At 41.9% G+C, this 555,941-nt stretch overlaps 53 protein-coding genes, 5 long non-coding RNA genes and 3 other non-coding genes across 119 annotated transcripts in view; 33 read left to right on the plus strand and 28 right to left on the minus strand.

Moving 5' to 3' along the window:
• The first annotated feature begins 8,265 nt into the window (after positions 1-8,265).
• On the plus strand, positions 8,266-10,561 carry LOC143182242 (uncharacterized). 2 transcript variants are annotated; one of them, XM_076383133.1, is made up of 5 exons: positions 8,266-8,633; positions 8,914-9,184; positions 9,269-9,445; positions 9,510-9,815; positions 9,939-10,561. In XM_076383133.1, exons 2-5 carry the CDS (start codon positions 8,924-8,926, stop codon positions 10,338-10,340), a joined length of 1,146 nt encoding a protein of 381 aa, XP_076239248.1. In that variant the 5' UTR covers positions 8,266-8,633; positions 8,914-8,923; the 3' UTR covers positions 10,341-10,561. The 2 variants fall into 2 exon arrangements, with proteins under 2 accessions (XP_076239248.1, XP_076239247.1); XM_076383132.1 differs by having other exon boundaries at positions 8,914-9,445.
• Positions 10,562-31,098: 20,537 nt separating this feature from the next.
• LOC143182160 (uncharacterized) lies at positions 31,099-33,227 on the plus strand. The gene has a single exon (XM_076382986.1). The coding sequence runs from the start codon at positions 31,343-31,345 to the stop codon at positions 32,612-32,614; it is 1,272 nt and encodes a 423-aa protein (XP_076239101.1). The 5' UTR covers positions 31,099-31,342; the 3' UTR covers positions 32,615-33,227.
• Positions 33,228-55,841: 22,614 nt separating this feature from the next.
• On the plus strand, positions 55,842-93,677 carry LOC143182520 (uncharacterized). The gene is made up of 3 exons (XR_013002464.1): positions 55,842-56,107; positions 57,763-58,066; positions 93,620-93,677. It is a non-coding gene; the product is annotated as an uncharacterized LOC143182520 (long non-coding RNA).
• A 6,940-nt stretch (positions 93,678-100,617) lies between these two features.
• LOC143182519 (thiol S-methyltransferase TMT1A-like) lies at positions 100,618-101,872 on the plus strand. 2 transcript variants are annotated; one of them, XM_076383552.1, is made up of 4 exons: positions 100,618-100,894; positions 101,098-101,357; positions 101,460-101,703; positions 101,779-101,872. In XM_076383552.1, exons 1-4 carry the CDS (start codon positions 100,618-100,620, stop codon positions 101,832-101,834), a joined length of 837 nt encoding a protein of 278 aa, XP_076239667.1. In that variant the 3' UTR covers positions 101,835-101,872. The 2 variants fall into 2 exon arrangements, with proteins under 2 accessions (XP_076239667.1, XP_076239668.1); XM_076383553.1 differs by having other exon boundaries at positions 101,460-101,832.
• On the minus strand, positions 101,791-105,607 carry LOC143182518 (uncharacterized). The gene is made up of 4 exons (XM_076383551.1): positions 105,377-105,607; positions 105,131-105,230; positions 104,961-105,047; positions 101,791-104,883 (listed from the first exon to the last, which is right to left on the minus strand). Exons 1-4 carry the CDS (start codon positions 105,445-105,447, stop codon positions 102,529-102,531), a joined length of 2,613 nt encoding a protein of 870 aa, XP_076239666.1. The 5' UTR covers positions 105,448-105,607; the 3' UTR covers positions 101,791-102,528.
• Positions 105,608-106,110: 503 nt separating this feature from the next.
• Positions 106,111-111,569, plus strand: LOC143182248 (pyruvate kinase). Of its 2 annotated transcripts, XM_076383143.1 has the most exons (8): positions 106,111-106,233; positions 108,235-108,270; positions 109,003-109,347; positions 109,435-109,621; positions 109,703-110,224; positions 110,296-110,634; positions 110,749-110,905; positions 111,267-111,569. In XM_076383143.1, the coding sequence occupies exons 2-8, from the start codon at positions 108,244-108,246 to the stop codon at positions 111,277-111,279; spliced, it is 1,590 nt and encodes a 529-aa protein (XP_076239258.1). In that variant the 5' UTR covers positions 106,111-106,233; positions 108,235-108,243; the 3' UTR covers positions 111,280-111,569. The 2 variants fall into 2 exon arrangements, with proteins under 2 accessions (XP_076239258.1, XP_076239256.1); XM_076383141.1 differs by lacking the exon at positions 106,111-106,233 and having other exon boundaries at positions 108,229-108,270.
• Positions 111,570-111,968: 399 nt separating this feature from the next.
• Positions 111,969-114,420, plus strand: LOC143182041 (pyruvate kinase). The gene is given in 8 exon segments (XM_076382783.1): positions 111,969-112,243; positions 112,277-112,637; positions 112,639-112,818; positions 112,900-113,118; positions 113,179-113,354; positions 113,428-113,658; positions 113,766-113,988; positions 114,080-114,420. Coding segments are annotated over 8 exon segments (1,812 nt in total). The 5' UTR covers positions 111,969-112,036; the 3' UTR covers positions 114,295-114,420.
• Positions 114,421-115,191: 771 nt separating this feature from the next.
• Positions 115,192-118,023, plus strand: LOC143182253 (short neuropeptide F). Its single transcript, XM_076383148.1, has 4 exons — positions 115,192-115,709; positions 116,788-116,889; positions 117,317-117,498; positions 117,655-118,023. Exons 2-4 carry the CDS (start codon positions 116,802-116,804, stop codon positions 117,712-117,714), a joined length of 330 nt encoding a protein of 109 aa, XP_076239263.1. The 5' UTR covers positions 115,192-115,709; positions 116,788-116,801; the 3' UTR covers positions 117,715-118,023.
• An 89-nt stretch (positions 118,024-118,112) lies between these two features.
• On the minus strand, positions 118,113-124,682 carry LOC143182247 (uncharacterized). 2 transcript variants are annotated; one of them, XM_076383140.1, is made up of 13 exons: positions 124,519-124,682; positions 124,181-124,448; positions 123,970-124,114; positions 123,681-123,880; positions 120,471-120,577; positions 120,183-120,404; positions 119,901-120,104; positions 119,537-119,839; positions 119,332-119,430; positions 118,878-119,257; positions 118,696-118,810; positions 118,480-118,638; positions 118,113-118,389 (listed from the first exon to the last, which is right to left on the minus strand). In XM_076383140.1, the coding sequence occupies exons 1-13, from the start codon at positions 124,591-124,593 to the stop codon at positions 118,192-118,194; spliced, it is 2,475 nt and encodes an 824-aa protein (XP_076239255.1). In that variant the 5' UTR covers positions 124,594-124,682; the 3' UTR covers positions 118,113-118,191. The 2 variants fall into 2 exon arrangements, with proteins under 2 accessions (XP_076239255.1, XP_076239254.1); XM_076383139.1 differs by having other exon boundaries at positions 120,183-120,577.
• Positions 124,683-125,868, minus strand: Fh (frataxin). Its single transcript, XM_076383145.1, has 3 exons — positions 125,549-125,868; positions 125,326-125,446; positions 124,683-125,241 (listed from the first exon to the last, which is right to left on the minus strand). The coding sequence occupies exons 1-3, from the start codon at positions 125,785-125,787 to the stop codon at positions 124,972-124,974; spliced, it is 630 nt and encodes a 209-aa protein (XP_076239260.1). The 5' UTR covers positions 125,788-125,868; the 3' UTR covers positions 124,683-124,971.
• Positions 125,851-128,525, plus strand: LOC143182249 (beta-1,3-glucan-binding protein). Its single transcript, XM_076383144.1, has 10 exons — positions 125,851-125,979; positions 126,177-126,264; positions 126,448-126,524; positions 126,729-126,956; positions 127,017-127,150; positions 127,226-127,368; positions 127,441-127,604; positions 127,688-128,052; positions 128,133-128,234; positions 128,296-128,525. Exons 1-10 carry the CDS (start codon positions 125,907-125,909, stop codon positions 128,404-128,406), a joined length of 1,485 nt encoding a protein of 494 aa, XP_076239259.1. The 5' UTR covers positions 125,851-125,906; the 3' UTR covers positions 128,407-128,525.
• A 142-nt stretch (positions 128,526-128,667) lies between these two features.
• On the plus strand, positions 128,668-129,308 carry LOC143182254 (uncharacterized). Its single transcript, XM_076383149.1, has 2 exons — positions 128,668-128,936; positions 129,024-129,308. The coding sequence occupies exons 1-2, from the start codon at positions 128,843-128,845 to the stop codon at positions 129,239-129,241; spliced, it is 312 nt and encodes a 103-aa protein (XP_076239264.1). The 5' UTR covers positions 128,668-128,842; the 3' UTR covers positions 129,242-129,308.
• A 5-nt stretch (positions 129,309-129,313) lies between these two features.
• Mrps10 (mitochondrial ribosomal protein S10) lies at positions 129,314-130,383 on the minus strand. Its single transcript, XM_076383147.1, has 5 exons — positions 130,231-130,383; positions 130,034-130,159; positions 129,784-129,911; positions 129,513-129,714; positions 129,314-129,443 (listed from the first exon to the last, which is right to left on the minus strand). Exons 1-5 carry the CDS (start codon positions 130,243-130,245, stop codon positions 129,378-129,380), a joined length of 537 nt encoding a protein of 178 aa, XP_076239262.1. The 5' UTR covers positions 130,246-130,383; the 3' UTR covers positions 129,314-129,377.
• A 299-nt stretch (positions 130,384-130,682) lies between these two features.
• Positions 130,683-136,735, minus strand: LOC143182245 (uncharacterized). 2 transcript variants are annotated; one of them, XM_076383138.1, is made up of 6 exons: positions 136,421-136,735; positions 136,158-136,203; positions 135,167-135,933; positions 134,886-135,075; positions 134,659-134,822; positions 130,683-134,584 (listed from the first exon to the last, which is right to left on the minus strand). In XM_076383138.1, the coding sequence occupies exons 2-6, from the start codon at positions 136,159-136,161 to the stop codon at positions 131,138-131,140; spliced, it is 4,572 nt and encodes a 1,523-aa protein (XP_076239253.1). In that variant the 5' UTR covers positions 136,162-136,203; positions 136,421-136,735; the 3' UTR covers positions 130,683-131,137. The 2 variants fall into 2 exon arrangements, with proteins under 2 accessions (XP_076239253.1, XP_076239252.1); XM_076383137.1 differs by having other exon boundaries at positions 136,158-136,734.
• Positions 136,736-143,598: 6,863 nt separating this feature from the next.
• Positions 143,599-197,148, minus strand: Dora (zinc finger SWIM domain-containing dorado). Of its 4 annotated transcripts, none has more exons than XM_076383899.1 (21): positions 196,894-197,148; positions 151,834-152,079; positions 150,413-150,588; positions 150,005-150,315; positions 148,954-149,380; positions 148,641-148,892; positions 148,224-148,523; positions 147,509-148,120; positions 147,253-147,429; positions 146,973-147,159; positions 146,704-146,812; positions 146,481-146,637; positions 146,207-146,403; positions 145,629-146,121; positions 145,415-145,543; positions 145,127-145,340; positions 144,745-145,046; positions 144,569-144,673; positions 144,111-144,481; positions 143,880-144,029; positions 143,599-143,805 (listed from the first exon to the last, which is right to left on the minus strand). In XM_076383899.1, the coding sequence occupies exons 1-21, from the start codon at positions 196,904-196,906 to the stop codon at positions 143,739-143,741; spliced, it is 4,995 nt and encodes a 1,664-aa protein (XP_076240014.1). In that variant the 5' UTR covers positions 196,907-197,148; the 3' UTR covers positions 143,599-143,738. The 4 variants fall into 4 exon arrangements, with proteins under 4 accessions (XP_076240014.1, XP_076240013.1, XP_076240012.1 ...); XM_076383898.1 differs by having other exon boundaries at positions 144,111-144,478; positions 146,704-146,833; XM_076383897.1 differs by having other exon boundaries at positions 146,704-146,833.
• Positions 178,794-178,864, plus strand: Trnag-gcc (transfer RNA glycine (anticodon GCC)). Its single transcript has one exon. It is a non-coding gene; the product is annotated as a tRNA-Gly (tRNA).
• Positions 179,052-179,122, plus strand: Trnag-gcc (transfer RNA glycine (anticodon GCC)). Its single transcript has one exon. It is a non-coding gene; the product is annotated as a tRNA-Gly (tRNA).
• Trnag-gcc (transfer RNA glycine (anticodon GCC)) lies at positions 181,018-181,088 on the plus strand. The gene has a single exon. It is a non-coding gene; the product is annotated as a tRNA-Gly (tRNA).
• A 79-nt stretch (positions 197,149-197,227) lies between the features above and the next one.
• LOC143182042 (uncharacterized) lies at positions 197,228-200,626 on the minus strand. Its single transcript, XM_076382784.1, has 4 exons — positions 200,592-200,626; positions 200,427-200,499; positions 200,075-200,295; positions 197,228-197,467 (listed from the first exon to the last, which is right to left on the minus strand). The coding sequence occupies exons 1-4, from the start codon at positions 200,624-200,626 to the stop codon at positions 197,272-197,274; spliced, it is 525 nt and encodes a 174-aa protein (XP_076238899.1). The 3' UTR covers positions 197,228-197,271.
• Positions 200,627-201,292: 666 nt separating this feature from the next.
• On the plus strand, positions 201,293-204,146 carry Mre11 (double strand break repair nuclease mre11). Its single transcript, XM_076383294.1, has 11 exons — positions 201,293-201,452; positions 201,534-201,705; positions 201,787-201,923; positions 202,001-202,191; positions 202,264-202,468; positions 202,553-202,895; positions 202,962-203,112; positions 203,184-203,347; positions 203,415-203,544; positions 203,624-203,884; positions 203,986-204,146. Exons 1-11 carry the CDS (start codon positions 201,359-201,361, stop codon positions 204,067-204,069), a joined length of 1,932 nt encoding a protein of 643 aa, XP_076239409.1. The 5' UTR covers positions 201,293-201,358; the 3' UTR covers positions 204,070-204,146.
• A 125-nt stretch (positions 204,147-204,271) lies between these two features.
• On the plus strand, positions 204,272-205,554 carry Rps14 (ribosomal protein S14). Of its 2 annotated transcripts, none has more exons than XM_076383632.1 (4): positions 204,272-204,331; positions 204,638-204,788; positions 204,857-204,944; positions 205,209-205,554. In XM_076383632.1, the coding sequence occupies exons 2-4, from the start codon at positions 204,640-204,642 to the stop codon at positions 205,425-205,427; spliced, it is 456 nt and encodes a 151-aa protein (XP_076239747.1). In that variant the 5' UTR covers positions 204,272-204,331; positions 204,638-204,639; the 3' UTR covers positions 205,428-205,554. The 2 variants fall into 2 exon arrangements, with proteins under 2 accessions (XP_076239747.1, XP_076239748.1); XM_076383633.1 differs by having other exon boundaries at positions 204,279-204,314.
• A 40-nt stretch (positions 205,555-205,594) lies between these two features.
• Positions 205,595-208,190, minus strand: Dctn4-p62 (dynactin subunit 4). Its single transcript, XM_076383626.1, has 9 exons — positions 207,919-208,190; positions 207,782-207,852; positions 207,442-207,638; positions 207,213-207,361; positions 206,968-207,133; positions 206,718-206,901; positions 206,448-206,640; positions 206,185-206,375; positions 205,595-206,106 (listed from the first exon to the last, which is right to left on the minus strand). The coding sequence occupies exons 1-9, from the start codon at positions 208,045-208,047 to the stop codon at positions 205,887-205,889; spliced, it is 1,500 nt and encodes a 499-aa protein (XP_076239741.1). The 5' UTR covers positions 208,048-208,190; the 3' UTR covers positions 205,595-205,886.
• A 162-nt stretch (positions 208,191-208,352) lies between these two features.
• On the plus strand, positions 208,353-210,531 carry LOC143182569 (complex I assembly factor ACAD9, mitochondrial). The gene has a single exon (XM_076383625.1). The coding sequence runs from the start codon at positions 208,452-208,454 to the stop codon at positions 210,321-210,323; it is 1,872 nt and encodes a 623-aa protein (XP_076239740.1). The 5' UTR covers positions 208,353-208,451; the 3' UTR covers positions 210,324-210,531.
• Trus (programmed cell death 2 like trus) lies at positions 210,453-212,956 on the minus strand. 2 transcript variants are annotated; one of them, XM_076383627.1, is made up of 5 exons: positions 212,535-212,956; positions 212,211-212,441; positions 211,590-212,020; positions 211,064-211,519; positions 210,453-210,986 (listed from the first exon to the last, which is right to left on the minus strand). In XM_076383627.1, exons 2-5 carry the CDS (start codon positions 212,319-212,321, stop codon positions 210,722-210,724), a joined length of 1,263 nt encoding a protein of 420 aa, XP_076239742.1. In that variant the 5' UTR covers positions 212,322-212,441; positions 212,535-212,956; the 3' UTR covers positions 210,453-210,721. The 2 variants fall into 2 exon arrangements, with proteins under 2 accessions (XP_076239742.1, XP_076239743.1); XM_076383628.1 differs by having other exon boundaries at positions 212,211-212,454; positions 212,535-212,549.
• Positions 212,957-213,311: 355 nt separating this feature from the next.
• Ubc6 (ubiquitin conjugating enzyme 6) lies at positions 213,312-217,651 on the plus strand. Of its 3 annotated transcripts, XM_076383630.1 has the most exons (5): positions 213,312-213,623; positions 214,539-214,619; positions 214,699-214,903; positions 216,310-216,471; positions 216,689-217,651. In XM_076383630.1, exons 1-4 carry the CDS (start codon positions 213,580-213,582, stop codon positions 216,463-216,465), a joined length of 486 nt encoding a protein of 161 aa, XP_076239745.1. In that variant the 5' UTR covers positions 213,312-213,579; the 3' UTR covers positions 216,466-216,471; positions 216,689-217,651. The 3 variants fall into 3 exon arrangements, with proteins under 3 accessions (XP_076239745.1, XP_076239744.1, XP_076239746.1); XM_076383629.1 differs by having other exon boundaries at positions 216,310-217,651; XM_076383631.1 differs by lacking the exons at positions 216,310-216,471; positions 216,689-217,651 and adding an exon at positions 215,622-215,955 and having other exon boundaries at positions 213,315-213,623.
• Positions 217,652-217,809: 158 nt separating this feature from the next.
• Positions 217,810-220,036, minus strand: LOC143182103 (inhibitor of growth protein 1). The gene is made up of 3 exons (XM_076382869.1): positions 219,400-220,036; positions 218,888-219,091; positions 217,810-218,805 (listed from the first exon to the last, which is right to left on the minus strand). Exons 1-3 carry the CDS (start codon positions 219,533-219,535, stop codon positions 218,228-218,230), a joined length of 918 nt encoding a protein of 305 aa, XP_076238984.1. The 5' UTR covers positions 219,536-220,036; the 3' UTR covers positions 217,810-218,227.
• A 282-nt stretch (positions 220,037-220,318) lies between these two features.
• Positions 220,319-268,990, plus strand: Jupiter (microtubule-associated protein Jupiter). Of its 5 annotated transcripts, none has more exons than XM_076382871.1 (5): positions 220,319-220,508; positions 262,336-262,733; positions 264,082-264,105; positions 265,513-265,599; positions 267,567-268,990. In XM_076382871.1, exons 1-5 carry the CDS (start codon positions 220,456-220,458, stop codon positions 267,737-267,739), a joined length of 735 nt encoding a protein of 244 aa, XP_076238986.1. In that variant the 5' UTR covers positions 220,319-220,455; the 3' UTR covers positions 267,740-268,990. The 5 variants fall into 5 exon arrangements, with proteins under 5 accessions (XP_076238986.1, XP_076238985.1, XP_076238987.1 ...); XM_076382870.1 differs by lacking the exon at positions 220,319-220,508 and adding an exon at positions 249,759-249,972; XM_076382872.1 differs by lacking the exons at positions 220,319-220,508; positions 264,082-264,105 and adding an exon at positions 249,759-249,972.
• On the minus strand, positions 248,164-248,494 carry LOC143182643 (uncharacterized). The gene is made up of 2 exons (XR_013002508.1): positions 248,262-248,494; positions 248,164-248,177 (listed from the first exon to the last, which is right to left on the minus strand). It is a non-coding gene; the product is annotated as an uncharacterized LOC143182643 (long non-coding RNA).
• A 132-nt stretch (positions 268,991-269,122) lies between the features above and the next one.
• On the minus strand, positions 269,123-274,257 carry Msh6 (DNA mismatch repair protein Msh6). Of its 3 annotated transcripts, none has more exons than XM_076382867.1 (20): positions 273,970-274,254; positions 273,550-273,726; positions 273,387-273,478; positions 273,257-273,319; positions 272,994-273,191; positions 272,788-272,922; positions 272,584-272,719; positions 272,234-272,514; positions 272,033-272,158; positions 271,871-271,952; positions 271,627-271,814; positions 271,465-271,559; positions 271,091-271,404; positions 270,906-270,994; positions 270,544-270,834; positions 270,245-270,460; positions 269,988-270,167; positions 269,740-269,917; positions 269,517-269,668; positions 269,123-269,449 (listed from the first exon to the last, which is right to left on the minus strand). In XM_076382867.1, the coding sequence occupies exons 1-20, from the start codon at positions 274,091-274,093 to the stop codon at positions 269,192-269,194; spliced, it is 3,375 nt and encodes a 1,124-aa protein (XP_076238982.1). In that variant the 5' UTR covers positions 274,094-274,254; the 3' UTR covers positions 269,123-269,191. The 3 variants fall into 3 exon arrangements, with proteins under 3 accessions (XP_076238982.1, XP_076238980.1, XP_076238983.1); XM_076382865.1 differs by having other exon boundaries at positions 273,257-273,322; XM_076382868.1 differs by lacking the exons at positions 269,123-269,449; positions 269,517-269,668 and having other exon boundaries at positions 269,747-269,901; positions 273,257-273,322; positions 273,970-274,257.
• A 222-nt stretch (positions 274,258-274,479) lies between these two features.
• Positions 274,480-277,040, plus strand: Med17 (mediator complex subunit 17). 2 transcript variants are annotated; one of them, XM_076383310.1, is made up of 8 exons: positions 274,480-274,576; positions 274,763-274,942; positions 275,015-275,331; positions 275,402-275,614; positions 275,699-275,904; positions 275,972-276,544; positions 276,615-276,763; positions 276,830-277,040. In XM_076383310.1, the coding sequence occupies exons 1-8, from the start codon at positions 274,488-274,490 to the stop codon at positions 277,038-277,040; spliced, it is 1,938 nt and encodes a 645-aa protein (XP_076239425.1). In that variant the 5' UTR covers positions 274,480-274,487. The 2 variants fall into 2 exon arrangements, with proteins under 2 accessions (XP_076239425.1, XP_076239424.1); XM_076383309.1 differs by having other exon boundaries at positions 276,615-277,040.
• Positions 277,041-278,262: 1,222 nt separating this feature from the next.
• Positions 278,263-279,315, minus strand: Aph-1 (gamma-secretase subunit Aph-1). The gene is made up of 2 exons (XM_076383311.1): positions 278,846-279,315; positions 278,263-278,748 (listed from the first exon to the last, which is right to left on the minus strand). Exons 1-2 carry the CDS (start codon positions 279,076-279,078, stop codon positions 278,265-278,267), a joined length of 717 nt encoding a protein of 238 aa, XP_076239426.1. The 5' UTR covers positions 279,079-279,315; the 3' UTR covers positions 278,263-278,264.
• Positions 279,316-280,523: 1,208 nt separating this feature from the next.
• LOC143182457 (BRISC and BRCA1-A complex member 2) lies at positions 280,524-282,256 on the plus strand. The gene is made up of 4 exons (XM_076383448.1): positions 280,524-280,797; positions 280,890-281,191; positions 281,259-281,636; positions 281,707-282,256. Exons 1-4 carry the CDS (start codon positions 280,710-280,712, stop codon positions 282,070-282,072), a joined length of 1,134 nt encoding a protein of 377 aa, XP_076239563.1. The 5' UTR covers positions 280,524-280,709; the 3' UTR covers positions 282,073-282,256.
• A 179-nt stretch (positions 282,257-282,435) lies between these two features.
• Naxe (NAD(P)HX epimerase) lies at positions 282,436-283,538 on the plus strand. The gene has a single exon (XM_076383449.1). The coding sequence runs from the start codon at positions 282,650-282,652 to the stop codon at positions 283,439-283,441; it is 792 nt and encodes a 263-aa protein (XP_076239564.1). The 5' UTR covers positions 282,436-282,649; the 3' UTR covers positions 283,442-283,538.
• Positions 283,539-283,814: 276 nt separating this feature from the next.
• Positions 283,815-284,768, plus strand: Robl (dynein light chain roadblock). Its single transcript, XM_076383427.1, has 3 exons — positions 283,815-283,985; positions 284,054-284,132; positions 284,194-284,768. Exons 1-3 carry the CDS (start codon positions 283,983-283,985, stop codon positions 284,403-284,405), a joined length of 294 nt encoding a protein of 97 aa, XP_076239542.1. The 5' UTR covers positions 283,815-283,982; the 3' UTR covers positions 284,406-284,768.
• A 446-nt stretch (positions 284,769-285,214) lies between these two features.
• Positions 285,215-287,237, minus strand: LOC143182441 (XK-related protein 6). Its single transcript, XM_076383426.1, has 4 exons — positions 286,636-287,237; positions 286,232-286,553; positions 285,980-286,135; positions 285,215-285,918 (listed from the first exon to the last, which is right to left on the minus strand). Exons 1-4 carry the CDS (start codon positions 286,939-286,941, stop codon positions 285,440-285,442), a joined length of 1,263 nt encoding a protein of 420 aa, XP_076239541.1. The 5' UTR covers positions 286,942-287,237; the 3' UTR covers positions 285,215-285,439.
• A 253-nt stretch (positions 287,238-287,490) lies between these two features.
• On the plus strand, positions 287,491-288,248 carry LOC143182395 (transmembrane protein 138). The gene is made up of 4 exons (XM_076383357.1): positions 287,491-287,654; positions 287,732-287,804; positions 287,872-288,046; positions 288,107-288,248. The coding sequence occupies exons 1-4, from the start codon at positions 287,521-287,523 to the stop codon at positions 288,211-288,213; spliced, it is 489 nt and encodes a 162-aa protein (XP_076239472.1). The 5' UTR covers positions 287,491-287,520; the 3' UTR covers positions 288,214-288,248.
• Positions 288,249-289,163: 915 nt separating this feature from the next.
• On the minus strand, positions 289,164-292,289 carry LOC143182591 (E3 SUMO-protein ligase ZBED1). 2 transcript variants are annotated; one of them, XM_076383688.1, is made up of 5 exons: positions 290,692-292,289; positions 290,193-290,608; positions 289,938-290,095; positions 289,504-289,860; positions 289,164-289,229 (listed from the first exon to the last, which is right to left on the minus strand). In XM_076383688.1, the coding sequence occupies exons 1-4, from the start codon at positions 291,973-291,975 to the stop codon at positions 289,538-289,540; spliced, it is 2,181 nt and encodes a 726-aa protein (XP_076239803.1). In that variant the 5' UTR covers positions 291,976-292,289; the 3' UTR covers positions 289,164-289,229; positions 289,504-289,537. The 2 variants fall into 2 exon arrangements, with proteins under 2 accessions (XP_076239803.1, XP_076239802.1); XM_076383687.1 differs by having other exon boundaries at positions 289,198-289,860.
• A 179-nt stretch (positions 292,290-292,468) lies between these two features.
• Pig-b (phosphatidylinositol glycan anchor biosynthesis class B) lies at positions 292,469-294,045 on the plus strand. Its single transcript, XM_076383690.1, has one exon. The coding sequence runs from the start codon at positions 292,561-292,563 to the stop codon at positions 294,025-294,027; it is 1,467 nt and encodes a 488-aa protein (XP_076239805.1). The 5' UTR covers positions 292,469-292,560; the 3' UTR covers positions 294,028-294,045.
• A 454-nt stretch (positions 294,046-294,499) lies between these two features.
• LOC143182594 (uncharacterized) lies at positions 294,500-297,012 on the minus strand. Of its 3 annotated transcripts, XR_013002484.1 has the most exons (3): positions 296,905-297,012; positions 295,894-296,017; positions 294,500-295,139 (listed from the first exon to the last, which is right to left on the minus strand). It is a non-coding gene; the product is annotated as an uncharacterized LOC143182594 (long non-coding RNA). The 3 variants fall into 3 exon arrangements; XR_013002486.1 differs by lacking the exon at positions 296,905-297,012 and having other exon boundaries at positions 294,500-295,104; positions 295,894-296,396; XR_013002485.1 differs by lacking the exon at positions 296,905-297,012 and having other exon boundaries at positions 294,500-295,210; positions 295,894-296,396.
• Positions 296,199-296,889, minus strand: LOC143182595 (uncharacterized). Of its 2 annotated transcripts, XR_013002488.1 has the most exons (3): positions 296,709-296,889; positions 296,494-296,636; positions 296,199-296,321 (listed from the first exon to the last, which is right to left on the minus strand). It is a non-coding gene; the product is annotated as an uncharacterized LOC143182595 (long non-coding RNA). The 2 variants fall into 2 exon arrangements; XR_013002487.1 differs by having other exon boundaries at positions 296,494-296,889.
• Positions 297,013-299,580: 2,568 nt separating the features above from the next.
• Positions 299,581-318,978, plus strand: LOC143182590 (RNA-binding protein fusilli). The gene is made up of 11 exons (XM_076383686.1): positions 299,581-299,724; positions 305,758-305,952; positions 306,511-306,739; positions 308,903-308,992; positions 310,531-310,585; positions 310,657-310,767; positions 311,121-311,391; positions 311,465-311,680; positions 311,768-311,995; positions 312,140-313,018; positions 318,920-318,978. Exons 1-10 carry the CDS (start codon positions 299,581-299,583, stop codon positions 313,013-313,015), a joined length of 2,415 nt encoding a protein of 804 aa, XP_076239801.1. The 3' UTR covers positions 313,016-313,018; positions 318,920-318,978.
• On the plus strand, positions 318,715-319,407 carry LOC143182593 (uncharacterized). The gene is made up of 2 exons (XM_076383691.1): positions 318,715-319,122; positions 319,211-319,407. The coding sequence occupies exons 1-2, from the start codon at positions 318,928-318,930 to the stop codon at positions 319,391-319,393; spliced, it is 378 nt and encodes a 125-aa protein (XP_076239806.1). The 5' UTR covers positions 318,715-318,927; the 3' UTR covers positions 319,394-319,407.
• A 2,770-nt stretch (positions 319,408-322,177) lies between these two features.
• Positions 322,178-338,195, minus strand: Bark (C-type lectin domain-containing protein bark beetle). The gene is made up of 27 exons (XM_076383685.1): positions 337,790-338,195; positions 335,183-335,352; positions 334,911-335,104; positions 334,644-334,818; positions 334,395-334,564; positions 332,952-333,190; positions 332,619-332,868; positions 332,165-332,550; positions 331,443-332,095; positions 330,912-331,365; positions 330,448-330,838; positions 329,948-330,375; positions 329,621-329,866; positions 328,620-329,560; positions 328,086-328,549; positions 327,829-328,025; positions 327,355-327,753; positions 327,009-327,286; positions 326,684-326,937; positions 326,401-326,612; positions 326,198-326,322; positions 325,887-326,117; positions 325,695-325,820; positions 325,363-325,621; positions 325,088-325,289; positions 324,759-325,006; positions 322,178-324,679 (listed from the first exon to the last, which is right to left on the minus strand). The coding sequence occupies exons 1-27, from the start codon at positions 338,108-338,110 to the stop codon at positions 323,888-323,890; spliced, it is 8,805 nt and encodes a 2,934-aa protein (XP_076239800.1). The 5' UTR covers positions 338,111-338,195; the 3' UTR covers positions 322,178-323,887.
• A 1,905-nt stretch (positions 338,196-340,100) lies between these two features.
• On the plus strand, positions 340,101-343,243 carry Zw10 (Zeste-white 10 kinetochore protein). The gene is made up of 10 exons (XM_076383358.1): positions 340,101-340,240; positions 340,315-340,517; positions 340,587-341,391; positions 341,460-341,608; positions 341,675-341,775; positions 341,866-342,041; positions 342,115-342,321; positions 342,394-342,531; positions 342,603-342,736; positions 342,898-343,243. The coding sequence occupies exons 1-10, from the start codon at positions 340,204-340,206 to the stop codon at positions 343,111-343,113; spliced, it is 2,166 nt and encodes a 721-aa protein (XP_076239473.1). The 5' UTR covers positions 340,101-340,203; the 3' UTR covers positions 343,114-343,243.
• Positions 343,244-344,262: 1,019 nt separating this feature from the next.
• Positions 344,263-346,022, minus strand: Rsf1 (Repressor splicing factor 1). 2 transcript variants are annotated; one of them, XM_076383359.1, is made up of 3 exons: positions 345,829-346,022; positions 344,956-345,540; positions 344,263-344,439 (listed from the first exon to the last, which is right to left on the minus strand). In XM_076383359.1, exons 2-3 carry the CDS (start codon positions 345,531-345,533, stop codon positions 344,412-344,414), a joined length of 606 nt encoding a protein of 201 aa, XP_076239474.1. In that variant the 5' UTR covers positions 345,534-345,540; positions 345,829-346,022; the 3' UTR covers positions 344,263-344,411. The 2 variants fall into 2 exon arrangements, with proteins under 2 accessions (XP_076239474.1, XP_076239475.1); XM_076383360.1 differs by having other exon boundaries at positions 345,746-346,022.
• Positions 346,023-348,556: 2,534 nt separating this feature from the next.
• On the plus strand, positions 348,557-352,374 carry Sec15 (exocyst complex component Sec15). Of its 2 annotated transcripts, none has more exons than XM_076383085.1 (13): positions 348,557-348,751; positions 349,160-349,325; positions 349,402-349,688; positions 349,807-349,909; positions 349,980-350,225; positions 350,296-350,463; positions 350,538-350,609; positions 350,668-350,802; positions 350,861-351,231; positions 351,293-351,527; positions 351,596-351,737; positions 351,842-352,028; positions 352,112-352,374. In XM_076383085.1, exons 1-13 carry the CDS (start codon positions 348,684-348,686, stop codon positions 352,233-352,235), a joined length of 2,304 nt encoding a protein of 767 aa, XP_076239200.1. In that variant the 5' UTR covers positions 348,557-348,683; the 3' UTR covers positions 352,236-352,374. The 2 variants fall into 2 exon arrangements, with proteins under 2 accessions (XP_076239200.1, XP_076239199.1); XM_076383084.1 differs by lacking the exon at positions 348,557-348,751 and adding an exon at positions 348,933-349,051.
• A 102-nt stretch (positions 352,375-352,476) lies between these two features.
• Eif4b (eukaryotic translation initiation factor 4B) lies at positions 352,477-356,219 on the minus strand. The gene is made up of 13 exons (XM_076383092.1): positions 356,088-356,219; positions 355,686-355,759; positions 355,341-355,469; positions 354,945-355,120; positions 354,771-354,878; positions 354,476-354,695; positions 354,148-354,399; positions 353,742-354,075; positions 353,619-353,667; positions 353,432-353,543; positions 353,254-353,350; positions 353,105-353,171; positions 352,477-353,026 (listed from the first exon to the last, which is right to left on the minus strand). The coding sequence occupies exons 2-13, from the start codon at positions 355,693-355,695 to the stop codon at positions 352,958-352,960; spliced, it is 1,623 nt and encodes a 540-aa protein (XP_076239207.1). The 5' UTR covers positions 355,696-355,759; positions 356,088-356,219; the 3' UTR covers positions 352,477-352,957.
• LOC143182218 (proliferation-associated protein 2G4) lies at positions 356,147-358,459 on the plus strand. Its single transcript, XM_076383095.1, has 7 exons — positions 356,147-356,398; positions 356,966-357,200; positions 357,282-357,444; positions 357,526-357,705; positions 357,774-358,022; positions 358,100-358,246; positions 358,318-358,459. Exons 1-7 carry the CDS (start codon positions 356,314-356,316, stop codon positions 358,420-358,422), a joined length of 1,164 nt encoding a protein of 387 aa, XP_076239210.1. The 5' UTR covers positions 356,147-356,313; the 3' UTR covers positions 358,423-358,459.
• Positions 358,460-360,340: 1,881 nt separating this feature from the next.
• Positions 360,341-363,206, minus strand: Uba3 (Ubiquitin-like activating enzyme 3). Of its 2 annotated transcripts, XM_076383093.1 has the most exons (5): positions 362,267-363,206; positions 361,917-362,175; positions 361,488-361,848; positions 361,078-361,407; positions 360,341-361,002 (listed from the first exon to the last, which is right to left on the minus strand). In XM_076383093.1, exons 2-5 carry the CDS (start codon positions 362,165-362,167, stop codon positions 360,619-360,621), a joined length of 1,326 nt encoding a protein of 441 aa, XP_076239208.1. In that variant the 5' UTR covers positions 362,168-362,175; positions 362,267-363,206; the 3' UTR covers positions 360,341-360,618. The 2 variants fall into 2 exon arrangements, with proteins under 2 accessions (XP_076239208.1, XP_076239209.1); XM_076383094.1 differs by lacking the exon at positions 362,267-363,206 and having other exon boundaries at positions 361,917-362,190.
• A 434-nt stretch (positions 363,207-363,640) lies between these two features.
• Positions 363,641-374,914, plus strand: LOC143182214 (coronin-2B). 2 transcript variants are annotated; one of them, XM_076383091.1, is made up of 10 exons: positions 365,511-365,728; positions 366,743-366,955; positions 369,817-370,014; positions 370,295-370,411; positions 370,655-370,969; positions 371,062-371,286; positions 371,346-371,555; positions 371,705-371,822; positions 371,890-372,119; positions 372,297-374,914. In XM_076383091.1, the coding sequence occupies exons 2-10, from the start codon at positions 366,938-366,940 to the stop codon at positions 372,489-372,491; spliced, it is 1,626 nt and encodes a 541-aa protein (XP_076239206.1). In that variant the 5' UTR covers positions 365,511-365,728; positions 366,743-366,937; the 3' UTR covers positions 372,492-374,914. The 2 variants fall into 2 exon arrangements, with proteins under 2 accessions (XP_076239205.1, XP_076239206.1); XM_076383090.1 differs by lacking the exons at positions 365,511-365,728; positions 366,743-366,955 and adding an exon at positions 363,641-363,904.
• On the minus strand, positions 374,905-377,718 carry Bou (glycosylphosphatidylinositol anchored membrane protein boudin). Its single transcript, XM_076383097.1, has 4 exons — positions 377,472-377,718; positions 376,842-376,997; positions 376,128-376,274; positions 374,905-375,741 (listed from the first exon to the last, which is right to left on the minus strand). Exons 1-4 carry the CDS (start codon positions 377,536-377,538, stop codon positions 375,533-375,535), a joined length of 579 nt encoding a protein of 192 aa, XP_076239212.1. The 5' UTR covers positions 377,539-377,718; the 3' UTR covers positions 374,905-375,532.
• Positions 377,719-377,898: 180 nt separating this feature from the next.
• LOC143182210 (cytosolic carboxypeptidase-like protein 5) lies at positions 377,899-385,580 on the minus strand. Of its 6 annotated transcripts, none has more exons than XM_076383078.1 (13): positions 385,524-385,580; positions 385,323-385,446; positions 384,825-385,196; positions 383,345-383,484; positions 382,964-383,256; positions 382,546-382,884; positions 382,201-382,472; positions 381,983-382,130; positions 381,768-381,864; positions 381,393-381,693; positions 381,113-381,320; positions 380,870-381,031; positions 377,899-379,025 (listed from the first exon to the last, which is right to left on the minus strand). In XM_076383078.1, exons 4-13 carry the CDS (start codon positions 383,457-383,459, stop codon positions 378,318-378,320), a joined length of 2,643 nt encoding a protein of 880 aa, XP_076239193.1. In that variant the 5' UTR covers positions 383,460-383,484; positions 384,825-385,196; positions 385,323-385,446; positions 385,524-385,580; the 3' UTR covers positions 377,899-378,317. The 6 variants fall into 6 exon arrangements, with proteins under 6 accessions (XP_076239193.1, XP_076239196.1, XP_076239192.1 ...); XM_076383081.1 differs by having other exon boundaries at positions 381,768-381,810; positions 384,542-385,196; XM_076383077.1 differs by having other exon boundaries at positions 384,542-385,196.
• Positions 385,581-385,677: 97 nt separating this feature from the next.
• On the plus strand, positions 385,678-398,326 carry Gfat2 (glucosamine-fructose-6-phosphate aminotransferase 2). 4 transcript variants are annotated; one of them, XM_076383086.1, is made up of 15 exons: positions 385,678-385,819; positions 391,947-392,054; positions 392,153-392,242; positions 392,361-392,504; positions 392,587-392,753; positions 392,826-392,967; positions 393,820-393,843; positions 394,508-394,528; positions 395,387-395,544; positions 395,624-395,863; positions 395,941-396,139; positions 396,210-396,454; positions 396,536-396,691; positions 396,770-396,898; positions 396,975-398,326. In XM_076383086.1, the coding sequence occupies exons 1-15, from the start codon at positions 385,813-385,815 to the stop codon at positions 397,218-397,220; spliced, it is 2,076 nt and encodes a 691-aa protein (XP_076239201.1). In that variant the 5' UTR covers positions 385,678-385,812; the 3' UTR covers positions 397,221-398,326. The 4 variants fall into 4 exon arrangements, with proteins under 4 accessions (XP_076239201.1, XP_076239202.1, XP_076239203.1 ...); XM_076383087.1 differs by lacking the exon at positions 393,820-393,843; XM_076383088.1 differs by lacking the exons at positions 393,820-393,843; positions 394,508-394,528 and having other exon boundaries at positions 396,975-398,325.
• Positions 398,327-399,352: 1,026 nt separating this feature from the next.
• On the plus strand, positions 399,353-482,402 carry Camkii (Calcium/calmodulin-dependent protein kinase II). Of its 20 annotated transcripts, none has more exons than XM_076382932.1 (17): positions 399,353-399,491; positions 429,123-429,217; positions 436,057-436,116; positions 444,259-444,313; positions 445,549-445,687; positions 446,301-446,403; positions 448,112-448,290; positions 448,535-448,657; positions 448,743-448,826; positions 453,193-453,253; positions 460,886-460,972; positions 469,254-469,310; positions 473,683-473,838; positions 481,146-481,221; positions 481,327-481,421; positions 482,000-482,117; positions 482,263-482,402. In XM_076382932.1, exons 1-17 carry the CDS (start codon positions 399,427-399,429, stop codon positions 482,393-482,395), a joined length of 1,686 nt encoding a protein of 561 aa, XP_076239047.1. In that variant the 5' UTR covers positions 399,353-399,426; the 3' UTR covers positions 482,396-482,402. The 20 variants fall into 20 exon arrangements, with proteins under 20 accessions (XP_076239047.1, XP_076239049.1, XP_076239046.1 ...); XM_076382934.1 differs by having other exon boundaries at positions 482,003-482,117; XM_076382931.1 differs by lacking the exon at positions 473,683-473,838 and adding an exon at positions 476,269-476,427.
• Positions 447,174-447,645, minus strand: LOC143182529 (uncharacterized). Its single transcript, XM_076383568.1, has 2 exons — positions 447,496-447,645; positions 447,174-447,431 (listed from the first exon to the last, which is right to left on the minus strand). Exons 1-2 carry the CDS (start codon positions 447,643-447,645, stop codon positions 447,174-447,176), a joined length of 408 nt encoding a protein of 135 aa, XP_076239683.1.
• Positions 482,403-490,732: 8,330 nt separating the features above from the next.
• On the minus strand, positions 490,733-497,277 carry LOC143182136 (DDB1- and CUL4-associated factor 6). Of its 5 annotated transcripts, none has more exons than XR_013002398.1 (16): positions 497,023-497,277; positions 496,563-496,717; positions 495,581-495,698; positions 495,315-495,493; positions 495,111-495,246; positions 494,885-495,039; positions 494,642-494,813; positions 494,316-494,567; positions 493,864-494,251; positions 493,674-493,783; positions 493,522-493,602; positions 493,392-493,452; positions 493,195-493,314; positions 492,467-492,728; positions 492,155-492,388; positions 490,733-490,917 (listed from the first exon to the last, which is right to left on the minus strand). XR_013002398.1 is itself a non-coding variant. In XM_076382929.1 (16 exons), the coding sequence occupies exons 1-16, from the start codon at positions 497,111-497,113 to the stop codon at positions 490,856-490,858; spliced, it is 2,439 nt and encodes an 812-aa protein (XP_076239044.1). In that variant the 5' UTR covers positions 497,114-497,277; the 3' UTR covers positions 490,733-490,855. The 5 variants fall into 5 exon arrangements, 4 of the variants coding, with proteins under 4 accessions (XP_076239044.1, XP_076239043.1, XP_076239041.1 ...); XM_076382929.1 differs by having other exon boundaries at positions 492,283-492,388; positions 493,864-494,242; XM_076382928.1 differs by having other exon boundaries at positions 492,283-492,388; positions 492,467-492,719.
• A 1,470-nt stretch (positions 497,278-498,747) lies between these two features.
• Nsun2 (tRNA (cytosine(34)-C(5))-methyltransferase Nsun2) lies at positions 498,748-501,823 on the plus strand. The gene is made up of 10 exons (XM_076383323.1): positions 498,748-498,861; positions 499,014-499,578; positions 499,648-499,810; positions 499,891-499,998; positions 500,068-500,255; positions 500,318-500,462; positions 500,529-500,846; positions 500,912-501,279; positions 501,361-501,528; positions 501,591-501,823. The coding sequence occupies exons 1-10, from the start codon at positions 498,796-498,798 to the stop codon at positions 501,818-501,820; spliced, it is 2,319 nt and encodes a 772-aa protein (XP_076239438.1). The 5' UTR covers positions 498,748-498,795; the 3' UTR covers positions 501,821-501,823.
• A 214-nt stretch (positions 501,824-502,037) lies between these two features.
• On the minus strand, positions 502,038-507,439 carry LOC143182364 (centrosomal protein of 104 kDa). Its single transcript, XM_076383322.1, has 16 exons — positions 507,201-507,439; positions 506,423-506,587; positions 505,896-506,107; positions 505,641-505,827; positions 505,360-505,571; positions 505,084-505,291; positions 504,869-505,016; positions 504,671-504,797; positions 504,378-504,604; positions 504,043-504,312; positions 503,645-503,858; positions 503,396-503,574; positions 503,181-503,326; positions 503,005-503,106; positions 502,802-502,927; positions 502,038-502,730 (listed from the first exon to the last, which is right to left on the minus strand). The coding sequence occupies exons 1-16, from the start codon at positions 507,238-507,240 to the stop codon at positions 502,660-502,662; spliced, it is 2,634 nt and encodes an 877-aa protein (XP_076239437.1). The 5' UTR covers positions 507,241-507,439; the 3' UTR covers positions 502,038-502,659.
• A 612-nt stretch (positions 507,440-508,051) lies between these two features.
• Dpm1 (Dolichyl-phosphate mannosyltransferase subunit 1) lies at positions 508,052-509,228 on the minus strand. Its single transcript, XM_076383260.1, has 4 exons — positions 509,063-509,228; positions 508,726-508,936; positions 508,462-508,652; positions 508,052-508,391 (listed from the first exon to the last, which is right to left on the minus strand). Exons 1-4 carry the CDS (start codon positions 509,200-509,202, stop codon positions 508,172-508,174), a joined length of 762 nt encoding a protein of 253 aa, XP_076239375.1. The 5' UTR covers positions 509,203-509,228; the 3' UTR covers positions 508,052-508,171.
• Positions 509,229-518,501: 9,273 nt separating this feature from the next.
• The window catches only part of Dscam1 (Down syndrome cell adhesion molecule 1), a 52,856-nt gene continuing 15,416 nt past the window's right edge, over positions 518,502-555,941 (plus strand). Inside the window, exons 1-11 of the mRNA XM_076383451.1 lie at positions 518,502-518,688; positions 520,522-520,645; positions 523,789-523,970; positions 524,389-524,527; positions 527,298-527,459; positions 532,752-532,901; positions 541,285-541,408; positions 547,767-548,203; positions 548,275-548,531; positions 548,610-548,922; positions 555,896-555,941. The exon at positions 555,896-555,941 is cut by the window's right edge and continues 245 nt beyond it. Of these exons, the coding sequence (XP_076239566.1) occupies positions 520,558-520,645; positions 523,789-523,970; positions 524,389-524,527; positions 527,298-527,459; positions 532,752-532,901; positions 541,285-541,408; positions 547,767-548,203; positions 548,275-548,531; positions 548,610-548,922; positions 555,896-555,941 (1,898 nt within the window). The 5' untranslated portion in view covers positions 518,502-518,688; positions 520,522-520,557. The remainder of the gene's footprint in view (positions 518,689-520,521; positions 520,646-523,788; positions 523,971-524,388; positions 524,528-527,297; positions 527,460-532,751; positions 532,902-541,284; positions 541,409-547,766; positions 548,204-548,274; positions 548,532-548,609; positions 548,923-555,895) is intronic.
• LOC143182463 (uncharacterized) lies at positions 518,668-519,840 on the minus strand. Its single transcript, XR_013002442.1, has 2 exons — positions 519,633-519,840; positions 518,668-518,873 (listed from the first exon to the last, which is right to left on the minus strand). It is a non-coding gene; the product is annotated as an uncharacterized LOC143182463 (long non-coding RNA).

Genomic DNA, 555,941 nt, shown 5'->3' on the forward strand with positions numbered 1-555,941 from the left:
CGACACGTACTTAAGGGGTGGAAGGGGTTCGAGGGATTTTGAGGGGAATTACCTTGAGATTACTCCGAGTAGCGGAGGCTGGAATTGAATACGACACTACGAGGTGGAACCATCCGCATCCGGGTCATTAAAAGCGGTACCTCTGAACCCTCTGAGCACCGACTGATCACAATGGTGCTTTCAATGGGAATAATATGCTCTATTTACAAATTAAAATATCCGATTTCAAAATATTCCGCGCCGCTGTTCCATCAATATTGGCCTCCATCTGCGCTCTGCACCGCCCCCGCCGCTTTTGTCTACCTATGCAACTTCTTTAATAAGTACTTAAGAGGGCACACTCGTTAGAAACTCGTCGCTGTTCCTTTCATTCCTTCAAATTATTCTCTCGTCTTCTTCCACTCACATGCAGACTTACAGAACCCAATATTTATTTGTTATAATCTCGTTACCTTTGATTAATTACCCCTTCCTCATAGACTCCTCAATAAAACCCTCTTCCAAGTGAAATATGAACACTTTCAATGCTATTCAAAAATTCCTCCAACTTTTTCAAAGACACTTAGTCATTCTGATAAAAAATTGCGTTATCCTTTAGCAGACTTCGTCGCGCAAAAAGTTTAGTTGAAAAAAGGGGAAACTCCGTGGGCCTTTTTAAACCTTTTCGACAGTTTTTGCGTTAAAAAATCCTGTTAATATTTTTCGGACGAGAAAAAGTCCCGTGTCGTAAACCCGTCGTCTTAAAAATCGCGCGCTCGCAAAAAAGAACAGTTAAGAGGAAAAAACGGTACTCGGAGAGAAGTCGAGAAGTCAAAGGTTTTTCGAGTAACGGATTTCCATCGGTTTATAGCGTGGCTCGCCTGTTTTCGAGCAAACATCGGATTTAAAGTGCAGAAACGTTAGCGTTTTACTCCTTTTTTGCGCGCTGAACGTTGACCAAGGGGGTAAAAACGCTTTCCTCAACTAGAAGCAATGCAAAAAACCGACGACATCCGTAAATCTCCGCGAAGAATTTTTTTAACGGTACTTCTTAACGGCGAAAAAGCAGTACCACTAACAACCCAAAAAAGTAAAGGGTTGAAAAATGGTTGGAACGAGTTCTGTCTTCACAGATCGAGAAATGTGACCTAAGGGGTTGCAAGAAGTCTCTGCTTAAAACGTAAGGCAATTTTTGGGGAAATATACAATGATACTAGATGCAAATACTTTTAAAAGTTTTAAGAATTGCCCCATTTGCTAGTTATTCATTATAGTATGACTTTCCACCCCTTTAGAATTAACATACTTAAGAGACAAGAGAAAAGAGAGAGAAGAGTGAAAACAGTGTCATTCAACTATTTTTCCCAAAGAAATAGCACACTGCTGTCAAGGGGGTTGCACAAATGGGGAAGAAACAATAAAATACAGAGTAGGAAATTCTCTTGAGTGGATTAAACCCACGCTGAAACTGATAATATCGCGTTGAGGAAAGCTACACGGTATTACGAACGCAGACAGTCAGGATTCTCGTTAAGTATCGCCCGAAGGCTCTAATTAAAATAACAAATGGAAAATTCGCGAGTTTCCCGTCATTTATGGAGAGGTCCGCTCCCGGAGGGGTGGTCGTGCGCGCGCGTGCTCGTTCACCAACCACCGACGGCTTCAACAATTGTTTCAGCTCGCTTCTCTGTATGTAAATGTTTCCATATTATGTATATTGTAGAGGCTGTCTCGACGCGAGAGGTGTCGATACTCTGTTCGTCGTTAAAAGGGTGGAATAGGGTACACGCAGGGTAAACCAGCGGAAATGGTGCACGTATGAGTGGGGGTGGTTCTCTGGTTCTCGGGTCGAAACTCTGGGTTTGGGTTTGGGCTGTTGAATTTTGGCTAGGACTCAGTGGAATTGGAAGATATTGTATTGGAGACTCTAAACCTACTTCACTTTCTATTTTTACTGTAATTTTGCGACAAACTCCATTTCCTATTTCTCAATTCCCATAATAATAACATCTAATGAAAACTCAAGCTATTACTCGATCAGTAACACGCGTCCCATAATTAAAGCATCAGTTGTCCTGTTCCTCCACTGTAACGAGACATCACAGGAAAATCGTATTTCTCAATTTTCCAGCCGAGCATTGTCAAAGGAAAGTGCAGCGAAAGGGGTGTTTCGGGGTGCGGGAGGAAAGCTAGCATTTCGCAACAATATTCTACAATATTTTTCCCTGTGTCCGCTGGAGGGTGAGGTGTCTGCGCGTGTATGCGCGTGGAAAAGGGGGAAACCAATCGGTTGGAGGTCCAGCAATTTTCGAAGGCGGTCCGTATCGCGTCTGCGTCGTCTCGATTGGTACGGACACGTACGAGCACGCACGTATCCACGGTGGAAGACCGTGGAAGGACACGTCTCGAATATTTTACCCCGGGAGTTTTTCCTCTTTAATTGATTCAATCGGCGAAAAACACGGCGGGACCCGCTTCCACCCTCCGGGAGTTTTCATCCGCCGCCTCACGCCACCTCCGCGTCATCCACGCTTTCAGCAACCAACCGCTGTAACGAGACGCCAGAACCGACCTTCCTTTCTCGATGAAAACGCCAACCCCTCTTCGCGGTTGCTCACCCCCTCGCCCCCGACTTCCTCCCTCCGCCACCGCTCCTTCGCTCTCGTTTCCTCTTAATCGCTATTATTATTTTCACCTGCCGAGCGTCTTTTACAACCCCCACAGACACTGTTTCTTTATCATTCGGTTAATTTCCTGTCGAGCAAAATAATTTTTTATCCGCCCTTCGAGATGGATCGTTAGTTCCTTGGAGATAGAATTTAGGCACAAAGAACAGCCATGACTTAATCACCTTTCACTCCCCCTCTTCCCTCAGTCGTATCACAATAAAAACGTCCTGCGTAATTAAGATTTCGAATAGGAAAAGTAGACCAAGATTTCGTTACGTAAAGCGTGCAACGAAGTAAGGTGATCGAGATAACAGATACGTGATCTGATAAAGGGAGCCTGGTAGAGGAGAACAACAGGGGAGGTGGGGCTTGGTGGACAGTGTCAGGCAACAGGATTTAATCTCTTAATTACTCGAAGGAATAGGTGCAGCCGCAGCCGTGCTAAAGTCGTTGCGGAGATTAGCTGTAACGTTACTCCTGCTAAGCCCTTCATCCGGCTTGTTTGTTAAATAATATCATCGCTACCCTGCCACGGGATTGCGATAGTCTCTCCCGCCTCCTCTTTGCATGTGCGCGACTGAGCGTAAACTGCGTCTATACGGGGTGTTCGATAGCTTCTGGTATCTTGTGTTGCAAACATTTACCATGCAAGGAACGAGCTTGTAGAGACTAAGTCACTGCATATCTTGGGATTAAAGACGAAGGACAGATATAGTAATTTGATGAATCAGTTACTTCAGTGAACTAAAGTTACGAAGTAGAGGACTCGAGGGAATACATGGAATTTTCGAGCACCATGTATGAAGAAGAATCCGTGACCGGAAGTCCTGAGAATTTTATGAAACTCGATGACCAGCGAGTAATTGTTTCGTACGAGCTGCTGGAAACTTGATGCTAGCATTTTAATGAGGCTCTACACTGTTAAATAACATATTGTACAATAATCCACAGGCTCTTTGCTGTCTTGTGCGTATTAATTTTCATTTCGCGAAATCTCTGGAACGTCTACCGTGCAAAATTTATTAGAACCTTTCCAGCCACTGTTCGTGACCCCATGACCCTACTTATCTACCACCGGAACTATGGCTAGGACAAGGATACACTGTTAGCGCTATAAGGAACAGTCTACTGATACTCGTAAACTAAACTTCTATTTCACTTTTCTGCAAATAAATTCTTTCTCAGAAATGAATCAGTATGACATTTCTATTCTGTTTTCATTCGAAGACACTGCACTAGCCGAGGATTAAAATATAAATGTCTGTCATATTTTGAAAAGTGGATCGATTCAGTGGACGAAATAGAGTACAGAATATTGTAATATAATACTACACTAACGTCAGCTGAAAGTTCTTGAGTCAGCTGAAACGTGAGTGCTGTCAGAAAGCGTCGTATGGATGTTTTCGATGAGCTCTCGTTAACTTTAGGAGGAGTGACAAAAATAGTTATTCTATCGTGAGAGAACATGATGAAAGAAATTGTTTTCCGTGCAACGTGTTCCCTTTTTACTGTCACGAGCTACTTCAGTGTTAGTCAAAACAAACCGCAGCTGATTGATAATTACTTATACGGTTGCTGTTTTAATTTTATTGCACACTGACGAGAGAAGATAGCTGGCAAGAGGATATTCAGAGCTTTTTATAAGTAGAAGAAAGAAGATATTATTACAATTAAATAAACAGTATACTTTATCTGTAAGAAGATGCATTCATTATCATTTCCTCGCTTCTACTTTCCAAACCATCTATAGCTAACAACATTGCTCTTATCATTCTCTTTATGTACCTCTTTATCAATTTAGTCATAAAAGTTTATTAATCGTTTATGACCTTACTCCCCGCAGAATAATTAATTGAGTGATATTTTATGTTAGACATCAATGTTTGTTTTCTGCCATTCATTCCAGTTAATGTCTGCTATTTGTCATTTTAGTGGCGATTTGATAATTGAAGCGAGCATAAGTTTATTAGAGGGTCGATTATTTGATATCTCTGAATATACGACGCGTTAAATAAATTGCACGCTGTTGAAATATCGGTCGACGTAAGTACGAGCAAGGGAGTTTGGGAACAATTACTTTTGACACTTTGATTCTGAAGGGATCGATTCAGCAGATATTCCTAATTGACAGTTTTGCATGATGCAACGTCGTTTCGGTGTCACGTTCGCGGACCTGCTGTTCTAAGTGCCGAATGAAACATGACTTGTGGAAGTATAAAAATATAAACTAATACTTATTAAAAGTTGGAAAAGAATTACTTAATGTTTTCTCGTGTTTTGTTGAAGAATTTCATGGCAAATATTTGCACGCTAAAAGTTTATAAAATAAAATCGATATTGTCCTGACAATTATATTACACGGCGTTGTTTAAAATCAGCTTCGTATTTATTTAGCCGAGATAGTTATTCAGTACGACACACAAGTAATCTGTTATACTACTCTGCGTGCCCGCTGTGCTATTCAATTCTGCAGATTATTGTCACGAGTTTTTCTCGTGTTTATTATGCAACACGTACACTTAATACCATGCATTAAGAGTATCGAAGGGTTGGACGGACTCCTGTCGCGAATATTATACGTTTACCTACTCGACCCATTCACGTGCAGTCACTGCATTCACTTTTGCCTATGTTTTCTCTTTTGATTTTTTACAATATCGCAGATATTAACAAATTTTCTTTTTTTAATTTAATATTAACACCAATACAAAGCAAATTAACTTATTAAGTTGAGAAGTACTCACCTTCAATTTTTAAAAAATAAAAGAAGATATATGATTCACACTCTGGTTTAAAAAAATAAAATCTCACATTTCTTCCAACACTTTTTAACAGCTTCTTTTATACGCACCATCCATAATCACTATAATTTCAGGACAATCCCCAAGCACTGATCACTGAACCGCCACAAAGTGGACTCACCAAAGGCACGGTTAACAGCGAACTCAGCCCAAGCAATATAACGTAATGGATCCTCTGGTTTTCGATCGTGACCCAGTCACGGTTCGCAGTTCCGAGGGATATTTCCTCCACGACTGTTTGCAAACGAAATTAATGGAACAATAGTCAGTCGAAGAGCCAAGAAGGTAACTTTTTCGTTTTATGATAGCGGACAGTTCCCTCGGCGACCACCATTACCTTGCAGAAGGAAGTGCAAGCTCAATAAATATTCTACTTCCGTTTCCCTTCTCACAGGTCATCGGGGGCCTGTCAGGTTCTCTGGAAAGGTCCTCAAGGGTGAAAGTCCTCGGTGCTTTCCAATTTATTATCGTCGCTCGTGTTTCTGGTTCCCCGAGATGCCCGTGGACGGTTGGCGGGACCTCGATGGGTAAAAACTGTTCGTGGTAACTGGACGAGGCTCGCGAGAAGGATTATTTGGAACTGAACGCTCCCCTGACCGGATGCCACGGATATTCTTCGCTGAATCGACGATCCCTTCCATAATCCTCGAACGTTAGCCCTTGATGAATGCTCACCTTCGAGGAAGCATGGGGAAACCAATAGGGTCACCCTCTCTGGATCTCTTCAAGGACAATTTACTTTTAGAATTAATTAACTACTGTGTCCTCCTGTTTACGAATTGATAATGAATACCTTCCCACTCTAAGTGGTGGGACCATAGGGAGAAAATTATGTTAAAGCCAATGGGATCCATATTGCTTATCCAACAATATTTTCTACTTTGTGATAACTAAAGAATAGTGTTTTTAATATTGCCTCGTGATTGGAGGGTAAGTTTCGAGTTCCGATTGAACCAATGTCGTGTTATGACGTAGTGAAGACAAAGGGGGGCGCGGTGGACGTTGCAGGGGATGAGGGATGTTCTATGGTATCACTGGTGGTCCATGCATATGTAAAGATTTCTCGAAGGGGCTTCCTCTGCGGCAACCATGGCCACATGAGGTACGGGGCTTCCCTTTTGCGTGCCCCCGCATTTGTTTTATGTAACCGAGTTTATGTCACTCCTGCCATCGTCCACGATCATCCGCCAGTGTTTTATATAAATTTTTAACTTGATTACACACAGGAAGCTCGAGCACATGAAGGGCCTCCCATTAAGACTAATAGGGGGACATTTTGGGATTTGTAACTGTAGCCACTCTGCGACACTATCCCCTAATTTATCTTTTCTCTATTCTCCTATTACTTCGATATTATACTACAAAAACATTTTCCTTATCAAGGAAGAAACCACCCCCAAGAGAGCAGCTGACCGTTTCGCAAATCGGGGAGGCTAAAGTGGCCAAGAGAAAAGGGGGGTGAAGAAAGGAAGAGAGGACAGGAGCGTTGAAGATGAAGGGTAGGAGAGGGCGTCAGCGTGAGTCCTAGGCTGTCTAGTAAAGCGCGTGGCGAGAAGCGGCTCCGTGCTCCTGAAACGTCGCCCCGAATGGACCGGTACGTGTTTGGATCGCTTTTAAGAGGGCACCGTAAATTTTGTGGCCCAACAGGGTCGTAAACTCGTAGCGAACCGAACAAACGGCCCTCGCGAGGCAGGGGTGCCAGCGACCCACAGGGGGTGCCTTCGACGCGCGCACGACACGCCGCGCACCACCTCGCACCATGCCGCCAACACGCGCGTCTACGCTCCTGTTTTCCCCTTTCTCGAAGACGAGCAGAGTTCCCCTTTTCCTTGGAGAAAGTTTCACGGCTTAATATCGGTCGTGCTCCTTGCATACTAATGAGGGGTGAGTCTGGGCAAGGTGACTGGCTCAGTGATAAGTCCTAGGGCTCTTCTGATAAGAGAAATTGAAAGTCTCATATTCAATGATTTTTTTCCTGTTCCTTTGGTATCAACTCAGTTTCCGCAAAATGCAACCCAAAACCGAAGGAGAAAGCGAGGTCCTTTGATGCAACATCGAGGGTAGGTTTTCGATTCTAGACTACGACCCAAGTGATCGTCCAAACAAAGCTCTGGCGACTATAAAAGTAGAAACAAAGTACCCAAAAAAAAGGGAGAAGAGGGAAAAAAGCGGTGGAAGATGATTTATTGTTGCGGCAGAGGACCGAATTTTCAAGTCGAGTATTTTTGAAAAAGCCTCGGTAGGGCCAGCGAGCTGCGGTGACCATCGAAAACGACTTTTGGCTTACCGCATGTGTCGTAAAAGTTTTTACGTTCTGTCGAAAATTTCGGTGGAAACTCGGGTGGAAAAGTGAGAGGTAGCTTTGTGAATCCCCTATAAAAGTTCTACTGGCTGCCCCGAACCAACCAAGGCACTCTCGAATTTTGCCATCCCTGAATGATTTGTGAGTCCTCTGATTGCCACCTCAACGCGGTTTTTCCTTTATTCTCTCGAATATTCTTGAACATCCATAGCTTTTTGTTTCAATCGTCAGGTTTCGAAGTTAATTGCCATGGGAAATACTCATGCCCTTTTTAGATAATTTTTGAACAGATTATTACTTGAAGCTACTTCAAATATCAGACATAAACTATTCCTAAACTTCATCTATATCTTATTCCTAAACGACTCTCCTAGCAAATGACAAGAGGGAGTAAAAGAGTGGCAAGTGGTTTCTCAGAGTGATAACAAGCTACTTCCTCATTGTCTATTATTACAGCAACGATATGTTTGTATCAAAAACCGACAGTACACGAGCGCAGTTCGCCACGAGCTGCACAAGCAGACGTTGGTACAGAAGCAGAGCGGAATGTGATAAGATTATTGACGCATAGTTTCTAAGAACTGCGACTGAAGTTTCGCATTCTAATCGTTTCGCGTTTCTGAAGAAGATCTCTAGTTCTGTCTCAGTATTACATAAGTATTGCTAGTGACTGTACCAAGTGTTTGTGAGTGCATGATTTCAGAAGGTGAATTAATAGTTAGCTTGCGAACAATTGACACGAGTGTGGTGATACTGATGTTCGGGTTTGGACTATTTTGTTACACATAGTGAAAGGGGCATCACTCTCTGACAATTTTAGGGCTGTACTTGATGCTGTGACAGACTAGTTTACAAGGATAAATTCGTGAAAGAAAGAAAACGGTGAGTTTCGAACAAAAACAGTCAAATATTTAAAGTAATTATATGAATATTGAAGAAACTGAAGTGCTTGTACACAGAGATTAATTTATACACAATGAGAGTCATCCATGATAAACTCAGGGGCAGATTATGTGTACGTACATAAGACGTATGAGGCACGCCTTTGGGGACCCCTTCATGAGGACCCGATCTATATTTTAATCTGCCACTGGGTAAATTTCTACTCAGATTACAACTTATCTGTCTTCAGAATATCCGGCAATAAACAAATGTGTCACAGTATTTTCAGAATGGAGTTGGGGAACTTTAGAATCGAAGAGTACGTATTCGAGAAGATGTTAAGTAATCAGGTGCCTGATGAAACGATCAAGATCCTCGAGATCACCAATCACTGTTTCTCTGAAAAGGGGCTTAACTTCCTCAGCCAGCTTTACGAGGTCTCTGTGAAGTACGTCGTGACAAAGGAATCATCCAGGAATGAGACAAAGGAATCGGAGCGTTGGGCTGACGCGATCATCAAGATCGAGCCAGTCGACGAGTCTTTGGAGATGGTACGTCAGCAGAATCTATTCCCAGTCGAGTTGAAGGTCCTGCGTGATATCCTTCCCAGGATACAGAAATTAGTTGGATGTCAGATTGGTCCAATGCTTTGGTACTCTTGTAAGAATCCAGCGATTCTGATCATGGAGAATCTGACAACAAAGGGGTTCATCATGAAGGACCGCCTAAAGGGGATGTCTTTAGAACACTGTCGCTTGGTGATAGAAAGAATTGCCATGTACCACGCGGGTTCTGTTGCGATTTTTGAAGAGGTAGGACAGATTTCTGTTTCGTCACTGTTTTCTTCTTATTTAATTCCATCTATTAATTTTTCAGAATCTAGGAATGATTGAGTGGTTCAAAGACGGTGGTGTATTGTCTAGCACGTGCCCGAAATCTTACTTGAAGCTGACAGAAGTGAGTCTCTTGCGAATAGGTAAAGAGATACAAACGTGGGCGGATAAAGAGTGCGCCGAGTCGGGCAAGAAGTTGATAAAACTAGCTGATACTGTCCAAGAAAGGTGTTTGAACGTGTACAAATACGACTCAGATGAACTGTGCGTCCTTAATCATGGGGATTGTTGGATCAATAATATAATGTTCAGAGAGAATGAAAAGGGAGAACCCATTGATTTACGTTTGGTAATTTATATTTTTATGTTGCATGAAATGAAGAATTGCCTTCTTATGGCAGTCCAATTTAGTCCATAACGAGAGCATAGAAATTACTTTAAGAGATTATAGACCTTAATTATATTTTCGCAGGTCGACTACCAAATGGCTGTCTATAGTTCTCCAGCCATTGACCTACTCTACTTTCTGAACATTTGCCCCGAATTTGCTATGAAATACGACAGGGATGATTACTTCCTCGAGGTTTATTTGAGCACCCTGAATAAGACGATGACGAAAATCGGTTGCAAAAGGAAACCACCGACGATAGAGCAGCTGAAGGAAGCGATGCACAAGAGGAGAATATATGCAGTTTTTGCTGGAGTCGTACTTTATTTGCGAATGATGGCAAAGAATGAGGACACTGAGGACTTTGGCAAGGTGCTTATGAAGCTTGGGGGCCAGACCAAGATGAACGTCTTCAAGAACCCGGATGCTGTAAAACTGATGCATAAAATGATGCCAGTGATGAACAAGAGAGGCTATTTCGACTGAAATTCATTATTTTCATATCGAAAGGAAACTGTTATTAAACGGTAGTCCCACTAAAATAATTTAATTATGTCCGCATTGTCAATACTACAGTCTCACTTCTATAAAGAACTGTACGTATGTAACATCGATTTATGAAATTGAATATAACAAGTAATTAACAAATATATATTTTTATAAGCCACAAAAATCAGTAAAACTTTAATAAGAAATGTTGAACAGCACTCACTTATATCTCCACACTTCTGTATCCTATCAAAATATTCTATCTTCGAATTAACAAATAACAAATTTCATTATATTGATTCGCAGAGGTGCCCCAACTATTAGCCTCAACCCAGCGGTCCATTTTCACCATGCGACCTTCCCGAGCTCTTAACTTACGTCGAGGCCCAGTCGATGAACTTTCGAAAAGCTCTTTTGGACACAGGAGCGCATCCTTGGCGGTCAGCCGGTAGCAATTGATTTATTGTGGGGCAGTAAAGCAGTAGGCTAAAAGGTCTCTGAAAAGCATCGTCTCGGTAACCTACATCGTGAACAGAGAAATTGTTGTGGCAAGCCTCGATGGGGTGGCTTTCGCCTGGAGCTGAATCTCGGCTACTGGCCGAAGAGAAACGCGCTGGAACACAAGACTTATCCTAGGAGAGAGCTTCCATCTCGGATGGAGACCATCCCTGCCTTCTTTGCCCCCCTCCAGACACACTGCTCTGTGCCTCTCTCTCCCACCCTTGTCTACGCTGACCTGGAGTGGTCGTGAGGTCCTGTCAGTCGGGGGATTCGTAAATCATCGTGGAAAAGGTGAATTGGAAAAATTCAGTAGCCAAGTTTTCGGTTCTCCGCACGAGGTACGAGAAAGTCGTGGCACGGGGGTTGAGAGGGTGCCAGAACCAGAGTGAAACTGAGGGATCCGTGAAGTATCCGGGTTACTCGGTCGTCAGTGGCAGAAAATTCCGGTAGCTGGCCGCGATTAGTCACGTGTCGGGCCAAAGGAGACATTCAAAGTGAAAATTCAATTTCCTCGCTGACCCTGTTCTTCGTTCCGCTTCGGTCCTCTGGGGGTAGAGCCTTGTGGCGTCAGATGTTCTTTGTTTCTGGTTTAAAAGAGGGTTGAAATACTGACAAGGCAGTGCATGTTAGAATTATTGTCGATATCTTCAATAATCAGTAAAAAACGCGATATAGAATTGAAAGGAGTTAGGGTGAAAGGAGCAGAAAAGGCGGTCTCGGATTCTCGAGCTAATCCTCCGATTTTTCAGGTGCTCCGTTTAAATGCACCTTAGACGACGTATTTGTCAGTGTCCCAGGTTTGAATGACGCCTGTTTCTTATCCATTCTCGAGAAGAAAACGGTGCCAAGCCTGGGAACAACGTGGGGAGTATGGTGAGGTGCGATTGATAAATTTCGAACTTCAGAAATTCTTTTTTTCGCTCGAGATTAATGCGCTTTCTCACTGACGCGAAGGGTTTAATACCCCCCAACGAATCTGGAAGATGAATTCGACAAAGGTTTTATAGAAAAATGTGAGACGAGTGAAGATCGATCATTCGACACCCATGTATGGTTTAATACTTCTATTATAGTCTCAGCTGGTTGCAAGATGTTAGTAATTTTTTTCTTTTCGGAGATAAAACTAAGTCTAATTTCTCTTAATATTAATTTCAATATAAAAATGGTCAATAAATTGTAATCCAATATTGCTCGTAGGTCCATCAACGGTTCAATCGTGTCCAGAATCAATCCAGAACATTCTGTTTCACATTCTAGTATTTCGAGGGGGTCTCTGGGTCCCACGAGCAGCCGAAACAAGGCCCGCATCTTGACATCCGCCAGCGGTATGGCATTTAGCAATAATTTAGTGGACGTGGCCTCACGGAATACCGTCGAAAAATTCAGAATGGTGTGGTTGTTGACACCGTACCCCTGTTTTTGACGAGTCGGGAAGGGGGGTCGGTCATTGGATCCCACGGGTATATTGTTGTCCAATGACACGTTTGTATTTACACGTCGCGCGCCAAAATCGCGTTGGCCGCCGTGTAAATACGCCCGTATGAGCCCCCCACGCTGGAGGATAATATTGATAAGTGGTTTTTCTTTTTCTCTTTCGCCACCACGTTCTCCTGCAATACAATCCACCCCTCGTTCATATGAATCTTTCTCTTTCGAGGCTTGAGCCCGCTCAAAATACACGAGACAGGTTGACTACTTGTCGGTGTGATTAATTAAAATTCAGAGGAAAACAATTTTACTTTGATTTTAAATTGTATCTCATATTTCCTGAGATGCAATTAAATATAGGACACTTTGACCATAATTTGTTTTATATTAATTTTTCTCACCATAAAGTACCATAAGCTTCATTCAGGCAAAGGGAAGGTTCAACTCAGAAACTCTAACTCAGAAACCGTAAATAGAGCATTGACAAAATCGAGTAACGCAGATAGTCGTGGACCATTTGGCGCTGAATATTAACCGAAAATTTATGGGGGCCATTGCGATGGTGGTAAGAGTCGACCATGGACTCCGCAATACGTCTGAAGACGCAGCAATCGTGGTTGCACGATGTTTTGGGAATCTGCGGCCGCAGCAGTATTCAGAGTCAACCGAATATTCCCTGGGCCATGGTCGCTGTTCGTGACGGACAGTAAATCACGAGGCACGGATTTATGGGTCAATTCCGTGCGGCCTGGAAGGTATAAAGCCATCGTCCATTCGCAGCTTTCACCTTGGCCGCCTCTTTCACCGCTGTCTTTCCACGTGAACTATCAAACCTTGGCCACTTTTCACCGAGACCTTGCACAAATTGCCTCTACCAGTCTCTTGGAAAATGTGAATCCAGTTAGGGATTATTATGGTTCGAGCTGTGGGTCGTTTGAATGGACAGTGGCAGTACTACCCCTTGCTAGTAATGAAGAAGTAAGAGACTCGACTTATAGATAGGTTTAATAATTAAAATTTATTTTAGAGCGGGCTGGGGGATGAAAAAAGCTTCCTCCCCTTGCATAAATATTCCATTTCCATTCCACAAAGGAAATTTCAAACGAAACTTAAATTCCCGTAGTCAGAGATTACAACGAGGCTCAGAGTACGTATTCATTTTGAAAGCAAAATAATAAAGACAATTACGGATGAATGGTAGGAGGTCGAAGGAGGGTTGCACTTCCGCCGATGGCGCGTCCTACCGTTTTATCGTGTAGAAAGGAGCCCCTAACGTGATCCGTGCGCTCGTACGTGATTTCTGTGTGAAAGGCAGAAGCCAAACGCGATTACGATCGCTAGGGACAAGGGGGTGAGTGTATTATAATAAAACGAGCACGCTGTTACAGTACTCGCGTCGGACGGCACGTGGCGAACCGTGTACTATGATATTGTATCACTGTTCGCCACGTGACTATCACTTTATAAATGTATGATCGTATCATGGCTCGGTTGGTGGTGCCGAGGAACGCGTTTGTATCAAACACAACCCATACGAGGTGATTCTGTCGGTGGTTGGTCACTGGGGGATGATTCTTTAGCGAAAAAAAAAAAATAAATCAAAGGCACTGTTAATATCAGACCATTCTGTTGATTGAAGACATCAGAGATATGCAACCCCTTGAGAAAATAAGTCAAAAAAAACTAGTTAACTCTTTGATCATGAATCAGGGATAAATTAGTTGCTTCTACTTCTACTGCAAAATTCCACAATGATGATCCATTGAAAATCCCCACATCCAAAGGGTGCAAAATAAGAATCCTCTATTCCGAGAAGAACAACAGACCCGGTGCGCACCATTTGGCCCTCGAACAGGCGAGAAAAGTGGATCAACATGCTCGAGTCGTGGAAACGAGAGAGTCCCGATTTCGTCGTGTCGTACGTGTCTGTTAGGGGTGTCAATTTGTCCAGTGGAAGTGCAGTTTGTCCCTGTTTGTTTCCAGGAGAGCTTTATTTGCAGCACACAAGGACCACGGGACGACAACGACGGCCTCGGGGGGACAGGGGGCGAGGGTGGGGCAGAGGGGTCGGGAGGGGGGTTGAAGCCCATGCAGGACGGTGGAAAAGTGGACGCTTCGCGTTATAACGACGTCCTGATGCCAGCTTCTTGTTTCAGAGAAAAAAGGCCGGGGTAACGAGGCGCGACAACCGTGGAAACAGCTGTTTCACAAAAGCTGCGATCCAGGGAGGCCAGCCGTGTGAACCAGGGATCCTCGAGATCTTATTTTGGCCACCCTGGGACCGTCACTTCGAAACTCCGCGAGTTCATTTGAAATTATGCCAGTGACTACTGCGTAGAATTCTAAAGAACAATTTCTCTTAAGCACGAATTCTATTAAAAAAATAAGTATATTGAAAATTATGGAATATCACTTACAATAGCTATTCTATTATTCATTTTCCTTTTCAGAAAGAATTCTTCAAAATTCCCAAAAATTCCAACCAGCTCAAAAAGTGTTCGACCACACTCTGTCGCTACAGATAATGAAGACGTGATCACAATTGCCACTTCCACCACTGGATAATCTCATTGTCCACCGACAATAGTTGGGGACGACGAATAGTAATCATACACGGATAAAGTTGTAGCCGAAGTTGCCGTGGAAGCCACAGGGACAAATCATTCGGCGAAAGAGGGCAGACGTTGTTAGGGGTGGCAGGGGGCCGCGTCGAGGGGTGGTTGGAAGGGATGGGGGTTGCTGGGAGGGATGGTGCACGTACGTTTGACGCACGTGCGTCTGTTGCTCGTGTATTGGGTGCAAACGGGACACGAAACCCTAACAACAAGGGTGAGAACATGCCGCACAGACAAAATGTGACATCCGGACCGGTCAATTCCCAAGATTTCCGCGGGAGCATCGGATAACCCACTCGCCCCCCATCGAGTCCTCGTGTTTCCTCCTTCGCCCCTTTATAAAAAAGATTGATACTTCTCCTGCGATTTTATGCTCGCGTGGGTTCCTTATGATTTGTGTTTCGCGATACTCTATCACTTGCAAAGGAAAAATGAGTCGAAAAAATTGGGTGTTCTAATAAGGGCTGCTTCTCCACAACTGAGGTCTCCAATATCTCTTCTGGAATAGAATATTCTCCTGTATCCTAATTTCCACAGAACACCACCACCACCCTGCATTCAAATCAGTAAAGAATAATTCAACTGGACTTTAAAGAATGAAGATTTAACGAAATCTCTGAGCAGCAGATTGCAGAAAAAAGATGCTCTCGTAAATCTCGTGGCAAGGAAGAAAGGAAGCAGCGACAAAGGAGAGGAGTGGAGGGATGGAGTCGTAGACGGTTTCCATGGCGTTGTTTTCGTCGAGGCGAGGACAGGCCCGTAGAGTTTCACCGCGATTGCTGTAACAGCACTGCCGGGTGACGAGAGACGCGCGTATCGGTAATGTAACCAATCACCGGGGCGAGTCTGTCTGGTTATAAAGCTCGGCAGCGGTGTCGGTGTGTTGGTCGGTCATGCCACCCTCTGCGTTGGCTCGCCTACTACCAGGCTACGAGAGTTGGTTTAGCCTGGGCAACCCCGTAACGAGGAGTTTAATGACATCGTCGACGTCCACGTCGGTCACGTGAATGTCAGGGAAGTGTTCCTATCTCTCCCTCTCCTCTCTCTGTATTTTGATGTAGCCTGCTGGACAAAATTTGCACTCGTTCAAACTTTGCTCAGTTTTTGGGTGAAATAAGTTGCTGTCTGCCTTTGTAGGGAGAAAATTGCAGATGGAAGGTTCTATTTGCTTTGTGAATAGAGAGAGAAGAGTTGGGGGGTAAGAAGAGTGATTTGTAAAACATGTCTAACATGGTTGCTCATCCCATCGTTATATGGGATTACGTATCAACGTCCACTGAGCAATTTGTTCTAGTAGCGAGTGGTCTCAGTCTCTTATCCTTTGGAAGGTGAGTCCCCATTGTCTCGAATCAGTTGGAAATATTTACAGGGACATTAATTTAGAAAAGGGACACGTGACCGATGTAGCGATGGTCCAAGACCCCCCATGGTTAAAACAGTAAAAAGATGGGAGACACGCGACGGTTCAAATAGGTGTACGAAACGAGGGGGTGGAGGATGCGAGCCAATGGTGCGTGGACCGTCCAAGTCGTTAGCGAGTAACCCCTTGTTTTCGTATTAAACTCTGTATTATTTTATCTACGCGGGTCCTTTTATGATCAACCCACTGGTAGCACAGAAAATATTTCATTAAAATTGTGAAAGATTCTAATTTATAAAAAATTAATCTCTTCTAAATAGGAGACTTAAATTCGTAGGCAATGGGGGCAACAAAGCACAATGTGTAAATCTGAGAGAGTTTACGACGTGTTCCCTATGACTTTCTTGGCCATTTACGAGCCATTTTCGACGTTCTACTAAAGCCAATAAATCAACACCGGTTCAGTTATACCTAGCGTAGCAGGAAATCGATCGTAAAATTTGATCCAAGCTTCGAAAACGACGGTTATGCTCCCTGAAGCCTCTGAAACGAGACACTTGTCACGAAACTCAACTCTAAGTAGCAGTAGAAACCAATCCACACTATACTTACCTAAAAAACAATCTCCTAAAGGGTAAAGGCCATTTCCACATTCCAAATTCTATATTTCTTCGACCACCACCTTCTCCATCCTCAGATGAAGTAACATAAAGTCGAAAACGACCTCTTCTCCCCGAGTGAGCCAACGAAAACGCTTCAAAGGCTCGTTAGCGAGCGACGAGGTAGCCCGATGAAGCTTGTTGTCAAATGGGCAGGTGAAAAAGTTCTATGGCGGCCAGTGTAAAGCGTCCGTTTGTTACAGATCGCTCAAAGCCCGAACAGATTTGCGTTGACTACGCGTATAATGGGGCGTGCGCTCGCGTCCATTCTTCCTCGCCTCCCTCCCAACCCCCTCACCCTTTGTCGGATCTTTCAGGAAGCGTGCCCGGAATCAGGAATGGGGAAAACGCAAAAGGATCACCCTGGGGGAGGTTTTTAACACCAACCTCGGGAAATGACGTCTTAATAAACGGGCACCAGGTGATGCGCTTTTCCGGGAGGGCCTCATTCAACCTGCCCTGGGCCAGTTCTGGCCCACAGTCGCCTGCGGGGAATTATTTTGTGCTTACGTTGCTTGGGCACACTTGACTTCCGTGTTCTCGTTCAGTATTCAATGCAGAACTTGTTGAGGCAAGTTAATTATGAATAGACATGTTTTAATAAATAGATCTGGATGGCGTAGATATGTTAGCCTTAACAAATAGTCTGTAATCCTAGAAGCACGATATAATGATACAGAATTTCTGATTGTTAGGGAGAGCCCTATGGAATCATTATCGTGAAAATTGTGCGTATCATTGGGGATGATCGGGGGCGCGCCCAGGTGAAATTGAATTTGCAGAAATGAAAATAGAGATCCATCGGGAGAGGAGGAAGTTAGGGTATTTAGAGGACGGATTCACGTGGCGAGGCATCTGTCGGACAACTTAACAACCACCCTCCCTTTGTCCAGCCCGCCTTCCATCCCCTTTTTATACTGTAGCACTGCGGGGTGATACACGTCTGAGACGCCCCGCGGCTTTTTCTTCTCCTTTTTTTCCCTTTTTATTTCCTTTTTTTCTCTTCACGCCGACAAATAAGGGCCACTGCATGAGCGCATTAGAAGCGCTAACGAGTGATGCACGCGCGACACACTCTTCGTCATGGGGACAGTCCTTTTATCTTGAATGAAGCTAGGGCAAGGAGAACTGTTTGCATTAAATATTCTTTCAATATTTATCGAGGCAATATTCTCATTAGAAATTTCTTTCAATTTCTTTTAAGATTAAGTCACTTGTTTGAGGAATCAAATAGATACTTTCAATGCTATCCTGAGCTAAGAGTCTTTTAAATATATTATAGAGTGTGAATTTCTAATTATTGCTTTTCTGCGATAAATTGTGGACACGAATTATGGAACACCCTATACGTGCGAGGAGATTCAGTGTGTCCACGCGATTTCACCCGGTACTCTATTTAGCGCTTGTTAGCGTCGACAATGCGCCGCAGCTGATCCCCTTAACGAGGCCGATGCTTACATTATAGGATGAGGGTGTAAGCTCGCACCGCGTGGCCTCCACGAGAAATGCGAGCACGCGACACCAAATCGTTCTCCAGCCTTCTCGAAAATGCTATTCTAGAGAAACCCTCTGCTTCAGAAATCTTGGAAATTCTAAGTTGACTCAAGATAACGAGGGAAAATTGAAATAATGAAGAATATAATAAAAATACATGCCTGTACTGCTAATAAAAAAGATAGAGTTCATTGAGACAGGTTTCGTATGGTAATTAAGCGAGAAAAAATACGACGAATGGAAATATCTGAGTATGTTACATGTCCCTGTTGGTATGGACTTGTACAAACTAATTAGCTACTGTAGCAGACACAGTGTATTTATATTGGAGCTCGAGGGTCCACAGAACGAATTCCTGATCTGCGTCACTTTGCATCTATTTTTTTGTATAGATTATTATTGAGACATGGAGGCCTACAGTCACATATCTTGCATTTCAGAGAATTAATTGCTCCCTTCTAATAATAGGAAAAGAGACATTAGCCGGAAGAGTTAGGAAAACGACGAAAAGGGAAAGCGCTCCTTCTGGAAAAGGATTAGTCTCCTTGATGTATAATCGCCTCCTAGGAAGTCTATTTGTAAAAACTGCTTTCGAGGCGGGCGTTTCGTTTTTCGAGCAAGGTGGAAAATGTCCCCAGCTTGCTCGTAGATCTAAGGGATTTGTCGAGGCTGCCGACGAAACGTGAAACACATTTGAGCAGACCGTTCCTCTGTTATATATTGGTTCCGGTTCGGTTTACTTTCAACAATTAGCTGGATTCCATCCGTCATGGATCTTAAGCTCACTATTTCACCGGAGACTAATTAGTTCTTATTTGTCGTGGATAATTAGATTGCTTAAAGAGAAACTTGGTTATCTACGATTTGAGTAATCAGATGAAACTGTTAGCCAAGAGATATCTATATCAAACGATTCAGTAGGATTCCAGCGAAGTGTCAGTGGCGTATAAAATTAGCATCAAAGGATCTCGAGTTGATTGTGCATTCTGTAAGCACAATCAGCCCGAAAACCAAGCAAGACTCGAAAAATAGAATTCTCCTGAAGAAAACGACAGTGGTAAGGCTGAGAACTGGGAATAAAAGACTTGCCCTACACATAATAATAATATTTCGAAAACGCTAACAGTCGCTACAGATTTTTCCCAGGAAGAATAAGGGAGCAAGACATTCCCCGATTCAAAGGCAATCACATCGTATTCACGCCCAACTCGCATGCAAATCACGCTCACAAAGATCTCTTTTTCTTTCCTGGAGTCCCTGCCCCTGGACCATTCGGTGATCCATCATCTCACCTTCTCAGGAAGTCTCCAAAATCACCCTCTTCAAACCTTGAACTTCAGACAAATTCGATCTGCTCCAAAATTCGTGCGAAAGGTCCTCCAAAAATGTCAAAGTGTTTCAGCATAAATTCATAACTCAATACAAGAAAGTTTACAAGTAAAATAATTAAATGGAGGAATAATTATATGTGCATAAAAATGATCAAAAAATTGCAACCCTTACGAGTTCCTCAGGCTTTCCATCCTCAGAAGACGAAGAAGCGTCCACAGCGCGTGTCAAGTGCGATAATCGAGCTGTCGGCAGGAAGAGGCGTTCCTAGCTCAGCTAGCCGTTCATCCTGCGCGATCCTGCTGCGCCAGGAGCTCGAAGGACCAGGACCTCCGCTCGTAAAGGAAGCTGGAAAATGGACAGCCTTGGACACGTCGCGTTATGTGCAATTTTAGGGTACATGAACGTCTCGCACCAGGACACAATGGCCATCCTAAACGTTTCTGCGTTCACCGTGTCCTGTTCCCTCTTCCTGCTGCGACAGAATGCAAGAAAAAAGGGACCAGGCTCCTGGAGACCATTCCTTCGCGTGCTGCACCGAAGACTCACGCCAAGAATTGAAATAAAAAGGACCTCTACCCGGAAATGGGAGTTTGGGATGCTCAAATTAACAGATAAAAAAAGATAGAAAAATTTTAAGTACAGAGTCCTTCGAAAAAATGGTAACTCTCCACTTTCTTTTAACCGCCCTGTATCTAACTTCAAAAATCCCTGGAAAATAATGTATCTACCTATAGTTATGATCCTTCACGTTAAGGATCCCACACTGAACTGCAACATCCGCACATAAATCAAAGAAGAGTGGCGCCCTTTAGACGCCCTTTAAATCTGAAGAGCGATCGCGCGTACTCGAGACAGGGCGCAGCAGAAAAAACGCTCCCGTTCGTTCTGGAGAAGGTTTACATTGGTGGCTCGCGGTTGGTGGCGGTTGCTTCAAAGCGATCGCGTGTTTCGTTAACATCCTCGAAAACAAAGTGTAAACTAACTAGACGGCTCAGTCCGTGTTTACTCAGCGCCGAAGGAGCCCGCCGCCGCGGGAGAGCCGCGATGCAATAACAACTGTTCTCGCATCTTTTTATCGCGTAGCGATGGAACGTCATCGGGTCCCCCGAATTTCTTAACCTGTCGAGCAGTAATACGATCCTGCTCGTGAACCCTTGGCCGCTGCTCCAGCGAGCAACGAGAGGTCGAAAATAACTCCACGAACTCGCTACGCCGATCGTTCCAAAGGGAAGATCGCGTGCTCTCTAGTGTGTTTGTTTTACGAAAACTTTGGGGAATGGGCTATAGTTCTGTGTAATAAAAGTGTGGGCTAAAATTCTTTTACATGCGAAGGAATCATAGGAAACGTAAACTGTTTACGATGGAGCTTGAGTAGCCTGCGGATCTCGAGGTAAATACAGAGAGATCTTTACTAAAGCAGAGAGTAGGTATTTATTGAAGTCGTTAGTGAATAGATCTTCTCAGGACTACTACTACAAGAATTACTCTTTATTTTATACAAGATGAGAATCCAAAAAATGAGACGTCACTGGTATTAAAAAAATAACAGTGACGAGTCATTTATTGGAGTTTTGATTCCTTGTTATGCTTTGAAAAAAAATATTTCATGAGCTTTTAACGAAAATATATACGTAGCAGTTGTATGTAGAGAGCAGTATGGAGCATCCTCTCCCCCGGAAACGGAGGGCTGGTGCTCGTCACTTGCCGAAGCCGATCAGAGAGGCTTCCAGGAAACAGTCCCGGGCCGAGCGTTATTGGATCGCACGAATTCTTCGGACGAGGAAAAAAGGGAAATGATCGAGCAGGCTACCGTCACGCCGACGATAAACAAACTACTTCGAGGGGGCAGCTTCCTTCGGATCTTTGAAGCCTCGCCGTTGATTAATTCCAGTAGGCGAGACTTTGGCCGCTTGGGTCGTCGCCGATGAACACAATTAGAACAGGAATCGATTCTAGGAACATAGAGCCTCCTTTTTGCACCAGACAGAACAGCTAGGGGTATCACTGCTCCAAAACTAAAATAAAGAAGATTGTCCTGGAAACAAAATACCTAATTTCCGCCTAGAAATTAATAAATCCAAAATTCAAGCATCGCGACCGGAAGCTGCTCCATATGGACGCCATTAGGAAGGACTCAAAGCACACTCTTTCAAAACACAGTGCCAACACAATTTATAAATCAAGATTCCCAGTAGAATCGGAGCAAAGTCACCTTCCCGATGAAAGACAGACAGAAGTGTAATCGAATGTTAATAATCGAAGGATATACGAGGGTTATTGGCGTCAGGCGTCGGTAGCAGAGGCACTCGACTCAAGTTTAACGGTTCCATTTAGTCCGTCACGATGCGTACTAGCCGCGGAACAAATAAACCCAGTGTCTACAGTTTATTTACACGTTGTGTTGCTTTAAAGTGCCGTTAGCTGGTGAAATGATAGCCGACGATTGTTACTCCAGTCAGATTTCGTAGAACCACCGAGAGTCGACGCACCGTAAATCTTGCTTAACGAGATTAGAAGCAGGGTTATGAGCGGGGCGAGCGTGTTCACGATTAGTTGATTCATGCATTCATTATTCTATTAGCAGAGGGAGGGAGGAAAGGTTTGCAAACAGCGAGAGATATCTATCGGCTGTCAAAACTCACAGACTCTAAATTATACACTTTCTAATACATACTAATCACTAACATTTGATTAATGAGTTAAGAATTGCTATAAATAATTCGTCAGAAAAAGGTACTTCGCTAGAACCACTATACTTAACGTAGCCAAGCCTCCACCGTTAAAAGAAACAAATTTCCGCGTGTCACGCGCCCAGTGCAGGATGCCAATGACTCATTCAAGAATCCCAACAATGAGATCGAATGTCCCCTGAAGAGTGTATCTGGTCCACGCTGTTCTATGACCCAGCACATGTTCCATAGAGGCAAGGTAGGCGTTCGAATCCACTACGAATTTAACGACTTCATCTTCCGTTGTCACTCCCGTCGTCGCTATTCGTTTCCCATTGAGGGCAGTCGTTCTCGCCGAGAAAAGACGCGCGGCCACGTTCCCTTCTTCGTCAGATCCGCAGCGGGACGCGCGTGTACGCCTAGCGTACTCGCCGAGTGGGTCATTGTGGCGGCTTGTCCTGGTAACTTCAGAAGCTGAGAATCGGCACAAAGCGTCGCAGGAGGCTTCCTCTTTATCCAATCATCTCGGTATTCACGCCTCCGGGAGCGAGCTCTTCCGACGATGAGCCTGAATCTGTCGCTGCATGCTCTGGTTAATGAATACCGAAGCGAGGTGAATGGGGCTGGGAGTTTAAACTGGAGGTAGGCCGCTTGGGACAGTTAGACTAATTTACTTAAAGTTCCTACGATTCAGTTCTCCTGTCAGACTGCTCCAAAATCAAGTTTCGGAAATGTAGACGTAGAAAGAATTTTCAACTTGGAGGAAATCGAATGTCAGGATGTTTGTTTCCTCGATATTTGTAAGAAGGCGAAGTTGACAAACTTTCTGAAAAACTAGAGGGATTTCGTGAATAGACAGTGGCTAGTTTGAAGAAGGGAGAGTAGTTACTAAGAGATGTTCTTTTCGGTTGGTCTTGCCAGGATTCGTGTGTAAGGAAATGATCGGATTACAGACAAAGAGCCATTGTACTGATGGTGCATGAAGAAAAGCAGAACTGTATCTTCCAGCGAGATATCATCTACCGTTTGTACACGTGGTATCGGATTACGAAGCTGTCTGAACATTTCGATGGTTACAAAAACACTGTAACAGCGCGATCGTAAAAACTGTTCAGTTTTCGTTCCTATCCTGTGATCAATTCATAGATTAGTGATCAGTATATAGACTCGTCTTTGTTAAAAGTCTGGAAGCAAGTAAAACAAGAACTGCAAACAGTCACATTTCGTATTGAAATTGAAATATTTATTTTTGTATCCTACTTCGTTATTTTTTATAAGGGGCATCGAGAAGGCGACTCCAGCATCGACCAGATAATTAATGGCGCTATAAATATTGATACCAGTTAGAAACGCGGCGATGCACATAGGCATAAATTTCGGAAAAAACGTGTCACGCTATCCTTTTATCGATGTAACCGTACGCCAATTACAGACGCCTCGAAGAAGAGAAAGGTGAAACCTTATAGTGGAGCAGCTTGATCCGGATTCATATTCGCCTCGTAAGCAGAAAAAAGTCGATCCCGGTCGCAATATTTCTATACTATCGCGCGCTTTCCACCCCTCTTCGCGGCTGTGCTTTCCCAGGGGTAGTAAATGTTTCCTTCATTCCCTGAACGCATGGTTTAACGTTCAACTTATTTCATATCGATGCTGAATTCGAACTATTATTATTATTATTGAAAATCTTCACTTTTCCTCGAGAAACTTCTGCCTTCTCAAGGTCCCAACATTTTTTTGCAAATATCTCAGATCCTAAAGATTTCCTCTCAATTTCTAGCCTTCCTGAGAGTTTATATAGATCGTGTTGTGTTTCACAGGCGTTACGACAGGCAGCTTCGCAATCGGTCTGCTCTCAGGTAGCTTCGTAAAACTGCTTCGCCTCTATTGCGGTCATCGGTCATATATTTATAGTGGCGAGCCTCTGTGGTTTTCGTGCAGCCACCAAAGAGAAACCCGGAACCGAGATTTACGACGTGGCTGCTCTTCTTTACGGAACGGGGAAAAAATTTATAAGCCTGTGAATCTGGATGGACCCTTCAACCCCGAAGGAAAAGCCTCGAATTTCCAGGTTCCATCTAATTGCTGTGGCCGCAGAAATCTTCAAGGACTCTGTCTTGACAACCTTGCTATTTTAAACTGGAAAAAAAGATTCAAATTCTGTGTCAGGTATATTGATTTGAAATTTTTCTGCTTTATTGGGGAAGAAAGTAGGTGTTACTATGTCAGTAAAAAAATAATTTTGACGAAGGGTAAGGTGTGAGGTTGTCGAAGCATTGAAATATTTCAGCGACGAATCGTAAGGCAAAGTGTAGCGGACTCCAAACTCGATGTTGCCGGACGTTGAGCGAATTGAATCACTTAGTCGGACGACATTCTATGATCCATCTTTTGTGCGTGCAAATATTGGCTTTCTTTCGTCAAGCCGGTTGGCTGCATTAGAATCAATCGTTTTATAGCCTCAACGAGACTCGTTTTAAGTGCTTTGTCTGTCAATAGAGTTCATCAAGGCTAAACGTCTAGTGTGGCCCACAGACCAAACTCCAGAGGAACCAGTGAACAGTGGCTCCTCTTATCTGTTCAATGATCTCCATCGAAGCAACTGAAACAGAAACACTCCTAAAAAGAAAAAGAAAAAAAGTGATGGAAGGTGCACCTTAAGAGACCACAATTCCAAAATCTACAATTTCAGAATACCTTTGGGGAGTTAATTCGACTTTTGAAGCCCGAAATCCTGACTTCAACGCATAACCAGCTTAGCTCTGTAGAATAGTGAAAGGCTCGCAAACGTCTCGTGGAAATCGACAGGGTCTCGTTTGCAGTTCCTGTTCGTGTTGCGTTCGAGAGCCGAGGCCGAATAAAAGTTCTCTAATTCCGACAAAAGTCCACGCCGCCCCGTGTTTAGGAGACAAGCCAGAGTGGCTGGACAACAGACCACCCCCGTGGCATTCACCGACCCCCTTGGCGTATTATTTTTATAAACCACTTGGACGCTGTGTGCTCGACGTTCGACGGTATTCTGGGGACAAACTAATCCCGATTAGAGCGAGGAACCAGCCACAGTAATCCGAGAGTTCGTGAATGCGTTTGAGCGGTGACTGTTTGAGAAAAGGAGCACCTCGCCACCTATGCCAATGAAGGGGGATACTTTCGTTCTTTTTGAGCAGTCAAAGATTTTTCGAGGGGTGGTAGGGAAAAGGAAGAAATATTTTCGTATTATAAAATAGTAGAGAAGGTTGTATTATTTAAATTTAATAGCAATTAAAAAGTAATACCATCTTTGGTATTACTGTTATAGATTTATTTCTCCCACCACCATTTTTGTTAATTCTCCTTCTCTGATCGCCAAAGCGGCTTACTCATGACTTTCTGACACTATTTTCGATTTCTTACCACCGATCATTCCGCAGGAAGAGTCAGAGCCGGATGATCCACGGAGAGTCGATCGTCCTTCCGCAAATATCAAAGTCAGGGAAACGACAAGGGGTCGAAGACGTACTATTTCCATCGGTCAGCAAGTCAAACGGATGATCTCCGAGATGCCGACCGAGAAATCCATGGCTCGCGGAGATTAAGACAGCTTGCAGCGACACGACACGATCCGCAGAGAATAAAGGATGGGAAACAAGATAAACCGGCTAATCTTGGACCGTTTCGTAGGAACGGTCTTTTGCCACGGAGATGATCCTCCACCCTCGGGGTCGAACGGGTTGAAATGTCAGTAGAGGCTGAGGAGGGAGTCTGGGTAGAGAAAAAAGAGAAAGAGTTGAGATTCTCGTCCTGTAGAAGTTTGTCGAGAAAGTCAAGCGGAATGTGACGTACCGTGAACCGGGGAGATCGTTGGTGTGGGCCGTTTAATGCGATTTGTCGTTCTTAAAAAGTTAAGCGGCATTGACCTGTCGAAATCGGCCTCGCTAATCCGCGAAAATCTGACCGCGTCCCCCTGCGAGAGTTCAATGGAGTTTATAGACCAGTATCCATTACCTGCGAGCCATAGTGCTTCCTGGGAAAAGGGAAATGCTCGGTATGTTTCATTTATTAATCATTTTTGTAATATTAATATTTTCTGCGAGGAAAAACATAACTTCACGCAAGCACGTTCTGAATATGTACTTGGAGTATATAATAGGGATGTATAATATATTAGTCATAATGCAGAGAATGTAGGTAACTGGTCGATACGTTCGTGCAGGTATAAGGGGAAATTACAGGAGCCTTGAGAATAGCTAAGCAATTATGGCTTTATGTAAAAATTGACGAAAATTCTGGCTACCCCTCTCAAGCCTTCCTACCCTCATTACCTACCTATTAGATATAATTTCCAAATTTCTTAAAATTGAAATCCAAATTACTTTAATTTATCCTTGAGGTGCTCTATAGCTTCTAAATTTTCACATCCCCAAGTTTACTGCCACTCTTTTGTCATCATGTAAAGTAACGCCCAATTGCCTGAAAATTCAAGAAGACCCCATCACGTCACCATTGAAATTTCCTGAACTTCCTTCTTTATGAAAGGGGGGATCGATCCAGTCGACAATGAGTTGGCATTTCCATCGATCTGAACGCTCGCACATTGTGTGTAAAAGACACGTGGTCGAATCGTCGTGGAGTTCCTCTCCTGACTCCGCTGACGAGCCGAGAAGCAGAACGGCAGCCCGCTTTGTTGAGCAAATAGACTCGTTTGTTGGTCCACTCCTGGTACCTGCGCGTCGGGCCCCGTGGATGGCGGCTGCGTGACAAGGGGATGAAATAATGGGAACGGCGAGCGTCATGCGCCACGGAAAACCGATTTCCTCCCCTGTGAAAGGGGACCCAGGTCGGGGCACGAGTGTAGGAGGCGGAAGACGAGGAACGTCGCTGCTGGAAGTCGGCATCCTGGAGCTGCGACAGCGACGTCTCGAGCCTCCTCCAATAATGACGTAATGAGTGGCCAGGCTACCCGCGATTCGCCACGGCAGCTCGTCTCGCAGCGGAGGCTGGCACTGCGACAGATTCCACTGAATTTAGACGTCTAAATGGCCCTCTTCTTTTTACAACGCAAGGAGCAGTCGGTCACTCGACACTGTGACCAACACGAATTTCGTCCACGATAATGAAGTAATGAACGTTCTGGGGCCGATGATTTGCCACGGATCAGTGGGGACATAGGAAGCTACTCCACCCAGCAAGACCTTGAGGAACAAAGCCTTAGGTTTCGCGAACAAAGCGTTCTAGATCTCGAAACGAATATGTATATAAGTATTCCCTTTCTGCAAGACAGCGAATTGAAAAGACACGATAGCCTCGTGACAGGTTTATTGCCGAGGTATAGAAGGATATATCTGAACAGTCGGAAAGGGGAAAGGAACGGTCCACCTTTTCCGCGAGATACCTTGGTAAACCCTAACCCACTTAATTTCGTAATGAGACATCATAAACCTTGTACCGTATGAAAAATTTCTTGGAACTGGATGGTGACTCGAGTTTAATCGTCGTAAGACACTTGAACGTTGGCTGTGGAAAAATACGGGGAATGGAAAAATAGAAAATTGCTGAGATGTTGGGCGCAAGCAAAGATACAACTAAATCTATGGTTCGCCACGGGGTGACGACGTCTTCGCGCTGGGGGGTCCAGCGGTCTGTGTAAAGATGTCCCACTGACGACTCGAAAGATGCTGCTTTGCTTCTGGTGTCTCCTTTTCCCTGCCGTTTCGCTTTTCCACGTTTGTCACGTGCCCACGTCTTCGCTCGAGCTTGATGTCCCTCCTGAGAATCGTATCTGATTTTGGGGGCCCCTGGGGGATGATCGTTCTCGGTAGCTTGTGGGATTATGGACTTGCTTCCTAATGGTTGATTAATTTGGTATGCGGTAGACAATTTGAGAGATTCGAGGGTTAACCACAAATTTTTTTTATCTACTTGGATGTTTTAGGAGTATTTTAGGAGATGAGGACATAACTTGGGGCGTGAATTTGGAGCACAGAAATTGCAATTTTCTTTTGATTTTCTATTGACAATTTTAAAGATAATTTATAAAGAGTTTTTAATATTTGTCTCTGTGGGAAACTCCTGGCTACCGTTTTTCCGGAAAATCTTCCCGTGTGTTCTGGTTTTTCCCCTCCCCTTTCGACCACCAAGAGTGTTCCCATCGAGAGATGAGAATCTCCAAAGCACACCGTTCTTGAGGAGACATTCGGTGCCTTTTTCCAGGATTAACGAGCGCCGTCGAAATGGCGTGCACACACACATCAAACGAGCCGACTGGGCCACAGTTAGACACATCTCTGGGCATTAGACTTGCAGGTGGCCATTATCTCATCCAGACGATTCAATTGAGCCACGCTAGCGATTGTCTGTCGTCGCATTCATGCTTTAAACATGTTGTTAATTTTATGTGGTCTGATGATCTGTCATGGGGGACGTCTTTCTCATTGCCTGTCGATTCGATTCGCAGAACAAATCAATTTCCAAGTATACAAGAATTGCAGGCCCTATAAATATTGTATCGTGTGAAATATCATTACTTTCGTGCTTATAAAGTAATTCGACATTGACTTTCAGAACAATTGACGAAACGAAGTTACGTTAAATAAAATCCCCTGTTACTCCAGAATAGGGTTCGGAATTCATATAAAATTTATCCTTCATTTTATAACTTGCTCCAGTAAAGGTAGATTACCCAAAATTTTCGATTCGGAATTGAAAAGCAAATCGAACACTGTTTATTGTATAATGCAATATGTAGAGCACCTCTATCCAGCAAAGTTGTCAGTTTTATTGCCACGGACATCGACTTCCAGGAACCCATAAACGACCCTTGAGTAACCCTGCAACAGCTTAGACAAAGGGACGCGCATAAAAATCCTTTTTCGCGTACTTCGCAATTTGGATTTGGAAATATCTGAGTATATGGCAGGATTACTAAAAAGGGTAAGGCAATTTGCAGGTGATGAATATGTGGACGCATTCCAAACTAATCCTGTTAATTTACAATACCTAAAAACAATAATGGGGGGGGCAAAGTTTATCGGATTTGCTTGAAGGGGGGGTAATCATCCTTTGATTTACTATTGACCCCGTCTCGACTCCGACCGCACTAATCCGCAATTTACACTTCGGTAGTAGGAAAGTCATTAGGGTTGCTTATAACTGGGCTCGCGACCTCGTAAAATTTCAGGACGTAGCTTAGCATGACCTGCTATTATCCTGTTTGCAAAAATTGCAATGCTTTAATTAATTAATGTGTTTGTAACGGTACAGGGACTACTCATTTCCTGCTATTAGGTAATAATTATTTTTCGCTGACCATTGTCAGTTTAGTTTAGCTGTGAAACTACCTATATAATTATGGAAAACTGAATTGGAGTCGGCGGCTGCTGCTCCAGCGAGGGTAATAAAGTTTTTGAACCTCTAATAAATTCCTTCGCAGTCTTCTTCGCGGTAGGAAAATTTTATGTATTTTTTAATGAGATAAAGGGTGATGTTTTGGGCGTTAGCTATTCCCGCCTCCCTAAAGGGTGATCCGACAGTGTTATTACACATGCATTGTAAAAGGACCCAAAAAATGGTTTATTGCTGTCCCTATGGGGTTTCTAGAATTCGAAGTAGAATATCTCCTGTTGGATCCGACGGATTTCATAGTTTTTTATTACTCTCTAATGTGAATATATTTCTTGCAAAAATACACATCTATTTATGCAATATTCTGCTTTGTCCCTGTTTTCAGCAGGGCAGTGCTTATGATCTGAATTTCTGGAAGGACGCAATTTCGTTAAACCCTACCTCGTATTTCCCAGCATATTACCATTGTTAGCGCAGGTAGGTCATACGCCACCGTTATTGACCACCGGCTACCTTACCGAATTTTCCGAACCATTGTTGGATTCCGTTAGATTACTATATTGTCATTATATTCTAAATTAGTTCATTAATCCCGTATCCTTTAGTAACGAATTCAAATATTTAGTTACATGTTCCGAAGTAAAGTAACAGTTAGCAAATGCTCCAAAATATTCACCTGCTCAGAGATAGCGCTAACATAAAACGACTCGAAAAACGACTGAATCTTTCTCCCTGAAGTAATCTCATTAACTATAATAAATATCCCAAAGAGAAGTCTGAAATTAACCAATACCGCAAATAGTATTCTCTATATGGAAGAAAAATAGTAAAAAAAACTCCCTTAACAACCATAAAACGCCCCCAGTCATAAAACGGCAGCAGAAAAGGCATCGATTTCACCTATTCCACGTTTCGATCGACCAAGCATCGGTAGCGAGCAAGGCAGCGACAACAAGGGGCATTTACCCCCTGCGCCTATATGCAACGAGAGGGGGTGCGCAACCCTCCAGCGTGGAACGCGCCCCCATCGCGCGTAGAGGGCGTAGAAACGCGGGGATCGCGTTTGGATTTGTTTGTATACGCGGGTTCGCGGCGTCGAGTTTAGTTGCGGCTGCGCTCCCCACCACCTGGATCGGCCACCTTCGAAAATCCCTGCCCCCGTCGCAACTCTGGCTTGTTTGCACTGTTTGCTGTCAAACATTGGCCGCAAAACAGGCTGGTGGGGGTAAAAACGGTGGTCGGTGGAGGGTGAGCGGCAGCCGCCTCGATTGGTTGGATCGCCGCTTTGGAGCGTACGACGGGGCCCAGGTGGGCGTAGCCAGGCAGACGTATAAATACGTCGCGTGGCGGGGAGACGTCTGGATGCGCGTGGAAGCTCCGTAGGGGCAACAAGCGGCAGTTACTCGTGAGAGACGGTAGTAGAAACAACTCGGAGCGAAGGACTTGGTTTCCTACCTGAACCCAGTACAACAGTGGTGTGTTACTCGTGTTCGAGCGCGAACAGACACAGTGGACTTTAACCTGCGACCTGTGCGCTCTTTACAAGGGCTTGTATCGTCTGTCTGATCGAGAACTGTCTCGTATAGTGGCTAGTTTCGAACAGTGCAACGAGTTATTCGGAGACATGGTGAACATGGAGGGTTCTGGCGAGCAGCAGACGGTCACTGCTTCGCCGCCGCCGAGGACTACTCTGAAGAGCAACTTCAGCATTCGTAGTATCCTCCCAGAGGCCTGTGCAGGCACCCCCGCACCGTCTGACAGCAGATCCGGGTCTCCTGATGTCGGCCATGTCGACGACAGTGAGGACTCGAGCGATTTGGACGTCACAGGCGACGGCGGCAGCGAGACGCCTCCCTTGGACTGCTCCACCAACGCTGTGAACGCTACCAGTAGCTCAGAGCAGAAGGATTCCAAGGATCGTTCCAGTGACGAGAAGAAAAAGTGCGAGAAGCCGCCTTATAGCTACAATGCTCTGATCATGATGGCTATTCGTCAGAGTCCCGAAAAGAGGCTCACTCTGAATGGCATCTACGAGTACATAATGCGCCATTTTCCTTACTATGAGAATAATAAGCAAGGCTGGCAGAATTCCATCCGACACAATCTCTCGCTGAACAAGTGTTTCGTCAAGGTACCTCGTCATTACGACGACCCTGGCAAGGGAAACTACTGGATGCTGGACCCCAGCTCCGAGGACGTGTTCATCGGTGGAACCACTGGAAAGTTGCGTAGGAGGACCACAGCAGCCTCCAGATCCAGGCTCGCTGCTTTTAAGAGGAGCGTCGTCCTCGGCGGCCTCTACCCCACAGCGTACGCGCCTCCAGGGTGGCCAGCGTCTCTGTATACTCTGCCTTACCTCCACCGAGCAGCAGCCTATCCTCCAGCCACGGGGCCCTACACCACCCCCGCTGGTTATCCAGCGAGTTTGCTACCTGGTGCAGCCACTAGCTCCACTAGCAGCCTGCCCTGCAAGCCTCAACCTCTGCCAGCCACCGCTGCACCCCCAGCCCATGGACCTTTCTCTATGGAAAGGCTGCTGCAGCCTCCGACAGCCGCTGGCTATCCAACTAACATCACCGCCTCGGGGATTCCTGTCTCTGGAAATCCTTACGATTTTTACTCCACTCTGAGGACTCTGGCAGCGCATCAGCAGCATCAGACTACGACGGTTTTCGCGCATAATCAACAACCAGCGAGGTACCACGTGAACCAGCCTGTCATGGGACAGCCTACGTCAGCTACAGCGTCGCCTGGAAGCAGTCCTGAACCAATGTCTCCACACTCGCCACCTGTGACCATCTGCAACTCTGTTGTACAACAGGCCAGGCCTCTGGCTCATAATACTCCGCAGTTGTTGCTGAAGCCTATCACAGTTCTCACGGGAAGGCAGAGCTGAAGGAGTTGGCAGACACTGTGAGACCATTTTTGGACTCTTTTTCATCTCGACGAGGACGGGACCGTACACGGTTGAAAGATTGTATCTCTGATAGCTTTCCGATTCTGATCCCAGTTAATTATCGCGCTCGCGGCGAAGCTGTTGATGTACTTCTGTCTTCTTTACTTTCCGATCTTCTGCCGTCGCAGTCGCGCAAAGATGATAGCTTTAAGTCGAGCCCTGACCTTCGGTACGCTCGACACTCATTACCAAAACGTATGTTGTCGATATCTCGGGAGAGATTGTCCCGGTTGCGACGTGTGATGTATTGTGTAGGAAGGTAACATAATCCTTTGTAAATAGTTTCTTATTTAGATGATCTCAGAGCCCGCGGTCCCAGCTCGAGCCTCGGTACTGTGTAATATCGAGGTCGGTCGAGTTTCGGGGGCTTTGCAAGCTTCTTCGCGATTGAGGCTTGTCGATTTTTTCGATTGTACATAGAGAATGTTATCTATTCGTTGGAGTATAGATATATTGTGTATGTACATATGTACGATGGGGGCGAATACGAGAGTATGCGTGCTGAAACATGTGTATGATCGTCAGAATAAATGTGCAAAACATTTTTTAGAAATTTCTTGTGTCATCGTTTTACCCCTGCATCCACTCCAATTATTTCCATTATATTTCCAATACCTTCACCGTTGGACAAAGCTATTTATCGTATCAATAATAAGATTAACTCTCATTTATTGCTACAGTAGATTTAATTATTCTAATATTCCTCAAAGAAATTCTACCAGCGCTGCAATTAACGTGTTAGAAATATCCCTTGAATAAGAAAATTCAGCTGACTCCTATGACGACCTGACAAAAAAAAAATCAAAATATTTGAGTCCATCCATGACGATATAATACACAGCGCAGAGTTCAGTTCACCTTCAGTTCAGTGCCGACTGTCATCGCGTAAAGATACACGTGCTAGAATATTTTGATTACAGAATACTATTCAGATAGAATATTTTGAGTACAGTTTCCTCCACTGCGATTCGTTTTTTACCCTCGATACTGAAACGTGATAACAAATCCCAGCAAAGTTTCGCTCGCGTCGTAAAAGTAACAGGCAGAACCCGCTGGCTGTCAAAACACGGAATAAAAGTTTCGTCGGGGCGAAGTCAACGGATAATGGAGCGAGGCGAGGTCGAGGTTTCGGAAAAATAAGAAATTGCTTTACTGCTCCAATATAACCATAAACCATGTTCCTTGCGGCCTTCGCCAAGAAGAATCCTGGGTCCTTCGGTTTCACTTGGTCGTCCTGCGCCTCGGGAACCGCCTGTCGAATAAAATCAACGAGGACGAGTCCTCGAGCTTTCATCTTCCGTTCTCTCTGGTTGCTTTGAAACAGGAAACGTTCTTGGGGCTCGAAGGTTCGTTTCGACAGTTTTTTTAGGAATAATTGAACCCTATCGCACCCTTCTTTGCAATTTTGTGAATAATTCCATCAGTGTTGTTTATTTTATTTTTTTCTTATGGTCATTAGATCCTGAATTACAGTCTTTTTTCACCTGTGAGTCTTAGTAACTGATTGATACATTGTTTTTCGCAGTGAGTGACTCCGAGAATTGAATGTCCCTCTCTGGGCAGATCAACGAGTCCCCCATGATGGGTTGAAGGTATAAGAATGCGAAACACGTCTGTCAGTGGATAGACCGCGCGGGTCACAATCTCATCTACCGATCCTAATCGGTCGCCTCTCTCTTTCTTTCCTCAGCGCGTTCCTCGGCCCTTCAAACGCTTAAGCCTCCCCCTCAGGTTGGACATACGCGAGCGCACGCCATTATCTTATTTACGCCTCATTGTCTCAATGTATCATACCAATATCGAGCGGGCGGCTCGTACCGAGCAACAACACGCTCCTGAATCGCTGCCACGTGAAAGTAGGCTGCTTAGAATCTGCGTCTAACTAGCCCTTGACGATCACTCCAAATTCCACTGTCTTCCCCTCTCGAATTTAGTTTAGTCGATATACTTTGCAAGGCATTTCACTCTAATTTCAAAACAGTTGATCTATTTTTTGTAGACAGTAAGAGAGTTTACCTGTGAGAAGCTTCATTGGCAAGTGATGTAAGTCCAAAATTTTCCGCACTTCTAAACAGAGTTCATGTGTTAAGACTCCTTTATTGTCGATACAGACTATACAGACACCAATTGCCCTCCAATACAAATGACATTAATGACTATTCACAAATGCCATTCGTGAAAGCTCGATAGCTCAGCGATAAGGTCGATACGCTAACGGTAAATCGATTCTATCACAGCGATTCATTCTTGATAGGCAGTAGACTCGCCCGTCGATCGTTTCAAAGGACGAGATCTTGCGTATCACTGAGGTACGCACCGCCAGCATCAGTTGTCATTCTAGAAGAAATATCTTTTGCTCCGTTTTCCCTTGTTTTCTGCCTCTTGGTTCTCTTTCAATTCAATCAGGCTGACTAGGTTCAGAGTTAGATGTGAACTTTTGTAACGTGTCCTGTTGTCACGCATGGCGATCGCATGGCAATCACGCGGTGTTAGCGGAATGGCGTTGCAAGGGCTTTGAAAGGCATCACGGCAACCCTAGGCCAGGCCCGAGTCTGCGAATAACGCTGACGACATCGACAATAATGTAATAGCGCAAAGTAATTCAGCGAGTTACCGACTACTTACTAAAATGTCAGGAACACTTACGATCTTTACGCGTTTCGCAGGCCCTGCGCTTCTGTGTCATCGATAATGGGCGATTGAAGAGAAATCAGTCTCGAGGAATGTTTCAAATCTTTATTATCGCTGTTACAGTATTCATATGTGGGCTCTAGTTCGGTACTTGTGATTAATGGCTACCATTTTTCGATAGTGTTCACTAAAAATATAAGAAGATTGCAATCACTGTGCACGAAGAATTTCTAGTGAATAGAGTGAAGAAAAATGTTAACTAAGTAGCAGCTATTAATGAAGTCTAAGGCTACGATAATAGGTATACTTTGAACATAGACATCAATATCTGAACGACGGATAACAAGACACTGAGTAAAAGCTATTCCAGACACAGTAATGTTTCAAATGGATGATGCGTCTATCAGAAAGAAGCAGTGTTATTGTAGCCCAAATTAGACAGAGAAGACTACCTATCGCATAGAGACGGAGAAGTAACACGCGCATAGACGCACTCGCCACTTGGAGCAATTGACCAGGCAAGTGTTTATCGTCCCCTTCGACTACGTGATGTTATGCACAATATTCGTCCGGTCTTGCTACACGTATGTGCCGCTGTCAGCTGTTATCGGTCCACCGATAATGCCCACCGACAGCACGCTAATATATTCTTGTAATTGACCGTCGCTGGTACCTTCGGCGAGTCAAACACCTGAGACGCGACAATCGGAGCTTGAACAGTGTCGATATGCATCTGGTGCAATGTTTCTTACGTCCAACTTGCTATTTTTCCACATTCTGTATTTTTACGCAACATTTTAATTATCTGGTGTAATTATCTCACGTAGCAAAGACCCATGGAAAATTGCAAAGTGAAAATTGTGAGAGACTTGGATCGTTCTTTGAATATACAAGATACTCTTTTTTATTTTTGATAGCATCTGCTATCTCTCAAGTAATTATACATACTGTCTGGTAAAAAGTGTCTACTCTTCTAATACAAAATATAGAAGAAAAAATACAGTGAACCCGGGATGACCTGAAATAAACCTCTACTACTTCCACCATCGCCTCGCCGAGTCCCCAGGCCCATCATCCACCATTCCGCCCACAGTTATTTTGACAACGCCATTTTGCGTTCGCACAGAAGTCACCGACACGAAACACAGCCTCCTTTTGCCCGAAATTCGCAAGCATATAGAAACGAGGGCGCATCGAACATGTGCGTCCCGCTTGGGGTGGCGCGTCAATAGATTTCAATGGCAGCGTGTTACATTATTTTCACCCATAGCTCACGCACACAGAGAAGCCCCTGTTTGCGGGAATCGTTGCATTCACCCTCCCCCTCCCCTCACCCTCGGCCTTTTCACCTCTGCTCAGACATGGACGTTTACACGGAGAAAGGAACGAACTGGTTTCGCTTCCTTTGCTCGAGGGTTCTCCCTTTCCTCGCAGGGGTAGCTGTCCCCAGTGGGGTGGCAAGGGGAGAGGAGGGCCTCTAGACGGATCTCTGGCCTATGGGGATGCGTCGTGAGCGCGATGATGGTTGATTTGCGGTTTGCTACGGGATGAGACTCGACCATCGCTCATCCCTTAGCTGCACGGATTTCCTGTTTGGTTTCCTTGGTCCCTGGATGACGTTCTTCGATCAGTGTGCTTTATAATTCTCTCAGAACTGTATCTCTGTTCACGAAACACTCAGGGAAAAATTCAGGAACTCTGGAGAAACAATGGAAGCTTATCTATGAGAAGAAAAATAATATGGTGCCATCGTGAGTGGAGTGTCTCGATCACTGCACAGTAGCTCAAGGTTTCTAGGGGAGGGAAAGTCCATAAAGCAAGGCTTCTACTAAATTTCAGTATAATTAGACTCTAAGAAATATTAGAAAACGGAGGCTTTGCAATCCTATCACCCAGAAGAATCCCAGATTGCGAAAAAGTAACAAAACGAATACCAAAGGATTCCTAGGAGCACAAATGAGCTGATAGAAGAAAAGCGCCGCTCACAGCGTGCAGTCCAATCACGCTCCATCTGGTTCGCGGTAAATCGAGAATGGAGCATTACTCATCGATGGCGACGATGGCCACGGCCAGTCCAGCGAGCGTCGGACTCCGGAAGTCCGCTCGATTTTCGTGACGCAGACGATGGACGACGCTCGATAAGCGAAGAGTCGCGTAGGGTATGTTGACGTGGCACTTTGATTGCGGTCAATTTCGAGCAAGATTCAAGGATAGTATCAAGTACGCGTCGCTGGTTGGTGCTCGCCAGCGCGCATCCATGACGTAACGCGGCGCATATACACGGTCCTATACATAAGCAAGTTGTGTGCGTGCACGCTGTCGCAAGACGACTCGGTTAATTTATTTAAGCGAGGAAGAAGGGTTAAGAGGAGACGCCTTGCCCGGTGCCGCCAACAGTGCCATTCCTCGCCACCTCCGCATAGTTGGTAGCAATTACGTGCTCGCGATTGCTTGTCTGGAGCGAACCAGTTTGCGGGCTTTCGGTCGCGTCGCCTTCACTCACGGTGACGCCCACTTTTCATGCTGCTACATCGCGACGATCCAAATAGATCACCTCTTCGGATCTACATTGCTCCAGACTTTCAGAAGCTGAAGAATAGGAGCATTCTAAATACCACATTTTGAGATATGTGATTCCAACATATAGTTCTGTACAGTTTCCATCTCTAGACTCCCAGATCCAAACTGTAAGCATCAAGTTCATATATTTTCTCTGTGACTATGTACACTTTATTTCTAGTGTCCAAATATGGTCCTGAGATTATTTGACAATGGTAAATTTTGGGCTTGTACTATTCCTCAATTCATCAATTCAATTCTCAGATTCTGTTCTCAGGTGATGACATTCTGTAAGGTATCCAAGGTTTATTACATACCTCTACGAGATCTTTAGGGTCTAAAGCCTGAATTATCGAACGATTTATTAATCCCACTGTCCCAGCCCGAAATTCAATGAAACATGCTGGAGATCCGGATAGGCAGGAAGAGGAGAGACTGGGATTGAAACTAATCACGTTATACAAAACAGTTAAGAGGTTCCCAGGCGCGTACCGGCGGCGACAGAAGGCCCGTATCTTCGTGTAGCACAAAAGTGTTAAACGAATGAATGAATGAAACGGCTGTCGAATGTCCGAATGAATGAGCGGCTGCTCGCATGTCTTCGACGATCGTCGACGAGCGAAGAGGCGATCGAGGGCGGAGAGGAAGCGAAAGCCTGGAAAGAGGGGTAGAAGACGACTCCGAAATTTAGGGGGATCAGTCGACCGAATGCTGGCGGCACTGTTCTTTGCGTTTCGTTTCAGGAAGTCAGGACTTTGATTGCGGAGGAAATGAGGATGTGCAGGATGACCCAGAGAAGAAGGTCAATAATCATTGTGTCGGTCACTTTGAAGAAACCCGCGTTTCTGAGATGGGGTCATTGCTACTGTTCCTGCTACAGCTAGTTTTCGACCTGGGAAAATATTTTGTGGCAGAATTTTTTTTTTAATTTTTAGTCGTATTAAAAAAGAAAAAAATTAATAGAGAATCGATGCAATAAATATCAATTGGAAGGGTATACTTTGAAAGAAGGAAGAAGGGGTTGCATAGAGTTGAAGAAGGGGTGAAGTGACCGGAAATGCCTCAAGGAGAAGCCACGCGAGCTTGATATAAGAGAAAGACAGTGGCGAAGCGGTTCATTCAGTTTTATTAGGTAGAAACGAGCAGTCGCTCGTTTACACGCTGGGTAAACTCAGTGAAACGGGGTTTACAGTGTTGTCCTCCCGTCCTCTTCCTCTGCACCGTCTCCAACCGACAACCGACACGCTCGCCATGATCTTGAATGGTCTCAATTAACTTCGTTTAGGTCGAGTAATTGTTTCTTGAGAATTCCCGTAGAAAGCTTCTTCTAGCTGCGCCGACCGCGAAATTGCGATCTACGTGGACGTGATAGAACAGTAATCAGTGTGGGGGAGGGGTGCTCACGCAACACTGGACAAATATTTTCCACTGCTTCTATGTCTCCAGTTCACCTCTGAATTCAGAGACAGCGAGCTGAGGTGAAATGCATCTTCTATTCTCAATTTTATCAAATTTTTAACAAAACTAATTTTAATTAAAAATTAAAATGTTCTGTCCTAGCAAAGGAAACCCTAGAAAGAGCCAGCAAGCAAGAGGGGCTAATTGCTTTGCGCAACGGATCAACAGTTCTCTGTTTGCACAACGATGGGCTTCCGCTCCTTCCCATTTGATTAGATTTTTTCAGCAGCCAAGTGTCGTATCAGCATTTCCGAGTCCACGCGTTCCCCTTAAACGGGACCGCCGAATCTGGCGACGCAAGGCACATTTAAGTGCAGCAAACGAGACGATAAAGAGTTTTCTCGCAGCAATGAAAGCCGAGACTCGTTCCCTCGGGGTGCACTTCCTGCTTAAAACGTCTGGACCCGAGAGTTCGTGCTCGAGCGTGGAATAGACCACCGGCGGGGGACGCTGAAGGAACGGGAGAAGGTGAATTAAAGTGCAATCAAGGCTGGTGTCTTTGTATCAACACTTTCTCCCTTTCTATCTCCCGGCGCTTCTAACTAACGACTATTTAAACCCATGGTCCAGCGGTACTTGAGTCTCTCGTGGCATTTAACCACCCCCTTGCTCTACGCTCCTCTTCTGTCTCGTCATCCTCGTAGCCATGATTTCTTCTCCTGACCGAATCTATCGTATTGCTTCCCTTTTGTTGATCACTTTAGCAAATTCGTTTCGATTCTCCTCGTTCATCCTTCCCCTTTCTTTTTCATCCCTCCAATTGAGACACGGTAAAGAATAATAAAAATTAAGTTCTTCTAAAGGTAAATAATTCTTCCACAAACTTATTTCCCTTTTCTCCATCGTCTGCGTTCCTCACACAAAAAGGAAATAGATTATCGATCAGCATGGGGGTAGTCTGTGCAGGGGGTGGCTGGTGGAGAGAAAGTGAAGTCGAAGGGGAGTGGGTGGATTAACGCGTGTGGAGATAAGGCTCGTGTCTCTTCCTCCCCTCGCCTCTTATCGCTCGGAACTCGATCTCATCCTACGGAATAGGAGTGCGAGCGCGATGCACGCGTGCGAGCCTGTTGCGTGCTCGCGTACTCGCGCGCGCTCGTGAATCCACCGCGAGGAAAGGGGCAGGGAGGAGCCTGCAGAGAGAGTGAGAGACAACGAGAGGGCACGAAACGAGCGGAGCTGACTGAATGACTGAGTGACACTCGGCTGACGTCCCTTCCGGTGTGTCTCGTGTTACACCGAGCCTGTTAAGCGTTTATATATTAAAGTTACGGCACTGGGCGCGTGCCACCCACTGCATTCTCTGTTGCCGACCATTTTTTCCCCCCTCGATTGGACCCTTTTCACCTTGACCCATCGTCGACCACGGAGAACTCGAGATTCCACGATATTCTTCGAATGAGACAGGAATATGAGAGAAGGGTGTTTTTGGGGTTGAAAATTCGAAGTCTCTCAGGTTTCGAATTGGTTCAAAGTCTTCCCTAGGATAGGTTAAAGCGTGAAATAAATTTTGTTGAGTGGGGATATAGAAGACACAAGTTTTTAGAATTTGATCATCTCGTAGGTTCTTGTGATTTATGTTAAAGTCATAAGGGTATGTTAAATATTTTTTTAAATAGCGGGGTATAATGTAGTAATGGAAGGGTTAATGCTTATTTACAGAAAGAGCAAATACGTGTGTGGTTACTTCTTCCTACAGCAATCAAGCCCACGCATTTGTCCCATTGTATTTAAGTAGCAACGTTCTTAATGAATCATTTAGGTAGGATAACAAAACTGTAGCCATTGCAGTACATAACCATTTACCTTCATTGTTCAACTGGAACCATATAACTTGAATTCTCAGCTTGTAAGAATAATAAAAAATGAAACTCATACATGTGTAACACATTTTACGAGCTTTCCTTGGAATTAATCAATTGCCCAATCGATGAGTAATGCGAATACTGATGTTCGCCTAATTTAATTTAACCCGAGAATGATTAACGAGCAAAATATGCGCTCATATGTGAGCAGAGGATCGCGTTTCTAAAAATCCCAGACTGTTTTAAGAATACCACCCACTCGAAAACATGTATTAATTGTTTCCTTCAACTATTTGTTCATTTCATGGGTGAGAACAATGGGTCCGTCTGATGGTACGTAATCGTTAATACAACAACAATATCCCACTCCACTCTGACCGATCTATCCCCCCTCCCTCCTCTTAACAAGGTCGTATAAGACCCAGAAAAATAATAGGGGTGGTTTTTGTTCCACAGCTGTGCCACTCGCGCATAATACCACGCCACTTACGAAATCGAGCATCGACGGGGTTAGGATCCGATAAATCTCCTTGGCCCTTACCCCTTCGCTCCGTCTTTTTCTCTTCGTTTTCATTTTTCCACTACCGCGAGGACCTTTGTTCCCCGGGGCGACGTTCTGTTTGTTTTAAAGGGTCACAAAAGCTGTTCAAATGGGCAACGGGTTAACACATCGAGCACGTTCTCGCAATCTCACCCCTACTCCCACCCCTTGCCGATACGTGGTCACGCAATGAATCGGTCGTTAATACACGAATCGATTTTTCACCCTGAGGTAAGCACGTTTACGTACCTAAGTCTTTCATTATTTTTTACTTTATACCCTAGAGGAATTACTTTGTCTTTAATTTTCTCGATTCTTTTTACCGCTGATTCCTACGCCTTGAATAATCAGCTTCCAAGCGCGAAGTCACGGTATGTCATTCATTGAGGCATCGCGAGCTGCGGGTTCTCGGAATCGTAGAATCCATGAATGAAAGCAGTACACGTAAGACACGATAAGAATAATTGTAGAGTTGTCTAGGGGGCAGCTGGTAGCGGCCGCGAGTCAAGGAGTTTGACCCGTGGGCGCAGCCGTCAATGAGGCAAGGGTCTAACCAAGACCCAGGATACGGGGTCGTCTACTTGACCCCGGAGCGCGCGCCGGATGCCACCGTTTTTCTCTCCAGAATTGACTGATCCAATTGGAACCGACCACGTTTCGACTCGCGAAAATTCACCAACTGCTGCCTCCTTGATTCTTTCGCTATCCAATCAAATGAACTTCGAACTTTTACCCCTTGCTTCCACTAAAACATTCCAGGCCGCCTCGGTTAAAGTCCATCGCCTGTGGCAACCTGTGCACCACTTTCGTGACACGTCATAGTATTTTTTATTTTGTTACGAGGATCTTCAGGGTGCTTTGAAAGAGTGGCGAAATGTTTACGTAAAGGGTAGGTCTAGTTACCGAACAAATCTAGCGATCCAAACCATGACCACCCTAATGTTAGTGGAGAGGGAAGACAGATCCATTGGCAAATAGAGTTCATGCTGCTATTTAGTCGAAGATGCATGACGAAACTCGAGTGACACGTGTTCGAGCGTCACAGCCACGGCTAAACTGTACTCGTGAGTCACGTGTTGCCGCATCGAGAAATGATGAAGAGAGCCCCGGAAGAGAAAATAGAGATGCATCGGAGCAGAAGAGCTTGGGGGTTTCCCATGGTGACTTTAATTTCACCCCTATTGTTCTCTGCCACAGCATCGACGATTTACCCCATTTCATTCGCCACCAGCTATTTGTGCTTTTAGGAAACAGGAGTAAACGATGGTGGAATCGAAGTGGAAACGACATAATTGATATTGACTATTAACGGTCGTTTGTGGGCGATACAGAATTTCAAATGGGTTCTAGATCATTGACCAATAGTCTTAGTTTAAATTTAAGCAGCCTCAACTCGCTCGAATCCGCTTCCTTTATTTGCTGCCTTGACTAATTCGAGGATGAAAAACGAAGAGACAAAAGGCGCGGTTAAAATTCGATTCGAGAGGGTGAACGACCATGCAGAGGGTGATCGATTGGTCACGGTACCGGCGTGATCGAAGGGTGACGTGAAGTTTCGTCTGGATCACTTTCGGGCATTAGTTTTGCGCGGCTGATCGTGAGCAATAGAACGCGCCCCCGCACGTGGCCGCCTCTCGATTCCCGATGACCTCGCGTCTGCACGGATCGCAGCCCGTAATGGCTTCAAATTACTCGAGCAACGACAAAATTGCTTACGACTGACTTTTGCGACCCACCCCTGGTAAATATTCGCGCGTTGGTGCTTGGAACGATCCTGAGTTCTTCGAAGATGAATGGGGTTCGAATCAACTGTGCTTAATATGCTGCAAATTGGACACTGTTTGTTTCAGAGAAGGATATTTATGTGGCAACGCATTGCTATAAAGAATCACATTTGTTATTTGATTGCTTATATTTTTTATTTAAATTATGTTTCTTTCTTAATGTACTCAAAGAATATTTACAAGTTCTTTTTTAGAATTAATTTATGCTTACAGACTAAATACTTTTTCCCCACTTCAGGTATTATTCTTAAAGAAGCTTCTCTTGTTCCTTCAAATCAGATTAATTCAAAGATTCAAGCTGTATAGATCTAAATTAAATTAAATTTCAATCTAAAACAAGGTCCTGCGAAATAATTTTGAATTCAAAAAATCGCGCCTGCGCATTGATTCCTCGAAAGCTAGTACGCATCGTCCATGCGCAGTATCACATTAGCACACGCGACAATGAAGAGAGCGGACGTGCGTTCGCTTCAAGGAAAAAAGTCAAGAAAAATGTATGTCATCTCAACAGAATTGGAGACAATAGCAATATAGGTAAACAAATTACACTTCTGGGAAGCATTTTTCTCTTTTATTTCATTAAAACTCATACGTAGGAGTAAAGAAATGTACGCCTTAGCGTCAGGCATTAATGCACACTCGTTGCAATGGTCTCTTCCAGAAAAACATATCCACAACCCCGAATGTAAATAGAGGTTAGGCCCCTTCCACCGAGGGGTCATAAAAGTCAAGAAAAACAAGCGCAGGCCCAAAGCTCGCGGGTCGTGCCCGCTGAGGACATTGTATTCGAGGACATGAAACAACCCACTTGCCGATCTCTTATTCTCGAGACGCACGCGTGGTCGAGCGGTTGGCTAGCCTGTTCCTCGGTAAGTTTTATGCGTGTGCGTGCACGCTATTCGCGGGTGGTGTGTTGTCGCTACCAGTGACGTCGCGTGCGTCCTCTTCGTATCTGTGTTTCCTGTGTCTCGCGAGTGGGCGCCCCTCGGGCAATTTCTGCGTCCAAACAAAGCCCGCTGGCCCTTCGTAAAACGCGTCTCCGAGCTTAATGGGCCGCCCGACGACGCGCACGCGGCAAGGAAATTCGTGTGGCCTTCGTTCGCGTCGAATTCGTTAACGCTCGCCCTCTCGCCCCGCGTGTGTAATCGTCCCAGTTTTCGGTGCCCCTTGCGTGATCTGTTTTGTGTGCTTGTGGAATTAGCTTGTATGTGATAGACATTTATGTGAAAATTGTGATTTTGGAAACAGAAGACTTGGATGAGCTTGAAAGAAAGGAGGATAAAGATGCAGGGAGGAGAACAAAGAGGGAAACGAGAAGAAAAATGGCTAAAGCAGTAGGGTTCAGGTGATATCAGAGGAAGACTACAGAAAAGGTAGGAACAGCAAAGATAGTACAGTTTTTGAGGAGGAGTTTGGAATTCTGTGAGCACTTTGAGGTGTTGGAATGATTTTCTATGTTTTGTGGATATTCTGAGGGGAATAGTTCTGATTTTTGTATAATTGCGTAGTTAGGAAATAATTATATTTTCGCCGTTTTTGAGTCTTTGGTATTTATGTTTTCTTGAAAAATGTGTTTAATTGGTAGAATAATAATACAACATTCAGATGCTCATAGTTTTCCAAACTTCTCCTGTCACATTTTTGTGACGCAATATGTGACAGGTCATTTTTGATATCCACTAGAAGAAATCGTAAGAATACAGTACAGAATCATTTATTTTTCAATTATATAGAGAACAACAATATGTAGAATATCTCTAATCTACATGCCATAGACCTGTTATTTTCTTTAGGTTATAAATTGCATAATTACGTAATTTAAGACAAAGGACCACAGGATGGCGCTGTAAGTTGCACTTGACGTTGATCTATTCGGGAAGTTCATGTTAGTGGCAGGATTAGTTACGTAAACATGTGGACAATCGCTCGTGCTTCGTTAACAATTGCTTTTTTAACAAGTAGTTTACTTAATAGTGTGTGAAAGTGATCGTCATTTCGAAGGCACTTAAACCTGAAAAACAGCAAACAAGAGAACAATAGTATTTCGTAAGCATTGTCGCTATAACCTTCGGAAACCTGTTACACTTCATGAATAGTGCACCACGCGTTGCCCATATGATAATATAACCTCAAATTTTTTAACTGCTTCGAATGCCAATATTCAGAAACTGATAGACTTAATTTCACAACTCGAAAGGTTAATTCGCGAATCGAAATCATTTGCTCGATTGACCAAACGCATATATGCATCGCGGGGATGAGACGAAAGGAATCCGATCGGTGGGGTGTAGCGTGCTGGAAACAGGGCTTAAAGGTGGAGGGGCGAGCATTCACGGGAGGAATTAGTTAGCGGTTGCTTTAGAAGCGTGGACACCCCGTGGTGCCAACAAAAGAGTTACAGGCCTTTCGCACCTCGACACGGGGGATTACATGCCATAAAATAAATCCTCCTGCACCCCCCTCTCGACGTCGCTGCTCTTATGACCTTAGATTATAATGTTTTGCTCGCGCGTGCTTCAGCATGCACAGGGAATCCCTTTTTTATGAGTAGTTTTCGAAAACAAGTTTGTATGGTTTATAAACAAAAAGTTTTACACATCTGTTTCTCGTGAATATCAGGGAAATAAACCAATTATAGTTTTTTGAATTTATATAGATTCTGAAATTAAAGGTACTAGCAGTAATTTTTATGAAATATCATTTTTTGTCGAATGATCTTTTGGGATGGAATATTGGTAATCCCTGTTAGATTTGCTATCTGGAAGTGAGTCATCCGACTAACGTCTTCTTTAAATCGCATCTTCGTGATCACGAACAGTCTCTCCCCTGCTGTGGCAATTTTTTTAAGGGGTCCAGTGGTGATTCGTACGAAAGCGCGTTCTCTGACGTTCGGAGACAAGATTCGAGAGCGTGGCGAATTAGGCAGTTAAGAGCGCGAACAGGCGCGTCCGAGATTAAGTGCCGATAGAAACGGCCCGCAGTAAATATTTGCACGAAAGTTTCGCGACGTGTCTGAATTAAAATCGATTCGACTCAAATTTTTCAGTAGAAGTATTCTTGATGTTGTAGCAGAATAGCGAAAAAATTACAGATTTTTCAGTTATTTATTTAAATAATTTGAGAACCTCCGGAAGTGTAGAACTACGGTCATTCTGAAAAAAACTTTTAGGAGATGCGGAAGTAATAAGATAAACAATATTTATAAGATATAATCAAGTTAAAATAGTCTAGATACAAAAAAACAAGAAATAACTCGAGAAATTCTCAAGTACAGAACTACGGTCACTCGAAAGCAATATTTTTAAAAAACTCTTTTCTACTATACTTTTTCATAGATTTTACTTTTCTGTGAGACATTATCATGCATAACAGTTCTACCAGTAGAAAAAAGAAGACACTATCTCTCAAATTTTTCCTTTTTTTCTACCCCAAAACTTTTTCTTCCGAAGTCAAAAAACTTTGTAACTTCGCGTTTCTTTCTCTAGTAAAATAACGCTTAAATAACTTACGTAGAAAAAATCAGTGGATCACCATGGATGTATACCACGTCTATTGTACCTTTTATTTCCCCATTAGAAAAATATATAGTCAGGTTGTTAGGGAGATAAAAAAAAATCCCGATTCCCGCGTAGCCATAAAAGGGGCGAGAGTGAACAAGCGGCCAGTTGGTGGCAACGCGTACGGAATTCAAAGGGGGGGTCGTGACTTTTGTCGTTTTTAATTGATTAATCGCTCGCGCTATTACGTGATTATCATGGCTTCTCGAGAAGTCCCTCGCAGGGAGGGTGGAGGAGGGGGATCGAGGAGGAGAGTTTTTCGGCGGAGAGAAGACCGTCTTCCTGTCGCGTGGCCCCCACGTTATCTCGCTTTCTCGTCTCCCTTCGCTAGAATTAACCTCTACATTGGGATTAAAAAGCGGATATATTAATTTGCCCCATTCTTTCTTCTTCTTCTTCGTCGTAAAACATGGCACGAAGAAGGAATCCGCGCAAAAAGTGAATTACGCGGCAGAAAATGAAAGACGATTTTTTCCTGAGATCATGACCATAGTTTACGCCTGTTAGTTTTTTGGAGGAAGTGTCTCGTATGTTTTTGTGGTGAATTTTACTAGGGGAAGGAAACGAAATTCGAGTTTTTGATTCTTTAATCTTATTTTATTATGTTTTGTACTACTTATTCATTTAATGTATGTCGAATAGCTATTTAAAATGCAGAGGCTAACGAGAACGATGTCTGAGATAGAATTACAAGGAACGAGTCGTGTTTTCCGCAACGTCGACGTTGAAAATCACAACATAGAACGCCTGCACGGCGACAATCCCGAAATTAATCTATGTCGTTCCTCACAATTGTGCTTTTCTTTACCAGTAAAGCCATGGCTCGGTTTAACATAGATTTACATACGAATGCACGTTCAGGATAAAGACAGGAGAGTCAAACGTCTTCTGGAACTAATCGTTCCATCGCCTTCTCGTTATTTGTCTTGCTGAACTCTTTCCTTTCGAATACTTCTCCCTTCCAGCCTCTTGTGTTCTCGTTTTCGTCCAGCCAAACGTTAAAGAGTAATAGCTTGTTAGGAATTTTTAGTGTGCTTTGAAAATTAAAATCAATTTTAAGAAAAAAAATTCATCTATTCTTAAACACACTTTGCATAAAAATAAGGAAGAAACAAAATCTTTCAAATTAATCTCAGTCCTCCCCCTATAAGATTAACAAGGAGGACATGAAGAATGTTTGAGAGTAGCTTGAGAATCATGAATGACTGTTGGTTCCCATTATGTGAATGAATCAACGGGGTCAGATCTCGTACCATTTGACATTTTCGTCGCGAGGTCGGGTCGGTTCGGGCCAAGAAAGTCGTTTCTTCTGTCATTAATCGTCCCCAGGGCACCCTTATCTAAATTGATCGACCGAGAAGCCGTCACTCGGTCCACTATTACATTATGATTCTCCACTGATCCTCTTCAATCTCTTGTGCCTCTTATCAAATCAAATTTTGAGTAATAGAGCTACGTATCATGAGTTCATAGTGCAACAGTAAAATGAATAGCAAAATGGGAATTATTGCTCTTTAATACATCAATAATACAGTGGTTCTGAGTTAATTGACCCGAGACCCTTTACTCATTATGTCATATATCGATATCTCACACTTATTTTTTATTACTCTACCTATTTACCCATTCTGAGACGAATAACTCAGAGAAAGAAAACACTCGGGAATTCCTAGACGTAGACTTCCCCAGGTAATGGGCCAAATCTGGTTCCGAACCATGGCCAATTATCGCGAGACCACTGTATACGATGTCTTTCGTCTTGAATAAGGTCATCGACCTTTCGCACAGAATTTCCCGATTTTTCGGGGACCAGTGGTTAGCGGTATCCCCGATAGGTTCAGATCGGCGCAAACGAGCAGAGAGGCGCATCGAAGGGAGGCGAATTTCGAGACGAGCGATTTGCTCGAGGTGAAAGGAACCCTTGGCCTCGGGGGCCACTTGTTGCACAGCGGCTGGGATTCCTGTTGATCGCGCGCCGCGGGACACAGCATTCCACCAACGACTCCGAATGCCCTCGAAAACCGACTCCCTGTCCTCCATCTCGGCCGCTGCCCTAATCGTCCCTTTATTCCTACCTTTATTCCCTGCCTAATCGATTCCGCGACCGCTCGAACGGATCCCGCCCGATCGTGTCCCGTTTCCGCTGCGGCCTTTCCTTCCATCGGGAGCCATGCGAATCGCGTCCTCCTCGAATTCTCAGTGCGCCCCTCCCTAAATCCCATTCACTGGTTCCTCCCGTTTTCGAGGGCAATTGACGAGGATAATTAGGGGTAGGAATATACTGCTTTCAGGGACTGGGAATTCTGAGAATCAATAGTCGATAGGGAAATTAGTAGACCTGCGGGGAAAGTTTCATTTTGTGACGCAGGTGTATTTTATTTGACGGAGATCTGCAAAGATTTTTTTTATTCAATTAGATTTAGCTTTGAAACTTCTATTTCTTCTACTAAAGAAGTAAGAAGCAGCGGAGGTTTCTTTCCTAAATTGACATCTTCCTGTAATAACTTTGACCATCTTGTCCATTTCCTTTTTTTGGGGAGAAATTTGGAGGAAAAAGGGGTAGCTACTCGTCGAGATAAATTGCCGTGAGGAAAACCAACATCGGAGGATCAAAGGAGCGGACGTTTATTAGCTTGATTTAATTCAATTTAGCTATCAATAATGACTGTAGCGTTTAATTGGTCCAGTGAAGATGTCACACGGTATTTTTCTGGATCGCTGACATATAATGGCTAGCCGTGGCGGCGTCATCGGTATCTATTGCTTAATTTACGCGTCGAACGGACGGATCTGCCCGACCATGGGACCATTCGAAAGATAAGAAAGATAATCCTATTCGCCTCGGCCGATTTGTGTCGCGACTCGAATATTTTTGACAAATGGGGGTGGCCTTGATTCGTTTCACTTTCATTTTATGCAGTACCATAAGGGAAGTGAAAAAGAAATATTGATATTATCAAGCAGTGTGTAATTGAGCGTTTAATTGTCAATAATTCGCAAATTCTGTGCGTGAAGTCTGATAATTTCTCAGAAATATTTTTTCCTTCATTGAGAAATAATTTTAATTTCGAATGATTAACAAAAATTGGTTCCTGGATATTTCTTTGTATGGACGGAGTTCAACTCATGAAAAATTTATGAATTGAATCACCATTAAACGTTCGCAGATGAGCGAGTTTTTGAGATTGCGGTAACGGCTGTGAGAAAATCCGCGTCAACTGTTTTCCAACAATAAAGCGATCATGAACGGATGATTGGATATCAATGACCCCCACAGGAATCGATCGGCGAGGAAAGGTATCGATGACGGTGACTCTGGTACTCTCGTTTCCTTGCCTCGGACTTGAGCACCTCTCGATGATCGTCGATTAGAAATATGTTTCATGGTCATTTGCGCCTGGGTATTTTCTGCTCGCGAGTTTTCATTTTCGAGAGTCTTGAAATTCTGTGACTATAAGGGCTGTTTCGTGAACTCTAGTAGCCGTGGGAATGAGGAAAAATAGCGTCACTATTTTTACGAAGGAATTTTTATCGTTGGCGATTGAAAATGTGATGAATCGAAACTCGAGGATTTGAATATTTAAAATTTTTAGTATTTTAATATTTGAAATATTTGAATATTTAAAAATTTGAATATTTAAAAATTTGAAAAATTTGAAACTCTTAGCATTTGTTCAATTAGAGATACTCTTAGCTTTCCCAATCTCATTTCTTTATCATCCTTGTACTATTCCAAACTCCCCACATTTTTCAAGAAAAATGGCACATAGGGTAGGGAACACGCAACGCACATCCACGTGCGAAAATGGCAATTAAACCGATCAAGGAGCATCACGAAAGGCGGCAGATGACTACAGATGACGCTATACACATCCGTGTGTTCGTCGAGCAGCGATACACGTCGTCATTAACAACACGAAATAGATTGGTTCAGAGGATAATGCGGCCCGGGTGTGAAACGCTCGTTATACCAATTATTAACTGTTGCCTTCCTGATATCTACTAGCTACCCTCTGCCACTGGAATCAACCCTCTGTTGCGCCCGCTGAAATCAACCCTCTGCTGTGCTTGACCCATAATTTGATCTGCTTTCGTCATGGTAGTTCGACAGCTAATTAGGCCCCGATAGATCGATAATGGTGAAACTCTTGCCATAATAGGCGTATCGAAGTTGTAGGTCGAAAATAAAAAACAAGAAAAATGAGAAACGTATGAATGTTCGATGAACAGGAAATTTAATGGTTCCCTTATTGCATCTTCCCCTAGATCAATCCTAGTTTCAATCGACAGAGCCTTAAATGGTACAAATTCTCGACATTAAAAATAGTTGTAGACTAGTTCGAAGTATCAGAGCCAGTCGCAGGTTGCTCTGAAGCGATCGTGGCTCCGAGTGGGAGCGCTCTGGTCGGTCGAAATCATCGTGATCGAAGGATGATCGAGGAGGACAGCTCTAACGGACGGTGGCATCGCAGTCATTGGCTGGCGATCCCACGGCGAGCGACGTGGTCCTGAGGCGAAAGGGTTGGCAGTTAAGATGGATCACCGCGCGGCATCGCGCGTGTCGTCAAAGACTCGATCCCGTGAGCGTGTTCGCCAGCCGACGAATAACTCTATGCATACTACCCTCCCCCTGCTCCCTGGTCATTGTGATTTTATTCTGTCCCGAAACGTGCCTCGCGTCGCGCTCCTCGTCTATTTCCACTCGGTACGTTCTCTCCTCGACCAGTCCACGTTTTAGTCGCTCCCACCTCTTCACGGTTTACCGTTATCTGTCGCGACTGTACTGCTCGTCGATGCACGATGACCACTTCATTCGACCACGCTGACAGCCGACGCAGTATCTCCTTCGTATCTTGCTTTTGTCGCTGTTGTTTCTGCCCGATGACCACTGCTGGCTCGCGTGATTGCGCTTTGCCGAGCGTTTCGCAGATTTTTTGGTTTGCAGAAATTGCCACGAGGGTTTTCTTGGAAGGAATGTGGCTTAACTGTTAGCGGAGAATGGTTTTGGAGAGGGACTCGAAGTGGGTGATGTTGAGAGTGGCGCTGCATATGAAAGTACAGCTGTGAAGGTTTGATTATTCACATATTTGAGAGATTTCGTCGAGAATATTACACACGCCAGATGTGCAAAAGTGATAAATATTCAGGAAGATCAACGCGACACGTGTCTGTAATGGGACGTAATTATCTTAGGGAAGGTGTCGATAATTTTGACCACGGCCAAACGTTATGCCTTTTTTAAACATTAGCACCAGATGTGTCAAAGATAATTGCTACTAATTATACATACAAACGTGACCACCATTGTGAGTCGAATCGCGCGAGCCAATTACTCACACTCTGCAAATTTAATCTCAAAAATGATTCAGCGCATCATCTAAATTTCTAAAACTCACCGTAGAATCCACCCCCTCGTCAATGAACAATGCTTTTCGCGCACGAAAAGATATCCAAAGCTGGAATACGCATAACGTTATTATTCCAAGTGGTCGAGGCGTATTTTCGTATCCGTGGAATCGACGTTCAGGCTGCTTCCGGTCGGCTAGGAAGGAAGCCTCCGCGAATAATGGCATCTACAGGGCTGAAAGGGGGAAAATCCGCTTGTGCACCAGCACACGGGGGCAGCTCGGGATGCGATTATTCGAAGGAAGGAAAACCTCTTTCTCGACGGGGTAATTACGACAAATATTTGGCCAGCCGGCCGACAACCCTTCTTCCAGCGGGCAGCCACGCGAGCTAAGAGCGCAGGACAAGAGGAGTGCCGACAGAGAGGCTCCACTGGGACAGGGGAACGGGGAAGGGAGACAGGGTGAAACGAGCTCGGAAGGAAATCCGATAATGCAAATATGCTGGGTAGGACAATGTCTGCGAGGAGATTTAATCGGTTCTAATGATCGTAGGCGGTTCATTGTGCCCGACAAATCCCATAAATATTTTTCCCCCATGCTCTCGAAAACACGCTGTTTGGATCGTGCCGAACAGCTTCCCTCTGGTAAGCCCCCGAGCCTTGGGTAATGCCCAAATTTAATAGAGATTTCTTTGGAGCGTTTTGCTAGCGACTCGTAAGTCGTTGGCGAAAGGGAACGTCCTTTTGGGGTTGAACTTTCCTTTGGTATACTGGGTGGGATAAAGATTTTCGAGGGAGGGGGGATATTTGACGCTTTGAAAGGGAAAATCTGGGGGAAAACTAATTAGGTATTTCGAGATTAGAAAATTGCTCCGAAAAGAAATAGAAAATTGTAAAAAAATGTGGGATGTAATAATTGTAAAGTATCTGTGTATCTAAAAAAAATATGACGATGCCTCTGAGTGGGAATACCTTCTTAACATAACATCCCCGAAGGCTAATAATGACTCAGGACGTTTCAAAACAATTAATCATCGGATGTTTAAAAATTAGGGACAAGGTAAATGATGAAACCAAGAGGGTTTGTAACAGATAACCTGGCCAGGGTTTCGAGTAAACAGTTCATCTATTATTTCCAAAAGTCCGCAGTTCCTTCGGCTCTTTTCCCGCGGGAGAGGTACAAACATGGATGGGTAGCCTGTCGCGCGATGATCCTAAGAGGAAAGATCTGTCAAAACGACGGGCCTGTTTCTGGCCAGGGTTCCTCGACACGTGTGTTTAGTTTTTGTCATCGATATGCTTGATTCTTGATGGATCTTTCGGGTACCTGCCTACCTCGCACAGATCGGGAAAGATAAAGATATGGTAGAAACTGAGGATCCTCCTCGAAATCGATACCCTTCAGGAATTTTTCGACGCGATGAAAATCTGAAAGTTAAAGCTAAAAGCCTCGTCAAAAGGTGTGTTTCCAGAATCCATCAAGACGATGGGAAAAAGTTTCGCTTGATTTCTTTTTTCTTAACCCTGAAATTTTTAATCGAGTAAATTCAGTGAAAATTAGACGTAGGTCCAAAGATCTGAATTTTCAGTTTGCAAAGAGGTGGCTCAAATAATGCAAATAATGCAAGTTGGCATTAGGAGAGTGACTCAGAACTGGGGGCCATATTTCGGAGCATTAATTATAAATATTCGAGGGACGGTGTAAGTAATAAGTCGCTCGGATGTTAGGTGTATCTGTCGTAACGCTGACTTTCGGCTCTGTGAAGCGAACGAGGAGGCAGCGGGGCCTTCAAAGGAGCCGCCCTAGGGAACCGGGTCGTATCATCGAACCAGGTCCAAGGGAGCCTCGACATCTCCTCTTGGCCGTCGCCTATTAGTAAGTCTCGTCACAACCGGCTAATGATCGCCTTTTACCTCCTTGACACGCGTGCCTCCGCCCCCGCCCCTTCCTCTTTTTCTCGCGTTTTATAAATAAGCCCGATTTGTTTCTCACTTTTTCGACTGGGCCGTCGTCGCGGGCGCATTCTCGCGCAGAGTATTCTTTCACGTGCCTTCGAATCGCATCAGCTTCGAAAACCTCGTGACAAAATTCTTCCCTTTTCTTTGGTCAAGGGACCATTCGACGCTGATGGGTGGAAAAGATCTTTTACGTGGGTAATAAAAGCAGACGAAGGAAAATTTGGGGAAAAGGGAATCAAGGGAAATTAAAATCTAGACCTTCATTGTTCTATTGAAACATTAACACGTTCAAGTCCGATGACGACCCACCCATTGGGTCAAAGGACAGTTCTCCTCATTACCCAGGGTCACAACTCCTAGTCATTTTTGTGCTAGACTGTTGCTAGCCGCTGAGGACAGTCTTGGCAAAACCCACTGGTCTCGAATGTGTTAGAAAATGCAGTTTCCAGGAAAAGTATCTTGAGTACGAGGTAAAGTGAGAAGAAACGAGGGGAAAGAAAGCGAGAAGAGATTGGTGCAAAGAAGTAGTGGTAAGATGAAAGACGAGGAGGCAGAAACAGAAGAAAAGGGAGAGGGAGTCTCGAGGAACCCCCCGCAGCTGGTAAAGGGTTTACGGTCTGTCAGGCTCGCATACACGCCGCTCGTTCTTCCTTCCACGTGAGCGTTTCAGCTGGTATCGGGCGTGCAATCACACGGAGGATTAAAATGGAGGCGGCGTAAAAGAACGTGCCAGAGGAAAAGGGAGAGCATTGCCTCCTATATGCTCGCGTTTAGCTCCTCCGCTCTGGATGAGGAGAGGAGGCCCGCTGACGGATTATCCTTTCACGGCGACGTCGCGGACACACGGACATTCTTCACGGGCGAACGGCGGGGCCCTCGACTCTGCTTCTTACGCGTGACAAACAGCCGGAATTTGTTGTTTTCGACGCTGACTGGACGCTTTGAACTTGACCTGGAAAGTACTTGATCCTTGGAATCTCTCTCTATAAAGTTTTTAACATTTCTCTGTTGCTACAAGGATGGGCAATTGAAGTCTTTTGAGTATAGGAATTTTGGAATTCTTAGAATTGTGTCTTGAGGATCTTGAACCTGATGAGGTGGATTAGTTGGAATCTGTCTTTACTACTTAAGTGATTTCACATTGATATATTTAATACAACTTTCTCTTATGGCGTTCGTTTACCATACCATATTGTTTCGTTTAGTATAAGATATATCGCGATTATCGTGTAATGACAAACCAGTGGATTGATAAATTATGGTTCTTACAGGAACGTCCGATTGGTGAAAGTCCACGACTTGCAGAAAATCTGTGCAAAGAGATTTGAGAAGAATACGAGAGGCAAGGGGTGAGTTCCAGCCAGTATCTCTCGACACTGGATCCTCGTATCTGAAGCGCGTGACTCTTCTCGTTCGTTCGGGGCGGAGATATCGTCCCGATATCGAATCAATCTGCTCTGTCAGCGTCAGCGACATCAGGCTAATGGAATTATCAGACGGGACAGACACCCGCATCATTCTTTGTGGCCGCTCGCACGTGGAGGTTGCCGATCACCGTGGGCCCGAAGTGAAAACGAAGCCCGAAACGGCGCAGCCAAACGAAACTAAACGAAACGAAACGAGGAGGAATCCTCAAAGGGGACGTTGCGTCACGTAGACATTGAGGAGCATTATTCGTTCGGCCGGGCGTTACAATGCCTCCATTACATGCGTGACACTCGCTCACGCTCCAATAAAACTGTCAGACGAAACCTGTTCGGGACGCACAATGCTCGCGGCTTGATACATCGGCCAGGTTGGTATGCGTTACGCGTTTCCTTCTTGTACGACTTGCAACGAGCCCTTTCTATCTGTTCCTCTAATTCGATGCAAAAAAAGGTGGCCTTCGAATGGCCGAGAAACGACGATTATGTCGCTGTCGATGGAGTTGGTGATCGGATATCGTTTCTGAGTGGTCCATTCGGGCCTCAGGTGTATACTCTCGGCTCGGTTTATCATTTGCTATCCTTTGAAATAATATCTAAAGGGTGATCTACTTTTCTTGATTACTTCACTAATTTAGGGGTATTTATATCTATTATTCTACTCCTATGCTCCATTACAAATTTTTGTTTTCATTCATAGCTTAAAATAGTGATCTCAGACTTAAAAAAAATAAACACGAGTCTTCTCTATCTTTTACAATTTTATTATAGAGTTCCTTAGTTCATTAATAGTGGTACTGTGTTCATGATATCGTAGACAAAGAATTAGAAAATATTTGGATCATAGTGCAGCGAGTTCGACACGTGGGATCGCGGCTTTAGGTCGAACAGTTCGGTCGTATCGGAGCACTCGAATTGACGCGGTAAATTGTGGCTCGGGCAAGTACAGTTATGGCAAGTCATTCGGACCATTGTGCGTCTGCCATTGGATCCCACAAACCCATGGTCTCCTGTCTCGGAATATTGTCGGTTCACCGTGCACGTCGATTCTAGTGGCCACGTCTGTTGATAAAACAGATAAATATGTCGGCGTATCGGAGCCTACTTGAATTGAAAGGCAATATGCGTTACACGAGTTCACTCCTTTGGTATTCAGGCATTTTGGACAGAGGAACTTTTGTATAGCATCTGTACAATAGAAATGATAGTCATTTAAATTTGAAACTACACAATATTTTTCGAAGTTTGCTTGAAAATTAGGCTTTCCAGGAAACAGGTACCTTAGAGCTGAAAATAGAATTAGGTACTTTTAGAGTTAGGAGCACCCTAAAATAGCTACTCGAAAAAATAGGCAGCCCTGAAACGACAAGTCCACGAGCAAGTTGATAGAAGGTGAATAAATCGTCCTCAAAGGATTTGTCAATCCCCAATCGCTCTACATAGCTTTCCAACTCGAATTTGTGCGCTGCATATCTCCACAACAGAGTCCAGGAGATCTCAGGGAAACCGGAAGAGCGTAAGAATAGAAAATATTTATTCTACTGATCACGTGAACACTGGTAGCACCGACTGTCCTCGTAAACGCGATCACATTGAATTTTCTGTTTATGGAAGAGGGAGAGGGTGAACAGAGATGAATAGGTAAACCACTTACGCCTCTGCGTCAACACGAAACGTCCCCAAAAATCGGTGATTCGTGAAACCTGGGTACCTACTCTGGAAGGAGACAGGGGGACACGAGATATCTCCATTTGGGAGCACAATCGATGCTATCGAGTACCGAGGATCAATTTAAAATTTCACTGCAAATACCTCTCCACCGTCAGTGAATATGATGAAATTTGGTGAACCCTGCTGAGCAGTAGCTGCTCAAATTATACCTGATCCAATTTCACTCACCCCTAACTACCGTTAGTAGTAGATCCTAACACAAAGACTACTCCATCACATTATATTGCCTCAAATACGATGTCTCAATATTAGTAACCCAACTCACCTTTACTTCAGCCGTGTCATATGATTACAGGTTGAATCCAGAAGACGAAATGGGGAAAGGAAGGTGAATCGAGTAGAGGAAAGGACACCGCAAATAAAGTCACAAGCGCAGCAGCAGGTGGCCGACAGTTTCCGGCGAAGGAACCGAAATCACGAGCATCCATTGTGCCTCGAAGCGAGAGCTGTCGTGGGATCTTTCTGTCGGCGCCTTTCATCTTTTTTCCAACCCCCTTCGGACACCTTGGACACCCTCTCGTGCACATTATGCGACGCGACACCCCCGCCTCGCTGGCTATGCGATCATCGTTCTTTCAGCGATGGAGTCGGAACGAAAGGTATGTTGACAAGATACCTACCACTATGTTGGCACCGATGTCAGATCGTACGGATTGGTACGATCTACTCTCACGATTCTTCGGGGCCTTTTTCTCTCGGTCGTGGGAGTATCCACCTGATAGTTTAATTAGTAATCCGATTTACGTGAGAAGGATCTGATTCCTGGAATGTCGGGAGAAAGTTTCGCTGAGAAGCCGAGTAATTAATTGAGGAAATGTTTGCGATTGGGAATGTGGTAATGAGCAGTCATAAAAGATATGGGTACATTCAAATATTAGTACTTTTATATGTGTGAAGCTTTACAGGTGGATGCTCCTTGCGAATTTGTACCTACTTCAGGAATAGGCAATTTAGGTGCTTTCGACCCTGCAGGCTTATGCAGAAAACAGCGTTTCTCACGTTTTCTCAAACCGCAAGGGTAAAAGTTGAGGCTTGACCGTTTACCTAGACGTAAGATTTCCCAAGACCAGGAAAAGATCGCGACGTGGAAAACCAAGAGAGGCCGCATTGACCTGAAAGCACCATTTCGCTCGAGTAAGCTTGTACGAGGCAAGGTGTCAAAGGCGCCGATCGCTACTCGTTTTTTTATTCCGGGTTCACGTGTTGTCGCTTTCAAAGACGGAGGTAGAACGCGTCTTAAGAACACGTCCCCTTTGTGAGAGCAACTTGCGTCACATGCGCTTGGCAACCTTCGCTGCTTAACCCTCGACTGGTGAGCTGAGGCTATAGAAAACCTGTACAATTTTCCAACAAGTGACAATCTTTAATACGTACGCGAACTCGAGTCGACCACTGATTACCGTGATTAGAGAAATCTAATAAATATTGCATTTCATATAAATCACTACAGTCGCTACTAATTTAAAGGAAGATATATTGTCCTAAGGTCCTCATATCTCCACCTGAGGGTTGAACGAAATTTTGTTGACGCGTCAAACTCGTATAGAACAATAACCGAGGTAGAGGGGGTTTATCTCCATTGTGATCACAGTTTGATCGATCTACGGAGAACGTTCGCGGCGTGGTTTAGGAAGCAGTATCGAACAGGTCTGAGAGAGTGACAAGTGCCACGACAGATTCTGCTCCGCTCGAAGATCACGCTATTTACGTATGTAGATAGCATATAGATCGTGTTCGTAGATGGTCAGACAGCGGGTGGCGTCGCCGAGTTCCGATCTTCTTGTCGACATGTACTGGGAATGAATTTATGAATTTATCGGGGGCAAAATCGGCCGCGCGGTGACTGATGATCTTTTCTTCTGGAGACCGTTTTGTCTTAGGCCTGCTGCCGGAAAGAGACCAACGAACGAACACCTTGTTTCTGTTTCCTGACAATTTGTTCGTGGACTTGTTGCTCTGTCCTCTCGTTTCCACGTCGCTTCGTTTTTTAGCTTGCAGTGTTAATAGTTATAATTTGGGAGCTTTAGAGATTGTTTGTGGTTTAAAAAAAATAGAATTAATTATGAAATATTTGCTAGGGGGGAAAGTAGACTCAGAAAGTTAGGCCATCGCTGGCTACGTTAGCAACGCGATGCGTAAGCGAAGCCGACTGCCAAAACATTGATCCTTCTCGATTAATTGTCCAGACGGACGTTGATTAATGAGAAACAAAGGTGCACCTGGCGGATCTAGCTAAGGATTCGCTACCTGCTCTTTTAAGGAACAGTCCCTCCCTTCAGGTGGCTCTGTTCATCATTACTTCTTGAATCGATATCTACTCAATATATATTTCTTGTTCAAAATTTCTGAAAGTGTCTCCCATTTCTATTCTCACTCATTTTGAATCTGTTTCCCTTGATAATTTTTTAGAGACAGGTAAAGTTCAAGGAACCCTCGAAAGGTAGAATATCAAAGCTCTGCTGCAGGTACCACGAGTTATCGCATAGTTATCTATCAGATTAGAATAGAAGCCGAAATATGTTCCTACGTGTCGTCTGCGTGGCAGGAACATCCATCATTTCCAGGGAGCATCCTTCAGGTCGCAGATTCTTGCGTCAACATTCTCTGTTCAAGAATAGCTAGTATTTAACCTGTTTGCATACCACAAATATTTTCGATTTCCACGTCTCGGTAAACGTTTGCTCCTACTGTCCCTTTATTCCGCCGAACTACTCGCGCCGCGAGCTCTCGCGAAGGGTGAAATTCCGTCGGTCTGTCCGAAAAAGGGCAAAAAGGGGAAAAAGGGGCAAAAAGGGGCGAAGGAGGTATCCAGCGACGATCATCCGGCCGCAGGACATCGTCCTGCCGCTCATTGTCCCGTCGACCGAGGCAAGGAGCAGCTTAGAGGGAACATTGTGTGCGCGCTAGAAGAGTGGTTCGCACGACGGTAACCTGATCGACTTATCAATAACCGCGTAATTATAGTACCAAAGAGTTGGTAGAGCTCAAAACAAGCCATAATAAGACGTGGGCATCTTTCCCACAAGTAACCTTATATCCCTGACGAAGCAGACCCGTGCCGCGCCCGACGTCTTTTCAGCTTTCAGCCTTCAGCCGGGCCAAGCGTGGTTCTTCAAGAAGACGGAGCCTCCTGAGGCCCCCTCGCCAGTTTCTCTCTTCTCTCTCTCGGCTCTGTCACCCACACGACCTCCTGCTCATTCTTTTCCCAGTTTCTACGGGCCAGAGCCAGCGCAAAAGACGCACAGTTTTATGCCAGACTCTATTGAAGCCTCCCCGTTGTTTTGGTCCCGCGCGCTTTGTGAGCGAATTAATTTATTACGACCCAATTATCAGCGCGTTACCTGCCCCGCTTCTAAGCCCCCCGTTTCCTGCTTCTGCGCGCCTCTGAGCAGCGATCTCTGCACGTCTGAACTCTCAGAATGGGAACGAGGTCTTCCAGGATACGGTTCGTTTTCGGGATTCCTCTGAGGAAAGGGATTCGATTTCAGTCGACCCTTTTCCATGGGGTTTCGTTTGATTTTCGAGCACACAGTTTTTAGAGTTCCTTGAGAAAGGTCTGTTCAGCAGGTTCAAAGGTCACAGGTTTCCTCCGAGGCAAATATAGCGCATATCCATATGCCAGGAGGTGAAGATCGATGACCTTGGTGTTGAACAGCGGTCGAACGAGAAGGTAGGGAATCTTCGAAACTGCACAGTTCGATGGTTCATCCTTGTAGAGCTTGAGTGACAACCCGTGAGCCTTCGGGGCATGAGAAGACCCATCTTCGACTCCGCGGCACATCAAAGACGTTAATGCTCGTCTCTTCTCTCTTTCCTTTTCCCTTTTGTCCCGTTTCACCACGCGTTTTCTCCTTTTCTCGCGCTGGCCCCGCGGTCTTTCAGCTCCATTTAATATCCCCCCACTAACATTCTTCGTCTCGCGTGCTCTCGCCCCCTCTCGTTTCGTCGCTGAAGTTTTCTGGCATGCAGGTATGCACGCCGATGCATGACCCAGGCGTATCTGATTACGGTGCTGTTTTCGAGGGCGAGCGTATTTTGCAAATATAAAAGTGGGCAGTAAAAATGTCTAAAAAATACAAATTTTTTGATAGATCTTTGTCTCGTTTGAAACTACTATTTGCGTTTAATTCTATTTAATTGCAAGTTCCAATCATGAGGAAAACAGTTTCGTGGTCCATCGAAATGGCTTCCGATCTTCCCTTGTCTGCTACGCAGAATCGTATTAAATTCCAAGAGAATCCCCGGGCTAATAAATCTGTTTGCAATTAGCGTGGATCTACACGCGAGCGTGGCTCGCTCGTACGGGCTCGCATGGATCGAGGATCGAGAATAAATGACGTCATAAGAAATGGGGGACCTTGATGACCGCCCGTCGCGAAGAACGGGCCTGAGAAACGGCGAAAGATGATGAACAGAGTGGGAGAGCTTCGGCTGCCTACACCTGTAAACAGAACCGCCTTAAACGAAATGTTTTACGCGAAACATTTGGGAATCCCTAAAGGGTCTTCCTCCTTTACCACTTGCTGGGATAGCCTTTCTACTTTCTGCTCCGTTTACACTTAGAATTTTTAATAAGTACTTTGGTGAATTTGATGAGCACCAGATTTAGATTTCGTTAATTTTCGCGTGAATAACAGTCACGATAGTCAATTAGATTCCGCTATCCATGGATAAGCAAAATGTCTCCGTCTGGCAATGTGGACCGCTCTCCGTGGTCACCGGTTTCAATAAATAACCAGTGAGTCGAAAAGCCCAGCGGGACTTGATCTACGGCAGCCGTGGAATAAGGCAAAAGAGGAAGAGCCGTGGAGGAGCTAGAGGAGAGAGAAAAAAGGAAAAGGGACGAACGAGGAGGAAGAGCGCGTAATGGAGATATCGTGCTCTCGTGGCGGTAACTCGCGCGACGCGTTATGCAAATAGGATTGCCCTTTACACGCCAAGTCAGATCGTAATTGGCTCTCGCAGAAATGGCCTTTCCGTTCTCTTGCTACTCCTCCTCCTCTTCTTCTTTTATTTCGTCGCGCGTTTATATAGCCAGCAGTTTCTCTTTCTGTCAGCGTTTTCCCTTCCTCGACCTCCCTTCGTCGCTGCTATCGCCAGGATACAAACTTTAGCGATTCAATATGCTTTGTAGACCGTATCGATTAAGGACGATAAGTGTTTCTACGGTGCCTCGTCGCATTTGTCCTCGTTGCTACCCTTTAATACCTTTACTACCAATTTTTCTCAGATTTTGTCATTCAGTGTTGCAGGACTGTATAAAATTCGGGGATTAAAAATACTCTAAACTGATTAGGTACTAATTTTTGGGTATATCTACATGAGTTAGTACAGACTGGGTCTTAAAATCGCTTAGCTACCATCCATGGAGACTTCAATGCCACTTCCATCTTATCAAAGACAATTGCCTTCGAAAGAAAAACAAAAATAAATGAATATTTTAATATTCACACTCGGGGGGAGTCTTCTAATCAGCCACAAAGAAATCTTAATCACAGAAGGGATGCAAACACTAGGCCACGCTGAACCAGACCATCGATTCACTCGAAGCGGATAATTATCAGAGAATAGTATCCTGTAGGAGCATATTGGGATCGCGTGTGCGTTTGATTCGTGAGATCTTAATTAGAAGACGTGACTAGCGGATCTCGATCGTCCTGGCTCCCGCGGTCACTGCGTTTTTCACGAGGACGGAACCAGCATCCGGCCAATTCCCGCGCATGGTTCCTGCCCGCGGTGCAATTAAGTTGCAAACCGGCGCGGGAACGCAATTACGCCCAGAATCCTGCACAGGACGATTAATGACCGAGCGAATTACCGGCACTATTCCGCTATCGGCCTCTATGAATTACGGGACGTTAATCCGGCTACCGCTGCAGCCTACCTATCCCTCGATGCTTTTTAACGAGGCGATTACAAATAATTTACTGAGTTCGAAGCTGTCGGACGAAGCATACGCTGGCAACATAATCGTGCTACCTGCTAGATTACATTTCAAGGAGTTTTTAATTGGACACGTGTAAGAAAATGATAAAGAAGTGACTGTTCCAAGTGTTTGTTTCGTCGAGTTGTTTCCAGTAGCTTTTGCTGTTTTTCACACGTTCTCGATTGGGTTGGTAAAATACGTGGGTAAGACTATAACTCATGTGTACGATTGACTGAATAATATTGTACTTGAAGAAAAGTATACATTGATAAACGCAGATAAAAGCAGACACGTGGATCGAGTTTAATTCAATATTAACGACAGCTAGAGTGTTATAAGGATGTCTGCTTTCTATTGACGCAAACGTGGGATTATCGATGTCACGAATTGGTTGACGTTAACATGAAACTGGGACGTCATACGTGAGCGATATTTGGGAGGAAAATTCGAGATCGAACATACGCTCTGGTTATCCCTCTCCTATGGGCGAAGAGGAGTAAAAGAAGGACGCTGGAAGCGAAACGATCTGGAGGATGGTTAACGCTAGGACCCCTGGTGGACGAGAACCGACACCTGGCCGAATGGTGAACACACATGAGACGCCGCGGGATACAGCCGTGAGGCTGGCCACGTAATGAGTCTCCGTGTCGTCGTAAAATTTGTTCTTTCAACGCCGCGGAATTAGACGATCGATTAAAAAGAGGCTCGGAAAGTCTCGCCCAAGTAATTAACAGTCACCAATCGAGATGCAACGATATCCCTGCGGGATCTTCGCACCACCTTTTTTACGCAATACGCGATGGACTACGCCTTTCAAGGTCTTGTTTCTTATCGAATCGCCATTAACTTTCCTTGATCGAAGAAATGAACAATCAAGTATCCCTTCCACCTCGGAAACATTAATCAGTTCTATCTCCGTTTGATATAAAGCCGCGCTTCCACGTGGCGAAATGCGAAGAATGGGTGATACGATAAAACAACAATGAGAAGAATGGAGTTGTTTGTCTTTCGATCTCGAGAATTAGTTGGTAAGCAGGCGACGTGATTTTTCAAGCAATCCGTCGAAGTTTGGTTAAGGCGAGATTCACAGTGGCACAACACGTGGTCAAGTACGTGCCTCGAGCACGTTTTCTCCTGGAGTATTTTGATAAGACAGCCGACACTCGGTCCTGCGTATTGTCGAGCTCTTCAACAGAGAGACGCAACGACAAGGATTTACATAATTAGTTCTGCCACTATTTTTTCAGTTACCACACGAAACGCCAGATTCTGCGACACGTGTGCTGTGAAAACACGCCTTTAGCTCCTGTCGACACGTGTCACCGTGGAATTAGGATTCTAACGGGGAATAAACGAAGTGTTTCCTGCCATCCTCAGCCCCAGTTTTCATTATTTATTCAAGCAATTTGAAGAATCGTTATTTTCTAAAAACTCTACTGTAAATAATTCGCAACTCTCCATTACAGAACTCACATTTTTTCAAAGGCAGTGAAACCAAATATGGTAAAACAGGAGACCATTGTCAATAGAAGAAAAGATAGTCGAGCCTATGTAACCATATGTCAACTCATCCACGCGCTGGAGCACCTATTCACCTCTGTTGATCTTCCCCGGAAGAACAATGGTCAGCGACACGGGATCCCTTCGAAAAACAAATCGAAGTGGAAGAGGGCTCCGCTGGTGTTCCCGCGACAAGCAGCGTCGAAGCGGAGATCCATAATGGAAGCATATTGGATCTCCGACGGTCTTTCGAGCGCAGACACCACGTGCCTAAGTGCTACCACGACAACCTATATCCTCTTCAAGGTCCTCGTGGTTCACGTGCCAATCCGGAAACGGAAGCTGGCCCTCCTGAGGCGGGGCGAGCATCGAGAGACAAGGGGGACAACCAAGGTACGAGCTTAACCCTTCGAGGCTGACAGTGGAAAAGTCTGCGAGACAAAGATAGGGCCAACTGCTTTGGAAACTCGATCCAAAGTTGGGGGAGAAGAAATTGGTAGTCGATGATAGTATAGAGAAAACTAGTAAACTATTCTTCACGTGGAATCGTGGCTTAAGGCTCTTCAGCGGAATTGATTCAATGTTCAAAGTTTCTAGTATTTTTCTCTGGACGGGGAAAATTAAAAATGGAAAGCTACAGCTTAAACCTGCTTATTTTGATCTTATTATGCATAAGTGTACTTCAACTTTCTTCCAGGTTTTCTACGTAGTACAGTCATATTATAGAAACAAGTACGTATAGGGTAATCGTAGGTTCTGCTCCGAGTTTCACGCACGCGAGGATGTGACTTTAGGTTCAAAGCGCTTCCATATTCTGCTACGCATATCTAGGACGCATCTAGGCGTAATCATTAATACGGATAACGTATTGGTGTTGGATTTCGACGTGGTCGACCCACGATCTATTTTCAAGTAATCCCTGGCGCAAACCAACAAACAGTGACAGCTGCTGATGTCGAGACAGGAACGATTACGTGTGTATCCGCTTTCGTTTCGACCCTTCATCGGGTTCAACGTGTCCCGCCGTGCGAGCGTATTCATCGGGCCAACTTAGAATTATAGATCGAACAGGCAACAACAACTCCTACCACGGTCAATCGAACCCAAAAGCCGCCGAAATTCGCCACTTTCGACGTAATCAGATTAGGCTGCCGTTTGAAACGGAACACTCTGCTCGAACCTGGCTCTCGGGGATAAATCAGAGTTTTATTGTTGTTGTCGGTGGAGTGATCTATTGAGGGGATTCTGAGGAATTTGTTAAATATACTTGGGTATTAGTCCTATGTACTTTGGCGCTGTGTATTTAAATAGAGTAGGTAGGCATGCAGAGAGAATTTAATTTTAAATGGAACTAGCTTTGGTTAATTTAGATTCACGTGGATGTAGAAAAATATTGAGCTTTGGGTTATTCAATTGATTCTTAGGTACAGAAAATATAGACAAATTCTGCTAGCGAAAGTTGCACTATTGTCAATAGTAGTAAAGTATTCATATCCAAAGCACTCTAGTGCATTTTAGATGATCCACTGTTCCACAAGTTCTCCAGATGGTAGACAATCACCTTGCCTTCCTCCGTTCACGCGACAATTCCGCGGGCTAAGCCTGTCAAAGGGCGAAAGGAGTTTGCGGTAACCCCGAAGGAGATTTTTCCGAGCGTTTGAATGGGAATCCCGCGGTTGCGCGGCAGCAATCCTTTTGATCCAGAGACGGCGAGGGCGAACGAGTTTTCACGTCCTCTCTGCGAGACCAGTCCTCGCTTTTTTCCGCGTTCGTTAAATCGTTTTAGCCCGTGAAAACGACGAGGATCAGCCATAAGGAGAAGGTCCTTTGAAGGCGAAGCACGCAGGAGAAACCACCTGGTCGTTGTTCGGCTTTAACGCGCAATAAGATCGCCCTTTGAGATTACCGCGGCCATTATCTCGTTAATCGGAAAAGAGTTCGACAGGGAAACCGGCTCTACCAGCACCGGAACTGCTCCTCGACGCCATGAACGGAGCATGAATGCACGCGTATTTGTATTATAAACAGCGATGGGAGGCGCGCGATAGAGGAATAAAATATCTATTAAGTAACGTGATACTGTGCTGTGCTGGCATGCTGAGAAAAGGGCAACGAAATTGTCTTTGACTTGAAGAGATACCTACATGAAAGATTCAAAGTTTGAAAATTTAAAAGTTTCACAGTTTGAAAATTTGAATGTTTGGAAGTTTGAAAATTTAAATATTTGAAAGTTTGAAAATTTAAATATTTGAAAGTTTGAAAAGTTTTTACATTTCAAGATCCCCAAATTCGCCCAAAAATTCTAATTTTATTTGATACGTCATTTCAAGCCTCGAGTGTTAACATAGCAAGTGTCTAAAGAGAAGTTTGAAGCATCACAAGTAACGCCTACACTCTCTAATCAACCCCATCACCCAGAACGAAGAAAACTCCGCTCCCATCGGAGTTAAAATACCCTAAAAAAAGGTGTTCATAAGAAGCCTGTCAACGAGGCGAATAGCTATGAAAATAAAGACACACAGTAGCGTTGGAGCAAGCTGCGTGAGAGAGCGCGCGAGGGAGCAGATGCCGAGGACACGTTCGTAGACAGCACAGGGCGAAGGGGTAGGAGGAGAGGGGTGCAGGAAAAAATAGTAACAGGAAACGGTGCGGGCCACGGGTAGAGTAGCTAATCTTACTAGCAAATATTTGGATTGTCGCATCGATGGCATTGATACATCGAGTGGCGTGTAGGTAGCCACGGTCACGCTCTGCCAGGGAAACCTGAAGGGAAACCTGAAGGGAAAGCCGAAGGGAATCGTGTAGGGCAGGACACGCGGGGTCGGAGAACGACCTATGCGCGATGTTTACACGACGTTTCGCCCGACGGAAGCATTCAATGCGCGTTCATAGAATTCTGGTATTAAGATGGTTAGATAGAGTTGTGCGAATCGCGACGGCCAGCTCAGATAAGCTCCTTTTCTAGATGCACGTCGATGATCGAGGCTAATAATATGGGGAACGACTGGCCCTCTGTTGCACTGGCAGATGTAATTGGGAATAAAGACCGGGGAACTGGATTCCTTTAGCAGTCTTCAGAGTTCAACCCGTTTCTGAGTTGCTAGGGTGCAACGAAAAATATGAAAGTGGCCTGTGGCATCTTTAAATTTGTTCATCAAGTTCTCATTTGGACAGCTTACACGTGATTGTAAAAAGTAAATTTTAGGCTCTGAATAGGACTCGGAAGTAATAAAACTCGACATATAATGCTCTAGAGTGATCTTAGCGTTTCTGTTACTTGTAAATCGAAGAGTCCTCGACTATTTTTGTGTGCATTCATAGGCCAGTGTATCTGGAACAGTATCGCTGGTATCAATTGTTTTCTTATTTGTCGCAGTTGATGAAACTCAACAAAAAGTTCGCGTCGGACTTATTATCTTATACCAACCTGCCGTGTTATTTTTAAAGCGTGTCGCAGCTATATCACAGTCCTAGATTACTACCACTAAACAACTTCTTCGGCCCTATCAAACGTGTTTCTAACACTATACCTATCTATATCTTTGAAGTAAACAAATTGTCATCTTAAATTTTTTAAATATTCAAAGGTTCTACCAATCACAACAATGCTTCACGATAATTCAATATTCCCCAAGTTTATTTCTCGATTAAACGAAAAAGCCATGACTGGAATTCCATAAGAATTTCCATTTAAAACCACCCTGCAACAGGCCCCGAATCAAGGCAGATTAATTCGTCGGATATTGTCGCATTCGATAACCTTCATGGACATCGAGAAAGTCAGCTGGATCCTGGTCTCGTGAAGCGAGAATAGAGAAGAAAGGATGACAGAGGAATAGGGGTACCAAGGCTGCCTCGACGAAGAGAGATCTATTCCGTTAAGAAGCTAATCTCGACCCATTCCCTCTTATCCTATGGATGGAATGCGCGTACGCAATCGTTTTGCAGGAGATTCTCACGTGGTAGACTGGTCCGACCTGGTGCGGCCAGGACCGGCCTAGTCCGGATTTCTTCCTCGGCCGCGTAGGAGATCAACTGCACACGCTCGCGTTTCAGCCGCTGTTAAAAACGAACTGGTCGCTAATGAAAATCGTCGGCTGACCTTATCGCGATGATCCAGCTCCGCGAATCTAATTTCCTGGTCGACTGATTTGCGACTAAATCGCCACGCGATCCTTTACTCTGCTTAGAACTAGCTTTTGGGGTATGAGGTCATTAATTGACGAGACATTAATTAAGGATACTCTGAGCATGACAAATTTTTGGAAGATTCGAAGACTTGAATATTTGAAGATTTCAAATTTTCAAATTTTCAAAATTCCAAGATTTCAAGATATCAGGATTTGAAAATTTGGAAATATCATGGAGGCACCTAAAGAATTGAAAATCGATGATAGTCCAGGATCTCTGAAGACTCGAGAGGCGTTGCATGCCGAGCGATCGATGATCGAAGTTCCTTTACCCTCGGTCAGCGGCTCTGAGAAAAACAGTCAGAGCGGCGGTCTGGCGGGTTACGGTTTCACGACAATCGGTAACGTCGGTCGTTCTTCTCCGGCTGAATCATTGATGAATTGGCGATGGGGTCGTGGGAGCTCGCAGCTGCGATCGCTGACGACTCCTGTGTTCGCAAGGTGTTCTCTAGCCTCTACGCTACTCCACCTTCGGCCCTCCCATCCCCAGTTGCTCGCGTGTGTCTTCTGATCGGCTATGCAAAACACGAGAAATTACTCCCCAACGATGGTTAAAGCCACCGATACCTAATATTGCGTTTACGTAATGAATATCGTTTAAATGCTACCCTGCGACAGGTAATACTGCCCTGTCGCCAAGTTAATCGATGGTTAACTGTGAAACGAGACGAGATCGACACCGTCGGGGTGTGGGTAAAGTTGACATTGTGACAAATGCTTAGTTCCACGGTTCTGATTATTCTGTACTGCTTCTATAAGGTAATTCTTAATTTTTTAAGAGACTATTCTTCGTTAGATCTGAGGCTGAGTAGAAATGTTGTCACTCCCTGGAGCAGAGTAAGAACGGGGAAGTCTCCAGTCGCAGGAGACACGAAATTAGTCGGTGACATAACCAATGAACCATTCGACCGGTTGATTCAATAAATCCGTGCTACGGAGCAGGGTTGCGCGTCGCGGCAACGCTCACGATTAATTCGACTGAATTAATGTGAACCGCTGACACCATGCGCGCCGCGAGGTTAAGTTGTTCGGCCTGAAACCCCGACAAATCCGTTCCAGCTTCGCGAACAGCTTCGTTTGCGAGCCGAGGACGATCGATCCCCTCTCCTGTTTTCGAAGGATTCGAGCAAATGCTGATCGAACCCATCGATTGATTTTTTCGTCTTCAGCACCGCTAAGCAACATCGTGTACTCGCTCGACGACGATTGGCGTAGGCCGCGAGGTCACTTGATCGCTTATTGACCATTGTTGACTCGTGTTGACACCACAGACCTTAGGTGGATAAATATACCGTCGGGACGCGGGTCAAGTGGATATCTGCGCGGTGTTCGCCCACATCAGGTTGAAACTGCCGCGGAACTCTTTGTTCCCCTTCTCCTGGAGACTCTAAAATTCCTCTGTAAAAAGTAGATTGATAGAATTCCTAGAATTCGCGATAATAGAGTAACTAATTAACACTTGGAGTACCATGTAGACTACTAATGATCTTCGAAGCTTTTATCGAAATCGAGAAGCTGAAATCCTGCCACGGTATTTGAAGGTGTAAATCACCTCTGCTAGTTATTCTCCAATCGCCAATCTACGTATTAGAAAATACCCTTTGACCCGAAGCAAGAAGGAAAATCGGTGTCTCGAGGCAGCACCTCGTGGTCAAAAGCAAACAGGCAAGAAAGCATCAATTTATTTGGATGCTTAGCAAAGAAGAGGCAGCAGTAGTAGCAGCAATTATGATATTTGTCCCCATTAGGTGAATTGGGGTGGCGACTCGCGTGACCCCAACTGATCGCGGCGGTCTGTTAACTCGCGCAATGGGCCCGGGGTCAAATAAGAGCGCTTCTCTTCATTCATTTTATTTTTCCCTCTCCTCTGCCTCTTGGCTCGGGGGGCCTCGCGGTTTCGTCGAACACGGGGAGCACCTATAACACCCGTGTCGAATTTCCTTCGGGTAAAGCCTCGATGAATTGGGTCGAACGGATTAGCAAGCGCGAGCGTGACGAAACGATCGTTTACTGGGGTAATTCTGAAGGATCTGTTGTCTAGTTGGGTCGCCACCTTTTTCACTCGAGGAAATTAGTTGCTTCGTGCCACTGCTAATTAGAGTAGACCTCGGGGGAATGTCTGTGGGAATTAGTACTCACGTTTAGAGATTAAAGCGCAAGCGCGACCCTATTTGGAGCAGATGAACCTTAAGCCTTTTGAGAAGCATTTTCACCTGCAGAGCCACTGAGACAAATGGAAATGAAAATTATCAGCAAGCTCAAGGTGTCGCCTCGACACTCTTCTATCATCTCTACACTATCTCTAGACTATCGAATACACCGTCCTCTGTTATCTCCTCGACTGGGAGGTTGACGATTCGATGGAACAACGAGTATCGACGAACGAAAAGCCTGCAGAGAGGCTGCAGCGTGTCCAGGGGCTACTCCTTGAGCCTCGAGGAGGGAGACGATCCGAAAGGAGACGTGACTGTACAGCCGGAAGAGGAGATTCTCGAGGAGGGAGAGGGAGAGCCTGATAGCCAGAGGGAGAGCAGAGTGCAGAGAGAGGGAGATGTTGGTGAGAGGAAGAGAAGGGTAGAAAGTGGTTCCGCCCGATTCGTACACCTAGCCAGGCGGATATGCGTCTGATTCGTCGGTCGCAATTGGTGGAGGCGGTGCAGACAGGTACCATATCCGGTATGGGTTGGGTTACCCGTTGCTCTCCTGCTCACCCTCAACCTCTTCATCGTCTTCTTGACATGGATACCCAGCGTACCGACGTCGACGAGGCTTTCTACGGCGATGCACTTACAGCTATGCAATTTCCAGGAACTTCGTTTGTTTATTGCAGCTATGCAACGTGGTTGAAACCAGTGGCCAGTAAGCTCGGTATTTCGAGATTTTGTGAGAAAAAAGAGGAAAGGGAAAATTGAACTCTATCCAACATTTTTTGTAATATTCATTTATTTTGAATTCTACTCAGAATACAGAATCTGCATGATCTGATATGCATATCTTTTACAATAGAACTGGGAAGTGTTTCTATCGTCTCCAGTAGCGCTCTTCAATTTAAAATTCATCTACCCCCAATAGGCCAATAGCATAAGTTGCACTCTTCAGTAGTATTCTCCAATTTGAAATTCTAATTCTTCAAATTTAGCTCCACTAGTATGAACAGCTAATCTTTGCAAGCCAAATTCTCAAAACATCAGAGCGATCAATGTATTGCTTTCTAATTAGCCAAGACAAAAATTAGCCACAGAAGTTTCTGCTATTTTCCAAGCATACAAGCAAGCACAGTACCCAACAGTACCTAGCAGAAGTGGCAAATGAGAAGTGTGGAAGTTGAAATAGCCCGTAACTTGTCACTCGACTGAATAGAGCTTAAGCAACCGGCGATTCTGATTTACGGTGTTTACATCCGTAATCCTTTTAATGAGAACTCATAGCCGAACTCGGCACGGAGCATCCTCTGTGAAAGGGTTAAAGCCAGAGGTTGCCTTCGGTGTCCATTGAACGAGAAAGCAGGGCGGAGCAGCGTTGTGGTTGCATAGATTAGCGCTTGCGCGCATAACACTCATTAGCGGATTTATTGCCCGTTTCCTCGTTAAAACCCCATTGACTCGCAGTCCTTGCCACGCCTCTGTACGCCACCCCGGGGAAATCTCTTTGGACGCGTCCCAGTCGAACAACAGCTTTGTTGCCGCCACAAACGTTAGATAAACGAAATCTGCCTTGGCTTAACCCGTTACCATCCTCACAAAGCCTTCAGCTAGACTTCTTACATTGGCGAAATGTTTGTATCTATCATTAAACACTAATAGACAGTGCATAGAAAAGATATATGCAGGATTACCTCAAATGGGACACCCTTATCTTCAGAATTTTTTCAACCCCCTAATATCAATACTGTAAACTCTTCCACTATTAAGGGACTTCAGAAGCAAAGGGATCAACACGAACCTCAATCGCAAAAATCCTCGTCTCCCTCTCAAGCTCCCCTAACACCCCCCACCAAAACACCCCCATAATCCTAGAGCCCTACCACAATCGACACAGATATCCCCGAATCGTGAAACCCAAACGAAGGAACCGTTATCGCGGAGGGGTGGAAAAACAACATCGACCAGGGGGCAATAAATCAAGTTGCGGTTAGGCGCGTCACACTTGTTTGCGGGAACGATGAAACGTTTGTATCGACGACACGGTAGGAGCCAGAAGTTCCTCGTAATCCGTCTAATCGACAGCTCCTTCGTCTCGTCGCTGGTAGCACGCAGTCCCCGTCGGGCCAGGCCATCCGTCGGGCCCCGTTGTCCACGAAACCGTGTATAATCGTGCTACCGTGAATTACAACGCACGATTCTCTCGAGGCCTTTTGCGGAACTTCCGTGACTGCGCGAGTGTTCTGACGCCTGCTCGGTAATCCCGTTCTAGTTATTCCTGCGATGGAAGGGCACGCAATTAGTTGGATAATCTGAAAGCTTGGGGCTTTGTTCGACATCAGCACGGTTTTGTTCGGAGCTGAGGAGGGGCCATAGAGGATTGGATTCAGGTAAGACAAAGTGGATCTTCGTTTAATCGGGATTTAGTATTTCAATCTATACCTGAGGGAATTGACTTTATTGGTGGGATAAATGGGAATTTAATAGCGGTTTTGATTAGTGGTCAAATGTTTCTAGATTGAATTTTATTTCTGGATAAATGTGTTTGTGTATAATTTCGTATTCCCTGTGGATCTGTACAAGTACCTCGATCATAGTTCCCTTTTTCATCGTGCTTCATTATATTCACCCTAAAGACGTCCTGAAGCTAGATTCGTAGACACATTCTGGCCCTAAATGCTTGGCTTCTCTTTAATAATAGGCACGTACGCGTCGTCGACTGAAAAGAGCGTGGAAATAATATCTAACGTACATGTATGCACGCGTGAGTGAATTTAGTGAGTGAATTTACCTCTGTCTCGAAATCAGCTGGTCCCTGGCTCCTCTCTCGAAGAGAAGAATGTCATATTCACGATTGTCGAGTTGTCATCTGAGGATGACGAGAAAGTCCTAGCGGAGGGGTGGCTTCTACGAACTGGAAATCGAAATCGCGTTTTACTTTCACCCTTCGTTTGCTTCAACTCATTATTTTCCCGTTTAATCCACGACATTTTATTAATCCAAAATATCATTGCTAATTTTAATATTCATTATTTTCTGAAAGATCAAACATTTCTTTTTTTCTCAAAGACTTGGGCTCACGCCACTTGTCGATAAAGGAGTTCCACCTCTCCCTCCAGAAGTTGCCAAAATCATAAAGCTCCTCGAATTACCCGCTGCACACAGTCGTGCATTTCAAAGACCTTTTTTTCAGCGAGTTACACGTAGGAGCGTGAACGATGCGTTTAGCGAGGCTGGGCGAGGGTAATTGGTGGCGGGGAGTAATTCTATTCGCCGCGTGCAATTTCATTAGGGTCGATCTTGAGCAGCCAAGAGAGCGTGCGTCTCCCTTCTTGTCCCCTGAAGAAGGACGTTCAGGAAACTTGAAAAGAGACGCGTCCGCGATCGGCTACCTGCGAGACCCAGCCAAAGTCCCACGATCTCTCTCACCACTTGAAAAGCCAGGTCCCCGTGAAGAATCGTTCAGGTAACCGGCGAAAAGAGGACTCGAGATCGGCTGGCGAACTATAAAGGTGTTAATACGAGGATAATTGATTAATTTGTATTCACCGGGACGAAATCACGCACGATCGAACCGCTGGTGACGATGAAGGACTTGAGGTCGAGATCCCCTTGCCTTGAGTCCCTGCATTCTCGATGAGAAAACGTGGACAAGGTTTATGTGCATCTCAAAGCTGCAAAGTATTTCAAATAGGTCTGTAAAGATGTACAAATTTTTTGTTCCTCATATATTGCCTATTTTCGCCAGCTCAGAATAATTGATAATCTAGTAGTAGAACTTTCTTCTTTTTATAACAGAAGTGGTTGTCGAAAGGAGAGAGGGGCTCTAGAATTTTTTTATGAATTAGCAAGGTGCCCAAAGATATAGAGTTTCCTTCAAAATTTCAGAAAATCCGATCTCCCACAGTTTGAATCACCTCAGCAAGATTACATTGGTTAAATCTTTTTCTCTGCCGCGCCGCGTGATCCTTTCAACGAGGTTTTCATCGCCAAGAGGGCTGACAAAAAATAATCCATTATGGGAGAGGGAAAATGGACAGGGGCAACAAGGCGTAGAATTATCTAGGATGCGCGAAATAGTGCGTGTCTATAACCCTTCAGTAAATCCGATTTATAGAACGCGATGGTGCACACCTTTCACGTGGCACGATGTTAAATGTAAAGCTTAGCTCGTCCGTTACAGGGAAAAATGTTTCTTAATATTACAGAGTGATATAGGGTGCTACAGGGTTCGTGGTATTAAAATGTTGAGTCTAAAAATTTGTTTAATTAGAGTTTCTTCAATCCAAGACGGTTTCTCAAGCAACTTTTCTACTGATTGTGAGAGGTGAGAAAACGACACAAATGTACTATAGGGAAATAAAAAGCAATAAACCAACGACAGCTGCACCCTCGACTATTCGTTTCACTAACAACTCGAACGAGTCGGTGGTGTAGCTACGCGGTATCATAACACCCGAACGCCTATTTGTTACGCGATAAATATGTAACTGTAACACAATGTCCCTCACCCCCTGTTGAACCGTATCCAGCCCATCCTGTCCTCGCGTTTCGGCAGGGGGTTGCTTCGTACCACTAAGGGGCGCGGCACGTACACGAATTCGTACATATTCACATGTGTGTATCTCCCAGGAGCTTCTATGTGAGCTGCCAACATAAGCGAGTGGAGGCAGATGGTGTTCGCGAAGTCAAAAGTTCCCAAATAAGGGTGTTCCGCTAGGACAACATCGGATAGAGAAATTGCTCGTCGATTGTTCACCCCCCATGAACCGCTAAGACGCCTTCTATTTACCCACACTCGTGCGAATTATGGTGCTGTGCAAATTGTTAGAATCTATGCAAAAACTGGCTCAAAGGGACTTCGAAATTTTCAACTTGTCAAATTTTTGAAAATTCAAATATTTCAACTGCCAAATTTTTGAATTTTCAAATATTTCAACCGCAAAATTTTTGAATTTTCAAATATTTCAACTGCCAAATTTTTGAATTTTCAAATATTGCAACTGTCAAATTTTTTATTTAAATTCCCTCTATTTCTTTGTACCAGTCTATGCACCATGCAGTCTAACGTAGTTGATCGATTCGAAGTGGATGTAACAAGGATATTTTGATAATGTTGCGCGACAGATGGGTAATGTCGAGGGACACGCGATGGCAACCTGTACTTTAGAAATGTATCAATTGATTACGTTCTGATTATAGAGAGCGAGACGTTTTAAAGGGCCGAAGCAATTATCTTTGTTACTTGGACAGGGAGACATTGTTGAGGTCGAGGCTATAAGGTCCCAAGAAACAGACGTGGTAATGATGGAAGAATTATAGATTGAAATTATTTACGAGAGGAGGACAGTCAGTTTGCGTGGATCGACTCTATCCATAACAATGTGTTCGTGTATACTTTTGCATTTAATAAGTAGAGGGAATATCGAGTTCGCAGATTGAAAGGTGACAGTATGTTGGGGACACTACTAATATTTACTATTTTTATGATTTCGTCCCTGTAATAACTACACGACCCCTTAATTCATTAAAGTATACTCCAAGTGGTAATTTAGTTCGATTCAAAGCAATTATTACCAATTATGTAGATGGTAGTTAATAATTCTTCAATGTAAAACATTTTACTACTTTGAAACAAGTAGTTGACGTAAACGACTCTTAAGAAATTGTAACTGGTAGCCTGATCAATATGTCTATGGTGTCGTTCTAAGCTCTTACAATCTTTGCAAAGTATTCCTTCAAGAAAAAGACTAAAGTAGCGCAAAATAGTCTTGAGTGTACCAAGTGAAGAATACTGAAAACTCTAGTTAGAAAGACTGACAGTCGACGTCTTTAACTTTTCATGTGAGTGATGTGTACGGTAGCTCGAATAACGGCTTACGTGATCGATATCTTACCACTTTATTTCTACTGTCCATCAATAATGATGCTACACTGTTTTTGTAATCTGAATATTCAGAAATCTTTTTCAAACCACCTGGAGAACACTTGTGAATTTTTTAAGAGGGAATTATATTTACCATTCTAAAAAGTTAGGGTGAAAGGACTGAGGAGCAAAGAAAATGATGGGATACAAAAATGAAAAAAGTAGACATTTTTCGAAGTTCCATTCCTTTATAATATATTCTATTTGTCAGATTGAAATAACATTAGAACTCGAGAATCATTTTTCCTCGACTTCTGCATATTTTATCACAAGAAGTTTGTTGATTAGTTTCCCTTCTCTGTTACGAAACGATTGCACGATTATAGCCACGATCGATCTGTTCCTTTGTTGCCATTTTCACCGTATACACTTATGTACTGTGCCACTCGTGTAGTGCATATCGCCCGTGAACTTTTTATTCCCTGCATTGATCAACCCGACTATAGTGATTCTCGGTGTTGATCGCGCTATAATTCACCAGTACCCCGCGAACGAAAGTCGTTTCAGAGAGATCCATTTATGTTACATTCGATTAATCTTTAACTTATATCAAAAATGGGAAAAATGTTTCTATTAAAACCTCAAAGAGAAAAAGCACCTTTTACGCAGTGATCGCTATCAAACATATTGATATCGTGTGCCTGTAGTTCCATAGCTAGCATCAATGGGAATGAATAAAACGAAAGTAAGAGTGCCATCAAAGGGACGAGCTACCGTTACCCTATGATTATCGTGATCCCTTTGTTACTTAATAATAGCACCTTTCCAGTGTGTATTTCTGTAATGTATTGATTCCTGTATCAAGAAATGGTTGTTAAATTAATACTAGAAGTAATAACAGTAATTTTACACTTTTATACCTAATAGTAAATTGACGGGTTCAGATTTATTACTCTGACACGGGTAACTCTATAAATTGATCAGAATAGCTCAGTTTAAAGACACAATAATTAATTTCCCCATTTTCAAGTTCGAGAAAATTATTTCAAGATATACCTAAGTAAAAGATTGAAGTATTTTTTGCATCTTTTTAGCGCAAGTACCTCTGAATTTTATTTATGTCGATAAACTATTGAAAATAGCATGTACACTCGTTGAGTAATTCGTGATGAAGGAAGCGTGCGTTCGTATACGACTCCGCTTCCGGTCTATCATTACACCGCGACCGACGCTACTTTCGTGCAACATGGAGGCGGTGATCCTCGATCTTTGTGAGAGCATGTCCACCTGTCTTCGCCGTTACATCGCTCGCGTAATAACGACTCATCCTTAAACGCTGCGTTAGGTACTACGTTATTAAGGTACGCTTGCAGGAAACCGCAGGAGTAAATATCTTATACGATGGGTCAGTCGAGTACTCTATCATGCCTTTCTTCCTGATGGAACCCTTCGTCATTGCTCGTACTATATCTGAATTGTCATAAAGCGGGATTTCCACAAAGTGATTCGTGCTTTAAAACCCGACGAAATTTTTTCCTAAAAAAAGCAGCCAGCCGCATCGTAATTCATTTCTCATTTGTCCAAAGACAAACTTGCGAAAATTTGTCGATGGTCAAAACCGATTGCAACTTCTCCCATTGCCATTGGGACTCGTCATATATCTTAGAAAGCCCCACGCGATAGGGGGAGGAACGCTCCCCAAATAAAGATGGCCCCTCGAATAAAGACATCAATTACGAATTAACGGCGGCGAAGGGTCGAGGAGGGGGGCATTGCATTCTTCTCGGTCATTTCACATAAATCCAAGTTCAGGATTCGGCACGGTCCACGAACGACCCAGGTCGACCTTTTTTTCGGAGTTAATAATGTCTCTATCAGCGCAGGCGAGAGGGAGGGGTTAAGGGCGCTCGCCGTGTGCTGGCCAGCCGCGAAGCGGTACCTTTGCATCATTTAATATTTAAAAACAAGCCATAAATATGTCGCCTCCGCGTGCTGGCCGTACGTTTGAGACGCGACCGCTATGGATTATGGGCCGCGAGAGCGTCGTCCACTGCGAAAGCAAGACGAATGTTATGTTGAAACGAGCACGGTGTTAATGACCAACCCCTGTGCGCCGCGACTATTGCCACCCTGTTGAATGATACGCTGCTGGAATGTGGAAGTTCCGCTTCGGAAGTTCGAGATTGCTTTAAGAGGATTAGCTCCTGTGGTTTTAATACGAGTGGGCGTGAATTTTTAGGACGAATTCGAGCGAGCGAAAAAGCACAGAGTGGTGCCAAATTTCTTTTGGAAATTAATGACACTGATAATAACGTGGTTTCGAAATTAACAACACATTCCTGAATTTCTGTGCACTCGAATGGAGGTAAACAGGATTAAATGAGTAATCCTATTAAGCAAGGAGAAATGCATCGAGTTATCAGACCTCGGTTTTCATTTTTAAACTGCTCGATGCATCAGGAGACTTTACGACGTCATTTACGAATTATCCGGGTATGAATTGAATGGGTTTAGACCCCCTGGGTCATTCATTGTCTTCCAGGTGTAGAATATACCTGGTAATTTAGAAACTTTATTTATGAATGGTTCCCTTATTCAAGCGAATAGAAACTGGATTATGCGTACCAGGAAAAATTAATTTTCGCTCCTTTGTTCCGTGACCTGAGGCTGTGCTTTTATTGAGCTTAAGGTATCGTTTCTTAATTATCTACCTATATTCTGTGACAACGCTCGCGAGGAGGGAACCTCTGTTCTAGAGAAAATAAATTGGATTAATCTGGAATTTTAGTGTATTAAATTTTATGAGTGCCAAGTGTTGTTAGAAATTCTATAACATCACTGCTGGGTCGAATTCCTTTTTATTGAAGGAGTAATTAAATCATCTATTCCAGGAGTCGACTAATTATTGTTTTCTTCGTTTCAAAGTTAAGATATGCTCGAATTAGATACCATTGAACTGTTTCCTAACGCCAAATGAAGACATCAGTCTGCTTTCCATACGTGAACCTAGAGAGGGGACCAAGCCAGTTGCAAATGGCGGAATTATTTAGTGGTAGAAAACCGTGTATGGACTGTACCCACCGTGAAACCGCCCCGCCTAAACAGTGCATTTAAACCGATGATTTACGAGGCACTAGCTCCTGGCCCTGTTCCTCAGCAACCCTTGCCGACTACCCTCTTCTGCTACGCTCCAGATAGTTACGCTCCCATTGTACGATTTGTCCCTCGCGCCGCTCCACACATGCCACCCTGCGCTTATTAAAAGTCGACCTCTCCCATCGTTTAAGAATTCCACGGGAAATTTCCTGATTCGTCCCCATCTCGATCCTTCCTCACAAAACCCCGAGATGATCGTTGTCCTCGAGGTGGAGCCAACCGATTTGTCTCTCCTCGCTGTTGGTCGTTCCTTAGAAAAAATATTATAGTATTACCTCGATAGGAGTCCATATGTGGGGGGACAGAGTAAACCTATACTGTGAACTCTTTTTCTTCTTTTATGTGGAAGAAGAGGAAATAGAGAGATGAGTAAATTCTGTACGTCTTAAATATTGGACTTAGCCAATGTTTCTCATCATTCTCCAGCCACAGGCGCAGTTTACTGCGTTCTGTATGAACTGTTACGAAAACCATGCAGCATGGAATCTCGTGCAGGTGTGATAAGGACCGGTGCGGGACCATAAAAGGCCCTTATACGCGTAGCTGCTCGCACGAAAATACATCATAATGACTTATGAGAGGCATTATCGCCGACAGAGAGTGCACGAAGCGCACGAGGAACGAGAAATTGTATATACGCGGCATAGGGGCGTACGTATCCATAGGTGCCATAATATATAACGTCTTCCGCCACGGAGCATCAAGACGTCGCCCAATGACAATCTATTATTACCCGCTGCCTCTTCGTCTTATTGTCCCTTTACCCTTCTGCCCCTCGCGAATCCCCTCATACGCGTTTCTTCCCTTTTCTGTTGTGATTCGGCTTAACCGGTCGCGTTTAATTTCATCCACCATCCACCATCCATCGGTTGTCGAGCGTTAAGTGCCATCGCATTGGGATCGTGGCGAGCTATCGATCACCCTTCTATCAGGGCGACACGGGGATTAAACCCCTTGGGCACTGAGTTTTAGCATCAGTTGCATGCACTTTCAGATCGACTCAATTGGGCAATGTGTTTGCAGCAATTATTCCTTCGATACATCGTCAATCTCTAAATTTATATAGTCACGAGGTACCTATTTTCCTTATTCGCTTGAGCGCTGCCCCAGGTGCAGTGTTTTGCCATCCTACCCAAGTATTCATGTAAAACAGGCCACTGTGACAAAGGACACGGGTTCGCTAGTGGATTACAGTTGCGTATTCGCGCAACTTACGCAATAATAGGGTAGATAGTAATCTAGATAGCGCAAGGAGGAAAAGAAAAGGAAGTGGGCAGGGGTAAGAGAATGAAAAGCGGCATGAAAGGAGCAGCGAATTACGGACGACCTAGAGACCGATGCTCCTCTGTCGGTTATTGTTACCATTATGTTGCCATTATATTATGGCTCGCGTTATACCTGCAATTTTCAACCCTTATCTGAGGATCCCATCGCCTTGGCTTGGAGCTCGAGTCTCTATGAGAGGAACTCGCTTGGCCATTGAATAATGACCGTTTGCCATTTAATAGTCGAGATCTCTGCACTCACCCTTCTCTAAATATCAATTAATAGGGTTTGTTAGAGTTTTAGAATCATCTTCACAATTTTTATTGCTTTTAAATCGTGTCCAGCGTTTCTTTTTTTTTCTACTCTTTTATAAGTAGTAGAGGTAACGAATTTCGAAAATACTTCCACCGTGCCGTTTCAAAGCGCCAAGATAGAGTATCGATAAAGCACACACATAGTTTTCGATTACACTCGCCCATCGCGCATCCCATCATCAAGTGCTCGTACGACCAACACATGTCTTTTTCTCCTGACAGACATTTGCAACCTTATCTCATCGATTCTGTGCCCTGTCTGAGAGCCCCCAATCGTAGACAAACTTCCCTGTCACGCAGAATCAAACACTGTGCAATTGATGTGCTTGAAAATAATTTCAAAATTACGACAGTAGAACAGCAGTCATTTCTCGCGCTGTCTCGTAAAGTATCCCAAATATCAATAGACAGTGTCTTCTCCCCTCGATAGAAAAGCGTGGAAAGCGTTTACAGAGGCAACAGGGACCTGCAGGATCGCTGCCTCGAGGAAGATACTCTCGGCGCGATCGAGAAGGTAGAAACGGCGTCGCATTATCCAGCACATTGCTCGCATTGTCCTATTTTGCTTTACGAGACAGTTCGACGCATAGGAGACTCGGTCTCGATTATTTCCACCTCCTTGGTTTAACGTTTGTTTCTGGCTGTGGCGCAGTTCTGCCCACCTTTCGTACAAGAGAGTTTTTGGGGGAGAGAAAGGGTTTCAGTGGGGTGACGAAGTTCACGAGAATCGTTATTGCATCTTTCGAGCATTTAATATATTCTCAATATTGGTAACATATTCACACCCTCTAACTCTAATTGTATGTTTCGTATTCCCCACTACAAACAGCGAAGGACGAAAAGTGAAATCGCCATGGTTCCCATCGTTTCTCAATCATCGCTACGAAAGTAAAAGGGGAACGGGATCCTCCACGTTGCTTCTGCAGACGCTTTCCATTGCATTTGTTTGTTCAGCGACCATTTCCATAGACTCGGGGGTCAGCAGCAGGCGAAACAAGGAGTTCCAGAAGGCTTCTTCTGTTTGTTTAAGCAGACGAAAGCGTTCGTCTGTCCAGCTCTGAAGGGAAAGGGCGTTGCCCTGTTCTTGTTCGTGGATGGACAGAAAGACAACCTAGAATTAACTCGTTCCCCTTTCCTCGTCGCTTAATGATCGATACAAAAGGATAGCTGGCATTTCGCGCTTAGAAATTGAATGAACTGGGTAGCAGGAAACACGGCCATGTTGGTTGCCACTTTGCCTGTGGTAGTAGACACCCCGATACGTGCTGCTCTCATTATCCTGACACGCGTATCCGTTCTCCGTTTCACTTTTCATGTTTCCTGGTGTTATTTTCCTGGCAACGCTCGCTGTGAAACGACGATTAATTTCTCTGACAAAGCGGTTACGATGAATTGTTCGGCGTGAATGTGAAGTGGGTTAGATGGTGAACGAAAGAAAACGATGGCCAAGAACTAGTCAATACGTGGAGCTGCATGAGAGGTATATACAGAGAATTTTCGACAACTTCCTCAAATTTTCTCAAGCTGCCTCAAACAAATATTATTAAATTCTAAAACGTGTTTCGAATCTAAGGAAATTAATCGCGAAGGGAATAGAAAGAAGTGTTTCTATCCACCGAAAGAGTTCGGAAAACAGAACGGTGCAGGGTATTCCTTGATACCTGACGTCTCTAAGAGGATTACGTATTACCCGCGAATTCGAGGAGAGGACAAAATGGTTCGTCTTCTCAAGCCTAAAACTTAAGGAGATTAAAAGTTAACCATGTCCCGTTCGCCGTCGTCGGCCGAGAGAGGACAGAGAGAGACAGGTTTAAAGTAGATTAGCGGTAAGTTCGGTATAACATTACCCCCGGCTCTCGCTGATCCTGTTACATCCTGCCCGGAATTAAAAATATTGTCATCCTGCAGGATTATACCCACGGATAATATCTTGGCCTCTGTCAAACATAAATGAAAGTTTCGTCGAATCCTCGGCGAGACTTGACGCTCTTAACGGTAGGCGCGAGGATCTACGATTAAACCCTTCTTCCTCCTTCGAGTGGACAGAATGCATGTCACTCCGTGTGTGACCGTAGATGTGCACCTGAGAGTTTCTCACGATAGTTGCTCTTTGAAAGCACTTTGTACACTGTGTGACGTGGGGCAGAAAACATTTTGATCTCTAATATAAACACATTACCAATTGAACTATTTAGAGACCTGGAAGACACGTGTAGATATTTTTTTTAATCTTATTCTTCCAAATTAAGATGCAATTATTGCAAATTATTTCAGGGACGATTCATGTCAAGAAATTTGAAACTTCTATTGAAACATCCAGCATCGATTAAACCTTCGCCCCAACTTGTTAGTCACTCGCTCGAGAGTGGAGGAATTTGAGCACATATCAACAGATAATTAACGCGCGGCATTCAAAAGGAGGCAACAATGGAGCCGAAAGGTTCGATGCCACCAGAGATCGTAATTGTTTTGATTGTAAAAGGTGCTGTTCATTCATCGTGCAACTACCACCTGTCGAACGTTCGATGGTACCTGCTACCTAACTATGACTTAATCATAGCTTGACTCAGCTCGGCCGAGGCTTCATCCTCTTTTCTTTCGAGCGATCCTCCGCGGGATTATTCGTGGCCAGCAAGAACGATTCGTCATTCCTCCTTTCGAGTCGAAGGATTTCGAGTATAACGAGGCACTTTTCGATTTCATTATCTCAACCCACACGGACACTTTGGTCATTATCCAAAAGTAAGGGATACAGTTTTAATTAACCTTTTGACACGCTAAATTCATGTACCTTTAGAATAGTAATAATAATAATTTGCCTTCATGCTCCAGTATTCGAGTTACAAGCATCGAAACGCGTGGAAGAAACTATAAAAAAATCCCTAAAGTGAGCCCATTCATTGAAGTCAACGTAATTCTCTATTCCACTCTATTCTTTTGTGCGTATTCTCTCTCTACTTACGAGTGAATCAGAAAAAAACTGACCAAGTCGTTTTTCTATTTCATGGAGAAGGTCTAGACAGGGTCGCGGCAAAAACCGGTTCTCGCGTGTGGAACAGAAGAAGACGGAGCAGTTTTTTCTCTCAGTTTTGCGATCGACGTCTCGTCGCGTGGACCTCCGTCGATTCTTGCTGACTTCCCACTTTTTTTTCTCGTGCCTCGGGCAAAATCGGCGCGCCGCTGACTCCGCGTTCTTGGAAACGCTGGGAGACTTCATCGTACTATGGGAACCGAGGCCTCATTGAATGGACACTATTGTACTATTTTTTCTTCATTCTAATTTAAATAACTTACTCCAAATTTTTACTCTGTTATCAGGTATCGATCAGGTTCTTTGTAGAATATTGTGTCTGGACAGATTAACAATTTATTTATTTAGAAACTATTACAGTATGAGTACCCTGCGTTCAGTAGATCCTTAGGAACATGTCCTCATCTTTCACCAAAAATATCCACTGTCGAATATTCCAAAAAGGAGGTGCTCTTCCTCGCACCTCCACAATAGAATCCTTCGAACTCGCCTCACCCTGGATCACGTATATCATTGTTCCTCAGATTAAGATTGCTGATCCATCAAGTGCAACTTGCAACGAGCTAGAAGCAGCATCCATACTTAGCCAAATATAATAGTCGATCCCACGAGACAAGATTGGTTACACCTCCGACTCGTGGGTGTCCATTCACTTCCGGAACCCGCCTACGGTGCCACTGCCAAAACAACCCTGACGAGCATTGTCCATCGAAGTAACGCGTCGTGATTGATGGATTGTCGGATCTAGGCGATTTTTCCATAGCCAAATTGAGAGAAAAAGGTAACATAAGGAAGAACTAGGGTCACGTTGGTTGGATACAAATTTCTTTGAGGACACAGTCGCTGTAATCCCGAGAAACATTTGTAGCGCTAAATTTCAGTCTTCCTGGAGGATGTAAGTCGACTTCCCTTGTCGATCATCCCGCAGAATTCAGTTGAGTTGTCAAATTTTGACGGGAGGACCTGGGTTGAACGTGGGACACTGATTGCTGCTAGGATTCTGATGAATAATTGCTGGTAACATTATATATCCTTCCACTCTGTCGTTCGATTAGAGAATCAGATACTGTTCCACTAACCCCCGCCCTCCCAAGTACTAAGTAAACCATTTCGCTATTTTCCCCGTCTGATCGAAGGATCTCAAGAGAATTCGCTGGCAACAGGCTCACAGCGAAACTTCCCTTGGGATGGCAGCGGTTTCACGAGACGAACAGGCAGTCCAGAGACTCAGAAAAGTCCAGCCTCCAGCTCCATGCGCTCCTCAGTTCGCATTGTGGCGAATTGTTCCGTGAAAACGGCGTGGACATGTCAAAGGCCGATGGCAATGATCGAGATTGATGTATCGATCTTCTGGCAAGCGCCACGCGCTTGGCTCCGACTCGAGGCACGATTCTCTGGGCCTTCTGGAAAGGCTGCGTCCCTCCTCCTTCATATTCGAAATTTATAATCTGGTTTGCACCGTGGAATCCCATCCCAAGGGGCGCATCGATCGAAAGGGACACGCGATTTCCGAATCGAAGACGTTTCTGACTCGAAGGGCCTTTCAAAGTGGAATGCTTTGGGCATTGAAGGGAGGATGTTATTTCTTCGGTGGGATTGAGATCACCTGGGGAACTGGTTAACCGTTAAACGATAGATTAAAAAATAGAAGTGTCTCGGGTAAAAAATATATAAAAATGATACATGAAAAATAGGAGTCTGTACGAAATACGCATGCAGTCGTTGAGGGGTTAATGTATCGACGAGACAGTTGTTGTCAAGCACCGAATTATTATTCGATACGAGAGCGTGGCAGGAGATTAGAAAAATTCGATTCGGTAAGAAGCCATGCCCTTTCCATCATCCCCCGAGGGCTTCGGGCCCGGTTGTGTAACTCTATAACCCTGCATATCTGCACATTTGTATCGAGCCGCGGGGTTTCAGGTCACGGCCTCCTTTGTTGCACGATGATGTTGTTTCGTTTCGTTATTGGCCGCAAGGTTGTACGGTTACACACGCGGGGCTCTCCGTTTGTGTCGCGATTAATAGCGAAGAGGGTAGTTTCCTCCCTGACGACATATGTTCCTGTATCGTGTTACAAGACGTTTGTCATCATCAGGATGGCCATTGTTCTTGAAAATCTCAGGGTGCTACCAAGCCTGGATCCTCGAAAAAGGCCAGCCTTCTTTTCGCTTGACCTTTCTGCGAAACAACTCCCCCTGACTTATATTCTGTATTCTGTTACTTGACCTGTTTGCAGTTCGACAGTGGAGAGTAGGTTTGGAAGGCTCTGACGATCTCTGGAGAGGCTATAAAATTATTAACATTAGAAAATTAGGAAATATTCTTAAATGGTAATATTTAAATGGGGTAGAAGTTTCTGAAGTGCTCTAGTATTTTTAGCAAGTAAAAATTCAAATGAAAATTAATTTTACGTGAATTTATTATTCACATTTTATCTCCCACGGTCAATATCGCTGGAAATCAGTCCTGCCTTTGATATTTTCTCATGTTTTAACGTTGTCTAATTGTCTTCGTTACCAAAAATCACCGTTAAAATCAAATTCCGCGCAATTAAAAGAATTTTCCACCGGTCGTTTCGCCCGTTACAGAATTCTATCGTTATCCGCATTGGGTAACTTTTGCAATTTGTAACGGGGGAAAAAATTGTTGAGGAAAATCGTTTCAGTTCTGGGCTGTTCGTTTGAAAAATCCTCGAGGGTTCCGCGGCTACCTGGCACATGTAACGCTATCCGTCGATATTCTGGAGTCGAATGTCGATCATTACGTGTAATCAAACGGGTGACTGGTTCCGCGATTGAACGTTTTTTCTCTTCCATTGGAAAATTTATTCCCTCGAAAAATCTCAGGTGTACTGGGTACACAGCTGTCTTTTTTTCAAAATTACGGATTTTCAATCGACCCCTGTGAACTCTAGACCCGTTTAAGTTCAATTTTGTAACCCATTGATGTCGAAGGTCGAACCATTTCTCGATAATCAAGCCTCAGGGGGTTACTGCACCCATTTCTCATCTACCTGAGCTTCTGTAATATTTTACGATATTATTTCGTTGGAAACGGTGGTTTCCTTTCGGTGCATTGGTGCAGTATAGGCAGATACGTTAACCGTTTCAGAGAGAATTTTTTTAAGGGCTAACTTCACATATTTTTGAATTAGTTACAAGGTGTTTCTTGGCGGCATGGATAATATTTACTTCTCAGCAAACACTGTTCCACGTTGCATGGATTAAGACTTTCGATCTTACGTAAGACTACAGTGATCCCTATAAATTCCCATGTAAGCACCCAGCACGAGCAAAAGGATCCCCGAGAGTCGCGTAGATATTTTTCTGCTTGCTGAGATATAGCTCGAAAATCGTCGGCGTTGCGTTTAATAACGACGACGATATCGGACGAGCCGCGTAGCGAATATTTACGCCTCGCGTCTTAGGACATGCATAATGGCGGGTCACCGTGACTAAAAGGGCTAATCATGACAAATGCAGCCCCGTTACTGCCTCTTCAGGCCTCTGGAGAGACTTCAAAAGCGTCTCGCGTATGTTGCTTCGTATAACAGCGACTCCAGTTCTCAGGATGGCTCGTCGTCGAGAGCCAACGTTGTTTTCATCACAGTTTTCCTGTGCTCACCTCAGCCAGAACGTAATTTTTTTATTAATCGTGCTTTGACAGAGCCCACAAGCTCGTGAGATAAAAATTAGTCTTTTAATTTGATACAATTTTTTATCTGGAGAATTGATTATAGAGTCAAACACAAATGCAACTTTTGCCCCTCTTGTGCATGTGTTTTTCTGTCCTGTCTATTTAGTTGAGTATCTGCGCGCATTCAAGAGGTTGTTAGCTTTAATTACACATTCACCGGCGGTAGAAGAATAAAACACACTGCGAAAATATATTTACGCTCGACTGGATTAAAGTGAAAGCAGCTCATTGTTCGCAGAACGGAAGGTATGTTGTCGTGATCTTCGGGACATATAAAATCCTGGAGCATCGGATAAGCTGGAACAACAACAACGAGGGGAACCTCTGGCTGTTCGCCAACTATGCAAACAATCCCTCGGTGTAGTTCTTTCCAGTTTGTCTGCGGAGTTTGGTCAGTGAAATCATACCCCATTAAAATACCTATAGATTTATCTGTCCAGTTATCTTCTATTTATTGAATATTTATCATCGTACAAGGCATCATTTATCATGCCTTCTTCGTCTCCGTGAACCCCCAGCCACCCCTTTAATCCAATATCTAAAGAATATGAGCAACAGCACTTTGTCAGTCGCTTCCACTTTTTCAAAGCTTCCTCCCTTAACTTAGCGTCTAGGTTGTTTGTCGAAAACTGCCCTCGTCGATTTGTTTTGTATTCCTTATTCATCGAAACAACCGAGAAACACGACACCCTCGGCGCCCTGCTCGGGATTGGCGCTTTGTGAGAGAAGAGGCGATTCTCAAAAGGCCGAGTCGCCTATTGTAACATTTTCGGGTATGGAAAAATCGATCGAGAGAACGAGAGAGACAGGGAAAAGGGAAGAAGAAACGTTAGGCCCTTCATTATGAAATTACGCAACTGTAAATTGAGCAAATACAACGGTCGCGCCCCTGCTCTCCTGTTCGGGTCTGCATTTTTCCCCTCTTTCTATTCCTCATCTTTTGCTTCTTTCGCTACCCTCTGGGTAATCTAGGTATCGAGTTACCACTATCTGACGAGACATCTATCGCGGAAGAAACAGTTTTCAAGTAGCCCTGATTTCTTCAGCGAGAAACTGGAGGCCTTTACGAATGCAAAATCGAGGGACGTTTTTGAGGCCCTCCGTGTTGGACTGCAAAGTGAACTGTGGGAGTTGTGACTAACAAATTTGCTCACAAAAGTGTCGTATTCGTTTGTTCGGATTACGCGGGTGCAGGAATTGGAGATTTTATTATTTTATTATTTCCTTGGCCATCGACATAATCGAGGAGCTGGACAAGTAAATAAAAGGTGGCCTAATAGCTATACTTCACAGTATTTGCACTCGGAGACTCCTATCGCATCGCGACATTGAAGTCAGATTATCCTGAACCAGGATTACGCCAGGTTCTGCCCTCGAAAGCGGAGGACATTGTGTCTGGAGTACCGTCTAATTCCGAAAATCCCGAGTATCACGAACGATCGCCAGTGCCTGCACAATGGCCCATTTAAAGCTGGTAATGCATTCAATGCAGATAATCTCCCTCTCGGTCGTATTTCTGCTCTACATTTTATGCAATTTTGACAATTATGCAAGTCCCAAGAACTTCTTCATACTCTGCTCCGCCTACAAATATTTTAAATACTTATATACAAATTTTAGACTCGGTGCATCACTCTGGTGCATCTTCATAAATTCTTTATACTTGCTCTATGAGATAACAAAAGACTCGAAAGATCTACGAAAATAAAAATTTTCTTGCTCCGAAAAAAAAAAAAAACGGTTACATGAAAGAACAGTAGCAACGACTCTCTGCCAATCACAGGGAGGTTCTCCCCGTTTTTCAGTGACAGAATCTTTCCACCATTGTCGTGGTTAACTAGGAATGACGTGCGAATGCGTCCTCCCCTCTCTCAGGACTCGTCATCGGATCGTGAACGACTAATTTACGAAGCGGCAGTGTAGGATGTCCTTATTGTTGGCCACAATCGCCATCGGTATTGTGCCCCGTCGCCCTGTGACGTGACAATTGTGGCGCGTCCCTTTGTTTGCTTGTTTGTGGCTTGTTCGAAGGATCCGTGATCCGAGCGTTCTCGCGACCCGCCGAATAAAGTCCTACCAGCCCGTGAAAACGCGGCCAAGTGTGCTCGTTTGACTCTGTGACATTCCTCCACGACCCGACCTCACTATAGGCGACAAAGAATTGCATAATAATGGGGGTAGGGCTTAATATTCTCGGCGTGGACTTCGACCTGTTTAGGTGAGTACGAGATGGCCGAGTTTCGATGAGTTTGGATGGGTTTAAATGGGTTTAGGATGAGTACTCGTTGCTTGGGTGTGTTGTGCTAGTGCATAGGAAGTGTTACATGATGAAGCCATTGGAAGCTATCGATGTCTCCGCTACCGCAAGAGTAGGAAACCGATGTTGTTCAGTGTTCGAACAGAATCCACAGCATCGATGATCGTGCTGGCTTGGGTTCCCCATGAATGGTTCATTAATCACACGGTGGGTACCCGATTCTCGGCCCCGTCGAGGATGAAAGAGGGCCGAGGACACAAAGGTAGAAAGAGACCGCGCGTAGCACGCTCGCGGGCAGCCAAAAGGCGAGTTTCCATGTGACGGGCAATAATAGAGACGTCGCCTAGAGCGGCCCTCCCTTGGCTAATAGTAATAATGTTAGAAGCCGTGTCGTGGGTCGAGCGACACGGGTTGCGGGTGTAGCTTAAAGGACCTCTGTGTGTATACATCTATCAACAGAAAGCGAAACACACGAGCCGCCTCGAGATCAGAAGAGCCGATCGACCGACGTTTCCTTCCTTCGCTTTTGGTTTCTCTTTCTAAACGCATACTGTGTCATAGTAGGTACAATATTAGCTAGAAATTTCAGGCTAGACACAAAGTTATTAAAAACGAGCAATGGTAATCTGAAAATCTTGAAATCTTCGTATCTCTCTTAGCAACCACACGCCATCAATCGACGTATTGTCTCGCCTCCATTCGTACTCGTGTTGTCAAACTCTTCTCGCCATTACACACGTCCCTGAATAGACATATTTGCGGACAGGAAATTCGCATGTGAATGGAAAGGTTGAAATATTCCTCTCGCCGTTTCGACGCGCCTGACGCATTGTGCTGTCGTATACAGAGCGAGGCTCGCACGTAGGACACGTTGTGCAGAGGGAAAGCAGGGGTCAGCTTTAGTCTCGTTCGATTAGCATGAAGGAGCAAACAGAAAGCGCCAAATGATTTTTGTTCCGCACACGCGGTACACGATGCAAGTACAATACGCTCGATTGAGCGTAAGGGATGAGTGGTGGATCAGTGTCTGCCCTTCGTGGTGGCAGGAAAAGCATCGCCGCTCGGTTTTCTGTGTGGTAAACACGTTGTGCGTTAGCGGACGCAATGATGGCCCATCGTCCCATTGATTTGTGGCTCCATTAGGCTGGGGCTCGACAGCTTCACACCTGGCAGGGACTCTCCTCTGTCGAACCGCTATCGCCTTCGATAAATCCAAATTACTTCTCCTTCAAGAGTTTCCACGCTTCGTGCCATCGAGGCCCTTCCTCTCTTCTCATGCGGTTCGACTCGCGTGCTCTCAGATTATTTGCGACGGTTTTCTGGGGTGCCAAGTATTCACAAGACAGAAACGAGAAAGAATTCTGGGAGAAATAGAGTGAATCTTGTGGGAGAAATTTTTGCAAAATATTATAATAGGTTCTAGGGCAGGTCTTACATATTTAGACCTCTAATAGTTGCATATGAGTTCACTTTCAGTTAGTGTATAGGTTCATTCTTGCCAGAAAGGTATTTTTATCTGATCTTCAGCCCCATTTTTCTGAAAGTATCTCAGTACTCTTCACGGTGCTCAGAGTTTCGTGGAATGACCAGCGAGCGCATGGCTTGGTGCACTTGCGGAGCACAATGTGTTTGAAAGAAGAGGAGGAAAAAGAGGCACCAGATGCAGCTAATTTCAAAGATGCACCGTGACAGTCTCGGAAGGAGCCTACTGTAGACTTTTCCTCTGACATCTTTACCTCGGGTCGCCATAGGCGCGTCGCTGATCCGACCATCAGGGTTCGTCCATAGACGAATTTTCGACGGGTGTTCATGGAAATTCGTCACTCACCACGGGAGTCACCGTTGGCGATAATCTATTTATTGCGTGCATAATCGCTCTCTCAGGATGTCGACTCCATTCTCATGCTATAACTTCTTCTTCCTCTCGTACCTCATAGGGAGGCACAAGTTGCCCTGTCGGAAGACTGAAGCGTCATTATTAGGCTTCAGATATTTCTGATTCTGTCTTCGATGATAAATTCGATTCTAAATTAAGTTTCATTTGCCAACGCTGTTCAACTCATCAATTCCTCAATTTATCTGTTTATTATAGATCTAGGGAATTTTTATTTCGAAGCAAGTAGAAAGAGCTGGAAAAATAGAAGCTAGTAGGCTCATAACTTCCAGCACATTGAATTTATTCCTTCTCCATCACCCCACATCCTACATCCAAGCATCGTTACTCCAGCAAAGACCACCTACGCTCCATAATCTGAGGAACCACCTCCATGGGAGACAACGAGCCTAATAATTTTCTATTCCGCTAGGCAAGGAGAGGGACGAAGATGGTGGACGCGGCAAAGCGCAAATAAACATATCAAGGGACCCGCCAGGAGGGTGGCCCAGCTTCCTCCTTTTTTCTCTTCTCCCTCTCGATCCCCGTGTCCTCCGTAATCCCAGCGATGGCCTCTACCTGCGCGTACAAGCTCACGTCGGCAGCTGTTCTCTAATTGAATTATCTAGTTTCCAATTCGACGCGGAGATTTCGGGCGAAAGGGCCGACGAAAAGTCATGATGACTAAATATTGAAAAACATGCCAGAGTATTGTCGGCGTTTGGCCCCTGGCCTCTTTCTTCCCGGGGGCGGGGCTGTCGATTTGTGAGAGCCTTTGTTTGCGGTGGCGAGGCCCCTTTATGCCAGCATCCAGATGCTGCTGGCAAAAGTAACGATGACGATGGGTGGCGGTGACGGTGATGGCGGTGGAAAAGCTCTGGGATCCGCGCCCGACGACGGCGATGGTAAACGTTTCGCTTTTTGCTTTTCCAGGTATGGAAACTCGGCGTGGCGAACAGGATGAAAAATAGGCGCCTCGGTTGATTTGGATTTAGTATTCAGTCTTCGCTGGAGGGATGCACTGGTCTCTGGGCAAGTTCAACAGCTGGTGAGTGAATAAGATTTATGGAAAGTTAGCAATTAAAATTGGGAAAGAAGTTACGAAATTAGTAATTGGGAAGATTGGAGAATTAAAAAATTAGGTACAGAAAGTAGGGTTTAATCTCGCATAATAGTGAACAACAGAAATTTTTCTTTAACTTAAAGTCACTGGACATACAATAGAACAATAGCTTCCACATCCCCACTGCTTCCCATAAAAAACAGCACCCTGCGTATTTTAGGCAATAGCTCCAATAATTTCAATGGCTGAGTTAGATTCGCCACGGGTCAAAAAGTGTATCGGTCGTAAGAATCGTCGAGGACGAAGATCCTGCAGCGCAGAAAGTCTCGTCATGATAGGATATTAGTGTTTTACGACATAGCATTATCCGTGTCGTCACGGATGTCACTCAGGACCCGTTTCCTTCGTCGCAACGTCTCTCACGCGACGCTCCTCTCTCTGTCTCTCCGAGAGAGGGGCACGCTGACTTTTGACGACCATGGGAGGGGAAAGAAAAATGCGACTTTGTCGTTTACGAGATCACTATTGATCCAGCCGGTCATTGTTCACGGAGCATCCTGAAAAGGATCAGGCAGGAAGCCTCGCCGTCGCTTCCTTTTTCCTGAACGAGCCTCCACGGGATCTGGGGACGTTTAACCGTGACGCAATGAACATCAGTAATTTAAAACCCCTGGACACTTCGACCACCCGTTGCCTTTCGACTTTTGCCAACTCCTCAATGCCCACGCTCACTGCAAAAAGTACTTAGAATCAGGAGAGAAAAATATCCTCCAAGTTCCTACTGTATGCACTTGTCAGTCCATAGAAAATTCTCTATCGCAGACCTTAGATAATCAAATACCAACTAATTAGAGCCCCGAAATTCCAGGCCCTTAGGAAAAGCTCGACCACACAGAGAGAAACACTGAAACAGCCCCCTCTTCTCCCTCCTCTCAATCGGTCCCAGATTGGGGGGTGACAATATATAAGAGGGAAAAGAACAGAGGCGCTCTGTTTCCCAACAGAGGCCGATTTGGAGAGAAAATATTTGTCGGGGCCCGCGTGGAGCCGGTTTCGTGAAGGTGGAGCCCCCAAAACGAGGATCCCTTTTTTCTTCCCTTCCACGAAAGAGATCGGCGCGCTCTGCAAAGGGAGCGACGCCGATGCGCGGGTGGAGTGCCACGTCGGCTTCTTTCTGTAGTTCGATCGTGGGCGGAGCGTCGCGGTGCGCGGCGTCGTGTGTGAAGCAGAAATTGTCAATGGACGGTATTGTTGGGTCGTCGGTGCGTGGCGGGAAATAATAAATGGCCGAACACAGCCATGTTTCGGGGGGCCCCTTGAAAGCGCGACGCAAGGCACAGCACACCCCCTTTTCCCTTCGTTCTCGATACTGTTAATGCGCGAAATCTTTGCGCCGCCGCGACGGATGCAGCCTCCCTTCCTGTTCCTCGCACCTTTGCCTCGAACAACATGGAATCCGCTCGCTGGATTAGGCCACGTAAAAAGAGGAAAGGGTGGGTCTCGGAAAGGGGTGGCGCAACATTCAGGATATTTGACATCTCTATATTGAGAAGAGGGATGAGCTATTTTCCATGAGAACTACTGTGCAGAGGGGGAGTAATACAGTGTTCAAGAAAATTATGACATAGACAAATTTTCGGCAAAAGTTGCTCAACTTTGATTGACGATAACTCCGGGAAAAATGGTCGTAGGATCATGATTCTTTTTTTAAATTGAAGTCCAGAATTTTCACTTTAAGGTAGCATGTCTCAATTTTAAGTCTGATGTTTTTTCAGTAGTGTAACCTCTTACATCTGAGACCATGTTTATCATGTTGATAATTGCAAAGTTTGACGGTACGTCCAGACATGCACAAATTTTTTTCGGGGATGCGGTTACCACCAGCGTAAAATTGAAACCTTCCCCTCTAATTTAAAAAAAAGATCAACTCGCTACGATTTTTTTTCGCAAAGTTACAGCACATCAAAGTAACCCTTGCATTTTAGAGCACATCGGGTGGTGTCAAGACACGACGGAAATGCAGGGGTTACTTTGAAGTCCTGTAACTTCGCGAAAAAAAATCGTAGCAAAATGATCTTTTTTAGAGATTGAAGGGAAAGGATCCTAGTTTATGCTCCCTTGAATAAAATTCTCGAAAAAAATTTATCCGAGCCTGTGCATCCCCTCAAAGTTGGCAATTTTCAACGCGACAGATTGCAAAGTTTGACAAAATGCAGGGACTCGCGAAAATTTTTTTCAGGGATGCTGTTTAAGGGAGCATAAACTTGGATCCTTCCTCTTCAATTTATAAAAAAGATCATGTCGCTACGATTTTTTTTCACGAAGTTACAGAACTTCAAAGTAACCCCTGCATTTCCGTCATGTCTGGACACTACCCGATGTGCTCTAAAATGCAAGGGTTACTTTGATGAGCTGTAACATTGCGAAAAAAAATCGTAGCGACATGATCTTTTTTAGAGATTGCAGGGGAAGGATCCTAGTTTATGCTCGCGGAAGCGGAATCTCCGAAAAAAATTTTCGCGAGCTACTGCATTTTGTCAAACTTTACAATCACCCGCGCTGAAAATTGCCAACTTTGAGGGGACACACAGGCTCGGGTAAATTTTTATCGAGAATTCTATTCAAGGGAGCATAAAATAGTATCCTTCCCCTGTAATTTACAAAAAAGATCAACCCGCTGCGATTTTTTTTCGCAAAGTTACAGCACATTAACGTAACCCTTGCATTTTACCGCACATCGGGTGGTGTCAAGACATGACGAAAATGCAGGGGTTACTTTGAAGTCCTGTAACTTCGCGAAAAAAAATTGTAGCGACATGATCTTTTTTAGAGATTGCAGGGGAAGGATCCTAGTTTATGCTCGCGAAAGCGGAATCTTCGAAAAAAATTTTCGCGAGCCCCTGCATTTTGTCAAACCTTGCAGTTTGTCGTATTGAAAATTGCCAACTTTGAGGGGATGCACAGGCTTCGGTAAATTTTTTTCTGGGATGCTGTTTGCAGGAGCATAAAATAGGAACCTTCTCCTCTTATTTAAAAAAAAGATCAACTCGCTGCGATTTTTTTTCGCAAAGTTACAGCACTTCAAAGCAACCCCTGCATTTCCGTCATGTGGTGGCAGTACCCGATGTACTCTAAAATGCAAGGGTTACTTTGATGTGCTGTAACTTTGCGAAAAAAAATTGCAGCGAGTTGATCTTTTTTGTAAATTACAGGTAAAGGATCCTATTTTATGCTGCTTTGAATAAAATTCTCGAAAAAAATTTACCCGAGCCTGTGCATCCCCTCAAAGTTGGCAATTTTCAGCGCGACAGATTGTAAAGTTTGACAAAATGCAGGGGCTCGCGAAAATTTTTTTCGGAGATTCCGCTTCCGCGAGCATAAACTAGGATCCTTCCCCTGCAATCTCTAAAAAAGATCATGTCGCTACAATTTTTTTTCGCGAAGTTACAGGACTTCAAAGTAACCCTTGCATTTTAGAGTACATCAGGTAGTGCTAACAGATGACAAAAATGCAAGGGTTACTTTGAAGTGCTGTAACTTTGCAAAAAAAAATCATAGCGACATGATCTTTTTTATAGATTGAAGGGGAAGGATCCTGTTTTATGCTCCCGCAAACGGCATCTTCAAAAAAAATTTTAGCATCTCTGTATATTTTCTTGAGTTTCGAGAAGCGTATGAATCATTGTTTTTTTATTGAATAATTCTTAAAAAACTCTTATCGTTTTAAAAATGATTTCTCGGCACCCCTTTTGCGTCATATTTCGCACAAAATTTCCCAAGGTGGAAGCGTCACCCTGAACGACCCGCTCGAAGGAAATTGCCAACCGGAAGAAAACTGTGTCCTCGTGTCAGCGTGTTGCCGTGCAGCCTCAGGAGAATATAGGCGGTCGTCGTAAATCAAGAGCACGGTCTGCCGCTTTCACGGTGCTCCATTCTTTCACGGCGATCTCCGAGCGTCTCCTTCATGCATTGTGATCGTTTACGACTTGTTTGATCGCGGACGCATTGTCGCGACTAGTTAATGCATTTATTAGTTTACAGCTCTTGGTGCCGGTACCACGCGACACTTCCTTGAAATATAACGTCGATGCTCGAACGTTAAAGGATACCGAGGCACCTTGAGCCAGCAATTAAAGCCTGGAGTCGTAAAGTCGGAGGTCATTTCCTTCTTTCCACGCTAATAGCCCGTGGATTATGTCTTCCTTGTCCGGTATAAATATTTACCCATTGCTGAATTAACACCTGATACGATTAAAAAGGTTTTTCTTTTGAAAGTCGGTTCAATTATTTTCGGTGTTTCCTTTTATTTCCAAAGCTGTCATTTTATTTTCCAAATTAAAAGCTTGCCTGTCGAATGGTGAAGGGTTGCTTTTCATTTTTTTTTTGTCGTGACGAAGTATCTGGGGAGCTGAAAAGTATTATTGGAAGAAGGCACTTGGTAGAGGCGATATTTTTTATTTTACCCCGCGTTACTTCACAGTGCTTCTTAAACAATGATCTGTGCCAGTGTTGAGGGATGAAAGCTTCGCGAAAGCACACACGAAGAACCCTTGCAGCTCGCTCGTGCTAAGGACAATGGCGGCATATTGTGAAAATATTGATTACGATTCGCCAACAATGGAGACAATGCCGTCGACTTCGCTGCCGTGGCGGCACTTGAAAAAAAGAGCTTCTTCTCGAGGAGTACGTCTTGTATGCCTCACGGCATCGTGTTTCGCTGAAGTCGAATCGCTCCCGCCTCGAATACATTAAGGGTAGTTCGTTGTACCGGGGTAAAAATATCTTCAATCTTCTTACCTTAACAATATTTTTAAAAAAAAAACTAAAGGAAAAAATAGTAGCCTGAAATTATTTAAAAAATCAAACCTCAACTGATCATTAGTTTTACATTTAGATAAATATTTTTAAATACTCCTAATTCCAATTTTATTTGTCGAGCCCATAGAAGTGACAGGGTTAATAAATAGCAACTTGTGGTAATAAATAGCTGGTTCTTATCACCCATTTTAATACTCTTCTATAGAAAAAAATATACTATCTTCCTCTCATCATTTCTCCTCAGCTGGCCAAGTGCGTGCGATATAAAAGTAGCAACGACAGCATTTAAATATTTTTCACTCTCGAACGATCAAATAGATAGGTGGGCGGTTCGCTTCGTGCTCGGCAATAAGCTGTCGAGGTACTCGAAGCTCTGTTCACGCGGGTTGTACGTGTCCAACTTAAATTTGCTGACGCGCCCTCGGGCATCCTCGAGCAGAAAGACAGAAAACGGTATTGGAGGGTTGGAGATTCGACTACCACAAAATTTCGTAATCGCAGAGGTAAAAAGTTCTCCCTGAACCTAGAAAAAGTGGATCCAATTGAAAAATATTTTCTCTTCAAGTTGAAGTAGGTTCTTTTAATACCACATGATACGCAAACGCTATGAAATCACTCGATTTCTAAATCTAAAAAGTCGTCCAATATTTACCTTCAATAAGTCAATACTCTCTGCAAATACTGATCACCTCAGAGAAACCACTGTCAGTCAATATTTATCAGCACAGCCTTCAGAATAGACATTGCTCTTCCAAGCCAGTCGACCCAAGGCATCCAAGACGATAAGAAGCTCTACCCTTCCCCTGAAATCTCTCGAAGCGCAGACACAAGGGCCACTTAATAATTAGCTGAACGAATATTTGTAAGCGATCGTAACCCAACAAAAGCCCCGATCAACGAAGTCTGATTTCGAGCAGTACTCGCTGGCCCATGAAGATCGATTCTCAGGTGCTCCCACGATTCCTCCCGAGGAGGAAACAGGCCACGGAAGCAGAGAGCATTGCGAGCGGCGGCTGTTCATCCGACGAGTGCGTATCGCGTGGAACAAAGGCTGGCTAAAAGTCGGCGGGCAGTGGGACGAGAGGAAAGGCGGTACAGCAGTGTACGATTTTTTAACGACGATTCTCTCGAATCAACGAGCCATTACGAAAACGGTCGGCCTCCTCTCCTCCCCGATGCTAACAACAAAACGCCTCTCCGTGGCCGGGCGGAATGCCCCTGAATCGGGGCGAATTTCGAGTTTCGCTGTGCATGTGAAAACGCGGAGGGTTCCGAGGCCCGATGCGTGCAGACGCGGTGGGCGCGAGCAAAGAGGCGAACGAATGCGCGCACTCGCTCGAGAGACCAAATTGATCGGGCCCCGGTTTTTGTTTGTGGTCACTCTTTAAAAAAGAAAGAAAACCTCGAGCGACAAAGAATCATGCTCCCCCTTTGCGCCCGATATGCTCGACGAGCCCCTTTCCCTCCCTGCCCCCCCCCCCCCCCTGCCCCCCCTTTTGTTCGATTCCGCGCTCTTTCGCGCATTCCGAAAACGCGAGACCTCATTGTTTGGCTTCTGTTCCTGGCGAACGACTCGCTCTCGCTTGGGCCTCGAAGGTTCTCTAGCTTCTTCTTCCTTGATGCTTCTTGCAATTTTGGGATTTTACTTGCTTAGGTTCTGGATGCAGGAGGTTTATTATTTGAGAGTGGATTTCATTTGGAGACACTTTTTTAGAGGTTCCAGGGACGCTTCAGAAACTCTGGATTTTTGCATATTGCGACACATTTATTGGTACAGTCTCCTAGAAAGTATTTCATTTTAAGAAAACATAGCGCAGTGCTTATCTTATCGTTATTATGATTAGCTCCCGGCTTGTGCCAGCCTCGTGTCAAAGTTGCTTCTGACGAATGTTTACTCGAGAAGTGCGATTCATGAAAAGAACTGTATCCGCGATTAATTTCCTAATTCGCCGAGGAGATTTTCATGGAGTCTTAAAAAGAAAAAGTATCAGCCACCATCTATAATCGGTCTCTCACACTCTGATCCAAATTCACCAAGCGTATAAGAAAAATGAGCAACAGTGATTTGTGGATGCGCGATATAATCACTAGTTACGGAGTAGTGACTTTCATTTTCATATTAACAGTAATTTGGATCCACCAGAGATGGTCAGATCTCCAGAGGAGCATCTTCAAGTCTTACCTGACAGGATTCGAGGTGGAATGCGCGGAACTAACTGCACCCTATAGAAAACACTTGTTCGAACTATTGGAAAATATGATTTCCAATGATGGACTACTACGATCCATGGATTGCATCCGCCTGCTCGAGATTGGAGTCAAAACGGGTGCGCATACGATTTAAAACTGCAAGCTGCATGCGCTTTTTCGCTAACCCTGACGATGCAACGCCAAAAATAGCTTAAAGGCACTTGAATCGAGGTAAAAAGGAAGGAGTAAAAAAGATTGAAACATAGGAGGGAAGCTTTCATTGTCGAATCAACTAGAGAGAGAGATCTTTATGCACTCAGGTTAATTAACATTGTTGCAGGAGAGAATATACCATTTTACCCAGACAACACGCATCTGATTGGCGTTGATCGAAATGTGAGATTAGCGGAGTATCTCATGAAAGGCAGTCGTTCTTGGCAATTTTCCCATATTATTATTGAACGACTAATCGTTGGCGACGGAAGTCACCTGGAGGATGTGCCTACTGGATGCGTGGATGCAGTCGTAACCACGAGGTCACTGTGTTCTGTGACTTCGATAGAGTCAACACTTCGGGAAATTCTCAGGGTATTGTCGAGGGTAATGTAATTAGCATATTTCGTGACAGTGATGTCTTTTATTGGTGGAAATAGCCTAAAGTAGGAGGACTTTCTTCTTAAGTCATACTGCTACTTGTTTCAGGGTGGTCTGTACTTATTCATAGAGCACGTGCCAGAGAGTGAAAGAACTTTCGTAGGATGGTTGCAGAAAGTGTTATCGCAAAGTAGAATATGGCCTTCTTTTTTTGGTGGTTGCCATCTGGATGTGAATCTTATAGGGTATATTAAAAATGCTGGATTTGAACGCGTCACATGGGACACTTTTACTTTGGACAGCGACACGTCGCTATCTTTCCATTTTACTCTTACGAGACATCACGTAATAGGTATAGCAATTCGATAACTAAAATCAATGTAGAAAAGGTGGATGCAAAATAAAATAAAAATATCATTAAATACAGGGAACAAAAATATACACAACATCAGTAAAGTATATTTGCCAATTAGTATATTATAGGCGTATCAAACAACTGTTTTATAAAAACATATTTAAAAAACATAATTAGAAACATAAAAACCATATGAAGAGATAGAAATTAAACTATAATGAAAAATAGTTTTTATATTTCAAACGATGTAATTTTAGTACATTACAAGTCCTTTATTCTTGCCAATTTTACATTGCGTTAGTACGCATAGTACGTCAATCCTGTACAGGGCAAAGCATTAACTCTTTTCACTTGGTATATATTTAATATTTTTTTCATACGGTAAAAAATGTTAAATACAAAAGTTTTACTTTATACAGGCGTAGTGAAAAGAGTTAATGTACCACGCTGGACATCTAAAAGATATAATACTATACTCTTATGCTAAAATATAAAAATGCTTCTCGTCACAATACTTCGGCGTTTCTCAAATCAGTATTCAAATTACTACTTCTCAATTAAATTTGTATTTAGTTAGTATATTTTGTTTGGCCTACCTCTGGTAAATAATGTTATAAAATTCTATAATAAAAATGTATACTATACTTAATCAATATTTTCCTTATTATATTTACTAAAAATCATTCAACGAGCAATAGCAAAGTATTTGATATTTTTTAGTTCACGCTGATAAAAGGGAAAGAGGAACAGTTCCAATAAAAATAACGATACTTATATTGTACATTTTTAGAAAGATATAGAGATTTTCTTACGAAGTAATCATCAAAGAAACGATGATGCTTCAGAGTCTGAATCAAGCATTTTCGTTTGAAACTGTAGACGATACGTTTTCAATTTGTTATCTGTTTGAATGTTCCCATTAATTAATAGACGTTTTTTATTATTTAATATACGTGGAGATGCAGTTAATTTCGGAGAAAAGTGCTTTGTTTTTGATAACTTAAAACTCCGTGCACTTGAGTCTATCATATGATTTATATTTTTCTCTTTGCTTAAGTTTTGACTTAATATCGTATTAGATGAATTTACATTTCTATTATACGTTGATTCATTTATAAAATTCAGAAACTCGTCATCATCGTCAGAAAATAAAAATTGTTGTGCTTGCGATTTTGCTTTTCTTGGTTTACTCATCCGTATGGAGTGACGCGTACGACTATACTCATTCTTATAACTACTTTTTGATGTAGCAGAATGCGATATCATATGAGTATTTTGTTCTTGATTTTGTAAATTCTTTTTTCGTGGTGACTGTCTTAACCATCTAACATCGGGATGTTCTTCTTCTGATTTTTTCGCTGTAGATATATTTTTATTATTTTCTTGTTTGGAAATATCACTAACTGAATCTGTTACCTTGTCTGTGGACAATTCTCTCTGTATTATTGCTGGCTTTTTAAGTACAACACTGTTATCTGCTTTTTTATTGTAACTGCACGTTTTTACTAATGCAGAAGAGGGCTGATCATTTTTATGTAAAACAGAAAAATTACTTGTGCTACTGTCAGAAGTTTGACATTCAATTATTAAAAGAGTACTTTTGTCACTCTCTGTATCATCAGTCACATTTATTACTGTACTTTCAAAATTTTTTGAAATAGTTGGACTTTTAACAGTTTTATCTTGAATAGCTTTTATTTCAGACTCTGATAGTTTCTGCAAACAAACTATTGGATTCACATGTTTTACATTTGTTAATGCATCGTTTGATTTATTCTGTGTTATAATATGAAATCCTGGCTCCTCGCGTTTCTGAATATCAGATACTGATGATTGGTTTAAGTGAACTGTTGAATTTAAATTACTATGTCCCGTCGTTGGCGTCGCGTTAATTTTTGTATACTTTAGAATATCAGATTCTGATAGCCGCTTCAGAGAAACTACTGGATTCAAATGATTAATAACTATTAAATTCAAGTTTCTCTTGTACATTTTCTTATTCGACTTTCTGTTCTTCTGAATAGTAGTCACTGGCAATCGTTTTAAAGAAACTGTTGGACTTAATTGAAGTTTTTTATTTGTACTTACACTTTTTACGGATTGATCAGTTGATAAAGATATATCTGTACTCTGTTCATCAATAGAGTGTGCTGAATTTTTTTCAATAAAATTATTTACAATGCGTAGAGGAAACAAATTACGACGTTTCTTTAAGGCAGATGATACTGATAATTTATCATTGAAAGAATCATTGGTAATTTTTCTTCTTTTATGTTTAATAGGACTTAATACGCTAAATCTGCTACCATTCAATTTCTTTTTGAACAGACCTAAGTGAGTAATTCTTCTTTTCTTTTTAACTTGTTTCATTTTACAAACAGGATCTAAAGCAGGGTGCAGATTGGATTGCAATTCGAACATTGTATTCCTATTATTGTTAGTTTCGCGAACGAGATCAACTGGTGAATCTCTACCACTATACAACTTCTTACGATGATTTAATTTTGTACTATTTTCTGTTAATACAGACCTTTCATCAAATGTTTCGTTACTGCAAGAATTCTGGATATCCCTCTCTTCAATTATAGATGTTAGCTCTGTACTGAAAGGATCATTGTTTGTGTGTACAGTATTATAATTTGATACATCATTTTCAATATCTTTCTCCACATTGTTATTGTTTTGTTGTATCCTTGGCTTTAACATGTTTGAAGAAGATGTCAGAGAATATGTACTGCTACTACAATTGTCAGACAGTTTGTCCAGGATCAGTTGCACAGTTTTCCTTCTTATTTCATGACTTTCAGAGTTTACATTCTGAATATCTGTTACTGTATTCCCTTTAGCTCCCTCTACAATAGCCATAGTTTCTTCCTTATTAGTTGTATTCATATTTGATAAAATGTATGCAGCAGTATCAACAGAAGTACTAGAAGATTTCTGATTAGATCCTTCTCTTTCACAATATTCATTTAATTCTTCTACAGTTGTTGAACATAAATCATTGAAATCGTCATTATTCATTAGCTCATTACATTTTGATTTGTTATTTTGATCCATGAGTATTTTATAAGGAAAATTACCAGTATTGACCCAGTATTGTATTACACTTAATGGTTTAGTCTTTCCACAAGAGTCAAGTGTGTTGTTGAAATCCAATTCCGTATTATCAAAAGACTGAAATATGTTACAATTCTTACTTAAAAAAAAAAAAAGATACTTCAATAGAAAGGTACATAATAATCAATACTTACACAAAATTGTTTTGAATTCACTGGTTTAAACTGCTTCCAAGATTTGAGTGTGACAAGGTCTATTATTTCATGGTGGTCAATATGGGACTGAAACACATCATAATCCTTATATAATGAAGATATTCTAACATGAACATATCTAAGATAAATCATATAAACACTATAACAACCTTTTTTAAGTATTTCCTATAATATCTACTCCAATATATAGCTCTTCTTTTTATAATATTTCTGGGTGCAACAAACTTTTTACAATCAAGTCCTACAATCCTGGAACAGAGGTACACACGCGGTTAAATGATTAATGAAAGGATAGATTCACGTTGCGCAATTGAAACTTAAGCTACAAAGTGTACACTGTTCACTCTCGAGATGGATCTTATGACAAAAATAACCTATATTGACGATCGACTAACCTGCTAATTCCTTCGCAATAAGACTGTGAAAGTTGATCATAGGAATTCTCAGCACTTATTTCATTTTCCATAGCGTGTGTATAACAGCTTTAATAAGCATTGCAACAGACAAATTCTCTGTTGAATCATGATAACAAACAAATGTTTATAGTTCAACACGACATCTAGTCCGTTTTTTGAATGTAACCGGTAAGCATCACGAATATTTTATTTTATTTCAGATCAGAAAGTTTTGACGAATTCCATAGCAATGATTCGAAGAGAAATCTGACTGTTCCATTTATTAAAAAAATAATGTAAAAAAATATTAAAAAATTAATTATCAGCTACTACTTATTCACTTTTTAGGAGGCTATGACACTGATCTGTAAATACTAGATACGATATGGTCGTAAATTCTTGTGACCAATTGAACTGCACAATTTTTTAGAACAGACCATACACGCCACCTGGGCGGAGTCACTGATACTAAGATATTTCAAATTGACTTCTGGCGCCCTCTGCGTTTACGAACGATGGCTTTAGAAATCGCTGTATTATACCTACTTAAATTTGTTAAATAATTCATTATTATATTTGCAAAACTGTCTAGTCTAGTCGCTTAATTTACGTGCAGCGTAAAGTGGGAAAGATCAAGGTACTCATTATTGATCGTATGTTCACAGATAGTGATAGCGTTGAAAATCAGCCGCAAGGAGTAAGATAGGTGTATTAGGAAGTAATGACCTTTCTTGTCCTTAAAACTTCAGTTTCTTACTGGCTGTTCACTTGGTAACCTGCCTTTTGACCGGACTTCTGAGCACATTGCTGATTTTCGTTTTATTCAATTTGTGCCTGGTTTTAATCGTTTCTAAAAGGTAATGACAAATACAGAATACGTGGCTCTATTCATAAGATTGCGTAGTTTCGGCTATTCGACGGCTATTCGAGGGCTATTTTAAGAATTGCAACCACGGAAAGCGGTTCAGCGAATACGTTGTCAGTATTCGTCGCATTTTCTGCATTTTCGACATCTACGCTCTCTTTCTTTCGATATACTAGTAATTCTGAACAAATTCTATCGTTTACAACGTTTGAGTGCAAAATCCTTAACATATTCATAGATATGTATACTAAACACATATAGCTTGTGTATTGAAGAAAAATCTGACCTTGAGCACTCGAAGTGCCGTTAAAAATTGGGTGTTAACCTTCATTCTATTTCAAATTTTCCTTATTTTTTATTCGTTTTTTTTTCGGCATTGGTACGTATATAATTCTCTTTTAAAGTTTCAAATGAAACATGCATTTTTTCATAAAGATTTCAACTATTTCAGTGCTTTGCAATTGATGTATATTCATATTTTTTTATTAATACATTAATATCACTGTTTATTGTCCGATATGCCTATATATTTTCATTGGGATAACTAAGGGGTTATAGAGATAAAATTCAAGTCATCTCAATGAGTGTTTCATTTACTACTGTTACTGTTGCATTTATAAGATGAATGAATGTAATATTAATCCCCTTATTTGATCAGATAATAGTGTATCACGTGTTATATGCAATCAGAAAGATAAAAAAAATGTTCATGCAGATATATATTATCTCTTTATACTGCTGATTTGTGAATATCCTGTTCACACTTGATAACCTAATGAAGATTATCATTAAAGATTTTAGAGTATCGTTTACTAAACAATAATGCACATAGCACTTTTGATTTATCGCATTAAAGGAAACTTGACATCAATTTGATAGTACACATGATTGCATAATAATTGTTATCAAATAATTCAATTATATATCGGATTTGGTGCTTGACCAAGGAAAAGTACTTAACTTAATGATGTTAAAGTGACGATATTATATCATTAAATATTCATAAATACGGTACGACTTTAAACATGCGGCTTTCACGTGATGATTTCGTCGCCTCTTGTGAATAATGTCGTTATTGCGAGGTGATATTGATTTGCTTATTTGGCATAATTTAATTATGCCCTTTTTATGATATTTTATATTATGTATTATATAATAAATAAAACGATGAAAAATCGTGTTCGCTATAAACCGAACTTCAAAATCGTTAAAACAATTCGAAACATTTTCCCACTCTTGCATTCACGATTATTATTGGATCATTAGTTCGCGGGAAATCGATTTAAATTAAATTCTTAGTTAAACATATTCTTCAAACTTACAAAATTTCACTATAAATCATTGTACTATTTTTGTTTTATATTTGGTATTATCTTACTACCCTAATAGAATAATATTCAGATATATTCAGACAATGGTGGTAATCAGTGCAAACGAATGATTCACGTCTATTTCGAAAACTGTCATTTTTGTCACAACCCTAGGTTACCTTTTTCTAGTTTTTGTAATTAATTATGCATCGATATTGATTGATTTGAATTAAAGAGAAATAAACTTAACTGCATTTATCAATGACCAATAACTTAATAACTAATGCGTATTTAGATTGATCTCACACTAATCCGCCGTATACTAACAGTTTCTTGACCAGTCAAATAAATTTTAGAAACAACTAAAATGATTCCCTTGCACGTAATATCGATTCGATTATTGCGCAATATTATTATATCCGCTTATCCATGAAACGGTTCGAAATAGAATGCAACCTCTCATATTTCGGCATATCAATCGTGTGCATTGGCACTGCCGTCGTCTGATACCTTCATCGAACGTACTCTTCGGTTCCCCTCTCTACTTCCGGTACTCGCGACACTTCCGTTCTTTGATTGATAAGACGCGTGCACCCTGTGCACCGTCACATGCAGACAGACGTAGCCATGGCTTCGCCGATACCGTATTGCCACTAATTCCTGTCTCCTGTTTATTTATGCAGCACGCCAAAATGGTCTGGATTACCGTCGATGATAAGGTATTACAGCCAAAACCAGTGGGTCAGTGAGCAGTTTGTTTTGCAGTGATCTTATGTTTCACTTTTGCGTCTCACTGCATTTTCAAATTTTAGACTGAGTTATTGCTGCTGTGCATAGTCACTGCGCATTTAGAGTAGAGATAGCTCCAAATCACTCAATCATATTGCTTCTGTGTGGCTTTTTCTAATTAGCAGGCGAAGTTTCGAGTTGAATAATAGTTAGTTTTTCGCATGGTTTGTGTTTGCTGTATCAGATGTTTTATTTCCAGTTTTAATTATTGTTGGGAATAATAGTAGTAATAATTTTGTTTTTTAATTCTTTTTCGGTAAGTTTTCTTAATCAGTTTTGTGCTGCAAATCTGAAGTATACGATTGTCCTTGTATTCTTACCTAACTCTGTGTTTTACCGAATGAAATATACGACAATGGGCATCGATGTTACGTTATTTTTAGCGAGGTGTATGCACTTATATCTAATGTTGCTTTGAAGGACACGATCAAGAGAATTATTAAACACACACACTTCAGCTAAAATTTTTATTCTTTTGATAAAAATCACGTACAAACAAATCAAATATTTAAAAAAATGTATAAGCAGAAAAGTAGAATTTTTTTATGTTTGCATATGCACTTGCAGTTCGCAACTGGCATGTTTAGTAAATAACATATGTTGAATGTAGCACATAGAAGTCTATATAAGGAACTGAAACTAATCATTGTATGTGTTTATAGATGGCTGGAAAGCCAAATACCCAAGCTTTGTACGCTCAAAGCCACTTAGACCACATGTGCGCCCTGGATATCGAGAATCGGGCATCATTCGTCCGTCTCTCAGGGATCATTTGTACCATTGGACCCGCTTCAAGGGCTGTGGAGACCCTCGAGAAAATGGTCGAAACGGGCATGAACATCGCAAGATTGAACTTCTCTCATGGATCCCACGAATATCACGCTGAAACGATTCACAATGTGAGAGAAGCACAGAAGAATCTCTCTGCTCGCACTGGCATTAATGTTCCTGTCGCTATTGCCTTAGACACTAAGGGTCCCGAGATCCGTACTGGATTGCTGGAAGGTGTACGTAATTCCTTACCTTTAATTAAAAGTATTTGATCATGGGTAGAGGTACATAAGCATTCACACTAATTTTTATTATTTAATTAGGGTGGCTCTGCTGAAGTCGAATTAACTAAGGGCCAGACCTTCAAGCTGACTACTGACAAAGCATACATGGAGAAGGGTAATGCCAACGTAGTCTACGTGGACTATGAGAACATTTCCAAAGTGTTGAAAGTTGGAAACCGTGTCTATGTCGACGATGGTTTGATGTCCCTTATTGTCACCGCAGTTGGTGTGTATTGCAGCTCCTTTTTCATTTTTTAGCAGCTTCTTAAGCAGAAGAAATCTTCTATTGATATGTCTCTTTTTTCAGGTAACGATTCGATTACCACCACTGTTGAAAATGGTGGTATGTTAGGCTCCCGTAAAGGTGTCAATCTCCCAGGTGTACCAGTAGACTTGCCAGCTGTCTCTGAGAAAGACAAATCAGACTTGAAGTTCGGCGTTGAACAAGAAGTCGACATGATCTTCGCCTCCTTCATTCGAGACGCCGCAGCTCTGACAGAGATTCGATCGATCCTCGGCGAGAAGGGAAAGAACATTAAAATAATATCGAAGATTGAAAACCAGCAGGGAATGACGAACCTCGACGAGATCATCGAAGCCTCCGACGGTATCATGGTGGCCCGTGGTGATCTTGGTATCGAGATTCCGCCTGAGAAAGTATTCCTGGCGCAAAAGTGCATGATCAGCAGATGTAACAAGGTTGGAAAGCCTGTAATCTGCGCTACTCAGATGTTGGAGTCCATGGTGAAGAAACCACGCGCGACCAGAGCTGAATCGTCGGACGTAGCCAATGCTATTCTCGATGGAGCAGATTGTGTCATGTTGTCAGGTACTGATATTGTGAATCAAAGTGTGTTAAGTATATTAACTTCCATACTAACATAATTATAAAACTTTCAGGTGAAACCGCCAAAGGAGACTACCCTCTGGAGTGCGTGCGCACGATGGCCAACATCTGTAAAGAAGCAGAAGCTGCTATTTGGCAGACACAGATCTTCCACGAACTCTCCAATAAAGCAGTGCCTCCAATTGACGCTACACACGCTGTCGCGATTGCTGCAGTAGAAGCCTCAGTGAAATGTTTAGCAAGTGCCATTATCGTTATCACGACATCTGGACGCTCTGCGCATCTGATTGCAAAGTACAGACCACGCTGTCCAATTATTGCTGTGACCAGGTTCCACCAGGTTGCAAGACAGGCGCACTTACACCGTGGTATCTTACCACTTTTCTATGAAGGTAATAGAATGGGGATATTATTTTATTTTTGGATACTCAAGAGATTCTGGATGATAATTCAATAATTACGAAATCAGGGACTATGGCACTCGTAAGTTTATTTATTGTTTACAGAGGCACCATTGGCTGACTGGGTGAAGGATGTCGATGTACGCGTTCAGTGCGGATTGAACTTCGGCAAAGGTCGCGGTTTCATTAAAACCGGAGACTCTGTGGTTGTTGTCACTGGATGGAAACAGGGCTCTGGATTTACGAATACGCTTCGCATCGTGTATGTAGACATTGAAGTTCCTCCAGACGATGATGCATGTACCATACGCAGTGAATCAGATTCATATGAAGACATTTTGTAACCCCTGCATGTTTCATTTTGCATGTTGTAATATTATTTGTTAGCTTGTATTTTATATGCTCTGTAGTAATATGCCCCAGTCTATCATGTGTCGTAACATGTATCACATATACATTTAAGTTCTATCTTACATCATTTAATGTTAATTTTTGTTTGTTACTGTACTTTGTATTGCACGCTGTTAAAAAAAACGTTGAGTATAGCTGCGTGTTCGTTGTATCACTGTAGAAAAATAATTGTCAAGGGGAGGAATTATTTTTTTTATTAATTATGTTTTTAGCAACGTCGATTAAATATACACTGGCAGGAGGAGGAAGGAGAAAGAGGATTCAGTGACTGTAGATGCTAAAAGAGTTCAGCATGTATGTACTTTATATATATGATGAACTTAGTAATTCATCGAAGAGTTAACAAACCGAAGATGCCAGTAGCTGCAGTATTAATGTTCTTGTCCTTAAAGGAGTATCTACACAAATACAGCACACGAGAATGTATGTCCTATACGTACATATGTATATCACGGTATACATATGTGAACATATAAGTAACTTTATTGAATAATAAAATAAAATAATTATTTGGACTAGTAAATTATTAAAACTAGGGCTATCAACATGAAGAAAAAAATCCTCGATCCTTTATTTTTTACAACAGGAATCGGTAAAACATTATTTTATTCTAACATGTTCCGCACATTTTTTTTTGCTTATTATATACTCTATGACAACATTTCCTGCAGTAGAATAATGCAATATTCAAATTTTTTTTACAGTAACAACATGCAACATTAACCACCCATTAACCTATACACCTCCATAGCAAAATGGACACATAATTACAGTTATTATTACTAAAACTTCGCCTCTTTTGACTTTCGAAAACCCCAAAATTAACTCAAGTATCTTATATTCAAATCATGATATGTTCCAATCAAATTACATCAACAACCAAGCGGAAAAAAATAAACCAGACACCATGGGTATTTCTATAAAAATCATGTTTAGTTCAACGTAAATTAGAACATTTTTTACTATACTTTTCACTACTTAGATGATACACCTCGAAGATAGTAATTTAGTCGATGATCAAGTACGGGCAGCATATCAAAATACGCGTCTCGAACATGACACAAGGCTTGATATAAATTCCAGCTGTAAGTTAGCAAGACTCACTAGAATCATGATCACACTGGGTAAGTCTAGAATTATGCCCCTTTTTGCAAGTGTTATTAGCTACTATACATTCTCAGTTACCTTATAAAAAGAATTAAGAAATGGGGATGTAGACTGAATCAGACAGGATTGGCAGATTACTGCAACAGCGACGCGTCTGTTTTCTCATTGTTTTGATGTAGGTAACTGGAATTCTCATCCCGACGCTATCGTTAACATGATGATGGCTGGTGCAAACATAGTTCGCTTGAACATGTCTCATCAGGAAGAGAAATGGCACGCAATCACTGTGCAGTCCATCAGACAGGCTGGAAATAGAATGTATGAATTTACTAGCGAGGTTTACCCTTTAGGGGTTGCTATGAATCTTCAGGGTCCTGAAATAAGAACAGGCGTATTTCGCGGTGATGAAAAGAGCATGGTACGATCATCATTTAGCTTTCTATCAATCACTCATTTACGCTTTAAGTGATCGTTCATAGGGCTATGCTGAATTAAAAGAAGGCAACGCAGTGAAATTAGTAACTAATGATCTTGCAAAGCGCGGAGGATGCGCCAGTTGTTTCTGGGTTTCCTATCCCGAGTTGCCAAGAGTCTGTCGACCTGGTGATAGGATTCTCCTCGATCGAGGCGCTGCTCTTTTACGAGTAGCATGTGTTCGTTAGTTATATTCATTTATCCTTCAAATCTATATCGCTAAATAAAAAAATTAATGAATTTTAAATTTTCTTTTTAACTCAGGCGAAAAGTCAGTAGTTTGTAGGGTAGTGAAAGGCGGCATAATAAGGGATGAAAAACTGGTGTATTTATTAGACAGCGTAATTGCATTACCCCAAATTTCGGAAAAAGACGATGAACATATCGAACTATCTTCGCGTTTAGAATGCGATTTTATCATAGTGAACCATGCGCGTAACGAGAGAATGATCTATACAATTAAGAGTCGCTACAAGGACATGGGTATGTTCGAATAAAGTGTTTTTTAAGGTATTAACATTTTTTAATCAATCATATGCGAAGGTGCTACCAGAATTTGCGTGATCGCGAAGATCTCCACGCAGCAAGGCTTAGAAAATTTCGATGAAATTTTGAAAGCAGCTGATGCTATTCTTCTCGATCGAGCTAGCGTCGAGATTGCTGTAGGAACCGAGAAATTGTTTCTTGTAGAGAAGGTTGTGATTGCAAAGTGTATAAAAGTAAGCTTTTCTTAAATTATAAAATTATTAATGGTCTATTCTCAGAATATCAAAATTTCTTAATTTAATTTAGATAGGAAAACCAATCATATTGGGTTTCCACGTATGTAAAAACGATGAAGTAAAAATTGACATGAATTTAATCGCGAATGCAGTCTTAAGAGGAGTCGATACGATTTTCCTTGCAACAGGCGAATTAAACGCGAAAGAAACTACTGAACTATTAAAAGAGGTCGACACGGTGTGCAGAGAGGCTGAAAGTGCTCGATGGCAAAAGGAAATTTTTGATGAGCTCAGTTACAAGGTACCTAGGACATTCTTACTCTGTTAGTTCAGAAATTCTAGCTAAATTGAACCATTAAATTGATACAACAAAAGCTTCTTTCATTTGTTGCAATGTTCATGCAATAGGTAAGGGTTCCTTTGGATCCTTTGCACTCGATTAGCATTGGCGCAGTCGAGACATCCTTAAAAGCTAATGCAGCCGCAATTATCGTTACGACAACGACCGGACAGAGCGCTGTTTTATTATCAATGTATCGTCCTCGATGCCCAATCGTAGCAGTCACGCGGCACGGAATAGTTGCAAGGTGGTTACTGCTTTACCATGGTCTCCATCCAGTTCATTATAGAAGTAAATTTAAATTTCTTCCTATTTTTGTATTTTTCCTTTATGAATTTGTAGTTTATAGTAATCCATGAAACTTTTTTAACTATAAATGTAGAAGAACCCTTGTCTGAATGGAATAAAGACATGGAATCACGAATACAAAGTGGTATCGATTCTCTTCGAAGGAAAAGATATATCGAAGTCGGCGACGCAATTGTCGTAGTTAGTGGATGGCGACAAGAGGCAGGTTTTACAAACTGCATACGCGTTATTTATGCATCGGCTGGAGACACGGAGGATCATGTACCAGATTTCGAACCTTGCTGGTGAGATATTCTTATATCTGTTTCTCCATGACGATGCGCAAACCCTTGAAACAGATGTGGAATATCAAACTCAAACATTGCCATGGATTAATCAAGATCTTTATCAAAAAATCGCGCTGCATCTAATTCCTCTCTAATTAATTCCTCATAATTTTTCAATTGGTCGTACTTCTCTGTAACCACACACGTGGAGAATACCTCTTATCAGTTGGCGATTACGCATTTTATATTGCACGTATGTGCATACTACGAACTTTTCATGGAACGATAAAGCGAAGAGTTGCGATTCCTGTTCGTATTGTAACGAAACACATTAAACCTGTTATCGCACAGGACAAGCATCTTTTGTGCGCTGTTACAGATAGGAAGCTAACTGCGACAAAGTGAAGAGAATTTTAGCCACTGTACGGGAAGTTCACTTTTTTCTTTGACGTCAATATCTGTTGTTATTATACACCCCCAATCAACGTGGACACCGATCAAATATGTGTTTATTCAGACATCAAACGTCAGGATTCTCGAGTGGCCATTAACTTTAATGTCGAAATGTAATTTTATACGCTCTCGTGTTTCCTTCACATGATGCTCCAGCTATCGATCTTTTTTCACAGTCATACGTCTTCGTTCATAAAAAACTTATGTGACTGCAATTAATCATCCGTATGCACACCATTTGTGCGGATATCTACATAGTCTAGAACCATAATTGAACCAACTATGAGAGAATTTATAGTCACAAATACTATATCACTTCTACCAATACAGAGAGCGTCAGAAAAGAGCAGAGAAGTCAAGAAGATACAAAAAACATGAAGAGGTAATACGGAATAATCAGAGATAATACTCTCGGAGAGATTGAGGAAAATCCAAGGGATCAAGGAAGATCCACGGGGAGGGATAACTCTCAGAGAGAAACGAGAGGGTCAAACGAATTAGAAAAAGAGGAAAAGAACTGTAAGATAGAATGAACCACCTCCAGTTGACTTGGATCAAAGCTTCAAATATGTCGTCAAATATTTTATTCGTCTTGTCAAGAATTAATGAAGCTGTATTTGTAAACAAATTGCAGGAAGTAAGTGAAATATTATGGTGCAAGGTTTTTTAGGCAGAAAGAACTTACATAAAAAACGAAGAAAGGGTGTAGGAAAGGGTAGAGAAGGGAGAGAATATTTGTGCTAGGGGAGGTCGCGTGGTTGCCTTTGAACGGTCTACCTGTGTATCTGTGTCGGTCATCCCCTCTTTCCAAAAGCCGACACATCCACCGTATATATACGAAGACACCCTCGACACCGTCTCATTTCGCATCGTTACCGTCGTATGGTCGTATCGCGCGATACGCTCGATTTCCAGATCGCACCCTTCCAAGGAGTCAAGTTGTTGGTCCACCAGCAGTGTCTTGGCCTTTTTTGCTTCTGCCCGGTGAGTGTCTTTAATCTTATTGTGATTATTATTGTGATTATTTATTTATTGTTACTGATTAATTTTTTTGCTTTTTTTTGGAAATTACAAGTGTGTTTTTTTATACTTATTCATATTTATTTTTCTTAGGTATCTCATATCAATTTTATATCTTTAAATAGTTGGTTTTACTCTATTTTAACGAAATTATGTATGTTCTCTTCATTCTTTTTTTTATTAAAACAACTATACAATCACCTAAGATTGTACATTATTTTTCGCATTTGGAATAACAATTTATCGTTACAGAGGAATATGTAATCTAGTCTAATTTTATATTCAGCTTGATTGGTGTGATCCACCTCGCGATCGTCCTCCTTGAAATCACTCTAATCCCGAGAAAGTATAAGAAAACGCAGTCAGATCATTAAGAAGATTCAGTCGTTCCGTGAATACGTTTCAGTGCAGACCAGTTTGCTTCATTAGATTACGATTCAAGCAACTACCAAGCTCGAAATTACTCACAAAATTTGTTCTCGCGATTTCTTCGCAATTTATGCAATGATTATTTTAGATTATGTCTATTCAAAGTAAGTCCCTTTTCTTTTTCGTGAAACACTTGCATAAAACCAGGAATAATCAACCTTTATCGATCGAATCCTTTACAAATATTGTTACGTCTTCGATTATTGTTCCATAACTGGAAACTGTGATTGTTTTGAACTTCTTCAGCCATGCGATTACAAACTATTTATAAATTCCTTTATTGAGATTCTGAGGGCGTGATTATATTTGTTAAAGCACGTTGTTTAGCAACGTGCAAGCTTCTGTGTAGTGTTGTTTATCATCACTCATTTTGCATAAGGAAGAAAAATACAGAATATTTTTTTATAAGTATGATTGTTACTCAGTCAAGCGATACTTCCTTGTAATCACGTCATTCGTTTGTCTAAAAATATTATAGTTAAATTGATACTCCGAATGTCTCTTCATAAATTCATGAATGAAAAATATTTAAAAATAAACAAATGCAAAATTTATTCATTCAGAAATTTAAATTCATCAAAATTCTTTAGAATTAACACTGTTTAATTTTCAGGGACTTCTAATAAGATGTCGGCTAAATCTTATATAAAATTCATATTGCTCCTTACTGTCATCGTCGTCGTTGCGGGCACTGAAAACTATTTAGACTACGGGGGTATGTTAAACTAAGCTTGAACATTGATTACGTAAATTATTTTCCGAAAACATTAAAGGAAAAATTAAAATTAAATTATTTGATAAAGGAAACAGAGTAGAGTTAAAGTTTATTCATTTTAATTTCCATCTTATAGAATTTTATGAGCTAGTATATCCAACATTCTTCACTTTTGCTGACCACTGAGGTGTTCATTAAAAAATCTATCTCTTCAGTATCACACAGTCTCTCCTCTGTTTTCTAAAGGACACTTTTGAAAATATCTACTCGATTTATATAAATGCATTGACTACTGCACCACTCTATTTCAAACTTTCTTCGACCCTTTTGTGAAAAATTATATACTCAAAATACTTGCAATTGTTTAATTGTATCAAGAATTAATTGAATTTTGAAATTTTCGACTGTGAGGATACAATGCCCACAGATGAAGTTCCGGAGAAATCTCCAGCACAGAACATCCGTGAGCTATACAGACTCCTGTTGGAACGCAGTGCCCTAGATAATCGCGGATTTGGCGAGGTTCCCCTGGAACATTTAATGATCCGCAAATCTCAGCGATCACCCTCGTTGCGCCTACGCTTTGGTCGCTCTGATCCTCGTCTGTCTGTAAGGAATAACTATCTCATTGATTTCTCTAGCCTGATCAACGTGTTCTTCATTCCTAAATCCTATAATCTTATTACCATTAATCACTATTGTAATGATACTGGAGTACTGTCAGGGAAAGATAGCCATAACTGATTAATTTCTTCCATTTTTCAGGTGGGAGGATTATCAAGATCCATGAATGGTGCCCCGTTTATGCGATTCGATGAGAATTAAACGAAACTGGATGATACCGAAGCTCCAAATTCTTTCTGAAGTGTGTGTAGATAATATGAAACAGGCAACAATTAATTTGGTTGATAAATAGGACATAAATTAATATCAGAAAATATTTAAAAGTACAAAATTAGAAGTATGGTAGTTTTATTAGATAATCTAATTTATTCTACTTTCAGTTGTCAGTACTTCCATTCATTCGAGTGTACTATTACGAGATATTAAGTTCATTTTAATTACTAACAAATGACGCAAACAGGAAGCAGATGTATTAAGTATTGTAATTTTTACCAACAATAAAAGATGTATGCAATTCGACGAAAATTTGAACTACATAATAGATATAGATAAAAAAGGATAGGCAGTATTATATGGTAAAGAAAACAAACTTTATTTTTTATATAATTTATTTTATTTTCGATCTACATAAAACTGATCTCTTAATTTAACAAAATAGCATAATTTTGTTGTATTGTGTTATTTAAAGTGTGCCGTTTTTATCGAAGAACAGAGCTTTTTAATGGACAGCATCGCCTCTCTATCTTCGTGCGCCAATTCGCCGATATTTTTAAACTCTGGACGCAATAAAATTTGACTTCGCGCGCGTTTTACAGTGATTGACAGTGGCATTGTTAGTGCCTTCCTCCAGTTTGTTTTTTCGTACTCGATGAGGAACTACAAAAAGGACTTTATTATTCTCATCAAAATCTTAGAATCAGGTACCTTCACTACTCTTATTTTATTTATTTTAATTTCAAGTCTCACTTGATCAAAGGTTGTATCTTCGATATGAAACATTGTATAAGTTAATGGCTTCACGAGGGGGGATAGCGGTGGTAGATTAGTTAAACATTTTTGAACCTCATTATGTCGTAGATTGTTTAATATTAAGTCAGACGCGCGAATTAAATATTCATGAGTTATCTGAAATGTAGATACACATAGAATAATTTATTATATTTAAATCAGTCTTCGACGTACTTTCAAAGCTCGTCGTCCGACTTTAGTGAACAACAATTGATCTGTGTATGCTTCAGTAATCGAGAAAGCCTGGTTTATTTTACTACTTTGCATAGGTTTCGTAGTCATGTCAGCACTAAAAATATTTTAATTTCACATAAAAAATACCTTAAAAGAATTCTACAGTTAAAAAGCAGCCTTACTTATCTTTCACAAGCTGAAAAAAATCGTCAATCTGAGCCGTATGCTTATCGTCTTCGTCTATACTACAAATAGCCTCAGCTAATGCAATTGCAATTCCAGACGTATTAGCGCAATCGAAGAAATTTAATTCCTGATCCGTTTCCTTAAAATTTGAACTATCTCGTGTCTCTTGGTTACATTTTGAGAACTCCAGAAGAGCACTATAAAGAGACACGCAGAGGATATGTAGAAGAACGTTCCCACCAATAGGGTGGCAGTGAGCAGGAATATTGTCGTCTAATGTCAAGGCAATTTTCAGAATTGGTGGTGGTAAAGTCGTGTGCAATTCCGCGAAACAGCCAATAACCAAGGACATTGCTTGATAAACGCTGGCTCCTGTCTGAAAATCAATTTCTTGCTTACTACTATCTTAGACATGCATCAGGTAAACGATCTTGCTACTTAAATATTTACTTTCACAGCTTCCAAAAGCATTTCTATGACGGGTTGCATCATACTCTTTAAAGGATTCAGAATTGCGTTCAGCCATGGTGGTCTCGATTGATTCCAGACCTGAGAGTTTATAGATAATATTCAATATTGTAGATCCTTTATTTTTTGTTCATTTCTAATTGTCTCGTTTTTTGTTTCTGTTGTTTGAGAAAATTAAAACAAGTACCTGTTGACGATCGAGGTACCTGGACCATTCATGATATTGTTTCAATGCTGGCACGATAACATGACCAGGTTCCTGCGCAATGCACGTTAAGATATATACTATACTATAAAGACACGTCGATGATGTTATTTTCAATGATCGATCGCAGGTTGCATTATCGCACAAGAACCCGCCGCAGCTTTTCCCATCAACCCTTAGTTTTTCTAGATTATCGAAATAGTCTTCGGAAGTGAAGTCGTCGCACTCGTGAACCAAAGTATTTAGTAACATTTTTGCCACTGAGTAATTGTTCATGGAAATTATCTACGTAAATTTGATACGTGAATATTTATTTAACAATATAGATGCTAAATTTTTCACGCACCTTTATCAACTGAGGCCAATTTGGCTGTGGTTGATGTCTAAGTACATTCAACTCCAAAATTACACCTCGATCCTCGGGTAGATCTGAAATATACACATCAGAATCGATCGATCCTACCAAATTTGGAGCGCAGATTAACAACCAAGGCGCGGGACCGCGACGTGGTTTCAAAATTTCTAGATTATCCAGTCCATTGCGAAAAACCTACAGTTCAACATTGGTTGAATCAATACAGAAAGTTGAATACTTTTATTCTGAATCCTTCAAGAGTTGGTTTTTTACCTGGTACAGTTCTTGCAGAGGTGTGCCTCTCAGTAAAAGGCAAACTAATAACTCATTGCATTTTACGTGTATGTCTCTGATAGCTATTGGCAGTTTGTTTAACTTCATTCCAATCATTTCGTTGGCGCTAACAGAGGCGCCTAGCGCAAGGTATCCAGTGCAACAGAGGACGTTGAAGGCGTCTGTCCAGAATTGCTCGGATCTTGCTAAGCTTGGTCGGCCCTTTAAATAGAGTGCAGCTTTTAAAGTGAACAAATTACTATAGTCAGTAAAAGTATATTCTCTTACATAAATAAATCTTGTCACGATAATGGACAGTGACTCGTTCAGCATACCAGAAAAAACACGCTGTGCCATTTTAGGGGATACAGTGTTCCATAAATCTGCCTTAGTTCCTACAAATAACAGGCATCAACAAAAATATATTAAAGAATTTCGTAAATGAGTTGAAATATACTGCACAAAAAAATTATGGTATAGAAAAATCATTTTTATAAGATCATCTTCTTTTTCAATTAAAGCTTAAAGTCTTAAAATTAAGACACTGCGTCTGAATCTTAGGTTTAAAGCACCTTTGCTACTGTAGCACTTTAAATCTGAGAATATGTTTATACTATTGAAAATTGCCAAACTTGATGGGACGCACAGACTTAGAAAAATTTTTTTTGAAGATACTGTTAAAGGAAGCATAAAATAGAATCCTTCCCTTCAATTTGTAAAAAAGATCATGTCGCTACGATTTTTTTTCGCAAAGTTACAGCACATTAAAGTAACCCTTGCATTTTGCAGCACATCGGGTGGTGTCAAGACATGACGAAAATGCAGGGGTTACTTTGAAGTCCTGTAACTTCGCGAAAAAAAAGCGTAGTGACATGATCTTTTTTAGGGATTGCAGGGGAAGGATGCTAGTTTATTCTCGCGGAAGCGGAATCTCCGAAAAAAATTTTCACGAGCACCTGCATTTTGTCAAACTTTACAATCTGCCGCGTTGAAAATTGTCAACTTTGAGGGGATACACAGGCTCGGATGAATTTTTTTCGGGGATGCTGTTTAAGGGAGCATAAAATAGGATCCTTTCCCTTCAATTTGTAAAAAAGATCATGTCGCTACGATTTTTTTTCGCAAAGTTACAGCACATTAAAATAACCCTTGTATTTTGCAGCACATCGGGTGATGTCAAGACATGACGAAAATGCAGGGGTTACTTTGAAGTCCCGTAACTTCGCGAAAAAAAATCGTAGCGACATGATCTTTTTTAGAGATTGCAGGGGAAGGATGCTAGTTTATTCTCGCGGAAGCGGAATCTCCGAAAAAAATTTTCACGAGCACCTGCATTTTGTCAAACTTTACAATCTGCCGCGTTGAAAATTGTCAACTTTGAGGGGATACACAGGCTCGGATGAATTTTTTTCGGGGATGCTGTTTAAGGGAGCATAAAATAGGATCCTTTCCCTTCAATTTGTAAAAAAGATCATGTCGCTACGATTTTTTTTCGCAAAGTTACAGCACATTAAAGTAACCCTTGCATTTTGCAGCACATCGGGTGGTGTCAAGACATGACGAAAATGCAGGGGTTACTTTGAAGTCCTGTAACTTCGCGAAAAAAAATCGTAGCGACATGATCTTTTTTAGAGATTGCAGGGGAAGGATGCTAGTTTATTCTCGCGGAAGCGGAATCTCCGAAAAAAATTTTCACGAGCACCTGCATTTTGTCAAACTTTACAATCTGCCGCGTTGAAAATTGTCAACTTTGAGGGGATACACAGGCTCGGATGAATTTTTTTCGGGGATGCTGTTTAAGGGAGCATAAAATAGGATCCTTTCCCTTCAATTTGTAAAAAAGATCATGTCGCTACGATTTTTTTTCGCAAAGTTACAGCACATTAAAATAACCCTTGTATTTTGCAGCACATCGGGTGATGTCAAGACATGACGAAAATGCAGGGGTTACTTTGAAGTCCCGTAACTTCGCGAAAAAAAATCGTAGCGACATGATCTTTTTTAGAGATTGCAGGGGAAGGATGCTAGTTTATTCTCGCGGAAGCGGAATCTCCGAAAAAAATTTTCACGAGCACCTGCATTTTGTCAAACTTTACAATCTGCCGCGTTGAAAATTGTCAACTTTGAGGGGATACACAGGCTCGGATGAATTTTTTTCGGGGATGCTGTTTAAGGGAGCATAAAATAGGATCCTTTCCCTTCAATTTGTAAAAAAGATCATGTCGCTACGATTTTTTTTCGCAAAGTTACAGCACATTAAAGTAACCCTTGCATTTTGCAGCACATCGGGTGGTGTCAAGACATGACGAAAATGCAGGGGTTACTTTGAAGTCCTGTAACTTCGCGAAAAAAAATCGTAGCGACATGATCTTTTTTAGAGATTGCAGGGGAAGGATGCTAGTTTATTCTCGCGGAAGCGGAATCTCCGAAAAAAATTTTCACGAGCACCTGCATTTTGTCAAACTTTACAATCTGCCGCGTTGAAAATTGTCAACTTTGAGGGGATACACAGGCTCGGATGAATTTTTTTCGGGGATGCTGTTTAAGGGAGCATAAAATAGGATCCTTTCCCTTCAATTTGTAAAAAAGATCATGTCGCTACGATTTTTTTTCGCAAAGTTACAGCACATTAAAATAACCCTTGCATTTTGCAGCACATCGGGTGATGTCAAGACATGACGAAAATGCAGGGGTTACTTTGAAGTCCTGTAACTTCGCGAAAAAAAATCGTAGCGACATGATCTTTTTTAGAGATTGCAGGGGAAGGATGCTAGTTTATTCTCGCGGAAGCGGAATCTCCGAAAAAAATTTTCACGAGCTCCTGCATTTTGTCAAACTTTACAATCTGCCGCGTTGAAAATTGTCAACTTTGAGGGGATACACAGGCTCGGATGAATTTTTTTCGGGGATGCTGTTTAAGGGAGCATGAAATAGAATCCTTTCCCTTCAATTTGTAAAAAAGATCATGTCGCTACGATTTTTTTTCGCAAAGTTACAGCACATTAAAATAACCCTTGTATTTTGCAGCACATCGGGTGATGTCAAGACATGACGAAAATGCAGGGGTTACTTTGAAGTCCTGTAACTTCGCGAAAAAAAATCGTAGCGACATGATCTTTTTTAGAGATTGCAGGGGAAGGATGCTAGTTTATTCTCGCGGAAGCGGAATCTCCGAAAAAAATTTTCACGATTCTCTACAATTCGTCGAAGTTTGCAATTTTCAGTATGATAAACATGCCTTCAGATTGAAGGCGCTACAGTAGTGGAGGTGCACCAAATTTAAAATTAAGGCATAATGCCTTACAGTCAAGACTTCAAGCTGTAATTTGAAAAAAAGATCATAGTCCTGCGATGATTTTTCGCTGAGTTATTGCCAATCAAAGTTTGTCCATTTTTGCCCAAAATTTTTCTGTCATAATTTTTGAACCTTTTAATAAAATTATCTATTATTTAATTGTAAGCACAGTTGCTGAACATAAACTAGTTTAATTATGTTACCTTGCATATACAACCACCACATTTGTATGACGAAAGAGCATCGTTCTCGTTCGAAGAATGATTTGGTATTATGCCAGCTGAGAGAATCAGCTTCATTGAGTATGTATAGCGAAATTAAACGACAATGTAGATCAAGCAATCTTTCTGCGACAGCCTCAGCCATTTCATGATAAGATTTATACGATTTATTTAATTTCTCGCTATCAATAATAAAAGAGGGAAAGAAATGAAACTGGATTAGTTTTCCTGTACTTTTCTTTTCATTAGAAATTTTCGTTTTCAGTTCTACCTCGTCTGCGAAGAAATTACGTTTTTAGCTTGCTGAGAGTAACACCATAAGCAATTTCTAATTAATGCGGCTGCTCCTAAGGTGGCAGTCAGTACAGTCAAATCTGCATGATCTAATGATTCTTGAATGAGTAAATGCAAATGCTCTGAAAATAATCAGAAGATATCACGATGTTATTCAGAATTATTAATTTTTTTTTTAATTAAGATACCTAGTAATTGTTCAGCAGTATCGACAACAGTCAACGCGAATTCAGATGGCTGTATTGTTTTAATGACTTCACCCTCGTGTTCTGTACTTGCAACAGTCTCATGTTCAGTCGAACTCGATAAGCCAGAATAACGTTTAAACGCAGCTTGGAAGTCTGCTTCCCACCACGATACAATTTTAATAGCAGCAAACGAAGCGTGTCTTGGAAAATCGAGCTTTCCACCACATATGCGCGAACACAGTGGCTCTTTCAGTACTGTCTGCATTTCCTGGATTACCATAAACTATTGTCACAGACTGCAGTAAGTAAAATTAAGCTTATGCTGAAGCAGATATTACCTGATAATACTGCATATCTCGTTGGAGTAAAATTCTAACGCGATCTACAAGATTTCCATCTTCCATAATCTCCATTTTTACTGTCTGTTCAATATACAGTGGTATGCTTAAAGATAGGTTTAGGTTTGAAATATTTATTAGTGCAAAATTAAGAAAGTTTAGCAGTGCTTAAATAATCGTATATATTTTATTTACAGAATAAAAGACTATAAAGGATATAATTACTTTTGTACGTCATAGATGCAGCGAAATAAATTCTATGATGTGTTGTTCTAGCATGCAAATATTTTACAAAGGTATGAGATACTCACATAAATATATTACAATGTATTGCCTAGTTTATACAATAATTTATATATACTGACTGAGATTTTCTATTTTCAGTATACACATATGACTTATTCAATGAGTTACATTAATTAAAATCACAATGTCAGACATGAGTCAATAGTACTAAAGACTGTTCAACACAGCTTCCTTCTCTTTACCACTGTAGGAGCATTTATCAAAACAAACTTGATCCCTTGTGATTGCTGGTATTTCATTATTCAGTAGTTCATGCATTGTTTTCCCATCATGTTTATAGATCCATCTACCATCTACAAAGTCATATCTCTTTGGACCTGATTTAGGAGAGGACAGCCAAATTTGCTTGTTTGGAGTTTGTCGGTTTATAACATAAGTACCATAAGAATCACCAAATTTAACAGTTAGTACACCATCCTATAGAATGAATACGGAGAACCATTACTCACAAATTGATGAGAAACATAATTAACTGAGTAAGAGAAATAAATCTCTGCATACCCCATATGAGACATCTGCTTCTGTTAAATGTGGTGATTGTTCAATTAGTTCATCAAAGTACTCTGTCAGTGATTCTAAGGTCTCATCTGAAACTTTTTCAAATTGTACAGCTGTGAGTTCCCTGAAATAAAACGGATACACAAAATTAAGGTATGAAGAATATTTGAATGCAGCTGCCATGTCTTCTTCATATATTTCAAAATATATAATAACTTATACTTACTGATTAGCAGGATATCCTCCACTTGAACTAAAGTGCGCTTTGAACATATGATTTATCGGTTTTAAATCATTATTTTTATCGAAACATTTGCTTGAATGGAGCATGAGATAACCTATAACATTTCTTTTACAACAAGCGTTTATCTGCTGTGTTAAATGTCTATTTACTACGTTTGCTACGGATTTAGAAGATACCAATTTGAAAAGGCCATTGCTTCTCAAGTTCCTTGTTGGTAACATACTACAAATTTTTAATATATTTGCTATCGATCAAACAGAGCGCTCAAAAGACATCACCAAGCGCGTCCTTTGCGTAAAATGAAGTTACATCGTCGTTCTTTATTGGTTGACAAGTGCGCATGCTGATAACGCGAGCGGCGGAAACTTTGAAACATAGTGATGAATGGAATAAAGAAATCTTGATTACGATAAGTAATTCATTTATAAAGCTATATTTAAACAGTAGCTTAATTAGATCTTATTAATTTCAAATTCATGCTTGCAAATAAGCTCAGGTTTCTATGACGTAAAAAAACGCTATCTAAACTACGATTAATTAACACGCCTGTATTAATTGTAAATGAGTAAACAGCAATAATCTTCTATATAAAATTTGTACATTTCCGCAGGTTTATCCCGCTGGGATGCCCCGCGAGCTGAAGCGTGGAGAAGAGGGGTTTTGAAGAGTCTAGAAAGTCATCAGAATTATCTACTTAGGTCAGTGCAGCGTGTACACTCTACGCGTGCTTATTTTTCTCGACTCCCTTATTGACCTTACATTTCTACAGATAATTTCTGCGAGAACAGATAAATTTTAAATATCAAAATAATGTTCAGTCACTGTGCCATGTTTATCATAAGTTTTCTAATATTGGTTTCAAATTTCGGGGATTTCGTTAGATCAGTGGATGCCTATACCTTGCCCCAGCCAACGTTTGAATTTCTAAGTCCTCGAGGAATTCGAATATCGATACCACGTAAGTTGATAATAGCTATAAATGGAGAATTATTTCTCATTAGTAATTCCCCGGGGTTACCAGACTAACACGATAATCATATTTCCTCATCAGTACAGCGTGATTCATTCGAGAATTGAACAGTAGATACGTGATCGAAAAATGAATGATGCATAAAAATTTGTTATTTTATCTTAGTTAACGGAAAATCTGCTTTTTTTACAGATGAAGAAGGAGTACAATTTTTTGCGTTTCAAGGTAACGTGAATAAGAAAATTGGACCCAGTCAAGTGGGAGAAATATCAGGCGAGGTTTATAGGCAAAAAGACGGGAAATGGACCTTTCAGAGGGAAAACATAAATATGAGAGAGGGGGATATAATACACTATTGGATTTACGCCCAAGTCGATAGATCGACATATAAAAGAGAAAATCAGACGTGGACAGTCACTTGTATGTACATTATTGTTGTGTAACTTATTTGAAGCATTAACATAATTATGTAATTTGCAGCCAAATCTGAAGAAACTAATGTCAGTAGTAGAGAAACGCGTAAATCTACTGTTGGCGCATTATTATTCAATGAAACCTTCAATTATTTTAACAAATCAGTCTGGAAGCGCGATGTCAAAATACCTTTAGGTCCTGTAAGTTGTAATATAATAAAAAAATAATATATTTTAATAGAAAATAAATATAATTACGTGAATTTAATGTTGTAGGATTACGAATTTTGCGTGTACCATAACGAGCACCATGAATCTTTAGTACAAGTTCAAAATGGAGTACTTCGTATTAAACCTCTGATTTTGGAAGACTATTATGGCGAAAGTGCAACGTCATACGGAAAATTACAACTTGGAGGGTAAACACAACTCAATAATATTCAAGAAATACTTTTTCCTGGAAGTATAAAGTACATTTTTATTTGTTATAGTTGCACCAGTAATATTCCCGCAGAATGTACGCGAAAAGCCGCTGCTTTTAGCATTCTACCACCTGTTATGTCCGCCAGATTAATGACCAAAGATCATTTTTATTTTCGGTATGGTAAAATCGAGATTAGGGCGAAATTTCCCGAAGGTGATTGGCTATACCCAGGCAAGTATCGTTTCGAAATCAGTAAAATCTTGACTTAAAGACTATGAAAGCGTGTGCTAATCAATTGAATATTATTTTAATAGAGATATGGTTGGAACCAAAGTACAATAACTATGGTCCCGGATATGCCAGTGGCTGCATCATTCTAGGTCTTGCTCGTGGTAACAATAATTTAATTAATGTTAACAATAGAACGATCTTCGACTCTAGACGGCTAGATTTTGGGGTGAGAATTGATAGAAGCACGGGACTTGAGAACTACATGGTTTCTAAGATTCGAGAGAATGGTCCAAAATGGACGAAAGATTTTCATGTTTACACGACCATCTGGACCAGCGATGGATTTCAGTTTTTCGTCGATGGCGATGAAGTCGATAGATTAACTCCAGACACAGATGGGTGGTTAAACGACGACAAATTTGATAAAATGGCTCCCTTCGATCAAGAAGTACGCTCTAAATTTATGAATAATTTTTTATTACTGGAGAAATTTGTTTGTGATACAAGACTTACTTTTCTTTAAAATAGTTTTATATTACTATTGGCGTTGGAGTTGGAGGTATACGGGTATTTCCTGATGAGACAACTAATTCAGGATCTCCAAAGCCTTGGAGAAATGTTGGAGCTAAGGTAAAATTAGTTTTTACCAATTTTTATTATTGAACTTCTATTAATAAATTGTGTATATTAGGCAATGCTGCAATTTTGGAATCAAAGGAACCAGTGGTTACCAATTTGGAGGCAAGAAAACGGTGCACATACTGCTCTTGAGGTTGACTATATCAGAGTATGGTCATTTTGAAAAACTATATATCAGTTCTGTAAACGATACGAGTATTTTCACAAGAGATTGAAAAATGGAGTGGAAGATTATATGAAAAAATGTTAGTACCTCAATAAATGTAACTTTTACGCCTCCTTTGACTGCGTCGAAGATAAATATTGTTTAGATACACATGATGAAAAACATCCCGAAAAGCTAAATCTAACTTTCAAGCTAGCTCTTCTACAAAACCGGTTTGCTTGATGAACAAGAAAAAGAAGAAAAGAAAGAACCAGTAGCTTCTGTTAGGTTCACAGTGCAATACGCGAAATATCGATTAACTTTGCATTGTATGTCATTTTGTACTTCTTATTTTAGAATTTGTTGTTTATTCTTCAATATATCGAAATAGTTTTGAATAATATATAAAAAAATTGAAATTTTTTACACTAAAACGTTTATATTCACGTTTCAAATGATTAGAAGATTGATTATACTTTTATTCATAACTATACTCCAGTTAAGTTATGGCACAGCCATTCATCCACCTTACCAATTGAAGCCCCTTAGTGAGTAGACAATAAAATAAAATAATTCATTCATAAATTATTCGTATTATGCTAATTTTACTAACTGTGTATTTCGTGTATTTGTAGAGCATACATTCATACTACACAGATGCATAGCTAGCGTCCAATTAAATAAAAAAAATCGGAATGAAGATGTATCAAATACAAATCTGGATAAATCCAGTGAAAATTTATTTGAAAAACTGCGTAATTCGTTTGTAATGCAAAGGAAAAATTCTAGCTTTTACACAATGCATTCAATGCCTGCTTTGTTAAATACAAAATTGAATAATACACATTCATAGCCTAGCTATGGAAAAAAGCAAAATGATACATGTATAAATTAAATTTTAATATAAATTAAAAAGAAAAAGAAAATTTGTAATCAACTATTTTATACAATTTATTTATCTATATACTAAAATAAAGGTATATTACATTCTATTCTTTCTTTTTTGAAGAAGATGATGCTTGTCTAACTGATTCTGGCAATGTTTGTAATTCCACCTGTAATAATCATATTTAATGAGAATTTGCATTCTTTCTGTATGAAACAATAAATAACACGAATCATACCCTTGTAGCTTTCATAGCTACTCCTTCTGGAAGATTTCTTTGTAGATATTCTAGAAATGTATCAGCTGTTGAACCAGTTAGTTTGAAAAAATCAAGGTATCTATAGTATGTCCTTCTTTCATATTGAACTCTATGCTTCTTGTGAACAAACACTGACTTGAGCAATGTTAATCTTTCGTGAACAGCTTTGTGTGGAGCTACACTGTTAATCATAACATTACATGTTATAATCTTATAGTATTCGTACAAACAAGTGCAAACTATAACTTACTTTTGGCCAACTTGAATATCTAAATGTTTAGCTGCCATAAAAGCAAATTGTCCATAACTTTTAAGGACAGCAGGGTCATTACCTCTAACTTCAATTTCTATTTTTTTATACAATTTATCAGGTGCTGGCTAAAATATATTAAATAAAAGATTACTGTACTGAAAAACATGTGCAAATTGCAGAGGACTATTTATAAAATTATATGGATGTTTTACAAAAGTTTAAATTATTGTATAATTGCTTTGCATACATCTTCGGTAGAAGGTAAAGTACTCTTGATTAAAACCTCATCTGAAAACAATACTCGTTGCAGAGCACTGATGTATCCATTATTGTGCAAAGTTGTGTTTGTAATATTTCGTATGATAGAAGATACCTGCAAAATTTTCTTAAGATGTATCTTAACCTATTCTGTTCTCGTTTGATTAAATGTGTCAAATAATTTACCTGTGAATGAAACATTTGTTCTTATTTGTGTGAAAAAGGCAGTAGTTTAACGTTATTTATTGCTCCAACAGTAATTAAATTTTGTTATTCATTCAGTACAAACTCATTTTGCATGCACGTGATACGAACTTATGGAAACACAACACGCACACATCTATGCACCACTTTGTGCATAACGCATATGCATTTAGAAAGGATCTTATGTTTACATAAAGTAAAAAATATTTGGTATTGTAATAATAGAGTAAGATTTATTAATAATAGTGTCTTTTATATTAATAATCGTTACAATAATTTTTTATAAATCTTATTGTTAATTTTATACAGTATTCCTGTGTGCATAAGTAGTATACTGATAAATTTTAAGAATGTACATTCATGCCTGCTTTATAATAAAGAAAAAAAATAGTGATATAAATTTAAGTTATTTAAAAATTTAGTCAAATTCACTATTGTTTTATGTAAATGCAATTTTATTTGAAAAGTACAATATAAACTTACTTTTTACACTGTCTCAAAGAAGATACACTTAAATATCATTGCCTACACGTTGTAATACTACATTAAACAATAAGGTTTGTGTTTATTTGAAAGGTATATTGCGGTTTTCAATCAGTATCTGTTATTTTACTAACATCTTTCATTCCTAAAAAAGAGGATCATAACGTTGAAAAATAAAACGTACTTTTGTTTCTTTCAACTTGTAGAACATAGATCATTAAAACTGATACAGCTTAAACATTTCTAAGCTTCAACCTTATAACATTTTATAGTTCTCTCATATGTTTTACTTCCATTAGAACATAAAAAAAATGACGACTTCCACAGTGCGAATAAAAACTTTCCTCTTCAACAAACTGAATCGTTTACTGTTCAACATTTATAATTAAATTAAGGAACACAAATTTTAATTGAAACCTTTGTACTGGGTAGTAGAAAAAGGACGTTGCGACTGAAAATTCGTGTTCTGGGATTGCCAGGATCCCATATTCTTTCCACTTTGCCACGTGTTTGACATAGTTTTCTTTTCGATATTACTTTGACTGAGCCAACGCGAGTCTCCAACATTTTGTATACCATTATTCTGCCATTGAGGTTTCGTATTAAAAGACATAGACCCCTTGTTCTGCCAATTATCTTTAGGTTTCGACCACGTATCGCCTTGCTGTTCATTTTCTCTCTGCCACGTAGACGATGTATTAATACTTTCGAACTTCAGCCAACGCTCTTTCAGACCTAAATTACTCTCATCTCCCCAAGGATCTCTCGCATCTTCTGGCAGATCGTTCACATCTTCCTTATCACCCTGTTTCCAAGTCTCCTTCACGTTCAGCGTTTCCCACCTGCCCTGCTTCTTATTATCCATCCAGCCTTCACTACGAGCAGAGAAACTGTCCTTTCCACGAATATTCCAATTATCGTTACTAGAACTTCCAGGCATATTTGGTGTGCTTGTCCACCTATTATCAGAACTCGACGACCACGTCTCCTTGTTCATCATAGGCTTCACAGGTGCTTGCTTCGGACTCCAGTTATTTGCGCCGCTACACCATGTCTCGTTACGAACAGGCTCTTTGTTATCCCATTTCTCTTGATTGAACGGCTTGCGCGGTCTATCATTACAAGAGGTTTGATCCCAATTGTTATTGGACGTCGAGGGTTTATCATTTCGCCAGAGATTTTGTTCTGGCAACCTATCCGCAGGCCTCGTCCAAGTATTTTGCTCAACAGCTCTTCTGCTCGGTATATCCCACTCGTCCCCAAATCTCTGTGGCGGGGACATCTGCCTCCTCTGTGGAGATTGCTGCCTCCTCGGCGGCGATGCTAGTCGTCCAAACATGAATCTCTGCGGCGATCCTCCTCCACGTCTCACTGGTGACATTTGTTGCCTCTCTTGCGGCATCGCCTGCCGCCTGGAGAGGAGCATCTCCTGTCTGTTCGACATCATTCGATTAGGGGAAGGAATCTGCCTCCTCTGAGGAGACATTTGTCGCCCCATCGGGGACATTTGCCTCCTGGGAGGGGATATAGCTGGTCTTATCGGAGACATTTGCCGCCGTGGAGGAGACATTTGACGCCTCATTGGGGACATTGGACGATTCATGGTCACTTCTGTCCGCCGTGGCGATGACACGAGACGCCTCGGTGACATGGGTCGTCTGGTTGGCGAAATTCGCCTTGGTGGTGACATAGGTCGTCTCGGTGGGGACATTTGTCGTCGCAGAGGAGAACGCTGTCTGTACATTGGTGACGACGGGCGCCGAAGAGGTGAGAAGTGCCTTCGAGGTGGAGAACACGGTCGCCTCGGAGGAGATAACAGTGGACGTTTAGGTGAAAGTCTTTTGGGAGGCGACATACGATGTCTTGGCGGGGAAACTTGTCTTCTCATATTCCCCATTTCGTTCCAACGATTTCTTTCGAACGACTTATCGCGGTTCCAAGAGTTATCTTGAACCTGCTGACGCACATCCATCTCATGGTATCGTTCTGGTGTGGGACGGAACGAGTTTTCTTTCCTTTGCTCGATTGGATACGTTACTGGGACGACTATATTTGGTTCTAGAGGAGCCAAGTTATTGTATTTTTTATAAAATGGCTTTGTTTCCTCGTTTTCTAGGAAATTTTTATTTGGCGTTGTGATTACAATATCTTGTGTACCCATTTCTTGAACATATCGACCCTTCAAAGGAGGTTCCTCCTGCTTCATCTCTCTTTGTTCTAAATTTGCGTTTTCTGGTGGTGCGATACGATCCCAGACAGAACGAGGGAGCTGACTTTGAAGCTTGTTCGTTTGTTCTAAAACCATATTCAACATACTTTGCAGCTGTTTGGCGGTATTTACATCAACAGTCGGAGCTGGTCCACTCAGTTTCTCCTTTGCTATTTCTAACATTGCTTGGTGTTCCTTTACTGTTTGAGCGATATCTGTATCCACGCGATTATTAGACAATCTTTCTCTCAAATCAGCTTGGTCCTTATGCTCTCGTGTTTTCTTATCATATAAAGGATTAATGCGTAACTGTAAGTTTTCTGCGCCCCATTCTTTTTTCTTCTTCATCGCTGGATCTGCGACCCATGGCTTAGCACCAAATTTACCAAACTTCTTTACTATCTTCTTCGGTGGAACTTCACCTTTATCAGGCGAATGAGATCGTTTTCCTTTGAATTTATTTTTTATTAATACGTTCTCGGCACCCTTCGGATAAATCGGCTTTTTCATTGGCACTTTAAACTTTTTCGCTGGCTGCTTCGGCGTCGTTTTATTGAAGTTCTTCTTCGTCCATAATTCAGGCCCTTTGACCATTGGTTTTTTATCTGTATCGGTAACAGTTTGTTCCTCCATCTTTTCTGGCGAAGTCTTAGCGTCTGGTGCCTTAGTTTTTCTCTCCAGAGGTTTCTGAAACTGTGCTGGGTCTAATTTATTCATTGCTCGTCGCTGTAATAGAATAACAGCTTCGAAATGAGGACCAACGGGTAACGTGTCTACGACCAGCGCGAATGTAGGAATGAATGGTAATCCGTGACTGTGATCTCCAGGTCGAGCTAGCTCTAATATAGCACGGACTGACTGTTTCGTTAACATAGTTATCATCACTATTCGTTTCAGAGATAGAATCTTCCTGAGACACATGATTACCTCGAGTGCTCGACCAATATTAGTATTCGCATTAATTATGGCGGAGGTTTTACGATTTTTCACTGCTGCTACAATTTTACTTGTCACTTCTGTAGGAGATCCCATAATGAAAGAAGCATTTTTTATATTATTTAATTCGCATGTCATTTCGGCTTCTTCTACTTCCGATGGAGAATCCACACCGATAACCTGCTGGCACTTTGATGCAATCATCAGTCCAATGAGACCAATACCGCATCCTATTTCAAGGACAACTGTCTTTGAATTAGGTGCAAGTAAATCCATTACTGCATGCGCCACGTTTTCCGCGCCAGCGGTATTCGACCAGAAATTTGTTTTAGGGGCGAGCTGTACTTTCAGTCCACCTACAACTTCGTCTAAAGCTTCCGATCCCACCAAAAATGTTGTGTTCGTGACAATAGTATCGTCGTGTTTGTTCATAGATTTGCAATAAAGGGACTTCACATTGCAATCTTTTCCGGGCCCTGATTCATAGACCTGCTTCAAACGTTCCATCGTTGCTCGGCTAATGTTTCTTCCAGTTGCAAATAGCATAAGTTCGTCCATACTGTTACAACGTACTAATAGCCACAGCCATTCTTGCTTTGCTTCAGTTGTATCTTTTTTTGATTCAACTTCTATAGATATATCGTCAGAAAAGTTTTCATTTGTGCACTCTTGAGGTTGCTCTGTTGTTTGAAGAAAATCTTCAAATATCTACACAAGGAAATTTGAATTATTAATATCCTGCAGTTAATTTCTAAGTTTTAGAGGAAGAAAATTAAATGTACCTTTACAGCTCTTAGCACAAACGGCGGAAATTCAGATTCGTCTTTTATATTAATGCCACATGCTCCAGTTGCTTCTAATTTCCAAACTGTTTGTGTTTTCTTGACAACAGAAGTATCAACACCATCCACATTCTTTTCTAATACATCTACCCTTTTTTTATTACCTAAAGATACCATATTAGTACTATCATCTAAAGTATTTAAGAAGAAACGCGATTAATACTTACAGATAAACTTCCAGCGGTTAGTATACGGTTTATCTAAGCGACAACGTCGAGCAGGCTTCATTCTACATAAAGGATTTCCACGTACTTTTTCTTCCCACTCTAACCATTTTTCATAGCATGGATAAGAAATCCCTAAAACTCTGGCTACTTTTAACAGTCTTTCTTTAACAATTGCTTGTTTTTCAGCAAGCTGGAAACCATAAATTTGAAATGGAATATTAATTTCACATAGTAAATTATAAGGTAACATGTTACTAGTAACTATACATTCTGTACTTTACCTTTTTCTCATACCATTCATATTTCTCTGTAGTTTCTGTCTCTTGCTTAACAACAACATCATCACAAGATACAGTCTGTTCAACAGTAGTACTTTCATTTGATTCATTCTTCTGTTCACATTTATCCTCTTCTACATTAGTCTTAGTATTATCTTTCTCTTCAGTCTGATCATTTCCATTTGGTATTTGAAAATCTGAGGAATCTAAAACTATGTTCTCAATTTCATCTAAATGATGTAAAACATCTTCATCAGTCATATCTTTCTGTTCATCCAGCTGGTCCAAAGTGATATCAGCAGTAAAATCAATTGTATCAGTGCTGGATTTCTGAGGACATTCATTTTCTACACTTGGTACAGTACTTTGAACATCAGTAAGATTTTCAGAATTATCTAAGGGTACATCGTTAGCCAAATCTACATGCTGTGGTCCATCTTCAGCTTGTTGTACATTTTCATTCTGTTTATCACTATCCAAAGGTACAACATCCATAGGTTCTTCATCCTTTTTCTCTTCTTTCTCCTCTTTCTCTCCTTTTTCTTCTTTCTCTTCTTTCTCTTGTTTCACATCTTTTTCTTCTTTCTCTTCATTTTCTTCTTTTTCTTCTTTCTCTTCATTTTCTGCTTTTTCTTCTTTCTCTTCTTTCTCACTATCCATAAGTTTCTCAGCAGATTTATTTTGTATGATATTAGATGTATCTTCCTCTTCCACACATTCGTCTACAACCTCATAATTTTCTCCTTCGATAGTAACTGCACCTGAGTTATCTGCAATATGGCAGTCAATCATATCAACAGATGACTTTATTTTTTTCAATGTAGAAAACAAAAAGGTTATACTCATTGTCTTTAAGATATAATGATGCTTTTCTTAGTTCATATTTGTGGTTAAAAGATTCATTATCTTTTGATATTCTAGCTGTTAATGGTATTTATGTGAAAGGTTGGGAAAATTGAACAGTAAAAGAGAAATATGAGGGACAAATTCTTACCCATCTCCTCGACGACTGTGAAATGCGGTTTTTCAATCCGTCCTATCTACGAGACAAATGACACTTGGTGTGAAACGTTACTGACGTTGCACTTGATATTGATAGTTATCTTTATGACGTAATGGATGCATGCAGAAAATCGACGAACGAACGGAAATCAAATCAAATCGTTTATCAAATATTCCGCTGCTATTGCAACCTCTCGTCTTACCATGAACATTTTACTTAAATCGGTGGTGCGTTCAGAAAAATAATTTTCTTACCGTACGTAAAACTATACAGGTAACATATATACGCGTATTTTACACTATACAATATCGTATTCGTTTTCTTGTCGAAACTGTTTTAAGTCGCGTAATTTTCCTCGATACTGGAGTTTTACATAATAAAACTTTGTTTCGACTGGCCGAATTTTATGCTGAGTAAAATTTTATCGCGCGACAGGCAATGGAGAAAATGGCGTTCCCAAAGCAATCGATTAGTGTAGAGTTTACACGCATTTCATAGCGAAAGGTTTATTTGCGAAAACGATTATAATATACATACTCGTTAATGTGGTGGATTCATGACTAATTATTTAATGAACTTTCCCTTTTGCAGGTACTACAGTGTAAAACTTCTCTTGTAGATAATGTGTGAATGAAAAATAAATGAAATGGATTATTTGTTAAAAGATATATAGAATATTTTTAATTCTCTCGTACTGTGTATTCAATAATAGTTAACATATGTATTGTTAATTGTATGTTTTAAAAGTGTACAATAAATTAAGTTTTCCTACTTCTAATATTACTCTATCAACAAGGAGTGTTTTCAATGCAACTATATGTATGTTCTGTTATATTGTAATAAAAGTTAATACATTACTAGAAAAAGACTTCGTTTGTTCATTTGCTTTATAAACATTAATCTGCAATATAAAAGATCGCAGGTGATATAAATTGGATATTTATTACAAAAACAGCATTTGAAAAAGTGAGCTACGTAATAAAATTCTTCACTCACTTCACTTCCACACCACTACCACACGTCTCACACATCACTCCCATTTCACTCCCACTTCACACCCACACCACACCCACATCGCTCTCACATCACTCCCACATCACTCCCACATCACTCCCACATCACTCCCACATCACTCCCACATGACTCCCACATCACTCCCACATCACTCCCACATCACTCCCACATCACTCCCACATCACTCCCACATCACTCCCACATGACTCCCACATCACTCCCACATCACTCCCACATCACTCCCACATCACTCCCACATCACTCCCACATCACTCCCACATCACTCCCACATCACTCCCACATCACTCCCACATCACTCCCACATCACTCCCACATCACTATCTCACATATATCCCATCACCACCTTTTCATACCCGCCTTTATCGTCCCTACATCATTATTTAATCAGAATTGACAAGTCGCGACCCCCAGCGCTAGCAATGAGAACTACAACTAGAAATTTTATTTTTACTTACACCCCGAAACGTTAGATGGCGCCACTTGTCAATTCCTAAAATTTCCAAAAATGCTCCTCGCGAAAATGGGAATTGACAAGTGGCGCCACCTGGCGGAAAAACTTGGAACTAAAATAAGAAATGATATTTTTAGTTCGGCCCTGAGCCGCTAGATGGCGCCACTTGTCAATTCCGAAAATGCTGCACACGAAAATGGGAATTGACAAGTGGCGCCATCTAGCGGTGGAGACCCAGAACTAAAAATAAAATTTCTTATTTTAGTTCCAACTTTGTCCGATAGATGGCGCCACTTGTAAATTCCAAAAATGCTCCCCACGAAAATGGGAATTTACCAGTGGCGCCATCTAGCGGACAATGTTGGAACTAAAATAAGAAATGATATTTTTAGTTCGGCCCTGAGCCGCTAGGTGGCGCCACTTGTCAATTCCGAAAATGCTGCACACGAAAATGGGAATTGACAAGTGGCGCCATCTAGCGGTTGAGACCCCGAACTAAAAATATCATTTCTTATTTTAGTTCCAACTTTGTCCGCTAGGTGGCGCCACTTGTCAATTCCCATTTTCGCGGGGAGCATTTTCGGAATTGACAAGTGGCGCCATCTAGCGGGCAAAGTTGGAACTAAAATAAGAAATTTTATTTTAGTTCTGGGTCTCTACCGCTAGATGGCGCCACTTGTCAATTCCCATTTTCGTGTGCAGCATTTTCAGAATTGACAAGTGGCGCCATCTAGCGGCTCAGGGCCGAACTAAAAATATCATTTCTTATTTTAGTTCCAAGTTTTTCCGCCAGGTGGCGCCACTTGTCAATTCCCATTTTCACGAGGAGCATTTTTGGAAATTTTAGGACCTTTTGGGAACTGACAAGTGGCGCCATCTAGCGGCTCAGGGCCGAACTAAAAATATAATTTCTTGTTCTGGTTCCGGTTGTCACCACCAGAGGGCGCCACTCATTAATTCTGATTAAAAACGGCATTCACAGTGATATGAAAATGAAGATAACTTAACGCGAATCCGTGGTTTTGAGGTGAAGTGGGAATAACATGGGGGTTCAATAGAGTTGAAATGGAGTTGAAGTTGGATTGATGTGGGAGTGAAGTGGAGGTGAAGTGGCGGTGTAGTGGGGGTGAAGTGGAGGTGAAGTGGGATTGAAGTGGGAGTGAAGTGGGAGTGAAGTGGGGGTGAAGTGGGGATGAAGTGGGGGTGAAGTGGAGGTGAAGTGGGGAGAAGTGGAGGTGAAGTGGGATTGAAGTGGGGGTGAAGTGGAGGTGAAGTGGAGGTGAAGTGGGAGTGAAGTGGAGGTGAAGTGGAGGTGAAGTGGGGGAGAAGTGGAGGTGAAGTGGGGGAGAAGTGGAGGTGAAGTGGGAGTGAAGTGGAGGTGAAGTGGGAGTGAAGTGGAGGTGAAGTGGGGGAGAAGTGGAGGTGAAGTGGGATTGAAGTGGGGGTGAAGTGGGGGTGCAGTGGGGATGAAGTGGGGGTGAAGTGGAGGTGAAGTGGAGGTGAAGTGGGAGTGAAGTGGAGGTGAAATGGAGGAGAAGTGGAGGTGAAGTGGAGGTGAAGTGGAAGTGAAGTAGTGGTCATGCGGGGTTGGAATGAGCACAAAGTGGAATCGCAGGAATGCAGCCAAGGTTCTATATTGAGGTATGCAGATAGAAACTGTCCACTGGCCGGGATATTCCAGGAGGTACACCCTGTATAGAGATGTTAAGTAGGATTAAATAAAATAAGTTCAATTAATTGTGAAATCAAAAACTGTATTTCATTGAAGTGATACAATAGAAAGATAACAGACGAAGGACGCAATTAGAAATTGAAATTTATTCAATAGATATTATAATATATCAATATATCTACCGTTAATCAAGTACTGCAAACCAAATGAGCCATTTCATCGAATTATATTTATGCTTGTACGATTCAGAGACTTTTCCCTCGAGGTCGTTTAATTAATGTCGATGGCGAACCTCGCTATATTTCGCCTGGTATTCACTTATACATCAGCGATTAAAATCGAAGAAATGCGCGATACTCGTCCCGCAATGTACAATACAGTCCGTGAATGCAAGTCAGAAAAGACTATTAATACTACATAATCATTATGAGATCCGATCAACAGCAAAGAGTAAACTTTCATTCGCGACAGGTTCCATAGAACAATCTTACATGGTTTATCACCATTAAAACGCAGCTGTGAAGGCTGTAGAAATAAATCTTAAACCATACACAATTTTTTCAAGTCAAATATTTTCACGAAGCAGGAGAAAAAATTTTCTTTAAAAATGAACTTAATAATTCCAAATGTTCAATCAGGTTTCAGTTTGATGCTCCAATTATTTCTCGATATTTCAGCAGTTTCGAGAATCGCGTTCATCAGACCCTGTCGAGAAAAGAATCTATCCCCGCAGAGCAGCGCAGTTTCCTCTCGCTTGAGCACAGTGTCGCATATTTTTCTACACGTGTCTCACTAAACATCGATCAAAGTCCCAGAAACTCCCATTCCCTCAAATTTACAATATCCCGTGAACGGTCGAGAGCAAAGCCGAAATAAAAATCCGTTTTTGCTTTGTACAGGTCATTTTTATCCCGTTCAATGGATTGATCTGTAGAGAGAAAAAAGAATGGATCGTGCTTTCTTCAGCGCGCGAAGCTCGCTCGATCTTTCACGTGGCTGGAATTTGCACATCTATAATTAATGGTAATGCGATCGTTAATGTATGTACAGCGTTACAATTGTTCGGTTGATCGATAGTCCCTTCGCAAGACTCTTTAGCCATATTCTTGTTGCCTCTCTTCTATTTCTTCATTATGATCTGACTTCGACTATCGTTCCTCGCGTTTCTACGAAGCTAAATAGTGCAACTCGAACCGCGATTAGACTAGACGAAGGGTCTACGCGATAGCATCGATCATCGACGCCTAAAACGTCGATCTACTTGAATCATTATCTATCCAGTAATTAGCAGCGCGATAGCTATAAAAAAAAATTCATCGGGTGTAAAGAACAACACCCAGTGATATTTACAAACACCGAGTTCTTTAGACAGTCCGTTCGATCGCATTTGCATTTTAATCCCTATGATATATAAACGTATTGTATATATTTCTTTTTATCTGTAAGAAGGTCAGGTTCGAAGGGGTCTCTAATTTATTGATACCAAAAAGGACCAAATACTTCGGATTCAGAGGAAAGGCTTTTCTTTTTTTTCTTCGAAATTTTCTTCAGCTTTTTTTTCTTTCGATCAAGTGTAAAAATAGATATCTTATCGCCTCCCGATATAATCTCTTTATTCACTCGTCCCGCTTTTCGCCTAAAACTGACTGTTACAGACTGAAGTGTAGGAGATTCGAAAAATGTTCTAGGACCATCAGACCTGTTTCTTTTTCCTAAATTGTCAATCTCTAGCATCATACTTTGCAATTAATCTCTTCCTCTAGTAAGTCTTCGAAGTTGCAAGTTGCAGCCTCAGACTTGCGATCTCCCAAAATGCTCACAAACTTGCAATAATTTTACATAGAATTCTATTTATTTCTGAGGATCGTAGAGCATTGACCGAATACAGACGCGAAAGAAATTGGACTGCGATTACTCTTACGTTGTATCGAGTAGAAACGCGAGTAATTCTCACAACGGTGGTACACGCGTGAGCCTAAGCTTCAATTTGTTAGCATTCACTATCGTCGTTGAAGAGAACACGAAAGAACGGTTGTATCGAGCAAAGGAAATCTAGCAGTTCTACGATCGTCTCTAGGATCCGTTTTCTCCTCTTAATCTTTTACAATCGATCCTCGCAAAAGAACACCATTGTTCCCGATCTGTTTTTTCCCCGTCGTCACGCCCCCCTCGCTATGTGAAAAATGGTATCATTATTGCTAGTGTCCTTCCTAAACATGCTACGTAGGCTAGTGAGATGTAATCTATATACTCCTAGACGGATAAACGTTCTCGATTATATGCACAATATGCAGAGGTGAATCTAGAGCAAGTACTACGGCGCTTATGGGTCAGTTTTCCTTTTTGTTTTACGAGCTAAGTCACTGTATATTTGTAATCGTATTTATATATGTACACACGGGGCGGCTGTGAAACGAAATGTACACTCGAACGTCGCCACCCACCCCCAACGACCACCCCTTTAATGTTCCAAACAGAGAGAGACAAATATGTAGAATATAATTACACTCGTGTGTGTCCTATTGTTCTGCGATTATTAAAATAATTTTGTAGCATGTGTAACGACACCGTGTACGAGTAAGAAACGCAACACGCTCCTCCGATGACCATCGCCTGTGTAGTTAATTAGTGGCAGTGTCATTCATTTCGCTAATTATTCTAGATGAACGTGCTAAGCTCACGCTTACTTGAGTTTCTTTCGTTATTATTCATTGACACAGTACATCCATTCGCTTGGCACTATTTGGAACAAGGGGGGATGAAAATGATGGAATTAAGCAAAGAGAAACGAATTCAAGAAACGTGATGGATCCTCGAGGAATGTATAGTAATCTCGCCCGTGCTGCTTTTATTTTAGGAAATCAAACATGGTTCGAAGATTGCATTGTTTAAACGAGTATAAGGAAAATGTTGTGAACAAAACTGTGTACACTTTGTGCCGGAAATAAAATATATAAGGAAAATATTATTGCAGAATCCTTCTTTCTAGATCTTCGTGTGCAGAGGGTAGGCGCTACGTGGGCAGGTGGCTCAAAGTTCGAAGGTGCCATTGTCGGCTATAAATTTTGCTTTATTTGTATTTCAAATTACTTTAATTTAAAAATTACAGAGATCATTTCGTTTATGGATTGTCGTTAATGACAAAAAAAACGAGAATATGCTGCGAACGTGTATGGTATAATATATGTCTACAATATAATTAAAAAAACAGGGGAGAGAGAGAGAGAAGTGAAAGAAGAAGAATTGAAGAAATAAAGTATAGCTGAGAGTAAAAGTAAATGAAAGAAAGGAGAAACAGAGATTGAGGCGGTTGGATGAGGTATCCGGTCGCCATTTAAGAGAAAAATAAAATGGTTTTCCTCTATAAAAAATGAAACTTTTTTTCGTCGATGATATTTAAGTAATTATCGCTTATCGTATTGGATTTGATCTTATATCTTGTCGTTATATAAATAGACGTTATCGACATTTTCTCAATTTTCTTATACTCGTTATACAAAAATAAAATAAGACGCAAGATAATTCATCCTATCTATGAATGAAAAATAAAAATTTCCTATCTAATCGCGGCTAAAGACTGTTCGAGAGTCTTAACTAAAGAATGAGAAACGATTTTCCACGTTGCTTGAACCCAACGATTCTCGTCGTGACATCCGGTGATGACGGTAAACCTCGCGCGGGGGTCCGAAGAAACCTGAATTTTGATTTAATCTTTCTCAAATATTATACATCGCTTTCTGCAATCTCTTTTTTTTATTTTCTATGCTATATTTCCTTGTCCTTCTTTCTGATGTAAAAGAATGTGGTGCCTTCAGCGAACAACGTACGCGACGAATGCATTTCGTTCATGCTTCACGTACTTCCCGGAAACGGTCGGTGTAACAGTGGAATAATATGTAGTGTGTATACTGTGTATGTGTACGTACATTCATATACACATACGTACGTGTGTGTACAAGTGTGTTGAATTGTAAAACCTGACGTCTTCCTTGCTCTGTCATTCACACATCATTCACTTTATTACAAGTAACCATACGCTCTCAGACACATTAGCTAAGGGTCAGAAGAATCATGTCCTCGTGTTCAGTGGTGTCGATCGTCTTTCCGCCCTAAAAAAGAAAAGATGAGCGATCGGCCGTCCCTAGCCTTGATGGTCCAATGGTCGTTCGAGGTCGACTGTCGACGTGGCTACGTTCGTACGTCGACAATGCATGTTGTGGAGATCCTGATCTAGCTTGTCGAGGGTAGCCAGCCCGTGAACGCATACGACGCTCGGTGGACGAGAATGGCAGGGATGATGTTGATGCTGAAGCACAAGGGTCGTTGTCGTTGGTGGAGGAGATGGCGACGGCGGCGGTGGCGGCGGGGGATGGGGGAAGGGGGTGAGCAACGTCACGTCTGGCTCTACTCTGTGTCATTTGCCATTCTGTTGCAGCGCTGCGTTAATTTGTGCCCACAGATCTTTATTACAGGCTTGAGATCTGGAAACAATTATGTTAATACATTAAAGCAAAGACTGATTCCTATAAATACTTTCATTTTTTCATTTTAGTACCTTTTGATCGATTGTAACCATTCCTTGAACTGAACATGGCCCTCTGGAGTGAGATGGAACGCTGCCCTAGCAGCACGCACGACGTTTGCGAAATCCTCGTAGTCCCCCGTGGCCAAGTGATACAGTTTCTGATGCATGCACTGAATGTACCTGTAATTTAAATTTCAGAAATATAAAATATTTTTATACATAGCGCGGAGGGTGTTAGGTTTTAAATTTAAGGGAACTAACATTTGTTGGCACTTGTGAACAAGTGGCGCCAGAAGAGCTGATCTCAAGTGTTGAAGCACGAGAGCAGGATTATTCCTAGCCAAGTAGTGCGCCGTTTCCAGTATAACGTCGTGGAGAACAAAAGGACTAACGATGCTGTTCACTGTGCAGATGCAGAGTTGATGGATATACTGTGTACCCAGACGTTTCGAGACTCTCAGCAGCCATTTCACGTCCTCTCCATACGGCGGATTCCGCGCGTACTTTGCCTGTGGTCTGTCGTCGTGCACTCGTCGGGCTAATGTTTCTAACGCCAGCATGCCCACGCGATACGCGGCAACTAGAGCCCGAAGCTGCTGCTGGCTGAAGGGTTGGGTTTGTCTATGAACCTGCTGTAAAAGAAGAACACCATTTTATTGTACCAAAAACGAACGGCTGAACATCTTCCTTAAAATTTCATCCAAGGATGTTTCGATTACCTGAGGCTGAGTTCTTACAGTGGGTATTATAGATTGTGCCTGCACTAACGCGGATCCAGGCATGCTGTTCTGTCCAGGAATAGGCCCCGTTACACCTGCTTGCACCTACAGGACACCAAATCACACTTTAATGCTACTGATCAAGGAATGGCAATTAAGTAAAGTGAAATACCTACGTTAACTGGCATAGGCTGTTGCATGGTGAACAAATGATGAGTTCCTGGCTGTGGTGGCGGTTGCGGTGTATAGTATTGCGGCAGAGATGGCGGTTGCGTGGCTTGTGATGGATGGTGCGGATGCTGGGGATGCTGCGGATGGCCCGGATGAGGCGGGAATGCCGCGTGATACATTTGCATGTGCGGTGGTGCTGGAGGCAGAGTTAGCCTATGCGAAGGCATCGGTCCACCGAACGTTGGGATGGAATGATGAGGATGGTGCATGAAACTGTAAGGACCTACTGCGTATGGCATGCTAACTCCTGCAAATATACAAAATAATTAACAATATTAATGATATTTCACTTATAGAATCAGCAAAGTGGAAAAGTGATAATATTACCCAAAGGCGCCAAGGTAGTTATAGTTGGATGTGCGGGATAGGGTTGAGGAGGTGGCTGTGTACTGGTCACAACAACAGTTTGAGTTGGCCCAGGCATCATTTGCCCACTGGTCATGTCTACTGGAGGACCAGGTTCCACAAGAAGCACTCCATTCAAATCCAATTGCAAGGGATCGTGAGGCATATCGTCTTGCTGCTCCCCACCAGGAGTGTGCTATTAAAAAAACCATAATCAATATCGATATCAAAGAATTTATGATACCAGATTCATCGCGTGACAATACTTACCCTAAGATACAATTCGTACCAATATTTGGCAACCTGGAATAATACTTCTGGATACACGCCACCACCCTTCGCTGTGTTCTCCACTGTGATGCAAGCTTTTTCCAACATGACATCGCTCTGCTCTTTGCACTGCAATAAAATAATGCTTTTGTTAAGAAACTTGACAAGAAGACTATCGTAAAAAGTGTGTACTATAAGCAAGCAGATTCATTACCTGTAAGATCGCTCTCTGCACTTCGTTTGGATTCAGCGCGTGAGCGTGCGGCAAACAAGACAAAGCCAGCTCCGCAGCCGCTCTGACCATGTTAGGATCGCTTCCTCTGGACGACTTGTCGGCTATGCTGACAGCTTCCGGTGGCGTGAGGTGTCCCTCCCAGCTTTCGATAAGGAACCAGATCGCTGGTGCTCCGATTTCCATCGCCTGACCAGTTATCCAAGACACGTGGCTTGAATAAGTGCGACTGAGCCAGTTTGGAGTCACGCAATTGTGCAATCCTAGGGCGTATAAACCCAGCTGAAAGGCGCACATGTGGAGAGCCCTGTGAGGACCATGGTGATTTTGGTTCGTCGAAGCCTGTGTGAACAGTGACGTAGAGCTGTTGCCACCAGCTTTCGCCAGAACTGTTTTCGCTAGCTCACACATAAAGTGTGCTCCTGCTTCGGATGGTTGATTCGGGATAGAAGGATATACTCTCTTACTCTTATATCTGTAAAAAAATAAAGATTGAAAAACATAGAAAATGGTGTGTGATTATTAAATTAAGATATCTGTCATGAAGACAGAAAGCAGACCTTGTTTCCTTAGTTCTAGTAGGCACAGGTTGTTGAACGATCTGCGGTTGCACCGTAAGTGCACTCATACCAGTTTCTAGTTCCGCGCTAGTGCTACTGTGCGGTCTACTGCTGGTACCGACAACGCTATCACCGTTTCCAACGTCCGTTCCAGCAAGGGGAGAGGAGCATTCTTCGTCGTGAAGGTATCTTATCATCTGTAAGGAGTTGTACTTCTTAAGAAAATGAATAAATTATTCAGTGACTGAAGACTGTACAAAAGTGTAATACTTACATCGCTCCTGGTTGGAGGATTCGAGGTGTAATAGCTGGGAAGAATTGGAGATTTGATCAGCTGATGAACATCTCGATCTAACAATTTGTCCATTATTCTCGCGACTTTTGTTGGCTCGTCTTTATAGTGAACGAGAAGTGTAATTGCCAAATCTCCTCTGTGAAGATTTTACCGAATTAATACAATGTTCTATTAAAGTACAGCAAAGGAAATGATGAAGTACCTTTGACGTCGAGTGCCCTCACAAAGAAGCGGATGATCAGCTTCACTCACGTTCGCTTTTAATCCCAGAGCAGCGACAGCCGCCTCGAACCCGAGATTCTCGTCAACGCCTGTGGGCACGTGTTTTAGTCCTGCGAATCATTCCACAATTTTTTACTTTCTGTTTCTACTACTTAAACTTTAACTCTTTGTTGTCTGAAAAAATTATTCTTTACTCCAAATATCAGATCATGCAACTGTTCAAACTATTTTATGATAAAAAGAGCGTACTTAGTGTGTTAAGGGCATCGAATATGAAACTAGCCAGCATGATCGGGAGTAACGCGTGACCTCTGGAACGCAAAACTCCGTCTCTCAGTTGCTCTGCTCTTTGTTGAACTATAGCCAACTCAGCTGGACCTAATGGGATCTTTTTTAGAAGTCCCACTAGTTCGCTTTCTTGATGAGCCAGTTTCACCTGAAAAGCAAAAACAAAAATTGAAGTGCTTTTATATTTCAAGGAAGAGCCAAGTAAGAAGATCTATAAGTTTTTAACATATATCTTTTTTACCTCTAATGGTTTAGTATTAGCAGGCGGCCTAGCCATCTCTAAGCCAAAGAGTCCTACTCTGAAAGCCAGATTGTGACATTCAGGATTTTCCGCGAGAACTGTGCATAGAAAACAACACTTGGCCAGTGTAGCGGACGCAAGGCACGTAAGCTGATGGGATGCTGGATTTACTTGTTGCTAAAACAATTACATAATATATTATCCAACTTCTTAAAAGAGATATCATCGCAGGAAGTAGTAGAACCAATATATTTACCTTCTTCTTCTTCCCTTTTACAGGCACAGGAGGCTCATCGATCATAAGATTCGGTGGATTCGCCAATAATTCCTCACCAAGCTTTACACCTAGAATACAAGCTTCTTTCGTGTGACCGTGAGCGTACAGCCCCTCCGCCCTAGCGAACAGGATGTCCCATGGATCTTCTGTTTTCGTCAAGTTGCCTAACACTGTGCTCACATTTGGAGTATTGTTCATTTGCGAGTCATTCTTAGGGTCTTTACTAGAGGCACCATTCGCGTTCACCACAGCTTTAGGATCGTAGTAATAAATGTGATACTCGTCGCCAGATGGACTATCGCTACTCGACGAGGAACTCTCGTCCTTGGAAGGCCTTCTGGAGGGATCTTTCTCTTGATCTGACTCCTGCTCGCTTTTAGAACTATTCCCTTTCGGCAACACTGCACAAGGTTTCTCCCGGTAGTCGAGATTCGTCCTGCCGCACTTCACGCCGCAGCCAGCTTTGTTATTACTACTATCACTACTATCACTATGCGTCTCGGACGAGGCGTTTGAGCGGTGCTTGTCCGAGTCTTGAGCGTTCTTCAAGCTGACGTTGCTATTGGACGATGACTCGCTACCGCCACCCTCCTGAAACACACATTGTTGAAACCATTTTCCAACAGACCAGTGGCTATTAGAAAGTCAAGGAACTTCCATAACTTCAAAGAAATCAAATCACTCTGAAACGAACCTGCGAATCCGTGTCCTCAGAATTATTTAGTTGAGCGCAACTTCGTCTAACAAGAACTATATGAGGCTCGGAAATGTCGGGCATGTCTGTCTCGTTCTCGCAGAAGCCCTCAGAACTAACGCTGCTCCTGTTTCCGTCACCGCCACCGCTTCGCGAACACAAACCAGGACGACAGTCTCGTGGATTCCATCCCCTTCGATCCACGTAACAGAACTCCATGAGACCTAACTTCAATGGTCGTCTTCCGTGGTGATGAGAAACTGGCGGCTGACAATTCAACACTGCTGCACTTGAGTTCACCTGCACTCACAGAACCATGGAAAATAAATCTCCCTTTCTAAGAAGCTTTAGATAGCCTAGACATTTTATTCAAGCAGAGAATCGACCTGAAGAAGCTTTCACGTTCACGATACTGACCTGGTTCACCTCGGTCCTAGTATCACCGACATGGCGGAAGCAGGTGAATGGACAATGATACATGGGATTGCTTCCGGCAGTGTACGTGATACCCGGCAAGGTGTACTCCTCCCAATCTAAATAGCACGCCTCGAGGGCAGACTTGAACCCAGTGAAGACCGCTGTGTCATTCTTTAACGAATCCTTGTGGCCGCCACTGTTGTTTCTGTTGTGTGAATTGTGCGTCACCGAGCTGCCCCGACTTTTCGTCACCTGTAAAACAAATTACACATAGAAAATACCCAAACTAATGATCCACCCACGTGTTACCCACCTTATCTATAATCTTCATATGCCAAGTAGTGAACTGATTATGCAGCATCTCTCGCTCAGCCGGCGACAGGCCAGGGTTCAAAGCAGCCAGTCTCCAGAGGACCACGATCTCGTCGCATAGGGACGAGCAGGCATGCTGAGAGGCGTGGACATTACTGTTCATGTTGTGCTTCCCGCCATATCCGGTCCCATTGAGCAACGCGACCTTGGTGTTAAACCACCAGACCAGGATCTGATCGCAGGCCATGCACTCCTCCGTGATGATCTCCAGTAACGGTATGGCGTTGCGGTCATTCCGCTTGAACATCTCCCGCACGATCGACAGCAGGTTCCACATGCCTTCGGGCTCGCGGCCTCGCAGCGGTCGCAGCAACGAGGACCATTCGGCGGCTGCAGGAGGCGCGGTGGTGCTCAGGTAATTAACGTCGCTGTAATTAAGAGCGTCGCGTGTGTGAAACCTCGTGAAACGACTCGTCGACGACGACGGTCGATCGATGCCGTGGCAACGCCAATCGTGCGTGCTTTTCCGCTCGGTGGGCCGAGTAATAGGCCGGATTAGCACGCCAGTTGCCACGGCTTGTTGCCTGGTTAGTTACTGGGTGACCGTATTCTGTGGTACTGTTGGGAAAGGGTCGTGGACTCTTCTGCGAGAGGACACAGACAATTGTTCTTTCTGCTGAGGCTTTCTGATGTATGTAGGCTATGTCCTTTTAGAAGAAATTTCATTTTAAAAACTATCTTCGCTTCTTTAAGAAGTATCTTGTGGTCCTTTAGCAAATTTTTTCTAAAATGACATAGCTTGTACCAGAAATCCTTGAGTGAGAACCATATGATGAAATTACCTTCATTTTTCATCAGTTTTAGTGACAGGACAATTCTTATATTTTATGTATAATTTCCCACGCACTGTAAACTTATCTCCACTAATGAGACGCAAGATTACAGAGAGTGCAGACTATGTTCTCTATCTTTTCAAGCCGAGAGCAGCTTCCTAGGTCACAGCCCCTGTTCGAGTTCCTAAACTCTCTACAGTCGCAGCGTAAGATAATCACCTAAAGACTATCGGAGCAGGCACACAGAACTTGATGAGGATCTTCTTGATATTGTCGTGCAGCGTTTTCTCGACGAGGTACCAGGAGGTCTGGTCGTGGGCGGAAGCTCCTGCCGTGGGATCTGGGGCGCCAGAGTAGCTGTTGATGGCGCTGGGCTGGACCGACAACAGCTCGTCCAAGAGACGCTGGGCAGTGGGCAGAATCTGCTGCGGCAGCTCGCTGATGAGATATTGCGCGAACTTCTGCAGTTGTTCTCGGTGGAGACGCGACAAGGATTCGCTAACTGGAGCTCTCAGGCACACCTGCGTCGGCTGAATGCAGACAAAGTGTCAGAGTTAGAGTCTCGCGACTATACCAATTAAAATTGACCGTAGACTGTGTTCCCCGTCGCATGAGCGATATCCTTACCATGTGTATCCTGTGAAGGCAGACCGCGACCACATGGGCGCACCAATAGGCCTTCGAGGAGCAGGTGCAGTTACAAGATGTGATCTTCCGCCGATCGAACGTCACAGCGACGTTGTATTGTGGTCTCCCACTATTCAGCACTGACTGTGGGTTCACGCTAGCGCTCAGGTGGAACCCTGTTGAATGGAAAGAAGACAACGCTCAGAGACCACTATATTTCACTTCCATCTTGAATGGAAAGAAGACAACGCTCGGGGATCACAATATTCCTCTTTCATCTTGAATCTCAAGTTCCCAGCTTCCAATTTCATTCACTTCGACTGGTACTAAAGAGTTCTGAGACGTGAAGTAACTGAAAACAAGTGTCTTGGCGCCGTTTACTTCCTGCCAGAGAAGTCAGCGCAATCTTAAAAGTAAAAATCCCATTTCCAGGCGAAAACGGATGAAGATGCCCTTTCGTGGGCATTAAGAACCTCACGCCCCAGGCTGTAAATCGCTAACAAACGAATACAAGGAGGACTGTTCTCTCTAGAGCGGAGAGAGCTAAATTAGCGCGAGGAAATTAACCACCCGGGCACTGTCTTGGTCAAACAATAAAGTTAAGAATTAAATTCTGACGCCTCGCAGCGAGTCGTTACTCAGAGGTGCTGTCGTAAGTTGTGATTCATGAGTCGACTGTGGATGAATGCTGTAGCGTATTTATTATCAGATAAGTTGCAGATTGTAGAATCTTTCCTTTTCATTAAATTTCTACCTCGCAAGAATTAACTACAACTATAATACAAAGATGTAAGATAGAATGCAGTGCAGTAGTTTTCACAATTGACGCTCCAACTACGTGCGAACAGATCTGCAAGTCCCATCTGCATGTCAGAATATTCCGTGGCGCGGAGTTAATCGCAGACATTACTACGCAAACTTGAGAAACGGCAGGCTGTTATCGCGGAGGATCGACAAGACATAGTCTAACTCGAACATTTTGGTCCCAGCTTATTCCTCTGGTTGGTTATTAGCCAGATAACTCAGAACGCTTTCAGCCAACGAGGCATCGCGATCCAAGCGTCTGAAAGTTGACCAGCTTCTTTATCCGACGGACGAAAGGAGCATTGTGTAAAGTTCCCGAGCTGCTCGCCATAGGCGCCACGATTTGCCTGAAGGCTTCCCTTTAGATGCGAAGCGACACGGGACAGGCATAATTGGAAACCTGACCCTGACGTTTCCCTATCTCAAACACTGTCGCAGAATTCTCTGTAAACTGACGCCGAGCACAAATTTAATACTGGATCGATTCGAAGACCACTCGATCCAGAAGTTGTCGGAGCTCCGACCTTGTCAGATAGAAATGTACTCCAATTTTTTCCTGCACGATACATGTCGCGTTAGCCCAAATGGGTCTTCAATATCTAGGTAAAATAACTCACCGATCTGCAATGGATCTTTGACATTCTTCGAGCGGAAGAAGTGTTCTCCACGCTGGAACTCGTCTGCAGTGCCGTTCGCCAGGCAGGAATAGAGTCTGATGTCTTCCTCGTTGTCGGGGAAGCTCCAGAACGCTATCCTGAGCTGGAGCTGTTCGGGAACTGGTGGATAGACATGCTCCACCAGCTCGAAGGGTATGTGAGATGCCACACATCGCGCTGCCAGTTCGCATAGTGTCGGTACTGTCTCTGTAACATAATAAAATGAAAGAAAAATTAGAAACTTGTGAAGCTTTATTCGTGATCATCCCTTAACTCTTTTGCAATCTAAGGATTTATCGACACTTAAAAAAATATCGTTCACGAATAACATTCGTGGAGAGTACACAATTTTCTTTTGATGCATGAAAATTAGGTAAATATTGCCTCGGCAATTTTGGCTATATCTGTGGTTAGGGGGTTGGCAGCAAGGGGTGTTTTCCTCCGCCTGTAGTGGAACACCCTGTACACACTTTCCGCTGTATCTCGTAGCAGGGAAGAAAAGCGATTCTCGAGAGAAGAAGCGTACTTGCCAGCTATAAAACCCGTCGATGCGAAAATAATCGCGAACTCTCTCCTTCCCTTCCGGCCATCTGTTTCGCGTTACTGCAAAGCCTGGCTTCTGAATCACAGCCTGACCGCATCCCGCTTTCCCTCGCGGTGCATCGTTCCCCGGAAGGGAAAAAAGAAGTCGCTAGCAAGGCTCTGTCGAGAAGTGTCCTCGGTTGCGAATTCGCAACCACAAGCCGGAAACTCGGTCGCAATTGTACGCGGCTAGAGAATGGGATTAGACGAACGAATGGAGTGGAAACTGACTTACTACATTTCCTCGAAATTTCATTTCGATACTAAGCGATTCTCGAAATTCTACTCTAACATTCGTTGGATTTTTCACATCGCTACTTTCAATAGCATTCTGAGAGTACAGCAGAGCTTTAATTAACCGAGTCTCTCTAGGTACGATGGGAATACAATAGTACATCGATTGAGATTTAATTATGATTTAATAGTAGCCTAGTGGGAATTGTAAAATTAGCCATTGATCAGTTAATAGAGATCCTATTGTGCTTGGTTTTCCAATTTCATAATCAGAGTTATGTAATCTGAAACATCGAGCTTTCAGAACGAGCTCACAACAAGTTTAAATTATGTTGTAGCGAGCTATTGATCTGCATGAAGTCTAAGTGACGAGGGAAACCCAAGAAGTGACGAAGTACGTGAAGTTCGCCACGACAGTGTAGCTGTAACAGGAAGTTTGTACCTGTAACAGACCTTCCTATTTGCTTACTCCAGCGGCGTGAATGAACGAAGGCATACAGGGTGAGCCGTTCTGATAATAGACGGCGTTACTGCACGAAGTCGATAACTTTATTAATACCCGTGGCCGTGGGGTTCTTCGTTATTGGGTGCGATTGTATCGATACAGGGAGCTAGTCTCCTGCGATATTTTTGGGGTTTGATGAGCTGGGGCCTTTGGTGTCACGAACTTGGAGGCTCAAGGCCTGTGAATCAGAAGATTTAAGACTCAAATATGCTTAAAGTCCCCACTTTAACATTACAGGATTTATTTATTTGATTCAACGAGTACATACTCACGATATTCTGGGGTATGATTAGCTAAAGTCTACAAACTTTGGCGCTCTGAACCTGGAGCTAAAGGCTCGTGGGTCACAGGATATGAAATACAAACGTAAAAGCCCCAATGAAGGCTTTCACAGCTGCCAGACGCGCGAATTCCACCGTGAAACCGAACTCAATTAGAATTGATTCGCGATTTTGAGAGGTGAGCCATGCTTGGAACTCCCCTCCTGGGACAATAATAACCGCGGTTGGGGTCCTAATGAGCGCGATAATGAAAAGCAACTCATTAACAATTTCAAACGGTGTTACATAATTACGTAGGCTGGCTAAATAAACGTGCCCTTTAGGTGAGCCTCAAACGCGTCCACCAGCGTCGCTGTGCATTCCAATGGGTCACTTTTGTCCTGCGTATATTCGAGTCCCGTCGATTTTACTTTCCCAATGATTCGATCTCGATTTAGCCTTTTGTTAAACCCTTGCCCCAGAAAAATATTTCACTAGCCACGAATAGAACATATGCTGGTCTTACTTAGAACGACTCTTTTCACTCGCGCATCTCCTCTATTCAATACTGAAACTTTAAACGCAGAAAACTGGTCAGTTCCATCATGAATTAATCCAGCCTGGTTTCGAATCGATTCGCCCGACCTTCGCGAGGAAAGTCGCCGAGCTTGTCCATCGATCGGGAGAGCCGTGTCGAGGCGAAAAGGTTGCAAAATCGCCTGAATTTGGCACAGCGCGAAAACAGCCGTGATTTATCGTTTGATTAAACCCGAAAACGACCTCGAACAGCCACGGGCTCAGGCGCATGACTCGGTAGAAAAGACGTCCAAAGTTTCGGCTAATTGCAGCGGCGAGTAGAGCCGATAAATTTTTCCGAGGCAAAGTGTTTTTCGAGTCCCGCCAATTTGCACGGGCACACGCAACGTTACTCGGAGACTCTCCTTATTGATTTTCCCCCGTGTCGACGGAGGTGTAAGTTTGAGTTTCAAAGGAGGCCATGTGTACACCGTGTCCCCGGGAAAAGGGTGACGAATCGATGCCGAGCAATTTGTCCACTTGGATATTCCATGCTTAGGCCGCGCGGAATCGAAGAGAAATGGTCTCGTAAATGGAGTATTCGAGGCGGAGAGATTGCAGCTTCGAGTGGTATTATTTGCAGTAAATTAGATTCGCTACTGCAACTTCTCATTTGCTTCTGGAGACAAGAGTGAGATATAGGCACAAGAACTGTGGCTTTACAAACATGCTCACTACGAAGTCTTTGATAAAGAGAGCAACCTAAACCATGACTTTTCCAAGACCTTTAAACCTCAAGCTATATAAGAAAAATAATTTTAAACAAATTTTAGTTAGCCACGTCTGAATGAAATTCACTAATGAATAGGGAAAGCTCCTCGTGGCAAAGTGCAGGAATTTTCAGGACGAAAATAGACGCCCGACCTCAGGGAAAATGTCCAGCGAAGTTAATCGAATGAGAATCACGAGTCCACGTTTTTTCCTTGATTTCTCTCGCTGTCGCAGTTTCGTCGCGCAATTTTCTCGCGACCAGTTTTCACGAAAGCCCTGGGGAAGCGATCTGCAGGCTGGCTACCGAGAAATTCAGGCCTGGCCCGGCGTGTCGATGTTCCAGCGCTTCGCAAAAATTTCCATTACTCCTCCCTCCCCTTTGTTTCTCTAGCAAATGTTTGACCGATCGATCCGCGAAAACGCTTCGCAACGCGTACCGCGCTCTAGAGCGCTGCTTCTCTAGCTTTCCCCTCGCCGCCCCCTCTGTGCCTTTTAAAAGCTTCACCGTTTTCCCTCTTCTGTCAGCACTGTGCTCTTAATGTTAGTTGCGCTGAGAATTAGGTGCTGGCAATTAGAAAATGGAGTGGCTAACAATGGGCAGCATATATTTTTTCTGCTGAATCTGCTTCTATCGAGAGAAATGTAAATTTGATTCGCTGCTCGAAGTCTGAAATGTGATCGGGTTTGCTTGCCTTCAGACGAAGACGGTCGCTGTATCAACACGAGAAGGATCCCTCTAAACTCGTTTCAACGATCGGTTCGCGGAAGGAGAGGTCGTAAAGAGGGCAGAGAGGAGGAGCGATTCGTCGGGACGCTGCATCCGTCCTCTGAAGCGTCTCCTTATGCCGGAGGAATTGAAGAACGACGACACAGTTCGATTTCTACCCTGCGGATGCTCGCTAATCAAATCGAAATTGAATTTCCATTAATAACGGGGCCGCGGGCCGTAGTAACGTCATTTCCTGGCATATTGAGCGGCCAGCGACCGAGCAGCATCACGAAGATAAAGCTTTTGTCTCGGTGGATGAACTGCCGTGGCAAATGGGATTAAAACGATAGAACGTTGGAGGCATCACGCCCTCTTAAGTATCCCCCTTTCGTTAATCCTCCTTACCATAGGAATTTTCTGTTTACACGTGTATCTACTGGATGGCGGTGAATCGTGTCTCTGGTAACGTTACTTCGCTCAACTTTTGGCGCACTGAAATGCTTCCTGCGCGAAATCCGTTTAAGGTATTAGGGGAGAGATGGTGTTCTTAACACCAGACCTTCCTTTTCGGTACTGAACATGTATGAAGTAGTATATGTACTGGGGTGATCAGTTTATCTGGGAATCCTCCGAGTGCAGACAGCATTTAGAATAAATTTAGAATAAATGCTGTTAGCACTGTAAGTGCTGCCAACATTCATTAGAAGGCTTCCAGTTAAACTGATTACCCTGTAGAAGAAGTGCAATGATACTTTTCAAATTTATCAGTCTTTATTTTTCTCAATCTCTGGACTCTGATTCCTTTATAAAATTCGCCTGTCCTAAGTAGATATGCCTCACAGAAACGAATAAATACATATTCCCTTTTAGCTACATTTCTCAGCACCTCGAAATTCGAGATAACCAGCGTTCCTCAGATAGCCAATTCCCGAAATAAATTTACATCGCAATAAATCAATAGATGTCAGTGGCCAGCGCGAAGTTCGATTGAATTCAAACTCTCGATAATGATGTTGCTAGCCTGGACGAAGTAATCCTTCTGGCTTTTGGGGATGTTTCTCAGGTCTGGCGTCCCATCGTAGGCTAGGAGGACTTAGAGGGAGGAAGTATGAGCCGAGGGGAGGACGTAGCTGCAAGGGGGATGATTTCTTCCATCGAGGTCAAGTTGCCTCGCACGGCGAGGGGAGCACAGGCCATTTACACGTAGATGGAGAGCGTGAACGTTAACGCCAGCTTTCACGTGAAAGGTCTCAATCGCCTTAACGTCGCTCGATCTACGCCTGGGGATCGTTCGACGATCGTCTCCGCGTTGGGACACGCTGCGCTAGTAATCGCGTTTGCGACCGACTGGTCCGCTCCATTTGCCCGCCGATATTCGATGGAATCTTGGGACATTTTCTCTTTTCATTTTCAGCCAGGTTTAGTGTCAGTCTTACTGTCTTTAATGTCACTGTACCCTCGTGATTGGTTACCAATGATGGATTCAGAGACAGTGAGATATACAGCTTCCCGAGATCAATCCCATGGTCAAATGGCAACACCATGATTTTTAATTTTCCAGAGTACATAGTACGTATTTTAATTCTGAAAAAGTGGCATGTCAAGTTTTGCCATGAGACTATAGAATAACTTGCTTACGATAGATAGCAACTATTAATCGACTTTTGCGTCTAAAGCTTCAGTTTAAAAAACGGAGGGAAGGAAATCTGAGAGGTGAAACTAGAGGCAGAAGTGAGTGATAGCAATCAATTAATAAGGAGGGCCGATATCGAATAAAAGGGAAGCAGCGAAGGCTAAACGTTCCGCCCAGCAATATCAGAACCGCCGATGGGTGGAAGTCAGCCGACATCGAATTACCATTTCCAGGAGTATTAAGCTGGCGGATACCTCCTTCTCGAGGAAATCTCGTCTCACTCGTCATTTCGTTGGGTCGAGAGGAGACCGTGGAAGCGGAAGGGGGAGGCGTCGTTGAAATACGCCCGTCGCCGCGCGCGATAGTCCCCGAGAGGTGAGATCGTAAAAACTTTTAACGTAATAAAGGAACTTCCGGGTTGTCTCGACGCCCTCTTCGACGCTGGATGAAATTGCACTCGGCCCCCGAGCGAAGTGTCTTTAACTCGCTACGCAACGTCGGATACTCTTGGTTCATTAAGGTGCAACCTGGTGCATCCGCTTGCAGTTCGGGGGACAGGCTTAGATACTTCTGAATAATGCACTTGAACGTGCAGCAACTTTGGGGGAATATTAGTATGTAAATACTGGGAGTAGAAAGTTTCTAGTTTCCATTTCTGTGCTGGAAGAAGGGTATCGACTAAAGTTCAGCAATTCAAAATCATGAATCAAGAAGGTCCGACACGTCCAGCTCTCGGCGAGCATCGAAATCACCGTAAGAGCAGCACGTCTCGACTGTAAATTTCGCATTAAATCGAAGATCAAGGATCAGCTTCTCGTGATCCTGCTAGTTTTCCACCCTGATAAGTCCTCTTCCTGGATGGTTGTCACGTCAACGATTCGTTTAAGAACACCGTGGAAAATCCTATCGAAGAAATACGTCGATGCAACTTAATTGTACCTCCCAGCTTTCTTCGAGCATCGTAAAATTTCAGCAGGAAGCAATCATTTTTCTTAATGAGATTATGTTATTAAATATATTAAAATTGGATTTTCAAGGATAGAAGGAAGAAGAACGTTCCACAGGGTGAAGAATGGCAAAAGTTAGTGATAGAATCAACGATTCACGTCTCTATGGCGTATTCCTGCATCTGTGGGGAACGTAAACAGGAAAGGATCTAATCTCGATCTCTAATGGTCATGCAGGTAGGGCAGGTGTTCCCTTCCAGCATTCACGAGATCTCTTATCGAGAATAAAACGCAGGCTCAGGGGCACCCGCATCCAATGGAATTTCTATTCTACTGAAATTAAGCTGCTTCAAATCAAAACCTTCAGAAATTTATTTAATATTTACTTGCTACAAACTCATCCCCTATTTTACTATTATCCCATTTTCTTTCTCTCTGACTTTTTCTAAAATCATGAAGCTATAAGAAGTAAGGCCTGCATCCCTTATTTTTTCATCTGTCTCCGATCATCTCTGCACCATAACTCACGTTATATACCATAAGTCGCATTTTACAAGCGAAATGCAACAGACACGCGTAAATTCCGTCATCCGTAATACCTTTACGATCCTATTTCCATTATTTATCGACGGGTGGAAAGTGGAGCGGCCGATCGAGATAAAACGAACGCGCGAAAATGGTTCCTTGCTCACCCTCGCCGCTTTCCTTTGCGTCCTGTATCGCGCCGCTTTAAAAATGTAACGCGTCGACGAGATAAGGCAAATATCTGGACTGCATGCAAATTTGATATTTATTACACGCTTCTGAAAGCCTCGCAAGTCCGTCAAATTCGATGCATAATCGCTGCCCTGAGCATCGATCTTCGGTTTCATTTCTGATGGCGACAAAGCCAAAATAGTCTGATAATTGATAAGCTCGTAAGAATTTTTGTGAATTCTTGTCTTTTTTAGAAGAGCAAAAATATTGACCATTAAAGAATGTCTTCTTATTTTCAAAAAGAGTGTGTTTGACAAGGACTGTTATGAGCTTTTCATTTCTAAAACAGCAATTTAATTCTACAAAAATGATTGCAAGCAATGAGGATTGCGGGATATTCAGGAAATCATGAAGAAGCAGAGCAGTTTCGCGCAAAAATTAACGGGACGCCCTTGCCACTGACGCACTCGGCCAGGAAGCGGTGCATAAAACGTAACTCTATACTCGCGCGTTCCATCGGGGCCGCTACACAATATCACAATGCATTCTCCGCTTGTAAACACACGTGAGAGTTTTCTAGCTGGCGCATAAAGCTGCCACAATAATGCATCGCACGGCGGAAGGTGAAAAAGGGGAAAGGTACACGTGATGTGCTTGTCTGCGTTTGACGGGACGCGAATAAATTCTATCCTCGAGTATTTTTCCTGGTGCCTTGTAGGTACAGCTGAAAATATCATTCGGAGGATGCCACGAACTACAGAGTCTCTCCTCGTTACAAACTCGTCATCCCCCGACCCTTGGAACTATTTTTTTATATTCCGTCATCCCCTTTAACAACGCGTCGCATGAATTAACTACAGAAAGGTGTCTCTTACTCTCCCTTCCGCCAAATCATAAAGAACAAAGTGTAAAAAATAGCGCAGTATGAATTCCACTTCAACTAATTTACGTGCACCGTAGCTCAAGAAAACTCGGATCTTCCAACATTTATTTCAGCTAGAAAGAACCTGGTTCTGCACCTTAGGGCCACAGTACGCTTCACATTTCCTGCAGTTAAAAAACTTCTCCTCTCTATTATGCAAATAAAAAAGTGTATCAAAATTCCCTCAAGCTTCCAGCTCATCAAGCATCGATCGAAGCCGCCTCAAGCCCAGCTCCGATCAGCCGACCAATTAAAAGCTTCTTCGCGAACCTACACCCCCTATTTCGCTCGTTTCCCTTCGTTTCTCCCGCGACCAGCGAAGAATCCGAGCAGGCCGAATCCCCGTGTCCCATCGATTTCCCAGCAAGGGTAGAGGAAGCGGGTAGAGTGACGCGGAACGGCCGCCATTCTAGAAATTCCGGCTCGGTCGCGCGCGCAAGACTTTTTTCCCCAGGCCGACGGACACTTTTGTTTCGCTCGGCTTAATGGCCGTGAATTTTCCGAACATCTCCCTCGGGGGCTTCCTGAAAATGAATTTCGCGTGGCGCAACAACGACGGTGCATCGACCCCTGGCCGACGCCGATCGATATTTTCCTTCGACCATCCTCGCCACGCGGGAAGTAGACACATGAAAAGGCGCGCCCTGGGAGATTTCAATTTTTATCCCCCACCCTCGAGCTCTGGCCGCTGGTAAATCGTAAAAATTGTTTATTCCCTTGGCAGTTCGAGCGTCCTCTGGAATTCATCTCAGTGGAATGGAGAAACGCTGCAGGAAGGCACGAACCGTATGCTGCTCTTGATTCATTTTCGACTACTGTAAATGTGCTAGTGGTTGGAGGGTAGTGGGCGTCCTTAATACTTGAGAGATTTCTGCTAGTTATTGTGAGATAACAGGATAATAGATATTGATGTGAGAAAGATTGAAGAGAAAGTAGTTGAATTATAGTTACATGGAACTTGACACTTGAGAGGGATTTCGAGTCTGTTTTGTGTAGTAATTGCTCCACTTTTCGAATGCCTGCGAGTGGTGGAGATTGAATAATAACTTGCATAGATTCTGGAGCACCGGGCAATGGAATAATTCCAAATATTTGGAGCGTAATCGAGGGGAAATTGGAACGAGCAGCAGGAAATCGAGATACAATTTCGCTGGGTGAAACTCGCGTTCGCTTTAACGACCCTCGCGCTAACGATTTTCGAAAACTGATACCTCTTCTTTGCCCCACGCAATCTACCCCCGGATAGGGCGATGCCAAGCGCCCACGATATACCTGTTGATGCGGAGTGGCATCGTTCCATTCCCCTCTGTTGGGGTAATTGCTTTCGCTGGTCAATTTCGACCGTCTGTTTCCTACATTTGCTTCTTTGCGTCCGCCACATTAAGCTCGTCTTTGTTGCTCGCTAGACTTCGTACAGTCACGTCTAACACAAGATCTGAGTTCGAGAAAGTGTTCTATTTTCGAGCTATTCACAAATGATTTAGGAAATATTTGTTCAAACCCTCTCAAACTTGCTCAAACTCCTCCAAACCAGCTCAAACCTTCTTAAACTTGATCAAACCAAGTCTAATACGCCTCAGCAGGCTCAAATCCAAGCACTCCTACGTGAGATTCAATTGCAGGTATTGTAAAAGTTCGTGTTCTACTTGACGAACCAATTGAAGACTAGTTCAGGAAGATATGGAGCTTAAATCGCTCCCAGATCGTCCCGTTTTTTATTTTATTCCGGATGCTCCAGCAATCTCTGCAAACGTCTACGCCCAGTAACGACCGAGTACAGCATGAGAGTAGCAAATTCAGCTTTAATAATCTAATAAGAGCATGGCCATTAAAGCGTAAAATGACAAACGCTTTAATAAGCCGTTTCGCCTGGCTTGGAGCGCCTTTCGTACTGTCTAAATATTAGACAGGTAACTCGTTACACGCGTATGCAATTAAAACTCGTTGTTCTGAGAAATCAATGGAAAATTAAACCACATTTCTATGTTGCTTCCTAATGCACGAATTAAAACTTTGGAATTCTATTTTATTTAAAAAAAACTAGTTCACGATATTTTCATTATTTTAAATAGGATTTTTCCTATGCATTAAACATGTGGGAACGAGACTTTAGCACACGGTTTGGTGGAGGCTTAAGCCCCAAAGAATTTCACGAGGCAACACAGCGATCGTCCGTAAATAATCCAACCATCCTGGTAATAAAACGTCCTCCTCGCTAGGGGGAATTATAGCCCCCGCTGTTCCAGAGTTTTCCACTCAGTCGAGAGCGGGAAAACTAAGGGTACGTTGGGTGTAGAAAGGGAGTAGAATCGAAAGGTATCATGGTTATTACCTTCGAGTGATCGGCCTGTGAGCGGCACTGAAGAGGAAAGAAAGCGCTTTTCAGTATACGCGTGGGATTAAAAATTAATTCGTTAATACCCTTCATTTTCAGCGGGGGAATCGTTGAAACGGTCCAATTTTTGCCCCTTTTTTGTCCAGTTCTGAGTCCACCGAAAGGAGAAATAGAAAATGGAGAAGAATATTTGGAGAAGATTTTAGCGTAATATTTTTATCCCAGAGAGGCGGAAAATGGAGAAAGCAGCTTTCGATTCATTCAACCCGGCGATTTTGCTGAAATTATCTCCTGAGGTAGCTGCGCCCTGAAATTCTTTTCTTCGTGCTTATAAAACGCTCGATTTTATGATTGTCATGAAACGAATCTCTACTTTTTTATCTCCGGAAAGTAAAAATTGAAAAAAATACTGAGATATTTGTCTCTCAAACTCAGCATTACAAAGAAGCAAATTAAAACCGAGAACCCAAGCAGGAAGGAAACAATGCAAAAATACCAAAGTACATTATTCCGCTAAGCACACAAATCTCACCCTCTCCCCACTGGCACCCAAAAGTCAGGCCGCCACCCTGTTTACAAATCTCTCGTTTCACGTCTGTCGAAAAGGAAAAAAAGAAGAAGAATCATCGAGCCTGTATACAGCAAGCTGGATACACCGCGGAAAGGGGAGGAACGTCAGGTAGACGGGGGTTGCTGCGAAAATATGCAACCACCGACAAAAGATCGTCCAGCGGGTAAGGACCGTTCTGGCATGGCTCCTGCTCATATTTCAGGATCCCTTTCTCCGTTGCACCCTGAAAGGGGGCCTCGAGAGTGGCAACCCCCAGGAGCTGCACGAAAACGGGGACAAAGAGCCATTTTGCTGTAACGCGATACGTCACGTTGCCGCGCGGGGGTGGCGATGCTGGCTCGACGACCAGGAATAGGGGGATGGAGAAAAGGAGAGGCTTTTCTGTGTCACCGATTTAATCCTGCCGCGCTGAATTCTCTACTTTCGTCGCAGGATATCTCCTTAAAGGAAAGGGAGGCGAGGATTTGCGGGCATTAAGGGTTGTGAGCTTTTCACGAGCTTTTAAACTCTCCGCGTCCGATAATAACGCTCCGCGAGCTGTTTTGCCTCCCCCTTGGCCACCTCCCTTGCCCACCAACCTAAACGAGAATTTAGAGTCTCGTTTTACTTTCAGTCCCTCAGATTTTTGGCTGCCGAGTTTTCAACCCTCCTGACCTTTGAGTAAAATGAATATTTTTTTAGGGAGTTTTAGGGGTTGATTAATGATGGCTTGCGTTACAAGTATTGAAATATTCAAATTTTTACATACTTGTATATTTGAATTGTAAAGAGAAGAAAAATTGGAGCATCAGTTGAAGAATTTTGCAATAGGATGTCTAAGGAACTCACATTTGAAGGAAGACTATGTGGATAAGCATCTTTGTAGAACAGTTTTAATATTCCCCAAGATATAAGCATTTTAGAACAGTAATATATTGAGTGGAGAATGTTTCAATAAAACCGTGGAGCAGCTGAGCATCCTTAAGCGAGGGGAATATAATCAAGTGTGTTCTTAAACGTGTTCAAGCTTTCTTTGCTACCGAATAAACTCTCCTCGCCTCATCGTGAAGTACCTAGATAGTAAACGAACGCCGCGAATATCGCTGACGAAAATAATGAAACTGCGTGCAATTCTCAAAAGTGTTTTCAGGTGTGAGATATATCCTTTTTTTATGGAAAAGCGTTCATATACGCACAGTGGATCGCCAAGGATTATCGTCGACGAGATATTAAAAGGGACCGTGTACGTAGTTACGGGTCATTAGCCTCGATAAGCGGATTCGATTATTCTCCCATCATAATAATTGATACATTTCGTAACTGGCTCCTAATAGACGTATTTATTAGCCTATTAGTCTAACAACGATAATAATACACTCTTCCGCAGCCTGACTATTAGATCAATTTCACTCTTTCGACCAAGTCGCGGGGGTGTACCAGCTCTGCGAACAGAAACCTATAGCGTGTCCAATATTTAGTATTTATAGAAGAGGGTACAGCCTCGTTGAAAACTAATTCTCCGATTTGTGAAGAATTTTTGTTACCTGATTGGATGACATTTAAATAATTAAATATTTGAAAATTTTCAAATCTTCAAATGAACAATAATCACAGGGTGCACCCTCTTTATCAACCGCTCCAAATGAACCCTCATCACGATTCTCCTAAAAATTCTCAGAAATCCCTCAGCTCGCTTGATTTACACGTTCCGCCTCCTCGAATCTCACAACAATTTTACTCCACGAAAATAGTACACTGTACAAACACAAGCACAGAACCGACACGGCGCATCGAACCATGCGACCCCCGATCAGCATCAGGTTCGCGTGAAAAGAGGCCATAGAGCCCGAATACGCTGCGAGAACATAGCCTACACGATATTTCCGCGTTAACGATAACATCGACAGCCAGCAGAAAAATAGAATTTCCCGACGAACGACGAATCGATCCGCGAGCATTAATTCCACCTGTGCGTTCGGCCAACGCGAATCCAGCTTTCAGCCGGTTCCACGTCCTTTGTTGAAGCTTGCCAGCTCGATCCCCCGAGGGCTGACGATCCTGACGATCCTTCCAGAGGGATTGTGTATGTGTTCACAGGCCATTAGTCTCGACAAGCACATCCTATGACGTCCATATTGCCGTGGATATTCGTGAGGAGAGGGCTGGAACGCTGGCGAAATCCTGGGCGTCTCGCGTGGCCCAGCAACTGCTCCGAAAGGGCTTTACGGATGCCCACAATCGACTTTCCAGGACGATGGAAAGCCGATACCCAGGTCTAAGTACTTTCCCCGAACTTAATGTCTAACCGATCGATCGGCTTCCCTGGAAACGTTTGGCCTGCAGTAATGCGCCTACGACCCCGTTTTTTCCACCCCGTCGTGCAGGAGGGGTATACCTGTTTCTCTTCTTCAGGGTTTTAGACTTTAGGGTTGAGGGTATAGGGTTGTGGGTTTGAGGTTTTATGGGTTGAAGGTTGAGGGTTTAGGGTTTACTTGGGAGGCTTGCTTTCTCTTTAATTATTGGATATGGAAGGTAATGCAGGCAAATTCTTTGTTCCCTTTTGGAATTAATTTCTGAAATAGAATCTATGTGTCGGTGGAAAATGAGTTTTATTGAAAGCAGGGAGTGGCAGAGTTTGTAGAATTTTCTCTCGGCTTTCATATTTAAGAAGCCTTCTCTAGTTATTATAGGAAAGATTGCGATTGAAAATAGTGTTCCCTGACTTCGACTGGATAGCGATAAAGGACGGAAAGACGGAGGGTGTTCCATGTGTTGGTCGTTTTAGCAGGGAAAATGCGATTCCCTTTCACGGCGTTTTAGGATTCGATGAAAGACGATTTTTCTTCCTGCTGAAGGGAGAAAAAGAGGATCGGAGAGAGACTGTCGGTCTAATCTCGGGCACAAACCGTAACAAGTCGCTGGGGGAGTTCGCGTCCATTTTGCCTTTTTCACCCCTGAGGTAGGAAAATACGAAGATAATCCGAGAAATCAGTGGAAAGAAGAAAATTCGAATTTTTATTCCTGACCCAGTTCCAGCCAGAGACGAATGGATTCCCATGGCGCCATCGATTTCAATCGATGTATCTGATCAGAAGAAATCCATTTAACGTTCTTACAATGCACCCTTGTCGCGAGAAATTTTCGCAAAGATTCGCGAGGGATCTCTAAAACCAAAATCTACTCTCAATATTTCATTTCGGTGGCGAAGATGGAAGACAGTTGGGAGATGCTGACTAAGACTTCTTCCACCCCTACATTCTCTATCTAATCTCTTTTAGTCGAGCCATCAACCCTCTGTTCGTCACCCCCCTGTGTCCATCCTCGAACAATAGTCCAGCCATTTACCTGAGAAAGAAGTGTGCTATCATCTAAAATCTTTAATTAGGAAATATCTCCTTACACATTTCAGAATAACTCTAAAAGTTTACACTCTTCTACAGTTTTTAGTTTCCATCCATGAGCATCTTGTTAATATCGTGAACATTAATAAATTTGACCAAGGGAAAAAGCAAGAAGAGGCTTCCCATTCCTCTCTCAATTAACTTCCGATTCTAAGTCTTCCATACAAGGTTCCCTCTAAAGAAAATGTCAGCGAGGCTCCTTTCGATCGCTCGATACCACGAAAGAACCGCGCTGACCTAAAACGAGCCCCTCGTCGACCCTGGCCGTGTTTCCAGGCGATCTCGTAGGATCGGTAATGGATACGCTTTCCAGCCGACTAACAGGGTTACCCGCTGCCTTCCCAGCCAACCATCGATCCGTCTAGCGTCAATGGGACCCGCGGATGCACGGCCCTGTCGGCCAGGCGATACTAATAGCTTCGAGTTCAATGGCTGGCGAACGCGTCACGTTCGTTATCGAGGAAACACGTTTCGTAATTAAGCGTAACAACGTCTGCGAAATTGTTGCGGAAACTGGCACGCGCCTTGGGCCTCCCGTGACCGCGACCACGATCCAAATTAGGGGAGAGTTTTGTATGGGCAGCTAGACAGAAGGGGAGTCCTTGCTTTTTGTAAAGGTAGGTCAGGAGCTACCTCTAGAATCCGATAGCTTCGTGTGTACAGACACAGCTCAGAAGGGGTTAAAAAAATCATATCTATGTACACTGACAGAAATTCCTCCTTGACCATAGTCCCTGTAGCTATACTGTTTCCAAGTCACGAATAGCTCGTCCCTCTTCGCTGACCCTTTGCCAGCCGAGAATATTACCCTTTCTATCTGTTATTTAGATACAAAGAGGGGATGATGCTGTGGGTTCGACCACCCCATACCAGCGAGATAATGATCTCCCACAAGATGATACAACCGCAAGCAGGACTGGCCCTCCACTTGGCCAAGATACAGCCAACTTGATGCTCGAGTGAGGGACCAACACCCAGAGCCTCTCTTTATGCTCCACTTTCCTTGGCTTTGGACAGCCTGGCTCTTAATCGATGCGTTTAAGTATTATAATTCCTCCAAGCTGGTTGGAAGAAAAACTAATGAACTACAATGTTGCACCGTGAAGTCACGTAACCGAGACCCGCACAATTGCAATTGGAGATCGCACAATCTGCAATCTGAGAATCGTCGCTATCGGGTTCGCTAACTCGAGAGTCGTTGACGTCGAGTTTCACGACTCGGGGAATCTTTGAAATCGAGGTCTACGATTCATGGGCTTCCTGAATGCAGGTTCTGGCGCAGAGATTCCTTGGATTCGGCCTTTGACACAGAACTCTCGATGATCCTTAAATCAGGCTGCAGGAGCTACTGTGAAACTGGATTCTGCTGGAGAATTGTTGAGATTGAGATCCATAATGTGATTTGGATCTTTGGAATTGGGGTTCTACTACTGAAGCAATCTCATTTCGCTTTTTCTTGGATTTTAGAAGAGACAGAGAATACGAAAAACTTCATTTCTGTTACCTTCTGCAAAGATCTTTCTTCGAGGAGAGAATGGAGTCCAAAGTTCCAGGCGTTTATTATTTGGTAAATGAATAGGCGTGGCTAAGTCGGGAAACCGAAGGAGTCAAAGGCAGCGCCGCTGCGTTTGTTTCGTCTGCGGCCGTAATCGAGGCGTTTTGCACCTGGGGCAACGAAATGGCCTTGGCACGACAGCCAGCTGAGGCGAGCAAATCGAACTGGTAGCGAGGGCGATCAGCTGTCGCAGCTGTCAAGCCTCTCGCGACTTAATTCCACGGTTTCTCGCCTGGTTCATTTGTTTTCAGATGCTCTGAATGGTGTTACCCTTTGTTGAGTGCGATCGAGACAAAAGAAGAAAAAGCAATAAATTATTACTATATTCCCTAGGTACCATATGGAGCCATTTTTCTCGCTCATTGAACTTTTTTGTGTTCTTGTATTTATTTGTATTTTTACTTTGCTATAAATTCAAAGTGACTTTTTCTATAAATAATAATTGAGCACTGTTTTAAGATTCTATGTTATCCGTAGGAATTAATTGCGCAATCGATTACCGTATTATTTGCCATGTCTATATTAATCACTATCTTCGACAGAAGTAATTACGCAAGCCGAGCGATAAAAGCAACTGGTATTTCTACGTAACAGCGATTAATCGTGGGTATCGGTTCATCGGTCCATTTGTATGATTACGATGCTCCCATGTCGATGGAACAAGGAAGAAGAACGTCAAAATGCTGGAAGCATCGGTACATTTAACATTGCTTCCGTTCCTCTGGCGATGGTTCCAGCGGAGCAACGACCCACTGGGCGCCACCCCTGGGCTCCCATGAGAATCAATCCATTCGTACTTTGTAGCGATTGGCGTAGCCTTGCTACCAATCTGCCGTGTATTCTCGAAATTAAAATGCAAATTCCTCGGCGCTTCACCGCGGTAGGATCTGAAAGAGGTCTTTCATCGTGTACCAATTCGTTCTCGAGCCTCACAAAGCCATCATTTAGAAATATCATCGCCTTAACAAGTTCTAGTAGCCAGATCAGTCGAATGGATCTAGCCAGGGTTGAAGGCTACTCGGAAACTTTGGACAGGAGTCAACTTTCTGGAAGGGATTGAAGGATCTGCTGACTGCAAACATAGACGATTATCTCTGATCAAAGTCCAGGTGTCCCCCATCTTCGGCTTCTCCTTGATCCCAGCGACGCAACAGTCTTCCCTTAAATATAGTGAACTACCCCCATCACGAGTAACATTCAAAATAACTTTACTGGAAGCTTGCCAAGGGAGCTGAGTGTCATTTCGCGAGTGCTGCGATTTTCTGGACGGCTCCAGGATGACCGTGGCACTTTCATTCTTCTCTAGGAGAAAAACCTCAACGCTTGCTGAAGAATAAGTTGAAAATACGTGCGACTTTAAATGTGAAATCTAGACTTTCTCTTCTATTTTCACATGGACTCTGGTTTCCCTGAATTTTCCAACTATCTGCCTCGAAAATGCAGGACACTGCGTTTAATCAGCTGTCCAGCAAAGGGTCAGATGGAAGGATCCCCAGAAGTTGGCCAGATCGCAACACTGACACAACAGAAACAGCGTCGTGTCGCCTAGTATGATGGCGTAGAGTGTCGTTCACGTTAGGCAGAGTTCGCAACTCGGCAGCCTACTCGCATTAACGCCCCGGGGATAGAATTCGCTAACTGTGAATCGTTTCGTACATATCTCTGCGGCCGTGGGGATCGATACGGTCGCCATGGCGACGAGCGGGCCTCCTCTATAGGGATACAGATACAGGGATACATCTCAATACGAGCACGCCGTGCTTTCTCTCTTTCCTACCCCGCGACCAGCGAACCCTGCTTTTTTCCCTTTCACCCCCTGACCCCCGTTCCTGCGACGCCCCCTCGCCCAAACTCCCTGACTCTTTGTCCTGGTCCTTACGACTTTTTGTTCAAGCTCTCTGCTCTTCCTCTGCTCTCTTTCCCTAATTATTTGGAGCTGGTGATTTTAGAGTTTTAAGAAGAGTGGTGAGGAGAGAGGGAGGATCACAGGGTCCAAGAAATTGCGAAATTTTGATTGGATTTTTTGGACTGTTGTATTTAATGGCTTTCTCAATTTTCTTTTGATTTACGTTTGTTTCTAAGTCACCTATACCGTGGAAGTACTCTTCTTTTTCTTTTTCCTTCCTTTTACCCTTATTTCTCTGGCATCAAAAGTTCCAGCCGATAACGAGTAAGTAAATAAAACAGAAAGAGACCTTAAATAACTGCCACACGTGAGGCCGTGTTAGAACTTTTAAGGGTGAAAGTTAAGTTTGTTCTGGGAGCGGGGAAACGATCTGGTCCACGAAGGCTAGTATTGAGAAGCAGTTACCCGACTCGCCTCGGATATCGGCCGTTATTGCACGACCTTATTAACTTCGCGAGCCATAAAAGCCTCGGCGTCGCGACCTATGCGAACGCGTGCACGTGCATGTGGTATATTTAGCCACAGGGTTGCCTGCCACCCTGCACACGCCTATTAGCCCCGACTTAATTAACAGTTTTCCTGTTAAATTAAATTTCCGGATGGTGTCGCGCTCGACGCTTCCTAAGCAAACGCAACAGCTCCCTGATGAGCCTCGAAGAAGGGCGCCTTGGAGACTGATAACAGTGCCTCTCCAGACGATCTATTTTCCCTTACTTTCCCATGAATCCCGGGTCCACAGCACCCGAATGTCCTAATTAAAGCAATGGCTGCCACCCCCGAACAGGGCGAGCGAATAAATCGATGAACCGCTGGGCTGTCTCGAGCGTTTCCAAGATTCACAACTCGATGGAAACCACGATCACGAGGAATTCAGAGGAACAGCGAGGGAATCGGGGAACCGCAGAAAGAAGGGCTTGCTAGCCATCGATTTGGAGGATCGAGTCAGACGGTGAGGAAAAACAGGGAAGAGAGAGGAGGGTCTCGATGAGTGGCGGGCATCGTTCAACGAGCTTCGATCCGATTGAGAATCCGGTTCGTTTCCTTTGCCCTTCCGTCAAGCCCAGTCAGTTTACCGAGAATTCATCGGAACAAATCGAGAGGTAAAGAGGAACGAAGGATGACTCTTCGGGGATGAGCATCGAGGCGTGCGAAAGGAAAGATTCCGTGTTTCCGTTTTAGAGAGCACACTTTTTAGGTGATGAGAAAACGGCGAGGCTCGTTCTCTCTTCGTCATTCACATCGTCCGAATTATCTCACCTAAGATTTTCTACTCTTTTTTGTAGCATACAGAGTTAAGATACATGGGGTTCATTTCGAGAATGGATTCAACGGTGAGAAGAAAGTTAATGTAAATTTATGGGAGCATAGAGGGTGATCTAGAGTAATGGGTCCAGCGAGCAGGGATGCTGGGCGACAGAGGAAATATTTCTGAAGATAGAGAAGTACCGGAGAAGACACTACCACCACCAGCAAGTGTTTCGTTACAAACTTTCCTGTCTCGAGTTCGCTCCTAGGTTCTTTCCATTATTTTCAACCAGGCGTGAGTTATTTGTCGCCGAGCTGCTAGGCTGAACGCTGGAACAATGAAGGACCTCAGTTTCACGCGTATCCAGATAGCGACCGTTCCGCTAGAATGGAACGCATTGTTCGGACACAATCGAATTCCTTTTGAGCGGCGTCGAATGGCCCATTTCCTCTCTTTCCCGCTTCCACGTTCACAGTTCTTGAGGAACCTGTGTTCGCGCTTGCTTGCTCACCAGAGAACCCTTCCCTTGTCAAATTACGATGATACGTCAAGATGAAAACAGCGATTGCGAGAAGACGCGAAAGCTAAGAAGAATCTAACAAAAATTCCACGAAAATTCTGGGACTTGATAGATCCTGTGAACAATGATTATTTAATTCCACGCTAATAAAAACAGAAGAAATCCCAATTTCTAGAATTTTAACAATACCTATTGGCTCCTGCTATTAATTTTCTTTTAAAGTTTAAAATTGGGAGCACGTTCGCCAATTATTCAATTATTCGATTATTTCAGCGCAGAAAAATTCGACAGACATTTCTAGCGCCAGTCCCCATCCCCAAGTGCGTTTGTTGAATAACCACAAACATTTACTCGTCTCTTCCTGCCTCGTTACTTTCCGCTGCGCCCAATTTAATGACCCACCGCTGTGTTGATTCCATTGGAATTCAATCGTAAACCTTTTCCGTGGCGTACCTACATTGGGAAAACTAATCTATCCTTCTCTTGGTCTGGCCAGGTCGCTCGTAAAGTTCCTTGTATCTCGCTCATCTATTCTGCTTGTTCCTTATTTCTCTTCTTGCGCAGCGTGGGCCAGCACGAGCATGCTCGCATAAAAGTATACATCGAGATCGTAAAGTTGGATGGTTTATGGAAATGCAATAAATCCGTGACTACTAGTTTAAGATCGTAGAAATAATATGGTTGACGTACTTAGATACCTCTGTCTCTTTATTAGGATCGACGAAAAACAAATATTCAAGTGTTTTTAATCTAATTAGATAAATAGGGTGGGATTTTTTACCACTGTTAAGAAATTGATCCAAGTTTTTTGTGTTGTTTCTCTAAAACCAGGATCGACAGGGAAACGGAAGTGGTTTAATATTAATCCACGTTCCGTCGTGAGACATTTGCCACTTGTCCGTAAAAATCGCAGGCACGCAGGCTCGTATAGCATGGTACAAGCGAACAAGCCGTAAAATGTAAATGTGGAAACAGGAAGTCTAGTGCAGCTGCTCGAAAACGTAGGAGGAGACAGTGACTCACAAGAAATCCAAATCATCGTGACTACGAACACTGGAACTGCAGTAAAGACACTCGTAAACCAGAAGGGACGCCTTCGAACTTGGGAAGGGACATGTTCGGTTTGAAACATCTTGCATCCCTCCTCTGCGGTTGACCAGGGTCACTAAACGACTTCAAAGTTCAAAGAAATTTTCATTCTTCATGTAGGGAAGCATTTGTTGCTCTTTGAGTAGTGTCAAGTGTCTTTAATTTAATCTCTTCCTAGGTGGAAGTGTTCTAAAGCTGCTCGAACTGGTTCCAACCAACTCCAACCTGCTTCAACTCGAGACAACTTGTCCTACCTTACAGTTCTGCTCTCTATGATCTACTGCGACCCTCTCCAAGTGGCTCTAACTGACAGCTACACCTTTCAGTATCCTTCAACACTCTACAATCTGCTCCAACTCGTTTGCCACTCACTTATGGCACTTGCATAGCTTCCAAGTGATCCAGTTGACCCTACATATGACCTATCTATATTTAAATTGACTCTTGACACTGTGATACGACATAAAATTCATTTTTCATAAGTAGACTGACAGTTATTATGAAGTTCAATCTTTGAATAGAGCAAAGAACTCCAGAGAGGCGAATTTTCCTAGGTAAATGTATTCCTATGACTCGACACAGTGGAACCACGAGTATAGATAGTAATTCTAAGGAAGCACTCCTTACGGAAGCGGAGTGATTCAGGAAAATCCTTGAAAGTTCGTCGCTACGCTCATCGTTCCCGTCTACATCCAGCACAAGGAATTACTTATGAATCAATGCTGCCACAGACTTCCAGAAATGGAAATCCTGGGCGCAGCTACAATGTCCTTGAGCCAGCTTCCACGACATTCCCTTATTTTCTGTATTCGGCCTCAAGCTACGATGCATTCACGTTAGATAATTCAATCACCCGCGGCGAAAAAGAAATAAATTCGCATTCTCTGCGCATCACAGAAGAATTTCGTGAAATAATTTAGAACACTCAACCCTGAAATAAAGATACACGTGCAGAAGAATTCTAATTATACCCAAATTTGAATTAATATCAATTTTCGAACAGCAATTCATTCAAACGAATTAAATTCCATCGTTTTTGCACCAAAGGGAAAAGAGCTGCTGCATCAGCGATTAATCGAAGACTCCCTCGCAACAAAAATTGAGGCCGAGAAGGCTCAAGTCGCTCAGGAAAATTGGAAACCGAGTACAACAACCCATCCTATGTAAATACACACCTCTCCGTCTCGCGATTCAGGGAGCAGTTGCACCGACACGAGGAATATCATCGGATAAAAGAATAGTTCCTCATCCCCGGTGTTTGTCCGTGGAAAAATACATTCGGCAGATTATCTTCGATGGGTCTCTCTAGCAGGCGAAATATCGAGATAGTCCCTGTCGATACTCGTTCGTGTACAAGGAAACTCGTCCCTCTGCGGCGCAGAGAGGGACTTGGATCTTGTTTTACCACGAGGCCATGTCGAACGACGATGGAAGAGGGCTCGAGACGGTCTCGTTTGAACGTGCACGAGATTCCAGTGTCCTGTGTCAATAGCAATCTCCTGGCCGCCTTATTCCAGGAGAGAAGAGACACATAAGATCGCGGGGACGCGTGGAAATATCGGAACAGCTCCTCCAGCTACGTTTGTGTCACTTTTTCGTCATCGACGACAAGCAAAACAGGACAGAGGCTCCTGCGGTCGCCTCGGCCAGCCTTTGTGACGACCAACCACCATCTGCCTAGCCTGCTTTCGGTATTTTGCAAACAACCGCATCCCCTCTGCGATCCAACTTTCATCTGCACGCGTTCGTTAAAGGGGAATGTCGCAAATTGAGAACTCGAGTGGATTTCGGTAATCTCTGGTCGATGGCATGGTTTGATTGAAGAAGAGTTGCTGAGCACTGCTCGGTTGTAGTTGTAAATTTATATTTGGGAAAGTTGAACATTTAAAAATTTGAATATTTGAAAATTTGAATATTTGAATATTTGAAAATTTGAAAATTTGAAAATTTGAAAATTTGAAAATTTGAATATTCGAAAATTTGGAAATTTAAATATCTGAAAACAACAGTCACCACATTGCAGTGCTTTAACAGACAATTGCACAAGACTCGACACAATACTCAGCACTATCAAACACATGTTTGATCTTTTTTCATCATTTCGTCAAACTTATGGTTCTTCAAAGCCAAACCCGCGAATACTGAGGCAGATACATCAAGAATGTCTTGTTGAATTTTTCACAGACATGTCCTCGTTCAACGATACGCAAAACCGTCAGTATCGTGCATTTTTCTACCCACTTGCTTTCTCGAACGTGTCAGCGACGATCAAACACCTGGAGTATGACCTCTTTCTCTCGATATAAATGTTACGGTAGCGACAAGAAACACCTGCTCCCGTTGTTGATCGGGTCGGTTGCGAAATAACGCGCGATCAAACATCCCCTCTTTCGATGGACGAACAAAAAATGCTCGAGATAAGCGGCGTTTATGAAACCACGGGCTGCTCGCGTGCTGTTGTCCTCGTGAACGCTGTCACGAGCATTTCGACAAACACCGTTCGCGAAACAAGTCCCTCCGACATGTCTTCTCTCTCTACTACTCCCCTCCTAGTAATTAAAATATTTTTACTTCTCGCTGGACCTTGCCAGCGCAGACGTGCTGGCAATAAACAGCTCTCACAATTTACACTGCGCTCTTATTCTGGCTTCTTAAGACCCGAGACGCTTGTAACGCGGCCAAATAAAGAGATCGTAATTGCGAAATTTGTAAATTAACACGGACTGCTTGTTAAACTGATGCATTTAGGAAGCTTTCGTTTTTTTCATGTTACACTTCCCGTGGACGAGTCTCCAAGAAATAAATTGCATGCAATATTCTGAAGCGGAATTCAAGCTGTCAGCGTTAAATGTTGAAACTGTCAGGAGCTGCAGAAATGAATGTTAAGAAATCTGCTCGAGTGTGGTGGAAACAGGGAGACTTTTCTAGAGTTTCTATTATCTTTACAAATCTCACGGATGCAGGTCAGTTTTCACGCGTTTCCTCTTACAGCTGGCTCTGCTGGCTTTTCACGCGCATTCCTCGAGACTAACTAAATAGAGCTTCTAACGTAACTCAAGACCAAAACCGCAATCCAAACGAAATATTCTTATAAAAGGGGATATTTGAAACTCTTTTTCCTCCTATTTTTTTCGGATGAAGAATAGAGTTTCTATGCAGCATTCGGTTGCAAGGCTACTGTCGCATTTGCATACTAGAAGTCGATAGGCGAACCGTTTCTGGGCTAGCGGAGAAGCACCTGCCGTGTTCTCTGCCAACAGTAAGCTTATCGAGTCGTGCTGATTCATGCCTTGGTCGTTACCATTGTTATTGCTGTAGGTCGGAATTATCCCGAGTGATCAGTGCATGGTGCGAATGACGATCCACGGGTGAGATCATTGACCGAAACACCTCGAGGTCTCAATCCTCAGCGGACAGAAATCTCCATTTCCCCCCTTGATTTATGCGATCGTTGCCACATTGAAAAACGCAATCAAATTTTTGCCTCGCGAAATGGGAAACGGAACAGGGTTGTTAAATATCAAACGCATCTCGTTTTTTTCTGCTGGACCACCATATAAATTCTTCGGTGATGTTTTCTGAGGAACAGCAATCTGCTTTTTTCCCAGACTAAATCGCCGCAATTAACTGACCCGGAGGCCAGTGATGCTGCTCGTAAACGAGGCATCTGCTTTTTATTGCAAATCACAGGTAATCCCTCGCTATGCGCTCCTAGGCACCGAGAACGTTAGCCTTCTTGACCCTTATGAGACTAATATTGAAGGGGAACAATAGACGTGGACAGAGAAAAGTCGATAAAACACTGAAATTTTAATATTTCAATACTTGAAATTTTACATATCTGCATTCTGAAGTGTCTCCGAGGATCGAGTCAGCAAGAGTGAATTATTTCAACGTCGTTACACCTTGCGTAATGAGTCCAATGACTGTTTCATTAACCGAATTAGCGGTTTGTTAATTTCTTCGACAATTCATCCGACAAAATTGCTGGAAAAGCTTATTACTGTTAGGTTCGCGAAAAGAAGGGTCTTGAAAGAAGAGGAAGCGACAAAAAAACGCAAAATTGGCGACGATTCTCGAAGCCGTGGGAGTCATCGCACCTGTACTCGCGTCGGTCTAGACTTTTCGCGTTCGAAGAGGGAATCACTTATTCATAGGAGGGCACACACGAGCCATTGTTGCTGGCAGCGGTGCTGCAGGCCTCCAGAAGGGAAATTACGGCTGCTTTTCTCTCTCCGAGAACATTTCGTTTCCTAGCCGATCCCTGCTCACGATTAAACGGAAATTCGAATGAGGAGGGCACCAAGGAAGGCTGAATTATTGTCGATACTTCCAACTCCTTTAATTACATCAATTATCGAGATACTGATCAAAATTCAGAGAACTGCACACGTGAGAGAATAATACAATATTTAGGAATATTTCTTTTGAAAATAAAATCAACACTACCGACCTCACAACTGCCAACACAGATGACAGAAAAATATATTCCTAATACAAAAAACGAGATATCAGGTCGAGTTATCGTCCATCAAAGCGCAGCGAAGAGAAAGAAAGTGGTTCGATACTTCCGAGCGTTAAATCAATTCGCGTCGACGATGAATCAGTGCGGGAATCTACGAGCCGCTGCATTGTCAGCATTTATCTTCGATAATCTACGTCTATGACGCCATGGAGGGAGAATAATGGCAAGTACGCCGAAAAGTACGTCGGAAAATAAGAGAGGGACAAGAAATAGTGCAGCAGAGTCTTCTTCGCCCCTTACGCCGCGTTATTTCGAGAAGTTCGGAAACAACCCTCTCGAAGACGAAAACACACGAGAAGGCATTAATCTTAGAACGTCATCCGACCGATATTAACACCGCCTAGCGCTGTCAACGAAACTCTCCTGACGAATTACTCCGAAGTAATTGGCTTTATTTATAACGCGACCAACTGATAGCTCCAGAGTTCCTTGTCACACCATCTCCAGAGCTGTGACCCGTTTTCCTAAATTTAACCCGGTTCCGACGCGATTCTAGGCTTTAAAATATGATGCACTGACGTTCGCGAATTCCAGTGTGCACCTATACTCTGGGCAGAGTCAGCTGCTTTTATGAGGCCACCCCCACCATTAGGATTCACGCGAGTTATCAGTTATCAGGGTCTTGAGAGTCTCCATTTCTTTATTTCTTTTTCCATTTCTTGAGTCCCCACTTCTCTATTCTTTCTCCATTTTTTGAGTCCCTATTTCTCTACTTTCTCTCCATTTCTTGAGTCTCCATTTATATCAGAAGGCCAAAACTCCTTCTTTCCTAACACAGAGTTTTCTAAGGCATCATTCATCAGACTTCTCACGTTTGCCCCAACCATAGTCGCCCATAAAAGCTTCCAAACATGTTCACAAGCCACAGAGTACGCGAAACGCGTGCCAACTAGCTTGTAACCGCAGTACAACTGCGGTGTTAGAAAATAATTCAACCATGTATCCCCGTATACGTATCTCTGCATGTATTGTAACCACGTAGGTTCAGGTAGCACATAGCCAAAGGGGGAGAACACTTTCAGGAGTGAAAAAAAAAAAGCGAAATGGGACTCGAATCGCAAATCGAGTGGTAATCCACGGCTAATGGAATCAATTAAACGTAATCCTCTTGGATCCCCTCTCGTGCTCCGATTTCTGGATTTCTTACAGCGCCACTTCATGGAATCGGAGCAGCAGGGAGATTTAATTCTTCGGTATGTTAAAAGTTAAATACTGGCGGCTGTAAAGTAAATATTTAATCCCATCAGTAATGTCATCAATCGTCTAGGATCGTATCTAGACTACAGTAATTCTTGGCTATAAAACTGTTCTCTTATTTTTCTTCATTACTAGCTTCAAGACAAACAAAATTACTAAGAGATAAAGTGCGACCAAATACGGAGGCAACCTTGGGTACCAAACATTTTCGCGATACGAAGTCGAGAGACTGAATACACGCTAAAAACCAGCGTTCCCTTCTGTAAACTCAACTTGGTCAATATTTCTGTCTAGACTGGGAAACAAAAACTTCGTTTATCACCAAAGAGTTGACCGCCGTCGGCGACACTGTTCGACAAGCAAAAACTCTGCGAAAAAAGGAACGTGCATGTAGGAGGGTTTACGCTTGCACGAGCTGTTTTTTAACGGACCTGGATAACACGAAGACGAAAGTTAACAAACTTTTGTTCTTTCCTCGTAATCGCCAGCGAGGTATGCGTGTATATGAGCAGACGGTGACCCTAAGGCCAGCAGGGGCACACGATTGCATCGTGTTCGTGGAAAAGAAAAATAACCGAACTCCATGCAGCCCTGTAATCGTAGACTCGAAGAAAAAGAATATTATATGGGTGGTTACAAGGGTTCGTTTAAAGAGAAAGAATTATGGTCGCGCTTTGAAGTTATGGTCGACTGAATCTTTAGTGAATTTTTATCTACTACTGAGTGCGAGATCCTCTTTTGGAGGATAAGTCAAAAAATAGCCCTGACTCATATGTGGGTCATGGGACTTCGAATATGTTATATACGAGCGTGCTCTCACAAGCATCGGTGGTTCAGTGGTAGAATGCTCGCCTGCCACGCGGGCGACCCGGGTTCGATTCCCGGCCGATGCAGAAATTTCATTTTTTTAAATATTTTATTAACCTTTAAATCAGTGAGAGAAAGTTTAACTTGATTTTCCTGAAAATCAACATTTTTTTGTACTATAACAAATACACGAGTATTTGCTCCAATATTTTAAAATCATATGGTAGTATTCCCCTAGATGCTACTTTTACTCCAAATCACGTATTTATAAGAGCATCGGTGGTTCAGTGGTAGAATGCTCGCCTGCCACGCGGGCGGCCCGGGTTCGATTCCCGGCCGATGCAAAATACCCTTTTTTTTCTTTCAATTTTTTGCTACAAAAAATATACTTTCTCAAATCCACGATTATTTTCTCTTTTCTTCAATTCATCTACTGGAAACTGGAAACTGGAAACTGGAAACTGGAAACTGGAAACTGGAAACTGAAAATATTTCAGCTGAAACCTTCTCAAAATTATGGATCTTACTTATTATCTTATAGTTTTCATTTTAAGAATCAGTGTTCAATTTTAGTATTTTCAGGACCTCAGGTTTTCATACAATGGCGAAAATAGAAAAAAATCCAGAAGACCGTACGAGCTCGGTTTGTCCCTCCCCACCCCTGAACCTGGTTGCAGCATCGATCCTATGGCCCCTGAAAGGAGATGGCCGTGAACTCTGCAAGAAACACACAACCACCACCATCGCAGCTTTTTAGGGTCACCTGAACTAAAACCTGACCCCTCCTTCCTTTATCTGGCTTACAGGCACACGTGTCCCTCCCCTTTTCAAGACGATCCCTATCTCAGTCTCTTTTCACAATCGTAACTTCTACATATTCAAAGGCATCTCTTTTTAACCGACAATTCAGAGCCGCTGCACCTGTAGGCAACAATATAAGACACAAGATACACCAGCAATTAATATCAATATCATTAAGTGTATTTCACACGATAACTCGCGGCGTGTACGGTTTCAACCGACGAATCAAAATAATACTCATCCCTGGAACGGTGAGCGACGGCGATGAAATCGAGTATCACGATAACCTCGACACAGAGGCGAGTCGAAAGAAACGCGATGCCAAGGCCGCGCGGGGTCCGTGCACACAGAGAGAGAAACCAGTAAATGTCAGTTTAACCGGTTGAAGTACCTTTCCCTGTTAAAATCGCTCGCCACAAACGCGAGCTCTGCACGGTGAGAGATGCGTTCGAGCGTGTACGCGACTTTTTCGAGACAGATAGTAAATACCGAGGTAAGCTGCAGCCAATGGGGTGAGAGGGGGTCGACGCGAGGAAGAGTGACCGTTATGGACGAACAGCGTTGACGTTCGGGCGAAGAGGAATTCTTTTTGTCCTCCAGTAAGCTCAGGTAGAAAGAAGGGGAAAAAAAGGTCGCGAGTGAAATGGCCGAGTTGGCTTTCTTGCGTAAGAGGGAGACACGGTTTAGGGTTCGGTTAGGGCGGGCCAGGTGCATTGACTTCGTTCCTCGACAAACCGGATATCGAAGTCGACTACCTGCCCTATCTGCTGGCTTTTCCCTTCAGATTCGACTTTCCTATGGGCACTGGAAACAACCAGAAGCGGGGAAAATGGGAGCCCTGTGTGCCCTAGCCTTCGTCTCGATATCCCATTCGACAAGTTACATGAAACTTGATGAAGAATACTAGAGTAGAACGTGATATCATGGAGAAGGAATGATGTTACGTGGTTCGTCGTCTTCTAGCTGCAAGGAAAGGGCTCGGTACTTGAGGCTCAATCATGAAGCTGATACGAGAACCGAATATACTCGTTCCTCCGACTCGTTCTCTTTGTTATGCACCGGACCACGAAAGTGCAATGGCCGACCCTGAACCAGAGTCATCGGCAAAACTGACGGACGATTGTCTCTTCTTTGGGCTTCACTCTGATTATTTTTAAGTGAAATTGTAATTGATTCAAGCAAGAGGCAGCCTCTTATACGGAAAAGGTTTGAGAAATGGTCTAAGAAATTTGAGAATGAGGATCCAATAGAAGAAGTGGTTTCTGGAGCACGTTTAGCAATATTTTATAGATGAAATTTTTTAATAATTTGCGAAACGTATTTAATAGATTATTAGATAGGGTATTTCTGCAAGAATTCGAGTGACTGAATAAGAAAAATAGTCTTTAGAAATTGTTAGGTTCCGACAGATCCAATAGAAAGGAGCGTACTTCCATAAGCATCGGTGGTTCAGTGGTAGAATGCTCGCCTGCCACGCGGGCGGCCCGGGTTCGATTCCCGGCCGATGCAAGTTCCTTTTTTCCATTCCTTTATTTTTTTTTTTTATACTAAAATATGAAATACTCATTCTATACTAAAACCACAAACATAGAATGAAATTTGATATTCTAAGAACTATTTAATAGAAGGCAACTAGCTCACACAGACGTTCCAAAATGAAAGATAGCTTTTTCAGAGAATGGATCATGATCCATCGCGATCAGAGTGCAAGATAAGCCTTCTCACGATGCACTTACGTCATGTAACTCCCCCAGCGAGCAAGGACAAGGGAAGAAGGACGTGGGATGGAACAACAGAATCTCGAAGGAGAGTTATTATTCGATTGTTGCAACCGGTAAGACAAGACTGTAGTAAGGACAGCGAGAAGCTCGCGCGTAAAATAACGTCGCCTTAAATTACGACACACTGCTCAGGAAAGCGATCATTATCCAAGGTACAATGAAATGCTGCACTGATCAGGAGATTGTCTCTACCCGATCTGAACTCGAAGATCGAAGCAAACATAAATCACGAACTTTTACGCTAATAAATTTCTCTGTGTTCCCTCATCAAAGTGTTCAGACGGCGATCGATGTTAATCGAATGGTTTGCCTATTCCCTTTCACAAGCTACGTAAACAGGAGAGCCAAGTTTAAATGACTAAGCAGTTGTTTTGGAGTATAACCTGAAGAACGAGGCAAAAGGGAACCGAATGTGGCGCCACCCTGTGACGATAGACTGCATCGGCTTTTCAAGAAACAGCCTCGCGACTATAGTAATTAAATACTAGAGACTTGGTCTTCCCTCGTTATAAGATCGTCGCTAATTTCCTGTGCTTGAAATTATTCGGAGAAAAAAGTGTTTACTCGCGTGCATAGTTACTCACAGCTTTGAGAAGACCAAAGCTCTTCATAGAATAAGTTGACCCCAGGAACTCACTATAAACTCATCAGCCACGAGTCTATATCGAGGAAAGGGTAGTCTATAATTGCTCCCTTTCATGAGAATACTTTTTCCATCGCGTTTCAAGGTAGACTTCGTGCGAAAGTGAAAATCGAATATACCAGGATTGTATCGATCACCAACCCCTACGAACTTTATCCCTCATTTCACATAAGTCCTCATTTCCTCTCCCCTAAAGTAAATGCCTTTTCCCCTAGTCTAATTAACCGATCAGTTTCCCCACAGAATCGCTTAAACTCGCCATTCACGTTTATACTGCCATTAATCCTTGTAATGGAATCTACGAATTTCGACTGAAATATCTTACTGCCTACAAAAATAGTTTACGGTTCAAGAATTGGGCTAGGAATACCGATTGGCTATTTTTCCAATTATATTTGACCAAGGATATTTTTGTTTGAGTAACTCTTACACGAGCAGAGTAACTTAAATTTTGCTATAATCAACTTTTTATATTTTTAAAATATAGACATTGAAATTGAATTCCTATGTAAATGAATTTAGTAATTATATGAAGTAATGCTATTTTACTGGTCTTTCTTTTGGGGTTTTTCTTTTTTCCCTTATTTATGCCCTTTAACGAGTATCTTATCTAACATTCTCTGGGACTTACGAATAGCAAAACAGAATTACGCCCGTAAGGTGAATTTCGCGAAGAAGCTCTGCTCTTCCTACCGTGAACTTCCACAGCGTGACTAAGAGTGCCCGCCCTCCCTCCCTATTTCCTGAAGAAAGTTCATGGTAAGACCGTAACAATAGCTATTAAGTAGTTTGTTTGCAGTAAGAAATTTGCTTCGAGGCTTCCATCCCGAGCTCGACCCTCGTTCGTCCTGAAGGATTCGAAGCCTCCAGGGTCTGGGTTTAGCAATTCCGAGATGAAAGTCGACTAACTTCAATTTCCTTTGTACTTATTCGCTTTCTAACGTCTTCGCAAGACAGCGGCATTCGCGAATTCGAGCCAAGCACAAATTTGTAGTTTCGTAAAATCATTTAACAAATTGCAAAGACGAAAGAAAATTGAATATTAATTAATTATGGAAATGTTCTGTACGTTACCGATTCGCAGAACGTCCTGCTTGATTAATGTATTCAAGACGTCTCAGTACTCACCTGTAATAAAACAAAAATTTCTATTTTTTAGTAACTGTAATAAGCATGTTTTATGTATGTAATAAAAAGCAATTTATATGTACATTAAATCTCTGGATTTATGGGCTGTCTTAGTCCTCCTTTTATGGCGCAATAAATATTTTAATTTCGCTTATTGTTGGTTCATCGAACGTATTGGAATGAAAGTTAGGTTATGTCAAACACGGTTCACAATCGATGTTTGAAACAGCCATCTATCGCGCGGTTACGTACGGGGGCGAAGTCGCCAACTATGCGTTATACCCAATTTCGAACTTACCCAACTATTCACGTGGCTCAAACAATTATTTTAGTTACACAAACTATAAATCACTTTCGACAGTAAAATTCACTTTGCGGTCGCGCAGTGTCTTTCAAACTCCCGGAAACGTGCAATTAAAATGGCGCTGCACAGGGTTCCCTTTCCTTCTAAACTTTCTCGAAATAATTCGAGAAAAATCATGCGCGTATAAAGTGTCTCAAGAACTAATTAACAGAAAAGTAGAGACATTAATAAATAATGAATAAAAGTACTGGGATATATTTCATTATTTTCTACTTCATTTCCTGTTATGTCGCAGAGTCACGTGACATACACGAGAGTCACGTGACCTCTCGCGCCATTTGGCGCCATTTTTATGGAACTAGAAATGATAGAAACGACAATGGGAAGCAAAGACCGACAAAACAGTGAAACCGTACCAATTTCTTATTTCTCGTTCCAAAAGTTTAGTTCCCCCAAAAAGAAACCACGGAATGCATCTTCCCCGTCGTTTTTACGTTCCGTCTCTCATCAAGTTATCCAGCCGCTTCGCCGACTCCCAACCGGATACAATTCCAAATCAAGCTACGATTCTGCAAGCTTCCTTTCCTCCTGCTCTTTATCGTTCCATCCCTGTCACGTCTCCAACCGTTCCGTCAGCCTCTGTCCTCTTCCTCCCAGCGTTCGGTCGTATCCAGACAGCAGGGGACAAAGAGCTCGAAAGTTCTGCCCGTGAAGCGATTTGTCATTCGGTCGTGTGCTCTGCCGTTTCACATCTCTCCTCCCCCTCCAATCGTCTCGCCTGCACTTCTCCTAGGCCGTCTGTTTTCTTTCTGTCTCGCCTTTTCACTATCGCAGCCTCTTTCTCCTCACCATCTGTCCCCTCTGCCCCCTCCCTGCTCTGTTTCTCCTAATAGCCAGAGCCCCCTTCCAATCCCCTGCATCCGTCTCGCTTTTGCTTTCGCCGCTGCTTCGTTCTCTCTTCGTCTCATCCTCCAGCCAGTTTCTTTTTTCTCCCGTTTCTCGCAGTTCTCTTGTTTGCTCTGCCTTTCGTAACAATTTGCCCTCTGCGTCCCTCTGCTATTTTTCACAGTGTTTCCTCTCTCTTCAGCTGCCTGTGTGTCGCCTCTCGTGTTTCTCCCGGTTGAATATAAACAGGGCAGAAATGCGTGCAGCACGCTCTCGGCGGGTTTAATGCGAGGCTCGTCCATAATGCATTGCGGCATCGTGAACGGTGTAGCTGTGGATGCAAGGGTCCACGTAATATTCCAATTTTCCGTTCTGCTATCGGCCGAAACCAGGCTACGAATTCCGCAGGAACCCGGCTCGTGAATTATGGGATACAAAGGGATCGCTGCCATGGATGGATATGGTGAGGCGTCGATAGCGCCGCGGTGAAAATGTGGCGGTTTTCGGAAGTAAGACCGCCAGGGACGAAGACTAGCTTTTCCTTGATTTCTGGGGGCAATTTGGGGCACCCTGATGTTATGTCGGTGAAAAGATAATAACACTTTCTGTAATATGTGATCTCCACAGATATTATAGATCTATCACTAATATGATCGCTATGTGGATCAATAATAGTAAGCTGAAAAAGTGACAATGTTTGAGTTGCTGCAACTCTGCCAAAAAAAATCGCAGGGAAGTGGGCTTGATCTCATTCTAAAGGGCAAAGCCTCTCCTTTAGCATCCCTGAGTTGAACTTGATCGAAAAAAATTCTCCTCGCCATAACACGCCGAGAAAGAGAGTGCTGTTTGTCTCAGAATCTTTTCCAACTTCAGAAGACTCTCAGGAACTGTACAAATTTCTTCTACAACATTTTCTGGAGGAATACTGGAGTCTGAACCCTCTCCTTTCGAATGAGACCTTAGCGAGCGCTCTGCGATTTTTTTTCGTCGAGATATCGCGCTCTGAATGAAAAGTGAGCCTCCAGCCTCGGAATTACAGAGTGATCCAAAGCTCGAAAAAGTAGCCAATCTTTGAGCTTCTGTAACTCCGCCAAAAAAAATCGCAGGGAAGTGGGCTTGGTCTCATTCTAAAGGGCAAAGCCTCTACTTTAGCATCTCTGAGTTGAACTTGATCGAAAAAAATTCTCCTCGCCATGACACGCCGAGAAAGAGAGTGCTGTTTGTCTCAGAATCTTTTCCAACTTCAGAAGACTCTCAGGAACTGTACAAATTTTTTCTACAACATTTTCTGGAGGACTACTGGAGTCTGAACCCTCTCCTTTCGAATGAGACCTTAGCGAGCGCTCTGCGATTTTTTTTCGTCGAGATATCGCGCTCTGAATGAAAAGTGAGCCTCCAGCCTCGGAATTACAGAGTGATCCAAAGCTCGAAAAAGTAGCCAATCTTTGAGCTTCTGTAACTCCGCCAAAAAAAATCGCAGGGAAGTGGGCTTGGTCTCATTCTAAAGGGCAAAGCCTCTACTTTTGCACACCTGAGTTGAACTTGATCGAAAAAAATTCTCCTCTCCATGACACGCCGAGAAAGAGAGTGCTGTTTGTCTCAGAATCTTTTCCAACTTCAGAAGACTCTCAGGAATTCCACAAATTTTTTCTACGACATTTTCTGGAGGGATACTGGAGTCTGAACCCTCTCCTTTCGAATGAGACCCTAGCGAGCGCTCTGCGATTTTTTTTCGTCGAGATATCGCGCTCTGAATGAAAAGTGAGCCTCCAGCCTCGGAATTACAGAGTGATCCAAAGCTCGAAAAAGTAGCCAATCTTTGAGCTTCTGTAACTCCGCCAAAAAAAATCGCAGGGAAGTGGGCTTGGTCTCATTCTAAAGGGCAAAGCCTCTACTTTTGCACACCTGAGTTGAACTTGATCGAAAAAAATTCTCCTCTCCATGACACGCCGAGAAAGAGAGTGCTGTTTGTCTCAGAATCTTTTCCAACTTCAGAAGACTCTCAGGAACTCCACAAATTTTTTCTACGACATTTTCTGGAGGGATACTGGAGTCTGAACCCTCTCCTTTCGAATGAGACCCTAGCGAGCGCTCTGCGATTTTTTTTCGTCTAGATATCGCGCTCTGAATGAAAAGTGAGCCTCCAGCCTCGGAATTACAGAGTGATCCAAAGCTCGAAAAAGTAGCCAATCTTTGAGCTTCTGTAACTCCGCCAAAAAAAATCGCAGGGAAGTGGGCTTGGTCTCATTCTAAAGGGCAAAGCCTCTACTTTTGCACACCTGAGTTGAACTTGATCGAAAAAAATTCTCCTCTCCATGACACGCCGAGAAAGAGAGTGCTGTTTGTCTCAGAATCTTTTCCAAATTCAGAAGACTCTCAGGAACTGTACAAATTTTTTCTACAACATTTTCTGGAGGAATACTGGAGTCTGAACCCTCTCCTTTCGAATGAGACCTTAACGAGCGCTCTGCGATTTTTTTTCGTCGAGATATCGCGCTCTGAATGAAAAGTGAGCCTCCAGCCTCGGAATTACGCAGTGATCCAAAGCCCGAAAAAATAGTCAAACTTTGAGCTTCTGTAACTCCGCCAAAAAAAATCGCAGGGAAGTGGGCTTGGTCTCATTCTAAAGGGCAAAGCCTCTACTTTAGCACCCCTGAGTTGAACTTGTTAGAAAAAAATTCTCCACTTCGTGACGCGCCGAGAAAGAGAGTGCTGCTTGTCTCAGAATCTTTTCCAACTTCAGAAGACTCTCAGGAACTCTACAAATTTTTTGTACAACATTTTCTGGAGGCATACTGGAGTCTGAACCCTCTCCTTTCGAATGAGACCTTAACGAGCGCTCTGCGATTTTTTTTCGCCGAGTTATTGCAGTTTGAGTGAAGAGTGTGACCCTAGTCTGAGAATAGCAAAATGGTCCAGGAGTCGAAAAATAGCCAATGTTTGACTGGCTGTAACTTTGCGAAACAAAATCGTACAGCAATCAGCCCAGTCTCATTTGAGAGGGCAAGGCCTCTACTTTAACACCCCTGAATTGGATTTTGTAGACCTTCAATTTATAAACTTGAAAACAGGAAAATAGAAACACAAATACAAATATCAATTAAGTATGGGGGTTTTCAGATGTATATCCACGTTCTGAAGAATAAAATTCGAATATCATTTCTCTCTTATGACAGATGGATTGTTTACCACCGAAGCTATTCAGACTATCGACGAATCTTCCTCCTTAACGTCAGCACTCGAAATGGCTATCTCAGAAGCAGGGATAGAAAAAGGAGAATATACGTGCAGCGAAAACAAAGTCATTAGGACGAGTCCATGATATGAACGTAGCGCAAAATACATACATAATTCATCTGAATTTCCAGCACGTCGATACACCGATACACACAGACGCCAAATGCATCACGGGCATACGTGATTACTGACCCAGGGGTACAAGATAATCGATATACGTGGCCAGCCGAGGAAGTTAAAAGCAAAAACACAATTTGCGGGAAATTGAACTTTAAATAACCGTAAACCCCGTTAAGATTGATTAATTCATCGCGGCCAGACTTTATTATCGTTTTTGTGCCGTAAATTGACGGTTCCCTATTGTTGCACCAGGGAAATTACAGCGCCGTTCGAAAGTATGGATCCTCATTGTTCCATCGAATAATATGCTCTCCGTAATTTATTGTTCCCTGTCTTCCGTTCCCGCACAACAATGTTACCGCTATATAAAAACCAACATCCTAAAACAGATATTCCCGAATTCGAAATACCAGCTTCAAGAATCACGTTACAGGATCCAATGCAATGAATAGAACTACAAGCTTATAACTGTTCCCTGTTGGACCTCAGTAGCGAATACTTGTATGCTGTCCTCCAAGGTGTTCCATAACTAGTGACAGAAGAAAAAAGATGTGATTCTATCGACTCTGAATGTTGAATGCTTCTAGCTCACAGTAGGTAGAGACAGTCAATAGCCAGACCTCGAGCACTCCCCTAACCCGACCCTAATTCAACCACAAAATATTATTCCATACTTTCCACTCACTTTCTCACATACAATCCCGAAATTTCTGCCCGCACACCACCAGCTCTGTGCCATCCTCTATAATCGCGAGGTATTCTGGCCATCGGTGCCGTCACGTGCGTGAGCCCCCACGGGAACGTTTCTATCGCGCTAGAAACGTGCAACAGGAACGAGGAGTACACGCATCTGTTGCCTCGCGGTAATTGCAGCGTAGGGCCAGCGGATAGGTGTACAACGCACACGTGCGCGACGAGATCCCCATGAAAAGCAGCGTGATCGGTGCATAGGTAGAGCGTCTGTGACACAGGCACAAGGACAGTCGCAATGGCGGCGTGGCGACTAGGCGAACGAAACGAACGAGAGAAGAGAGGGCCCTCGCGCTCGCCCTTCTCGACCAGCCAAGCTGCTCTGGTAATTACGCAGGGGAGACGCTCCATTGTTCTATACTAGTTCTGTGCCAGGTAATAGGCACATGCATGTCCGGTGGCAGCCAGGGAGGAGTTTTTATGGCGGCTTCGAGGCGTCCGCGGATCCGCGGGAAAAGAACGGGGCGGTTAACATTGACGTCCTAATGGAAAGATAAAGGAGATAAACGGTGACACCTACGACACGCTGAGTGTGCCTGTGTTCGGGAACAGACGGCTCGGGGGGGAGGTTGAAGAGGGGTGGGAAAGAATAACGGGTGGCGGATATTTGAAATGCAAAATGGGAGGGACATTACGCATCGCGATGGGAAGTACGTTTTTTATCGCCTGCCAGGGCTACGAGAAAAACTAACACGAAGAGGACGGTCCCTCAGATTTTTATTTTTAGAAACTTTCTTGTAACAGTGGAGCATACTGGGAGAATAATCCTAGTTGCTGGCTTCCATATAGAGATTACTTTTTAAGGAAATTATCAAAGATGAATTACTCAGGACTTAGAAAATTATAAGACAATACTATACATTGGAAAAAGAATGTTTGAAATATAGATTTTCTCCCTTCCTTGTATGCATTCCAAAAACGTAGCATCGCTTTAAACATCCATTTTGCTCGGTGGGTCATCAGGAATTAGCAGAGGGAGGATTTTCGAGGGGAAAGTCTTCCCGAAAGGGCACTACAGAGAGGGGAGCAAAAATCCCTGGAGCTATGGCTCTTTGGCATGGCTGAACGATGGTTTAAGGTCATTGCCCAAGGATACGTATGCACCGACGCAGTATAACGAAGTTCCAGCCGCTTCTATAGGTGCGCACAAGAGCACAGTTCGACCGTGACATGCTCGTCAGGTTAATTGAATTTACGGGCCCGATATTTCGAGCGTGAGCGATTGCGATCGATGGATAAGCCCCACCGCGTGAACCTTTCGCGGAGGTGGATCCTCGTTAACGAGGGGACCTGGGTCGAACAATACCGTGATCGTCGATACGATCCCTCGATTCTCCAAATTTAACGCGTGTTGTTTGAATGGAGAAAAGGGAGAAGGAGGAGCAGAAGATTGGAGCAACATTAGAATAGAGGGATGGAAACAGAGGGCCTAGAAATTGAGAGTCGAGAATTGGAGTGCAAAACTAGGCTACTGTAGACACGTGGGATTAGAGGAGAAGAGGATTAGAGTAATAGACGATTAGAGAGGTAGGGGATTGGAGGAGCTTAGAGTGGTGGATGATTAGGGAAGCATGGGATTATAGAGACAGGCGATTAGATATAGGAAGAAATGAAGATCTCAAGAATAGACGATTAAAATTGAGTACCACTCGATCGTCATTGGAATTACTATAAATTGTACGATTTTCGCGTCAAGCCTGGTGTTTATTAAAAATAATCCCTCGACGCTCCTTCAGGCGAATATTGGATAAATTGTTGGCCACGGTCCAAGGATTAAACAGTAATAATTGAAATTGGAAAAAAGCAGGGGGCCAGTGTGTAATTGGAACGAATTGATCGGAATTCCAAACAGTTCAACAGAATTTCGCCCGCGTTAAACCAACAGGGGTTGCATTGTGAGAGAGAGGCACGGAATCCCCGATGGTAATCCAAACTAAATTCCAGATAACTCAGCAAACGTGCTGACTAAGCTACGATCTTTACCCTTCGAATTTCCAGGCTGCTTCAAAACTTACTCGAGACACGGCCATACTGCACACTCTGTTCCAAAGCTCGTGCGGTTCCAGCACGACTGCTCGAGTCATCGAATAGTCCTCGTTGTGTCGATATTTTTTCATTGAAAATTCAGTCCAGCAATGTCTTCCCTCGAACAAATGAGTCTCTTTAGAATAGTAGGATCGTTAATGCGACCGACTTGCTAATACTTAGCGAACTCGTTTCTCCGTGGAATCTCATTAACCGGGTTGCGCGATGACTCGAAACACGTTAATGTTCGCGCACACGCGCGCGTCCCCGCAGATCCACATCAATCACTGTCGACATGGAACTTCAAACGTTTTACGTTCGCGCACGCGTGATTTATACACACCCACATGAATGCCAGGCCCAAAAAATAGAAAGGAAAACGATTTTCAGTGGCAGCCATAGAGTTTTCGTCGTGAAGTATACAGGGCGTTTCAGAGCCAATTGTGTGAATTAATCATATAAGTTGTTAAGAAATAATAATGGCCATCAGCTGTTGAGCAACGTTAATGTCGATGCATTAGAAGGCATAGAAGAATATTTATGGAAGTATATTACTCAAGTACTGTAGAGCTGCAGAGGTTTTAGATTCATTAACTTATCTTGAGCAAATGTCAGAGGTAGACATGTAGTAACGTCCACATGGCCATTTTTCTAATTTCTATCTCAAAATGCATCGAATATTCTTCCACCCTCTATCGATGATGAATCGTCCGCAGCGTGCAGCAGTTTTTGCAATGAGAAACATGGAAAAACCGCGTGTATTCCGGATATTGTTCGAAAGGGAAAGACTCCCGGTGCGCGTACTCGTTTCGTATGCTGATACGAGCATACGCTCCCATATAAAGCCAAATATAAATGACTGAAACAATTTAATCCTGGGTTAGCGTTCGCCCCGTGATGTGTGCGCGTGGTTTTTGTTGCCTGAGAATATTTCTGTCGGGTCAATTTTGATATATACGCACACACTGTGCGCCATGAAAATGACCACTGAAATTTTCAATTTATTTAACATTCAAATTTTAAAATCTTCAAAAATCAGTAGAAAGTGAAGGTTATACTCAGAAAATTGTTCTTCTAAGTAGCAAGAAAAAGGAAGGCTCAAGGAAGCTTTTAGAGTAACAATTTTGCTTTATTATGGGGAAGTCTAATGGAAATCATGTGTAGTGTATTACTACCAAGTTTTTCTCTTTCTCATTTCCTTGGAACCCAAGGGTCAAGAATCCAATATTTTTCAATCGAAATACGCCCCTTGTCCTTCAACATCGACCAGAAAAACCTGTCTCCCTTCGGACCCTGACTCTTCATCTCCCACAACCATTCTTTGTCACCCCTGAAGCAACGGCCCGTTTCCCTCGCCCACCCCTTCCTCCGCCTCTCTTTTCACGCTATTTCTCTTTCCGTCGTTGCTGTACATATAGCCTCCAACCCTTGTTTCCCTCATTTCTTTTTCTACTCCGAGCAATACATTCTGCAACACCCGTCATTGTTTTCCTTCTTTCTCGACAGTTTGAGAGAGGACGGTGAGTTTTTCGACCTTTCTGCCTCAACCGTTTCTATCTCCTCATAATTACAATGTATAAATGAAACTGACACGATCATCGATGAAAAACTTGCCAATTGGACAAAGCTGAAACGGTGCCAAGTGATTCTGAAGTGTTCACACTTTCAATTATTTAAATTTCCAAATTCTAACAACCTGCATTTCCAAGGATCCAAGGAGCATTTGGACTTTGTAAGCTCCATTGCCTAGAATGAGATCTCTGAAAATATTCCTCTCGCCTAGTATTAGCAAAATAGCGCGAAGAAAGACGCTCGGTGTACTCGATCCCGAGGCTCGCGAGATAACGAGTTCAATAAAGGTCGGAGCCTTCGTCTCGTCCACGTGATTAGCGCGCGTATTGATTTGAGGAAAAAACACGCGGCGGCGTTCCTTAACACGTGGCTGGGCCGAGATCCTCTGCTCTGCGCGGACAACAGAGGCGAGTAGCGAGCACTCGTATATTCCTTTCGCGACGGTGTCGGTGCATTAGTCTAATTGAAATCCGGACGGCGTGGCGCGCGTGACCGTACACTATCTCGCGAGCTGTCACGCTTCCAAATAAGCACAGGCGTGTCATAGGCGTGCATCGGTGTTGCTCACTTGAGTGCATACCGGGTGACGCGACGGCGTCGTTGCGTCGCTTGTCACCAGAGAGTTAATGAAATCGGAACACTGTCTACTCTGCCACGGCGAATTACTCAGCCTAATCCGTGAACAGTGTGTACTGCATGTCTACTACAGAGAATATTCGACGATAAGTAGCAGAGATTTGAAAAAATGATTCTATGTGCGAAAATAGAGGGGGAATCACGAATATTCGAAGTAGCTTATGCTATTAAATTTCTTTCATTTATAACGTAACTTAATTAAATACCTGTTATTCAAATAAAATGAAGAAAAAGCAGTAAGATTCTGTAAAAATCGCAATTTTGAAAAACTTGGACTCAGGTTAATCTGGCTGTCAGGTACAGAATTGTCAAAAGTAGATTTAAAGGGCGCGTGGTCTGTGCCTGACTAGACTCATTCTACTGTGGCCGCGCTAGACAGGCCAGGCGAAACGCCAGTAGAATAAGTCCAGTCACGCACAGACCACCTGTATTTCCAGTCACACAACTCATAAAAATATGTTTTTAAGGAAGGCAAAAAACTAGTTATGAGCTTAGAAGAAAATTATTAAAATTTTAAAGAGTAGTTTTTTCTAACGAAGATCATCTTACTCGAGTAATTCATCTGAGGAGCACTGATGCACTTTACGTGAAACTTTATTAAGGAATAACACGGAAGCTAGGCCTCAAATATTGTTCATGGTTGTAGATAAACGATAACCTTGGAATTCTAGGAAGAATTAATCACTGTGATGCGAGCAAAACCAGCGAGATAGGGTCTGAAACGAGCGTGGACTTTCTAGACGCGCGTGCACGCGGGACAGTGCATGTGTCGAGAAAGTAAAACGGAGGAGATGACTTTCTCTACGTGGCTGCAATACTTATGAGGCTCCCCATTGAATCAGGGAAGGAAACGCCGTGTAATCGGTCCAAGGAAACCGTTTAAAAACGGTTCACAGTTACTATTTGTTCATTGAAAATTAAAGTGTAACGTATGACGTGTGTAATAGTATTTCTTCCACTTTATAAATGGACGAAAGGATCGAAAAACAACTGTGTGCTTTTTCGACACGATTCTGAAATCAATTTACATGTATACTGGTACCTAATTAAGATTGAAATGATTTCAAGGCATCCTGGAGCTAGCAAAGAGTTTACAACTAGAAGATACTGCAGATACTGCGATTTGCAATGATCCTAATCGATTATGTTATACGACGTCATTCGAATAAGATAACTTCATGATTGTTAAAATAAAAAAATTCTAATGGAAAGACTTCATACATTTTAATGAGCGATAGGAGTGTAATGATATTTATGGAGAAATAAATGACCCTGGATATGTTCTCTTAAGTACAATTTTATGGTGCAACGTTGATGGTGCACTCAGCAGAATTCATTTCAACGGGCCTTCATTTGTTTTATTTACATGCATTGACGTAATAAAGTGTTTCGCCCGATAGGATCCTGTTACAGCGGATGTGCTCGAAATCTCGAACGAGACGAGTGTTTACGTGCGCAGAACGAGAGCGAGTACGATTCGGTTTCTTCCTCCCCTGCCCCTAACCCCCATCCAACGCTCTTCGTTTAGTCTTTTTCTCGGCCTTGATCGCCCTGGCTTGGAGCAAGGACCGTGGAGAAAAAGGAAAGGAGTATACGACCGGAGAGAAGAAGCGAGGATCGAGTGAAATCTCTCTTACTTCCCCTGTTCGTAACAGATGCACACAGAGAGACGCACGCTAGACCTTATGCATAGGGTGTGAAAAAGGTACCTGCTAGAAGAAACGAATCAATCATTCCGAAAATTCCTGAATTTCATAATCTGTAGATACAATTAGGTACAATTGTACCTAATTAAGTATAACAGTGGGCAGAGTATTTCCCTCACTTTTCCATATTTTTCCTCATTTTCTAATAACCAGAGATTTTTTGCCCAGAAGTAACTCCACGCCATTTAATTAGCTAGAGCTTTAAGGATCTTTTATGAGATAGGACCTTGATTATCTAACTTTTTACGATTTTAAATAATAGAATTCTACGAGAAAGAATAAAATAAAAATTCTGATATTAAATATCCAGATCTAGATAAATTTTTATGAGAGATTTTGCGAGTTTACTCGTCAAAGCTTTCAGTTCTACTTTTTTTACACCCTGTATATAAGTTTCAGCGTACACGTGCAAGGAAGGTTCGACTTGACTGCACTCGTACCGCTCCGATTGGAAAGTATGTATGTCTCGCTAGAACTTGGAATTGGTCCACACAGAAAAGTTATATATACACCAAGTCATTTTAGAAATTCTGTCTCATTACGCTCCAAAAATACAAACGCTACCTTTGATTCGAGGAGCACAAAAATTGCTTGCTCAAAAATGTCGCCACTGTAAATAATTGCGTAAACAAAGACAAATGGAGTTCCTGACAGCAACCACTCTGCAAATCAGTATCGCGGCGTCACGCATCGATTCCCAAAGTGCAACCATACAGCAAATTATTATCGCAAGGTGTGTAATGAATACTCGCCAGCAACGGTAACAGTGTAATTTGCGTGGCGCGCGATCTCGCGTTGGCCACGTGCCAGCTCAATTACAGTAGCAAAGTAAAAAGAAAGTTAATCCCTGCTTTTAACGCTTCTCCTTCGGTCTACCTTAAGACTCGTCTACAAAGAGCCTTTGAATCGGCAGGGAATTGAATTTCATTACAATCTGAACGGGACTTTGAGAAATATTTCCTTCAAAGCTGACTCCAGTCGAACACGTTTAATGTTGATAGTAAATGCAAACCGTCTGGGGAATACTATTGACAATACTGATAGCAGTTGCAAGCAGGAAGTAACATAACTGTACCTTGCCTCGCTATTATCGACATGAATGCACTTAACAATTCCTTGAAACGGAAGCTTCACGCGAGGAGATAATTTTGCAAATCTTTTCACATGTAAAAATTCATGAAACACTTTACCGTTAACGAACAGATATTAATTTGCGAACTCTTGAACCACCGTATTCAGAAATGAATTTTCTAGGAAATGAATTTTCTAAAAAAAAAAAAAGTTGTTTGACAAGAGACGTCAGAGTCTCTGAAGAGATGAATCTTTTCTCGAAAGTATGAGTAACCAATAGACAAGCATTTAAATGCCGACATCTGTCAGAGGAAACGTGTGTGCAATTAGGTGACGCAAAGTGTTTCGAGGAAGCTAGAAAACCGCCTGGAAGACGCTTATAGACTGGTTCACGGAAGCTCTGAGCTCATCTGCGGCCCAACATGGTCAAGCCAGAAGAATGAAACAACTCCGTGGAACGTGACGATGCATCAGGAAGATGGTAAATCATTAACCTTGCCTGGTCATGGCAACGGGGTACAGTGTTTGTATGCGTCACACGCTATGCGGGTATCTTAAGCGACGTTTAAAGAGACAGGAGAATTACAATGCACTGTTACACGCCCATTCCCGCGGACCCAGTGACAATGGATGCCTCTTGGCTGTCGAAGATAATGGACCCCCTGCGTCAGATCGCTCGTCTCGTCACGGAACCGATGATTAAACCGATGTATCAAAGCGGTTAATGGAAATTGAACGGCCGCGAAGTGGATTTACGCGTTCAAACTAATTCCGCGTCCTGTCACATTGTTTCTCTCTTCCCAAATAAACGCGAAGTCAACTGGAGGGAGTTATGGTTTATGGTAGAGAATATTCGAGGGGCACTGGTGATTTTCATTTCAGTTTCGTTAAAGTCTAAGTTCTTGGAACTTTAGTTTTAGGAGGGACCTCGGATAATTAATATTCACTGTTATTGTTTGAGTTTGACCAATATTATTGAACGTGCGAAACAGTAACGGGGCAATATTGTCATAGATTTAACTGTGCGTGATTGGTAAATTGATATGTAAATTATTAACGACGAGCGAATTGTCATTTCCTAGTTTTATTAGCGGTACAAAATTGACAATAAATATTGATTATCCGGGGATCCTTTAACACAGCCAATTGTTACATTTAACATTGTAGATATTAACCCAGCAATTAATTTGCGATAACGCGTAAATATACAAAATAGATATAATCAATTTACCAAATGAACCTTTACCTAAAAACCCTAAACCGTCAGATCAATCCAATTTATTTAATACCCAGGTTTTCCATACACCTGTAAAAAAATGCATGCATCTGCAGGGGGAGGAAGCCTCCCCTGCTAAAGGCACGTGTCCACCTGAGAGTGTCCTAGAAAACTCGACTTCCCAGGGTACCTCGCTCCACTCTCAGGTGGGCACAAGCCCAAGTCAAGGTGGAAACTCACCTTCGACAGGCATCTTGGTGGGGGTGAATCCAGCGGTGGGTCGTCGCCATCCCCTCCAGTTGTTGCACAACGATTCTGGCTCGCTGCTCCAGCTGCAGAGTGAATCCTCCTCGAAGCGGTCGGAGTCGTCGAAGGAGTAACGATCTGTCTCCTCCCACTCGATTAACTGTGCACCAGGTTGACCGGCGGCGTCCTCCCCGGGCCCGGGGGGCGCAGCAGCCGGCCCTGCGCCTCTAGCCCTGCCACCAGAACCACCACCGCTGCTACCACCCCCGCCCCCACCGCGCCCTCCGCCTCCGCCACCGCCGCCACCGCCTCCGCCACCGCCGCCACTACCACCCACCGTGACGGGAGACCGAGCCAGGTTGCCCGCCAGTTTTAATTGTCGTACGAATCGGCACGCGCGACACTACGGGGCCACTGCGCCCCCGACACACCACCACCGCGCTCCGACGACGGCCCCACCGCGATGATCACGAAGCGACGACACCGCCGCCGTCCCTTACCAGCCGAGCCACCGTTCGACCGCAAGTTAACCCGTCCGCTCAACCTGGTCCCCGCGGATCGCCGCCGCCTGTGGAGCAAACATCATTTTCGAGGGTTAGAATTCGGGGTCTGTACTAGGGATGAATTTCTCCAACCCTCGAAACCCCTTTCAAATTTAAGGAAGAGTAGGGTTTGGAGAATTTCGAATCACGAGAAAAGTACTAAGTTTCAAATTCTGTAAAAGTTGGAGCTCCTTTGGTGTTCGTGGGGTTTCGAGATTTTGAGGAACCCTCCCCTACGTCAAATTTGTTGAGAATCCTGCTTCTAGGGAGAGGATCGTGCGTGCCCTCTTTTCGAGTACTGAGCTCTACTATGGTTTTACTATAATTTGATCGAGGTGATTTGGAGTGGCTATTGTGATTGTGTTTTCCAAGGAAATGAGAAGCTGTAAGCACAGGAAAACCAAAGTGGAGTAGAGGGCCCACTTGTGGATGGTGCTCCACTATAGTCAGCGTGGGAGGTGCTGGTTGACCAAGGTCGCTGAGAAACTACCCTTACTGTCCTAACTCCAACTGTATTTCTTTGAATATCAATAAAAAATGTTGTCTCACATTTTTTGTGTGCTCTTATTATACTCACATATTTGCTCCTAAATTAACTTCACCTGTTCTAGTCAATATATGTAAAAAAATATATTTTACAAAGGGCACACACGATCACATACTGTAAATTATAAACAGAGAGACTACATGCATCAAACATGCAACAAAGTTTTGGAGATTCTAAGGAAATCGGGGTGATTTATTAATTGAACTCTGATGAGTCCACATTCAAGTAATAGAGAAATTTGCTTATGTTCTAACTACTGTTTCTTCACTGACAATACGACACCTGATATTTTTCCCTATTGCACCACTTGTCACCTCCACTTTTAATTGCTATTCTGACACAAACATCATGATATTAACACCCTGACCACAGTCGCAAACCGATCTTTTTTCACATTCTTCTCTTTCAATTCTACATGTATCACTTACTCAAAATTGTAGAATAATAATAAAATAATTATAGTCTGAAATAGATGTTACATTCCCGAATAATCATCATTGTCCCTTGTGCTCGGTTCACGATACTGCAAGGTCACCTTTCACTTTCGAATTCTGTTGTTCGATTTTACTTACATGCTTTCTTACGATAACTCTAAATGAGACTGTTTATGCCAGAGATAATTTAACTCCATATATTGTCAACAGAGATAACGAATATAGATATTTAAATGAAACTGTTTTCATTTTCGAAGTAGATTATTGTTAAAATAATGACCGAAGATTGCACCGTGAAATGTACAGTTTTCCCAGAACTTATCTTCACGCATAAAAGTGAAAGTATAATAACATAAACACAACATAGAACACGATCACTCGAAAGTTGCTTATATGAAAACTTAATTAAGAAAAAATAAAATAAAATAAAAAAAAGAATGCACAATTTACGTAATCCTCCTCATAAAAAGGAGGCTACCCCAATCGCAAAGTAAAACAGAAACAGCTGATTCACGTCCCTTCGATGTTTGAAGAAGCGTATTGATTTTTCTCACTCTCGAATATTTTTCCCATTTTGCCTAATTTTCCGCGAGCCCCGAGAGCTAGAGAGAAGAGAAAAAGAAAGAAAAAAACAGGCGTCGCGACGTTGTCGTACACAGTACAGAGCCAAATGGTCGCGTTGAGATTATGCTAGTCGAACGTCAAACAGGCAAACCGTGATTAGGTTAGAAAGGACTCGGTTAGGTTAGGTTCGAGACACGAGAGGGAAAGGAAAATTGAAAAGAGGGACACGAGCGTATCAGTGACGCGAGACACAGAGGCACAAGGACCTTGGCGGGTCGACAGACCCACGTCAAGAACGTGCGACGACCCCGACCCCGCAAAGGGGAGCTAACCCCTCTCCTTTCTAAAGTCTACCAGCCCAAATGTCTCACTGTTCCACCTTTCACACCTCCTCTACTCTATATATATGCATATGTAAATACACAAACCACCGTGCAGACGTATTTGGACACGTTCAGATTATTGGAAACCCATGAAATACACCTTCTTATTTCTACTAACTGACATCAAATGTTATTCTCATCGGCAGTTGTAAATCTTATGAGATAAGATCTGCAAAGAAAACTGTATCAGAGAATTTTACTCCAAGTGTATTTCATGCATTTCCAATAGCCTGAATGTGTCCAAATGCTTCTGCCCGAATAATACTTCATTCTAACCCTTTTCCTGCTTACCTCACCCTCTCTAACGAGTTTACCCGTTCCGTCACTGGTGCACTTCACACCCCTCCTTCCTTCTTTCCTTCCTTCCCTCCGACTACTACTACTATTACTACTACTACTACTACTACGGGGCTACTAGCACCACCGAACGAACAGTACAGAGCCAGAACAGAATGGGGAGTAGTACACAAACATATACGTATATGTGTATACACACATGCACACACAGAACGGCGCACTCGACAACAGAGTAGGACAGCTGAGCCACCAGTGCCCCACCAGTTTTATGTAAGAGACATCTCGCACTGTGTCCGCGGTACCGTCCGCGAAGGCTTAGCCCGACACGGGCACACGACCAGTTGTGCTACTTTACGTCGGAATAACACACTACCACTGCACCAGCCCGAAAAATTCCAGCTAGCCTACCCCATCGACGACAACAACAAATATGGCGAGCGAACCTCCTCCTGCACCTCGCTGCTACGACTGCCGACTGACCGCCAGGTGGCGATCGGAACGCCGCCCCTGTAATCCCTTCCACTTCGATTCGGCGATCCTCGGGATTCGTCGGGGGATTTCGGTTTCATCGCGAACTCTTTCGCGCCTTCTCTTGAATCGTGGAAATCCTTGACTTTTTGAAGACTTCTCTGTAATGATTTAAGGAGAGTATTGATAGCAGCAATGTGTTGTTAGTAATATTGATAGGATATGTTTTATTTTAACTTAGGATCTTGGTTAAAGTTGACACTGAACAAGTTTAAGGGGACTGTTTAATTACCTTTAGCTTATAACTGCGATTTTTCTTTGATGCTGCAATGTGGGAAATGGGCTCTGCATCGTGCAGTCTTTCTCTGCGAAGTAAATGCTTTTATGTGAACAGTGTTTTAGGATTTTGAAACTGTACGTGGAAGTAATGGAGTGAGAAATGTTCCACTGCGTTTACATGTGCTCACCAGAGGTCGCTACTATACTGAACATGGATTTACGCGGAATGGCGCATGCGAATTTCAAATTATTTTCACTTGAATTTGAGAATTTCTGTACAGAATTTCAGAATTTTTAAGGAGTTTAATTCAGACGATTGTTTCTCTTTCCTATAATCAAATTTATAATCATTCTAAGAATATAAGGCACAAATTCAGTATGCAAATAATAATGAACGATATGTATATTAATAAACAGAATGCTTATTATAAAATACTTAATTGCATATTTCATTAACTTACCATTTTTAGGTAAACTGTAAGCCACGCGTGCAATACTTACAAGAAATTTTAAGTGTAAAATAGATATTGTTCCTACGACCATCACGCTACAGTGTTCAGGAAGCACTAATTGGCACTAACTCAGCATCCAATAGAAACTCCTTCATCTCCTATTTCATTGGTCAAATTCTCAACCAATCACAATCAGTCTTCCGTGAACAATTTGGCGCCTTATTTAACTAGCAGTTTTGAACTAAATCGCCACGTTTGTTATCCACAGTGAATTATTTGTGGATTAATTACAATATTAACGTATTTATTTCTAATTTTAAGTAGGCTATTGTCCTGTTAATGTATAATTATAATTAAAACGTGATATCATGATAGGTTATTAGTTGGACTTCTCATTATTAGTTGGAGTCGGCAACCTAATTTTACGCTCAGGGTTAATGCGTAGAAAACTTGTAATTCTTTAGCAATTTTTAATAAATATTGTGCATGAAAAATGTCTTCCGAACCAAGTAACAGTCCGGATGATACATTTAAAATTTTAGTTGCAACCGATATTCATCTTGGTTTCGATTATAATAAAAAGGCGGGTGGGTCCCTATGTTTATTTGATATAAATATTTCTTCTTCATACAAATGATACACTTTGAAATAATATTAATCGATTTAAGGCCATGTATCAGAGGATAGTTTTACAACTTTCGAAGAGATACTTCAGTATGCTAGAGATTATGAAGTAGATTTTATCCTTCTTGGTGGAGATTTGTTTCACGATACTAAACCCTCACAAATTGCTATATTAAAATGTATGGAATTATTAAGGAAGTACTGCTTAGGTCCCAGGTCAGTGGAATACATTTATATGTTAAATAGTGCAGTCTTTTTTGTGTTATACATATTTGAATTACATGTATCTTTTATTAGAGAAATTAAAGTACAATTTCTGAGTGATCCTGAAGTTGTATTTCGACACTGTACTTATAAAACTGTAAACTATGAAGATCCAAACATAAATGTTAGTATTCCAGTATTTTCTATCCATGGGAATCATGATGATCCAAGTAAGAAATATAAGAACCATGATTGATATCATATTAATGCTATTTGATGCTATTCTCAACTATGAAACAAATTGCAGGTTTTGGTGCTGTTGGATCAATGGACTTGTTATCGGTATCTGGTCTTATAAATTATTTTGGAAAATGGACAGACCTTACTCAAGTATCTATATCTCCTTTGATCCTCAAGAAAGGAGAAACTCATGTTGCCCTTTATGGTTTAAGTTACATAAATGATCAAAGACTCTCTAGATTGCTTAGAGATTTTAAGGTAGAATTATAAACAATATCTTTATTTGTTATATTACATACTTTCTTTCTAAAAAAAACGTATCTTTTTAAGGTGGATATGTTACGTCCAAAAGATATACCAGATTGTTTTAATATATTTGTCTTACATCAAAATCGTGCACAACATGGAGAATATGCATACATTCCACAGAACAAGCTTCCAAATTTTCTTAATCTTATTATATGGGGTCATGAACATGAATGTCGTATCACACCAGAATTTATCACAGATGCTGAGTATTTTATTTCTCAGCCAGGTATATAGTGTTACTTCTATTATTATGATTATTATGATATAAAATTAAAAACTTCATCTACCTACATAAAAACTTTTGTTACAGGAAGTTCAATTGCCACTTCATTATGTGAAGCTGAAGCAAAACCTAAACATGTTGGTCTGTTGAGTGTAAATGGAATGAAATTTAAAATGAAAAAATTGAAGTTAAAAACTGTTAGACCATTTGTCTTTGATAATTTGGTCCTTCAAGAACAAGAAATACCAAAAGATGATTTCAGTGCATCTCCATCTACAGCTGTATATAACTTTGTGGATAAATATATAGAAGATAAACTTATACCTCAAGCTGCTGAACAACTAACAGGTCATCCTAAACAGCCTATTCAGCCTTTACTTCGTCTGAGAATATTTCATACCAAAGAAGAAGAATTATTTGATACTATGAAGTAAGATGCACTTGTATTTCAAATTTGATTTTAACTTAAATGTAACATAAAAATATTGCACGATAGATTGGCACAAAAATATTGCGAGGAAGTCGCTAATCCTATGGAAATGGTGGTATTTCGTAAAGAAAAAAGTCTGTATAGGAAACCAGGCACAACCATATCACGTTTTGATGATGATCTTGAGGAAATGGCACAAGCTCTCCACTATAACGATGTAAAAAAATACTCCACGATCTTTAATCATTTTTTTTCTGAAAATATACATTCTTTAATTTTTTTTATTAGGACGATATAGATTGGAATAGAACTGTACAAGGAGGAATAAAAAAATTCTTCACTTCAGAAGAAAATAAAGATAAACTGACAGTATTGACAGTCAATGGCTTAAATGAAGCTTTAAACCGATTTGTTGATAGAGGAGACAATGAATCGTTCAAAGATATAGTTAGGTAATGTATTTGTAATTTAATGCTTAAGATGAACTTTTAAACATTATTGGTAGTTTTCACTGTTTAGTCATCAAATGAAAAAAACGATTGCTTTCTTGGAGACCTGTGATAATGTTGATAATGATGCGAGTATTATTCAAGAAATTAAGGATTTTCGTGACAGAAGAATTGAAGAAGAACATGAAGAAGAGGTAGAGGTAGTAGACAAATGAAGAAAATAATTGCATACTACTTACGCCTAATGGAAACTTATCCGTAAAAATTATATTTTTCTAGCTACAAGAATTATTCAACAGTACAAGCAGAAGAACTGCCCAAGAAATTGAATCGCTTGCGGATATTGACAATCTCAACGTTAGCGATGAAGATGAACAAAGAAAAACTGTGCAAAAGACTACAAGAGGTAAAGGGACGACAAGTAGAGGGAGAGGTTCTCGAGGTGGTGGTCGTGGTAGAGCTAAAAAAGACAGCGAAAATGATTCTTCCGACATAGCAACTGTATCACGACCTAAGACTGCAAGACAAACGAAGAAGCAGGTATATTACATAGATAAGTTGTATTGAAAAAATCAAAAATTTTAATCGATTGCAACTATGAATGCAACTAATAACTATTTCATTATATTATTTATTCTTAGGTTCAAAGTACACTACAAGACTTAATGGGAACATCATTGAGTCGGAATAAAGATAAAGTGTTTATTATAGACGACTCTGATTAAAATATAAATAATGTGGAAAAATTCTTCGTGTACTTTACTAAGGTTTATACTGAAATAAATAAATATTTTTTACCTGTTCTAAATATTCTAGATTTCTCTTTCTTTCCTCCAGATATTTTTGAGCTACAATTCAGCGTTTGTATTTCGATTTTCGATACTATCGAAATTTAAGTCGACTAGAGCGCGCCGGAAGATATCTTTCTTTAGACTTCCTGCGTTGATCGCGTTACATCGGAGAGTATTCAGTAGGTTCAATTTACAGGTATTCTGTTAAAAATACTTGTTATTACATAAAAAATAATAGGCTGAATATGTAGAAGACATGCAGATACATAAACCTTCAGCACAGTATCATTCGATTATCTCTTTAATAGAAAGATGTAGTCGGATGAATTTCACGACATGCAATTTGTGTGCATTCCAAGCACTGTCAAGACATAACCTCAAAATAAAATCCAATTGTTTATGTTAGCTTATATCGAGTTAATAAATAGTCAAGTTGTGAATAGTGTTAATGGTTGAAAAAATTATATATCTAGAAATAACAGTAAAATAATATTTTGTACAGAAATGCCGCCAAAGAGAGGAAAGGTACAGAAGGAAGAAGTTCAAGTCTCCCTTGGACCACAACTCCGCGAAGGAGAAGTTGTTTTTGGCGTTGCTCACATTTTCGCGAGCTTCAATGATACTTTCGTTCATGTAACCGATCTTTCCGGCAGGTATGTTTGAGAATAATATTGTTTTTTAAAATAGGTGCATCAATTTTACGTACACTCTTATTTTGTAGAGAAACCATTGCCAGAGTTACTGGTGGAATGAAAGTTAAAGCAGATCGTGATGAAGCTTCTCCCTATGCTGCTATGCTTGCTGCTCAGGTCAGTGTTATATACATTATGCACTATAAATTAAATAGAAAGATGCATTTGACTTGTCCACATTCAGGCAGCACATAGACAACAGTTGTCTCCAAGTGCGTTCATGTATGTGGTATATTAAATTTCTTTCTTATTTTGGAAATGTGTTGCATCACTCACATTTCTTTACCTGGGAGAAGACATTTTATATTTATGTGCATGTGTGTATATGCTTATAAAATGTGTTTTAATAGTTTGAGACTAATACTGTTATGTTATTAACAGGATGTAGCAGAAAAATGCAAATCTCTTGGTATCACAGCTCTTCACATTAAATTACGAGCTACAGGAGGAAATAAAACAAAAACACCTGGTCCAGGTGCGCAATCTGCTCTGCGTGCGCTCGCGCGTTCTAGTATGAAAATTGGTCGCATTGAGGATGTTACGCCAATTCCATCTGATTCTACACGTAGAAAGGGTGGTCGTCGTGGACGCAGGCTGTAACTTATCGTTCTGTGCGTGGTTTATTAACTTTCACAAATAAATATTTAAAAAAAATTATGTATTATATTATTACATTCTTTCGATTTGTGAACATCATTAAGTAATACAAAAAAGACACTTGCCTGAATACTTATGTTTAAATATATATACAATTCACCATCTTTTACATATTGCATATAATTTACCAGTATTAAATATTTCTTTCGTGTACTGAACAAATTATGTAATAGATTAGCATCATTTTGCTACAAAATTAATATAAATGCAAATTTTGTTAACGTTTAGAATTTTTTGTTAAGAGATAACAATATATACAAGCTGCATTAAATTATAATATACAAGAGTATTTCTATTAAATATTTAAAAAATTAGTGCGTATGATTACATCGTTTACATGATAAATATTTGCAGTAGCGATTAAATTTGTATAGTACTCATAAATATTATTCGTGGTAAACATTAAGTAGCGCCGACAATATCTCCAACAGTAAGATATAATTTTACTTTGAGATCTAACTTTTTAGGCGCTTTATGATCCAATGTAGTGATCGTGTTCACATATCCATACTGCATCACAAATCCGACTATGACCGATTGGCTTTTATTTTCCTGCACATTTTCGTGCGGCACTACATGTAGTTTTATTACTGCCTTGTTTCCCTTTCGCCACACCACGAGTCTTCAAAGAAAGAATCGAATTTTTCAAGATAACATAAGATTATTGCAACAATAAAGATTGAAGTAATAAAATACATACTTAGGATCATCCTGAAAATTGTGAGTGTCGCTTGTATCGTCGTATTCAGCGGCATCATCTCTAGGTGGAAGAATAAGAGGACTGTGAGGTAGAACTAAATCTGCATTCGCGCTAATTTTTAAAGGTTTAGTTTCTTCGATTACAAGCACTTGTCGTACTATAGAAGGCAACAAATTCGGAGACTCGGACTCCTGTAATTATAATGAATATAAATATTGAATATAATTTCTCTAAACCTCCACTGCGCTTAATGAAATATTTACCGGTTGTACTTCTTGTTTCGCTTCTTCCTTCTCGCTAGAAACATCTATTGGCGTATCCATCGACGTATCCAGCGATAGCAATGTTACTTGAGTTTGATGCTGAGTTGGATTACAAAATTTCAGTAACAACTCGCTCGTTTTCCCTGGACGAAGCGGTTCACAAGTAACAATCCTTACTTCTGGAACATGGTAACTACACCGCGAACATATGAGTGATGAAACAGTATAAGAGAAAATAATTGAAAACTTTTATACGTGTTGTAAACTTACAAAGCAGCAAGTTGAATTTTAAACTTTACTGACAGAGGAGAAATATCTGGTTTACTAATATTATGTTCACAGACTCTACACCGCTGTGATCTCTTAACTAAGAATTGTCTATGTTGAGGACGCAATTCGTTCACATTTTCCGCTTGCATGTCTGGATGTTGTAGTCTTTGTTCCAATGTGGTAACTGTATTTGAAAATAAAGATATTTTTAAACAATACTTGGAGTATTTCATTTGATGTATCTACTTACTTTTAGTTATGTCTACCGGTGCTGTAAAAATTTCTGGCGGCAATTCATCTACGTCTTCGCTAGCAACAGCTGGTGGAGGCTGATCACATTGTAACTGAGTAGGTGGTTCTTTCGGTCGACCGATACGTTTGCGAACCATATCGAACGACATATTCGTATGCAGAACCTGAGGTTAAGGAAAAAATAATTATGTTTCAAAAATAATTTTAAAAAATGTTTGAGAATAAATAAATTTGAAACATTACACTTAGTAATGCTCCATAAAAACGCTTCGGCAGAAGGCTCTTCTTTTCCAATTGGTGTTTCTCTATGTGTGCTAATATTTTATGATTTTCAATTAGAGCATTTATACGACCTGTATGAGGATTCTCCTGTTCAGGCCAACCTCCAGTAGCTAGACAAAATAAATTACAATATCAGCATATTGTTTTTTAAATGATTTTTCTGTCACAGTAATGTGATAAATAAACATACCCACAGATTGATCTGGTATGCCAGCATCTCTAGAAGTCCATCTACATAAGGAACAAAATAAGTAATAAACTTTCTTTGGTGTTGATTTAACATCTTTCCCATCCTCTCCCTCAGAAGGTGCTGGTTTTAAAGGTACATGACCAGCTCTTGTAGATAAAGTATGAAAGCAGCAAGGACATTCAAAGCAGTTGGAGCACCTGTTAATAAATAACTTAAATTAGGATGGAGTTCAATTAAATGAATATTAGTCCTTTGGAGGCATTATCAAACATTTCCAATCAATATTAACAATTTAACTACAAACAAAAACGTCAGATATTTTGTCTTCCAGAAGACTTACTTATTTTTCTTCAAACGAACTTCAGTGGATGGCAAATTTTCCATACAATTAGGGCAATAATGCGAATCAACCTATTAAAAAAATGATAAAATTAAACAGTATTAATTGATATTAAATGATTTTAGTATATTACGTACCTCTTGACAGACACAATATCCGCACCGAATTTTCGAACAGTACCGACAAAAATAAATCTTCGATATTGGTTTTAAAGATCCGCAATTACATACGTAACGTACGTAATCGGGTTGATTCAAATACGACATAATTAAAATCCTAGTTTTGACTCAATTAAAAATAATACAGGCCTGCGAGTGACACCTCACCCGATTCGACTTCCAAACTTTCTTTAGACCATTTTTAGTCATTGGAATAACGTATCAAGTGTAGCAAACTTATCAGAAAAAAAATCAATATAATATTCCCACACTGAGTAATATTTGAAATACTGTTATCTTGTTTAATAGCTCTCTAAATGTTTATATTTAAGTTGGAAATATAATATTTACGGTTTCCCGATATGGAACGGGAGAAAACAATATCTTTAAAGAGTTTATAACGCGTATTAGAAACTGTTTGGTTGCGCATCTTCCTCGCTTCATAGTCCATGATGATTGACCTGTGTTTAATTGTATGAATTTTTCAAAGTATTGTTTGAACACGCTTAACAATGTTTGTACGTCGATCGTCACATATGAAAAAGTTTCTGAACTTAAATTCAAATTATGTGGTCAAAAGGAATTCACAACATGAAGTGAAGTTTAAGACTTTAAATGACCGAGAGACCGTTTTCTCATCTCATCTACCAAAGGAACCACGAAGAAAACCTTTCCTAAAGAGTCTATTATTCTTAGAATTTGATAATAATGTTTTATCGTTCCCAAGGACACAAAGCACAGATAGATTTAAAGAGTTTTTTGACTGGTTGAAGCCAATTGAAGATTATGTTTCCAGTTGTGCTGGATCAACCAACAAAGTGGATAAACAGGAAATACTAGTCAATCTTAGAAATTTGGAGGTATTTAAAGCATATTTTAATGAAGAATATTTTGGTTTGAATTTATCAGAAACAGAATCACTGAGGCTAATAGAAGCATTGAGCAACGTACCTTGGTTGGGTAGTTACATTGTTAAGAATCACATTATACCTGTTCAATTAATTTCTAAATATGGATCAGATAGTCAAAAATTGGAGTATTTTCCTGGAATTGCAAGTGGTGAAGTAATTCCAACAATATGTATCAAAGAAGGTGATAATGGCACAAATATAAATAATATTAAAAGTACAGTTAAAGAATATGAAAAAGATAGTTTGCTCTTGAATGGTAAAAAATCATATGTTGTTAATGGAGTAGACTCTAATCTTTTCTTAGTTTTTGCACATGATGTTTCAACATGTAACAGTGATCAAACAAAGTATTCCTTACTCTTGGTTGAGAAAAATTTCTCAGGTGTAACTGTTACCGAAGCTTATGAAACAGTTGGTCATCATGAAATACCTTTGTGTACAGTTGAATTCAATGATGTAATTTTACCTAAAAGAAATCTACTAGGTGAACCTGGTGGCGCATTTGATATTATGATGGAACTTCTGAAACCTGGTAGACAGAATGTAGCTGCTCAAGCTATTAGTATATTGCGAAATTTTATAAATAATTTAACAAAAGATGTTTTAAACACCAAGCATTTTGATAGAAATTTACATGAATTTGAGTTTGTTAAAAAAGTTCTGGGTGAAATGGTGTATTCTTTGTACACTATGGAAAGTATGACATATCTCACAAGTGGACTAGCAGATCTGTATAAAAATCAAGATGTTGAACTTGAGAGAGTCATTACTGAACATTATTGTGCTACTAAATGTATGACTTGTATCCAGCAAGGATTACAATTACAGGGTACACAAAGTTACATGAAGAATAATTCATATTTACAGGCATTTCATGATGCTTTGGCTTTAACAACAGTAGATACAAACAATATAAACGCAACCGTATACATTGCTTTAACTGCTTTCCAGCATGCAGGAAAGGGCAATCATGGCTATGTATTTAGAAGAAGGAATCCGCACTTATTTCCTTTGTTTGATTTAAAGGAAACCTGTCTTTCAATTTTGGAACCAAAAGTAAAGATACAAGATCATGTTCATCCTTCCTTAAGTATTAGCGCTGAAATTCTTGAGCACTGCGTTTCTAAAATGAAACAATGTATTTTGAAATCATTCCATCGCTATGGAGCGGAAATTGTCGACCGACAGATACACCTCATGAGAATTACAGATCTGCTTACAGAGATATATGGAGTAACAGCTAATTTATCGCGCGTGTCGAGATCGTATTGCATCGGATTACACAATTCAGATCACGAAAGAAATATGATATCAGTTTTAACTTTTGGTACATACAATAAAGTAATGGCAATTTACAATGAAGTTAACGAAGGAGACTTATTTAATGGTGATCATGTATATCAATCTACTGTTAATGCAATGTATGAACAACGTGAATACCCTATAGAACATCCTCTGAGTAGAATTTACTAAATATTTTGTTTGTATAATTTTGCAATTCTTTTATACTTTAACTTCTAGCTATTAATAATATTCTATGTTTGTAAATAATTGAAATACAGATGTGTACATACAATAGTAGAATAATTACACATATTTCCATTGAAATGTCTGTATTTATGTATGAAGAGCAATGTACATTTGTCCTTAGATGAAAGTAAAATAATGATTTTTCTTATAACTGTTCTAGTTTATTTCCGAGAAAGGTACTTGGAATGAATTGTATATCAGGAATTAGAACTTTACATTTTAATGCTAAGAATTCTAATGTATGCGCGAAGAGGTGGACGGTATTGTACTACAGAAGAATATAATTATAATTTCTCTAAAATTGGAAATTTAAAGTCTCATTAATTTTAATCGTACTATCACTATAATTTTTCTGCTTGAACAATAACATGCTCTTCCCTGTACAAATCTGTTGGGGACCAACAACTTCTTACACAAGTATAGACTAAAACAGTTCCAAATTCGATTTGAAAATTTTTTTCAGTTCGGGGTTGCAGTATTAGTTTAGAAATTAATGTAGGTAATATTTGAACTTCAAATATCATTTCACCACCGCAATGTCTACATTTTCCGATACATCCGCTAATCGGATACAGCAATAGTGGAGCAGAATTATCTCGAGAATATCTGAAACGATGAAAAAACAATAATTCTCAAAGTACAATACAAAAAATAAAAATAAAAATCGTTAGAATATTTTTTACCGCAATAGCTGACCAGGATTCTTCTGTATTTGAGAAACAAAATTATGGAACATCTCATCGCCATGCATTGGAACGCTTTTTTCATATTTCTCTGACTCTGTTTCTGCGGTTTTACCCTCATCAGAATCTCCTACAGGTTTTGGTGCTAAATCTGGATTTTTATATTGATATTCAAGGAGTAAATCACGAACATGTTGAGGTACATCTATAGCATAATCTTCTTCTTCGACAGAAAGGAATATTTCAACAAATGAAAAGTTTGTTTCCATATTTGATTCTACTTGAATGGGAAATGGAGTTACTTCACGTAACAAACTGATTAAATCACACTGAGGTTGAATTGGAGCATCAATACAAACAACTTCACTTTCCTCTCCATCAATTTCAGCAGATGCTTGTGGTGAATCCATTCTACCTACAGCTCCTATTCCAACTGGAGATTCTATACTGGGTGGACTAAAACACATCATATTCAAAATATAAACAACTGATATTTCTTTATAACTGATCACTATTCAGTATCTACCTGTTTGCATTAGGATCATCAACATGTAGTACAGAGAATTCTTCTGTTATTTTTTCATCCACATCTCTACTCAAGGAAAAGTTGAATTCTGCAGTATTATTTGGCAAGACATTGTTTCCATTCTGTTCAGAGTTATCATTCAAATTATCACCCCAGTCATTCGCGTCTGACAACCAAGATGTCGTAGATGGCACATGTATGCTATTAGTATCTAAAGTATTGGCTTTACATTCATCTTCTATTGCCTGAACCCTCAAGCAAGTCCAACTTTCATTGTGATTCCAGCAGTTTGGATTTATACATGCAAAAATATATAGTGTTCTATGGAATTTAGAGTTATCTAATGGAACATACAACTGGAGTGCCAAAAGTTGGTATAGTCCACACAATCTACATTGTGGCAATGAAAACGTGTTCTTTTCATAACAGTTCTAGAAACAACAATATTTCATTACACTTAATAATAACTCCAAAATTAATTTAAAAATCAGCTAGTATTCCTTAACTAAAAGATTGAAAAAGCTTTGAAGGAAAATGATTTGAGAGATAAAAGAAAATTTTGGTAATAAATTCAAATTTGCTATTTGCCGTAATACAAATGAGTTTACGTGTAAAACTTACTGGGAATCCACCAATCTTATTTGTCATAAAATTAATGCTTGGCCGGTGTTTATCAGTGACATATTCATCTTCGTATCCCAAGTACACCTTTGTCCGATTATCACAAGCCATTAAGTCTGATCAAATTTATACCTCTTCATTGGAAGACTTCGTAGGATATTAAATTCCCGATACAATGTTGTATTCAGCGGTGGACAGCTGACATGCATCAGTATCGGTTCACGCGTGCGCCTTTAATAGTATCCTGTTCCATTATCGATTTTTGAATGCTTTATGTATAAGTGAATATTACGTAAAAAAAAACTCATATTTAAGCTCAATCACCTGTCTTCTCAACCAACGCGATTTAATTTGTATCCTAAGCTACAACCATATAAAAATGATGTTTAACTTCACTCCCAACGAAACACGTGCATCGAAATTCCTAATTCAATGATTTTAAGTATCTAAGTTTCCTAAACATAGAGAATCCCTAGAAATGCAGCTTCAACCTAAAGTCCCATACGCATTAGAAATTTGACATAACGAAAAATCGAAGAAAACTAAAATATGAAGTTTGTAGTAGCCAGTTAGATATTCTTTCGTAGAACGAAATTGAAGTATACAGTTTGAAATGATTTGTTCGTGTCGTAGAAATTCGTGAGTCAGCAGAGCGATAGATCGCAATGGAAACAGTGTTAAAACCAGCGACATTTCGGGATTGGTCGTGATTCACGGAGTGTCATCGACGAGTCGTGAAAAGGACTAACAGGCACGTTTCCGATCCCTTTCTGCATACTTTCTGTTCCCTTAAACGGTGCCCTTTCCACCTTAATTCCGACTGATTCCGAGCGAAATAAAGAACGACCGTACGAGAGAATTATTGGTCGTTGAGTACGGTTTTAGTTTCGTGACGTCATGCGCGAAACAGTTCATTCCTTATCCCCTCCGTATATCTATCCAGCTGTCCGTGGTTTGGCAGTCCGGTGAACGAATTTCTCAGGGTGATCGTTACGTAGAGGTTTCGCATGCTGCCTGGCCTTTTCCCACGGGCGACAGCGTAAATTCGAGGTGTCAAAATATCGATAGACGATCGAGTGCCAATCGGAGGGCCTGTTTAGGATAGAACTAATTTTGAACAACCTATAACGGTATTGTACGGATAGGGTTGGCCTTCGGACTGACAAAAGGCAAAGACGTACGCAGCAGAAACAACTGGCGTCCTCGTGTGTATATGTGAGACGAGGTCGTCGAGAAGCAACCGTCTCGACGGAGCTGTGATAACTTTTATCGGGGTACGAGGCATCGACGCGAGGCTGCGAACGGGATCGAAACGTTCTGGAAATTACTGCTATCAACGATTTGGGAGCGACGAGTCCATTCGTGAGGGATGTCTACCCCCGCAAGAAGGAGACTGATGAGAGACTTTAAGAGGTACCGTGCATCTTAACATTCTTATGTCACGACGACTTTGCGTGTCATCTACCGCCATTGTAAATGGAAATTTGTAGATTAGTGGCCGAGGTTGCGAGCAGGTTGCGAGTAACCTTCGTGCACGGCCAGGATTTATCCTCCATCGATGAGGATCGTGATATTCGAGGGGTTACAAGCGACGTTCGAACGTCATTGTGGGTCCGTCTTACTGAGTTATTATTAGGTGCCTGTGGATCGTTTATTGCGTTGCAGTTGCGTTACGTTCTGGAGTTTCCTAAACATTCGTCGACAACGCGGAGAACATTTTTCTCGCGTTTGGGAAATGCTTATTAAAGTCGCGCACGATTTTCGCCCGACCACGGTTTTGTTTATATTGTGACTTCTATCGATTCTCATGAATATTCTGTTGACTTATAGTAACCCTTTTTGTGCTTTAGTAAACTGAGGTGTATTGCTGACATATTTACCTTTTTTCTCTTTCTGTTTTCATTTATGAATTAAATGCAAGTAAAAGATGTTGCAATGAGTTTCGGTGACATATTGCTTGAATATGTTGTGCATTTGCATAGAGCTCCTACATTCTGCTGCCAGCAATTTGTCTGTCAGTTTGCATAATAAATGATAAATAGATGCATGAGATTACTTGGAATATATGCAGATGCACACATAGAATATTGTTGGAATGTTGTGTATTTGACGGTATTGACACAACATTGAAAATGATGAGTAATCTAGATTTGTACTTTGGATTAGGTTTGTGGAACTTCAGGGGAATAACGTATTTGATTGGTCTTCTATTGAATAAATATGTTCTTGCAATATTGTATATCTATGTCCTTCAACTATAAACAGATTTTTCTTGAATATATTTATCTATTCAAATAAATACTTGCAATGAAATGTTTTTATGAGTAGATTACAAGAAGACCCACCTACTGGAGTGTCAGGAGCACCTACAGACAATAATATTATGATATGGAATGCAGTTATATTTGGGTAAGATTAAGTGATTGAAATATATCATTATACCTAAATTGTCTGCTGCTTGTTTCTGACAATTTCATTATCATTTCAGACCACATGACACTCCATTTGAAGATGGCACCTTTAAACTTACAATAGAATTTACAGAAGAATATCCAAATAAACCACCTTCAGTGAGATTCGTTAGTAAGATGTTCCACCCTAATGTTTATGCTGATGGTGGCATTTGTCTTGACATATTGCAGAACCGTTGGAGCCCTACTTATGATGTCTCTGCTATTCTAACATCCATACAGGTATTATAAATGACCAATACTTTATATCATTCTCTAGTTTAAAATATCAGGAATGCTTATGAATATGTATCACTCCATATACATATACTTCATGTTTAGTGTTTGTGTTTGTGCTGTGATAAATGTCATTACTATCATCTCATAAATGCATAAGCTTGGCACCCCATGTGAGCTGTAAAAAAAGGACCTTTAATTTTAAATAACTATGATAATATTTTTATTTCATTTATGAATATCATTTCATTTGGAATTGGGTAATATAATATTAAGTTTCTCTGTAAGGGCTGCAAATATGTTTTGCATGGCAGTTACTGAGCATTAAAGATTGAAAAATTAGTTGCATATGTTGTATATGTTAATAAGATGAAACATGCTAAATTTTGTCTTGCATTGTTTTTTGGCAAAAGGATCAATAGTGTATATTTAAAACTGCATCTCTGATTTTCAAGTAACTTTCTTAGAGAAACCAAAAAAATTCATAAATTTTTGTCTTAACAGCGGTTGCAATTCAGCAAAGTCTAGTTCATTGAGTACAAAATTGTTTGCACATAATATTCATGTAAAGTTGTGCTTGTAATCTGTTGTTTAACTTACCACAAGTGTATTCCTAATCATCAGTATCGAATCGGAATGTCATCTATTTACAATTACGGCCATGCATCATAAAAAGAAAGATGTTAAAAGCATCGTGTAACGAGTACGACTTATGTGGTTGCAGTCGCTGTTAAGTGACCCGAACCCGAATTCACCTGCCAACTCTATGGCAGCACAACTGTACAAAGAGAATCGACGCGAGTACGAGAAGCGAGTGAAGGCTTGTGTGGAGCAGAGTTTTGTGGATTAGTCGCAGGCATATTCACGATGCTGTTGCAGTATCAGTCAGCCACCTACAGCCATCAAATACAGCGGAGAACGTGCAGCCTTACCAAGGAGCTAACGCTAAAACATTAGCATGTTTCTTCCTAAAAGCTCTATTGAACTACCACGATGTGCAACATTAGACCGAATTTTTACAATGTTGAATAATAAATTATTATAAAATTGTGTATTTATTTATTTCGATATTTGATAACACGAAATTAGTAATATTAAAACATTAGAGTATAATTAATACTTGGCGCTTCTGTTCCTGTGCTACGAAGCATTGTCTTTCACGAGCACAGAACTGTATTTCAATTAAATTTTAGTACTTCATATAGTACATAAATTCACTTATACATATTATATATATACATATATAAATATATATATATATACATACACACACATAATAAATGCATAATTTCACTTTATAGTCTTATAGTTTTCTTTAACCTTGTGCTATTTACGATTAAAATAAATTTCTGTTGTATTTCAGCATTATACATATCGTTGTAACTATTCAAAGTCTAAACTATTTGTTGCAGTCCCTTTTGGATGAACCAAATCCAAACTCTCCAGCCAATTCTTTAGCGGCACAATTATACCAAGAAAATAAGCGGGAATACGAGAAGAGAGTAGCTACCGTTGTTGAACAGTCTTGGTTGAACTTCCAAGAAAGTCATACGGAAGATCCCCGCTGACATTAAGTATGGTTCATTCAATAATTTCATTAAATTCATTCGATCCAATTTTGTATATCATTCTCGAGAATTTATGGCTGAACTATGTTTTCTCGTGTTGCCAAAACTGTACATTAAATCCTCCACTGTTCTACTAAAATTGACCTCTATGTTTTCTAACTGATAACGCTATCTCATTTTGCTACTTAGAAGAAAAAAGACATTTATTTTGAATATGTTTCAGACACATAAAAATGTAGAGCACTGGAGTGATGGAATCGCACTGTGAACTTATGTGATCTTTACCTATAAGTATAAATAAAATGTGTATGATTTTGCTCATTATAATTAGATTTTAGGCACATATACAACAAAAATTTAAAAAAAATAAAAAATAAAAAATACATGTATAAATATCGCTTTACAATATTGATTTACATTAATAATTAATAGTTACACTTATATGTAAGAAGGCCTTTATGAATAATTTTAAAACTGATAAAAAACGAAGTGCTTACTCATGTTCTAAGAAAATGAAACGAAAAAGTAGCTTGTTCTTTTTTCAGCACAAAAAATAATTGTCAGTGTATAAACATAGTACACGCAGTTCAGAGCCATTATCGAATTCGTGAAAGGATAACTACTGAATATTTGTAATTTCCTAATAAAGTAAAAACAATATTAGTAACACTATGTACTATTAGTATCCTTTCATAGTGATATGTTGTTTAAGCAAGAAGTAAAAGTGAGAAGATAGAAATGCATAGTAAAAACTAACAAGTTTTATGAAAACATTTAATTTATATTTTATAAACATATGTTATAAAAAATTTTTTATATGTATGCTAAGTAGACAACTTGCTTGTATCAAACTATTTGTTTTGCTATTTAAGTTCAAATTCAGCTATGAAAAGTAATAGTTTATCAAACATTGTGTATATTATGTACTAAATACAATTTGTATTTTAAAATACAATGTTTGTATAAAGTATATTTTCATTGATAAAAGAAGAAGTGTATAAAACGGAATTGGATTTTCTTAGAGATTCAGCATTTCTCGTTTATACATATACAAATTACTCATAGCGAATCTGAACTATATTTTCTATACAATTATACATTTTATGGACACGAAAATAGAATTTTACCAATGTCGCTTAACATATATACTAATACGGCGATAAGTGCAATAAAATCGTATGCTACATTACAATATGTATTGATTAAAAAAGATATTAACATTAAACTATTTTATTTATGACACAGTTAAATTATATTATAAAAAATTTGTTTTATTTTTTAATACTGCTATTCTGTTTGAAACATGAAATACATGCTTCAATTGATTACAGAAGGTATATATTTTTAATATGCTATTGCTCAAAATATACAGAGGTCTAGTATTTTTTCAAATTTTGAAAAGATAGAAACCAATCATAAAACATATGCAGAAGTAGTTGAAATACCTATTTTACTCTTATTGTTTAACAGTTTCATGTCACAATATTTACAATAATGAATATTATACAAATATAATTTATTTACTACTGTAGTAAATAATTATATGATAATTCACACGCATATTTATACAATAATACAATAATCAAACAGTTTTATCCAGTTCCTCACAAAGCTACCATCTTTTTTCACCGGTTATCACGCGCCAAACGATGTATCGAATAGGATTTTAAAAATTGTACTTAAAATTACAAAATATTTTAAAAGTTCTTTAGTTTGAAGTAAGTCTTCCAATATGTTTAAATTGCTCACCACCTTTCTCCTGCTACGACTTCTCTTCTTTCTCTTTATTATACCTCTCCAGTTCTTTCAGAAATTGTGCTTTGGGTTTCATAACATTTGGCCTGTCTCCTCTACATTTTGGACAGAACCATTTACCTTTTGGCTTAGTACTTAAAGAGACACATGAGAAATGAAACCATTCAATGGGACACAGATCATTATCACACAATATCATCTCTCCATATGATATTTGGTCACAGAGACAATATGTTGGTTCATCAGGATCTATAGCAAGATCATCCTCTGGTGGTGGTGGAGTATCCTCTCTATGTTGATTTTGCTGACTACCTTGTTTAGATTTTCTTTTCTTTTTCTTCCCCGTATTAGCAGTGGTAGTTTTCTTCTGATTACCATTACTGGCATTGGACAAAGAGTTGGACCTTGTTTCTGCCATTACTATCATGTCCATAGCATTAGATGTCTCAACTAATGTGTCTGTCCTTGTTCTCCTTGCTCTCTTTGTTTGTCTCTCTGAATTATTAGCATTGCCAGAAGAGTTTGAGTTAACATTTGCATTTGTCTCACGGGTAGACTCACTACTCTCTTGTTCCTTTCCAAAATCTATAACAAAATTCAAGGATATAAAAGTTTATGAACATTAATACCAATAAGCTATAAAATTTATATAAAGATGAATATATACCGAGATTACGGTAGTCTAAATCCAACTGCCTAGATTTATTTTCTATCAGATCTTGAACTTGCTGAACTATTTGCAGCTTTTCATCTCCTATTTCCTGTGCAGCAATTAATGCCTGTTGTATTCTTAAAAGTGCCTTCCTCTTAACTGCCTGGTCTGTGTCATTTTTTAGGACCTCTTGTTGTTGATCCACTTCACGCAAATATGCTACACAATGCCAAGGAAGAGAAACGTGATTTATAATCGTTTATTAAACCATTAATGCAAAAATTAACATGGCAATACACAAAACTGGCTCGAATCTAACAGTACTGTTTATGTCATTAACTATACACAAATCTTCACTACTATTGCGTTTTATCTTCATTTGTCCTATGCATTATTTTCCTTAAATTCATACTTTACGTTCTCTTTAAGCATTCATCAATTTTCAAGTCAAAAAAAAGGAATATTTATAATGTAAAACGATGACTGCGTAGAGTCAGAGAGTTTATAAAATTGGTTATCATAATTACTTTGACAAGTGGCGTCGAGCTCTCGGAGTCGGGAAACGTGCCTCTGCAAATCATTCGGCAAATTTTCCACACAGTCCAAATAATTCTCGATGTATGTTGCGGAATACAAAGCTTCGACCACAGCTTGATTTAACATGTTCACTCTCTTACGAAGTCCCCTCGACGGTTAAAAAATATAAAAACAATCCGTTCACCGATAAAACCTTCAACGCAGTTGTATGAAATTTCTCAACTTTTCGCACCATTTATACAGATATGTATTATCAATTATCTCACAACTTCGCCAAAATTTAGATCGATCGAATAGCGAGGGAACGAACGTAAACTGTTGTGAGACTTTTTTCAGACACTCCATCTGTGTTTGTCACGAGAGTCGAACATGGCCGCCGAGCCATCAGTGAGTTCCGCAAATTTCTCTGCCAAAAAAAGATCCAAATTTGCCCCAAACATTAACAATTAACCCACTAAAATTCTCTACGAGTGTGTCACAATAAAATACAATCAAATTTCTCTTCTATACGGTCGATTAATACTCTCCTAATAAATGTTTACCAAATAGATGCAGTATATGAAATTCATATTTCAACAAGTGTTTCGCTATAAAAGCAACAAAATTTCACGCCGGTAGTTGTGAGACGGCATTGAGATTACTTTCTTATATATCTCTTTAAATGTGAATAACAATTAGAAAGTTTAGTAATGAAACGAGCTTAACATTCATCATTTATTGTAATTTCGTAGAGTGTTTCAAATATCCCGTATTTTGTATCTCAAAAATTGATTTTCGTAGTTAAACATTTTTTTTTTGTCTTTTTTAGAAGATCGTGTAAATTCTACGTTTATTTTGGTGTGGAATGGAATTCACGATTCAGACATTGATTTGACTAACGCTCTGACGTCACAAGTTGCGGTACGGACTACCAATCCGAGCTTACAACCCTATTTGATTTCGTTCGGTAGAAGAAAGAGTCGTGTTTGGGTCTCGTGTGCCGCAAAATCCGTGTGACGGTTACCGAAAAAAGTTATCGAAGGCTAGCTACCGAAGGCAGCAATAAGATGACGTCCACGGGAATATTCCAAGGGTTGTCTGACGAGAAGAAGTCCAGCAAGTGAGTAACACATTTGCATTCATGGGTTACTATTCGCACAAACATCGTGTGCTAGACTTGTGCCCTTTTCTCATCCAGACCTAAACCTAGAAGGTTTATTCGATTTGAATGCCTCGAAGGTAAAAGTATGAAGAAAAATTGTTATTCGTGAGTGATAAATTCCTTTATCGAGAAATATGTTCATTAGTAAGTTTCCTGTGGTCGTGAGATCAATCGACACTGATAAGCAGAGTTTTACCATTATATATTTTTATTGTTCAGTCTTTATTTGCCGTAACTGTTTGGAAAACTTCTATTTAATGGAAAGCAGAACGATGGTTATTAATTTGTGCGAATGGGAACGAAAATAAAGGGATGGCGTCTTATTGGTTACTGACTTTTTTGTTATGCTTGGTGCGTCAGTTTGAACCGGTCATAACCGGACAGTACGGTAGGCTTTTCGCTTCGTCGGTGTTTTGACAAATCGTTACTGCATGGGGTTAAAAAATAAGTGTCTAAGATTTTGAGGATTTATTGAAATAAGTGAGGTTAAAGGCAGATGTAGCAAACTCAAAATGAAATTCTTTGTTCAAATTCTATCTATTGAGACAGATGTTCGTGAACGCAATGATTTTACTATTAAATTAAATTACTATTAAATAAGGGTTGCATAGGAAAAAGATTAATTTTAAAGCTTAAAGTCACGGACTTATTTATTAACATCTTGTAGAAATTCATATTTCTGAAGATGTTGAGACATTAAATTAGATTTGATTATTCTTGAAAACAAGGTCAACTTGTAAAAGTTAAATACGTATTTTTGTGTAATGATCATTATCGCTTTCAGTTTCATTATTTTGATGTTTTTTGAATACTTGAAGGTCGTATTTTGTCTAGAATCGTTTCGTGTTGTTTATGATATGTTAATTGTTTCACCTGGAAGATGAAAGAGTCGGTAACCTGTAGTGCACTTGTAAGTGCGAAAGTTTGGCAATAGATTGCGCTAGCTTAACTCTTTCGTGTGGAATTATGTAAAGAATTCTTGAATATTTTATTTTTCAAGGCACATATTGAATTAATTGAAAATTTGCGTAGTATAAATTCTACAGAAAATTGTGGACGCTAGAATTATATATTAATTTTGCTTCCGCAATGTAAGACAATTTTACGATACATAGTCTGAGGTCTTTCCTTAGACACACACAAATTAAGCGTATAGTAATTAAGAAACCAGGCTCATTTGCATAATCTCTTCCTACTTTCTAAGGTCTTTGTAAGTTTACTCAGATTAGTATCACATTACAAGTCTGTTGTTTCCAAGAAAAAATACGTGGTTTACCGCAAAGTCTAAAAACATTTTAAAGTCAAGTTTCTAATGAATAGGCGCCAATTTCCTTATATAACTTATTAACAAAAGATAACACGGAAAGGGCACTACACCACGTTTAATGGGCGTCATAAAACTATTCTACAATTCCTACGTTCTATTTTATATCATACAAACACGTAATATTTCATTTGGAGGATCGATTAGAACCACCGGATATCCTGCAATAACGATAACTGAAAATAACGTGTGATTAACTATTTTCCTCCATGCGATTCGAAATATCTCAGTTTTTGTTTCCTTTTCATGGAATTTACTTTTCTTTTCGAGCACATAATCGCATGAGAAACTCTCGTTACGGATGTCTTCCATTCGCCATGAATATTTTAGCGGAATGCGAGTGCGAGTGCGAGTAATACGCACGTTTTCTGTGAGACGCACGAGTCACGGCCGTTTTCTGGCTGACTCATCCGACGACTTGTTCGTTCTGTAGTTCCTAGCGTGCCGTATAGAGGCGTGTACGTTTAGGCCCCCGAACCTTCGTAATTGCATAGCTTACGATCTGTACTCTTGCCCACCCTTTGTTCTTTCTCTTTCCGTTTCTCTTACGCCTTTTTACATTGTCCATTTCTACATGACCCTCACCATTACTTTTTTTTCCTGCTATTTGGACACACCGCCGTGCATGACAATAAAGGGAATTCTGAGAATCGCATGGTCGCCGAAGGCTCTTTGTTTACTTCTGTCGATTCGTTCGAGAATATTCTGAAATATGAATCACTGGGGGCCCTTTAACCTTTCGAGGACATCTGTGCGGTGGACGGTTCCCCCTTATTTCGCGTGTCATTATCAAATGTACAGGGTGTTTCAGGGAACTTGAAATTTTGGAAGTCAATATTTTTGAGAAAATAATACGGAGTTTAATGGTACGAAATTTGTCATTTAAGACTAACATAACCTAAATTTATTTTTTGAAAATGTGCTAACAGTACGATTTCTTGAGACACCCTGTATATTTAAAAGAGTCTTTCTCATTAATTTTTTGCTCGTACTGTTTATTATCTCCCATATTATTTTTAACAAGATTCACCTCGGAAATAAACCCGGCAAAATTCGAATCTTCCATTTTTGCATGGACACCAGCTTGCGCGCGCCTAGACCACAGCGCTAGTCAAAACTCAATCTTATCCCCCTTAGAGAAAAATCCCAACACCAGAATTCCTCATTCATTCAATGTTATTAATCATCTAAAAACTCAGAAATAACTTTCTACGCCCATTTAATCCCTCTATATTCAATATTACGACCCACATCTAATTTCCTAGTCTCTTCTGCTCTACTCGCTGCAGCTTCCGCTGCCCAGCGTAGTATCCCAGCGCACTTCCGCTTCGTATCTCTCCAAGTGCAACCCGCCCAGTGAATCCTCGCGCGAAGTTCCGATTAAAAATAAAAATCCATTGCGATAGCAGACAAGCATACCCATCGTCGACCGAAAAGACCGTTCTGGAAGTACTTTTTCCGCGAATTTGGTTGGCGAGTCGCTTGAAAGGCACAAGGCCCTCGCCTGTCGCGTTGGCGCGCGCGCGTTCACGCTCACAATCCAAGGAAACCGGCTTAAGGCACCGTGCACACGTGCACCGGCTATCGTTCTCTCCCTACGCAAGTTTGCGTCGACTGTGTCGATCTCTTGGTCGTCAGTGGGATTTCGCGATTGTTGGAACACGGTTCCCTGTCGTGTTTCTCGCGTTTTTAGAGGTGGCGCCTCCTCGTGTTGCGTGCGTCAATTTCCCTACGCGGTTTCCATCGTTGTCTCCGTCCCTCGCGATCGGCAGCGTGCTCGCGCGACGAGGAAGGGAAGGGAAGAAAAAGGAACACGAATCGAGTGACCCAGCCTCGACTGACCCACGGCGTAGACGGCAACTGTAGGCGCAACACCGGCGCGGAATTGTCGTGGTTCCCAGTGCGTTTCGCAGTAGTCGGAGGAGAATAAGCTTTTTCACGGGCGATCGGAGGAAATGTGGGCCGGGCAGGACGACACGCAGCGGTTTAAGACCAGGTTCGTGTCTGGACATTTTTCTATGCGAATATTGCGATTACTTTTAGATTAGGAATCGAGGGATTGTGCAATGCGCGATATACAGTATTTCTCTGATATGAATCTCTAATATCTAGCGTTTCCTAAATTAGTAGCTTGAGTATCTCGAGTCTCAATTTTTCTTCAAATTTGCTGTCTAAAGATACGTAATCCTAGCGTCATGCAGCCGGCAAAAAAATATGCTACACTCTAATGCGCCTTCTAAGTGAACTGCCTCGACCAATCGCAAGCGTGGAAAGAACATGTTGGCACCAATTGTAAGTTGCGTTACTGAGAATGTATTTGTATTGGAGCGCGAGAGATTTTTATTATTGCTGTGTGGAGATATTAATTATTGTTTATATCGGGGAGATACTGTAGCCTCGAAATGCCTTTCTTCTTGAGAGGGGGAGCAGGTTCAACGACCTCGAATCGGTAGATTGCAATTGCAGTTCCGCAAGCGTGATAAAGTTGTTGAACGTTCTGTGATCACGGGTCCACGCGTGTGCGTGCGTGTCTTTGCAGGATCAATGTGTCTGACAGTATCCCAGCCTGTTGCTTCCTCGTGCTCTGTCTTACCGATAGAGTACGCTCATTCCTTCTAGAAAGGAGTCCCTCCTTTTCGGGGGTTTATTTTTCTTCTGCTCTTTGCGTTGGTCGAACGATATGATTAATACTGGGATAATTGTAGGGATTGTTTGTCACCTTCTCTAAATATGTAAATAGCATATGTTTGCACGGTTATTCAACATGTGTTTCTTGGAACTTTCCAGCAAAGGAAACGTGTGTTATAAAGTTTGTATGTCATGTTGATAGACACAGTAACGGTCCAGAGACTCTCCCTTGCAAGTGGGACATGCATCCTTGCTATATTTTATATTTCTTTCGATGCACTAAAGTAGACACACTTGAAATTAGAGTAACTTGGAATACAGAGTGCAGCAACATAATCTTGTCTCATAATACTCCTGAACAATTGGTCCTAGCGGGATAAAAAATGTGCATTAAAAATGTACTGAGATGCCTTTAACTAATTCTCTTGATTTCACCAGAATCTCTTGTGCAGTAAATCATCCACGCGGAAGCGACTCGATTCGTCGCGAAATCGCAGCAAGCAGTCCTCCTTGGGGCGACAAATTTCGATGCTAATTACGGAATAACCGAAGGCCAGCTTGCGAACTCTCGCGGAAAGCTTCCTCGTGATTTTGTTCGACTTCCCTGTCAAATCGTTTCACGATTGCTGGGGCCGATGAAAAATTCGTTGGAATAATGGTCCAGCAGGCTCAAGGCGAGCAAGAATTGAGCCTCATGGGGCTGGGCCCCTTCGAGTCCAGTTTCTATTTCTGCGAGACGCGCGAACGTTTCGCGAAGAACGTAGACGCGTCGTTTCCAGACAGCATACGAAACTGTACAAAGGTTAATGCCAGTGTAACGAGAGCAACGAGTTACCGGCCCAGTAGACGAGCCTTTTTTATTCTCGGTCGTTTCGTTCACGAGCGCGAGTCACGCTACTCCTCGGCTCAGGAATTTCGAATTCCACGCTTCGAGAGCTGGACGATTCTTTCGAACCCGAGAAAAAGGGGGAACAAAAAAATCGGTAACGGGAAAACGTGCAGATGCGGTGGTCTTACGTTCAACTTTTAATGCCTATTATTTCTTCAGTACTATTACTTCATATTTATACTTGTATCCAAAGCAGAGTAATTTAATGGTATCTGAGTTCAACTCAAATGGCATTACTTGGTGGCAATACTGTGTGTCTGCCTTGCCACAAGTCCAAATCGATTGACCCTGTATCTGTGAATCATACTGATAGGGAAGTAAACATGATAATGCGCGCAGATGTAGCTACATTCGTGAGCTTCCTCGAAACCAGTGATAAGGCATTTCTTTGTGTAGCTCATGTCCACGTGATCTGGCTTTAAACAAACCAGTAGCAAACTATAAACTGCAACTACTCTAAAGGGAAATATCGAGGACTTTTTCCTCCGTGCTCGTTTGATTATGCTAATATTAGTACAATCGATGCGGGCTTTCGTTACACAAAGCCGACACAGGCGAGGCCCGACTATGCGATAACACCGCGCGGTTCGTCGTGTGGGTAGAACTCGTTTTTGAGCAAGTCCTGGCACCGAGAGCATGCATGTGACCGGATTTCACTGAATATAATATTGAACGTTCGTGAAGGAGCACGCAAGTGTGCGTGTCCCACGTTTTCGTACAGTGTCTGATCTCTCAGAGAGAGGTGGCACGAAACGATAACTGTTTTTTACCTTTTTGAGCAGCGGAATCGACTGGCCTGACTGGAGAGATTTTGATCAGTATTAAAGCAACTTTGTAGCAAAGTGTAGAAGGTGAATTAATCAAAACGTAGGTTCTGCCTTGCATTCAGATCAGCTAATCCTGAGCCATCACTATACTTGTTAAAACTCGTTCACAGAAGATTTTCCATGTTTCTAGTTCGCCAATCGAGGGTCATCCTGTTCTCCATTCACAGTATCGGTCGTCGACCCTTCGCCACTTGGCGCCTCGCAGTTTTTCGACGTCGCCCGCGCCTTTTCCCCCGGTTTCCTCATCCGTCTGCTCTAATTGCCGCCAATCTCGATGGCGAAGGGCCACTCGAGCGGCCCGAAAGCCACTCGAGATAATGCGAGTCGAGTGGTCGCGTCGCGTGGGCGTTTCGCGCGACGATTCCTTTCTCGTTCGTAGTCGGATTCCTCAACGAGAGATCGTCTTATCGGCCCGTTGCCTGTCGTATTAAAGGGCACAAAGAGTCTGGGCGTCAATCTCGCTCGGCCAAGGCGTTCCCTTGATTCGTTTATCAGCGAGCCCGTCTGCGATCGCCGCGAGCACGGGACACTGATAATGAAGCGATTCTGCGAGCTGCTTCGTCGAGCTTCCATGTTGGCGCGAGTGTCGCGACGTGGACACTTGCGTTGCGAATTTATGCGAGATTGGGCTTAGCTTGGATCGCGAGGAGAGATTAATCTTGAGGGTTTATCGGGGATGATCTGGGCAACTGTTTTGTAGGCAGTTTCCGTGAGGTTATACGCTGAATAAATTTCCTAAAGTTTCCACGTTGAAAGGTGTCCCGAGAGATGAATAATCCAAGCGTCGTTCGAATAGATGCACCTAGATCATTCCACCACGTGCCTAGCGTCATTCCATAGATAGTGGATCTCGTCAAGGTTACTCCGATCGCAGGAAACGCGGCTAGGTGAACGCGTGTATCCACGCGCACATGAATGAAAACGATTTCCATTCATTTTCATTATTTTTAATCGTCGTATACTTGTTCGCCGGTTCCCAGGGTGTGTCGCGTTTCATCCGATACATCGGCGCGACATGCAGACGGGCACGCAGAGCAGACGCGTGGTCGTCGGTGTCCTGTTGCAGTGGGAACGTCGCTTTTCTCTTGCGACTCGTTTCACCGATCTCCGCCGCGTAGTATTCTCGTGTTCCGTTCTCATTCGACCGGTTTCAAAAGTCCCTCGTCCCTGGGAGAACCTCGATGAATCGCGAAGAACGTTTTGGGCTGACTCTATACTATGTTGCAAGTGTGCCATGCGTTCTGATGTCCTCGAAATCTTGTCAATCGGATCGTGGGTTAGTCTCATTGAGGATACTGGCACAAACGTACTAGTTTGTATTTCTTTTTCGGTTCTATCTGTGTTAAGTTCCTGTTTCTTCATTTCTTCACCTGATTAATATTTCTTCATTTCTTCAATATTTCTTTTTCTTTCATTTTTCCATTTCTTCAATATATCTCTCAATATTTCCTTAATATTTCTTCAATATTTCTTCTCTTCATTCCTTCATCGATTTGATTGGTCGATCAGAAGCTACGTGAACACCACTTGACGCTATCGTATTGCCTCATAAGTGCTCATATTCTGATGGCTGCGAGTACACGAAAGAACACTTACATAAGTGCTTCCAGCGACAAGTTCAGAACCACCGTATGCCTATCAGCTCGGATTTCCTCTTAACCAAACCTCCTAACTGCAAGTGACCGGTGAAAGGTTTGTGGCTATCTCTTCAGAGAAAGGCCTAGTCAAACATTACCATGTTGTCGTGAACAATAGCAATCAACGTCCATTCGCGAGGACATTGTAGCTGCTTATCAGCGGTAATTGCATTCAATCCGACACGCTGTTAGAGCTGCCAAGTACCTGCTCGTGAACGAATTCACCAATAACGTCGCGGGACCGTATGAGAATGGGAGATCGTTCCACCCTGGACGATGCAAAATGTGCCTTCGATGCGCATGCAAATCCGCGGGCTTTTAATATTCCATCTGAAGTATACGCAGCCAGGCTGCGAGCGCGCGTGTTAGCACGTAATCGTACGATCAGCCGTGGCCTTCCTCGAACAAATAGTTTTCCATCGGCCATTGAGCTTTCACGAAGAAGAGTTCCCTGCTATTCGATCCCGATGAGGACGATCGGGAAACACACTTTGCTAGGCCTCCTCGCAATGAGGAAGAAATGCTGAATATTTCACGAGCACGTACGTAACTGGAAAAGGACGTTCGTGAGGTTTCTTATGGACATAGCATCTCGTTTTGTTATTTAACGCAAGTTTCATGGTGGTCGATTTGATTCCAGGTTTGATAAGGTGTCTTATGATCCACGTGTGGGGTCAGAATATTTTTAAGGCTGATTTTTGACGATATTTTTATGTGCTCGTAGAATGTTTAGTGCCTGTTAGGGTTAGAATGCTCAAGCAGTCGAGGGTATCATAATTGGAATAGGGAAGCCAGCATTGTTACTCCATAAAGCAATTCTGCAAGGCAAGTAGCTTAATGAGCAAATATTCTGATATAGAAAGCACAAGCATCCAGGTTCTACTATTAACTTTGTCACTCCAAGTCGCACCACTTTCACAGTTCTTCCCTCAGAATTCTTACAATTGCCCAGAATTTTAATGCCTCCGTCATTCATGGTGCACCAAATTGGATAACATAGAATTCAATTAACGAGCCACTCCTCGGTTGGAAACACGCCCATAGAAAGTACGACGAAAGAAAGCACGTTGTTTGCGTTTCTTTTCCTCGCGACACTTTCCTCTCATTCTCGTACGAGCCATCGAAGCAATCATCCTCGAAACGTCCCAGAATCGACTCGATCCACTCATCAACGTTGGTATTGCAATCAGAATCGAAGTTTCTCGAAAAATTCCACTTGGTTTTTTGCCGATCCCCTCGTGGCTCGAAAAAATCGCGATGCTTGCGCAAAACCTAATGCATCTTGATTGCAGTCGAGGAAAAACTTTCAACTGCGCCGCGTTCCAGCCTTTTCTTGCTCGGCTCCTCTGTCGTTGATTTATTTCGCGGAACCTCGGCCAGGTGAGCTAGGTGAAATTGGAGGAAAATGGTCGGCGATCGGCTTCCACTGATAAACGAATATCCCTGTTTTATTAGCATGCTCGCTCGGTTTTGCTGGCGTGATTACCACAACGTGATTACATTAGATCGACGTGGCAGTGTTTTTGCGTTATCACTGGACGACTGCATTGTTTGCACCGATGCATGCCATCATCTCTCCCAGCCCTTAGATCCGCGTAGACGCCCGTTCTCGATCGCCTCGACTTAATTGCTCGCTGATTGCGACGTAATGGCAAACTCGTGTTCCATTTTCAGCGCGTAACCGTTCCTTGATATGTCAGCGGTCTACGATTAACTGAATCTGAATCTTGTCGGCTCTGGCCTATCTAGCCACCGCTGTATCCATTACAGGAGAAGTCTCGTGCAAACATGACCTGAGTTACGGGATGAATACTCAGTACTTCTGAACAAGCTGTACCCAACAGCTTTCGCTAATAAAACGACTGAGGAAATTGCTTCATAGGTTTGGAAAGGGTATCTAATTACGCTGGGATATGCTTATTTGTCGACAGAGAATTGTTATCCAGGGAAATTGAGCCAATTCGGTGTTTATGACAATAGACAGTCCTGGACTAGGGCTAATGAAATATTCTAGGACTGCTGTATTATAATGAATTGAATTCGATCCTTAGATTTTTGTAAGCCAATCAATTAAGACTAAACTCAAACAGAGATCTCTCCACACAGAGTATGGAGCTGCCACAGAGTTGTAACCTGAATTCCCGAAGCGCAAAAAGCGTAAGCGCGATCGTACTCATCTCTTTAATCGTTTCTTTTATTCGTTACCTCGATTGCGTCTACCTCTGCCTTCCTTCGTCATCTATTCCCTCATCAGCCTTCTCGAATCGAAGGCACGAAATGGTGCGCTAATTGTGTACATATCGCACGCGAACGAATAAACGGAAGAAGGATACGCGGGAGGCCGGAATCATGCTTCGGCGTGCATGCGATTTTTCGCAGTTTCCTTGACCACGCTCTGCTCTGCCAGCGGATAGCCGTAATTCATGTTAGAAATTCAAGCGCGTGGAAGTACTTACCGTATGGATTGTAATTGCTCTTTTAATTCGGAGGAAAGAAGGTACTCTCCGTGGAGATCTAACTGGTTTTCTCTCCAGTCTGACACACATCGTAATGCTTACTTTAGAGCCGAGCTACACAGATTGTAAATTGATCAACTTCATGAAACCAATAGTAGAGGAAGTTAGCATTACAATACGTAATGCTACCTACGTTAATATCGATCATTGGTAGCGTCTCCAAGATGATGAATCAAATATCTAAGATAAATACCCTCGCGAATTTCTTCTTATCAAGAAGCTTTCGTCGCGAAGAAATTGTTATCGTTCCAGAAATACATTACATGCTTAGACGCTCGCGCGCAAGTGTTACTGATAGGCTCGCTTTCCATCAATCGCCTTTGAATAATCGATAAGGGGATACACACGACCGGTCGAATTATAATAAATTATTGTGTACACACAAGTCGAGCCGACACACGGGGGGCATGCATTAAGTATACGGGGCACGCTCGCGATTACGGTTCGGCGGTCGTTTCCTGGGGATAGAGGATATTGAACGTGAAAGGCGGTTATCCGACGTCGAATTGATATTGACCAGTATAGGACACGCCATGTGAGCGTGTGTCCATTCTGTGCTTTGGGAGTGTGGGGATTCTAGCCCCTGTGCGTGTGCTAAGTGAATTAGAAGATAAATAGAATCGATTGAAGTACTTAGAAATATTAAATTTAATAAAGGACGGGCTTCTCAGCGCTTGCACGCAGATTTACTAAATAATATGTAGGGTAGTTTGGTTGAAATATTTGTTTTTTAGTATTATTTGATAGTGTGGATCCTGTAATATCGACCACCATTCATTTCTTCATTTCTTCTCTAGTACTACATTTCTTCATCTCTTCAATTCTTCACTTCTTCATTTCTTCATCTCTTCATTTCCCAACACCACTATCTATTTAGTGTACTCTATCAAAATGTCAATGCTTTCCTTCTGAATACAATATGTATTCGCTAAAAGTTCATCGTTGCTTCATCCCTCGAGGGTGTATTCTTCCGTATTATACTACCCTCTAAATATGCGTGTCTTTGTATGTCATCTTCCAAGTGTGTATGTGTCGTTTTCATGCGCGTTTTCACGTGCCGCACGCACGCAACATTCCGCAAGGTTTCACGCGTGTTCGGTCGAGTGTGCGACCGTGCACTTAGCGTTCGCGTGTCTCGGGGCTTCGTGCACGTTCATTCCATCGACCCGTAATGCATTCGCGGTCTGGAACATCTGAAACCACGTTAACGCTGCGAATTATTGTTACACGAGGGAGTGGGTGTCGCCCGCGGCAGGAAATTCAAATACAAGCGCGAATTTACCCCATCGAATGTAGTTCAACACGCGCCTGAATGAATCCCAAAGGGATAATACTTCTTAAATCATTCTAATAACAAAATTTCAATGCTAGAAAACTCTTCTCTTCGACTATTCTCAAGAATTCATTCATAAATAAAACCTCGACTAACAAAACCTCGCGAATACGATTCGTTCCACTTTCTTCTACATCGTTCCCCTTATCAGACCCGCATTGCAATCTCCTTTACGTAACTCAAACCTGTCCATAGTGTTATCACGGGGAGGATTAATAACCCCGCGCAGAGGACATCGAGTCCCGTGGCCCCTTGCACGATTTATTATTCCGCGGATGGGGGGCAAAAATCCAGCGACACGGAACGGTTTTATTAGCGTAAATAGAAAATAAAAGGCCAGTCGTGTGTTTGGTACCGTGGCGGGAACAGTCGTGAGCATTAATCACACACGTTCCTAGGAAACGTATCTGCCTCCCCGCGGTTGATCATTTTGTACCGCGGGTCACACACTGTTCCTTATACGCGAACTTTCCACCTAGTTATCGTAACTGTAAACACATCGCCGTGTACGCTCTGAAAATATTTCATCTCTCGCAACAGGCCGACAGAGCACCAGCTGAAAGTCTGGAAGTGGCTGTTCGGGGCACGTGCAAGCTCCTGCAACAACATCCCTGACGGCCTGAATTATGCTTTTAGCGCTGCAAGCTGGGCTAATTTTACGTCTTGTCATTCTTTTCGGCCTATTCGATGAGGACCTTGAGTGGGTCGTAAACGGGGTGGTTGAGAGGCTTGCGTGTACCACGTGCTTTTGTTCATTTTTAGGAGTTTCTGCTTCGTGTAGTAGGTACATAACTACTGTTACACGTGATGTACAGTAGTGGCCAGTTGCTAAAAATACTATTTTGTTATGCAAATGAAAACTTGAAGTAGAAGGGAACTGATATTTGTTAGGTGGTGCAATTTCAGTGGCCATTAGTATAGAAGTATTCTTTCACCCTTCGTGTCTGAAGCCATCTACCAACAGTAATTCACGCCTGACGAGCTACATCACTTAGGGATACGTAAACATCTCAGAGTAATAAATGATAAGCGTGACCATGATTATGCTAATGCACAGCGTGATTCATAAACTGTTCCAGATCGAATCGTGGACGGGATAGCCTGCAGCACACGTGCGCGTACATGTACCTTCGCGAAGACAGTAAACGCGCTGGTTGTCGGGGGTTCTAATACATCACGAGCTCTAATTAAGAGCATCAAGCCGTGCTCCCTTCTGGGCTTTATTAAGATTTCATCGTATTACATTGTTTGTTAATCGAGAGAAGTGGCCTGTGGGCCGATGTCCCCGATGAACTCTTCGTTGCCATACTGTATATACAAAATTGGACCTTTTTTATTCGTTTTACTATTTTTAAAGACACAGCATTCCCCTGCATTTTTCTGCTCTCGTTCAGTCACGTATTCCGTTTTCTTCAGTCTGGAGGAGGCTAAATCAATCGAGCGTTACTACAACCTCGTTTTTTTCTTTCTAGAGTTAACACCGCGCCTCGATCCCGAGGCGCGATTATCGATCGTTTTAGAGCGATCCAGGAGCGAGGCCGTTTCTTTGTAGAGGAAGTTCTTGACAAGGAGCTGAAGCAGTCGTGAAATCTTAGCCTCGCTCTTCTTGCGAGCCATGCCCTCGCGATCCTATAAACGATAGTCAGAGGATCGTATAAATTTCACGATTCCGTTGCAGACCACGTCCGCTAAATACGCGTACCGCTTAGAATATTCTATTTCGCCGAAGCGGAATGCATTTTCTTCCTTTCCAACTCTTCATTTTTCTTCTTCTTTATGAAGCACTTGACCAGCTTTCTGTTCATTCGTGGCCCTACAAGGAGTATCCTGAGAAATATTGTCGTGATGTTCCTCGAAAGTGGGGTGAATCGATCGAACACCGTGACGAGGAAAGAAATTCTTGAAGAAGCTAGTCTTCCTGTTCTGAAACTTTGTGCCTCACAAAAGAGCCCCAGTTATGTAAGATTCGTGTCTGACGCCAGTGTTTTCATCGCGTCGATACGATTTCTCCCTCGATGATTGATTGTGTGATGAAACATTATTATCCTGCAGAGCCCAAAGTCGTGCAAGGTTCCATAACTCTTTTCCTACTGAAATTTCGAAGTCTCTGAGGTCTCTAAAGTCTACAAGATTTCTTCAATTTGAAATATTTAAAGTAGTTCCACGGAGGAAACTCATGCAAAGTCTTTTCTCAGTCTGAATTTCAAGTCTTCGAAACTAGTTATGTCAACCTTTCTCTAATTACTTAGAAAAGTAGTGCAAAGTGGAAGCTGAAACGTTCAAGTTAATAAATTTCAGATGTCCTCAAAGTGTACGGAAATTTGCTCTGGAAATTACAGAGGAGAGACACTGATCCGTCTGGAGTTAAGAGCGAACATCCTCTCGGAGAATTGCTTTTAGAATTTCCACGGTGAGGGAACATAATCGTTGTTTTCAATATGAAACGCGTACCTTTCTAGCGATCTACCGCAATCGCGGTAATTTCTATCGCGTTACTTCTCCCCATGTGATTACTATCACCTTAATAATCGGTCATGGAACCTGTGCCTATATTATAACCGCTCACAGCCTGTTACTAACTTATATTTTAATTGTGTTATTAACCGTGTAACCCCTTGTTCTTCGTTCCTAAGACGTGTCGAATGATCCATTAAAAATGAAACCACCTGGATAAAATATGCAGCAATATTTTCTAAAAAATTGTCGTTCATTAAAAAGTCGGCAGAATTAAATACAGGAACGTGAAGCTGAATTAAATAGGAGCGGAAATTAGTTTATCTTCCTCCGCATGGAGGCACGTTCCAACTCATCTTATAGTAAATTAGATAATTAGGGTAAATTTTCCAGTCCTGTAGGCACTTCATTAGGGCAGCGAGCTCAGAGATTCGCCCTGCGGAAGTCGCATGAAAATCAGTCTCGCTCACCTGGTCCGTAACGACGGGAAACGTTCTAATTGCCAGCTGGGTATCTGCACCGAGCTACCTGGCTGCGTTTCATCGCCAGTCGAGATCGTCGTCTTCGTGTTTAATCGAGCGGAATGAGACAGAACCACTGCGACAGCGGCCAACCTCTGCTCGCCTATAGTCTGAGCAGAAAGGATTTTTTATTCTGAGGGTCGAAGCTGGAGAGGATATGTCACTTTCCCTCGTTAAACGAATACTATAATTTTCTTCCTGGATATTAACTTTTACTATGCTGTAGACAAGTTTATCCATGAGACGAGTGAGTCTAGAAATTCGATCGATTTTATTGGAATTTCGAGACCATCCTATGCACTCTGACTCTTAATTTGTACAGACAAGAAATGTTGATGCAACTGCGTTCACAGTTCGCGATGCCCGTCCCCTATCAATTTCGCTCATTGTTGCTGTTTATCGAGCATGCCGAGGAAACTTTTAGCGAGGCTCGTAACACGGTCCACGTAACAGTGTCCCGTGTTATCGTAATTCGAGAGGCAGCAGGAAGCGGCGAGCAAGCCGAACACTCGACGTTGATTACGAGAAACTGTTTTCTATCCGCGGTGTGCAACGATCGAGAATGACACGTGGTCGGTCGGGTATCGCGTGACACCCTCGCACGCGCGCGCACCGTTTCGCTTATAATTATATCGGACGACAATGGCCTGCCCCGTAATGACAATAATACGGCCCGCGTGTGTCCGATTTCCCTAAGTAATATATTTTCAGCGGCCGCCGCCGCCGCCGCCGCGGAAATAACGACTGCTGACACACGGAACGGCGATAACAGGCCGACGAGGGGTTGCGCCGTAAAATGCTAGCCTGTCGTGTTGATATTACGACGACCTGAAAATGGCCAACTCGATAACGCTTGCGCTCGTTTCAGAAAGGGAGGTGGGAATTGAATTTATGGGAGAAGTTAGACGATGAAAATTAAATTAGAGTCGATCGATGGTTAAGAGACGATATTTCTTTTTTCTTCTTTTTTTTTCTTTGTTTTTCTTTGTTTTTTATGTTTCTTTGCGTTATTAGAGTTCTTCATTTGCTGTAATAATAGTGACTCTGTCGTGTTTCGAAGAAATGGAAAAAAAGTTAAAGTCAGATTCAATTTCTTACTATTTACCTGGAAGCATCAAAGGATGTTTTAAGAGCGATAGTTCATTTTGCTCCGATTGAGAAGGCGCAGACCCAGTAATCAAAGTTGGCGCTAAGAAGTTGTAACCGGGCACTTATCTGTTGACACAGATCGGCAGAACTGCTAAAAGCATAAGTTTTTATCGATCGATCCTCTCGTTACCAAAGGCGATAATCATTAAGGCCGCGAGAGCCGCTTGCTGGACATTAAAAGTCTCTTTCTGTAGCTGATTCTACCGTCAAGAAGGCAGTAACTGTAGGATGGAGTTTATGGTTTCCTACGCGGCAAATTGCTGCGATGTGGTGGCATGCCTGTGCTCGATTCCCTTGGAAATATTACAAAATTTCTAAATCCTCTTTAGCGAATATTCCACGGGAGAGATTGAAATCTTCATCTCCATATTATGAATTCTATTTTTTTCCCGAGAGAATGGAAAAATTTCACTGTTGAATCTGAACGAAGACTGCTCCTTGCGTAGAATCGCGATCATAAATTAAACAGCAAAGACAGCAACTGTACTTTGTTTCTCAATGCTCGATCGCCTTTTAATTTGCCGAGTAATAACGTTTTATAGCTACTTTCTCAGACTGCACGACTCCGCTTCTTCCTTACTTATCTACACGTGTTCTTCGGCGGATTATCAGAAACGATAGCATCGTAATCGCAATAAACTATTAATGGTAAACGGTAAATGCACTAGTTGGATGCCACGGGAGCAATTATCGGCGATGCATAATGGGCCAGGGGATAGCAACACCCTGTTTCCACGTGCAGTTCCAGCTTTAGTTGCTTCTCTTTCGCTACGATTTAATTGGGATCTGATAATCGACGACGGATTGCCTGGTTATTTAATTCTCCCTTCGGAATAGTAATCACGAGTGCCTGCTCTCTGTCTCCAGGTGCTTTCTGCTCACCTGCGATCCTTGAATTTGATATTTTCACCGAGCCTTAAGCCACATTCCCACATCTCCAACCTTCGATCGGTTCAGCACACAAGTTTTAATGATTTCTTGCTAGAAAATGCTTCCTTCTACTTCTCCAAATAGATGAACAAGTAAAATTCGAGTGCTGTAACTCAGATACTGGAACGAATTGCATTAGAGTCACATGAAGCGTGGTAGGAGAAGGGCGACGGCGTTCTTCTTTCAGGAAAAAACTTCATCCAGCGTTCGACACGCCACGTTGCATCACGGAATGATCCTCTTCCCGCCTAAAAACCAGACCGTTTCGTTTCTAAGCGAAAAGAAAGAGGATCCGACTGGTGAACCGTTGTCTGCGCGCGTTTTAGGCGTGTGCCAGCTTATCCAGGGAATCGTTTTAAAGCAAACCGCTGCGGTCGAGACGCAAGGCTCCCTTTTCCTCCAGGAAAGAGAGATGATACCACAGTCGAAACCACATTATCACGTGCCACGTCTGCGTGCTTTCTTGGAATTCAGGAACACCGCGAGAGGAGGGCATTCTTGATGTACGACGACTTTTCCGCATTCGTTCGTGGAATTTCCTAGAGCTTCTTGGGATGCTGGCTAGTGGGCGATTTTTCTTAGGATATATTGAATTCAAGTAGAGTAATTTCAGCAGCCTGTTCAGCTTTTTCTAGATTCCTCCACTAATTGTAAGTGGACTGGTGCTAGAGAAAGATTACTTTCGAGCAGATTCGAGGTATTAAATTTTACTTCCCACTGGCCAGACGCAGGAAAGACTTGGCGCGCGTAGACGTTTCGGTCAGTGAACACCTTTATGTCGTTCACACTAGAGCTTAGCCGATATTTAAGCTAGCGCACGCGGCATTACATGCTCGAGACTGTTCTGTTTTTCGCGGTCAACACACCTTCGTGCTTGCTTAACCATCCTCTCGTACGATATTACAGAGCTAGGAGGTAATATAATAGTTGAGATTTTCACTCTGGATTATAGTTACATGTGACACAACCATCGTTTGTTCTCCTCAAATATTGAAATATTCAAAACTTTTAGTATCCAGTTCTTCACAAATTTTCTACATAAAAAGTAGATCGAGTTAAGAAGGTAAAAAGATCGCGTTGCCACCGTTTCGATTTTTGTACAAAACCACGCAAAAACGGTCGTGGAATTTGGCGTTCCCTCGAGAAAGCGACGTTCTCCTCGATAGTTTACGCAACAGAGACTGATCCCTGTTTCCACCTGACTCGAATCGACGTCGACAAGATCAAAAACCGTCTCGATCTTAAGATAAGGGAGGCTTCTATTTCATTGTAATAGTTAGGAACAAAAGAAACAGGCGTGGTGAAGATTACTTCAGTCACTCAATAGCTGGAATGAAATTAACGGTACTGGAATTGGGGAGCAACGATCGTGGCATATCGTATATTGCGCAAAACAGAATAGGTCTATTGAGAAGGCTCTCCTTTGATCGTGTTCTTCGTTTTTCAAGAAGAAAGATGAAATTCGATGCTTATACTAGCGAATCATGCTGAGTTATATCCTACTCACTCTTATTTCACAAAAACCAGTCTGCCAATCAGTAAACGATGATTGCAACCTTCCTTTGCCTGGTAGAGCGACTAAGATGAAACAGAATAGTATTATCTCTTTCAAATTTAATTAATAATAATCAATTGAGTCACAATTTATCTCGCATAATTATTTAGCAACCCCAATACCAGAATTCAACAAGCAGCCACCCAGAAACTGCTTGCACAGATTTTCTCCCATCATCCATAATCACAATATAAAGTGTCTGAAATTGATGTCCACCGAGGACCACCATTAACGTCATCAGTCCCTCAACAAACCACCATCCACGGCTCGCCAGCCATCCTAACACCAGCTATCTAACGCTCTTCTGCCATCAAAGTCTATTGCCGCCGCCAAACGCGGGCGACACTGAAAACCAGCAATTGGTTTTCTCCCAGAAGCAAGAGACCGCGATGCACTCCGTGATCGTTGTATGGTTGTACATAAAACGATATAATGGTATCGGGGGGAGTGGGGGCACGAGGGGTCGAGTCGAGTTTCACCAGGCATCAGGAGCCACGGCGTTATGTGTTCCTCTGACGGAGGAGGAAGGGTGCATCGCGTAGTTGCATCTAATGACGTGCAACACGCGATCCACTTGCTGCGAAGAGGGAGGGAGAGAGAGAGAGAGAGAGAGGCGGTCCATTGCACCCGCGGCGAAAAGAGTTCTAATTTGCGGTAACGCCGAGCACAGCTGGCCTCGAACTCGATCGACCAGAGAAATTCCGAAAGAACTGACTGCCAGTGCTCGTTCGACTTCTTTGATGATCTCGTGACTGGATCGTGGATTAGGTGGTCATTTTTGGGATATGAGATAATACTGCTATATGATGCAAGATAGTTAAAATAGTATGCAGCGAAACAAGACACCAAGATCTAGTTGTAGGAGTGATATTCATAAAACTGGTTATTCGAGAACAAATCATTAGCCATTATACAGATTGGTAACCCACACCAATGCTATTGTAACATCAGTACTAGAGAAGACTAAAAAGACTATGGCAGATCGATCTGAGTGAAGCGTAGGAGGACTCACTAAAAAAGTCCTCATCGTGTTACTAAGGGAAGCTAATTGGATCCTACGCCAGCGTATTAGCTCAGAGAATCGATGAATTCTAATTGTCGATGTATAAGAAAAACGAGAAAAATTAGAGATGTGTTTACTCAATAAAGAAAGTCTCTTAAGTGTAACATAGTGCGTTCCCAGGATTATAACGCCTTCGTTTTATTTTTTGAAAGGAAAGTCCGCGATTCGTCACGGTAGCAAAGAGAGAGGAAAGGGGTATCGTTACGGCGCAGTTAGCTAGTTAATTTAGCCAGCGATTCAGCGTTTCTGCAGAGCGCGGCGTGTTTCATGCCAATCAATCGTGACAACCGAAAGTTCCTACAGTTGGTTCTCGAATTTCGTGGCTGTTTTCTTGTGCCCAGCGAACCGAGACCTCCTCATATCCATTTTCACCTTTTCACCGTTCCATGGATTACTTTCTAAGCACAATGGAGTGTTCTGTACCGACAGAAAACACAGTTGTATTAATTTATATAACTCCTAGCATCTTAGAGAGTACCGGATGCGCGGTGATTTGGGACGACTAATCATATTTGTCTACGGTAGAAGCCCAGTCCATGACATTGGCGAATGCTCGAATCGATAAACATCCCATCTTCGTAATTTCCTGGACGTCTGCAGTACTCACCCCCTTGTCTGCGACGCGTCTGTCCCATGCGACCTCCTTTTTAATCAGGGTTGAACGGCACGCATTTCACGGTCCCCTGTACACCCTCACGATATTGCTTTTTAATGCTCCACTTGCCTCACTCGCAAGTTTTCGTTGTCATCTAACATCACAACTCGAAAAAACGTTTTTCGTATAAGGATATTCATCACTCATTAACCCTGCAGATGAGCAGATATTAAAGGAAGGAGTTCCTCAAGTTCACCACTCGAAAAATATGAAATTTGAGCTATTTCCGTCGTCGTCACCGCCCATGACGCGCAAGAATGACTTGGGCGAGTCCATGAAAGGGTCGGGCGAAATCATCATCATCATCCTCGTGTCCACCCTCTCGATAGAACGGAGAACAATGACGCGTCACGAAACATAACCGGACGTTGCTGTGTCCATCGCCTGGTCGTCTCCCCCGTGCTGCTTCAAGGCTGCCATCCATGCATCTCTTCCTGCCTCGTGCAGAAGCACCGAGGAATGGTAGCCAATGGGCTTAAGAGAAGGAGGGAATCCTTGGGAGAAAGAGAGAGGAGAGCTTGGCGAGATGAATCGCTTCTAGGCGGCTTTTGCTGCTCGATCTGGCCGCTGATCGATACGCGCACTCTGCGATTACAATGCGTGATAAATCGTCGCGTCGCGGTTTCCGTTGCAGCTTTGTTGCGTCACGATTTCTTCTGGATCGGGGGGAATTCTATTTATCCGATGGATCCTGTGTATTCGTCTCGGCGAGAGGCGACGTCGAAAGCAGATTGCGAGGATTTTGTCGAGATGCTATCAGAAGGGTGCAGTCGAAGGGTTATTGGTTGCCTGAAGGCTCTGAGAGGAATCGCCGGTGAATCCACCCTTTAAAATATTGCCAAAAGTTTCAGCTAGTCATCCTAGAAAACGGTTTACAAATTTAAAATTTAAAATTTAAATATAACTGACAAATATTGTACACTTTCCAAATGATCAAAATTTTGAATATGATACCTAAACTTAGGATACTCTATTATACAGGTCATGGGGAAAATTAGCTTAGAAAGCAGTTCCTTAAAAGAACATCTCCAATTGTTCGACTTTCCAAAGTTCGCGAAGAATTGAACCTTTTCGTAATTCGATCCAGTCGACTTATAGACAAGCAGAGAAGGTTCGAAATTCGATGCGTTACGTGTTACAGACGAACTTTATTCGGCATGCAATACTTTCCCTGACATTGAACCCCACCGTTCGTTTTCCGCAGACTGTAAATTGCGGCGAGAAACAGGACGCGCAAATCTTCTCCTCGTAAACCGTTTTCCTGGGAGTTTAGAGACCCGAGATAAAATTTACGATTTCGCGGTGGTACTCTTGCGCCCGTATGCTTTCTCTCTATTTTATAATTACTGTGAAACGTGTGGAAACTCGAAGAAGTATGTAAAGAATCAATGATTATTGATGAAACGAAGAATTTATCAAATCGTGCGAAGATTTCGTGACACACGTTTTCATTAATTTTACACTTTCGAATGGTGTTGGAACGATATTTCTTGATAGTTCAGAAACCCTGGCGTGAATTTCACCATTTCAAGTCTCGGCTGATGTGGTGGTAATATTATAATAAAAATAGCTAGTCACTGTGACTATTTTAATTTATCTATTTCTACAGCATGCTTCGTGTCAGTTCAGCAGGCTCTTTATCGTCCGTGACTTTTCAATATTATATCTTCTACGAACTCCGATTAATATCTCACTCCATCGATTATGCCTCGTTCGTCTTGGCACACTCATACGCACGATTTCTAACTTCCTGTAACCGCGAGTACCGTTTTTCGAATATGATCGCGTGCAACGTTATCTAGCACGAGGCGTTGCACCTTACGAATCTTAATGAATTTTAACATCGATGGCCGATGCATTTCGATATTCGACTATTCGATACAGGGTTGGGCATATCTTCCTTCGAATATTAAAGCCTTATAGACGCCCACGGTGAATCACTATCTCGAACTGCTTATTCTTCGATCTTCTTCCCTGATAAAATTACTGTAAGCGTTATTAATAGTAAGATTAAAATACAACTCGCCTGATCTACTTTCTACTTCAATCCTCGCACTTTACGTAAAAATCTCTACCCTATATCAGAATTAAATCTCTTCGAATATTTCCTTATCTGCCTCAGCAAACTGTTCCATCCAATCCACATCAATGACTCATATACTGTCAAATATTTGTCTATCTTTTTAATATAAGTACCACACTCAAGATTAATCTATCTGACTCATATCTGAAAACAGTTACAAAATTCAAAGGCCAAATCCTCTAACCTACTAACACTGAACTGATTATGACTCAATAAGTAAAGTATTCATGACAAAATACAAGGGGAATTTTTCGCCTCGGTGAAATGAAATTCTAAAACCTCCCCAGTTTTACAAGCCCTACCCTCGCGAAAGTTTAAATCTGTACCATCATCCGCCTGAACTTTGCTTCTCGATTAATAATTACCCTGCAAACACGCATTACGTATGCAGAAGTGGCTCGGTGCACCGAAATCCCGTGTCCCATATTCTGGCCATTGTGTTCGACTAAACGAACGGTTAACGGTTCCACGATTTCGAGAAGGAGCAGCAGGTCGCGGGACAACTTCCTGTCGAGTTGGCGACCGCTTCCGGTTACCGTCTCGCTCCTTGCTCGTTCACTTTTCCTCGTTACCGAACAGTTTTAGTTTCGCCTGGGCTTCTCTCTTCTCGGAGAGAGACGTAGGGGCATGACGCAGCGCGCGTGCACCGCGAAAGAAATTAATGCATGCATAATGCGGGTGAACGCTCGATCGAGCGTGCCGCGTCTTGGATCCGCATAATTTGCGCGAGCGTATCTCGCGACGTCCCGACGTCGTCGCGTCGCCTCCAGCTGGCGACAAAATCGAGCTAAGTGAATCCCTTCCAGCCTCGTTTTCTTAGAAAAACTTCCCGCGATCGTAAACTGAAATTACGAGCTTCACGCAGCCTGCTCTCGCTTCGGGTTGTTTGCCTTCGTTCTTATCGACCCGCTGATAAGGCGCTTCGATCTTGGATGCTTTATTGCGTGGCTGTAGCGGGTGCTCCGTCTCGAAGGGATCAGCTTTTGAATCTACTAGGTGTGTTCTGTTGATTGGGAGGGAGCATTCATAATCATACGAATTTAATTGGAATGAATTGGCAGGACTGTGCTTGTAAAAATTATCCTAAAAAAGGAGGTAAAAATATGTCTTCCTTTTTTCTAAGTTAAGGATATACTCTTAGTGTGTTAACATGAGTTCGTGTAGCTGCGTTACAGAAACAGGAATGCAGCTTAAGGAAGAACTCTCTAGCTGTAATTCGCTGTAGCCATGCTCAACGAAATGAAGGCGGTCCGTCATTTCGCTACGGTGAATCTCATGTAGCATCGTGTTGGTATCCATTAGGTACATTGTAGCTGCGTTTCCCACGAAAGTACGCTACTTGCGCTGTTATTTCGCGGTGCATCCACGCATTGGGTATTTAATTAAGCTCGAGTTTCCATCGCCAGGTGTTCCAGGACGAGAGTGCTCCTTTCAATTATCCTTTTTCGATTCGTCATGGTGCTGAGAGAGCTAATCTCCCCTGATAGACGGAGAACAGTTTTCATTGTCGTTATCCCATTTAACGATATTCTGGAATGATTAGCTTGCAAGTAGTAGGTGCACTCTAATGCAGTTCTTCGCGGCCCTCTAGACTGTTCCTATAGAAACGAAAATCGACCAATCTGAACTCGGAGGATCGTCCACTTTCACGAGGGACAAACAAGGATTTCAGGAAAAGTTCGAACGGTTAGTAGAAAGTTCGTTCCATCGTGGTTCACTGATGAAAGACTGCTTTGGAGTTGCCGCGATGCTATAAATTTTAATTCACATGCCTGCCAAGAAGCAATTACACAACAGTGACACTCAGCAGGTGCATGTTTGATACTATATGTATTAGAGATTTCACTTTTAGGAAAAAGGGGAGTGGCGTTCGACACCGTACTATTTTCTGTCTTTTCATTATCACAAGATTGCCTCTACTTTCTTTTAAAGCTGATGATACAGTGTTGTCAATCTCTGTCGTGTTTACCGTACAACCATCCTTTATCGAACAATTTGTCAGATGACATCTGATAGCTGCGTGACTTCAAATTACTAGTCCGAAGAAAGACTCATGCTTATTCAGTGACATCCATGGGCAGTTTCGAGTTCTAAGTCATGGCTTTGAACTTGTCATCTCATGATCTGAGTTTAGACTTATGAGTAGACTGCAGATTTTTATGCAATTTCATATTTTTATGAGCACAGTAAGGATATGGATTCTCAATAAAAATTAACAGTCTACTTCTGAGCACAGCTTTCCAATTTCGATATTTAATAAAGATCTGATTAATCGCCTCACTGCACATCTAATCTTCTCTCAATTTCAATCACTGCATTTGCAGTTATTAAAGAACGATTACTCGTCTCTTAGGAAACAGCAGCTATCATCAGCTACCATCAGCTACCATCAGCTCTCGTGATTTTACGTAACTCCAGGAATTCAAGCTTGCGTGTCAGACGGTCGATAGACAAACTCTACTGTCCTTTTCCCAGCATGAGGTCTCAGCTTAATGCCCGTCATTTTGTCAGGCTGAAGCGACCAAGGTTCACTCACACAAGATTCTCTTTATCGTCGAATCGTTGCAACCTGCATCGCGACGCCTGCAATAGGGCTTTCACCGAGAGGATCATGGATTACTCGATGCACTCCGAACGCGCGAACCTCATCGCAGCCATCATCAATCGTCTTCTTTATTTAAGACGGCGGTATTAATCTTCCCAGCGCCGTGGGTGCTTGCAAACGATCGTCGAACGCGTCTGCCACGCGCCATGGGCGTTTCCCAGACAATCGGCGAATTTATCCGCCGCGACGAGCGTGGGCGTCCTTCGTCGGTGAAGGAACACGTTCTCCCTGTCTCGTGGAAGCCTTTTCGCGCTTCGTAACATCAATGAACCGCGAGTACTTACCAGTGTTCGATAGGCTGACTAGGATTTATGGTCTTTGGGGGCTGTCGGATGGGGCAGACACTTAATAGACGTCTGGGAAGACGCGTGCGAGATTTGAAAATGATGAAGGTAATAAGGAGGGAAATGGAGAACCTGGCTGCTGGAGAAATGTAGGATGGTTTTTAGGTGGTGCGAGTAGAAAGGTTTACTGAACTTTATTTGTGTGACTCAGCTTTAGTCTCTTATCATGAATAGTGCTTTAGGGTGATTTATGAGATTTTTAACCTTCTTTAGGTTAACACGTGCCTGCTTCCAACTGTAGTTGCACTTTTGGGTTTCGATACTCGTACGTAGATAGTTTCGCCAAATTTCGAATCTTGCCGCGCCGAAAAGATTAGGCACCACGCCTGCGCAGTAGGCATAGTAGTTGCGCGGCAATCTTGACTCGCTGCGGCTCTTCAAAAGAAACAGCGTTAAAACCAATAACTCAGGACCTTACGCTCGTAAATATTCCTATGTAATCTGTATCAATTTTGAGCACAGACGAGCACTACGTTCTATGACACGCTGCTAATCAGTTCACGCCACATTTTTCCTAAAAATTTCAGCTGAAGCAAATGCAATTACCACTCGTTTCGCTTCCTCGAAGGGAGCATCAGTTAGTATTACTCGCGATCCATCTTGGGTGGCATATCAATTACCTCGGCATCATTAAACGTCTCGTTTGAATTAGTCTTCTCTCGCAGGCTCGTTTACTTAGAGATCTCACCTGGCTCTCACCTATATTCAGTGACAATATTTAGTCGTCAAATACTCAGTGTACCGTTTAAACCGCTTAGCTGCTCGAACGAAAAAGTCTCGAAATTGACATACATTCGTCAAAGTTCGCAGCGTGAAACGCGGTCTGCTTTCTACTAGTAACAAACACAGCCAAGTGATGGGGCATTTGAAATTCCCCGAGGAGAGGAGCATAGACGATTAGGGCCACGACCACGTTGCACAATGCTGCTATTCGTTCCGAACGGTGAAAATGTCCCATTTTCATTGCCACCCATGAAGAATTACTTTGAAATAATCAGAGTCATTTCAGGCGACTAGTATATCAAATAGAGGAGCTTTTGACCAAGGATTTATTTCGATAGCATTATCTCCATCTGCATCAGGCAGACAAAATCGACTGTTCTCCAGTGATTTAATGCATGATTTATTGCCGATCTCGAGCAAACTCGCGCTCAAGATGCGATCGATCTGCGCGAACGAAACTATGTTCTCGAAACTACCTCGGTGGTTGTTTAATGGGCTACCATATGGGCGGAGCGTTTTCTTGGTGAAACGGTACCAAAACGCGGTTACACACTCGGTTTCCGTTTCGAACGGACGCGCATAGCGGTGTACACAGAGGGTGAGCAGCGCGTGGCCAGCTCACGAGCGCGGCAAAACGACTAGAACGCAGCCACAAAGCTAAAATACAGCGAGCTAACATTAGACAACGTAGGCATCCGCGATATTTTATTTTTACGATTATGCTCTTCAGCGTGTGCGCCTGCGTACATCCGGGGCGCGAGCTACAGGATGATTAGATTTATGAGACAATCGCGAAATCGATAGATTACTATTTGTGTGATAGGGAGCTTGAAACGTAGCCGAAGCTTGTTTTCTCAAATAGAGAATCCATTTTCACGCATGTGCACGAGTTTGTTACTATTTGAGACTGTTTGATGTCCATGTTTGAGACTGTTTGCGAATGTTTGGAGCCCATTGAAGTCGTTTGATTATGTCTAGCGCAGCTTGGAGAGATCAGAATTTTGGTAAAGGGACTTCGGGTACTTTGATGCTTTGTGGAAGTAGATCTGATGGTGTTTCAAGTTCTATGGGGGTGCTTATTTATTTCCCATATTTTGTCACCACAGCTGGTCTTCTATTCTGGATTTTCTTCATTCACGTCTCTCTAAATCGAGTTCTCGAATCTTTTGATTCGAAGTCAGACAATCTATGGTCCGTCTAATTGAATGAGAACGTCAGCCTTGGGGTTCTTCATCGTCCAGCGGAAATAAGGTTCGCTACGCAAACGATCGGAGCGCGCATGGAACACGCGTTCTGCCGCGCCTTAACGAAATAGGATCTCTCGGCGTATAATTGTCCATAAATAATACCGTTTCCACAATTTGTCCGAGAGGGGTCGCGATAAATCAGCACACAATTAGTGCTGGATTTTCGTGTAGCATGTTGCTATTAGTTGAACCGACGGATAAACCGCGATTATCGCGAGAATAATTGCTGTGATTTATTAGCAATCCAATATCAAGGCAATTAGGGCAATCACGTCACGAGACGTACAAAATATTAAATTAGATGACGACAAATGGAAAAAAGCGAAAGTGTTGTAATATGTAATTTAACATCTGAGGCATACTCAGAACTCATTAAGCATCGACTACTTTCTACAGCTATAAATTTCTTTGAGTAATTGATTCTCTAATTACCTGTACAGATTGTACAGGAAAATTCGTAATATGTACCTTTTGCTATCATCTTGATTTCTGTAACCTGCTAGGACTTCTAAAACATGGAAGTGTTTCAGTGCTTCAAACTCTAATTACTCCTAACAGTGTGGCAAACTTGTAGTCAAGGAAAGCATGCCCAGTTAATTATCGCGCACAGTTTTGCGTTAATCATCTTCCTACCGACTGAGTTTCTCCTTGAATCGTCAACATCGACGCAAAATTCCTCCGACAGAATAAAGTATATCATCCTCGCTTAATATGATGACGCGGCAGCCGTACTGCGGTAAAGTGTTTCTCTAAAATCTGCATACATTAGGCAGCACGTTTGCGAATAAACGTCAGGAACGGACTTCAAAGCGAGTCGACTTTCTCACCCCCGAGCAGTCGTCCTAGATACTGAACAAAAGAGGCTGACTCAGGGGTTGCACCCCCCTAGCCATATATTGTGAACGCCTTCCAACTTCTCCGATAGATTCAGGACTATGAATTCTAAATCACAGAATAGCTGTAGCAAAGTATCACAAAGTAGCACAAACTACCCTTGAAAGTGAGGCCTCATTTACTACATTTATTATTTTTTTATCTTTATCGATGATGCACTTTTAAGGCGTTGACGAAGTTATCGAGCGACCAATTCATTGCTCATCCCTTAAGCTCGGTTTCCAGTAACTCGATGCCTCCGTCTGCCCTCCTGAAAAACCAACAGGAGGGGACAGACAATTTAATCAGTCAATTACTCAAAGAGTGTTACGTCTGGTCGAAAAACAGCCCCTACCCAGGCGTCTGCAGGGGTCTGGTCAAACAGACGCAACCCTTCGTGTTCCTGGTCCCTTTTCAAACGAGCCGTCGAAACCCTTAAAATTTCGCATCGATTGCAGCGCAAGAATCCCCGTCTCGTGTGCATCCGTGTGCGATTTAGCGAGGGGTGACGAGTCATCCTCCTTCTTCCTCTTCGCTGAAGAGAAGGAGGAGGAGGCTCGAGCCATCCGTGCTCAGCACGCGAGCAAAGTCAACATTATACTTTGTGCTGGCTCGAGAATTAACGGAGACCTGAGGGAGTTCGTAGAAGTTGCAGGAAATAATTTAATTCCTTCTTTAATTCTTATCCTACGATCTTTGAAGATTCAAATTTCCATGTAGTCTAACATAACTCTAGTACTAGCCACACTGAACGAAAAACAGTCACACTACAGGAGTCTGCTTTTACAGTTGATAGAAAGAGCACGCAGCATTGTATGTCTGCCCAGTGCAAAATCAGACTCGCAGTGCTGCTGTTTTTCGTTCATACTACTATAAAAGAATCCTCAGATTCCAAGAGTCCCAAAGCACCCTCCTATCGACCACCCCTGATACCTAAACAGAATCTCGAAATTCTCACCCCCTTGTTATCAACACACCCCAAGGCCCTCAACTCGACACCCAAACACACCTCCCCCACCTGAATCACGCACCCAATTCAATGTCACGAGTCATCCCTCACCTCCACCCTCCACCCTCGACTGCAACTCGCGGATCCCCGCGGAAGCCCTGTCCCTAACGATCGTCAGCGCAGCCCTTGACGGCAGGGCGCGCCTTCCCTCCTCCTCTGTGCGCGCGGCCGCACGTGCATCGGCGTGCAGCACATGCACCGCGAGCCGAGGTGCGCGTACGCGTTGGCGCGCGTCCCTGCTGCGTGCTTCCCCTGCTCGGTGCCGGCGCGGCGGTCTGGTTCGCCGAGCGTATTGATTGAGGTGAATGCACGACGTCGGCGTCGGCGTCGTCGGCCTTCCGACGACGGGGGTGGAAGTGCATACGTCACTCCGCCGGGGTTTATATCCGCGGAGGTGGCGGGATGTGGCGAGCTGCTGGACTAGCTGGCGAGGGAGAGAGGAGAGCTTTCGGGAGAGGGAGAGGGAGAGGTCGAAAGCGATCCAAGGGGGGTGGAGATGCACGGTGCAGACGGAGAGTAGTCAGATTGGAAGAGCTTGCAGCGTTGGTCAGGGGGATAGGGGAGCAGGATTGGAGGGAGACGCGAGATTAGAGGCAGAAGAGCGCGCAGCAGCGAGAGACAGAGAAGGGGCGAAGAGAGCGAGAGAGGAGGGAAGCACCGGTGGAGGAGGCATTATATACAGCCTGGATCCTCGTCCGACTGCCAGTTTCTCGGCTGAACGCGGCACTGTCCCAACCACTTGCCTATCAGAGCACACCGTGACCTTTTCCAACCGGGGGAGGATATATCGTAATCGCGCCCGAGGAGAGGAAGACGTGCACGGAAGTCAAGGACGCTTTCGGGGAGCTTCTGAGAGACTCGTCGATCTTTCTCGTCGCCGCTGGGACGCGGACGCCTTGTCAGATATTTCTGTGTGGTTGTCACGGGGAGGAGGTCTGAGAACACCTTGAGAATACCTGCAGTTTCGAAGGAGAGTCGGGACCAGGCGAAACACGATGGCTACTTACGCGACGTATAGACACGTCGAGCTCGACAACGTCGGATATGGAAAGAAAAGGTAATTTCCGGAAGCCTTGCTCGCCCTACCGCACTGCGGCTGTTCCGCGGACCGTGTCACTTGGGAGGACTTCCGGTTTCGACGCTCAATTCTTTTTCCTTTTTCGTTTTCGAGGACTCCCGCTACATTCGGTTCTTAACGTTTTCTTTTTATTTTTCTTGGGTGGTACCCTCAGTTTAAAAGTTGTGGCCTTGTAAGAAGAGGGTGTGAGTGGGTTGAGGATTCTCTGGGTGGATCTCTTTTGAAGTGTAAAAGTTGAAAACTCTTATTAGTCGTTTGATAGTGATTAGGCGTTAAAATGTTGATCTTCTGGGTTGTTCGATGAAGTTTGATGGAACTGTGGTTTTCGTGCAGCACAATGGCTGCAGTTGCAGCGGTTGGGACTGCAGCCAAAAACTTGGGACGAGTCCTGTGGGACACCATTTTTGCGAGGGTGGCATTCCTTGCATGGTTCCGTCCCTGACCCTCCCTAATCAGAGTGCTACTTACCAGCTATTATTAATCCATTAATCCTCTTCTAAAACTATTAACTACTATCGTCTCTTCTATCCAATTACTCCCAATTTAGGATACTCTGCAAAAGCAAACGTTCTCTCAATAATTAAACTCCTCTTTAGCTTCCTTTCATTTCAATCCAAATTTCCTCCCGAGTTCGAAAGGATTTTCAATTTAGTATTCTCACGAGCTCGACCGAATATGGGCTAGCTGGTCATCGAAAATTCAAGAATGACAGGATGCGGTGGTAGTCGCCGTCAACCGTGACCGGACCGATCGATTTACATCTCGCGAGCCAGTCCTTGAATCTGGACGCTTTGGAAACTGCTGCAGCGCCTGCTCGACGCTATTCTCGCGAAGAATCCGGAAAATTTCAAGTTCACCGCTTGAACCTGATGGAAAAACCATCTCACGTTTCTACAGAAAAAGAAAAAGCATTTTCCAGTAGCTGAAAGAACTGTTTTCGTGAATGATATTTAAATTGCTGGCTCTAGGTTTTCGTGACCATTGGCACTTCTTGCTGTCATTCTGAATTTCCTGCGCAGCCTTTTATCGTCAAGCATCGCGTTTAAAGTCGTTATCTCGGCACAACAAGGATAAACAACTGTTACACACCGGTACTTTCCAGCGCTTTATCTGCGGAATTACGCACGCGGTTTCAGCTGTGATAAAAATTACTCTGGATGCTTCCCAGGAAGTCCCACATCCTTCAGGATGTTCTGTAATTGCCCGCTGGGAGCCCTGAAGGCAACCATAACAAGCGCGGATGCAAACGATCGCTAAACGTTGGGGCTGTTAGGCCTCGACGAACGATTGTCGTCGAATAACTTGTCCTGTTATTAAGATTCTTCGTTCTTTCCTCATTCCCTGCACAATCACAGTAGTCCAGTATATACCATTGTGTGCAGGGAACCTGAACAGGCAGGAAAGAGTCTCCACTTGTCTTTTAATAATGATAACAGCAGTCGATTTTTGCTTCATTTTATTCTTACTTTCCTGGAAGCAAATATCAATACCGAGGGCAAAAAGTTCCTCTCTACCCTTTCATGAACCAATTACCTGAAAGCAATGATCTAGGAAACAGTTAGCAATGATACATTCACACAAAAAATGGAGACTGTGCCGAAACGGAGGAGCAAGCTGGTAAACAGTTAGGTTTAGAAAGCGTGACTGTTCCTCTGTGAGGGTCTTACGTGCCTCGGAAGAGATCAGCCGTCTAATTACTTAATCGTTCCTCTTTTTCTTTCCAGTTTTTTCCTCCTTGAAAGGTACACCTCTAGATAATGTTCCAATATGAATCGATCAGTGAATGGAGGCCTCGTGTGTGATTATTTTCGCGCGAAGAACTTTCCAAGGTATAATAGCACGGGACAGGCCACGGAGATTTGTGCAATTGAGCTTCGTTAAAATGTGGTCAACGCCCTCCTGGAATAATTGACGTGTACTCGCCTCCACGACGGTTGTAATTACACAGATGTCACCTCTGGCCACTTGGCGCTTAATTGCTCTCGTCATGATTTTTCTCTGCACCTTTCTTGGACGTTCTAAAGACAGCTATGTGATTTTTACAATTCGGCAAAATCGGAAGAAAGTTCTGTTGTTTGAGATTTCATAGACATTTATCTTCGTTTCTTTAATTAGTGGAAATATTTATATTACATAGTTATTATTACTGTCGTCTGAGAAAATAGATTATAGTATCTCTTTAAAGCCAGTTCGGGTAATTAATATTTAAAATATTAATGAAATATCTTGGTAAAAAGTCAATATTGACCTTTTCAATAAATACTCGACCTGCAGTGAATTATAGATATCTAAAGAAATATTGATCATCTGGGAGCCCCTTCACTGCTTTATTACTTCTCTCTGACATTTTGAAGAAAGTGGTCAAATAATCCCAAACAACAATGTTTTACACCGATACCTCCATCTCTCACATTTTCCATTCATAATTCAAAGACTGATTTTCTGAATGAGTGCAGATTAAAACCTTGAAAACCTACACTATTTCTTCAGCAAATTGTTGAGCAACCCTTCCAAGTAGTAAGCGTGTCTCATGATAGTTACATGATCTTCGATAGGTTCTCAATTCGCACCTGTTCCTAAAAACTGACGCATTGCAGACTCACTACTGCAGTTATCAGTAGCAATCGTCCAGAGATCGATGCTTATCTTCTGTCCCAAGGATGAGCATCCATGTGCATGCTTTCCCATCGATGCTCCCGTTACAATGGCTGCTCTATAGAAGCCCTCTATTGAATCCTCGGTTGCACAGTGCCGCCTTTGTCCTCGAGTGATAAACAAGCTCATCCCCGATGCTCCTTGAGCATCTCCCGTCTGCTTTGGAACCTGTTCCACGGATGACACACAGGAGGAGCTTGAAAAATCACAGACACTAGGAATTTCTTCAGCACCTATTCATCTTTCAGGGGTCAGTTACCAACTTCTCTTAGAAATTTTCTTTGACTTCCTGGTGAGGTTCCACAAATTTTCGCAAATTTCTCTCATTAAAGATTTCTCGTTAAGCTGCATTCTGGAAACGCTAGGCTTCCGAATTTCTCTCGTTAAAGATTTCGACTGGCAACACATCTGGGTCACCGAGTATCGGCTCGACTGCAGTGGCACATGAGTGTTCCGTTCCAAAATCATTCCAGAAACGTGTTGGAGCCAGCAGCAAAGGTCTCCGCTGATAGTATTTAATTAATAGAGTTTCACGTTTGACTCTCGAGCAGTGGGCTCGAGTCAGCTGAAATCTCGCGACTCGAGACGTGACGTGCTCTTCTCTGTCTTTGCATCCACTTACCATGCCCTCGCCGCGATGCTCGCGCTCACGTCCCGCCTCGCTGATTTAGCAGCAGTGAGAAGGTGGAAATACGCGGCAGGTAAAACGAGTAGCGGAGATAATATCTGAATAGTTAGCAGGAGCCCCATGCCCTACTTAAGAATCCGTATATAGGGGTTGACCGGTCCTGACCTAGCCTCGAGGAATCTCAAACTGTTCTGGGACGTCTGCCAGCTGGTAGAATCGCTGGATCAGCCTGGCGACTGCCAACGAGTTCGATCACTCTGTCACTCAGAACTCGTGCCGTAGGAATCGTCCAAGGGCCTTGGATCAGAGGAATCGTGGGTGTGTCCAGGCGACTGGCAGTAAGATAATCAGAGGACACCAAACGAAGAAGCAATGTCAATTCCATCGGTGCTAGGACCACTTAAGAGGGTGGTTCTAATTTTCGAGCAATTATCAAACCACGATTAACCATCTCGACTGAGTCTCTCCTTAACGAGGATAATGAGATGTGCTGATTGAAGGTTGCGTGGGCGAGACACGTTTTTTTCCTGCCTCGATTCGTGCCTGATCCTCCTACTTGCGCTTTAATGGGGATAATAGTTGGCGAGTTTGTTTTGCGGCGGGCGTGCATTGGAATTGTTAATCGTCAATGCCAAGTGGAGCCTTCGTTATTCCTCGTTTCATTGAGCTGCTTTGCGCTCTACGTGGGCAAGATTTATTTCATACAATTTACGCGCCTCGCGAAAGGGGTTCGATGGATTCCACGACGATCGCTTCCGCTGGAAAGCAAACCGATCCATGTTGAGGGCATTACCCACGTGGATCGAAGTGTAACGAAGAATCTCTTGGTTGATTTTTTCCTCTACCCTCTTACGAGTGCCCTGTTTGACTTCCTCGACGTGTTCCACGTGTAAAATGAGTCGAGGCCCGTGCGACTCTTGAACTTCCACGTGGATCGAAAACAGTATCGCGTTACGTGGCGAACGAGACGCTTCTTCCGGACGCATGGTGGCCACCCTTTGCCATGGAGAGGATGGGGTTACTCACCCTCCAGTGGACACGAAAGGGTGGACACATCACGCCCATCTCGGTGGCTTCCTCCTCGTTATCGGGTAGGCTTTTGTGGATACTATTCCTCCTCGGGGCTTCCTACGAGAAAAGGCGGATTTCGCGAACGTGTGACGCGCTGAAGCCCTGACGAGGCTAACTCCGTCTGGTCCTTAGCGCTTCTGCCTGACGATTTCGTGGAACTACCCCTTTCGAACTCCACGTTGAATAATTTGTTGTCTGAGGGTTTTAGGGGAGTTTGGGGAAGAGAAAAATTAATTAAGGTGATTAGAATTAGAAGTAGGGTGATATGGAATTAATATTTGTGTGTTCCTTAAAATAATAGAGAAATTCTGAAATTCTAGTCAGTGCTTCTGGAATACTATTCTCATAGTTTGCTGACGTCACAGTTCTATAGGTTCTTCAAACCTGACCCTGAGTACAATTTTATATCTCTATCAACTTCGACCATACGGAAGCCTCGTAGAACATTAATTTCAAGCATCTCATCCACGAGAGCCTCAAGAATCCTCTATATAGACTCTATTGAGAGCAAGAATATTCAATTGGCCAGGTAATGTCCGAATCGGTATTGAATACCGTAGCGAAGCATGTATCGAATCAAGTTTACCGTCAGTGTAGTTTACGAGGGGCAAGCAAGTTCGAGATGAGTGACTCAGCGTCGCTGAATGAACGTTATCAAGATAATAAAGCGGTCCAATTTCACGGTGGACACGATAACAACGGGAAACACTGGGCTCCATTGCTAATCTCGTCGATATACCGATGCCTATACCACCTACACCCTCGACAAGTATATTTATACTCGGAGCGTTGACTCTTATCTGTCCCTGGCGTTCGCCACATTCGCAGTGATAAGGCTGGCTACGCGAAGCCTGGAAGTCGATCGATAACGATCGACTATCGTTGTCTTTTCTGCCGCGACGCCCGCTTACGAGGAACTTTGCGCGCTCGATAATTCATACTTTGTTCCGCGGAGTTTCCTGTGTATTATTCAGGGCCACGGGACGTGAACCTCGGCCAGGTGAATAGTTTCACTGGGAAACGCGATACTTGCTCGTTGCTTATAGTCGTTAGCTTCACGTGAGCGATGCGAGCTCTTCGGCGCCGAACTCGAAGGTGTTTAAGCTGAAGAGATCGGTAATTTTGATGGAGGAGCTTCCACTCGAAATTAGGTGTACCGTAAGATCCACAGGAAATCGCTCGTGAACTTGAAGATAACTTTATATTCAAACTTATATTATAAACCTTGGAGAAGTCCATTCTCTGATCCATTTCGAAGATTGATCGAATCTCTCAAGTAAAACGTGTGAAAAGAAAGGCAAGATAAATGGCCTAGAAGTATCTCTAAGGGAAGAGTCCATATATCATAGTCGAAGAGAGGATCATCTTTGTATCAAAATCTTCCCTCGATCTCTGTGTTAACAAGTGTTGAAGATCGATTGAAATAAACGACTGGGGAATACATTTTGATAGGTGGCCGACTGCTCGTGATTATCCGCTTGTTAAGCCGCGCCTGCCCAAAAGGGGGATAAATCGACAATTTCACCGGAACCGAACGAGACGATCGATTACACGATCCTTTACAGCCTGTGGGCGTAATTGGCCAATTAGTTAATTTCGTGTAAAGTTCGTCTATTACTTAGCCAGCTCCGCGATCCATTACGTAAAGTCCTCAATTTTTCCTTGGACGATCAGGCTTCCTTATAAGTAACCACAACCCAACCAGCGACTATTACAAGTAGCTCGAATACGGTTCTCCTGTCTCCAAGGGACGACGCAATTAGTCTCCTCGCTATTGTCTATTGCCTCGATTATTGATCGTGCCGCTGATCGATGCTGGGTCGCCTTACCGTCGCGTAAAATCGATGAATCGCTCGTGAATCAATGATCCACTTAGAGACATCCCGATTCACCGCGAGACGCATGTATTTGCATTCATTGGATGACCAAATACGGTGCTGGGCGGCGTTGACGACGATGTTGCAAGCTTCTGTCGATTGTCACGGGCCACTATATGCGCAACAATGCTTCAGAGATGAGAGTTTCACCCTCTGGTCCTCGTTTACTAGGTCGTTGACTGGGGGAGATTTTGGTCTTTGATATTAACACGGGTTAGTGAACGCTGAAGATCGGGGAGGTTGGAGGGCTTGTGCTAGTAGAGCATTAAAGTAGATAGAAGTACGTGGGTTCTCACAGATATATTCTCTATATCTGAAAATTCTCACGTTTTTGAGATCAATGATTTCAATTGACTAGAAAATTTTCGAGTATTAACCTTGTTCCATGGACTCTGTATTCCAAGCCGAACCATCCATCACCTTGGCAGCACATTAGACTCTAGCCCACGTTTACCTCGCCCCCTTTCAAGTAGTAGCATTGCTTTTTAGCTTCGATTCAGGAAGTTCCGTCGAGGCGTATACGATTAGCTGGCAACAAACTGCTAAAGTTCACAGGCTGAACGTCTGGATATTCTAGAGTGCAGGGTGCGTTGGCGTGAACAGTCGGATAGGAGAGAGGAAGCTTACGTATCTCAGTCTCGGAAATTACGAGTAGGTTTAGCTTTCTTTGCGAGAGGGTATCGAGTGAAGGCAACCGTGGCTGCCTCTGAAAGCCAGGGAATAAATTATCCTTCGACAATAATGGAGGAAATCCTCTTCGGTACAGTGGTTCCAACTAATCCCTTCGGCAAAAACGAGCAGAGTTCGACTGTGTCTCTTTTTGCATCGGACCTCCTCTCGCCTGGATAATTGCTATTTCCTCTCGAGGTCGCTGTCGCTTGGTCACTGATAATGACTTAATCGTTCCGCTCCCAGGTATAGACACTCTCACAACGATTGTTCCACGGAATTGCGTGCGTTACATAAGAGAGGAGCGAGAAAGGGGCCCGTGAATCTTGATGCGCGCGGGAGTAAACAGTACCTGGCAATTATTCGCGAATTGGCACGTGTGAATCTCGGTAAACGCGTTGTCACGTTCGCCTGTCGCGCACGAATGTCGCCTTGATGACTTCTAATGACGTCGCGGCTGGCGCGACGAGGGAATCGAAGTTAGATCATTAGCGCGATTCAGCTAACGCACGAACCTTTCTTTCATTTGCTTCTATTGATTGAGTATGGTGTTAGGAAACGTGCTAGACAGTGTAGGTTTCATTCAGAGCTCTGTGAAATAGCAATTAAGCTTTATTGTGGTTGCAAGGTAGATACAAGGGGATTCAGGAAAGGAGGTTAATTGAGTAAGGACAGCTGTTTTTTTATTTTAATAGATATATTATAGAACGAAGCAATTTAAAAATCTCGTGATTGGATTCTGCTATAAAGGTGTTAAGGGCCCATAAAATACTATTTTATTTTCTCCTGATACAGGATATCCCATTATTGGCCACAAGGGAAAATAAACATCACATAGAAAACACTTAATCCTAATGGAAAAAAAATAGAAAATAGAAACCGAAGCAATACTGCCCTCCACTCTCAATTCTGGATTATCCATTTCTGTATTCCTACCCCCACATTCTCCAAAACGAAAGCAAAACCTAGAAGAATTCTCAGCCAAAGTATCTCCCCCCAAACCAAAAGAAATAAAACCTGGCTTCAATATCCAAGGAACTTTCACGATTGCGAAGATGGGTCCAGCAGTAGAAGAAATAATCCCAGCTGCCCTCCTCGAGCAATTATCCCAGCTCTTATCCGTGTGTATCGGTATCCAGGAGATACCTCGAAGTTACCATCGAGATTTCACCGCGAACATTTAGCCGAACGTGAAATCTCGGAAGTATTAGCTTGCGCCGAGCGGCGGTAATTAAACGCCGGGAACAATGACCATTGTCCGAATACGCGATAAAAGATTGACGTTGTATCGGGCAACAATGCCGCCCCTTGTTATCGGCCATCCTCCTGCTGGACCTCACACGGAGCGTTGCCAGCAGCCAGGACGAGTACTCGAGCGTAACTCCTTATTGCGGGTCCAGAAAAACGATCCATTTGCTGGGAATCCCTCCACCGCGGTTCTCCATCTTCCCTCGGTGAATTTCTCTCGCGATTCGACCTCGGCTGATCGCGTTCCCCACCTATCCAGGACCTAGGAGTCGCGCCAGGCTCGTCTCGCTTGAACAGACAACGATATCGGGCAAATGGAGCGGCTTGTAGCTAGTGATAAGCAATCTAGGAATCTCTGCTGCACCCACCCCAAGAGTTGTCCACTTTTTTATGGCGCAGAAAGCAGAGAACGAATGCGTGCTCCAGGGTTTATCCTATCGATGCCTCGGGAAGCAGGGTAATTCGTATTCCCACGAGGATACTCGAGATGAAGTTGACCCAGAAGCAAAGCTAGTCCCCCGAACAGCAATAAATCGCTATTATTGCTCGGCCGCGAATGAAACGTCGATAGACGTCGCGTGCTCGTCGAATTGATCTGTCACGGTGATTCGATACCTCGGTCGACCTCGTCGATCGTTCCCCAGACCTGGATACCGTGACAAGGAGACGTCTGACTTAGGGTGACATCGCGGGAGATGGTACGACCCTTTCCTTTTGTTATTCCCTGGAATAAATTGGCATAAATTCCGTGCCAGTCACTGGCCAACGTCTTAGGAACTATAGTATCCACGATTGCCAAAGTTTTATGGATTTCTTTGCGCAACGCTTCCCTCGGTGGGGTGCTGATAAGGAAGTAGCTGCAGGATGAAATGTAACGCCCACGCGCGGGACTCGTCGAATATTATTCCAATTCTGGTTCATCAGGCTTGACGACTAGCAAAGTAGATGATTGTCTTCGTGTCCCATTTTCTGACGAATCTTGATCATTCTGCGAGAGGTTCTAACACTCTGGCGACACGGTGACGCGACTCTGCCTGGAGGTAGGGTGCTTGGTAATTAGGGCAAAGTCAGTGTCGAGTTAGGAAAGTCTCTACAACATTTCGTGGTTCGAGACTCGCTGTTATTTGAAAATGTTGAAATTATGATTTAGTAGGTTCGTCTAAGGAAAAGCAGTCACGCGTACAGGAAGGACGTTAATCAGAGTTGTCGCACAGGTGTCGTCTAATCGATTTATCGCGACGTATCACGTATGGAAACAACTCGAGATAATCTAATTACTCCACGTCGAATGGCATGCATAAGTGGTTCACGGTTGACATAGCGTCCAACTCTGTCGTCTCTCCTGGGACGCCAGAGCGTTCCAGGCGTCGACGGGATGGTTTCGTCGACGCGTCGAGTCACTGTCGTCACCATTCGCCGACACTAATGATTATTATTTTCGAAAGCGTGCCCTGATCCACTTCTCGCGTAGTTTCCTCTCGCGTTTGCCGACATCCGCTTATCGCCTGCAACGTAACGCAACTAGGAACGATTATCAGGATGCACTGCTGAATGCTATCACAGATCGGAAGTGACGCAAATTGGTGTCATGCTGGACGCTAGTGTCGCGTTTCTCCGCGAGACGAGACAAACTTATTCCACATTCCATCGCTGTGCCACATTCGATGACTGGGAAACTCTCAAAAAGCAGTCAGAGTCTTTTAGTCTTCGGATGGTCTTCAGAAATCGCCACTGATTTCATTTGTGTTTTGGGGATCGTGCTTTGGAGCACCCGCTGGGTCTTCACAAGGATAAGCCTTGCAGTTTTGCAAGCGATACTCACAGTGTTACTACAGCAGAACATTCTGTAGGTTCAGCAACTGGGGTCACAACCCACACGCTGGGGAATCTCAGCAAAATCCACGCAGGAATCACAGTGTTCTACACCTAAGACCCTTGCAGGGATGAATCAGTTTGTCTTCCTTGAAATAGCTTTTCAAACATTTAAAATGTATGCAGATAAAATAGATTATCGTAACAGAAGCACAGTGACCATTAGAAATTTTTAAGAACGATCAAACAATAAAACATACACCTGAGTTCATGTTCCATAGATTTACTTCTCTCACAATGCCAGTAGGAAAATCCTATAGTGCTCTCAGTGTTGATCGAGCTCACAGAATACTAGGATCACATATCTCACACCTTGTTCACCCAGCTCGTATCCCCGCGATAATTACCCAATATCACAACTCCTCTTATCAGCGTCGTAACACGATCTCGTCAGAAGCGGGCATAATTGCAGACTCGCGTAAAACAGGTTGACGATCTTATTAACTCAAGCGCCGCGTGTTCACCGTCGAAAGGAACACGCAGAGGCGTCGCCGTACGTCATGCAGCATATTTCCCGGCGCACCCATCCTGTCCCCTCCAGGATCCTTCTCGCTTCCTACGGTCGATTGATTATCCTCGTTATTTGCTCTCCCATCTCTCGGCGGTTTCGTTCGGCGATGGGTCATGGGACAACGACTTCAGAGAGAAACCGAGGAACACTCTACTCCCCCTCGGTGAACCTTTGAACCGTGACTTTTTCGCAACAGGAGAAATTCGGGACCTGAGGGACGTCTGCAATTAAATCTGTATCGTTTAAGCTCTTGGCGAATTTTTCCCGCTAAACGAACCGTGAATTATTAAATTATGAGAGGGAGCTTCCTCGATGGTTTTTCTGAGCTGAGATAGTCTTCATCGAACTGCGTTCAGAGTTCAATTATCCGAGACACTGTAACAAGGAAGCGTTGATTTATCGCCACGGCAATGAAATGTGCGCTATGATGCGCCTCTCGGGGCCAGGGACTCTTTCTTATGGTACGTGTGTGCCGTTAATTAGAGTGGAACGATTATAGTTGATCGATTGCCGGCTAACGACTTCTCGCTAGAGGATCTCGGTGGCGTAATGTGTACGGAGGGAATGTTAATCAAGTGTAATTGGAAGATCTATGTCCATTGGCTTGTTGACACGAGATGATTAAAGATTGTCGTCTAGCTGATCGTATTCTGGAGTTTGAAGCGGGGGAAGGCAGTCTCTAGGTAGGAGTCATTTTTAGAGCACTCGGAGACTTGGGACTTAATTAGTGGAACTGTGTTTCAGCAAGAGGCTCGCTCGATTTCCGGTCCAGTAGTCTGACCAAGACCATTGTTCCTTTTCTTACGTAACACGAGTTTACGAACCTCTGGTTTCGAGACTAGTCACTTCTTGTCACGGTAAACTACGTCTATTGTTCCTTTCGGCTTCAGCTTCACAGACTGTGGCTTTATTAGCTACAGGAAAGAGCAAATTATCAAATCCTAGATACTTGGAAAAAAACGCGTCCACTTTCTATCGAGATCTATTCACCTTTGTGCATAAACGTATACGTGCATATACTTCAGCAATTTTCAGACATTTTGCACGAAACAATACTTAGAAAACACCCTGCACTCTAAGCCTAATGCGCAAATCCGTGTCCCCTGGAAGGCACCCTTCCAAAGAATCATCACGCACGAGCGACTCCTCCATTAATTAAACCACCACGCTAACGAAGCCTGGTTTAAAAAACCGTGGCTCCCTAGTTCAAAAAGAATGGATTCCATACTTTTAATTGCCGCCAACTTGCCCTGCGAACGCCGCTGTCCCCCCTCGCCCATCATTTCCTCCTCTCTTTCTCTATTCGAACACGCAACCCGCACGCGACAAAGCGCGCGTGCCACGCATCAAGCCGAGAGACACGACCCTCGTTACGGAGAAATCAGCGCAGATTTATCGAGCAAATTGGATCGAGTCCTTCCGCCCGTGGGGACCAGTTCCCCGTCGCTCTGGAACAAAGGTTCTCAACCCTTCTGCCTTCAGACCGATTGACTATGACTAAAGCGTTCCAGGAAATGGATGCTGCGTGGCCTGGAATCGGAAATGTGCGCGTGGGCCTCCCTCTTCGGGGCCCGACCCTCTTATGATTTATGTTCGACAGCTCACGATATACGGAGAATAAACACTGCTTCTTGCTTGCATGGGGAACTGGAAGACTCGAGTACAGTAGTCGAAGTTTCAATTGTTTCAAGAAACTCTATTGGAACGTAAAACCCATGCTGCTGTTGTACTTCCAAGTTCCCAAATCTGTAGCTAAATATTTGAATCGTGGAAAATGTATGCACAACTAATTTCTGATACTTTGTTTTCAGGGTGTTGAAACCCCCTGGTGGCGGAAGCAGCGACATCTTCGGCGCCGCGCCCGAAGAGACAAGCCCCCGCCGCGTGAAGAATCACAACCAGTCGCAGCTGGGCTCGGCGTTGTTCGGTGACGGCCCGAAAAGCAACAGCAACGAAACGCCGCGCAACAAGCCCGGTAATGATTCATACAATCGCCTGTTTGGCCCTCCCGATGCCCCACCCACCACCCCAAACGCGAAAAATCACATGCGCAGCAATATACCCCTCAGCGGGGACTCGACATCGTCCTCTACTTCGTCGCTGTCGTCGGTGTCGCCCGCGAAGAGCACCGGCAGCTCGGACTCGATCGCGGGCGTTCTCAACGGATACGCGGCCAGCAATGGCAACAACCTGACCAACGATGTTACAGGTAAGGCTATCTCTCGTCTCACCTTTCTGCCCCGCTCACCCCCTAGATCGACAGGAATACTGTTGTAACTGTCCTCTGGTCAGGTGGCAAACTTTTTTTGGTGTACGGTGCGAGCACGATGGAACTAGCCGCTCCTAAGAGTTTCGTGCGCACTAACGTGTACACGCACCTCGGTTTCCTAGTGCGAGTTGGCTATAGTCTGGAGGAAATTCTCTCAAACCTGGCCACTCAGGGACTGTTCTCCTACTTGGGAGCTGTGGAAGAGGGATCTTTAGATTTAAGAGGGAGAAATAGTGGTTTTTGCGCAGGGTGTTCGAGGGCAAGAGGCAGAAATTTTGAGGGATGATTCTACTTGCTAGAATTAGATGTAAATGAGGAATGGTGAAATTGCGATTGAGGCTTCCTTTGAGAATTGTTAGTTAACGAGGGAACGCTTAAAATAGGCACGTTAAGTGTGTCTGACTTGGGACTTATTCTACTGGCTGCTCTGTGTCTGACTTAGGACTTATTCTACTGGCTTCGCTGGGTCTGATCTTGTTAATGCACGCTGACAGTAGAATAGGTCTCCAGTCAGACACATTAATAGCTGTGAGAGGAAGCTTCGAACGTAATTTTTTCATTCTTGATTTTCCTCCTATTTTATTAGATAGAATCACCGTGCATCTTCACTGAAAATTCAGGAGAAAAATGGAGCTTTGAGTGGCCAATAGATTCTGTTCTGACTATAGCCCACTGAGCATGACTACCAGTATAGACATCACGTGGATCAGGATCATAATTTCTCAAGTAGCTTCTTTCTTTTGATTTTAAACGCTGCAATTGATTCAAGTTTAGTTTCTCTCATTTTTGCTCTTTGAGACTTGCTTCTTGTGGATGATTTACGAGCAACCACAAGGGTTTCGTTGGAACCCTAAGAGGGCTAATTTTGAGTTGATCCTGTGCAACGCCGAGAACTGCAATGAACACTTAAACTCGCACTGTATTCGACCTATCTTGAAATATGTGTCTGTGTGTCGCAGGCTCTTATCGGAATTAACGCGTGACTCGACTTTTTTTTTAATTTTATTCTCGTCGATCATCGCGGACAGAATTTATTTGAATCGCCGAATACTTTTGTCAGGTTCCATGTTTATCTCTTGAGCCAGCGAGTTAGCGGCAGCTTTTCATACGAGTCTCGGTTTATCTTCTCTTGCCTGTCGATGGCTGAACAATGGAAGCATAAAAATCCGATTCGCTTCGTTTTGTCGGTGTGGAGCTAGCGAGACACGAACGAAACTTTTTCTGTGTGTAACTAATCCATGGCTTTGCCACCGAAAAAAAGTCATCCTCTTGAATTATTCGCAAGCAGCTTTTAGGAGAATCAAACGATTTCGTAAGTGTGCAAAAGAGACACGTTCAAGTAGATGACACGACACTCCTCCCACAACACATTCTTCTTTGATTACGAGAGCTCGCGTTTCACGCCGTGGAAATTATCATTTCCCTCCTGGATTCGTCACCGTTTATGCTTGATTTGCGTTATCACATTTTGCCCGCGATCCGATGTTCGCTTAGATACGGGGCGTTGCAAAAACCGTGGCACGAGATTACGAAACCAGTTAAATCTATAAAATAATTAGCAGGCAATCGTATTCTTATAATTATACCAATTTTAATGAAAACTCTGCATCATTTACTGCTCCAAAAAACGAGCTCTCGCTCTTTTTACTGTATATAAAAAATTTTAATTCGAGTCTCGCGAAATTTCCCTTCTGAGTTAGCGTTTCTTTAGAATCTCAGTTACCACTATCCCTTTTTTATTGTATTTTATTTTATTTAGAGTCTAGGCCACAAAAGTTTATCGATATCGCTCGGTGTTCGATTCGACTTCGCGAACAGGGCCTGCCCACGGAATTAGATACACATATTTTGAGTTAGTCACCACTTAGTTCTTAAGTTCAATCCCAATACACCACGTAACATACATTTTCTGCTTACGGCAAATAATTCTTCATCGATTTTTTCTATTTAAATATTTTTCAATGCACAACATTTGCAAAGAACATAATACTTTCTTTTCCATTTTATTTATCAAGAATCGTTAAGAATTTATTTACCGTATTTTGTTCGTATCGTTCGCATTATCAGTGATGGTCCATCCACATGTATTTATTTAATGTTTTAACTTAATACCATTAATGAACTTAACATTGTTCCTATGATTTCACCACAACTTACTGCTTGGATTTGACTTCTGATTTCATTCGTGTGTCAACTAATTTTCTTCTCTTTCATTCCTCATCCCTTCATGGTTACTTTAATCGCTTATCAGCATCCTAAACTGATTTACTTCTTGCTTGTGCTTCACTTATTTCACCCACGTACAAACACAGTACAATCTTCTGTTCCTCTTCTGTTTTTGACCTCGTTTTTGCATGGACGAATCTAAGATACCTAGTCCAAACATAATTGCCTCTATAAAAAACAACTAATATCAAGAATCAATAACAATTTCAATCATAAAAATACTCTGTAGACTTCCAAACAAAATGACCAATGTTAAAAATAAAATAAGGTATCTTCGACTCGCCCAAATGGAACAAAGTCGCGTGCACTAACACAATTACGGGTTGGGTTACGGTTGTGGATTTTTGCTACGCGGTTGTGTCGGTGCATGGGGGTGGTTGATGATGATGGTGGTGGTCGTGGTGGTGAATTCTGGTGCGTGTCGCTTTGCGTGCACCGGCCTGTGAACTGTCGTCCTCTGTGCCCTCCTACCCGCTCGAAACCACCCTGCCAGGTGGATCGTCCTGCATTACGCGCAACCCGGTCACTGGAGACGGAGTTGATGTGACGCCTGTGAGGCGCAACGTGCGAAGGTGTCGAGGTAACGTTTGCCCATCTTGTTCTCACGATTTTCTTCTTTCAGACGCGTTTGCCCCCTCCCCCAGTCGCCACCATCCTCTTCCTCGACTGCATCGAGCCACGTTTTGTGATTTTTCTTTCCACTATCTCGATAAATTGAAGATTCTTCTCGTACGCTGCCTAAAACAGTCAGGGGATCACTGTTCCGCGTGAAACTCTTGGTGAAATTATCATTGCTGAAGCAGTAGTTGAAGGAAATTGGATTTACATTTTTAGGGGGATGATTTAGAAACTTTGGGGTTGAAGATGTTCCTTGTTTGCTCTATTTTGTATAAGTGAGGCTTGAATAAGTAATGTATTCGCCACTTTTTGTGAGATTTAAGTTTGTGATAAGAGTAGAGAAGGTGGTGGCACTCTAGAGTCAATTAATTTTTTTAGTATCCTTAAAACTATGTCAAATTTTCATTTGAGTAAACTAGATATACTGGACCAGAGAACTTGAGATTGAATTGTCATGTTTTACCAGTGTTTTTGATAACAATGACTTCTCGAGGATTCATGTATACATGATGATACGCATATGGTTCTATTTTTACACGTTTTATAATTAAAGAGACTGATAAAGTTAGCCTCAGGTCAACGGGACATCGCGAGAGATTTATGCAGTTAAAGTATATCACTGATAAACTTCGTTCTTGTATTGTGATCCTTTCATCGTTTTAGGCAGTGCGGTACGGTAACGAGAAGAGAATTTATTTATAGCTGAATGTTTTAACTTATCATTTTTTCCTTGTTTAGCATTCGTCGATGAATAATTTACATGATTCTTTGCCGCTGAAGAAGAGGATTGTACATTATTTCAATATATCTTTATTTTTTTTATGAATGTAATGATTTTTCATGTGTGTTAGCATTAGTTTGGATAGTTTGGAGTACTTCTAGTATTTAGTTAATTGAGTTTTCTTTTAAGCAATTTGTGTTCCGGAATTCTACAATTTTTTTCAGCTATAGAAACCATTAGAACATCCAAAGAACAAGTTAAATCATTTTTTTGCTTTCAATCTTTCGAGTTTTCTTCCTTTTGATTTTATTATCAATTGCTTCGTCCAATTCTTTATTCGTCTCCTGTTTTTCACAATCCACGTCTCAGATTTGCTTGAATCTCGAGTCTCTTGACCACCATAAAACTTTGCTACATTTTCGAAGCTCGTTTCGATACGCAGTATTCTAAGAACACGGTTCAAGCAACTCTGGGATCACTTTTCCATAGGTCAACATACCTAATCAGTAATAGAGAACGGTAAGTTCACTTACTCATGGGTAGATTACGCATTGCTCTGTCTTGCGTAGCCTAAGTTCTTCTCAAGTAGCTCTCGAACACAATAAATACATCGAATCGTTCTTTATCAGTGCATCGAGCCAACTGGCTGTTCCTTACATCATTTTACGCTTCATTGCCTGTCCAAAGTAAACCCCCTTGCTTGTCCCTGTCCCCCTTTCTCTACGATAAAGAACGAAACTAAAAAAAGACCAAAGAAGTAGAGAAAAATATGGGATTCTTGAAAGCATGCAGAGATACTTCGCGTGAAATCTTGATACACTTCTACAACAGTGTTACACGTACACAGACACAGCCTTACAAAGTGAATAAAAAAGCGAGACCACATTACACAAATTCCTCTCCCTCGAGCAACTCGCTCCAGAGAAACCTGAAACGTTTTTACGCCTTTGATAATTATTGCATGCGACTGTGAAAAATTGGATAGAAATCATAGGCAACGAGGAGAGTGGACCGCAAAAAGAGGATACCTCGGAGTCCAGTGATAAAGATACAGAACGGTCTCGCGATTACTTAGTCACCGTCACGATAGCGCCATAGAGATTCATTCCATAAGCTGATCCTTTGCTAGGAAGAGAGTGGAGGACCTTCTGTCTCAGCTTCGACTGCTTTGACTCTAAAAATCGAGCACTGAAAATGTTCTTCCGCAGATGGGAACCCGGTAACTGGGACTGGCTACACGGAGCCGCAGAACAATGGACCGACGATGCAAAACGGAACATCCAGCTCGAACTCCAGCGAGAAGTCGGACTCGTCGCCAGCCGCGAAAGCTCCTGCTCGTACGCGCGTTCCACCAGGCGGTTTCTCGTCTGGCCTCTGGTAAAACCCTCATCGGGATCGCAGCCGAGCATCGGCACCCTCCTTTGCGCCCGTTGACCCTTCCAGTGCCCCGAGAATTCGATTCGAGAATTGAGAGCCCTCCAAAACGATTCTAGAGCGCCTTCTGTTCAGACCCGTTCTTTTTTGGCGTCGTTTCCGCGCGTAGAAGGTTCCAAGAGACTGAAGACGACGTTTAGAGAAAACCTTCGTTTCGCTTTTGTTCACGATTCTTCCTTTTCTGATGAAGAGAGATAGTTTTACCCTGACTCTCGCGGTAGATTGGCTTTTAGAGTACTGTCCAACATTTTCACGGTTTGCCACTGTTCTGGGTTTCTGGCTGTGAGCTGTGTTCAAGAGGAAATTTATCAGAGGAGTCTGATGACACAGTAAACGATTACTATATATTTTGACTGAAATAAAATTCTTGGTGGACATGGTTTATATTTGGGAGACTTGAACAGTGGTATTTGCGAGAATATGAACGCCTGGAAATTTGGGACTTGGAAATTTTCTGTACCATGTTGAGTTCGGCTTCGTGTGGGGTGATTCTGACCTCGGGGTACGAATCTGTGGCGAGGAAGGAGATAAAGATGTTCTATGAACGAAGATTGTGCAAGCTATGGTCGTTGAGTTATGAGGATTGAAGGTTTACCTTGTTCGACTTGTAACTTGAGGATTAAGCTTGGTCCGCCTGCATTGATGTTTCATCTTTATTCTTTTTTTCTTTTCTTATAAGTAATTTCAGTAATCACCCTACTTGAAGCCTGAAGAATGAGTCGTGTTCTTGCTTTCTCTTCGTATTTACATAACAGAAGGTATTACAATTCAACTAATCGTACGTAGGAAAAGTTACACGCAAAATATTATTCTTATCAGCGTAACGAGTAAACAGTTTACTTGTCTCTATCTATCCTCCGTATACCCTACGAACTCTTCTTGAAACGATACGAAAATTGATTAAGAACTATTCGTTTGTACTAGTACGAAACTTGTCGCTCCTTTTTGCTTCTTCGTTTTCACTGGATATTATAAGTAACGCATAAGGATTATTATTGTATTTATTTCACAGCAGAGACCTCTCATGCACACAATTATTTTTCCCTTTACGTTTCTTTTCGGAATAGAAACAGACTTTTCATCGTCGTTTTTTGGTGTGAGTAAAATTATTACATTGTTTGTATATCGCATCTCGTATTCGTCATAAGTAGCCCGTTTGTACTCTGGCATTAATTAATAAAAATTTTGTAAGCAACAACCCCTGTGTGTCTCATTTTCACATCTGCTTTTATTATCAAAATACATGAATATGATAATATCAAACAATACTGTCGAAATATTGCGACGAAGCATAATAAATAGAAAAAATATTAGAAACACGTAATGCTACAATATACCTAATTAGGAATTATCATCAACATACTCTCACGAAAACTATTCTGAAAACTAATTGTAGATTTTACATTGCAGCTATGAGGTCCCTTATCGCTGGCCCATCACCTTTGCACAGAGCAGCGAAAATGTGTTTCTGATTCGTCTCCTGTTCCAGCCTCTTCGAAATTTCGTGAGCTCTGTTTGTAATTACAGGTGGCACACCAGCTAAACGAGCAGCATTGAACCCGTACGACTTTGGACAAGCCCCTTCGCTGAGTTTATACAGGAACGTTACTGTTTCTTGTGACACTTCATCTTCCTCTTCATTTTCCACCATACAGGCCTACAAAAATTACAAATTTAAGTAATTCCTCGCTACAATAATTTTATTTTAAAAATTAAAGGTATACCATATGAGCCAACGTGACGTTATTATTAGTCTTATAATCTTCTACCAGAGAATGATAATGGGTTGAAAATAATGTACGACATCTTAATTTTGTAAGTGCGTTTACCACCGCTGCTGCGATCGCTGTACCATCGTAGGTTGAAGTACCACGACCTTTGAACAGAAAACATAAAATGTGAAACCCCTTTCTAACTTTATGTTTAGGATTTGGATTATTTTCTTACCCAGTTCATCGAGCAAAACTAAAGAATAAGGCGTAGCATGTTGTAATATCGCAGCAGTTTCGCTTAATTCCACCAGGAAGGTACTCTGACCAGCCAGAATATCATCGTTTGCCCCCAGTCTTGTGAAAATACGATCCACTATCGTTAAGCGGCAGGAACTTGCTGGGACGTAACTTCCCTATAGGTATATTGATTTTATGTTTATACAATAAAATACTGAACAAGTTTTTTGTATTTAAAAAACTTACTATTTGCGCCATTATAGTAAGAAGCGCAACTTGGCGCATGAGCGTCGATTTACCGCCCATGTTCGGTCCAGTTAAAATCATGAAGGAGGCTTTATCTTCAACTGCCAATAAGGTATCATTTGGTATGAAATTATCCGAAGAAATACACGGATGCCGACCATCTCGTATCTCGATGAAAATCTATTAAAATTAAAGGAAATTGGGATTAGTACCACAAATTTTAATTAAAGTAATGGAATCATGCGAAATGGAATCACCTTTCCATCAGAGCCATCATTAATTTCTGGTATGCACATATCTCCAGTAAATGTATATTCCGCTAGGGAAATGAGAACGTCTAAGACAGACAAATTATAAACAGCCGTGCTCCACATATCATATTTCTCACTGAACTGTGCGAATATTCGTCTGTTTAGATCCTTTAGCACTTTATCTTTCTGCTCCTCAGCGTTAATTTGTCTGCTCAAAAGTTCCTAGTGAAATGTAACATAATTACTACGAATGCAATACTCCGTAATGATTTCTATTCACAAACTATCTGGAGAAAGGTAAAAACCTTTGCCTCGGCAGTGTAATATCGCTTGAATCCTTTTCTTTGCGACTGGAGTTCGTATCCAGATCCAACCTTTTTCACCTGCGATTCTGGTATTTCAATCTGATAGCGTTTCTTATCCGATCCATGGAACGTGACTTTCACGCCAAAGTGCTGTTTTTGTTTTTCAAGATATCGCTCCAGATCCTTCTTTATCTCCGCCAGTTCCATTAAAACAGAATCGTATTCAGAGTCGACTCCTTTCTTTGGAACGATACAACCTTCCTTCTTCGCTGCCTCGTGATCAAACCCAGTCTGGAATGCGCATTTCAGAATTATATCCTGTTTAATTACTAAATTATCCTTTACCTGGAAATACTAATTACCTTAAAGTAATCTAGCGTTTCTCTTAATGAAGGAAACTCGCCGTTCGGTTCTATTTTAGCGCACCGACTTATCAAAGTGCTATTGAAATCTGAGGAGCACAAATGTCATTCGATTTTTAGAATTATATGCTATGAATCGTAATTGAATTGAAGATCATATAAAAATATATTCGATGTAAACGTACCTTCGAATAAGGCAACTACTTTTAAGACATCCTCAAAGCCGTTTAGAGTAGTAATAAAATCTACGATCTTTTTCCTGGAGTACGTTGGACCCTCGAACATGATTGCTCTGCCATCGGGATGATTGTTCATTCTCGCTGGATTTCCAAGAGCATGAATCTTGCTAAGCAATCTTTCAAGATCGGGAAGGCCAGCCAAGATACTGCGAGCAGTCTGTACTGCTTCTGTACGATCCATCAATTCTTGTATAGCCTTCTGACGCTCAATTATAACATTTTTGTTACAAGATGGTCTGCAGATCCATTCGCGCAATAATCTGTAATCATACGAACATGATTAGAACAATATAAAAAAATTATGTTCATTCAGTGCATACCTCTTTCCGAATGCAGTGCAACAACGGTCCAACGTTTTCATTAAGGAACCCTCGCCAAAAATCCTCAAGTTGTTAATAGTTATAGCATCCAAAACCTAATAATTACACATGATAATTTATTTATAAGTCTCGCAAGTATGGCCAGACAAAGCTTATAAATACCATATTGTTCGCGAATTTGGAAGTAGTGGAAGATTGGTTTGAGAAATCCGGCGGAATGTAGGACTTAAAGCGTCCCTGGGCTAGTAGCTGTTGCTCAAGAAAGTAATCTTTGAGTAAGTAGATGCAGCCTCCCAAAGCATGTACTGCTAATTCTTTGTCATCAGCCGGAGTTAAGCCTAAACTGTCTCCTGCGGAAAAATAAAAGGCTGTATAAAAGTGGAATAGTAGAATACAGAATATTTACCTGGATTGAGATACAATTGTAAACCAGTGGGCCAGCAGAATCCAGAGTCTGATTTCTTAAAGTATTCCCCTTCATGAAGATTCTATAAATCGAAAGAATGAATAAATAGCAAGATAAAGGCTAGTCTAAGTAATTTAAGATTTGTGGAAATGCTATACTTACTTTTAGCGTTGTCGAAGATGACCAAAATTGAGTTTCACGTAGCAATGGTTCTTTAATGCACGCAGCTAGAGTATTATTTAAAATTTGCAGTGTCTTCTGAGATAGATTTCCACGCTCGTATACAACCTAAAATATAATAAATTTAGATTTGTTTTTGTAACTTGGAATTTTCATAGAATAATTGGACAATGGATTATTTACGTGAACTGGTGGGTAATGGGCAAGTAAGGTCAGTATTCTAGAATTGCATCGGTCATCTTCAAACTGTCCAAGATAGAAGTCTCCTATTGTAGTATCCAAGAAACAAACTCCGTAATGGGACACGTTCGAACCAGGTGGACATTTTTCAACGAGTGACAAGAAATAATTAGAATTCGGTGTGGATGCTTCCACATCCAAAGGAGTATATACCCTCGTACCTTTGGAACTTATTTGACAGATTTCTCTTTTCACAACTTTGTCAAACTTTGTTATCTTAGTCACTAAAAATGAGATGTAAAATTAAATTATAGGAATCTCAGGATGAATGCAGTGTTCTATTGATATCTTACTTTTGCTGCAACGCTGTGCCATCATATCTGGATTCTCTGTTTGTTCAACTCTTGCTACTTTGTATCCTTTTTCAATGAGACTTGCCGAAAAACGGCCATATCCAATTTCTGGGAATCCAGAGTGTGCGAATTCACCCTATAATTGATCACATTTATTACACTTAATCTGTACAAATTTCGGGGAAAAAGAATTGAAACACCTACGCGCATGTATGTAAGATTAAGTTCCTTGACTCCAATAACAGCATCCATATGATACAATTCATAAAACTTTCCCACTTTGAAGAAGAGTACACAATCAAAATGTTTGCTTTTCAGCTCCCACCACTGCCTCATTGCCTGTAAAGATCATAGCTCAAAAAATCGTCTCCTTATATAAAAATGTACAAGTTTTTTATCACGTATCTTACTGGAGTTTGATTATTTAGAAAGTCCAGAGGTACATAAACAGTCTTAGGATCATAGTCTGGATCATTCATTGGTTTTCTATTGATGTCCCTTATTTTATCTGGTTGTAGGAAGTCATACTTTAAATGTGGCCAAGACTCCACAACACTATTCGAGGTTTGGGCTTGATTTTGCTGGGGTGCTTTTACTTCTTTCTTATCCTAGTAACATTATTTTCTAATTACCAATGAAATAAACAAATTCTAGTGCTTTTTTGCAAACTTACAGCTTTAAATTTCCTCCTTCCAGCACCTTGTTTCTTTCTAGTGTCATTAATGACTTTTCTTTTCTTCTGAAACAGACCTTGTGCTAAGTATTTTGAGTTAAAAATTTCTTTAATATAATGAACAGTCTACCTGTGGTGATTCCTCTTCACTTTGTGCTTCTAGCTCACTTTCACTAACATCCTCACTGCCTGAATCAGATTCTTCTGACTCATCTGTTGGATCTGTATTAAAATGAAATCAATAATAATTTCTTCAATAATTAATTACATCATTATAAAGACTTTCTACAAACCAGGCTTAAAATCATCTCCAGAATCATCTCCAGATTCCTCATCAGGTATGATTAGTCTTCGCTTTTTGGGCTGTGTTAGTTTAGGCTCTGCTTTCTCTTCTTCTTCTTCATCATCCTTGTAAACTCTTTTCCTGTCCTCTACTTTTTTATTTTCTTTCCCCTTGCCTGGAGTCTTGACTGTAAATAATATTAAGTTCACAATTTTTCATCTTAGGCTTAAAGAAGTTAAATAAATAAATTTTGGACATAACACATGTGTATTCACAGAATGCATCTGTCCATGTTTTTATTTTTTAAGCTGCAATTACAGATTATGCAACAACATGTGCGGCCCAAGTATCACAGAAAATGTGATTTTCATCGCATTATGCATCGCAAATCTGAATCAATTCATCGTAAAAGGATTATTAGAGTATATACCTTTGTTCCTTTGTTCCTTTGCTCTTTTCGGTGTCGCAGGTGATCCATTAGATTTTGGTTTATTATCTGGTCTGGCAGTTTTCGGCGACGTGAAGTAATTATACAATGTATTTACTTTCGACATTGTGCCATAAATAAATAACACAACAATTACGAATTACGTTAGAAAAGCCTCCTTCAAATTGCTCTTCGTAACGATTTCAGTCTCGTGGGTGAGTGGATTGAAATCCCGGTAAAACTTTGGTTTTCCTAAACTCATTCGCTTTCTCTTTTACGTTCTGAAACAACGATGCAAAACTAGAATTTAATTCTTAGGCTTTTTCTAATTAGTTTAGTATTCCATTAACATTATATGTTAGATAAACTGAAAAAAAACTGCAAGTAGCCAAGTATTCACGAAGAAATAAAGCCTTAACGAGTCTATTATTTATACTATTTCTAGTTACATTTATTCCAGTGATTTTTCTACATTTGCTGTCAATTTCTTGCAGTGGCAGCTTTGAATCAGGAAAACAATAATGGCGTATTCGGTGAACATCTCTGTGGAGGCACCGATCGAGAATCAGATCCAAGAAATAACTTACGATGGCCAAGAAATTTACCAAGCGTACGTAATCTCTTTCATTATTAATTAGAATCGTGTAATAATAAATTGAACATCAATTAAACTACAAATAGATAAATCTCTGTATTCGTTGGCTAACCTCAGTGTCAGTAGAACGTTTTATTTACGATTTATTTACCGAGTAACATATTGTAAAAGAGTTCAGTCGAATGAATTTTTAATTTTCAGACCGCTTACATTGTCTGAGAACTTGGCGAAGATCGCGCAAAAAATCGACTTCAGTAAAACTAATGGAGATGACATCAAAAAGGAATCTGAAGGAGGAGAGAAGGGTGAAGAAGATGCAAAGGATTCTGCCTCCTTCCAGTCCTCTCTGTGGCCCTGGGATAGTGTCCGAAATAAATTGAGGTTTTTAATTATTCTGGGATCCTATAACATAATTCTGCAAGGGTGGTTGGGTGATGTTATTGTTATTTACAGAAATGCCTTGACTGAAGTATGTGTATTGGCAGATGTACTTGCAATAGCAAAAGAAAAGCATTACATGGTTTTGGATCCTGTGCCACAAGAATTGGCAGAAGTAAAGCCTATGGTACAAGTGTATGCTAGGAAGAAAGCTTTGGCTGGAGCTGCATCTGTTATTATGATGGGTGCTGATAGGTTAAAGAATTGTCAGAATGAATTAGCTAGAAATAGATCAACACCAGATTTCCATATTGAGTTATTAAGATTGAGGCAAAACTGGCGTTTAAAGAAAGTTTCTAACTCAATTATTGGTGATCTTAGCTATAGAACAGGTCCATTTTTTTACTTACTCTTTTGTAAATCACTGTTTAAGACTTCATATTAATGGTAAAAAATTTATAGCTGGTTCCAAGTTTCCTCAAACAGGCATGTTTGAAGTTACAAAAGCAGAAGAGGAAGAGAAAAGTAACAACAGTCCTCCTGCTTCTCCCAGTGCTAGTAATAATACAACAGGACAGGCCCATCATCCTGCAAATCCAAAGGCATCTGCTTTGCGTGTTACTATACCTAGTGAATTACAAGGTGTTGCCTACATAGAAGTACTATGCCAGAAGGGTAAGCATTTACTTATATTGTAAGCCTCAGCTTTAGGGTATCATTATCTGTAAAAATATTATTTTATTTAACACATCTGCTTAGATCAAGAGGACTTATGTAGCGCAAATATTAGTCTACTCAACAATAGTGCACACAGTTCTAATGCAGACATGCATTGGCAGCAGAAATTGGAAGCTGCCCAGAATGTCCTCTTTTGTAAAGAACTGTTCAGTCAATTAGCAAGAGAAGCAGTGCATTTACGTGCGCCCATACCTCACATGGTCGTCGGAAACCAAATAATGGCCACGGTACTTTCATTTTCATAATTAATGCATTTGATTCTCAACATGTTATAACATTCTTATCTAATTCTAGGTACTTCCCGGAATACAATTAATCATAGGACTGTGTCACAGTACAGGAAACGACAAAAAGCCTACTGCACCACCTCCTCATAAAATCGATCACGATCACGTCCTGGAACACTCGTTGCATCAATTGCTTCGCGAAGTGCATCACAAGAATACTCATCATCCCTTCCCTCATCCTTCTTCTGGACCTCTGGGACCCAGCAAGCGAAGATGTTTGGCTGGTCCAACAGCTGCCGATAGATACGAACTTTTAGAAATGACGAAAAGTCAGACTCTATTAGAACAAATTATACAACAAGCTCAACATTTTTTCATGCGATTGCGCACCGAGTACGTGTTAGATACGATAGCGAAAGAAGTTAAGGATCCTCTGATCGTTTCTCATTGGAATGCATTGAACTCCCCCACACAGTCCTGTGTGAAGATCAACATTTTAACGCATGGGTATGATAGCGTTTGTCGAACGTCGCTAGTAGTTCACGTGGGAGAAAAATCCTTGAAGTGTGTCTGTAGAGACGGCAGAGTTATGCATATGAGTTACGAGCCTCAGGAATTACGGGACCTAATTTTCTGTCAGGTAATTAGCACTTCAGTTTCAATATCTGAGTCTTTATTGATTACTTATTAATTATTTTACATCATCGCAGATTTATCAGCACCAAATAACAGCAGTACAAGCTTTAGCCAAGTGTATGGGCTGGCAGTTTTTAGCTAACAGTTCGCATTTGGGTCTAGGCGCGGTGGAACCTTTAGGAAACGCTAGCAGTTGCATTTTGGCGTCACCTATAGGCGACAGGTATTGTTTTTATTTATCAGAAACTTCAGTTCATCGTTTTAATACAATTTCTGCTTTTATTTCTAGGATGATAGCTGTTAGATGTGAACCACAAACAGGAGTACAAGTAGCAATAGCTCATTCACCCAGGAAAGACTTTTTCCCTGGACAGTTAGTACGGGAAAGAAAGTGGGAAAACTTGGGTGGATCTTTCAAAGAAGTTCGATGGGATAAAATGGAAGGGAAAAACTTTTTAAATAAAATGGAACTACTTATGGCTTCCTTGACAAGCTCTTAGAGATATTATTAATGACTGATTAGGAATCTAATTGTTCCACAGGGTGAAAATTCATGATCATAGATTTAACTTTTTATCTTGCATCTCAAAATACACTTTTTTGTACAATCAAATAATAGATGATATTGCTAATGATATCTATCCCTATCTTTAATTATTTTCATTTGTCTTGGTATATTCTTTTACTTTGTTTTAAATGTTGAATCAGATTAATTTTATCATTATTTCTCATCCCAACTTTATAAATCATTTCATCCTGTGGTATTTGTTATACTGAGTAAGGATCGTGATAAAGTGTATTCTCAATTGTACAAAAATTGTCTTTATTTGAAGAACATATGAAATGTAATACGAATTGAGTAATAAACCATTATGAAATGGTAAGTGAAACAGAATGCCAAATATACAGATGGTACACTAAATGGTAAACTGGATGATAGACGCCTAAGTTACAATCATTAGCGAATTTTTCATATATATACAAAAACGAACAATTCCTTAAATATTATCATTAGTTGTATAATGCTTCCAAATAATTTGTTTTTTAATTGTAAGGCGTGAATTGATGCATAAATTTACTCTGCTCTCTGTTCGATGCAACATGTACAATATAATATACACATACACGCATTCTTTCGTGTCACATTCACACTCTTTTGAAAATTTTGTCCTGCTTGAAATATGAGAGAATATCATACACTTCGGTACAATTAAATTGTGAAATGGAATATTATCTCGGTTCGGTTATACAATCATTTTTATAGGATTAGGGACGGACTAGCAGCACGACCAATAATATTCTGCACTGGAGTGTTATGAAAACAACAGAGTAATCATTTCTCGATAAGTTTTTTAAAATGGGGTCAAACCACACATTTACAACTTGTAAAAGACATTTACATTTGAAACAATAAATAATACTGATACGCTTAACAAGTTATCAGACATTGATTTTGGTCAAGTGTAAAAGTTTTGTTAAATAAGAGTTAAGGATTCTTTTTAATCTGTACAAATACATTCCCAACAATTGGTGGCTTGATTGATAATATCAAGGAATAAGGTACAGTCTGTTAATATCACACCTTTTCACACACAAGTGTACATTAAGGTAGTGAACAACTTTCATGAACTACTGACTAAGAAGAAGATTCTGTTGTTCCATAATGTTCATTTCTGTTAAGTTCAGCTACTTATTTCAAGTTTGTAGTCAATATATTCTCCCTTTCATTTCCTTGAAAAACATTGAGCTATACTTTGAACTCTGCCACCAGCAACTTTAAATGCCAGTGTAGTTGTGATCATTAAAACTATATAAGCAGATAAAGTGGTGGCTACATAAGCCTGATACACATTGAGTAAGGTCATACACGATACAAACATATGTGAAGCAACAACCCAAACAACTTGTCCCCAATTTTTTCTATCCAGAGCTGCAAAAAATACAACTCCCCAGAATGTATGCAACAGGATAAAGCAAAGAGTTGTAGCTGCAGAGATTATGAAAAAATATTCTGTGCCTTGTTTGAGTCCCATTGTTCCAGGTCCAACTGCATCTGCCAGAACATTGACCAGAGCAAATGCTCCACTCATAAAACCAAACCCTAAGCCACACACATAGGCAAATACGTGTCTGCTGTCTGCCACATGTGTTGTTGTTACTTTTTCTAAGCCTTTCTCTGCCTTACGAAGAGCCCAATATAAAAGATACCTGCGCAGAAATGAAGAGGCAGTATTCAGTAGAGTGTGTATGCGATAGAAAACGAAAATGTGTAACGTAAACATTTGATAGTTATATTTTGGAGTACCTGAATGCTTCTTGAAACAGCACAGAGAACACCAGTCCAAAAGCAAGGTGGTTTTGCAGGGGTACTACAGCGTACCAAAGCACCGATGACAATAGCAAAGAAATAAGCCAAAAGAAGGCACTCGCTATCAATATGATAATTCTGATCGGTTCAGCTGCGACGGTGAACGTAAACATGGCCAACGGTGGGCCGAAGGCCAAAAAGGCGCAACCAAAGAAATCCATTACTGTCATTTTTCCTGCGTTTGATGTCAAATCCTTTTATGTCGTTCTGATTATTATTGCACTGATTAACTCCGTCGCAATGCTAAATGTTCATAACGTAGCGAAGCCTTCGCACGGCTTGGGGACCAGCACTCACTGGCGGGCACATTTATTTTCCCTACTGACTATTGGAAACGTGAAATACACCGATAATAGTGTAATTGGAGTCGAGTGAATCACGATCAGTGATGAAATCGCTTGGCACGACTCCGCTAGGTCTTCCTTAAAAAATGTAAACTTCTCGATAAAGAGAGTTTTCGATATATCGATAGCTCCCGTTATAAACTGTTAAGGTATGTATTATCACGCGAACAGTAGGGGAAAATTCTCGTGCTAATACTTTGCCAAGAATCGACTTTGCATTCAGTCAATAAAACGAAAACAGGAATAAGAAAAGAAATTGGAATTTGTTTGTTACAAAGTTGCAAAGTCTAATGTAAATAAATGACATCTAATAATGCTACTGTATATTCTTTTTACAGGTCTAAAACTATTGTAAAGTAGCTAGAACTCGTTATGTAACGTGAATATATAATAAAATTAATTATTTATTGTTATAAAGTGATTTTATTAATCTTCGTGTCTTGTAAAACTTTGCTTATTTTATTTTTTCTTGCTGCAAGCTTTCTTAGAGGTCCTACTACTAGGAGAGCATTGTTTGTAATTAATTAAGGTCGCCTGTTATTGTTGTGCATTGCAATATTGTTAATTTATTGCTTTTTCAACATTTGAAATTTTCTAAAGGGGCACCGGGCCCTGATGATACGGCCCTTAAGAAAAGTTGCTAGCGACAACTTCGACATCTAGCGGCGATCCGCGAACTACGATTTTTCAATCAGGACTGTAATATCGGGCGCGGTACCCCTCAATACTAATTTTCTAAATCATTAAAAAGCAAATCAACCGCCTATTTTTTATGCAAAATCAGATGGAATCCTATAGGGCGAAAAATAAAAATTCCAAATATATTAGTAAAAGCATAAACAATTGATTATTTAAACAGAAAATAATGAATTGATTGTTCTTTGTCTATGTACAGCGTTATATATTATTCTACTAATAATTACGCATTATTTATTGTTAATTAAGGTCGGCTATTATCGCTCTGCATTGCTATATTGTTAAATAATTGTCTTTTAAACATTTGAATAATTTTTTCATAAAGGGGCACCAGGACTTAATAATACGATCCTTACTTTACTTGATTTCTAGTTGAGTACAAGTGGCGCCATCTGGATCGCCGCTATTTTTTGAGTTTCCACACCCGCGCCCCCTCGCCCTAGGTCCGTCACGCCGCCCCTTAGTTCCAATAGCCGCCGCCTAGCGGCGCTGATGTAGCGGCGCTAGTTCACATTTTCACCGCTAGATGCTAGGCGATTTCACTGTCCATATTTTCTGAATGTCAGGTTGCCATGTGTATTTGAAAACAAGTCTGTTTCGTATCAATAAAATATTATTTTACGACATAGAAACAATGTAATAGATTGCCTTTGGTTCATAGTCGTCAGCAGATTCCCTGATTAATTTGGAATATTACGATAAGAACGAACATTATTGCTATATTTCGTTTTGTATTCGTTAAATAAAACACAATTGTTAAGATGTTAAATCAACAATCTACACTATTGCCTTGTGTAGATTCATATATTGAACCACTTTTAACAAGTGTCTTAAAAACTGATAAACTCGGTAAGATAAAAAGAAACGAGTTGGATACAAATCATGTCAACATTGTGACATACACTTTAAAATATTTATTATATTTCTACTATTTTTTTAAGGGATATGTTGTGGAACAGTTGAGGTAGACTCTGTATCTTCTAGCTGTGGCAGAACCAAAGGGGATCGCTTTAAGTTATCTATTCCATATGCTAAACAAAATCTAGTTTGGAATGTATTATTTGACTCTCAGTGCCCTGAGATGGGTCCTGATTTTTTATTTAATGATAATACTTTCTTAACAGACATGGATATTGATACTGTATCTCATAAAATACCAAGCCTTGCTCAGTGGAATCCTAATGACAAGAATGCATTAGTGAATGTACTTATTGAATTGTTATCCTGTTATAAACAGTATCAGGTTTGTAATTTATAAAATATGTAACATTTATATTATACAGAGTTCTACACTGCCTTTTTTGTTTTAGATAGATTTACTTCAGAAGCAAAATCGATTACAGATAGAGTATAATATGTTAATAAAATCTACAGAAGTGAAATCAAAGGATGTTGAAATAATATTATTACCATTAGGTTCTAAGCCAACTGAAGCTAAATTCTTAATCAGTTTATCAATAGATGTTTCAAAGTTGCCCCATTCAATGACTGAATCAAGAAGCAATGTAGCAATGCTTCTTGTAACATTTTGTGGGGCAGATTGGAATCGTATTATACCAGAACTAGTCTTTCCAAAATATATAGAAAAAATGCTTGGTGGAGCAAATGCATTGCATTTACCAAACTTCTCATCTGACACATGTTTGGCAGATTATGTGCCAGACGTAGAGAACTATATAGCAGGAAGAGTGTGTAATATTTTTTTATCAAGTTTTATGTTTATAGTGTTATTCCAACTAAAATGAATTTTGATTCCAGATGAATTTATTGGCAGAAAGCTTAGAAAAAAGAAGAAGCTTCACAGCACAAATGTTATCTTTTCTATGTAACAAGGTTATAGAGTATGATACTGTAAATCATACATATATAACAATCTTATTACAGAAAGATGACTTCCAGTGTATATTGTTCGTAAATCTTTCATTAGTATTTCCTAGAGAAAGACCTACATGCTTATTTCAATCAATATATCATATGACAAACGAGAGAACACTATATTCAGAAAAGGTAGATTTGCCTTATCATCCACAATGGTCAACAGAGAAAATAAGGGATGAATTTATCTCATTTGTTGAACAATACATTAAGAAATTTAAACATAACTCATGCTCTTTATATCCATAAACATATTGTAATTAATAACTTATAGTAGAAAAGATATTATTACTTAAGTCCTTTTATTTTTTAAGTTTACTCAATACAAATGAACCAGTGATATCAGATTTATTTCGTACATTTATGAAAAGAAGTTATAAGCATAATCATGTGTATACATATTATTTTTGTGATAAAGGTTGCAATTAAATTATATTGATTTAAATAAATATATATATGAAACTAATTACAAATAGTACTGTTTATATAATATTACAAAGTAAAAGAATATCTTGTACTACAAAAACTTTATCGAAAATATTAGTAATTTCTGTTGTATACAAGTATGCATAATCAACTATCGTACACGCATAATGCATGCATGTATGTACATGCACACAGAGTGAAAATTACGCGATACCATTAAAGAATCTAAGATCAAGTGTAATTCATAAATGTAGACATTTTGATCAAATTCAAATACGACATACAAAAGGCCTTCTTTCGCGAATACCAAACAACTTCTTTATGCTACAGTGAAAAAACAAGACGTAGTAAGAGGTTATACTATCATCTTTTGTATGTCTCCATTTACTGATATTATTAAATGATATCGCATATCAAAGGTCATCTCAAACCTCTTTCGTTTAACAGAACACTCGTTTCTCTTTTCGGAAGAATATCATATACCACCATGATAAAATACTTGAATCAACAGGAGAGCATTAACATCGATAAAAATTTATTTGAGAAATATAAGTTCAGTGTGGATCAATTAATGGAACTTGCTGGTCAAAGTTCCGCTATTGCAATTGCCCGTATTTATTCGTCGTTGAAAAATTGTACGCAAAAAATTTTAGTCTGTTGTGGTCCAGGAAATAACGGCGGCGATGGTCTTGTCTGTGCGAGACACTTGAAGCAATTTGGATATTCTCCTGAAATTTATTATCCTAAAAGGACTAGCAACACTTTGTACGAGAATTTATTGCATCAGTGCATTGAAAATGATATCCCCTTGGTGGAAAATGATCTAGAAGAGTTTGCCACAAAACGTCTGTGTCACTTTGGTCTCATAGTAGATGCTTTGTTTGGATTTAGCTTCAAGCCTCCTGTGAGAGAAACGTTTGTTCCTATTATTCGTCTATTAGAAAGTACAAGTATTCCTATTTGTAGTATAGACATACCATCGGGCTGGGATGTTGAGGAAGGACCACCTGCAAGTGGTGGCATAAAGCCAGAGATGTTGATATCATTAACTGCTCCCAAAATGTGTGCTCAAAAGTTTGAGGGAAAGTATCACTACTTAGGTGGACGATTTGTGCCTAAGAAGTTGGAGAAAGAGTACAATCTCACTCTACCTGAATATCCAGGAACTGATTTAATTGTTTCTCTCTGCTAAACATGTGTTTTAACTAGATTTTAATCCTTGTTGTGTAACATTTCTACAATCTTTCTTATCAGACTTATGTATTACGATTTTAAATAAATTTTTTTATAAATAACTACGTTTTTTATGCTGATATAATGGAACTTAAATAAAAATTCGTTTCCCTTTTTGAATGTTCTAAGTACTTCACTGTTTATATTTTGTATATTTTGAAATATTATTTTAGCAATTTTCATAACTGTTTAAAGATCTGTAGTCTACTTATAAGAGAACTCGAATAAAAATTATGTTGAGTGTTTTGAGTACTCGAAAATTCATACGATTTGAATGTACCGCTACATGATTGTCTTTAGACATCTAGGTGGCGTTTAATACCTAACAACACATTGCGCTTACTATTTTCGATGTTATTTATAAAATATATGAACAATTAATAGGCAGCAGGATCCAAGTGACGTTGTGGCTTTATAAAAAGTCATTAAAAATAGTTATAACTAAGTTCTTGGAAGACAGTATTGTACTATACTTGCAACGAAGTATCAAATTTTATAAGATGGTAAATTTGCGACAAACTGTATACTTAATTACACGTATCGTTTTAGTTTAATATGCATCTTTTTTAAGGCACAAGAAGTGGAGGAGACTATGAAACGTATTCAGTCGCATAAGGGAGTAGTTGGAACAATTGTAGTTAACGCGGAAGGTGTGTCACTTTTACAAGAACCTAATATGAATAAACTGATTAATTTCCTATCAATATACAGGCATTCCGATTAAATCTACTTTGGACAATACTACAACAGTGCAATATGCAGGCCTAATAAGTCAATTGTCAGACAAAGCAAGATCTGTGGTACGAGATTTGGATCCGACAAATGACCTCACTTTCTTGCGTATCCGTAGCAAGAAGCATGAAATCATGGTTGCTCCTGATAAAGAATTTATACTTATAGTGATACAAAATCCAGTTGATTGATGGCTAACAGAGGAAGTAACATATAAGAAAATATATGCTTCATTATTTGTTGGTAAATTATTTTATGCAGCACATTCCATTTTAAATTTATTTAACACTAGTATTGCAAAAAGCTGTTTGAATTTTACTTCTTGAATATTCTTAAAGGATGTGCTTTACAGTTGTCACTAAGTGCTAAAGATTGTGCACATTGTGCTATAAAATAGCTAAAAAGAGAACACTGAATGTTAATTGAAAACATAAATCATTAGATTCCTATTAAAAACCTTAATTTATTACAAACAGTATAGTTAATAAATTGGTGTATTATATAATAACTTCATATTATTGTTTTTAAATAAAATTTAGTTATAATCTTAAGAATCAGACTTCACTATTGTTCTTTATCTCTTCACTATACAATCACTGCATTTAGTTATACTTAAGGTCTCTGGTTATAATCAAACAATCATATAAAAATAATAGAGACAGTTTTATTTATTATATAAAAAGTATACAAAGTACATAAAGTTTAAAAATAGTAAAGCATACACAATTTGCAATGCTTTAGTAAAATTTCTATAATTTGTTTTTGTCTGTTAATTATCACTTAATTTTAGTATGTACTTATATTAAGGAATGATAACTTTTTCACATGAATATATAATTATTCAGAGAGCATAATAAAAATATAAACTATGTATTACACTAGCATCATCTAGTCAAAGAAGGCCTTTAATAAGCCTTATACATGGCAGTATTCAGGATAAAAAATTCATTTCTTTGTGCAATATCTTATCAGTTTTAGTCATTACTTTCAAGTAATTAATTCAAAGATTGCATAATGCAAGGATGATACTTGACAACTTGCACTAAGAAAAGTTTGAAAAAGTTAAGAATATATAAAATTAATAAAAATAAATATATTAACTATATATGTACAAACTGTATATGTTACCTAAACTTAAATATTTGTACCATTTGTAAACAATAAATATATAAATTAATTAAATTTTGTTTAAAATTCTGTAAATATAATCTATAACTATTTTAAATCATGATTGTATAGAATTCTGATGCTTTAAGGAAGGATGGAAAACAGTATAATAAACAATCATAGCTGTTATACCTAGCAGAAAAGGTATAATACAAAGAATAATGAGTATATTAAAATACCAAGCATTTTTAACTTCATTTGATGAAGTGTATATCCAAACTACAGTTGCTGTAATGTTTTCAAGAAAACAAACTATGTAGAAAAACACGTGTTTAAGGAATGTACTACCATCTACTGCATTTAAATATATAAATACATGAACTATACCAATTACTACCGAAAATAATACAGAATAAACACGTTCTTTAACTGTTGGAGGGCAGTGTGGAGCATGATTATAGTTTCTACAAAATTCCAATATGCCATGAGAATCAAGAATGATCCAAGCAGTCATACCTATCCAATGACAAATGCAACCAATAGCAGTGTATAGAGGCCAGATGCTTGCAATAACACTCAAGGATAATATCCTTGAAACTGAAAAATTTATTTAAAAATTTAGATATTTAATTTTTTTATACAGGGACAGTTCACATACCTGTTGTACAAAAATGCCATAAAAATTGAAGAATAGTTCCTGTGATCCCAATGTTCAGCTTATCTTGTTGAGCTAATCTAATACTACGGTGGTAACTAGCCATAGCCCATCCCATACTTCCAAGTGAGCTGAGGATACTAGCTACTTGATGTATAACTATAATTAATCCAAATAAAAAAGTTTACATTCATAAATCTATGGCTAAATATTATAAAAATGTTGACTAATAAATAACTAAAAATATATATATACATTCAAAATTAATACTGTTGTGGTAATGTTTCAATAATATAGTTAATTGTAAAACTTGTTGAGGAGCAGCTTCCAGAAAGCATTCAAACACTCTTAGTAAAGCAACATCTTGGTCTTCCTTGAGCATTTTCATATAGTAATGTCTCTGACCATGACGGTCTCCTGCTTTTTTGTACTTATAAGCCTTAAGGGCATATATTAAAGTTTGATAATATCGAAGTACTGGTGCCAATTGAAATGCAATGACTATAACACAGTATAACTTCTTTGTTAGCATTGCATGTGTGCATTTGGATTCAGAATGACCAGATTGCACATTTGCCTGTAAAAAAAAAGAAACAGCTGCTTTAAGATCAAAACAAATGTTTATAGTGAATTAGGTATTTCATTCAATTATTCTATACCTTGTCATCTTGATATTGCATTCTTCTGCTAATTATAACGTTTATAATAGAAGGTAAAAAAATAAAAACAGTAGTCCATGCAAAATATGTAATTTTGTTGGATAATAAATATCTAATGGCAAGATTTAAATCAATTGCCATATCTACAATGTGCATGAGGATGGAGGACACAAGAAAGAAAATATCCAAGTGAGATATACTTGGATTTTTCAAAGGAACATCTACATCGTCGCTATCCAATTCCAATACTGGAAAAATACCGATGATTTGTCGCGTATGAAGATGTTTATTATTTCGAGCCTCCATTTTCTTGTTATTATTAAATAATCTTAATTGTCATAATTCAGATTCAAGTAAATTTAGTTGTATAATTAAAATATGTTAACCATTTCATTTATTGTTATCGAAACATCATGTTAAGAATAACCTCCATATGGATATTTACTTTTCGTAACTTCACTGAATTCAAATAAATAACATTGTTATATTTTAATTATTTATTTATAACAATACGCGTACTTATTCACGTTATTGTATATATAAACACAACTTTTGTACGTAGATACATTGTCAATTGTTTTGACAGTATATGGCGTGCAATGTGTAAACTCTTGATTTACACGTCATTGAATTTGAATTTCGTTATCATTCATCAGTCTATAAAATTTTCTACTAAATAACGACATTTTTTCAGCTCAGGATTTATTAATTCCTCCACCCTTCAGAATTAATTTTTCGTTAAATTTAACGAATAGCTAATTTACGAAATATAGATAGTAATCAGATTGCTATGACAACCTTTAGAATATAACAATGCAACAGCAACACTACGACTCTGTGATACTACGAATTATAATCAGCAAATAAATACTTTTTTTGTAATAAATGAATACCTTAAATACAAACAAATATTTGGCAACTATAATTGTGCAGTATCTGATATTGTTTTTCGATATTTTCGTTAATTCATTCGCTGGATTTTGTAGACAAAATCCAATTTATTTATTGATCCTTTATGTGTACGTAATATGACTCTAATTTGCAATAGGATAGATTTTACTCAAATTTAAGTGACAATTTAATTTTTATGTTTAAGGGTGCAAGACTTCTGTCTTATCATGACCCTTACAGTTCTTTTAGTGAATTTTTTTTCCACTTACATCTTCCAGGTAATCGAGTAAATAGTAATGTCCGATATTTAATTGTGTAATTATCCTGAATTATTTTTCAATGCAGGTAGGATTAATACAATTACTGTACACAAAATTTCGTATCACGTTAATATTATGCATTGCATATATGATATTAAGCATTAGCTTGCATACATGGCACATTAAAATGCATTGGTTGTCACCTCTCAGATATTACTGGACAAAAGATTTTCATGTTCTTTACTCATTACATAGAGGAGGTAATGAAATAAGAAATGCACATTATTGCGAAATATTTTTTTCATATTTAATAATCTTAGTTGCAGTCTTGTATTACTACTTCTATAAAAGGGCATCTCTCAGAATTGCGGATCCAAGATTCTATGAAAGTTCTACATGGATGCAAAATGAATTCAGTCTTTCATAAATGACTTTGATAATTAATATGTATATCTAAAAAGACTGTAACAATATGAGACCAAAATATAATGTAATAAAGAATTCTAATTTTTATCACTTATGCTGTATAAATTTTTTTAAATTTGTTTATACATTAAATATATTTAATTGAAGTAGAAAATTTAAGCAACATTTACAACTAAGTACTATTACCCTGAATTTTTAGAAAATAGTACACTTAATTAGGTACATAATATATTCATTAAACTTCTAAATGTACTTGAAGAATAATTCGTATTTATATACAATATAAAAATTATTATTGTATCTTTTTACAATTTTGTCCATATTTTACAAAAATAAAGCGTAAAACTTTATACAGTTTATATAAATATTGGTATGATATTTCCAATAATATATGTGTATGTAGTTGACAGTATATACATTAGATTATGTTCCAGCAGTAAATTATAAATCATTAGACAAATAAATGAGAAAAAATTAAACCTATTATATCAATATAATTACTACTTATGATATAATATCCATTAATTTATGATACAAAATGCTATATTTGTACTACTTAGTGTGTTAAAAGAGAAGTCAATATCACAAGAATACACTTTTCAGTGTAATAATGCATTAGTAGAAATCACAAATAATTTAACAACCCAAAAGTCTGATTGCTATTCGTATGTTCATTCCAATTGATAAGAAAACATTGTTAAAAACAATTACCACAAACAAATGTATATTCAGTTAACATTTGTTTGACATGCCAATTTCAGAAAGTAAATTATTTTACGTATAATTTAATTGTCATTCTTAGATGAATATATATACAAAAAATGTAAAAATTAAACATCGATATAATGAAAAAGTAAAACATATGTTTTTTTAAATTTCTGTACAAAAGTTTTGATATTCTGTTTTTAAAATTGATAGTGTTATATTATCATACACTTAATTAGATAATAAAGAAAAACAAATATTAAAAAATTGCATAGTTCTTTGCATATTTGTTGAGGATCAAATAATTTTTTGCTGTATTAGAAAATACGAAATTACATAAAACTGATGAAAATGAAACATTGAACAAATGTACTAATACGTTTTTTCATTTCTACTACTAACTAATTCGTTTGCGACACTGGAAACTGTAAGCTTAATATAAAAATGATTTTGTGTAATATTATTAATTTAATGATAGGATTGATTCGTCTTTAGTATGTATTATCTCATCTATCTAGATTTCTCTCGGATCTTAAATCACATAAAAGTGATTTCTAAAACAGTTTCATTGACTACAAAGTAGTACCTTTGAATAATTTCAATCGAACATAATTTTGTTCTCAAACGGTGTGATTACCATGAAGAAAGAGTAGTTTTTCTATCAGATGCGGAGGTAAGGCGGCACGCCTTGTATCATATAAAACTTGTACTTCTGCTGGAATCCTAGATGGTGGTGCACAGCATGCAGGCACACAATTATATCTACAAGCCAGCTTTCCTAAGTTTGGACACTTGGCAGAAATTTTAGCCCACCACTGGAGGGGACAATAATCAAGTGGTGCAGTGGATTCTGAGTGATACTGAACAAGTTCAAGATCAGCCTTCTCTTCTGCAGGCATCCCACTTTTATTTGAACAGAGACCTCCAAGTAAAAGTTCCATACCTAGTGTGCAATTACAAAGTAATTAAATTTTATCAAAATTAAAATGTAGAGTTGAACAATTTTATATATGTACATACCTGACATACGATTTTTTTTACTTGGAGGTTCTTCTTCAGCTTTAACATTCGTACTACTATCTCCAGATTCTTCTTGTATTAATTTTGTCAACATTTCTTTTATAGGAGTAGCTACCAAATTTTTATCTTCTTCAGTAGCATATGGTAGTTGTTTAAACCTAGTGCAAAGAGTATATTTTGATTGTATTTATATTTATAATATAAATTTAGAATGAAAATTACTTTCAATATACATATTATATGATCTTTAATTACCTAGGATCTAAAGTAGTTGCAATTTGAAGTAACAGGGTAACATTGTAATCTGCATATCTATCACAAAGCATATCAGACAAGGACTCTTTAAAAGTTCTTGCTGTATCACTATCAGTTTCTTTTACTTTGAGATGGGAAGATACAAGTTGCCATAATAATGGCTTTAATAAAGATATTAAAGGCATTTTTTCTTCGCTAAGTGTCATAATAGTAACCTTAAATGGCTCAAGAACATTTACAAGATCCTCAACAATCTTCCACTGATCATTTGTTAAATCAACTCCTTCTTGATCAATGCCTTCCATACTCTCTAAGATTGATGTCACAATATTACGGCGTAGAACCATTTGCTCTAGCATATTATATGTGGATGTCCATACAGGTGGATAATCCATTAACATGGTGTTTTCTTCCAACTATAAAAATATTAAATAAGTTAAAAAATCACACAATAAAATGATTTGTCATTTCATAAAGTACAAGAAGATTATAGTTTTACCTCTAATAACTGTTCTTGCATAGTTAAAGCTGCAGATGCAGCTGGATGACTTATAATAGCTCCAATAGCTGCTCTACATTTGGATAATATAGCAGCAACTTCTGGATTCTCAAAGCATGCTTGAGCACACACTTGCAATGTATGAAGTAAGCAAGGAACTAATGTTAATCCCCTGTTTGTTAGAGCAGATAACAATTCTGTTCTGGATGTGGCTACCACTACTGCAGTTATTCTTTCTATTTTCAAATCCCAATCAAGTAACAATGAATCTATTGTATTACCCCACTGAGATTCCTCCCAATCTAAAGGTGCATGAATTGTACTTAATACTTTACATTCTAGAACAGGTTCACCAGCATTCTGATAATACACAGAAACAGTAACAAAACGTTCATCAGAATTTGATCTCCACTCTTCAATAGTTAAACCTACTTCACTAGTAATACAAGACAGAGTTGTTGCAACTGATTCACGAAATGTATCATAAATCTTTGGTATTATTTCTTCTTCTAATTTATTTTTACTAGGAATCTCACAAGGTGAGCGTAATGTTGCTACCAACCTTTGGAAACCTCTACCTTCTACTACCTCTGGTAACTGCAAGTCCATTATAATAAATTCAGCTATAGCATCTGACACAGTTTTTCCATCAATACTTGACTGGTTAATGGGATTATCTTCTGGCATAAGGAAGGCCACATTCTGACTATTGTTTCCAATATTAGAACCACTTTTAATCATTACCCGTAAAGGCTGACCTATTGTAATATCATCTTCAATGTTGGATAAACTTATATTTGGATCTGTGACAAACTGTATATCTCCATCTATTTGAACCGTACCATCTGCATTGGTAGTGTAAATATGCTGTGCAGGGGTTAAACCTGCTTTCAATAGTCTCTTCTGTGCTCTTCGCTCCTTTGTTTCCTGAGATAGTACTTGCCTTCGTGGAGGATTACTAGCTTCTAGTTCTAACAGCTCTTGAGCATGCTTATTTTGCAAGTGCATACGTAAATTACTCGTATTACGATTATAAGCAATCTGAGTTTTACACAATATGCAAACGATTTTAACTTTAGTCAGAATATCGCCATCGTCTGTCGCTGGAAATCCGAAAAACTTCCAGTATATACTCCGCATGGACATAGGTACCACTAATTTCTTATAGGTGTACGTGTGTTTCTCTTCCATCATTTTTGCGAGTACCATTTGCATATCGCTTTTTGATTCGTCTGTCGACGCAGACTTTCCATTGTTAGATAATGTTAACGATTTACTTTCCATGATTAACAGTTAAAATACAGAAATGCCGGCACAACTTATCATCCAGGTACTAAATTAAACACATGTACATATTTCTCATGTTTCTATTACTTCGTAGCGTTTGTTTCACATCAAAATGGTGGATTTTTGTTGCATAATTTAAAAAGCGATTGTTTGCAACGGTCCATACTTCTTTTCAAAGATTCACGTCCGACTCACGGGTTATAAGAGAATAACAAATTTACCCGCGAAGAATCCGATATCTCAAAACGGTGTTTGACGAATTATTTTACAGATATCGAACTTCAATTTCTCGTTTCGAAAAGAACGATGCACGATCGGTTATCGACCACCTCTCGTAACGACGCTATCGACTTTGGTTCTCTTGTTCAAAGAAATATCGCTACGCAGAGCTCTCAACTAATCGATTTCACAAAATGGTCGCCCTCGACAGCGACATCTGCATCGATTATTTGAAGCTATTCTATGTTTTGTTCCTCAAATAAAACGTTATCAGAAAGTGGTTAGGCTGAAATTTTGATTAAACTTGTTACTACTATTTTCTTGACGAATTCTTTATAATACTCTATATTGAGCCATGAAAAAATGCAGATATCCAAGAAAAATAAAGCGTTATCCTTTTTAATATTATGGAGGTTTGTTTCTGTCTTTTTTGTACAAACTGCTGATGTACCAGACGAATATTGGCAGTCATTAGAAGTGGCTCATCGTTTAGCATTTGGATATGGATATCTCACATGGGAATGGATTACAAAGATCCGTAGTTACATCTATCCATTTCTTATACATATTATCTATCAAATATTGGCATTCATATCCTTAGATTATGTATGGATGTTAACAACAATACCTAGAATCTTTCAAGCAATTATCAGTGCTTATGGAGAATACAGATTTTACAAGTGGACCAACAACAAATGGACATTGTACAGTTTATGCATAAATTGGTACTGGTATTATTGTGCCACACGTACTCTAATGAATACAATAGAAACAGCATGTACTATGATAGCTTTGTCAGTATTTCCATGGCGTGACAGTAACAACAAAGATATCAACTTTTTATGGATTGTGGGATTTATGTGTATGATAAGACCTACTGCTGCTATAATATGGTTACCTTTATGTCTGTACCATTTATGTACTAGTTTACAAAACAAATTAACTCTAATAGGTCAATATTGTATAGTAGGTATTGTTTGTTGTTTGTGTTCTACATTATTGGATATATATTGTTATGGCACATTAGTCTTTTCTCCTTGGGAGTTTTTTCGTGTAAACATATTGCATAAAATTGGGGATGCATATGGAACACATCATTTATTATGGTATATTTTTTGTGGGTTGCCAGTGCTTCTAGGATTATATTATCCTGTCTTTTTATTGTGTTGTTGGCAAATAATAAAATATTCTGCCAACTTTCATCGTCAAGCAATTTTATTAATAGTCATTGCTTGGACACTCTGCATTTATTCTCTCTTGTCTCATAAAGAGTTTAGGTTTTTATTGCCTCTTTTGCCAATGATTATATACATATGTACTTCTTGTACATTTCGTTTGAATATTAAGCATACAAAAATAGCACGAAAAATATGTATAATATTTATAATAATCACGAATCTGATTCCTGCTATTTACTTTTGTATGATACATCAACGTGGATCCCTAGATGTAACAAAAATTCTCCAGAAGGAACTTGTTTATTCTGATAATGCAACCAGTTTGTTGTTTCTTACTCCATGTCATGCTATACCTTTGTACAGCCATTTACATGTAAATGTCCCTACAAGAATACTAACTTGTGAACCTAATCTTAATAATTCTGCAAATTACGTAGACGAAGCGGAAATATTTTTCGCAAATCCAGTAGAGTGGCTTACTCAAAATTACGATAATAATACTGCGCTGCCTAGTCATATCATAACATTTAATAATACTGCAGCAAAAATAAAGTCATTCTTAACGCGTTATCAGCTTAGATATGAGGTGTTCCATACGCATTTTCCTCAATCAAACTATGGAGAATTCATACACTTGTACAAACGTAAATAAAATGTTTTAATAACCGAGGCCATGTGTTTCTTATGTAAACCATAAATTTATAAATTTATATTAAAAAAATTAAATTAGTATGGCAAATGATGTAAGCAAGTGTAACGTCTACGACATGTAGAACCGTAGCTTAAGAGGGCGGTCATAATAATGGAAACAATTGAGTCACGCGGCGGGAGGAGCCGAGTTCTCGTTCGGGTGGTTTGTAGAGTGGAGGGCTGGATCAGGAGGTGGTGACCAATGATGGTGATGGTCGTGGAGGGAAAAAACCGAAGCATAGGAGAGGGAAACCGACGAAGGAGAGTTTCTGTAAGGCCATCACTAACGCGAAAAACCTTCACCGGCTGATTAGACGTGATTTTTGCCCAATTTTCAGCAGTCGAAAATTAGCTGATTGCAAAAATAATCCCACGTACCGTTACAAGCTAAATAGGTCTCGACTCTCAGAAGCCACGGAGAGAACGATAACGATGCTAACGGTACTTTTTCGACGCTACATGTAACTATGGAATCAGGAACGATCCTGAACAATGTTATTCACATTGTTGCATAGCTGAAATGTTTGATTATAAGAATTATAATTATATTAATAATGCAATCATTCTTTAAATACATAAATTACTTTATCCACCGTTCAGTAATGCTCAGAAACATAAGGACTTCACTTCCTATTTTTAGGAAATTAGATCAATCGTGTAGCGATAAGAAATGAGTAAAACAAAAGTGTAGAGAGGAGGAAAAGGAGCACCTTGGAGATGCTAAGTCCAGAATATAATGATCGTGGTTAAAGAAAAGCGGACGTGGCAAAGTAACGCAAGGTAAAGTAAGGTAAGGTAACCGGTGGCCGTAATCGAAGGTACGGCAAAGATGGTGCAAGCGGGATGGAAGAAAATATAAAGAGGGGACTGACTACATGGAGTCAACGTTCCGAGCGGGTCAGCGACCAGCCTGTCTTCTCTCTCGCCGTTCCTTTTCTGTGTGCTTCTTCCTCTATCACGGGACTCTTCCTTCATCTACTGTATTCCTTTTTCCCTCTCCTATCAGTGAAATTTCGTCCATCGGGAAGGATCCATATAGCTGCACAGAGGAGAACCAGGCACTTGCTCCATGTCCTTCAAAACCGATTTAAATAAAGTAATTCACTTGTGTCCTTTCTTAATCTCTCGACTCGAAGTTGCTGACGCTACAGTAGATTAAGAACAAGTTTTTGAGTATTGGCCTTGATGACTTTTGCCTCCTGGCATCCGAGGAAAAAAATAAAAACAATAGTAGGATGTAATGAAGGTCGTAGGGCGAACAGAGTCTATGAAGAGAAAATACTATAAAGGGAACGATTCACGGAAGTAAGCTGATCGCCATGATTCACAACGGTTTTGAAAGTTACGTTGTAGAAGGCTATGAAAGGCATGAGCATAATTCTTGTCCCGAGAGAAAGTTCTGCGCAACGGTGAATCCGATCCCCTTCCTTCTAACATGAAAGAGCATCCGAAACGGATCGTTCAACGCTACAGACATTGTATCGAAACATTTCCAGGTGCTTTTGTACGGTTGAACAATATCTGCTTCATGGAACACAGTTCAAGTTAATGTTTTCTTGCAATATTTTTATTTAATGGCTTGCACCTTACGTTCTAAAAGAGGTCAAACAGACCATGTTTTATTAACGCAAAAATAAAGTATAGTAGAGTAATTTTATGCTCGCCTTTGCTGGTTGTTTAAATTATGCAAAAGGTTAACATAATGCGTCGATAATGAGATCGATTTACATGCGATATTCTTTCCTTTTTTTTCAGAATTCGTATATTCTACATCGGCTCTGGTAGTACTAAAACCATAAACCTACATCGTGAAACAATGATGAGTTACCTTAACGTTGCCCGCCCCGTCAACTTTAGGATCCCTTAGGAAGCAGGTGTCTGACAGGTGTTCCTACTTCGACGACCTTCTCCCTCCTGTCGTTTCTTCCAGCTCTTCCGCCTTCGCTTCGTCCCTGGATAAGTGTCAGCCACAATAAATATCTCTTTCCCGTGTTCCATCGGTTTTTTCAATTATCCTTCAAGTGACATTGAGATGAGATAAATTAAGATTTATCATCCATCAGGAGAAGTTAAAAGTACAGTCCTAGGTGTGAGAGTTGTTTAGGATTCGCATCTATCTCGCAAAAACGAGATGCTTAAGCAGGATCAACAATGACACGGAAGGTTCAGAGTCCGACGTCAGTAAACCGGCTTTCCTTGCCGTCGTCGACACAGACTTTGCCCTTCAGACTTTGCTCTCGCATGGCTCTTATACACCTGTTTGAACATTTCGTCCTTAACATACGCTGTTACAATATGCGATCGCATATTCATGGTTTGTTTAGCATTCGACGTTAATTGTGATGCAAAAGGAACATTTTATCGCTTGTACTTTTGTCGGCAGAAACCAATATCACTCTCAAGAATTTTGCAAATATATGCGAATTACCTTCAGAATTACAGAACTCAGGACTCAGAAATATCTTGTGTAGTCAGCATAAAAAGATTTGAAGTGCTCGATCGAAAATGTTGCAAATAAGGTGACTAATCGGTTGCCATGTCTAAATATGCAATTGTAGCGCATGGAGGTATCTATAAAAACGGTAAACATGTATTTCGTAATCGTGCAGCTGACCCGATGACGAGGAAGGACAAATAATGTACCATATACTGTGTCTATATATACACGCGCAGGTATACAGCAGGTACACGAAATCGGCATCCTAATAGTGCCCTATTCGCGATCTTGGTCCATCGTAGACCAGCCGTCGATGCACTTGTCCTCCTCTGGCACGTCGTTACGCGCCGTCGAGGCCAACCAATCACAGTCAGGGAGCAACAGGTGATCGACCAATCGTACCTCTCCATCGTGACACCGACGTTCTTGCGCAGCACCAAGTATTTCGCTTCACGGATATTCCGACCAAATCCAACGACGATCACCCGTACTTTCCCACTTCGTTGTCCGTTTTCTGCCTCTTCGTCTATACATAGCTCTTCTCATTCTCCTGTTTCCCCACTCCCGCCGAGATCGTGCCAACCTGTTGCTCGTTCGGCTTTCCTTCTCCTAAGCGATTTAACGTTGTGAACTGTATATTCCTTATATGTATATATGGTGCACAAGTTTCGACTTTTACCCTGTTAGCTTTTCCCGATGTTTTTCCGGAACTACGACCAACATAGAGATCAATTTTCTCTGGCTTCCTGCAGGCTCACAAGCACGGGAAGGTGTGGAGGGCCATACGGTGAAACCTGTTTATGTAAGACATTTTGATAAAAAGGGGATATAATGAGCTGTCGTTATTTTCGATGGCGTGCAACGAGTCACTTCGAAGAAACTGAGACGTAGTTGACATTATCCGTTGTTTCTAACGGATGGATCTAACCTAATCTGGAAAACCTATATCTTGTAATAGAGGTGTGTCGTTGATACAGCTTCTGCTTTAGCGTATTAAAGTTTCAAATTTGTCCTCAAAAGATGTCCTTGGCTTTTTTTGTGTGACTATGTTTGTAAACAAATTACAATACAGAAGTTCACGATCTAACGTTGTTCAAATCTGTAAGATTAAATTTTCCCAGTATTAGGGAATGGATGGCTAATTTGTGTTACCATATTTTACACGAATATAAATATTTCGCGGATTTTCGAAAATATGAGAAGTTGCGAAAAAGGTTAACAGTGGGACAAGACAGGTTCGTGTACGCACGCTATCAAGGCCATAATCATGTCATGGAGGGAGCACCGAAACGGGGGCACAGGCGACGGTACGTACCTGTGATCTTTTACAAGTTAGAGCTTTATGCTCAGAAGGAGCGTGCAAGGTAACCGCCATTTTGCTCCGATCGCAAACCTACCTCCTAACGTCGCTCGCCTATACACGGTGTCTCAAAATCCTCGATCTAACTTTCAAAGTATTTTTCTCTTTTTGTTTGTCATTATACATCATTATACATATACAATATTTGGACTCTAAAGGTGTCTCAAGATTTCTAGCGTAGTCCAAAGCACGTGACGGCTTCCGATACTAATACTATCACTCTTATCATTATTCTATTGTTTACACACCGCTATCGTATCTCAGTAGCATCGAACAGACTTGACAGTTTATTCTATCGCTGGAATCTTTTCGCTAATAGCTTTCAAAGTTCCAGTGTTTCCTCGATATAGACTCTCTACCAAGTTTTTAGCTTGAGACACTTTTTCGGAGTCCTAATTTTGAAGTTCCTATACCAATAATTTTCATAGTACGATTATAAAACCTCGCTGTATAGTTTACCCAGAAATATAGCATGCTAAATCGAGGCAAAGTAGAAGTGTCTAATATAAACAGACAACTGATCGTGGTCCTTCAAGATCCTGAAACCCTCGTCTCCCAATATTCCTGTCACTTCACTTGGCCTAGTGGCCCGACATGTTCATTAATTTTACGACCTTATATTTCTGGGCCAATTATACTCGCGCAGACTAGACCAGGAAAACAGCACACCCCGTATGCTTTCCTGGTCACCTCTCCAAGCATCTCCACGAAATTCATTCATACTGCGGGAACTATCTTCGGTTCGGCATACACACATACATATCGGATCCGCCATGAGGAGGTAAACGTGGCGCTCTCCAGGTGGAAAATAATCGGGTGTAGCGGGGTGAGCGTACCGCAAGCGAGTGGAATGTCTGCGCACCTGGCCAATGCGTCGCCGCTCCTGCCTTTCCCTTCGCCTCCATCGACCTGGTGTCGCGCGTTTTCACCGAAACAGCTCGATCTGCCACCGTCAATCGGCTTCGTATCGCGCGATCGCGCAAGAAGTTTCTCGAATTCAAACGTTCCGTGCCGTTATCGTCGAGTTTCCGCGTTTTTTGCCATCCCTCGTCCCATCTCTGTCCCACGGTCCCGACTGTCGCGCGCTCTGTCCTCGTCTCGCCAGCAGCTCGCGCGAGCCGAGCCGTAGCCGGAAAGCGGACGAGCGAGCGAGTCAGCGAAGGAGCGAGCGAGCTGGAGGGTCTGGACTCTCCTAGCGAACGAGCACGGCAGGGTTCGATGCGCAGTCGCCAGGTGAGGCAACGACGACGTGTGTGCGCAACGGTCGGCCGGTTGTTGGCCAGTGTTGCACGAAAGCTTGCCACTCGCGACGACGGTGGTCCGTCAGACAACCGCGCAGGAAACGACTCGCTCGCGGGTGCTGGCCGGAGTAATCGCGCGATACCTGCGCAAACGTGGCGCGCGGACACGTATAGCACGCGTGTGCATCGATCGGCCTCGCGATCCAACCTGTCGATCGAGCCATAACCTCAAACGTACGCACACGCACGCACCGAACGCGGTAAATAGACGACAATGTCGGGGAAGGATACTCGAAGTCTGTGGATGTAAGATAGTGCGAGGGACCGGGTCCTAGGAGCTTCGTTCGCCTGTTCGAGGATTGCTATCAGGAGACTGTGTCTTCTGCTCGTGAAGTGTGAGAAGGTATAGCTCCAGTGGTTTTTCATTGGCAAGTGGCATAGCAGTGATCGAACGGAACGAGAGGAATAGATCCTAAGATGCAGACCACGGGCTCGAGGGGACCCAGCCACCTGGTCGCCCTTTACGTGGCGACCGCTGGTCTCCAGGGGAACGCTCTCGGTTCTGACGAGGAGGAGATCACGCTGCTTGTGTATGTGCTCATCGACGTGCTGCAGAACAAGGTAATTTGCAGATTTGGAACAGGGGAACGTGGAATCGCGCGAACCGATTCGCCGATTCACTCCTTTCCCTGTTTGCGGTTTTCAGCCGAGTGGACTGAATGTCCAGGTATGATTTCATTGTTGGAGGGATTCAGAGTAATGTCCTGCAACAATGGTTCGCATATGCTAGGTTGTTTCTTGAGAAATAGGATGGATAGAATAAGTTAGCGCGATTCTTTGAGTAGTTGTTATGGTTGGCTTGTGCGCCTTTGGTTTTGCTAAGGAAATTTAGTAGTTTTGGAGAAGAATGGATCGTTGTCTATTAGTCTATCGTGTGTAATGGAGTTCAGGCTCGAAAATGATGGATATTTGAGCCAGGTTTCGCGAAAGTTTCGCGAAGACTGTCAATCTCTCAGCGAACCGCGCTGGTAACGCGCTATGATGCCTTTGCATGTCTACGGCTGCCATTGTTTCTCGAATTATCCGGTGGGGGCGGAGCGTCGCGCCCTCGAAAGGTCGTCCATTACCTCTAGCTTTGACACCGAGATTATCTGGCGCCATGGTCTCCTCTCATTAATTCTTCCATGTTACGATTATACAAACGATCGTCGCTTCCTGCTCGAATCACTTTGACTTTGATTGTTTTTGTTTATCGATTCTGAATGCTTCGTGGCGTCTTTGCTCTACTATGAACTTAGGTAGAATAGAAAGGTCAGAAGATTGTAGGTCGTTTAACTGGCGAACGTCGCACTTTAACTTGAGAGTCTTGTGGTCAATTTCTTCTCTAATATAATTATTTCTGTTCTTGATTTTGTATGAAAGGTTTTTGGAGCACTACAGGACTCACAGGTTGCAGATGTGAGTCGTGTCCTTTTGTGACTTGTTTCCGCCAGCATTGTAAGCAATTTTATCGGATGTAGGTGCTTCTAAAACCCGGATGACGTTTACTGCGACAACGAAACATTGGAAAGCATTTCCAAGTGAACGCAAGCGGAAGTCTGAAACGGTACTACTGCAAGAACTTAGCCTCGAGGATTCTACTTGCCCTCAATCTTCTTTTTCACTGTGCTCAACATTATGAGCTCATTAATGTCACAAGCTGTAGGTAATGCAGATTCTTCATATATTAATAGTAGCTCAAAGTGCTAAATATTTCTTAGGTTACTCTAAAATTCGCTACTTTTTGGGGGATATTTCCTGGGATGCAGCGTTCACTGCAGTACGGCGCGGCAAGCAACAGGTGCGCCTAGTTTTCTTTATTCTTTGTTGTGAATCGGCTTGCACGAGTGCACCCGAGTTCCAGCTGGACGGTCGTTTCCTTTTTTCCCCTCGAGTCACATACCTGACTATCTCCGATCGAGCTCGATCGGGGACAATGGCCGCCGCTGAGGCTCCTCTCTCGCCTCGCAAGGGCCACCAAAGAAACCGACGATACGGTATCGTCACTATCATTCGTGTTTATCGATAAATGCTCTCGGATGGCCTAGTCCAAACTCTCTGTATTTTGCTGCCCCTCCTTTCATCAATAGCCAGTGTGCAATTTTTATTACAATCACGCTAAATAAAGGTCGAACAGTAGGCTGTTATCGGTGATCTGTTATCACTCCTACTTCGTAGAGGATTACTAACTGAATGTAACAAATTGAATGATTTATCAGAAGCAAAACTTTCGCAGGTATTTCTGCCATAATTCTCTTTTGGAGTAATTTTGAGAATTGTTGAATTTTTCTAACGACACTTTCTGCGTTCAATTCTAGATATCTTCTTGAGAATCTGGATGAATTGTTCGGCTGGAATGTCTTCCAAAGCGTTTCATGATACATTCCCTGCCGTGTGAAAAGGGAGGACATTGACTCGTCAGCTTGGAAAGCGCAGATTGCGCTAGGCTAGGTTGTTCCGCGAGACGCGAAACGGAGAGCGTGTGGTTTTGCTCCGTTAAATAAAAACGAGGAAGCTGCGTAATGTCTGTAATTTCGACGGATTGAAAATTACGTTGGGAAGCCTAAAAACAAGTAACTCGTCGAGCAAAAATGCTCACGGCTGGCGATTAGTTCTGTGAAACCACAGAATTGCTCTCAAAATGAAGAAACCACACATATACAGGATGATACAACTCATTGCCCATAAAGTTACCATGAAACTTCTTTAATTTGGAGTTTCATCTTCATTGCATTCCTTTTTCAGCAATCGTCCTTCTATTTTAAGAGCTGTCTCGTCCAAAAATCTTGATTCGCCCGTTTCCTGGTACTCTAAAACGCGTCACAGCGTTTACGTGACACGATTCGACAAGAAGAAGCCTCTGACAAAAACAAATCGCAGATAGAAAATCCGGCCTTGCGTCCACACGAACCGGTCTCGTTTCGATCGCTCGTTTGGAGAACGCTTGCGCAACTCGGCCATTGTGATTCGTTTCCGGCGTTTAAAAATCGATCGGCCAAGTCGTACTTTAACGATTTACTGTCGTGACCTTTTGCATCGATTTCCTTTTCTTTTAAATGTTAAAGTCGGCTTCGATTTCCTCGATCGATCTCCTCTTCGACGTCGTCGCTTTTTCTTCGTCCTCGTGATTTCTGCTCCCTGATATTTGCTCGGAGCTCGCCGTGCAAACAAGCTGTGTGCGCAATCCACGACCGTCCAATTATGCCCCCGACTCTCTTTCCACGTTCCTCGGCTTCCTTGGGCTTAGATATTACGCGTGCAGTCTATTATTCGCGTCCGTCCGGCCCATTCCGGTCCTCCATTCTGAACCTTTTCTCCTCCCTCCGTTCTTTTCCCTCTTCCCTCTTTGTGCCGCCTCGTCTTCGAGTCGCAGTCTCACGAATACCGCTAACACTTAATGTATTCTGTGGGAAAAGGTTTGAGGAGGCCGTGGTTGTCGCTGAAATCGTTCTCGACGCTGTCGCCGTTACCTTCATACTGGAATCAAAATAATCTTCTCTCTGATCTGTAATTAAATCCCAGCGAGCGTGAGGATTAATAATAGATGACTGCCCGTTGGAATAAATTTATAGAAGCTTGTACAGGGTGTTGTAAAATTGGAAGCTGACCTTAATAACAGGATTTGAATCAGCCTGTAGAACTTCGATGAACTTTTAGCACTTTATCTTCTTAAATTTTGGAGAGGAATTTGAGATCAGCCTTAATGGTTGTTTGTTCAGAATAGGTGCTTCTAATTCACTTCACAGAAATTGAGCTTTAGGGGAAGAGATTCGCGGTGTTTCCCCGACTTTGTTCAGAGTCGTCCTCGATGAGGGCAAGCAAGTTTCTGTACGCGTCGCAACGTGCGACCTTTGAACCCCTTCCTCTTCCCCACCAGTCCCTCAGTCCCCCCAGCAGCTATCAGTCTGGTCATTGGTTGTCTCTGTGTTTGTGATCAGGCCTCACAGATTTGCAATTTATGAGTTCGCCTCGCGTCGAGTTTTACCTACGTTTTACACCTCGGTGTCTTGGCACTTTAGGACTGTTACACTTTAAATTTATCTTTTTATACCTGTCTTGTGACTCTTTTGCTCGCCTTTGCTATCGAGCATGTTTTTCCTCCTTCGAGAATTGAGATTTCGTACTCTGTCCTCTCGTTTATGGTCTCGTTGCTCTTGATTTTCTTCTTCTTCGTATGGAAGTTAATTAGTTTCCCAGACTTTTTACGTCTCCCAGAATGTTATTCGTTCGATTTCCACTTTCCATACATATTAAATATGCAGCTATTGGTAATAGTCGCGGAACGAAACTAAAAACATTTGAACAGACATGCGCTTGGGAATTAATAATTTCAAAGATACATTCAGCTCTTCAATTTGTAAGTCAATAATTCCCCCACTTGATGATTGACCGCGTAGGAAACTGCGTATACAGGATCTCTCTGATTCTTTCTACCTGTAGGCAAATGCCAAGTTCCTTTCCTTTCTAAAGCTTTTTTGCTGTCAATCCACAAACTATGCATTCTTAATCCACTTATCTTCCACCACTGAGCCCTCGCAGTCGAAAGAACAATAGTGAAATAAAACTTTACGACACCGATCGGTTGTAAAGCATGATCCCAACCCACAATATCACACTGAATATTTCATTGACCTTTATTACGGTCGTAGAACAGTAAAATTGAGATGAGCGAGCTTTCGGCGCGTCGAGCAGGTATTCTGAGACGCTTACCTGCCTCGAAGACGGCCTCGGTATTATTTCTCCGTATCGTAAATCGTTCCTTGGAAGGACTACACCAACCCTACTAAACCTTAGGGTATACAGAAACAGAGATAATGGGGAGGCCCCATCTAGGCCAGGAAAATCGAGTATTAAGATTCTCCTGGATGAACTTTACGAGAGGTTTCCACAGGAATTCCTAACGATGTCCTTTCTTCTTTGTAATTAATACCCTGAATACCATTTCGATGCAAGTGATAAGTTAATGTCTATTGTCTGATTCAATAGTCCTTCTATCTTTCTAATATTAGTTTTTTATTATACTTTTAAGCCTTGAGCACGATTTCTTCCTGTAGCTGAACGATATCCTCACAGTTCCATATTACACAGCTGGTTCGCAAAGGCTGGTCGTGATTATCGGCTAATAATTAACATTTACGTAATGCATAATAGTGGTACGTTTAGGTCGCGAGTTACGCCATGAGACTTTATCGACACGTCGACGGAGATAATTCCAAGCTCGTGGCACCGGTGGCATGCTTGCCTACCGAACTACCTTGATCCGTTAACCCCGCGTTAAAGAACCTGCCTATTAAGTTTCTTGCAACAGCTTTGCTGGCATCGGTTGCTCGCGACATCCGCGTATTTACGTAGCATGGATTCCCTTGATTGCCTGGGCAAGCGTCAATTGAATCGATAGCTTTAATAAAGGAATAAATCCAGAAGTATGAATAAGAAGTAATCTCTAAATTTGTTTTCTTCTTCACAGTAATGTAAATTTCACGATAGAATTTAGGTCCCTTGGAGACTGCTTTTGTTATCTTTTTTATCTTTCTTTACCACTGATAAGTAGGACAAGGCTTTAACATGGATTATTAGCAGTGGAATTCCGATTTTCTATTTTTGGTATTTATTCCCTTCAAACTACCGATTCAATTATGATACACTTTAATTAATCGCGTCGTACTATTCAAAAAGAAGTGATTGTAAAGCAAATTGAATACGTAGAATAATATGTTTTCATGAGGTTTTTCTCTTTCCCCGTGGTTTCCATAGGTCGTTTCTTTCTGCATGGCACGAATAATTACTCCAAATTCCTCCCAGTCATAATTAATGACACAAGGTGTAGTCACGGAGACGCGTAGTACACCGTTTTTAAACTCATTTAGATAATTTTATACCGAGGGTTTTATGTAAGCTGATGCGGAAACGACCTTTTTAAACACGAATATTATCCTTAGCCAGAAAGCGCTGTGATGAACAGGTTTCATTTGTGTTTCTTTTTGAAGGATCCACGTGATGGAATCATTGCGTCAGAGCATACCATTTTTTTTCTTGAAGGAAGGATACTTTACGTCACAACAGGCACTGAGTTAGTCTATAGAGAAAGTGATTCGAGATGTAGATATAAAATTATTCCCATGATCAAACAGTTTGTGTTATATCAAGATGATTCTAACGTTTGGATCTATACTTTTGAATAGACGAAAAATAGAAAAGTTCGTTGCTAGGGGACCAGTACTATATAATTTCTCACGATTGCGCCAGATAGGCTTTACGAAATCTCTCTTAGCTATTGGCGAATGCTGGTCTAGGTCTACGACTTTCATTATTTTGCATACCCCTGTATGCATGCAACCAATTCAGTTCAGTAACTCTGCATGGCAAGTTGCAAAATTCCAGGGGCACTCTGCACTTTGCACCCTGCACTATCGATCCGTCAATGAAAGGATTTCAATTCCATTCAACGAGAATTTCATTTATTTCTCAAATATAACATATAAATACTAAGTAGAGAGTTTATAAAATCTCGAGAATACAGGATTCCCATATTCCAATTTATTTTTGTGGATTATGGAATCACAAATTAAATGAGTTAATTGTGAAATTGATTATGTTTTAATTGAATGATTACAGGTGCTGGGCAGGCAACAGTATATTGTACGACCGATGGTAATGGACGAAAGTTGTACGCCTGGAACCGGTAGCGACAATCCGGCAGTCGCCGGAAGTAGTGGAGTGATCAGCGAAGCAGCGCTGGCGCATGCTCCAGCGCTAACAGAGAAAACAGTTCGAGAGCACGGAATCTCCCTGGATCAGGCGATCCAGCAGGTAATCACGATTTATCGAGAAATTTTCTCTTCTGTACATGTATCCCTCGATAGGGAAAGATAAGGGAAAGTACGACTTTAATTGATACTGGCTACACATTCTCAAATTCACGTAATGCTTCCTATCGCAGAGCAAATATTTTACATTGGAGCCTGAAGCTGCAGATTTACAGGCATACTTTCTCTTTTTCATAATACAATGGTTAATTCTCATGCACAGTAGAATCTCGATTAATCGGCTCTCAAATTAGTGTAATTAAAAGAACTAGAGACTTGAACTGTGATTTAGTAATAGTCTCCTAAAGAAAATAGAATTAGCCATGGTAGGACTTAAACCATCAGGATTAAGTTTCGTGTTAAGTCCTACAATACTTTAAAATTGCATATTATTCTCATTAGTGTAGATTTTGAAGTAAATAGTGAAGCTTATATAGTTATTTTAGTTTCACGAAACAGAATAAATATTTTTTGAAAGTATTAATAGAGAAAGTCTGCGATTACGCACGGCATTTTATGTAAGGCAGAGTGATTTTTAAAACGATATCATTTTCAACGAAAGTTCGAGGCATGGTGGTCGTCCATGTCGTGCGTGACGTCCGGTTCTGCGCCACGTTTCGTCGTAGACGGCCAGGCGCCATTGAGACAATGCTTGCACCCGGAGGCCTGCAACAAAGACATCGAGCTGCCAGAGCACTACACCCTCTTTCACGACCTCCGCAAGGAATTCGTCGCCTGTTATTCAACTCATGGGGAGCTTTCAACGTTTGGCATACAGGAGATGTTGGAATGTATCCTTTTACGAATCACCCTTAACCTTTTCGACCAGCTCAGCGGTCGTTTCAAGCATCAGAAGAATCGAAAGCTCAAAATTGCCCACGAATTTTATATTCTCTTCCCTGCAACATATTTCTGCCTGCATCAGCCGCTGTCTTTTTAACAAAGAATTCCCGTGGCGTCTGGAATGAACCCTGGAACAGATGTAGGGCTGTCAAAGTGTCGAGTTACTCCCTCTCTCGAGTATATGGGGCACGAAAAAATTCCAGTAAATTTAAGTCTCTGCGAAAATATCGAGAAAAAGGCATGTCTTATGGATTCAGTTTTAAATGTGTGTTCCTTTTTTCTCAATTTAACTTTCAATCATTTTCGATACTCGTTTGGTCACGCAAGCGTCCACTGTCGTCCAAAGCAAAGGTCTCGGTTTTCGATACGGCGCGATTGTCTCAAGGCGACGACTATGGTCGAAATGAGGAGAATTCCAAGGCGTGCGGCCGTTAGGCGGCGCGACAGAAGTCGAATCCAACATATTCGACGAACCTGACGACGAACTAACCGCTGGTGCCAAAGTCAGTCTGCAAGCGAGTGGAGAGTGTGCTTGTATCGCGTAATTGCGCTCTTATAAGCCACACACGCACGGGCACAACAAAATATAGTACTTTCGCTGTCGCGTTGATTTTGGTCTAATCTGAAACTTCAAACTCTTGAGGAATTCGTGGGAGTGTGCCACTGTATGTTTTCTCGATCTGCGTGTATCACATCGGCGATGAAGTAGCCTACCATCTCATCACTTTTCTTGAACAGTTGACGATACAAATCAGAGGTACGTTTCCTTTATTATGAGCATGCTTGAACGCCAAGATGTCTGGAGGATTTAATACCTTTTTCATTGAAAATTATTGAAAAACCCGGTGGCTCATGAAAATGAAGTAAATTTGTGGGTCATGAAAGTGGCGTGGAAATTCTTTTCCAGCAACTTTTCAGCGCGTCATGTTTCCTTTTCTCTAGACGTGTGTGTGTCGCTGTACAGAGTCATTCATATGCATAAGGACGCATAAAACATAATTATATTTTCGTCTCCTTGGAAACGAAAAAGTAGAAAAAACTCGCTTCGCATCTGTGTACATATCGGCTCAGCTTCTTCCATGTTCTCTTCGGCATTTGCATAAAAGGTGTAATCGCGCGAGCCCGTGGGTGAGATTTCATCTAAAAGTGGAGACGTTCTTTGATGCAAATGGGTACCTGTTGTGGATCCAAGTCTCGTTCCATATTCTTGGTAGCATGTGTGTATCTGTCGCTAATAAAACAAAACCACCTGTGGCTGCCGTGATATCGTATATATAGGATATCGATCGATGCCAGTGTCGCAATGAGATCGCCAAACCTTTCGATTTGTTTGATTGGTATCGTTAATCATCTTTTGTTAGACGAACCTGTTGAAATATATAAAAGTATGTAGTTGATGGAATCAGAAATGTTAATGAATCTTCACAAGTCTTCCTCTATTTTATTCTGAATCTAGTCTTGCTTGAGTCTTTATAAATGAGACACTAATGATACTTACTAGATGTCTTGTTAATGGGTTTTTAATTAGTGTTGCTATATTTGATCGATACTTGACGATCGGATAGAATTTTGAGTAAAGTATAGGAAAATAGACGAAATTGTAATGTATGACAGCAATATCGATCGAGTGACTTAAGAACGTCCCACTGAGTGGTCAACGCAGCCTTATCACGCGCGGAACACGGTTTAAAGGTCAACCTGGTGGAGATATTGGTAACAGCTTGACGACCAAATGAGATATATGGATAATAATTATGCGCGTAACAAGTTTGTTGGATTTCTCGACATTTTGACTAGCTTTTTCCCTCTGGCTATGGCTTCATTAAGAGTTATTTTGTTTCATATATTTTGCAACTTGTATAATAAACACAATATTCCTCTGACTAATTGTGTAGAGAGTTTAGATGGGAATTCATGCCATTTCCTTTCAATTAGTTTCCCAGGACAGAGGTTGATGTACAAATTACATTAAAACAATACAATTTATGATTCTAAATACGATAACATATTTGATAATGTTTGCTTTCGCTTGCTATCTCGATACACCTTGTACGATTATGTAAAAGATAATCTGCGTTATGAATTATTGATCCTTGACTGGTGAAAATCAGATTTCGGCTTACCGTCAGATACGGAGAACGATTATCATGTGAAAGAAATACAAGATATGATCAGCGTAATGCAAAGAATGATCAAGGATGGTAAGTCGTCGAGTCTTTATGAATTTTCCTCGCAATCGTAATACGGCATAAGTATTAAAAAAATTGATATCTAATCTACTCTCACGACCTCGATGGCGACAGTTTTTCGTAATTAACCAACATGTCAGGGGTACTAAAAAAAAGATGGCCTTTAATTATTTCTTCAAGATTAAGGTTCATATATGATATTTCTATTTTTTTTTTTGAGCCATAACGCAAGCTTTACGCCGTCTAATTTTATGTTATAATCAGTAACTCGGTCTTCGATCATGATTACCCCGAATTTTGATTACGTATTGACAATGAAACACGTATACACATGTACAAATTTTCAGTTTAATCCAGTCTTGGTGTTCGTGCCGATTGGCACGTGGTTGGACTATGAATCTTCTTCCGTTCATAATGGACAAGGTCGTGAGAGACTTCCAAGGCAAAAATTTTCGTAGAAACGTGTCATATTGCAGAAAAAAATGTGCTTGAACGGAAGTTCTGTTATTTTCCATTCACGATATTAATTAGATGTAATATATTAGAATTTGATATGCAATGATAATATTCAATAGCGTGGCAATTTATTCGAAAGCGAATTTAAAATTCTATTACTCTATACTGCAGTCATGTTAAAATAATTGTTTGAATTTAAAAGTTTCAAATGAATTGGCTAACTGTTAATTTTGTCCCTTAAGTTTAGAAGACTAATACGTAATTAGAATTCAAAATTCTTCTCTTGCGTTTGAAATCTTGCCCAGCACTGTTTGCATTGTATGCAAACGAAGAAAGGCTAGCTAAAGCGAATGCGAGGGAAATGAAACGACAGAATAAGAGGACGAAAGGAATAGGGAGAGAGAATAGTGTGTGTCTTAGATCCGTGCATTGGTCCCTTATGCGTGTTCATGGTTTATGAGCGCGGGTCAAGCTGTGTAATGTTATAAGCAGTGACGGCCATAATGTACTCCTTATCACAGTGGTGCCCAACTCTCAGTAATTTAAAATTTTAAATGTTTGGACACGGTTTTGTAACATTCTTTATTCGTAATAAGCAGCAAGTGCTTTTTCTTTTTATAAAACGCGCATGTCATTAATAAGCGGGAGTTTTAATTGATTATTCTGGAAAATTTATTTCCTTTATTGCTAATAAATGTCAGTATTTATGTTAATCGGAATGAGCAGAAGTAATCATGAAAGAAAGATATTGATTCACGTGGCATTAAAATTCTTTGAAACGTGCGCTGACACGTTGCACCGAGTAGGCAAATTGAATCGTGAACATTTTGCTCAGGTATGAGAAACCAGAGACAAATGGTGTGAGATTACAAAGGAAACTCACAAGCGACAGTTCAAGACACCGGAACTGTGATTATAATTTTCACGGGAGAATCGATTTGCGTACTAATTATGGAATGGAAAATAATCTCAATTTGAATATGCAGAAATTAATGTGATATTTTGATTTCTCTAGCCTGAGTTGATATATTAGAAAAGTAGTATTGCAAATAACTTTATACTTGCTGTTTCAGCTTATGTACTTTTTATTACAGGTCACGTCTTCCAAACTCCTGAGGTAGTTAACATTGTTTTAGAACCTGGTATATGGTGAGTTACTAATTCTTTGCTTTAACAGATTGTAAAATTTATCTGTTTAATTTTATACTAATTATTTGCAGCTCAAAAGATGAGGAAGTTGACAATGGCTGTGTAGTAAGAGCACGAGGTCTACCTTGGCAATCTTCTGACCAGGATATAGCAAAATTTTTTCGTGGTTTAAATGTTGCTAAGTAAGTGAAACTCACATATGTATGTATATAGACATTAAGTATAAAATTTGTATTCACTGAAGTGTAATAATTGGCCCCATTTATCTACAAGCCACTTGGACACACATAGAAAAGGTAAAAATTCAGAGAAATAGTTCTGTTTACTTCTCATGAAATAACAAACAGCTTCTGAAAACATCTACTTGCTTGTTTGTATCTTATGCAATGATAAGTATTATCTAAGGTCATGAATCTGAAGCACTATATAATTTTGCCAATGATTTTCAAAATTATTATGCCTCTTGTTTGCTATGCAATGCAACACATGATGAGTTGCTATCATAAAGTTTGTCTTACTATCTGTTATTTCACAGGGGTGGTGTAGCTCTGTGTTTAAGTCCTATGGGAAGACGTAACGGAGAAGCATTGGTACGTTTTATTAACAAAGAACATAGAGATATGGCATTAAAAAGACATAAACACCACATGGGAGGTCGGTATATAGAGGTTTACAAAGCCTCTGGAGAAGATTTTGTCGGTGTAGCTGGAGGAACAAGTGGTGAAGCTCATGCATTTTTGTCACGAGGAGCGCAAGTAATCGTGAGAATGAGAGGCTTACCATATGACTGCGTTGCTAAGCAAGTGGTACGTATTAAGAATAAAACAATTTTACCATGGATCTGAGTTTTCCCTTTATCTTTGCATTATTTTTTTACAGCTCGACTTCTTTCTATCAGGGCAAAAGCCTTGTCACGTATTAGACGGGGAAGATGGAGTTCTGTTCGTTAAGAAACCAGATGGTAGGGCAACTGGAGACGCTTTCGTCCTATTTGCAAAAGAGGAGGATGCTGTGAAGGCCTTGAGCAAACACAGAGATTGCATTGGTAGCCGGTATATCGAACTCTTTCGAAGTACAATTGCCGAGGTACAACAGGTATGTATTAGCCATGATGCGGGTAAGAGAGTAAAGTACAATAAAAATAGACTTTACTCATTCCCCTATCGATTTTGCAATTTCCAGGTTCTGAACAGGGCGACTGATCCAAAACAAGTTGTATTACCAACACCACCTATTCCACAGCTTCCTCCAATACTTCCACAACACATTATTACGTCCGGCACACGTAAAGATTGCGTCCGGTTACGTGGTCTTCCCTACGAGGCACTCGTAGAACATATTCTTGAATTCATGGGCGAGCACTCGAAGAATATCGTTTACCAAGGTGTTCATATGGTTTATAATGCTCAAGTAAGTATTCCTTTCACCGCTGTCTTTAGTACCCAAGCCTCAAAATGTTACAATATTACGAATTCTTAAAGCGTTGCCTATTTTATAAGATTTCATCGGGTGCTATTGTAACTTAATATTAAACAAATATTTTGTATCATACAGGGTCAGCCATCCGGCGAGGCATTCATTCAAATGGACAGTGAAAGTTCGGCGTACGCGTGCGCTTCGCAGCGGCACCATCGGTATATGATCTATGGCAAGAAGCAACGATATATCGAAGTGTTCCAGTGCAGCGGGGACGACATGAATCTGGTGTTGACGGGCGCGGTAACGCCGCCGTCCACCAAGGCTCTGCTATCACCCGGTACGTTGACCACACAAAATCCCGCCACTTTGACACATCCGCCTCCGCCTACGCCGGTACCGGTCCCGGTACCGACGGCGCAGCCACCCCTCTGGGATATTCACGCGCTAGTACAGGCTCAAGCCCAAGCACAGGCGCAGGCTCAGGCGCAAGCTCAAGCTCAGGTTCAAGCTCAGGCGCAGGCGATCCGAAATCAGGACTTTTGGTTGATGGCTTTAGCCTCGAATCCACCGCCCACCTCCACCACTCCTGCCTCCCCGACTTCTTCAGTCACGACTAAGACACTGGCTCTGCCTGGTCCAAATCCGCAGCATCAGATTCCTGCGTATGCCATGGCTCCTCCAGCGGCGGCCGCGGCTGCAGCTGCTGCCGCTGCTCTTCACGCTCAACAACCAGCCCCGGCGCCTTTTCTACTCTTCAACGTTCCCTCCAGAATCCCTATTCTACGGGCGCCAACGCATCACAGCTTATTGACGCCCATCGTCCAGGCTGGCCCTATCAATCACACTGCTATTATGGGACTCAAACGATCTTGGGAAACTGCTTTCCCACCAGACACGCAGAACACTGTCGCGAAACGCGCTACTTGGCACACACCTGCCACAGCGTTCGCGCAGGCTCCGGCTACGGCCCCTGGCTTGCCCTATCCTGCTCAATTTTATCCTCAGATATGATAGGTATTGAACTGTGTGCTAGATAAACGAAAGTTTTTTTTCTTTCACGAGTGGCTTTTATATGGAAGAGTCGCGCGATTTTATTGATGTATACATCTGTTAATGCCTTAAATTAACAATGAGAGAGGTATAATTTAATCGAGATGCGCGATTCAGTCTACATTCTACTTACAGTTTTCTCGTCGTGACTGGTTGGATCCTCCAACTGATTAATCACGTCGTGTCTATCGTGACATAGTAATCGTTCGTTCCTTTGTACGTTCAATTCACGTACTAGGCACGAAAGAACCTTTTCCTGGTTGCATCACCATCGTGTGTGAAAAGAGTGGTTGTGTATTATTATCCAACACACGATTAATTTTTCTTAGACGAGTGTGTACACGGTACATAACGTTTCTATTCACAGAGGCAGTTTATTCGACGACATTCCGCACGATACTCTGTGCAAAGCCCCTTTTATATCATCGTGTGCACGATGACTGTTATTCAGCGATCTTTGGTCCTTGAACCTTTTTCTTCGACTAGAATGTATTTCATTGCATACAATCTGTTTTGCAGAATTGTTTTCCATTTTGATACTTACTTTTATGGAGCAAGTACTTAGAGTGTCTTATAGATATGTTATTCATTTTTTTTAGTAATATGTGAGATTTTCGAGAATCACGATACCTTATTTTAGAAAATCAATTGTTGTACGCGACTGTATCCGTTCTTTTGTTTCTTTTGTTGCATATTATGGCCTGTGCAACAAAATAAAGTGCCTTAACGTGAATGCGAATTAAGGACTCGTCGATTTAGGTTCTTTTTTCGGATGTTTAGTGATTTATATGAATATGTAAATATATACATATGAGTTTATATATATATACACACAGATATCTAAATACAGACATATATATATATATATATATATATAGAAATATATATAAGGATGATTTATATATTTTGCTAGAAATATTTTTATTATAGCGATAAGTAATGGACATTCCATCCAATGTTATCGATTTTTTTTATAACGCTCTGATTTTTTAGAGAGTAGCTCTTTCTCTCTACGCGGCATCTACTTTACGCACGTCCGAGATGATACAATAAAATTATAAAGAGAGCCTGTTTCGCGCTACAAAGTGAGATCGCTTTGCGTGAGCTTCCTGAGCCAAACAAGTCCCACGACAAAACTTTTCAGTTCCATTTCTAGCCCTCCACTATATTCTCGACAGAAGCGGAGCTTAAGTAAACAAAAAATCTTATAGTGCAGTCTTCAGAGGTCTGTCGAACGATACAAGGTATAAAGAATTTAGTAAACGATACCTTTGGCTATTAAACTTAGAAGAAAAAAGTCGCCAATCCTTTCTCTTTTTATTGTAGGCAGCTCCTCCCGAATATTAATCTTCGAGAGTAAGGATTGGGTAATATTTAGTATAAAGAAACTCTTCTAGCAAAAGAGCCAGGCTTGATAAATTACTTCCTAGACTTTGTATCGTTGGTCAGACCTAGGTAATCCCCAGTTTGGTGTTCACTCTTTTGACGCTCTTCCAATATCCAATATCTTGTGATAAACGTAATCAGTTGAACGAATCGATGGAGAAGAGGTGCGCTAGGATCCCCAAGACATCGAGTGTATCTTGGAAACCTCGTCATATCGATTACTGCCATGCCTATGAGAGCTTCCAGGATCATCCATATAATCACAAAGTTCCTCGAAGTCCTTTGCCGCTCTTCCTCGTGGTTCTTCTGGTACGCTCGATCTCTTGCATTCTTCTTGCCACGTTTTTCCTTACCTTCTTACTTTCAATCGCACAGCGCAGTAACGAGGCCAATCAGGCGATCGTTATTGGCCGAAAGTATAAAGTCCACGGGTATAGAAATGACTGGTTTGCATGTCGTGGTTTTGTGCAGGGACGTGCATACAAGTACCTGTAACAATCTTTCCTCGTTACCTATCGTTCACGACCAGAGGATTACGTAACGCGTCAGATGTTCTTCTATCCCCTCTACACGCGATCATTATACGTAAACTTCTTTTTCTTGACGTTGATTCCTCCCCTGACCACTCGCCGATATTATACACCTTGTAAACCGTTTCCTTCCTTCGCCCTGCAAATCCCTGTAATTTCGCACAAGCCTCTCTCTATTTGACAGGATGCGGTAGTGTATTACATAGAATCGAATAGTAGTACCTTGGTATACCTAGTCCTGTTTTGTCGTTACAGAATTGCAGCGTAAAGTGGCCACGGTCCTCGATGCTCCTTTCATTATTAGAGAGCGTGTAATTAAGGGAAGATAAGCAAGAACAGCTGAAGCATCGAGATACGCGACCACTTTGCGCTCCAATCTTAGTGATATAACTCGAGAATCGGGTATTGCCTGCCGATATATATTCACAGTCGGGATTATGCTTCCTGATTCGGCTTTACCTAGCATTAATAGACATCCTAGAAACTAGATTTCGCGAGGGGACGCGAAACGGAACGAGCCACGGCTATTCTTGGACCACTAACTCGTTTTAACGAGCGTAGATCCTCCAGACGACAGCGAGATTTATGAACTGTCCGTTTCGGGTTGCCTCTTTGGGGGCGCATCTTGGTGTGTTTCGAAATATGAAACAAATGTATTGATCGGAGGCGTCGAGACGTTCTTTGGTGGTCAGAATCCGCGAAGATTAATCCTCGAAGCTGGATGTCAAGGCTTCTCTTGAAATGTATAAAAACTTCTCGACGTTCTCTTGCGCAGATCTCCCTGCTCGATTTACTAGTGTGATGACTGCGGCCTGTACGGGTAAAGTCACGTTCCCACGTGCACAAACGCGAGGTGTGGGACACTGGAGTATATCGATTTGTTTGTAACTGCAGTAAAACTGAGCCACTTGGGTTTTATGAATCTTTCTTTAGCCTTTCTAGGGTTTCATTCACTTTCAAATGATGAAGGAACGAGTGCATCCCTGTCGAGTGTATTCTTGTACGTGGGAGCGCGGCTTAAGATGCGCCTTCTCGAAGACCGAGATACGCGTGCATTGAATGGGACGTTATGCGTCAATAGACCTGAGTGACTGAGGAGATCTCGGCTTGGCGACCCAGTTACTCTAGTCTAATGATGAGTAACAGAGATACAGGCTGTCCCGATAGCGGCTGGAACACGTGTCCGAAGACGGAGCTTCGTCTTTCTGACTTTTTCGTTCGCTTGTGAAACGTATTGGCGCATAATGTCGTCCGAATGTGTACTACCTGCCATTAGCTTTCGCTGGGCACTCACACGAGCCGTATTATACACGTATCTCATGGGCTACTGAGGGGGAGGAAGGGAGAGAGAGTGAGAGAGAATGATAGGGAAGGAGTGGATGATAGAGAGGAATGAGAACAGTAGACAATACATGATATAGACTATATCGCCCGTACTAACTCCAAAGCAGCTCTCGTCATACATATATCAAGGCCGTGGTATCTCCCCCTTCCATGCGTTAATTGTGTTGTCTTGGTTAATTGTGAATCGCTAACCTGGTGACTGACAGTATCGTCCCTTCGCCAACTACATTTTTAACTCAATGTTCGATAGTACTATTATTATTTTACTGTTAATGCTGTACCGTTTGTCGCTGCCCCGTACCAGAACAGGCGGTGCGTTTATGTTAATCAGATAGACTCTCGCTCCGCTCGAAATCCTTTCGAATCGAGCCTTTATCATTATTAATAATCCTTGCATCAGTTGGCACGTAATCATTGTTAATTAAAATTCAAGTGGTCGAGAAATCCTTGGTCGAAGGCTTTCCGAGAAGGGCAAGGGTCTTCAGGCTCGCTGACTTAGTCTCTAATTACTCGCGACAGTTCTCGGCTGATCGTGATTGTCCTGGCGAAAGTTAATTAATCGTCGTACAGTCTCGCGCATACGTTCTCCTCGTGACGTAACGAAAGTGGGACGGAGTTCAGTTCTCTGCGACCATCTTTCCTTCACCTGCCCCTGTTTTTTTTTCTTTTTTTTTTCTTCGTTACGATAGAGTATCTTCTTTCGATTGCGTTTTATCCACTGGGATGTAGGACACGCACACACACAACACACAACACACACGTACATACGGAGAAGTATAACACTTGATCTTTTTTTACCCTTTGTATACACACTTTTTTCTGTATATCGACGATTATATCGATGGTGAACGATAATGTTTAATAAATGTGCCTTGTGGACATACGTATCTTTTTGCTTGCCGGGTTGGTGGACTCTTACCCTGATTATATTACCTCGCCTGGTGGTGGTAATTTTCGTGGACGAGTACTGCTGGCGTTTATGGATTCTGTTAGGAGGACAGCATCTCGGAGATCTCTGATTTTCATAGATGTCCGTGAAAGTTACGACCACCTTACCCTGTTACGTTCTATACATTTTTTTTCACTGGGCTCGCAGGTATCTTTGGTGTCTACAGATCAAGTTGGAGATTTTTTCTGTGTCCGTAACTCTTGCCTCCCTCTCTTTCTCTCTCTCCGTTTCCTCTTGCTCATCTCTAGGTTCTCTCTCCTACTCTCTTTCTCTCTTTGTTTGTTGGTTTATAGCTATGTCTCCCGCTCTCTCGCCTTCGTTTTGTGTCTCACCCTCCCTCGATCCTAGGATCGATCCATCTTCTCCCCTTTTTCTCGGTCCTTTCCAAAGAACGGTCACGGTCCTCTCGGAGGGCGTAACAATTTTTGTGTCGACATTAACACAGCGTACCAGGCAAGCCTGCGATTACATCTAACCATCGTCCTGGCCATTGGCACTGTAATCTAATGTACGATATTGATCTCTGTGATTGTATCTGTCTAGTTCCATCATAAAATCTTGTCTGGCCTTAAAGTATCTCATTTTTTAACGCAACGTGACCTGTTCTTCTTAACTTCTGTTCAGAACTGAGCAACTTCCTTGCGAACTCTCTCCCCTGTGCCTTCCAATCCCTTGGAACTCTACGAAACCCCTCGACGCGAGTCTAAATTGGAGGTAGTAAAATTAAGGGATGTAAAAGTATCTCACTGTTGAATCCAAGTTCTGCTTCTTCGACTCGCGACGAGGATCCCACGTAGAAGGGCTTTTAATATGCTGGGGAAGAGAGAAGGGAGAGAGATATATATAGAGAGAGAAAGACAGAGAGAAAAGCTTGAAAGAGGGAAGCAAGAAGGGGAGAGAGAGAGAGGGAGAGTCTGAGTGAATTTGGTGATTTGGCAGAAGGGGCGAAATCGCAAGTTGGTGCTACATATACATATAAAACATACGTATATATCGTGTTACAATGGTGCAGTGTCGATTGCTGTTGGTAGCGGGATCTACAAATACTAACTTCTGTGCTTCCAGGTAGGCCAAGTCCAAATCATTATTCCTTTGGATGGCGCGCCTTCTACGGTACCAGCGAATCAAGTACACTGTTTCACGAATGCAGATTGAATATAATTGTAGAAGGAATTTCGCACGTACCGTAGAACGTCGTCAAATTAATCGTGAAATCGTGCAGGTTGCTGGTCCAGAATGCAATAAAAAGATGTTTGAATTAAAACAGCTAACGATTGAGGAAAGGAGAGCAGCACATTCGAGTCACTCTTCTGCACGATGTCATCGACCACGAATCGTGGTGTGGTTACCATAGTTGGGGCACTTTTTCTTTTACGTTTGTACATACATATAGAATCTATGGGTGTTATCAGATCTTTTTTTTATCAAAAGGTTATTAATCCACGGGCGAGTTGCCGCGATAAAGATTTCACAAGTGCGTCTTGAACGTAACTTCTCACGATTACAAACTTAGTTGGTTTCATGCAAAGCAATGAACCGACGAAAGAGTTCTTTTTTCTGTAGTAGTTCTTCTTCCTCCTGTTCCGGTGGAGTACACGATTAATGGGGTGAATTTGATCGAACGTTGATTGTCTTCCTTCTTTTCATTCCATTTAGGAGGCACGATGTTGCCACCACCGCCAGTCGCGATATTCCCACCTGCGGCTGCAATGCTACCCCGTGGACCACCTCAGTTCGCGGCACCTTATCCGCCTCCAATTTTCTATTGGCCTTATCCATCGCCGCCAGTCAGTCCTACTAATTACTACAATCCTGCGAATGTTGGCGGTATAGCAGCGATTCCTCAGCAAGCGACATTGGTGAGTACTCGTTTTTTATTCTTGATTTAGTCAAATATAAACTTTTCTCTTCTTTCTAATGGTAATTAGAATATGATGACAATTTCAGCTGACTCCAGCAGAGTGTCTTCAGCTGCCACCAGGTGCAACAGTACCAGCAACTACTACATCGACGGCGGAACCACCACGTATCGATGCTTTCCTCCCACGAATGGATCTGGAGAAGCGTGTTCCTGTTCCTGCACCTCCTCAAGCGGAGTGCAACCCTTTCGTCGAGGTTTTCATGGTTTGATCGTCTTCTCATCGAGCTTGAACCGCGTTTTGAGAAGACCTGTTTCGAGTGAATCCTCGACGGAGTCAAGTCAAACGTAATACTTCAGCCTCGCACGACAGAAACTTAACGTTACGTCTTTCCTGCTCCTTGCATAGCTTCAGGCCTCGTCCGCAATTTGGTACTCGAATGGCGAACCATTCAAGAGGTCTTGATAGTTTTTCATTTTCGAAGAAAGCTCCCCCTTGTAAATCTAACGTGCCACAGGGTGGCACGTTTCTTTCTAGTCTAGAGACAGATGCAAGTCGTCGTAGCATAGCGCAGTGACGTCGTTTCTTTCTCGTCGTTTGCCTCAGTTTATTCTGGAGCAGAACGCGCACGGCACGTTTTTCTATTTTCCTTCTGATTCTCGTTATTTTCGGGCCTCTGTTTTGTGCCCTCTAATCCACGTTTCTTGGTTCCACTAGTCGTTCTGCGTTTTGAACGTAAGATCGTCGCGTGGATCATTCCGGGAGCAAGTTGATCCGACTAATTATGGATAATGAATAGATTTAGAAGTAACCTAGATCGTTTTGAATAGGCTCTATGGTCGTGGCGTACGGTTCATACTCGAAATTTAATTAGTTAATTGGACGCGACGGTTAGTTTTTGTAATTTGTACAAACTCTTTGCAACGTTTCGTTTCGAGTATTGAATTGTATGTCGCATGAACGGTCGTTATTGTTGAAACGAATTATTGCGCGATCGCGTTTTTATCTTAAGAATTTTACTGAATTTAATTTAAAGTTTTAATATGAAATTTAATATATACCCTTTCACCTGTCGTTATCTAAACGATACGTTTATTATCGTTGATTCATGTTTATCGTGTTGAGCTATTTGATTAGAAAATGTCGTTTGACGTTAGCTTCCGGACCATCGGTTTGCTTGAATCGCTGTGGGAAGCTACCAATCGTATAACAAATATTAATTATGTATTTCGTTAGCGTGTTACTCCTTTGAGCCAATTTTCAACGTCGATTCGTACTTTTAATTAAGGTTCTTGCATCAGCAGGATGTTCAGTAACTTGGGACTTAAGTTAAACTTGTTGACCAATTATTGAACAACAAATTATATTCGTTTTAATTGTAAAGTATTGAACATCCTGTCTAAATTGATAAGAAATGCGTCGTTTACGGTTAGTAGACTTTCAGGTCAAGAGTGCAGACGCCAGAGATTAACTGATCGCTCAATCGTGTAATTAGTTCTTACGTAATTATGAAATAGTTCTATTCTCGAGCGTTTTTTACGCATAACTTAACAAATTCATCCTTTCTCAGTCAACTGTTTATATGTTAAGCCCCTCCCCATTGCAGTACCTTCATATTATAATTGTTATATTTTAATGAATGAAATTATATTTTTTGAGATAATTGTTGAACAAATTCAAGCCAATTATTAATCGCAGAAAATTATATTATCGATAAGATATTAATAGAACATGAATGTTTCTGCAATTGTGGCACAGATGTCGCTAGCATCTACTAATGGGGAAGGAAAAATCGAGTATGAATATTTTTCAGAATCGAAGGTGTTTTCCCTCAAATTTTTGAGAAACAAGTCCCCTTTCGTTGTTCCTGTTCCTCCTAACAGTGCTCGTGTACAAAGGTGCAATTTTAGATGTAAAGAGAATGGCGTTGGAAAAACCAGAATCGTTCTCTTCTTAGAAACTAAGAATTATTTCCGGTAAAATATTCTATACATATATACAAATCGTAGGAATATATATCTAATATGTATGTGAACGAATATTATTGCAGCTAATATCGAAATGAGCTTGGAATAATCGCTAATCGACATGTAGTTGTAATTTATACGTTTCGATTTACAGATATCGGAAAAAACGTAATTGTACGTTATAATTTCGCATTTCTATGCGATGTATATTATTTGTAACGAAAGATCATAGAGTGAGAGAGACAGATCGTACGCAGGTTGATCGATAATTATCGAGATATTGTGTGTGTCACAATCGCCATCGAACTCTCGATTCAAACAGGTACCTGAAGTTGTTTCATCTAACGTACGCGCCAAAAAACCGTTACTGACGCACGTGATTTTCTTGCGTTTTATACAGCGATTCTTGTCGATGAAGTGCAATGAAAAAAATGACGAGGTGATTCGAAGGTACGAGTGCTCCGAGTCGATGTCATCCCTCGTAAGTAGATGAGTACGTTAAGTTCTTTTTATAAGTACGTTGAAAAGTTGAAGCGCAACAGTACCGAGGGTTAACGAGCACATCGATCATATTTATTGATTCTGTTTCTTGTTATCCCACGCGTTGTCTCGCACATAATCGGTGCAATAGTTCTTTCCTTTTACCCTTTTTTGCTTCATGTGCAATAGGGATCAAAAAGAGGAGCTTTCCATGTTGTGGAATATCGAACGAGGCAATATATTTCACATTCGTATTAGTATCAAATTTGGCTTCGAAAATGTATTGTCTTCGATCGATATTTCCAATAAAAAAATATTTGTGGTGTCTTGATGGCGAGGATTATCCGAATACTTCTGGTCTTGACGATTTATTTTTGTAGAATAAGTAATAATGATATTCTCCTGAAAGTTCTTCAAAATTCAGTCTTGGAAATTATTTATATTTTTATTCTGTAACTTGAGAAATATCTGGAGTCAACTATTTGGATGATCTTTGCAAATCAAATTAAGGCATTCACAGCTAATGGGAGGCTCTGGAAAATCGATCTCGACGTGACTCTTCTATTGTGTTAGTTTAATAGAATATTAATTTTTGTTGTATATAAATCCGCAAGCACATCTATAAAAATATATTTGAAGAAAAGACGCGTTTAGATGGTGCCAGCAAAGCAGGCCCGTTTAAAATGTGCGTAAGCCACGTCGCGAGCACATAGAGAGCTTTATTTAAAAAAATATTAAATAAAAAAAAATGTTCGTCTACTATAATTATAGACAAACGTTCGCTGTCGATTGATCGTTTCTGCGATCCAAGAAAACGGCTACGACGAATAGTAATCTGATCGCGATATTTAATAATGTTATTTACGATATTAATATTAATATATTCGATATTGTTTTAAAATAGTCTTCCATAATTTATTCGTCAACCCTCTTCATTATATTGTGTAATATATTGTATACACGCTTCAAAGTGTCTATTTAATTATATACATATCAGAATACGTTCTTTTCTTATTCCATTCGTCCCATTAAATAGAATATTATATAAGTTTCCAATTATTAATGGTAATTCCTTTATTAATCTGTTGTGAATGATGTATAAATTATGTGAAGGTTTTATATTGCCTTAAATGCTTTAGCTTTTTGCTTTCGTAGAAACATGTAAATATATATAAAGATTTGTGATCAAATTTCTGATCAAAGTTAAAACAAGTCTTCGAAAGTTTTCTTCTTTGGAAGAATAGATTCACACAGAACACTCTTATTATTCCAGCTCATTCATAACTCTTCATAAATCTTCCTTTTTAATAATAGTATAAAAAATATGAAAGAAGTGTCTTACATTAATTCGTCAAAGAACACCATTTGGTGTTTCTATGTCTATACATATGTATAAATACACATATATTGCATGCCTAGAAAGACAATTGCCATTTATAACAATGAACTTATATAATGTGGACGGATAATCTGTTACGGATTATGTGTATATAAAATTATTATGAATGTGTTTGGTGAGATCACCTACTTTAAGGAAAACTACCTATCAAGTATTAGTATAATATTGAAACCAATTTAATTGATAGATGTAGTAATCCTTAATGAATAACTTGTCTGTAAGTCATCAATACCATGAGTATAACCATTGATGACTTCATATTTCATTGAGTTATTTATCACAACGTTAACACGTGAGTACGCCTCACTGTGCGAATACAAAACGCGCATTCTTCAATAGTTTGGCAGTGCAATACCCTATTTGTGACAAATTCATGAATAATTCTTCATTGTCAATGTAATCTCCTTCTCATGATTTCACGACTGAAGAATTTTTGATTCTAGATATCTCATTTTAGATGCCCTTTTATGGGTATTTAAATGACTGTTAAAACTATCCTAAAACTACGAATCGTCGTCCATATCGTTGTAAAATACGTTTTCCTGTACACGACTCCTTACTCGAAATTGGTGTTCCTACGTGATAAGTGAACATACTATTCTACATAATTAGGTACAACTTGCAATTGTGCTCAAGTACACTTCGTACAAAATACTCCTCAATCCCCGCGACTCAAAAACTGCTTATTACAATGAAATATTGAGACCCTTTAGTCATATCAGGAAGAATGTAAACCATCGAACGTCTACTTAAATGATCCTCAGCGTTTCATCGCTGTCGTTGTTCCCTCTAAGCCTTCGTCTAAGTGTTAAGGTCGGTGGGTTTAAAATCATTAAAAAGTTCTTCATTCACCCCATGATCTATGGAGCTGAAGAATTAGAGCTACACTTTACATTCACAATAGCTTTATACTGGCAGTTCACATCGCAGTTTCCAAAGGCTGACTCTTACTCCGCGCCCCAGCCGAAAGTTGCGTTAATTCTGTAGGCTCATTCACCAAAAACACATCTAAATTAGTCTCCAGCAACGCTTCACTCTTTGAGCGCAATGGTTTCTCCTCCCCATTATCCAAATTCGTCTCTAGAAGCGCCTCGCTTTTGGGCCTGCTTTCAGCATAGTGATAAGGATGAGGTGGAATAGGGGGATTAAAGTCTGGAGCATATTCTGGCACTGGTTCAGATGCCTGACTTGGTGTCAGCGTAGCGTTATCATAGCTACGACCCCTATCGTAATCCATGGGACTGTAAGAGGCTGATGTCTCAATATCTCGTTTCAATTCGCTGATGGAATCAGTTAATCCTGGGCTGGCATGCAGTGGAAGAGTGGAGGTATTGTTGAGGTATGTACTCTCATGTGTTGCATCGACAGCAGGGGTCTCGTCAGTGGTGATTTCAGGGTTGGATTCCATGGGCCACTCGTTGGTGCTTCTCGAGGTGAAAGTGGAGTGGTTCCTGAAGCCTTCGTTACGGTAGGTCAGGTCGAATACTGGATTGTCTCCGCTTTGAGCAACTGCATATTTTTGGGCAGTGTTTTTGAAGTCACTGGTACTTGGCGAGTACCTTGGATTGTGAGCTTCGTATACGTCGTAGCTTTGATTGTCTTCCATTGATGAATTTAGCTGAGATTTATCCATCGAGTCAATACTCCCGCCATTTAACATCCTTTTGTAATCTAAGGACTTGGAGTTCAGAGTGTCTGTAGACTGTTTCGTCTGAAATCAAGATTCCTATGATGTTGCCTTGTGTAATTAAGTTAAATCATAGAAATACTTAAAAAAATACTGCTTTTACCGTAATAGGTTTACGTCGATACGCAAGCTCTGTGAACCCAGAGGTGGAGCCCACAGATCGTAAGGAGTGTAAGGATTGTCTGATTGAATTTCGTCTTTCCAATCTTTCAAGATTTCTCTTCTTCGATTTAGACACCCAGAGAGCAATAGCAGCTGTTAACAATGCCAGGGCTACTCCCGCTGATCCTAGCACAGCCACAGCAACTATATCTTTTCTCCAAGATAGTGGATCTATGTTGACTCTAGGATCTACAGTAAAAAAAACAATTTTCCTACAGTTTCTTCTGTTTATACTTCCCTATAAAACATAATAAGAATAGTAAAATGTACCAATTTCGCAAACGAAAGGACTTGGCTGAGAACAATGGTCTATTTCAATCGTTTGATACGTGAAAGTTGTGCACTGATCCACGCGATCCAGTTGCTGTATCCAAGCACGATCTGCATAATCATATCTTTCTTGCTGTTTTCGAAGAAAATGCCAGAGTTCCAAGTAATCACCCATAATGAATGGCATTGATGAATTCACCGACTTCGGGGCAAATAAACAAGTGTTAAATACAATTCCAGCTCAGATTGTTATGATTAAATTCTTGATAACTTACTCTGCAAAAATCTCGAGCACTGTAGAAGTCCATTGGAGCACCAATGTATATGTAACACGTGTCGCCAACTAGATCCCAGGCAGGTGGACACTTTCCATTCAGAACGGACTGGTTGCTCATATGGAAGGGTTGGTAGTCAACTTGTAATAATTCAGGAGAATCTCCCCTATCTCTAATTCTACCTGCTACAGCTAATGTTTCGTTGTATCCCCACCAATTGTGTCTTGCATCCACATGAGACCTCCACATTTCTAATTGCCTGTAAAATTTAATTACGTTCGATCATCATTATCTATGACTCTACATTAGACAATATGTAGAAGACTACGAACTGTGATCTATTAGTCGTCAGCATCTCGTAATCATTGTCTGGATTGAAAAAGACATTATCGACGTATTGCTGACCAGGGGTTCCAGCTACTATCGTGCTACGTCCATTACGATCCACTGCATAGTTTCTGAAATATCATTTTTGTATAATAAGCAAGTGTAGTTTTTTATGGTACATAGTACAGAAGACATACTTGTAGAATCCATTGTGAGATGTGCTTTGATAAATTGGCAAGCGAACTCTCTCAAACCCTGAAACTTCTAAAAGATGCGCGCCGAGGTTGGCATGCAGATAATTGAGAGTCATGTTACTGACTACTTGTTTCAGAACGATATTATTGTCATAAGGAGCATTGTTCTTTGTGAAATAGTTTCTGAATATTGTCACTTCTTGGTATGGACTGCTTTGACGGCCTTCTACGTATCTAATTAGAAAGAAATTAATTTTATTTGTTACTTCACTGGATGATCTATAAAATTCACTAGAATATTTCATTGTACATACAGTGCAGGTTTGTTAAAGTTCTCTGAAAAGAGATTATTGTGGATCCATCCCTTTAAGGAAGTAGCTGAGCCTCTGGAATCAGCTCGAATGGAAAGTCCACCTTGATTTTTCCGGACTAAATTATTCTGAAATATCAAAAGCAGTATGTTAGTACGCTCTTCTAAATAATTAGCATTCTCCACTTTCTCAATAAAATTACTCACTCTAAAGTATAAAGACTGAGTATTTTGAACATCCAACCACACAGCAGATTTGCACGTTGAAAAATTACCATAAAGTTTCTCACAGTTATTAGTGAATTGATTACGTTCTAAAGTCATTATCGCATTCACTTCTCCAGCGCTAGCATATTTAATTGCTCCTTCGCGGCAGTTAGATATCACAGAATAAGAGATATTGTGTTGTACGTCTCGATCTAAAGAAGTAGATAGTATAAAAATATAAAAAAGTAACTGCAACTAACAATCATTAATTCTTATTACTCACTGAATCCAATGGCAGAGATTGGAAGAGTAACTACTTCAGCAATGAAGCCATACGAGCTGCTTGCACCATTTGCGAATAATCTTACACTAAGACTGGGTTCCTGAGTCTTAAACAGCTTCTTCTCATCAGGACTATTAGCTTCCAGATGACCTATGTTTTTGGCAGTGACGTTGTAAATATCGCCATCGTATAGCGTTATACTATCTACTCGACCAGGCTTTCCAGTAGAATTAAAGAGATTGAATTGTAACAGCCTAAAAAAGTACGATTAGCTTTAGAATATTTCCTCGACGATTCTCTCTTTTTCTTTGCAAAATATGCAAACCTGAATCCAAAAGGTTTGGCCCTATAAGCACTGCGGAAGATTTTGACGCAGTTCACAGGATGATTGTCATACTTATAATAAACAATCACTCGTTCTTCCAGCGTGATTTCCTTAGTAGTATCGCATATGTCGATCATACTGAATAGATGATAAGGAATATTAAGATCTTTAATGGGAGTGAACGAGCTTTCATCTGCCTCTCGCCCTTCTCCTGTTATCGAAAGTATATTCACCCCATTACCAAGAACATTATCAACTGCATTGAATAATAATTCAACCTGTGTAATCAATAAGAGATTGTAAATTTCTACTTAGTTATCAGGGAATACTATAATTCGATACTAACTGTATGGGTTGGCGATATCACATTAATTCCATGATAAGCACTCTGAGTTACATTCACGTGCATGATTGCTGGAGATTTCATAATAGTTTGCAGTGCAGCTGATTTCTCGAAATGCAATATTCCAGCACCAGTGATATTAATATGTTTTAAGACTGATTCCACACGTCTCACAGTTTCATGAGTGACCACATCATGTATGCGATGCTCGTATAAATGATGCTCAAATTCACTATTGGCGATGCGTATTCCTCCCCAGTAGTCGTGCTCATCGTCCAGATTTCGTTTCCCACAATTGATAAAGACAAACTGGTTGTCCCATGAGCATTCGTGTCGATGCCCATATAATTGACCGTTTAATCTGATCTGGCATTCTTCTAGCTTCTCTTCTCTCCCAGTGCACTAAAATATGTTGTTGTTTTAATTACTTCTCGTCATTGAAAAATGAATGAAACTGCAATATTCTTTCTGGTGTACCTGTAGAGGTTCAGGCCAAGACCATACGCGTATCAAAGAACCAGGATGAAGTTCATACCTGCGGTCGTATGATACATACACGTTAAGTGAGTCATGGCCTAACTGGCGACAGGCAACCTCTGCGTTTCTTTCAGTGAATCTGGTGTCGCATAGTGGTATCCATTGCAGAGTTGTCTTATTGAAGAACTCCAAGAATCCTAATCAATTTAGCAAAGTATTAATGGGCATGGACTTCTTTAAGTTTTTTCAGACCCTACCTTCATTATATAAGGAAGAACATCGTCCATCTTTGCAAAGACGAATCGTTTCCTCTGACATAGAGACGACATTCCCAGGCATTCTTAATTTCCCATTCATGGACTCATGAGTATCATTACGTTCCATTGGCTTCATTATGATCTCATGACCAGGTGCACCCACAGCTTTCAGTGTACCCAGAACTAGGATCCCAACATTTGGAGCAAACTCCATGACAACATCAGGATAAATGTGCAAGGTAGCTTCTGGCATAACAGTGATATCTGATCGCACAACATAGGGTTTGTCTCTAGCATGTATAGATAGATTTTCTATGATACGCCCACCCAAGTTATCAAAGTCTACTTCTCTTGCAATTTGCCAAGACGCAGATACAGAAGAGTCAAAGTTATCAGTAGTAAGGAAGGGTCGATAGTTAGCTACTGCGTGGTCATTCCAGTCATCGAAGTCAAAGATTCTTCGTCTGAAAATAGACGATGATGTACGACGTGCAGTCTATAGAAATTGATCAGAAAATTGTGCAAACTTTTTACCTTATTTCTATATCTTCAGGAGTTCCCCACCAATTCTCAGTTACGTCAACTTCGTTATTAATTTTGGCTGTCCTGATACCAGCTAACAATTCGTAATCCAAGGCATTATTGCCAAAGAGATTCCTATTTACCTGTACCTTCTGAATACCATGGAAACCAACTACATAGCTTGGACTATCATCCGTTCGACGTGGACCCATTCCAGCCAGATCATAGCTATTTCGTTTAATCTCATTATTATAGAAACGAGCGTCCACATTTCCTAATATCTCCGACTGGCTATCTGCTTTGAACTCTACCATATAAACGCCTGTGTTACTCTCAATATTGTTGTTATCGATTTGCATTTTCTTCTCCATCCCACGAACAGAGATCAAGCCAGTTTTACAACGATTCCCTTCGAACCGATTATGCGAAATATTCAGGGTAGCATAGTGGCCATCTACCACGAAGCCAAATTGTTCATTACTTCGCCAGGTGTTGTTACCAAAGTACAATGTATGCGTGAAGTTCTCATTGTACTTCCATACATCTGGCAGGAGTACCTCGAAGCCACCTCTTCGATTTCTTTCGATTGTACTGTCTTGCATTATCCAGTGGAAAAGATTGTTAGAGTGTCTGGCATCGTGGCTGAACTGATATATTCCCTTGCCATTGTCAGTAATTAAAGTATCATTGATATGGATCGCTATTTCAGAGAGATGCGCGTGGAAGATGTTCCAGTACGGTGAATGTACGTAAATTGCCTCTTCCTGGTTGTGAGATATTTCACAACCGACTAACTGCATAGTTTCGTTGGCTTTCCGAAGGAAATGATCACCGATTTCGTCCAAATAACGATTGTAGAATGACGCAAGTATGCCTCGTTTATTATTCTTGATCTTGGACTTGGTGACCAGCAAAGTTGGAATGGGACCTCTTACAATTTTGTTACGTATATCCTACAAATATAGTTTTATGAATTTTCTCAAACTACAAATGCTAGAAATGCTTTTACACACCTGTATTGGAGCTTGAAGAGCTGTCAGGACTAGTACAGCACCTCCAAGTGCATTCTTGCCACTGTCATAATCTAACACCACGGCAAAGGAGCTGGAAGTGACAGGAAATACTGCCAAATCTTGTTTCAAGTTCCAGACATCTCGACTGGGGTTAATGTATTGCGGATCATGAATGATTATTTGTTCTGTACTACGATTTTCAATGGGATTAAGAAGCTGTATACCAATTACGTATCCTGGTCTGCACTGTGAAATTTAGTAAAGTTTAAATAATGAATTTCTGTAGGCCTAAAGTTTGATGTGACAGTAGTTCATCTGGACACTTACTTTGATACTGATATGTCGTTGAATGGGATCACCATTGACTTTAACTGTTACCATATACTTTGTTTCTTCATTAGCAAGCTCAACATCTCCTATATAGTATGGAATGACTATTGGATTATATGAGGAATCAACTGTGTCTGGTACGCGCAGAAACCAGCCAGCAAATTCTCTCTGCTGGACAGCAGAAAGGGCAGGATTATGCCTTATCCCTGCTATCTTATTATTTTCAATTCTAGAACTAATGATCTCCATTCCCAATTGCTTGAAACTGATACCACTGCCTCCATTTTGTGAGAAATCACTGTTTCTGACAGTGTTCACTGCGTCGGCAGAGTAAATATCTGAATAGAGAACTCCTAAACCATCTTGTAGATTATCAATCACCTTAACACTGTCCAAGGAGTGTCGGGCAAAGTCAATTTGCAGAGCTGAAAAATCATGAACGTATATTTTTATAGTACATCTTGTATTTTTTTTCTATCAGCTAGAGTTTTTATTACCTGGCTTAAAGGAATTCGTGGTATAGTCGAGTAGGCCTGCCTTTTCGATAGTTACATACTGAAGATCGCTTCTCTGAGCCAGAGGACCTAGTCGAAGACCTGCCCACGCAGCTTCTGAACACCTAACACCCACATCGTTGTCGTGAGTACAGGAATTTTCGAAGTTCTGCTCTCTTTCTGCTCGACACTTTGATATATCATTGTCATCCTCAGTGCACCTAACATTCGCGAGAACAATATCCTCGTTGATGCCCGCATTTGGAATTTGGGAACGTTCCATGAGCCAGTTATCTGGATCTAGAGTGAGACCTAACTGATGGCAAACCAGAGCAGCGTCGCGAATCGTCCAGCCGTAATTGCAAACAGTTCCCCACTTGTCGCCAACTTTCACCTAAGTAAAATAAGCACAGTCTTAGTATCAGTGGTAATTAGTTCTTAATTTCTCAAAATATTAATGTATCTACTTGTAATCGTCCTTCAAGATTCGTCTTTCCTCCAAGGAGCCTCACAGGGGATTCCATTTCACTTATTTGACTGAGACCCTCGTTCACAAGGGTCTCGTTATCAGCATCCATAAGGATCTCCTCTTTCAAAGTGAATAAAATATCGCTAGGTCGCTTTCCACGAGCATCCAACCTGCCAGCGACCATCATCCCCACAGCTGGAGGAAAACGTAGTGAAACACCGGGGTGTAAGATTAATTTTCCACCTGGTCGGACGTTAATATCACGTTCGACAATGTATTCTCCTGCGTTTAGTAGCTCTAGACCATCGACTTCGCCTCCAACTAAATTGGTACCAGGCGTAACAAATCGTGGGACGAAGGTTGGGTTTGATATAATCGTGTTGGCGCCTGGATTGCTACTGTGCAATAAGTATGGTAGATACTCGATTTTGGCAAGATTATATCTGTCTTTCCTGAAATACGAGAACACTCATATATTCTATAAAATTACTGTTAATCGCAAGTAGTGTTAAACTTTCACTTAACAAACCTGTGAAACAATCGCTCAAATATTTTATTCTCTTCTGGGAATCCCAGCCAATTATAGGTACAATTAATAATTTTACTTTGATCTTCTAAATGAGAGCCAATCTCGTATCTTGATTCAGGATTCTGTAAAATGTTTCTGAACACTTCCACGTTGCTCGAGGAGACGACAACGACTGCTGCAACTCTAGAACGCGGTATCAGTCTAGATCTCATAGCATTGTTATTGTCAAATAATTCACGAACACGATTGTCACGCAAAAAGTTCCTTGTGAACAATAATTTCTGCACATCGCTGTAAGGCGAGAGACCAATACTGACGATAAAAGCACCTCGATTACCATAAAATTCATTGTGCCTGACGACGACATCAGCAGGCAAGATATTGAACTCTTCATAGAGAGGGTTCTTAATCAATATACAACCACTGAATTGCTCTCTAAATAGATTGTACTCGATGGTTGCCCGCAGATTGAGTGCAGGGCTCAGCTTAATTCCAAACTTAGCATTCTGCACGAAAGAATTGTGGCCAATTTGGAGTCTCAACAGCCCTTCATTCTGCCTCCAACTGGACTCCACTTGTAACGCTGTGTCGGTGCTGCTATTGAACCAATTGCCAGTCACGTTCACGTAGGCATTGCCTGTTGCATTGCCGACCTGCAGTTAATGCAAATGTTAGAGGAATAGCCAAAGAAACGATTTAAATGTATAAAATGATGTACTCACAAGAATACCAATGTCCTTATTCTTGAATATCTGCGAGTACTCTATCACAGTGGTCTGATTGAAGTACACGTATTCAGTTGCTAAGCTATCATTCAACCACACAGCAAATCCATAGCCCTGATTGGAGGAAATGCTCGTTCTGGACACGTTACGATTCCCTCCTGTGAGGGTGATGTTAACGCCGTCTCCTGTGTTAAAAGATATACGGCTGCTGGTAATATTCACATCCGCAGCTCCGCCCAACACATGCACACCAGCCACGTGTTTGTTATTGGACACAGAAGTCTCGTGAATGTGCAAAGCTGATCGTAATTTCTCTACCGCGATTCCTCTACCATTATTCCCTGCCACGACAGTGCTAATCACGTTCAGGTCGTACATTTTCTCTGAAAGGAAACACCACAATAAGCTCCAACAAGGCAAGAACTGCGTATCAGATCTTCTGAGTACCTACTGTAGCCTGAAGACAGTCTCACGAAGACGATAGTGTTGGTGCGTGGCTCAGCTATGAATTTCAGGTACAGATTTTGACGAGTCGATGTGACACTTTGAGGTAAGGTGCCATTTTTCACTCTAACTCGAGCTAGCAGCTTATCGGCTACGCTCATACCATCGTAGACCTCTATAATAGCGCTGCCATTTCTGTCGGTCTTCATTTGCAGAAAGTGCAGTGTTAGCACGTGTCCTGGCCTCGTGAATATGGTCTAAAACAGATTCATTCAGATGCTGTAGACAATGTAGTGTTTTAATCAGTGATAAGATAACTATTGCTGACGAGAATATTTACTTGAAGACAGGGTTTCATATTGGGCGCGTATTTACTTTGCTCCATGGATATTATGACAGGGAAAGTTTGACTAGCAGTTGTGGGAAACGTGCACAGGTCGAAGACTTCTGTGCGGTCCAATTTCTCATCTGGTCGTTCGTCAAAGTGAACATATTTGATTCCATCTGCTCCGTTATCGAGGACGGAACAGGAGCTGACGCGAGCCATTCCAGATGAACTGTTCACGTAAATTCCATACCCTGTTAAGTAATAATTGCATAAGAAAGTAGAAAATAAAATTTCCTTACAATTAGACACCTGCTCAAAAAAATTATGGCATAGAAAAATTTTGGGCAAAAAATGACCAACTTCGAGTGACGATAACACCGCGAGACTTCATCGTAGAATCATGATTTTTTAAAAAAAATTAAACCTTGAAGTCTTAGCTTTAAGACACTATGATTCAATCTTATGTTTAGTGCACCTCTATTCTTGTAGCGTCTTAAATCTGAGGGCATGTTTATCGTATTGAAAATTCCAAAGTTTAATGAAATGCACGGGCTTCTTAGAATTTTTTGGGAGGATATCGATCGCAGGAGCATAAACTAGGATCCTTCCCCTTCAATTTATAAAAAAGATCATGTCGTTACGATTTTTTTTCGCAAAGTTACAGGACTTCAAAGTAACCCTTGCATTGTACTGCACATCGGGTACTACCAACACATGACAAAAATGCAGGCCTTACTTTGAAGTCCTGTAACTTTGCGAAAAAAAATCGTAGCGACATGATCTTTTTTATAAATTGAAGGGGAAGGGTCCTAGTTTATGCTCCCTTAAACAGCATCCACGAAAAAAATTTACCTAAGCCTGTGTATTCCCTCAAACTTGGCAATTTTCAATGCGACAGATTGCAAAGTTTGTCAAAATGCAGGGACTCCCGAAAATTTTTTTAGGAGATGCCGCTTGCAGGAGCATAAACTAGGATCCTTCCCCTTCAATTTATAAAAAAGATCATGTCGTTACGATTTTTTTTCGCAAAGTTACAGGACTTCAAAGTAACCCTTGCATTGTACTGCACATCGGGTACTACCAACACATGACAAAAATGCAGGCCTTACTTTGAAGTCCTGTAACTTTGCGAAAAAAAATCGTAGCGACATGATCTTTTTTATAAATTAAAGGGGAAAGATCCTAGTTTATGCTCCCGTAAACGGCATCTCCGAAAAAAATTTTTCCAAGTCTGTGCATCTCCTCAAACTTGGCAATTTTTAGTTTAAGGTACTACAGTAGTACATGTGCTTTAAACTTAAAATCTAGATATAGTTTCTTAATTCTAAGACTTCGAACTTTAATATAAAAAGGAGATCGTGGGTTGAAGATGATTTTTTGCAGAGTTACTATGAGTTACAATTGGCCAATTTTGAGCCATAATTTTTTAGAGCACTATATCATCACTGAAGTTACCTCTATTATTCTGAACTGTACAGTTATTTATTACAACAGGTGCATTCGGTATAGTGACATTAATGCCTGTGAAGGCGGCATGGAGCACCGAAATAGATTCCATTTGCGGTGGAACACCTTCCACATCGATCGCTGCAGTAACATTATACTCTCGGCCTGTTCCTGCATGTCTTTTAACGAGGTAGGATATTAGTAAAAGCTGGCCAATATCAATCACTGAAACTCGACTGATTTTACAGAGATACTCACTCTATCACTGTGTTTCGAAGAATTGATTTCGATTTTCGTACGTAGAGAGTATTTTCCTGGATCAAAGGTCGATCGTACAGAGCTTCCTCGAAGCGAATACCTCTCCAATGCTTAATTGCTTTCGTAGCCCCATCGTGACGTGGGGAACAAGAGATACCGAGGTCAGGATGATAGTCTGGAATTACAGGATCATCTTCCTTACTGTCTTGGAACTATATTATACATATATTTTTAAATTTTCCTCATAGGAAAAGTCTGAGACTTTACCACAAACGCCTCCACCTAGCTGCCTATCAGACCACCTCTCGCAGTTTGTCAGAGAGGATTCAGTCCCTCTACAACCTGGCTGTTCATAAAGGAGTCGTGGCTTTGCAGGCCACTGTCTGTCCACCCATGACCACCATTGTCCACCCTGGAAACCAAGCTGTCTGCATGCTGTTTCTAAGTCTGCTCGAGTCCAACTGAGAATATCATTCAAGGATTAGAGAGGCCTTATCAAACTAGAGAGAATTAAGGTACACTAATAAGATAATCCCTACTTTCGTGAGTTAGTGCAAACTGCTCGCCACTCGCTCCGATGGAAGAGCTCTAATCGACCTTCAAATGGGGTTGGCCCATCGACCAGTCGAATCGTGGGTGGCAATTCAACTGGATGCACCTGATTATTAACTTCTGCTGCTGTTAGCAGAATTGGTGCTTGCGGCTCTCCCTGAAAGTGGAAGTTGCCATTAGTAACAGACGAGCTTTTGTCAAAATCTACTGTCTCTACATCCTTAACAATCACTCCACATCTTTTCTTTCTCCACACTTTTTCTAATTAAGTAATTACTATCTCAGGAGTACTTCGCCTACAGTCAGAAACGTCCATCAACTAGACCTGATCGTAAGACGACAGATAATATGATCGTTTTAATTCCTGTACCCGAAGGTGGAGGGAGGTCTCGTCTGGTCCCGAGCGTAAGAGGATTAGCGAGGTGAAAGGTTAACAGTTCAGGCCAAGAACCGTCGTTTGATCCGTGACCTGAAACGCACCGCGCTGCGGAGGCGGTGCGCGGAGAGCTGATTCACTCGTTCGTGCCTTTTACATCGTGCTCGCTCTTCGCATCCCGCTCTTAATCGACTTATTAGCTGCCTTCTTGCAGGGAGCTATCGCCAGCTTTGCCCTCACGGAAACACGCCGATTAGAAATCCCCTGTGTAACTGGATTACTTCCACCCGCTTTGTTTCAACTTCGCTCCTCTACACTGTTCATCTCTGACCAATAGCCCTCGATAATGCCAAGCTATTAGACGCTGTAATACCATAGATGGATTGCCTAATGCTTTAGTAATGTAAGTCGAAAAATTTAATGAAGTTATACAACTTCTCATAGAACTATTTTGTAGTAATTGATTTTTCTACACTATAGAAAGACTTTTTAGATCTCCTCTGATTTTCTGGTCCAGAACGAAATACAACTCAATTGAGGGTTCCAGATATCGAGAGATCTTAACAGTCTCTCCTGTGCATCAGCGCGTGTATACACCACAGCCATTACAATCGTACGCTGCCCGCTACGTGAAGCGAATAAAGTAACAATCAGCTCAGCTCGCGTGTTTCTGGAATTTCCGGTCATTCAGTGTCCCTTGCAGAGACACCCTTTGTGCTTTCTTTCGTCGTTAAACGTTCTTTCACTGTGAACTCGCTTTTCTCGCGAACCAACCTCTTTCCCGCGCCTTCACATTACGTTGTTCTCGTTGCGCGTTTACTTTCAAACGTGAAACGAGCAACGGTACTGTTTAATTACACCTCAATTTACATCTGTAAATCGAGAAACCTTTTTCTGTTGAACAGTGAACCGTTCGGTGCTCCTTCAGCGGAAAAAAGCACAGCGGGGTTTAGATGTGAACACTAACAATAAGTAGCGCGTAACGAGAGATGAAACAGACCTCTAGGGGGTATCCGAGAGCCATGGTGATTATGATTGTACCGGAAATGCAGTTTAAAGGCGAATATAGTGTTACGGGTTGTCTAGATGAAGTTTCTCGTACTTGAAGCGCGATAGGATAATGCCCTGAATGAAAAGCAAGATTCAGCGCATTAGAAGATGTTCAGATTTTAGTCCAAAAAATGCTGAGTTTGCCGGGAAACGTTTTCAAAGAAAATTCTGAAGTATCAGTTTATTGTGAAAAGATTACTCATTATTTTATGCAATTCTTAAAAGGTGTTGCGCAACCATTTTTTTCGCGGTGGTTATTACGAGTGATTCAGTCCAAGTCCTCGTGATTAATTCATACTGTACTAGAACGTAAGTGTATAAAAAATGTGGGTGTACTGTCTTATCGCTTATCAGGGTGATATCGATTTCTGGGATAAACCGTGCCTAAGCCAGCGTTCTGTCCACGAAAGAAGCGATCGCCTAGCACAATTTAAAAGAACATGTTCCCAGGAAACAGTAAAAATAATTTTCCCTGTAGAATGGTGAAATCACGTTGGAAATGAAATCGTAAAATTTTCTGGGAAGTTATAATTACTACCGTCAGTCATCTCTGGCATATCCGTAGTAACACGTGCACAATCGTACGGCTAGATGAGTCATGTTCATTCAACGTTAGCACATACATACAAATGTGCATAAACACTCATCCCTGACGAGAGCGTGATAGTAATCATAATTGACACACAGGCACAAGTAGAAATATGCGTTTGGCTGTGAAATCGGTGCTCATAAACCATGCTTAATTTATTTTACTGTAATTCCTCCAGTGTCACTCAACCCCTGCTTCAATATTCACAATTTCCTATAAAACTTTTCACAATATCGTTATCATGAGACAGAATACCCACTCGCTATAAATCTATCACTATTTTCATTGCCTACTAAAATAATTATTTCACTTTCTACTCAATCTTACGAATCTGTACCTATGTTTCAGAGTTCCAGTGTCTCCTAGCTATACGCTCACAAATTAAAACCAGAATCTTCTCTACCAAGAATCCCTAGCCTTGCCTAAGATCCCTCTGCAGGAAAGTAAAACTCGTTTCGCAGAAATAATTCCAAGATACGGTGAGTATAGCAACAGGCGCATAGTTTCGCTATTCAGTTTGCAAATCACAGTCATTCCTCCAGCAGACTCACTCCAACTTCGTCTTTACGAGCTATTTACCTTTGCAGTTATGATACCACGAACAGTGATACCGATCATGGGACCAAACCGGATTTCTACCCCAGGTTCTATCACCAGCTCGCCCTCACGCTCCACAAATAGATCCTCTCGAATAAGATAGGGGCTTTTCGATCTTTCCAACAGCCGTTGCCCCCTGACGATGTGTCCACCGTGCAGCTCCGTGAAGCCCCCATTTGCATTGCTATTAGTTGCATTAATAAAAGTCGGCTCGGTGTAATAAATAGACGACTGGTCGAACCCTTCGTCCGACTGTCCATGAATCACGGCCAGAAGAGCGAAAAAGAGACACCCAACGTGCATTTTGTCGATGGAACGTGCTGAAACGTTCCCAGTCTCAATACAATCGAATCACTAAACAAGGGAACCACCTCGAAAGAGAATCCTATTGAAGTCGTTGATCGTTAACAATGGTTTCCCATCTCTCAACTCGCTCAGGGGCTTCGTACACTTTAGTGACACTTGTTGCAACATTTAGATAGATCGGCATTCGCCGGCTCCCCGAACGATAAGAATATTTGTTTACAGATAAAAAGTACGCATCGAGCAGCGATTTTAAACCGACAGGTTACCACGCGCACGATTTGTCCTCATTTTATGAATCCTTGCTTTATCGTGATACTCGGATGCGTCACACGATGATTCGATCTGTTCATATTGCGCGTGATTGAACCTACACTTTCACCGAAGGTATCGTTACCGATACTCCGACAGTCACTATCGATACGTACCTCTGGACAACTAGACCAGAGATAAGTCCTCGATCGCGGTAGAAAAACAGCGACGGTTCTTCAGAATCGCTCGCATTCTAATATGCAATGCCCTCGGTGATACAAGGTTCTCCAGTTACAGCTCGATCGCGCGTAGATCGCGTGTCTGAACAGACAATATCGAATCACAGGCTGCACTCCGCTGCTGGAGTCACAAAAATCACGATTGAAATCGGTCTTCTGCGAGATAAGACGGGGAACCACCACGCAAACGCGGAGCTGCACTGTATTTTAAATTCGAGCGTTAACCTTTCCTCTCGACGTGCTCTTTCACGCGCGAGGGATCGCAGCTCGACTGTAGCGACTCGGCTGTACTGCTGCCGTTATTCTGCCGTTGAGAAACCCTACGATCGAAAAGACGCCGTGCATTTTTACGAGCTCGGCCGCTGAGATGAATCTGATCCCTCGCTGTTATCACTGCGTCAGATGTTCGCGTTCCTCGATCAGAGTGGAGGAGCTTCACGATCGATCCCAACGGAGAAAGAGAGAGTGTTTTCAATGGTAGTCGAGTGTCCGTGATCTACGGCGTATTTGTAACCGACGAAGTAACGTAAATCGCAGAACGTGACTGCGTCGCGACGCGATGGACACCTGGCGTCACGTTGGGCGCGGTTTGACTGGTTCGGCCAGGTATATTTCTACCGTCTTTTCCCGTCGACGCTCCTCCCTCGCGTTCTCTCGTAGGCCCACTACTGTGGCTACCATAAAGCGCCAATATTGTTACCACTACCACCTACTACCAACGCTGAAAGGTAACGCTGTCACGTGACACGGCGCGTACGTCACGCAGGTTGTGAAACAGGTGAGTCCCTCCTGGGATACCTGTCCCTATTGCTGACTATGCTATATGCTTTGCTTGATATGTAGCTCTCTTTGGCTGATGATATTGAGGCAATTTTTATTTAAGCTTTTGATTAAATCTTCTTTTTATGCAATAAAATGAAGCTAAAAAGTATAATCTTGTTATGAGAACTAATGGAGTGGTGTTTATTTATGTTTGCAGATCTGTGAGTTTATGGAATTATGGAACCTATTTCTTTCTGTGGATCATTGAGTGAAAGGAGAGGCTGAATGAAGAAAAGTTTACTTTACTATATAAATTAGAACTAGAGAGAGAGTATGCGACTATTAATTTTTAAAAAAGGATGCATACTAAATGGGCATTACTATAGTACTTGAAGTAACTATATGCACAATTGTAGGTAAATTTTTTATATATACTATAATCAGCGCGTAAATTATGATCTACGTGTAATTGTACTTCTGACAATTTATTCATCATTTATGCAAGTTCTATCAATGAATTATGGACATAGTATTTGTTCTATTCAGAATTTTTTTCGGGCTTTTGAATGATTTTGAAGTACGCAACGGCAGAGAAGTCATTGCTGCAGTGGCGCTATTATCTATAATCATAGATGGCGCTGTGATAATGCAGCGCACTGCGAACAGTTGTAAACTGATACAATACAAGCCGGTGGTAAGTCCAGGTTATACTACTTATTGTTGACTTTTATGCATATTATTTCCTGAACGAGAGTCGGTAATGCTGAATATTAAATTAGTATAAATTTGTGCCAAGAGACTTTTAATTGCAGCTAATACAGAGCACGATTTGGAGTCAACATGACATCGTTTCTGACTGACGTGTTGATAGCAGCAGGTATGTACACAAATTCACTTACGAAATTACCCGCGAAAAACAAACGAGTATTAAATTAACGTTGCATTTTTTAGGGAAACTTGAGAAGGATAATTTACGTGAAAAAATAACGGAGATACAGAAAGAAATAACTAGACTGAAACACAATGTCAAAGATTTTATGGACGATAATTATGTTGAGTTTACGTCGAAACTTACGAGAGATCAACATCTGGTGGCTAAAGGAGAAAAACTACTCGAGGAGATGAATGCATTGCAAAAGAAGATAGATGAACAAGTATAAATTCATATAAGCATTTAAGTCAATTGTATAATACAAAAACAATTTACAATTTTTATATTCCAGGTTAAAGTAGAGTTGTCAGGTTCTATAAAAGAACTGAAGACTCTCTCTCAGGCTTTAAAGGAATCAAATATGATGCTGCAACTTTCCAATCAACTCATATCATTACACGAATGTATAAAAGCAGTAAAAAATTATCAAGAAATGAAACAATACGTGGATGCTGCAAAAACGTTGTGTCGAATGCATACTATATTATATAATGAGCAAAATGGTTTGCGAGACCTCGACATCTACACGGCAATCGAAGACGAATATTCAAATCTGTACAATGCGTTCCTAACTAATACATCCTCGTTATTACACGAGCGTATCTGTTGGACAGGTGTCGAAGATAAAGATGCCAAGACAATTACGCTCAGTGTGAAAAATGAGCTAGGCGATATGCAAGATTTGATGCAGGCATTGCATTTAATTGACAACCTTGGGAGTCGTCTGCATAATTTTGCGACGACGCTTATGGACTATATGATTAGCCCTATCATCAGTGATGATTGTTCTGTTTATGTAATAGACGAAAAAATTTTTACTGTTGAAATACTGAACAGGAAGAAATCGCCTAACTACAAGAGCGTGCTTTACAATCTGGAATTGTTATTTAAATTTCTTCATCAGCATTTCAATATTACGATACACGATGACGAAGCTTTCCTCAAAGAAATACAACCTTATTTATTGGATCGTTTATCAACATCGCTAATAGCCGATTGCATTTCACAAATTGTTCCGACTTGTAGCGCGGACTTTAAAAACTTTATACCTATTGTTGAAGCTATCAATGATTTTCAGCAGTTTTTAGTGGATATTGGTAGGGGATTTATAAATATACTAGTTTTTACTAATTTGTACAATGATGCATAATCGTACGTTTTTTAGGGTTTATTACGAGCGATCAGCTGTTTCTCTCAGAATATACGAAGAATATTGATAAAGTATTTATTGAAAGAATTTGTCAAGACTTACTAGCAAAGGCTCGAAACATCATGAAAAAAGATTTACATGATTGCATTGTCTATGAGCCACAGGCAAGTATTGTATAAATTGCTACGATTCATAAAAATATGTAAAGTAAATGTTTTTTAACATTTTAGGAACCACTTGAATTTTCAGAGGATTCAAATGACTATAATGAAGTAAAGATAGATAAAAAGTTGAGCGATAATACATTCCAACTTCCCAAGTGTCAAATAAGGTATATAAGTTTTTATTAAGAAAAAAATAGGTTCAAAAAGTTTTCGTTTATTTTTATAAAATAATTTTATGTGAATGTATTATATTTTAGCAAGAGCGCAAGAGAAACGTTAGATCTTGTGCGAAGTATTTTAGATGAAGCGTGTAGTAGTCCAGACCCCTGTGCCATTCGGTTATTTTATACATGTAGAAATATTTTCGAAATGTATGCAGGAGTGGTACCTGAACATCATCGGAAATTTTTAGAAACAATACCACAGCAAGTTGGTAAGGAATTTATAACTTCTAAAACCAACCAGTATTTTTACACTTTTTACAAATCGAAATTCTTTTTATTTAGCTGTGTTTCATAATAATTGTATGTACCTTGCACATCATCTTCTTACATTGGGATATGAGTACAGAGACAAGCTACCTGAATCATTACAAAACTTGAATCTTACTTTTGCTGATCAGATACTGGTACTACGAAATGTCGGATCAACAAGTTTCTTGGAACATATGAAATATCAGAGAAATATTATTTTTGACATACTTAAAGAATCTGGTTAGTAATTTATGAATTGTGAAGTTCATAATTAATGTTTAATAGTGACTAAAATATTTTCTTTCGATTAAGGTTTGTCAGCGCTAGGCCAAACTCCAGAACTGCATTCTAGCACTGAACGCGCATTGAGGCAATGCATTAGGCAATTGGAATTATTGAAAACAGTTTGGTTAGATGTGCTGCCCCTAAATATTTACTGTAGAGCTGTAGGTCAGTCCTCTCCGCGACAAAAATGTATAAAAATTATTATTTGAATGTTAATAATATTAATAATATTTTAGGATGTATTATGAATTCAATGATTGACGATTTGATAATCAGAGTAACATCCGTCGAAGACATTCCTGCTGACGTTGCGACCGAATTAGTAACGCTATTCAACATGATTGTTAAACGCGCACCATTAATATTCCCGGTGAGTTTTTATTGAAAAAGGTATATGATTTAATAATCTAACAGACTTTTTATTGAACTGATCAGGAAAATTACATTAAGAAATTTCAATCTTGCCACAAATTCTATGAGTTGTTCCTGAAAAATTAAACTGCAATAACTTTACTTCTTTTCTAATTTCAGGATCCCGAAAAGATCCAAGAGCACGTTCGCAAATGGGAGAAATTTTTAGAACTAATTAAAGTACTTGGAGCATCACTGAAAGAAATTGAAGTTAGATGGGGAGGCGGCAAAGGACCACTTGCGCGTGAATTTACAGCATCTCAAGTGAAACAACTGATCAGAGCACTATTTCAAAATACTGAACGGAGATCCAATTTGTTAGCTTCCATAAAATAATGTTAAAAAATTTGATTTATGTATAAAACCCATTTTGCGTTATCACTATGGTAAATGAAATTAATATTAGCAGTATAACTCTGTGATGTATGTACTGTTTCATTATACTGTTAATATTAGAATATTTTATAACTTACGAATATTACTTTTAATTTTTAAATTTATAGTGTAATACTTACATTAATCTTTCGTGAAATCACACATCTTACCAGCAATCGTTTATTACTCATTTGTCTTATTTGATAACTGCTTCAGTTTAGAGTAATTATTGTGAATGAATTTTTTAAAACTTTTGCTACTGATTTATGAAAGAAACTAGTAAGTGTTGCAAACTTTAAGAAAGTAGATGGGCGAGCGGGCAGGCAGGGTGGCGGACAGTAGTGAGAGCAAATCATTTAATTAGACTTCCAATTCCATATCATTTACAGCAATGGCAAACATTATTACCATAATTTCAGTATTTCTCATTCAAATATCCACAGTAGTAAATGATGAAGAATTTCCAAATGCAATACTGAGTCTGCACATATATTTGAAGGCCATAAATCAAATTATGTAAGAAATTAATTTTGCAGCCTTTCAATCTTGAATTCGCATGATGTATAAAAGTCCTTAAGGCAAAGCTGCACAATCAATCATATACGAGCAGTAGTGTGCATTTGGTTAAAATGGCGCAAATTTTTCACTTGTTTTTCCTCCATTTTCTACATGAAGTTATTCCTATTCATTAAACAATAAGTACGTCTATAATAGATGACATACACTTACAGACCATTATATTGGAACCCCTTTAGAAACATATTAGAACTTGAATGAAAGAAAACAAAGGTCATGAATTATAGAAAAGTCTTATCTCATATTTTTTTTACAAAGCATATGAAACACCCTTTCATGTAAAAAGAACTTAAAAAAAAAGTATAAAAAATACGTATAAAAAAACTTATCAAATATCATAAAATATGTAATACCCCAGATTTAAAGACAGGACACTATGTAAATTCCCTTCAGTCTAAGATCATATAGTTGATTCAAATCCTTCTCATAATTTCTTTCATCTTTCCTTTCGTTTATAGTATATAAAGTGTAATAACACGTGTTTATGAATAATGAGTAATGTTCTGAAAACGATTACAAACTGTGGAACTAAATTATACTATATAAATGGTATTGCACAACTTAATCTGCAATGGTAGTTCTTGTCTATATACAGGTCGCTGCGTAGATTGGATAGAAATGTAGTCATCAGGGCGGGTAGTTGATTGGCCCGCGGTTCAGATTGGCAATGCAGCGTAGATCTTTTATGTGCATTCACGAAGATGACGATGACTGTGAACATGGAAGTGCAAAATAGGATGTCACATTACTTTCGCCTTTGTCGGCCAGGTAACTCTCATTAACTGAGAGTATATTTATTAACTGTGTAATACATCTGTACATGCAACAAATTTATTCAGCATCAATTACTGATGCTACTATCATGCAATAAATGACCTCTTTTTACGTATGTGCATAGTTTGCACTCTACTGTCATCACATATCTGAATGAATATAAAAACTTAAATTTTTTTAGTATTATTTACAGTTTATTAACTTCTACAGCTGTTAAAAAAATATAAAATGGATTATTTATTCTCTATGTTTACTCTAGGAATGTTTTCTTATTAGTTCTTAATTGAATTCTAGCATTAACAATAAAAAATAATTAGATATATTTAATCAACAATGGAAAGAAATCAATTCTTCATTATATCTTTGAGAAATGCAGGAAAACGAAATTCTGGCAAGTTTGTATATATGTACTGTAATGTAAAATCAATTTACAAGGACTGGTATCATTAGTACCTGCCACGACTAGCCGGGGAACGACTTCTATACCTCGATGTGCCACTGCCTTTGTTCGTATAGTAGTCAGCATTGGAATCCATGCTATTATAGACATCCTGCGTATATCCATCTCGAGTAACATACCCACCAGTACGATTGGACATATAATCTTCTCCATAGTAGTCCCTATTTCTACTTCCACCACCCTTGCCTGCATAGTAACCACCGTAATCTGCATATGGATTATTTCCTCTGTAACTTAGCGCAGTGGAGACTGCAGACCCATAGCCCCTACTAGCAGCACCTCGACTTCCTCTAAACCCTCCCATACCGCCTCTACCTCCTCCACGACCTCTACCTCGTGAAATTTCTACTCTTAACTTGGCACCCATAATTTCTGTGCCGTTCATACTGCTGCAGGCAAGCTCTGCCTCACTTGTGTTTAGAAATTCGATAAAAGCAAAACCTGGTGGATTAAATGCAACCCACACTTTGTTTAGTTTGCCATACTTTTCAAACTCTGTCTGAAGATCTTCTTTCTTTATGCTACCATTTAATCCACCAACATAGACGCGTGTGTATCCTTCTGGAGTCATTTTCGACCTAAAAGTTGTAATTACATGTAAAATAAAACTGTTTACATATTCGGAACATAATCCATACAACGGTAACAAAAACAATAGAAAAAATACGCGTTGTATGTATTTTAATGTTAAGTTTCTCGTAAAGGTGATTGGATAAAGCATACGAGTATAATATTTATAATAACGTTTCGATTCTAATATCTTTTTTTGTTTACGAAACGTACGATTGATCTCGAGCGCCAGGGAACCAAAATGAGAACGCTTGTGGAAAGATTTGGTAGAGTTATCGTAACAGCGGTGTACGTACTTGTATTTCTATTTCCCGTGAAACCTTTGTTTCTTAATTAAATTGTTCGAGAAATTCGGAAGGAAAAGAATACCCAATACGTTGTTAGCACGATAGAATCGATAGGCGAGGATCAACCGGGGTTCACAATGCACAGAAACTACATCCGACGTCTTGGCGTCTCCAACCCAGACGCCAAAAGCTTGTATTTACAAACGGACGATGATTCGTTCCATACTACGTCTAACACAGTAAAGTTACTGGTGGAAAAGGCACCCTATCCGCTAATTTAATTCTTGATTATGACTTCTGCAGAATGCAGATTAAAATAGTTGGAACGATTTTACATTAAAAGTTAATGCATGTTTATTCCATTGTAAACATACGTTTTCGCAATTATTGCTTTTTTTTTTATAAGAAATCATAATTTACTGTTTAAATAAATTATGCATTTATACATAAATGTGTTGTTATTTGATTAATGAACCTACAACCTATATAAACGCAAAAACCATTAGTATACGACACATTATTCTGGACATTGTTCTGATATCTACAATTGCTTAATAATTTATTTGTTCGGCTACTAATTTCGTCTTAATTCATATAAAACTGATGTAATTAGTGTGTAGTTATTAATACAATATTTCAACAGTAGAAACTGTTTATTTATTACAAAGAAAAAGTTCATTTTATAGACATTGAAATGATATCGCCGCATAGCAGCCGCCCCTGAATTAGAAATATTTCTAAACAATTATTTCCTGATTTATGGATAATCTGAAGGTGTAGAATTATCGTAGAGACTCTAATTCTTATCATACAATGATGAAAGTTCATGGAAATTGTTTATTTATTGTAAAAAAACATTTGAAAATTATTCGGGGGCCCCGCACCCTGATGATACGGCCCTTAAGGAAAGTTGCTAGCGACAACTTCGCCATCTAGCGGTGATCCGCGAACTAACGTTTTTATAGAATAAATAAATTTGTTAATTAACGAGAAATCTAATAATGTAGAATCGTTGTAGGGTCTCTATGCGTAATTATGCAATGATAAAAGTTCATTGAATTTGTTTATTTATTGCAAAAACAGCATTTGACAGGTAGTAGTACAGGGTTAGGAAAACAAATTGAAAATATAATTATTTATAAATTTATACGCAATTTGATGATACAGAATAATTCTAAGAGGTATACACATTATTGTACAACACCAACAGTTCGTAGAATTTGTTTATTTACTGCAAAAACAATATTTGACAGGTAGTACTAAGGGTTAGTCATATAGAACCTGAAAAATCCATTATTTATTAATTAATGCATAATTTGGCGATGCAAGATCACTGCAGGGCCTCTATGCACAATAATGCAACAATAAAAGTTCATAGAATTTGTTTATTTATTGCAAAAACAGCATTTGACAGGTAGCAGTACAGGGTTATAAATACACAACATGAAAAATCAATAACTTATTAATTAAAACACAATTTGGCGATGCAAGATCACTGTAGGGTCTCTATGCATTATTATGCAACAATAAAAGTTCACAGAATTTGTTTATTTATTGCAGAAACAATATTAGTAAAAATTGGCTCAAAATCGTACTGGTGGCGCCATCTAGCGGTGGCGCTGCGGAACTAAAAGTAGAAGTTCTAGTTTTAGTTCCCCCGTTTCACCGCTAGATGGCGCCACCAGTACGATTTTGAGCCAATTTTTACTAATATTGTTTCTGCAATAAATAAACAAATTCTGTGAACTTTTATTGTTGCATAATAATGCATAGAGACCCTACAGTGATCTTGCATCGCCAAATTGTGTTTTAATTAATAAGTTATTGATTTTTCATGTTGTGTATTTATAACCCTGTACTGCTACCTGTCAAATGCTGTTTTTGCAATAAATAAACAAATTCTATGAACTTTTATTGTTGCATTATTATGCATAGAGGCCCTGCAGTGATCTTGCATCGCCAAATTATGCATTAATTAATAAATAATGGATTTTCAGGTTCTATATGACTAACCCTTAGTACTACCTGTCAAATGCTGTTTTTGCAATAAATAAACAAATTCAATGAACTTTTATCATTGCATAATTACGCATAGAGACCCTACAACGATTCTACATTATTAGATTTCTCGTTAATTAACAAATTTATTTATTCTATAAAAACGTTAGTTCGCGGATCACCGCTAGATGGCGAAGTTGTCGCTAGCAACTTTCCTTAAGGGCCGTATCATCAGGGTGCGGGGCCCCCGAATAATCTTCAAATGTTTTTTTTACAATAAATAAACAATTTCCATGAACTTTCATCATTGTATGATAAGAATTAGAGTCTCTACGATAATTCTACACCTTCAGATTATCCATAAATCAGGAAATAATTGTTCATAAATTTTTGTTTCTCGAAAACGACTGCTAGGCGGCGATAACATTTAATTGTGCATAAAATGGGCAATTTTTTAATTATAATTGTATTATTTCTGTAAAATCTAGTGCCTAAAATGTTACTGTAGATACAAACGATACGTATAATGTCTTAAAATAATAAATAAATGAATAAATAAGTGTTGTTTATGAAGTATGTCTTTTCTTTAATTCGTAGATTGCATCCATAGCGTTCTTCAACCTACGCTCTAAATAAGTTTTCAAAACTTCTTTTATTGGACAAATTAACAACATTCTTGTAGAATATTATTTATAGTGTATTATTATAACCTTAAATTGATATCTTAATACAAGAATGACACGTGGTTGCATAATGAATAGGAATAACTTGACGTTGGTAAATGTTGTGAGGACTTGAGTTGGTTTATCAAAAGTTGTGACGCATATATTTTCCTATCTCTTGCATTACTTGCAAATTTAATCAGAATGCAACGATACGATATTCTTATTCAAGAGATAGAAGGCATCGATGATTATCTAGGTCCAACTTTTCGGTACGTAAACTTAAAATGATATTCACTCTTTCTCAAGGGGTTGCATTGAATAACCCGCCCCTTGAAACAACCCCTTCACGCAGATGCACTTATTATCGTGCATATGCGCACTATAGGGGATGGAAAACGGGGGTGGATGTCCCTGTAATAAAATAAAGAAAAATCGAATTCGGTTTGTGCCATGTCTAGGTTGTCAACTAACCAAGTTGACAATCTACTGTCAAGTATGGTACCAAAGCATGAGTACCTGTTGTATGAAATAGAGTCCACAGACGCCAATAGTATAGGTCTTGTTTTCAGGTACTAATATTGCAAACAATTCCTCTATGGAACTCTATTTTAAAAGAAAAAAAAAATAATTGGAAAACAATGTACATGTATTGTCAACTTTAAATATTCTTTTTTTAGAGCAATTTACGATGGCCACGAGCATCAGAAGTTTATGGAAAAGCTTGATGAGCGTATCAAAGCACATGATAAAGACATTGAAAGAATGTGCAATCATCACTATCAGGGTTTCATTGATTCAATCAGAGAACTTTTACAAGTTCGTTCTCAAGCACAACAACTTAATGTTAGTCCATATTTTGGAGTCTCTTCATCACAAATGTGAGAATTGCATAATGGAATACAGCTATTGTTGTTTGTAGGCTGACATACTGGAACTGGACAAACGTATTACTGCCACTGCCACCAAAGTAATAGAAAAAGGAGAAGAGCTTGTGAAAGCACGTAAAGTAGAAAGTAACATGGCTGCAGCAGTGGACAGTCTAACTATGTGTCTTCCTGTATTAGCTGCATATGCAAAATTGCAGAAACAGTTGAAAGACAAACGTTATTATCCAGCATTGAAGACCCTGGAACAGTTAGAACATCATGATTTACCAAAAGTAACAAATTATAGATTTTCTTCACAAATTACACAACAGATCCCACAGTGAGTAATATCAGAAGATAAAGAAATATTTATCTTTACAGCAGAATGTAACTAAAAAATAATTTAACACAGAAATAATAAGATACATTCAGTGACTGATAGATTGCAATGATTTTAGACTGCGTGAAAATATTAAGGATGCTTCTATGTCTGATTTAAGAGATTTTTTAGAAAACATTAGGAAATATTCACCAAAAATTGGTGATGTTGCTATGAGGCATGTAAGTAAAATTGTTTCAGTTCATAAATAAACTTCTATATGTTTTCTACATTCTACTAATTTTATATTAGACACAAGAACAATTAACTATTGAAGCCGAAATTATCGGCCGCAAGAAGAAGAGAACATATACTACAAATTCTGTATCAAATGAAGGTGAAGAAGAATTAAGTGCACAAGACTTGATGGATTTTAGCCCAGTATATCGTTGTATGCATATTTATAGTGTTCTTCGCGAGGGAGAAACTTTCAAAGCTTATTACAGGCAGCAAAGAAAGCAACAAGCCAGACTAGTTTTACAATCGCCTATTAATATGGTACTTATTAATACAAAAGGACATTTTTACATTTGTCACATTTTTTACATTTGCATTTCTTATTTTTTAGCACGAAAGTATAAGTGGTTATCAAACTTACCTGCAAGGCATCGTGGGCTTCTTTGTAGTAGAAGACCATATTTTGAATACGGGAAATGGTTTGGCTACGCGATCCTATTTAGATGAGCTTTGGTCAATGGCACTCTCAAAGATAGTAAATGCGTTACGCACTCACTCCGTAAGTGATGATAAACATTATGCATGGATAAAAATATTCTAATAAATTACTTATTTCTGTTATCATTGTTCTAGGCGTATTGTACAGATGCGACACTCATTTTGAAAATAAAAAATCTTATAATGCTGTTTAATACGACCTTAAGGGTAAGTAGATCTCATATAATTTAGTTAAGATATTTATTATCTAATTTTTTTTGTATAGAACTATGGATATTCTGTGGGGCAATTGTGGGATTTATTACAAGAAATTAGAGTTCATTATAATGAAGTTCTAATGCAACATTGGGTTCAAGTGTTTAGGGACATCTTAGACGAAGATAGTTTTTTACCAATTCAGGTATGTATTTTTTTATATTTATTAATTTTTACACGTCGCGTATATCGTAATTTTTTAGGTAACGACACAAGAGGAGTACGATAATGTTCTGGATTTGTTTCCTTATCACGACGAAGAATTAGAAAGATCAGAATTTCCTAAAAAATTTCCATTTTCGGATATGGTACCGAAAGTTTATCAGCAAGTTAAAGAATTCATTTATGCTTGCCTCAAATTTTCGGAAGATTTAAACTTCACGCAGACGGAAATAGATGAAATGATTTGCAAATCAACGAATTTATTATTAACAAGAACATTTAGCGGATGTTTATCGTCTTTATTCAGAAAACCATCATTAGCACTTCTACAAGTAGTTCAAATTATAATAAATACGGGTTATCTTGAAAAATCTACAAAATATTTAGAAGAATTTGTTACTAATATTACAGGGTAAGAATTAGTTGAATTACTGATTATTAGAATATCATAATATGCTATGTTAATTTTGTAGAACACCGCACGAAGGACAGCTAAGTTGTATGGGTGTCGAATCAGCAATGTTCCGAGTTGCGAGAGACGATGCCGAGAAACAAATTTGTGAGAAATTAAAAAACAAACTCGATGAATTTTTAGAATTAGAAAATTATGATTGGAATTTAGCTGAACCTCAGGGACACGCATCTGGTTTTATCACTGATCTTATAGCGTTCCTACAAAGTACTTTCACTTGTTTTACTAATTTACCAGTACGTATCTTATTCATAAAAGTTTTTTTATCAATAATTAAATTTGAAGTGACTAATATATGTTTTAGGATGAAGTTGCACAAGTTGCTTGTAAATCTGCTTGCTCCCACATAGCGAAAGCTATACTAGGAATCTTAATTAGTGAAGATGTTAAACAGATATCTATGGGTGCTCTTCAACAAGTTAATTTGGATACGATACAATGCGAACGTACGTCTCTTTTTATTTTAAAATAAGATGTACAATAAATTTTTACAAAATAGTTTTAAATGCATTAGACTGAATATAAATGTAAACCATATTTCAATTTTTAGAATTTGCTGCCTCGGAACCTGTAGTTGGTTTACCCGAGGGTACCTTACTGCAAAACTTCGCACAATTAAGACAATTACTAGATTTGTTCATGAGTTGGGACTGGCCTACTTATTTTCATGATTACGGCCACGAGTCAAGTAAATATAATCTTGTAACTCCAAATATGGCTGTACTTTTGTTAGAGAAGTATGTATCACGTTTTACTTTATCTGATATTAACACGCTTCACGATACTGATATCTACATTTTAATAATCCATATACTTGCAGGTTAAAAGAGTCTGATAAAAAAACAGTATTTTCAGTGTTAAAGAAAAGCGAACGCGATAAGAAAAAATTGTTAGAAACTGTGCTGAAACAATTACGTCAATTGGCGCAAACTACTCAACAGTGAATGAAACTAAAGTTACCATGTATATACCTCAAAAGAGATTGTAAATACTTAATTTTTAATATATATGCTTCAAGCATAATTATTTAGAAACTTATTGTTATTGTAATAAAATGGCTATAAATAATTTCCTTGAATCAGTCACGTTTTAACTTCTTTATAAATAATGCTGTAATTCCTTCTTTTTTGCTTACTATTGAGTTTACTCTATACTGAATTCCAGGCAATAGAATATAATACATCATTAAGTTCCCATACACTTATTATTTTAATTGTTTCCTCCTAAACTGGTGTTGTTATATTACATGTAAATGAGTTACATATCGTACAATAACTGTACAGCGGATAAAGTGTGACATATGAAGTTCCAATTCCTAAGTATTACAGATGCAATTATCTTCGAAATTAAATATTTTTAAAAAATCACTGCTTTTTTTCTAAAATCAATCGAATCCTTCGAGTGATTTAATAGATATTGAAACTCTCATACCGAAATATAAAGTAAATATAGGTAAGTAGATAGATAATTATATTAAGAATAATAAAATAGATTAAATACAAATCAACAATAATTCCTGTAAAGTAATACCAAGAGCATAGTGCTTGATTCATGAATCAATTTGATAAGTATTTAATAGAGGATAAAACAAATTAATAATATGCATACATAGACCAATTTACGATGTATGTGGCACAATTTAATTGATGACATATACTGGTCAGGACTAATCATCAATATTGTCAGGATCCACATCATCAGGTAGCATGGAATACTTATTGGAAGCTACGAAATTCTGTAACAAAAAAAAATTATGTATAATTAGTAATGCCCACGTTAAACACAATTATTTTCTCAAGTTGAAGAGACTTACTGGAGCTTGTTCATCTTTTGCCTTTGGCATTCTACTGATATCGTCTTTTTCTCTGTCTCTTCGATCTCTGCAAATACAAGTTCACAAAAAACATGAATATTTATTTTTCAGCACAAAAAATATCAAAATTTTCTAGTCGTGTGAAATACCTGTCTCCACTACGTGTTTCACTTGATTTTGGAGGACCTCTTGGAGGCGGGGGTCCACCACGAGAAGATAGTTGCCCTTTAGAATCTCCATATTGCTCTGGATGAAGAGGAAAGATTAAGTGCTGTAGTCAATTAAATATAACTAAAAATATATCAAAATAATGTAAGCTGAATTTACCAGAATGAGCAGGTTGAGTTCGCAGTGCCGATCTTTCAGTTCGTCGACTTCCGTCGTCTTCCGATCGCCAGGTTTGTCGACTCTTCTCCTTTTCCTTGTCATCGCGGCCTTCCTATTAAGAACAATAAAATACTTGGTTAATAACTCGATAGATTGTATAATACAAATTTCTACACTATGAATTTACCCCATTACGTCTTCCCCAAGTACCATCTCTCCCACGTCTTTCAGAGTCCCTACAACGAAAAGAGCATTAGCATCACAAATAAAAAATGTTCAATTGTTAAACTAATTTCCCTGCATTTTATACCCTTCTTCCTTAGGTTTCGGTTCTGCATACGATTTAGCAAGACGTTCCTCTATTTCTCTTTCTCTGGCAGTGGTATCTACAGGTTTTGCAGCACCAAATATATTTGTTGATGGAGCAGAAGCAGGAGCAGGAGCAGGAGCAGGAGCAGAAGCAGGAGCAGGAGCAGGAGCAGGAGCAGAAGTAGGAGTAGTAGGAGCAGCAGCAGAAGCAGGAGCAGGGCCAGTGCCAGCTGGGGCTGCGGCTGCGGCTGCAGCAGGCTGTTCCTCTTTTACAACTGAATCAATTGGTTTTGTACGGGGTTGTAGCTGTAGTTTCGGTCTAGTTCTTGCATCAGCTGCAATATTACAAGTGTTATAATTAATAAAATATTCTTACGTACTCCATTACTTAAAGAAGTATTTCTTACGTTTGCTATCTGTGCTAGGCTTTCCCTGTCTACGTTGGCCATCTCGGTCCCAATCAGAATCTCCGTAATTACGACGTGGCCCAAAACTGCTCCCTCTGTCTCCGTCTCTATCTCTGCTACCCTTATCGTAACGAGACCATTCTCTGTCTCTATCATCATCCCTGAAGCCACCTCTGTCCCTGAACGTTGGTCGCCCTCTGTCACTGTCGTTACCCTGCCGCCATGCACCTGGCTTGTTATCGTAATCAGAAGCTAATAGATAAACACAATAATTTCATTACAATCCTCATTTTTTGTGGCGATATAAACATGTGAAAATTTTTTATACCATCACGATCATCTCTTCTATCTCTGTTATCATATCGACTTCGGTATGAATCTCCATCGGCAGCTCCAGCTTCATCTCGTGGACCGCTTCTCCAATCTCCAGATGTACGTTCAGGATCTTCATTATAGTCTCTACGATTATCTCTGCCCATACGTCCTCCACGACGATCGTCATTAACGCTATTTGAGACATCGATTCTTACTCTTCTCGTTTTCATAGACTATAAATGCAATTATTTCTGTACAATTGTTTTATTTAAGAAATAATGGATTCCAACATGATGTTTGAAACTTACTGTATTGGACAAACTGAGAGCACTAATTAAACTCTGACGGTCTGCAAATTCAACATATCCATATCCTTTAAGTTTATTTGAATCTTTTGGCAGACGTATATTAGAAATCTGAAATAAAAAATAATATAAGTACTTCTGGAACACATCATTTACATATTTATATAAAAAACTGACCTTCATGTCTGCAAAAAATTCTGTAAGATATTCCTCATCCACTTCATATGGAAGATTAGTAAGGTATGCCACATAAGGTGGATTAGTAGGAACATCTTCATCAATACGTGAATCTCTTGCTGCTCTAGGAGCTGTAGGTAGTACCACTGGTTCCTTGCTGCTTCTAGATGTATATCCTTTTGACACAAAATCATAGCTATATTATTTTGGAGCATATTTTACAACAAACATCTAAACAATCTTTACAAAGAATTTCTTCTAAAATAAATAATATATAATTTGAAACATATCTAATCATATTTATGATTATACATGGAAATACATAATTTTTAAATATATTTAAAAAAAAAAGAAAATAGGATATCAGTGAACACAAAATGCACAAATTTGCATTACCATGTTCTTCTTCCATGTCATCCGCCCAGCTGCTCAATGATTTAACTGGTACAGTGGGTGTTCCACCCCCATCAGCCAGAAATGACATTAAATCTACAGTTTTGCCCTTCTTCTTCTTCCCTTTCTTGGCTAAAAGAAATAAACGCAGATGAAAAGAAGCGTTCCACGGGGAGATCCATGATATATGGTGGTGCAATATTGAAAGCATGCTGAGTTTCGCGAAAAGTTTGGTTATGTGGAGGAAAAAATAGCAAAAACTGAACACCATCGAGGACCCCATAACCGAGAACACGCATAAATAAAAAACGTATCAGGCGTTTTAGTTTACACCCATGGAAAATTTACCTGAAGACATGGTTGCGGCACAAATCTAATGCAATGCAAATCAAATCCGCGTTCCGATGGACCACACGACCAACCTCAGGATCCATAAGGCATGAAACACGTTTTAGTAAGACGCACGTCGGCCAACATTATACGTTCAAAGTCAGAAGAGAAAGAAAGCAAATCTAAGGAAAATCTATGGACTTATTTCGCAAATATTCTACCTAAATCAATTCTATAAGTAAAATTACAGTATTTTTGAAGCTGTTGTTTAAAATACCTTCTCTCATTTGCTACATGAAATTACGCAAAATCAGCCAACTTCTTTTGGAAGGGCTATATGCGTCATTAATTAGAAAACTCTCGAAAATTAAAGGCAAATAGAGAGTAGGTAGTAGGACGTAATTTGTACAGTAAACTTACAGAGATTCGAGAATTTTTATTCGGAGGGAAAACGTGTATGGAATTCTAAAAATAAAGTGATTAGGATTGATAGCAGAGCTTTCGATCGGGAGGAGACCAATGGTGAACACCTCTAGAAAATTTCGGAACGCATTATTTGAAGCAGTCGGTGGCGCCGATTGTTACAGGAAGCAACTGCAGAAAGGAGTTTCTGAGTCACGTGATCGTAATATAGTGTACCGAAGACATGGCGGACAAAGAGGATACTGAGAAGACCATCGCCGAAGACTTCGTTGTTACGAAGTATAAAATGGCCGGCGATATCGTAAATCGTAAGGAAACGACTTAACGTTCTCTAATGAAGCCTAAAAATCCAAAGTGAGGCTGTTTCGCTAAACTACCAGCCCCTGAATGTTGTATTTTCCGGCTGACCATATGGAATGTGGCGCGCTAATGCCGGGCCCCCTTACCATGTGGGATAGGACTAGCATCAACTATTATATTTTAAGAATTAATCGATGACTTGGATATTCTATGCTTTCTTAACGATCGATCGAAAAGGAATTATTTCTTCTCTCTCACCCAATACAAGAATCATTTATTTCAGTTTCTCAATGGAACTTAACATTCCCATCAATGACCATGACTACCCATTTTCATGCACATTCGTGTGTTTCCATTTCGGTAAAAAGATTAGCCCTTGGACGTTCCCTGAAAATTTGTTTAGTGTTTGCTCGGTTTTGTATTCTATTAGCTTTTACTTTTATCTCAAGACTTGTTCAATTTGGGATTTGTATATTCAATAAAATTTGTAGACTACTTTTAATTATATGGGAAATCATTTTTTGGGGCTTTTTATTTTGATTGTCTTTTATCTAAATTATTGTTTATGGTTTCAGGGGTGTTGAGGCAAGTTTTAGATAAATGCGTTGTTGGAGCATCAGTGAGAGAAATTTGTGAGTATGGTGATAAATTGTTGCTGGAGGAGACTAGTAGGGTTTTCAAAAAGGAGAAAGAATTGAAGAAAGGAATTGCTTTTCCTACATGCATATCTGTTAATAATTGCATCTGCCACTTTTCACCAATTGCAAGTGAACCAGACCTTATTCTTAAAGATGAAGACATGGTAAAAGTGTAAGTTCATCATTTGTGATCACTATAAGCATAATGAATTAAGTATTTCTCTTTCACTTAATTATTGCTTGCTATTTTTAGAGATCTTGGGGCACATATTGATGGGTTTATAGCAGTTGTGGCCCACACTGTTGTTATAGGTGCTTCACCTACAAGAAAAGTTACTGGTAGAAAAGCAGATGTAGTGTTAGCTGCACACTATGCGTCTCAAGCTGCATTAAGGCTTCTGAAGCCTGGCACAGAGGTAATATACTCACATACAATTAATTTTTATACAGTTACTTAAATTCTTTTACAAGTATACATAATTATTTCCTTTCTTCAGACTTATACAATAACAGGAACTGTAGAAAAGATTTGCGAAGCATACAAATGTAAACCAATTGAGGGAATGTTAAGTCACCAATTAAAACAGTTCAAGATAGATGGAGAGAAGACTATAATTCAAAATCCAAATGATGCACAGAAGAAGGAACATGAGAAATACACTCTTGAAACTCATGAGGTATGATGCACTTCCTACATTCTTGCACGTAATTAATGTGCAATATATAAATAAATTTCTTGGTTTAGGTATATGCTATGGATGTACTGGTTAGTACTGGAGAAGGTGTAGGTAGAGAACAAGATACACGGGTTACTATATTTAAAAAAACAGAGGAAACATATCAGCTGAAGTTAAAAGCGTCGCGTATGTTTTACTGTGAAGTCACCCATAAACATGGTCTCATGCCATTTAATCTACGTACTTTCGAAGATGAGAAGAAAGCAAAAATGGCTGTTGTGGAATGTGTAAATCACAGGTTGATTGAACCATTCCAAGTAAGTATTCGCCAATTTTCCGATTTTTATTTTAGATGAGAAATTTATCTCTTACGCGATGTTTATTGTTATTTCAGGTACTATACGAAAAGCCAAATGAATTCGCTGCACAATTTAAGTTTACAGTACTACTAATGCCTAATGGACCACATAAAATTACGGGAATTCCCTTTGACCTCGACACTTATCAGTCTCAGTGCACTATTACAGATCCTAAATTAAAGGTACATATTAAATGTTACTTTTACTTAGACTTTGGCTAACTTTTTTATGTAATTCATGTTTGTATTTGCAGACTCTATTGTACACTTCGGCAAATCCGAAATCCGCTAAGAAGAAGAAAAAGAAGGCTGAAAAAGCTGTAGGTGAAGTGGCAATGGAAGATGACGCCGAGGCCTAACACAACCATCTTAGCGTTCATAATGACGTATTAACATCGTGCACTTTGTGTTACTTCTTGTTTAGCAGCCTCAGAGCAGAAAGTAGACACTTTTCAACTTCACTGTACTCTAACACTCATTCCTTTATTGGAAGGGCTCATCCACGAAGTGTGATTTTTCATATTGCTCTATCGATACAATATTCTAAATCATTGCCGTTTGTCTATTACTCACATTTATATGCGTATCAGTTAAAAAAGTGTCGAGTTCTGCCCTGAATGAATTGGACCTTAATGACATATTATGCCCGCCACTTACTGACTCTTAGGTTTTTGTATCGGCGTACCTTTTTAATGGACTTATGGTATTATTACATATTGAACGATGATCATTCATAAAACGTTTTGCAGATGTATTACATTTTTAAGTATGTGAATTAGTTTCACAACTTACGGTCGGAGAACATGATTGTGTTGTGCGAATTACGGTTTGACCGACCCAGAAAGTGAATCGCACGTGCATTCGTGTTGCATTTCTTTCATGAAACGAACAAGAATAAAGTACAATTTTGATTTTGTAAACATTATTGTATCACAACAAAAAAGTTCACTGTGTTGAATGACATTTACCTGAAATTTAGTTACATTGAAAGAAAAACTATTCTAATAGAATCACCGCAATCTTTGAATGCACTGCCAAATGTGACACGATTCACTTCAGTACTCTAGCTAGTTTTGCACTAGCTGTTTCTGCATATTGTGTCTGGTGAATGAAAATTAATATGATTAAAAAAAGAATATTAACTTTTAAATTGTATAATTGGAATGAATGTTTAATCATTGGATTCCGTATAAAACAATGAAATGCCAATAATCCTCGGAGTATTTCGTTGTAAAAGTTTCCCAACCGCAAAAAAATACATTGATTCACTCAGTTTGGCTCTGCGCAAATTTTATTGCGTATTTTAGACTAAAAGCTGTCAGAACTAATTACAGGTGCACCTCGAGTTATTCGCATTCGAGTAAAAAGAAACGTCAAAAGAATTTAAAAACAAGAGGTTCTGAGAAGATAATCGTCTTGCCGAGATAAAAGAAAGAGCGGAAATTATGAAATATTAATACAATGTAATAATAGTTTTGTATAAGGAGGATAGATAATGTATCTGTTATAGATATTTTTTCTACTCAAGTTGTGCATATGTCGAATGTTACCGAGTGTGCTTGTAAAACAAAAGATGTCTTAGGTCATCGTGCACTGTCCTTCATTTGCACTAAATAAGAATAATCTTTCCACTATATTTGGTATGATACTTATAATAAAAGTATTTACTAAATATGGAAGAGATGTATTCGTTCATACTTTTTTTTATCCAATTTTTAATGAAATATTACATAAATCAGTGAATATTAGTTATGATTAGAGATATTCTGATTACACAGAAATAACTATTAATAACAGTTTAAATTAATAATTAATATAATAGTGTGTATAATTTGCAAAAAAGGACTGTGCACAAAAGTCATACTTAACATAAAACATAATATGGTGATATAAAATTGTTACTAAAAAAAATTAACAACAAGCTAACAAGTATAGATTTTGACACATGCATATTTCACGAATCATTATATTGCTCCTTTTTTCTCTCTAAAAGTAGTTGGACTAAAGCATAATCTGTAAGATATTGTCTACTTTTAAGAATATACAAATATCTTCGATTAAAAATTACGGTCAAACGAAGATAGAATTTTATGGATTGACTCACTAATTTGTCTATGATATATGATCTCTGATGCAACCTAAAACGGAGTATCAAAAGTATAAAGTCGTATTTACAGTCGTATCTTTATTGTTAATGTAACAGGTATGTCATATAAACATATATAGTTTTAATACTTGCTTCTGTTACATTTAAGGGTAGACAACAAAAATTAACACTATAAAGAAAAAAGAATAGCAATACCAATTTATTACACAAAATTAGAATGAATTGATAATTAAAACAATGTCGACATGTAATTACCTATTTGCAGATTTGTTAAAAACGTACTATATGGAAAATATTTTGATTTTTAAGTTATCGTATAGTAAATCGACGTTGATAAACTTTTGTGTTAATATTACTTTCTGATCCAACAAACAATGATATAAATAATGTAAATATACAATGAGATTTGTAGTCACAAATTCATGAACAAAGTAAAGAAATTTTATGACTAGAGGATATCTGAATTAGGATATATAAATTTTAATTTCAACACAATTGTATTAGGAGTAGTAATATCAGCAACATTTATCTCGCTGCCGTTTCTTAGTCCGAGATCGATTAAAGTTTTTGTTAAGTTTTCACGAGTTTTTTCTTCAATACTTGGTACTGTTTGCATATAGAGTGTTTTATTTTTACCACCAATATATGCTGTAAGACCTGGGCTTTTCATCTGCAAATCAGATCTCTCACAAAGAAGCTCTATCAAATCCTTTAATTTGAATTTAGGATTGTTAATCTCAATTTCCTTTGGAATCTGGCTACATGCCACACAATCCTCCTTTCTCTCTGCCTCATAAGAGTAGGTATAGATTCCATCTACATCATTGAGTACCTTTTAAAAAAATAGCTTGTCAATCACACTGTACCATTAAAACCTACTTTCAAGTTATTAGGTCATGGGAATTACCATGTAGTTATTCAGTGATGCACTGCAACTGCTAGCAAGCTTAAATGCCTCTGTTGCACAGGCTGCAGCAATAACAGCATTTGTGGATGCCACTGCAGGTATAATATTTTTAACTACTCCTTGGACTAATCTATATGTCAAGCCTTGTATGCCAAATTGTGCTGCTCTTTCATTAGATTTTTCATAAATCCAATTTATATGATTAGGGTCATCACCATCTATTGGACAATCAAATGGATTCTCTTTGGGCCATTGAATGATTTTTACATACTCTATACAATGCTCTGGTAACCGTGGAGTATTTGCTATTGTACATAATGGGTATGTGATCTGTATCCCAAAAATAACGAGATAAAAAAATAACAAAAATTATAACACATTGAGGTAAAAAATATATGAAAGACAATCACCTGAGGAGGATATAAATCTAATGTACATTCTATACAAGCAGTCAGACCAGGCAATATTACTCTTAAATTTCCTTTAAAACCTTCTGTGCCACCATCAATCATTGGTATCACACTACTTCTATCTAATTCCCCATTTTCATAGACCAAAAGTGACAATAACATGCCATTGATCCACCTTCTTGCAACAATAGAATCCAGACCACAGACAACTATATGAAACTGTCTATAGAATTCTTCATCTTTATCTTGTATTTTGCAAGAATGAGGAACAATGTTGCAGCCTGGAATTCTAGAATTGACGAATTTTGCGGCTACATCTGCTTTTGCCAAGCCAATATCTTTGTAACGAAACAGGAATTGCCTGCAATTTTACAACAAAATTGTACACTTTACAAAAGACCGCCTAAAAGGACGATTTTGCTGTCGTACCGGTTGAGGTTGGACAGTTCAATCGTATCCATGTCGATTACGTGAATGTTCCTAAATCCCATCAAAGCTAAATCTTTAAGTAACTCGCATCCTAAACCTCCAGCTCCGATGACAAGAATCTTGCAACTTTCCAGAAGAAATTGCAGTGTTTCTGACGAAGGTTCGAAGTCTGGTCTACAAAAGGGACCTGATCTTTCCAGTATTTTTCGTAAATTGCTCCAACGTCTATGAGTATAATCGGATCCCATCATCGTGATCACTATAAAATGTATCAAAGAACGCTATGAATTATGACAATAAAATACTTTAATCAAACATTCCCTACACTAGATTTTGATATCATAACCTACCTTAACGATATAATGGAGTTTTCTCATTGATTGAACATCTTACCGCGTTGCTTACAGTGGCGACACCAAATTGCGGCTTTTACAGAAGATAGGAAATCGACGATGTGTCGATATGAAGTAACAACAGTCGATAAGAGGTCATTTTTGGACTCTAAAAATTGTTTTTTAATAGCCCTGATAATTTCAAAATATTGACGAATAATTTTCAGTGTGATGTAACCTTTGGACTAGATCTTGTACTAGGTACTCAGCTTTAAATTTATTTCTTTGTTAAGGAAGATTATCGACTTAGTGGTTCGGTAGCATGTGATTCTCAAATTCACCGTTCGTAAAAGTAGATGGCGTGAAGAAACCAATTGTGGTTGCCAAGTCGGTATTGCAGACCATGAGAAAGAAAATTCCGTAAAATAAGTCGGTGTCGGCACTTACTGCTCTATACTCTACAGTACAGAAAGTTATGAGTCATATCATAAATGATCCAAAGTGCTACAAACATTATTAGTCTAATTCCGGTAAGGTCTTGATTAATCGGCTAGACCTCATATTTGAACTTGGAATACTTAATCCTAGGAATACTAAGAATCAGTTGCTCAAACCTACAACTCGAGGCATGTTTAATTTATTTTCTTCCTGTACAAAAATTATTGTCATATGTACTTTAATTTTAATACTCACATGCCCCCTTTGTAACAAATTTTCTATAATAAATATACAAGCAGTGTGAATTCAAGAATCTAAATGCTGTAATTACCTTCGAACTACCACTAAACTAACATCTAACTTTCCAAGCTTCCACTGTATCCTCCCCATTAGTAGCAACTAATCAAGAACCCGAATACCGAAGATCACGACTCAGTTAATCCATCTCCCATTGCATGTCTACACCCACAACTTCGCATACATCTCTCAACTTTTTGGCCACCCTATACATACGCTCATCCCCCTTCACGCGAAACCGAGGGAGGAGACGAAAGACAGCCGACGCACAAGCGGCGAGCGAAAAAGGTCGCGCTTTCTGCCCACGGGCGAATGACTCGGTTCTTCGACGTCTCGCGTGCGCGAGGAACACGATTCACGCGGATCGCGGTATAAAAAGACAAGGCTCGGTTGTAACGGAAGCACGTTACACGAGGCTTTTGCTCGAGCTTCGATCCATCGTGAGAGAGCCACTGCTCGGGGCGGCGTGCTCTCGTGTTTACATGTGCCCGCACGTCGAATCGATACGCGGTGTACGTACGAGCGGGGTTCAGTGAGTGGGTTACGAAATAGTTGGTAGAACGGTGGCGTTCGCACGTGGCTCGCGATTCTCCATCGCTCGATTCAACGATACGTATTCCTCGGCTCGACGTTGGGGCACGTAGAGGGCCAGGGAGAGGGACCTGGGTGCTATCGATGAACAGTTCGGTGAACAAGGAGACCGAGGAGCCGGAGCTAACGCGAGACTGAACGACGCCAAGTGGTGGACGTGTTCGTGGCGGGTCAAACGCAGTTTCTATGGGATATAACATCGCGAGCTGGGAAATGATACGCACGAGGGAGGAATTGGCGGAGAAGCTGGGCCTGGATGGCGTGGATGACACTCACACTTTGTTGAACAATATGGTAGACGTCAGGGCGTGCTACAAGCCCAGCGGAAAAGTAAGACTTTTAGCGAAATATTTGAAGAGTTTGTAACAAAAATGGGTCTTGTCAGATTTTACGTGGGCAGAAAAGAAATTCACAATGTAATTGAACCTATCCCATCTAGAACGCAATGCGTGTAGTGTAATAAGTATTTTGTTAAAAAGAATATTAAGGAAGAGAGAGGCTCTTTTAGAAAAAGACTGAAATTGATAAGGCTCGTTTTTGTTAAGAGCTCTTCATTTTTCCCGCTTTGCCCTGGATAATCGTTTTTTCCTTGTATGTTGGTAGTGGTGTGTTTTAGAAATTGTTTATTCGTTGGTTTCATTTGTAATATATGTTGTGTAAAGTATGAATAAATTTGTTTATTTTCTCCCCCCGTGTCATATTTGTTCCGCTGAATGTGTTTTCTTCTTTCATTGGAAACTGTATGGCGAACATGATTCTGCTATCGATACCATCGCTATTCGATTCGATTCGAATTACTGGCAAGCATCGAGAGGCATTGTTGTCGCGTACCGGCTTGTACAGTAATCATTAAAGTATGTCATTAGCCTTTGTTTGGGAATCAAGAAGCATTTAAAGCGTTCTACTTTGTCGTTCAACTTGATTTAAGGAAATTACTATTGATTGACGCGAGCGATAGGGGACTGGAGCTGGCTCCACTTTTTAAGGAAGCATTCGTTAAGTTAATAATAAATCAATTTTTCACGGGAACAGACTTGAGAGATAAAAGAACATATTCTTAATGGATTATTCCTATCTACGTTAACTGTATCCTTGCTGAGAGAACCGTTAACTCATATGCTAAGTAGACTCAATGTGTAGAATAGAAAAACTAAAATATAAAAGCTTTCAAAGGCGTCATTCGAATCAAGCAATGCATAAGAATTTTTTAATTGAAAAATAGTACATGTCCACGCTATAGTTTCGAGATTACTTGAAAGTGATTAATATAGACTTGTACTATTCTTCAGCTCACCGATTCATAAGTAGAACACTGTGTAAAGCATCCGTACTCCAAATTTGATGTCCAGTGGTTCCAGTACTCCAATTAACTCCTCAAGTATTCAACAAGTATCCGGAGCACTTCAAGTACACGACAAGTAGACACAGTAACCAAGGTACTTAGCGAGTACTCGGAGTGCTCCAGTATCTCAGTCGACTCTTATTCCACCTCTGACTATTCAAAAGCGCCAAAAAACCAGATTTTCTTTTTCCTCCGCTCCTGTAACTCAACCAAACCACACGTTCATCCTTTCCCAAGCTACAAGTTTGTTTCACCCTACTAACAATCACCGTGTATCAGATCGAAAAGCAATTCTTCTCCTGTCGCTGATATACCTGCACGCTAATTGCATGCACACGCATAGATCAGATGGCCAGATAGAACGTTAGAGCCGCAATTCTGCGCCGCTCAAGTGTCCCGACGTAATCCTCTCGCGCCATAGACGTCCCACGGAGAGTAAGTACGTAAATTACGCCAGTGACAACACATGCGTTTGTATAAAACGTCACGCTTGTGTATCAAACACGCACGGGAGCAAGCGTGCCACGTGATACTCGGCTGGCAAGCGGGCTCGACTATAAAGCCGTAGTCAGAAGTCAGTGCTAGCTCGGCGACTTTCGCGATCTAACGCGCGCGGCTGGAACTCCACACCGTGTATCTCGTACCAGAGTGCTTCTTCCCTTCCAGAAGTGTCTCGATGAAGCTGTTGCGTGACTCTCATGGATTCACCCGGTCTCGTTCTCTATGAACTGGATTGTGCAAACCTAGTGGCGTTCTTTGCTGCGCGTTTCAACGACTTTTCGTCACTCTCCCACGCGAGCCCTCGATTCACGGTACGAAGTACATTCAGAGATCTTTGGAAAATTATTAAAATTATTTGGGCGAAGGAAGACGATATTTTTGGTTAATTGAAGGTGCATTAGTAGCGCAGAAGTCTACAAATTTTCGAACATTGATATTTTGAATGAGCTGTACAGAACAGATGTATTTATTTAAGAAGACGGGAAATCCAAGTCAGATCTTTGAGACACCCTTAACACGCGTGTTCCTCGGTCGTACTCTTCTCTAAATACGATTAACACAGACTATGCGGGCAGCAGAAATTACGCTTCCATCGAGTTAGCCTTCCTCAGTGAAACCGGACGGTGGGAATTAACAGCGTTTCACGTGAACTTGAAGATAATAAAAGAACGAATTCATCAAATTCGCGCGTTCCCAATGCCATGTCTTATCGACCTAGGTTCCAAAGTATCGACAAACCACGCGCTGATCGAGTAACGTCTTTTTTCCTTATTCAGTCCGAGGTGTGTACTAAGAGACTACGTTTCGAACGAGCCACCTTCACCGAGGAACACAGAGCCGACCTTGTCGGCATACCTTAGCTCATCCTTCCTTCTCCTCGGCCATAGGCGACATTGGTTTCGTAGGCGTGACGTAAGTGCACGTGTAACGTTAAAAAATAGTCAGACTGCAGCGAAATTATTTCCTGGCGCGTGGTTAGCGTACTCGATCGGTTCTTATCGGGCTTGAACCATCGTCTCTCGGCGAGGAGTCGATTCCTGTCGTCGAAGAGAGCTTTCCCCTCGATCTTTTAGCACCTGCGCGTTGAAAATCGCTTTTGCAACTGTTCGACACGCTTCGAAACGAATGGGTCCCCGGTTGAACTCGGTTTCCCAACGGTACTCGGCCACGGGTGAGCGTTTCGTGGGAGTTAGATCGAAGGAAGAGAGAAAAAAAGGAAACGGTTCGCGATAGGAGACAGCGCGGCTCGGTGCCACTATAATTCGCGCCTCGCTCGATCGATCTCGTAATTAGACGGGCACCGTGTTCCCTTTTGTTTCTTCCAGTAAGGCGGGAAGAGGCTGCCGTCAGCGGGTCGCTGCGTCTCCGACTTTCGAGGTAGTTCTGTTTCCTCTTCTTCGCATGCATGGGTCCTGGCTTGCCCAACCTTCCGAGTTCCTGTTCTCTGCACTGGCGATCACCGTACACTACTGAGGGATCCACACCAGCTGCCTCGTCGTCTGAGCTGATCGCTATCAGACATGACCAACGATAAACAGGTGAGTGCTTTCGGTGTGCGAGTTTTGGAGCTGCGAGTGTCCTCGATCCACCTCGATGCACGTTCAGCGAGGACGCTGAGAGCTCGTCTTGGTTCTTCAGGTGCTAGGAAGGTGCTTTTGGATAAGTGTGAGATTTTTTATTTGCTTCTGTTCGGATGTCCTAGTGATGTATGGAAAAGCTAAGATAATAGTGTGTGGAGATTTTAGTGAGAGAACTTGAAGAACTTGCATTATCGAATGTATTAGAATTCTGATAGAATTTATTGATAATTCAGACCTTATTTTTCAAATTATGATTTGGAATGATAGTCGTGACCCAATCTGATATTGGTTTCCAGTGTTAAGATTTCTCTTTCAGCATCGATAAGAATTCTATGACTGATTAGTGCCTGAAGCGATAAAGCAGTATACTTGTATCAAAATGATAATTCTAAGCATCTAGTGCATGGCGCATCAACCACTTTCTTTGATTCGCTGTAGCTCGGAAAGTAAAGCTCAAACAATTAAAATTTCGCCTTGTTTTATGGTGCAAGTCCTCTGTCATACTCAAGCGCAGTTGTTATCAAGACTGATTAAAAAATTGATTAAATCTCCATGACTATTGTCTTCTTATCTCGAAATCTTATTCATGATTTACCGAGAGTTGCTCTTAATTTATTAGAACAGAATTAACGAGAACATTCTCACACTGTTCCACTAATTCACATAGGGTTTGCGCAATTTTTGCAACTGTTGATTAAATCAAATGGACAGCGCACTTTGTCCTCGTCATGTACTGTAGTCTCCTCGAAACTGTTGCGAGAGAAAGCCGTGGAAGAACCAGCAGAACGAATTCGAATTTTTATGCTTCACACTTTTCTTTCGAGCACCACGCAATGTTCTGTGAATATTCATGTTTGTCTTCTTAAAACATCAATTTACATTTGCATGATTAAGTGCACACGAGCTTCACTGGCTCCTCTGCACCCAAAGGAGCCAATTGTATTATATCTATGTACAAATGAAAAGATCCATGATTCTGCTAATGCATGCAAATTTGTGTAATTTCGTAAAAAACTACAACGTTTCAGGAAACAATAGTTATTCCACTGCAGGCAGGATCATAATTAATATTGCAGGTATACATATATATTCTCGTGACCCTAATTGCCGCCAGCAGCACGGCGATTATCAACGTCGAAGGTGCTCATGAAAGACGATCGATTCGCTTGAATTATCTGATCACGCGCGAACGATCGAAGAATGGCGAGAACGTAACGACAGTCAAGAATGATCCCCAATTATAGTAATGATCATTGGATCTCCGTCGGAAACAGTAACTGTACATAGTCAGGATCATTTAAACGTTTCCTCAACCTTCTCTGCCTGACACTATAATCATACAGTAACCCGCAACTTCGCTCGAACTACAATTAGAGTAACATAGTTATCAGAGAGCGGATAGACTCACATTTTCTATTAAAATAAGGAAAATTGCGGAACTAACCAGTGCTTAAAATAGTAAGAGGATCGACACCTACTTTGAATAGCTCCCAGTGAACCTGGAACCTCGATTCCCTGGATTTATTTAAATCCAATAATTCTAAAATATATCGAAGCACTCTAAAGAAAGCTATGACTCAGTCAGTCTAAACAAATGTTCAAGAAATTAAGAGAAACCGCAGATATCACGGTAATCCTTATAATCGTGTTAAAGTATCGTGCAAATTTGTGAGTCATTGTACAGAAGGATTACGCAAAATGATCCAAGATAATCGTACAGTCGATTGTTCTTAGACAATTGCTCTCATTCTCTGAGATTTTTATTAGATCACTCAGTTTCTCCTCTCGAATCAAGGAAAAAGAGTTCATACTTGCAATCAGATTAAAATAAACCATCTTTCTAAAGTCTACATTTGCTCTCACCCCTAATCAAAGTACCGTCATCGTTCCATTTGGAGATGTGCACGGTGAAAAAGAAAAAAACGATGCAGAAACGTACCGTTAAGCGACTCGTTTCTGGAGACCACAGTAATTTCATGAAACACCAGGCGCTGGAACGAAGGACCGAACCGTCGAGTATCTTATTCGTTTATTGCGAGAAAAAGTCGCATAATTTGATCTGTCTCGCCGCGCTACACCGCGCTGCACCGCGGCGGCAAACACGGATCACGGGCGACTAACTCTAAAGATTTCACATGAGCATTATGCGCACCTTTCGTTGCGGTGACTCAGACGTAGCCGCGGCGAGAGATCGTTTGTTAGAGACCACTGACGCAAATTTTGACAAGTGTCGACTCGCCAACGCTTTCGGTGTCTTCGCTCTTCGACTTTCTTCTTCACGGTCTCTGAACGCGGAGAGAGTCTCAACATGTATTAACAATGATGTTAATGAATTCTCGCGAATCGAGGGTTCTAGTGAATACTCCCTCATTCTAAGTTTTTAATTACGTTTACTATAACTTGGGATTATTCAGAGAAACAGAGTTCTGCTGGGGTTCGCTGATATTCACATCTCCGATGAGACTAAAATATTAATTAAATTACGTAGCAATTATTGTGACACAGTGCTCTAGATCTTCCTTAACCCCTTCACTCTATCTCCCGATAACCACCCACTTGTTTACCTAAGAGTAAACTGAAAATCCTGGAGCTCTCAAGTTCCTCCATCTTTCCAAAGCTTCCTCAGCTACATCTTGCGTCTCCCTTTTCAAAGGATTCCAAAATTGTTCAAAGATTGACACCTTGCCAGAGTCCTCAGCAACGCCAACACGTTTGAGTCCTTTGGCAGGCATCGAAAGCTTAGGCTAGCGTGAACTGCAGACGCGGCAGAACTCTTACGGAAAGGTTAATCTATAATCATGACGATTGCGCTTTTGCAGTCCTGGTTTCGCGGGGTTCGAAGCAGCAAGTTTCGCCACGTGTACGGTGTGCCAGCCAAGAGGGAGAAATGCTACGAGAACATCAAGATCACGAAGAACGCCCACGATTCGCAGTTCTGCGCGGTGAATCCGAAGTTCCTGGCGGTGGTGACGGAGGTCGCGGGTGGTGGTGCATTCTTGGTGCTGCCTCTCGATCGTGTGAGTTATCTAGCTAATCGAATTATCGATTCGCTATTATTACGCGCGTCCCCGACTCTGCACGATCCAACCTTAGCCGATAGCTTATCAACGCGACGAGGTTTATCGTAAAGCTGGCTATTGAATTATACATCGACGCAAATAACGCGTTATCGTGTTATTCTACCACTCATCCTTCATGGGATACGCTTACTTAGAAACGCTTCAGTCGAGATAGGAGAGCTTTTGGTGTTTGCGAGGGGATCGAGTTCAGCTGTTTAACGATGCCTCGCTGTTCCAGACTGGACGACTGGACTTCAACGCCAGCAGAGTCACTGGACACACTGGCCCAGTTCTGGATATCAAGTGGAACCCTTTCAATGATAACATCATCGCTTCCTGCTCCGATGACTGCACTGTACGATCGGTCTTGTATACACATTGCTGGGAATAATTAGACCTGCTCCAATGATTCCATTTTTCAACAGGCTCTCTGATAACCCCACATTGAAATATTTCTTCTTCTTTTTCTACTACTCTTTCCGCTATTCTATGTTTTCTTTTTGAAAATAGTTTTCTGTAGAAAAATCCCCAATTATTTTGAGCAGTTCTTTCTTCCCCCCTAACTCTCAGTAATTTTCTTATCATTCATGTATCCCAGATAAAACTGTGGCACATCCCTGACGGAGGGCTCTCCCGAAACCTGACAGAATGGCTGCTAGAGCTGCAGGGACACAAGCGTCGCGTCGCCTACATCGAATGGCACCCCGTGGCCGAGAACGTCCTCTTCAGCGCTGGCTTCGACCACCTCGTTATCGTGTGGGATATAAATAGGGGCGAGGCGGTTAGCGTGATCGATAGGCATCCCGACGTGATCTATAGCATATCTCTGAATCGCGATGGCAGCTTGCTGGCGACAACGTGCAAGGACAAAAAGCTGCGAGTCTTCGAGCCAAGGTCTGGCATCGTCGTTTCGGTACGTGTCCATTCATTCGATTAATCTAATCTCGCTACGTGGAATTCCTTTTTCATTCCAACCACCCTTCAATTACATTCTTTGTTACTTAGGAAGGGGTTTGCCACGCAGGAACAAAAGCCAGCAAAGTAGTGTTCCTCGGTGGGTCTGGTCGTCTCCTGACGACAGGCTTCAGCAGGCACTCTGATAGGCAGTATGCCATTTGGAGCCAGCATGACTTGACAGCTCCATTGACCTGCGAGACTATCGATTCCTCCAGTGGAGTCGTTTTCCCGTATTACGATAACGATACGAATATGGTGTATCTGGCTGGGAAGGTAATTTCTATTGGCAAATTTTCTGGGATTTGCTTTCTGAGCTGTGCCGTTTCTTCCAGGGCGATGGCAATATTCGATATTACGAGGTAGTAAACGAGGCTCCCTGGATGCACTACCTCAGCCAATTCATCTCCGGAAATCCGCAGAGGGGGTTGGGCGTGATGCCAAAGCGAGGCGTCAACACCTCCATTTGCGAGGTGTTCAGATTTTACAAGCTGCACGCGACCAGAGGAATGTGCGAGCCGATATCTATGATAGTTCCACGCAAGGTAGCTTTAACACATTTCCTTGTGTCAACTTCGGAGGAAAAAATAGTACCTCAAAGTTGATTAAGAGTCGCGATGGAAACAGGTCGCAAAGTAAGGGGCTAATTCAGTTCACTTTTACTCGCAGCTAATTGAGAACTTTCACTTTTCAGAGTGATCAATTTCAAGAGGACCTGTACCCTGACACTGTGGGCACCTGTCCCGCTCTATCGGCCAGGGATTGGATCAGCGGCATGAACAGCGCGCCGATTTTGATTTCCCTGAAAACCGGTAGGACCATTGAACTTTTCGATCTCGCGTTTCCTCTATAATAATTTCGTCGTTTAAATGTTAACAGGTGGCAGCATTACCACGCACAAACCGCGGGTGATTTACAAGCCACCTCAGCGTCCACCTAGCACCGACCTGAATAACAAGAAGAAATTCGCGTTCTTGTCCACGGAGACTGTACCCGATTACAGGCCCATAGAGCTGCACGATATGTCAGAGAAAAGTCAGAAAACGTCTAGCAACCAGAGCACTAAGTTCCAGCAGTTGCAGCAAAAATTCGGGACAGCTGTGCTGCAGGTAGAACTAGTGTTCTTTTTACTATTTTTGTTGCTAGCGCTGGGCAAGAGCTTCGAGGATATATTTTATCATTTCCAGAACTGAATAATTTTTCTCCAGGTCACCCTCGAAACTTTGACCAGTGTTAGCCACTTGCTAATGAATGCACGATTATTTTTACATTCGTTTGACTTGCAGAAGAACATTATCTCTGCGCCTTTGAATGACAACAAGGTTCTCGAGACCGTGGATATTCCAAATAACGAGGCTGAGCTAAGACTGGCGTTCGCTCGTCAGACGGACGAATTGAGACTGGTTCGACGGCAGCTTGCTAATAGCCAACTACGTGTCAAAGAGCTGGAGGAGCAATTACGCAAGCTTCAACGACAGTAAAGCTTTTTGAGGAGTCCTCAACTTGCTCGCTTTGGAAAATTTTACTTGTAGCTTCGTTGCTAGTTGTACGAGAGATATATGGTACTTAAATGAACAAGTAACGCGTATGGATCGTTGGTCAACAGTGTCTAAGCTTTCAGACGATTTTGCACGAAACAGAAGTGTGTTGTACAGGCTGATTTCAAATTGGGGGTCGACTGAGCAGAAGGTGGGAGATGCTGGTAAATATGGTTGGAGAATGATTTATGGTTTTGAATCAGCCTGTATGTAGGATTTCAATGAAAACGTGCGAGAAATTTATGGACGAAATTCATGATTATACTGACACGTAGCGCAGTTTACAGTAATTTTCTCGACTCTTCTATTTTCGTCTTTTTGCTACCTTTATATCTATATACAATTTTGTGAGCAATGGAGCAACAATAATTTAGTCAATTTGGGAATCGTTCTACGTAGAGACAGTGGAAAATGAATAAACAAGCGATTGTGATTTTAACACTAATGCCTTCACTTGAACGAAGTCTTCATCTGCATAGAACTTTGATACTTTCTTCAAATTGTGATTGCACTTTTGGTACACTGTTTTGTAATTCTTGTATATCCACAAAACTAATTTTTATATTAGTAAAATATTTTCTATAGGATTCTGAAATTAATTCTCTTCGTAAGTTCTATTGATTACTTGATTGTGTATTTTTAATTTTGGAATTCTCTGTACATTCAAAGAAGAAAGATTAAAGTGCTACATGGACGCAAGACTTCGACGAAGTATTAAATGTTCAGTAGACGAAGAATCGTACCTGTCTTGTGCGAATGCACGTGTGCAACTCGTTCTATATAGAAATGTCGTATATAGAGTGATAGATAAATGCAGATGTTTAGAAGTTGTCGGAGAGGATATCAAGATGCAATAAATTCGAAAATGTGGAGCAAGCACAAGATATAAGAACTACTAATAAACAAGTAGGAAATTCGCGTAACAATAAGTATTCTGGAAACGAAATTGCATTATCGTGGAATGCAATGATTTTCAATGCATTTCTTTGGCTCAATTTCCCTTTTCCTTTTTTTGTCTCTTTTCTACAATACAGGCAATCTTATTTATTATTCTATATCGATTAATTTTAATTCTGATAGTCAGTAATATTAATAATAATGTCGTCGATGGCTGTAAAAATTAATTTATGTAACACTTAATTTGAAAATAATTGTAACATTTTATATTTCGTGTACGTTTCACGTTCTGTACTTGTAAGATGTAGCAATTAACTGATTAACTATCTTATTGTCAAGCGTGTTCATCACTGCCATATCTACTGCCATCGAGCGAATGGCAATATAACTTTCTTTAAGCGAATCATATGGCAGTGACGATATTTATTCTAGACTACGATTAGTTTCGAACATTAGGCTGATATATTTCTTTTATACCATAGATTTATAGAGTGCAATATCGTATATGGACAGTGTCAATGGATGAACACTGTGCAATATGAAGAATAATTGAAAACAGAGAGTGACGCTACTATCATTCGATTCTACTTATATGAATTGTTCTAAAAATAATGCCGATATTTGCGAGTGTCAAATTATATACACTATTTAGGACCAACAAGCGGAGAAATTGTTAGTCACGAGAAATTCTATTATCGCTTGATAGTGATCGAATTGAGTAACGGTTTATACACTGTTTATAAGTACATATACATGTATTTTTCATACGATATTATAGTTGTAATATTCGATCGACAAATATAATACCTTGACTAAAGAATTTCGCAGTTTGTCTATGCAAAGAATGCTTCGCTCTAATTTATAAAATTTTATCGATATACATTTTTCACTCTGTGTTTCCTTCAGCGCTTAACATACCAGCTGTTAACCCTTTCGGTGCTGAAATTCAATGCTGACAATTGTAAAATTCTATTCAGAACCCAAAGGTTTAACGAACAACTGCGTTGTGGTCGTTGCAAAGTAGATTCGTGTTGTGTTAGACACTTATCATAATGTATTATTGATATCAGTGTACGTATGTTTGTTTGTCACACTTTTAACTAAACTGTATTCGTATTATAAAGCTTAAGAATGCAATTTCAGGGCAGATTTCCATCGCGATTGCTTTCCAAGAGATCCAATTTACCCTATTAAACTTCGCGTTCAACTATTAATCTTGCTTTACCATTTACATACGTGTATGTTGTATCAAAGAGTGCTGTTCTATATATCATGTTCGCTGTATAAATGAATATTACCAAAGAGCGTTAACCGTGCAAGTACCTTACAGATCGTCGTGGAATAGTTTGTTATCAGCAGTTGATCGGCTATCATATTATATTTATACGCAAAGGAGATGATACGCGTCTGTGATCAGACGAATGGGGAGATCTCTTGTTCATGAATAAAGAATAAAGCATTTGATCTGATTTTCTTGATCTTTTTTATGGCCCACATAGAAGGTACAAGCGACTTTGCATTTTTCTACATAATTAATTGCGCCTTCGAGTATACTATACGCTACACGTTTCACGTATGAAAACATGGCTTAATTACTTAAAATATGTGGCGTGTAAAGGAATGCTCTGTACAAAATTATGTAAACGTCAACATAAAAAAATAATTCTATACAAATACAGGACACTAACAGTTGTATACGCACACACTCACGCATTAATTAACTAAAATTCGACATTAAGTTCTATATTCAGAAGCTAACTTGTTCTATACAAATCAGATCTTAAAATCATTCATTTGATATCTATATGGTAACGTTTTATTAAAGAGAAGACACACCAAATCTTAAAAAATTAATCGAGTCCATATCATACGCCCGAAAAACATGATAAAAATTGTGATTGTAAAAAATGTATATAAAATCTGTTTTTTAAATGGACGGATTCGTAGATCACTTTTTGACGACCATCAATTGATGGAATCAGCATTTCTTAAAATCAAAATTGCCATTTTTTCAAATTGCATATCTCTTTTCTATCAGTTGAGGGTCTTCGTTTTTTTTGTGCAAATAATGCACATTTCTTCAGTGTCTATCTCTGAAGTAGCAATCTATAAGCTACCAACAGCCCAATCGGTATCATCCACGTGGTTGGTCTGACAGTGGTCCCTGGATTGCATCCATCTCCAGTGCAAGTGAAGATGCAGGTTCGATACGTTAACTTGTCCCCCTGTTGGTTAACGTAATCGCAGTAATTGCCCAGGTCCAGAGCCGAACAGAATCGTTTGGTCCCTATCCCACCTATTATAACATACACAGGAGAAATGTTCTTTGTTCTTCATACACTTATTTAAACACTATTGCCACACACAAGAAGCCAAGGTGACGACCATGCAATTGTGTGAAGGTGAGAAATGTAGCGTGAGGAATAAGGAACATGCAACTGAGTTCGAAATAAATTTTCTTCACTTTTGTGGTGAAAAAGGATCAACCATTTGGATTGCTTGATTTGTGCTCGAGCTATCAACGACGGTTCGAATTTTCAATCAATTAATTAGACTACTACTTTATCGATTAAATTAATCAGCAACTCAATATGTGAAGAATACAAAACTCGTGACATAAAAAATTGAAGAAGCTTTGAATCACACAAAACATCAAAAAGGTTTAGATTGAAATATAAAAACCTCCATATCTTCCGACTGATTGGATGCAATAACGAGCATCGTAAACGTGATTGCAATTCGCTGGTTTTAAAGTACTTAGAACCAATTTGCTGTCTCCACAGCTCAATTCGTCTTTTGATGTACATTGGTAGCAATCCAGGCTAGTCGCTTGATCAAGTAGGAAAGTATCAATTAAGACTTTTGTTAATGCAAGCATGGAATGTGTTTGTCAAACCTTCTGACATACACAAATTAACCCAACACAATTTTTCTAGTATCTAACGACAGCCCAGCAGTTGTACACTTCACGCCCACAACACAGAGGTTGTAAAAAAAAAGAGGTACCGAACATCTGGTTCGATCCTTGAGGCAGATAAACTAAACCCATCTGATCCACAAAGAACCCTAGAAGATAATAAAATGTGCCTAGGGATCTCTCCAATAATATTCACAAAAGAATATTTTGTAAATTCCAATTTTATGTGTTTACAACTGCTTGGTTGTCGTTTCAAATTAGACCGCCAAAACCAACCATTGGATGATGTATTACATGATTTATGGCGTGTTATGATGGACGACTCAACGTGCATTAAGCGACCCCACGTTCGAATATGAATCGATGCGTAAAACATGATCGTATGAGCCCAGGTTAGTTTTCATTTCGAGGTGTTAAATTTCCCCAATCGATTCACCAATCCCTCAATATGAAATTTGATCTGCCGATATTGTTTTTACCCTCAAATCGGCCCGTATGCTTCACGCAGTATTGTGCCCCGAACACAGCATCGCAAGACTGTGGTTCGATATCGATGTCACTCGAGAGAAATTCGTTGCATTGGAACGGGTGTGAGTTGTTCGTACTCACGCATTGATAGCATCTTAAACTGTGGGCTAAATGAAGACATCATGTCAAAAAAGGGAATTCCTATGATTTCCCATGCACTTTTAGTTTTTTATCGCGTCATTTTTTATTTGCTTTATTGATTCACTGATCTAGAGAATTGATTGCTTTTAAAGAGATTTAGGAAGCATCTAATCTTCACAAAAATGAAATCTTCAATTCCTAAAATATCTATGCTGATTTAGAAAAAAATTGTAGATCTGTTTTCTAACTTAAAGTTAACCCGCCAAAATGTGAAAATTTCAGAATCTTTTTCGTGCAAATGTAAAGATTGACAGACTCGATGGACGCTTCTACTCGATAATTAAAATAGAATCTCTATGATAGTCTGATTTAAGATTCGTGTTTCACATTTAAATTTCGTTATTCATTCGATTAAAGAATACTGACGAATTACAAATGCCCCGCCCAAAGGACGCCACGATGTGTTCATGTCGTTTAATAGTTACGTGCATTAACCTTACCAGTTTCGATGAAAAGGAGGAATGCCGCGAAAAGTGCGTAGTTTTTAATGCAGCAGTTGGTGTCCATTTTGAAAAGTGCTTCTCGTTACAGGCTGCCAACGAAATGCTTCTATCAGGGGTAAAACACGATCTCCGCACACGTTTGAAACACTTTTTTAAACAATTACACCATACCGTGATAACCTCTACCCGATTACGCGTCTAACGAAGTGAAAGTCACGGCGACGCGAAGCGACTGAGCAGGTAGAAGAGAAGGGATCGCACGATCTCGAGCTCGATGGCCGAACCGTTCCGATTCTAGCCGAATTTTTCCGAAGCGATCTAGAATCAATAGGGCGGTAATTTCGAATTTTTGGTAAGTCGTGTTTTACTTTAAATAATATATATTTATTTTTATACAAATAATATAATAGACTCTGAAATTTACATATAATATCGTACAATAGATATATGTATAAGACATATCTATTAAAATGACAATATAAATGCGGGGGAAATAAAGATGCACTGGAATTTGAAATCAGAGCAGAATGCACGTACTGTTGCATATATAAATATTCGTATCAACTGAACATCAGTATATTACTCATTCACAGATACACATAACAAAAACATAATATCTCTAAATTTTAGACTCTTATAAAATGAAAAAACAAATATACTTCGTGCTTTAACAATGTAAGTGAATCAGTTAATACCTTGTTCACTAAATATACATGTACTACAAATATACGTAATGGCAATATTCACGCTCAGCATACGTAGTTTCTCAGGTTTAAATTAATCATCTAAAAGAATCGTAAAACTGCAACCGATTGTTACTGTACTTTGCTACAGTGGTACAAACTAATTTAATTTAGAATTCTGTTCATTGCTTATTAAGTTTTCTTCGACGTTTCTATTCAGATTTTTTGACCTGGAAGACCTTGATTTATGTTCTACGTTATGGCAATGTTTTTTAATTGCTTTAGAAGTTCCTTTCGTGCTTTGTTTGCTGCATAAAAACAGCGGCTTTGTAGTTTCTGGTACGTAGTTGGACGATTCTCCAATTTCTGGTCGGCCTTTGTTAACTTTCACAGAAACAATTTTTAGTCTCTTCGCTCCATGCTTCACGATTGCTGTTTCTTCGGAAGACAGTGCCATTTTTGACGATTTGTTTGTTATTAGTTTTTTGGCTTGGTATTGGGAGTCCTTCAGTTGTGATCCCAACGAATCGTCGACACAGCCGACATTGGAATTCCTTAAACGGTTTTCGGTGGTCTTCAGAAACGACTTTACAACACCGTCTGGTCTAATTGCAGAGATTTTCGTATTCTCAATGTTAACACACTGATTTTTTAAAGGTCTACGTGTTATTGTTTGACGAGGTTTTTTGTTATTTCTGATTCTTTTTACTCCAGTGTAAAGAGACGTTGTGCGACGAATAATACAGGGTTTTTTTACGAGATTCGTTTCACTCTTCATCGAGCTCTTCGCCCCAACAGAAGAGTCACTTATTCGAGATTCAAGACTCTTTAGATTATAGGTATCTTGAGATATAATACCATTATCATCCTGTGAATAAAAGCGCGGATTTAAATCAAGCTAATATCAACCTCGTACCTAGTAACAAATATAACGTACTAACAATAAGTCATTCAGTTCTTAACAGTGAGAACTGCATTCATTAATTTGGGATCAGATTGAGAACAATTTGTGAGAGAGAGATTAATTTCTTCTTGCTTTCACATCTGTTCTATTCCTTAACAAAACAAAACGTTCAAGGATTACATGTTTGAGACACAAAACAATGTTTAACATTTATAGAGAACAAAAAAGAACAGTTTCCTTTAATTCGCTGCTTTAGGTCTAGTCCACTTATTATATCATTCTTGGAAAAAAAACATTTATTATATGTTAGGAACATAATTTTTTACATCTAATGCGACACTAGGGCAAAGGATTAGCAGGAGTAAAATAAAAATAAGGTAAATAAACGATTGCTAAAAATACTGTACATTTATTAAAACAGTGGGACATGTGTCTGTGTATTTATGTGTGTGTACGTGTACATACTCATAATACGCATACATCGTAAAATTACTATACATGAATTTATACATAATGTGTCTCGTTACATAAATAATGAAAGGCATGACTATAGCTATTATAGTTTTTTCTAACTATATTTTTTACTTGATCGTTGTTGTTCCTTTTTGACCACAAGTTTATATAATAGTACAACAAACATTCGTAGTACTTTTTGTAACAAACACAAACTTTTTCTAAATAATTAAAAAGTATATGAGATGTTCAATTTAACAATTTTTTAAAGGATCTAAAAAATCTGTGATTATTGTCACTTATTTAGTTAACGACAAAAAATTTTGTATGAACTTCTATATTAAACTCTGATTTTGAAATCTGCGCATCTTTCGTGAAAAGATTCCGTCATCCAGAGATCTACTGATCAATCGTCTAAACCGCTATTTTTTGCGTTTCGCTAAAGAAATAGACATAATTAATTACACATATGTGTATTCCTTCCTTATTATCACTCACAACCGTGAAACAAGATTTAAGTGCAGTTGCGCTACATTAAGTGCACTTGTCTAGTGTCGCCCGAATTAGAGTGCATCAAATACTGACAAAATAGAATAAAATAAAAAAAAAGTATAGGCATTAAAAATGTATAATGAATACTATATTAGTTAATTCTAGTGTAAAATGATAAAAAATTTTACAGTCTTGAAATTCCATATACTGAATTTGCATTATAAAAGATACCTATGCAATAAAAAAAATTGCACATACATATTATACTCGTGTTAATATAATAAACACAACATCTAAGCGCTTTATAATTGCCTTTTGCCCACACTTTGTAATTATTATTTACTTCGTAAATATTATCTAATAAAGCTACAAAAAACGAGTAGATAAACAGTTTTCTCATAAACCTTTACGTGAAAGTATATCAAAATATTATTGTCATGCATACATAGGTATTAGATGGAAGACCCATTAGTTTGATATAATAAAAATTTTACAAAATCTTTAATAGTCACATGTCTAAAAACAGTAAATACCTAATATGCCATAACTCACAGAATCATTAGGATAAGAAACTTTTCATTTATAACATCACAATATCATAAAATAAGAATATACTTTCCTGCGTGTAACAACAGTCTATAATTTAAGGTCGTTAAAATAAAATAATATACAAGTTCTATGTATAAAAAATCTCTCTCCCACATTTTGAATTAGCAGTGTAATGTGCAATTTTGCTTAGGCACTAATGTGTCTTGGTATTAACATATGAAAGCATACCAAGTTAATGGCATTATAAATTAAGAGAGTACACACTGTCTTATATCAACAGCTGAAATTTCACTCTCATTATTATCGAAATTTACCTTTTGTAGAGGTTTACCAAATGGCGCTGAAAGATTGTTCACATATGCTAATTTTAAATATGATCTTACACCCCTTAAAGAACGATACTGACTATTTGGCAGTCGACTGTTAGGATTGTTATTTGTGAGGTCAAGAATTGAAGGACCTAATGCTGCACCAACCTAGAAATAGAATTATATGGCTAATAATTATCTAAGCACCTCAATGAAATTTTTAATAATAAAAGTTAGGAAATACTTTACCGCTTCGAAAACTGCTGGTGTGTATTTTGGTGGTACAAATATGTTAGTCATAGTTTTGTTGATACCGTCACGAATCCTTGCCGGTATTGTATTTACTAGACGTCCAGAATTGTAGTTACATTCAAGCGTATAACTACGTATGAGTCCAGTTAACTTATACACAGCAACGCGGCCCGATCCTTCCCTCGACATACCATCCCTCTTATCTCTGTATGAATAATATTATTAACTAAAATATAAATATTAAAATTATTAACTTTCATAAAACAGAAAAACTTACATGATGTACATATTTCTTTCTGTAAAATTGCACGAGGTAAAGTGGAAATTTGGATTGTTAATTGACATCAATTTTGGTAGAAGCATACATGTTACTGTATCGTCTGCATTATCAAAATAGTTGCCATACATAAAGACCCCTTTTTTCGAAGCATGACCATGAAGGTCAATATATAAATACAATCCAGATTCGTCCTTAGGTAACTGCCCTATGCCAACAGCTGTGTAAGTGTTTTTACCAGATTTAAGTTCTACAGAGTTATCACTCTCATCTGGTGTATTGCATAGACCTTCTCCATCACCTTCATATAATGTGCATAAATAAGTAAAAGAGTTTCGATGATCGCGATGTATAATTCAATTTTAAATATCATACCCCCAGGCATTCCATCCAAGTTCGTTTTGGGAAATGTGCATTCCTGAAAAATTTCCGTTTGATCTTTACGTTTCTCGTCTAATGTCATAAGTGTAACCTAGTGTTAGAATTATTAGTTAGTGCTTTTTGCCTTTATTTACTAGTCCGAAATGTGAGTTAGTACGTGTTAGTATTTTCATATAAATTCTCTAGAAATTATATTGTTTGTTAATTACCTGTTGAAGTAACCTCGTTGTCGTATCGCGTACGATATTCGCAATTGCACAAGAAGAGTCAATAATGGTTAAAGTATTTTTGTCATGTTCCAGATCTACAGTTGGAAGCTCATCTTCGTTTGGCAGTCGGTATGTGTTATGATAATACCTTTAGAATAATTATTTTCATCAGTTAGCAGTTCCTAACTGATGACACTAGAATCCTAACACTACACTACCTTATTAAATTTCTTGCAGCATATATTGTTGGGTGATCTTTCAGAGAAGGATTGAGATATACTCTGTTGAGATTAACTCCTCTGGTATCCATTCTATAATGACCTCTGGCCACACCATCAGGATTGAGCATTGGTATTAATTTGAACACGTATAGGCGACGAAGATTAATTGCAAATTGGTCATCGCGATTTACGAGAAAATTAAGAAAACCATTGAAAACAAAGCTAGATGGTGTTTCTCCTGGATGGACCCTTGCACTAATAAAAATCACCTAAAAATATATATTTTTTTTAATACACCAAATCCTAATATTTATATACAATTTAAGATATGCAATTGTATACCTTTTTATCCCAAAATTTAAAAGGTCTTTCTTCATTTTTTTCTGGAAACATATGGTTCAGTCTGTCTTCTCTCTCCGTTGATATGTTATGAAATGAACTTATTGTTATGATATCCATTCTTCTTCCTTCTAGAGACTTTATAGCACATTCTCTGTGATAATAAACATCATCTGCACATGTTATAGTCCTCTTTGCTATTCTTGCTTCTACTCTCCTTAAGTAATTTTGTAGATCATTATATGAGAAGGGATAAGTAAATGCAAAATATGTAATAGCTTTAGGATTTTCAGGAGTAGTATAAATAAATGATAATGTGAAATCACTGCCCTTCTGGTCCAGCTGAAATATTTACAAATTTCACATTGCCTTAAAGCTACAAAAAAACAGTTCACATCTTCACAGAATATAAAAAACTTACAGTATAGGTAGGTTTCTCACGAATTCGTTCCCAATGCAGATGGCCAGGTATAACTTTAAAAACTGGACACATTCCTTGGCTAAACATCTTAACTTGTTTATTCAAGTTTATTATATTAAATTTGACACATATCTCTGGTGCAGAAGCCTTGACACCAAAGTAAAACCAAGTTCTATTGCTGTTCTGAAATTGTGTCCCATGACAGTCATGTTTTGTCCACACATTAAACTCATAATCTGTTGCCTCTTCTGACAATGAACTTTTGCACGATTTATTCTCTGCTTCATACCCATCTAAGTAGAAATAATCATTAAACTGTTAAATGTGTTCCAATAGGTGTGAGAAAAAAAAATGTAGGTCAAGGTAAAATCTTAAAATTACCCTTATCTGTTGTTTCTGGCACTTTCACTAATTCAACCCTGGCCAAATTGGCAGAATCAAAATTATTGTAAAACACAAAGCCTCCGCAGATGATAGGGTCAGCTGTATTTGCCATGACGTATTAAAGGTTATAAGGTTGCCTGCAAAATACTCGTATGAGCTCTTTTACGCGTACTTGACGAACACGATACATATCAGAATAGAAAAATGCCAGTGATTCAGATTCTCACTTTCTCTGAGATTAAACTTAATTTTTTCTGTGTGCTACGCGTTACTTTCATATTATAAGGGTCATGTTTGACAGTTATCTCTGAAGTCGAAACGATCTCTAGTCAGATCGCGCCTTGCGTTACGAAATAATTAATGCACTTCGGAGATCACGACAGGATGTTTTGCCTACGCTCTAGTTTCTCTCAAACAGTCAACGATAAATTATATTTCCCCAATATTTCCACAGGCATCATTGTTACAGCTAATAGAAACATGTTCGCGATTTCATCGTAGCTTTCTGTGTATCCGACCGACCACTAATTATGACAGAATGACGAGTGTCATTAGTCAGCTGTTTTACTCTTTTTTCGCTGTATTTTATAGTTATAATGTTAATAGAGTTTTTTAATTGATTTAGTCAGAAAGGATGAGGGACTTTCAACCTTGCAGAATGCATTACATTTTCAAGTAAAGCTGAAGTTCGACTATTTTCCTACGTATTATATAACTTCGTTTCTTCTACAATTTCTTTAAATATTATATATACCTGATTTATACGAAAATATGGAGTGCCTTAAAAATGATAACAAACGAGTATTGCGTATTCGTAGATTAACGAAATTAAAAGATTAACAGGTGACCGCACTTTAATGCAACGCGATACTGTTCGCAATAAAATTGTGTCACTTGACGATTATATAGGCTTCGTTACTGTTAACAATCATTACAGTCAACATAATTTGGCACAATACTCAGATTATTACGTATCTCGTCTGAGCCTGTTGAATTATAAGGCGCGAAAAGGAACGTCCAATCACATTCCTCATAAATAATCGTAAACAAGATTTGACGGTATAAAAAGGTTTTATTTATGATTAGCTTGTTCTTCATATCTTATCATATACAATAAAATCTGTGACAGCTATAATACGAAAAAATGTGTAATGTTAAAAATTAGAATGCTATCTAAATTATCGATGCACTGACCTATCGACAGGTGGCGCGCTCTATCCTTGAACGAACAGTGTGGACGAGAATTAAGTCAACAAAAGTCAACAGTAAACACTTTAAAGTGTTCAGTTCGTCTCTGAAGGCTTATTAATCGTGTTCAATACTCGAAACTCATATCGTTTCAACGGAGAACAGAAAAAATAACGCGAGAATCGATAATTATCAGTTAACTGGCACATCATGGACACTACGCAAGTCGGAGTGCGTATTTGTGATGTTTCTCACTGATATGCTTCGCCTTTAATTCACCGATTCTTACGTTCGAGCGTTATCTGTATTGTCGACTGTTATCCACGCGAATCCAGAGGAAAAAAGTATCAACTATCATAGTACTGTCAACACGTCAGCTCGTTTGGTTTACAATACGTCATCGTGCAGACGATTCAATAGTTGATCAAACGCGCCACGCACCCATCCCTTGGTTCATTTGATTCTGACTGCACAACTACTAATGTACAGTGGAGAAGATATCCCCTCCAAGGTATTCCATTTCCAAACTGGCACACGCCATCTGACGACACTCAGGCCAATTTTATGGTCGATGGTAACTCAGTAACGTCGATAAATTATTAATGTGTTGAAATCATTGGAGTTGTTCCTGGGGAACAGGCTTTTGAATTTATTTTCTGTGCTGGAGGACAGAAATACATTACATATTTAATATTTTGTATGAAAATCGTGTGTATAGGTCCAGAAACAAATTCCAAGCTTGTGAATACAGTGGATTTGAAATTCAGTGGCCTTTGTAAATACATACAGTGGGATTTGAATTCAGTGGCAGCAGACTAACCTACGTTTCCTGTTATTCAACGCTCTGACTACTTTATATATTCGTGGTAAGAGGATTGAGAGTAGAATTCGAATAGTAATTGAAGAATAATCTGAAATTTCGAAAATCAGACATTGAAAGGTTTTGAATTCAGTCTTAGATCGATTAATCGAGCTTGAATCTTCTTACCGACGAGGCAATCGTCAGTAGTCTGAAGTTCGAGCACAAGTAGAAGGGAGCACCTTCTCCTCTCCGTGTGTGTGTCGTGCGGCCAGAATCAATTGAGTGTTCGTGCACAGTGGCTGTACATGTGACTGTAATCTCCCATCATAAGAGCCACGAGCACGCTGTCGTGCGGCTTACATTGTGTTTTGCGGTAGCTCAGAGAGCATCGAGGAGCCTGACCAGTGACACGTTCTGCTCACTTCGCTTTTGGCGTTTCCTACTTACGTGGCGGCTGCTCAATACGTTTCACAACATGTGCGGTAAGTAGTCAACTGATTTTTCTGTGACGCGTGAACTGCTACGTTTCGTTGGCACGAGCCAACAAAATGAACGAATTCCGCTTCGAGAGGGAAATTTCGAAGGAGAAAGTGTTCCATCCGTGTTGGTTCAGTAAAAAGTTCGTCTGTGACAGGTCGCGTTTGAGTGCGACGTAGCTAAATGTCGTATGTTAACACGCGCGTTTCGAACATCTGCTTCCCTCAATTCTGTCGTATGCTGATTGAAACGACGCTCAGAAACGACAGTGTATTTAAAATCTGCAGGCGAGAAGGACAGGGCTCGTCAATGTGTTAATAGGCGCGCGTTTGGTTCAATATGAATTATTTCGCGCGGGCTTGGAACTTGTTAGGGGATCTATGAATGATCCAGGTGAGTTCATTATCAAAATTTCTGTTTTTCAGCTTCTCTTCCTTAAATTAATGCATAATTACTAAAGATATAATTAACACTAATGTTTGTTTTAGGTGTTAATATAATATACCCCTGGCATTCGTTATTGGAATAATTATGTAATTGATCCGATAATCCATATACTAATTGATAGTCGTATAGTGTTAGCATTAATTGAAGTTAAATTTTGTTTTTGATAAGAGCGGATGGAAAGAGCGATAACGTCACGTTCGAGAAAAAACGTGGTTGTTAAAGGCAAATGCTTTTGCAATGATCGATATGCAACATTATTAACATATAATATCAGTAATTATCGTTTTGGCTGCAAAAGGTGTTAACGAGGCAGTGGGAAGAGAAATATGATGTACTTTGTATCAATGAACAAATAGAGTAAATCCCCGTGGGTTCTGATAACGATAATATTTTGAGCTTCAACTGATTCTACGATGCATTTGTATTCAGTGCATTGACAGAAATTAACGGTTTGAATAAGCAAACGATATTAGGCCATTTTCAAGAAACGTTGCTCTACAAGGGAAATGAGTAAATGTAAATATATACTAGAATGGCAATTAGTGTACTCAGAAGTTATTAGCACCTTCGATAGTGCTGCGATATTTTATATCAGCTAAGTCTACAACTCTGCAGGTGTTCTTTTCGCTAACAATAAGTGATAATCATTGTAGCATTGGAATTTACTTCTTTCGAGTTACAAAAGCGTTTATTCGGGTTCAATAGAAATTTTTTACGAACCACATGGTAGAGAAATATCGAAGAGTCACCAAGTTACGAAAGCTTTTTACGTCATTGGTGAACCGTGTTATTTTTTGTGCGGCGAAAGTAAGTCTCCAGTGTGTTTCGATTCGAAGAAAGGGAATTAGACGAGTGCTTGAGTGTTCTCCGCCCGTAAAACATCAGTCAGAAGTATGTAATCTGCTCTAATTAATTACAAAAATACTCCTGACTTTGATTCTTAAAAAACAAACGAAAAGTATCCATGGTTATTTATGCACCATTATCTCAGCGTTGTTTTTTACAAACAAAGCTTTAAATAGGCCTACCTTTCTCACACGAATATTTACGAGCTTTCGTTGGTTGCATACTTATCAGCTTCTGATAATGCTGTTAAACTCTCCACTTTCCAATTTTCTACTTTGGTCTCAATCCCATTGACTCATCTCTCGTAATTGGGAGCTCGTCTAACGCATTGCGGATCTAATTAATTAGAGGGAGCTCGATTAATTAGCTCGATACACCGGAAGAACGCTCCAAAGTATGACTCGACGACCAGGCACTATCTCCGTGTTTTCAGATCAATGCCTTCGCGGCCAGTTTTAATTAGGTCAGTGCGTTCCGTCGACGTTTCGACGTAAGAAATGAATTCCAATCACGAACGCGTTTTCCGGACACGCGCACCTATTTCCATTTTCCCCATCGAACGAGCAAGGTGGGACCGCGTAGGCGGTCGACGACCCTCGTGTTTACGTCCTGATGCTTTATGCTCCAAGAATACCAGCGAAATTTGCATATCCTTACACCTAGAAGAGGGTAGACCGACGAAAGTAGCTATGCTATTAGCGGAAAAATGATTCACTGTCAAACTATACCGGATGTAACTCCTTCTAGCAGCGTACATATAAAAGGAGATAAGAGATTTGGATTCCCTGATTTGCTAGAAAAGTAGTTATGAAATATATGTTCAGTAGATAGAGAAAAGGATCGCTCGAGAATGATAAAAGTGATTGTTGACGATACTGTGATTTTTCTTCCAGCTTGAAACTTGATTTTAAGTGAGAGATGACCAAGGTAGGAGAAAGATTCTTCTCATAAGATTGCGAAATCCTGTGATTGCAGTTGCATCACTCTAAAGGACACTAGTGTTCCTCGATCGGCAAGTAGCTGTTCCAATTCTACCCCTTTTTAATACGACTCAAGTTTTTCTTTCGGAAATGGAGCAAGGAAGTATTCACCACACTTTGAATCCTACTTTCAATCTCTACTTCATATCCAATATCTCACATAAGTGCTGTACAACAGGAAAAACCTTGTGATACGGTAATTACGAAGTACGAATTTCAAAACTGCATTCCCTGGAATTATAGAAGCATACGGTGGTCACGTTCTATCGGGCAACATGGCTACAAAATGTTGCAACCACGTGACTCAACGAGCCGCAACATTCTCAAAGTTCATCGAAAGTTAACCGTGGCGGAGGCAGAGGCGATCACGTGCTGGTTTTAATCGAGCTTCATCGACACCCGGCTGTAACGGGCAACACAATAGAGCCTAATCGGTCCTGGCTATCGGTCGACGACGAAGTCGACGAGTGAAAGTTCCTCCGTGGCGAACCTGACGTCGAGAGGGTGCAGCGGCCACAGGACAGTCACACATGACATTTAGACGTGGCACTGTGCACGGTGAACGCGCGTGCACGGACGCACGAACACGCGTATCCTCGAGCAGGACTTCTTGGGATCCTTTCTCCAGCGAAATGCAAACTTGTGGCCTTGCCACCCAGAACCTGATTTTTGTTAATGTTCAGGGGGATCCCTGATTTCGAGAATTTTGCAAAAGAACAAACCCAAGGAGGAATTCGCGAGTTACGAGTTGACGATTCAACCGGTTCAACGAGGAATTTCTCAGTAGAATCCTCACTGATTTGTTTACTAATACTTTCCTCTATGGCGAGCCTTTCAGGATCACTCGGTTGGAGAAAAGTTACTTCTGTTGAGTGATATTTTAGGATTGTGGAATTTTGAGAGCAGTTGATCTCAGGGAGATTTTGTTCCTTTTTTTTTCGATTTTTGTCTGCTATGTTTTTGTTACGTTTATCATTCGTGAATGGAAATTTTATTAATCTTATGTAGTATTTTTCTTTGAAGTTTCAAGATCAGTTGAACTCGTTTCATTAGGCGTTAATTAATCGATAAGTAGAAGACACGTTCAAGGCTTGAAGTTATATGTTACTATTGTTCGTTATCGAAACGCAATCTTCTTCGCCCAGTTGAACTGAACGCTACCAGGTGAAGGAACAAGTAGAATGAGCGATAAAGAACAGACAGGGTGCGCATCGCTGCTGGAGAGCGCTGAAGCTATTTTTAATCACTTATTTCTTTAATCTACTACTTTCGCATCCAATGCCACTTGTATCTGAAAAATATTTGTACGATAATTGTTATTTATTTAGTATTGAAAAAAGTCATACTGAGATACACTGTTGATTAATCTTCAAAACAGCCTCTTAAATAGCTATTCTCAGGGGTAATCGAAAAATTTCAATATCAGTGGGTCATGGAAGCCATTCCATGGATTCAATCAAGGTCAACCATTTCGAGTCGTTCGACTTCTCCAATGCTGCCGAAACACTGTGCGCATCTCAATCAGTTTTCTGTCTCTCGAAAGGGGTCTTTGAAATCCCTTGACCTCGTCAGCTCCAAAAATTACGGTTCTTCATACCTCATACACCGAAGGAGAAATATTACGTGGAAGTGTTCAATAGAATCGAATAAAGTTCACGTGACTTTGTTACCAATTAATATCTCTTATCTTTTACAATGAAACTTAGTCCTGTATCATATTTATTATCTGGTCGTTATCGAACTAACGACGATAACATAACAATCACTTCCGCCTGGGGTTGGCCATTCAATTTTCCCCTTATCGGTGCAATGTAAAAGGCAATTAAGAAGAGTATCGTAGGAGGCAACCATTGGAAAATGGTTATCAGCGGATTAAATTGAGTCGATGTGTTTAACAAAATTTCTAGAAATCAAAGATTTATAAGATTATGATGGCCTCGTCGATAAGTCGCGTGTTATCGGGATAAAGCGTTATCAAGATCATTCCCATTTTTTATTCTAGCCTCCGTATAAAGCCCTAGCAGGGGATTTTTCTCCCCTCTCGACACTGTAAGAAAATTCGCTTATCGACGATTGCAGAATCTACTCAGTAACGTGATTGTTCGATTGTCTCTATTGGCAGGTGACTCGAAATCAAATTACATCCGTTCGATGCATTGGTCTACGACTTATTCTTCTGGCAACTTGCTACCAGGCTACGAGACTGTGCTTTTCGTCCTCTTCATACTTCCTCAAGCTGTTTCTTCCTTTATCAGGAGTTGGGGATGGGTGGTAGGTCCTTCGATCGAATTTTCTTAAGCTCCCAGATTGTCTTTTAATCCTGTGGTACAGTGGAGTGACCAAAGTTTCGCGAAATCGATTACTAATGAGGGTGAAGTACTATTTTAAAGTGTGCAGTGGAGAATAATTGAAATCAAGTAGAATATATCAGTGTACGAAGAATGAGACATTCACTGTTTGCGATAAATTTGTTCTACTCAAGTGTCGAGTCTCAAGATAGCTCTTTTGAAATATTAATTTAGACAGACGACATCGCGTTCCATAAGTATCTACATAATCAATTTTATCGAGAATAGAACTACACATCCCTTCTTATTAAGTAATCAAACGAATGGACCTCTTCTCACTCTTTCTCCAAACAATCAGTTCCACGAATACCTGCTTACGTTAACAGTCTCACCATTCAGAGTAACAAGTCATAGGATTGCCCAATTTACGCCCAAACGTCTTCAGCAGAATCGTCATTGCGACACTAGCATTTCTCTCGATCGGTTCTGGTCGATCATAACGTTAAAGCCTTTCTAAATCGAGGACGTCAGAGGAACTCGATACTCTTGGATTCCATCGCTAGGACAATCCCCCGATAGAGTATCCGCAGTAGATTGCGCGCCAAAAACGAGTACAGCAACCTAATAACCGTGTAACGTTAGACGACGTCGCAGTTAGCGGCCATGGGGCTGCATTATAGCAGAAAATTGATACAATATCGAGAAGTATTTGGAACGGAGGCGATATCTCGCGCCAACAGGCTCGATATCGCCGGGACCAACGTCTCTAACGAGCATTTCGTCGATTCTCACGCACGTGGGCTTTCCCTTTCACCTGTGAGCGTGTGTCGCGGATTACCTGTTGGCACCTCGCCTGTCTGGGCCTGTGTTCGCTCACGGGCGACGACTTTTTGCATTTTTGTAATGCCACGGGGACCTCGAAGGCGTATCGATACGCGTGTCCCCTTGGTCACGAGCCTCCAGCTGGGAAAAATTTCGATCGCGGTCTTTCTTGTAGTCCTTGGCGAAACTGGAGAGAAACAGTATTAACGGTGATTATTATGGGAGTAATTATTGAGATTTTCCTGGCCACTTTCTGGACTTGGTCTTTCACTGTCCGAGAACATTGTAAGAGCTAAAGGCGAGGAGCTTGCAAGCTTTAATATCGCAGAATTCGATCCGTGGGTAGGAGCTTCATTGAATATACATAGCCAAGGAATCGGTCAGGGATGAAACAAACGCTGTGTTGATAAATCGAACCGTTTCCGTGTTTTATCGACGACCTTGGATCGGTGAACGCGACAGAGAGAAAACTCTAAGGAGAATAGAAAAATACCGTATCGGTTAATGCATCGAAGGTCTATCGTTTTCTCTTCTGTTGCTCAGCAGGTAGGGGAGCCGATAGAAAGGGTGATTAATCGACTGTTTAAAATGTTGAGTAGCCGTTTGGTAAATCATTCCGTCGTCTAGTCGCGAGCTGTGATAATTAGGAAGATAGGAAGATGAATGGAGGTGGTTAGAGAGAGGATAAAAAAGTTTGAAGTCTTTGCCCTCTGTTTCGTTCGAAGTAAATTAGTTTTTCTGTTGGCCAGGAATCTTTGCGTACCTCAATTACCTGACACCAAAGAGCAGGAAGGAGATTCTCGAGCTACTAGTTGGGGGACTAAAACGATTGGAGTACCGAGGCTATGATTCAGCTGGTAAGAATCGAAATCTTACTTTGCATTAGTTCTGCGAGAAAGCTAGCGACTCGAGAGAAGAATGCACTTAGGAATTCATTCTTGCATGTTTCTTCCAGGCGTCGCCCTTGACAGCGCTGATGGCAAGGATATGTCGATTATTAAGAAGCAAGGAAAAGTCAAGGCCCTCGAGGAAGAAATTTTCTACCGTAGGCTCACATAATATTTCCCTCTATAATATCTCAGTCAAGCGTAACAAAGTAGCAATGATTGCTTCACTTTAGTGCACAACTCTGCAGAATACAAATCACACTACTCTCGTTACAGGTACCAATATCGACTTCGAATCGAAGATTTACAGTCACGTAGGCATTGCACACACGCGATGGGCGACCCACGGTGTGCCCTCCGAAGTGAATGCTCACCCTCAGAGGTCAGACAGCGAGCATGCTTTCGTAGTGGTGCACAATGGTGAGCATATTTTCCCCAAGATCACTGTAATTTCATAAAACGGTAGAGAATTGTCTTCTTTATAAAACCATTTCCTGTGAAGGTATTGTAACCAACTACAAGGAAGTGAAGACGCTGCTCCAACAGAGGGGCTACGTCTTTGAGAGCGAAACCGACACGGAAGTAATCGCTAAACTTATTCACCATCTCTGGGTTCAGCATCCGGGTTACTCCTTCCGTGAGCTGGTCGAGCAAGTTGTCCAACAATTGGTAAGAAGAACTAATCAGCTGAGAGTTGAGTAATTGAAGAGTTGGATGACCGAGGAACTTGGGAATTTTCAGGAAGGTGCCTTTGCTCTTTGCTTCAAGAGCAAGTATTTCCCAGGCGAGTGTGTGGCCACTAGGAGAGGATCTCCGCTTCTGGTCGGCATCAAGACTAAAACCAGATTGGCCACCGATCATGTGCCCATCCTCTACAGCAAAGGTAAGTCGGTCAATTTCTTTGACACGTGTTTGATAAAGCCTGTAGCGTATCTCACGGAGAAAGGTACAAATTGGTAAACTTTAGGAAATTTACGAGACTATTTCGCCGAGGGCTGCGATTGAAATGCTAGCCGATAGTGTCGGTGTGAGCAGAGGAATATACATGCTTTTTAAATTTCTTTTAAGGGCAAAGGCGAGGCAGTTATGACGGATAGTCACTTAGATATATCTTCTCCTTTTTCTCTTTGCAAGGAGGTTGGTATGGTAGTGGTGGAATTGTACAGGAGTATTATGGTTTTTCGTATGTTGAATTGTAAAGACTAAGTGTGGGTTAATAGCATGTATATACTGTGACTTTGTCCTATAACTCATTTTTCTTTGAAGAATAATTTTTATACTTTCGGAGTAACAGTTGGTAGTATCATTACATCGCTAATCTATGTTCTATTCAGTGTTTAACAATGAGAGTTACATTGAAACTTTTATTTAATAGAACTAATTGGCAAGTAATACTAATACAAAGTATCTTGTTTACGCTAGAAGTATTCTTTGAAAACTTTAACTAGTAGTTGGATACCATATTTCGTCTAGTAGCTGCTTAAGCTGACGACCAGTAGAGTCTTAAAATAGTATCTAGCACATTAAGATAAGTAGCATGTAATTTTTTTTTTATATAAAATAGCGCTGTTTGATTTGTTAATTTAAGTTATATTTGTTATTTGTTTCCTCAAATGTTGATAAGCAGTTGTTGCATGTATCCCTTGGTGATTAAGTTTAAAATAGGTACTATATGATGTTTCTTTTGCATGAACACCTACCGGTTATGTTCTTCTTCAACTTTTCGTCTCAACAGATGAATCTCCACGCGTAAACAAAGGTATATACACTACTCTACACTATTCTACACTTATCTTTTTTTATTTTGTTAACATTAGACCTTTCAATCTAGTAATCTGTCCTACATAAGAAATAGAAACACGTACCATGTGTACATAATACTAGCATTCATGAGAGGTCTAGTGTTTAAGAAATGGCATGTAAGCTAATTATGCTTCATACTTCTAATCAGTATATACCAACATTGCATTTCAGTGTAACACAATTTACTTCTTGGTAAATTATTTGCATCTATGTATCTGCTATACTTCCCACCTTTCTCTAACAACATTACATTCATTTACTTCAACCTCCATTATTATTTAATTACAAAAATACATTACACAATTTTTTAAAATTCTTGGCAGTAGCTTATGCATTTGTTGCTTTGTGTATACGAAAGATTGTAAAAAAGTGTTCAAGTAATTTTCTTGATAGCATGTTTCTTCAGTTACAAGAAAACCACGCTCATTGAACACTTTTTTTCAAACTTATCAAGCACCTCGGACTCAATATAGAATAGTGTACGATCAGATTTCAGTTCCAGAGTAGATTTCACGGTTTTACGTTCATCGTTATATTTTTTTAATGCCCGTCATCGTTGCGTTATCTGTCTAATTATTTTGTTTTCTTTTTCGTCTCTTCCCGCATCCAAACTTGAGCAGAAGTTGAAGCACCGACTCAAGGTAATACTTTACGTACGTATACGCTTACTTCCGCTTGCCTCTTGCAGCCACGCTTTCTGTCACCACGGTTTGCCTGTTTCTTTCTCTAATGTGTAATTTTACGCACAGTTGCACCACGTTATCTCATGGATATTAAGGAAAAAACCACGCGTACAGGTGTATTGCCACGCTTTCAGTACGTATTACGAATGCGTTTGTCTTTCAGCACAGAAACGCGTGTAGCAGGAAGTGGAGGGCGCATCTAACACGACTTTCAAACAGGCCCTCGCTACTTTTTTTTTCTTCCTTTCAAACAGGTGTTTCCTATTGCAGAGGCTCATAGCTTTCCACGATAGGGACTGGTTAATGCCAAACACCTTCTTAATAAGATCACAATATACTCGTTAACAATAATTGTACCTCCCAATCGCTTGAATGAAACATGCGTTCTTGTTTATCGTCACATCTGAGTATTTGCTTAATTATAGAAAGTACATAAGATAATTAACGACGTTGCTATTAAGGAGATTAACTAGAACTTTAGAGACATTGTCACGTTTCGGGTTAATTCGGTGTGGGGCTTGTATGAACAGAAAATGGCACAATGAAAAGCAATTGCATCGTGCTTTTTTGATGCATTGGCCATGCCTTTCATCTAAGAAGCCAAGTTTTGTACATGAAGTTGAACAGTTTTTCAAATTGATTTCTGTATGATACCACCTTTTATCAAATTGTATAATAAATACATTTACAAGGGATCAGAATTAAAATTGGTGCGTATCATATTGATTTCATGAAATTGTAACATAAAAATCCTGTAAGCTGATAGACAATGTACTCTGAAAATGTACAAGGGAATTACTTTAGAATTTTTAATAGACCACCGTCCACATGGTCGCACAGCCAAGCTTCCGGTGATACCACGTAGCGAGAGTACTTCCGAATTTCAACCCCTGGAAGATAAAGAAGTGGAATACTTCTTCGCTTCTGATGCCAGTGCAGTGATCGAACACACGAATCGTGTTATATTTTTGGAGGTAAAGACACTCCAATATTTTCTCTTCAATGTACAAAAGTGTGTAATCAGTGAATAAAAACTGATGATTTTATCATCAGGATGACGATGTTGCTGCAGTCAAAGAAGGTGCCCTCTGCATTCATCGTCTTCGTCGATGCATGGACGACCCCCATGCCAGAGAGATCACTACTCTCAAGATCGAGATCCAGCAGATTATGAAGGGCAATTATGAGTACTTCATGCAGAAAGAAATCTTCGAGCAGCCTGAGTCAGTGGTGAACACGATGAGGGGGCGTCTGAACTTCCGTGATAATTCTGTTACTTTGGGAGGTATCAAGGTAAGTTTCAAGCAATTTTATTAGGATTTTATCTTCTCTATTTTTAGTACAATTGTTCTAATAAAAATTCTTCTTAGGATTACATTCCTGAGATCAAAAGGTGCAGGCGTCTGATGCTAATTGGTTGTGGAACAAGTTACCACTCAGCCATTGCTACTAGACAGCTCCTAGAAGAGCTGACTGAGCTGCCAGTTATGGTCGAGCTGGCTTCTGACTTTCTGGATAGAAACACACCTGTATTCAGGGATGATGTATGCTTCTTTATCTCGCAGTCAGGTGAGTCTTAGCAAGATCAGCTGTGTATTGACTTCCCAGGGACATTACTAAAAATTTGCTTTCTTTCTAGGCGAAACAGCGGACACATTGATGGCTTTGCGTTATTGCAAAGGTCGTGGGGCTCTCATTGTTGGAATTACTAATACTGTGGGTAGCAGTATTTGTCGCGAATCCCATTGTGGTGTTCACATAAACGCCGGACCTGAAATTGGTGTAGCCAGTACGAAGGCTTACACCTCTCAGTTCATTTCTCTCGTAATGTTTGCTCTGGTCATGAGTGAGGATAGAATTTCTCTTGGCTCTAGGCGTCAGGAGGTATATAAACTATATTCTTGATTAATTAAATGAATGGTAATATGACTTGAATAGTAAATAATGTATTTCTTCTTCCGATAGATCATTGAAGGATTGAAGAACTTGGATAATCTGATTCGTCAAGTTTTACAACTCGATGATAAAGTGAAAGAGCTTGCCAAGTCCCTATTTCAACATAAATCTTTATTGATCATGGGTAGAGGATACAATTTCGCCACATGTATGGAAGGTGCTCTGGTAAGTTTATCATATTTCAAAAATAAAATCCCTGATACTCTAGATATAATAATAAGAATTTAATATGTCTGTCTCCAGAAAGTCAAAGAGTTAACTTACATGCACAGCGAAGGTATTATGGCTGGAGAATTAAAACACGGCCCCTTAGCCCTCGTGGATGACTCAATGCCCGTCATAATGATAGTCATGAGAGATCCTGTGTACACGGTATGTAGGACCATCAGGAAATTTATTTCCTACGTTAATTTAATAGCTAAATTACTGCACGTGTATTTCTTTTCAGAAATGTATGAATGCGTTACAACAAGTAACAGCCAGAGATGGTAAACCAATAGTGATTTGCGAAGAAGGGGACGAGGAAACGAAGATGTTCGCAGATAGAGTTCTCGAAGTGCCTAAGACAGTGGACTGTCTCCAAGGAATTCTCACAGTCATTCCGATGCAACTGCTGTCTTTCCACATCGCGGTTCTCCGCGGCTGTAACGTGGATTGCCCTCGAAATTTGGCGAAATCGGTCACGGTCGAGTAAATGATCGACATAGAGACTGCTAAGGACTTGTTTCGAACGCGACATAGCATGCTCAGTTGTGGATTTTTGAGTTTTAGAATTCGTTGACGATTTCTCGAATGTGAGAGAGTTTATTCGTCGTGCACAACATTCTCGTGATAGCGGAAGAATCGTGAACATTATCATTAATTGCGTTTGATGCGTTCGTAAGTACTTAATGACTACAAATTCATTCACGAGCATGATTAGGAAATTAATATTCCAATAAAATGTTTCCGGTGTTCGGACGTCTATTACACAGATTTTTAGGAGTTAACCATTTGGACCATCTTTAGTCTTTCTACTTAATCTTACAATAGATCAGTATCTAGTTGAATGTCAACGAAAACGTTCCTTCTTTGGGAATGTGTTAATCGAATTCCCCATTGAGTAATTCCAGTGCATTTAATGGTTCATATTCATATCAATTAAGGAAACGAGAACGGATGGAGCGACGCTTTTCAGATTACAGAGTAATGATGTGATTTATTCTGTTTCGTATAATTGAACCGAATAAAACTGTGCTAGAAGAATCGTGATTAAAACGAGATTTACATGTATTATTCAGGAAAGTGTACGTGTATGTGTGTGCATGGTGAATGCGTGTATCATAAATATCGGAGTCAGGAAATCAGCCAAAATGGATTTGAACAAAGAGAATCGGTCGAAAATCCAGGGAACGGAAATGGCGCTTATCGTATGCTTTCGGAAATTGGTATTTTCTACAGTATTTAAGAGGAACAGGTGAAGTTTGTATACTTTCTCCTAATTTTGCTACGGAAACTGTAATAGAGTTTAAGCAAATTTTGTTACTGACGCGATATATCATGTTTAAATTTAAAATCATATAAATACGAACTTTATCTATAAAACTGTTTCTTACTTTTCATATTTAGAAACTATTTCCTATTTACTACGGGAGTCAGCGTTATTCGAACGAAATATCAAGATTGCATTATCCCTGCGCGAAACAGAAGCAGCTTTTTTAAAACCTAAAAAAGGTAAATTTGGCTATTGACGATTGACAATCCAAATTCCAGAATTATCCATAGAATATCGCTATACAGGGACAATCGTCACGTAATCGCTACATCAATAAAATTTCATTTCAGCATGCCATCGAGTTCCAGTCGTTCGCGTGCATATTCCCGTGGCTTTCAATAACTCTAGAATCGCCGGCCAGTGTATCGTTCTAATTGGAGCCCCGCCAAAAAGCCGGTCGAAGTGATACTGAAGCACCGTTCGGTCGGGCGAATGCGCCAGTAGTAAATCTCGTGTTTACGCCAGACATGCGGAATCGAGTGAGCGCGCGGTGTCTAGCCAGGGACGGTCCGCGACTCCTTCCGGTCAGCGTGCCGGCGTGAACACAGCAACCAGCGAGCGACACTCGCGATCCTCAGCGTTCGATACTTCAGTCTCGAACGAGTCACCCTTCCGTGCGGTTCCAAGTGTCACGCGTAAAGCTTCGCCCTCAGTCCTCCCTAAGCAAAAGGGTTCCAGAGCTCGAAGGGACGTTGAAGACAGTAGATCGTGGAAGTTAAATCGTAGCGTGAAGCGTGATTTCGAGCGATTACCGCGTGATCGAGCGTAATCCCTGGCGCTAAATTTAAATGCGCTGCCTGGAGCCCCTCGGCTTATCTCGCGTGGGTTGGCTGCGCGGTTCGGGGCGCGATCGTCGGCTCTGTTGCCCGTAGTGCCGTCGCTGATACCCTCGAGGTAGATATACGTGGTCGCCATTGCCGGCGACGTCGGCTCTGGGAACACCGCCTGCGCCATACCGCGGGCCAAAGAGGCAGAGGCGCCACTACGCGAGTCAGTCGACGGTCTGCCGGCGAGCAGTGCGGACGCGTCGCGGAAGAGGACAGAGCTCGGTTGTCGCGTTGCCCGCAAATATTCGCTGGCACGGTCGCGATTCGCCCCACCGTATCTCGGTGCTACGGTAACGCGGACGACTCCCGCGGACGGAACCAACTACCTCCCCTCTGCCCTGCCCCCAAGGCGACCCTGCCTCCCTCCCTGTCGCGCGCCACGGTTACCCGGTGTTCAAGCAGCGCCGCGGCGGTTCCCCTCTATTGATCGAGTTCGACCAGCGAAGTTTCCCCTAGCGTGTGCGGTAGTGGCGGCCGGCAGTGGCTCTCGCGCTTACGTTCCTCGGTTGGTGTGCGGTAAATAATCGCGATACCTCGGCATGGCTACTCCGACCGCTTGCACGCGGTTCAGTGACAACTACGACCTGAAGGAGGAGCTGGGCAAGTAAGTAGCACGAGAGCAGGTGTAACAGCGTTTTCGAGTGTCGGCAGGAGGAACGACGGCGGGAGAACGGGAGCAGAGGAGCGTTTTGGTTTACGTTTACCGCGTGTCACGGACGTTTCTTTCGTTTCGTGTACACACACGCCCCTCTCTGTCTCTCCTTCGGTCCTCCTCTCTCGCTCCCGTCGTTCGCTCGCTGCTGGTGTCTATCCTACGTTTGTGTGTTGCTATTCGGTGGGAACCAGACGACAGGAGCGTTCGATGCGTCGAGGCGTATCCGGTGACATTGGGCTTGTTTTTCGGTTTACGTCTGATCGGTGGCAGGGAGCAGCTACTGTGCGATTCCTAGCAGACGACGCCGTGTCGTCGGCCATGATTATTCTCTACGTATGCGAGCTCTCTCTTGCCTCTGTTTCCCCACTCCACACCTGGCTTTATCCACTGTTCTCTTTCTCTCGTCGGCTTTTCCTCGCCGTGGATCCCCGTATCGCGGCTCGTGTCTCTCGCTCACGCGGGAGACACCCCGTTGCATTTCGTCTATATTTAAGCGGCACGGCCTGTCTGCTCGTGGCTCAGCCTCTATATATAAAGCGTCAGGGCGCTTGCCGTGCGCGCGTAGTGTGCCGTCGTGCTGGCCTCACCGTCTCGAAAACGACGGCATCCGCATCGTGTACGCGGATCTGTCACCAAATCAATACGATGTCGTCGCGCCGCTTTTTACCTTCATCCCCCTCCGCCGACCTCTTTCTCGCACGCTCTCTTTCTTCCACCCTATCGTTCTCCCTGTCTTTCCATTTCTCCACCGTTCTACCCTGTTTCTGAGAAACCTTTCCCGTGGCTTTCGTTTCTCTCCGAGTCCTCGTTTTCGCGAGCGATTCGTTCCCTTCGCTACGAGACGCTGTCTGGTTCCTCTGTCCATCGACGGCAGGTGGTTGCAGCCTTGCGCGACGTTGTCCCTAGAAGTCACTAGACCTCGCCACCGCGTTGTTTTCGAGTATGTTTCTTTTGGATAGGAATTATTGTCAGGTTTATTGTTTAAGCAATTGAAGAACTATAAAACACTGCGTATAGTTTGTAGTATAAAAAATATGTAAATGATTCTGTCTGTATTAGCCTGTTTACAGTGGTTCCTTTACTCAGAGCTATTATCGTTCACTCAAATCTACTGTTTACTAGTATTACAGATATTTCAGAACCATCATTTTGTATTAATATTTGTGTTTTATTTCATAGGTTTAAAATTTACAAGTATTCTATCGTTGAGAGGACAATTGGACTGTTATCATTGGAATATTGGAATTCTTCTCACTAGATCACTTGTTATTTTTTTGCAGTTTTAATTATTTCTGTAATGTGTCCTGTAAGGGTGTCGGTCTCGTGTCACCCGTGACCTCGAGCGACCTCGAGTCTCGCGACCGACGTGGTTCTCAGGTCGTGGGACGTGTGAACACGGGAAGAAGGAAATTTTCTGACCACACCCCGCGTCTTTTTGGGAGAGTTTGCGGCACGGTCGATAAACACGTAGCATAGGGCACGCGTAGATCATGCGTTGCACGATGTCACTTTTTCTATCTCTTGTTTATACTTTTTCCACCTCGTCGATCAGAGCTATCGCAAAGCAAGGACAGACAGGTGTCGAAACAGTTTGTTTCTCGACAAGTCGTTCGCTTGACAAGGGCCCCCGAACTCCAGAATTGACCAGTTCACAGAGTGTCGATTTTAGAACGGGCAAATTTACAACGCGTTTCGTTTTATCTGCCATCGGGGAGCGCCTCGGGTCTCCCGTTATCTGTTTCCGATTTTTATATCTCCAAACCGATCGGAATTCGCTGAACCTTTCTTTTTTCCCTACTTCTTTAATTGCGCCCGTTTCATTGTCCTCTTTTCAGCGTTTCATGATTACTTAACAGCGAGAGTAAATAGGATGAAGGGAGTAGAAGGGCGAGCGTGGATTTCCGAGGGTTTTCTCTGGGATCTGTTGAGTAGTTAGCAGGGACTCTTGCTTTTCTTCTAATGTCGTGGGGCGCGAGAATTTACGGGGGAGGCCTCTCACGAGATTTATCGTCGAGGGTGTAGAAGCGTTTTCTGCGCGTCACGACACCGCTAAAAATATATGTTGGTTGCTGCGCGTGATAAAGCGTCACGTGCTGGGAGTATATAAGGAGAAATAAAATAATCCGATGATACAGAGGCGCTGTTTGTTGATAATCAGCCGCGATAAACACTGCCGCATCGATTCTCTTCCTTTCCATCGTCCATGTACGTTCGACTGCTTTGTATTTTTTATCCATTACTTCCTGTTCATTCGCAGAGGTTTCGTTCGTATTTCATTTATTCGCAATTCCGTCGTTTAACTACCATCCTCGATGAAGTCGCTTCTTTCGTTTCCTGTCCACAGAAAGTGAACAATGAAAATTCATCAAGCCTCAAGTTCGCGTACGAGTGGCAATAACGTAATTATAAACCATCCCCTTGCGAAATAGCACGTTAAAACTGGTCATAAGTTTAGTTCCGGTTCAATTGTGCCGTTGATTAATTGCATTGGCCAGTTAATGAACTTCTCTATCGATATTGGATTCATCGGGTCCGTTTCATACCACTGTTTCTTTACTACTTGCTCGTCTTGCCTGTTACGGGCACAATCTACTGTGCTACAGCAGATTCTGTGATAAAAGTATCGATCATTCATACAGTTTTACTACTCTGTACTTTTTTATAGTTTCACGTTGGCTAGAGGAAGCAACAAACAACAAACACGGAATGTAGTTAACATCTAGAATTACTTGGAAGGATGTTTCGAAACAAGAGGGAGTGGAAGTATATACATATTATTTATACTATTTTACCAACTCATTAGTTTCTTTCATTCATAAGGTCTAGAATTATTCACATTAGGCTTATCTCCAGACAACCAGCTATTGTTTATACCAATATTCACATTTCTAGCATTCCACTTTGCTAAAAAGTTTGCGAGTTCAAGCTCCTCCTTCTCAGGAAACCACACATCCGCGAGCGATTCGCGTTTCCTCGCCTCGACTGGCGATCTTTCTTCGAGAATTCATCAATCACGCGAGTGCAGCCGTTATGATGCCCTCGCTTTGGCAGAACAACCCTACAAGCATGCGGAAACGTGGAAAAATCAAGGGAACTGGGCGGGGTGGTCGTTTCAGAGGCGATCCCATTGATGGAGGGTCTCTGTGGTTGGCCGAAACGTTGCAAAGTGAATAATACAACTGGCTACGCTCGCGAGGAGTTATAGAAATCCCGCGAACTTTGTTATAGGATGATATTACGAAGCTGAAAAATATTCTCCATTTATTTCAGGCAGAACCGCTGTATCTCTCCGCGAGGCAAAGATTTTGCTCTCGCGTTTCTCCTGTATCGGATTTCTCGTTTGGACGAAGTTTATTTTAAAATGCTATCGTTGCTTTTTGTAAACAGGTATTTCTGAGTAACAGTGCCGTGTTGAAATAATGGAGAAACTGAGCTGCACGGAGTTCTCTCTTTCACCTGGTCAGTTGTCTCCGATTTCCTTGAATCGCTCTCCCTAGAAATTGGAACTCTGATGTTTCCATCGTCGAAGATTCGTTTCATAAATTTGATCGTGGAGCATTTGACAGAGGATCCATGTCTCTGTTCGCTCTGTTTCGATCGTTGAATCGCCACGGCACTGACGCTTACCGCCAAACCGATTCGAATGTTAGTTTTGGCAACGGCCTACGCTGACATTAAGACCGACGGTAAATATTGGCTCTATCGAAGACCGCGAGGGAAATGCCAATTCCCGGCACGAAGTAGCGCGTTCCATGAATCTCGGTCCTCTTCGTTTGCATGCCTGTTAGACTTTTCAGTCCTCGGTTTACGGTTGGCTCTGCGGAATTCCTCGTGACCGAAATTTTAGATTTCCCTGGACAAAAGCTGAAGCTTGTTACAAGATTTCTCTGCTCGCTGCTGCGAGGTTCTGTGTCGGTGAGCTAGACTTTTGAGTCAAGCTGTAGTTTCTGTTAAGCTGTGGATCATGAGAAGTGGAGGTTTTTGACCGAAGTTTTCTTAGCTTCTTTTCGTTTTAGTATTTGATAAGTATATTATAAAAGAGTCGTGATTATGTATCATGTTTGAAAATTTGAAATATTTAAAATTTCAAATGTTTCAAATTTCAAATATTTCAAAATTCAAAATTTTCAACTCTTCACTTTTCAGAAAAATAGAATATCCTCTCCATAAGTGATTAAGTAAATTAGTATTGATAAATTGGACGCAATCCCTCCTGCCATTACTTTGTCTGTAACATGCGTCGCTGCGAAACAGCAGTAGGAAGCTGAATCGATATCGAGAAGTTATCGGGTCAGAGTTTACGGTGTTTTTATTACCCCTGGCGTATCCCGAACTTCCTGATAAAACGCAACGGGGAAGTAAGTCGTCCACCCTCGAGCGATCGATCGTCTCCGTTTTTCCAAAGTGAAAACGTTGGCTCATCCTTCTTCGTGAAAATCCTATCTATGACGATTCCAAAGATTTACTGTTTCGAGTAGATTTGAGGGTACGAAAATTCGGGGAAAATGAAGGAACTTTTAGGAATTGTTACAGGGAGGGTGTGCCCTCTAGAGGTGAACGTTTCATATTAAAACGAGGATTACTGCTTCCCCTGCGAAAACCTGTTGGAATCAGGAAATTACCGGATTTACAAGGATTATTGCAGACATTTGCGTTAACGATATCTAAAACAGGTATTTTCATTCGTACTCTTGTATAGTGTATTACAGAAAATGTTTGAGGAGAATTATATTTTATAATGTGGAAAGTACAAAATAGACGAATTTCATTTCTATGAATTTTATGTTTTACAATATTTTAAGATAATCTTAGTTTTCCTTAATGAAATGTCACACTTTGCTACATTTAATTTTGCAAATAATACAAAAGTAAATTAAGTAAATGAGTTTGAGGGTGTGTTTTATGAAAGAATATATTGAATTTAAGGCATCGACATAAAATTCACGCGACTAATTGACGTTTTCAATTGTTGTTTCATTAAATATCTTAAAAAAAATAATATTCATTTGAATTTACAGTATTTGAACCGCGGTCACGTGATTTCACTGCGCATGCGCGGGCACGTGACTGTTGCGCATGCGCGATCGCTTTCGCGGACAATTTCTGCGTGCCCGTATTAGTGATAAATCATCTCTTAGTTTTTATTCATTTTTTTATAAAACAAATGTTTAATTCATCATTGTTTTACTCAGTTTTCATTCTCGTAGACTCAGTGTATCAGTATTTTGTGTTTTCGTGTGATAGTTTTGTTGATTAAGCACTGGAGGAGGATATGAAGTCAGAAGGCGTCGATAGGTTATACTGGCAAGCACGTCGTATGGTAATGTTAGCAAAATTTATTATTAAATATCATTTTGCATGCTAGAATATAAGTTAAAGGCGTATAATTTGCCATATAATATTGGGGCAAAGTATAAATTAAAGAAATCTTTATTTTTCGCTTCGTATAATCAATGTTAGTGGTGTGTGAAAACTACGGTCATTTTGCTTTGTGAATTTCTCGCGTCTACTTTCCTACTACGCATAATTTTAGTATAAGTTCTCGTAAAATAACACAAGGAAGCGTGAATTTCGATAATTGTACCATTTTATCATTTTCTGAATTCCATTCTATTTGAAGCTCATCATGAGAACACACCGTACAAATCTTATCCACTCAAGCCCCATCTAATTCTAGCCTTAGATTTAATTCCGACTTAGCAAACAGCGAACCGAGCCCAATCTGAACCTCAAATATGATCTAGGCGTGGCCTTTCCATTCAACCCGCGTAGGATCCAAGTCCAACTATATTTAATTCCCACACAGATTTACTATCCCGGGCTTAATTCAAACTGAATCCAATCCAGTCTTCGCGTTCTATCTCTTCTCAAACTCGAACTCAACTCCCAATCACTTTCTCAATCCGAATCCCAGCCTCCGAGTTCTAACACGAGGCCCTAACTTACCTACTCCACTGTTAAACTTGGAGAATAACAGGAACAATCCTTCGTACTCGACCATTCCCGATGCAAATCTATCCAGCCTAAATCAACTTTCATAACAACTTACACAATCCATAGAAAGTGTTCCCTCTTGCCAGGGAGGATTATGCGATTTCTTCTGCTGACAACTCGCTCCTCCGAGCGATTGTCGGAATTACGAGGCGTCCTTAGTTTTTACGGCCCTTAAAGGCGGCATTTTTGCCAGCCGTTACCGCTCCCAAGCTCCTCTGCTTTACGAGGTAATTTCGAGCGTGCTCTCTGGAAAAACGAGGACGACGGCGTATGGTAATGCGCGAGCAGCAAGGAAAAACGAAAATTCATAACGGCGTCGCGCGGGAGTGTCCGACTAATGGCGACGACACAGAGGAGATGGGGACGATCGCGTGGAAAAACCGGAAGTCGCGGAAGTGTTCTAGCCAAAGCTAGCGTTTAGGCGTCGCGATGCACTCTGAAGCGACGAACGAGGACGCCCTCGACCGTAATTTTTGCCTCGTTGAACCTCAGCGTTTACGCCTCGTAAAACTTCGCTCGACTCTGTATTCGAATCGCGTAATTAACGATGGACCATTGGTCGATCCCTCACGCCTCGATTGCGCGATGAGATATCGAAAGTCCTCGAGGCGACGCGCGAATCTTCGGTGCTAGCATGCATTCGCGATTTTTTTCGCTGCCTGGCATTTTTCACCATTGATGATCACTGGTTCGATTATTTGCTTGATTATTGAGAAATTTCGAGGGAAATTATATTCAGAGAGATATTTATGGAAGTATTGGAAATGGTGATTTTTCATTTCGCTATTTTAATTTTCAAGTTTGAAATTTAAAGTATGGTTGATTAATTAAAGAAATTTAGAAGGGTGGTGCTTCATTTCTAAGCTAGAAAAGGAACAAAGGGTACCCGTTTCGCAATGTTACGCGCATGTTCGTTGCACCGGTTCCGATTAAGAGTTAATGGCACACGAAAACGTCGATATCTCGGTCGACTCGCCGTCGGTCAACCTTTAACCCTTTCGTGCTTGCTGACTCGGTTGAAACGCCTCGAATTGAGGCTCGATTCAGGAAATCCACTCGGGGCGGGTCGTCTGACGCAATCCTTCTCAAAAATTCCACGCGCTTGCCTCGTCCTCTATCGATCCCTTCTTTCCTCGCGAAAACCTATTATCCAACAAATTATTAATCGTATCCAAGTACAGGAGGTTCTTGAAATATTCCTAGCCAAGAAATAAGAAAGTCTAGACACTGTGCGCTAGGAAATTACCCCTGAATGATCGAGGGAAACGTGAAATCGGTTTACAAACGAAATCTTATCAGCTTATCAGCGGCCAGGGGGCTCGATAAGCGGCGCACATCGAATCGATCGACAGGGGGGCAACGATTCCTCCCTGTCTGGCTTTTGAGTGGTCGAATATTAGGATGTTCCGAGGGGGCGGGCCAAATCGGGAAAATTGATCGAACGGGGCGAAGTTGCATTCGTTTCGTAATGTTGGCGAGAGGGAAACGAGCACAGTATTCGATGCAGCAGCCCCTGGATTCGACCGGTAGTGCACTTAATGAGATTTCGCTGGTCGTTCGTGGACCGTTCGCGCGATTAATTAACGGCCTCGTTAATACGTCCTAATTATTATGCGTCGTGGGTACACACGGTGTTTCAGTCGATCAGATCCTAGCTCGTCCCTTCTGTTTCAATTTTCCGCGCAGCCTTTTATTCCTCCCGCCTCAGAATCTCGGCAAAAATTTTTGCGCTCACCCTCGAAGTATCTGCAAATATTTGCCAGTCGTGCGGCGGCATTTCCGCGAGACGCTTTTCGTGCTTACGGGGATTAGGGGATCGATCCTTAATGGAAAACTGCCAACGTGGGATTGTAGGACAGGAATATGTTTCTATTTTTCAAGGAATATCAGAACTGTGGCGCAGAAACGTCCCTCGTCGACCCTCTGAAGTTCGCTCCTGGGGTTATCCACCCTCCGAAATTCGCTCGTGGGTCATTTCCTCGCGGACAGGGGACAATTCCCTGGGTCATGGGTACCCGAGTGGTCGTTAGAGAAATTTCTGTTGGTGTGCCTGGTCGAGGGCTCGGCACGCCTCGGATCCACTCGGTCTAAGAGGGTAACTCACGTGTCCTGCGGGGTCCTCCCTGGAGACATTCCCGAGGCGAGCGATCGATACCTCGACGGCACCGTGTGCCTCGTGGACACGCTTACTTATACATGCGACCCGTATCGTTCGCGATTGTCGCGTGTTTTTACGCCAGCCGCGTATTATTAAACGCGGTTGCGTAAGATAAGAAAGCATCGATTGCCCCCGTACACGCACGCGTTACACGTGCCTTCTACCATTCGGCTCGGTTTCTTGTTGCATTTTTTATTTCAATAATCTGCCCGTAAACAGTCCGCCTCTCGTCGACCTGGCCGCTGCAATTTTTATAGCGTTTCGAGGGAGTTATTGCGATCGTGGTTTCGGGTGCTGAGGGTTGATAGGTTGATAAGGCGCTTTGAGGGACGTGCACGCAATTCTGAAGATAGGACTGCACTTTGCGATACGCCCCTTTGATGGAAGGGTGCGAGAATTAGGTTGGTGGAAACGTTAGTAGGATTCCTTTGGTTTTCTTCTAAGAAAATAATCGAAGAGACCATTATAAAAACGACACAGAAGTTGGCCATTTTTGACTGACGATAACTCCTCGAAAAATCATCGTAGGATCATGATTTTTTCTGTAAATTGAAACTTGAAATCTTCACTCTAGCATAGTATGTCTAGATTTTAAGTTTATTCCACCCCTATCACTGTGACCCCTTAAATCTGAAGGTATGTTTTTCGTACTAAAAATTGCAAAGTTTGACGGGATGTACAAGCTTCGAAAAATTTTTTTCGAGAATGCCTTTCACAGTAGCATAAAGCCCAAGCCTTCCCCTCTATTTTAAAAAAAGAATCGAGTCGCTGCGATTTTTTTTCGCAAAGTTACAGCACTTTAAAGTGAACCTTGCATTTTTGTCATGTACAGGCAATATTGGCACTGGCTAAAAATACAGGGGCTTCTTTAAAGTGCTGTAACTTTGCGAAAAAAAATCGCAGCGACTCGATTCTTTTTTTAAAATAGAGGGGAAGGCTTGGGCTTTATGCTACTGTGAAAGGCATTCTCGAAAAAAATTTTGCCAAGCTTGTACATCCCGTCAAACTTTGCAATTTTTAGTAGAACAAACATATCTTAAGATTTAAGGTATTACAGTGATAGGGGTGGAATAACCATAAAATCTAGACATAGATGTTTTTTCTAGGAGTTATCGTCACTCAAAGTTGGCCAATTTTTATCCAAAATTTTAGGTGCCATAATTTTTTTTTTCTGATGGAATAGGTTTCATTATACTATGAATCTCGTTTCTGACTAAAAACGCGTTCTTATTTAAACAGTAGTAAAATTTGACAAAATTTTTATTAGGAGGTCTTTAATTTCACTCGATGAGTCGCGGCTCGTTTTTCATGCACAGCTAATGACAAGAAATATTGCTGTGTTAAATTTCGCGCCAGTGGAGGAACGACCTCATCCTCCACTGTTTTATATTCTCCATTTCGCGTCACGTTATTCCGCTGTATTTAACTTTGGCGTTTCAGACAAATCTCGCGACTCAATTGCGTGTACCTTTTCCGCCAGCGTGAAGGGTCTTCAACCAACTGATCTAAATAGGGACGATTCCTATCGAGCCATGGAACCTCGTTAAGGGAGGGTCGATGGTACTTACGAAATTGAGTGTTCTGTTTTCCTCTCATTTCTCGTGTTCATTATTGATTAAATCAATGCCTTGGGGACTTGGCGTTCTACTCGTTCATCGAGCAGTATTATCTTTACACTGTCAGATGTTTCTAGCTACTTCTCAGAAATTTGCGAGGGAAACTTCTCTTTCAATGTCGAACTAGTTTTCCTAAACAATAGACCATAGACCTGTGTTACTATTCACAGAACATTACCACTAGACAGAACAAGAACCCTATAGAAGACTCTTCAGAAATCATTGTTCAAATTTCCCTGACTCACAGTCGAAAGTGTCTCAACTAAAATTGTGACCAATTTAACAAAGATTAGGGGTTGAAATTCCCACCCTCCAATCCAAATCTTCCTTCAAGATCATTCTCCTTGTCAATGACGTCAGCCTCGCCCAGTACGCAGAAATGGGACATCTGATCCGCGTGGACGTGGAATCGCGAGGGTGACGAGTCCGTTTCCAATTTCTCGCGGTGCTCGCGTGCGTGGTTCCCGCGGTCGGAGGACAAATTCGGCGCACACGTGCGTGCACTCACGTTTTAACCGACGACGGGGATGTTGCACGCCGTAACGCACCTATTTACCAGCGAATCCGTCTCGCTCTTGCGCGTCTTCCTCCCTCCCTCTTTCGCCCTTCTTGTGGCAGCTCCTAATAATAGCAAGCGGTACAGGACGAAAATAGGCCTGCAGAACTATGCAACACGCGGTTTAGGAATTTCATCGTCTGCTGACCTCGCACGGCCGTTTCCCTCGTCCTAATGAGACGATGGCATCGCGCGGGAACTTATGGGCCTGGCTTCCACCAGGAAGCCATTGCTATAAATAAAGATCGTGAACGGAAAGAAGCGCCCCTTTCAGCGACGGATTTAGACTGAGGAGACACGTGTGATCTCTGTTCCGCTTCTATTGTTGCTCCAATTGGAATTGGAGGTGTGATTTGAAGGTTGTAGGGGTGCAGAGGTGCTTTAGAAATTTCTTTAGTGACTCAAGTGGGTCTAACTTAGAAGATTAGAGGCTAGTGGTAGTTTAGTCAAGTTTGACGGGATGCACGAACGCGGTAGAATTTTTTTCAGGAATACCACTTACAGGAGCATAAAGTACAAACCTTCCCCCTCAATTTAAAAAAAGAATCAAGTCGCTGTGATTTTTTTTCGAAAAGTTACAGCACTTCAAAATAATCCCTGCATTTTAGAGCATATCGGGTAGTGTCAACAAATGATAAAAATGCAGGGGTTACTTCAAAGTGCTGTAACTTTACGAAAAAAAATCGCAGCGAGTTGATCTTTTTTTTAAATAAAAGGGGAAGGTTCCAACTTTATGCTCCTGTAAATGGCATTTCCAAAAAAAATTTTCGCGAGTCCCTGCATTTTGTCAAAGTTTGTAATTTGCCGCATTGAAAATTGCCAACTTTGAGAAACTGCACAGGCTTAGATAAATTTTTTTCGGGGATGCTGTTTAAGGGAGCATAAAACAGGATCCTTCCCCTGTAATTTATAAAAAAGATCATGTCGTTACGATTTTTTTTCGCAAAGTTACAACACCTCAAAGCAACCCTTGCATTATAGAGCACATCGGGTAGTATCAAGAATTGATAAAAATGCAGGGTTTGCTTCGAACTGCTGTAACTTTGCGAAAAAAAATCGTAGCGACATGATTTTTTTTATAAATTGAAGGTAAAGGATCCTACTTTATGCTCCCGTAAATGGCATTTCCAAAAAAAATTTTCGCAAGTCCCTGCATTTTATCAAAGATTGCAATTTGCCGCGTTGAAAATAGCCAACTTTGAGGGGATACATAGGCTCGGGTAAATTTTTTTCGGGGATGCTGTTTAAGGGAGCATAAAATAGGATCCTTCCCCTGTAATTTATAAAAAAGATCATGTCGTTACGATTTTTTTTCGCAAAGTTACAGCACTTCAAAGCAACCCTTGCATTTTAGAGCACATCGGGTAGTATCAAGAATTGATAAAAATGCAGGGTTTGCTTCGAAGTGCTGTAACTTTGCGAAAAAAAATCGTAGCGACATGATTTTTTTTATAAATTGAAGGTAAAGGATCCTACTTTATGGTCCCGTTAGTGGCATTTCCAAACAAAATTTTCGCGAATCCCTGCATTTTGTCAAAGATTGCAATTTGCCGCGTTGTAAATAGCCAACTTTGAGGGGATACATAGGCTCGGGTAAATTTTTTTCGGGGATGCTGTTTAAGGGAGCATAAAATACGAATCTTCCCCTGTAATTTATAAAAAAGATCATGTCGTTACGATTTTTTTTCGCAAAGTTACAGCACTTCAAAGCAACCCTTGCATTTTAGAGCTTATCCGGTAGTGTCAACAAATGATAAAAATGCAGGGGTTACTTCGAAGTGTTGTAACTTTGCGAAAAAAAATCGTAGCGACATGATTTTTTTTATAAATTGAAGGTAAAGGGTCCTACTTTGTGCTCCTGTAATTGGTATTTCCAAAAAAAATTTTCGCGAGTCCCTGCATTTTGTCAAAGATTGCAATTTGCCGCATTGAAAATTGCTAACTTTGAGAAACTGCACAGGCTTAGATAAATTTTTTTTCGGGGATGTTGTTCAAGGGAGCATAAAATAGGATCCTTCCCCTGTAATTTATAAAAAAGATCATGTCGCTACGATTTTTTTTCGCAAAGTTACAGGACTTCAAAGTAGTCCTTGCATTTTTGTCCAGTGTAAATGTTGGCTGTACAGGACAAAAATGCAAGGTCTATTTTAAACTGCTGTAACTTTGCGAAGAAAAATCGCAGCGACTTGATTTCTTTTTTATATTGAAGGAGAAGGTTTGAACTTTATGCTACTGCAGACAGCATTCTCAAAAGAAAATGTCAACCAGTCTGTACATCATGTGAAGTTTTGCAATTTTCAGTATGACATACATGCCCTCAGATTTAAGTAGTGGTAGAATTAGCCGTACCTAACTTGAGTTGCAGTCAAGTTTAGAATACCGGATAGAGATCAGATGTTAGCCAAGTTCAAGTACAACCCAATTACCAAAACTAAAGTACACGTTTCAATATGAGGAACTTGAAATTCTTTTCCAGTCATGAAAATTCGAAGCTCTGTGACTTTCTGCTAACACTTTAAATCCCTCTGAAACCTATCCCAGGCTCAGATTCACATCCACTTGAGACTTATCTCAACCACCCGAGTCAGGACTCAGGTCCAATCAGCTCATGTCCACACCCATTTCGCCTCTAATTCACCCTCGACTCGGCTTCAATCTAGACCCAATTCAAATCCAATCTAATTAATCCTCGCACCTAGGCCAGATCTAATCCGAAAGCCTGAACCGAGGAGGACTGAGAATCGAGTCGTAGGGTTTTAAAAGTTGCCAGGTCGCCTCGTGAAGGTTCCTGGAAGTCTCCCAATCCTAGGCGGGTCTCAGCTGCCTAGACCCAGCGGCAGGGGTTGAAGTTTAATCGATATCTCCGCAATTTCTCGGCCTACGGAATTAAAACTGCACGTGTATCAGCGTGTACGTGTCTCATGGGACCAGGGAGCTGTGGGTAATCGAACGGCTGCTCGTTACGATCGCACGCGAAAACGTGGGATTAAGCGCGCTAGCTTGGAACGCGGAAGGAAACGTCGGAAGAGCTTGGGACGGTGAAAAATCCTCGGTGAGGGAAGTCGCGAGGGTGAAGCTTAATCGAGCACAGCCTATTGTTTCGTGCAGCAGGGGACGCGTGCTCGTGGAGGGTCTAATGATCTGCTAGCATGTCTCGGAGTTATTCCACTTAGTTTCTGGCTCCTGGACTTTGATCAGCCCAGCTAGGAAATTAGCGCTGCTAGGAATTCGAAAAGTAGCTTCTGGGAAGTGATGTGAATAAGGTGGCTGATGTGGAATTTTTACTAAGAATTCTTTGTCTTTGTGCGCTTGAATTCTAATATCGACGATCAATAAGAGAGCTTGAAGGCGAGGAAAGGGACTATTGGGTCTGGCAAGGAATCAAGAGTCACAATAACGATTAGGGTGCCTGGACGAGAAATGGGATCTGTGTAACCAGATTTCGGGGTGAATCAGAGACTAAAGTCTTGTCCTATCAATGGTTTCAAAGATAACTGGTATTCAATAATCTTCAATGAAATATCCATTCATGTTGGATGATTCTTTTACGATTTTCTATACTCTATGTTATCTGTTTTAAATGTCGATTTTTCAGAAGTCACAGTAACAGAAGTGGGCGTCGCGATAACGATACAGTACCGACACTCAGACACTTTCAAAGGCTCGTTTAACTTTCAATAACAGAATTGATCCAGTTATCGAGATAGAATCAAAGGTGACACGAAAAATGGCTCTGTGAATTAATTAAGTCTTCGAGTGATGCTCTTTGGCTATGTTTTCGGAGGATCCTTCGTATGACGAACATCGATGGGGATATGTCTTCATGATTATAGATTTCGAGCGAAGGAGAGACGAAACGGGAGTTGTTCAACGTGGAACTCAATGTGTCTCTCCTCGTCTCCTCGCTTCCACCTCGCAGATATTATTTTTGGGCGGTTCGGATCGAAGGCAGACTTATTTTCGGCGACGGTGCGCCGCGGACGCGCGTTTATATCGAAGCCGCTTCTTTTAATCTTCCGATCGGCCTGTTCGCGACTCGCTGGAGCAGCTCCTCGAGCGACGCTGCTATATTAGGGCCGACAGGGCTCTCCGTATCGCGACGTGCTCTCATATCCATGATACTGTGATGATAGCGGCGCAATTAGACCTGGGAACAGGCGTGAAGGGAGTTGAGAGTCTAGCAAGCCAACGAATTCTATGCACAGTGGTTCCTCGATTATTGAGAAGGTTGTGCTTTTGATTAGGGTGCAATTTCAGCTTCCAAAAATTTGGATGTTCGTATGTTTGAATCTTTGAATCTATGAATATTTGGATTTTTGAATCTTTGGATCTTTGAATATTTGAACTTTTGAATATTTGAATTTTTGAATTTTTGAATCCTAGAATTAAAAAATTTTTAAATTTTTGAAAATTCATCGAACATATCCCCAAATAAAGTGTCTGAAATCGACGCAACCCACAGATGGTCAATAGAAGGAGATCACGTAGCGTTTGTCACTGTATCTTTCAACCGTTTCCCTCCCCCAATTCTAAGTGGGAACAATTTCCCCATAAGCACGTGCGAGGCACGAACAAATCCCATCGCGAAATAAAATACGAGACGGTGTTGGGCTGGAAAACGATATCGACGTCGGGGGAGGGTGTGGGCAGCACTCTATGGCCGCGCGTTCAAATTCCCAAGCGGGCTCATAATTTTCACGGTGATAAGCCGCCGCCGTTCGAAACAAAAACGCACGCTCGTACAATAATCGTGAATGTCCCCAATATACGGCTCCAATATCCTCGCGACGAGCACGCGGTTATGACTGTGACATTTCTCCGCCGGTTGTAGTGAAATTCTGGCGCCGTCAATTATTTATAGCTGGTCTAAACATATCGAGAAGCGCGCGTGCTCGGTCGACTCGCTATTGAATTAGAAATTGTTCCTAGGGGTTGACCGCAAATACGAGATCAGGAATTATCAGGAATTATCAGAATTAGCTTACTGGATTACTGTTCTGTCATTGCTGGATTCAGGTGGAAGTGAGATTAAATTGTTCGAAGTTTGATGTTTATTATTTTTCTGTATTCTACTTCACCACGGAATGAAATATTGAAAAGAAACCATGTGTCGCCAATGAATCGTTTCTTTGCAAAAAATTGTCGAAGTTTCGACCAGCTAAATTGCGAGGGGTTGCGTTTGGAGGCGGAGTCTTCTTCCACTATGCCTCTGCTCGAAAATGAGGTTGGATACTAGCCAGAACTTTGACAATCTTTTGCAGGAGAGCCATTTGTTATTGACACATGTTTCTTCTTGAACTTTCATCCCTTGAGTGGTGGAATACATAGAAATAGAAGAAACTACTTAGTCTTGAATTCTCTCATAAATAACCAGCAGTTTTTGATGCAGAAATTTGTCCACGCGATTGTTTTCATTCATGTTCTCTACTTCGGAAACGCTCGTTCAGGTTTAATTTGAGACATCAAAAGCATTGAAAGCGTCCAGTAGAAGTTCCAGATTCGTTTCGTTTGTGAATCACAGCGAACGTTTCTGTTCCTGAAGTGCAACGAAATCTCGTTATCCAGGAATAATTAAAGGGAGCGGCCGTTTGGATTAAACCAGGCGCGGATTAAGGAGGTTTTATTGTGCGCGTAAAAACGTCTTCGAGGATTGCTGCCTATGTTATATCTTCAGCGAAAGCAATCCCTGACTAAAAGGGGAAGAGATTGCAGCGAGGCCAAAGTGAATTGAAACGAAACGGGGGAAATGTTTTAAGTATTCATTAACACCTACAGAATTCACTTGTCCTGTAAAAAAAATTCGATAGGTCAATGATATCTTGTTGGAGAGGAAACTGAGAAGAGCCTTCAAATTGCTCTTGAGGAAAATTCCTAAAATGTGTCTGACTTGGGACTTATTCTACTACTTTCGCTGTATTCAATCTGGCTAGTGTATATCAGCAGTAGAATAAGCTCCAAGTCAGACACATCGAAAACAGTAGTATAACTCTCAAGTCAGACACACTGAAGTCAGTAGAATAAGTCCCAAGTCAGACATATCAAGGAGAGTAGTCTAACTCTCAAGTCAGACACCCTGAAGCAAGTAGAATAAGTCCCAAGTCAGACACATTTCACTCGATTGTCGTCTCTTAATATTCCTGACACCTCTTGTCAAACACCCTACATACTCTGCAAAATTTATTTATATCGTGAGCATTGTGTCAGCGATCTGCAAAGGGTTAATCCGAATCTGTCCCCTCGGTATTGACGCGCGATAAACAGTCAGCCCCACACAGCGGTAACAAATTAGAACGACAATTAACGGAGGATGGTCAAGCCAGGGTTCCCCTTCCCCGAGAGCAGAGTAATCCGGCTTTGCCGCGGCCGTAGAATCGAGTGACAAGCAGGAGCGCGGACGATCTAAAAATAATAGCACCCCCGTATATATCCAAGAGGTGGCAAGGTCCATTACTTCGCGTGGTCGGCCCGTTATCAAGCCGTATTTCTCAGCTTTCGTTCACCTCGCCGTGCCTCAGACCCTCGAATCCCTCGAGTCAGAAATACCGCGGTCGATGCCGAAATAATGGTCGACAATAACAGCCCTGACGCTCGGTCTGGGTAATCGTTAATCGATACGCGTCGTCTGGATCGTGTCTTCGCGCTATAATAAGAGAAACCAGTGCTCCCTCGTTCCACAGAGGCGTTTCGAGCCGTGTCGTCGTCCCGTTCAACGCGACCACCCGCCCCAGTGCTGCTGACATTTCATTAAACGTCGTCTTTGATGCGCCGCGGCGAGGGAAATGTATGCGGAAGTTGAGATACTGGGAACGGCATGAAAATTTGATTCGTACCCCCGCGGGAACGCGCGCGCAGTCGCTTGACCCCTTTCAGGGTGGATCATTACTCGCCCGCCGTGCTCCTCTGCCTCCAGATCTCTGTTGATCGTTGTTTATTCGGAAATTGGAAGTGTCGCGGCTTCTGGGCCACTCGTCGCCTTCACGGGAAAGGATTATCGCGATCTGTTCAGGGGATTACTTGTCGAAATCCTGGATTTTTATCTTTCGAGTCGAAAATTCTGATTTTCAGACAACTACTGTGCTGATATCTCCAATGTTTGTTAAATACTTCAGCTTTCATCTTTCATTTTCACTGTGGATGAATCACCTGCTCTGATTACTCAAAGTGAAAAATATAAATTTGCCTTTAGGTACGCTCAGACAAGTTTCTTAGTTAATGACACCAGTAAAATTCAGTATGTATATGACTATAATTCACAAGCTCTACATGGTAGAGGGTTGACCGATGGAGACTGCCAAGAGGCCTATAATTCAGAAATTTCGCTATCAGCTCGCGTCTGTACTACAACTCAGCGAACAAAGTAATAGCAGTATCGTTTGCTATGGCGAGAGAGGGTGCCAAACAAACGAAAGAAAGTTTCGCGCGTTAGCTTCGTCCAAGGGAGGGAAGAATGATTATCTTATAGCGATTTCGATAACGGGGAAAGTTCGCCTGTGACTAGCGCCGTGCTTTAATTATGGAAGTCTGTTAACAGGCGGGTTTACTTAGAGCAACTATTCTAAGTGTGCCTAGCCACGACAGGAAGTAACTTTATCGCGTTATGACTTGCCATAGAGAAAGACGCGTCCGCTTTAATCATTCATCTCGATTAGAGCCGACTTGTACGTTCTTTGGTAGACATTGTTGAAGTTTTTCAAGTTTAACGTCGTAAAACAGAGGTTCTTGATTTTATCGGGTTCTCACAGTCTCGCTGTTTGCTATAGTCGATCGTCTTATAATCTTGCTACTTTAATTTCAACAATTTCAATCATGTTCGTGGTGCACAAAGTGAATATTAAATGAAAACTGTTTTCTTCGTTTCTAGTCGTTAGTCTGTCTTTGCTGAGTCGACGTGAGATTGCTACATTCAATAATAAAGTTCCAGTAATAGAAATGCAAAATTTTATTACTTGGATCTGTTTGTAGTCCACTTCCATCAAAAATAAATTGGAATCAGATGAATTGATCTTCCACAAATCCTCTAAACCGAATCCCCGATACGATCGCTGTCACTCACATCTATTACTTTTGTTTCCTCGATCATTGTCAATCACCAGAATTGATCGTTCCATTCGTCGTAAACAGGTGATCTGACTGAACAGTTGGGGACAGTTGCGCAATTTTACGTACAACTTGATTGTATAACTGTTTTCTTATTTTTAATCGATTCTATGCCCAGGTCAAATTATTTTAACAATTCCCTGGATATTTGCAGAAAAGTATTAAAGATAATTGATATTTTTGCTACACAATATCTCGAATTTTTTGGACCAAATGATGTCGAGAAGACACTGGCGTACAAAAATGTGCATAATTGGTTCCATCAGCCACTTTCATTAGTGTTATCACAGAAGACCTTCGTCCCCTTATCCAGGCCTCCGTGGTCCTCGATATTTCGTCAATATTTTATCAACTTATCCGTCTTGTTTCGAGCCTCTGCGTGCGTTCTCGCTCGATAAATACGTGACTCTGCGACAAATGTTTCGCAATGGTTCAGTAACTCGGAATTTTTCCACGTCCGATAGACGTCAATATCCATCGATCTTCAACGTCTCACGTTCTTATAAAGAGGGCCCCAGAAGAATCCATTACCACGTCCACAGAGAACTTATTCAGGGAAACTGGTAGAAAGTATTAGGTCAGTAGGAAACATAGGACGGAGTATACAGATGTCCCTGGGGTGCTCAGGGAATGCAAATGGAACAGAAAACGTCTAACTTATCTTCATTCGTACAGTAGTAATGTCCTAAAGACAGCAGGACGACCTTAAGATAAAAAGTAACTTTTTCTACAGCTTCTTTGAGGGGTGAAAGTTAGAAATATGATTTTATGATAAAAAGTAACTTCCTCCCTAGCCTCTTCGATAGCTTGAAATCTTTATCTCTTAATCTCGACCAAGAAACAAACAGAAGCTAGAGCAGGTGGTCGATTTTGAGCACAGATATTCACCGTGTCTCCGTCAGTGGCGATTTTAAATATAGTTGCCTGTATTTATATTCATGCCAACGTCCCAGTGGAATGGTTAGGGGGTTGCTTGAAGCTTATACAGTTGACTGTCGAAAATAGGAAAGGATTAAGGTCACTTTATTCGGCTGCAGCGCCATAAAGATTAGTGGGGCTCCTGGAGTTTTAGGATTAACGCTTCCCGCTCCGTAGAAATTTCATTCGAGATCTCTCTGACTTGTATGCGCGACGTGTCGCGGCCGAAGTGGATTATTCATGGGCCCTACTGTCGCCCATGCAGCCAGTATTTGAAAGTCTTTGGTCTCTCGCGAATTGGAAACGCGACTGAAGCGTAATACTACACGAACGCTGTTGATTTCGCGATAGATCGGCTTACGAGCACTTTGCACAGTTGCAAATTCTGTTAATTGCATTCTCGAGAAATATTCCATACTTTAAGAGAATACGATTGTTCCCACATCTTTGAAGTAAATCGTAAGTTCCTTAGGTAGGTGTTAGAATAAAAAAAGAATCGTATAGCTGCGCAGGCGTTGATACATTTTTTCACACTGTGGACCTTGAATCCCAATCGATTTAGCTCCAACTATACTCGAGGATCTCGACTTTCAACCTTCAAATCAGACCATGAAAAATTTCCCTCATTTTTCCACTTGAAGCTCAATTTGCCATAGTCAAGCAGTGCAGTCAGCCTCCCAGCTGCACCGCCATGAACATGACTTATCTCGTCGTGTGCCAAGGAGCTTCACAAACTGTGTCACGCGTTAAGTAGCTGTTCCGACGTTTTCAAGGTTCGCGTTTCGTGCTCGCATGGTGCTCGACCTCGGCTCAGAGGCGCATCGTGAGCAGCTCGCCGTTACACGTGACTAATTAGCAGCAGGTATTAAGTTACCATTAGCTGCTGGGCAGAGGAGGCAGCAGAGGAGGCAGCAGAGGAGGCAGCAGAGGAGCGAAGGAAGGTGGAGAATCGTTCTTTTCTCTTTTACTCAGACGTCACCATTTCATCTTTCACTGTTTGCCAGCACCCTCTGCTAAGCTTCCTCGAACGCAAATACGGTCTAAAACGTTAGTGTGCCTCTCCCAGCAGCCTTTCGCTTTGATCGAATAAATTTCCTTCTCGCGAGAGATCAATTTGCGGCTGTGTCACGAAGGGGAAAGGGGCCAGGCTGTTAGACGAAATTACATCCTTAGCGATTCTTTTGCGAGAAAGCCCGAGAGGAAACACGCTGTAACTTGAAATTTCTTTGCAGTGGCTTCTTCAACGCCCACCAATAGCTTCTTTACCCTAGCCACTCGAGTCAAAGGACTCGCGTCGAGCCAGAAAGAGGGAGGCGTTCCAGTTCGATGGATTTAACTTAATTATTTGCTAATAACTTAATTACGGGGCACAACGAGTACGCTGATCCGCGGAAACTCTCATCCAGGAGATTTTCGTGGGATTAGGTGGAAAGCGTGCGTGATTAACTTCCTTTTAGCTATGGAACTCTAAGTGAAATTCCATATAAGTGTCGTAAGGTCGCTGGTATGTTCAGAATAGCTTGAAATTATTTGAAGCAGGATAGTCTTTCTTAAGTGTACTGTCACTGTATCCAGAAAACACTGTACTTCACTTCTTTCTATGAAATTAGAGTATTCTCTTCTTCTTTTTCAATGGTTACATTAAAATTTCAATTATCCAGGGTGTTCAGACACACGCAAGAAACTCCCAGAAATTCTCTCGCGAAGAAATACGCAAATCACGTGCACGAGCGTTCCTCTGTATCTTCTTCGGGGAGGCAGACGCTGCTTCCATCGTTTCGTGCTTAAATAGCCCAGCTAAGGCATAATTTAGACGCTGTATACAGTAATACCGTGCCGCTTTGGGCACCATTACCCAGTTACCTCCTATTATTGGGAAATCCGTGTTATATCTACTAGGCAGCGGCCCCCCTGAAACCGAGCGAATCGATGAGGAAGGAACCGAAGCAGAGCGCGTTACTTGCACCTGCATTAAACACGCGATTGCATCGTAAAGCGTATTTTTATCTCGCCTCTCGAGAATTTTCGATGATTTTCTTGTTTGCATTTTCTTTTCGCGGACCAGACGTTGAACTCTCCGACTCACGAGAATCTGATGGATGAATAAATCTACTCAGGATTTGAGACACTACATCTGAAAATGTGGCTTAGAATCCTCTTTCCTTTTTTCAAATTTTCTACGACGAATATCTTATTCAAAATAACATTAATCAATCGAATAAGAATTGAAGGCGCTACAGTATTTTTTGGTGTTTTAGAAAAAAACGAAAATTGTCTATAAGCTCTTCAGATATATCCCGCAGCACACGTTTTTGCTTGATTTTGTGCACGTGGAAACGTGACATTCACCGTGTCTCTGTCACGTATTGGCACACGTGAGAACGGGGCTTAAGGTCCGATCGAAACGTAGGGACGTCGCTCATCGACAGCCATCGTTATCCCTGTTCCGCGCTCTTTTCGTTCCCCCGACAATTTCGAATGATACGGTCGATTAAAGCGAGCATTGCCCATTGGCACACATCATTTGCAGCGTCGATTCGCCGCAACCCAGTTACCCGTCACCGAGATCGCGCGGTTTCCACCCTAACAACGTCCATCAGCCAGGAAAAATCGCCGAGCACCGTTCGATCGTGGACTAATTCGTAAAGCGCGCCCAGAGCGTATCGATCCTCGCGAGATCATGGCTCGTTACGTTTAAATAAACTGTCTGAACCGAGAAGGTGTTTCGATATCCTATATCGGCGAGCACAGCCCATCGGCTCCCTGTAACCTGGCTGCCTCTCATTATTGGACCACGAGATTTGCATTATTCCATCGACATCGTGCACAGGTTCGGCTCGCCCCTCGATTCTATGCATTTTAAAACTCATTGTTCGGAGGGATTGGATAGAGATTGGAAACGTACGAAGGGGTTGCCTCGCTCTATCGATCTCGATGCCTGAACTCCGATCCTTGCGCCAGCCGAACGCCTCGTGACGTTTAATCAGGGGACGTCGATAGTCATTTCTGCCCTTTGTTTCCGTGCTCCTCGCGTTACAGGTGCCTCGCACTCGTTCCTGGTCCACGGAACAGTTGTCGACGTTGATATCCGTGATTTATTGCGTCAGCCTCGAATAGGTCGTCTGTTCTCGCGCACGGGAAGTGGAAAGGACGAGACAGTCCGAGATTACTCGAATCGATAGCGAACGTCTCGCGTCGAGTGGTCGAATCGTATCACCATGAGTGTCCTCGAGGCGTGCCTCAACCTTACTCCCCTTATTTCAGATTCCTTTTACCTTCCCCCGTTTTCGCGTATACTCGTAGAATATCTAATCAGTCATAGCCATTCCAACAGCGATTGCTCTCATCGAGCAAATTTCACTCGACCAAATGTCCCGAGATTCGCCTTCCTTTGCGGCTCCTCTAGCCCGCGGCTCGAAATGGCATCTGTCCCAGCGTTTTCCTGAGATTACACGTCTCAGTGGCGAACGTCGATGTCCAGCCAGGATCAGGGCTGTGCCACGATCGCCCCTCACCCCTTTGGCCGACGAGGAACACGGAGAGCTTGCCGTGGAACGAAGTATCGACCGGCTAAAGCCATCCCCGCCCGGCCAGAGCGGCCAACCCCGACCAACCCTCCCACCACGGCCTACTCGCCTTTCCCGTATTCTCCGTTCTCCGTCCTCACCCCCTGCGTGCAGGCTGGTCGCGTAGCCGTGCTGCTTTATAGGCGATGGAAGGCCAGAAGGGGAGCGAATCCTCCGCGCTTAAACGGAGACCGAACCTCGTGGAAAAGTAGGCTGTCCCGGGGACACGCGTGCGATTATGGGATTCCTTCTGAGCCATTAGGCAGTTCGATGCTCTCCGATAGGCACGGCTCGTCGCCTCCATTGTAGGATTGATTAATATTTTTTTTTCGCCGAGAGGAATCTTGAGGAATGGTGAATGAAGGAGTCGCGGAGACTCGAGAATTTGGAATTCTCGGTTATGGGGGTTGTCTCTGGGGATGCTGGCTCTAGGGATAGGAGGGTATAGGGGGAGGGTGGAGTAGAAGGAAAATGGAATTTTGGGATGTGTAATGATGTATGGATTATTGTGGGTATTGGAGGAGATTCGGGAATTTGGGGTGTTGATTGTTATGGGGATAGAGCCAGGGTGTACTAAACTTTGGCTTGTGGCTCTTTTCTGAACTATGGTTCCCCTTTCTGTTTCTTTTTTCTATCCCCAGTTTTTTGGCCACACCAAATCGCTCCAAGACTCTTCTAACATCAAGCTAGATGTAGGTCGATGACATCGTGGAGCAGAATCGTTAATACGTATCGGTGTGGCGTATCCTGGCCGTGTCAAAACCGTCGTAGCGACGATTCATTCTTCCTTTCTCCTCCCTTCTCCCCTTTCTCTGTTCCCGGCCATCGCGGCAGCTCCTCTTTTTTGCATCGCGGCCGCGGATGAATGCGAAACGTCGGGCAGAACTATTGCAGCCAGTCTCGGCTCGCCGCTCCATTGTTCTGCACGCTGCTCGGCAGACAGTTGACACGGAACAGCGCGCGACACAGCGATACACACGCGTGCGTCGCGACAAAAAGGCGGGAAAAAAGCTTTCAAGCGACGACGAGCTGGGAAAAAGAAGGGCGAGCAGGGGGAGAGGTAGCTTTGTTCGACAGCTGAAAATGCCTTGAGGTCAGCGTGAAAAGAATTTACGACGTTAATCGCAGTAAGAGTGGTCGTGGGTATGCACCGATGGAAAATTGAAATCGTTGCTTTACGAAGAGTCATGGATTCTGTATCCATGTCTCTCTTGAGCTCTGGTCCCCTCGACCTCTGCTGTTTTCGTGGGCGTAGAGGAATTAGCGACGGTCGTACATTAATTCAAACATGTTTTCAAGTTCTCGACGTAGAGGTAGCCTGGTGTAGTCCCTAGGTATCACGTTGGAAGGCCATTTTCCCCGCTGCTGCACTTGGATGCAATTAGAGACCGTGTACAAAGGCGTTCAGGAAAGCAGCGGGCTGGGAGGCTTACAGGGGAAGCGGGATTAACCGAATTTCCGCTTTTTCGCCTAAACAGACGTGATCGTGATACGGTAATGGTTTGCTCAGGAGCTGGGGAACCGGAGGTCCCTAGGGAAATCATCCTGCGAGCGCGCGGAGGTCGTTGGTTAGCCGCAATCCGACTTCTTATCCTTCAAGGCCTGACGATTCTTTCGTTCTCGGCAGAGGGAGGAACTTTTTGATCGTTAGCTCGGCGTTCCTGTTCTTAACGTGCCAGTTACCTCGCCAAATCAGCTCTGCCACGATGTGGCGTGAGGGACCATTTGCTTCACAGGGGTTGTTAACTTCTTTGAGCCTGCTCCCCTGGAGTAGTTAATCTTACGTTCTTTCTACGCCCTCTAATTTGAATACGATCGTAGTCCAACCTAGAAGGACCGCTTAAGGACTCCTTTTATATCCAGGAATTTAAATTCGAAATCGTTACTGACAGTGGTGTGAACTCCGACCGAGGAGATTCAAAATTCCCAGAGATTCTCAAGTAAAATTCTACGGTCATACGCTATTTTCTACTTTAGACGATTTGCTAGTGCGATTAGAGGAATGGTTGAAGGGGGGCTGGTGGGGTAGTCTCTGGAGGAGGGTTCGGCGTCGCGTTTCGCTCGGTTATTTCCCGAAACGGTAGAATCCCGATACTGTAGCAGTAGCACTTACCGTATCGTGTTACCTGATGGCGTGCACGCATGTATGCGGCGACGGTTCGCAATCGGTAGTCGCGGCGAAGTAGGACAAGCAATGTAAGTGCCTATGCAAAGTGCAGGAACACGTTTTACGATGTATCACGTGACAGGCTGATCTGACCTCGCTATAACCCCGCGGGTTAGGATTCTGCAGGACGTGCGCGCGCAATCGACCAGTCGTTTAACTAAGACGACTAGTTAGGTTTCATCGTTGACGATAAGACCATGTCAAGTCGGATCACCGCTGATTCTTGAGCTGTTAAAAGTTTCCCTTTTCTAGGGGACTTCTGACGTCTCTGTATGGTAAAATCGTGAAGTTCTCACTAACTTACTGGACAGGTTTTAGAGAAGCGTCTGGATTAGCTGAAGTATGATAGGGAAGGAACTCTGACAGCATACACCTAATGCAGGTTTCTTCAGGAGTTTTACTATAGATTCAAGTTTCGTAGACTCTTGGCGAGCTTCGTTGAAGTTGCAGGTCTTGTCGAGTTGTTAAAAGTTCGGGTCACCTAGATTATCAGAAGATTTCTCTCGATCGTGATACTCGACCAGGACTTTCCTGAACTCTTCGAAAGGTGTTGTAAAATTCCTAGGTAACTTCTTGTTTAACAAGAAGAAAGCTCAGGCTAACAAAAAGCTCGGTGCAGTAGAACCATGATCTCTAAATTCCTTAAGAAATATTTGGACTTTCTACTGCCATCAGGTCGCAATATTCATCTCCAGTATCTCAGGAAACATAACTCATCCCTCCCCAAAGCCTCCAGACATCCAGCATCCTCCCTAGAGCCTATAAAGACGAAGACCAAACACAAATAGTCAGACATCGAAAGGAAAGGTCACTTTTGTAAATAAACAGCGTCTCTTACGAGCGAGACTCGTCGACTTCCGTCGTATACGTAGCCAGCTATACGGAATCCAAGGATCTCCTGGGTTCATAAAACAGAAATATAACCGGCGATACGCAGCGACGGTCGCTCTCACCTACACGCTCCCGACTCGCTCGTAAGTCGCGAGGGGAATCGATCAACGATAAAACGGGTTGCACTGGGACACGTTTATAGTCAGCTTAGGTACGCGTATCGTTTACGGCCGCAGGATCGCGCAGATATTTAAAGGTATCGACGTGTCGTCGCAAGGTGGCTGCAAAGGTGCAAGCTGGTCGCCCGACGGGAAAGCCGAGGCTTTGAAGGCTCATCGTCGGTCTTGCACGCCCTAGTTGCACCTCGTGTCGAGCGACTGGCTCGATTCAAGGCCGCTGTGTTTCGCTCGACCATCGTTTCTGCGTCAGTGGCTTCTCGAATGCCGTTTTCCTCCTCGTTTCCCTTTCGTTTCGAAATTCTCTGCTTCCATATTACTGAAGACGAATGTTAGCAATCTATGAGAGGATAGACATCTCTGGGATCACGTTGTACGTCTTGTATTCTTTGGTTTAATTATGAAGGCTGTTGTTTCATTTCACTTATGCCTGGGAGAGAATCATCTGCTCTCTTGTGAATAGTGTATACTCAGTCGACGTTGCTGGATACCGAGAGTATTTGATGCAGTATCAGTTGATTAATGTATGGCCTTTTTTAGAGCCCTGGTGTCCCAAAACATTGCTCCTGCTGGAGTAACTCTAATGATATTTCCTAGCCAAAGGGCTGAGCAACCCAGTTCTCGGGCTCCCCTTACGTCTCGTAATTGGATTATCCTTTGTTTCTGGCCAATTATACTCTCGCTGGTTAGTGTATTCTTCTTGCACTCTTCGTGGTTCTTTTTGGGGCTACCGTTAGGAACGTAAACAGCCCGTGGACAAAAACGAAAATGGATCCAGCGGTCGAGGAGGGAAAAATAGATTGAGCAGCCGTGTCCTTTGCCCATTCCACCGTGGAGGCTTTGTGCATGGCCGGCACGAGTGAATAACGATGACGTTAGCCGCAAGAATGGCACAGCGATTAAAAAGACCCCTCGTCTCCTTCGTCTCCTCCTTCTTTTTCGCCTTATTCATTCTCATTCCTCAGGGCGCGTCCCTCGCTAAAGACTTTATACTGCTCCACGTGACAGGAGATATTCATTAAGCGAGGGGAGTCAGGGGTCAGACGTGGAATTGAATGTACCTGCATCATGATAAAGCACTTTCGACAAATCTACGATGCCTGAGGTTTCTATCTTTAGATCGGAAAATTTTGTCCCTGCCCTCACGACTCGTTTCCATTTCCTTCAAATCTCAATGCTGCTAATGTCCTGCTCGCTCTGATTCTGGGTACCTAATCATATTTAATGGAATATTTTTAGAAATCTTAATGAAGATGGAATTCTTGCTTCGATTGTGTTGCTTTCAAGTGGTTTATTAATGTGGCGCTTAATGATCGAGATTCTGGTTTAGAGACCCCAAGGTTGTGGTTGCCAGTGTTTTTGTTAATTGCCCGAGACTTGTTTTCTGCCACTGGCACAGCGAGCCACGTCGTAGTAGCTCGTTTTAGTAAACCTAAGAGAGGCGACTCCACGCCAAGTGCGACTTGGGTTGATTCGTTCGCCAAGCGTGATTAAACATAAATCGTTTGGCCAAGTGCATTTAATGTTCGAGGTGCGAATGTTTGTCGAGGGGACATTTATACTGAGGTTGAAAAAACATGGGTGGGACTGAGGCGTCCCAGATTTGACTTAGACAGCTTGAACTTAAACCTAAGTTAACTCAGTGAGTTAAACAGAATCCAATGCAGACCTAAATCAACTCAAAACTACTCGAACAAACTACAACTCTACTTCAATCTAACTCAACACGAGCCCAAAATCTAGCGCTAAATACAACTCAAACCCAACTCTATTAATTCAGCATTTAACCTAGACCCCACTCTCTCGAATCACGAACCAACTTTAAACTCCAATCCAACTCCCCCTAATTTAAATCTCTGTTAAAATTTTTATAAATTTTCATAATCCTTGCCTCATGCAAATATACAATTAAAAGTTGATACAACTCATCTAACCCTAGTAGACCTAATCTACTCTACACCCCAACTCACTTCCCCCTAATTTAAATCCCTCTTACAATTTTTCTACATTTTTTCAATCCTTGACTCATACAGACATACAATTAAAAATTGATACAGCTATTCCTAAAGATCATCGTCAATTGAAAGCATCAGTATTGACAATGTGAAAAATTCTTTTATCCATATCTGAGTCCCAATAAGATCATTCAGACGAGTGACTTGTCACTGAAGTGTGTCGATCGGTGTTCAAAGGGGGCTCGAACAATCGGCTCTGTCGGAGGCAATAATCTCGCAAGGAACACGTGATATCAGGGATTCTGGCGAATCCGTTGCCATGCAATCTCCGGGTAATGATTGGTCTCCATGGAGACTGGGCAAGCGGGCCGCCTCGCCCTTTTTCCTTTGCAGACCGACTGGCGTGGCTAGCGCAGGAGCGGAGCGCCGCGGCGCTGGCCTGCAACCACGCCGACGCCTGCAGGATGAAACATTAAAGTTGCGTTTGCGCCGATGCGCTCTGCCTTGAACTACTTAAGGAAGGATACGCGATGAGCCGCCGCAACACGGCTTGACCTTTTGTCCTACTCGAGCCTCCTCCATATGCTTCCTCGTCCTTTTTTTTCTCTGCCTGTACATGATGGATGATATTTGCGGGTTTTATGGTTCGAGGGACTACCCAGTGGGTCTAGCCAATATACATTAGCGAATGGAGTCTCTTTTGGGAGTCAGAGTTTCTTGGAACTGGGGGCGAGAGTTGTCTTTGGAGGGTCTGATCAGTGATAAGTAATTGATGTACGGGATACTTTATTATTGACTGCTCTCCTTAAAGTAGATATAGCAGGGTCTAGGTTTACGTTTGAAAGCCTTTGCTGAGGTGGTTCCTGACGCTGTAGTTCTCTATCTTGTGTCTCGTTATCAGCAGAGCCTATCGGTTGAAGTACCAATCAGGTGGGACGAGGAACTGGGTTCTTCGCACTTCAGAGCTGCTTCGAAGTGTCAGAACGAGGTCGGGGTATATAACAGGGAGTTGTAAAAATTCAAGAGTGTACAGTATATACAGCATTATGCAATCTCAGAACTTAGTACTTGGATTCATCAATTATGACAGCTTCTCCCGAGTTCCTCGGAAGTGGATTTAACCGAGCTGATGGCTCAGAATTATGCATCTGACGGTTTAATCCCAGATACAATCTCTACTCTTTCCAAATCTGTCCTCGACGCCTGCATTGCTCCAATAGCCGATCCCCAGTGATCGATCCATTTGCAGGATCGACGCGGAGCTCGTTCAAGAAGTTTGGACGTTCCTCTAGCAGCTGGATACAGGGTGGTCGAGGTAATCGAGAAAGTTTGACCCTCGAATGGGCAGAGTCGTGGCACCATTTAAGAGACTAAATACGTGCATCGGCGAGTTTCGAGAGCGCTGCATAGCACCAAATGCCGCAGTCGGCTCGTTAGCAGATTAGCTGGAGCGCTTTTCGCCGATGAGTCCAGCTGGACGTTTCATCATCTCGAAATTTCACATATTCCCTGTACATTAACCGTGTCCTGTTTTGCTCTGTTACAGGGGTGCCTTTTCTGTGGTGCGACGATGCGTTCAGAAGAGTACTGGCTACGAGTTCGCAGCCAAAATCATAAACACCAAAAAGCTCACGGCCAGAGGTAAGCTGAGTTCCTCTAATACAGATTGAACGTTAATGTTGCGACCAGAGCTTTGTCGAACGATGGTATTTAGCATGCAGGATTTTTAAACGTTTAATCATCCTTTGAGGAGGGTCTACTTTAGTATGTAAAATATTAATTAGTATTCGGTAAATGATTTTAAAAGCCTGATGAGATCTACTCAAACGTGTATGCTAAACTCCCTGAACCTGGTCGTCAACTGCTGCCTTGAATATTTCATTAATGGACGATGCAAACGAGCTGTGTAACGCGAGTAGTCTTATTTTTATGGGTTCGAGTAAGGGTAGTTACCTTTGGAATTAATGATGCAGGACTTTTTAGGACTCATAAAGGATAATTTTATGAATTTAGATAATATTTTTACTGATTATCTGGTTGCAACTAAAATTAGTTTCGAATTTCCACTTGGAGTGTTCTATAGACACCATGAGTATAACTCTCTGGAAATTTATATCACTCTGACGTTCTGACAACGGGCTATAAAGCATTCGTCTGGGTCTGGCCCGCGTGACCAGTACCTCTTCCGCCTATTTTTGTCCAGAGAGGCATTGTTCAGCCATTTCTTGCGATTAGACACGGAATCGCGGAAAGAACTCTCTGAAAGAAGTCCTCTGTGTACCCCCAGAGTAGTTTGCTTCTAAAAACAACGAACGACGCCGTTGTCAACCTGCCAACATTCCATCGCGACCAACAGTTGCCAGTGCCGTACAATCGCTGGTCCAGGAAACGTCGCTGGCCTCTGATCGAAATTCGCCAGGGAATTGGAGATAAAGAAACGTCGGAGGATCGAAGCCACGCGAGTCCTACAATCGAATCAGCCGAAATGCCTAGCTCGGAGGCGAGTTATCCGCTAAGTGGCATCGCGTGGCTTCGACCGAGCTGAACTGAGCTTACAGGGGAAGCATCCAACTTCTTCCCCTTCGAATTAGTTGTCGATGTAGAGTCACAGTGTCGATGCTCGAAGAACAATGAAGTTGTAAATTATTAAAATAATTCAGAAGTATATTGTGGTGTATAGTGTTTCCTGGTAGGTGGATTTATGGCGCTATGATGATAGTATTATAGCGGAGGATGCATTTCTGAAGCCGATTCATATGCTGGTAGTTCATTTCTGTCTTGTCAGAGATATAAGCGAGGGTACATGACAGCAAAGCTTGTTCGCTCCAAATAATTTTAAGTTACAGCGAATCTAGTAACGAGCTCGTAGCAGGGGAACGCTGTACTGTAAATATACAGTGACTCAGATTTGTTCATATACATTCAGAAGATTAGCTCACTGCGAAAATTATTGTAGTATTCTTTTTTAGCTGTCTCAGGTGAATTTAATGATTCTTCGTGATAAATTCAAGAGGATTATCCATCTACATCCATCTACAGGAGTCCACAGGAGATACATCAAAATCGTGGGTGGACAACTTTCCCCTGAGAGCGTCCAGAATATTGATACGTTCATTGCCAAAGCAATTTTGCTATATGTCTCGCGTTCTCTCAAGTGTGCATATTATTAAAATCAAGAATTAAGATTTAATAAATTTTTTGAGAAAATATGGAAAGCTCAAAGTACTGAAAAGGTACACTGGACACTCTCATCTAATCTTAGATTTACTGTTGACGATGTCGTTGACGAGTCGCATGGAATTTCGGGCGAACCAGTCATCGAAAAATTCGCCTCAAATTTTTAAAAAATAGAAATGAGTAGGTCTCCCTATGTCCGAGTTTTTTTATACATTTTGAAAGTTCTCGATCAAAGAACGTCACTCGTCGATGAAGCTTCACTCACCTCGAAGAGCATCCGCTTCCGTGAGCCTGTTTGTAGACTCCCGGCGTCTGATTGATAAATTTAGTATCAAATGGATCGCCACCCAAGCGGCTGTATCGCGAGTTTTATTGTCGCTATCAATCGATTCTCTGGCAGTCGGCCTAATGTGTGCTCCCTCGCGTGACTCATCTGCGTCTCGCACATGTTCTACGAAATTCTAAATATACGAAAATGAGTCTGATTCAAAGTGGAATACAGTGTCTCCTTGATATAGACTCACTAACGAGTTTACAGCGAGGGACTCAGTTCACGCTGAGCTCACTCAGATTTTCGTAAATTCACTTTTCAGTCTTCTTCAGAAATCTGCACTCGATCTCTGAGTACCTTATTACTTGTACCTTAGTACCTTATCGTGATAAAAGCTACGACTCTGGCTCTACGATTCGAAGTTATGGCAGGCATAGCACAGTCTCATAACAAGGAAATGCTAGGAGTGCCAGGGGGTATTGTGCAGCTCGCGGGGGTGTGCTCATCCCCGTCGAAGGGGCGAGTATCGGTTACGAGGTTGTTTTCAACGTCAACAGGAGTTGACTCGCGGATGGAAAGTTGGACGAGTTAGGGGCGGTAAGCTGTTTACCTTGATACCCGTTCGGTGGCTTCGATCGAGGTTGGTAATCGAGCCTCAGAATTCGAGCGCCGAGAGGAATTTTCGAGGGTCACGCGCAGAATGCCGGGGCAGGAATCCACTCGCGGGGGTAAAGACCAAACAAGAGCAAAAGACTGATCCAATGGCTCGCATCATTCAGCCTCGTCGTAGGAACACGGTCAGGAAATTGGGACCGAGCTAAAAAGTGTCAGTAGGACAAGAAGGTTGACTCAGGGTTCAGGAAGTCGGGGTCTTTAAGATCTCTTCGAGGAGACGATCTCCAAGAGCCGATTCTTTTGTGCCTCGGACTTTAAGATCACAGCTATATTTGTAGCGGAGGGGTTGCATAGATAAGATAAGGACATTGTAATCGAGACTTTCTTGGCGACCGAGGCAATCAATTCCCCTGTACCTCGAACTTTTCGTCGAAGCTGTAGCAGCTTCCGGGAGCCATTCGAACGAGATTACTATCGCGAAGTTTAGAGCTCGAGATCTGGATAGCGACAAATTCTTTCGCGCTTGGAAGTTCGGGAGATCTCATCGCGCTTTTCAAGCGGTATGTAGATAGGAAGCCTGTCGAGTGTTCCCAGCAATCCGAGATAAATTCTGACTGCAATCTACGTCTCTGCATAAGTACCCCTCGAAAGCCTTCTCCCTTTGCCCAGTAATCCCCTTTGATGTCGCTAATATTTCTCTAAGGCATTACCTGCTCCCAGGAGGTCTACCCAGTGAAAAATTCAGCAACTGTGAGAGGAACTATTTCCTCTGTGCGAGGGAATTAATTCGCGGCATCGGGAGGGGTGAGGCGGTGGGGGAGGAACGCGCGGCGTGGAACCGCGTTGCTATCTTTGGCTTCGGTTCCAGTTTCTCTGCAGAGGGGCGGTCGGCAACGAGGGAGAAAAAAAAGGTTGCAGAAGGCAGGGAAGATGAGCCTCTCTTTCCCTCTCGACAGTCCTCTCTTTCTCCCCTCGCGAGCAGAAAGATGGCACGGTTGCACCCTCTTCCACCGGCGACGACCTTGCCCCAGTAACCTCTTGACCTACCGCCCCACGGCCGTTGTTCGACTGTGCGCCTCTGAAACGAATAAAGCACGGTGGAGCGGTGCATCGGGCTCACCTTCAATCATCGTGGCTGAGCTGCGAGTAGAACGATGGGAAAAGGGTCCTCTGGACCGATCTACCCTCGAATCGAATCCTGTGCTGGTATTCTCTGCTATTCCTGGCTCTTCAGTCGGGTAGAATTTCGATGATGGTATTTTCTTCAAAAATATTGGTAGACTCTTCTCAACCTTTTTTGACTTGCGGATGTCTTTTGAACATTGGTCAACCCTGTGGTCCTTCTCCATTTTTCTGCTTTTCTTATCCTCAGTTTTTTTTTCTCATCTTCCTTTTTCTTCACGTGACTCGAACTATTCGGTGTGAGGATCCTTGGGGAGCGATTTCGTCCTCGTTGAGAGCATAAAGTATCTCATTTTTTGTCCAACCCTTAGACAAAGTGACCATCACGAGATCACTTTAGTGGACTCTGTCAGATCACTTGAGGATTGAGGATAATTAATGTGTTTCTAGTTTCTGTGGTCACTCTTCCCCTAAGGGAGAAAGAGGCTGTTTATGAGATTGAAGATCCAGGCACAGCCTGATTGGTTACTTTGGGCAACCCCGAAGAACGGACTATCGGTCTTCGTAGCTTCCGGTCCGACGAATAATTAATCGAGCACTCTGTTTAAGGCTCGCGGCATTTGAAAGTCTAATTCGTGGCAGGGAATTCAAAGAGGACCGACAGGAGGTTGGGAACGTTCGCACGTTCCTCTCTCCTATCAATTCTCTCTCGTCTGGTGCATTTAAAGGTACGTTGCTCCTGCTGCAATTTCCCTCGCGCCTCTGCCGTCATCGGGACTCTATTTATTTGAGGAAACGAGCCAGCGATTACCGTCGAATTCTACTTCGCTATTTTCTGATAATATCGAGCGTAGGATGTGGAGGAAATACACTTGACGCAAGGGGGCGAGTATGAAATATTACTCTAGAGGTCAGTTTTCCCTCTGAAACTTCCCTGAAAAGGTCAAAGTTCTTCAGGAGGCTCAGTCGCGATTGACCTTTCTCCAAATGCGTCGCGAGCCAAGGGATACCCAATTAAACTTATAATTAATCCACACTGAACCTATTACTTTAGCAATAAACTTACAGATGAAGGATTTTCTGGAAAAGAGATATCCTAATACTACCACTGGCAAGAAGTTTTCGATCAAACGCAAAGAACTTTTTGTCAGGGGTAGTTCCCAGGTCCAAGGGAAATCCACCCCACAGATTGTATAATACAAAGTCCTCAGAACGTCCCTCGTTCACATTTTTCCCCTGTTGACAGGATCGACGGCAGTTCGATCGTGTCGGTGTAAAAATAAGACGGCGGATCTTCCGCGTGTGTAATCCGGTCGTAAACGGCGACTGCGCGAGTCCGCTTTGAGCTAACGAGAGACACGATCGCTCTTTTGCGTTTACAAGGCCGATCGAGGCTGGTCTGCTTTGCGTTCGACGGAGCACGAATGTCACGAAAGTCGGCAAAAACACGCTCCTTTCCCCTTCGATGCTCGCTGCTGACGCGGATCTCCTGGCGGGCGACGAAGGGAGGAGAGAGCAGCCCTTGATCTCTCGGGCGTGATAAGAATATCAACCGTGGACGTGCATTTTGCGTTTCGAGATGCTATCTTGACGACAGGGGTGAGCGTCGATCCTCCCTTTTTCCACGAGGATAGTCGACTCTGCGCGTGAACTTGATGGAACTCTCTCCTTGGCTTCCCCTTCGTTTGAGAATAGTCCTCGGTTATTCAGGGATATTTTCTCAAATTATTTTAGCGCGGGCGATTCCCCTGGCATAGATTTTAACCCCGAATTTACTCGACGATTTCATCGGCGATGAGGAGCACCGAGCAATTGGAATCGCGTGGAGAAGGGAAACGACGTCGTCGAATAACCCAGTTTTTTTTTTCTCTTCTCCCTCTATTTCGTCAAGTGGTGCGTCCTCCAATTTGCTTCTCCTCGCCGCGGCTGCAGTGTTCTTCGCGGGCTCTTGTCGCGATGTAGATGCTCGTTAATTCTGGTTATTTAATGTGGCGCCGTTGGTGAAGATTGTCAAGGCTCTCCTGGTACACAGAAATTTAATTATAGGCGGTGGAAGACGGGGAAGGGTGCGATTCTGGGCGAGAAGTTCGTGGAACGTTTCGGATGGTTTGTTCGTTGGCAATGGATAAATGGATCCTGCAGTTGTACGGTGTTTTCGAACACCTGCCTAAGAGCATTAAGCTATTAACTGAAGCGATTGAAATGGGAAGCTCCCTTTCTTTTTTTGCTATTGAGATTATTCTTACAGTCATTCGTTCCATCGTAATGGAATCTTGCTACTTGGTCACTTAGGTTAACATTCCTTTCCATTTGCAAATGGAATACTCAAGGGTGTAGATACTGCAGCAAATATTAAGGAGATCACAGAGTTCTGGATTAAAATTACACCTGGTTCAAAGTTCAGAATCACTATTCAAATAAGGGGCTCGGAGTTATAGTGTTTCGAAGATTAAAAACGCGAGATTTGATTACTGAAATTTTCTGAGTGCTCGCGGTGGCCTATTCAGTAACTAATTGATGCTCTGGCAAAGAGTGTTCAGTAATTAGATCTTGAAAGAGTATCATAAAGCTAAATTTACTCATTACTTGGATCTGCTGAAGTCAGTATTCGGTAATTAAAATATTGTAAGCGCCCCTGTTTGATAAGTAATTCACAGTATAAAAGTGTAATTATAGACAGTATATTTGATGATTAATTCGCCTCCTCGAACCCTGATTTGCATTCCCCCGTTCTGCATCGCGGAAATTGTACGATGTGATCGATACCATCGGTCTTCGAGCGTGTCAATACGCGGGAACGCGTCGTATTTAATAAACGAGCATCGTGTCGAGCTCTTTTCGCCCCGCTAATGCGATGGGAATCGATATCGTCGAGTCTCGAAGGAGCACGGCTCGTTCAGGGGCACGTGTACAGAAAGGGAACAGGAAATCGTCCTCGAAATGACTCGACCACCGACAAATCCAATTTTATCGTGGTCCTCGGTGAATTACCCACGAGGAAACTCGTCAAGGGACCTCGTCGGAGCAATTCGATTTCGCGGTAATGACTATACCCAGCATTGGTCGTCGTTACCACGAAACTTTCGCGATGCAGCTCGTTCTGGACCTTCCGATCGGCATGTCCTTGTATCAATGGAATTCGAGGCTGCTTGAGGAAGTGTCTGATGGTCCAGTGGCTCTTTTTGCAGATGCTTGTCGAGTGTTACGAGTCCTGACTCCCTTTTTTCTGATTATATGTCTTTGCTGTGATATATCACATACTTGATCTACATATTGCGACTTGTTTCTGTTTCAGACTTTCAGAAACTGGAACGTGAGGCACGGATATGCAGGAAATTGCAGCACCCAAATATCGGTGAGCACTTGTTATTATTTTCTAAATTTTTAAGTAGATTAAACAGTTTCTGGTCAGACAGACCAGCTAGAAATACAGTTTCAACGATAAGTAGTAGTTTCGTCTTTGGAGACAGACATTATTAGCAAGCGCAAAGTTTGGTCAGACACGCGACTTTACCCAGCACAAAATTTCACGCACGAATCGTGATAAAATGAATGACAAATTTCCTATACGTTCGAAGGGCTGTACGAGGACATGTATATTAAGGAAATATGCTTATTCGAGCGGTGTAAAGGGCACGTGGAAGCTCCCCATCGATCCGTCAGCATTGCGTCGCAATCTAACGATGGAAAATTATATACGGAGAATGTAACCACGCTGGACAATATTGGAATCCAATAGAGCGGGAAAGTGAATAAACGCCGCGTCTGAAAATAGAAGGAGGCGAATTCCTTTGTACACTTGTCCAGCTTCGATAGGCCAGCATTCTTCGTCCTGGCTGTGTCTTGCCTCTCCTCGTTTCAGAGTTTTCCTTCCATTGTGTCGTTGCTTTGCCGAAAGTGGATGTAATTTTCCGCGAGGTCACGCGTTTGATTTCCATCCTGCGATTATCCTTTCGTTTGAGGAACCCCTAATCACTTTGAAATATCAAAGGAAAATTATTTTTGTTAGAAATAATATTGCTATGTTCCTAAAATGAAATATTTATACTAATTTGATCATCCACTGCAGATAGTACGTTTATTTGCGAGAGATTCTCAAGTGTAATTCTACGGTACGGCTAAAAAATTCTATATCTGATCTATTTCTAGCTCTCACTAGTAATTGCAATCACATTCATATGAAAATGTAACGAAACGAATGGGATCCTCTAGAGTCTGAAATTGCGTCAGGAAATTTGACGTTGGAGGAAGTCGAAGGGGATGAATTTTCCCTCAGAGTACAGAAACGTGTCTCTTCTCCCGTTAGAAATGTCGGCAGACGGAAGAGTCGCCAGGCAAGTTAATTTCTAACGAAAATTACCATCCAGTCCGACACCGTGGAGACACGGTTACGCCTCCTGCGTTGCTACCGTGTTTCGAGTTCGCTCGTTCACACTCGGTGCACTATAATCCTGTCAAACACACGACGCACCCTCATCTCTGGGGATTTACGTATTTTGCCTGCTAATTCGCTGGATGGAAGGGAATAACTGGAGTCTATCATGTAAGGTTGTCCCTGCTAGAAACATTTCATAGAGCCTCGCCTTTAAACGTTTCCACGGAAATAAAAATTTACTCCACGTGTGCAGTGAAAGATAGCTTTGTATTTAATAGACTCCACGATAGATAAATTTTTAAGGAAGATTAGGAAAGATCGCTGAGTGGAAGATCGTATATTTCCAGTTTACGCCTCCACGCCCAGCAAACTGCACACGTACACGCGTGCAGACCGCTCGCGGAACTTCGCCCTGGAGCAGAACGACGAAAGTTCCGCGACACGTCGCTCCTGCCTCGTTTATGGCTACTATAAATCTGGCATATGCACGTCATGACCACCCTCGCCTGTCGCCTCGCCCACCCCCATGCTCTTGCATTCCTCAAAAATATAATCCCCTAAGTATTCTTCATGGCATCTCGTGGTTCTGTGTTTCCAACCAAGTTGAGGATTTTACTAGAGTTTACAGAAAGATACTGCCTTCAGAGTTAGCAAAGTGATGAATCTTTTATGGGTGGAAGCCTTTAAAGTTTCAGTGGAGATAAATAAAAATTAAGAAGAAGTGACTGTAGTTTACTCGAGACTCTATTGTCTTTGGAAAATTCTGTTTCGTAAGTATTTCAGTTCACATGATTCTAAGCTCTCGAATCACTTGCAATTAAGCCATTAAGTATTCCCAGCGTTTCCAGGAAAAACGAGCGAGATGACTCGCATTGGTTACGAGGAGCCAATCGCCCGGATGTAACTCGATGTTCGGCAATTCCCTGGCTAATTACCCGTGCGATTCCTGCCTCCGTGGATAATTAGGCTAGGCTTGAACGTTTGCGACCACTTGTGTATACGTCCACGACTCGTGCACGCCGACAAAGCCAGCTCTGCGAATGCTCTCCTTGCGTGTAGACTCAGGATGCATCGTGAACGTGTGTGACATGCCTCTTTGCAGGGTCTGGATGATCATCTGCCTCGCTGCTCGGGATTACGGGAATTATTAACGCGAGACTGCGTCCACTGGCAGTTTTTGGGTCTATAGGTTGCTCCAGAGAGGCTTCTCGATGGTCAAGTTCACTTCCATGGTATTAGGCTTGCAATTTAGGCCTTGGATTATGTGCTGCACTCTGGGTACTTTGGAAATTTCAGGATTTTTAGTATTCTTATATTAGTGATCTTCTAAGTGACCTCTTCTTCTTTGAAGTAGAATTATTACTCTGTTTCATTTGTAGCGAGTATTGCATCGAGACCAAAAATATAGAATAGTAAGAGATTCTTATTCTGCTTTATCTCATTCATTACCAAACGTCGTCTTACTTCCCAAACCAGGAATAATAGACATTTGATCAGACTTCTCCTGAACTATATCTCCAAGATAATCCTGCTATGCTAGCAGCTTAACGAGCACGAGGTCAACCTACACAGGCCACGATATGAAACCACAGTTCAAACGACACCAATTAATCCAAGGCACTTTGTTGCACCGGACCAAGTGTTCTCTCCCGAGGCCTGTCTGCTATAGCTCGCCCCTTTTACGTTATTAGCCCCTCGCGTGATAGGGATTCGCTGGAACAACATTACTATCACTGAATTAGCCCTATGCAGGGCAATCAGTGTCTATCCTCAAGCTGGCATCTGTAAACTGAATCACGCTCTCTATACTCAATGATTCTGTGGATCTGTTGTCGGAGGCGCGTGATTGACGTCCTCTCGAAGGCAACAGCTATCGAGAGGCATGAAATATTTTCAGGCCTTCGAGGCTGCAGCTCCGAGGAACAACGAAATTTGGCGGAACCGCACGTGCGGCGCGATTAGCACAATGCCAACCTTGAACCGGCGCTCTGTTCTCTCTCCGCTAGTATTACGCCGAATATGCGCTGGATTCGAGCCAATCGGTATCAGCCAGCCCTGTGGGGGAAAATTTTCACGCTGACGTGCCAAGCGAGGCTCGAGATGACCGAATAGTTTTTTTGTCAGACCCTGGGGAATTTCCATTCGATGATTTGATAAGAGGGAGGGAGGCTGGGTGAAGGAGATAACAGGTGTTTGCGTCTTCGTGCTTGAGATAGGTCTGCTGGGTCAGCGGAGTCATCGCGAGGTCTGTAGTTTATTCCTGGTGTTTCGGTTTTATCTAGCAAAAATTTCAGTGGAACTGGAGGGTAAGAAGCGAGGCTATTCAGTGACTGTGTTCTTAGGTTACTCTGGATGCAGCGAAGTTCTCCCTTTCACGGGTCACTCCCAACCACCCTTCACTTGTTTCGCCATGAGTAAACAGGTACTCGTAAACTAACTAAGACTACGCTCAAGGCTATGGAGATTCTAGACTAAGCTTGTTTCTATAGAGAGATGCACCTCGAAGCCTTCTTCCCCAAACCTATGCTTTACTTAGACTGCTTACTCTTGAACCACAAAGTGGTTCAGGGTAACAGTACCATCAGGTGGACGATAACTTAGTGAATGAATTATCAAATCGTATCGAATAATAAATAAAGTTCCATTCTTAGGATCCGACTGAGAAGAAAAGTAATCCCACAAAAGTCCACTGGGGTTATCGTTGCAAAGTAGAGTCTTTGCGTGCGTCTATCGCGATAGTAATCAGCGAAACCACCGTACACGGTTGCTTCGATAGTAATCGAAAAAGCCAGCACGTGCCAGGCATAGCGAAGCCCAAAAACAGGTTGTACGCGTTACTTCTTGCAATTAGCCGAGGAAATTACCATTTTTCCTCGCCAGAGAACAATTAATATAACACTTTCCGAACAGCGAAACATGAAGTTTATCTACCAAGTGTTTCAGAATTTTCGAGAGCGCAAATGGCCCTCTGACACGATCAGATCGCTGAGATTTGTGTGTGGTATATCGAGAATAGGGGCTCCTCAATATGGCAATTAGTGTTTTTATTAATCAATTGAATGGAGCGAAAACTGGCTGCTTTCTTTCCATTGGAGGCAACGCGAGCGTGGAGAGTCAAGGTCCAGCGAGTATCTCTCGTTCTCTTTTACCCCTTTATAATCGGAATTTCATTGATCCTGTCACAAATCCCACGGTTCTATACATTTTAAAACTGCATGACCGTGCGTGGAACTTTTATTCACGCTCATCCATAATATTTTATTTTTATTAGACCTTTGGTTACAGAATTCCATCTTTCGACTGCTTAGATTCTTATCAAAGTCTGTCTACGCCTCCACTAGATTAAAGGACAGGTCCCTCTTCGACAGTGAACATTTGTGAACAGTCTAAAAGTAAATTAGAAAACAGCGTTTTCACTGGTCGTCGACCAAAGCCGACCAGTTTGTTAAATTGGTCGAGTCGATTCCATAATTCATAAGGAGCTGGCGGTTTCTTTTATTCATCGTACGGCTTTATCCATCGACTAGACGTGGCCAATGAATTACCGTGTCCTCTTTCGTGGCCCGTTTCCATCATGCCTTGCACCGGCTTACGTCCATTCCAGTCAACAAGTGATACCCATCGATCCTCCTCGAATCGACTGTTTCTCACCCTTGCGACCTGTCACTGTCGCTGTCTCCACGATTCATGTTTCTTCCATCTTTTCTGCTCTTCCGAGCGTTCCACAGAAGAACTGGCATCTAGAAAGGAAAATACTTGCTTTTCCTCTTCGTCCCAGCATTTGATTGGACCTGGAAACATGATTTCTTCGGCTTCTAAGTAACTGTGTCAAAGATTTTTTATTGGAGATTTCCAGGAAAGTCGATGAAGGGTGGATATTGAAGGACTCGCAAGAATGTAATTTAAAAGTAAATTGTGGAGGTTTTAGTCGAGCTTTCAGTACCGAGAAAAAGCTGTTATTTTATATCGTGGGTTTCTCGAAGATGGTAATGGCAATTTCTTAAGAGCGACTCGAGTTTTCCAATCTGAACCGCTGGGAACTTTAGTTGCGATAGAGGACAGCGTTCGGAGTAATAACGAACTTCCCGCGATAAGGGTTTTCGCGCGTGGGAGACGTCTTTTTAATCGCCTTATCGTCTTACTCGTGAATCGAAGGCTTCCTAGACACCTTCTGACGATTGCCTTCTATCTTGCGGGACTGTTTCAAGTACCTTTGCCTCGATTTGCGTCTCCAGGGCAGATTGCTATTAACATTTAGGAAAGCTTGAAGGTTTTCGTGTTCTCCAAAGGTTTAATATACTTGATGGCCAGTGATTAACGTAAGTCCATAATAGTGGACTGACGGAGGAAGCTTTAGCGGTATTATGCTTCAGAGAGGTTGAGAGGAAAAAATAGAAGGAAAGCTGCTCAGAGTTTGCAACACTTTGGCGTTATATTTCAGCACCATTTACCACAATATTCTGATTTTTTTCTCTCTGGGTGCTGCTTAAGATGACACAACAGTCGATCGAAGTCGAAGATGAGTTTTGACAGAAGAGAACACATAAACGCGCGTGTAATCGCAGGAACGCGTAACTCTGCGTCGTACTGCGTCGAGGTGTGGCTTCGAGGATCGATACTTACGCTGGTTACTCTCGTTTCTCTTTCTGGCAGACAAGATTAACACCCGTGCTGCTCCCTAAATCGGTTGAGTCAGTCGTTAAGCGCGATTGCCTTGAACCAACACTCCCAATCAGGCTAGGGTCAACACAATACTTTGATCAGACAGCTACGATACCTTTTCTATCTATCTCTTATTTAAAAACGGCTTTGGAAATAAAAGTAGGTTATGTCTATTTTACTGTGAGACACCTGTACTCGCTGAACCCTTCCTTCCACTAGGAACACACTCATCAGGTGTGGCCACAGTATTTACTCGAGTGATATCGCCTGTGTACCGTGATATCATGTGTTGACATTATTAGTGGTTGTCGCTGGGTCTTTGCTTCGGCAAACTGCAAGAAAAGGTTTTCTAGTTCTTCAAATTAAAATAAGTATAAGGTATACGCGTGAAATGTGTCTGACTAGGGACTTATTCTACTGATTTTTATGTGTCTGACTAGGGGCTTATTCTACTGACCTTTCCCTGTCTGACTCGAGACTTATTCTACTGAATTTTCTGGTGTCTGGCTTGTGGCATATTCTACTGAATTTCACTGTGTCTGACTCAGGGCTTATTCTACTGACAAAATTGAGTTAACTCTCAGTACAGTAGGTACCCATTTCTTACTAATATCTCACGATGCCTCCAGCAGTCCCATTATCAAAGCAATTCTTCTCAGAACGAGCTAGCAAATTAAAGAAACCTATTCCACTCATTTCACTCGTCCCATCACGAAGAATAATTTCCAATGCCTCGTCTACTACCGTGCACATGTCTTCGAGTGAAAATTCGCGAGCAGAGACGCCTCGAGTCTGGAACAGCCACGGAAGGCGGAAGAATTTAATGAAAATGGAGAAGGTATCCGCAGAAACGAGAGCAGTGCAGATGTCTGCTCTCTTCAGCCTTCATCCTTTTCGAATGATCTTCAAACCGATCAAAAAGGGGAGGATGGGGATGACGATAGCCTATCTTCCCGTGCTCTTTGCTACCCTCCGTCGATCCAATAAGGATCAAGAGGGAGCGAGTTGGAGATCAGAGGGCAGAACGAGCGTTATTATGGGAATTTTCATCGGCGGGAGAGGGCTCCGTTTCGGATCGGGTAATTTTTCTGCCAGTCTATGAGCTATCGCTTTTCGCGAGACGCGATGGGATGCTATCGGGCCTCGAGCAACAAAACGGTTTTTGCCCCTATGTCAGAGGGGGAAGGATGATGGCAATAAGCTTCGGGATGATAGATTCAGTCTATGGGATCGATAGGGAATTTTGGAATAATACAGGGCCAACGTGGAATTTTAGAACTCTGTGTTGCGTCTCGATTCAATCCTTGAAAAATATTTTATGATAATAGACAGATATAGATATCCACTAAATGATAAAAAATTCATCAAATAATTCCTGTGATACATTAATTTTATTAATTTTCGACACATCTTAGAATCTAAATTAGAATACAGAAATAATAAGGAAAATATATTAAGCTGATCGTGTAGTGATTTCTAGACACTTGTTAATATTTCTATAAAGCTTTCTCATATTCACTGGCACGTATTTAATGACACTGAGCGTGTTATTCCTCGCAAGAAACGAAGAGCGTCAGATAAGACAGTCGACAACCTCGATTTTCGCGTGGACTCGGTGCCCAGGCCCACTTGACATTAATTAAGGCCGATTCGCCGAGACCTTACGGATTGTATCGCGAGGAATGTCTCTTCGTTGACCTTAATGAACGTCGCGATCGAGCAGACTGTTGCGAATGCAAATGATACTCGGACCGTATCGATCCCTCGTCGTTCGAGTTTTCGGGCTAATATTCAGGAGAGCTTAAGCAATTCCTCGATACTCTTTGGCACCTGTTCAAAATTGCCCCCGAATGTTCTTCGCGCTCTGATTTAGACACGTTCGAATTTAAAGGGCCTGGAAACCTTCGCCCAGCTTCCACGGGAGAAAATGAACGAAAAGTTCTGGTTCAATTGGCCGCTGCATTTGATAAAAATAAACGACCCTTCGGTGGGCTAATTGGTCACAAGGCTCAAACAGCGCTGAACAAAAATCTGGATCTCTAATGGCGTCGTTCGTATGCGTCACGATGCAACTGCGTCGCTGCAATTTGTTCAACGACCGTGAAGATCGTTTGCGCGATACTGCGACAATTTTCCTTCCACGTCTTCAATCGTTCCTGCACCGTCGTTTCCCTTTGCATTGTAATTTCCACCTGGAGTGCAAGTCAAAAGCTCGCTGGGACTTGTAAGCTGGAAATATTTACACTTTGTGTTTTTTCAAACGTATGCGAGGTAGGAGGACTAAAAAATAGTGTAGGGCTGAAATTTGAGCCGTGATTATCGTGTGCACTGAGGAAAGACTTTTTTAGTTGTCAAGTAGATTCTACTGTGAGTTCTAGGCTCTGTGTTTTAATTATAAAGTATCATGAATTTTTTGTTTGGCTGTTTTACTAACGTTTTCATGTTTCTTTTTTGTTACAGTGAGACTACACGACAGCATACAGGAGGAGAATTACCATTACCTCGTATTTGACCTGTAAGTGGAAGAGTAATATTAATCAAAGTGTCGATTCGATAGCGTCGCGTCGAAAAGTTCGCGGGGCAGACGAGTTAATCGCGTTGAATGCTGAATTATCCTCGAAATCGTCGCGGACAGGGGCACCTTATCGATGGACAAGTTTAATTCGATTCAGAATAAAGTTACCTCGGCCCCATTCGACTTTCTGGTCAAAATCCGAGCGAGATTCATCGAACATGATTATCGAGGTTTCGAAACGTCTGTTGCCTCGAGTGTAGCTGGCTCGACAAAAGATGTTATTTTCGAGTCACCAACTCGTTTGCCTGCCCTTCTATGGTCTGACCGTCGATAATAGGACAGTAGCTTTAATCTGTGACGCATTGATATCGACTTCTTTTTAATAGTGTAATAAGATCTTGGGATTAAGACTTGTAATGCATCGTCATCGTGGAATAACGAGGTACTGACAATTATAACGAGCAATCAATTTTATGAGGGACTGAGAACTGTATAGTCGGAACGAGAGCAATTGGTGGTTGAAGGCCTCTTCATGGAACAACCCCTTCCACTATAAATTTTTATACCTTTCTACAAATTAGGAGACACTTCGCTGAGTCAAAATTTTCCCAAGTATAATTCAATTACGTGTCTACGACGTCAAACTTCCTGGGCACTTCTTTTTCCCCCAGGTTCTTTTCTTCTCGCACGGTAATTGTTAATTTGTACCAGTCACTGGGTGATTATTCGAACGACCCGTCCTCGTGAATTTTAATCAGCTACGATTTGCATATTAATGAGTCTACGCCGTTGTGGGTATCGATATTCCATGGTGAAAAGTATCGCTACGATTAATTGGGGACTCGATCGGCTTCGCGGTTCTCTCATTCACCTGGAATTTATTAGGGCTTTCCTTGCGACTTTCAAGCAATTGAAGAATTATGATTCTGTGCGATTTGCATTTCGCTGGTCGTTCAATTTCTTAATGCCTGAAGTGTAAGTAGAAGTGGATGGCTCAGCCAGTGGTTCTGGGGTGTTCATTTCGATCTGACTATAGCAAAGGTAGTGTTACACCTGGTCCACACTGAGTTAAAGACTCTTCTTCCTATTCTTCCCTCTTTTTTAATAAAGAAAGCTGAGGAATGTAGAAAATGGTTCGTCCCAGTAGTACAACCAAACAATTCACGATACTCAGACGCGTTTATGAACCTTTTTGGTAATTGAATCTACAGGAAGATTTTTTTGATGGCTTTCAGAGTTACTGGTGGAGAACTTTTCGAGGACATTGTCGCGCGAGAGTTTTACAGTGAAGCGGACGCCTCGCACTGTATCCAACAAATTTTGGAAAGCGTCCACCACTGCCACCACAATGGAGTTGTGCACAGGGACTTGAAGGTACGTAGAACCACTAGTATGATCATAGAAACTGAATAACACTATGCTTGAGAACTTTTAATTTGAGGAAAAAGCAGTGTTCGATATTTCTAAGTTATTACCTTCATAGTAGAACCTCGATTATCCGAAACACTAGGAAATTCAAATCTGAAGCACCCTTGTGACAGCTAGCTTACTTATCTTTAGCAGATTATTGTTAAATAATTGTTTAAGTATCAGTCAATATACTACAGAACTCTTATCGTTATTACGTATATTAAATATTCATAGAAATTGTGAATAATCCAGTCTCTACAGTATTTCTTTGGATCGTGTATTCCAAGAGCACATCTCAGCGCACCGCAAGCTTGCAGATATCTAGGAATACACAAGTAGGTATAGAAATAAGGGAATCAGGGTAAAATCAGTTTGTGGCGGGAAAAACAAACTGCGAAAGAGATTTGCGCGCATTGCAGTAGAAGATAGAATCGCGATGTATGTCAAGCATTCATCGTATTACACGACCAACGTTGGTGTATCAACGTACAGCATGGCCGCGTAAAAATGCAGGACAAGGGGAACAGTTCGCGCGAAGAGTGAACAGAAATATCGACGAGTCTGCTTCCTGTTGCAGCCCGAAAATTTACTACTCGCGAGTAAGGCGAAAGGCGCGGCTGTGAAATTAGCGGACTTTGGATTGGCGATCGAGGTGCAGGGCGAAGCACACGCATGGTTCGGTGAGTGCATCTTCCAATAAAACCACTAAAAATTCAAACTCAATTTAAAAAGTTACTAGAAAGTAAATAACCAAAAAGTGTTCCTGCGTTTGAATTTTTTTAGAAATAAAATTTGATTATTCAAAATGAAAGATCGTCTCAAACTTCTGGCAAAAATTTCGACCGTAATTTGAATCGAGTTCAAATTGCTGCGCGGAGTAAAACAGACAGGATGAATTTGCGCGAGAAATTAAGGGCGTTTGTACAAATTCGCTCGAATTTCCGTCATGGAGCGGGGAAACAAAATTTTTCACTCGAGTGTAATCTTTCCGTTGCTTTCACCGTGCGTTCTTCCTTCCTTTTCCCGCCGGCTGTCGCGATTTAAATTCGACTGCCGACATTCTCATTCATTTACCGATCCCCTGCGCCGCCCCCTGCCAACTCTTCCCCTATTTAATGCGCGTTGCATAACGTGCACGTAGATGGTGCATTTATACATAGCATGTCACGTTGGAACAGCCACGATTCGACCGTTCCCGTTTTCTTTCTACGCGACGAACTCTGGCCAAGTTTTCCCGCCCTATTGGAAAACTTCCCCCGAATTTCCCACCGCGAAATAGATTCCCCTTTGCCGAGACTTTTGCCACGGGAATTTCCAATTCTGTTCCTCGAGTTCGCTCATCCTGTAAAAGTTCAGGCATTGGAGGAAAATGAGAAAATTTAGTGTTAGGTTCTATGGAATATTAATGACGCGCAGAGGGAGTTAATTCGTATTTAATTATTTGACCCAGTTAAGAGGCGGGGAAGTGGAAGAAATACAAGAAATTTTCTAGGGTTTTCCTCTCTCGTTTTATTTCAAGCAACGAAGTTCTTGAAGTTTGACAAGTCAGTGGCTGTTGTAAATGTGGCTTAACATTCTTTTCCGATGAAAATGCTGGCAGACGAGCTAGAATTACTTGCTTTCGAATCTCTGGAACAGCGTTCACCACTTTCTGCGCTTCGTCGAGTACCGGACAGCCGACTGAAACGCGGTGACGTTCGTTTCCGTCCTGGAAAAGCCAATAGCTCGAAATTCCATCGGCACGATGACACTGTTACGCGTCGAGCACTCACAGTTTCCTCGGTCGTCGGAGAAAATCCCCGATGCACACGCGAACTGCTGGAAATTCCAAGTTTCCCTATGGTAAATGGCGCATCGTCGCGAACTCTTAACGATACGACGGCTGTTTGAAAGTTGAATAGTTGGGGGCTGCGCGATATCATCTTCCATGCCAGTCGATTCTTGCGCGAATGTGACCTGAACTACTTGCTCCTAACTACTGCAACTTGCCATTAAATTAATTGTAATTTTCTATTCCAAGTTCCTCTAGGTATCCAAACTTTCGCGAACGTGAGAGTACTCTTTAGCATCTTGTTGCTCTCGGCAACTGAAGGAAAGCACTTGTTTCAATTTTTAATTCTTTGGGGATTCAGTACTTTAGACTTACGAGACAAATATACTTATTAAATATTGAGCGGTTGTTAGGTTTTTTATTCTGTCAAGTTGGTACGAAAATATTGTTGGATTTTTCTTTTACACTAGTTTAAACAATAGTGAATTGAATGTTTCTCAGAAAATCCTACAGTATTTTCAGCCTGACATGTTTTTAAGGGAAGGTGGATCGCTTAAAACGTTCTGTCGTTCAAAACAATCTAATCCAACAATGAACTGTGACGATCCGTGAACAAGGTTTCGCTGGAACGCCTGGATACCTCAGCCCGGAAGTCCTCAAGAAAGAGCCATATGGAAAGCCTGTCGACATCTGGGCATGCGGTGTCATCCTCTACATCCTACTAGTCGGTTATCCGCCATTCTGGGACGAGGATCAGCATCGGCTCTACCAACAGATCAAGACGGGATCGTACGACGTAAGAACCACCCCATTTTATACTCTCTCACCCTCGATTTTCTGCAAAAATAAGCAAACAGTATCTACCTAAAAAAGGATTAAGAAAATAACCAGTTCATACTAAATAACGAAATACAAAGTCTGTGGGGGATACTAGTGTCGTGTTTATCTACCCTTATTATCTCAGCAAAAACAGTTTCTTTCTTGAGCCCAGAATTACACCCCCCAGCAGCAATTAATTTTCTTCCACACGTATTTTACAGTACCCCAGTCCAGAATGGGACACTGTCACGCCAGAAGCCAAGAACCTTATCAATCAGATGCTGACGGTGAACCCGAGCAAAAGGATCACCGCCAGCGAGGCACTGAAGCACCCTTGGATCTGCGTAAGTAGAACCACCCTCGAGATTTATCCTGAAAAAAGTCCACAACATCGTACTAACAATATCCTTCCCTTTTCTTGTGTTACAGCAACGCGAACGTGTAGCATCTGTCGTCCACAGACAAGAGACCGTGGAGTGTTTGAAGAAATTCAACGCAAGGCGCAAATTAAAGGTGAGTCCTCGCTGTTCCCTTTCGCAGTTTAATTAAGCGATCTCCCTGTCGAGTGGACGAGTAATTAGAAGGTGGATACGGGGCCGCGAGTTTCCCAATTAATAGAATTCACCGCGCGAGGGAGCATGTTGCCGACGTTGTAGCCGAACTATAGGGCAACGTAACTAGTTACCGCGCGAGTTTCGATTCGAGACGTCGACTGTTAAGGCGCGTCGGCCCGTTAAATGATCTATAGCCGTGTCGCCTCTGTGAAGGATAAACTAGCGTTTAGCGTGTAACCATTGGCGCTCGACCACGAGGCCAGACATGCTTCTCGAACACATAGGAACTGCTCGAAACTCGAAATTGAGTTTCCCAGAATTTCCGATGTCTAGGTTTTTAATAGGCTGCCGAAATTTCAGCGAGTCTTCTGTTCTCGATGAAATTACAGAGGTGGGGGTGTTATTAATTTAAATTGAAGCAGGGTGGAACTACCAGGCATTATGTAATCATGCGTCTAGACAATACAAGTCACGTGTTCGTTCTCTTAATGAGTTCCCTTCGAGAAATCCGACGACCCGTTTACTGTTCATTAAATTACCTCGAAAGGTTGTTATAAATTCTTAAGTCGGAAAACGAGGCACACGCTATAAGGTCTTGAGACACGCTCCCATGGATTCCTGAAGTTTCGCTGGAAGAAATTAGCCGGTGAATAAATTAACATCGTTGTCTTGAAGCTCACTTCGTCAGGGAACTTAGGCTTTATTTCTGGAGGGAGTGGGACACCCTGAACTTCTGCTTCTAATCGAATTCTTTATTTCAGAGTAGTCTGTTGGTCCCACTGAAGTTACTGACCTAGCATTTTAACCCTAATTCCAATGACCAGAGGTCTAGTCCCTATCGAATCTAATCTGAAGCCCAAAAAGAGAGAGGAACAGTATTGGTTCCATTCGTAAAAGAACTCTGTCTTCTCCCTTTAATTGCGTCTTTTCACCTTCGCCACTGGAAGTGGCAAAGTCAGCGTAGAGTCGTCTTTGATTGGGAATTCGTGGGTCTCTCCTCCTCCTAACCCCAGCCACCCTTGGACGCCTGTTGCGATTGTAAATGACGCGGGCAGAGTCCCTGGAATTGCTATCAGAATCGTGTGCTCGAATCGAATTCCCTGTACATTCGCGTGTGTATATGTGTAAGCACGTTCTCGTGATTACTTTCGGTGTACGTGAAAAGTCCTGCCCTCCACGAACGTGACGTGCAAAATTCACGGCGATTAGAGTTCTGAATGGAACCCTCGATAATATTTGGCAATTTTTGGTGGCAGTTCATCTGAGAAAATTGAAGACAAAGTCTCTAAAAATTAACTAGGGAACCTCTTTTCATCCATTTAGGAAAACTAGAATTTTTTGGGTGAAGTAAAGTTTTGAGTGGAATAGAATATTCGAAAATTGATATTTTCATAGAACACAGTAGTTTCACCCTGTGGAAAAGCTCTGAATTCTGGCTACTTGTACTCGAGAGTTCAGCCTCTTCGTGTACATGCAAAAACCCTTCGTCATTTGCAGCGGACACGTGTTACAAGTCCATTCGTGGCTCGACAAGCGACACGCACACAAATTATAATTTATAATCCTGCCATGTTGCAGCACGCGTACCTCATTAGCCACTTGTTCCGTTAATTTCCTATTAACTATTGAATTTCCGTATCCAGCTTCCCCTCACCCCCTTCACGAGAAAATGTCCACATGGCACGCTACCCTACATCGATTTCAATTCGCTTAAAAGCCAGATCAGGCTCTGTTTGAGAAATGAAACACGAGTGACTCTTTCTGGATCTGCTACTTGGCAGTGATTAAGCGTCCTTAGTATCGACTAGGATATGAATGATGACCATCTCTGTTAATAAATATATTTTTTGTTGGTGCCTGGTTGATGGTACATGAAGGGATGGGCGTTTGATGAGCTTCCAATCGCGCGATCGTTCCATTAAGTCCGAATGTAATTAACAGTTGTGTCTAATGTGGCTCCCAGCGCTCAGGGGTGACAGACCAGGTGAAGTATTTCAGAGTGGTTCGTGTTTCTTGAATATTGTTTGTAATTATTGGGATTAATCTTGTTGAATGGAGTCGTAATGGATTTTTGGGGATAGTATAGGTGTAGAAACGTGAGGGTGCGTACGAGTTTTATTTCGTTATTAGTCGAGGATTATTAATTGTCTTGCAAAGCACGATTTTTTAATTAATAAAGAGAACAAGGCGCGTTGAAGTTTTTATTTTCCATACATGTTATTAAACAGCACTTTCACGCACTCGTGGAACTCGAAACTCGAATCAAAGCGAAAAATATTCATTCCCACACTTCGTTTTTCCTTTAATTTTCGAACTCAAAGAAACACTCGAACCGTGGTTTGTAACTCTGGCAATCTTTGATTAAACACTCGACTAATAATCCCCGTGTTTTACCTTCCCTCGATGAGAAAGTTGTTTCAGCGTCAGCCTGTAGTGGTGTTACAGTTTTTAAAAAGCTTCCAATTGCTATTTCGAAACCGCGAATCTACCCTACACATCGAGAGCGCCACAACAGCTCACAGGACGCACGATTTACATTAACAAACCGTTCATCGACCGTAATTTCCACGCAGAATCTCTCCGCTCGTTCTCTTGAAGCTTTAAATCGACCCGTTTCTCACGATAGGGACCAAAGGAAATTAATTTCCCCAGAATAAATTTCGTCTGGCCTCAAAACCGAGCTGCAAAGCAGATTGAAATTAATTTCTGAAGCAGGATCGCTGGTTCGGCTGCGCATCTTAAATCGCCTTGCAAATTAAACCGTGATATTACGTCAATCGTCGATTCGCGACGCTGAGACGCGATCGAAACGATGGACAGCGACATCGGGGCGAGGAAATCCTTGGTCTTGTTCGAAAGAGCGGCGGCTTCACGAGACCGTTCTCTGAATGCGACACGTAGAAGCGTGCGGCATGAATATTTAACGAGAAGGTGTGGGGAGGGACGGTTCGTTTTCTGTTGCCACGATAAGAGAGCGTCGACGGCATTTAATATTCGAAATTTAAATACGCCGCGCGTGTTACAACGCGGAAAAGCCAGCCCTGTTAGAACTCTGCCTGTAATCGAAATCGATTGTTCTGCCGGCAAATATTTGTCGTAAATATTTCCCCGATACTCCAGCCGAACGTTGTGCTAACGTTTCGCCTGCTATTAGCTCTGTTTGTCTTGCCAGTTACACGTATTTGTTATACCATTCCCTGTGCTTCCGATTTTCGCGGACACTGCAGCCTTAAATATGCTTTTACCGTGGAACTCAGCCATTAATACAGAGGGTAGCCTCAAGATTTGAAGGAGGAAGAGGGTTGCTTCTAGTCATTGACTCTGAATTACATGTTGCACTTTCATTTTTATCTGAATTCCAAGTTCAGTTCTCGCAAATAAAAACGTCCCTACAAATGAAATTGAATAATCACATTTTAGTAAGTGGGAGCAACACATGACGATAGTGAAGTAGAGATCGTACGTTAAGAGACACATTGCCACGTAGCAGCGTCGCGACGAGTTCACGCGATCGAATAATGGCTGGACGATACGGTCGTTTAATTCCGGTAAAAGGCGCTGCAAATGCAAATTAATGGCGGAGGAGTTAATCTATCGATCTACAACGTCTACAGGAGGACCGATAAAGCAAGACATATTCTGAGCATGAGAGAAGTTATCGTTGTGTAGCGAAGCGTCTACGATCCAGCTCGCGAACGATTCGGGTCTAAAGTTCACGGTGTAATAACTTGAATACGAGCGACCGGAAGCTCTGCGAGGCTTCATGAAAGAACCGAACGACGCTCGTCTCGCTGCCTGTCGAAGTCGCCTCGCTTCAAACCGAGGAATCGACGCTGTCGGGACTTTACGGCGATCATTTCGCAGGTTAAAAACGCGGACTCTCCATGAAATTGAACCTCGTGAACGTGCAGCTAAATAAAATTGCAGTTAAACGAGTTTCATGGCGCCCCCGCAGCTCCCATTCAGCCGGATCGAAAGTTCAGTTAATTACAAGCGTGATAGTTAAACCGTTGCGCTGCGTTATTGCATCGAAGGGAGTAACTAGCGAAAGGGTTTTTCCTTTAATTTAGGGCTTTTCCTCTTCCCGACGTCTAAGGGTCAGATTCTATATCATGGCTCGAGGAACAGTTTAATTCGAGGTGAACATTTTGTACAGGGCGAAGCAAAAAGGGGGGCCAAAGAATATTCACAGAAATTAAGATAAATTATTAATTCTCCTTTGAGTAACGATACCCCTGAGCTACCCTCGTTGTCGCCCCTACTATTTACCCCTTCTCGGTCTCAATTAACGCAGAAGAATAATCAGGCTCGCTTTCTGTCCGCAGGGCGCTATTCTGACGACTATGTTGGCGACGAGGAACTTTACAAGTAAGAATGATGGACAGGGTAAGTACCTCCGGCCCTCTTCAGCGCTTCATGGACCACGACAGACAGTACTTTTATACCTCCTATTAAATTTTACGTCCCCGTCTCTCTGTCTCTATAAACATTCATCTTTCTCTTTATTTCTCTTTCTCTCGCCCCTCACTTCTTTCTCTCTTTTCTATCTTTTTCTCTCTATTCTCCCAGATTCATAACCCATAGCCCACCCGGTTCTTCACCCACCTTGCACATACACTAGAACCCTAGTCCACACCCCCATGTATAGAGGATCTCTGTTCATCAGCCCTTTCGTTCTTTTCAAGAGGTGCTTCACGACGTGGCCGCGCACGCAGCGTTCATTTCGCTTATTAAGACGTTAGTCCTCGTTGCGAAAGTTAAGAGGGTAGACGCGCATCCACCCCCGCCTCTCGAGTCTCCCCCGTACCCCTCGACAACAGTCGAGGAGCTCACGGTCCGCTGAAACTTCGCCAGTTCCTTGCAAATCGAGTTTACTCGCTTCCGAAATTTCGTTTCGTTCATTAGCTCTCGCGAATGCCGCGCCAACTTGCGAATTAGCGTTTCGCTCGACCATCGAGGGGGATAGAGTCGGAAAAATTCGTCGATGGAATTGAACGAATCCTCGGGGCCACGAAATGAAGCACAAAAGCGATCATCCTTGCTCGTGCACCCGAACGAACTTAGAGTCCCGTACGTTGATCCCCATAGATCTAGGCGATCCGAGCAGCGAGGTGAAATATTGGATGGAATTCCTTCGTCATTCACCCCGATTGGCCATCGTGGAGCTGGTTCCTCTCTGTGCCCAGGGCACCCGAAATTTCTCGAGGTCCTCGCGATCTCACCCCATTGGTTCTCTATTGTTTCAGCAATTTCACCCTCGCTCGCTCTGGGTATCAAACGATTTGTCATGATAGTCATTCACAAGACCTTGTTACCTCATAGTCGATGCACTTGGCTCGCACCTCATATCCTGCAAGGACTGTGCTACGTTACCCAGAATGGAACAGTATTTTTTCTGTTTGTCTGTGCGGACTTGTAGATCCTTTGAATGATTTCGGTGTTGAATTTCTGGAACTCTGGGTAACGCGAATCGTCGTCGCAGTGGACTCAAGCAGTTTTCTCCTCATTGATCATGCAGTTATGCCTCGTCATTTCGGGAGCTAACACTCGAATTGGAATTCGAATTGGAATCATGGAACGTATCGAGCCATGGGAACGTGGGAACGCCGACCTTTTTGAAATTCATTGCATTTTCGAGTTCATGAATGAAGAATCATTGATCGTAACGATGGGTTATTTCACCGTTGCATCAGACGATTCATGAACGCATTTCGTGCTTTATTTTTTATTCATATCGCGCGTGTTGATGACCTTTGAGTTCTTCATTTAACAAAAATAAGTCATTAATTCATCAGAGGTTTTATATCGTTTTGTACTTCTTTTTACGATTTGATACTTCTATTTTAGAGAGCAGATTATCGAAATCGTGTGATCTTTAAACCTTAAGAATTCAATTGGTCTTTGAAATTTCACTTTGAACACACGTACAGAAAAACACGCAGAGAGGAGAAGACTATTATCGTATTGAGATAGTATCGCTGGATTGACCACCGAACTGTTTCGGTCCACTAGCGAGAATAGCCCTCGAATGATTATTGTGCGTTTAGTATCTATTAATGACTCTGTAGTACATACTCTGAGACATCAGCGAAATACGAAACACCTCGTGCCCCACTTTTCTATTTCTCTCTCTTTCACATTCATGCTGCACATTTTGGAACGACTATGTGAACCAAAACCATAGCAATGCCTTGAATCTCAAGAACTATTCAGAATCCCAAGATTTGATATATTTTGATTCAAAAGGGATTCCTACAATCTAAATAATACCAAACTTCGACAGAAGTACACTTCTAGCTACCTTTCACGAACAGCTTTCAAGGCATTACTGTGTACCTTACGAGGCACAATTACTGTCCATATTACTTCAATGAATATGTATGCAAACGATCACCAACGTTCCAAAATACCACGTATGAATATTTTCACGCAATTCGTGTCTCTGTATTATGTACGTACACACACCTGCATATATTATACATACACACCCTTCTCTGTTAGTCTACCGTAGCATCCACTGGATCGCCTCCTACGATAGATGCTCGATAAACAATATTATAATCTGTGTATTCACCCGTCCGCGAGCGTGTACGTGCATTTTGTACACGCAAGTGCAAACCAGTACAATCGGCCCTGTTTAGTGTGCATAGACCTCCCCGTTTAGCAGAGTAGATGAGCATCTTGCATACGTAGACACCAAGCGCGACACTCTCGCGTGTCACCATATGATCCATGATGATTTCGCTGTTAATTAGCATATGTGTACCCCGTTTTTATATGTATATATATTTTCTTTTCTTTTTTTTTCATTTTATCTTCTATTTATTACTGATTTTCTGTGCGAAAGACACATCGTCGGAGACACTTCATGCTCGAAGTAGAATCAGGTAGGGATAGAGTCAGTACACCGCCAAGGAAATGAAGTCTAACTCGACTCGAATCGAGGAACAGTCCAAGTGGACACTTTGGTAGGATTTTTTCGATCCATGGGAGAGAATTTCTTAATGAAATGTGGAAGGTAACGTTCTATGTGGAAAAGGAAAAATAGGAGAGCGAATTTCATACAGTTATTCCAAGTCCTTCGGTATCTAAATGCAGTCGAAGATTATGCAATATTAAAATATGTAAAGTTTGTTGGCTGAAATAACAGTGCTCCATCTGGGGGTAATCAAAGTACAGTTTACCTAAAAGAATCGATACTCGAGTCTCAAGAGAGGCTTCCTAGAAGGGAAATGAACGTGGACAGAAGAAGAAGGAGCAACGTTTCCATGCTTCGCGTGCAAGTTACGCTCCTATCGCGAGGAGCCATCAAATACTTTCATTACCATGTAACAATTTCCGTGAGAAATCGCCGTGCAAACGCGACTCGGCTTTCGTCAGCGCGTTGCTGGCAATTTGTTTCAATTACTCAAGCGAAAGACAGCCATCGATCGTTCGTTTCCCTTTCTCTCTCTAACCCTGCTTTTTTTCGTCTTCCATCACGCTGCAACCGACGTATAATTAACTTCGAAACTTGGTCTCCCAGAATCGGCCGTTCGCTTTGTTTCCCGCCTCGGCGAGAAAGCTATCGGCGTCGTCGAAGTTTAATTAAATTTATCTCGTCGCTGTAAGCCGACTCTCGATCCCTCGGAGCTTCTCGATCCGCGATCAGCGTTCGCTCCATTTTTTTCGTTCTTTTTTGCGAGAACGTTGCCTTCCTTTTCTATTTACAAACAGGATTAAAACGACGTCTGCGAAAACAACATGCGCGATAAAAATTCCAGCGACAAGAGAGTGACACGCACATAAAAGAAAACAGAATCTTATCAATTCCCACAGCTTCTCATGAAATCTGCTTATCATCAGATTGTTCCTTCGTTCGTTCGCCTCGAACTCACTCCTACGACTTAAAAAATTACCATCGCAGACTTGTCCATCCAGACTTCCATTAAACAGGACCATGTTCGATCAAGTGAAACCAAAGAAGAATTTGGCCACTGTCTCGAGACAATCAGAACCAGATCGATTCACCACGAATCATCCAAGATCTCTTTCAATCGCCGCAGTATCTTCGTTCGGGATCAAACTCGACTCATCAGGAACGATTCCTCTCAAACGATCATCGATCGATCGACTCCGAGGATCTGTTCATTCACGATACGAAAGAGAGAGCGTTGTTGTTCTCGCGTTCTCTTGGAAAATCGATCCTGTCGCGGGGAACGATACTGAATTATTCTGGTACCCCGACCTCGGGAGCCATTAGAAATTGCTGGGTTCGCTCAGCAATCTGAGCTGATCTTAAATGCTGCCTGGAGGAACGGTGGAAGCCGAAAGGGCTTTTTAATTATGAACGTCGCTCGAAATTGAACTGTCCTCTGCTGAAGGAATCGGCTGCCTCGTCGATCGAAGCTGTATCATGAATTTTGAGCGCCGAGGATTTGGCTCTTCGTGAATTGGGATCGTGGATACTTTGCAATCGGGACTTCCCTTACACGCGATATTTGGTGATCTATATTTAATGTAATTTCCAGCCGAACAACTCGCAACTGTTTCCTCGTGGTATCGATTCGGGGGGTGTTGGAGCGAGAGATAAAATCCTCGAGGGAGAGGGAACTGTCTCAAAATTCATCGACCCTATAAATCTCGAGGGGCGAGGCTTTGAATGCCTTTGGAATTTACGCGCGAAGATGTCTCTATGTCTGTAAATATGAACACGAGGGGGTTCATAAATTTCGAGCGTCGAAGTAGAAGAATTCGACAAATCTCATGTGGGACTAGAACCCATGGATCCCAGTGTGTTGGGAGTCTTCAGATCCCAAGAGAACGCGATCAGTCGCTCTCTCTGTCTGCCTATCCGTCTATCTCTCTTTTATTCTATCTGTCTGTCTCTTACTCACACTATGACTGATTTTTTTGACAAGGTACTCTGTACGCGAAGTGGGTCGGAGGTGCAAGGACACCCTCCCAATTTCTGAATTTTTCTAACCGATAAAACGATAAGCCGCGCTTGCACACGATGCTACACACACGATACAAACTCAATTTACACGCTGGGATCGATCAGCGGCTGATTTATTCGTCGGTGTGTCCCCTCTTGAGTCAACTGTCCCATTGTGCTGCTTAAAACAATTGGGTCAAGGCTTTCCCCTTCCACGAACCATCGCTGAGGGGCGTGGTGTCATGGAAATGGGTAGGGGAAGCGATTCTCCTCGTGGAACTGACTATAGGCGAGCCAGAATCAGAGAATCGTTTATTCTCTGTTTTTTATTTATATTTCAATGTATTATCTTTAATTTCCCTGTTTTGGTTTTTATGGAAAGGCTTCTAGGAGGTCTCCCAAAAATTTTGAGCAGCGACTAGTCAATAGTTAAATGGTTGTATTAAAACAGCAGTGCTCAGAAGGGGCACCGTCGCATGAATAACCGCAGCCGCGTCGCATTTGGCATGCCTACGCTTTACGCCTCGCTTATTTATTTCATTTTATGCCTGGTTCTCGGCTGTCTATCCGCGTTGCTCGCATTTCTTAACAGCCGCCTCGCAGAGAATGCAGATACAGACGCGTGACAAGCAGCAGCGTGTCGAAAAGGGCCGCCCACGTCGAGCACCAATGTCCCTGGACTTCTCACGCCTTTCTTTGAGCCCCTTTTGTCGAAGCAATGCCTTGTCAATCGATTTTACATCCCCTGCGCCTTTCCCTCGAATTCCTTAAAATAGCCGACACTATCGCGAAAGCTAAATCCAGATCCAAAAGATCAATTCTAAATTTTCCGCCGACACTTTTATCCCCCCGTCTCTGTACACCTTTGACCTGTGCATTGCCTCGACGCGGGGGTAGTTCCGCGGTAGAGAGATAAGAATACGCAGAGCGCATAAAAGCGCGACACGATGAACGCGTTTCCGCAGCTTCCGCTGCCTTTCCTCCAAAGTACACGGATATTATACCTCGGGGAGGAATTTCGCTTCCGTATTTATACGCGTTGGAACCGAGTGCCTTTCCATCCTGTCTCTCCACACCGCTCCTAAAGGTAAATTATTCAAGCCGATCCCCGCGGAGAGACGATTCACGTCCTTTGAGGTTTGATATTGCCGCGACAATAATTACGTCGCCCCGGGGCGACTGTGTAATTCAATTTTCCGAAAGGTTCTTTCGAGGAGCCTTTTCCACTTGGAATTTTCTGTCATTTTTCCCGATACGCGTTACTTTTCGCCAAGGAGGATTTTTAAGCCTGACAGACTGACCGACCATCGACAGCCTTTCGTTCCGCGGCTGACTATGTACGGACAGACCACTAGGAGAAACGCGAATTTAGTCGATACTGTCAGACAGCTTCCCAGCGGAAGCAGTCGAGAAAGGAACTTGGCCTGGCCCCGTCACTCGCAATTTGCTGTACCCAGACACCTTTTTTCTCTACTCTCGTACGACACGCATCGCACGCCGCTCAGCATGCAGTTGCAATATTTTTCTTTTTGCGATTACGACGCTTCTGGCACGGAACGACGCCGAGCTCTCGAGAGCAGACATCAGAAGGTAAAGAGAAGAGGACCTTTCCCTGGCACCGATACGTCGTCTTGAGAGCATCGGCAAAGTTGCTCGGACTGATTGATCACGATTGTCTCGCATGCTGAATACGTACACTAGTGTTCGACTTCCTTGCAGTCCCTTGTTCCTAACCAGAAGGTCTCTCTCCCCTTTCTTCTCTCTCTTTCGCTTTATCAGTTATCTACAATCTATCTTCTACTGATTTGCAGTTTTCTTCGGTAGTCTTCTTTGCTGGAAATATGAGTTTTATGTATTGATGCATTCACTGTATCAGTGGAAACTTAGATTTATTTTGGAGCTGGTCTTCATTTTGTGGAGAAGTAAATAACAAGGGTTGTGCTGATGATGAGATGGATCGACGTGAGGAGTGAGAGGAAATCCCCAAATTTGGATTAGAATTTCTAGAATCCCTAGAATGCTTAGAGCATCCAGCTCTCGCTCGTTACGTCGACCCTGCCTCGACCATCGATACTCATCAGTCTCAGCCTCCTAATTTCAATTCTCCTAAAGAGATACTCTTCCAACTCTGGACTCTCTTTCTCTCCTCAACAAACTTCAATCTCGCGTTTCGATTTAGCGATCGAGACATGGCTCGCGCGACTCCCTTTCAGGTCCGTTTTTGTTCTCGAAATTCCGTTGTTTTGAAAAGTCCTCCGACTCCTCGGCGGCCTTTCCTCCTTTCTTCCCTCGGCCGTTAAGGCGGCAACTGTTGTGCGCTATTCTTCGATTCTCCGCCAATCTGTTTCATAATCAGCGAGGACTGCAGGCGTCCTTTGTGAGGAAAGAATGGAGGAAAGGTGGTTGCCGGGTTCATTGTCTCCCATTGTTCCCGAACTTCGTTCCAGTTTCATCCGACGTTTACTGTTTCCCCGCAGCCTCGCTCTCAGCGACGTTCCTGCGGGGGCGGTTTCCGCCGCGAGCCTGGAATCGCGTTGCTCATGAATAATTCGCTGAAAATGTGCACCCGGTAGAACCATCGGGAGACCATACTTAACGACGCTCTTGCATCTATCTGAATATCACTCTAGATATCGAGAACACTGTCTTCTGAATCACTTTGCTATTTTCTACAGGAGGAGCAAGCTTTGGTACAGTTTGGGAACCCTTCGAAGGACCCTCTCTACTTTTCTAACGCTCCAAGCCTGAACGCACGCGTCTGTCTTGATCGCTATGCCGAACTAACTTTCTCAAACTGTTCTCTAATTCTAACTGCAAACGGGACTTCATTGTCCCGATAGTTCCACCCTCTCCCAGCTTCTCCCGTGGCCTTCTGCGTCTGTGTGCTCTACTCGCTCTGCGATCTCTTCTCTTCGCTTCCTCCAACCATCCCAAAGCCTCCCCTTCTGCCGATTTACTCTTCTCTCTTTGTTATGCTCAATTACTTTTGCTCTATCTCTCTACCTATCTCTATCTATCTCTAACTATTTCTATCTCTCTATCTCTCACACACACTGAACCATCTTCTATGTCGATTTACTGAAACGCTCTGCGTGCTCCAGGTCGGAGCACCACGAAGAAGGGCGATGGCTCTCAGGTGAAGGAATCTACCGACAGCAGCACGACGATCGAGGACGATGACGTGAAAGGTAGGACACACCCATCCTGATTGTCACTCTAGATCTTCTTGTAGCTCCTCTTTGTACGTCCTCGGTTCCCCCTAAGGGGACGACCTTCGGTCAGAGGGTCCCCCGGGAATGTGCACCTACTAATAGTCGTATTTCACGTACCCATCGACATTTGGGGCCTGGCTGCACCTACCGAGGTGCGCACAGTGTTTTGTCGTTGCTTCCCGTTGTGTTCGTGAAACACTTGTCACGATTCGAGGCGATCCTCCTTATTTTAGGGTTTGACTAGAACCTTGGGAGAAGAGATGAATCTGTAGGGGGTGTCTCACAAAAATAGGACAATTTAGAAATGTAATATTTTTAAGAAAATAGTTACTCAGTGCTACCAATACAATTTTGAAAGGTTTCTGTTTCCTTGAGACATCCTATATATGAACCCTTTTAATGTTCAGACAGTGGAATCACTAAAAGGGTTGATACTGCAGTTCAACAAATTTAAACCCTGAGTTCTGTTTAAACTTGAGATACCAATGGGGTGTGGGATCGTAGGGCGCTTGAGTAATGATGATAATGACGATTGCTCAAGCGTCAGCCCTCGATTCGTCGTGTGTTTCGTGTACACAAATCGAGCTTGAGGCTCGTTAATTGTTCGAGACCGCCCACCTAGGACAGTTAATTTCCCAGCAAGATCTACCAATGGATCGAAGGACGAGCTCACGTTCTGCGTGTGCTCGTAACGCGGCTATAACTGGATTTCTGTCACGCTGACGGCTGGATTCGAGGCGGAACAGCTTTCTCCTTCTTGGGGAAGGCGAGGGGGGCAGCTGGACGAATCTGAATTTATGTTCCGCTTACTTTTCGGTCGTCAGCCGGCTACAGTAGACCGATTATCGAGTTTGAGCTGACTCGGGTGTTCCATCGACCATGGAAACCATGACAAATGGGACTAAAACTCGTTGTAATATATATTCTCTGAACTGACCCTTAAATCACTCTCTTGGACACTTGGGAACGGTGTTCCAAGCAACTGTGCCCTTCGACCAATGTGTAGGAGTTAATGAATGAATATAGTATAGTTTATACGAAGATAAATTCCTCCCTTTTCTCTTGGCTGTACCGTCACAGCGATTCTTTGCCATCGATAAACTCTCCGCGATCCCTTCTGTACGTAACGAAATCATGAGCAGAGACTTGCGCGCGCATATCGGCCTATTATTAGAAAGATAGTACTCCTGCTCACGTGCAAATCGATCGTTGGACAATAGCTCGAGTAGTTAAGTATATCCTCGTGGTTGCTTTGCTCCTTCAACCTATCGCCCTCTCTAGCCACGATCCGCCTTATACTTGCGTACACCTGTGCCCCGATCATCGGTGTATGTTCGTAAATCTGTCGCGGAGGTTCGTCGATCGAGACGAACGTTTACAACTTGTCGTTTCAATCTGTTCCTCGACAACGATAAAGACATACAGCTTCTTGTTTTATGTGGACACATTGTTAGACAGAAGTGTCAATTCTGAACCAGGCCAGACTTGACTTATGGCTACTTTAGTAATAGATGAGACCAGACTTTGAATATTCTCGTGTTTTATGATTTCACTTCTGACTAATAGTGGAGAAGCTGCTGAAGCTGGACGTCTTTATCAATTTTTTTTGTGTAGAGAGGATGATCGAACGAGCCTCTGTTGGACAGTAAGGAAAACCGTGTTACTTTAAAACTGTAGAGCTTTGCTCGTTGTTTAACAAACCGCAAGAAAATTATTCTTTCGCGGATCTCTCTATTTTGCCTATCTGTAGACGTTGAACTGTGTACTCTCCGACGCTCTGTCGCGATTTCCCCCCTTTTCTTGTACATAGACTCTTAACGAGGATTCTGGCAAAAGTCCCCACTGAAATTCCCCGAGAAATCGATACAGTCGTACTTGCAATGCGTTGCAATTAAACGGAGCACGTGATCTTAACTCTGGCATCTATTATACGTTAATGGTACTTTTGACAAGTTGATAGTGCACCGTTACAGCCACCGCTATCTACCATCTATTGTCACTGCATATATGACACTCATGATCGTGTATCACTATTAAGCGGCGATCTTCCGCGTGATATCACTGTTTCGCAATGACGACTGCAGTATTTAAATTAAGGCAATGAAATCGTTTTTCATTGCAACGCGATTGCATCGGCTGCACTCATTCCCATGTTCACGCGACGCGAACCCACGGCTTTGTGTAGTACGTTTCTGTACGCTGCTCCTATCGAGGTTCTGTCTACTCGAGTAGAAGGTCTACTTACCCCGTCAAACCTCCACTTCAATTGTGTGCAATCTGTACCCCTATTGACCTGATTCGAGGTCTCGAGTTTTCTCATCCACGCGTTATCTTTCCCATCAACCCGCTTTAATGAACTGTCGCCGAGACTTCTTGATCAACCGCCCATTTTTTCGCAGAATCGCGATTAGAACACGAAGTGAAATCGATAGACAACCTCCAAACTCTTCACACCAGAAGGAACATAGTCCATCGAACTCACACTATCGAAAACTCTTCTTATTAAAAGGTTTTAATTTTAAGAAAGGAGTTTTGCATATTTTATGAGTCACGAAAGAGTGTTCGATAGTGTAATCATCTTCACCTTCACAGGCTCAGATGTTGATGTTCCACTTGATATTTTCTGAAACACTTTTCCCTTGACACTCTCGTTGATCAGCTTTGAACTGCTCTTTTCTTTGCGGTATATATTTTGGAAGAATTAAAAGCCTTCGCATACGTTGCCAGAGCAGTATCGTTGAGGACCCTTCCCAGAGGACTGCATTTTTGCTACGAAAATTTCATATTTTTCTTAATTTCGTTCCACCAATTTCCATCTCGCCAGATGTTTGCGAACATTTTTAATTAAACTTGCAAAAAACGGCATCTAATTAAATTTCTGATCGATAAACAAGTACACGAAAATGCAGTCCAAGCACTGATGTGTATATACTAGATACGGTGTCCTCCTACAAAGTTATAATTTCTTGAACCAAATTATCTTTGAGAATAAATCATTTCTGGCCCCAAGTGAAGTCAGCGCTAGAATTCTGAGGCACCATTTTAAAGTCTAGAACAAAGAAACATAATTTACAGTTTTTAGTAGCTACCAAATAATATTTTATACTCAAAAATGGTATGGTCCACGTAGTCAGAGAGCTTCTCTACGCTCAGATGCTGCATACCGTATCCAGTATATCAGTGAATCCGCGTGAACCCCGGCATGCATGCAACCAACCTCCGTGTCCCGTACACAGAAAACACCAGCAGACAATGGGTTTCATTTCGCTCTCAAGATTCAGACACTTTATCACGGAGTGAATTGATCCTCGAGCTTCCCTCCAACCCCCAGACACGAGTACACTTGAGCACAAAACGGCAATACTACTGAGCACCGAAACAATTGGATTCAGAAGCGGGTTGCAAAGGACGGCTGGCCCTTGTTTACCGTTCCTTCGATGCAAATCGGGATGCAAAAGGAAGAAAAAGATGTGGAACAGAGCTCTCTGAAACACTGGCTCCGTTGCAGTGTCTAAAAAACCGCTGAATTTTTCTTACCCCTTCGCGAAGTTTTCTCAATGACTGATTTCAGAACAATATCGCGTATCATTGATAGTTTTAATGAACTATTTACCACTTTGACTGTCGTAGAGTAGTTCTAGTTGCTACTCTTCCAGAAATTCCTGTGAAGAGTAACTGAGACTGTCTTCCATACAGAACGTCGCGCCAGTTAAAGTGTTGGAGAGTTCAAATTGATGGGTGATCTTTGTTAACATAGTTTATGGGGCCCGCCTGATACTTAGAAAGTTTGAAATTGTTCTCGAACACTGACTTAATAACTGTGGCCAAATTGGTTGAAAGAGAATGAAACTTCTTTCAAATCAACTCGTAAACACATTCTTCTTGTTACTTGATATCTACTCTACAGAATTATACTTGGACACTTTCCCAGTAACTGCACGTGGACTTAGAAAAGTTATCGACTCGAATCACCACGTAGACACTCTTATCTCTAACACTAGGACCAGTAACTATTACATTTCACCGCATAATTTGAGTACATCGTCCTCATTTATCCATGCTCATACACACATACTGACAGGAACACGTGTCCCGTTTCTTCAGTAAAGTACAAGTAATCCGCAGAATAGCTGTACGAGGAGCGATGAATAATGTTCTTTTGCGCCCAGTAATGATGCTCACAAATCCATAACACGTAGCCGTAACCATGATACGAGTAAAAGTGCACTGGTAGAAGCAGGAATTAGGCAGAATCCCTTGCGAGAAACTTAGATTTGTATGTTTCCCCCTTCGTCGGAAACGACACGTGATTTCGTGATTTGCTAATATGAGCACTTTTGTTCAAGCGTGATTTTTACTTCGAAACGTCGTGGCTGTTACCTATTTTTATGTAGTAACACTTTTTGTTAAGGTTTTCACCCGGAATTTTTGTCTAATTTTTGAGAATTAGCCTTTGAGAGAATTAAGTAGAATAACCCCGTGTTTGGTCAGACATCGAGAAAAGTAGTAGAGATCGGCGTAAAATCAGACGGGGACAGTTCAATTTATCCATGGAAGTGTGCAAAATGCAACGAAGTCAGATCGATAACAATTCTTTATAGGATTACGGAATATTAAAATTGAACTCGAAGGTAAATTCCGATCTAAATTGATAGTACGTGCAGACTGTTCAAATTCCATCGTTGCCACTTCGTTTCGAGGGAAATTCGTCTAGATTTTCAAGATTTATTTCGATGGATCGAGGGTACGAGCCGCGAATGGACCACCACCACCGTTCACAATCGAAATTTTTCTTGATTTATGCAACTTCCGAGTATCTATTTTTTTATGTATAATTGATCAGCTGAATCATGATCGCACCGATTACTAGCTACAAATTGAACCTTTCCATACTTGGAATTTAATCAAGTACGACCTAGTTTTTCTCTTAATTTTTCTGTTTGTCTTTCCACAACGACCACCACCGTTTCTGTCTCGTCTGGCGCACGCGCTATCTTCGTTCGCGTAATTAGTACGCAATTAGCGTGGCACGATAAAGAATTAGTCCCTCGCTGCGAAAATTTGAAGTTCCTACGAAAATTAGCCATGGAAATGTTAACCCTGGAGCTCGAAAAATTAAAAAGGATTTATTCATGCAAATTCTGTACAACTTTTCAGAGGAATATTTCATGATGAGCAATAATCCATTTAATAAAGTCGAGATAAAATCAAGCGATAAATTTCCTAATCAGCTTCCAGGATTAACTACTCGTATTCTATGGGAGGAGCTTCACAATTGTAGAGAAAAATCGGGAAGAGAATAACGAAGCTCCCTCGGAGATATGATCGAGGTTTCGATATGATTCGAGCGCGAATCGAATAGTCGATTGTTAATCGACGACGCTTTTGCTTCTTTATCTTCCAAGTATTTGTTGCTACTTTTATTTTGTTCTTTCCTTTATTTTACACTGGAGAGCGTCTTATCGAATTCTTTTGTGGTCGATGACTGAAGAAGAATCGCTCTTTGCAATACAATTCGATCCACCAAGTGCGCAATATTGATGCACCTCGTTTTCAAAGACCCTGTGTTGGACACTGGGTGTCCATTGATGTTTGTGCTTTGCAAATGCCCATCAGCATTTCCTATATGCACATGCTGTGCCAGAAACGAGCGATTTTTATTCGACATCGAACAATCGGATTCTCTGGAGGCAAAACTTCGAGTTTCTTTTCCCCCGCGCTTCTCACTCATTCTCATCGCTCGCCACGAGCTATCAGTTAGTGATTTAGCCAGCTAGAAACGTGCCTAGATTTAGCTGTAGCCACGTTAGAAACGTAGCGTCACTTAGAAGCCGACGTCACCGCGTGAGATCGTCGTAGAGAATGGCCACCGTAGACGGCAGCAATCTCACACACATCACAATCAAACGTAAGTCGAGACAAACAGAAGAAGAAACACAGGCGGTAGTGTCGCTATATTTCATTTCGTTTAACCTTTTTCTCTCTTCCATTTTCTTCTGTACGGTTGCGTGAAACTCGGTCGTGTACACACGCCCCTTTGCAACACACGGTCCTTCACTGTGCACCAAACTTTTTTGGGAGTCACGACACTATTTTCTCACACACTGCTCGTGCCTTGGACATGTTCATTCGCCCCGAATATTTCTCCTTTCTGTGTCTCCCCTTTTTCTGTCTCTTTTCGTTCTGTTCCTTTGTCTGCATCGACTCTGCCTCGTCACGTGAAAACAACCCCCTCACTTTTAGTCTCTTAGGTCTCTGTACACGCGAGATTCTCTCACCACACCACGCGAACACAACGATCTACCGTCACTCCGGTGTTATGGATTTATGAACACCAACCCTCTCGCTTGCCTTTTCGCTGGTTTCCACCCTTTCTTTTCGTGCCTGCTGTCAACCCCGAACCTATGCACTCCTCGTTTCCGCTTGGCCGTTCTTGGATCGCTTTGCATGGCTTCTGCGGCGAAGGGAGAAATTGTTCCAGGAGAGGAGGATTCTTATAACTTCTATCGAAGTTCCGCAAAATGTTTGAGGGGCTACAGAGAGTTCCATTTTTGGAGATCCATAAAAATATCAATAAAATTGTCAGTGTTCTTCTATTCATAAATTTAATGGTAGATATCAGCTCTCAAACTGATGATATTTCACCTGGCCTAAGAAAATGGAACGCCCTGTAGATTGAAGAACAATTTCTCGTAGAATTCCTTGCTTGTCGATGTCCACAGCTTAAAATTGACCCATCTAGAAACTAAAATCCCTGCTTGAAGCATCCTCCTGCTTGTGCATGGTGCATCGACACCCTCGGAGCTTTCTCGGATGCCGAGTCGAGCGTTCAAAGCGAGTGAACCGAAGGGACACTGAAGATAAGGTTCCTCGATCGTCCCCAAACGAAACTTTGCCGAGATAGTGTCTTCCCCAGAGCGGGGCCTGACGAATGATCGCGCGATCTCCGCGCAGCCCGCTCCCTATCCGAGAAACGAGCGAGAAGGATGTCACTCCCGAACAGAGCCTGTCACCCCCGTTTGTCTTAGAAACTTCAAGGAGCTCGATGACGATTTCTCACTGAACAAATATCCTGGCCGAGATCTCGGACACGTTTTCCGATATTCTCGTTTGTCTTTCGGAGCAACTAAGTCTTATCCGTCCTCCCTTTCTTTGTGTTTCTCTTCAACCCCTTGGTAAGTGTCCCCTGACTCATTCCCTCCCTTTTCGGAGGTGCTTGAAAGGAAAACGCTCGAATCTACGGGCAAAGTGAAACAATCGTCGCGCTCCTTGCTCCTTCGAGTACGATCCTGGAGTTCTTCCAGTTTTCGAAATATCCCCGTGGGGCTCCACTTTATACCCTCCGCGATTAAATCGCGCTCGATCTGCACGCGCGCCGTCCTCCTACCCTTTCTCGAGAGGCGATCGACCCATCCCTGATATCCTCGACATTTGCACGTTCACCGTGGACTGTACCTCTCTTCTATTTTACCTTAGTCGAATGATAGCACAATCCCACCCCCTTGTTCTGAGATCCTTTTTTTTCAAGGAATATCTAGGGCCAAGATACGATACATTGGACCGATACGTCGTGAGACTAAGTACGACTGCTGCTGAAAATTCTTTATATCTACGTCCTGTTAGATTATTGTAGATATTGAGAAGTTTTTGGAGGGTACTTCGGTATTAACGCAGCTAGTGTTGTCTCCGTGAACTGGCTGGAACTCCGTGGCGTTTCAACCCCAGGGAGAATTGCAGAAAAATTGGGGTGAAAATTCGTGTCGCTGTTGAATAGTCAATGTTGTACGCTTTCAGTGTCGGCTTGGTTGGTATTGGCACCTAATTTGGTTGTGTTGGAATTAATTCTTACCCTGTGGGTTACTATCTTCCAAATGTGCTTGTGATTAATGTGGAATTTCGTGGATTTTCTTGGTCACGGAGTTCAGCTAATTTACACTGAAAATTACGATCGAAACATCGTGCTGTAATCTTTTTGGAGTTGAGCAAGAAGCAACAGAATTCACTGCTGTCTACTGGAAACAAATTTGTGCTAAAAATTGAGTAAAATATCTAGAAATCTTAAATTTGGGGAAAAACGAATTGGGTTGCTTTTTGGTCGACACCAAGACGACAAGCTAGACTTAAACAAGCTTAGCTATTATATCGTACGCGTGGCTGGTCTCTAGTCCCGTATAAGTAGAGTCGATATATAATTGTAACGACCAAAAAGACTGTCGCATATCCATATATACGTGATGTATGTGTGTATGTTGTACAGAGGATAAGAAGGGCGGCGTCGACCGGAGCAGCACGGTCATTGCCAAAGAAACCGAAGGTAAAGAATGCACATCGAAACTGAGGCAGAGAAATGCTAAGAACGTTTCGACGTCTCGTATACTCGTGTATGTAAATATGTACCAATCTATATATATCTACATACACTCGTACGTATTTACATGTGTCTACGTGTAAACGTCCTACGGTCAGTCTGGCTTCTCCCGTTCACGATCTACTGTCAAACTTGTGACAAGCATTTCTTTCATATCTTTGGAATTTTCTCGGGATTGTGTTGGCAAAATTTAAGGTAAATTTAGGGGAAGTATCTGGTGTATTTTATTTGAATAATAATGTCGAATCTTTGTGGAGTAGAATTTTTTCAAGGTCCTTTGCAATCATTGCTTAGGGCTGGAGTGATTCTGATCATAAAGTCAATTAGTTTCGAACATTGCAATATATTTTCACACTAAAACGTCGTTCCAAGTTTGTAACTCTACCATTTTCAATTAAGAATTCCACTAGCTTCTTGGGTCCCTCTCGCCTCAAGTAATTCTACTGTAAATCAAAGCAGCCTCGGTGGAAGCTGAAAAAAGGCATTCTATTCCACTGACGTGCAATTTCCCCTCAAAGGAAGCAAAAAGCAAAGAATCTCTAATCGCAGTATAAATTCTAATTCCGCGGAGAAAAGGCTTGATTGCCTTTTCGAATTGTTGCAAATCCCCAAGTGGATGCTTCTCGAGTCTCCTCGTTCTTTGGAGACTCGTATGTGTCGGTGGCGAGAGGGGACCGGAAGTGGGCCGCGGACAGGAGAAGCCAATCCCACGAAGGGCTCAGTGACGAGCTTCGAGCCGAGCTTTTGCACCCTGTCTGTTCCAGCTTCCGCTAATTCGTACTTCGGATTTACCGTCTCTCCAGCCTCCTCTCGTTCCGCCAACTAACAAGGACCGTTTGCGCGCGTTCGCTTTCTCCGATCGGTGTCTGCAATTAATCAATCGTAGCCCCCGTCTTGCACCCCCCGCGGGCTCGAACCCCCGCCCTCCTTTGTGCTCTGCACGATGGGAACAATATCTACAGGGTGACTCAAGAAGAGAGGGCAAACTTGGGGAGCATATTCTGTCGACTCTTTAGCAAATTCCACTTCACGTCAGTTTCAGTTTATTTTTATTTCTAATTTAGGACACAAATTCTTAGAACCTGAATCGAATTTAGTTTGAACTAGTAGATACGAGGAGTAAGTAGAATATGCCTTCAAAGTTGTGCTTCCCATTAATGAAGCACCCTGTACATAGGTTTCCACAAACGCGCGGCGTATTTTGCTGCAAGTAGACTGCCAGAACGCTCGATTATCGCGTTCGATTTTAGAGATAATGAAACCGAGATAGAGGCCCAGGTTGGCCTTAGACTTAACGCAGCAGAACCGAGTTTCTCGTTTGTTTATCTCCTGTTCGTTTAGCGAGCTCGATTTAGAATCGAGCGATTCGACGAGTAGGATAAAGCAGTCGTTGACGAAGTAGCCGAGAGAAATTAACGATATTCGAGCCGAGGCGTCCGGTGGACCGACAACCGTGGCCTAAGACGTCCGAGGAAAGTAGAAAGGTAGAGGAATTGTGATACTTAAGTGACAACGAAGTACGATTACGCTGTGTTGGTTACTGACTAGCTTTAGAACCGATGTTAGGAAGTGTGTATCGTGCTGTTAAAACGTTCTAGCTGTTTAGCGAATAATATACACGTACAAAAGTTCCTCTGGAGCGGCTGGCTGTTTTACTTGATATCAATCCGTAACACGACACGAATTATTCCCGAGTTATCCGTCACGATTAGTCATCGCCAGGGACGAGGCTTCAACGGAAATACCTTGGCAGCTTGGCAGCGCTGTACGATAAGTAATTCGGCACCGTTAGCCAGCTTTTTGGAGACTCTAGCGGTCATGCTGAATAGGTAGAACCGTTTCATGCAAGTTGTATAGCTCAGTAGACATAGCCAGAGTCATCGTAGTCAGTCCTTCCGTAGGAAGCATTCTTTGCCTTCTAGCGAGTAGTAGATCGCTCATCGATCGCTGAACTTTACAAAGAAATAGATTAATGGACTAACAACGTAGATCTCTGAAAAGCTCACTTCATTCTTAACCCATCATTCGTCTAGTTTCCATCTCTTCAGCCCGAATGGTCTTCCATCATCGTCTACTGACGTAGAGCATTACTACGATGCACTCTGAAACGGTAGTACTATAATAAACAGTGGGGGATGCTTCCCCCACCATCAGAGTCCATTCTCTCAATGACAAGACTATAGCTAGGCACCAATGGAAGAGTGGAGTCTTCGGTCGAAGAGTTCCCAGCGGATTCGAGCGGAGTGACTTCGAATCTTCGCAGAGGATTAGACGGAGCGCGATGCACGCTCGGCGTACTGTCAACGGAAATACCTGGCCGCTTGGCACCGCTTGAAAATAGATTGGCAGCAGTACGCTACGCTCGTTCGTTCGGCCATCCTCGAAGCCGGCCCACCGCGGTAAAACTGTTTCGATTCTAAGTTTCCTCACCTCCTCGGGGAATCAGAGGCTCCACGTCGGGAAACTGCTTCTTCTGGTCACCCCAGTGTGACCTTTCAACCGCGAAACTTCGTTCCCCGTCGTCCACGAAAGGAATTCGAAGAAAAGTGCGCGCGGGCACCGAGTTAGCGTGATAAATGCGACTCGTAGGAAGATATTCTCTAAGTGTTTGAAATGTCGACCATCCCCGCCTTGCCAGGCTCCTCCAGGCAGACTGACAATTACGGTGAGCTGTGTCGACGTTTGTGTGATGATTGCTACGAGGAAGTGGAGATTGAGTTTGGTTTTGGGGGAGTGGAAGTGAGAAATGGGCTCTGCTTGAATTGAAGGGGAGAACTAGAGAAAAGTTGAAGATAGCTTGTGAACGTATAATATTCCTTGACTTGAATTATCCTTTCAAGTTACAACTGAGGTTGAAGTCTTTTCATATGAATTGTGAATCACGTGTAAATTGATATTCTTCTGTTCTGTATTCCACTCAAGCAGCCTTCAATTTTCATAATCTGTCCTCTTGAACCACTACATGACTCGAGTGTCTCATCTCGCGATTCTTCAAATTCCTCAACCCTCTGCGCCAAGGATCGCTGTTTGTCGTTAAAGCCATGCCTCCAACTGATCGTAATTTCTTGAGAACAAACTTGCATTCCGCGTCTCCCAAAGGTGCTGTCGAGTTCGTCTTCCTCCTGATTGATTAATGGATCCATCCCACGCGAAAGGAACTTCCGACGAGGCTAACGCGTAAACGCGTCGTGTCACGACCGCAGCCAAGCTTTTCGGTCTATTTCAGGAGCGAAACCGTGTCTATGTCGATGGCAGAGGCGAAAATCTATCGTGACTGGTTGTAACTATTCTCGTTCCACTTTTGCAAAGGTCGCTCGCGCGGCCAGCAGTGTTTCCGGCTAATCCTCGTGCCTTGCTCGCTCTTCGAAACGCGTCTCGACGCTGCCGGCTCTCCGAACCGGGACAGACACCTTTCAGTTGAGGCTGAAGAGAAAGGCGACGGAAATCGCCTCGTGCAAACGTATTTACACCCTCAGCTTCCGTTTCAGCATGGAGGATCCGTTTGAATCGCCGAGGGTGCGCTTGAGGATTGGGAAAAACGTGTTAAGTCGATCCTTCTGTTGATGAAAGTATCGTGCAGGGTGTGGGGGGAGCAGTGAAATGTTTGAGATCGCTGTGGCGCGATGAGAGTGTCTCAGAGAAAATTCAATCTGAAGTTTCATGTTTTTGTTCGTGATCCAGCTGTGATCTGGCAGTTTGAATCAAATTGTACTTTTATTTGATCATCTTAAGAGCTGTTCGGGTGAATTGATACGGAAGGTTGGTTTAACACGTTCGCTCCTATGGTTCTGGTACTAACAAACCCTGTGGATCGAGTTATGACGTGGTCCATGTTGCCTCTTCGAGTGTTCTGCTTGCTCCCCGTGGTTGAAATTCGTATTTACCCTCTTCCGAAGATTCTGTCGCCTGGATAACGAAATTTAACGTGAATTAATTTGAGAATTGAATTACAAACTTCGGGACCGGCTGGTCCAACCCTGTTGTACTTGGATTTGCACAGCGACGCTTCTTCTATCTTCCATTTACTGTCTTCTAACACGAAACTGATGGGCCTGTTTAAGACGGGGTCCAGTCGATACCCAACCAGTGTTCACTTGGATCCCAGCTATGCTTTTCAATCAATGCCCTATGAAAATTCATGAACTAAGTCTCGTCTAACATGGGATTAACCTCGATAGGCCCAATTACGACTAGGTCTAGTCGATTAATCGAGTCAAGTGTTCTGTGGACTCTGTTGCGTTTGGACCTCTCCCCCGTGTGTCGACACGCTCTATCGCTGACACTTCTAATCGGTGAATATTCGAAATCTTCGGCAAAGGCCCCGCCTCCCAGGGCACACCTCCGAACAGCCCTGCTGCCGTGTCCGCGTTCTCCAGGGTTGTTGGCGCGGCGAACCAGGCGAACAAACAACCCCAAAACCAGGTCCAGGGAAACCCCCTTGGAATAGCCGCGGTACTCCTACAGGGAGCGCAAGGTAAATCGGATGGTGAGAGTGAACTGAGAGGGAAGCACGGTAGAAAGTTACCCTTAGCACTTTGGGGTCGAGTCGCTTCTTTGTTGACCCTTTGAACTTCTGAACTTTAAGAAACAAATTTAATACAAAATTTAGAGTATTGTGAATGGAGACAGTAGGTCAATGATCGCAATTTTATGATACAGAGGATTCACAGAGTTAACAAATGGGCCTGGCAGTTCGACAAGATACGTTTGAGATGAGCATAGATTATAGTTTCTTTTTCGAACACTTTCTTAAGCTTTTTGTTCGAAAAAGTGTAACTTAGAATGATTAGATCGTTAGTTAATGCTTCTGTTCGGAGATAGCCATGCTTCTTTTTTGTTTTTGCTGTTACTTGTTAATTTAATTATTAAACATAAAACAGGATTCGCATAAAAATTGATATCAAGCTTGAATGTCTTGTTTTATCGCCTGAAAAAAGTTACAGTTTCTACCGTTCTTCCGTCTCTTAGCGTGAAAATTATGGCAGTGATGTTTTTGTTACTTCCGCCTGCGCCAGCGTCGAGCTTCTCCCGAGTCTCGATCGTTGGCTTCCGGCGATATCCATTGATTTTTAAACTCAAGTATATACGGATACCATAAAAATACTGGTGGTATATAAAGGTTGACATTTGAAAGGAAATCGATGACTTAGAATTTTCGCACTTAAGCTGTGCAGTGTCTCAGCCAATAGACACTTGCGTTCCATTTTTACTGACTTCGTATGACACGAATCACGAAGACAACTTCTACGAACATATCAGCGTCAGTGAAGTACTCTTAAAGAGATCTAATTTTTTATTTCAAGTACTAGCATAAGATTGAGTGTCTTAAAGACCGAGGCAAGGTGTTGAATCGACGTCTAACACATCACCATGACCTACGAAGCCTGTCCTATCCAACTGTAGCTTGAAGAACGAGATTTAAGAGCACGAATGAACGAAGGAACCGTCATAAAAATCCGTGGCCACGTCTTGATGCTGAGCGAGGCACAAAATTGCGCCTAGGATGGCGAAACGAAGCGGGTAGGGTCAAAGGTCGCGCGCGGCAAACGACTCGGTCGTGACGATGGACGCCATCCAAGCTCCATCCTTGTCGTCTTTTTGCGTTCTTTGGAGCGAAACGAAGCGACGAAACAACGCGAGCGAAACGAGAATAATTGGAGCTCGTCGTCGCGATATTACGATCCGCCCCCTTTTTTATCGCTCGTGTTCGCAGTAAAAGTTTACGATCAGTCCCCAGCAGGGTGAAATTGCAGGCTCCCTTTGCGGCTGTTTATCGGAAATGCGCTTTAACGTGCTCGCAGCATGTCAGAGGTAGGCACAAGCCATGGACACTGAAAATTCAGACGACGAATTGGTAAGCTTTTCTCCGATGGATCAGACCGTTTCTGCCTGGAAACAATCGCCTTGAGTATCGAATTGGAACCTCTTTTATATTCGAAATTAATAGCACGTTGACTACTGAGAAAAATTCAGTATTCGAGGCACTACTACCTCAGTTTAGAATGTAATTGTCAATGTGTTAAAGACAAGGCTGAAGAGGGCAGAAATTGGTGAGTCCCTTTTTAGAGTCGAAGCATGACTTGAATCGTCTTTTCTTTTTCTCATTTTCTCCTGGATTTTGATCATACAATTTTAGAAGCCGAACACACACATTCACGCTTCATGGACTAGATTTCCACACACTTGCGCTTGCCCTTCGGCCCCAGTCTCCTTCATCTCACCTAGCGCACATTTCGATTCACCCTTTCGATTCTCCCCTCTGGCGAGATCCAAGGAAAGCGCGAGGTCGTTGCTCTTTCATTGAGATCTCAATCATCACACGCTTACCTTAGTACTGTCTGATCTAGTTTATACAAACTTTAATATATCAATCAGTCTCTTCGATCTTGGCAAACCTCGCTCGGAGCTCCTTCGAGCGAGCAGCTCGTAACACCTCCGCATTCTCTCAATTTGCTTTCGATTGGTTTTTCTTTTCGACTTCCTTTTTCGAGGGTTTCCATTCTCTCTGGACAGGTCGCTGCACTCTTGTAGTCTTCCTCTAATGCTATTCATTTTTCTACTTCTCCAAACTCTTCAGCTTTCAACGACTCTTGTTGAATGTGGATCATCTCACAAAGGCTGAACAGATGATAGTCACGCAAGATTCAAAGTCTCGAGGAGTGAGGGCTTGGTCATCCACTCCAGACCCGAAGCAAGCTCCTTATCATTCCAGATTCGTGATATACTCTCCCCCGAAAGCTCTCCTCGAGACTTTGCGATGGATTCGCTTGAGATAGACGTAGGGAAGAGGCTAGAGTGCAGCGGCAGGGCCACGAGAGCACGAAAGAGGCCAGAAGAGTCCGGGAGGAAGGTGTTCTCGGTGGCTGACAGTAGCTCGTCTTTGGTTGGTTGGTTGCATGACTAGCTGGCAGCGCAGGAAGTGGTAGCAGCAGCGGTAGCAGCAGCAACAGCCAGAACAGCCAGACTGGCGCTTCGCCGTCCTCGCCAGCGGCCGTCTACATCTACAACAACAACGCGGCGACGCCCACGGCATCGTCGCGACGCTACGACTCCTCCACGAACGGTCTGTATCGTTCAACACCTCTAACACTCTTCTATCTTCTACCCTGCGTCCCCTGCTCCCTCACCCTCGCTGAAATACGCTGACACCCTCGACACTCCAATTGTAGCTACAATTTCATTCCTTCCCTCTTGGCTGATTTTACATCCCTCTCGACTCTTCCTTCTTTACGCGCCCTTTTTTCACTTTCGTTGTGCTCCTTTTATGGGGGCATCCTGGAAAAATTGGATGTAACCCGCGGACCCGATTGAAAGAGACTTTTCATTGGGGATTATCGAGCAGACTTGATGGAATTGGATCGGTTTTATAATGTCGGGGAATATGAAAATATGAATTGGTTTTGTGCTATAGTCTCGCGATTCGAATTTCGATGAAAATTGCAGGTGACAGGGAGAATTGCCACGCAATTGCAACGCGATAGATTTCAATGGTTCAGAGAGTTTCGATGTTTCAAAATAATGAATATCCTGTTTTAGGAATAATATAAAAATTTTTTAACCCTCTGTTTTCTTTTCGTAAATATATTTTCAAAGTTCAATTTTTAGAAAATGTGACAGATATAGCAGCTGTTTCAAGGATCGATAGTGTGATGTATCGCGTCTTCTAGAGAATAATCCTATAGCTAGCAGTATCATTGTATCAATCGCGGCGATCATCGATAATGCGTTTCGTTCCACAGAGACGCATTCTAGGGCGCATTGTGCGGTTTGATTGATTCCCATAATAGCCGAAAGCGCATTTATCGCACCGCCCATAAATCAAATTCCCATTTCGTAAATGGAGGACACTTTTACATCGCGCTGGAGATGGGTCGCCAGGAAACTCCCTCCTTTCGTAAGATAGACCAGCTCTTCCATGATTTGAATTCAGTTTCCCCGGCGAAACGAGTTCCACCCTCCTCAAGCACGAATCATACCGCAAATCTTCCAAATTACTAAAGTTTTCTAACACAAAAATCCCGCGGAAGCAAATTGTCTCCACTTTGCCTGCAATTTTCTTCCAATTCAACGACGCGCCAACTTCCAGTCTTCCGCTTCCACTGTGGCCATCGTTAACGTCTGCACAAGTGTGCATAATTCTTCAGTGAATTAGCAGTAATTCGTAGAGGGTGGTTGGCCTCAGGTGAAGGGATAATTCACGAAATAGACTTAAGAAAGACACGAAATTCCATCAATTTTCCATCTGTTCGAATTTTGAAAAATTTCCAAACTGCATTTCCTCAGGTTCCTCTCCACACCCTTTAATTTCCGCGAAACGCATCGATGACCAAGCCCTGTGTGTGTTTCTGCATGTTCCGGTTGCACGCGTCGCTGGCATGCCCCATCGATTTCGTTTGCATGTGCCCAAAACGAATCGAATATCAGAAACGGAAGCTCGGCGGCCTGGCGGTGCTGGATACGTGCCACTCGGTCCAGCCGATGGCTGCGACCCAGAAGACGGTAAGAAGAGCACCAACGCCGGTAAGATCGCTGGGGACGCTGAAACAAAGAGCACGAAGAGAGAGAAAGCCTGCTCGAAGCTTAGTTCGTGTTGCTTGTCGTGAAAGTGGAGCTTCAGGACGCTTGGTTGGGCCTAGAGAATCGCTGCAATTGCGATCATGAACCTTGATCTTGACGTGGGAGGCTTTAAGAACGATTACTCGGTCTCTAACTTCAAGTGATTCCGAGGCCCGACAAGTGTCACGAAGCTCCTCGTCTCTTGCTCCGTCTCTGGAGACTGCTGATTGTATTTTTGGGTGTCCCCCTTTTTTGGATGCCTGTCGTGTGACGGTATTTTTGGTATTTTTGGTATTTTTGCTGGTAGATATTGCCACTTTGGCTCCACGACGCAGAGAGATCATTGAAAAGGATATTCTAGATTTATAAATATTCAGAGTAGAGGAATAATCACTTGGAAGTTCGTTTTCCTTCGCTTGGTCTGCTCATAGCATCGTGGACCGAGTTGCAAGTAGTCACGGTTTTGTTTTGGCGGACAGCGAGCCGTAAGTAGTAAGTATCGATTTTGGTCAGACAAGGCAGTCGGCGGGTTGCAGATCCCGCAGCACTCTAGACATCGTACAACCGAAATTCCGTTTACAATCTACCTTTTCGTAACAATCTTTTCTTCTTCTTGCTGTCAATGAAACACGCGCGGGGCCACGTTCGTGTGCGTGGCGACACGCACAATATCGTCAGTGTAGAAGAGAAAGGATGAATTGAGAGACTCGAGAACACTCAGCAAATCGTGTTTGTGCATTCCACATTGTTTAACTCGTATTATTTACGAACGCAAGTAGACCTCTGTAAAATGTCATTTCTGTACGTGGAAATTAACATGAAATTAAGAGGAATGAAAGTGTTGATTTACAAAACGAGTAATTAGGTTTCCAATTCATGGCTGGAGCATAAATTTTTCAACGAACAGGAATTGAAACACAGCTACTGTGAATTGTCGTGAATTATCGATCAGAAATTGTATAATTAATAAGTGACCCGGAAATGATATTTTATCTACGTAGGAGCATTGTCTAGGCTCTCTGGAACGCTATTAATCCACGTTTGTAATCGAAGTGTAGGTGGCAAATTTGTCAACATATCAAATAAAATTTTACTGACCCAATCTAATTGTGTTGTGGCAAGGGAAAAGAAGTACGACAGAATTTTCGGACAGGCTTCGTAGTTAATACGATCCCATTGATGCTAGTCCGCTAATAGCCATCTAGTTACAAGCTCGCGTACTCCATTTGGCATTTGCAACGAGCAGGAAAACTGTCGCGTTGGCGTACGAATTATGGCAGCGTAAGGCTTCCAAATACGCTCGTAAATGTCGTTGCGCGCTTCTCGCGAGCTGGTACGCCATTGAGAGAACATTATCTCGTCGTTTAAGAACGACAAGGCAGTATATCGGTTAGTCGGTGCATAAAGCCAGCGAGACGAGGAGAATGGTCGAAGGCCATTGCAGAGGAGCCGACGGAGGGGAAGATGGAGGGTTAGAAGAAGAAGGAGAAATCGTAATAAGGACGAGATGGAACCGGAGGAGACGGTTAATCCTCTTACGCCGCTCGCTGGGGATTAAGCTCCGCGACGTTTCCGAATTTTCATTCGACTTTCCTCGTCTTACCGTCGAGCGGAAAGCGCATTTGGAAACGCGAGCCGAAAAGCCCGAAATTTCTCGTTGAAACAGTCGCACGTGGCACGTCGGAGAAAAATCAAGAGCAGAGGGAAATCTGTTGATTTTTCGTCTCTCGAGCATCCACTGACGTCTACCGGAACTAGTCCTCCGCGGAACTTAATCTTCCGCGATGAACCGCTTCGGCCCACCGCAGCAACGATCCCTCCGCCACTCGCTGAAAGCGAATCTCTTTAAGCATTTATCGAAAACACAAAATAGAGGGTACCTATATTATATCTGTGTATGTATATATCTATATATATTGCTTGTAGACCTAAGAATCGTGTGTCCTATCAAGACCTGCAGCCAGCTATCGACCAACTCCCAGTGCTCAGGTAACGAAACACTGTGCTCACGTAATCGCGACGAACCCGTCGAGCGCTCTGACGGAAGCGGAGCGTTCTCTGTTCGTTTTCGTTAGAAACCTGCCGATCCAGCGTAATGTAAATTTTGCTGTTTCGCTCGCTATGGTGCGCAGTAGGGTAGTTTACGGCTCTGTGGCTGACGATTGGCGATATGGTGGTGGTTCACGGCCGACGATCCCCCGGGAGGATCGTACCATACACAGTTTTTCAATTAAATCTATCAGTCTTTCGAGAGAAATTTTCTCTGTTTCTTTCTTTCTTTTTATTTTTTTTTTTGTCGAACATTTTGGTGCTAATTTTTTGGAACTGCGGGAGTAAAGGGGATGACGAGGGAAATTGTGGGAGAAAAAAGTTGAAAATTTTTGGAAGGAGGGAAAATTCTTTTAAAATGAGAAATGTTTTATTCTTCGAGCTTCTGAGAAGCTACCATTGGCGACGATTTCAATTTTCAAAATTCGTGTCAATGAAAGAGACACGAATCATTTTTCAGTAGAGTGATAGAAGAATTCACACTTGAATTCTCCGTTTCGTCGATGATGCGTCGGTAGACGAATCAGTGCAAGGTAAAAAGAAAAGAAGAAATATGGTGCTGATTCTAGCGATGCATCGACGAGATTTGATCATTCCCATTCGACTGGAATTGTATCAATTTTCATTTCACTTATCCCCAGAGGACAAACTATAAGTATTATCCTGAAAATTGACATGATAATCGTCGAATGGGGAAAGTAAGTTAGCCACTATGAACGAAAATCGATCCTCGAATGGTCACACCACGAAATACTAATTACGCCATTTCTTCTTTAGCAAGCAGAAGTGTTAATAATTGAGAATACTATGCAAACACTTGATATACAATTTGAAGAAAAAAGTAAGGAAAAGAGAACCGTTTGAGGATCGTGTCATTGGAGTCCGATTAAATCGAGTAGATTTTTTACTAGAACACACGTTTGAGAAGAGTAAAGGATTGTTTGATAGAGCTATTAGGTGTTTCGCGAAGGTAATACTGCTTTTTCGTTTTGAAGCGACTCCAATGGGTGATCAGTACAAGACAGTCTTTGGCGTAGGAAGTAGAAGTTGATAAAGATTCGTGCATGTAACTGTTGTGCCGTACGATGTGTCGGTATAAGCCTGGATCGTTGATCGAACGAGCGGGCGTGCCGATCCCGCGTTATCAACTGATCGATAATGTCTTGACGATTCCAGCACGCCGTCAGGAGATCATCAAGATGACTGAGCAGCTGATCGAGAGCATCAATACTGGCGATTTCGAGGCGTACACGTAAGTCACGAATAACTTTCTCCAAAAGTTACATTTCTGCCATGTTGAACCAAATTTGAAGTATCAAAAGAAGATCTTGGTTTATAACAATGTATGCGCTTCCAGGAAAATCTGTGATCCACATCTGACTGCGTTCGAGCCGGAGGCTCTAGGTAATTTAGTCGAGGGAATGGATTTCCACAAATTTTACTTTGATAATGGTAATTATGACTCATTTGCATCACTGTTAAATCGTACCGCGCCAGTCAACACGCGTTACCGATCACTGCACCTTTGTGCTTACGTTGTGCTCTTGTAATTTTTATTTTCGGCTCAATTGCATGTTCTTGGAAATTCTTTTTTTGCGGAAATAGCAACCTCTTTCATTCTGGCGTTGAAATCTCTGATCGATCGGCGTTCATTCGTCCTCGCGGGCTGCTCGAGCTTAAGTCGACCTAAGCTTCTTATTGCACTTTCGATTTGCAAAACACTGAATGCGTAAAATAATTGCTAAGTTCTGCCTTCCATAGAAAATTAGTAAAAAATTATCTTTAAAAACCATGATATTTTACACGTTCAGTGTACTTAATAATTTTTACAGTTTTTCCTACGTATGCTCTATTTTTTAAATTCTCTTTTCCCTTCATTGAACGCTCGTGAATCTCGAGACCAAGTTCTAAGGTTTGCTTGAACCATTTCTCGTTCTCTTATTCTGCGTGTCTGCTGAGAGCTACTGCAGTGCACGAACAAACGCACGGATCCTCGAGTAATAAACTCTTTCGCTTTTCAAATCTCCAAGCAGTCCTGGGGAAGAACTGCAAGGCCGTGAACACGACGATCCTGAATCCTCACGTGCATCTGCTTGGCGAGGATGCAGCGTGCATCGCGTACGTCAGGCTGACGCAGTACATGGACAAGTGAGTTGCATTTCCTTGCAGTCTTCATTAACAAACAGATCCTAAACAGAATCTCCATTCATTCATATCCACTCAAGTGTTTCTCTTAGAAGCTATTTCTCCCGTCAGAAAGGGTGGTTACGCAAGAATTTCTGTGGTGTTCCAGACAAGGCGTAGCGCACACTCAGCAGAGCGAGGAGAGCCGCGTGTGGCACAAGAGGGACAACAAATGGCAGAACGTGCATTTCCATCGAAGCGCGGTGACAGGACCGTCGCCGTTCTCCTTCAATCACAAGTAAATCGATGGACAAAGGGACACGTGGGAGGAAGCAGAAGAAGGGCCGATGTGTCGGTGGACGCTCGTCGCCTCGACGCGTGGAACGAACGAGCCGTGCAGCAACACACAGTCAACATACAACCAACACACACACAGTCGACCACACAGAGAACACGCGAAACTGCGGAGCCTCTCATGAATGGATAAATATAGTAGCCGTGACTACGTATATTTATTTATTTATCAAGCGCGAGTACACGTAGCTAGCAATAGGCGCGAGGAATATAAAGGAACCGCGATGAGTGTTTAGTTCGACATCTTTGGACTCGCTCCAGTACCTGCTCAGCGTACTTAGGGGGAAGCCGCGACAGGGGAACGATTTCCAGTGACTAGAAAGCTCAACTCTCAAGAAAATTGGCTGCAGAACCTGGAAGAGGTGAAGCTTGGGCCTCGACTGGCTCGACCACCATTGAAGAACAAGATTCTCCACGGTTCTCCATCTCTGAAGATCGCAACAAAGAAGAGAAGGGAAGAGTATATCCGGTGAATTGGAGCGGAAAGACGTTCCCCTAGCGTCGGTGCTGGGCATCGACGAGGTCAACGATGGACATCGAACGGAAGAGCGCGGTTACCCGAGCGGAAGTAGACGAAGAACGGAAGCAGAGAAGATCCAGCACACGGATGAATGCGCGAGGTGGTAAGGTGGCAGCGTGGCCACAGTCGAGGAAAGCTGGCGCCGACACGTTGGCTACCCTCGTATATATTTAGTTCGTATGATAGTCGCTGTACAGAGAACAATCTTCCATATAACTCTTTTTTCTTCTAATTTTTCGTTCTCGTCTCTCGCAACGACGCTACCGAGACATATATCCCAAGTATATCCGCGAGCGTGCGCGCGCTCGAACATACACACACACTTCGATATACTACACACACTTCAAATATTTCAAGGGTTTTACACTAGAGGTGTCGAAGGGATAACTCATGCGACAGGAGGATTCGAACACAGAGACACAAGATACGGGAGAACACGCGCGATTGTCCGAGCGATAGAAGAGCGATCTTCAAACGTTGTTACCTCATCGTCGTAAGGCAATTCCGCGGCTGGCGTGACGCGGAAATCGGCGCCGCGACGCGCGCCCCGCCAGCTCGCATGCAGTTTCATTTTACCAGTCGATCTCGAGGCCCCGAGTGCATGTGACGCGAGCAACAAGTGAATAAACCTGAAACTAAAGAAAAAAAAAAACAAAAAAAAATAAATTGTGCCGATAATTATAAAACTGATCTAAGTCTAAAATCTAAAAAATTGAACTTATCATTTATTTAGTAGTGCTTTAATTTACATTACAAAATAAGTGATAAATTCAACTCTTCTGGATTTTTTACTTAGACTACTTTCATAATTAGCGGCACGATTTAGAAGCAAGTGATGGTTTATTGAAATTGATGTGAAGTAGAGGAAGCAAGAAAGGAGAGATCTTCTTGCTGTAGATCATTGTGCAATTTTGTTCTCGTGCCATTCGATGCACGCGGTACATGTACGTCGATCGAGCGGTCCACTTTCGGCATTCGTCGAGGAGGAACCAGACGGACAGAAGGAGGAAAAGTCGCGGCGCGCGCGACGAGTGAAGTATATAATATTCTCGCGGGGGTAGATGCGGGGTGGGAGTTTTTTGTCGAATTTAACCTTCATTAAACACGAGATAAATCTTTCTACACGTTCGTACATCCTCTATTGCTAAAGAATATCGACTTACGGGAGAGTAACTCGATGGAAATCGAACAAGGATACCTAAGGGAATTACGAAGGGAGAGGAGACAGTGGAGAGGAGAGATAGTCTCTACCTGTGCAAGAGAGAAATCGGAGGAACATTTTTGCCATCTTGTTATATAAATATATATACATATAAATAAATATATATGTTATAATATGTACATGGGTGCGCGCGCGTGCGGACGCGCGGACAGGGTACTCGCGCGCAATTTCGCGGGAGGGTATCGATTTAGAAAGGATTGGAATTGTCGAGAACCATGTTCCATTTTACTTTCCTCCGATTTTACTTACTCCTCTTTTAAACGATTAACAGTATTCTCCGTTTTAGATTTGTTTCAATCTGTTCTCGGATCGGGTACTTCGATTGCGTTGAATTAAGCAGTTTTAGTTCCTTTAATTCGTATTGGGTTTTCTATCGAGTGTCTTTAGATAAAGTTTAGTGTGTAATTAAACGATATGCGATTAAATAGCCGCGTGTCGAGGAAGAATACGGTTCTGGCGATTCGTCGACGCGCTCGGAAACGCGCGTCCACGGCCGTGCGCGCGCGCGCCCGCATCGCGACCTACCGCGTATGTATATTAATACAGAATAGAAAATGGAGAAGAGGAAGAAGAGAAAGAAGAAGAAAGAAACGATTTAATATATTGCAGATACTATATTATAAATATAAATATAAACATAAATTACTGTTAAGGAATAGTTATTTCTACTACTCTAATTCGTCGCTTCTACGTGTGATTGTTGTATAAAATACAAAAAAATATGAACAATTATTGATTTATTATCATTGTTACTATACGATTATCATTACACGTTACGACTATTACTATTATTGTATTATTATTATTATTATTACGATTATTAATTATTATTATTCTGGTTATTATTATTACCGAGCGAAATGCAAGAGGATATAGGAAATGCGGAAGAAAGTTCACCGGAACTAAACTCTGTCAGAAGGAAATGACAAAAAAAAAGATGAAGCGAGAGACAGAGGAATTTAGATAATTATAATCGTATTGTAAAGGCTACGACGATTGTACGACCTTTTTTTCCTACGGATAAAAGTATTCTTAATTGACGTACGAATGGATCTAGAGACAGATTATAATACGGGAAGAAGAAAAAGAAAGAAAAACACGAGGGAGAAGAGGAAAAAACGATGAAAAAAAGAAGTACTAGCGCGTAACTGATCTTTATTATACACACATTTATAAAAAAATTACAAGTTTACGAACGTTAAAGGCGATCGAGGGCTACCGTGAAAATACGAACCCGATACATCTTTTTAGATATCCTATCGATGAAATGAGAAGAATGCGACGGGAGAGACGAGAATGGATAGTAATCTCACGAGGAAGCACACGCTCGCGCGTTATTTACGAGTTGTTTCTTATTGAAAGAGAAAACTTATTAAGAGATGACGTTGAAAGATAAAGAGAATACGAGAAGTGATTTTTGTGAACGCGGAGGGACGTGTCTCGCTGCCAGCCACGGGTCTTGCTGAAAGTCTCTGGTACTTTACACTTATTCTTATATTTATAATTCTAAGCTTGCATGCTTAGATGTATAATAGCTGTTAACTGTTCCGTCAGTCTTCGAGATGTTATCGTATTCCGTGGAAAGCTACCTATAATTTCTAGTCATTGAGTACGTTAGCGATTTTCCAACTTTGGTTCACAGTTACCTTGGAACTCAGTGTCCACGATGGCGTAGCAATTTCTTCAGACACTGTATGGTATGGAGTTGGTGTCTCTCGACGAGATTTTCAGCAAGATCCCAGCTGTTCGAGGGTTTAAAGAATAAAAAGAGAGAAAGAGAGCGAAGAAGGTCGATTAACGAGGTATTTTCATCGTTCGCTTTTTTCTTCAGAATATATTCGCTCGTTCCAGCGATTTTAAGCGATTAGGTAGAGCAAGATGATCGTCTAATTTCTACGAGCTAGATCGATTTAACGTATAATTCTTTCAAGTGGTCGCGTGACCAATAGACGTAAAACAATTATCCATCAACATCCAGTCCGCACGTTTACTTTCCTCTCTAAAGGATCCGACGTATTTTTTGCTTGAACTGTAACGTTTAAAGAGAAGCTATATTTATCGTATGTACCGGCGTATTGCGATTTTAACGAATTAGCTCGTTCACTATTGTTACGTTGCGAGTAGCGAGTCAACAATCAGCGGAAACGGAAACACTGGAAGACGGTGCGTGCGGCTTGCGTCCTCCTCCTCTCGCTTCTTCCTCCTCTGGACCTTACAATCATCCTCATCTGGTAGAAGGCAAGTCCAAAAAGTTGAAGTGTAATTCAAATTGTTGAGACCACGAGAGGCTGGAAAGAGCGAGGAGATTCACGGAGATATTCTCGAGAAAATGGCACCTCTAATCAAGATCACTAAATTCTAAGTCCACGTAGATATAAACTGACCACGAGATGGTTGCAGAAGAGATCTAGGATGGTATTGAAATTGATGGAGATGCAAATGAATTTCTGTACAATAGGGTGCCTTTTCTTGAGAGGGAGTTGGAGGACGAACCTATCAAAGAAATGCGTGGGCATGTGAGCGTTTACCGCGCCGTGACAACCGAATTACCGAATTTCAATCGACAAGCTTAGGGTTTAATCCGCCGTAGCGTGTAATTAAACTATAGTAAATTCGTTAAGGGTGATATATCGTCTTCTGCGTACATACGTGCGAGCGAACTTTACGTAACACACCGGTCGAGCTGCACGATTTTATTACCAAGATTTTCAGCGTCACGTTTAGAGGAAGAAAGACACACAAGCGAACCCGAGTACACGCAGAGATAGAGGCGGACTGAAAGAGTGTCATCGCGAGACGTGTGAAAGAAACAAGTTCCTCTCGAGCACGTTTCCAGCGCTCGACGCATGGCGATCGTGCTCTGGATCCGTGTGCGCGAAATCTCGAAATCTGCGAGGAAAAACATAGTTCGATGGCAAACAGAACCATTTTTAATTATCTTGTCTTGATCAGTTGTGTTTTTCTTGAGAATCCCAAGTTATCGTTGCGGTTTTGGTCAGTGTCACGTAGGAAATACAGATCCATTTAAAGATTCCCATGTGTTCTTGACGAACAAGTGCATCGGGACCTTCTTGGCCAGAGGAAGTTACCAAAATTTCCTTCTGAACATCATTAAAGTTAGAGGAGACATTCATACTAGTAGTATCAGTGCCTTTTAGCTAACTTTATCAACGTTGAAGAAGATATTGATGCTTTTTTTATTATTGGTATTTCCAATATCTGTATCTGATACCAAAGAAGCTAATTAACTTTAGTAGAATCTGAAACTGCGTTTATCACGATTGATCTTTGTTCACGATCGGACTATATTTTTAATCGCACCTTTCGTGTTCCACACTCGAAATCACTACAAGAAGAATTCCTAAGACAAGGGGGGAGGTTCCTCCAATTTGAGAATCCATCAGAATGATTTCGAGTGAAACTAATGAAAGTTCCGCGAGGAGAGACCAAGGTCTACGCGATCCTCGGCCGTATCGACCTCTCCTTTCGTCTCTACGCTACTTCAAGTCCGCGTCGATCAATTTTTTATCGTTCCGTACTAAACTTTTTGCGATCCACTACGTACGCATAATAGTTATTAAAAAGTTGTATTTAGCGTGCGTGTCCTAATGTACATGCGTGCGCGTGATCAGTATACACACAGAACATTGAGGTACAGCTCGGTTAATTTTGCACGATGGCGAACGATCCTCGATCGGGTCGGATCGACGGATCGAATTTTAACCGTTCGATGCATACGGCTGAACAGGAGCCTGATCTTTCCGACGAGTCTACGTCGACTTAACATATCTTCGTTGCAAAGGAATCGAGACTAAATTAGAAAAAAAATCGGAAGATCTAATCGTACGCGTGGCGGTGCGATTTTTTAATCCTTGTATGATTTTCGCGATCGAACGTACGCATCGAAAGGCTAAAACGATATACGGTACGCTAAAGAACGCTACTGAGCGAAGAGACAAAACCCTTTCGAGCTTAAAACGAAACAAACGATACAAAAAGGAACGAAGAGCAAGAGAAAGAACCCTTTCGATTTTGATCTCCCTTAGTGAAGGGAGACAATAGAGAGAGATTTAGCGGACGTGCGATCCAACTGTGCCTCGAAGAAAATCTGAGCGACGTCCCCTCCGAGATAAAAAACAAATGAAACAAACTATAAATATGTAATAGAGAATTGTAAACGTTCACTACTATTCTTATTGATATTATTGTCATTTATTATTACTGTCATCATTATTATTGTCATTGTTATTGTTAACTATGATTATACCGTCGTCACGCGCATTAGAGGATTATATTCACGTGCAATGGCGGATGCCGATTTCCGCGCGACATTCGTGTTTTTACTTATTGAGCGTTGCAATTGCATAGGGGTAGGAAAGAAGGGAGGAAGAGGGTTGCTTGACGGACATCCGCTGGAGGAAACAGCGTTTCATCCTTCCTCGAAGGTACTTGGATGAAAACACTATTTTCCAATGGAAGAGGATCGTGTTTCTCTTAAAAGAATAGTGGATTTTTGGGTCAGACGTTTCCTCAGGTCAACCTTTGCGCGTTTGGATAAGTTCCATGGATTGGTCACGAGTTCTTAATTCACATCTCTGGATTAAATTTAGACTTCGATTCATGGACTCGTATTTCAATTTCCTTGAATCGACCAATCAATATTCACACGATAAGAAGAATACGTCAGTCTTATCTTTCTTCCCAAATTGAGCAACAGACACGCTCTTTTTATCGAGAATCACGCTCTACTTGATCTTTTTCACTTGTTATAATATTTATCTATATAGATTTCAGCAAGTGTTTATTAGTCATTGTTTAAATTTGAGATTTCAAGATTTATCAGCTTCATAAGAGGTTTTCGCCTCTCACACGCGACGATCAATGTCGATCCACGATTTCCACGAACGATCTGCCGCGAAAGGAAGCCGAGGACGATTCTTCTGATCCCAGTTTCCGTTCTCCAGCGGACGTTGCGTTAGCAAAGAAGCGATGGGAAGAGGCGGCGCGAAAGGATCGAGCGATCCACGAAGCACAGCTTCCTGTCGATCTCAGCTCGATCTTGCCGCTGCTCCCATCGCTCTGGATATTGCCAACTAGGAAGAAACGAAACGGAGGAAGATCGGGAGAACGAGTGAGAGTGAGTGCGAAAGAGTGCCAGAGTGAGTGATACGAGCGAAAGAGTGTGAAAGGAAGAGAAAGTGTGATTATTAAAAATCTCTCATCGGTACATTTAATATAAACGCTACTTCATTATTACAGACATTATTGGATTTACAGTAAACGGATAAGCGATTGATTACAATTTTGTCCTAATGTTCAGAGAAATAAAACAAGGAAATACACACGTCTCCGTTCTCCACTTCCGGTAACTGTCTTCATCCGCCGCTCGTTTCAATATCGATAAATGGAAAACCACAAGCGACGATTCTTCTGTTCAAGAAGTTACAAAGGAATCGTCGTGAGTCTACGGAATTTGAGCAAACAACGAGAGAAACAGAAATCGCAAATATTTGAAGACACTGAATCCAAGTGATTGACAGGAAAGGGAATATTTGAAATGAGCGAGCAGATAAGGCGAGATCACTACTCGTTCGTGTTCTTCCCTCTTATCACTTTTTTGTTTTCATCTTTGCGTTGCTTCTTCAGAAGCTGGAAGATTTCTTCGCTTTGCTTGAACAGCAAACACTGATCCATATCGCAGGAAAAAGATTACTATTTTAATTATTTATGCGTCCTATTGTGATTTGTAACGCGAACGATCTTAAGTTTCGTTTTTTATTCGAATCTATTCATTGTTATAATTTGGTAATCGCTATTGATTATTTTTATCACTATTACGGTTAATTTTATGACAAATGCGACGTTCATATTTTGTTATTAAATTGGATTCTGTTGTTGTATGTAATGCGTTGCGCTTCAATTTTTATCTATTTGTAACACTTTTGTTATCATTCTTTGTTATAATTAGATTAATACCTTGGCGGCAGCGCGTGTAAGGGCGAAGGCCATCGGAGACATTAATAGCTTGCCAGCGAGAGCTAATAATCGAGAAGGAAGTCGTAAAGAAACAGACACATTTAACAGAGAATCACAATATATTTTGCATAATTCGATATGTTATAATTGCATAAACATCCGCAGTTTAATTATAACAATATATATTACTGAAAGAGGCTTCCGTGATTCCTATGTAATTCAATTCTGAAGTGACCTCTAAAGTAAACGATTCTAATTTTGTCGAAACTATGTCATTAGAAAAATCGCGTCACATAAATCACACGAAACACAAAACGAAAGTAGAGAAAAGCAAAGATAAGTCCTTCAGTTCGTAAATAAAGTGTATTTATCAATCAATTGCGGAGGCGCGTATAAATGAAACGATTGGAAGAAACGAGAAGGAAAAAAGAAAAGACAGAACTTATCTCTCTCGCCGATGATAACTATGCGATACGAAAGCTTATCTAACTAAATATACATCCTTGCAATTAAATATCGAGCGAGTTACGTTTGCAATGATAATGAATCATAAGTACAGGCGGGTAGTTCTTTTTCTTTTTCTGCCAACTCGAATAGTCTTGACGCAATAATCACGCGTCGTCTGGTCGGAATTCTTCTCGGGAATCGGGTTTCTTTCACTTTGTAACCGACAGTATCGTCGAGAAAGATTTAGCTTCTCCGCAACTCGCCGCTGTGGTCGCCGCTGCTTCTCCCTCTGTTCCGACCGCGTCCTACAAAACAATCGGAAGTATTCTATAGTATTGTCTTTCATAGAAAAGAGAGAGGAAGAGTGAATATCTGAGCTAGTTTGAGGAGCTTCGTGTAATTTTCTTCCTCAATGAATAGCCTAGTGACCGTAGGAAAAGCTCATTCCATTTTCTTTTTTATTGACAGTGAATACACGGGAACTTGCGCCTATCTTTTTGTTGTAGAAATCATTTAATTAGATACTTGGGAACAGTTGTGTTCCATAGAGGGAGGGAGAATAGAGGGAGAACTATTGTTACGATTGCTTGTGAAGATCCAAAGAGGATATCGTAGAATACTTATTGTTGCAGAGGTATAACATTGAAGAGCATTGGCTTAGCAAAAGGGTTGAGATTATAGCAAAAAAAGTGATTGTTAATCAGCAGCATTAAGTAGAAAGCTTTGCGACGAGAAATTAAAGATTTGGTGATCGCACAAACTCAATTGATTTTGTTACGTGCTTGCCAAATTAATTTGATGTTAAAAGACAGTGCTCATGTCGTGGCTGAGGCAGCTATAATATAAAATGAAAAACCATATGAAACTGGTCGTGGAACATGCTTCTTTATTATTTTTGTGTATGTTATGCAATGACAATGAATTATTAGAAAGAAAGAATAGAACTCATTGTCAAAGTACGCATTTCCTATGGTATATTGAAAGATATTTTCTTTGGTATTTTGATTAAAAACTTTATTTGCATTGCTACAACAATTTTTTACGTATTAAATCACTGATGTGACATTACATGCACATTTATATCTCCCTTTTTTTCTATACATATGAAAGTATTTAATATTTAATAGCATAAAAAATTACAAAATTTTATCTTACTGTATTAATATTATCATTATAATTTTTTTTCTTTTATTAATACTTAGCCTTTTTGGCTTAGGAATGATAACTGAAAAACTTAAGACTTTGTACTTTAATCCGTCGTTCTCAGAGACTTTTTGCTTTCCTTTAACTCTATAACAAAAAGATATCTGCAAAATCAACGACACGAAACATTTCTTCCCCGAATCCATTAGCTTACAAACGTAAATCCAATATAGCTATACAAGTACTTTTCTATGCGCAACCCTTAAAAAAAGAACATAAAAAAAGAAATGCGATGAAGATTTATGGTAATAATGGGTGGAATTACATAGTTAGGACAAATTCACAGCGTGAAGAATGGGGTTGATACAACTCTGTACATCGTTAGTTACTGTATAATACCTGCATGTAACAGCAAAAGTTGCCAAACTCTTCAAGTATATTAAGTGTCTTAATTAGGTATCGCTGTTCACACAAGTATGGCAAACTATCAGAAAGTCTTGAGAAATATTATTATAAATTTTCACTACCTCTGCGTATCTGATTGAGACATGCCAGCATTCTGATCATAAAAACAGCAGGTACAGTCATTGTATCTTTGGTCTCTTCCAACATGATCGCATTCCTCTTCTTCAGCTGTAAAAATATGTTCAAAATTATTCTACTGTTCCTCTCATACGACATACTCTGTAATTAACATTTACAATTACTCACATCTTCCGCAAATTTCTCGTCAAAGCTAGGCTCTTCGTTAATCGGCGCCCACAGCTTGACATCGTAATCAATGCCAGCGGTAGCGAGTAGTGGCAAATAAGGATGCGGTTGCAGACAATTGACCACGTGTTGGTCAGCTTCAAGCAACATACACAATCTTGCCGTGTCCTTCTCCCAAACGAACACGTGGCCACAATCGCTACCCGACATGACGAAATCGTTGCCCCAGAAGTTTGCCTCTTTGATCATGGTCCTAAAGAAACTAGAGTCAAACGGGGGAAGGCCAACTGATCAGATAATATATGGCGGCCTTGTGTGAAACGGCCCAGTCCGCTCGAAGGCTTTTTCGGAACTTTGCTGGTCAATGATTTGGCTTCCGATTTTCGTCAAACCTTTCACGTTACTTATCGGTTAACGTTATTACGATAACCAGTCAAGAAAACCAAACTTGTTGAATAGATTTGGTCTCGCAACAAAAATTCTCTACTAGAGTTTATTTACTACGACACGTTGTTGATCTCATCACCCAACACTTACATTGATTAACAAAAACCAAAGAGACCCGATTTCGAGATCTTGTTAATATCGTTTAGTCACAAGATTGATACACCCTCGGTTCAATCATTTGCAGCCTTCTCGGAGATTGCAAAATTTATTGCTCGTATTCACATGGCGTTAATCATTGAATCAACAGACTTATTAATAGAGAGGTGGAAACGAAAAAATACCTTGCGTTGCGGTGGCCCATGTACTTTTGCTTCACGCATAGTTCAGAGCATGATTTATCGAAGCTTGCGGACCCTCGTCGCGATCGAGATTCACCGTCTTCTTCCAATTGGTTTTTCAATCTAGATAAAAAATAGTAGGTGCTTTACGTATCCATAAATTCTTCCCAATTATAAAATTTCGATGGTCGTCAACGTACCTATTCCTAATCTCTACAATATCGTCATCGTCACTATCAGTGAAAGTGCTTTCATCAGTCTCTGTTGAAGAGATAACGCATGATTTTTAATCTTCCTAAAAAACACAACAATTTGTGTTACGCTACTTACTTTCTTGCATATCACTAAATCGTAAATGTTTGTCATGGCTTTTGTCTGAGTATGTTCCACTACTGTGACTTCCGGATGGTCCTGTAAAATAACGTTTCATTGAAGTACAGAACATTGTAAGAATTCATTGCATAACGGGAAGCATTTATCACCTGCTTGGTAACTATCGCGGGTTACTTCATCTGCTACACCAAGGGATATCGTGGCACTTGTAGAGCTTTTATCTGTATAAGTTAAGCTGACAGCGGGCTCGCTACCGTGCCTATAAATAGACGAATATAATTACCATATTACTAAAGGAAAAAATGTAAAACTTCGTAAGTGCATTTTTGAATATCATACTTTTCAAGGAAACCATCTCTCATTTTAGACAGTCTATCTCGAAGGTTTTCCATCATATGACCTTCCTGTTTGTTCTCCATACTCGTACACGGTGAGTCTTCCCTAGTATTTTGATCTTCGTCCCCAGTATCATTACTATCTTCCACGGTATGCGAAGGACAAGGTTGCGTGGAACTGGTCTGAGTTTCTCTTTGACTAGATTCAGTTTCGGTAGGAACATTGGATTTACACTTAAGTTGGCTTTCGTCGGAATCAGAATCTCGAGGCGTTAATAATTCTTTCGACTGTGTTTCGTTCGTTATTTCTGTAGAGCAGCTTGGACCCGGATCACTCTGTGTGCTGCTACAACTAGTACCGTCGAAACTACTTGCTTGCCTTTCTGAAATTTCTTGAAAGTTTTGTTTAAATCACAGATTCATAAACCGAGTGCATTTCGTCGTAAAGTTAGCTACCTGTTCCATGGCTACCCTGAGTTGGAACCCTCTCAGTTCCTTCAGGTTCGTTGGGTCTGTCTTCACTGGTTTCTGTAGTGTTTTCGTTAGTGTTCTGAGCATGGTCTTGGTGATCTATCACACCTTCTATACTATCTTCACCGCCACCACACAAGGCAGCTCTGGTGGCGGGATCGTTTAACATTCTACTGAGAACATCTGTCATTCTTTGCATTAGGGAAGTGTGAAGGACTGGTCTAGCTTGAGCAATTTCTAGAAGATGGAATAGGTTGTATTTTATGCTAGGGAAAATTAGGAACAGAGATAAATATTTTATTTTAGAGTACCTGTGCCGCTACGTCGACCACCTTCGCGTTCGGGTCGAGCATCAGGACCAGTATCGGACCAGTCACCTCTCAGTCTTAATCTACGTACTGGTAACGGTGATCGCAATCTTTGTTTTTTACCCTCTCCTTTTCCTACTCCAATATCTTTCTTCAAGTGTACACTGCCTTGATCCTAGATAAAATAATTATTATAGTTTGTGATATACGTGTTTTTGTGGAAAGGAGATGCAATCTTTACAGTACCTTTACATTAAAAAGATAGAGATGATCGCTACTGTAACTAACAAGGACTTCTTGCCCGTCAGGACTATAATTTAACGATGTCATTCTATGAGAATTGCCTTCGAATTCTGGGACAGTAAAGCTGCATAAGGCTCGCCCTATTCCAGCTACCCTTTCTATTAATCAAACGTTTTGGTCACACGTCTTTTCTCTCCCGCATATTAGATTATAACAATATTAATATTACCATTGACTGTCGGCATAAGCATTCTTCTATCGAATATTCTAACAACACTATCAGAACATCCGACCGCTAATTGATAAGGCCAATGGAGATTTACCGATAGAGCAGTTACAGCTCTTTCACATGAAATTATTACATCCTGTAAAAGTTGATAATGTAATTATTGTTTCTAAAATGTTCTACAACTTTAGCTAGTTTATTATTTACTTCTCTACATTGTGGTGTATCGCACTTTTCCTTTAGTCTAAGGTCAAACCATCTTACAGTGCCATCCTCTCCACAGCTTAGAAAAATGTACGGTTCAGATGGTATCGTTGCTACTTCGTAAGTTGTACCGCTATGACAATTAAATTGATTACGAAATGTTTCTCTTTTTCTCATTAAATCTGAAAATGTTGAAGTGTCAATTTATTAGAGTGAAAAGAGTGCACTTGCACTAATATTGGCACACTTAAAGGTCACTGAATCTTTACCTGTATACAAAATAATGCCATCCCCACTACATGAAACAATGTGATGATCCTGGCTATGAGGCAGAAACTTTGCACAAAATATATTTGCTCTATGACTGGTTTTATAATCTGTTAACACCTGTAATGGAAAGACAACATTGTAATAAAAGCTTATTACTTATATCTATTTAACTTATGATCTCTGTAGCTGTTTTACACTTCTAAACATATTGAATTTTTCATCCCACTTAATTAGCAAGACAGTTCTAGATTGATGGCTCTAGATGTCAAAATTAGCACCACATGCATTACACTCAAAAGTTTTTGTTCATTTGGCAGAGCTTCTGCATTTCTATCTATGTCAATGTTAGACCTTGGCTAGAATTAACTATGCATGTTATTTCCTTGAAAAGGTTTATGGCCAATGTAACTTCCTCAATATATTTCTATTTGATAAACTTTGTTACTATACAATCTTATACAATATTTTCACTTTAAAGAAACTAGAATAATGGGATGGAGGAAAAAATATCAGTCTATATAAGAATCAACCTTGATCTATGACATATATTTACAAGAATAGAAATAATGAAGTTAATGCTATTGTACATTACAAAACTACTGTCACATTTTCTGGCATATGTCAGTCATATGTAACATAAAAATGTAATACACACAACTACAAAGTAACTTCTAACAATGTTATGAAGAAGTATTACAATATATGTAGAAGTGACTACTTAAATATACTTTGTCAAGGGTGGTAATATAAATAACCTTGGCACAGAATTTTACATCTTGCACGAGTATACTCGAAATTAATGCATACAACAAAATAATAAATTCTTTCATCATAAAATTGCATCAGTAGGCATTACTTCACCTATAATTTAATCTGTTACAGTGGGAAGTTAATAATAAACTTCACTGATTCAACTTAGCTGAACTTCTGCAGATATAGTATCTCAAAAACATAATGTAATTTAAGTCCACTTTAGCTTACCTTATAATTATATGCATTCGTTATAACTAAGTGCTGGTCATCTGCACCAGATAATATTAATTCACCCGTAGAATTCCAACAAACAGAGTTTACACAACCATTATGTACTTTTAATCTTTTCAACAAAGCCATACGCTGTATCAACTCTAAACTGGCTGAAATATAAGAAATTAGGAAAATTTATAATCTCTCACAATGATTGCAAAACACTTGAACATGTTTCTGTTCGAATTTGGTACAATCATTCTGTGTGTAGAAATAAACAATGAAGCAAGATCTACACAATGAATTTTTCTCTGTTATATCACTGAAATATTGTTTGCTGGTTCACAAGCAGTTTGCCTTTGTCCAATTATGATCACTCATGGTAGGGGAATAAACGTTTTTATCTCGTGGCGTTGCACAGTACACAGAATGACGTTATCAAATTTTCGCTTGAAAACACGTTCGCCTCGAATACCTTTACTGCTGGAGTAAAGCTGCATCTTGATGGAATCATTGTACGGTTGATGATAAATGTCACGGAAAAAATTGGAGCGTGTCTTCTTCATGGTTCAGTCCTTGAATCGTCGCGATGTGTATTCCTCTAGATCAATTCGCGGGACGCATCGATCTCGAATTAACGTCAAATTCCAGATAACCGCGAGGGTGAAAGAGAGAGGCGAAAGTTTGTGTCTGTCAATCAGGAAGAGCCTCTGTATGTTAGCCTATCGATCGGATCAGAGGCCATGCAACGTATTCTTACGCAGAGAAAATCCACGAGGATGGCATCGAAACGACATGGCACTCGTACTAAAAATAAACTCCGCGTAGCTTCGAAAATTTGTGCAATCGCACTGAGCCGTGATCACTGCGAACCAGGAACAGCTGAGCGGTCGTACACAGTCACACCGCGCTCCTAGAAGAAAGTGCGCCAGTCGCGATCTTTGCGTACGATTATAATCGATGTCGACAGTAACGTACCACTCGTTCCGAAAGCCCTTTTATTTTTCAAGCGAGACGCAAAAGATCCATGCGTATCTCGCCGGATAATTGTTTTTATCGTCCTGGATATCTGAATTTCACTTATCAGCTCATAGATTCTAGAATGTGTGTGGAATCGCTCTATAGATTAAACAATGGTGTAAATGTAGATCTGTAAAAGTAGAAACAGTTTTTTTATTTACGTATTTCTGTATATTTATGTATACTGAAAGATTGCATAATATTGTAAATGATACTATGTAATACCGCATCACGTTATACTACAACATAATATACTATTCATTGTTAAACAAGCGTTTTAAATATTGTATGAGGTTATTCAAGAATAGTCTTAGAAATATATGTACTGTGTGTGCCTATTTCTTACATTATTTCAAAAATTCACCTTATAAAATTTACTTACAATGATGGAGAATAATTCTAGGGCCTCTACAAATCATTTTGCAATAATAAAAGCTCGTAGAATTTGTTTATTTATTGTAAAAACAATATTTGTTAAAATAGGCTAAAAATCGTACTGGTGGCGCCATCTAGCGGTGCCGCGGTAGTACTAAAAGTAGGAGTTTTAAATTTAGTTCGGGCCTGCCGCCGCTAGAGGCGCCACTGGGATGTTTTGTTTTCTCCGATTTTTGAGAGACAAAACAAGTGGCGCCTCTAGCGGCGGCGGGCCCGAACTAAATTTGAAACTCCTACTTTTAGTTCCGCAGCGCCACCGCTAGATGGCGCCACTAGGACGATTTTTAACTAATTTTTACAAATATTGTTTTTGCAATAAATAAACAACTTCCGCAGACTTTTATTGTTGCATAATGTTGTAGAGTGTCCCTGAAATGATTGTACATCATCAGATTATTCGTAAATTAATAAATAATTAATGTTTCAGGATTTTGTATTTCAGGTAGTTTCACTAACCATGTTTGAGCGTAATTTTGTAAATCCTTTTGCTATAATAATTACACAATTTCTATTGCTCAGTGTTATCACAAAGTGAATTATGAAGCCTCTGTGGGAGCTCCTTATTCTCAGATTACTAATTAATTTTTAAATATGCAAATTACGTAGAGTATCTTGTCATTGGGAGTATGTCCACTACCATGTTTGTAGTCAATGATAGTGCATCGTTTACCAGCGGTAACGTGGGCATGCGGTAGTGTTGCTGGTGTTATAAAGTGGTGTACCGGTTGTTATTATTTCGTGAACACGTGCTCTTTATTTAACAATACCATAAGTTCATTTGTTAAAAGCAGCAATGGGGAAAGGTCGGAAAAATAAGCCGAAAAAGAATTTTGCGGAGAAACGTCGCGAAAAACAGAAGGTATGAACTATACTCCTGGTAAAGGATCACTCATTTTATATTTTCATTCATACTTAAAGTATTATACTCATATTTTACCTGTGCACGTTTTAAGTACAATTAATTTTATAACATAGGCGGTGTAATGTGTAAAGTATTGATAAATTGTTTAGAAAAAGGATGAGTGGGACCATGCACCGCACCGTACCTATGAAAACATTATCAGAGAAAACAAAGAATTTGAGAATTACTATAAAACTCAAGGAATTGTGCCTGAAGAGAAATGGGATTCCTTTATGGACACAATGAAGAAAAGTCTCCCAGTGGGATTTCGAATTACCGGGTCTAAAGCAGAAGCTAAAGCATTGCTTGATACTATTAAAGGAGATTTCTTTAAGGAAATTTTGAGTGCAAGTACAGAAAACAATGGAGAGAATAATGAGGAACCAAAAGATATATTACAGTGTCTCCCATTTTATCCTGATGGATTAGCTTGGCAATTACAGCTGACCAGAAAAGTTATTAGAAGATCAGAAGCATACTTTAGGTTACATAATTTTTTAATTGCTGAGACAGAATGTGGAAGCATCAGTAGACAAGAAGTTGTTAGCATGGTACCACCTTTAGTCTTAGATGTAAAGCCTTGGCACAAGGTTTTAGATATGTGTGCTGCTCCAGGATCTAAAACTGCTCAACTTATAGAAATGATACATTCCGAAGAAGGAGGTGCACTGCCAGGTAAATAAACATATGGAATATTTTAATGTAGATGTACAAATTTCAGTAATACTTATCTGTACTTTGTAGAGGGGTTTGTAATAGCCAATGATTTAGATAATAATCGTTGTTATATGCTTGTACATCAAGCAAAGAGATTAAATAGTCCACTCGTTTTAATTACAAACCATGATGCTTCTCTGCTACCTAATTTTGTTACAACAAAACCAGATGGCACACAAGAAAAATTGAAGTTAGTGAAGCATATGTTAAGTAATTTCTATGATATGTATAAATGTGTAGTCTTCCAATAAATTATAAATTGTGTTATAGATTTGATAGGATACTTGCTGATGTTCCATGCAGTGGTGATGGTACAATGAGAAAGAATCCAGATATTTGGTGCAAGTGGAGTCCAGCAAATGGTAACAATCTCCATGGGTAAATATTTATTTATATTGTACAGTACAATTCTATAAAGAAAAATATCTTATACCCATGGGCTTAAAGAATTCAGTACAGGATAGCAAAAAGGGGATTAGAATTACTAGCAGTTGGAGGAAGGATGGTATATTCTACTTGTTCGCTAAATCCAATAGAAAATGAGGCAGTACTTCACAGGATTCTTCTTGAAACTGGAGATTCAGTGCAATTAGTTGATGGCAGAGATTTGGTACCAGGATTAATATGTGATCCAGGTATAGTACACAATCAAATATCATTTATAAGAAAAATATATCTTAGATGATCCATTTTTCAGGTGTATCACATTGGTTACCAGCATCAAAAAATTTAGACTATTATAAATCATGGGAGGATGTGCCAGAACAATGGCAAACTCAAGTCAGACCAAAAATGTTCCCCCCAAAACCCGAGGATGCTCCTAACTTCCATTTCGAACGCTGGTAAATAAAAAAAGGAATTAATTTCCTGTTAGACTTACTATTAATTGTATTTCTTTAATTATGCAGTATAAGGATATTGCCGCATCATCAAGACACTGGGGGTTTCTTTGTGGCTGTTTTGGAGAAGGTAAAACCATTACCATGGGAACGTGAATCAGGTGAAAATGATAAGACTAAAGAAAATTCTAATTCTAATGAAGAAAAATTAAGTTTGGAGGAAGATGCAGAGAATGATAATAATAAAGGACAGAACAAGAGATCATTAGAGGAGGGAAATAAGCAAGGAGCTATGCAAAGAAAACGTAGAAGGTTTACTGCTGGATACAGGGAAGACCCATTCGTTTTCTTCAAAGACGATAAGGAAGATGTGTGGCTATCTATCAAGTAAGTTACAAATTTTATTATAGTTTTTTTTAGCTCGCCGCTTTATTTAATTTTGAACTTTTTAGAAAGTTTTACAACATATCGGACGACTTAGATCCACGATGTTTGTTAGTACGATGCCATGGTGGAAAGAAAAAGAACATCTATTATACATCACCGGAAATTCGCAACGTTGTTATATCTAATGAAGATCACATAAAGCTGATAAATACTGGAGTAAAAACATTTGTACGTTGCGATAATAAAAACATGGATTGTCCATTCAGACTCGCTCAAGAAGGAATGCAATCTATTATTAAGTATATCGGTGACACCAGGAAGATCAAGATAACTAAGAATGATTTGATTATGTTGTTGCAAAATGATAATCCTAATGCGCCGCCTGAAATTATAAAGCTTGATCCAGAAACTCAAGAACGTGTAAAAGATATTGGTAATAGATTAAATACTTTTAAAGATATATATTATTAAAACTATTCTAAAACTTGTACGAATTAATTTTTTTATATTTCAGCGACTGGAAGTTGTATACTTTTGTATGAAGAAAAAGACTCTGACAATCCGAACCCTTTGAACTTACGAATGGTAGGGTGGAGGGGTACTATGTCTTTGAGAGCTTATGTTCCTGTACATGATATAATTCATTATTTGCGCCTGTTAGGAGCTGATTGTTCTAAGTTCGGTACGTATTATACTACTACACCATCGTATTTATATGTTCTAAATATAAAATTTGAATTGCAGAAAAGAATAAATTCAAGGGAAATGGTGTACCTGTCACTACTGAAATAACGAGTAACGATATTCCTGTTACCTCTGAAACAACGAGTAACGACACTCCTGTTGCTTCTAAACTAACAAGTAACGATACTCCTGAAAACGTTGATGACGGTGAAGTTACCGATAACAATAAGAAGGATGATATTTCGAAAGAAGTTGACGAGCTAAAAATTTCGAATGAATTAAAAGAATAACACTTAATATTTTAATACAAATTGCTGTTCCTTTAATATCTTCATATATCAGTTAATGGAAATAAGTATTAGGTATGAGTAAAAAACCTTTATTTTATTTAATGACGGTGCTCTACTTATTGAGAGGGTATTGAGGCGAACTTTGTTTGATAGTCAAACGTATGGTACAGAACATGAAGTAAAACATTTCTACAGGATAAAAAAAGTGACAATGATGTAATGGGAAATGTTTTTTTACTATTCATTTTCTATGAAATAATTTACGAAATTACATGTAATGTTTTATGCAATTTGAGCGACGAGTACCCTTCTTTCGTAATTAATTTCGGCCACTATAAGTTCAGAATATTTTACTGGTAGATTACAGTACAAATATTATTATAAATATGGCCGGATGTAGAGGAATCATTAATTCAGAAATGGCGATTGCCATAACATTCAATTATATCCTGTTAAATTGAATTGAACTCTTTGCATCTACCATACATTAAAGTTGAAAAAGATGAATATCTATTGCAGTTCTCGTTGATATTCGTTATAAATTACGTTGTACGTTAGATTTTTTTTTTCTTTCCTTTTCAGTTTAGTTAGATAACAAGATTCCTAAAGGTCCTAAAGCTTAGAGGATTTCAACTTACGATTAGAAATTTGCTTAACATAGAGATTTCTACTGATGAAGGACGGGTTTTTCTATAAAAACATTTAAATACAAGTACAAATATGAAAAATCGCTGGACAGCTCATAACATACAGATAAACTATTAAAAAGGAAACAAAAGAAAAAAATCTTTTCTAAAATATTTTTACACTCCGAAATAGCTCGAAGTAGACGGTCGATGCTAGTAATCTCTACTAGTTGGTGAGGTCATTTTTCCACCTAGATTCTGAGAATTGGATGGAGATTTTGAACCTACAAGCAAAATAGGTTTGTCGTACACTACATGGCAAACATAACGTAGCTTTAAACACTATCAAACTTACAGCTTCTTCCTAATTTGTTTCGTGGATTATTTGTACACGGATGTTCACCCATCAGATGCTCTCTCCACTTATTTTGATTGACTAATGTAGAGCACAGTGGACAGCGGTCGTAGCCCTCGATGGGTTCTGCAATGTAAGTGATAGTTTAATAAACTCTTGGCCTGTATTTTCATATTTTCTTTATAGCGCACTGCGGAACATACTTGTACACTTATTATCTTTCCTATGCTCCTCAAAGGAACTCTCATGAATTGCCAATTTGCAGGTTTCACATTTTACGTAATTGCTTCTCATATCACATTCGTCTGAAAAGAACAGAGCACATCTTGATTACAGGCGAGTATTATTATTCGCAATTTAATTTTAAAGCAGCACTTACTCAACAAATGTAAATTCAAATACGAAATTTCTACCACTTGTTTACACGCCTCGCATTTAGTTAACATGGGACAACTCCTCCAGTAATGGATATTTAATCCTTCTTCTGAGTATCCTTGCCCTTTAGACAGGCAAAATATGCACATCCTATGAAAGAAATGCATCCATAGTGAATATTAAAAAGCAGATAGTTGGAATAAAAGTGCAGATACCTACTTGTCACCCTTATGATCTGTGCTGTTCTCGGACGGAGACGTTATACTCGTTGAACTGCCAGTACTGACAACAGGACTCGTCCTCGAAGGAGATTTTGTTAAGTTTGCCACATTATTTTCCGTCGACTTCGTCCGCGTTGGTGTCGTTGTCTTATTACTTGCTTCAGCTTCCTTCTTCCTCTGTCAATGGAACACGTATAAAACAGGATTCTTCTCATTAAAGAAATTGTCTTATTAAAAAAGCCTATACCTGAAGATCGATAAGATCGAACTCATGAAAAAGTTGACGATACAACAAGTTTCTCCTAGTGATGTCATCGTCAGGAGGCAATTGCTTTCGAACCAATCTAGGATTTACTTTGTACACCAACACCAAAATCCTTTCAGAAACTTTTCTTACTGCCTCTGCCGGATGGTGCAATCCTGAGGACCCCAGCTCGGACAGGGTTCGACAGGTGAGTCCACTGCAACAGTTACAATGCCTTATGAGAGTAATTGTGTTTTGAAGTTGCAATCTTAACGTCGAAGATGGACCTCTGCGAGCGACGTCGACGAGTAAGTCCACTGTCACGAGCAGAGGTCTGATATTTTTGAATTTTTAACAACTGTTCTAAGAATACCAACCAAGATTATGTTTTTTAGAGTCACCTTTGTTTGTCGGTGGATATCCCATGATTCAGAATTAATTGCTCAACCATTTCCAGTCTACTGAGAGCTAGACGTTGATGAGTACTGCTGCTAACAGGTCTCGTTAGATGAACTGGTATTATGTGCAATTCCCTAACGCATTTGCAGTCTGCCATGCTGAGTATCGTGTGCACTGCCATGTTGTGAATTCTGGGGGTGGTATCCCCCGATTTTGTTAGCAGTTCTGGAAGTAATCGCTCTACACTTCTGGCGATTTCTGTCGACGACACCCTAATAGAAGATTGTCATTTGAATCGATAGCACAGTGGTGAGCAATATAGTGATCTCAATTATACCTGTTCGTCGCAAACTCAGAGAAGAAGATTCTAATTAATTGCGCTGCCAGACTGTACACACTGAAGACTTTATCCCTGAGAGCTCTGTGTAACAGTAGAATCGCAGCTCTAGCTGTCTTGTTCGCTGAGTGCTTTGATACCTCTGGGTCAAAGGACTTTAATTCCTCTTTTAGTAGCATCAGACCCTCTTCCTTATCCGTGAATTGCTTCGAGTAGAATTTTTCTACCTAAATGGTCAATTGTTAGTCACTGTCATTCAGTTCAATACTTCAGTTATTCGAAACTTGCATCACCATTTCCATTCCGAAGACAGAAATAGGCAACGCGGCTTGCTTCTTCTCCCTGTCGTTCAGTTTCGATATCACCTTCGTCTCTGTGTTCTCCATGTGGCATTCCCTCGTAAATTCATTTGTGTGGGAGCTAACATACGATATGGTATAAATCTTATGCTTGGAAAAAGCTAGGCACATTCTAGGAAATTAGAATCTTACTGTCTCAAAGCTGGAATTGTTCTCTCCTCATAAGCTTCGTAGCTGGACCGAAGTGTAGGCCCTGCAGATTTTGTCTTCCGTCTGAGGGACCCTTTATTGCAGTTGTTCTGCCTTTCTGCGACGCCGTTTGTGGGACTATCCGTAACTTCTGTTAAAGAATAATTGATGCATTGATGGGTTTCCCTATTCAGTTTAATAATGAATAAAAATTGTACCAGGGCTATTTGGCTTTTGATGAAGAGGTGAAACAGGTGGCTGATGAGCAGGACCAGTCGGCGAAATAGCTCCGTCTCGATTAGGAGGGATAACCAGTCGCGGGGGTGATGTAATATCTTCAGGAACAGTAGTTGTATTCGACGTACACGTGTCTACCGATATTGGTTCCTTCCCTTCCACCGATGACATATTATTTTTGTCTAATGGCTGTGGAAATATAGAATCTACATGAGTGCAAAGTTTCAGGATATCTCTTCACACAGAAGAATATTTACCCCATGAGGTTCAAGCAGATCCTGAACCTCCAGGCTCTGGTACACTTGCTGTCTATATTGTTGCGCTTGAGCTTTTTTTGCTTTCGCCTTATCGTAATCTTCTAGCGCTATAGCATACTTCTTTTCCAACTCGTACTTCCCCAGGCGTTCTCCAGCTTTCCTCAGGTTCTCCATGGCTACTTTAAGTTTCGAAGCATACTCGAACCTCTCCTCTAAAAACATGTATATTATTTCTAGGTAGCTATTAGTCTTTATTTGAATAAGGTCTCTGTGGTTCCCACCTTCCACTGCCTGCAGCTTCTTCGCCTCCATCTGCCTGATGATCTTAGCAACTTCCCGATCGACGTACATCTCGAAAGCTAGATCATCGTAGGGGGAAGTGTAGTGAGGATTGTACGGCGCGTCTCCTTGACCAGTTAGCTCTTGTCCATAAGGTTCACCGAGTATATTGATAGCGATAAGACCAACCTGCGATTCCTTACCGTTGTAGCAACTCTTTTATATTATTTTTATACAGTTAGGATCTCATTTTGTACCTGCTGGTAAACGTTGTGCGCGTTACTGTGCGGTTTGTGCAGTCTGAGTTTCAACGAGATCGCCTCTGTCTCTGGAAGCGCGACACTCTTAAGCTCCCTGCTTTTGTACATAGTTGAGGCATTGTCGGACAATGTAATATAGCCCAAGTAGCTGAACTCCGTTGTGACAGAGGCATTCTCATCCCTTGACGTCCAGATCTCCAGTTTTTCAGCTATAACGATATGACAGGAATTATACTTTTCAGGAAACGAAATGTATTTTACAAGCAATGCAGCGTGAAGTGTTCTTTGCTGTTGTTATCAAGTAGAGGAAGAAGCGAGGGTGCAGTGAGGAGGGTGAGATGATGGGAGCCTCGGGAAATTGAGGTAGCAGCCGTAATTCGTTTTTCATTCGTTACTAAATTGCTTTTCAGAGGAGCTAAGGGTCTCTAGATTTCTAGAACGACTCTCAAACACTTGTTCTGAATAAAAATTGAGTAAATCAATTGCAGTTGAGCAAACGTACAACGACAACGAAATTAGCTTACGAATGAGATACTGATGAGCCAAAACTTGGATTCGCGTGAGTTTTGTCGGCTCGTGTAGGCGCAGTATGAGTTCCTGGGGATATGTACATCTTCTTGAACTTTGCCAGCCCCTTACCGTCGGTCCATGAACGTTTAGTTCTAATGAAGAATGCCTGTCCTCTTCGCCTGTAAATTACATTATCATTTTTGTATCTCTAGAATCTTCTGCTCTTCCATATAATGACGTTTTGATTTCTGAGCAAAAATGGAGATAGCGACGCAATCGATAAAATTTTAACTCTGAAATTATACTTTCAACGACGGACCTCTGACACGAAATGCTGTCACGCGATACTACGCTGGAGTAGACATTTTCAATTAACGATAATTAAAAATATGCATTATTTTCTGTTTATACGTATCTATGGCTCGAAAATCTTCTGTTTAATATTTAATCCTTCTCGACTTCGTTAACCACTCCAATTTGCAATCCACGTTGAAACGCGGAGGAGCACGTGTTGAGTTGTCGTTGTTAGTTTGTTTCTAAAAATTGCAATCTGAGGGGGAAATAAAATACTTTTGATATTGAAAAATCAATGCACGATGTATGGACATGACCACGCGGCCTCCAAGACTCTGGTCTCCTCCAAGACTCTTTTTAATCGTTTCATCTCCTTGTGTTTTCTTAGGAGCCACACTCGTTTTCGAAATTTAATTCAATCCACAGAGAAATTCGCGCACAGCTCGAGGTTATCGTCGTTCGAAAGACTTCACGATGCACAATTTAATATCTCCTTACTGGTGGCGTACACGACGTTGAATCCGATCTTCCTGGGCATGTTGGGGGTGGTTTTCTGCGGTGAGAACCGTGAACTGAAAATCTAGCGGACTGTGTAAAAAAAGGTACAACAAGAGAAAGGGTGAACGAGAAAAACGTCAAAATCTAAAAGGCACAGCCATCTGAAAGCTCGATGAGGGGAGCTTGCAAGTTTCACCCCGGCGCGTAGGCAACGCCACTTGCGCGTCTGGCCGCGGCGAAGCTTGCGACAGAACTAACGGCCTACACTCGTTTTCTGCGATATGAAACTCTGATCTCAAGTATTTTCCGCTCGTTATGAGAACCTCTCTTGTATTTTCAAGCCCCTTTGTACAGGAAAGCAAAGCGAATGATCGATTAAAAGCGTTTAACACAGATTCAGTACCCTCCTCTTTTCTTCAGACGCTTAACATTTTTTAAGGGGGTTGAAAATATTTAGCCGATGGAATGATCCTTGGGATCGTATATATTATAGTTAATTTTACATAGACATGAATTCAGATTCATTTTATTTGACTATAAACGGGGATAAATTTTGATAATTAGATTATTTATTTGTTCCTTAGGATTTGTAGGGTTCAAGGGTTTCTCTACGTCTTGACTTTTCATAGATGGCATATCGTGGCACTGTCTTGCATTCTGTTCAAGTCGGAATATAGACTGTAATTTCGTAATGGATCAATAAACGGAGGCTGCGTGACGTCAGAGGGTGCGGCGAGGGTGGAATCGTTCGCGAGAATCGTTACAATGTGTTTCATGTCGCCGATTCACGACCACGTGTGCGTGCACGTGCTGTTTGATTTTTTAAGGAATGGAAATACTTCAACAAGCAATAAAACATAAAAATTGATTATTTATTTTTAAAAAACGTACATTGTTTATATATATTTGTTTGAAAAAAGTTCTTTGGAATGCAAGAAATGTTTTGCAGAGATTGCAGATTGCATTTGAACCTATGTAGTAGCAAAAAGGTACAAGAGACCTTTTACAAATTGAATAACTTCTGATCCTCCTAATTTTGATTCTCCATAAACACGGTCTACAAACGTGATAGGCACTTCCCCTATAGTGTATTTAAATTGTCTAGCCCTCACTATTATTTCCATTTGGAAGACATATCCTTTTGATATACAGGATTGAATTAGCTTCTCCAATACATCTTTTTTATACAATCTGCAATTTTGATAATGCATAAGACACAAAATATTAAAGTAATCAAAGGAGTTAGCTATGAATTAGGTACCTAAAACTTCCTGTGAGATCACTGGCACCTGGTCTTAACATAATTTGAGTCAAAAAGTTTGCTCCCCTACTTATTAATTTTCTTTTAAAATCCCAACCATATACTCCTCCACCATGAGCATATCTGGTGCCACTGACAATGTCTAGATCAAGATACCTTTGCTGCTCTATCATTTTGGGTATGAATTTAGGCTGAAATAAGGACAGAGAAAGAACAATTCTAGCAGAGCATATGGAACAAACATTTCTGAATCAAGATACGTACATGATGAGATAAATCAGAATCCATGATAACGATGAAATTTCCTGTGGCATGTTTAACCCCATGCATATAAGCTGTTCCTAGACCAAGCTTCTTTTCTCTAGGCCTCAAAACTATTTTATTTTCCCCATAAACATTCTGCAGTTGTTTAGCCATGTCCAGGGTACCATCTGGAGAACCATCGTCTATCACGATTATTTCATAATCAAGTTCGCTAGAATGTTGTATATTTTTCTTGACTGATGAATCTTTTGCAATTCATACTTGAAAATCTTAAATTATATCATAGTATTGCCACGAATTCACTTAACAATTGAGGTTATATTGACACAGTAGTTACCTCTCATCCATGTATTTGATAATGAGCCAAATAATTATAGGTAAATTTTCAATTTCATTATATGTTGGAAGCAAAATCGAATACTTGTCATTCTTTGACAATTCCTTTATATCTTTTTTCGTTTGTTCCTTCTCTACCATTTTGACAATTACCACGCCAACGTCACAGTAGGATTCTTCTTTATCATACGCTAAAAAGTGAAGAGATTCATTCGAATTGATGCATCATTTTGATGCGAGATGTCGTAATATAATGCTACAAACGCCCTCAATAGGTAGTCTCATGCAGTACGTATTCAAAGTAGCGTTAAGTTACTGTGAAAAATTGTAAAGAACCTTTTAATAGTTTAAACAGAAATTTGGGGCAAAATTTAGTTTATTTCAGCGTGATACATTCGTCTTATAGTGCATTAAAGGTATATTAAGCATTAATTTTATTCTGAAAACGCATAGAATGTTGAAATTTCATTTTCAGTGGTTAGAAACTTTCCTTTCAAAATTCGTAGAAATATGCGCAGAAAATCGTGAAGGCCAGGCAATTACTCTCGAATGTTTATTTTTTTTTCTTGTCCCTTTTACCTGCGAGCTAAAGCTTCGAAAATATTCCGGAGAAAGTTTCTTTGTCTAGCTCACATTTTCGAAGCGTCATAAAACTCGGGGGCCATTTCGGAGAACCCCCCACCACCTAGCGACCTCTTCGGAAGTGGTCGGAGTGAACTCGAGGCCTCGTCATTCGTTCGTTGACTGTCAGATTGACAAGACGCTTTGGAAGCTCCGTGAATATTAAGGTGAGAAGCCTTACCCATCGACGCGTAGTGTCTTTTAATTGTTAATAACCTTCGGCTTTACACTCTAATAATACGTATAAGTAACTTTAATACAATTTTTATTAAAAATACAATGTGTTATCTTGTGAAATATTTAATCGGTTTCCCGCGACTTTTCGGCGTTCTCCAACTTGTGTCTATTCGAATATAAACGCATTTCTCTGGACTAATTTGTTTATAATTTCAATTCTGGTGTTACTTTATTGTAATATATGTGTATTTAATCGAATATATTTGTTTTAATGTGGGTTTTCTCTTTTTTTATAGATTTCTGGTTGCGATTGAAATTGAAGGAGCTTGTGGCGCTAGTATTGTAACGCCATGACAGTCAAAGGATAAATTGAAATTCATATTCACGGAGCATTGAGAAACTGGAAATTTATTGCTAAAAAGGAGTGGTAAAATTTGTGGTATACTTTTATATTATCTTTTTTATGGAATTGTTGATTGTTGTAAACATTGTAACTTTTCAGTGTTAAGATAAAACGAGAAAAGTTTTAAATCTTTTTTAATGTTTTAATCATTTTGGTTTTTGCTTCGATTTTCATATTTAAAATGGCAGTTAATGAAGTGTTACAAAACATAGTAGTAGCTTTCATTTCAGTAGTTTTTTATCTCAATTGTAAATGTTTAATACTATTTCAGCACAATATATTTAAATTTCAATAATTTTTTATAAATCTAGCTTTAGATATTTGTTGAGTTGCATTTATATATACTTTTTGTGCAATTTTTTATAGAATATAGACTCTGCTTATTTGAATTTGCTATATCTAAAGATTCAAGGTAGTTAAAATACATTGATTGTTACAATTGAGTCTTGAAATTAATAAATTTTTGTCAAATTTTCTATAATATACAATAATGTACACTTTTAAGGGCTGTGAAGATGTTTACAACATATTTACATGTCTTTAATATTTTATTTTGAATATAAAATTGTATGAATATTTTATCTTTATAAACTATGACTTGAGATTTTAAAACCTTGTACTGTAGGGCAGCAGTATTTTCTTGGCGAACATAAACACAGGAGAGGCAGTAAATACATTTGTATTTACTGACCTTTTCTAGTGTTCTTTTCCTTGTCTAATAGAATTTTCTTTCAGCTGGTGTTGTTGCCGCGCGCAATGCGGCTGTTAGAGTCAGTGTTGACGCGTTGACTTTGTTTTGCTCGTGAGGGCAAGTTGGCCCAAGTGACGTTAGCGTATACCTGAGATTCACGCGACATTAGAGTCAGTGTTTTTGGCGTATTATGTATTCCAGAGCTCCGCGAAGCTCTGATCACGCGAGTAGAGTCTGTGTTTGTTCGCCGGCTATTACTTTCGGACGCGCCGATGATTCTTTTATTTTTGTCTTTGTTTTTACCGGGAGTGAAATTCGACATATCGGTATTTCAAGGCAACGATGGCGGGTTCCTGTGTTCGCGAGTTCGGGCGCCGGAACGTGAAGAATAATGTAAGTATTGTTCTATTTTATTTGAATTTGAAATCAAATTGAGAAATTAGAATTTATAATTAAGTTTATAATTTGAAGATTTAAATGTTTAATAGTTGTCAAATTTGAATATTTGAATATTTGAATATTTGAAAATTATGGAATCTTGAAATTTGAGAATTTGGAAATTGATTTTCTAATATTTTTTTTTCTTTTGCTTCAGGCCCAGCAGACGCCCACCTGGGTAATTCGTCGAGCTGTCTTCATCCCGTGGGTGTAAGGTAACGCATGTTTATGGTTCCTCTGGTCACTTAATCATGTCGTAGGACACAAAGGTCCGAAGCGGCACGGGTGACTGGTTGTATTTTATATTTGTTTTGCGAGCATAGTGACCACGGGTATAGATTTATACTCGTGAGTAGTAACATTGTTTTGTGTATTTATTAGATCAGGCTAGGGTCTTCTTGTACGTCGCGTTTTTTAATAATATAAATATTCCATTCTGTGATTGAAAATATAATATAGAAATCTATAAGTACAAATATTATATGAATATAATTTTTATGAACAGTCTCCTGACTGTATTATTGCTGTAACTATAAAGTAATAATGAGAAAATGAATATTATAATTAAAATATAGTAATATTGAGTCTATATAATCCATTGCTGATATCTGAGAGTATGAATTACTCAATTTCTTCTAAGAAATAGTGAAATGTACTATAATATAGTATAGTTTACTTTTCTTACTGTCTAGTTTTATAATATAGTCAAATATACGAATTCGTTCATTTAAGAAAAAAATATTTTACTACATGTACAAGAAGGCATTTCGCGACGGGTTGATTTCGTTATCAAGTAATGCTGATGACCAACAAGTTTTCTATTTTTATTTAAGAAAGATTACTTTGACGACGGAATCGCCCGAGGTTGTTTTGAAATATTGAAATTATTAGAGTTTTGAAAGAAATAAAAAGTAGAGTCACAGCTTCAATAAAGAGTTAGGAATTTTGAAAAAAAAAAGAAAAATTTTCCTAATCCCCAATCCTTCCCCTTTGCAAAAGAAATTAGAGTCATTTTAAAGAAAATGAAAGTTGATACTAGACCGCTAGATTCTGTACATATATTAATCACTTTTTTTAGATCAGGATTTTCAGGTACCAATCCCGTACCTGTTGCTTCCGACTCACTCACGTGCCCAGGTGCTACGTGTGTGGGTGGAAGCAATAGGGCACGATGACCTAGTTGTAAGATTCTAATCAATTCAGCGGCTGGCGCTGTGTTAGTGTACCGTGCACGACGTATTTTCCACTTGTGTGTGTGTGGTTAGGCAGTGGAATTGCGTCGGTAGTTTACTAAAGTAGTTTACTTACCCCCCCACATACATATTCCTAAGAATGTCATCTGGAATATGTGCCTAAAATCGATGATAACATACATATGTCACAGTACACAGTATGTAATCATTAATCACTATATCATATTCATATATGACCCTTTGCTTTTCATTTCAATTTCACGTATTCGCAATGGTCACTAGCCTTTGCCAGTCGATTTCAGGAAAATGGTACGTAACTTAGAGTGTGCTTGTTGTATGCCAAGCTCGGGTGACGGAGGCGTCCCGGGACGTTCTCCCTAGTGTAGGTCCTGCACCCGGGTGTCATGTGTGAGAACCGTGGAGTGTAAGAGCCGAAGGTGGGTGGGGGGTGGGGCGCGAGATTGGTGTGAGTGTCTTTTTTTGCCATTTATGAAGTAAAATAGGGCTACCGGTTCATGTAGCTAGGTAGGTAGTTTACTTTCTGGTGTGCCTGTTAGATGTAAGTAGGTAGGGCCAGTGCAGGTCATCACAGTCTCTGGTCGGGTAGGCGCGTCTTCGCGTGGTGACCTGTTTCTGGGATCCATTTGAAGGGACAAGGTGAAGCTGGCGCGATGGAGCATGCCATTGCCTCGGTTTCATTCTTGGTTCTTCAAATTCAACGACATTGCACTAGGGTCGTTGAGCCGCGGTCGGAAGGACAGGCTCGAACGTTAGGTCTCAGATTCTGTATCAGTTTCTGGGGCCGAATCCATTTGGGGAGTTAAGAGTGCAGCTGGTTCGATGGCAGAAATACTATCGTCCCGGTTTTCCTTTTGGCCCCTCAAATTCAACGACATTGCACTAGGGTCGTTGAGCCGCGGTCGGAAGGATAGGTCGAACGTTTATCCATTTGGGGAGTAGAGAGAGCTGAAGTTGATCCGATGGTAGCAATACTATCGCCTCAATTTTGCTTCTCGACTCTTCAAATTCAACGACATTGCACTAGGGTCGTTGAGCCGCGATCGGAAGGACAGGTCGAACGTTTATCCATTTGGGGAGTAGAGAGAGCTGAAGTTGATCCGATGGTAGCAATACTATCGCCTCAATTTTGCTTCTCGACTCTTCAAATTCAACGACATTGCACTAGGGTCGTTGAGCCGCGGTCGCGAAGTCTCATAGGTCGAACGTTGCGCCCGAGATTCAGCACGCGTTCACGAACAGAGATTTCTTGGCAGTATTAGACTCCCTTGCAATTGCTGGTCGTGTTCTCGTGCTTTACCCTAGCTTGAGGATTCGTTCGTCCTCAATGCGGTGGGGAATCTTCGGGCCTAGTGTTAAGTAAGACATCATCAGGGTGGAGCACCCGAAGAAAGAAGACGAAGAGTCCCTGCAAGAATTGGGAAACTACTAATGGCTCGCCATCCGAGGATCCCTATCCTCTGATGGAGTGTCATTCCTGTTACTACTTTGTCACTATGCTCATATTAGCTTGTTAGTATTAAGTTGCCATGGCCGCCTTAAGCTGGCCCAACGAGGGAACCCAGCAATGTTGGGCAAATCGCGATTGGAATTAGTGTTGCGAAATTAATACGGTTTGAAGTAGTGTTGCGATGAATTATAAAACGCGTTGCTTTGATACATATTTTGCATTAGAGTCATTTTGCATTAGAGTCATTTTGCATTAGAGTCATTTTGCATTAGAGTCATTTTGCGTTAGAGTCATTTTGCGTTAGAGTCATTTTGCGTTAGAGTCATTTTGCATTAGTCATTAATACTATTAGATTTTTTACTTAGTAGTAGTAGTAAATTAATTTTTTGTCCCTTTTTCTTGAATTAGTGTTGCGATGCTAAACGCGTTCCCTTTAAATATTGCTATTTTAATTAGAGAATTTGTTTTGTATTACGATTAGCTTTTTTAAAATACAATTGTAATTTTGTAGTAGTTCTTTCTTTAAAATTAGAGTTGCGAAAAAGATTGATCGCGTTTTCATGTAGAGTTGCGAAAAAAAAGAAGCCCAAATTGAACGCTGGGACCAGGAACCACACCACCCAGCCTTAAAAAAGGCTGGAACCAGGAAGTACACCACCCAGCCTTAAAGAAGGCTGGAACCAGGAAGTGTACACCACTCAGCCTTCAGGAAGGCTGCAACCAGGAAGTACACCACTCAGCCTTCAGGAAGGCTGCAACGACCTGCCGCGAAATAGTGTTGCGTATGATGAGATATGGGTGCATAGCATTATAGTGTTGCGAGGAAATTGACATACGGGAGCTCGTTCTTCGTATTCATTGAATTAACACTGCGACCAATTGGGAGCTTTTATGTTCAATGAATTTCGAAGACTTATTCTTGAAAAAGCACCTTCGGGAATTTTTTTGAAATGTTGAAGTAGAGTCGAAAGCAACATAGCGCCCTTTATGCGGCTGCTGTCGGGAGCTAATTATGTAATTAGTAAATTAGTGTTGCGAAAACAATTCATACGCGATTGCTCGAAATGAAAGCCCTTCTGGCATCAATCTTTTTAGCGCCCCACGTGGCTGCTGTAGGGATTTTGTGCTTCACATTCATTGAATTAATATAGCAACCAAATATGCATTCTTTTTTGAATGCATTTGGAAGCTTTTTTATTTAATGAATTGTGGAGAGATTGCGAACACCGCGTAAATGAAGTAGTGTTGCGAATAATTAGCGCCCTTTGTGGCTGCTGACGCGAACTCATGTTCATTGCATTAGTGTCGTGATCAATTTGTCCCTTTTGGATACTGCAAACATTTAGCGAATAAATATTGTATAGTCTATACATAATTGTATAGTCTATACATAATTTATTCGATAAATGCTCGCGGCCTGGGGTCGATCACGACCGTATTTGTAGAACATGAGTTATTGAAATTTAAATGTCCGTTTTTGAAAATACTGCTGTAAAATATGATTAGAGTTTGGTGAAAAATATGATATGCTTTGCCAAAAGAATATTATATTAAGAGTACTAATATGTAATGAAAATTTTAAATGTGTACCTAGTAGATATTGCAAAGATTGAAATATTTTAAGATATTGAATTGAATTATTGATAAAGTTTTTATACAATTTTTTGAAATTAGTAATTGCTTTCGTTATTAGTTTTTTGTATTGTATTTTGCGCATTTGAGAATTGATGCAATAGAGTAGTGTATTTTTTTATTAATTTCAAGAAATCCTCTGTATTAATCAATTGTTTGTAAGATACTATGAATAATGAGCTTGCACTTAAAAATGTATAAACGCGATTCAATACTTTATATTGATGCTAAATTTTGTAGTAGCATTGATATTAAAAAAATGCTTATTGATTTTAAATTTATTTTTCCATTTCACTCCTTTTTATCTTGACACTGAATTAATTTCATTTCATTTTTATTTAATGAATTATAGACAGGTTGCGAACACGTCGGGATTTTTTTAGATACTATCGCGTAAATGAAGTAGTGTTGCGAATAATTAGCGCCCTTTGTGGCTGCTGACGGGAACTCTTCATGTTCATTACATTAGTGTCGTGATCAATTTGTCCCTTTGGATACTGCGAACATTCAGCGAATAAATACTGTATAGTCTTCCCTCTAATCTCCGAAATACTATACAAAATTTATTCGATAAATGCTCGCGGCCGGGGGTCGATCACGAGCGTATTTGTAGAACATGAGAGATTGAAATTTAAAAAATCGAGTTTTGTTTATATGGAAAATGTATATTGTAGGATGTTTTATATAATATAAACTGTATATTGTGTATTGTGTATTATATATTGTGTATTATATATTGTGTATTATATATTGTGTATTATATATTGTGTATTATATATTGCGTATTATATATTGTGTATTATATATTGTGTACTGTATATTGTATATGTATAGATCTGGGCATATTTTATTCAAAGTAAAGATAACAATACTTATTCAATATAATATATACATAAGTATTTCAAGATGAAATACATAGCTATAAATTAAAAAATAAATCATTCTTGGAAGTATGCCCAGATCTAATTATTAAATGTACTAATCGGGCACACAAGTTTCTGTTACAGCAAATATTTCTAGAAAAATATAGGTTTATTATAGAAGTTAACAAATATGGAAATGATTGGAAATGATTGGAAATGATTGGAAATGATTACGGAGTTGCAAAATGAAATTAACATAAAGAAAGAAAGAAAGAAAGAAAGAAGGAAGGAAAGAAGAAAAGAAGAACATCTTCAAAAAAGTGTAAGAAAAAGAGACTCGAGTCTCGGGATTCATATTAAAAAATTATAGTTAAAAGAATCTTATATTAATGCATTTCTGCTTTCTGTTTCAGGGACATTATTTCAGGATATGGATTCATGGAGTATTATATTCCATGAAATTTTGTTTAACACATTGTTTAGTTTGTTTCAGAAATTCATCGTGGGACCATCATCGTGGGATATCGCCGTTAAGAAGAATGGGGGGGGGGGGGGGGGGGGGGGGGTGGTATTTTCTTTAACTATTAGATAGGCAGGCACATAGTATTAAGTAGACAAAGTAGTACTTAAGTATTAGGCGTGCGTTTAAGATAAGGTGGTAGCGTGGTGAAGGGTAATTATAAGTATTTTAATAGATATAAGGTGCGGCGTTATTATAAGTAGTATAAGTTAAGGCGTTTTTAGTTAAGTTAATTTAGGATAAGTTAATATAATATCTTATTCCTTTTCAGAACTGTAGAGAAAAGCTCCTTTTGCTGCTTCTTTGCGGAACGATTAAAATCGTTTGGCAAACAAGTATCAAAAGGATCTAAATTATATAAAAGGAGGGTGGATGGGATTGTGGTAGGGACGGGTCTCCATTCGCAGCAACCTCCCCGTGGTGAGACCTGGGAACCGATCTTATTTGAAGTATAATTACTAATCATATCACAAGTGGCTTTGTAATATAATTATTAATTATATAGCAAATAAGTGGAGCTAATTGGCTGCGATTCATTTAATGGAAGGAATTCGTACGATCAAAATCTAAATGAAATCCGGATGAACATACCTTAGTGGATAATAATGATTAAATTTTCAATTAATTTGAAAGCAATTTTATTTTAAATTGAATTTGGCGGAATAGAAATTACACGGCTTGCCATCTTACGAAGTAAAATGCAATTAGGTCGTTAGATCGAATTCCTTCCTTATCCACAGTAGCACATGCATTTCCGATAAAATGTATACCATTCGATTTATTTTCTAAGGTATCAGATGAGTACTTTATACTCGTTTGTGGCGGTATTTTTGAATTTCATGTATGCAGTTTCATATTTCTTCAAATTATACAATACTTCATAAGTAGATGACAATTTTCAAAGTTTCTGTCTTGTGATTATGACTGTACAGTTTTATTTTGTAAGATGTAAAACTGTAGAATCTCTTTGCGCAATATAATATAAAGCATTAACAATAGTAATCGCATCTTGTAAAAAGAATTTGCTACATCTATATTATAGAAGCAATCAATTAACATTTGAAAGAAGAAAATGCGAAAATTGTCGCTAGTCAAACCCGCCAGCTTGCCACTACTTCAATCAAATTTGCATTTCATACAATTCCATGGCACAGTAATTAAAAAAAGCTTTTCCAATCCCTTTACAAAATGTAACCAGCAAAAGCATTAAGTTTGATTAAATCTGTTCTAAAAGTGAAAGGGAGTGGACCGTGGAACGGGGTAGAGAGTAAACCGAAGTCGATGTTCACATGCAATAGCTTTAATTCAAAACAAAATTTCCCCAACTCCGGTAACAATTACGGTAGACGGGTGCGAAAGTAGATAGGTCCGCTTCCGTCGCGCCTGACAAAGGTCGACCAACCGACGCCCCCACCACGGGGACGCTAGAGCCAAGAGCGTATCACGACGACGGCCCCCCACCGTCGACCTCGACGAGATCCCGTGGAGCAGCCGCTGTCCCGAAGTAAAACGACGCTCCTCGCTGCACTCTTCGGTCGTCCACGGACCTAGAGTGTTCGTTCTTGTTCTCTGAGCGGTCTGGTCAGCGTGTGTCTCTCCGATTTCAATCGACGTGTCGTCGGTACGTAGACCGGCACGAAATCGTTGGTTCACGCACGTGCGTGAGTCACGCTCCAAATGACTCGCCTACGAGTCCTCGCGTTGCTCGTTTCGAAAAGCCGAATCGAAAATCTTGACCGGTTCCTTGGAGGTTTACGAAATCTCTTCCTCTCTCCGTCGTGGGTGTGTTCGTGTGTGCATGTGCTGCTGTGAATAAAGAGTGTGATCATCGCGTGTGATCGTTCCTCTTGATTAAAAAGCAGTTTGATTAATCTTCGAGCCCGAGAGATCGCAACAGCTTGAGAAGGAATGTGATTTGTTGGAAGATTGGTCGTAAAATTGACAGTGCCAGGGGGTGGTCAGTGGAAACTGACAGGTTTAAAGACTCCCAGGAATAGCAAGCGTGTCAACGCACTGCGACGTTTCGCGCTGAATTATTTAATTGGAAGACCGAAACGATTTGTCAGACAGGGAGACTCGCCGCTCGCGTGTGGGGCGATCGAGCAGCGGTTTATTTCCGTTTCGAATTGAAGGAAAGCGTTGTTCGGCTCTGAGGAAGATAGATACAGAGAAAAAGTAAAAAGCTCGCGTCGCGTGCAAGGGTGGTGACCTTCCGCGGGGGACGTGGGGGTGTCCTAGATCCATCAGACTCGATACGTGCTACTATCGGCACAGGGATTTAATTGAATCAAACAGGAGCCGCGTGTCTGCGAAATCTGCGCTCGGATTCGCAGCTTGGGTGGTGGTGAGCTAAGGGCCAGGGGGTGTAGTGGTATTTCTGGTCCAGGTAGTCGAGCTATGTGGGCATTTCGGGAGGTCAGAGCGGGTTTTCCGGATTTAGCAGAGGTCTCGCGGAGAATCGGGCTGGCGAGCAAGCGGCTGGCTCGGGCGAATACCAGCAAGCATGGCGTACGCTGCACGAGGGGTAGATTGGTCCGCTCCGCACCCTGCGATCAATAAACCCACCGAAAGGGAGCAGCTCCGTGACGAGCCGCACTACTCCGTGCTTCTGCTTCTCTCCTCTGTCTCTTTCGCTCTCGTTCTCTCCATCCATTCCTCCTCTGTCCCACGTTCGTTGTCCTCTTCCTACCTGACACGGCGGTGCTATCAACGATTCAGCACGTGCACGATGTTTCGCCGGTGCTTTTGAAAAACCACTGGCAACGTGCTCCAAGGATTATCACGAATCGACGGACGCCAAAAGTTTCGTCCACTTTCAGTTTTCACGCGATGACGTGTCCCTTTTTTCTCTCATATTCGCTCGCATCGCTTTTTAGCCTGCTCGAACTGTTGACGCGCATGTATTTTCGTTTGCATCCCCCAGATCGTGTATCGCTGTGATTTCAGGGTAGAACTGTCGTCGAGACTTTTTCTCCTGCAAATTGTAGCATGCATTGGTTTTGCTATTTTTTTCATTGGTAATCTGCTACCAGCGAACGTTACCTCGATGTCCATAGTAGTTGCGTGTCGGTCGTAGGAGAATGTAGAAACTGAGGGAACTATTAAGTACGACCGATGACGTGTACGGCTTCCGGTCAGCAGCTTGCACAGGGCTAGCGGTCATGCATGGTACTTCGAGCTTAAAAATATTTGCCACGCTTGTATCTGAGCCAGCCGGCGTGGATGGGACTAGTTGACCTCGAACAGTGGAAACGTTGCTCGATTTGAATGCTGCACTCGTGGAGTTCGTCGAGTCGTTCTCCACTGCAGGAAGCTACTCAGGAAATCGTTTCGGTAGTCATTTGCTCCTGTTTCCCACCCCCTCGAAGTGGCACGAGTCAACGTGGCTGTTGCGATCTTTCGCGGCGTCTGCAGTGAGCTTCCGTTCAGTTTTGTGCTTTTTATGTGAAACCAGGTGAGAATCAGTGCGATCGAGGAATACAGGATCAGGATGTGGCGCGATCCTCCAGGAGGGGGGTGTAAGAACCCCGTCTACATCGCGGCGATGCTTTTATTGGCTGTCTTGGCAATGACTAATGGTGAGTTTAATAAAGGAGTTCTAAGCTTAGGAGCCTCGTGAGAAAATGAATCGAGGAAGTGGCTTTTAATGGCCCAATGCTAACGAAGAGAGCGTGCGTGGCTGCGTTGTATCTTGCTCATCTAATCGTTTATGCATCGAGAACGTATGATGCGTTGCAAGCTGTGAGGTCAGCAGCTGACGCCAGTCACTCCTCTTGCATTTAATAATCTTCCGGATGGGCACGTTTCTTAGATACTCTGACAGTGGGGGGCTTCTTGCTGGTGATTCAGGGAATTGGCTGCGACGATTTCTGTCAGCGTTCCGAGACCATTGAGCGGATTCCGTTGAGATTGCGATTTGGAGTATTCTGAGAGATGACTTGGAGGAATCGATACTGAACTCGGTGAAATATGAAGATAAACGTAGTGGAGAATAATTGTTGTCTGAATGGGAGAAGGCGGAGCTAGGAAAAATTGCGAAATACATTGGATTTGAAAAACCTAGTGTCTGTATTTTCTCGAAACCTCCAGTCATCCTTTATTTTGATTAAAGTATCCTCTTGAATTTCACTCGAGGTAGTTGAAACGTTTCATCTCGCTAAGAGGATTCTGTTGCGCAACTTTCACTATTCGCGCAATTTCGAGGAAGCAATATTCCATCTCGAGAGTGGAATGGTACCTCGGAAATCGTCTTGGCCGTTGTCGATGCAATCTGGCCTGTCGGTTCATTTCGAATCCATCACTCCGTGAAAGGTCCACGAGGCGTAGGTAGAAACGGAGCACGGTGTGCAGCTGCCGAAGAAAAGGCCAAGAAAGAGGGGAAAGGGGAGAAGAGCGAGGGAAAGGAACAGCTGCTGTTCCCAGAACGGACGCTGATGCTTTGAAAGAGAATCGTATTTTGCCGGAGCAACGTGTGCCCATCGCCAGGTGAATCTTTTGATTTTACGTCCATGATGCTCTCGACAGGAGACTCGGCGGCGATGATTCAGCGTTGGGATGTCGTTCCATTGAGAAAAAAGATCATGACCAATGCAGCATTGCACGTTGCTTGCAGTCTTTGGGAAGGCGTAGAAAATTGTCCATATTACGTTGGAAAAGGTTTAAAGATTCAGTGAAAGCTTCATTGTTGGATGTTACACAAATGATCCACTACTCGAACGTACAGGTATTGGAAAACAGGAAGTCCTTATAAAACATTGTTTCTCTCGATGAAAGAATGCTCCGAAGTTCCTCTCGGCTGACGCACAAAAGAATGTATTCACATTTTTGAGTGCATCTCACGTGCATACTAACGAGTGATGTCCTCGATATCGACTCACATAATGAGGAAAATGTTTCTGAAACTAGCTGAAGTAGTCCAGTGCGGTCTTATCAATGATCAGGAAAATTGTATACAAAAAGTTAACGTTTTTTTAGCATCACTAAAGTTCCTATTGTATCCCCAATTAAACTAAGGAAATAAAGTGCACTTTTCCTCGTATTTTCGGCAGGGGTTGCCTTCCACCTCGCACTTTCTCTCGCAAGCAGTCTGCTCGACTGGCGATACAGTTCTCAGTCTCAATTTTGCATAGATGAAGTGAAGAATGCTAAACGACGAGATATCAGTCGCGGTTCCTCCGACTCTCCTCCAGCTTTCAAAAGTCTCGATTACCATGCTCGTCACGACCCTTCTTCAGCTCCGATACGCGTAAACGCGCGTGAGTCACACACACGGATCGCTGATACGATGTACACAGGACTATAATATAGCCACGCTGTACGTTTGCTGGAAATATATTCGATGCAGCGTGCCTGGACGTTTCAAAGCTTGCCTATATATAGATTACGGGCCGGTTATCGACCGAGGAGAATCTCGTCTTTGATCGAGAACGCGTAACGCCAGAGCTTTACGAAAAATGTTTCACACGACGCGCTTATCGGGTCACTGATCAATCTTCTTTCGCTGCCTTTCTCCGCGCCAATGTTAACAGACGGGCGGTGGCCATTCAGCACGCGATCGGCGACACGGAGGCGATACCGGAAGTGGCTTGAAGTCGTTCGGTTCTCCGTCGTGAGCCACGACCAGATGCAGAGGACGGTGATTAAATTGACGAGGCTGCATCAACTAAGAATAGAACCGAGGGTAAAGTTTGCAGAGATAAGCGATGCAGCCGAACGTCGAAAGTTCGGAACACCTGTTCCTCGTACCTGCGTGCCTCCTGTCGTTGCCTCGATGGTACGCTCTGCCAACCGGTTCTTCGTGACTCGACTTTACGGAGCGCTACGTTTATTATGAACTGGTAGGCGATTACGCGGGAAGAAAGTGGCACAAGGAGCTCTTGTATAATCGTAAACATGCGACTGAAAACGTGTGTAAAAGTAAAGCGCGTCTTGTGGGATTTCGCCTAGTTGAGGAAATCTGCGAGCATCGGTGATGGCTTGAGGCTTCCATACTTAAGCTTTTTTCTGAGAGTGTTATTACCCCTCGGGAGATTTAGGGGAGATTTATTCTTATGGGAGTTTGTGGCGCATATGCTTGAGTGCTTGTTTCCCTAGAAAGAGGAATTACTCTGATATTTAAGGGATTAGTTAACGTGTAACCCAGTTTCAATTAGAAATTTCTCGAATACCTGTGTTACAAGTTGCCCAACAGATCTATTCTGCACCTCATTTGTACTCTGACCAGCTTCTGTCAGTATTTGAAATGCGTGTGGGTTGGAATACTCTTCTAAAAGGGATTGCAATCTCAACAGTCTGAATCTCATGCATCCCACATGCCTCCTAGTTTATAATTCGATCAGTAGGTGCATTGATGCAAGGGAAAATTTGTATGACAAAGACGACAAGGAGCAGAGCTCATCGCGACGGAAGAGGAATCGCGCATTACGTTCTCCCTTATGGTCACGTGACGTTGATAGCATATTATTCAATAGTAGACCGGCAACCTGTTGTTTGCTGCAATTGGCGACGCGCCAATTGAACGTGGGTGTTGCGTATCCTGATGGAGACTGATGATAAGCGAAACCGAAAGACACGCAGTAAAAGTTGCTCCGCGAGCGACGAATTTGGCTAATTAATCTGTTAGCGACGTTGCAACTCCACGCTCTCTCGGTTGTCGTTAGCATTGGAAAGAACCGAGGAATCGAATCGGTGTCCGAACAAACGTCTCGTTGTTTATTCGCAGTGGCTTACGCTGAGGATGAATCGATGGGACCAGTGTTTGTCAAGGAACCACCAAACCGAGTTGACTTCTCAAATGGAACCGGAGCTGTCGTCGAATGCCAGGCAAGAGGAAACCCACAGCCGGATATCATCTGGGTTCGCGCCGACGGAAGTGCTGTAGGGGATGTTCCTGGACTTCGACAGGTACCTTTCCTTTGGCAAAAATATTTCGGAGGGGTTGACTTTGATTTATTTAATTTCCCTTCGCGCTATACCGTAAGATGAAATTCTGTAAGACGTCTGAAGGATTGTACAGGGTGATTTAGAAATGGAGACGTATTTCATTTCTTCATTTCTTCGCACTAAGCAGTATCCCTTGTCATATTCTACTCAAATGGACTCTCATTCTAAATCTTCCTGTACAAATCAGACTTTCCTTTTCTTATGAGCCTACTTGCGCTTTAATCGAACGTCCCACTGTATCGAACACTCGTACTCCCACGTGACGAGCATTTGCCGATGCAACGATCTTACGTCAGTCGTAGAAGGTCGAAGTAATTGTCGCCTTATTAGTCAGGAATTAGTGCGTTCTTTCATAACGAGGGATCGCGCATGGTTGCAGGTATTGCCGAACGGAAACTTGGTCTTCCCTCCTTTCCGCGCCGAGGATTATCGTCAAGAGGTTCATGCTCAGGTTTACAGCTGTCTGGCACGATCCCCGGCAGGTTCAGTTCACAGCCGAGATGTTAACGTGAGAGCCGGTAAGTGTCCCGTCCCTTTGCTCGCATTCCAAAATCGCTCGGAACCCTGCCTGGCCAGCTGTCACTTTTCATACAAGATAACGAGGCGCACCTATTTGATAATGTGTGATTTATAGAGAGCGAACGTCTCGCCACTTCTTGAGGATAAGAACGTGTTTTTGCAAACGATATTATTATTTTAAAAATATTACTTTAGAGAGAATAAATATTTGCGCAAATAAGATCTTGTTTTAGTGATACTAATAAAATTTGGAGTGCATATGAAATACTTCTACAATTTATTGGGTATTATTCAGAAACATGTGTTCATTAAGTGAAAATTTCATTAATTGCAGTTTTATATTGCAGACTGTGATTTCATGTACAATTCAATATATTCCAATGATAGTCAATCTGTTAATATATGCAGTAGTTGATAGGGTCAAGAAGAATAAAGGTGGTAAGACGTTCTGCACTGGCCAGGCATGGGAAATTTTAAATCATTTTCTCCACAGTTGTTTCGAATAGTGAACGAACCAGCAAAGTCTTCGAATTTGGGTCAGTACTTCGCGTATCGGGTATGCCTGTCGCGATACACTGAGCGTAGGATATCGGTGGCAATTACCGCAGTCAGCTCGAACTTGGAGGCGAAATTAGACCCACACAATAACGAGCATTCGCTGCCGCCGCCGTTGTTCGCGAAAATGTTTACTGTTCTCCAGTCTACTCCTTGATTCACTGCCATGAAAAATCATATCGACCTCTATAAATTGGAGCTTCTATGTCGCTCAACAATTTCGTAAGCAAATCCCCCCTAGTTTTGCATCGAACCCTGTAATTCGAACTTAACAACGCTGACCCAATTGCGCGCGATTAAAGTGGCGCACCCTCCGAAAGCTCGAGCATGAGCGTTCGAAGGGAAACGCTGAACGAGAGACTGGAGCACAGCAGCTACTCGTGAAATCTCGGTAGCCCATTTTAACAGTGATATTATACAGTGGTGGCGCAGTACTACGACACAGACGTGAACAAGGAGTACGCGATCCGTGGTAACAGTGCCATTTTGAAGTGCGTCGTTCCGTCCTTCGTCGCTGACTTCGTCAAGGTTCTGTCCTGGCACACCGATCACGACGAGGAGTTCGTTCCAGGCGACGATTACGGTACAATTCGATCGATCTAGGCCAGAGTTTCTCAGCCTTTGACTTATGCCTCTCTTTCCATGATCAGTCACTTTTTTAACCCCCTTCTTTTCTTTTTTGTCTCCATGTTTTTCTTGTTCCCACCTTTCTTGTCTTTGAGACTCCTAAGGGATTATATAATTATCATTGAGAAACTCTGTTCTAGGCGATTCTTTCTTATCGTCCTAGCGAGCAGGTCGTTACGTGATCGAATCGCAGCAATCAGCACGGGAAGAAGAGGCGTCCAAATCGAACGATCGCGTGCACGATACTTATCGCTGGCTGCATCGAGCCCATCGCAGCTAGAACCCGTATAAAAACAGGGAACGTGCTCGGTTTCCCTCCACTCGCATAATCGCTGCGCGCGTACGCGAGAACATCGTCAGTCTCGTTAACGCTGTTCACAGCTCGTCGCTTATACCAGGGAGAGCGCGGTGGGCTAAATAATTGGAGCACATCGTCGACATCGACGTCGACGTCAGACGGTCCCCTTTCTCTCTCGTTCTCTATGCATGTCGTTTGGTTGCACATGCGTGGAAACGCACTGACACGAGCGTACGATATACACGCGATGAGAGTCAAAGTGCAGCGATCGTTCGACGGCCTGGTCGACGCGTTGCTCTCGGATTCAAGCTCTCCTGAGCTCTCTCGCGACTGCAGCGCAAGATACGACACGCGAGAATCGATCTGCTCGAAAGGGCGACGTCGATACGTCGTTGGAGAGGCTGTCGTCAACGTCGTGCGTCCGAGACGTCGTGGAACGGGTCCGCGATCCCCGAGATTCTATCGGGCTTGTGGGAAACCGCGTCTCGACGGGCAACACGGTGCAGGAAGCAGCGAGAGATCGATAATGCCACAGTCATTTCAGCCTCAGCTCGTCGCAGATAATGACCGAGCGCGAGTCTTCTCTCGCGTCGATTTATCAGCCTGGCGTCGTCTGTTTCGTAGTGGTGCAGCAGTATTATCAGTCAGAGGTCAACAACGAGTACGTAATTCGCGGGAACGCGGCCATTCTCAAGTGCAGCATACCCAGCTTCGTCGCAGAGTTCGTTCAAGTGGTCGGCTGGCAGGACGACTTAGGAAACTCTTTCAAACCGGAGGAGAACAATGGTAGGGGCGGGGGTGGTAGGCTCGGTGATTGACGAAGCTTTGCGGCGAGGGCGTGCATTAGTCAACGTCGTATGAGACGCGGGATCGATGGGGATCGCTGAGGGGTGTCCCATGACTCGGTCACGCGTGCAGGAGAAAGGCTTTCTCGGTTAAAATAGGCGGATAGGCGAGTTGACTTGAGAAAGTATTCGTTAAGACTAATTAAGTGACTTGAGGGGTTGCTTCGTTAGGAAGGTGAAGAGAATTCTTATTTTCGTTGCTTTTGTGATGTTTCATGTCAGGCTAGGTAATTCGTTTTGAAGGTTTTAGTTCCAATTATATGAAGAATTTGAATATTTGAATATTTGAATATTTGAAAATTTGAAAATTTGAATATTTGAAAATTTGAAAATTTGAATATTTGAAAATTTGAAAAAATTTGAAGACCTTTGGCACTCTGTCGACCATTGAACCTTTCTCAGAACGTGACCCCTGAATTCACGATACCATCCTGTTTCCTCTAGTCGTGACTCAGTACTACGAAGCGGAGGTCGTATCTGAATACGTGATACGCGGAAACGCAGCGATCCTGAAGTGCACCATACCCAGCTTCGTCGCGGAATTCGTGTCTGTAGACTCGTGGGTGGGAAGCGACGGTTCGACCTTCAAGCCGTCCAACGACTACGGTACAACATTCTTGGTCGACCCTGCTCTTTTTTCTGTCCTTGATCCTCAGCCCGTTCCTCGGGTCCCGAGCGTCCCTCGAGAGAGAGAGGACTTTTTACAAGGCGCTCCGTTTCCCCGCCAAACTTAGTTTCGAAAGTTCAAAGTGGCACATGACAACGATTCGTTTCCGGCGCGGTCCAGTCTGGCGGCAGTTGTGCACGGCGGCGGCGGCAACACGAGGGTTAATGAACCATTCGCTGTGGCTCTCAGCTTGGAATTATATGACTCTCCTAAGAAAATAAACGACTTCCAGCGCGGGATCTCTTTAGTAATATTCTTCTCCAGAAGAATCGCGAATTGAAGAGTCAATTAGCAATCAGAACCCTTAATGACTGCGAAGGACTCTATCAAAGAATCTACGAAAAGTGTTCCACACTTGCGAAAAGCTTGCATTATCGAGCAGGTGTCAGTAGGTCGTTTTTCGTGCAGTCGTCACGCAGCCGTATAATCCCGAAATCATGACGGAGTACGTGATCAGGGGCAACAGCGCGATCTTGAAGTGCAGCATCCCCAGTTACATCGCGGAGTTCGTTACGGTCGAGGCTTGGATCAGGGAGGACGGCGAGATCTATCTTCCGGAGGATCCCGCTGTCGGGCAGGGTACTGTGGAGTCAGCCTTAATCGAGGCTAGACACGCCTCATGGTAAATTCGCTTGTCCGCCGGCGACACGCGAGCTCTGCGGGAACTTCGCCCGGAATTACGATTAATCCAACTCCGACCCTCGTCGGTTCCTTTCGCTGGGAGTTGGCGTTAAAACGGCCAATTAAAAGAGCGTCAAACGTATATGGGAAAGTATCCTCTGAAACGAGGCGAAAACTGGCAGAGAGTCAAAAGCGAAGGGCCAAGCAAACCTCTTGCCGCGAGGCGTGTCTCCAAAGCGTGTATTAACGCGATTGACTAATTTGTGGCTGTGTTCTGCGCGGTGTCCACGCAGTTCTGTCTGTTCCTAATCGTTTAACACGTAAGGTAAATGTCTCTGTAGCCGAGCATGTCCTGGTACTTGGACACTATTGCTAATATAAATTAGTTCTATTAATGATCAGTTCTACTAGTGATTGAGACGCAATGCAGGAATCGAAGTATGCATTTTTCGGTTGTCCACTTCCTGGGACATTTGACATGTTTAGTCTGACTATTCTGGGACATTTATCTTGATCCTGGGGTGCGGGCAGTCGTTTCGCAGTTCTACGTGACCGAGGCCGAGAACGAGTACGTGATACGGGCGAACAGCGCGATCATGAAATGCAAAATACCGAGCTTCGTGTCCGAGTTCATTCAGGTGGATCAGTGGATAGCCGACAACGAGACGGTTTACACGCCTGGAGAGGATTACGGTAGGAGAGGGCCTTTTCGTTCCGTCTCTTTCCTCTTATTTCTCATTTCCTCTCCCCCGAACGAATGAATTGTCGAGGGATGCTAGGGGGTAGCGCGACGCGATACCCTTCGTGTACCCAATGTCTCTCGCGCTGTCTTCTGGGAGAATGCGCGTTGCAGTGGTCCAGCAGTTCTACGAGACGAGGGTCATCGACGAGTTCGTTTTGCGCGGCAACACAGCCACCCTGAAGTGCCTCGTACCCAGCTTCGTGGCGGATTTCGTAGACGTGATCGAGTGGCTGGCTGTCGAGGACGGGTCCACGTACAACGCGAACAGCCAAGAAGAAAAGGGTACTCCTCCGTCTCGATCAAAGGGGATGTTTGGCGCGACTGGGATGAGCGTGGCTTCAAACGACTTCCTGAGGGCGAGTCTGTGAATACATTCGCGACCAGTTGTTCCTTTTGTCACGAAACTCGAGAAGAAATTAATGTTCGTCAGTACTCTTTTGGAAGACAATTTGTGGAAATTTAGCGATTACCAACGATTCCCAGAGACCAACTCGACTTTGCCAGCCACGTTTAACTCTGTCAAACGAGTCCTGCTGGCGTTTCAATGGAATTAATAAATTGAGTTAACAGCCTGCTCATCCTTCGCGCCAACAGACGACTTGCTGCGCGCTTTGACGCGAAGCGTCGGTTCCCGGGGCGCACAGGATGCTCAAAGGGGAGAAGAGAGAGGCCTGATGGAGGTCTGCTTCACTGGTTCGCTTCACTCGTCCACGGGAAGTCGCAGCTTCCACAGAACAGAGGCAGAGCGAGCGGCTGGCAGTGGCCTCGTTCCTCCTCGCGATCAGTCCGATTAGGTCAAGCCAGAGCGAGTTAACTTCCCGCGAATAGGATATCCACTTTCGGCTAACACTCACTAGATCGCGTGTAAAGCGGAATACACACACGTATCTCGCAGTCAGTAAATTCTCGCGTTTGATTCGGGATTAAATTCTCCTCGTTGAACGGCGTTACTTCGCCGAGAGATTAGTTTGTCCAGGCAGATTTGTTCTACGTGGCGCTCTGTTCGCGATTAAAGGTCGTCACACGGGTCGAGGAAATATTTTTCATCAAACATTTGTCGTCGGATCGACGAGGGCAGAGGAAACGGGCCAGCGTTGGCCTCGTTCGTGATTTCGTATTAGATTAAGCTAGGACTAATCAAACCAGCGAGGAAATTGATGTCCGCCGACCTAGCCTAATTTCCATCCGTGCAAAGAGACCGAACGCGTTGAACTCTCCCGTTTGCAGTGGCACGAACCAGCGGTGGTTCATTGAAATTTTAATCGACTGGGTCAAAGCCCGCCCTGTACACAGTTCGCACAAGCTGTTCTATCGTTTTTTCCCTTCTCTCTGTTCGCTTTATTGCAGTGGTCGCCCAGTACTTTGAAGTTCAGGTTTACGATCAATTCGCGATACGCGGGAACGCCGCGATTTTCAAGTGTCAAGTTCCCTCGTTCGTCGCCGACCACGTGGACGTGGTGGGATGGATCGATTCCGACGGCGGCAGTTACATGGCCGATGGACAAGCATACGGTACCCATTAGCATGGAGCACGGATCGAATTTGCGTTCTCCATGATTTGATTGCTTGTTGACCGTAATTGCCTAGGATCTCGCGATTCGAATTTTCACGCGGGGCAGTTCGTTCGTTTTTAACTCTTGGATGGTGTGGGGGAGACTTAGCAATGCAATTTTGATAACAAAATTTAACTTCAGTCCCTTAGTGCATTTGTCAAAGAAAAGATTTTATTTGGTTTGGTGTTGGTCGCTAAAAATTGAAATACTAGTTTATTTAAAGTAGTTTGCGGAATTACGTTAACTTGTGTCTGAGTATGATGTCCCAGTAACCCATTTCTATTGTTGACGCCACACCAGCTGGGAGTTAAATTCGTGCTAGGATCACAGAATGCAATGGTTAAAATTACAGTGACTGGCAGGGAGCAAGAATCCGTCGACGGTGTGAATAATTAACTCCGAAGAGTGACGCTTCCGGTTTCCAACCCCGATCGACCGATTCTTCGTTCCGTTACCATTGAAAACGCTCGAATTTTCGAACGCACTTGGCCCCTTGCGATCAATCGCCGCGGATACGAGACAGTATGTAGATGTGCGGCTTATGGTAAAACCGGAAACCGGTGTCTGGTTGCAGTTGTCGGGCAGCGGTATGCAGTGAACGTGATGGACGAACACGTCCTTCGGGGGAACGCCGCAATAATCAAGTGTCACATACCGAGCTTCGTCGCCGAATTCGTCGAGGTTGACTCTTGGATCGAAGACGAGACCACTGAAATATATCCTAACACCGATTACGGTACACACCACGTGCACGTGTTCTAATGAAAGCGATGGAATATCTTAGCTTTTCCCTTTCGTTCCTTGCTGTGACCGTCGCGACGTTCTTCCTCTGTCCACGGGACGCGTTTTCAGAAGAGGATCTTCGTGAACTTTGACTTATGCAACAGGCTATTGTAATTCGATTGCTTTGCATAGAAAGTGGAAGAATAATTTTTCGTTATCTTAAATTTGAGGCAAATTTGGTGTTCAGAAAAATACAAGATGCTCCACAAGAAAAGGTCAATATGCTCTTTTCTGGAGCATCTTGTGTGTCTGTCATTAAATCCGAGGAAATTATTTTTTGCGAGCCTGAGGAAGTAGGCTATAGAAATTATGATAACAGTAGAGTAGTAGGGTGCAGGAAATGATGAGGTGGGGAGTGTGGAACAGGATATCGAAGCTCGAGGAGAGAGAAGGGTGAAGGTATCTTCGCGAGGGTGTTGGCGTCGTTCTTCCGCAACGTGTTCGTTCCATCGGCCTCCGCTAGATCCTCGATCGCGTTCCCGATGATCGACCGACGACAGAAATATGCCTGGCACGCGAGAAAATCGTTCCGAATGCCGGATGCCCCTCGTTTCGAAAAGCAAACGCCAAATGCTATTCTTGAACTGTTCGTACGACGTTGACTGCCGCTGCTCGCGCTGTCCCAGACTTCCTTCCTCTTCCGTAACACCCTGCCACTTCCATCAACTCTCTCGCACCCTTCCTCTGTGTGCCCATCAATTGTTTGTATTAATTGTTGTAGTTGTTTTGCTAATTGCATGATTTTGGCCCGATCGTCTGTTATTTTGTAACTGGAAGATAAGAGGAGGGTTTGATAGAGATAAAAATGAATTTTCTACTCGGTAAAAAAATTAATATACAAGAAAAGTGATAGGGTATGAGACCAAAGGTTACAAAATAAAGTTAAAAACTCTTTTAACCCCTTCACGAAATTCTAATTACTTCTATCAATGTTTTTCTCAACAGTCACTAACATATACTGGAAAGTGCTTTCCTGAAGGGGTTGGAAGGATTAAAGGGAATATCAGGTCACGAGTGGCTCGATTAGGATCGATACTGTTTCTTACATTTCACGGGCACCAGATGATTGCACCCCCGATATTCCCTTGCTCTTGTTATTTGACGAGCGGGCCAGTAAAGGCGAGCGATTCGTCGAACGGTGAAAGCACGAGATAGATAAAGAGTCCGTCGCTATTCAACGTTCAACGAACTTGGCCAAGGTAGTGGAAGGTAATGGAGAGTGCATGCGGGCCGATGTATTAATCAAGACGGCATTGTACTCGTCGACACACGTCTACATGTGTGTGCATGCCTAGTAGACGAGTATCGTGCGGTCGTCGGGATAATTGAATATTTCTGATCGCCACAGCCGCCCAGGCGAAGCGTAAAATATCGTCCTGTTCGATTGGAACTGTTTCAATATCGAATATCATCGGAAAACCTATGTCCACTTCGATAAGTCAATTATCCCGAGGTAGAAAGTTACACGAGGGAAATCAGGAACGGCGAGAATTAATCTGTTCACTTTTCTTTTTGCTGCTGGACTATTATAGATGGAAAATACTTGGTATTGCCTTCTGGAGAACTGCACATCCGCGATGTTGGACCGGAAGATGGATACAAGACCTACCAATGCCGCACCAAGCATAGACTTACTGGAGAAACTAGATTGTCTGCTACCAAGGGACGTCTCGTCATTACCGGTAAGTGATTGATCACAAGCATCGATCACTTTTATCGCCATCGAAATCACGATTTTGATTCGGTCGATTCTCCTGACTTGTTCTACTTGCGACGGAAGTTGTTGAATTGTGAGAAATGTAGGTTTACTTTGTTCCTTGAGAAGAGAATCAGAATCGTGTTCCTGAGTTTCGAACCTGGACACTGTCTTATAGTAAGTAGAATCGAGTTTTATTTGTGTAAAATGAAATTGGGGATTTTTAAGTCTTAGGTTCAGTAAATACCACAGAATTAGTTTGCGAATTTCTTTTTATTCAGTGTTTTTTGGAGATGACATTTTTTTTATATCTAAGATATTAATTGTATATTAATTTAATTATTGTGGGGTTATATAAAGCATAGTCTCCTAAAATTTTGTCTAGGTTCGAAACTGCCAACCGAGACATTTGATTTTCCATGAACGAAAGCAGAGTAATTGGAGCATTCAGTGGAGTAAGCTAATTACCCCAACAATCAAGTTATATTTTACGACAGTCTCTCCTGGAAAATCAATTGCCTTCGGCCAAGTAGTCACGTGAAAGTACGTGTAATCACTTGTACCAACGAGCTTGATTACATTAACTCCGGAAACGTCGAGTTCAAACAAGCAGCGTGACTAGCCTACTTCATCCAAATCAGTTTTCCTCTTGCAAAATTCAGAAAATTAGGAGATAAAAGAACGTGACAGTAAATTTCCCCGAGAGAATCAAGCTCGTTGGGGAACCTGAATGCTGGGACAGGGTACCCCTGCGGGCACGCGCCACCGCCCGCCCATAATTTCTTGGCATGATCGGTTTCGGATGAATATCTGAAGAGACGAAAATGACGATGAAAAAGAAACGAAAGAATTCGAACGAAACGTGAGATTGTTCCGACGTTTTGCGGCACCCTCACGCGATCTCCGGGCTCTGTCCTTCGCTCTCGCGTGGTAAGTTGAACGTCACATGTAATATTTCACACGGAGCGCAAAGATATTCAGCCACTGACACGTGGAATAGACGAGACGCAGCTGTCGGCCATTAACGTCCACTTCGTTCATTCGCTGACTGATATCTCGTCTCTCGAGCTCTCGATAGTGTATAAAGTTGAATTGCCATTGAAACGCAGCCATTCTGTCGTATAGAAGCTATCAGTCAACGATGGGTACGATAACCAAAGCGACTCCATTGATTTGGAGTCGTGAGACGCGATCGGGATGACGATGGCCGTAGTAACCAGAATAGCAATGGGTCCGAGCAAGGGCCCACGCGACTATGACCACTCCAGTCACAGTGTTTTCGTTGTGAAACAGAACCAGTGGGCAGCGTTCGACCAAAGTTTCCCTCGATGGACAACATTAATGGACTTTCCACGGAATCGAAAGGCAGTTTGCCGCTTCTCTGCCCTGCACAAGGATTCCCAGTACCTGTTAATAGGTACGATATCTCTGATCACTGAAGCACGGATACAAAGAAAGGAACTCTTGAAGCTAGTAGGCTACCAAAGCTGTTAGAAAGGCATTCTAAAGGACTTGTATTATATTGGAATGAAGAATATATCCTTTTAAAGTTTCCTCGAATTTTCTTCAAGATAGATAGTCATTCTCAGTAGTCAGCTCTAGGCCTCGTTCGAATCTCAATATTCCACGAATATTCCACTTTCGGTAAACAAATTGAACTTAATAATGGTGGCATTTGGAACGGCCCTGTTCCCTCAGGGGTTCCCCGTTCCTCAGACAACAGGACAATCTCCCCTAAATCCTTATTGGTTCTCCAGAACCCGTAGGCAGTGTTCGTCCAAAGATTCCTTCAACAGACGACATCCGTGGGTTCAGGACGTCAGTCAGTGGGGCTCAGGCTCTAATATGTCCTGCTCAGGGGTTCCCTGTTCCCTCAAACAGGTAGAAAAATAATTACAAAAAGAAAGTCGTTCACTATCGCCTCCTAGACATCTAGATTCCCTTTGATTGCATAATCAGAGCCAGTTGGCAGCGTGAGGCCGAAATTCCCGACCATCGACGACTCCAGGAGCTTTAAAACAGTCAAGGATGGCTCGGTCACGCTCCTCTGCCCCGCTCAGGGGTTCCCTGTCTTAGTATTCAAGTAAGTTCTCGCTGGAGATGGTCGCTATATTCTTTTTTCGAATTTCCTTCGCCCTAGAACCCGTGGGAAGCGTGCGGCCGAAATTCCCCTCTGTGAGCAACATAAATGGTCTGACAGTCGTTACGAATGGAACTCTGCCTCTGCTGTGTCCCGCGCAGGGATTCCCAGTGCCAAGTTATAGGTACAGTCTCGATCCACAATTTCCTAGGAACCAGTAGACGAGATACTTAACTGATTTTTTGAGACCAGCATAAAAATAACTTATATGTTGTGTCCTTGGTTAATGAGGAGGGCTGTCCTTTGACCCAATGGGTGGATCATCGGATTTGAATGTTAAATTCTCGCCTACTTGCACTTCAACGTCTCCTATAGCTGAGATTTAGGCTTAACTTAGAAAGTAGAAGCTTAGAAAGTGGTAGGAGTCCGCTCAGGGGTTCCCCATCCCTCGTTCACTAGGGCACGTAGCTCAGGTCGCGTGAACATAATCTGATAAACGTTCAGAGCCTGTGGGCAGCGTGAGACCCAAGTTCCCGACCATCGACGACACCAGAGGATTCCGAACGATGAAAGACGGCTCGGTGACGTTGCTCTGCTCCGCCCAGGGGTTCCCTGTCCCCGTGCACAAGTAAGTCGACGCGACTCGCGTGACCCAGTTTGCCAAACAATCTCTTCCGCTGTTACAATTCGACGATCCACAGAACCTGTGGCAAGCTCACGCCCGAAACTCTCCAGTACGATCAACTTGATTGGACTCTCGGCGAAGACGAACGGAAGTTTGCCGCTTTTCTGCCCTGCCCAAGGATTTCCTCTTCCGTCTTATAGGTAGGGAGCTCGTCGACCTTTCAACTTGCCAAACACGATTGCAATTAACGATCTCCTGTTGCTGCGCCTGGAAGCTTGTTACCAGTTTCCACGACGTTGCGCTCTGATCCTCTTTGTTTCGAGATCGGAGGACGAGGTGACAGGGGCAACAGTGTTTATCACACGGAGGAGAGAGTTAGATCGCTTGAAGTAGTAGATTACTGGCAGGGACAAGAGGTCCTCAGCCTCGAGCGTGCTTCTTTCGGCTCGTGTCCTCCTACTGGGTCCCCTGTCCCTGTTCCCCTGTACAATGCAGATTTCTTACCACCCTTTCTTTCTGGGACTTGTCTTAGAACCTGTGGGAAGCGTGCGACCCAAGTTCCCAACGATGGATAACTCGCGGGGATTTATCTCTAAGCTGGGGGAGATTCTGACCCTGCTGTGCCCTGCTCAAGGATTCCCTGTTCCTTCCCATAGGTGGGATACAGTGATTTACGTTTGAGAATGTAGTAGTTAGGAGTCTCAGGTGTGATCATTGGGACTAAATTCGGCCACCCTGTCCCGGCGTTTCGCGATCAGAATTCATTCAATGATCACGTCTGTTTTTTGACGTAGAGCCTGTAGCCAGCACGAAACCAAAGTTTCCTATGACGGATAATTCACGATCGTACATAGTCAACTGCGATCAGCCATTAACGCTGATGTGTCCAGCCCAGGCCTTCCCAGTTCCAGCCTTCAGGTACAGAGAGCAAGGAGTTTTCTTAACAATATAGTATCGATGCGCGGCTTAGAGAAGTCAGAGGTGTAATTTTTCGTCATCTCTTCCTTGGTATCTCCCATAGAACCCGTTGCAAGCACTCGACCAAAGTTTCCGTCGTTGGCTGACTTACAAGCATTCAGAATGGCACTAGGTGGTGCGATGACGTTGCTGTGCCCTGCTCAAGGATTCCCTGTTCCTTCCCATAGGTGGGATACAGTGATTTATGTTTGAGAATGTAGTAGTTAGGAGTCGCAGGTGTGATCATTGGGACTAAATTCGGCCACCCTGTCCCGGCGTTTCGTGATCAGAATTCATTCAATGATCACGTCTGTTTTTTGACGTAGAGCCTGTAGCCAGCACGAAGCCAAAGTTTCCCATGTCAGAAAACTCGCGTACTTATACGGTCCACTGCGATCAGCCGCTGACTTTGATGTGTCCAGCCCAGGCCTTCCCAGTTCCAGCCTTCAGGTACACAGAGCAAGGAGTTTTCTTAAGAATATAGTATCGATGCGCGGCTCAGAGAAGTCAGAGGTGGAAATTTTTCGTCACCTCTTTCTTGGTATCTCCCATAGAACCCGTTGCAAGTACTCGACCAAAGTTCCCATCGTTGGCTGACTCGCAGACATTCAAAGTGACACTCGGTGGCGCGATGACGTTGCTGTGTCCTGCCCAAGGGTTTCCTGTTCCGTCGCACAGGTAATCCCCAGAGTCTGTCTTGTCTTTCTCCCTGCAAATTGCGTGTCTTTCTGTTAGAGCCAGCATCCAGTTCACGACCACAATTATCTGGTCCCAGTGATCTTCAGAGATTCAGTGCGTCTTCGCAGAAAAGCGTGACCCTTCTGTGTCCCGCTCAAGGCTTCCCCGTCCCCTTCTATAGGTAGGCCAGTGAATGCCTTAATGCTGATGACTCTTAGATTCGTTTCGTACATGCTAGACTCCCTGTGAACCGACCTTTCCGAATGTATGTACCTAGTCGGTGGCATTCGCAGCAGAAAGGCTGCGACCCTTTATGGTACAGGGGGAGCCCCTATTCCAGCATATTCAAAGATCTCTTCTAGCTTCCTCTTGACGCACGACCTTCGCAGCCGCCTCGCGTTCTGTTTTTAGAACCCGCCTCGAGCAGCAAGCCTCAGTTTCCATCTGTGAACGACGTCGGATTACGCGTAACGAAAGGCACGGGCTTCTCGTTGCTTTGTCCTGCCCAGGCCTTCCCAGTCGCCATGTTTAGGTAGGTCGATATATCTGTCGGCTCGGAGGAAAATAGTCCTCTCCCCTCGTGCACCCTGTCCCAGTATATTAGTCTCTCCCAAGCGGAGGGGAATCCATGGATCCACGCAGGAGCGATTATTTTCGGAGCTTCCTTCCCTCCAGTGACAATATATCAATCTGCTGCTTAGTCTCTCGAAGGTCGTTTCCTTCTATCTGCGCTTTGGTTCGTAGAGCCCGTCGGCTTCGCGAAGCCAAAGTTCTCGACCATCGACAAGAGCCGAACCTTCGAAGTCCCGGAAGCTAGAGGCGTCCCGTTACAGTGTCCCGCCCAGGCGTATCCTGTCCCAATCTTCAAGTAAGTCCACTGAGAAGGCGCGTAGGAGACGTAGATATCCCTCGGGGTGCGTTCGCTGAAAATCGGCCGTTTCTCGTGTGACGCAGAACCCGTGTCGAGCTCGAAGCCTAAATTAACAGCCCTGGACGTGAAATCGACAAATCCCAGAACGATGCTCGGTACGATTATCACCCTACTGTGTCCTGTTCAAGGATATCCAGTGCCAGCATTCAGGTAAATGTTGATTCTTGCTCTGCTTCCTCTGTACGACGATGCTGCTGGTAGGTAAATGGTAGAACAGTTAGTCTTCCTCCAGATAATGAACAGCCTTTGTATCGCGGTTCTTCCACGTCAGGTGAACCGTTTAATCGATATTGTGCTTCACTCGCTTTTTCCCCTGAATTCGATGGTATCGCGAGAGAATTGCCTCGAAGTAGTTGATGGAAGTAATTAGTCGATCGTTATCGGAGCCCTGTCCCAGTGACTCAGAGCAGACGTTAAAGGATGGCTTCTTCTCGCAGAACCTGTGGCCAGCACCAAGCCAAAATTTCCCATGACTGAAAACTCGCGTACCTACACTGCTTACACTGTGCAACGAGATCTGCCTTTGACTCTGCCCTGTCCAGCGCAGGCATTTCCAGTTCCAGCCTTCAGGTACATTAAGATCCGCTTTAATCTCCTCACCGTGGTCAAAGAGGCCACGGAAATGAAATAGAGGTCAAGTAGAAGTCTTCCATTTGAGGGTTACCCAGTTCCAGCCTTAGGGAATCGAAGCACCTGTCGACTAAAAAGTATGAAATGTATTTGTTCAGAACCCGTGTCCAGCGCGAAACCAAAGTTCACGAACGTCGATATTAAAGTGGTCAGACCGACGCCGACCTCCAGCGCGGTGTCGATGACTTGCCCCGCTCAAGGGTTCCCTGTCCCCATCACACGGTCAGTAACAGTCGAGATTAATCGATTTTCCTTGTTCCTCAGAACCTACCTCTAGCGTAAAGCCAAAACTGCCTACTGTTCGTAAAGTCGAGTTCATGGAGGGGAAATCTGACGAGGCAGTGAGTTTGATGTGTCCGGTGCAAGGTTACCCTGTTCCACTTTCGAGGTGAGACATTTAATCGCGATCGATAGAGTTTCCCAATGCAACCGGCGTGTCGGTTTCAAATGACTCACAGCTCTAGCGGCTGTCTGTTCATTAATTCCAATTTCCCTTTGGCCATCTCCGCGGTCGTCCTTCAATGCGTCAGAGCCGAGGACGGAATATAACCGCTGGCATCGAAATGCTTTTTCATAGAACCTGTTGGATTCAAGTCGCCAATCTTCTCCACCGACAATAGCCTTAGTAAATACGCGAGGCGCAAGGGCACGAGCGTGGTGCTCGCGTGCAGCGCTCAGGGATTCCCCGTGCCAACCACCAGGTAATCTTTCGCGTGTCGCGCGGAAATATCGTGCACCAGGCAAAGTGGATTATGCTTTCGCTGGTCTTAGATCCTTATCGAACTTTGCAGTGCTACATTGTAGAACCACTTTGTAGTTTCAGTATTTGTCAGTCCTTGAGAGCCTTTCTATTTTAGTGCTCAGAGGAGTGGGTTTTAGGATTTCTTTTATGGGGGAACGGTACAGTGGATCATTCTCAGATTTCACATGTGGGAAGCACTCAGCTTGTAGAATTAATTACAGTAGATATTTATGCAAATTGAAATTTTTATTTGGATTCTATTTTCTTGTACATTTAAATTTTGTATAAGTTCAGACACAAGTTAGGCGCTTCCCCTTAAAGTACCATCGCGATTTCTTTCTCGATTCTCGAGTGAGAGCTTGATTGTTTCCATAGAACCAGTTGGCTTCAAGTCGCCGATTTTCTCCACCGACCTTAGCCTAAGCGCGTATTCGAGACGAATGGGCGCGAGCGTGGTGCTCGCGTGCAACGCTCAGGGATTCCCCGTGCCAACCACCAGGTAATCACGCCACAGCCTGAAGAATATCCGCTTAGAACACTATCACCCCTCGCGCGTTGACCCAGTGAAACCTCTCGATCCACCTTCTCTCTTCCCCAGAACCGGTCGGACTCAAGTCGCCCATGTTCTCCAACGACGATAGCCTTAGTAAATACGCGAGGCGGAAGGGCACGAGCGTGGTGCTCGCGTGCAGCGCTCAGGGATTCCCCGTGCCAACCACCAGGTAATCCTCTCGAGAACAGCTCGATCGAACGCGAATCACGATCGATTTCAGAGCCTGTCGCAGCAAGGTCGCCTCGATTAACGAACGATGATCTGAGCCGCACGATCAGACGATCCGAGGGTCAGCCCATCTCCATTTTTTGCGCCGCGCAGGGAAGCCCTGTGCCCACCACTAGGTAAAGAATCCACGGTGTATCGATTATCGATCCCACCGCAAACACGGCCGACAGTTCCAGCGGAATTAGTTAACGCTCGTGTCGCTAGCACTTTGTCCACTCTATCGGCAAACAAAGGTTGCATTTCCGGAATAATCGAGTTGTTGTCCAGAGCCCGTAGGAAGCAAGGCGCCAGCCTTTGCCGGCGACGCCAAACTGTCTCTGTTGGTACGAAGAGTAAACATGGACGTTAGCCTGCCGTGCAATGCCCAGGGTCATCCTCCACCCGCTCATAGGTACGAAACTGGGTGACTGTGATTGAAGCGAGACGCTTGGATCCTTAGATAGTCCTCGAAGAAAAAAGACCACCGTCGGAATATCGGGAGAAGCTGAGACGCGGTTGATTAAAAGTTGGAAAGGGGAACCCTGTCCGAGGGACTCCGGTGTCTATGAATTTAATGGCATTCCGCGTGACTTCGTTATTCCCTTGCTTCAGAGCCTATGGGGATCAAAGCGCCCGCTTTTCTGGGAGACGTTAAGTCCTTCTTCTTCCTTCGCAATGAGGGGTCGGAAGTGAGCATGCCGTGTAATGCCCAGGGGCATCCTGTTCCCGTAACCAGGTACTAAATTGCCCATTCAAGGGTATCTATCTCGCGGTGTTCCTTCAGCAAGTAGATTAAGAAACGCGATTACGACCGTCGGTTCCCAGATGATTTTGGTTTCGAAAAGACTAGCGATTCTTTAAGTTCATTAAGCGACGGTCAGGTGTAAAGCCCATTCGAGTATCGTGTTCGGTAACTCGATACAGTTAGGCCAGTCTTCATCCCTGCTTTCGCTAATCCTGTGACAGAGCCGGTCGCCACGAAGAAGCCAAAGTTCTCGAGTGACGCGAAGCTGTCCTGGTACGATCGTGTCAGGGGGCAAGATCTCACCCTGTTCTGTCCCGCCCAGGGGTTCCCAGTTCCAACCTATAGGTACACCATCGCAATCATATCTAATCGCTGAGTGTTAGTCAAAGAGCCAGCAGCTCACAGCATGCTCTTGTTCTGCCTCTTTGTGTGATTCGTTAGAGCCGGTCGGCAGCAAAGCGCCAACGTTGACGGGCAATTTAAAGGGCGGATGGATGGAGAACAAAGCAGGCTCCAGTGTCGTGCTCTCCTGTCCTGCGCAAGGGTACCCCGTGCCTTCGTTTAGGTAAACGTCTCCCCCCTTGGATGTATCCCTATTTTTGTTCTCTGCCCATGAACACCGACACGACGACCCTCGTGACCCCGTTCGCTCCTCTGGAAACCTGAAAGCCATTTGAGTCTCGCATTGTTCGGCAATCGGCGAAAACACAAGAGCACTTAAAGGCCCAATTTGTTTCCATTATATCGCCTTGGCCTTGTTTCCGTTGTCCCCCTTCCGACCTCAATGTAAAACAATTAATCTCGGCCCGTTCGTCGCGTGTGCATTGTCAGAACCGGTCGGCAGCAAAGCACCGACGTTCACGGGCGACGTGAAGGGCGTGTGGCTGGAAAAAGGAGCAGGAGCTAGCTGCGTGCTGCCGTGTCCGGCCCAGGGATATCCCGTGCCCTCGTTTAGGTAAAGCCTCTGGTAATTAAACACCGCTACTGGTTGCTGACGGCCGATAAACCGCGAAGAGAAAGTCTGCTCTATGTATCAACGATACTACATGGAAGCGATATTATAGTTTCATCGGTTACTTTCCCTTGCTTGACGCTCCTCTCCGCGACTCTGCTTTACTGACTTTTCTAAACGAGCTTTCCCTCGATTCCATCTGTGTCGAGACGCGTTACTTTGCTGACAGCTTCCTTCTTTTGCATCTAATCAGAGCCAGTCGGGAGCAAAGCGCCAGCGTTGATGGGAATCGTTAAGGGAATGATATTGGAGGTCAAGGCGACGTCCAGCGTCGTGATATTTTGTCCAGCGCAGGGCTATCCCGTGCCTTCATTTAGGTAAACGCTCAGTTCTTAAGGGAATGCAATTACATGTCGCTCCTACTCGCCTTCTAATTGACTTTCACACTGATCATGCCGTGACTAAACCACGTTCGTCAGGTTCCGTGCCTGTCTGGTCGTACTCTCACTCGGGAGAAGGGTTTACTAACATCTTAACATCTTAACATCTTAACATCACGTTTAACTCTACTGCACACGAACCCTGAACGCATGCCGCGTGAAATCCGCAGAGCCGATCGGGACGAAGGCTCCAGCGTTGATGGGCGAGTTGAGAGGGGGTTGGCTGAAGAAGAGAGCGAAGTCCAGCGCCGTTCTGTCGTGTCCTGCTCAGGGCTACCCTGTGCCCGCCTTTAGGTAAAGATCCACCAGCTGAAAGCTTTGCATCTGCCTTCCCTGAAGCGTCTTTGAAATCGTTGTTCGAATAGAACCGGTCGGCAGCAAGGCGCCAACGTTGACAGGCGACTTGAAGGGCGGCTGGAAGGAAAGGGTCTCTGGGTCCACCGTGATTCTGTTCTGCCCGGCTCAGGGTTATCCCGTGCCCAGTTTTAGGTAAACCTCACTCGGTCTTAAAGCACCTCGCGAGACCTCTGCGTTCTTTGTGTCGCTAGAGCCTGTCGGGAGCAAAGCGCCCACGCTGACGGGCGAGATGAAACGCGGTTGGAAAGAGAAGAGCACAGTTTCTAGCGTCGTGCTGACGTGCCCCGCGCAGGGATATCCTGTACCCAATTATAGGTAAAGTTGTCAAAGGCTCACAGTTGCCTCCGTTTCTGATAGAACCTGTCGGTAGCAAAGCGCCCTCGATTCTTGGAGAGAAAGGAAGTTTGATGGAGAGACGCACCGGTACGCACATCGTGATCCTCTGCCAAGGGCAGGCTTACCCTGTTCCAACGTTCAGGTAAATCGATGATAGCCCTTTGATCTCATTTTCGAACCCTTCGAGCGGAGAAGGTTTCTTCTAGCCAGGCTATCATTAGGTTCTCCGCGGTAACTCTTCTTTTCACGCTCTGCACTTTTTTCTGGCGAAGAACCGGTAGGCAGTAAGGCGCCCTCCGTGTCCGGCGACGCAAAACGATGGCAGAAGACCAAAAGCTCGATGGGATTCGCGATGCAGTGCCAAGCGCAGGGTCACCCTGTACCAGCGTTCAGGTACTCTAGTCACTGGCCGCCTCTTATCGATCCTCTGTAATTTTATTTTCCACCGCAATGCTCCTCCGAATGGAGGCTCCCGCTTGCGCCCTTTTGTCGAGAGAAAATTCTGGTCTGAGCAAACAGCGCGATTGTTACGTTGCCAGAGCCTATGGGAGCGAAGGGGCCGAAGTTCTCGAGCGATGATCGTGTCAACTCGTTTGTGCGCGCCGCGGGAAGCTCGTCGGTGTTGCTTTGCCCTGCCCAAGGGTTCCCAGTTCCGTCGTTCAGGTAAATGACAGAGGGAGGAAGTTTATAGAGCGGTCTCGCGATTCTGTTTGACTCAGAACCTGTGGGATCCAAGGCGCCAACTTTTCAGAGCGACGCGAAGAGCGTCACCTACGTCAGGGCCGCGAAATCGTCGGTAGCTATCACGTGTGCCGCTCAGGCGTCGCCACCACCCATGCACAGGTAACTCGCTGAAGATCTTTACGTTCCTGAAGTTTCTAGTTGCTCGAGGGATTGAGAAAGTCGGATAAGACGGCGGTGGCGTGGGCTTAGTGTACGCAATAGTGGGGGAAAGAGTAATTATTTAGATTGTGAATGCCAGAGCCAGCAGGTCGGGTGTCTCCAAAATTCCCCAAGTCTGCGAAGTCGGATTCCTTCGAGGTGGCGAGCGATGCCCAGCTCAGTTTGCTCTGCGACGCCCAGGCGTTCCCTGCTCCCTTGTTTAGGTCAGTCAACTTTTCGTAGACTCCATTAATTTGGCGATTGTGTAGAGCCTGTAAACGGTGCCAAGCCTAGAGTCGCGTCCACTGCCAAGTACGACGTCCTCGCCAGCTACGTTGGCAGTCCTGTAACGATGCTCTGTCCCGCGCAGGGCCACCCTCTTCCAGCGTTTAGGTATTTATGATCGATCTTTCGCGAAGCTACAGTCGACTTATCGTTCCTTAGAGCCTGTCAGTGGTGCGGCACCGAAGGTACCACCCACGGCTAAAATAACAGTCCTCTCGTTAGCTGCGCACAGAGCCATGGCCATGCTGTGTCAGGCCCAGGCGCATCCACTGCCGATCTTCAGGTACGCTTGGACGAGCAAACGGAAGAGGGTCTTCCGATGCGTTCTGCAGTTGTCCTTGCTCGTTTCCTTTAGCATTGGTTCGATGGATCATGTGGCTGGAACCGTGTCAGTCGCCTGACTGCGTTGAGTCCCTTATTCCGCGACGACAGAGACCGCGAGAGAAACGTGAGGCATCGATAGGTCAGTTACGTGAATTTTCCTCGTTTTGCATTTTAGAGCCAGTCGGGAGTAGCCCTCCTCGATTTCCACCTAGATCGAAACTCGATGCATTGGCGAAAGTCCAAGGACAAGCTGTGACGCTGCTTTGCGAGGCTCAGTCCAGTCCTCCGCCTCTGTACAGGTGAGCAGCGATCCTCTCCGTTTCCTCGTCAGTCTCTGTCGATTTTCATCTCCTTTTTTCTTTGAGACACCGCGCATCGACGTACTCGACGACGACAAGCCGTGTTCCCATTAAGGCTGTCCGAGTCTCGAAGCTCGAGCTGAGTCAGTCTTGGCCCGCTCTCTTCGAGTACTCGAGCAGCCCCCATCCCCTCTGTTACGATATTGCAGAGCCACGGGGTAGTGTACGTCCGAATGTACGGGACAAGGACGTCAATGGACTCAGGAGGGATATTCTAGTTGATCTAATGGTGGGCCTACCGTGTCCTGTGCAAGGTTTCCCGGCACCCACGTTCAGGTAGGGTCGTAGGTTAGCAGAGGATTGAAAGCTTGATTAGGAGCTTGGCGGTGGCGAGCCTGCTCGGGCATTCGATCTTTTCTTCTCGAGTTCAGTCGCGATCTTGCTCGCGTCCTGTTCACAGAACCGACAGGTAACGTCGCGCCGCGAATTGCTGGTGAACGTTACGAGGGTGGCAAACTCGTGGACGTTCCTAGGACGATGGTGGTGGCTCTGGACTGCAGTACTCAGGGATTTCCTGTCCCAGTGACAAGGTACCGCGATTAAATCGTTCTCGAGACACAGTGATCGCGTTTCAGAGGGTACGACCAAGATAGCTCCGCGGTCCTCGGGCAAGAAATTCGAAAGGGAGGTGGTTTTGGCTGCTAGAGGTCAGGAAGTCGCGTTGAGTCACTCGCTGCAGGGATTCCCCGTGCCCTTAACAAGGTACCCCTCGTTCCCCTTCGATCCTTAGTCTCCCCGTTGTCGTCGTCGTCGATGAGTCAATCAGTTGATCTCTGTACCGTCCCGTGGACTGCCTGACTTGCGGTGTTCTCAGGTAAGTCAGTTGCATGTGATAATTACGTGTGAGCGACTCTGGATACTGACTGTGGGGGAGGATGAAGAGGTACGTAACAGTGTGTTTACCTATTCGCGAGAAGAGGGTTCCATGTAGGAAATATATGATATTTTTACTAAAATCAACATACTGGAGATAGTTGAAAGTGTATTGGGTGCCCTCTTCTCGCGAGGGAATTTTTCTAACAGTCGATAAGCTAAGTTAGGGGAATGCAATTTAGAGACAAGAGATACAGAAGGGGATGAACTAGTTATTCTGGGCTATCAATGGTATCCTTCCAGAACCGTCCGGTCGTACTGCCCCAAAAGGGACTGGAGACGGCCTTAATAAGTACCGCGGGGTAGAGGGCGAGTCTCTGGCGCTGGCGTGTGCGGCACAAGGCTTTCCTGCCCCGATCTCTAGGTACAACACAATTCCGTATAGCTTCTCTTTTTTTTCCTTTTGTTTGGTCGTTTGTCTTGCTCCGCAGAGCACGGTTCCTATTTTCGAAGCGTTCCATCCTTACCCTCTACCCCGTATCGGGTGGCGGTACCGCAAAATCCGTTGGACGATAAGAGAAAATGGAAAAAGAAAAATGAAATTGCGAAGGGCGAGGGGAAAAAGTGAGTGGGCAGAGCATGGATGGCAAGTGGTCCAAGATCTCAGCGCCCCTGCTCTCGTAGAGTGTCTACAAGGAGAGCAGGGGAGCTCAGACCGAAGAACGAAGTAGGGCGAATTTTGTTGTCTTGCACTTGTTTGTCTCGCTATAAGGTGATGCCGATTTAAGAATCACACGGCTAGGAACGTCGGGAGGAACAGTCGGAGAGTAAATGTTGATTAAGATGAGATGGAAAGGAAGAGTGTGTATCCCATATCCGGGGCCAATCGGACGTGTTGGTTTTCAGTGCCAACTGGAGCCCCGTGGCGCAACCCCGAGATAGGTGACGGAAGCGCGACTCTGAAAAGGATGCGGGCCCTCTTCTCCTTCGGTAACCTCGGTGCTGATCCGGGTGGTCCGACAGGGTGTCACCCGATCAATCGGGGCGAATGTTGCCCTGCACCTGCACACCTCCAATAAGTCCCACGAACTCTGGCTGGTAAGTCCTCGCCACCTTCGTGCCTCCGTTCATCCGTTCGTGTTTTTCACTCCCCCACCGCCCTCTCTTTCTCTCACTCGCCAGGAGTATTCGTGGCTCGTGCGCCCCCGCGTCCTTCAGCTGCACCACCGTGTCACACGTCGTACCGCTAAATGTCCACCCTCCTCTCCAACCATCTCGTTCGATTCCCCGTTTCGAGCCAAAAACACTCACCGAACTTTATTTTCATTTCTCGGAGCAATTTTGTTCTTTTCGACACGGTCGTTCGTTTCTTTGCGACATGTGAGACCGAGAGACGGTACTACAGTCACGCCTCTCACTTTCTCCCTTTGGTACCATTTCACTCGCGTGTCGTGCGAGCGAGAGGCGCGCGCTCGCGTGCACCCGCGTGCACCCGCGTCTCCCTCGCACACACGCTTTTTGTTTTCGCTCGCGATCAAGCCCCCGTCCCCGCCAGCCTCCTCCCACACCTCTTCCCCCCGAGCTGCTCTGCTTTTACGACCGCTCTGTGCTCCAGCTGCGTGTTGAAGCTTTCCTTTTCTTCTGATTAAGTTTGCGCGCGTCTACACGCGCTAATGAGCCGGCAGTAGAGACAGAAGCCCGTGCCCAGAGACGCCCAAAGCCCTGCATATGAGAGACGAGGAGACAGATTCATCGTGTGGAGTGAAGCGAACAGAAACACCATCCTCATTCAATCGCGTTTCTATATTTATTTGTTTCATCTCGGAGTAGAACAGACGATCTCGAGACAGTTTCTATTCGCTATATTTCATACGAGCTTCTCATTTTCTGTGAGTTGTCGATCCCCTGCGGAGCAACCAGCTCGCAAAACGAAACCTCTCGTTCTCTCGTTGCAGATGGTACAAGTTCATCGAGGGCTCCTCCCGTCGTCAACCTGTTCAGCTCAACGAACGTGTTCGTCAAGTCAGTGGAACTCTGATCATCCGCGAGGCTCGCGTCGAGGACTCTGGCAAGTACCTCTGCATCGTGAACAACTCTGTTGGCGGAGAGAGCGTGGAGACAGTTCTGACAGTGACAGCACCATTGGCAGCGGAAATTGAACCTAGCACACAGACCATCGACTTTGGAAGACCTGCTACTTTCACCTGCAACGTCCGAGGAAATCCTATCAAGACTATCTCTTGGTTGAAGGATGGCAAGCCCCTGGGATTGGAGGAACCCGTGCTTAGAATTGAGAGCGTCAAGAAGGAGGACAAGGGCATGTACCAGTGCTTCGTGAGGAATGACCAGGAAAGCGCACAGGCCACTGCTGAGCTGAAACTTGGTGGAAGATGTGAGTTGAAAATCTCTGGAGATTGTGGTCTCAGCTTTAGTGTTTTAATAATCGTTTTCTCCCCCACGCAGTCGAACCCCCTCAGATTCGTCAGGCCTTCGCCGAGGAGACTCTTCAGCCTGGACCAAGCATGTTCTTGAAGTGTGTGGCCAGCGGAAACCCAACTCCTGAGATCACCTGGGAACTCGATGGCAAGCGGTTGTCCAACACAGAAAGGCTCCAAGTAGGACAGTACGTCACGGTGAACGGCGACGTGGTTTCGCACCTGAACATCTCCAGCATTCACACCAACGACGGAGGACTTTACAAGTGCATTGCTGCTTCGAAGGCAAAGAGGAGTTTTTGTTCTTCTTTTTTTAGTAGAAGAAAGGACAGGTAGTAATTGAGGACTGTTCTGTGATTGCAGGTTGGATCCGCGGAACACTCTGCTCGTCTCAACGTATATGGTCTGCCCTTCATTCGCCACATGGACAAAAAGGCAATCGTCGCTGGTGAAACTCTTCGCGTGACTTGCCCCGTCGCCGGATATCCGATCGAAAGCATCGTGTGGGAGCGTGACACCAGGGTTTTGCCGATCAACAGGAAACAGAAGGTCTTCCCCAATGGCACGCTTATCATCGAGAACGTCGAGAGAATGAGCGATCAGGCGACTTACACCTGCGTGGCACGCAACGCTCAAGGCTACAGCGCTAGGGGAACGCTCGAGGTTCAAGTCATGGGTAAGTTCTATGTTTCTTTATTCTGATCTTAGAATCGTTAATCTATAGGGTATCGAAAAAATTCGATGATAAAGTTTCTGACGTTATCTGACGAAATTGGAACTTGGAATTATTTTTATGGGAGAATTTTCAGTCGAGTTAACTTTGTAATTATCATGTTGACTGCCACAAGGCTAGAGAACTAGTCTTCATCATTTTTATTAGCAATTTGAGCCATAATTACATGAGATACTAAAGTGGCAGACAAAATGTTAGAGATTCATTTTACGTGACGCGAATTGTCAAAGGAATCCCGCGTAAAGCCTTCTTTTCAGGTATCCAGGTGCGATATAATCCAAGAAACGTATAGTAACGTTGAATTGCAGCCATAATGACTCTTTCAGCGAACCCTGGCTCCTTTCGACGGTGTCGATGGAGTCGATAATATCAAATGTCATAGCCGAACCGAGAGTCGCACATTTCGAGATTTCGAGCCCGTGTAATCGATGACTCGGTAATTCGCGAACGCAAACGGACACGGACGCGAACACGCACACACGGACGACGACTCCGTTGCAGATTTCACGAACACAATCACGTAGAGCGAGGAACCTCTCGAAAAAGAGGCACGAACGCTTTTCGTTGGAATGTTGGAAGTTGGTATGGCGGTGGCCGACGATCGACCGTAAGAAATCTGGTGCATTTTTGTCAGAATTACTCTCTCTTCGCGCGTCCACCATTCGATAGTAACCGCTGCTCCAGAGTACCGTGTCTCTGTACATATTAACAGCTACTGGGCCAGCTGCGGGATCTTAGTTACCTAGAAGTATTTTTTTCTCATTTTTTTTTAATCTGTCGATTGACTCTGATAATATAATTTGGAGGTCGACGCAGCTGGCTCATCGACGTCCACTCGACCACACGACGAACGACACGTACATGATCACGCTCATACGTCCATACATCGCTCCTCCACCCTCAGTGTCGCCCACGATAGAGCAGTTCTCGTTCGCGAAGCTACCAATGAATGCCGGAGAGTTCGCAAACCTGCAGTGTACCGTACCGACGGGTGACCCGCCTTTGAACATACGTTGGAGCTATCCCGGAGAAGAGATGGGCGGTTCCTCTGGCGTGCTAGTGAAGAAGGTCGCGGATCGCGTTAGCTTGCTCATGATCTCAGTCATCACCGCAAGACACGCGGGGGAGTACGTTTGCACCGCTGAAAATGCGTTTGGAACCGCGTCCCACTCGACCACACTCACCGTCAATGGTTCGGGACTATGATCCGTTCCTAGAGAGCTACCATTTGCTCGTTTATTACGTTTCTTTCGTTTCCCCCGTTTATGCACCATCCTGGCAAACAGCATCGTAGCGAACACTTCACTTTATCCCGACCTGTCCTGCATTTCAATCCCACGTGTTCCGTGAATGTTCGAGGATCGTGTGTCTTCGTCAGTGATCGAGCCCTCGTGTCGTGACACAGAAACGGTAGGGACAGGACTGTCGACACGCGAGACTCGACTGTAATGTGCGATGACTTCAGTTGGCCCTCAGCTTCTGCCGATCGCTTTCAACGCGGAGGTCGCCAACTCGGGAGACTCCGTGTCCGTCCCTTGCTCGATCTTGAAGGGCGACATGCCCATGGATATATCGTGGGCGTTCAACGGCGTGCCCATCGACACGTCCAGAGACGCTAGTATCACGGTGACGAGAATCAGCAAACACCTGAGCACCCTTAGCATCGACGGCGTCTCTGCAAGACACGCAGGAGAGTACGCCTGCTCTGCATCGAATCTTGCCGGTTCCGTCAGTCGATCGGCGACCTTAACGGTGAACGGTACGATCCCCCTTCGCTCGTCTGCCCTAGCGGTCTGTGCTTTCACTCTCACCAGCTGCCCCCACTGTCTTCCCTCTTCCTTACCCTGTCGCGAGTCACATCTTCACCGCCATACCAACCCCGTCGTTGATCATCTAGATAGAGTTCTCGAAAGATCAGCGAAGCTTCACGAATCGACACTCGTTCCTTCTCGCTCCGACTCTTCTAGTCGTTGTTTCCAGTCGCCCCGCAAATACTGCCCTTCACTTTCGGGGATGAACCCGCCAGCTGGGGCGAGCTGGTCTCTGTGACCTGCTCCGTGGCCAAGGGCGATCAGCCTGTCGAGATATCTTGGGCTTTTAACGGGACTCCGATCGATGGCCACCATGGATCCGACGTCGTCATAGGGAGTACGAACAGGAAAAACAGCGTTCTTACTATCGAGTCTGTCGCGGCGAGACACGCTGGAGAATACACTTGTTCCGCGTCGAACCGTGCCGGCGCCACGACGCACTCGGCTCTGCTGACCGTAAACGGTACTTGCGTACGACTTCCTCGCACGTGACTGAACACACATTGTCACCCCATTAACTAGCACCTTCCTTCTGGTTACTCGTCCACCTACACTTTCATCCTCTAACGATTGTTCGTTTTTCCCCGAGGATCGGTTCTCCATCTCCCATTCGCGACAAGGGGGACAGATCCTGTCTTTTCGAGATAATCGACGCTCGGATCTGTGAGTCCGCGGCTGCGAACGGAGGCTCTCGTTAGGGCACCAACTTCCTGGAGGAATCATTCCTCGATCACTCTGATTTGTTCCTTTCGCACCGTTTCGTCCATGCTGCCGTGTCGCTCATGCAGTCGCGCCACAGATCCTCCAGTTCTCTTTCGGCGACGGTCCCCTCAACTCCGGCGAGATGCTGTCGGTCTCTTGCATGATCAACAAGGGCGACTTCCCGATAAAAATGATGTGGACGTTCGACGACACCCCGATAGACTCGAGCAGACCGGACGTTAATATCGTAAATCATAAGAGGTTCAGCTTCTTGAGCATCGACAGTGTGGCGGCGAGGCATGCTGGAAGATACAAGTGCATCGCGACCAATGCAGCTGGATCTGATAGTCACACCGCCGTACTATCGGTCAACGGTACCCCCCTCGTACACGAATCTATTTATTTGCGACTGTAACGGGCTGTCGAAGGGCTCGTCGAGGATTCTGAGGGCCAGGTGCAAGGGAGAGGAGTTGAGTTTCCATGGGTCAGAGCGTGAGACGATTTCTAGGACCTAGAACAGTTCTAGGATCTAGATAATCCATGGGAACTCTACTTGCGCCTCGATTACAGAGACACGAAAAAAGAATCCTGGCAAAGATGTTTTACTTAAAATTTGATCTCCTGATTTTGCAGATGTTCGTCTTCCAGATTCATTTTTTCACGTCCTGCCAAGCACCTGTTGCTTAAAATCACTCGACGTGTCTGTCAATCGCTTTATCTACTCTCAGTATTTTTTCTCGTAATTTCTTGTTCCCCGCAGTAATCTTCATAGCGTATAATCTATATCGAAGGCCACTGCCGTCGTCGTGCCGATGATCGACCGTGTACACGCATGTCGCGATCCTCGAGAAAAGCAGGGAGGTAAGATTATCGTCAGAGACGACGGCAGGTAAGGAGACGGTCCATCCCGCGGATACAGCGAGACGATGGTCCACGATTATTTCAATTTTGTTCGTATTTGCTTTCTTACAGTTTCTTGTACTGTGATCCCTGCCTTATCCCCTAACCTGGTAGCCATCCCTCGCTATCCGACAGCCACAACACATCGCTCTCGGTCCAATCTGAAATCGAAAAGGGAAAACGAAAAAGCAGCGCGAACTCGTGTCCCTCTTTTCGGGAGCTCCTGCGCGTGATTCAAAGCTGTGTGTTGGAACTTGCAGTCGCGCCACAGTTGGCTCCGTTCACGTTCGGTGACGAGGCCGCCAACGCGGGAGAAATGGCCACCGTTCAGTGCGCCGTGATCAAGGGCGACCTGCCCGTGAAGATCGTGTGGTCGCTGAACGGACGGCCTGTCGAAGGCAGACGCGTGTCCGATGACCACGGTTACGACAACCCTGACATCGTCGTGAGCAGAAGTAGTAAACGGATCAGCACGCTGACCATTGACTCGGTTGCCGCGAGGCACGCGGGCGAGTATAAGTGCACCGCGACGAATGCAGCCGGCTCCGCCTCGCACACGTCGGTCCTCTCGGTGAACGGTACGCTTTGGGTAACCTGAGACCATCGTGTGAACCTTGCTTCGATTGGTCGGTCGGTCGTGTCACACGGGGGTATGCCTCGCGAATCGCCGAGGGTGGAGGTTGACGAAAGAAAATGGTATTCCTCTCTCGTGTCCCTGTCCGAGTAGTTGAGCTCCTTGAAGATGCATAGCCTGTTGTTGTCACGTCGACAGTACCGCCGCGCATAGCCCCGTTCGAAATGGCTGACAGAGCCGTGAACTGGGGCGACTCAGTGTCGGCTGTCTGCACCGTGGTCAACGGGGACTCCCCGCTCGAGATCAGCTGGGCGTTGAACGAAATGCCCATCGACCAGAGTCACCGGATATCCGTGACCACCACCAAAAGGAACAGCCTGCTGTCCATTGACTCGGCCAGTCCGAGTCACGCTGGCACGTACACTTGCGTCGCCTCGAACGCAGCCGGCGCGACCAGCTACTCGACGGAGTTGACAGTGAATGGTACCTATAGACAGCCTGTAGGAACACTGACACTTTCGACAGCATCCCCCTTTTTGCTCCCCTCGTTCGTCACATCCTCTTTTTCCCTCCGCGAGACGACGGAAGGGGTCGAGTTTAGGCTTGTGATATTTCGATGACGGAAAACTGGCAGAGAACAATGGTTGCAGTCGCGCCGCAGATAACTCCGTTCGTGATTACCGAGGAGCCAGCCAACTGGGGCGACTCCATTTCCGTGGTATGCGCCATCCTCAAGGGCGATTTACCGATCGAGATCACGTGGGCGTTGAACGGCGAGCCGATCAGTCGAGATCGCTCGGACATTAACATCCTGGCGACCACGCGAAAGAATAGCATCCTCAGCATCGAGTCTGTCGCCGCGAGGCACGCGGGGGAGTACACGTGCTCGGCGTCCAACAAGGCTGGGGCGACCAGCCACTCGGCTACGCTGACTGTCAACGGTACTTTTCTCAACAGAGACGTCCTCTGACTATCCCCTGCTTGCATCCCTTGCCATTCTTCACTGCTTTCCCATTGCCCTGTCCGGGGTTGAGGCTCTTAATCTTTGTCCCAAGGAATCTGTATTCTGAGGAATTTCTCTCCCGAGGAAAGTTCTCTAAGTAGGTGGATTTAGGGTGGATTTGGTCTCGCGTTCGATAGGTGAAGAGGTGTTGCTCAGTGTAGACAGGCCAAAGATCGAAGGATTGTTTGTTCGTGGCAGTTGCCCCCGAGATAGCTCCATTCGTGATCAGCGAGAAACCAGCGAACTGGGGAGACACGGTCACCGCAACCTGCACCATGCTGAAGGGTGACTCTCCGATTCAGATCGAATGGGCTCTCAACGGCGAGCCGATCTCCCACGATTACCCTGACATATCGATCGCCACCAGCAAACGCGTCAGCTTGCTGACGATCGACGCTGTGACAGCCAGTCACGCCGGGGAATATACCTGTATGGCCAGCAACGCGGCTGGTGGGACGAGTTTCACCGCGACTTTGGCCGTGAATGGTACAATACGTGTTCCTTCTCCCCTCGGATTGCTTTATTTTCCTCGATGCATGCCGCGACACTCGCCTTCCCCCCACGTCCCACTCAACCATCCCCTATCCTTCTGTTTCATCGGGGACTTGCGATCTACAATTAGGTATCAAATTAGCGTTCGTACGGAGGACGTCCCCATTTCGTTTCATGTCGAGAGTTAAATATACTACTTGCAATTATGCTGACCACAGTTGCACCGGAAATCGTGCCGTTCGTGATCGGAGAGGGACCAGCGAATTGGGGGGACACCGTGACCGCAACGTGTACCGTATTGAAGGGGGATCATCCGATCCAAATCGAGTGGGCCCTGAACGGGGAACCGATTTCACGCAATCATTATGACATATCGATAATAAACACCAGCAAGCGGGTCAGTGTATTGACGATCGACGCCGTGACAGCGAGACACGCGGGCGAGTACACGTGTTCCGTGAGCAACGAGGCCGGTGGGACCAGTTATTCCGCATCTCTCGCCGTGAATGGTACACACCTGTCCTTGTAATTCTCGTCCTTAGTGTCTCTCCTGTGTTATGCATGCGCGAGACAATTTACTGCGTCCCTATCGCATCCTTTCATCCACCTTGATCGAAGAGACGGCAAACCGCGGTCGTCTGATCGTTTATTCCAGTTTCCTCTATCGGTGGCGTTCAGGAATATCGAATGTGTCCTTCGTCAGGGTTTCGACGAGGGCGGAACAGAATTATCGACCAGCTTCCACTCGACATCTCTCTCGCTAATTATACTCGCGGGGTCAACTATCTGGTGCGGATGACATTTACGTCGGTCGCGTTAAAAGCGACGAAAATTAGCGTCGATCAACTAGTGCCCCGTTCTCCCATGAGTGTTAAACGCAGTTTCGATGTCGTTGTAGTTGCGCCGCATATAGGGCCGTTCTCGATCAGTGACGGACCGGCTAACTCGGGGGAGATGGTCTCGGCGACCTGTTCGATTACGAAGGGCGACATGCCAGTCGAGATCGTGTGGAAGTTTAACGGTAGGACGATAGATTTCAACGATCAGGACATAACGATCACGAGGATCAATAAGCAAATGAGCGCACTGAGCATCGAGTCCGTGGCGGCGAGACACGCGGGCGAGTATACGTGCGTCGCGACGAACCGAGCTGGAGACGTCAGCCACTCGACGACTCTGGCCGTCAATGGTACCTATCTCAACAACGCACTTTTGCACGTCAAACGAGTTCTGCACCAAGCATCGCCTATGGAAAATTTAACCCTCTGCATTTCCAATTCCTCTGTCCTTATTTCTGTCGAGTCCTCAAGTGCCTGGCTTTCGTGTGAGAGGGTAAGACGTCCCTGGAGGGTGGCGAATCGACGATAGGTAGATCTACCTGTTCGAAGGTGACAGTAGAGTCTCGATTAGCTAAAACACGCGCGCGTTTCTCAGTTTTACCGCAGATCATGCCGTTCTCGTTCGGTGACGAACCAGTGAA

Source organism: Calliopsis andreniformis, chromosome 8, assembly GCF_051401765.1.
Source record: "Calliopsis andreniformis isolate RMS-2024a chromosome 8, iyCalAndr_principal, whole genome shotgun sequence".
NCBI lineage: Eukaryota > Metazoa > Arthropoda > Insecta > Hymenoptera > Andrenidae > Calliopsis > Calliopsis andreniformis.

What these genes read in the sequence shown, in the direction of transcription:
- LOC143182364 (XM_076383322.1), bottom strand. Translation starts at nt 507,240, where the DNA reads ATGCCCAGGAAGATCGGATTCAACGTCGTGTACGCCACCA. An exon ending in GGCTCATCAGTATCTCATTC is followed by an intron (nt 506,108 to 506,422) that starts GTAAGCTAATTT and finishes ATATCGTTATAG; the next exon opens with CTGAAAAACTGGAGATCTGG. An exon ending in GAAAGATAATAAGTGTACAA is followed by an intron (nt 502,928 to 503,004) that starts GTATGTTCCGCA and finishes CTTACATTGCAG; the next exon opens with AACCCATCGAGGGCTACGAC.
- Bou (XM_076383097.1), bottom strand. Translation starts at nt 377,538, where the DNA reads ATGGACACCAACTGCTGCATTAAAAACTACGCACTTTTCGCGGCATTC. An exon ending in CCTCCTTTTCATCGAAACTG is followed by an intron (nt 376,998 to 377,471) that starts GTAAGGTTAATG and finishes GTCTTCATTTAG; the next exon opens with CCCACAGTTTAAGATGCTAT. An exon ending in GCATACGGGCCGATTTGAGG is followed by an intron (nt 376,275 to 376,841) that starts GTAAAAACAATA and finishes TACTTGATCAAG; the next exon opens with CGACTAGCCTGGATTGCTAC.
- LOC143182247 (XM_076383139.1), bottom strand. Translation starts at nt 124,593, where the DNA reads ATGGAGATTATGGAAGATGGAAATCTTGTAGATCGCGTTAGAATTTTA. An exon ending in TCGGACGACGAGCTTTGAAA is followed by an intron (nt 118,639 to 118,695) that starts GTACGTCGAAGA and finishes TCTACATTTCAG; the next exon opens with ATAACTCATGAATATTTAAT. An exon ending in AAGATACAACCTTTGATCAA is followed by an intron (nt 118,390 to 118,479) that starts GTGAGACTTGAA and finishes TCCTTTTTGTAG; the next exon opens with TTCCTCATCGAGTACGAAAA.
- Aph-1 (XM_076383311.1), bottom strand. Translation starts at nt 279,078, where the DNA reads ATGACAGTAATGGATTTCTTTGGTTGCGCCTTTTTGGCCTTCGGCCCA. An exon ending in CTGTTTCAAGAAGCATTCAG is followed by an intron (nt 278,749 to 278,845) that starts GTACTCCAAAAT and finishes ATTTCTGCGCAG; the next exon opens with GTATCTTTTATATTGGGCTC.
- Ubc6 (XM_076383629.1), top strand. Translation starts at nt 213,580, where the DNA reads ATGTCTACCCCCGCAAGAAGGAGACTGATGAGAGACTTTAAGAG. An exon ending in CTGATGAGAGACTTTAAGAG is followed by an intron (nt 213,624 to 214,538) that starts GTACCGTGCATC and finishes TTTTATGAGTAG; the next exon opens with ATTACAAGAAGACCCACCTA. An exon ending in CTATTCTAACATCCATACAG is followed by an intron (nt 214,904 to 216,309) that starts GTATTATAAATG and finishes TATTTGTTGCAG; the next exon opens with TCCCTTTTGGATGAACCAAA.
- Rps14 (XM_076383632.1), top strand. Translation starts at nt 204,640, where the DNA reads ATGCCGCCAAAGAGAGGAAAGGTACAGAAGGAAGAAGTTCAAGTCTCC. An exon ending in GTAACCGATCTTTCCGGCAG is followed by an intron (nt 204,789 to 204,856) that starts GTATGTTTGAGA and finishes CTTATTTTGTAG; the next exon opens with AGAAACCATTGCCAGAGTTA. An exon ending in CTGCTATGCTTGCTGCTCAG is followed by an intron (nt 204,945 to 205,208) that starts GTCAGTGTTATA and finishes TGTTATTAACAG; the next exon opens with GATGTAGCAGAAAAATGCAA.
- Pig-b (XM_076383690.1), top strand. Translation starts at nt 292,561, where the DNA reads ATGCAGATATCCAAGAAAAATAAAGCGTTATCCTTTTTAATATTATGG.
- LOC143182529 (XM_076383568.1), bottom strand. Translation starts at nt 447,645, where the DNA reads ATGATATCGCGCAGCCCCCAACTATTCAACTTTCAAACAGCCGTCGTA. An exon ending in CTCCGACGACCGAGGAAACT is followed by an intron (nt 447,432 to 447,495) that starts GTGAGTGCTCGA and finishes TGGCTTTTCCAG; the next exon opens with GACGGAAACGAACGTCACCG.
- Dora (XM_076383897.1), bottom strand. An exon ending in GCCTTCACAGGATACACATG is followed by an intron (nt 150,316 to 150,412) that starts GTAAGGATATCG and finishes GTCTGCATTCAG; the next exon opens with CCGACGCAGGTGTGCCTGAG. An exon ending in GAGGGCACTCGACGTCAAAG is followed by an intron (nt 146,638 to 146,703) that starts GTACTTCATCAT and finishes AAATCTTCACAG; the next exon opens with AGGAGATTTGGCAATTACAC.
- LOC143182395 (XM_076383357.1), top strand. Translation starts at nt 287,521, where the DNA reads ATGAATACCTTAAATACAAACAAATATTTGGCAACTATAATTGTGCAG. An exon ending in TATTTATTGATCCTTTATGT is followed by an intron (nt 287,655 to 287,731) that starts GTACGTAATATG and finishes TTTATGTTTAAG; the next exon opens with GGTGCAAGACTTCTGTCTTA. An exon ending in TTTCCACTTACATCTTCCAG is followed by an intron (nt 287,805 to 287,871) that starts GTAATCGAGTAA and finishes TTTTCAATGCAG; the next exon opens with GTAGGATTAATACAATTACT.
- Trus (XM_076383627.1), bottom strand. Translation starts at nt 212,321, where the DNA reads ATGGCTTGTGATAATCGGACAAAGGTGTACTTGGGATACGAAGATGAA. An exon ending in GATGATCCTAATGCAAACAG is followed by an intron (nt 211,520 to 211,589) that starts GTAGATACTGAA and finishes GATGTGTTTTAG; the next exon opens with TCCACCCAGTATAGAATCTC. An exon ending in AATCCTGGTCAGCTATTGCG is followed by an intron (nt 210,987 to 211,063) that starts GTAAAAAATATT and finishes TCATCGTTTCAG; the next exon opens with ATATTCTCGAGATAATTCTG.
- LOC143182245 (XM_076383138.1), bottom strand. An exon ending in ATGAATGGTATGAGAAAAAG is followed by an intron (nt 135,076 to 135,166) that starts GTAAAGTACAGA and finishes TATGGTTTCCAG; the next exon opens with CTTGCTGAAAAACAAGCAAT. An exon ending in TAACCGCTGGAAGTTTATCT is followed by an intron (nt 134,823 to 134,885) that starts GTAAGTATTAAT and finishes TGGTATCTTTAG; the next exon opens with GTAATAAAAAAAGGGTAGAT.
- LOC143182248 (XM_076383141.1), top strand. Translation starts at nt 108,229, where the DNA reads ATGCAGCACGCCAAAATGGTCTGGATTACCGTCGATGATAAG. An exon ending in GTACTGGATTGCTGGAAGGT is followed by an intron (nt 109,348 to 109,434) that starts GTACGTAATTCC and finishes TTATTTAATTAG; the next exon opens with GGTGGCTCTGCTGAAGTCGA. An exon ending in CCTTATTGTCACCGCAGTTG is followed by an intron (nt 109,622 to 109,702) that starts GTGTGTATTGCA and finishes CTCTTTTTTCAG; the next exon opens with GTAACGATTCGATTACCACC.
- LOC143182242 (XM_076383132.1), top strand. Translation starts at nt 8,924, where the DNA reads ATGGAGTTGGGGAACTTTAGAATCGAAGAGTACGTATTCGAGAAGATG. An exon ending in CTGTTGCGATTTTTGAAGAG is followed by an intron (nt 9,446 to 9,509) that starts GTAGGACAGATT and finishes TTAATTTTTCAG; the next exon opens with AATCTAGGAATGATTGAGTG. An exon ending in AACCCATTGATTTACGTTTG is followed by an intron (nt 9,816 to 9,938) that starts GTAATTTATATT and finishes ATATTTTCGCAG; the next exon opens with GTCGACTACCAAATGGCTGT.
- Robl (XM_076383427.1), top strand. An exon ending in AATTGTAGTTAACGCGGAAG is followed by an intron (nt 284,133 to 284,193) that starts GTGTGTCACTTT and finishes ATCAATATACAG; the next exon opens with GCATTCCGATTAAATCTACT.
- Sec15 (XM_076383084.1), top strand. Translation starts at nt 348,933, where the DNA reads ATGTCTAGGTTGTCAACTAACCAAGTTGACAATCTACTGTCAAGTATG. An exon ending in CTCAAGCACAACAACTTAAT is followed by an intron (nt 349,326 to 349,401) that starts GTTAGTCCATAT and finishes TGTTGTTTGTAG; the next exon opens with GCTGACATACTGGAACTGGA. An exon ending in GCTGTACTTTTGTTAGAGAA is followed by an intron (nt 352,029 to 352,111) that starts GTATGTATCACG and finishes ATATACTTGCAG; the next exon opens with GTTAAAAGAGTCTGATAAAA.
- Zw10 (XM_076383358.1), top strand. Translation starts at nt 340,204, where the DNA reads ATGACATCGTTTCTGACTGACGTGTTGATAGCAGCAG. An exon ending in AACAATACCACAGCAAGTTG is followed by an intron (nt 342,042 to 342,114) that starts GTAAGGAATTTA and finishes CTTTTTATTTAG; the next exon opens with CTGTGTTTCATAATAATTGT. An exon ending in GCGCACCATTAATATTCCCG is followed by an intron (nt 342,737 to 342,897) that starts GTGAGTTTTTAT and finishes TTCTAATTTCAG; the next exon opens with GATCCCGAAAAGATCCAAGA.
- Mrps10 (XM_076383147.1), bottom strand. An exon ending in CTTTACCTTCTACCGAAGAT is followed by an intron (nt 129,912 to 130,033) that starts GTATGCAAAGCA and finishes AATATATTTTAG; the next exon opens with CCAGCACCTGATAAATTGTA. An exon ending in TAGCTATGAAAGCTACAAGG is followed by an intron (nt 129,444 to 129,512) that starts GTATGATTCGTG and finishes TGATTATTACAG; the next exon opens with GTGGAATTACAAACATTGCC.
- Med17 (XM_076383309.1), top strand. Translation starts at nt 274,488, where the DNA reads ATGGCGTATTCGGTGAACATCTCTGTGGAGGCACCGATCGAGAATCAG. An exon ending in AGAAGTACTATGCCAGAAGG is followed by an intron (nt 275,615 to 275,698) that starts GTAAGCATTTAC and finishes ACATCTGCTTAG; the next exon opens with ATCAAGAGGACTTATGTAGC. An exon ending in GGGACCTAATTTTCTGTCAG is followed by an intron (nt 276,545 to 276,614) that starts GTAATTAGCACT and finishes ACATCATCGCAG; the next exon opens with ATTTATCAGCACCAAATAAC.
- LOC143182160 (XM_076382986.1), top strand. Translation starts at nt 31,343, where the DNA reads ATGGTGAACATGGAGGGTTCTGGCGAGCAGCAGACGGTCACTGCTTCG.
- LOC143182253 (XM_076383148.1), top strand. Translation starts at nt 116,802, where the DNA reads ATGTCGGCTAAATCTTATATAAAATTCATATTGCTCCTTACTGTCATC. An exon ending in AAACTATTTAGACTACGGGG is followed by an intron (nt 116,890 to 117,316) that starts GTATGTTAAACT and finishes CAATGCCCACAG; the next exon opens with ATGAAGTTCCGGAGAAATCT. An exon ending in GCTCTGATCCTCGTCTGTCT is followed by an intron (nt 117,499 to 117,654) that starts GTAAGGAATAAC and finishes TCCATTTTTCAG; the next exon opens with GTGGGAGGATTATCAAGATC.
- Fh (XM_076383145.1), bottom strand. Translation starts at nt 125,787, where the DNA reads ATGTTACCAACAAGGAACTTGAGAAGCAATGGCCTTTTCAAATTGGTA. An exon ending in GGAGGATATCCTGCTAATCA is followed by an intron (nt 125,447 to 125,548) that starts GTAAGTATAAGT and finishes GTTTTATTTCAG; the next exon opens with GGAACTCACAGCTGTACAAT. An exon ending in AAGCAGATGTCTCATATGGG is followed by an intron (nt 125,242 to 125,325) that starts GTATGCAGAGAT and finishes TTCATTCTATAG; the next exon opens with GATGGTGTACTAACTGTTAA.
- Rsf1 (XM_076383359.1), bottom strand. Translation starts at nt 345,533, where the DNA reads ATGACTCCAGAAGGATACACACGCGTCTATGTTGGTGGATTAAATGGT. An exon ending in TCCCCGGCTAGTCGTGGCAG is followed by an intron (nt 344,440 to 344,955) that starts GTACTAATGATA and finishes CCATGTTCACAG; the next exon opens with TCATCGTCATCTTCGTGAAT.
- LOC143182042 (XM_076382784.1), bottom strand. Translation starts at nt 200,626, where the DNA reads ATGTTCAGTATAGTAGCGACCTCTGGTGAGCACAT. An exon ending in ATCGCAGTTATAAGCTAAAG is followed by an intron (nt 200,296 to 200,426) that starts GTAATTAAACAG and finishes AAATCATTACAG; the next exon opens with AGAAGTCTTCAAAAAGTCAA. An exon ending in TTGTTGTTGTCGTCGATGGG is followed by an intron (nt 197,468 to 200,074) that starts GTAGGCTAGCTG and finishes TTTGCTCCACAG; the next exon opens with GCGGCGGCGATCCGCGGGGA.
- LOC143182210 (XM_076383078.1), bottom strand. Translation starts at nt 383,459, where the DNA reads ATGGCAAATACAGCTGACCCTATCATCTGCGGAGGCTTTGTGTTTTAC. An exon ending in GCCAGAAACAACAGATAAGG is followed by an intron (nt 383,257 to 383,344) that starts GTAATTTTAAGA and finishes ATTTCTACTTAG; the next exon opens with ATGGGTATGAAGCAGAGAAT. An exon ending in GTGAGAAACCTACCTATACT is followed by an intron (nt 382,885 to 382,963) that starts GTAAGTTTTTTA and finishes TAAATATTTCAG; the next exon opens with CTGGACCAGAAGGGCAGTGA.
- LOC143182103 (XM_076382869.1), bottom strand. Translation starts at nt 219,535, where the DNA reads ATGTTAAATCAAGCTGTGGTCGAAGCTTTGTATTCCGCAACATACATC. An exon ending in GCTCGACGCCACTTGTCAAA is followed by an intron (nt 219,092 to 219,399) that starts GTAATTATGATA and finishes GGCATTGTGTAG; the next exon opens with CATATTTGCGTGAAGTGGAT. An exon ending in TTTAGACTACCGTAATCTCG is followed by an intron (nt 218,806 to 218,887) that starts GTATATATTCAT and finishes ATTTTGTTATAG; the next exon opens with ATTTTGGAAAGGAACAAGAG.
- LOC143182249 (XM_076383144.1), top strand. Translation starts at nt 125,907, where the DNA reads ATGCTGATAACGCGAGCGGCGGAAACTTTGAAACATAGTGATGAATGG. An exon ending in TCAAAATACCTTTAGGTCCT is followed by an intron (nt 127,151 to 127,225) that starts GTAAGTTGTAAT and finishes TTAATGTTGTAG; the next exon opens with GATTACGAATTTTGCGTGTA. An exon ending in GGAGAAATGTTGGAGCTAAG is followed by an intron (nt 128,235 to 128,295) that starts GTAAAATTAGTT and finishes TGTGTATATTAG; the next exon opens with GCAATGCTGCAATTTTGGAA.
- Jupiter (XM_076382870.1), top strand. Translation starts at nt 249,911, where the DNA reads ATGGCTACTTACGCGACGTATAGACACGTCGAGCTCGACAACGTCGGA. An exon ending in GTCGGATATGGAAAGAAAAG is followed by an intron (nt 249,973 to 262,335) that starts GTAATTTCCGGA and finishes CTTTGTTTTCAG; the next exon opens with GGTGTTGAAACCCCCTGGTG. An exon ending in TAGGAGAATCAAACGATTTC is followed by an intron (nt 264,106 to 265,512) that starts GTAAGTGTGCAA and finishes CCACCCTGCCAG; the next exon opens with GTGGATCGTCCTGCATTACG.
- LOC143182519 (XM_076383552.1), top strand. Translation starts at nt 100,618, where the DNA reads ATGAGCAACAGTGATTTGTGGATGCGCGATATAATCACTAGTTACGGA. An exon ending in TTCTCAGGGTATTGTCGAGG is followed by an intron (nt 101,358 to 101,459) that starts GTAATGTAATTA and finishes TACTTGTTTCAG; the next exon opens with GGTGGTCTGTACTTATTCAT. An exon ending in TACGAGACATCACGTAATAG is followed by an intron (nt 101,704 to 101,778) that starts GTATAGCAATTC and finishes CATTAAATACAG; the next exon opens with GGAACAAAAATATACACAAC.
- Naxe (XM_076383449.1), top strand. Translation starts at nt 282,650, where the DNA reads ATGATATCGCATATCAAAGGTCATCTCAAACCTCTTTCGTTTAACAGA.
- Bark (XM_076383685.1), bottom strand. Translation starts at nt 338,110, where the DNA reads ATGCACGTTGGGTGTCTCTTTTTCGCTCTTCTGGCCGTGATTCATGGA. An exon ending in ATCTTGAAGGACGATTACAA is followed by an intron (nt 330,839 to 330,911) that starts GTAGATACATTA and finishes TATTTTACTTAG; the next exon opens with GTGAAAGTTGGCGACAAGTG. An exon ending in GCCAAACCTTTTGGATTCAG is followed by an intron (nt 326,938 to 327,008) that starts GTTTGCATATTT and finishes GTACTTTTTTAG; the next exon opens with GCTGTTACAATTCAATCTCT.
- LOC143182136 (XM_076382926.1), bottom strand. Translation starts at nt 497,113, where the DNA reads ATGAAGAAGACACGCTCCAATTTTTTCCGTGACATTTATCATCAACCG. An exon ending in TCTATCTTTTTAATGTAAAG is followed by an intron (nt 494,814 to 494,884) that starts GTACTGTAAAGA and finishes TATTTTATCTAG; the next exon opens with GATCAAGGCAGTGTACACTT. An exon ending in CCGCGATAGTTACCAAGCAG is followed by an intron (nt 493,603 to 493,673) that starts GTGATAAATGCT and finishes GTTATTTTACAG; the next exon opens with GACCATCCGGAAGTCACAGT.
- LOC143182593 (XM_076383691.1), top strand. Translation starts at nt 318,928, where the DNA reads ATGTTGCCACCACCGCCAGTCGCGATATTCCCACCTGCGGCTGCAATG. An exon ending in TTCCTCAGCAAGCGACATTG is followed by an intron (nt 319,123 to 319,210) that starts GTGAGTACTCGT and finishes TGACAATTTCAG; the next exon opens with CTGACTCCAGCAGAGTGTCT.
- Msh6 (XM_076382865.1), bottom strand. Translation starts at nt 274,093, where the DNA reads ATGTCGAAAGTAAATACATTGTATAATTACTTCACGTCGCCGAAAACT. An exon ending in GTGAAGAGGAATCACCACAG is followed by an intron (nt 273,323 to 273,386) that starts GTAGACTGTTCA and finishes GGTCTGTTTCAG; the next exon opens with AAGAAAAGAAAAGTCATTAA. An exon ending in TTACTATAATGGCGCAAATA is followed by an intron (nt 269,918 to 269,987) that starts GTAAGTTTTTTA and finishes ATATACCTATAG; the next exon opens with GGAAGTTACGTCCCAGCAAG.
- Dctn4-p62 (XM_076383626.1), bottom strand. Translation starts at nt 208,047, where the DNA reads ATGTCGTATTTGAATCAACCCGATTACGTACGTTACGTATGTAATTGC. An exon ending in CGAAACAAGAAGTACAACCG is followed by an intron (nt 206,376 to 206,447) that starts GTAAATATTTCA and finishes TTATAATTACAG; the next exon opens with GAGTCCGAGTCTCCGAATTT. An exon ending in AATTTTCAGGATGATCCTAA is followed by an intron (nt 206,107 to 206,184) that starts GTATGTATTTTA and finishes CTTTCTTTGAAG; the next exon opens with ACTCGTGGTGTGGCGAAAGG.
- LOC143182214 (XM_076383090.1), top strand. Translation starts at nt 363,761, where the DNA reads ATGGGATATAACATCGCGAGCTGGGAAATGATACGCACGAGGGAGGAA. An exon ending in CTATGATAGTTCCACGCAAG is followed by an intron (nt 371,556 to 371,704) that starts GTAGCTTTAACA and finishes TTCACTTTTCAG; the next exon opens with AGTGATCAATTTCAAGAGGA. An exon ending in TTTGATTTCCCTGAAAACCG is followed by an intron (nt 371,823 to 371,889) that starts GTAGGACCATTG and finishes AAATGTTAACAG; the next exon opens with GTGGCAGCATTACCACGCAC.
- LOC143182518 (XM_076383551.1), bottom strand. Translation starts at nt 105,447, where the DNA reads ATGGAAAATGAAATAAGTGCTGAGAATTCCTATGATCAACTTTCACAG. An exon ending in TATTGCGAAGGAATTAGCAG is followed by an intron (nt 105,231 to 105,376) that starts GTTAGTCGATCG and finishes CCTCTGTTCCAG; the next exon opens with GATTGTAGGACTTGATTGTA. An exon ending in TGAATTCAAAACAATTTTGT is followed by an intron (nt 104,884 to 104,960) that starts GTAAGTATTGAT and finishes AACATATTTCAG; the next exon opens with TCTTTTGATAATACGGAATT.
- Dpm1 (XM_076383260.1), bottom strand. Translation starts at nt 509,202, where the DNA reads ATGGTAGAGAAGGAACAAACGAAAAAAGATATAAAGGAATTGTCAAAG. An exon ending in ATCAAATACATGGATGAGAG is followed by an intron (nt 508,937 to 509,062) that starts GTAACTACTGTG and finishes ACAACATTCTAG; the next exon opens with CGAACTTGATTATGAAATAA. An exon ending in ATTCTGATTTATCTCATCAT is followed by an intron (nt 508,653 to 508,725) that starts GTACGTATCTTG and finishes TCCTTATTTCAG; the next exon opens with CCTAAATTCATACCCAAAAT.
- LOC143182441 (XM_076383426.1), bottom strand. Translation starts at nt 286,941, where the DNA reads ATGGAGGCTCGAAATAATAAACATCTTCATACGCGACAAATCATCGGT. An exon ending in TGCAATATCAAGATGACAAG is followed by an intron (nt 286,554 to 286,635) that starts GTATAGAATAAT and finishes TTTTTTTTACAG; the next exon opens with GCAAATGTGCAATCTGGTCA. An exon ending in CAACAGTATTAATTTTGAAT is followed by an intron (nt 286,136 to 286,231) that starts GTATATATATAT and finishes GATTAATTATAG; the next exon opens with TTATACATCAAGTAGCTAGT.
- LOC143182457 (XM_076383448.1), top strand. Translation starts at nt 280,710, where the DNA reads ATGTTAAATCAACAATCTACACTATTGCCTTGTGTAGATTCATATATT. An exon ending in CCTGTTATAAACAGTATCAG is followed by an intron (nt 281,192 to 281,258) that starts GTTTGTAATTTA and finishes TTTTTGTTTTAG; the next exon opens with ATAGATTTACTTCAGAAGCA. An exon ending in AGAACTATATAGCAGGAAGA is followed by an intron (nt 281,637 to 281,706) that starts GTGTGTAATATT and finishes TTTTGATTCCAG; the next exon opens with ATGAATTTATTGGCAGAAAG.
- Eif4b (XM_076383092.1), bottom strand. An exon ending in AATTTTTTGCAGACATGAAG is followed by an intron (nt 354,879 to 354,944) that starts GTCAGTTTTTTA and finishes TTTTTATTTCAG; the next exon opens with ATTTCTAATATACGTCTGCC. An exon ending in CAAAAGATGAACAAGCTCCA is followed by an intron (nt 353,027 to 353,104) that starts GTAAGTCTCTTC and finishes TTTTTGTTACAG; the next exon opens with AATTTCGTAGCTTCCAATAA.
- Mre11 (XM_076383294.1), top strand. Translation starts at nt 201,359, where the DNA reads ATGTCTTCCGAACCAAGTAACAGTCCGGATGATACATTTAAAATTTTA. An exon ending in CGATTATAATAAAAAGGCGG is followed by an intron (nt 201,453 to 201,533) that starts GTGGGTCCCTAT and finishes AATCGATTTAAG; the next exon opens with GCCATGTATCAGAGGATAGT. An exon ending in TCGTTCAAAGATATAGTTAG is followed by an intron (nt 203,348 to 203,414) that starts GTAATGTATTTG and finishes TTCACTGTTTAG; the next exon opens with TCATCAAATGAAAAAAACGA.
- Nsun2 (XM_076383323.1), top strand. Translation starts at nt 498,796, where the DNA reads ATGGGGAAAGGTCGGAAAAATAAGCCGAAAAAGAATTTTGCGGAGAAA. An exon ending in AGAAGGAGGTGCACTGCCAG is followed by an intron (nt 499,579 to 499,647) that starts GTAAATAAACAT and finishes TGTACTTTGTAG; the next exon opens with AGGGGTTTGTAATAGCCAAT. An exon ending in GGCACACAAGAAAAATTGAA is followed by an intron (nt 499,811 to 499,890) that starts GTTAGTGAAGCA and finishes ATTGTGTTATAG; the next exon opens with ATTTGATAGGATACTTGCTG.
- Camkii (XM_076382931.1), top strand. Translation starts at nt 399,427, where the DNA reads ATGGCTACTCCGACCGCTTGCACGCGGTTCAGTGACAACTACGACCTG. An exon ending in TGAAGCACCCTTGGATCTGC is followed by an intron (nt 448,658 to 448,742) that starts GTAAGTAGAACC and finishes CTTGTGTTACAG; the next exon opens with CAACGCGAACGTGTAGCATC. An exon ending in CTACGACTCCTCCACGAACG is followed by an intron (nt 476,428 to 481,145) that starts GTCTGTATCGTT and finishes TGACGATTCCAG; the next exon opens with CACGCCGTCAGGAGATCATC.
- LOC143182254 (XM_076383149.1), top strand. Translation starts at nt 128,843, where the DNA reads ATGATTAGAAGATTGATTATACTTTTATTCATAACTATACTCCAGTTA. An exon ending in TTACCAATTGAAGCCCCTTA is followed by an intron (nt 128,937 to 129,023) that starts GTGAGTAGACAA and finishes GTGTATTTGTAG; the next exon opens with AGCATACATTCATACTACAC.
- LOC143182591 (XM_076383688.1), bottom strand. Translation starts at nt 291,975, where the DNA reads ATGGAAAGTAAATCGTTAACATTATCTAACAATGGAAAGTCTGCGTCG. An exon ending in GCAACTACTTTAGATCCTAG is followed by an intron (nt 290,096 to 290,192) that starts GTAATTAAAGAT and finishes TCTTTGCACTAG; the next exon opens with GTTTAAACAACTACCATATG. An exon ending in TAAAAAAAATCGTATGTCAG is followed by an intron (nt 289,861 to 289,937) that starts GTATGTACATAT and finishes ATTGCACACTAG; the next exon opens with GTATGGAACTTTTACTTGGA.
- LOC143182590 (XM_076383686.1), top strand. Translation starts at nt 299,581, where the DNA reads ATGCAGACCACGGGCTCGAGGGGACCCAGCCACCTGGTCGCCCTTTAC. An exon ending in TCGACGTGCTGCAGAACAAG is followed by an intron (nt 299,725 to 305,757) that starts GTAATTTGCAGA and finishes GAATGATTACAG; the next exon opens with GTGCTGGGCAGGCAACAGTA. An exon ending in CGTGGTTTAAATGTTGCTAA is followed by an intron (nt 310,768 to 311,120) that starts GTAAGTGAAACT and finishes GTTATTTCACAG; the next exon opens with GGGTGGTGTAGCTCTGTGTT.
- Gfat2 (XM_076383086.1), top strand. An exon ending in ATCGTGTTATATTTTTGGAG is followed by an intron (nt 395,545 to 395,623) that starts GTAAAGACACTC and finishes TTTTATCATCAG; the next exon opens with GATGACGATGTTGCTGCAGT. An exon ending in CTTCTTTATCTCGCAGTCAG is followed by an intron (nt 396,140 to 396,209) that starts GTGAGTCTTAGC and finishes CTTTCTTTCTAG; the next exon opens with GCGAAACAGCGGACACATTG.
- Uba3 (XM_076383093.1), bottom strand. Translation starts at nt 362,167, where the DNA reads ATGATGGGATCCGATTATACTCATAGACGTTGGAGCAATTTACGAAAA. An exon ending in GAACTGTCCAACCTCAACCG is followed by an intron (nt 361,849 to 361,916) that starts GTACGACAGCAA and finishes GTAAAATTGCAG; the next exon opens with GCAATTCCTGTTTCGTTACA. An exon ending in CATCACTGAATAACTACATG is followed by an intron (nt 361,003 to 361,077) that starts GTAATTCCCATG and finishes TTTTTTTAAAAG; the next exon opens with GTACTCAATGATGTAGATGG.
- LOC143182218 (XM_076383095.1), top strand. Translation starts at nt 356,314, where the DNA reads ATGGCGGACAAAGAGGATACTGAGAAGACCATCGCCGAAGACTTCGTT. An exon ending in TTCTGAAGCCTGGCACAGAG is followed by an intron (nt 357,445 to 357,525) that starts GTAATATACTCA and finishes TCCTTTCTTCAG; the next exon opens with ACTTATACAATAACAGGAAC. An exon ending in ACACTCTTGAAACTCATGAG is followed by an intron (nt 357,706 to 357,773) that starts GTATGATGCACT and finishes TTCTTGGTTTAG; the next exon opens with GTATATGCTATGGATGTACT.
- LOC143182569 (XM_076383625.1), top strand. Translation starts at nt 208,452, where the DNA reads ATGTTTGTACGTCGATCGTCACATATGAAAAAGTTTCTGAACTTAAAT.